Here is a 576,716-nt window from a genome sequence, read left to right as displayed (position 1 = left end):
ACTAATTGCTAATGCAGGGGAACATTTATAAGTAAACAGAATTAGAGTAGAGATATGTGGTATACCGTGAAATCATTTAATTTTGAAACTAATATACATTTTGTTGACTTTTCCTATTAGTTCGTATTTGGGCCTTTTGAGAAAGACTGTGGCCTATATCCCATGTGATCCGTTATACATGCACAGTTTCAGTGAGCCAGAAGCTGCTTTGACATCCTTGAATACCATCCAAGAAAAGCTTCAGCAACTTACCCTGAGAACCATCCTGATGTCCTGTGAAAGGTAGACACTTGCACCAAAATGTATACTTTGTTATGATACAAATGTGAATACTGGTGGGAATAAAGATTTATGAATAAAGATTAAGGGGAGGGCTTCACTAGACAATGAACTAAAGAAAGTTGACTGAAACCTGACACGGTGTGATGATCATCCCTTTCGCTTGGCCAAACAGAATTAGGAATTCTATGAAAATGAAACATAAAGGGGTGGTACATGGTATTAGATTTGTATATTAAAACTAGTTTAGTTAATTAGAATAGCACAGACAGAAAAGAATGCCTCAGAGCTCGAGGTGCTGTCGGAGTAACGAGCGAGTGCTGAAGAAGAATCTTATCGCAGACTTAAAATTTAAGCCAAATAATTAGAAGAAGACATTGGAAGAATCGAGGAGGAAGATAGTGTCAGAGAAGGGTACAACGCAGGCGTCGCATCTAGAAGAGGTCACTGTATTCTGTCCTGAATCCTGTCCTGAAACTGGAAGCCTCTATCTCCTGTCTTTTCCCGGGGGACCTTTCCCAACTCGTTGGCTGAGTGGTCGGTTTTCACACCATTCTAGGTAACTATAATGTTCTGTAGAGTTTTATTTGTACTGCTCTCTCTCGCCTCTCCTTTCTAAGTACCGCCATTGAAAGTCTTCTTTAATCTGTATCATTCTTTCTTCCATGGGTGACGGAGTTCGTTCTGTACTTTGATTTTGGCTCACATGAATTTTATTTAGATAAACATTTTAAAATCTTCCAGAGTCTGTGGTTATTTCCATTATAAAGAAGGTAGATACAATTCATGTCATTTCACCATCAACTAGTTCAACTAATGGTCCATTGACCAGAGGAAAGCACTTTTTGATCTGTTATAGATTTGGTTGGAAATGCTAGAAAAACTAAATCTCAGAAAGACAATTATAAAATTGGCCCCAGTGGAATAAACTGGCCTGTGTGACTGTGTGTTTATGTGCCCAAGGTGAGTATGAGATATTAGAGAATCTGAGGCTGGTTTAACGCTGGATCAGTTTTTCTGATAGCAGAGCTATGGTTATGATTGACTAGTTTGGTAATAAACATTGATTGATTTTATTGATTATTGATTTATGTTTTAACAAACCAGTTAATGTCTTGTTTTATGATTTCTTGAAGAAATGAATAGCGGGTGGTAAATGGAAGCCATACTGCAGTGATGTTACTTGTCTGTTAGAAAGTACTGAGGAGCTATGCAGGGCTACCAGTGCTAAAATAGGAACTATTTTTCTGTGTGAAAGCGTGAGTGATTGATAGCAAAGGGTTCGCTTGTGAAATTTTAGTCTAATATCACCTAGAAAGGGTAAAACTGAAAGAGTAGCAGGTTCTTCTAAGCTTGGATGAAGAGTAAGCGAAAGGTTTTACTCGTAGTGAAAAAAATAATCTATCCTTTTGGTTCTAGTGGAACAGACAGAGTAGCAAATGTTTTTATGTTGGTATTATTGAGAAAATAAATTGTGACTTTAAAAGAAAATACATTTTCGAATTTCCTTGTGAAAGGAGGGCCAATCGGCAGAATTGTACAGACATCATTGGGAGCCGCGCTGGGCTTGGTTAAAGCAGCAAGTGTGTGACGAGAAAGGAAATTGTAAGGGAGGGGTCAGATGTAAGGAGTACTACTGATGCCACAGAGAGCCACGCTGGGATTGGTGGAAAGTGTAGGTGTCAGACAGGAGTATGTTGTAAAGGGGGGGTTGGTTGTGAGAAGTTATACTGATGTCACAAAAGGCTGCACTGATATTGGACAAATTATGAGCGATTCCTGGTTTTGATTGGAAGTTTTAATAAAACGCTGATTTTGGATTGGTTGACGGAAAATTGCATGATTGATTTTTATTGGTCATTTAGTACAAGTCGATCTGACAGAAAACTTGAGTTTGAGGACTATTGTTTATGTATTCACAGTACAGAATGTAAGGAAAAAGAAGAAAAATGTCACTTGTGAAGAGAATTAAGAATTTCTTTAAGAAAGACAAACCAGTTTTGACTAGAGAAGGAACTCCTATTCCTCAGCCAAAAACGCCTGCTTCACTGATGATGAAGGAAAGAGAATATCATACGTGTGTACGAATGGACAATTGGATAGAGTGCACAAAAAGTGATGATGTTTTGACTTTTCCAGAGCATGGTACATTTAATGGAAGAATTTTGCAGAATTTGAGAATGCAGGTGAATGAATTAGATCCAAGACCCAGAATGACACAGTATGAGGCACTAGAAGATGGGGAAATTGAATCATATGAGAGAGGGAAGAAAAGAAGTGCGAGATACCTAGGTCATTTTCCAAGGTATTTGCATGAGTCGCGTGAGGGTCAGATGAAGCAATGGAGAAAAGCAATGGTATCAGAAGGTTTATAACCAGTATTAACAGTTGATGAACAGGCAGGAGAGAAATGTAAGGAAAAAACTAAACACTTGACAATGACAGGTTTTGGAGAACCAGAAGACACATTTATGGAGGACATTTTTAAATTCAAATGCTTTATTGATTTTCCAAAAGCATAAGCAAAGAAATGAACAACATATCAAAGTTAGGATAACATGAAAATAGTTCAGCAATTTTCGTACAGAAAAGAAAACAAAACATGAATATTTAGATCCATACTTACAAAAAAGCTAACCTTCAATAGTCAAATAATACTCAGATGAAGGAAGGAAAGAATAGGAAGAATGAGAGGAAAAAGGAAAGGTGAAGAAGAAAAGGAGAGAAAGAGAGAGAGATAGAAAGAGAGACAATTGAAACTCGTTTTTATATTTGTAAACACCAGAGTAATCTGAAATAGACAAATGCATCATATAAGAAACAACAGTGCATAGGTTGCCAAAAGATGCACAGAACTACAGCGATCTAGAAGATAGAAATATAATTCAACAAATTCAAGCTTGGGACAGATTCACGGAGGAATATGAGAGTCAAAATATTTGTCCAAAGTATTCCACATTGATCTTGAAGAAGGTTTCTAACAAAAAACTCTCCACCATATCAAGAAGAACCGAGTAGGACTACTCCCAGTGCACCAGTTTTTGGAACACCTTTGGTTCCACTAATTTTACATACATGATACCACAGTTGATAGGGTACTTCAGGATAGAGAAATGGATGCTTTAAATAAGAATAGAGAAGAATTAATACAGAAAATAACGCAAATGAATGTACACCAGGATGCATTGACTATACCCGTAACCATAGGTCCCTTTGTTCCATTGTATGGACAGAAAGCAAACTGTCCCAAACCATTAGTTGCAACAACCCCTTTAAATAAACCTCGAAAAGAAATTGTAATAACTGATGACCAAATAAGTGAATGTGATTCAGTAATATCCTTAAAGAATTTGCCAATAAGAGAACAAATCTATGAAATCCCGAGAAAAATTATACCTAGTTGTTCAAAAGAAGGAAGATCAGTGACATCCTCCGGAGCCAGAAGTGCTACAGGAGTGACTCCAGAGGATTTAGACAGATGGGCACAGGGAATAGAAAAACAAAGTTCAACCCCAAAAATGTTGGACATTTTCAAATTGAAAGTGGAATTACAAGACATGATAGCTGGAAATGTGGGCATAAATAGGCTAAACACTTACAGTGAAGAAGAGTTGTTGTTCATATGTAGAAGCATAACTAGAAATTCTAAGATATTTCATGAAAAATTGACAGAGATTGCCTCCGAAATGGGGATTGAAATAGGGAGGTCGAAACTACTGCAGATGCCCTATAGAGCAGAATTTACTGATAAAGATTTGGAAAATATGAATGTGTCTGGAAGGAAATTGCAGATTAAGTAGTTAATGACAATTTTACAGAAATGGGGAGACTTAGACAGGTGGAAGACTAGTTGGACAAAGAAGAAGAATGAAGCACAGGCAAATAGGACGCATCTGAATATTTAGTAAACGAAACAGGGAAAACTGAGAGATTGTGCCAGAGGAAAGAAGTTCCCGGGGGAGGATATGTGCATGTTCCAGGGAGTAGACAGGATATTTTGTCATTCACTAATGATTTTCCCAAGTTAAGAGAAAAACCAGTTGAATGGTACAAGCAGGTTGAAAGGTTTGTGAAGGTTTTCAAGGTTTTGTTGAAGGATTTGGATGGACTGTTTGACATAGCGGTGCCTGCTGATTTATGGACAGAATGGAAAATCACAGTTGATTGGCCCAGTGATGAGTACCCAAGAGACTCAAAAACAGAAGCCCCTTCATGAGGTAATGAAGAAGTATCACCAGTTGATTACTTTTTTGAAAGGGAAAATCCCACCAAAAGAAACAGATTGGGTAAAAATAGATAGAACAACCCAAGAACCAAATGAGTCTGTACATGCTGATTATGAACACTTATTGCAGGTGTTCAAGCAGTATAGTGGATTTGAAAACATTGGAGATAAGGACATGGGTCATTTTGTGAATCATTTTGTGTATGGTTAAAGACCAGATATGTGTCAGATGATTCAGCAGAACATGTTGTGCTGGCAGGGAAAACCCATAAACGAAATACTAAAGTATGCCAAGTAGCTAAGATGATATTGAGAACAGACATAAGAAGTTAGAGGAGAAAGTGATGGGGGCACTAGTGAAATTGTCAGAACATCAAGAGCTTAAATTGAATAGTCAGACTGATGAACAATTGAAAGGACAGATTTTTAATGTGGTGAATGGGGGGAAACCAAAAGGACGAATGAGTAGAGACTAAGCAAAGAAGAAATGTCCTTGACATGGGTGCAGAAAATTGGGACATTGGAAAAACGAGTTTAAAAATATTCTGAATATTAATGGCCCAAATCTAAATTTAAATCCACAGATGCAGAATGAGGTGATACTGAGTCAACCGCAGCAAGTTGTTAATCAGCAGAGTCAGGTTTCTCCTGCCCCTATGCACCATTTTGTGAACACAGCAAAGAACAGTGCGGACGACAGATTTCCAGGAGGAAGTGGTAAGAAAAATTCTGTAACTTCACAATTTCTTTTGCAAAATAGTTTCATCAACGAAGATGAACAATGACGGTGCCTGAGGGGGAAGGAAGAGGAGTGTTTACTTGGTGCATCCTAGCCGGTAGATCAGTCAGGTACATTTATCGATGGGAAAGTAGAAGGAGAAGATATTACTTTTTTGTTGGACACTGGTGCTACCCGTTCTACTGTAAGTAAAGCAGACATCCCAAACCTACCCCTCGCATCCAAGTTGTAGGCATGTCAAATAAGTATATTAGAACCCCGATTCCAGAACCCATAGAGGTGCGCATTGGCAATTTCAGAGTAATGCACAAATTTGTGGTGTGCGACTCTAGACAGTAAACTTGCTAGGAAGACATTTATTGTGTAAGATGAACTTCACAATGTATTACACGCCAGACGGTGTTGCGATTCAGACCCCTAGAATCCAGAAGTGTGGCATTTCACTGGAAAAGAAGAGGGGTTGTTGGTAAATGTAGATCCAGTGAAGGTAACTGTGAAGGAAAGAGCAGTTTACCCAAATACCAGGCAATACAAAATGAGCCCTGAAGTTAAAGCAGGTGTTGCATCAGAAATTAATCGAATGATTAAATAGGGCATTTTGAAAGAAATAATGAGCAGCCCTTGTAATTCACCCATAATTGCTATTAAGAAACCTAGCGGAAAATACCGGATAGTGAAAGATTTCAGACAGGTCAATAAGATTGTGTTACTTGCTGTCCTGTAAGACCCCTGACTCGTTGTCAATGAAATTGCTCTCCCTCCCTCGCTGCTCCACCATTAAGTGAGGCCTCCCCCCGGGCTCCTGCACTCTCGAGTGTTGGTGCTCGAGGCCCTCCTCCATCCACAGGTTTCACCTGAGCCTCATCCCTGGTGGTCCAGTGGACCTCTGTCTCCGTTCTCTTGCTCCGCTTTTTCTCTCCATTTTTTTACTAGTTTTTTCCCTCACTTCTTTTTTCCCCTTCACTCCCCTTCTGGGTCTTAACCTCCATTTTCTGTCGTTTTCACCTCATTTCAAGCTCTCCCTTCACTCTCCTGTGTCTTTCCTCCATTTTTAACTCATTTTTTACCCTTATCTCAATCTCCCCCTTTCACTCTCCTGTGTCTTTCCTCCACTCTTTCTTGCACTTTTTCTGCCTTATTTGTACTTTTCTCTCTATTTTTGCCTTTTTCCTTTTGCCTTTTTTATCCTGTTTTTCTCCACCGCTGCTGCCCCAACAGCCCCTCCCCCCAGCACGACCAGTGCAACCGGCCCAATCCAGTTCTCATCCCTGCTCCCGCCTCTCAGCTGTCCAGCCCTCCCTGACCCCTACTTAAGGGCAGCCACTGAGGCAAGCCCGTCTGCACCCGCATACGCCCGTCCGCGACCTGACTGCGACCAGCACCAGGAACCCTGGATCTCTGCACCGCCAATGCTATGACCCAGCTGCACTCAACGCTCTCAACCCAGGCCGCAACACCAACTGCAAGCTAGCATCACCAGCCGACACCCACGGACCCTTCAGCTGTCACCGCTGCCGGCACACCTGCAGCACCGCCAAGACCACTGACCCAGCGCAATCCGCCCGCAAGAACACAACCGAACCGAAGACCCTGCAATGCATCCTCCTCAACGTCCGATCCCTCCACAAACACACCACTGAAATCTTGGACCTCCTCAACAGCACTACCCCAGACATAGCATTCTTTACTGAAACCTGGACCAACACCACCTCGGGACCGGATATCGCCCTTGTCATTCCCAAGGATACAAGATCTCCAGGAAGGACCGCCCCACCCACCCTGGAGGATGAATCGCCATCATCCACAAATCCACCCGCCGCCTGAGCACACTCCCCAACGAGCCCACAGACCTGATGGAACACCTTCACTTCAAGATACTGGCCAGCCCTAACTCCACCCTCCGTGGAACCCTCATATAGTGACCCCTAGACTCTGTGGACTTTTTGCCAACTCCATCACGGACATCATCTCCCCACATGCCATCGCGTCCACCAACTACACTCTACTGGAAGACCTCAACTTCCACCTCAACAAGCTACTGGACCCCAGCACCACATCCCTCCTGGACAACCTCCACAACATTGGACTCTGCTAGATCGTGACCGAACCCACGCACTCAGCAGGACACACCCTCGACCCCCTCTTCACAACAGGAAACTCCATCACCTTCAGCCACACCACCGAACTTCCATGGACTGACCATCAAAGCGTCCACTTCACCTTCAGAACACCTACCATCGACAGACACCAGCACCTGTTGCCACAAAGAAACTGGACCAGAATCACCGACGACCATCTAACCTCATCACTCAGCAACTCCACCCCAACCATCACGAAAAACGATGACGTCAACACCGCAACTCGAACCCTGCACAGATGGACATTGACAGTGCAACACCATAGCCCCCCTCAAGAAAAACAACAACACCCACGCCAAGAAAGCTGGATGGTTCACCACCGAACTTTGAGAGTCCAATCGGACTTGCTGCTACCTCGAAAAGGCCTGGAGGAACAACAAATCCACAGAAGCCCACAACAACTTCAGAGCCGCCCACAATGCCCACCACCAACTCAGCAGAAAAACAAGGAAAAAAGTAATTGAAGACAGAATCTCCACTCATGCACACAACAGCAAAGAACTCTTCAACATCATCAAGGAGTTCGCCCAACCCACCAGCGAGTCCACCAACATCCCTCCCTCCCAAGACCTCTGCGACAAACTCAGAACCTTTTTCCACCACAAAATTAGGAGCATCTATGACAACTTCGATGAAGACATCCAACACTGAAACCTCACCAACCACCCCGACACCCTGAAGTCAGCGATCGACAACTGGACAGCCTTCACCACCGAAGACACACTGAAGACAATGAAGTCAATCCACTCCGAGGCCCCCACGGACCCCTGCCCCAACCAAATTTTTAACAGAGCCGCCTACACCATCGCACCCATGCTCTGACACACCATCAACCGCTCCCTGGCAACCGCCTTGTTCCCTGACGACTGGAAACACGCTGAGTTCAACCCCCTTCTAAAAAAAACCTCGGCGGACCCCACCAACCTCAAAAACTACAGACCCATCTCCCTGCTCCCGTTCCCAGCGAAAGTCATCGAGTAAGCCATAAACAGCCAAGTTGCCACATTCATCGAAGAGCACAACATCCATGACTCCTCCCAAACCGGCTTCAGAAAAAAAACACAGTACGGAAACCGCCCTCCTTGCCGCAACAGATGACATCCGTACCTTACTCTTACTGAACAAAGGAGAAACAGCAGCCCTCATCTTCCTCGACCTCTCAGCAGCGTTCAACACAGCCTCTCACTGAGACCTGCAGACTCCATGGCGCAGGGATCCAAGACAAGGCCCTCATCTGGATCCGCTTCTTCCTCTCCTGCAGAATGCAGCTGGTCAGACTCCCCCCTTTCCTCTCAGACCCTACACCTACCACATGCGGAGTCCCCCAGGCGTCCTCCCTCAGCCTTACGCTCTTCAAAGTCTACATGGCTCCGCTCGCTCCCATCGTCAGAACCTACGGACTCAATATTGTGTCATACGCAGACGACACCCAATTCATCCTCTCCCTATCCAACAAATCCAACCCCGCCAGACACAACTTTGGAAAAGGCATGGAAGCCATCGCCGAATGGATGAAAAACAGCTGCCAACAACTAAACACAAACAAAACGGAAGTACTCATTATGGGCCCAAACCCAGATGTCTGAAACGACACCTGGTGGCCCACCGCACTCTGAAGCCCGCCCACCCCCATGGACGACGCATGCAACCTGGGAATCATCCTGGACTCAGAGCTCAAAATGGACTACCAGATCAACTCCGTCTCATCCTCCTGCTTCCACACCCTCTGCCTCCTACATAAGACCTTCAAATGGATCTCCTCGGACACAGAAAGACCGTCGCTCACCCCCTGGTCACCAGCAGGCTCGACAACGGCAACCACTCTATGCCAGAATAAACAAAAACCTCACCCGCAAGCTACAGAACATCCAAAACACCACTGTAAGACTGTTCCTCAACCTGCCAAGCCACTGCCACATCTCCCAGCACCTGCGCACACTCCACTGGCTTCCCATCGAAGCTAGAGTCACCTTCAAGATGCTAACCAACGCTCACAAGGCCCTCCACGACACCGGACCAGCATACCTGAACAGCTGACTCAAATTCCACGCACCCCAAAGGACACTACAATCAGCGGAGCTCTCCTACGCCGTGGTCCCCCACACCAGAAAGACCAGATCGGCCGCTCCTTCTCCTCCCGCGTGGCCAGTGCCTTGAAAGACCTTCTGCACCACCTCAGACAGATAACATCACTCCCTATCTTCGCAAGAAACCTCAAAGCCTGGCTCTTCAACATACCCCTTCTTGATGGACTGGAACCTGCGAAACCCCCTCCACACCCCCAGCACCTTGAGATCCTTACGGGTGAGTAGTCACACTCAACAAACACCTGATTTGAGTTGATTTGATTTGTGATCCCAAATCCAGCAGTAATTCTGTATCAGATACCCTGGAATGCATGATGGTTTATAGTGATCGATTTCTGTCAAGCATTTTTCTCCATACCTTTACACCCAGACAGCCGGTATCTTTTCTCTTTTAAATTTGAAGACTGTATTTTAGTATGGAACCATGTTCCTCAGGGGTACACAGAAAGTCCATTAATTTTTAATCAGATTTTGAAAAAGTGTCTGGAAACACTAGTTATGCCTAAAAATTCAGTTCTAGTTCAGTACATAGAATGAAATGAAATGAAATGAAAGAAGGTGCTTATATAGCGCATGACTGTCACCCTACGGGTATCCTGGTGCTTAGATCGAAGAAGCCATTATAGCAGGGGAAGCAGCTGTCAGAGATACGATCTAGTATTTGCTCCTAGGGAACAGCCAAGTTTTCAGATTCTTCCTAAAACAGGTCAGCGAATTGCTCTGTCTGAGGTTCTGGGGCAGCTCATTCCATAGGCACGCAGCCACCACACTAAAGTCTCTGCCCCCCAACCTAGATTTCTTAAATCTAGTAGACGACCTACTTATAACATCAAGGTCGCGAGATGATTGTGTTACTGATTTGATTGCATTGTTAAATCATTTGGCTGATAGTAGACAGAAGGTGTCTCCAGAGAAATTACAATTTTGTTGAACTGGAGTTAAATATTTAAGACACCAAATAGAAACAGCAGTGAGAAAGTAACCCCGGAGAGAATAAAAATAATAAAACAAATGCAGTTGCCACAAACTCAGAGAGAAATCAGGATTTTTCTTGGTGTAGTGGGGTACTGTAGGCAATGGATTATAGGTTTCTCTTCATTAAAGAAGCTATTAATTCAGATGACAAAGAAAAGAGCAAAGGACCCAGTAGTTTGGAATGAGGAAAGTGTGGAGGCCTTTGTAAAATTACGAAATTGTTTATGTGAAGCCCCTGCCTTAAGTATGCCAGACTATACAAAGGACTTTGCATTATTCTGTTGTGAAGGAGAAAACTGTGCACTTTCAGTTTTAACCCAAAGACATGGTTTGAGCCGATGTCCAGTAGCATACTTCACTGCTACCTTGGATCCTGTAGCGTCAGCATTACCTGGTTGCTTAAAAGCAGTTGCTGCTACTTGCGTGAGTCTGGAACAAAGGGAGTCAATTGTGATGGGACATCCCGTGAAAGTGTATGTTCCGCATTCAGTGGAAATTCTTTTGACTAGAACTCAAACACAGTACCTCACGCCTAGACGAATACTAAGGGGCAGATTTATGTTAACTGGCGCATCCCGAGGGATGCGCCAGTTAACATGCGCCACAGTGCGCCACAGCTACGCCACCCATGGTGCGCCGCATTTATGATGCGGGGCACCATGGGGCAAAAACGGCACAGATGCGTCACGCATCTGTGCCGTAAAAGTGACGCATTGCTGGAGTTGCGTCGCAAGCGCGACGCAGCTCCAGCAATGCTCTGGGGGGGGCCTATTCTTTCAATGCTGCCTCAAGCCTTACGCCTGCTTCAAGCAGGCGCAGGGTTTTGACGCAGCATTGCCCTGAAAGTGACTGAGTGAAATCTCATAGATTTCACTCAGCCACTTTCAGGAGGCGTTCCTGCGCAGGAACGCCCCCCCCCCTGCACAGGAACGCCTCCAGATGGCGCAGTGCTGTACAATGTGACGCATCTCCTAGATGCGTCACGTTGTAAATAGGGCGCAGGGATGCGCCACGTTTCCGCGCCGTTGCGTCACGCAACGGCGGCGTAAACGTGGCGCAAGCCCTTCATAAATCTGCCCCTTAGTATGAAAGAATTATGTTGGGAGCCGAAAATGTAACAGTGGTTAGGTGTACCATGTTAAACCCTGCTACTTTATTGTCAGATGTAAATGGAGAACAAGTGAGAGATGAAGTTGAGCATGGTTGTCTGGATGTAACCGAGTTATGCACCAAGCCCCATTCAGACATGCATGTATATGGTTCGTGTATGAGACATGAGGAAGGAGGATTAAGTTCAGCCTATGCTGTATGCACAATATCTGGAGTAGTTGAAGCATCCTATTTACCAGGAGTCAAGTCTGCACAAGTAGCCAAATTGATAGCTTTGATTAAAGCATGCAAAATTGGGAACAATTTGAAAGTAACCATTTTTACTGATAGCCAGTATGGGTACGGGGTTGTGCATGACTTCGGCCAGCTCTGGATGCAGAGGGATTTTATGACTTCTTCAGGATCCCCCATTAAAAATGCAAAATTTTAAAGGAATTATTAGATGCAATATAATTGCAAAAAGGGATAGCAGTGGTCAAATGTGCTACTCATCAGTCAGGAAATGACTATGCAGTGGCAGGTAATAGATGGCAGGTAATAGATAGCTGACCAGGTTGCTCAATACTGTGCCAGAAATAAAATGGCAATAAACAAGAACATTTAAACAAGTGGAATCTGCTGCCAACTTATGCTATTTTAAGCTTTGGAAACATGGGATGAGGTGAGACAATTGCAGGATGAGGTAAAATTGATCAAAAAGGAAGGTTGGATAAAAATAGGGTGTCAAAGGAGCGCAGAAGATGACGTGTGGATTTATCCAGATGGCAGACCAGGCATGCCAGATTGTTTGCTCTCACAAATGGCTAGGATGTATCATGGAGACACACACATAGGCAGGGACACCATGATCAGACTTTTCAGACAGGATTGGTACAACCCAAGATTAAGGGCAGTCACAGAGAGCCTTTGCCAGCGATGTCTAACTTGCCAACAGATAAATCCAGGCAGAAAAACAGTAGTCACCTGGGGAAAAATTGGAAAAGCAGAAGGACCATTTGTAAGGCTGCAGGTAGACTTCATACAATTACCACCTTGTAGGGGACTAAAGTACACCCTGGTTATAATATGTTTGTGTTAATGGTGGGTGAAGGCATACCATACTAGAAGAAATACCAGCATAACAGTTGCCAGATTGCTACTGAGGGAGTTGGAATCAGATAGAGGATGTCACTTTAATAATGAAATAATTTGTTTAATCTGTGAAGCATTTAAAATAGAACAAAAACTGCACTGTGCATACTGCCCTGAGGCTTCTGGAGTGATGGAACAACTTAATGGCACAATCAAGTCAAGACTGGCAAAGGTGTGTGCATCCACATGTAAATGTAAATGCCATTTGTAAAGCGCACAGCTACCTCCAACGGAGGTGTCCCAGCGCTGTCCGTATACCGCTTAGGAACCCTTCCTGGTTTTTTCCCTGTGGAATGTCCACTCCTGGGCACCCCCAAGGTGAAGCCAGGCATCCCAGCGCTGTTGGGGCCGTTGTGGAGATTAAGCATGCTATTGCTGGAGACCCTGAGCAGGACTAGACAGGGAAATAAATCACTACTCAGACAGACAACAATGTATTGAACTCTGCAGAAAAGCAAAGTGCAGTAAGACCTGAACAGGACCAGTTAGGAAAAGAACAAGTTCAGTAAGAAGAAGAACAAATCAAAATAAGACCTGAACAGGACCAGAGAGGAAGAAGAAATCATTCGGACAGATGAAGCCATGATAATACGCCCTGAACAAGAGCAGATAGAGGGGGACTCTGAAGACGAACAGAATCACATTGTGCCAAAACATAACAAAAACAAAAGGGTTCTCGAAAGAGACGAGGAAAGTGAAAGTGCAGTGCAAGAAAAACAGATCAGAAAGGGTGATAACTTGCCAGGTGGTGTCAAAAGGTTAAAATATCTCTTAAAGACAATAAGTGAGAATCCTGAACAAGTGAAGGAAGTCACTAGTCAGTCTGGAGAGTCCATTGAGAATGTCAGACAAAGAAGCCAGAGACTGAGAACCTTGAACAATAAGTTCAAAGGCCCTGAGTGGACTTATGTAATTCTTCAAGAACTTGAAAATCGAGATTTAAATGAAGAGAGTGACGAAGAAATAATTGCAGATCAGATTGATGAAGGAGAAGTGAGATCTCCTTGAAGTAACAGAGAGAAATAATACATTCGTAAAACAAAGTAAAGAAAAGAAGAGAAATCTTCTTATACAAAATGGCTGAAGATAGAGTTACTGGAATACCAAAACGTAATTGTATAAAGAAATTATGTAGAATCTGTATATGTAGCCTATTGTTAGTAATTATAGTTTGGCTATTATTAACAATAGCAGTTCCTTACTTAATGATAACAGAAAAGGAAAATAACACTGACACAAATGGGAAGTTAGCTAACATAAAGGGGGTTAGAGTAGAATTAGAAGCACCAGATGATTTAGATTTACATCACACTGTGACAGGTAATGAAACTGCTTTAAATGTATGTACAAAGTTATTGTTTCAGTATGTAGACACCATGGAAATTAGTGACTGTTATGTATGTACCCTGGTTGCGTCTACCTCTGACCCCCATGGTACTGTTACCCTTCCTTTCTGACTTAATCAGTACTCTCCTTATTTTGAAACAGTCCCTTGCCTTAACAATTGCCTACCGCATAACTGTCGAATCAGTTAACTTTGCTGAATGCTAATATTCTAATATACTAATCACACCCCAACTTACCCACTGATATCTACAACTATCATACCCTTCATCACTGACTAATCTCATTTTGCTATATTTACCCCTGGACTGTGTAGCGCCGAGACGCCTACGGGTATTTGTTCAGGCTTAATAAGTTGCAAAAATAAAATAAATAAATAAAATAAATAATTATGCTGTTTGTAACGTATTGTGAATGGTGTTAATTATTTATTAGTTTTTATATGTGCAATCAAAATGGTTAATTATTTTTTATTGCTAATCAGGGCTACCTCATTATATGCTGAAAATGTAATGTATAACCTTTAATCTTTGATGCTTTACACTGCTAATATGGTTTAAACTATAATGTGTAACCTTTAAATCTGCACTCGTAATATATATCCCTCTTGTTATCCTTTTGTTTATATGGTGATCTCCTATTACCTCTTTGATATGTGTATTATATTACTCACTTTATCCTTTTGGTTATAATGTAAATTTTCGTTTACCCTTATTTGTCTTGGTTTACTCCCGCTTCTACTCCCTCACTGATCTTTCTCTCCATCTGTTCTTTCGCCACTCCTCTCGACTAGTTTCTCTCCTTGTTGTTCTCTTCTCTTCTCCACTCCCACCTCTATCTCCTAATTGCGTCTTTGCCTACCACCTCTTCCCCTGGAATCTCCCCCTTCTCCCACTCCACCACCTCACTGCCCTCCACTCGAATCCTCCATCCTGCGCGATTCTTTTCACGCTTTACTGAAAATTCTACCTCTATCTGACGTCCTCCCTGTTCCATTCCTGTACTCCTACTTCTCCGCCCTACGTCGCATCACCCTAATCTTCCCCACACCTCTCCCTCACCCCTTCTTTTCTAACGCAGCTGTCACATCATGCCTCCCCTCATTCATACTCCCTTGAGGCTAGAATCACCCATCTCTAGACATGGCCCTAATTCGTGGTCTATCATTTACCCTTCCCACCTTTCCAAAAATGGTAAGCACAATTTTAAACACAAACTTCTTATACTCCACCAAGAAACACTATTTGTAGACAACTACAGTAGCCTAACCACCACCACAAAAACCAACCACATCTTCTTCACCAAATGCCCTTCTAAATGGCAAAGCATCTTTCTACGAAACCTCTCAATCACAAATTCCTGCATAATTCCCTATGGTCTGAAACTCTCCACCACTCCTTCCTCTTCCTTTCCTGGTGAATTTGACATATCCATATTCAAATCAGGAAATATACTTATTCAAGCGTCTGAAAAACACCTCAACACTTTTGAACACCACTTCAGATCACTTTCCCAAAACCTTATACCTAAACTGATCTCTAATCCCCCTGCCCCCCAACTGCAAGATACCTTCACATCCCCACAATCTTTGACCCCCCACACCCATTCCCTGACTCATTAACTGATAGTCCTGACTCCCACACCCTCTCTCACCAGACCTCACTTGATCTTAATTCTATAGTCATTAATGAAAGCCTCACACCCCAATTCCACCGCCTGTCTACCTCGCCAACTTCCCCCACCTCTATAGATTCTCCAACAACTCCCTCAACCTCCCAAACCAACCCGCCTCCACCTTCTCCTCCCTTTGATCTGCGATCTACCCTTCTCTTCCCCCCTGTAACCTTACTAAAATGCTCCCATCCACACAAAACCTACACCCTCCTCGTTTAACACCTCCACGGACTCCCCCAATGGCTCCTCCAATCTCTCCCACTCCCTCTCCTACAATCCTCCCAAGTCCAACTCCCAGACCATCCATTCTTCCCCTGACCCACACTTGTACACTGGGAAACCAACCCCCCACCCCTCTACTTTGACTCTACCTCATCACGTTGACTCCCCTCAACTCCCCCCTCCTAGCTTCCCTCCTCACTCACATCCCCCAACCAACATGGACTCTCCACATCTCCCTCCGGATCCCCTAGCACACCTCCCTATCGCACATCTTACCCAAACATTCCTCAATATTGAATTGCACCTCTCGACCCTCATATTGGAACTTTCTTACCTCCGAAATGATGTCTCCTTCATTACTAATAACCCTCCCAATCACACCTACTCCTCAGTCCCCTCACAAAAATACCATGCTCCTTATGTCAAAGCATTCCTTTTCCCCCTCTCCGTCTAGAACAACTGAGTGTCATAGCTCACTCAGCACACCTCTCCGCCCGAGCCATCTTCCCTCATTGACCTCTTTGAACATAATAAAGCTCTCCCCCTCCCCACCTTAACTTCAAAGTCCTCTCCTCCCATACTGACGGACAGTAGTATTAACTCACACAGCCCTACCCTCATCCCCAGCCACCTTCCCACCCACGACCTCAACGACCTTAACCAAATTTACCCTCTCCCCACCCCCACTGTGATCTCCCCATTACCTCACTCACTTATCCCAGTGATCGTGGGAATTAGAAGTAAGCCTTCTTCCCCAGCCTCACCCAGACTCCATCAACAACTCATTTCCAGCCACAACGCCTCCTCCCCAAATTCCAATGACACAAAACCCGTAAAGCACATGCACCCTCTCTGCACCTCCACTGCGATCTCCCCACTTCCTCACTCAGCTATCCCAGTGATTGTGGGACTTAAATGTAAATTGATACTTGTATAGCGCACTACTCACCCGCAAGGGTCTCAAGGCGCTTGTACGAATACCGCTGTGGAACCCATCCTGGCTTTCCCTGTGAGGCATCCACTCCTGGGCACCCCCAAGGTGGAGGCCAGGCATCCTTAGCGTTGTGGGGGCCGTTGTGGAGATTAGGCAAGCTATTGCCCAGAGTTGCAGAGTGGGGCTCCATGATTGAGTTGGCACCGAGGCGAGAATTATCAGGTCCGTGGAATTTTTGAGCCCAAGACCCGCTGAGGCGGGGAATTGAACGCTAGTCCCGGGCTAGACCTCTGCATCAGGGTCTGCCACTCTAACCATTGAGCCACACTTCTTAGTAGGAACCCTTCCTCCCTAGCTTCACCCAGACTCCCTCAACAACTCACTTCTATCCCCACCTGCTCCTCCTCAAAATCCAATGACTCTAAACCCCTCAACTGCATGCTGCTTAACTGCCGGTCAGCCTCTTGTCATGCTACGGAAATAGCTGAAACCATCCTTAGCTAAAGCATTGACATCGCCTTTTTGACTGAAACCTGGCTCAACTCCCACTCCTCATCATTCCTTGACATGCTTTCCCAGCCGGGGTACTCCATCCTTAGAATGGACAGAATTGATAAAATTGGAGGGGGCATCGCTGTCATTTATAAAGATGAACTCAAACTTTCTCCTATCCATCTCCAGGACCCATCCACTTTTGAATACCTTGGTGCTGAACTTACAACTCAGGGTTACCCCCCTATCTGCCTGCATATTATCTACCATCCCCCTGGAAAGCCTCTTTCCTTTGCTGAGGAGTTGTCTGATCTCCTTATTCAATCATCGCTCTCCAAATCCAGAAACCTCTTCCTAGGGGATTTAAATATCCACTGGAACAAGAATGACGAACCCGCAGTTAACCTCATCAATGATTTTCTTGGGATCAGTGACTTGACACAACTCTGCAATTCTCCAACTCACTCCAATGGGGCCACCCTAGATGCTATAATCACAAGTAAGGATCTGACTTCTCTCTCCCACATCATCCCCATTGACTGGTCAGATCACCGCCTCACCCTCTTCACCATTAACAACTCCATTCCACCCCTCCCTCTCGCTCCAACAATCAAAAGAAATTAACCCAAAATTTTCACCAGATTCCCCCAGGCGAGCTGGAATCTACATTAAAAGCTCGACTACAGCTCTCCCCTCTCTCCCAAAGTACCACAGGTCTTACTGAGAATTTTAATAACTCTATCGTTGAAGTCCTTGACCAAATTGCCCCAGCCAAATTAAAACTCAAAAAAACTATTCCATCTAAGACCTTGTTCAGGTCTGACCTAAACAAAGAGAGACGAGTTCTCAGGCAGGCTGACCGCATTTGGAGAAATCAACCTTCCATCTCTAATCTTGTCCTCCTCAGAGCAGCTAGGGCCATCTACAAAAAACACATCTTTAACGAAAATCGTCCTACCTCCACTCCCAACTTGATCAGGCTAGAAACAGTCCTAGAGAACTTTTTAACATTGTCAAACACCAGACTACCACAGCCCCCCCAAAGTTACTAGCTACTGTTGAGAGATGCAACGAAATTGCTAGCTTCTTCTCTGATAAAGTCACTAAGATTGATCAATCCTTCGCACCAACCCCACCACCTCTTAGCGAATACCCCCTCATTAACATTCCCCCTGTGCCTCCCTCTACCTCACTCCCCCCTCAGGATCCCCCTCAACCCCCTGTCCCCACCACCCTCCAAGAATTTTACCCTATCGACCCCCAGCTAAAAAACAATGTATCTTGGAGTGATGTTTGCCCAGTTTCAGAAAAGGATGTTCTCAACATCATCACCAAGCTTTAACCATCTTCGCACCCCAGAGATCCTCTTCCTGCACATTTGGTACAATCACTTAAACACATCATCTCCCTACTATGGACCAATATTATCAACTCTTCCTTTACCACTGGTATTGTTCCAGCTTCCCTCCAACTAGGCCAAATTACCCCATCATCAAAAATACAACGGTCAATCCCAACAACTTAAACAATCTTCGCACTATCTCCAACCTTCCCTTCCTATCCAAATGCGTCCTGTAACAGTTGGACAAACACATTGACACATTCAACCTCTTAGACGTTTTCCAATCTGGTTTTAGAAAGGGATGCAGCACAGAAACAGCTATGCTCAACATTATTGATGACTGCCATCGGTCCCTTGACAAAGGCAAATCCTCCCTCCTCATTCTTCTTGACCCTTTCAGCTGCCTTTGATACTGTTAACCATGCCACCTTACTCAACATTCTCAAACACCGCTTCGGCTTTAGCGGTAATGTTCTCAAGAGGTTCACCTCCTATTTCCAAAACAGAACCCAACAAATTAAAGTTAGTGGCTGCCTTTCCAAACCTCAACCTGTCTCCTTGGGCATTCCACAGGGCTCTATCCTTTCTCCAACTCTTTTCAACCTCTTCATGGAACCCCTCACCCTTATTCTTATACAAGCAAAAATAAGTTATCACCTCTACGCTGATGACACCCAACTATACTACAAGATCAAATCCCACGATGACCTCTTACACCTTAATGATGCCTTGACCAAGATTCAATTATGGTTCCATCAAAACCACCTCAAACTAAACCCCCAAAAAACAGAAATCCTCCTATTCTCTCCCAAGAACAATTCACTCCCTATTCAACACTAGATCACGGACATTAAAGCTTTAAACTGCTCATTCACAATCTCCAACTCGGCCAAATTGCTCGGCATTAGCGTTGATCAGAACCTTAATTTGACTCCCCACATAAAAAACTCGGTAAAAGGTGCTCTCTTCACACTGCTTCACCTTAAAAAAATTAAACCATTCATCCCAGCTGAGGACTTCAAATCAGTTGTACAATCACTGGTCCTATCTCGAATAGACTATGGCAATGCCACGCTCCATGGCACCCCTAAAGTCCACCTAGCCCCTATCAAATTCGTTCTCAACCTTGCTGCCAGGCTCATCTCTGACTGTAAGTGATACAATCCCGTCTCCCCTGTTCTCAAAAACCTCAAATGGCTTCCAATCGAACGCAGATCTAACTACAAGATAGCCTGCATCACTCACAAAGCCCTTCACCAAAATACCCCTTCTTACCTATCAGACAAACTTCAAAAAGCTGGTTGTGCTAGAACTTTGAGGAGCACTAACGCCCTTGTTCTAATCCCGCCTCAGCAAAAAAAGAAAGCAATGCAAACTCGCTCATTCTCCGGTAACGTCCCGTCCATTTGGAATACTCTCCCCAAAGACTTACGCTGTAACCCTTCTTACCCTTGCTTAAAAAAAAACCTCAAGCTGCTCCTTCTCAACAAATACTGAGGTCCTTAAATATACTTACTGTCTCTGGCCTTGAATTCCCACACTATTCATTACTTTTAAAGGCTCCCCCTACAACTCACCTCTTCCCTCCCTTCAACAACTTTATACCATAACCTCTTGCCCTTCTCCAACTATTGACCTACTATAATATTCTTCTCTCTCCTCCTGATCTCACATCCTCAATTGGCTTCTTGATTTTGAACTTCCCATCTGTAAATCACTCCTAATGTTCAACTGCCTCCCCTTATTTTAGCAAATGTACTTCGTTTTGACCTGCCTTTTTTTCAACCTATCCTGTAAAGCGCTCTGATACTCTTGGGTCCAGCCAGCGCTATATATAAAACCTTTAAAATAAATAAATAAATAAATGTATGAAATGGCCAGCTTCAGTAGCAGAGGGCGTTACATATCACCATTTACCATTAACATATGGCATTTCATGTAGTATAATAACCAGCTTATTTTATAGGACTGGAAAGTTACAATATTATTATTCAAATTTAGATGTGATATTTTCAGAGATTCCTATTCGAAAAAGTATGAATCCAGTTCTTAATAATCAAGCTGCACAGTATATGGATGGATTTTTTCTTGACACAGAAGACAATAGATATCGCAGAAGCACACAAATACAATTTAACATGTTTATTACATGAAAAAGAAAAGGTATTTTTGAATTTAGTTGAGGAAAGGAGACAGGACTTCCACAGAAAAGCTTATGAAAAGAAACCTCAGATTCCTTAATGGGCTGTGAAAGAGGGAATTTTTACGGCTGGCAAGACTCAAGCTGTGATGGCCCTAGATTTTGAAAAAAAGGGAAGATCTGCCTCCAAAGATTAAAAAATGACTATAATAATGTATTTATTGGTTCCAGTGAATGTGATCATAATTTCCTAATTCTTGGAAGTTGGAGACTAAAAGGGGGAACAGATCCAGTCTTTCTGGAGTCTATTATGTGTGGGAATAAAGCTTACTTTAAGCTACCTGCACGCTTGTGTGGGAGTTGCTATTTTGGAATAGTATTCCCTAAACTTTATCATGTAAAGAGAATCGCTGGAAGCAATGAATAAACAAAGGAACTAACACAAAGAAAGAGGGCTAGTTTTTCAGAAATAGTGATATATTTAGTGCATTGATAACTTCAATAGGAGTCATCCTGCATTCACGTAAAATTTGTAATTTGACCATAGTAGTTGATTGTCTATCGACTGATACTGGTGGAGGTTTCTTAATGATCAAAACAGAAATAGTTGCAATTAGATCAATGGTTTTACAAAATCGACTTGCGCTTGATATTTTATTAGCAAAAGATGGTGGAGTCTGCAAAATGCTGAAGGCTCAACATTGTTGCAATTATATACCGGACAAAAGTGTAGAAATTGAAAGGTATATCAAAAATATTTCAAAACTGGAAGAAGAATTGAAAACACTGGAAGTTGATAGTGTGTGGAAGAAACTAACAAATAGTATTATCTCAATAGTGACTTGGTTTAATAATATAGGAAATAGTTTTATAGGTCAAATAATACTACCAATAATTGAGATAACAGTATTAGTCTTAGTAATGATGATATGGTGCAAATGTTGTAGAAATAGAACAAGATATGAGATACGTGAAAAGGGAAAGAAAAGAAAGTATGAAGAAAACGGTTAGAAGAAATGAAAGGCAAACTATACCAGAAAATAAAAAACTTTAATAATGAAAATGAAGAAGGAAAGGAATGGGTAATTTTGTGATGGCACAAGATGCCAACAGAGAGGGGATTAATGTAGCAGGGACTCGTAGAAAAGAGACTTGCTCAAAGGCAATCCTCTCATATAACATGTAACGTCATACTAATTGCGTATTGTATAATTAATATGCACTACATTACATTTATAGAGAAGAGAAAAAGCTTGTGTATGTGTTTTATGAACAAGTAACTCGGGTGAAATCTAAAATGGCCACTAACGCCGGAAATTGTGTTGCCCATGCATCAGCTACGTCGACGTAGTGATGAGACGATTTTGCTTGGATGTAATTTTGTGCACTTGTGCAGATACCTCCAAAATGGCCGCTTTGAAATTCACATGCTGAGCATCTGCTTTGCTGAAAGTAAAATACACAATTTTACTAATTGCTAATTGGGGAAGCATTAATAAGTAACAGGGATTAGAGTAGAGATAGGTGGTATACAGTGAAATCATTTTATTTTGAAACTAATGTATATTTTCTTTATTTTTTCTATTAGTTTGCATTCGGGCCTCTTGCGAAAGACTCTAGCCGATATCCCATGTGACCCATTACACATGCACAGTTTAAGTGAGCCTGAAGCCACACTGACATCCTTGAATGCCATCCAAGAAAAGATTCAGCAACATACCCTGGGAACCATCCTGATGTCCTGTGAAATGTAGAAACTTGCACCAAAATATATACTTTGTTATGATACAAATTTGAATACGGGTGGGAATAAAGATTTATGGACAAAGATTAAGGGGAGGGATCACTAGACAATGAACTAAAAAATGTTGACTGAAACCTGACATGGTGTGATGATCATCCCTTTCGCCTGGCCAATCAGAATTAGCAATTCTATTAAAATTAAACATTAAGGGGTGGTACAAGGCATTAGAAGGGTATAATTGAGGTAGTTTAGTTAATTAGAATAGTGCAGAGAGACCGGAATGCTGCAGAGCTTGGGATGCTGTCGGAGTAATGAGCGAGTGCTGAAGAAGAATCTTATCGCAGACTTAAAATTTAAGCCAATTAATTAAAGAAGATCGCGGAAGAATCAAGGAGGAAGATTGTTCCAGAGAGGGGTGTGACGCAGGCGCCGAATCTAGAAGAGGTCACTGAATCCTGTCTTTGATCCTGTCCTGAAACCGGAAGCCTTTTTCTCCTGTCTTTTCCCGGGGGACCTTTCACTACTCCTTGGCTAAGGGGTCAGTTCTCACACCATGCTAGGTAACTATGATGTTCTGTAGAGTTTTATTTGTACTGCTCTCTCTATCATCTCCTTTCTAAGTACCGCCATTGAAAGTCTTATTTAATCTGTATCATTCCTTCTTCTATGGGTGAGGGAGTTCGTTCGATACTTTGATTTTGGCTCACATGAATTTCATTCAGATAAACATTTTAAAATCTTTCCGAATCTGTGGTTATTTCCATTCTAAAGAAGGTAGATAAAATTCATGTCATTTCACCATCAACTAGTTCAACTAATGGTCCATTGACCAGAGGAAGGAACTTTCTGATCTGTGAAAGAATTGGTTGGAAATGCTAGAAAAACTAAATCTCAGAAAGACAATTATAAAATTGACCCCAGTGGATTAAACTGGCCTGTGTGAATGTGTGTGTTTATGGGCCCAAGGTGAGTATGAGCTATTAGAGAATCTGAGACTGGTTTAACACTGGATCAAGGGCAACTCCATCGGTCAAAAAATACCGGCTACTCCGACTTCAGTCCGGAGCGGCGACAGTCAGCCGCCATTTTCATTGGTGCTCAAGCCAAGCCTTCCTTATACCAATAGAATCCTGAATGAGCACAGTTGAACTGACAAAAGTTGAGTCAACGGAAGGGGCATGTCAGACACTGTAGGCGCACTGCTGTTTGGTGCTGCTGGGGAATTGAGTGAAGGACTACAGATCGTCCATCTTTATTTGATGACCACTCCCACCCCTTTGACTGCAGGGCAGGCTGTGGGGCTGTTTTCCCTGTCCTGGAATTTAGGCAGATCTAGGCTGAGTCAGGCTGACACCGACACTAGTCGCTACAGGAAAATAGCAATAGGAGGGGAGAGAGTGGCCAACATGTCAGTGGATAGGTGCAAGAAGTCCACCCATTGAGCAGACGCCACAGAGGTCTACCCCATACTGCTGTACATCTAGCATACTAGCTCCTCTCCCACATATCTACAGTTGCCCCACAGTCCACGACTTCCTCTTCAGACTAATCAAATGATCAAGCAAAGAATCATACAACATAAGAGCAGAATACACTGCAATGTTTTGACAACCCCCTTGGGGGCACACTACCTTGAAAAGACCCACAGTGAACTGGACATTACATGGCAGGTGATTGACCAACCTCTGCTTCCCCTCAGAGGTGGCAATCTCCAGACTTTATTGAACAAGAGTGAATGCAAATGGATCAAATGCTGTAACTCAGTGGACCAGGGCCTGAACACGATTGATGAGTGGAACAGCACCATTCAGGTGTGATCCCTTATCCCACTGTATCTATGATCCTTGACCAATTTTCTCCTGGACACTGTCCGTCCTGCTAAAACCCTAGCTACACTATACTCGGACACATGAGATCTCTTGAACAAGACATGGATTTTAGTGGTAGTGTTTTATTTACGCAATTATATACTGTTGAACTGTTTGCACTGATTGTTGAATCTCACATGTCTGCAAATTTCATGTCACAGCCAGACTGACTCTAAATTCATCAATTTTGCTTTAATGGTATTAATGTTATATTCATGAATTTTTCATCATTTTTTATTCCATTTGTATTTCTAGCCTGCTGATACAATGTGGGTAGAAAATCCTAGGCCATCCGCAAAGTAAGTGACCGGAGAGTCTAGGACCAGTGGAGAAAAGAATTATCGAAAAATGGTGTGTATATTAAAAAATATATATTTAATTTAACATAGATAAAAATCATATAGAGACTCAAACATATAAGTCAAACTATATGATACAGTAAAATATTAACATATAAAAAATCTTTAAAGAAATTCAAAAACAATAAGTAAAAAACGTATACATCATATCAGCATTATAGATCAAAGCAAGTTGCAAGTGATTATACATTCAGAATTCAAAATGACATGAGAAATACTGCAGAACTAATTATAAAGACTCGACGCGCGTTTCGGCAGAGAAAAAAACGCCTTCCTCAGGAGTCATAGATGAAACTCTGAAAGAACATTATTGGAAGAGTATTATAAATCACAATACAAATATTATTTAACATAGTTAATACATATTACTAACTGCATAAACATTTTTTATTTTTTACACAAATCAGAATTCGAAAACACTTATTCTACCTTACAGGTCTAGACATAAAATTTGGTCACTTATTGTCATATGATAGACAGGTATATGTACAATGTCAGTGCAGTACTTAGCTGGACGGAGGACAGATGGTCAACAAGTCATGTAAGGTTCATTACTTATATAGGTCAAGATTAGATTTCTTCATTACATTTAAGGATGTTTCCGAATAGATTCTTCGACAAAGAAATTGATAGAGAATAACGTGTTTAAATCTTACTGTGAAACATCATGATATAAATCAATCAACTTACATTTGCAGCGTTGTCTTTCAATTCACTAGCTTAAAGGAATCGATGATAACTTCTTTAAAAAAATACAGGGCCACTTGATAAAGGCTTTTGGGGGGGCTGGGGGGGTCTCCCCCCCCAAAAAATAACAAAAATTAAGGAGCGAGTTAGATAAATAAAAAAAACGAAGTAAAAGGAATGACCCTCCCCCAAAGACGTGCAGTGTACGTAAAAAAAACAGTCCTTTTTTTTATTTTAGAAGACGTGTTTTGACGCTTGTTTCCATGGTAGATGGAAGTAAGGGGCTGCTGGAGAAAGACGTGCAGGTAAGACGTTTCTACCGTGGTACAATCCTTCGTTGAAAATTCCAGCGTGGTAAAGCCACTTGCGATGTAAAATTCGCGTGGTAATGCCATGCGTGGAACTTGTAATAGTTGAAAAATCATATATTCACTCTACGGATGCCAGTGCACAGATAAGTGATGTGGCGGCCGGGGATATTAGTGCGCATTTAAGCGTTCTTACCTTAAAGTAGGCAAATAGATGCCGACAGCAAGATGATGCTGTTCCAAGTGTTTAAAATAGGCAAATAGTTGCCGAACGCAAGATGGTGCTGTTCCAAGCGTTAAATGGTAGCTAGAAATAACAAGAAGGTAAAGAGAAATTTAGTGGATGCCAGCACATAGCGTATATGTGTGACTGCTAACGATCGAGATGGGTATGCTCTTACCTATGAGTGAGAAACGTCTCGTGGGCTGCAAGATGGTGCAGTTCCAGGAGCTACAAAGTAGCAAATAAGCCTCGCCGGTCAAAGGGGTGGACGTAATAGTGGTGACAGCTATTTAAAGCTGATAAATGGCGCGAAAAAGCTACGTCCGATAGATGAATTAGGGAAAGTGAAAACGGACTATAGTCACAATGATCTTGAGATGGAAAAACCCATTACAAGATGGCGCTCAAAGGATGGATAACAGCGCGCAATGCATGTTATAGTTACAAAACTACACAACCAAAAAAGTTTTTTACATAAAAGGAGGACATTCTAGATAGCGCTCATAGTTCATATATAAATCTATTTAAAAAAACTGAATGCGGAAAGGCGAGTGAAGGATAAAATTGTATTGCTACTGAATTCAAAGAATATTTCTAATTTATATAAATGCTGATGGATTACTATAGTATGGATTCACAATACTTTTGTGAAGAACAGAGTCAAGTACAGTGTCTATTAAGGCGAATCTATTGGTAAATTAATACCGGTTTAGAAAACTAATAAAAAACGTATAGACAAAAACTGTAACTCCAAAACTACTCAAGGTTAAATTATGGCATTTTCCCATGGAATCTCGGCATTTAATCCTTTTTTAAAGGTTCCCAGAGAAAAAATCCAGAAAACTTCCCTCTTCTTTCTAACTTTGTCACCGCCTTTGCTATCTGGGAGTCTGATCTTTTCTAAAATGCACCATTTGAAATCCTCCGGGCATTGTTGGTTCTCCATAAAATGTTTGACTAAAGGTGCCAAGATCTTGTTGGTGCGGATGGCTGAACGGTGTTCCGTAAGTCTAGTCTGTATTGGTCTAGAGGTCTCACCAACATACCCGAGTTGGCAGGGGCAAAGGATCAGATAAACACAATTTGCTGTTTTGCAGTTCCACATATCGGTGGCATTGAAATGACACCCATTGTGTTCAAAGGACTCTCCTGATATGATATTATTACAAGATTTACAGGATGAGCATCAACCAGTTCCTTTAATTGGGAAGTTGTTATTGATTGACCTTTGGACAAATTCTGAACAAACATCTTTTGAAGTAAAACGAGAATGCACAATAAAATCTTTAAGATTTTTGTCCTTTTATGTGCAAACATCGGTTTTTCTAGTTTACAATTAGTTGGATTAGAGTTCAGAATGTGCCAATTGGAGTTCACAATGTGGCGGACTGTATTGTCTAAGGTAGAGTGTTTGGTAATACAGACCAATTTGTTATTCATTGAGGGTGGCTTTGATTTTAGTAATGAATCTCGATCATAATATCTTGCTCGTTTGTATGAGTCCCGATCTTTAATCTGTCCTCAAAAAATATAGACTCCCACACTGAATCCCTTCTATCTAAGGGCCTCTCCTTTGTCCCCCATTCTCAACTTAATATCTTTGAATTTCAGAGAGACATTATTTCTTTTTTTCCGTAAAATCAGGCTCATAAAATTATTCTCTTTACAAACAGATAGCAATGAGTTAACTCAGGAAACCAGACAATTATCTCTGCCATCTACTTTCAACCCTTCATTAGATCAATTAGGCCCTGAGGTCGCCACTTTTGAGCTAGTTGTTCTCCAGCAACTTGAGAGAGCTCTTCGCTATATACCAAAACCTATCTATAATCTCAGTAGAGAGGAATCAGACTCACTTAAAAACTTGAGACAGGACAATACTCTAGTTATTAAGAGCTGTGACAAAGGTGGTGGCATTGTCCTGATAGATACCAACAGCTATGAACTTAAAATGAAGACTATGCTCTCAGATACCACCACTTACTCTCAAATAGGAAGTAACCCACTCATTTCTATCTCCAAAAAAATCCGCAATCTTGCCACCACAGCATTAACCGCGGGTGACATTAGTCAAAAAGAATTTGAACTTTTAAATCATCACCAACATAAAACAGCATGCATCTATGGCATGCCGAAAATTCATAAAAACATCATAGATCCTCCCTATAGACCTATTGTATCCACGATAGGTACGAACACTGAACCTCTCTCCAAATTTTTTGACTCATTTTTACGTCCTCACATACCAAAAATTACTTCATATATCAAGGATACAGGTTCCATGATATCTAAAATAGAAAACGTACCCTTTGATCCATGCACAGACTTTCTAGTCACTATGGATATCGAAGCGCTGTATAGCAACATCCCCCAGCAAGAAGCTTTGTCAGCCACTAGTTGGTTTATTGACAATTTCGACATTCCATGCCCTAAAGAATTTCTTTTGGACCTTCTACATATTGTACTGTCTGAAAATATTGTAGAATTTGGTAATGCGCTCTATCGCCAAATCAAGGGCGTTAGTATGGGGGCTTCAGTTGCCCCATCGATTGCCAACATATACATGGCAGCCTTCGAAACCAAAGCCATCCATAACGAAATAGCCCCTTTCTTCGAGTCCATTTCCCATTGGTCCAGATATATCGATGACATTTTCTTTATCTGGACCAATGGGAAAGACTCTCTCTGTGAATTTCTAGAGTGGATCAATTTAGTAGACGAAAATCTTAAATTCACAGCCCATTTCAATAATAACCAAGTTGAATTTTTGGATATAATCATCAAACATCAGAATAACAAATTGGCTGTCGATCTCTTTGTTAAGCCCACCGCGAGGAATACCCTCTTACATTTCAAAAGCTTTCACCCTCGATGCCAAAGAGAAAGCATTCCTTTCTCCCAGTTCCTTCGAGTCAGAAGGAACTGCTCCAACCTAGCGGACTATGACTTTCAAGCAAACATCATGCGCCAAAAATTTCTTAGTAGAGGCTACCCGCACAGACTAGTCAGAGACTCATACAAACGAGCAAGATATTATGATCGAGATTCATTACTAAAATCAAAGCCACCCTCAATGAATAACAAATTGGTCTGTATTACCAAACACTCTACCTTAGACAATACAGTCCGCCACATTGTGAACTCCGAATGGCACATTCTGAACTCTAATCCAACTAATTGTAAACTAGAAAAACCGATGTTTGCACATAAAAGGAACAAAAATCTTAAAGATCTTATTGTGCATTCTCGTTTTACTTCAAAAGATGTTTGTTCAGAATTTGTCCAAAGGTCAATCGATAACAACTTCCCAGTTAAAGGAACTGTCAGATGCTCATCCTGTAAATCTTGTAATAATATCATATCAGGAGAGTCCTTTGAACACAATGGGTGTCATTTCAATGCCACCGATATGTGGAACTGCAAAACAGCAAATTGTGTTTATCTGATCCTTTGCCCCTGCCAACTCGGGTATGTTGGCGAGACCTCTAGACCAATACAGACTAGACTTACGGAACACCGTTCAGCCATCCGCACCAACAAGATCTTGGCACCTTTAGTCAAACATTTTATGGAGAACCAACATGGCCCGGAGGATTTCAAATGGTGCATTTTAGAAAAGATCAGACTCCCAGATAGCAAAGGCGGCGACAAAGTTAGAAAGAAAAGGGAAGTTTTCTGGATTTTTTCTCTGGGAACCTTTAAAAAATGATTAAATGCCGAGATTCCATGGGAAAATGCCATAATTTAACCTTGAGTAGTTTTGGAGTTACAGTTTTTGTCTATATGTTTTTTATTAGTTTTCTGAACCGGTATTAATTTACCAATAGATTCGCCTTAATAGACATTGTACTTGACTCTGTTCTTCACAAAAGTATTGTGAATCCATACTATAGTAATCCATCAGTATTTATATAAATTAGAAATATTCTTTGAATTCAGTAGCAATACAATTTTATCCTTCACTCGCCTTTCCGCATTCAGTTTTTTTGAAATAGATTTATATATAAACTATGAGCGCTATCTAGAACGTCCTCCTTTTATGTAAAAAACTTTTTTGGTTGTGTAGTTTTGTAACTAAAACATGCATTGCGCGCTGTTATCCATCCTTTGAGCGCCATCTTGTAATGGGTTTTTCCGTCTCAAGATCATTGTGACTATAGTCCGTTTTCACTTTCCCTAATTCATCTATCGGACGTAGCTTTTTTGCGCCATTTATCAGCTTTAAATAGCTGTCACCACTATTACGTCCACCCCTTTGGCCGGCGAGGCTTATTTGCTACTTTGTAGCTCCTGGAGCTGCACCATCTTGCAGCCCACGAGACGTTTCTCACTCATGGGTAAGAGCATACCCATCTCGATCGTTAGCAGTCACACATATACGCTATGTGCTGGCATCCACTAAATTTCTCTTTACCTTCTTGTTATTTCTAGCTACCATTTAACGCTTGGAACAGCACCATCTTGCGTTCGGCAACTATTTGCCTATTTTAAACACTTGGAACAGCATCATCTTGCTGTCGGCAGCTATTTGCCTACTTTAAGGTAAGAACGCTTAAATGCGCACTAATATCCCCGGCGGCCACATCACTTATCTGTGCACTGGCGTCCGTAGAGCTACTCGTGGCTTGTTTCATTACGTGGCATTTCTTGTTTCTAATATCCCCTGCCGCCTTACCTATTTTCTGTGCGCTGGCGTCCATAGAGCTATGTTCGGCCTGTTTTCAATTACGTGGCGATTTTTGATTCTTTCAGCCACTAAATTACTCCCGCCATTCCGACCCGTTTTTGGATCATAGAATTGAAATGAATTGCGATCGAAGAAGCACCAGCTTTATGCTCTAAGGTACATGCCAATCTATATTAGGTACAACAATACCTATATAATTCTTTCATGAGCTCGTCTTTAGTGAGTGTTTTTTGACATAATCTATCGAGCACTGCTTTGACCTTAGACATGTTTATATCCTTTTTATTTATATTTTTTTGCAGTAATGATTATGTGCTAACATCAGGACGCCTATACCAATTGATATATCCCGATATACTGGGCCTCAGAATCCACGTTGTGAAGATATTAGGTAACTTTTTTTCAAACAAAACTATCAGGTCACTCATTATGGGTGTCGACCTATCTATGTTAGATCCTGAACAGTATATGCCGACAGTTTCCCCTTATGAGTTTCTTTCTCCATTTCCTTCTTAGCCACAGTGACATTCAGCTGATATCTGTACAAAAAATACTGAATCTCATTTGAGTAATCTATTTTCTTTATATGGCACAATATGACATGCATGTGAAGAATTAGTTGGAACAGGTAGTTCAGTGACCATGTACCTATATCATCTTCTTCGCCATACTCACTAGTCCCTGAAGTCCTTATATCAATTTCATGAAATACGAACCTGACCGCATGTAGTTAAACATTGAATGGCTTATTGTGTTCAAAGTGTCTTCATACATATACAACCGTGTTGTTGATTGTTATACATTTTGTTTGATCAGGTATTAGCCTTTATCAAGTGGCCCTGTATTTTTTTAAAGAAGTTATCATCGATTTCTTTAAGCTAGTGAATTGAAAGACAACACTGCAAATGTAAGTTGATTGATTTATATCATGATGTTTCACAGTAAGATTTAAACACGTTATTCTCTATCAATTTCTTTTTCGAAGAATCTAATCGGAAACATCCTTAAATGTAATGAAGAAATCTAATCTTGACCTATATAAGTAATGAACCTTACATGACTTGTTGACCATCTGTCCTCCGTCCAGCTAAGTACTGCACTGACATTGTACATATACCTGTCTATCATATGACAATAAGTGACCACATTTTATGTCTAGACCTGTAAGGTAGAATAAGTGTTTTCGAATTCTGATTTGTGTAAAAAATAAAAAATGTTTATGCAGTTAGTAATATGTATTAACTATGTTAAATAATATTTGTATTGTGATTTATAATACTCTTCCAATAATGTTCTTTCAGAGTTTCATCTATGACTCCTGAGGAAGGCGATTTTTTCTCTGCCAAAACGCGCGTCGAGTCTTTATAATTAATTCTGCAGTATTTCTCATGTCATTTTGAATTCTGAATGTATAATCACTTGCAACTTGCTTTGATCTATAATGCTGATATGATGTATATGTTTTTTACTTATTGTTTTTGAATTTCTTTAAAGATTTTTTATATGTTACTATTTTACTGTATCATATAGTTTGACCTTTATGTTTGAGTCTCTATATGATTTTATCTATGTTAAATTAAATATATATTTTTTAATATACACACCATTTTTCGACAATTCTTTTCTCCACTGGTCCTAGACTCTCTGGTCACTTACTTTGCGGATGGCCTAGGATTTTCTACCCACATTGGTTATTACCCTGCCCTAGGAGTCTGTGTATTACTGATACCCAGGGGGTCCTTGTTTTCTCTCAATAGCCTGCTGATACAACCATGTGTACCTAGCAGATGCTAGACTGAAAGTAACTTTCCATTTCACTCGCAATATGGTAGATTGCACCTCGTAAATATTATATTTATGCTGTATATATTATCATAATTTTGACCGATAACTATTTCGCAACACTCACACGTGTTACCTACAGATACCATTACTCAGAGTAGCTCTTCCCTTTCCTCATGACGTCTAACTCATGGTTGACTAGCGTTCTTGGCAACGCCTCACCCACCCCCTTCGCAACCAATCCGGAGGCGGTCATGTGATCGTTTGACGCGCTCCCCGTAAATGTTAGACTCATTTAACTAATCCGTCCACCTTACACTCACGAGACACCGGATGACACCGCACACGATTATGGTGGCCCGGAGAAACTCGTGGACCCATGTCTTAACAGATTTTTTTCTACAGAGCCTCCACATACATCAAGGTAAGCCACAGCAACTCTCAAGCCCCTCAACCTTTTACTTTCCCCCCCTATCTCTCAAACTCACACTCAGACCACTTCTACATTCCCAGGATTCTACGCCTGTTGTCGTTGCAGTGGATCAGGGAGCGAAACCCTGCACCAGGCCTAGGATTCCTTTGTTGAGTTGACAGTGGGTGAGTTAACCGTTTCAGACTCGCTGTCTCACCCCTACCTAGGCGTGCTCATTGCTACAGAAATTAGTTTATGCTGGTTTCTCCCTTCCTTTCTCCCCAGACTGTGCGCTTAGGTCCCATGGCCACACGCAGATGTTCCTCTATGCTGCCTCTTACACAAGGATCTCAATTTATTCTTGATCTACTCTTGAACCCCCAGGCCACCTCTCCTTGTGTGCTACAGGTAGGCCGCCTTGCCCCTACTTCCACATTCCTTTTCTCCCGTTCTCCTCCCCCAGTGTACCCCCTGCCACTAGTCGCCCTGATCCTTTCCTTTCCTTTGCCATACAGCACCTACAAATTTGGCTACCAGGTCCTGAAGATGATCCTGATTTACTAGGATCAAAACGCTGTCGACAATTTTACCAGTGCAATTTATGGTGCACACTCAACTTTGGTTCACAGAATTGCTCTAAACCCTGTGTTGAACCAATTATTTTGTATATATTCTATATCACTTTATCACTTCGCCCCTTTCGCTGTGTTCCTTACTTGTCACTTGCGCCGTCACCTTTTTGTCACTAGCACAACGTGCACCAAGTTCCTTAGGTTCGCCTCTGCTTTTATGCCAACAGTGCTGATATATCTGTCATGTATAATTTGTGTTTCAATATATGATGTCATGAGCACATTCAACAGATTACTTGGAGTCTTCCCTCTTTTGTTTCCTTCCTGTAATGTCTTTTACATACATATATATTAGTTTCTATTAAATGCAGTTGAGACATTGTTGCTAGTTTTCTCGTACTCACCCAGATCTCAGCCTGGTCTATCGGTTATACTCCTGTGGTTTTTTACTATACTGCAAGGAGGTAAAGCATAACCAACCAAGAATTGGGCAATCCTTTAGATTGGTTCCTTCTCTACAGTAGAGACACAAATAGATGAGACACTGGGACAAATTCCATTACTGGTTAGGGGCATTGCAGACAGGGTAAAAGGCCCAATTCAGGGCCCATGGCTTTCGGCCACCAGCCTCCGCTGCCCTCCATTAGCACCTCACAGGACACAATTGAAAGAGCGATGCTTTATCAATCCAGCAAGATGGAAATATATAGACCTGATACAATCACTGGAAATTCACCTGGCTGACCTACGGACCAAACTAAGCACCTTATAGGACAAAATGAGGGCGATGGGGAAGAAAAAACTTTGCCCATGCTCCTGTTATGATAGTCAAATTAAGCATTCTACCTGAGATATTAGGCACCTTAATGGTCCAAGGGCTAAGCCAACAAATCAGGAAGCAATCCTAAATGTGCTCGAGTCACCTACCCCATCTAATAATACATCTGGCCTTGTTGAGATAACAGAATCTACCAAGCACCCTGCAGTGAAAGAGTCCACACAACGCTGGTTGCCTCAGTACCATCAGGAAATACTGAACATCAAGAGCTTTCAAGTAAACTTGGGTTTGCCCGTCCCCCCAAGAATCACTGCCCTATCAAGGAGCGAGAAAAAAACCTGAAGAAGAAGTCAAAGAAACAACGTTTATCAAAATGGAAATCATTGATGCACATGATTACCAATACAACCAATTCACAGTTGAAACTCAGTCCAACAAACCTTTTCTCCATATTTGTTCAACCACCAAAGTCAACCAATCTGACTCCAGCAGGATGGGCCAAAAAAGTAAATGAAAGATCATCCATCCCAATACAGCATAGTTGGATGCATTAAGGGCGCTATTTCCATCCCGACCAACCATGGATCAAGATGGGGATGAAGTTGGTAGGTAGTGTTCTGACCCAGCGATTCCAGGAGTGCCGGTAGTTAGTGTTCTGACCGGGTTTTTGTTCTATTTTTGAGTGAAGGTGACTTTAGCCTACTATCATTCTAATAGAGGGATTAGAGCCTTAGATTTGGCCTATTTACAAGATGTTTGACATAATTCCCTATTCTTTTGTCTATTCTAGGGCCTATAAGCTTATGTTAGGGGATAGATTCCTTAGTATTGGTATTATTTCATCCTTTTGTAAGGTTACTAGTATATTCCTGATAGAGTAATTCATTTTTATGCTTACTTCAGGCCTTGTAGGCCTCGAACGGGAGAGACTCTATCTTTCTTACTGCCTCGGCTGCTTGAGATGCTTTTAGGTCAAATGTGATGTTTTAGTTATAAGGTGGTGTTCGCTTGGAGAGAACCAGCTCGGGCTGGCCCTTATCGAAAGACTGTATTTTTCTTCGTGTCGAAGACGCAACATCAGGCCGGCCGGCCTAGAACGTGTCCTTGGCACGGGGTGGTACAAGAATTTGGTGGGCGGCAGGTTACTGGCTGGAAATTTCCATGCATGAACAAGGTTCTATATTAGCGAAAGTACAGAGAGGAGGAGAGTTCATTCAGTCAGTTAGTAGACGGCAGCTAGTCGTTAGCATTCTTACAGTTAATCAACTTGGAGCAGACAGTCGCCATTTTGAAGTCCAAAAAGACCGAAGGCTGAAATCTCTCAGAAAGATTGAAGTTACTTTAGTTGGAGCAGCTGGTGAGCTTTGATACTGAGATCAGAGCAACCAGAGTGAAGAAGTTAGCGGAGCGAACGAATACTAGAGCGGCAGTAACTGATTTATAAGATCGAAGTCGGAAGGTGAAGATAGTCCGTGATCGAGAGGAGAGAGGAGTAGTGCAGAATGGAGAGAGTGAGACAGACGAAACAGAGAACAAGAGGGAGGTTCCAGTGACTTGGAGGGGAGCAGAGGAGACAGAGCATAGCGGTGCAGACGTGTATCCGTGACTGCAGGGGTGATCCTAAGATGAGCCAAGGCACAGACGAGAAGGGAACCCAGATGACAACTGAGTCCAGACTTCGTACTCATAAGGTGATGTCGACCCTTTCTTATAAGCGTGCACACACACACATATACTAATTATTTTCTTTGCTTTTCAGGCTGTATGTTATATTGCAGTATTATATTGTTGTTATAATTTGCTATTGTGTAATAAAGGGACCCCAGTTCTTAGTGAACCACTGTGCAACTGTTAATATTACGATAACATTAACCTTTCTTCTAGTCAGATGCTGTTATGTGGACGGATGCGTTTCCCGTCCGGGTAAGTGGTAACTGAGCAAGGGAGCAGGGAGCGCCTAAATCAGAGAATAACCTTTGCATACCGTGATTTGGCCATTCTTGCGTGAGAGGATTGAACTGTCTATATATCACATACCCTATAATATTATACACAAGACATTCCCAGCAGATATTAGACATATAGAGAAACTTCCCAACAGAGCGAGAGAGAGTTGAAGGTATCAATAGGACAGTAATCGCCGTTGTGTAGCGGCGTTATTGAGAGCACCGGGGGGATACGGTGTGTATCGTCACCTGATTGTGTCGGAAGCGTGAGCACCGGCAGGATACGGTGTGTATACCTGCAGGATTGTGGCTTAAGAGAGAGAGCACCGGGAGGATACAGTGTGCATACCCACAGGATTGTGGCTTGTGTGAGCACTGATTGTGGTCAGTGTGTAATGGTAAGTGATCAGAACTGCCCCCTTCATTATGAGGAGGAGGGTAGCATAGTCTGGGCCTGAGTTGCCGCGAGACTATAAGGTATGAGTGTGGTGTAGAATATGGAATTCCGTAGCAATTAGTGATTGTTTCTGGTAATCCCTATTGATTTGGTGGTGTTTTTGATGATCTAAGCTTGTATATTGCTAATTCCCCATCCCCAGGTAGGTACCCAGGTACCGAGGTAAGTAGGTCCTGAGGAGGGAGGTGGTTACGTTTCGGCCGGGTTGGTGGTGTCTTGGTGAGCTGATTCTATTTGGTCCGAAAATCCGGTTGTTACAGTTAGCCTAATGCTGCCTCTAGAAGCAGAGAGATGCATTATGGACAGAAATTGTCTAGACATAAGATCTAGGCTTTATCATGGGGGAGAGAACTTGGGACCTTCAGTGAGCTCTAATTCTGTCGCACCTCCATCGAATGACAGAGGGCAAGTACATATCAGACATACAGTGCCTTCTAATGTACCAGAGCAGGAGGGGGAATGCCATGATGGCTCCAAAGTGGTCTTCATAAACCACTACTGTCTTAAAGGCCCTCACCCTACTCAAAACAGAGGAAATCTTTTGCGGTTGTTTGATCACATTTCCTCACTGTCGTAGCTTATCTCAGAAGACCTTGCAAGAGTGAGGTTTGATCCCCCATCCTTAGGTTCAAATGGAGAATTCACCACTACAGTGTGGAAATGAGAAGACAAAAATGCTGTTTAGGTGGAAAATACACATTTGCTGATTGGGGGATTTCACTTCAAAAGCCTTTGCCTTTGAAATACCCATATGTTTTACTTCAGCAGCCTCACAGACAAGCAACTCCGAGTTTACTGAGGTGCACTACAGGGGGAATAAGCGGTATGGGTACTGAAGTAGACAAAGAAGCATCTTCTCTAACAATACTATGTGCACACAACCAGAGGGAGGTCCACTGGAATGAATCAACCGGCATACATTGAGAGTAGGGGTGGCAAGTGAATCCCTCACATGCAACACCATGGTATCATTTCAAGCGCCAAGACAGACTATCAACCCTATCCCCTGAGAACAAATGTCACATCTAGCATGACAATAGCACCATGGAATATGGCAGTCCTTAAAAGCAACAGAGAAATTAAGCAGGCAACAGCCTATCTGGAGATGAATGATATTGTGTGCCTTCAACGGTTTTGGCCAGTTTCTATTAAATCTTTAAGCCGGCACTTCAACTAAGCCTCTCCAGGCATCCTTCAGGAGGCCTATCTATCTTCATCAAACAAATAAGCTGGAGCCAACTACAATAAAATCCGCCCTACAGGTTTACAGGCAGGAAAATTAACCCCCCAAAAATTGTCTTGATACTCATCAATTGCTACCTCTACATTTCCTAAAAAGCCTAGACTACCATGGTAGAGGACCTGCATGACACACCATAGATGCTCTTCTGAGACTACCCACGACAAGAAATCATGCTCATAGGAGACTTTGATATGCGCTTTCTGGGGAATACAACTGAAATGTTCTCTCAGTCTCTAGCGAGGGATATTATGCAAGACTTCCTGGCAACCCACAAAATCAGATTGAGGCACAAGGAATTCAGCAGCCCTTTTGCCCAATTTGCAAAGGAATGTCAACAATTGATGATTTTTTTTAGTAGGGATGGGCGGAGTTCGCAGAGTCCCACTATGCAAAATTCTGGGGAGATGCAAAAAAACTCCCCTACTCCACGCATTGTTCCGCGTCCTGGCGGAGTTTGCCAGTGCACCTGTTCCCGTTGCCTTGGGAATGCAGAGTGTGTCCACGCACTCCAAAATCTTACAGAAACTACTACGCGGACCTGAAGTTTGCTCGCATTCTGAATCACACATGAATAGCACCATGCAGTCGCATGGGCTAAGCTGTCTTGCTTTTATGCTCTCTGTTATGGTGCTGGGCCTAGTTTTTTTATCTCTTGTTCATCTTCGTCATCCTCCTCCTTTATTACTTTTCTACCCTTCATTTTTACTTTTTGCAATAGAATGCGTCTTTGTGTTATTGTATTTTACGTTTTAGTTCAATTTTTTTTGTCTTTTTCTGATTTTTTGACTTAGTTCATCTCCCCTTCTTTCCTTATTTTTTTCTTCTTTACTTTCCCTTCCTTTCACTTCTTTGTTTATTTCCCCACCTAGTGCCATGGAAGAGGGACGTCTTCCATGCGGGCAGTGCTGTCAGCCAGATGTGCCATTCCGGGCGATCTTAAGAGAGGAGGATGTGGAGAAGAGGATGTGGCAGTACTAGTTTTGCTTGTGCAGCATGACCTCTCCTCTTTACTGGCAGCAGGCAGAAGGCCTGGTAGCTGCAATCCCTTGCATGAGCATCAGCATTACTGGGGGCAGGTGCGCTGATGCCCATCAGGTTCGGCGCACTGCCCAGCAGCTAACGCATCGCTTTGTGGACATTCTTGACTGGGAACAGGACTTGCTCTACCTGCTAGGTGTCGAGATTCCGGGGCTCGGTGAGTATTATTTATTTGTTGAGTTTGTGTTCTACAATACTAAAAAGAGAATCCGAATAGCATGCTGCTCACGCTCAGAGGTAAGTTATGTTTATTAAAGTTCACGCTAGTACATTATTGTGTGATTCAGTTTCTGGTTTCTGCTAGGCAGGTGGTGCTACCTAATCGCATTCATCAGGCGCTCGCTTTGCCTGATTAGTTAGGAAGCCATTGCAGACTGTTTCTTCTGTCACTATAGTGAATCACTGAGTAGCACATTCTCTCTGTGACTTTGCTATGTAGCTCATACAGTTCCAGGTTATTTAATTGAATTCACAGTGATGATGTGAAATATGCATCTATGCATTGCAAGAAAGGGACACTGAGTTGGCTCATCAAGGGTGTTGGGAAATGGGAATAGAATAAAGTCAAAGATCTTTAACTTCAAAACAGCAGTTAAAGATCTTTTAACCTGCTGTTGAAGAACAAGTAGAGAATGAAACATAATTGGAGTATTTAGCGTTGGTTTTGTTTGATAACTAAAGTGACTGTGCTGGTGTCTGAAGAACCAGAAAAAAAGAGAACGACCCTGCATTTAATTAAATCTGGCTAAGTGTGAAAGAGCTGATCACCATCTGCAGGGAAAAAAGCACCTATCACAAAATTCCCTAATAATGCAAATCAATAATCATCTTAATACATTTCCCATACACACACTTCAACACACACCATCCCTGAGTGTCTGCCACCACATGAATCACCAATTAACTTATATCATCACTCATGCAATCCATCAGTCACCATTGCAATAGTTCAAGTTACCTCATATAATCCATGGCAAGCACGGGTAGTTCAAGTATTGGGTATTCAATCATCTTTGATGCAGGCATCACATTGGAATTTGGTATTAGCAGGTAGGCCTGTACATAATAAATGATTTTATGGGGCAGGCGTTCTAGTTCTAAGTGATGCAAAAAGGAATAGGCAATAGGCATGTGAGGGGCAGACATTGTCCCCAATGTTATGAAGGAATTGTGGAGGCTTCTTCAATGCACACTGGTCCAACAGCTATCTGGCAATATATATATGTGACTAATAAAAAAATGTGGGGCAGCATAAATCTGACACAAAAATAATATTGATCCTCTAGCTAATAAAAAAGAACTGCAAAGAAATACCTAATTTCAATGAGAAAATTGCAATAGTTCTAAAGGGGCACTGGCATACTTTGTCAGGGAAGTGGAGTTTGTCCTCAAACTCAGGTGGTTAATGCAGATATTGGTCAGCTAACACATTTAATTACATTTTGGACAAATCACCCTCTTATTCCTCCTGTGCTGCTGTTTCAGGAACGGAGTAATTGGGTGGTATAAAATGTTGGTTCATTTTGATCATCGTCAGTCTCTCCACATTTTGATACAAGAGGCTGGTCCTTCTCACTGTGACGACCGCACCAGCTGCACTGAACACATGTTCAGCAGACACATTGGTCAACACCGTTTCATCATCGTGCTTCAACACCCTGCGCATTCTCCGCAAGATTTTCCGATGGATCCCCATCGAAACTAGGAAGATGGTCACCCAGGCACTCATCACCAGCCGACTGGACTACGGGAACACCCTCTACGCGGGAACCACAGCCAAACTACAGAAAAGACTCCAGCGCATACAGAACGCCTCCGCACGACTCATCCTGGACATCCCCCGACACAACCACTTCTCCGTCCACCTGAGAGACCTGCACTGGCTCCCCGTCAGCAAGAGGATCACTTTCAGACTCCTCACCCACGCACCCAAGGCTCTCCATGACCTGGGCCCCAAGTACCTCAACAACCACCTGACTTTCTACATGCCCACCCGCCAGCTACGATCGACCAGCCTGGCCCTCGCCGCTGTACCACGCATCCGCAGAGCCACCGCTGGAGGAAGATCCTTCTCCTTCCTGGTGGCCAAGACATGGAACTCCCTCCCCATCCACCTACGGATGACCCAGGACCATCTCTCCTTCAGGAAGCAACTGAAGACCTGGCTTTTCGAGCAGTGACGGACCCCTCCCCCACCAGCGTCTTGAGACCCCTCCGGGTGAGCAGTGCGCTATACAAATTATGTGATTGATTGATTGATTGACAGGACAAGCAAGATACTTTATTGCCAGCCTGCTGAGCTCTGGCCATTGGTGCATCTTCCCATACCAATACATCATTGGATTTTGATCCACATATCCAGGCAAGATGGCGGCCAGTCACTCGGCTGAGTGACTGGCTGCCATCGCCTCGCCGGTCACGTAATATTATGGCTCTAGGAGTTTGAAATTGGGACTGGTTTTCGAGGTGGATTTGATAAGCTCCGGTGAAATAAACGCTATGCTGTGGGGACCCTCGGTATGACGGAATCGACTCACCAGGTGGATTCTTTCTTTGAGGGCAGGCTCCTCTGTTTGCCACTCTGGCCACGGCTCGGTGTTTTGTTTGTCTGGCTTTCCGTGCTTCATCATGCCTCCCAGAGCAGAGGGGAGGAATCCAGTCACTACAACTGCAGGTCGAGTTTCGGCAGCCCAGGGAGCCGGCTCTTCGATGTTAGCTGGCATGGAGGTGCAGTCACGGGTGGCTCAAACATCAGCAGCACCAAGAGCGGGAGTTGGCAGAGAAGCGGTGAGCGGCCAGACGGTGCGTGCAGAGTCAGCTATACCAGCTACAGCGAACCCAGGCAGATCCTCACCGCTATGTTTAAATCCCAGGCCAGCAAGAGCAAGACGCTGCAGCAATCGCAGCAACTGATCAAGAACAGACGTGGTCAGCCGGCACCCGCATCCCCAAAATCGTTGGGAGCATCTAACACGGGTAAGGCTGATGCCATTTCTCTTTGACTTTTGCTGGGTCGTCAGCATCGAATGTCAGCAAGGTCCCCAAAGATCGAGTGGCCCAGGGGTCTGACTTTATGAGCGAGGCTGGGCTTCATGAGGTAGGGGGTAAGAGTGTTGATAATAAACCCGAAGTTTCCTCCAACATAGTAGATCACTTAACCCTGCCCATTGGAACTCTGGGAGTTGTAGTCTCAACTGTACCTAGTGTTGTTTCTGGAGCTCCCTCTGACCAAAGGATTGTTGAACTGCCGCAGCAAAACAAAATGGTGTCAGGCGCTGTGGGTCAAGCTGCCTCTCAGAATGCTACGTTAAATCTTAATGGAGATATAAGAGATATAGAAGGTGGTGATAAATTCTACTCCCTATCTGAGCACACTGAGTCATCTGAGGAGGATGCTGATTTGGATAAAGATTGGACTGACGACAATAGTGAATTGGGGGATTGGCGAACTAACGAAGTACTAAGCTCAGAAGCCTCACCTCATGGTCCTAGTGCATGCCGGAAGGCAGCTAGAGAGCATGACACTTTCAGTAATTTATCAGACCATTATGGCCACATGCGAAGAGACTCGGCAAGAAAATGTGCGATCCCAGGGCGCGTGTCGAAGGGTGCAAAACTCTATTTGGAGAGTAGCAAAAACATGCTCTGATATTGCATTCAGAATTGTGGAGGCGGAAGAGAGGTTTTCCACTCTGGAAGACAACCTGGCCACTCAGAAGGGCATCACAGACCTCATTAAAACTCAAAGGGAGGACATGCTGTGGAAACTTACAGACCTTGAAAATAGGGCGAGGAGGAACAACCTCAGGGTTTTGGGAGTCCCAGAAGGGATAGAAGGTTCGGACCTTAGGCAGTTCATTGTCGAACTGTTCACAGAGGCATTTCCAGAGGTTAAGCAGTGGGATTAGTTGTTACAATGGTAAGTATGATAGACTCTTGGAGGAGGGATTCATCAAACCGGGGGACATGGCAGTTGCTGAAGACTGCATCTGGCACTGTGGTAGAGATCCCAAGTGGAACTTCCCCTGCATGCAGGATTTCCTGAGAAGATGTGAACGCTACATTGGTGAGAACCCAGCGGAGGTGCTCCAAGCCAACATTTGCCGGTTATTACAGAAAGTCATGTCAGGGACCATGTATGTGCCATGGGCTCAGATGGATTAAGAAGGGTTCCGGACTAAACTGCCTCCATAGATGGATGGGGCAAGAAAATGGATCTTGTGTTTTGAGAAAAACTATGGTGGAATAAACCTAGCAATAAGCGATGCCAAGAGTCCACCCAGCAGCCTCATTGGAGAGCAGACCAACACAGTGTTCACTCGAGCCCGCATGCCAGCAGTCACCTTGACCAACACAGAGCTTGACAGAACCACATTTAGTTCTTTTAGGGACTAAATATTGACAGCCCTGAGGGAAATATTCCATGACTTCCCATATTTTGGAGGATTGAGGGCAAAAAGCATGAAACCAAGTAAGACTGTAACCAACGTTCTACACACAATGAGATAATGATGGGGAAAAGAGACAGGACAGTCATTGCCTAGCACAGGCCCCCAAGTTGCATTCTTTTATAACATCCTCAAAAAGGGGCTGCCCACCAAAATACAAGGTGAACTGGATAGTGTAGTAGGATTAGACACCCATCCCTGCTGAGAAATACAGGCCCACATATTACACTACTACAGAAAGAAACAGAAAAATGACAGGTAAAAACATGAGCAATCCCAACACAAATTGACAAAGAACGCCCTTCAGGGGGCTGCATTGACTGCAAGCATGCAAATGTCACCAGTCTTGAAGGGAGTGCTGCCTCTGAAATCCAGAGGGTTTTCACCCAGTCCCAACAGCAGAGGTCAGGAGGCTGGCAGCATCCAGACGGCGAAGAATGTTTCTATTTCCATAGAATGTGCCACATGGCTGTGCAATGCCAATTAAAGGCATTTAATGAGCAAAGATTGATAAACCTAAGCCAGTTTCTGCAAAATCCCCTCCACAAAATCAAGCTCAGACTAACCCGACTGCACCTCACATTCAGTCGCAGAGAAATCAGTCAGCAATCATACTACCGCAGGATTTATGGTGTTACAACGCAAACTATTACAATGCACACCTTTACTAGATGGTTATCACAACGCACCTACCATTACAACGCATGCCATTACAACACAAACCATTACAATGCATGTTCCATTGCAACGAAAATTACTAATCCAACACTGCTGGGTGCGTACCTCAGGGAAGGTGCTGATCAGTGAGGGGCTTGCATTGTAATGGCATGCATTGTAATGGCATGTGTTGTAATGGAACTTGTGTTGTATCGACTGCATTGTAAAGGCATTCTGTTTTAATATCTGTGTTTTAATGGATGTTTTCCACTACTGCAACAAGGACCAGGTGGTTGGCCAAACACATGACAACAGCAGCAGCAGACAGGGACCCCAGCCCAACAGGGACCGGGACATACAACCAAGGGAAGGAGGGGTGACAATCTGGGGAGGCACTACCTTTACGCCAATGCAAAACCCAAATATGCAGTAAGCCCAAACCACCAACATGAAACATCCATTTCATGCACACTTCAGAACACATCTTTACAATAAAGATTAGTTACACAACAAAAGGAGAAAACTCAAACCTTTTCTTGTGTTCGGGAAACATTCAGGGTTCCTGTACGTTTTATCAGTTGGAAATCCAAACTAGAGTCTGCCATTTGTGTGCCTGGGCCCCACTCTCCTGCTGATCCCCTGGGAAGAGGTTGGTTTGCCACACACTGGGGGAAAGGAAGCCTGACGAGGGGGCAGAGCAGCTCCACCAATCAGTGCATAAAAGCAGATGCCCAGGACCCTTCACCCAAGTCTCCAGCATGGGCCCCTGAGTTGAAAGAATCCAATACTTCAACTGCCTCCAGGCCAATGAAGGTCCCTTTTTGGCTCCAAATCGAGGCGATGCAAGAGTATCAGGAGCCAGATTTCCTGCGCTCTTGGGATAATGGTGTCCCCATAAAACTCCTAGGTCCAGGCACATATTCCAACAGAACACAAGGCATTGCATGGTGGCGAGTCGGTAGGGGGCTCACCACCAGCCCTCTCAGTCCATTACCCACATCCAGGGCCGGACTGGGAACCACAACCGGCCCTGGCAAAGTGCTCGGCCGTTCCCCACACCCCCACTCGGGGGGTTGGAGGTGCCGCCGAGCTCTTTGCCGGGGACGGTGTTCGGCCGATTTTGGTACAGGGCCGATTTTACAGCCATGCTGCAAAAATGGCCCTGTAACAAATACGGTCCCCCGGGGCCCAAAACTGGCCCCCACCCGTGCAGCGCACCGGGGGATTGCCCGGTGCCCGCTATGACCAGTCCGGCCCTGCCCACATCGGGCGACTTTCCGCGAAGCACTGGACCCACAACTAAGCCAAATGTTGTTTCCTCCTCTCCTCAAAACATTCCACGCATTGACAGCCTGGTCGCCGGGTGACGTCCTTTGGAACAACGAGCTTAGCGTATTGCCGGTCAGAAGCCCCTGGCCAGTGCCGGCGGCAGCAGATCCAAATTCTTGGATCCAAGGAAGCTGGGGTGCCCGGAGGGAGGGAGCCCACTAATGTCCCTCACAGCACCATGCAAGAGATCCAGAAATAATGGCCCACCGACCGACCTAGTGATTAGCCATCACACAAAGCCTAAGACACACTATATGTCAGGGAAATGGTGGATGCCGTATTGCTTACTCGCTGCCTTGCACGACTCCGTAAACAAAACAAAATTCCTACCAAAGCTCAGTCAAGACTCTGAACTGCAGTCTGTGGTGAGTGCGACCGATCCTCTGTCCTGGCTTGTGGTGACAGTGAGCAGCCCAAAAGCAGAGCAGCAGAGTCACCCTTCGCTCGTTGGTTATCCCGCTTTACTGCTTTACCGCATTACCTTGTTTTTCATCGCCGATTGTTTTTACCAGAGCAATGCCATGTATGGAGTACGGAGCCTGAAGTCCGGTGCAGTTCCCCGTGTTCCACGTAGCCCGCATAACTGCCGCTACAGTACTGCCTGAACCTGAAAGGCCCCCCCATTCCTGGACAATTCTTCTGGTTTCTCTTCCCCACTGGTGCCAGGAGCGAGTTGAATATCGTGAGTGCGGGAGCTGTACTCGGCAGCCACAGAGAGTGGGTCCCAGGGTGACCGCGGAGGTGGCCAGGTCCAAGCGCAGCTTGCGGTCTGCCTGGTGGGCCCCACTCGTGCTGCACACTGAAGGAGAAGAGTGAGAAGTATTGCTTAGGCCTAAGCCTGATAAAGAAACAGTTTGGACCGTGAATCAGCACAAGAAGTAAATGAAGCAATCAGAGAGGAAAAGGCATAAATGACAGCAATAGTAGGGGTCGCTCTGAAACTGGCAGCTGCTTTGTGAACATAATCACCCCTTGCCTCACCATAACCAACCATTGCCCATGGTAGGACTAGAGCTTTACTCTTCTAGTAATACAAAGTAGCCAATTCAACGGCCAGTTCTAGCTTCATAGTGCTGCCCCCCACCACTCCTTATACACTGAGTCACTGAGTCACGACTGTCCCAAGGTGAGAACCACACACATTCTTGCAACTGATGGATGAAAGAAAGACTGTTGAAAGTAAGCAAAAAATAATACCAGGGGACTTTCCGCTCAGTCCCTCACCACTCGTTCGTCTGCCCTTTTTCTGCACCGCAGCTTGACTGCCGTTTGACTGCACTGGAATCCCAGAGCTGTAGGTCTCTTGTTGATTAGATACTAGGACTTTGAATGTCCACATCATCAGGTCAGGTCGCACAAGGAGGGAAGTGCAACCTTCACTTCAAGTCCAAAAAAGCATTTGCAATGCAATAGGTCTCGCATTAGAAAATTTTGTGCTATTGGTATTGTAAATGACAAATATTTTATTTATGTGTTGGTTTTGAAAATAGCGAAATAATTAGCTTTGTCATTTACAATGCCAATAGTTTTAACTTTCGCAAATGTGACACCTATAGCATTTGTAATGCAATAGGTGTTGTATTTACGTGACTTAGATGTATTGATATTATAAATAATAATGGCTTTCTTTAAAAATAATTAATACTTAAATGTTATGTTATATTATGTTATGTTACTATGTTTTTGAGTAGCGCAAATCACCACTGGTCTCTAAGCGCTTTCACAAAAAAAGTATACAACATCCTGCAACCGGGGAGCCCTCCGCCATCAAAACAAACAATTAGGGTGTTGATGTTATCTTTTTAAACAGGTAGGTCTTTAACTCCTTTCTGAAAGAAAGTAACGCTGAGTCCCCATGCAAGGTTACAGGTAGCTCGATCCAGATTTTCAGGAGGAGTACCGGCAAAGCTCTGCCACCCTTAGATTTAAGATTCAATCGAGGTTGAGTTAGTTTACAAGCTTTGCCAGAGCGCAGATCTCTGCCCTGGGTGTACTTCCTCAGACGATCTTTAATGTAGTTAGGGGCTTTTCCATAGATGGCTTTATGGGCTATACAAAGACATTTAAACTGCACTCTATATTCAATGGGCAGCCAGTGCAGTTGCAAAAGAAGAGGTCTCGCACGGGTTCTCCAGGGGAGAGAAAAGACCAGCCTGACCCCATCATTCTGCACTACCTGCAGTTTCCTCAAAAGTTTCAGCGGGAGACCTAAATAAAGGGCATTGCCATAGTCCAGCCAAGAGATAACTGTGGCGGACACAATAGATTGCAATGTGGGGACAGAAAGGATGGGTACCAATTTGTGGAGTTGCCTGAGCAGGACAGGAGCCTACCACCGCCGAGACTTGAGGGGCCATAGATAGGTCTGCGTCAATTTTTAATCCTAAGCTTTTGACCACTCTTCCTGGAGTTGGCACCTCCCCTAATTCTGGGGGCCAAAAAAGCTCGCACCAGGGACTTTCTTGTTTAGTGATGACCAACACCTCCGTTTTCTCTGCGTTAACTTTCAGAAGATTGTTTGTCATCCAGTTAACCGTGAATCTAAGCAGATTCTTTACAGAGTCTTGTGCCTCACTGGTGTTCTCGAGCTGGACTAACAGTTGAGTGTCGTCCGCATAGTTAAAAACTTGGCAGTTCCTCCACTAAAAGTTGGAGATAGATATAGAATAGCAGATGGGACAATGCAGACCCCTGGGGAACGCCACAGGTCACAGCACTAGCACCAGATAGTTGGCCTCCCAATTGCACTCTCTGAGTGCGGCCAGTAAGGAAGGATTTGAGCCATTTGAGTGCTTGCCCTGTTATTCCTAGTTTTGAGATACGGTTCAGCAGGATGGCATGGCTGATCGTATGGAAAGCTGCTGACAAATCCAAGAGAATCAGGGCACACAGCTGTTTATTATCTGCCCTGATTCTCAGATCGTCAACAACTGTGGCCATCACCAGCTCCATGCTATGCTGTGACCGGAAGCCTGCCTGTCTAGGGTGGAGTAGACCATGTTCCTTCAAATAGCAGGCCAGAGTATTCAAGACCTGCTTTTCCAAGATCTTTCATATGAATGGGAGTTGGGAAATGGGCCTATAGTTTTTTAAAGCCTTAATATCCGCTCCTGCTTTTTTTCAGGAGGGGGATAACCCTGGCTTCCTTCAGATTTGCTGGCAGGTAACCTGAGTCCAGTGACTCATTCAATAGACTTAGCAGCTGCCTTTCCAAACCAGGCAAGGCCATATGGAATATTATCAGAGGGCAGGGGTCCACACTGGATCCTGATTTAATTTGGTGCGCAATTGCTGCCAAACTCCCGTCATCCAAATGTGGAATACTGTTCAGATTCCAAGCCAACTCCTGGGGATTAGGTAGATCTAGGAGCATAAGGTCAATCGGAGTTCTTGTAATATCCATAATGATATCCTGCACTTTCTGAAGAAAGAACTTCTGGAAGGTGTCACAGTCCGGACGATCATTTATAAGGACTTTACCTTCTAGCTGCGTTAGTTCCCTCAGGATAGAAAAAATCTCCCTTTGCTTGTTCCCCGCACGGCCAATTTTGTCCTCATAAAAGGCTGCCTTCCGCAACAGTATATCAGCCTTATATTTTGACAGAAGTTCCTTATAAATTTCAGACGCTGTCCGGCTATAGTTGAGTCTCCACTTTCTCCCTGCGTCACGCAGAGCTTGTTTTTTCTCTCTTAGCGAGACATCAAACCAAGGGGCTCCCTTTCCTTTTACTCTGGTCCTCTCTGTTCGCTCAGGGGCAAGAGTGTCAAGAGCAGCCCGAAGCCAAGACATAAATGCTGTAATTTGAAGGTCCAGGTTTCCCTCACTCCTCTCTGGGGGTGGAATAGAGAGAAGCGTGGAGAGCAAGGATTTAGCTTCCACCTTCTTCCAGGCTCGGACCTTTCTCCAGAGAGGGTCAGATGACACAGGTGAAGAATCACATGGAACCCAGCATTTAATCAGAGAGTGGTCTGACCACACATAAGAGCTGACCTTGATTATCTCTGCCAGAGGCATGGAAGACCAGATCAGGTCCAGAGTGTGGCCCTTGACATGGGTGGGGCCTGTAACCAGTTGTAATAGGTTGAGCGAGGACAGGTTATTGTACTTATAATGGCAATAGCTTTAACTTTTGTAAATAACTTTTGTGAAGATTATGTTCAGTGTATTTTATTGTGACGAAAATCCAAGAACAGAAGTGAAATATTAACATCTTTTTGTGACATTTGTAATAAAGCTTGAAACATTAAGAGAACATATTTGAACCAGTTGTTGTTGAATGGTTGCACAGATTGATGCTGTGGTGGCACTGAGCGACGTGGTGGCGACGAGTGATGCAGTGGCGTTCAGTGATGCTGTGGTAGCGCGTAGTGATGTTGTGGTGCCCCTGAGTGATGTTGTGGTGCCCCTGACTGATGTTGTGGTGCCCTGAGTGATTCTGTGTTGGTGCTGAGTGATGCTGTGAGGATGTGATAGATAGATAGATAGATAGAGTGAGTGCGATAGATAGATAGATAGATAGATAGATAGATAGATAGATAGATAGATAGATAGATAGATAGATAGATAGATAGATAGATAGATAGATAGATAGATAGATAGATAGATAGATAGATAGATAGATAGATAGATAGAGGGAGGGCAATAGATAGATAGAGGGAGGGCGATGGATAGATAGAGGGAGGACGATAGAGTGAGGGCGCTAGAAAGATAGAGTGAGGGCGATAGATAGAGTGAGTGTGATCGATTGATAGATAGAGTGATGTTGATAGATCGAGTGAGTGCGATAGATAGACAGATAGCGAGGGTGACAGATAGATGGACATATAGAGTGAGGGCGATAGATAGATAGAGTGAGGGCGATAGAGCGAGGGCGATAAGATAGATAGAGTGAGGGCGATAGATAGAGCGAGGGTGATAGATAGATAGAGTGAGGGCGACAGATAGATAGAGTGAGGGCAATAGATAGATAGGTAGAGTGACGGGGATAGATAGATAGACTGAGGGAGATAGAGTGAGGGCGATAGATAGAGTGATAGATTGTTGTGTGTGTGGGGGGGTTGTGTGTGTGGAGATAGGGGTGAGGAGGGGTGAACACAAAAGGAAGAGACAGAGGGTGGATGCTGGGCTTTTCTAGTTGAATAATAATTATAGCGCGTGCCACAGAGAGGCTGTAAGTAACGCGAGTGCAGTCAGAGCAGCGCTTGTTTGATGGCATCGAAGTGCTTCAGACGCCCTGGGAGGCATGATGTGGAAGTTTGTAGGCGTGACCTCGTACTGTGGTGTAAAGCAGTGTGTGATTTGGGGGGGATGGTCATTGGGAAAGAGGGGAAAAACACAACTATGGGTTTAGGGGTGGAATGTGTCGTTCCTAGAGCCGGAGGGATGTTTTCAGGGCAGAAAGTCTGCAGTCTGTCAGCGGCTCGGCAATGCTGGCTGTTTGTGCCCGATGCAACATCTGAAGATATGCACTCATCGCGCATACGGACTCAATAGAGCATTAATGTTCTGAACCTTTATGAATGAAACGTCTAACTGGCAAAGAGATATCCAGGCACGCACACATCCCAGCTTCAGGGGTGTTTACCCGCCAATATGTCTTCCCAGCAACAAGTAAACGTTCTGGGCATTTCGAGTGAGCTTGTTGGTTTGCCGCAAGAGGAGCTAGAAAAACAAGCATTGGCCATGAAAGAGACACCGCCTCGCAGCCGTGAAAGTGAAAGCACGGCCGTGAGACACGCTCTGTAGTGGGGGAGGGGGAGGTGCACGGGTAGATGAGGGAGGTGCAGGGGATGTGCAGAGTTCAGAAACTCACAGGTACATAAACCAGCAAAAATACCACCGACCGAGGCCAGAGAGGAGAGACTGTCCATTTGGTACCTTGCTTTCATGTAGCCAGAATCGTTCAAAACACATTGGGGAAGTGGTGGCAGCACCATGATGTGGAGAAAAGGTGAACAAATGCAAGTAGAGAAAGGTCAACAGGCCAAGTGAAAGAAGAAGGGGAGGTAAGAGAAGAGAAGTCGCATGATTGGGATGGGGACACAGAGCGAGAGATCTGAGCACGCGGTGAGCAATACCCAGAAAAGATTGGCAGTTAGTAAAAGGCACCGCATGACTTACAAGTGAGTGGGAGCCAACAAGAAAAGTCAGGGGAACTAGCATAAGGGATAGGCGCAGGCAGAAAGGCAGGTGTGCGGGATATGAGCAAGCTAGAGCAATAGAAAAAGCGCTAGCGGACGCCAATGGTGACCTGCAGAGCGCGTGAAAAACAATCACTTCAGAGCATTCAGCGCATTGCTTTGAAGACTCATGGCGGGGGGCGGGGGAGCAGCTTGGTGGGGGGGCGGGGGAGCGAGCAAGTGGGAGGAAACAAGCATATGGGGATGGGGTGTGAGGCCAAGCGCGCTCCTGGTGAAGCACCATGCTTCAGTACACAACATGCATTGGGAGGAATCCGCTTGTTCAAGAGTGTTGTTTCCCCTGCAATAGTTCTAGGCTATACATAGCTCGACCTAAAAAGGAGAAAAACATCAAGGAATGTGCAAACTTGCTTCCATAAGGATCTTGAGGACTTACAGGTCACAGATGGGCCTTTACACAGTCTGGTGGGAGTACCGAGTGTTGTGGGAGTAGTATGCGATCAATCCCCCGAAGGGGGGGCTGGTGTGGCCCATTCTTCCCAGTCAAGTATAATGGACTTCTTTTTTTAAAGTTTAGAAAGCTTTATAGAATCAATTACACCGTGTAAAACATCATTACTATAAAAGGGGCAATAAGAAAAAAACTGATCAAAACAGAGGTTTACAAAATAATGCTAGAGGCAAAAAGAAATCCCAAAAAGGGATTAATATAAGATTATACATAGGGAAAAAGCTTTTTAAGATTATTTTGGAATGGGGAAAGGAGAAAGAAAGAGAGAAAAAGGGAGAAAGAGAAAGAAAGGAAGGGAGGAGAATGAGGAAAGGCAAACAAGTTAAAAGCTGTGAGAGGGAATTAGGAAACTTGTCTAGAAAGGAAATCAGTTCAAGGTAACCATAACAAATCTTTTTTGATCAATAGGGGAGTTGTGGTGGCAAAAGCACGATCCAGCCTATGATGATGACACAACAAATTCCACCAACCACTGTATGAAATGTTTGAGGTATCCTTCCAATTAGATGTGATTACCTGCAAAGAAATGGCTATGAACAAATCAATAAAATTATGGACATTGTAAGGAATATTCCAAATGGTGGAAGAACCACCTAGAAAAATATGAACAATATCAAAGGGGCGATTTGAACATAGAATATCATTCAGCTTAGACCATATATGATGCCAAATGGATTTAACCAAAGGCGATCAAGGGTAGAACGGGAAAGGATCTTATAAATGGCAGCAGCTTTGAGAGGAACAGTGAAATCTATCAAGGGGAAATCTAATGGGTCAACTCCGGGAAGAGAATTGTATTGAGATATGAAAGAGGTTAGGGCAAGTTTGAATGAAGATATTGAGAGGAGTGTGTAGTAGACAATTTGAAGGATGTACAACTTTCGGGAAAGTCCATCAAAGAATCATCAGTGAGAAGTTGATCGTAAAAGATAATGCCTTTGCCAATCCATTCTTTCCAAAAAAAGCTTTATTATTAATTTTCAAGGAATTATTGTACCATATCGGAGTAAGAGAATGAAGACGAGATTGTGATAAAGAAGAGCGAAATATTGACAGGGCAAGTGCTTTGGAATGCTTAAAAATAGGTGTAAGATATCGCTTGGGAGGTTGAGACAAACGAGTTGCTGTGAGAAAAGAGAAAGGGGAATGTTGAGCCAATTCTAAAGTACTCCAAGCTGTAACAGGGAGAGGAGACGAATCAGCCAAGAAAGGCCATATTTGTTTTAAGGTAAAGACAGAATGAAAACGGACAAGATTAGGAAAATTTACTCCAGCCAGAGTTTTAGGTTGTTGGGGGCGAGAAAGAGAGATCCTAGACTTGCGATTATTCCATAAAAAATTAGTGAGAATATGATTAATAAAGGTGAAAAAGTAAATGGGGAGAGAAATAGGAAGCATTGAGAGGTAAAAGTTTACAATAGGGAGAAGCATCATCTTAATGGTTGCCAATCTACCCCACCAAGATAAAAATAATGGAGACCAACGGTCTATAAGTGAAGAAAGCTTTGTAAGAATATCTTTATGATTAATTTTTATGGTATCTTTAATGGTATTAGTATAAAGGACACCCAAACATTTAATATGCTTGGGGTTCCATTCAAAACCAGAACCGTGGAACATATGAGGGAGACAGAATTTATTAAGGGGTAAAACTTCAGATTTATCTATATTCAACTTATAACCAGAAACTGTGGAATAATCGTTTAATAAGGAAAAAAGAGCAGGTAAAGAAATTTCTGGTTTAGAGATATAAAGAAGTATATCGTTTGCGTACGCAGTGAATTTAATATTATTATTCTTATATACAAAACCAGTATAAGATGCAGAACATCGAATTTGTTCAAGAAAGGGTTCCAATGCGAGAATAAAGAGAAGGGTTGATAGGGGACAACCTTGATAAGTACCTCTATGCAAGGGAAAATAAGAAGATTGAACACCATTAACCCAAATAGAGGTAAAGGGAGATGAGTATAACAAATTAATAAGTTTAATAATGTGGGGACTAAAACCATGCCATCTAGGAGCACAGAACATATAGTCCCATCCAAATCTGTCAAAAGCCTTCTTAGCATTGAGGGTAATGGCAGCCAATGGAGAATTTAATTTGGATGCTAGATGAATAATGTTGAGAAAGGTTCTTGAATCTGTGATGGATCTACCTTTAACAAAACCAGATTGGTAGATATTGACGAGATAAGGAATGACAGTATTTAATCAGAGAGCTAACATTTTTGCATATATTTTGCAATAAGTATTGATTAATTTGATGGGCCGATAATATTTACAAAGAGATGGATCCTTATCTTTCTTAGGGAGTAAACATAACATTCCTTGCGTAAAAGACCCCTTAGATTCCCCTATAGAAAGAAAATTAGTGATCAAAGAAAATAGGTGTGGTATTAAGATACTCTTAAAGTGAAGAGTAAAGCCATCAGGGCCTGGTGATTTATCTTTAGGTAAAAGAGTTACAGCATGGAGAATCTCCTTTTTGGTGATGGGAGCATCAAGGGAAGAGAGATCAACAGGGGCATCCTGAGATTTTGGAATGGTTTGAAAAAATTAATCAATTTGAGCAGAGGAAGGTGAAGATTCAGGGGTATATAAGGAGAAGTAGTATTGAACGAAGCAATCAAGAATTTTATCATCAGTTGAATGACAATTTCCAATATTATCAGTAAAAACAGCTATTTTGGATTTTTGTTTCTTGATCTTGAGATAATTTGCAAGAGAATTACCGGCTTTGTTACGCCCACCATACATTTTTGCATTGAATTTGAGAAGATTATTGCATGCAGCATCCCATGAATGTTTATTAAATTTCATTTTAGCATTAATTAGGGAGGAAAGAGCATTTGATGAGTTGGAGGTAAAAAAAGATGTTCTAACTCTTTTATTTGCTTAAGAATAAGAGATGATTGAGAGAGGGCTTTTTTTCTTTTGCGAGAAACAAAATCAATAATAAAACCCCTAGCATCCCAAATGAAGTGGAAATAGGAAGTAGAGTTGAGGTTGTTTTGAAAAAAATTCCTCCATAAAAAGAGTAAATTGCTCATTAAATTTGGAATCTTGAAGAAGGGAATTATTAAAGCGCCAACATCGAGAAATAGGAGTGGGCATGGGATAATCAATATCAAGGATAATTGGGGCATGGTCTGAGATAAGGATAGAGCCAATTTCGGAGTTAGTCATGAATTGAAAAGTATGTTGGGTAAGAAAAATATAGTCTATACGAGAGTGGGATGCATGTACAGGAGAAAAAAATGAGAATTCTAATGTATCAGGGAGGGAAATCCTCCAGGAATCGATTAGGCCTCTGGAAGATATAGCTTTGTAAAAGGATTTTTGCATCTTATTGGGAATATATCTAGTTTGAGATTTACGATCCAAAAAAGGATCCATGAGTTGGTTACAATCACCACCAACAATAAAATCAGCAGTTGCATGTGCGGAAAGAAGCATAGAAAAATCATTCCAAAAAGTTAAGTCAACTCCAGTGGGACTATAAACATTACAACATGATAAGTTCGTATTGTTAACCATTGCATTCAAAAACAACCATCTACCATTAGTGTCAAACTCATTTTTTAACTGTATAGATAAGGATTTGTGAAACAAAATAATAACCCCATTTTTATTATTCACGGATGAGGAACGAAACATCTCGCCCACCCATTGTTTACGCAGTGAAGGCAAATCCTTAAGCGTAAGGTGAGTTTCTTGCAATAATGCAACTTGACATTTTAATCTTGCTAAGTGAGATAGGACCCGCTGCTTCTTAACAGGCCGCTCATCTCAGAAGATCAAGAAAAATAGGCAAACAGGAAAAGAAGAAAAGGAGTGGAATAGTAGAATTAAACAAGAGTAAAAAGAGAGGAGAGGAAAAAACAGCATATGGAAAGAAAAACTAACTGATGAGGCAATGAAACCCATAACCAAAGTGAGAAAAGGAATGGAAGAGAATTGGAATTAAATGAAATGAGAGGACAAGGTAAAAGACCTGAAGATGAATTGTGAAAGGAAAACAAAACAAAAGGTAAATGGATAGGAGAAGAGTTGCCAAAAATAAAGAGAAGGAAATAATAAAGAGAAAGAGAAAAACATCCAGGGAAAAGAAAGAAGAGGAAAGAGGGAAAATAGAGGAGAAGATAGAAGAAAGGGAGAAAGAAAAAAACAATGGGAGACAAAGACACCCCAGAGGTAAAGTTAAAAAGGAGATGACCAAAAGCCAGGTGGCTTTAGTCATAGAGGACATTTAAAACAGGAGACAATGAAGAGGGAGGGGCAGCAGCAAAGAACCAGACGACCGCACAAGCAGGAGACAAAATAATACATTAGGTCACATAAGCAACAATTGTGGCTAAAAAAAGAGGAACATAGAAAAATCCAAAGACTAAATGTAACCAAGTAGAGCAAGCAAAGGAGACTTACCAAAACATTGGGAGGGAATGGAAGCAGGAAAAAAGGTTGCACAGTACAAATGTCAGGGCAGCACAAAAAAGGGATGCAGAACAACAACTGCAAAGGGGGAACCTGTGAGACAAAAAGAGAAGAACAAGAAGCAACATTACATTACATCTGAAGGCAAATACAGAACATTACAAAATGACGAACATGAGACAGAAATATTTAAGGTTGGCTGAGTTCCATGAGTTCATCCTTGTGGGTATGTATGAACTTTCGAAGGTCCGCAGGATCATCGAAGCTGAAAGTCCTTTCCTTGTAAGTCACTTTGAAAAAGCAGGATGGATAAGACCATAACAGGCATTTATCGATCGAAGAGCAGGTCTCAAGTCCAAAAACTCCTTCCGCCGAGCCGCAGTTGGTTTGGAAACATCTTGGGTGAAGAATACCTTATGACCAGACCAGAGCAACTGCTTATGTTGTTTAGCAGAGTGGAGGATAGTCATAAAGTCTGAATAAAGAAGGAAATAAGCAATGATACCCCTGGGTTTGGAGGTGGAAGAAGAATTCTTTGGTCCAAGGCGATGAGCCCTCTGAATATTGACATCCAAGTGCTTAGGAAGACCAGTAAGAGGAAGGACTTGTCTTCAAAAATTGGATGATATCAGACCCTTCAGAATTCTCCGGAATACCATAAATGCGGAGATTATTGCGCTGGTTGTGATTTTCCAAATCCTCTGTGGTCTTTTTAAGTTGATCAACTTCCTTGGTTAAACTAGCAACCCTTGAGCATCACTGACTTTTTGTTCCACATCCGTCAGCCTCATATGCAAACTAGACCATTTATCGTCAAGCCTCTGAAGGGTTGTAGTAGTGTCAGTCATAAATGGACGAATGAGACATAGTTCCTTATGATGTCCTCCAACGTGACAGGAAGTGGAGATTTGGATGGAGATGAGGATCTTTTTTAAGACGTTTGGCAGTAGCCGCAGGATCCTTATGAGTACAAGGTACAGCACCATGAGCCTTATAAGTATGAGGGGGTTCCATTGTGTCAGAAGATACCAAGGAAGCAAAAGTACAAAAGAAGCACAATAGGAGACAATCAGCAACTGCACCAGGTTATAGTAAAGGAGAGTAAGTCAATACAAAGCCGCAGACAGTCAAACCATATTCTGACTGAAAATGGAGACAGTAAGCATTAGAATGAGGAACCAGAAGGAGCAAATTAATATACCTGCATAGACTTGATGCAAAGAAATGCCCAACTGGAAAAGGTGAAACGCTTTCTCCACATTATCAGAAATGCAAGCAGGAATACCTGAAAAATGGCTTAGACAAAGGTAGAAGCCCTGTCGCAGATGTGCGTGTGAGGTAACTCCATGAGGCAGAGCAAAGGTACACTTGGCAGTACACAAATGCTATACTGAGTCCACAAATGAGGCAGGAAGTCCAGCATAAACAATGGCAAAAAAGAAGGCCAATAGATGTTTTCAGAAACAGCATTAAAAGAAAAAAAATGCTGTATGAGGAAAAAGGCTAAAAAACAAAATGGCGGTAGCTAGTGAAGGAGAGAACATTTTAGAAAAAAAAATGCTCAAACCGCCTTTTTTCGTTGCAGAAGCATGCCCATGAGTGGAGGGGTACTTCTGATCGCGTAATCGTCCGTTTTTGCCGCGACATTCCGCCGAAATGTCCGCCTTTGCATAACGAGCGCAGCTCGTCCTCTGGGAGCTCCTCAGGGTGCAGCCTTCTTTGCTCGCCGTGTCACGCACCTCCCATGATGGACTTCTTTAAACCGAAAGATGTTGCTCTGTTTGAAGGCAAAAATTAAGCCGAACTTCCTCTTTCTATGCCTGAATTGGAAAATATGTGTGTATCTATTGTCCATACACTTAGGGGTCGATTAGGATCGCGGACGGACTTGAGTCCGTCCGCGACCCCAGAGTATGAGGGAACGTCCGCATGGGCTGCGGCGTTCCCTCATGTGCGATTAGGATGTGACCGCCACCCTGGCGGTCACATCCTGGATATTTAACATTGCGGCGGGTGCTGCTTCAAGCAGCACCGGCCGCAATGTTAAAAGTGCATGTGTAACATTTACATGCACAAAGCGGCAGGCACCGCGCAGTGCCTGCCGCATTGTGCATGTAAATGCTGGGGGGTACCATAGGTACCCCCCATGTGCACCCCCCACCCGCCAACACCCTGGGGGCCCGCAACGGGCCCCCAAAATCAAAAGTACACATGCTTTTCCACGGCGGAAAAACCGCCGCGGAAAAGCATGTTTTCAAATGCTTCCTAATTTGGCCGGCGGTGTCTGATAGACACTGCCAGCCAAATGAGAGCTTTTCCACCGCGGTTGTAATCCGACCGCGGCGGAAAAGCAGCGGACAGAAACCAAGACCCACCAGCCATCGTAATGCGGCGGTGGGTCTTTGGTGAGTCCGCAGAGGATTTTCCGCCTCCTCCGGGCCGGAGGTGGCTTCCGCCGGCCCGGAGGAGGCGGAAAATCCTCCATCCTAATCGGCCCCTTTGTGATGATGATGCCATACTCCACTGAGAGGCACACAAAGACTGTCAGCAAGCTGTACGTTGTTAAAATTAAATGCATCCGCTGCTTTAAATTGCGACAAACTGAGAGTCATTGGAGAATAGTCTGCTGGTGGTTTGCCTTTAGTGTTTAATTCATCTGTGGTAACAAATTTACCTGGTGAGCTAGTGATTGTAGCTCAAATTCATAATGACCCCAAAGTTTGGCAGGTAAATGTGTTGGCTTCCCAATCCAATCTGAAACGTAGTCTGAATTGTTTGCAACAGGCGGGAAATATTCCTTCAGATATATCCAAGTGTAACAATCTCTCAAAAGTTAGTAAGGATCCTGTTATTTGCGTGGGTGAATTGTATATAAATTCTTTAAGTCAAAGCCTCTTGAAACCTCATGTACCTAATTTAGCGGTTGTGAGGAAATGTGAGAATCTAGATTTGTGTTTGTTGAGGTTATCTATTAATAAGCAAACATGGAGTCCACTCGGCTCAGGGATCTGTGATGAGGATCAGGTTATAGAGGCCCATTCCCCTTAATGTCATAAATATTCAACCTGGTACACAGACCACGTCGCATATGGATAATTCATTAAACTCTGCAGATCTCTAGTTTCTGGAAAAATATGACAATCTGCCTATAATGTATGAGTGTTCTACTATCCATAAAAATGCAGATATTAACCATGTATGGCAACATTTTCTAAATACAATGAACGATATTACAACTGGGCTTGAGTTCCACTCTAACGAACTGGAAATACAGGTGGAGCTTTAATCCGTATAGCTATCTATGTGGCAGCCATTGATACAAAATTGCTAAATCTGACAAGCTTGGTGGTTAAGACTCAAATGAACTCAATGATCAATTAATAAGGTGTACATGTTCTCATATTTTAGATTAGGTGGCCGGCCATCCGACAATAGTAGGATCCCTTGTCAATGAAGTGAAAAAATGTGTTGGGAATACTTTTTCAGATAACATCTCGGTTTCACACGAAGCCTTGGCAACGAGCGCATTCGGTATAGTTATGAATCAGCAAAAACTCAGGACAGATGTAAATAGTGATAATATTAGCGAACAGGAAGTGTCAGCTGAGGCTCCGGGGATCTGCTTAGGTTTGGACACAAAAAACGATGGTCATGTCTCTCAAAGAAAAAAGGAAATTAAGTCAACTCAGTGTGTTAACTCTCTAAGTTCAAGCTCTGGAGTTACTTTCAGTGATTGTTCTCTATTATCTTAGAGGGCACGTAAAAGGTTACGGAAAACCCGTAATAAGGCTAAGAAGTCAGCTACTATTGCGGTTACAGCAATAAACTTAAAGGACTGTTATCCCATTTTTAATCGTTTCAATAACAAATGCCCAGTTCAGGACCCTGCCCATGATGTCTTGGAACCTCTTATTAGCCAATATGGCCCAGTGAAACACTTGATACACAAGGTACAAACCTCTATAAATGGTAGTAAAGAAGAAGCCACTCCTGCCATGGCGTAACGAATCATGAAACAGGTGGGACCAAGAAGGGAAAGGGGTCTGTATATATTAATATATCTCAGGAAATTCTGCCCACCCCTCAAGATCAGGTAGCCCACCCTCAGAATTGCCTAAGTATGGCTGAAATGATTAAGCCCATTGGCACCAAAAGTCTAACATTGTTAAAAGTATCCTCAAGTATCCACTTAAATAAAGACAGCAAATCAGCCTCATCAAGCATCCAAGGCAGTATACAGGATACTAGTATAAATAATCAGGGAACAAAACTGGTACTACATCCTTCGTATGAATCCCGGGGTATCCATGATAGCCTCAATCAGGGCTTAATAATGAAAATACTATCAACTATCCCGGAATTAGCATATATCAAAACCTCAGATTTCGTGTCGGTCTAGTTAAAACAAATACTACCACTAACGTCCTGTGAGTCTACTATTACAACTTGGACCACAAATGAAATTGTGAATAACATTTTAGATTCAAGTTGCTATTTTCTGGAATGTGGTAATAGGATGGAGAAGTGGATCCCTTTAAATTACACCCCGATGCTAGAGGTATTGGCCCCCCAAGGTAGATTAGGAGAGAATAAAGGTAAAAAACTATAAGCCAAATCCAGTACTTAGAGGAGCATGCAGTTCAGGTTTGCTGATTACCAATTTGCAATCAGGGAGCAGAATATGTGAGTGGTTTCCAAAAAATAATGTTAGAAAAGAAGACAGGTCCTGGTTACCAGCTACCCTTACGAATGTACATAGAGGAGAAATACATTGAAAGTTGTTAGATATTGCTGATAATGTGGTGCTATTACACATATGTTCTTGGAATGTCCATGGATAGAATCATTTATTGCCTGACACTGAAACATTATCAATTCTAAATACCTTTACAATTTTACTATTACAAGAAATGTGGAGTGAGCAAATGACCCCCTTACTTGTCTTTAATGAGTATAACCTCCAGGCAGTAAGAACAAATAAAATGGGCAGTGCAAAGTGTGGGCTCTCATGGTATATAGCGAGTGATTTAAACATAATAGTGGAAGTATCGATCTTGACCTGTACTGGCTACAGTGTCTAGTTTTATACAATACCGAATTTAGTTTAAACATACTCAATGTATATTAAAATGCAAAGAAAAATAAAATCATGCAGCTGTATGTTCTACAAGATATTCTTGGTTCATTAATTATCAAGCACTCGGAAGCGGGCCTTATAGTCTCTGGCGATTTTATTCTACATCTGATTCAGTTTCAGTTAGTAAAAGGTAAGATTAAGGGAATTGCAAAAGAATGCTGCGATATAATGTCCCAGGTGGGGTTTAGTTTGTTAAAGGAAAAATCTAGACTCACCCCGTCATTCAAAAATTCAAATCAAGGACAAAAATTGATTATACATTTATCTCAGACAATTTAAAAACGAAAGTGTCTGAATATGCAGTAATTTCCCGGCTTGAAAGTGATCATGTTCCTCAGATAGTGGCTCTTAATTAATTAGTAAAATGTAACACAAGATATATAGAACTTTTCAATGTGGCAAACTCCTAATATAATCTTAAGAGGCTAGTTTGGCACATAGACAAAGCAGGAGAAATTATAAAGGCCCTTAAAAAATTGATAAAAGAAGTAGATCAGTGTGATCTGGGGGATGTTAATATGATCGACATATTGAACTTCATAGTTACATCTTTGGTGGAGACGTTTGCCATTAAACAACATAGGAAACAAAATAAGCTTAAAAAATCTACAAACCAATAGCTTTTCCCCAAATTTAGGTTAATAGAGCTGTGCGGAATGTGTATGTCCATGTATTTCAACGTTCCTACTCTGTTTATAGCAGTATACTAATGTGAAGTTTGGAAGGCTAAACTTTATTATCAAGATTGAATTTGGAATAGTCTATTATGCACCTCCAAACGGAATGATGCAAAAGGTTCTGGACAAAAATTAATAGGCTTGAAAGGTGGGGGAATAGGGCATTTTGTGTAAATGTCCCCGAGACTGACTGGGTATCTTTCATTGCAAAATTGTATGGTACGGTGAGTAAAGAGGCAAATCAACAAGATATTTGTAGTGGTTACATTGAAACGAGTACATAAACAATCAATATGGAGAGTGACATATGCAAGGGGATGACTACTCCTCTTAAAATGAGTGATTCAAGCATTGAAATGAATAATATCCTAGAAAGTTTAAGTAGTAATCAATTAGTTATTCTGTTACGTGGGCTTCGCACAAATTGAGCAACGGGCCCTAATGGGATTCCTAATGCCTTATTTTGTGCAAATGTTGACATGCGTGCTGACATTATGTCCAATTTATTTAAAGATATATTGACATTTGAAACCGTGTCTGCATCATCGCAGGGCAGTATCTTGCAGCCTATTCATAAAAGTAGTCCGGTTGACAATCCCGCTTATTATTGTTTAATCTCGTTAACGGACGTTGATGCAAAGGTTTTTGCTTCAAGTATAATAATAGAATTGGAAAAATGGGCTGAGCATGAAAACATCATTCCGTTTAACCAAACTGGATTTTGGAAGGGCCAATCTACCACTACAAACCTAATTAACTCTATTTGCCGAGAAAGTGGTCTCAAAAAAGAAAATTTATTTATAGCCTTTATCGATTTAAATGCAAAACAACAGTTGATAGAAAGAATGCAGAACAATGCCATACATTCACCCCAGTACTGAGATCTGGGCCTAAATCCATCGTTTTTTTGCACTCCACACCACTCCAGTTCAGACATGGCAAATCAGCCTTGACCCTGTGCCTCATGGGAACAGTCCAGCCCGAACTGCCAAGCCATGTCTTTCCTGGACCGGAATCAAGCATCCTAGGACCGTTTTCTGGCTATCAGCCATCTTCAGCAAGAATAGCTTGACTCCAGTGGTGTGGAGAGCATGGGACTCACGTCTGAACATACCCATCCCACTCGGGGTGACAAAATGCAAACCAACAGTTTGATGGACAGAATGCAGAACAATGTCGTACATTCACCCCAGTATAGAGATCTGGGCCTAAATCCATCGTTTTTTGCACTCCACACCACCCCAGTTCAGACATGGCCATATGCAAATCAGCCTTGACCCTGTGCCTCATGGGAACAGTCCAGCCCGAACTGCCAAGCCATGTCTTTCCTGGACCGGAATCAAGCATCCTAGGACCGGTTTCTGGCTATCAGTGTCTTCAGCCAGGATAGCTTGACTCCAGTGGTGTGGAGAGCATGGGACTCACGTCTGAGCATACCCATCCCACTCGGAGTGAAAAAATGCAAAACAACAGTTGATGGACAGAATGCAGAACAATGTCATACATTCACCCCAGTACAGAGATCTGGGCCTAAATCCATCGTTTTTTGCACTTCACACCACCCCAGTTCAGACATGGCCATATGCAAATCAGCCTTGACCCTGTGCCTCATCGATTTAAAGGCAGTTTTTGACTCAGTGCCATGAAATCTGTTATGAAAAAAGTTACTAGGCTGGGGAATCCCAGGCAAATTGTTGAGGGCCATTATTCTTTTGTATGTCGATACCTGGGGCCAAGTTAGGTTGGGTGATGGTAGATCATTAACAAAGAACATTAGTACATATAATGGCCTAAAGCAGGGTGTGTCCTTGCGCTTTGTCTTTTTAACTTATTTTTAGCAGACCTTACTCAGCATTTAGACAATGTAAATGCCCATGTACCAAGGTTGGGGGAAGTGCAAATTAGCTACTTTCAATATGCAGATGATACTACTCTTCTGAGCCACACAACTATTGGTCTCCAACGACTTATAAATGCTTTTAATGACTATATAGACTCGAATGGCTTTGAATTGTATGTTAACAAGACTAAAATCATGAAAATTGGACTTACCAAACAAAAGTTTAATACATTGAGACCCAGAGCAGGACCAATTGATGTTGTTCAAACATACAGATATTTAGGGGTGGTATTTGATAACAGAGTTTCTTTTAGATTTCATTTTAAAGATCTAAGAGCAAAAAAGGTGGTTTTAATTCATGCTTTTAAAAGTTTAAAAAAATGTATGAATTGTCAATCTTATGATTATACTCTTAAAGTCATGACAGCTAAGCTAGAACCAACTCTTTTATATGGTTCTCCCATTACCAGGAGGAAAGATGAAAAACTTTTAGATTTATTGCCGGTCAAGGCTATTAAATCAACATTTGGGATCCCGAGATCAGAAGGGCAAGCAGTAATTAGATTAGAGTTCGGTCTCCAAAGGCAGAGTTTGGTGTCAGCAGGAGTATTTTTGAAATGTATGTACTCTATGTTTTCTGCTGCTCCTGCCTCCCTGGAGAATTACTACTGGATTGATATAAATAAGTGTACCCGTACTGTAAAATGGAGAGCCCGTATTTTAACATGCTTAAGGGATATTGATCGGCAAGTAGCCCTTCAGGAATTGACACCATCCAATTATAAGTTACTTATAAAAAAACAAATTAAAATGGAATCTCTTAAGTTGGATACAACCGCATTAGCAGAGAAAAAGCACGTTTGGTATGTGATTAATTCATATCAGTCGTTACGAATTCAGCCCTATTTGATGGCATATTTCTCTGCTAATATAAAAAATAGTTTCTTAAATCTACGAATGGGAATAAATCCGACAAGAGTGTATGCAGCCCTGGATTGAGCAATGGGTGGATACTAACTGCAAATTATGTGGATGGCCACAAGAATCATTAGTCCATATATTATGTGTGTGATCTAAATTGATTACAATTCAGCGTTTTTATTTAAAATATCTATTTTTGAATATTGGGGTTATATCAGCATGTCAGGCACTTGTTAGGTCCTTAGCTGGTGAGTCTATTCCGTTGGTATGTCAGTTAATTACATTTTTTAATGCAGCTGAAAAGTGTTTGGTATTGCCGGTTTGAGATGTACTAAAGGTACACAGACAAAATATCGATTTTTAAATATCGATATACAATAATATCGAAGTTTAAATATCAATGGGACAAAATATCGAAGGTAAGTAATATCGACAGTCTTAATATCGATATTAGTATGATATCAGTAATATCGAAGTTTTAAATATCGATGTCAATAATATCATTATATCAATATATCAATTATGTTACTAATATCAATTTTTTAATAAATTTAGTGTATATTATATTGTACTTATTATGTTTTATTATTTATTTTTAATGTAATTTAATTAAATTTTGTCTTTTACTACTGTAGCGGGTTGTGGGTTTATAGGGGAATAGGGTGGGAAGTAATTTAATTATGTTAAATTAATTATTAATTAGTAGGAATTATTAATTAATTAATTGAGAATTAATTTTTAATTAATTTTAATTCATTGATTAATTGATAAATATGTTCTGTAGCGGGTTATGGGTTTATAGGGGAATAGGGTGGGAAGTAATTTAATAATAATTAATTAATTAATATATGTTTGTACATATTTTAATTAATAATTAATTGGTAATTGATTTATATTAATTAGTTAATTAATTAATATAATTTTGTACATATTTTTAATAATTAATTAGTTGGTAATTAATTAATATTAATTAGTTTCAGTTTCAGTTTCAGTTTCAGTTTCATCAACTTTTATTCGATTATAAAATTACATAATCATAAAAAGTACAGTTTTTATGGAAAACATGAATTAATACAATGGGAGAGAATCATTTGCATTAGGACACACGTAATGTTAAAAAACGATTTTACGACGAGTTGTTATTACAGTTTTTAAAAAGGTCGCTATCGATTTTGCTTCACATGGGGTTTTCGGTGATTGGAGGTAGGCGAGTGCTGGATGTGTGTGTCTGATTTCACTTAGACGGAGGAGGGGCAGAATCCATTTTTTCCTTGCCGGTCTGTAGTATTTACAAAACAAGGTGACATTAGTTAATTACATTAATTATAGTAATTTTTTATATATAATTTTTTGTTATTCTTAATTAATTAATTGGGAAAAATAATATTAATTATTAAATTAAATTAATTACAGCTAATGTGCTAATATATTTACTTTATTGTTATTGTTAATTAATAATTAATTGGTAATTAAATAATATTAATTAATTTTGGGTAAAGGAGTATTTTTAGGGTTCAGGGTCAGTTTTCAGTTTTTGGGTAAAGGGGTATTTTTAGGGTTCAGGGTCAGTTTTCAGTTCTTGGGTAAAGGGGTATTTTTAGGGTTCTGGGTCAGTTTTCAGTTTTTGGGTAAAGGGGTATTTTTAGGGTTCAGGGTCAGTTTTCAGTTCTTGGGAAAAGGGGTATTTTTAGGGTTCTGGGTCAGTTTTCAGTTTTTGGGTAAAGGGGTATTTTTAGGGTTCAGGGTCAGTTGTCAGTTTTTGGGTAAAGGGGTATGTTTAGGGTTCAGGGTCATTTTTCAGTTCTTGGGTAAAGGGGTATTTTTAGGGTTCAGGGTCAGTTTTCAGTTTTTGGGTAAAGGGGTATTTTTAGGGTTCAGGGTCAGTTTTCAGTTTTTGGGTAAAGGGGTATGTTTAGGGTTCAGGGTCAGTTTTCAGTTTTTGGGCAAAGGGGTATTTTTAGGGTTCAGGGTCAGTTTTGGGTTTTTGGGGTACAGGGATATTTTTAGGGTTCAGGGTCAGTTTTGGGTTTTTGGGGTACAGGCGTACAGGGTAAAAACAAAAAAATTACATTAAATCAATTTAATAACATTAAAAAATATTAAATTACATTAAATTATTAAGTGTTTTATTTATTTTAAATGTATATGTATTCGTTTTAATTTTGTTTTAATATTTTTATTTAATATTTGTAAAATTATATGTATTTTAAAATTATATTTACATTATTATTAATACATTTAAAAAAACGATATTTTTAATTCCGATATTTTTGTTCTACGATATTATTTTTTCGATATTTTTGTACTTACCTTTATGAAGATATGATTCCGATATTTTTGATGTCGATATTTTTGTTCCGATATTTTTGTATTTCGATATTCTGTCTGTCGATATTATGTCAGACATTCGTACTAAATTCAGTCAGACACTGACCTACTATACCTATCTTGTTATAGTATTTGTGGAATCTTTCTTTTAAAAATAACCCTGGGTCTGACATAATTGATGCACTTTATCATTGTTATTGAGTAATGGATTAACCATTTATGGATGTTGGCACTTTAATATGTAATATGTGCAATATCTTGCTATATTAATCATTGACATTTAAAAAAAATTATTTGTTTCTCTTTGGAATCAGTTCTTTTTGTATGATCAGGTTTACATTTTCTTTTATGGGATATTTATGAATGCATTGGTCCAATTATTAATAATATTTGATTTATTGCGTTCTGCTGTTTTGATATATTACGTGATTGTGAAGTGTTTTGATTGCAATGGTTTTTATTAATCACGCAGTAGAGAATTCAACTAACTAAAGTCAGGGAACTACCCAATGGCTCGATCTCAGACATTGGCACAAAGAAAACACAGGGGCCACGGAGCAGCTCTCTGGCCCCTGCAAGTACACATCTGTAGCAATAGCAAATCGCATTTAGATCTAGGGAAGCACCCAAAAAACCTGCAAAAATAAGCCCAAAACGAACCCAAAAGAAGTTTCGACAAAACAGGTGTGGCCAGGAGACCTTCAGCCACTAGGGAGAATCACACTGCACACTGCTTGCTGGAGCCAGAGAGGCAAACACATGACCTCAGAGCACAGTACAATTGCTAATAAACACCCAATTATGGAACACCCCCTCTTGTACATCACCTTGCACACACAAAGCTCTAAAGATACTGCCGGCATTGATAAATTACCTCCACACAACACATTAGGGAAGGTTGGAGACTAGAAGGCTAATGACATCCATAAAACAGCAGCTAAGTAGATGAGATCACCCGCATGCTAAAATGCCCTTTTCTGAGGTGTTGAGAGGGGGATACCATGAACTATGAGTAAAGATGTATTAAGATACTAATCACATAAAGTGGAAGCTAGTTGCATTCTGGCTTTTTGCAACCAGCATGTCATTTTGTGAACGGGTTCGCAAAATTCTAATTCAGAATGGTTGTCGCCCACCTACTTAATTAATGCTCATTAGGTAGGTCGCAAATTGCAACTAACTCTAACTTTCCACAACCACAGGTTGGCCTAGAAGAGTCAACGGTATACAACGTTTACAACGGAATTTTTACAACGCACTACCATTAGAACACAGGCATTATCACGCATACCATTACAACGCATTGCGCTGGGGGGCGCTCTAGGATAGGGAATAAGTATAATTTTATATCCAACACCTTCCCTAGTGTCCACGGGGACTGGAGTTGGAATATAAAATTATACTTACCACTATCCAGCACCTCTAAGCGTTATGCGTTGTCACGGTATTCGTTGTAAATACTGCGTTGCAAAGGTATGCGTGGTAACAGTATGCGTTGTCACGTCATACATCCGAGTCAACAGACAAGGCCTTGTGATTGCTTTTTTATCTTTCCAAAGTTTCAGTGAGAGTTGGCTTCGTTCTTTGAAATTTGCACCCCTATTCACATAGAGCAGAGGTCTTCAAACTTTTTTGCTCTGAGCACCCCAAAGCCAAATGTTTTGGTACCGGGGCCCCTCCTCCAAAAATGGATCTCAAGAATACGTAGAGTGGGAGGGGAAGAGATGAGCTCCAGGAGAGTGCTTAGCAGATCATTGCAGGGGTATTTTTCTGGAGTTTTTAATCCACTCTACATATGAGATTTCTAAAAGAACAAATATATCAAACAGAAACTGACCATAATTGGGGTGCTGTGAGCCTGGGTCCCAATGGAACTGCACACACTAATACACTGCAAAAAAGATGGTACAAAAACTCCTCACCTTCCTCAAGGCATCGCTATCATTTGTAATCTAAAAAACATATCCCCAGACCCCCATATAGCAGCACTTCCTCAGTGCTATCTCTTTGAGGCTATCCAAACATCTCACTACTTTCCTCTTTCTCCTGACCGTTTCTCTGAAACCCAAGGGGTCTGGACAGTCAGAGCACTCAGTCTGAACATGACTCTGCTGGCCTCCTCCCTGACATCCACTGGGTTCACCTTGAAGGAGATTTGCATGTAAACAGAGGTTGAAGTGGACGGGATCTATGGGGACCCACATGTTTTATGCTTTTTTCATTTTACAAAAGCAGTTTCCATATTTTTCGTTATAAAAAACAACCATCCCTATGCAGATATTTGGCCCTTGAAATGCCTCTGTGTGAAAGTGAGGTGAGGGCGGGATTTAGATAGGCAGGAGGTTTCTGTGCTATGAAGCTCAGGGAGAGACACAGAGCTAAGGAAGAAACAGGCATTCTCACCAGGGTGTCTGCTACCTGAAAGAATGTAAATGTGTGCAATAGGTTAATCACCCAATGTAAAGATGCTTGGAAGCCAGTTTAGGCTTTAATTAGATACAATCACCTGAGGCCCCATGGAAACAATTAGTTATTCTTTTTAGGTCGAGCCCGGGTAGCGCATGTGCTAGTCTGCTGCATGCTGTATTGGAGTATGGATTAGAAGGCTAGGCCACTCTCCGCCCATATTTGTCATTGGCTTGTGTCATAGTCCTTCGTAAATGCTGGCTTCTGATTTGGTAATAGGTTTGTTAGTCCCTCCTTAGTACCGCTGTTTCTTCATTTGTAACCTCCCATGAGGACTGGCTCTTTTACTTCGGTTGTTACACAGTACATCTTTTTTAGTCTGTAAGCACTAGTTTCTTCAATCAGTTTCTCCTACAGCAGGCACGACATGCTTTCCTGCAACATTCAGCGTGCCATGCAGGCTTTCACTTTCCAAGCAGCGCAGGACAATGGCGGACGCTTCTTTGAATAGGTCTTGCATTTACAAGAGTTTGAGCTATTGGCATTGTAAATGACAATGCCTTTTATTTATCTGTTAATTAGCAAAACAGGTAAATAAAAGGCATTGTCATACAATGCCAATAGCATAAACTCTCGCAAATGTAATGCCAAATGCATTGCAAATGCTAGTTGATACTTTATGTCAGGGTGTTATAAGATGAGTGCTTGAAAGTGTACTTTTAATAGACAAATAGACAAATGTGTGCACTAGATATTATTTACCTATTACAAAAATATATAAGTTCAAAGCACCTACTTTATCTGAAATCCTCAAATAATTTTGCAACAGTCTAACTTATACTACGTACAATACATTTTTAAAATAATGACTTGCATATTCACAATACTTTCTGATCCAGGCTGGGATGTTGTAGCACTATAAACACACAAGTCATTATTATTCACATCTTCAGTGGTCACAATACCCAAATGAAATTTCATAACATAAGCAATGTATTTTTATCTGATTAGCTTAAGCTGCATTTATTTTTCGTTTAAGGTTTCTCCATTACTTTACAAACAATTACTTGAAAGTGAAAAACAAAACACTTGAAGAATGTTTTGTTCTTTTTTGCCACCACCTGACTAAAAGAAACAAAATATTTTGTGAGTGTCTTGTTCTTCCACTTTGTTACCTGGATATAAAATAATACAGAAACCTTAAACGAAAAATAATTGCAAGTTAAGCTAATCGGACAAAAATACATTCTTTAACATCATGAGAATGTATGTTTTTTAACCATTTCTAAGACTGCATTACATTAAGACAGCCTGGAAATGTTCCTAGTTGCGCTTCCAAGTCATCTTCAATTACAAGTACCTGTTGGAAAAGCTGCAGGCCCGACGCTATCCCCCTGGAGTTTTTTAAGCATTTTCGTGGTATCCTAAGATTAGAACTGGAGGATCTATTTTTAAGAGCACAACAAGGTATTGCTCCTCAGTCATGGCACGATTCTATAATAACGGTGTTTCTTAAAAAGGGCAAACCTCCTCTTCTACCGTCATCTTTCCGTCCTATTTCACTCATAAATGCTGATAGTAAAAAAAAATTCAAAATCCTTGCCTCACGATTATCTAATATTATTTCTCTGTTAGTTTCTAAATATCCACATGGTTTTATTCCTTCCCGCGACACTGCGGATCACATTTGACGGGGGATCACGCTTCTTGATTGGTCCCAGGCAACCCAGTCTAATGTTGGACTCGTATTTCTAGATGCTGAAAAAGCCTTTGACCGGGTTGCCTGGGGCTATTTGTGTTGGTCAGTAAGGGATTGGGCCCAGGCTTTATAACGGCACTAAAAACTATGTATATCGCTCCCAAAGCCTGTATTCGAATCAACGGCCAACTTTCCCCTTTTTTTTCAATCACTAGGGGCACCCGTCAAGGATGCCCCTGCTCACCTTTACTTTTTGCACTTTATATTGACCCCCTAATTAACCGTTTTATTTTAGAACAAAAGATTAGTCCTATTTATTTAGCTAACACCAATTATCGAGCATTGGCTTACGCCAATGACATTGTGATAACGACTACCGATGTCAAGACTGCTCTTCCGGCAATTTATGAGCTTGCCAAACAATTTGGGTCATTCTCTGGTTATGAACTTAATTTTGAGAAAACGCAGATCTTATGTTCCGGAGATAATCCACCCTTGAATATCTCTACTACCTCAGAGGTTACATATCTGGGTATTAAAATATCATTGCCCAAGGAGAAAATACCTGAACTTAATATCAACCCCATGATAGCTCAAATCAATACTATGTTACAGCGTCTAGACCACTTACCTCTATCTTTGTATGGTAGACTCAACATTTTAAAAATGTTGATCCTACCAAAAGTGCTGTATATGTATCGCACTATATTGTTGGAATTCCATCCCTCCTGTTTTAAAAATTTAGAGAGGACTACCTCTAGGTTTTTGTGGGGCTATAAACACCATCGGAAAGCTCTTAAAAGAATGATACTGAGTAAGGAATGTGGGGGATGGAATGTTCCTTATTTTTTATTTTATTATTTAGCAGCCACACTCCAATTTATTAGTCCTCTTATAATTGGAAATAGAGTGAATATGCCTGCATGCCAAACTCCAACTATTTTTGAAATGAATATGGGCAAGAAGGTGAAAGGTAGTTTTCTTAAGGTTGTTGAGCCCAGTTACCATAAAAAAACCAAGTATAAGACTCTGAAGGCAGCTTTCTGAGTTTGGCAAAAAGTACGGAAGCAATTGGGCGTACCTGAATTAAATTTCTATACCCCTTTAGTTTCACCCTGTCTTCTGCCAGCTATTTTCTGTGACTTAACGGTTTATAGGTGGGAGCAGAAAGGAATACGATAGCTGGGCGACTTATTTATTAATGGTCAAATTGCCTCATTTCAGGAATTAGAGAATACATTTTCTTTGGTAAGAAATGACTTTTTAAAATTTCTTCTGATCCGTAGTTTTTTACAGAGTTGCCCATTCACTACTTCAGTTAGAATGATAAGAATTCCGTTGCTGGAACTTTTACAGAAAAAAGCCCCCATAGGCTCTCTTTATTTAAGTATGATTCAAGAATGTGGGGACGACATGAAACAGTGTCAGTTGAAATGGGCTAATAAATTAGGTATCCCCGCTATTGATGTTTTGTTTTCTGTTAAGTGTGCTTCAGAATGTTTAATTACAGGGATGATAAAATCTCAGCATTTCATGTGTATACATGACCTCTATTACACCCCAAGTAAGGTTGTTAAGTGGATCACGACTATTGGAATGAATTGCAGTTGCTGTGGGCTTCACGCAGCTAATGATTTGCACGTGTTTTTCCACTGCCCTAAACTTAGGATTTTTTTTCAACAAATTGAAAGTTTTCTTGCTGCTGTCCTCAACTGTGATATTACGGTAACCACCGTGATGGTGTTACTGGGTATGGATTCCTCTATCTCTAGATCAAAGTCAGTAACTTACTTTTTATTTATTTGTATGGCAGTAGCCAGAGCTTGTATTACTAGGGAGTGGATTAACTCAGATCCTCCTTTTTTTACTTGGCGTGAAAAATTATTGTTTATGTATAACATTGAGTCTGCTATTTACAAATGAAAAGAGATTAAAAGTAAAGCTTTGGGGGAGAAAATCTGGGCTCCAATTTCCGACTGGATTTGACCATTTTGTTTGATTTTTCAAGTCTTGCACTTTGTATCTGTTCAAGGTGAATTTTTGATTGTTGTTATGTACTGCTGTATTTCCTTTCAGAAAACAATAAAATAAAAAATAAAAAAGTACTTGTTGAGCCATCTGCGGCAACCTGGGAATGCAGTCATGCCCCCCCTGTGGGGGGGCGCGCCCCACAGTTTGAAAACCTCTAACATAGAGGAATGTGTCTAAAGGGAACCTTTTCCCTTCTTTAATAAGTTATCACTGCAACTTATCAGTCAATAACTTTTCAATGGTTTTCAGGGTCAATGCTGATTGAAAACCATTAGAAACGGGGTTACTGGTTGGCTCAGGTATGCACCCAAGCCAGACAGAACCCACCACTCTAGTGAAGTTGAGCTACAGATACACACTAGATTATAACCTGTTCTCATACTCTGGTAGCTTGGCACAGAGCAGTCAGGCATATCTACAGAGGCAATGTGTAAAGTATTTGTGCAACATACACACACACACATGCACACACACACACCCACACACACAGTAACACAATGAAAGCACCACCAAAACCCTCCACACAGGGTTAGAAAATTAAAGGTTGGTTATCTGTTTAAATTTAGACTAAAATGACATAAAGCCAATAAGTAGAAGTTGAGTTCTGAGCATTTTCAAATTTAATAATAACAGTATTTTACAGTCTTACATGTCAAGGGGATACTCACGTTTAGTAGGCTACTTATGGACATGTTGCATTACTTCAGTCGGGGACAGGTAAAGAGTGATAGTGAGATTTAGCGGCCTGCGAGGAGCACAGTACAGCGTACATGGTCCATCTGAGAGATGCACCACAATTGACGGAACAGGCCATGTGGGGTCCCACAATCAATGAATTGTCTCACCAGCAACTAGATGCTTATCAGTGTCATGGTCACTGCGGTACAAGAACCACACAACTTAGATGCAGGCAAGATTGATTTGCATATGGCTGGGTCCAAACTGGGATGGTGTAGTGGGCAAAAGAACAATGGCTTTGACCCAGATCTTTTGGCTGGGGGAGAATGTTTGCATTTTCAGCATTCCGTCCATCATTTATTTGCTGTAACACTTTTCACCTTAAGTGGGATATGTATGCCCATAAGTGGGTCCCTTGCTCACTGTGCCACTGGATTCAAGCTGGCCTGGCTGCAGAAGGGTGGAATTCCCTGAAACCGGTCCCAAGATATTTCTTTCCAGTCCAGGGAGGACTTGGCCTGGCCGTTCCGTCTGGACTGTTCCCATGGGGGACATGGTCAAGACTGATTTGCATATGACTGGGTCCAAATGGGGTGGTGTAGTGGGCAAAATAACAATGGATTTAACCCAGATCTTTTGACTGGGGAGAATGTTTGCATTGCCAGCATTCTGTCCATCATTGGTTTGCTGTAACCGTATTCAATAAGTCGCATTTCTAAGCGAGTTATGCCAAACCCCCATTTACCACTGGAAAGGGGTTGGCATTCGAATCCATTTATAGGAAATGTCATGAGGCTGCTACACTGCACTCCACTATTGCAGCCTGAAGTAATATCAAACCCGTCCTCCTGTTACCCTATGGGAAGAGAAAGACTCATGGGTAGTGAAAACACACACAGGTATTCCTCACTACCTGGGCACATGTGTGCTAGTACTCACACTGTTCTGCAAATGGCAGGCCAGAAACACTGTCCCCGGCACCAGGGTTGCAAGTGCACCTACCCGAGTATGCAACCGCAGAATGTACACTAGTTTAATTAATACGGGTGTCAGTGTGCAGGCACAGGCTTGAAATGTCCGGCTGCACCAGCAATCACGGGCACCATAGGTGTGGGTGTGCACATACAGTGTCCGGTAATGGCAGGCTTCTCATGAGTTTCCTCATGATAGATGAAGGTGTGCACACACCAGTCTGCAATGACAAGCCAAGAACATGTGCTTACACAGGCCTTATCACCTTAGGTGCGAATGCACACATATCACCTTGCCCAGGACAGCTGGACATGGGTTGATCCCCTTATGGGTGCAACACACCTTCCCTCCTGCAGTACAGTGGGACGGTGCCCAGATTCCTATGGTCGTGCAGAGAGAGTGGGCAAAGACTAGAAGGAGAAAGCAAAAGGTTTTGGGGTAAATTCCCTTAAGAAGGGCCAACAGTAAGGCTTGGCAAATGGATTTAAATGCCAAACCAAAGTGGCAGTAAACTCCACATACAGGCCCTGCAATGGAAGGCCAGAGACAGTTTTGATAGGCTACTGGTGTGTGTGGCATAATCAGTGTTGTAGACCTATAGTGCAAAAAGAACGGATGATGAATAATCAGACATCTCCCTCCCAGTCACAGATATGGGTTACATCTATAGTTTTTTGCTCTCCTTGCCATTCCAGTTTGGACCCAGGGATTTTCAGGCCTGCAGCAGCACCCCTAACCTCCCACCACTACGAAGGAGCCGCCCTGCTCTATTTGATTTCCACCTAGAGGAACTGATAGGAGACATCAGAGATATGTTGGCCGATTTTTTCTTTTTTTTTGTGATGCGCTGCGGTACAGGCATGCATTTGACATGAATGCCATTTGCGCTAATAAACCATGTATCTCAATATTTTTTCTAATCAGAGTGTATATTGAAAAGTCCTAACTGGGCATTTGTAATTCTCATGAAAGTCTATTTCTGTTTAATTTGAGCAATATGGTGTTAAGTTGAACCTGTTGAAAATGGTGTTGCAATATTAATCAAGGTAGGGAGGAGGAATTTTTGTCCATTCAGTTCCCCAGTTCAGCATTCCACATAATCAAAAGAGAATGGACACTTGTAATTACGTTACAGTAGATTGAATGGATCACCCTCATAAACGCTATGTATACTTTGCGGTTTATATCGTTTTTCTGCCCCACATACGCGTTAAGGCATTATCATTGGGTGTCCCAAATTTGTGCTGTATGCCAGCCTCAAGCCTGAGGCGACCTCTGGTGTAGCGTAGTAGTGTCCAGAGATATGTATATACCCCCGAGAGGAGAAGGTTACATTTACATTAAACAAGCTTTCACCTGGTTTGAACTTTAATTGCCAGGGATGAAATTTTGTTATTAAAAACAAAGGGTATAATCACAGATCGTGTTACTGGATCTTTTTATATCACTTTAGACAGGGTCAACATGTTTCTGCCCCATCTTGCCCAGCCGGGTCTAGGGGGCATTCGTCAGGACAAACAAACAGAATTAAAAATGTATCGCACAATTTGTGCGGTATATAGTGTTTTTTTGTTACCACTCTGTTTCTGAGTAGGTCTGATGCACCTTGGGTAGATTATTGACGCGTCTCAACAGGAGCACAGGACTCTCCGGTCCTAAGCCGCACTACGGAATTCTCCGCGTCTGGTGCTAGCTCTGCCCCTGGACCAGGGGATCTTTTGATTATGTGAAAATGGTGTTGCAACAGTTTTATCAGGTAAAGAATATACTTACTGCCACATGCATGAAGATAAGGATTTGTGATTCCTAAATAACGACTGTTAAGGAATCGCTATTTAGGAATCAAAATATCTTATGCATGTAGGAATCGCAAAATAAAATGCGATTCCTAAACATTACCTAACTTGAAGCTGATGGTAATTTGTGTTGCCTAAGTGCACAGTTTGCATTTAGAAAAGGCTTGATGGATCGCAAATTGCAATTCCCTAAATGCATTCCCAATTTAGGTCATCACAAAATATTGTGATTACCTAAATTGCGAATGGAAAGCCTTTGATGCATTTAACTAATACGGGTGTCAGTGTGCAGGCACAGGCTTGAAATGTCAGGCTGCACCAGCAATCACTGGCACCATAGGTGTGGGTGTGCACATACAGTGTTCAGTAATGGCAGGCTTCTCATGAATTTCCTCATGATAGATGAAGGTGTGCACACACCAGCCTGCAATGACAAGCCAAGAACATGCGCTTAACCAGGCCTTATCACCTTCGGTGCGAATGCACACACATCACCCTGCCCAGGACAGCTGGACATGGGTTGATCCCCTTATGGGTGCAACGCACCTTCCCTCCTGCAGTACAGTGGGATGGTGCCCAGATTCCTATGGTCGTGTAGAGAAGGTGGGCAAAGACTAGAAGGAGAAAGCAAAAGGTTTTGGGGTAAATTCCCTTAAGAAGGGCCATGTCCAACAGTAAGGCTTGGCAAATGGATTTAAATGCCAAACCAAAGTGGCAGTAAACTCCACACACAGGCCCTGCAATGGAAGGCCAGAGACAGTTTTGATAGACTACTGGTGTGTGTGGCATAATCAGTGTTGCAGACCCATAGTGCAAAAAGAACAGATGATGAATAATCAGACATCTCCCTCCCAGTCACAGATATGGGTTAAATCTATAGTTTTTTGCTCTCCTTGCCATTCCAGTTTGGACCCAGCGATTTTCAGGCCTGCAGCAGCACCCATAACCTCCCACCACTACGAAGGAGCCGCCCTGCTCTATTTGATTTCCACCTAGAGGAACTGATAGGAGACATCAGAGATATGTTGGCCGTTTTTTTCTTTTTTTTTGTGATGCGCTGCGGTACAGGCATGCATTTGACATGAATGCCATTTGCGCTAATAAACCATGTATCTCAATATTTTTTCTAATCAGAGTGTATATTGAAAAGTCCTAACTGGGCATTTGTAATTCTCATGAAAGTCTATTTCTTTTTAATTTGAGCAATACGGTGTTAAGTTTGACCTGTTGAAAATGGTGTTGCAATATTAATCAAGGTAGGGAGGAGGAATTTTTCTCCATTCAGTTCCCCAGTTCAGCATTCCACATAATCAAAAGAGAATGGACACTTGTAACTACGTTACAGTAGGTTGAATGGATCACCCTCATAAACGCTATGTATACTTAGCGGGTTATATCGTTTTTCCGCCCTACATACGCGTTAAGGCATTATCATTGGGTGTCCCAAATTTGTGCTGTATGCCAGCCTCAAGCCTGAGGCGACCTCTGGTGTAGCGTAGTAGTGTCCAGAGATATGTATATACCCCCGAGAGGAGAAGGTTACATTTACATAAAACAAGCTTTCACCTGGTTTGAACTTTAATTGCCAGGGATGAAATTTTGTTGTTAAAAACAAAGGGGCAGATTTATGTTAACTGGCGCATCCCGAGGGATGCGCCAGTTAACATGCGCCACAGTGCGCCACAGCTACGCCACCCATGGTGCGCCGCATTTATGATGCGGCGCACCATGGGGCAAAAACGGCACAGATGCGTGACGCATCTGTGCCGGAAACGTGGCGCATTGGTAGAGTTGCGTCGCAAGCGCGACGCAGCTCCAGCAATGCTCTTGGGGGGCCTATTCTTTCAATGCTGCCTCAAGCCTTACGCCTGCTTCAAGCAGGCGCAGGGTTTTGACGCAGCATTGCCCTGAAAGTGACTGAGTGAAATCTCATAGATTTCACTCAGCCACTTTCAGGAGGCGTTCCTGCGCAGGAACGCCCCCCCTGCGCAGGAACGCCTCCTCATGGCGCAGTGCTGTACAACGTGACGCATCTCCTAGATGCGTCACGTTGTAAATAGGGCGCAGGGATGCGCCACATTTCCGTGCCGTTGCGTCACGCAACTACGGCGTAAACGTGGCGCAAGCCCTTCATAAATCTGCCCCAAAGGGTATAACCACAGATCGTGTTACTGGATCTTTTTATGTCACTTTAGACACGGTCAACATGTATCTGCCCCATCTCGCCCAGCCGGGTCTAAGGGGCATTCGTCAGGACAAACAAACAGAATTAAAAATGTATCGCACAATTTGTGCGGTATATAGTGTTTTTTCGTTACCACTCTTTTTCTAAGTAGGTCTGATGCACCTTGGGTAGATTATTACCGCATCTCAACAGGAACACAGGACGCACTACGGAACTTCTCCGCGCCGGGTGCTAGCTCTGCCCCTGAGTTATCTAATAATACACTATTTTGGCCTACGGTAAACTCCCCTTTTCTCAAGGAGGAAAACATACCTGAGTTAACTTCTAATGTCCCTAGCGATGGTTGGGTCTCACATTTCTCTAAAATGTTTGGCTCAGATAGTTATGTAGATACCTACCCTAGTAGGTGGGCCGTTTTACCACTGGATATCACTGTCGATGAGGTTGAGCTTGGCATATGTGCAAGTAAGGGGGGGAAAGCCCAGGGACCTGACGGGGTCCCTATTGATGTTTATAAAGCAGCCCCAGAGATGTGGAGCCCTCTTCTGGCTATTGTATTTAATGCAGCAGTATGTACTGAAGCCCCAAAAACCTGGGGAGAATCTATTATAATCCCGATACACAAGAAGGGCAGTAGGTCAGATGTAAAAAGTTATCATCCCATCTCCCTTCTAGACTCCTGAGTCAAGGTCATGAGTGGAGTTATGCTGGTCAGACTAGAACAGTGGGTTGAGCAAGAGGACATTTTGGCCAATAGCCAGTACGGATTCAGGGAGGGCCGGGGTACACTCGACCAGACCAGTGTATTAATCTTGATTTACTGATTGGTAAATACACTGAAGCCAAACACGGCTCATTATATCTCTGCTTCGCAGATTTAAGTAGTGCCTTCGATATGGTTGACCATACTATATTATGGCCAACCCTGTTACAGCTAGGAGCACCGGAGGGTATAATCTTTTTCCTTGCCAGGCTGTACGAAAAGTTACAAATATGTGTGCGCTACGGCACTAAAGGCGAATGTACCCCCACATTTAGTGTCAAACGAGGGATTAGACAGGACTGTGTACTTGCCCCCCTACTTTTTATATTATACATTAATTAAATCGACGTAATTTTAACATTTTTTAAAGCTGATGCCCCCCAGATCAAAGGTGTCTCTTTGCCGGTGTTATATATATGCGGATGACGCCGTACTGCTCTCAAGATCTCCCGTTAGATTACAGCGTCTGATTGACAGATTTTCTATCTTTATTAAGGATAGAAAATTGATCATTAACAAGGGGAAAACGCACACTATGACCTGCGGGGTAAAAAGCAAATCTTCCAATGCCTTTTATATTGATTGTGAAAAGGTGCAACAAGTAGATAAACTCTGCTTTCTTGGTATAACATTCTCAAAGGATAGAAAATGGACCAATTAATTTAATAATATCAGTAATAAAATGGCTAAAAACGCCCATGGTGTTTTTAGATTCGCGGCAAAAGTTGGGGACAGATGTACTAAGGATATGCTTCAAATTTATCAAGCAAGATGTGTTACAATAGCATTGTATGGGGCGGGTGTCTGGGGTCATAGATGTGAACATAACCTGCAGCTGGAGGAAAATTCCTTTTTTAAAAAGCTCTTGTGTTTACCTCCTACCGCTCCCACTGAGCTGATCCACCGGGAATTGGATATTAATTTCTTAATTGATCTATTATCCCTAAGGCAACTTATGATTTGGCGTTCCATTTGGCTTCAGGATGAAAAGTCTTTTAATAGATCTATAATTGAGGATTGTTTATTATTGGATAAATATCGAAAAATTCCCTGGTTAAAATATGTTGCTGATTTCTCTGAAATGTTTAACCTAAACGTTCTGATTGACCCAAGTGCCGCATCTCTGATACCTAAAGCAGAGCTGAAAAATATATTTTTGGCTAGTAGAGCTAGGAAGCGGGCATTAGCAAATGGATCTATGTCCACTGTCATGTTTTAAAGTAGATATACCATTACTGAAGGTTTTCCTTTTTATCTAGTTATGGTGACCAGGCCATCCCATAAGTTTGTGCTAACCAGACTGAGGTTTGGAGTAGCACATCAATTAGTGGCTCTACCGAACCTTAAGAAACATCCGTCAGGGCCGTGTTTGTGTGATGGCGAATCTAAACAGAGCACTTTGCATTTTTTAATATTTTGTAAACTGTATATGAACTTTCGTATTGCCTATTTGAAACCTATGTTAGTTAAATATGGTGTACGAACAGTTAACCAGGTAATGAGTTTAATATTTAATCTGAAATCTGTCGATATCTGCTTTTATACTGCTACGTTTTTAAACCAGTCTATTAATGCACTGAAAGGATGTTATTTTAATAATTATGTCTGCATCTTTTTGGTATCTCTTTTATCCGAAATTTGTAATATTTGTTATTTCATGTGTTCTTTCTTTGTGCTTTTATGGTCATTTTACATGTACCGAATAAAGCTTCATGAATGGAATTGGGTATAACTCTAGACACCAACCTGGATATGATCAAGCACATCAAGAACACCGCAAGATGTGCCGTCTTCAACTTAAAACTACTGAACAAAATCAAGCCCTTCATCCCACCAAATGACCTTAAGCAAGTTACGCAATCCCTCGCACTATCCAGATTAGACTATGGGGTCGCCACCCTCACATGCACGGATAAACTACACCTTGCTCCTCTCAGAACAACCCTAAATGCAGCAGCCAGAATGGTGACGGGAGTAAAGAAATACAAACACATCTCCCCCGCTCTTAAAGAGCTTGAGTGGCTCCCAATAGAAATGCGGGCTAACTTCAGAACTGCTTGTCTCACACACAGAGCTCTGCACACTGATAAACCCACCTATCTAGCCGCCAAACTCAAGAAAGCGGGACAGACAAGAAACCTCAGAAGCACCAACACTCTGCTACTCATCCCCGAGAAAACCTGCAAAAAAAGACCTCATCTAGGTCCTTCTCCGGAAACGCACCCAAAATTTGGAATGCCATCCCTATACATATCAGGACTTGTTAAATAAATTTCTAGTATAACAATTGAAATCAAAGCACCTGATCCAATGTGCTGGTCCATTCTCTCAAAGTGGCTAGTAGAGAAGCATGTATCTGTAAAACAGACGTCCACTATTGGAGTCTGTTCAGGATGACTTTTGCAAAGAGTTTTTAGGCGAAATCAATTAAGCTTATGGGCCTATAATTAGTCTGGAGATCACAAGCTACCTTCTTCAAAATAGGGATGATCTCGGCCCAGCCCGAGTAGGGGTAATAGGGGCACCCCTCATTACGAGACTAAAAATGAGAGAAAAATAAGGACTCCACATCTCAGGCCTATCTAAACAAGCATTTGCAATGCAATAGGTCTCGCATTTGATGAGTTTGAGCTATTGACATTGTAAATGACAATGCATTTTATTTATGTTTTGGTTTTTAAAATATAAATAAAAGGCATTGTCATTTATGATGCCAATAGCTTAAACTCGCTTAAATGCGAGACCTATTGCATTGCATTGCAAATGCTTGTATTATTTTATTCCAGTGCTGCTATCATGCAGCACCACATTCTTCGAAAATTACAGAACAGCGCACAGTCATAGGAGACACAGAAAGATGCATGTCGCACAGAAACATGCCACAGATATCTGTGCCTCTTTGTAATTGTGTTAGCACATTAAGGCCACTCCTATTCGCTGAAAGGTCCCAGTAGCTCCCCAGAGTGCTAGCAGACCCTTAATGCACTGCAAGCATCACCGACTGTTAAATGGGTTTACAACCATTAAAATGTTCATTCCTGCATACGCGCTCATGGGTGGACATCTTGGAATGGTTTGTGTAATACTTTTTTAAAAACCATGCAAAGGAAACATGTTGGCAAAGCCAACAGCTCGGGAGCTAGTCAGCCCACTTGACTTTGCCAGTGCTTTTTTCGGGTAGTGACCCTGCCAAGTTTTAACAGTTGCGCGTGTGTACGTTTTCCATGATGGCATACCTCATGCACTGACAGGGGGCTGCAGGATTGTTGCTTGCTGTGAGTGCTGGAATGCATATGCGTTGGCACGTAGGAGAGAATGTGTAGCGCCTCGTGCGAAGATCACTACATGCTGCCGCGAGACATCGCTGAACCAATGTATGTTTTCCCTCCTTCGGCCTGCGACACCCAGAAGAAAGGTGATGTTTTAATTCCAAATGCACCTTTACTTGCAGACGGAACCCTCCCATTTTACCACGATGAAATCAGGGGTGTGTGTTGTCATCGTACTGCATTTCAGCTCCTAATGTACAAGGGAGTGTTGGAAGCCAGCACTGCCATCGGCACAAAGCTCTTCCCTGCAGCGCCCCTCAACTTCTCTCAGGCCCGATGCAGAGCACACCTCCATGCACCGCTGGCGCACGGGCTCTGCCTGTGGTGGGGTCCAGGCAGGTTTCCAAGCAGCTACTGCGATCCGTGAAGGTGAGCATGCACCCACGCACCCACGCACCCTGAGGGTTTGAATAAAGGGGTGCAAGACTGCTCAGGATCTTGGCCCAATGAGCTAATGCTGAGTGTTTGTCCACTTTGTCACTGTGGCCCAACCATGCGGCCTGGTCCGCAAGACACCATATCCCCTAGACCAGGATACTTCAATGGCGAAGAGGCGGGTCTATCCCACGCCTTGCCGTTGTCACGCATTCAATACCTGGTACCTGGTGTCCCAATGAGTTCCTGCCACTGCAGTCCTGGTGCCTGTGCAGTCCGCACTGGTGGCGCCAATTAGGCCTGAAGCGGGTGCCCACCCCATGTGGAGTTGTCTGCCCGGAGCAGAGCTGGTCTGGGTGGGTGCCGCCTTGGCAGGCAAGCTCCCGCTGCTGCCGTCGTCGCGGAGGAGAATCTACAGCGCAAGGAGTGGCACCTGCGGTGAGGCCTGTCTTGCATGTGTGGGCGTCTGAGTGCCGCCCAGACCCAACGCTGCACCACCTCCGTTCACAGGCTTCCAACACTGCTGCTGCCTGGCCGCGCTCCCACTGTCACGTGGTTGAGCCGGCGGGTGAAGCTCCGCACGTACCACAGCGCGACCCGCTGAGCTACACGCGCTCACACGGAGAAAGGACTCGACTCTCGCGGGCAGTGGGCCCTCAGGCCAACACCCCCTTCTGTCCTCACAGGATACAGGCAGCCAACCCATGTGGGGGCCTGGATGAAAGTGCCACAGTGCCAGAGGCACATATGAGGAGCTACACAAAGAAAAAGAAAGCCAAAGGAGAAGGGAATCCACAAAGGGTCATCTGGGACAACCACACGCAGCCAAGCCACCAAGCCCAGCCTGAAACCGGCCTAGGTTGTCCAGCATCGCGGCACCTACGCCAACGCCACTATCACATTTGATGGACCACTCCCACACATACCCTACATCTCCCAGCACCAACGGCCAACTGTGCTTTGACGCACCAAGCAGCAGATCAGCAGTAGAGAATGAACGGACAGGGGGCCGATGATGGGGTGTCCCCAAGCAGCATCGCCCCGTCAGCAGGCCGCCCAACAAGCTCCCGCTCAGCCAGGTCAAGCCTTGCCTGCCCCGTTGCCACCTTTCATGAGGTCTTGGACCCATTCATGGCCGGGGCGCGATGGAGGTCCTGTATTGGTCGTCTGGACCATTATTTCATTGATGTGCGGGAGACAGACGGGAGAGTGAAGAGATCACTCCTCATGTGCTATGGAGGAGCTGAATTGTACAATCTGTTCGAGACTTTGCCAGATAGAGGAGCAGATGACGACTACCCTGGGGCCGTCGCAGCCCTGAACCGCCACTTCGATCCTCAAATAAACCCAGATTTCAAATGGTTCCAGCTCTGGCAGGCGCGACAGGGAGAGGCCGAGACCATAGATATTTTCTATGCCCGCTTACGGAAGCTCGCAAGCTGCCGGACCAGAAGGCAGAAATTCAAGCACAGCTCATTCAAGGATGTCGGTCAGTAAAGCTGCGATGCCTCATACTACACCAGCCCGGCATCACTCTTGATGAAATTCTGGAGCTGTCCAACACACGTGCGAACGAAATGGAAGCATCCCTCAACTGGCCCTCTGTGTCACACCGGACGCCCACAGTCAAGGAGGAGAGAGTGGATGTGATCCACAAGGCCTCTGCAGAAGAGCACGTGTGGAAACTGCGGCCTGGATCACCCTCCAGGGAGGAAGTGTTTCGTAAGAGGAAAGACGTGCTCGCAATGCGGGAAACTCAACCACTTTGCAAAAGTCCGCAGGAGGGGAAGAGGACGGAACAACGCCCGGGCCCACGTGGGCTCGCAACAACTAACGCTGGGAGATCCAAAAGACCAAGTTGAGAACACCCCAACAGGATTCGACTTTGGGACGGAAGAAGACGAGGTGTTCTTTGTGTTGTTTGTCGTCAGAGAAGGGACAAAGCGCAGACCACCGCCCATGTGCGACGTCACCGTAGCAGGGTCCCCCGTGAGCGCCCTTATAGACACCAGAGCATCAGACAACGTGATGGACTGTGACCAGTATGAAAAACTACTGCTGTGCCCGCCACTTCTACCATCCAAAGCATGGATATACACATACGACAGTGATGAGCAGCTTCCTCTTCGAGGAGTCATGGAGGTTGAGGTCATCAGTGAAGGCCGGAGTCTGAGCACGAAATTCCATGTCAGCGAAGGAAGACTGGGCACCCTACTCAGTTGCCACACGGCGGAAGACCTGGAACTTGTGTTTTTCATGAACCAGGTACACGATATGCATGCTTGAGAGATACTCAAAGACTTCTCCCCATGCTGTTTGAAGGTCTTGGATGTCTGAAAGGGAAGACTTTTAAGTTGCACATAGATCCAACTGTCCGGCCCACGGCGCTGAGGCACCGGAGGGTGCCATTCCACCTGCGACTGCAGGTGGAAGAAGAACTGAGAAAGCTGGATGACATGGTGTTGACAGAGAAGGTGTTGGGCCCTACTGCGTGGATGTCCCCTTTCGTTGTGGCACCAAAACAGCCAGGAGCCATTCGACTAAATGTCGACATGCGCCTACGGAACAAGGCTGTAAAGAGGGAACGTCATCTCACGCCCACGATGGATGACATCGTAGCCAACCGTAACGGCGCCAAATGGTTCAACAAACTTGACCTCAATGCGGGGTATCACCAGCTGGAACTCCACCCCGACAGCCGGAACATCACAATATTCTCCACCCATGTTGGACTACGTCGCTGCAGGAGGCTGAGCTTTGGTGTCTCCTGAGCCGCAGAGATGTTCCAAAACGCCATAAGAGAAACACTCTAAGGACTGCAATGTTTAATAAATCTAAACAATGACATCCTTGTGTTCTCCAAGGCACTGGAAGAGCACCACAAACACCTCAGAGCCACTCTGCAGCGACTTGCAGATAACGGACTCACCCTGCACAGATCCAAATGCTCGTTCTATCAGGAGTCAATGAACTTCTTCGGGTACATCTTCTCCAGAGAAGGGCTGCGTGTAGACCCGACGAAAGAGGAGGCCAAACGATCTGCCCCCAGACCCACGTCAGTCACTGAAGTCCAGAGTTTCCTGGGAATCGACACATACTGTGGCCGAGTCATCACCAACCTCGCATCCCTATCAGAACCGCTGCGTGTCCTCATGAAGACGGGCCAACCATGGGCCTGGTCTGCCAAAGAAGATCTGGCATTTCAGGCAGTCAAGTACGCCCTCATCGATGACCTGATCATGGCCTACTTCCGCCCCCATCGACGCACAGAGGTTGTGGTAGATGCCATCCCCGTAGGGCTAGGGGCAGTCCTGATGCAAGAAACCGAGTCCAGAGAATGGATTCCCACTGCACATGCCAGTCGGCCGTTGACTGCCACCTAGATGTGGTATGCGCAGATAGAGCGTGAGGCTCTGGCCATCAAGTGGGCGTGCCAACACTTCCATCTCAACCTGTATGGGCACGAGTTTCAAGTGGTCACCGACCACAAGCCCCTGGTCCCGCTCTTTGCCAGCACCACTCAGATAGCCCTCCACGGATCGAATGGTGGGCATTACACCTGCAAATGTACAGTTTGGAGGTGATCATCCGACCGGGGTCCAACAACCCGGCTGACTTTCTGTCACGGCACCCTGGCCAACTCCCACCACTCCAAGTACCGGCAGACGAGGATTACACTGAAGAGTTTGTCCGCATAGTCTCCCTGGAAGCGTGTCCGGGTGCACTCATGCTGAAAGACATTGGAAAAGCAACAGATTCCGACGAGTGCCTTGTCAAAGTCAAGAACACGCTGGTCAAACAGAATGGTGCCACTTTCTGGACAGTGTCAGCTCCCTCATGGCAGAGGAGCAGCTCATCCGGCAACAGGTGCGGAGGGTGCAAAGTGAACTCAGCGATTGGCCACATGGGGTGATCCTGAGGGAAGTCTGCCTTGTGATCCCGAAGAGCCTACAGAATGAGGTGTTCCGTCTAGCGCACCAAGGTCATCAAGGTGTCTCCAAAACCAAGGCCAGACTCAGGAGCAAGGTCTGGTTCTCGGAGAGGAATGCCTTGGTGGAGAAAGTCGTACACAACTGTCAATCCTGCAGCATCAAGGGTGGTGATCCCATGCCTCACCCAGTGATCACTGAAGACTCGTGTCTAGAGCCGTGTTCCAAAGTAAGCATCGACTTCGGGTAATTCCTGGATGGGTGAAACACGCTAGTGCCGTTCTACTCCCATTCAAAGTTCCCGGTGGTGGAGGTAGTATCGTCAACAACGTTCTCCCATGTTAAGACGGCCCTGAATCGATTGTTCCCCATGATGGGTCTGCCGGAGAAGATTAAGTCTGACAATGGACCGCCGTTCCATGGCAGAAACTTCCAAGGCTATCTGACCTCCCGAGGAATCCGCCACCGGAAGATCACTCCACAGTGGCTCCAGGTGAATGGCGAGGTGGAGCGGTTCATGCGTACAATGAACTGGGCTCTCAGGATTGGGGTGGATAAACGAAAAGATGCTGAACAGTGCTCTTGCAGTTTCTCAGCGCGTATCGCCAAACCCCACATTGCACCACTCGGTGTGCACCAGCTCATCTACTGTTTCGACGGGCTCCAAGAGACAGCGTGCCTGCCGATTCATCATGGAGACTCCCAGAGCTAGATCAAGGTGCAGCGCAGGGCATAAGGAAAGTGTCCAATAACAAGGCGAGCCAAGCTCGAAGGGCCCAGTCCATGAGTGTCCACGTTGGAGACAGAGTCGTTGTAAAAGACCGCCACCCAAGCTGGAAGTATCGCACCCTGTATGAGCCCGAAGTGTGGGAAGTGATCAATGTACAAGGGACCATGGTATTGGCCATGCGGGGAACCCGTGTGGTCACACGGAACACCTCATGGTTCAAGAAAGTCACAAACGACATGGCAGAGGCTGTCCACGACATGGAAGGTGGAGAGGGAACAGCCCCTGCGAAAGACTCGAGAGGTCAGCTGGAGGATGTGCGACCTCTAACCGGAAAAGAAGCAGGAGCAATGGAAGATGGGAGGAGCCCAGAAGACTCCTCCCCCAAACCAGAGAAGGATTCAGAAGGGTCAGAATCAGGAAAGAACCCACAGAGCCAGAAGTATGGTCTCTGGCCGAATGCGATCCCTAGACAGAGACTAAGATACTTTGCGTGGTGTGCCAAGAAAGACTGAACCCCCCCATGAGTTGTCACATCTAAAAGATTGGAGGGATGTAGTGATGGAGCCACGCGGCCCATTCACACACTCTGAGCATGCACCCACGCACCCCAAGGGCGGGCACGCCAGAGGGATTAAATAAAGGGGCGCAAGACCACTCTGGGTCTTGGCTCAATGAGCTAATGCTGAGTGTGTGTCCACTTTGTCACTGCGGCCCAACCCTGCGGCCTAGTCCCCAAGACACCGTATTCCCTTGACCAGGATACCTCATTGCCAATGCCATCATTCAAGCATGGTTAAAGCCTCTCCGGTCAAAAAAAAGAAGCGCGCTCGCAACATATGGCCCCTGCGTGCCTGTAGACGCTGATGGCGGAGGGGTGGGGGGAGTGCGGCCGGGAGCACACAGAGGGTTTCCCTTGCGGGAGCGAGCATGGGCACCATCCAAAGCTCCAAAAGGAGCATTAATCAACTATTTTTACAGCTGCTAACAACGTTCCCCACTTCTTAATTTCCCAATCTCTCTTAGCCTCTCAAATGCTAAACTAAGTTTCTATGCCTTTAAAACAATCCACATTTGTAAAGCGCGAACAATCACCCTCACCCGTACGGGTCTCCAGGCACTGGGGGCTGTCAGGAAGATTAAGCAAGCTATTGCCCAGAGTCACATGGTGCTGGGCTAATCTGCCACCAGCACCCGTGATCGAACCGTGGTACCCAGATTCCAGCATCACTCGCCCTGGCCGTGGCGCCTTTCTGGCTCCCTGAATCTTAGATCGGCCTTGCTGTTTAATAGCAATCGCCACTCTTGCCGATCCTCAGTGCACATTGTACCAGGAGGGGGATTTCTGCCTCTTTCCCAGTCAGCTTGGAAAAATCTCTTTAATTATGAAAGAACTGCCGGTGTACATTGGTAAAATTAGCCCAAGTACCCAACTCCTGCTGGACCTGCTCTAATAAGGACAAGAGATCCTCTATTCCACCAGCAGCACATCTGTATATTCGGCCAGTTAGCTCTGCTGTGGGTGAAATGACACTCATTTGACTCTACGCCTATTAGACAGGGCCAACCTTCTATCACAGGGTTCATCACGGTTGGATCGTACTATGGGCGTAAGCATCTTCAGCTCTACCCATTAGTGTTGTAATATGTTTATTAGATAAGCTGGCACAGACCTGTGACAAAAGCTGTGCACACGCAGAAAGGCTTGCATTCCACCCTTTGGGCAGTGGGGTGATAATGCTGTCTTTGTACACTTAAAAGTCCAATTCTGCAAGCTTCAACAGCTTCATGGCACTCCCTGCTGATCAAGGAGATGCTTAGAACAAGTAATAACAGCTTGCATACAAGAGATTCTACTATTTATAGTTAACCATTACAAGGTACTCACAGGTACCAAGGGGGAATGCGGGGACAACACAATTAAGTATAGCAATGACAATTGAATGAAAGTGTAGGTATTTAAGAGCAAGGATGACATTTTTGAGGATCACTGTTCAACTTTTGGAATTTCTGTGGGGTTGCTGTAGTGCTGATGTTGAATCCAAAGCCTTTGTGAGCAGGGGGTGAGCTCTGTTAGCTGTCTGGAGGATGGGAGATTGCAGGTGTTCCTGATCTGGTAGGTCAGTGTATTTCAGAGATTGGGGCACCAGAGAAGGAAGGCTGGTCCTGCGGTTCCGCAGCATCAATATTCTGTTGGTCCTTCATGGGGAGGCTCTTACACAGATGGGAATAGGTTGAATGTGCATTGGTGACGATCTGTGATATCTGACATGTGCTTTGCAAGTCATGTGCTGGTTGGGTGAAGATGATGTAATGTGGGTGAGATATGGGTGCTTTATCCGGAGTTAGCGATTAATGTGGGAGTATCTTTCTGATGCAGCTGCAGAAGTGCATGTCTGCATTTCGAAGGACCACAAATTACGAATTGCAGAATTCTAACCAGAGAGTGTGAAGACTTGTGTTCCTCGGCAGTTTGTTCAAAGTAATAGGTAAGAGCTTTAGGGGACTGATGTCAATAGTGCTAAAACCCTACCAACTCCAGCTTGCCGTTCAAGTTGTTGCTATATTACATATTATCTCTGTGCCAAACTAATGATCCATTTAGCCAGCTAGTATATGCTATTGTGTCTTTTTTGACTATTATTTTGTAATTCTCTCTGCTGTGATTGGCATCTACCATGATAGCATTTCAATGTTGACTGTTTAACAAGATATCTTTCTGCGAGCTAATCGATGTGAGGAGGAGGTATAAACCACCGGCCTCCCATGGTGCATCTCTAATTGTCACAGTCTTCTGTGCGCACGATTATATTCCTTTGCCTAGGTTTGCCTTGAACCTTTATTTTTAGTTTTATATAGCGCGAACTTGACCCAAAGGCTTCTGAGCACTTTACATGAGCAGTAGTTGCGTTACATTCATTTTTGTTGGGCACCGGGAGATTACGTGATTGGCTCAGGATCAGAGGATGTTATGCTTTGCTGCCGAGACTCGAACATGGCTCCTCGGCTTTTGGGTCCACCGCTCTAGCAGTTAGGCCTCTACTTCGGCATTTCTAGATGATGGCCCCCTTTAGGAGCTTTCTGCTCCAAATATAGGGCAATAAAGAGTCCCCATAACAAATTAACCCAGCAAATGCAATTACAAAGTATTGAAATACACAATCTTGTCAGCAGAATATATTTTATTATTTTTTATACATTGCATGGTAGAAGCAGAAAATACAGAGAAGGAGAGATTAACATAGCGCTGGTTTGTAGTTATGAAATTGATATTACACTTCAGAAAACATTTCAGGATATTGGAGACTAGAAATGACTTGCATTGTTGCCTCTTTTGCTTGTACGAACCCTCTTTGTTGTCGTTTTTTATGAGCGGTGATGATTAGATGTCGTGCTTGAACTCACACCTGATGGTCTGTAAGTTCACCAAGTACGGATGTGTCACACTGATCGCACTGCTCATGGTGGACATGTTGTCCTTATCTGGAATGCTCCAGCTGTTTTCCACGTCCTCGGTGATGTCCTTGCCATCTGCTTCCCAAGTAACCTCTGCATCATCTGGATGGTAGTTCTTGTACAAGCACAATATGGTAAACGGTGTCTCGTTGGTTTGCCCCTGTGAGGGTGGAAAGATGAACCCTGAAGGCGCAGCATCCTCTCCTGTTAACACAAACAGAGACCTTTGTTTAACTGGTAGACAACTTGATATAAAAGCTTCTGGAAATTCAGAAGTCTTCAAGGTTTGTCATTAACATGATGTTCTGCTTTTACAACTTTCATTTTTGTTATAATTTAGTGTTGAATTTTATGTAGCATACATATGGCCAGCTTTTCCATCCCTTGATAGTTTCGTTGTGCCATCTGTTATCATTGGTCAACACTTTGTACTGTCACAGTGGGCAAGACAGCTCCTAGTGTGACATCACAGTAAAGCGCGCAAAAATCCCTCAGTGCAATATGTGGTGTAAAGCAAGTGGCTTCCCTACAAATAACCATTAATTTGTATTAGAACATTGGAATGTTGGGAGCTCCATTGCAGACAATGGAGTGCTCCCTGCTTCTACGGGCTGGTAAAGGCCCGCAGAGCAACATTCCAATGTTCTACAAAGGCTTCACGAAGCTCGAGGGAATACATATCATCCGAGCTTCGAGAACCCTTTGTTTAATTTGTTAGAACATTCTACCCTCTAGTGGCAGAATGTTCTAATAGCCTTATAGCCCTTCGTAGCAGGACTATACCGGCTATTAAAGTCCCGCTGTCTCGTTAAAGTCCCTCGCCTTCGGCTCAGGCCTTTAACGATTCAGCGGGCCTTTAATAGCTGGTATAGCCCGCTACGGCAGGCAAAAAGGCTATATTAGATGCTAGTAAATTAGATGCTTGATTTGAAGAAGCTTGACTCGCTGACTCCATCCCCCCTCTTTCCCGCTGCCCAGGGCCACTCCCAGCTGAGTATTGACGCTGTGGAGTTGGTCCCGGGCACAGAATTGCGGCGGCCATCTTGGGTGTGGGTGGGTTTTACCGCGCTCTAGTTGAGCATCAAAGGGGTCCCTATCGGTCAGGCGCTTGATTGTGTGTGTCTGAGTCCCTCCTGAGGCGGAAGCCGGGAGGCTGTGTCATTTTGTGCTGCACTAGTCTTTTTTTTTTTTTCCGTCCTCAACTGCCTTCCCCTTTTGGCGGACATTGCCACCCACCGTGCACGACATTGCTGACGTGATGTGTTCTATTGGTGGGAGAGATATACCGACACCAAAAATATGGGGTGCTTTCTTTTGACTCCATCCAGGTATATTTCAACCTGCCGGACCTTACTCGAAACTGTCCTGGGCCCTGGTCTAAAAGAGTATAGATGGCATAATCATCGGACCCGGGGAAAAAAGAAAAAAAAAAAAAAAGGAAAAACCCTGGATCATCTCCAGTTGGTCAGGAGGTCCCAGAACGCCAAGTTTCTCTTACGACAGATCTTTTTAGATCACTTTTGGATGTCTCGTATAGAGATGTTAGCCATGAACAATGTAAAGGAGGTGTCTTCTTTACCCATTGTATGCTGATCTGTCTTCTTGCTAATAGAATTGCGTAAAAAAGGAATGATTTCTCCTTACCAATGATGTTGTCTTCCATCCCAAAGATGACCAGTGGGAGGGTTATTGAAAGGGATGTATTTAGTATGGAGTTTAGAGTGTTTTTCACGTCTACCCAGAATTTTGCTATATTCGGACATTCTAGGAACATGTGTACATAACATGCATCGCTAAATTACATTTGTTACATTTCTTATCCGGTTGGTATTTGGAAAGTTTTCGTGGTGTTAAATATGCCCGATGTGCCGAGAAGATATGATTTCTTACTAACCATGAGGGCTTTACGATTTTACGTAATAATTCAAAGGAGCTTATCCACCTCTCCTCGCATGGAAGCCCTATCTCTGCCCCCCATAACTCATCTGGGAGATGGAACTCCACTTCGCTTTCCTCCAACAAGAGCCAATACCATTTGGCTACTTCTCTTCCCCCAGTTGGTCGTTCCACCATTTGTCGTTCTGTTTCACTTATCTTCCCTGCACTAGTCTTAACTTGCTTTTAATATTGAAAATAACTGCAAAAATCGGCGTTTTTATTACTCACTCGTAACTGTGTCTAAATAGCTTGATTTGAAGAAGCTTGACTCGCTGACTCCATCCCCCCTCTCTCCCGCTGCCCAGGGCCACTCCCAGCTGAGTATTGATGCTGTGGAGTTGGTCCCGGGCACAGAATTGCGGCGGCCATCTTGGGTGTGGGTGGGTTTTACCGCGCTCTAGTTGAGCATAAAAGGGAATGTCTAGTCCTCTGAGCAGCGGACGTGCTTTGCGGGCGCGTCTGACCCGCGCCGGAGTCGTGCCAGAGTCCTGCCCGTCTGCGCCCGTCCGCGGCCGAACGGGCCCAGGGACCAGGGACTCGTCCACCTTTGTTACATACTCTCCCGTTGCCCTGAGAAATCTACAACCCAAGCACTGTAATCTACCCCCTGCCTGCCTGGATCGTATCTCTTCACTGGGCATTGCGCGCACAGTCTCCTCCCCTCACCCTACTGCCCATCCCCTAGTTTGCACGGATAATCAAGACTCACGCATACGTGTCTTATACTTAAACACACGATCCTTCGTAAAACATCATGCTGACCTTTTTATCTTACTCACCAATGAGAGCCCTGATATTCTTTTACTCACCGAAACTTGGTTAACTGATGACTCCCTCCCCGATATCCTGGCAGCCCTACACCCTGACTACTATATGTTCAACATCAATCGTCCCCCCGGCCGTGCCGGTGGTGGGGTGGCAGCTGTCATACGAAAAGAACTTAAATTCATCTCTACATCCTCCCTCACTCTTGTCGATGTAGATAATCTTATCATCAGTCTTGAAACAGGAGAGGGAGCCCTTACTCTTATTGTCCTCTATCGTCCCCCGTCCTCCATGCCTTTGTTCCCTGCCACCTTTAGTGAACAATTAACCAGTCTGATCACCTCATCCGCCTGACTCGCTATCTTTGGCGATTTTAACTATTGGTACGATGACAGCCCTGCTGGCCCCCATGCTGCAGAGCTGTTCGAAGTCCTCTCCAATTTTAACATGCACCAACGTGTCTCCTCCCCCACTCACGTCAGGGGTCATATATTAGACCATATCTGGACCTACAACCTCACTCTCTCTTGTCCCGTGGTCACCCCCTGTATTTGGTCGGACCATCACTTAATCGACACAGTGATCACAGTCAGGGGTCATGTTAAAGCTCCTGCCATAGCAGGCGGGGTCGCTCGCAAATGGGGCACCCTTGACTCGAAAGGTTTTCTTTCCTCCCTGGCTGACACTCAACCTCCATTGCGTCACAATGCGACAGTCCAGGTTTTGGAAGACGATTTTTCCAGCTGGATCACCAAAGCTAGTGATCTCTTTGCCCCTCTTTCCAAATATCCCCGCTCTCGCCACAGCAAGTCACACAGGTGGTTCAATAACTTCCATGAAATCCCAGCAGCTTAAACTGCGTCAGATGGAACGCAGGTGGAGACGTTCTTACTCACCACCCGGCAGAGAGGCTTACGTCGAGGCATGAAAAATATACAAGAGCGCAATTTTAGCTGCAAAATCCTCATACTTCTCCGATAGAATTTCCGTTGCCCCCAACAAGTCCAAGGATATATTCAGAATTATGGGCGAGTTGATGTCTGACGCCAGAACCCTCCCTTCCCAGGTCCCCACCCAACAATCCTGTGATGCTTTAAATAGTTTTTTTACTGAGAAGATCATCAAGATCAAGAACACTATCCCCCCTGCCGCCCCACTTGCCCTTTCCCTTGGAAACTCATGCTCACTATCACACTTTCCCCTCCTCGATTCTCCCTCCCTCGCCAAACTTGCTTCTCAAGTCAAATCTGGCTCCCCCAATGATTGTTGCCCTCCCTCTGTCTTCAGGGACATCTGCTTGGCCCTGCCGAATTGCATCTTGCCTCTACTAAACACCTCTCTTGAGGCCGGCACTGTACCCAACTCCTTTAAGGAGGCTGCCTTGGTACCCTTGCTGAAAAAACCCGGAGCTGATCCAGAGGACCTTGCCAACTATCGGCCTTTTTCTCTCCTGCCTTATCTTTCTAAGATCTTGGAGGCACACGTCACCAGCTGCCTCTCTCAGTTCATCGAGTCCTCCGGCCATCTTGGGCCTAACCAAGCCGGCTTCACACCCGCCCATTCTACTGAGGCTGTGATCCTGGCGGTTATGGACTCTCTCAGGAGCAATGCCGACAAACGGTTTCCTCAGGCTTTGATCCTCCTGGACCTGTCGGCAGCGTTCGACACGGTGGACCATAACATCCTTCTCCACCGTGTCGAGCAAGCCGGCATCCGGGGCTCGGCCCTGGCCTGGATTTAATCTTTCTTGAGAGGCAGAACCCAGGCTGTTCACCTGGGTCCTTTCACAGCTACTAGGGAACCATTCCTCTGTGGAGTGCCTCAGGGTTCCTCTCTGTCTCCCCTGCTTTTTAATCTTTATCTTCGCCCGCTCATCCATTCCTTGAAGAGCTGGGACATTACCGTCTTCAATTACACAGACGACCTGCAAATCATCTTTCCTCTTAATACTTCTAACGCAGCTCTCAATTGTCAGGCCCTAGAGGGAGGACTAGGGCTGCGAGCTACCTCACGAGCAGCATTGAGTTTCTGCTGTACCTGTGCTGTTGAAATGTGTTTTTAGATCGCGATTTTATCATTGATGCATTTTTATTCTGAGGGGGGCTTTTATTCTCAGAGTTAAGTGGGAATTGATCTTAGGCACTCTAACACCCCTACACACGCTATACTGATAGAGCTCTCCCTATAGGGAGGACTAGGGCTGCGAGCTACCTCACGAGCAGAATTGAGTTTCTGCTGTACCTGTGCTGTTGAAATGTGTTTTTAGATCGCGATTTTATCATTGATGCATTTTTATTCTGAGGGGGGCTTTTATTCTCAGAGTTAAGTGGGAATTGATCTTAGGCACTCTAACACCCCTACACACGCTATACTCTTCGGTGACAGCCTCGCCCAGCGGTTTTACTTCCCGGTTGAGGCGGCGGCGGGCGCCATCTTGGGTGTGGGCTGGGGCTGCGCTCTAGTCGCGCCGGCCTCCCGCCCTCCCAGACTACTTAGCAGGGCTTTTCCAGCTGCTCGCTGCCTGATAGAGCTCTCCCTATAGGGAGGACTAGGGCTGCGAGCTACCTCACGAGCAGCATTGAGTTTCTGCTGTACCTGTGCTGTTGAAATGTGTTTTTAGATCGCGATTTTATCATTGATGCATTTTTATTCTGAGGGGGGCTTTTATTCTCAGAGTTAAGTGGGAATTGATCTTAGGCACTCTAACACCCCTACACACGCTATACTCTTCGGTGACAGCCTCGCCCAGCCGTTTTACTTCCCGGTTGAGGCGGCGGCGGGCGCCATCTTGGGTGTGGGCTGGGGCTGCGCTCTAGTCGCGCCGGCCTCACGCCCTCCTCTCCACCTATAACATGTGCGTAGGGACCAGACGGCGCAGCGGGCTGGCGCAGCGGGCGCGCCGGACGCGCGCCGAAGCCGCGCCTAAGCCAAGCCCGTCTGCGCCCGTCCGCAGCCGACCGGGGCCAGGGGCCCAGACCCCTACATCTCGGGCGCGCCACTTGCAGTCCTACACTAGTAAGAGACTGAGAGACCTCTGCCCACCTCCACTCACGGCCTGCCGCCACCTGATGGAGCCACTTAACCTGGGTCCATGTCCTCATTGTACATTCAAAGGGAGGTGTTTATCGCCGGATGTCCCTGACCCTGTAGCGACTATTGTAAACGGGGGGCTCTTAAATTGCAGATCCTTCAGCAAACATTCCCTCCAACTGTGGGATCTCTTACAAGATGAGGCCCTGAATATTCTATTTTTAACTGAAACCTGGTTAGGAGAACATTCTGATCCAGACATAGTGAATACAATTCCGCCAGGTTACACCCTCCATAGACTTGATAGAGAAAAGGGAAGGGGAGGTGGTATTGCCATCGTTGTCAAACACCCTTTTGAATGTGTCCTGAAACCAGTAAAAATAGATAACAGCGAAGCTGGTGAATTCAACATCAAACTGACCCAACACGAGGCAATTTCGGGCATCCTAATATACAGACCTCCAGGTTCTCTGGGTAACTTCCGAAGTAGTTTACTGGAAGGGGTCACTCAGACTGCGATCAAACACAACAAAGTATTGGTGTTGGGGGATCTGAATTTACATCTAGAGGATCCTCTACAGAAGGAGGCAGAGGATGTCCATCTAGTCCTAAAAGAATTACAACTGGACTTGCTAAGTGTTGCTGCTACACATGAGAGGGGTCACTGTTTGGACCCTATCTTCGCCAGTTGGGATATGATAAAGGCACTTACCCCCTGTCAGCTCCCCTGGACCGACCACTTCTTGGTCCCTTTCCAATGTTCTTACCAGCCACACAGGGCCACTGAGAATGGGCTTAAGAATGTTATGAGACGTAAATGGAGACAATATTCTCAAGAGAACTTCATAAGAGCCATTCAGAAAGCGCAACCACCGCTTGCCACGGATAGTGATCAGGCCAACAATGAATTTAATCAGCTTGTGACTGCCAACCTGGATGAGCTAGTTCCCATGAGTAAGGGTAAAGCCAGAGAAGGTAGACAACGCACTGCCCCGTGGTTCACTCCGGAACTCCAGCAAATCAAGTCTAATTGTAAAAAACTTGAAAGGAGCTGGAGAAGGAACCCTAACGAACAGGAAAAAAACAGCTATAGCTTAGCACACAGAAGCTATCAGTACGCGGTACGTAGAGCTAAAGCTAAATATTTCCAGACACGCATTGAGGTAGCCGAGAGCTCCTCACGCGAATTGTTCAAAATATACAAGGAAATATCATTAGTCTCCAGCTCAAACACCCCCCTAAGGGCCACCGTGGAGGGATGCAACAGAGTCGCTAACTTTTTTCCAATAAAGTCAAAGCCATTTATGCCTCCTTCACCCAACAACCAGGAAAGGGCATAGACTTTAGAGCAGGCGGTTCGCCTATGGCTCCTGACTCTTCGTTGCAAACTTTCGAGGTCCCTTCCGCTGATAGGCTAATAAAGATCTGTCGCAGCGTGAAGTCCGGTTCCCCCAACGACCCGGCCCCTGCCTGGGTCATCTCAGAGGGTCTTGTTGCCCTGGAACCATATATAAGACATGTCTTACAGACCTCTTTTTCCACTCAACGAGTTCCGGAGGAGTGGAAGAAGGCCATAGTACTGCCAATAAGGAAAAAACCGAATGTAAGTATCGAGGTGCTGGAAAACCTCAGACCCATTTCCTTACTGCCGTATGTGGCGAAAGTGGCTGAGAAGGTGGTCAATGCTCAGCTCACTGAGCACCTGGAGAGAGGGAACCTACTTCATCCCTCACAATCAGGATTTAGGGCGGGCTACTCGACTGAGACAGCTCTCCTACGTGCCACTGAGACTTTAAGAGCAGGGGCGGATGCAGGACACACAATGGCCCTGATCATGCTCGACCTCAGCGCAGCTTTTGACACTGTAGCGCATTCCATCCTGCTACGGTGTCTTAGTGAAGCTGGGGTCGTTGGTCCCGCGCTGTACTGGCTGCAGTCGTTTCTCACAGGAAGATGCTTCCAGGTACAACAAGGGGCATGTCGTTCGGTAGAGATGCCACTAGACCAGGGAGTGCCCCAGGGCTCAGCTTTGAGCCCTACTCTTTTTAATCTGTACATGGCCTCCCTGGCGAAGGTGGTACAATCATTCGGGGTGGAATTGGTATCATACGCCGACGACACCCAGCTGCTGATCTCTCTATCGCAGAACACCACCAATACCGCCACCAACTTTAGGTCCTGTATGCAGGCGCTAGCTGAGTGGATGGACTCCCACTGCCTAAAGCTCAACGGCTCCAAGACAGAGGTTCTGGTAGTGGGGGGAAAAATCAAAAGCTGGTCAGCCGAGTGGTGGCCTTCGTGCCTTGGCCCTACTCCCATACCTTGTGAGGAGGCTAAGAATCTAGGAGTCTGGATCAACCCCACCCTCTCCTGTGATGGCCATATAAGGCGTCTTGTGGGCAAATGTTTTGGAGTACTGAAGACCCTAAACAAAACTTTAGTCCTACTACCCCTAGCGGCCAGAAGCACACTGACGCAGGCATTGGTGACCTCTCGGTTGGACTATGGAAACATCCTGTTCCTAGGGTCCAACGAGGGCAGCCTTGGCCGCCTGCAAATTATCCAGAATTCCGCCGCTAGACTGGTGCTAAGAAGACCCAGGAGAGCAAATTCTCAGAAGGCTTTGGATGTGCTTCACTGGTTGCCAGTGAAGAAACGCGTGCTGTTCAAATGCCTCCTCTTCTGTCACCGAATCGTTGTGGCAGGTCGCCCGACTACCTTAGGGACTTAGTCAGCCGCTACGAACCAACAAGGACCCTCCGGTCGGAGGGTACTGGGCTGCTGACAGTTCCAAGGATAAGGAAGGCCAGAATGGGTGGACGATCTTTTGCGTTCCAAGCAGCTAAACACTGGAACAAACTTCCTCCTGCCCTGAGACTGGAGAGCAGTGAAGCGTTGTTCAGGGCTAAGCTCAAAACACTACTCTACACTGTGTAGGGACAGAGGCTCTTTATGTTGGTCGTTAGTAGCTCTTAGCGCGGTGACACGCCGAGATGGCGTTACTGGGCGCTCTATAAGCTCTTTATTATTATCAGGCGGTCATGTTACATATCCAGCAATGGATGAACGTCAATCAGCTCAAGCTGAACCCAGGGAAGACAGAGCTTATTCTCCCGGGCAGTAGCTCCACCCATTGGGGCCCACAGTTTTGGCCTGCAGAGTTGGGCCCCCCGCCCATCCCGGCTAAGTCGGCAAAGAGCCTGGGGGTTATCATAGACCCAGAGCTCTCCCTCAAGCCTCAGGTTGGTGCAGTCGTATCCTCCTGTATGTTTCAGCTTCGGAGAATCAGGAAAGTTTCCCACCTCCTATCGCCTGAAGCCCTGATACAAGTTTTGATCGCCCTAGAGCTCTCCCGCCTTGATTTCTCCAACTCTCTGTATCATGGCCTACCGAAATATCTGCTTCATAGGCTGCAAGTTGTGCAGAACCAGGCGGCCCGACTAGCCTATAAGACCCCGAAGTGGCAGTCTGCAAAACCACTGCTTCCCAAACTCCACTGGCTGCCGGTCGAACAGAGAGCCGCATTCAAGATCGGCTGCCTGACCTACAAAGCAGTGACTGGTACGTCTCCCGTCTTTCTAAGATCCCTAGTGACTCCTTACCGTCCAGCACATAACTTACGGTCCTCCCATCATCAACTCCTGACTGCAGTCCCAATTAAACTCAAAAAATATGGTGGCCGTAGATTTGCTCATCTAGCTTCCAAACTTTGGAACCAGTTGCCGTTATTGCTAAAATCTTCCTTGTCTCTGCTCGAATTTAGAAAACTTCTTAAAACCAACCTTTTAACACAGTCTGGCTAGCTCCCCTCCTCTACATCTCTCAGTACCACCCAGCGCCAGGAAACTTATGGTGACAGAGCGCAATACAAGTCTCCCTTAAGATAAGATAAGTAAAGTCATATCAAAAGGAAAAAATAGTAGACTATCAAGAAATGGAAAATACACTAAGTTAGAAAAACGAATTGTAATACAAAATAAAGTAAAACACAAAAAAATTGAAAACCCGCACTTATCGACTTCTTTAAGGTTTATTAGGTTTAGCTCCCATAACCGATCTAATTAAGTGAGACGATTTGGACTGAGGTCATTTAGGTTACCTTAGGAGCATTTGGATGTAATTTCAGCCACCCCTAATTCTGACATCTTCCTTTAAGGCATTCCATGTCTTAGAATGTACATTCCAAGGTCACCTTAATAAAGGTTGATGGTTGTTGAGGGCGGGGCCTGCTAGTGCGTGAGGGACGTGCATCTAAAGACATAGGGGCAGATTTACAATAACTGGCGCTTCCCCAGGGATGTGCCAGTTATTGTGCGCCGCAGCTCCGCCACCCATGGTGTGCCGCATTTACAATGCTGTGCACCATGGGGCAAAAACGGCACACGCATATGTGCCGTAAAGGCGGCGCATTGCTGGAGTTGCATCCAGCAATGCTCTGGGGGGCCCTATCTGTCCAATGATGCGTCAATCCTTACGCCTACTTCAAGCAGGCGCAGGGTTTTGAAGCAGCATTGGCCTAAAAGTGACTGAGTGAAATCTTGTAGATTTCACTCAGCCACTTTTAGGAGGCGTTCCTGCGCAGGAACGCCCCTCCTACGCCGAACGCCTCCTTAAGGCGCAGGACTTTACAACGTGACGCATCTCCCAGATGTGTCAAGTTGTAAATACCCCGTACCATGGCGCATCTTTTGAGCCACCGCTGCATCACAAAGTGACGCAACGGTGGGTAAAAGAGGCACAAGGGGCTAGTAAATCTGCCCCATAGTATGGGGGAACACAGATCATTGAGCATTATTTCTATAACCTTCCATATTGAATGTAACTCACAGATTGTGTCCCAGGCTCAGGCTTGTCATTGCCATTGTATAGTAAGTATTGCACTGCGAGCGCTGAGTTAGAGCGTTTTTAATATTTTAGCGATTGTTCTGCTAATTTTAAAAATCACAGTGTACCTTGTTATGTGCTTTTAAAACTGTGTGCACTTTACTTCTGGGCTGATTTGATAGCTCGGGGGTCACTCACTTACTCTACTCCCGCCCCGGTCCGCCGCGTCCATTCTGGGCATTTGATGCGGAGGGTGAGGAGGAGCCCAGCACTTCCGGGCTCATTACTGCCAGGTCAGCGCTCTAGCTGCCCCTCCCTCCCTATAAATGTGTGTGGGCCTGCGACCACACAGCGGACGCGTGCAGCGGGCGCGACGGTGGCGCGCCGAAGTCGCGCAAAAATTAAGCCCGTCTGCGCCCGTCCGCGGCCGACCGGGGCTCTGGTCCACAACCCCTGTGCAGTCCAGGCCAACCCACATACAGTATGGGAGACAAGATTTGCTAGGTCTATGTCCATCGAACGCGGGACCTTGCTGGCATACAATGGAGGCTCTAACACTCCGAAATTGCTCAATGTGCCCCTTTAAGAACCAAAGAGATTTGGCTAGTGAAACAGACAAGGGAAGGGTACATGGAGGCCTGCTAAATTGTAGATCACTTAGCAAGCACAGCAATCAGATATGGGACCTCCTTTTGGATGAGGAACTGGATGTACTCTTCTTAACGGAGACATGGCTAGGGGAACACTCCGACCCTGATATTATAGAGGCTATTCCGCCAGGATACTCACTCTTCAGACTAGATAGGAATGGGGGGAGGGGCGGAGGGATTGCCATTGCCATTAAGGCTCCGTTCGAATGCACTCTATCGCCCTTGCAAATTGACAACTGTGAGGGTGGCCTTTTTACTCTTAAACTTGGACCTCAACACTCTGTGTCGGGAATCCTCGTCTACAGACCCCCAGGAAGGCTCTACGATTTTAAGTCTAGCCTAATGGAAGCTGTGGCTCATTTAGCCATAAGGAAGAGTAGAATCCTGGTATTAGGAGATCTAAATATCCATCTTGTAGATGACCAAGCTAAAGAGGCAAGTGACATCAGGCAAGAACTACAGGCCTTACAACTAGAATTAAAAAACTGTGCCCCCACCCATAAACATGGCCACTTATTGGATCCCGTTTTTTGTAGCTGGAACGGAGTAAGGGTGAACTTGACCTTACCCATACCGTGTCCAGATCACTTCTTAATTCCTTTCAATATTCATATTCCAGAGTCGGACACATACAGGGAGAATAACAACTGTTACCCTCGTTCCAAATGGAAGAACTTCTCACAAAACACCTTCAACAAACTATTAGAGTTAGGTGGTCAGCCAGGGGGTGCGGACTGCGAAAGCGCAAATAGCAAGCTAGAGAAGCGCATTCTAAATGCCCTAGATGCGACGGCCCCGATGTGCTTATATAAGGGAGGGAACAGAAGGAAGAAATCTGCCCCTTGATTTACATCCGACTTACAGGATGCCAAATCAGAATGCAAAAAACTAGAGCAGAGATGGCGGTTAGACTTCTTTCCTCAAAAATAAGACTAGTAATAAGGAAGCACAAAGAAAATACCAAACTAAACTGCGAGGAACTAAAGCTATGCACTACAAAGATTGTATTGGGGAGGCAGAAAACTCCTCGAGAGAGCTTTTTAAAATTTTCAAGGAGATCTCAGTGGTAGTTAATGCTAATACACCACAAAATGACTCAGTTGAAGAATGTAACAGAGTAGCAAACTACTTTGCAGGAAAGGTTAGAGATATTTATGCGACTTTCCCTGGCAACACGATATGTGGACGCGACTTTGAAGAAATGGCAGGTGCAAGTAAAGTGGAGGAATGTTTAAAGGTTTTCTCGGTACCCCCTCCAGAGACATTGAGCAGTATATGTCAGGGTATTAAATCTGGTTCACCTCGGGATCCAGCACCACCTCGGGTATTGGGAGAGAGCCTCACGGTGCTGGAACCATATATTAGGCATGTGCTTCAGGTCTCATTTGCATCCGCAGTACTCCCGGAAGATTGGAAAAAAGCGATTGTTCTTCCCATTAAAAAGAAACCTAATGTAAGCCATGAAACACTCGAAAACCTAAGACCGATCTCCCTGCTATCATACTTAGCCAAGGTGGCGGAGAAAGTGGCCAATATTCAGCTAATGGCACATTTGGAGAAGAACAACCTCCTGCACTCCTCTCAGTCTGGCTTCAGGCCGGTCTTCTCTACCGAGACGGCCCTTCTGAGAGCGACAGAGACCTTGCGAAAAGGAGCAGATGCTGGACACACCATGGCACTGATTATGCTGGACCTCAGTGCGGCGTTTGACACTGTAGCGCATTCCATCTTGCTGCAGTGTCTAAACAAAGCAGGTGTCACTGAGTCCGCGCTGGGCTGGCTGAAAGCGTTTCTTACAGACCGTAGCTTTCAGGTCCAACGTGGCTCTTTTACATCATCTGCAATAGCCTTAGAACAAGGGGTGCCTCAGGGCTCGGCCCTGAGCCCTACTTTGTTCAACTTATATATGGCCCCCCTAGCAGTTGCAGTGCAAGCGTATGGTGTAGAGTTAGTCTCATACGCCGATGACACCCAGCTGCTGATCTCCTTGTCCCAAGCACGGACAACAGCGGCAGCTAACTTCAAGGCCTGTATGCAGGCCCTAGCAGGATGGATGAACTCTCACTGCTTGAAGCTTAACGGCTCCAAGACGGAGGTAATGGTGATTGGAGGGAACGACTCTAGCTGGACGGCTGACTGGTGGCCGCCTTGTCTGGGCCCAACGCCCATTCCCTGTAAAGAGGCAAAAAATCTGGGAGTGTGGGTTGATCCCAAACTATCTTGTGAGGGCCACATTCATCGACTAGTGGGAAAGTGCTTTGGGGTGCTAAAAACTCTCAACCACTCCCTAGATCTACTCCCGCAGGAGGCCAGACGCACCATGACTCAAGCTTTGGTAACCTCCCGTATGGATTACGGAAATGTTTTACTCCTAGGTACCACAGAAAAAAACATGGGGCGCCTGCAAGTTCTCCAAAATACAGCAGCACGTCTGGTCTTAAAACTCCATAAAAGAGCAGCTTCCAAACCCGCTCTTGTGGCTCTACACTGGCTGCCGGTCAGGAAGAGAGTCATGTATAAAGCGCTCTTAATATGCTACAGGATCATATGGCATAAAGCTCCATCCTATCTCCAGGACCTTGTTCATATTTATGAGCCAAACAGAGACTACGCTCAGTAGGAACAGGCCTACTGAAGATCCCCGCGTAAAAAAAGCTAAACTGGGAGGCCGCTCTTTCAGAGAGTTAGCAGCTAACAACTGGAATCGGCTCCCGGCTGGCCTTAGGCTGGAAGAATCAGGGGCTAATTTCAGAAAACTCCTAAAAACTTACCTGTACAATCTCTAGAACTCTGATGGGTGGAGGAGCCTACCATAACACTGAACTTATCTTATCTCCATAGCGCGGGGACACCCCGAGATGGCGTCACCAGGCGCTTTATACATTTCTTTATTATTATTATTGTTATGTTGTTTCCCTGAGGGTTTTCAATGGACAGCCCAAATCGTACCTCTTATGGAACCTTTCGAAGAACTGACAGGAAATACCAAGAATATGTAGAGAGGGACATGGGAGCGAAAGAAAAATCACAAATGTGGGAAGCCAGGCATGAAGACGAAGGACTCTTCGAGCATCTTGCTATGTTTGTTGTCAGTATAGTGCTTAGGAAAAATGTAGGGCACTTTGAAGCACAGAGTTGAAAGTTAACTTACATCCCATTGTTTACCAATAGAATATCTATATAGATTGCAAAACGTGATTGTCTGCTTTTAAAATAAAACATTCAAAATATATGTACTGCACGTGCCGTTTCTCGGTTGCCTGCATTGCATTCATTGCTACCTAACATAATCATCACCTGAAAATATTTTACATGAAAGTAAATCCATTTTGCATTTATTTTATACGAACAGCTGCACCTGTTTACAATATCGTATGTTGGCCATGTATGTACTAACCTTGTTATTATTTCACCAGTGACTGCAGCACACTAGGTTTTATGCAGTTTTAACACTGATCTGAGCCTAGTTCTGCAAAGATTGGCACCTTACCACAAAACCCCAGCATACAAGAAAAAAACATGGGTGGTATATCTTCCTCTATTCAAGCAGCCAAACCATGGAATTCATTACCCCCAAACATAAGGTCCACCTATAACTATCTTATCTTCAGAAGACTACTCAAAAGTTGGCTCTTTCCTACACGACTTCCGTATTCTCAACACAAATGTACAATATATGCCTCTGTATTGTACAAATGTATAATTTGATTATATGTATGTATTTAAATTGATGTATGTCTTTGTACAGATATATACATATATATACAATTATATATACAATGGTTTAAAAGTATATAGCTATATAGATATTATTTAGATCTGCTCAACAAATGTATATAAGTATATATTACTTATGGTATATATATGTTTTTTATTAGATGCTTAAGAGCCTCTGTTTTATTTATCTATCACAATACGTAAATTTGCTCATAAAATTAAAATAAACACACATGACAAAAATCTTTACAATGGAGCAGTGTAATTTAGGTTTCATCTTTTCACGATTGACTAGGCCACATATATATGCACCTTTGGCCTTATGTACTTGTGTGATACAGTAAAAGAAATAAATATAATGTGGTGCACTGAAAGTATAGCGGGTGCATTTATTGTGTGTTTTAATATATTAATGTGTGCATATTAACTTTTTGTTTCTGCCTGACATTAATCTTCTATAGGCTTATATTGTTGGAATGTGGTAAAATACATTTGATACTGGGTGCATGGGCCAGAGAATAGTGGGCGTCAATTGTATGTATATTCAATGCTTCTTCATAAAAAATGTATTTTGTTGTTGTGTAGTTAAAAGTGCGTGTAATGGTTTAAGTGTGCCACATATGAGAGCACAGGATCATTTATTGACTTGTATTTATACTGAAGAATCAATATGTATTTTAGAACGGTTAAATTAGTATGATTGTGGGCCTTCAGTTCACAGTCAGGACATTTAAGACAAACATGAACATTGTTTTCTGAATATTTCTTTTCTCTGCATGTGCAGATTAAATATTATGTTAGTAAAAGGCCCATTGTATTTCAGAACTAGAGAGATGCAGAAGAGTTGGCAAGGTCCTATAATTTTAATGAAGAACAAAAGAAGTGTACCAGTTGGTGTTTTCGGATAAATGAGGTACACAAGGACTGTAAGGAGTAGGAGTAGAATGTAAGGAGCCAAAATGGGTCTTGAAAAAACATTAATATAATAAAGTGTGAGGTCATATTTCTCAAATGTTCTTTGAACATTTAAATTAGTGAAGCTAGCTTAGGACAATGCAGATTCCCTCGAGACTGGGCAAGGAGCAGACCTCTCCTGGCATTTTCTGATTGTTTGGCTTTAGGCTATACATGACTCTTTACCTATTGAACTTCTCCAGAGGTACTGATGTTGACTTCTTTCTCTTTTGCTTCCCAGGGTTAATCGGGTTATACCCATCCTTAATATAGAGTAGGGTGTAGATTCTGCAGTCTTTTCCATGTATGTGGAGAAGGATCGAAGTAAATCGTCAAGTCACCAGATTTTGTCTTTAATTTGCTGTAATGCAGCAACTGAAACATGAATATGTTTTTTGATGTTGAGAACCAAAATAGTTAGATGGTTTGGTCTTCTTTTGATTATTCTGTATTTTTATGGAACGTTTTCAAGATTTATTGATATCAGTTTGGCTTTTAGTTTATAATAAGTCTTTAAACTTCAAAGATTTAAACTAGTGATTATAATGTGTGAACTTAAGAGTCACACTGTACCTGATTATTTAAAGTGTCTTGAACCTTTTTTCCTCTCAGGCTAGTACAAAGGTTCATTGACCAGGATGAATTGGAAGATTTGATCCACAGTGTTCTCAGATGATCCTCTGACCCTGGATGCAGGCAGGTCGCTCCCCACGCTGCTGCACGGCTCTGCCAGTCTTTGCCTGCCTCGCCAACCCCTGCATCCCTGCGTCCCACGCCCCTGCAATCCCATTTGCCGCCCGCTCCCGCCTCCCAGCTGCTCCTCCCTCCCACATCCCTTCTTATGGAGGACGCGCAACGGTAAAAGGAGGGACTTCTAATCTTCCTCTCAGGCAGGTCGCTCCCCACGCTGCTGCACGGCTCTGCCAGTCTTTGCCTGTCTCGACGCCCGTACCTGCATTGTTGTACTTTTAACTTGTTGTCTCCCTGCCTAACTTGTTTTTCTCTTTGTGCCTAAACTTGTATTTTTCCTTCTGTCCCCAAATTGTTTTCTCTTCGTGCCTAATCTCTGTTCTGTGCCTGTTTCTTCCCGCCGCCCGTTTTCCCGCCGCTGCGTCCCTGTGGCCCCACCCCCCTGCAATTCCATTTGCCGCCCCGCTCCCGCCTCCCAGCTGTTCCTCCCTCCCAAATCCCCTCATATGGCAGCCGCACAGCAGCTGCGCGTAAGCGGGCGTGCCGCCGGCTCTAAGGCAAGCCCGTCTGCACCTGTCCGTGTCTGGACCGCACCAGGACCCCTGGCCCCCACCAGAGCACCAACACCGGCATCTGCTATGACTCCAGCAGCCTCCACGCACTCAACACCAGACGATCACACACCTGCTTCCTGGCTGCCCTGAAGCGCACCCAAGGGCCCGTTTCCTGCCGGAACTTCAGCTTCACCAGCATCCGGCCTGCCAACCCACCTACCAAAGAACCCAACTACCTCAGATGCATCCTCCTCAACACCCGCTCCACACGCAAATGCGCTGTTGAACTCTGGGACCTTCTGGAATCCAACACCCCAGATATCGCCTACCTGAGGGAGACCTGGCTGAACCCCTACTCGGCATCGGACATCGCCATAGTCAATCCATAAGGTTACAAGATCACCCGGAAGGACCGCAGCAACGGAGTAGAAAGAGGAATTGCCATTGTCCACAGGAACGCTCTCAAAGTCTCGACATACACCGACGACACCCTCAGCACCACCGAACACCTACACTTCCAGATCCACACCAACCTCGACACCACCCTCAGAGGAACCCTTATCTACAGACCCCCCGGACCCCAACCACAGTTCAGCGACTCCATTGCCGACTTTGTCAGCACACACGCCCTCGCCTCCACGAACTACACCCAACTCGGAGACCTGAGCTTCTACCTCGAGGACAACAAAAACTCCAACTCTTCCGCCCTGATCAACAACCTCGCCAACATCGGACTCAGACAACTCGTGACAACACCCACCCACTCCACCGGCCACACGCAGGACCCCATCTTCTCAGCAAGGTCCCACCTCAACCACACCACCGAACTCCACTGGACCGACGACCTTTGCATCCACTTCACCTTCCGGAAATCCATCACGCACCACCACCACACCCAGCATATGCCTCGCTGCTGCTGGAGCAAAGTCACCGAAGAACAGCTAACCACCACCCTCACCCAAAGCCCTCCCACAGGCCCAACTGACTCAGACGCCGCAGTCCGCAACCTCAGACAATGGACCAGCAACTGAACCAACACCCTTGCCCCGCTCAAGAAGCCCCACAACAGCAGCACCAGAAAGAAAGCCAGCTGGTTCTCCAAAGACCTCCAGGCCTCCAAGCAAACCTGCCAAAAGCTTGAGAAGAACTGGATCCAGGAACGAACACCAGAAAACTACGCAGCCAACAAGAACGCCACCCGCAGACACCACCACCTTATCAGATCTGCCAAAGGACCTCCTTCAAAGACCGCATAAACAACAACGCACACAGCAGCAAAGAGCCCTTCAACATCATGAAGGAACTCTCCAACCCTCGCTCCAACACCAATGACATCCCATCCTCAAAAGACCTATGCAACTCGCTGGCCACTTTCTTCCACCACAAGATCGCTGAAATCCACGACAGCTTCAACACCTTGACCGCCCTGGCAACCACCAAGACCTCCACCCCCATGACCACCACCCGCACCAACCGCCTGATCTCCTGGACCCACATCAACGACGAGGACACTATCAAGATCATAAACTCCATCCACTCTAGATCCCCGTCAGACTCATGCGCACACCACATCTTCAACAAAGCCAGCACCATCATCGCACCCCATCTCCAGAAGCCATCAACATCTCCTTCGAGACAGCCAATAAGTGTGGGCTGAAAATACGTTCCGCTCGCGGAATTTGCGATTTTTTTGGCAATTTTGCGGTACGCGAATAGCTCGAAAATTGTCAAAGAATTCGTGAGTTGCCGGATTTTTTTTGCTTGGTCGCGCTTCAAAAATACAACCTCGCGCGCGCGGCATTGACTTACCATGATTCTGAGTTTGCGAGTTGTTTTCCTCCCGGTTTGCATGCGCTGCACCATTTTCGATCTTGCTGCGTGATTGCGCAAGACTTTTCGACCGCGAGAACGTCATGGCGTGATCGCTCAAGACTTTTCGACCGCAAGTATGTCATGGCGTGATTACGCAAGACTTTTCGACCACGAGTACATCATAGCGTCCCGCCATCTTGCACTGGGAGACTTTCAGAATGCGAATACGTCATAAGGGCCCACGATCACGCATTGCAAGAGTAAACGATTGCGAACATGTAGATGTGCCGCGCAGCTGACATCCGGCGGGATATTTGAACAGCTCGCTTTCCCGAAATAGCAAAAATTGCAATTCTGCCCAAGAAATCTATCTCTGGCAGCATAAACCTTCTGAAATTGATGCTTTGGATCAGAATAACTCCTCAGATTGACATTTGGCTGCACTTTTTTGTACAAGGAGTGCATTTTTGGGTGGTTGGGAGGAAAGAAGTGCCCCAGAGTCTCCAACTTCCTGTTCCTGTCCAGAAAGCTCCTCCCAGTGCTTTGTCCATGTCCTGGTCACTTTTCATTTGGATCTGGAAGGATTTTTAAAAAAAAAATTTTTGTCCTCATACCACCGTAAGCGTCTGCAATTGTAACATCATAGACCCTATTGTTCCTGCGCACCCTGGGTCCATGTTCCTGCATTCACTTTCGGGCCCACCAGGCCAGCTTCTTTTGTACGAGGCTTGGTGTAATCATCAGACAGTCTTAAACCAGCCGCAATTTCGTGCCCCAACATACCAAAGGTAACCAAATGTTGCCTTCCCTTTGGTCTAATTTCGCCATATTCAGTGCAGCCCGAACCCACTTCTCATAAGAGGGAGGAGCCGGGTCTTTCCAAATTACAAATTTCCCTTCGGGCTAACAAGATCAAACATAGAAATAGGCCCATTTGTAGGCTAGATATATAATTTACGAAATCAGCACTTATACCAAATATGACTAAAGCTGTGTCAAGATTGACCTTAAAATTAAAGATTCCTGTCAGTGCAAGCTCCACGTTCTGCCAATAGCCCTTCAACTGAATGCACTCAAAAAACATGTGGAGGTCATCTGCTTTTATCAGACCACATTTAGGGCATCGGGGGGTAGATCTGAGGCAAACTTTGAGATTTTTTTGGTGTATAATACAGCCTATTGATAGTAAAGAAATGATTCTTCTTAAAGGAGGCGGACTTAACAAACTTATATAAGTTTTGGAGGGAGAACAAATAGACTCTGCAGAGCTATTTTCTAGTATAGATGAATTCCAAGCTAGGTGTGATGAAGGAAGCTCCATATCCTCCCTATCAAGTAGGCTCCTATACCACATCCCAACTTCCTTTTTGATGGGAGCTGGGTTTTGGAGCTTATGTTCCACCTCCCAATTCCTGCCTATGTTTGCCTTCTCTGCCGCATATCATGAGCAAAGTTTTATAAACTTAAATCGGGAGAAAGAATCCCCAATCTTTGCTTTTAGAGCCTCCCAGGGGTGAACTCCGTCTGGAGAAATTAAATCAGACCATACCAGAGTTGTTGCACGTGCCATTGGAACAGCCAAGCGATCTTTCAAACAAGCAGGAAGCCCCGGGGAGTCCCAGATTGGGGCAAAGTCAGAATAATATTTTATCCCCCATCTTGCTTTGAGAGCATGCCAAGTATTAAGTGCCAATCTAATCACTTTTAAGCGGACCTTCTTAAAGAACCTCGGAGCCCCAAACTTATACAAAAATCAAGGGGCCACCCTCTTGATTGACCATGGCATTTAGGGTCTTCCCCCAGTTGTTATCTGTGGGGCTGGCAAGGAGGCAGCGTATATTTTTAAACTGAAAGGCGAGACAGTAACACAATATGTCGGGTAAAGCTAGATCCCCCTTAAGTAACCTTCTCTTTGTTGGGGATCAAGGGGGCCTGGGTCCCTCTGTCTAGTTCCCCGTTAGTGATTTATCCTTAGAAGTGCCAAGTTCATATGTGAATTTATGGATGGTATTGTAAATAAGATAGTCCTTAGAGACCAGATGATGAGTAGATAAATATTGTAGATTTATTGTTAAGATAATCACATCAGTAAATCACAGGAAGATGGTAAGTCCATTTGATGCCCCACCAGGAGCAGCCTCTGCCCTGCTCAGCCTGCACACTCCAACTGCCACTCCACAACTCACAAGCACCCAACATTCCACGACATCATCATACATCCAACATTCCAGACATCCTCAGGCATACCAACACTCAAACTGGCTGAGCAGTAGAGAAGGAAACCATAGGCAAGTGAAATGCAGCAGTAGATTATAATACATACCCCTCCCTAAGGAAACCAAAAACATTAAAGGATAATAAGAGATGCATGAAGATACATTGGGCAAAAGAATCAAGAACATACAACATAAATGAAATTGCATGACAATCCAAAATACCCAAGAAAACACACACCTCGAATCACAATAAAGAGTTCCCGGAAAGCATACAACTGGACAGTATAAAAATGAACAATCCAACATACGTAAGTAGAACCAGAAAACCTCAAAAAGAGTCATCACCAGGTAAAACTCAAAATTGCTACAACTCAAACATTTTATAGGTAAGAAGCAGAGAAAACTCATAAGAATGAGTCATCTGTAAGACAATCCGACTAGAACAACACTTAAAGAAAGTGCAGGAAAAACTATTCACTCACCAACCAAATAGTGAGCAACACTTAAAGAAAGTGCAGGAAAACCCATTCACTCACAAACCAAACAGTGAGCAACACTTAAAGAAAGTGCAGGAAAAACCATTCATTCACCAACCAAACGGTGAGCAACACTTAAAGAAAGTGCAGGAAAAACCATTCACTCACAAACCAAACAGTGAGCAACACTTAAAGGAAGTGCAAGAAAAACCATTCACTCACCAACCAAACAGTGAGCGTACACGTAAAGAAACTCCAAGTGGGAGTGTTATCCCATACGCAGTCCAAATCGCATAAACATACTTTCACCCAAACTAAAAGTGAAGTAGATTAAAAAACCATCCAAGTAACACACAACATGTGAATTAGTAACCACAATAAGTGGTAGATAAACCCAAGGAACACAGAAAATGTGAATCCCAGAAAAACCAGTAAAGAGCACTACACCCCAAACTCAAAGCAACCAAGACCAAGCACACACACATACTCTCCTCCTCTCTTCCTTACAAATTAAAAAAACAGCCGAAAGACCTTGCGACAACTGTAACATCCCCCATTACAATACAGTAAACACCCTGTTGTAAATAGGAACAACAATGAAAACATAACAAATTAAAACAATAAAGGTGGTCACCGTAGTCAATGATTGATGAGCGATTTCTCACCTGAAATCCATTGTAGGCTCTCACACGAAGTCCATGTGGTGCAAGCCAGATCCAGTGTTTGTAAATGATCGCAACTGCCCCACTAGTACCACAGTCCCAGTCATAACGGCAAGGTTCCAAAAGGCATCCATAGTTTGTGATGACATACATCGAGCGAGGGTGTCCTCACCCGAAATCTCCCATCATAAGATATTCAACAAAGGCACCAATCACCCCAAAGACAATGGTCAGCACCAACAAGGACGAAATGACGAGGAGTCGGATTGACATCGTGAGTGAAAACCAAATGTCAAAAGACTCAAAGTTCATAGAACAGTAATCCTGAGAAAACGTCGTGAACCTCAACAAAACTAAAAGATTCTCCCCAAAGTATTAAGATGGCCGCCAGAGCGTCGTTGAACATCGTTTTCTAAAGGAAATAGGTCACAATCCTTCCCAAAGTGGTAAGATGGCCGCCAGTGCGCCGTTTGGCGTCATTTACCAAAGGAAATGGGTCTCGTTTTTACCCATGAATCCCCATCACCAACACGCTGATGAACTCCAAAGACGTCATCACTTGGACTCTAGAAGGTGTGTTTAACCTTGTCCCCTTCTTTCATTTTAGTGGTCTCGTTTGTGTCAAGCTGTCAGCTGCCAAGATGCCAGAAGAGACGAGTTGTGTTCCCCAAGACCTTGGGTTCCCTTGTTTTGTTACCCACCTTCTCCCGGTGTCGTGTTCTCCACCATCCGTTTTGATTGCGGGTGTTGGGGGTCACGGTGAAGGTAGAGGATTGGGACGTTCTTCACTCCTGCGGTGTTGGGCCGGTCGGCATCGGAACAGAAAACCAAGCCCACTAATTAATACACCGCCCGGGTGAAGAATGGATGAGGAGGCAGCAGGGGGGGCCTTCTTCAATGCAGGATATTATGCAGGCTTTAGCGCATATACAGGGTGAGGTCCAATCCCTGTGTCAGGAGAATCAGGAATTACGGGGGACACTGAGTGAAGTTAAGACTAATCCCCCATTGATTCAACCAGCCACATTTAAATATGAGAGGAGTGGGGGGCAGAGCGGTTCTTCTTCTCCTTTGTCCGTTACAGTGAAAACTCCTGTGCCGGTGCCTTTAGCAGCTCCAGAGAGGTTTTCCGGAGATAGTAGCAGATACGCTATATTTATGAACCAGTGCCATTTGCACTTTATGTGTCGACCAACTGCTTTTCCTGACGACACTACTAAAGTTGCATTTGTGATTTAATATCTTTTGGGTACTGCAGCTAGTTGGGCGCTCCCCTTAGTGGAAAACAATGATGCTGTATTGAATAGTTTCCCGGCCTTTAAGAACCAGATGCATAGTCTGTTTGCTAAGCATGCTTTTATGCAGGCAAGTGATGTTGAATTGTTAAAACTACGGCAGGGTAAGCAGGATCTTTTGGGTTATGTGGCTACTTTTAATCGCCTAGTAGCAGAGACACAATGGCCTATGACAAAAAGAACCTCTTTGTTTTATCAGGGCTTGTGCGAGGACTTGAAAGATATAGTCTCTCAGGTTGTAGACCCCCCTGCAGATTGTGTTGAGTTCATCGAGTTGGTTGTCAAACTCAACCATCGAATGAGTGAAATAAAAGGGGACAGGAATAGGTTTCAACCCCCAAGAACAACTGTAACCAAGAGAGAAATATCTGAGAATGGTGGCGTGAAAACAGATCCTGAACCTATGCCTTTGGGTGGGGTGCAGGGTCCCTTATCCAAGGAGGAAAAGGAGTGAAGGTGATTGTTGCAGTTGTGTTTGTATTGTGGGAGGGGTGGACACTTTGCTCGAAAATGTCCAGTGAAACCGTCCCGGACCCCGGAGAATAAAGCTGTGGCTTTTGTGGGAAGGGATTATGAGCGTCCTTTAGTCTATGATAGTGGTTTTTGTCACCCATATGATGTACAAGGAGCGGTTCAAAGAGTCCCGCATCATTTCATGGTATTGGCTTGCTTCACTTATTCATCTTGTGGTAGAGCTTCCTTGTCGGTATTACTGGATTGTGGGGCCACAGGGAACTTTATGGACATTGGGTTGGCTGAGTCGTTGATGGTTTCGTGTGTGATGAAGAAACAACCTGAACCGGTGAGGGCTATTGACGGCACGGAGCTAACTTCTGGGTCGATTGTACGACAAACCGATCCTTTGTTGATGACATTCGATGATGGGCATTCTGAGACGGTCTGTTTCGATCTGATTGCCGCACCGGCCTTTGGGGTGGTACTAGGGATGCCCTGGTTACAGGCCCATAATCCCAGACTCGATTGGGCACGGAGGCTGGTTACGCTTGATTCGGAGTATTGTCTTCTTCACTGTTATTGTGAGGCGAATGATTGGGTGTCTCCGTTGTCGTGTGTAGCGAGTGGTTGCGATCAGAACGGTTTGCCTCCGTCATTGGTAGCATATAAGGAGGGGTTTGATAAGGACCAGGCGTGTGTGTTGCCACCACACAGGGCTTTTGATTGCTGTATTGATTTGGTTCCGGAGGCCATTTTGCCCTGTAGTAGGGTTTGTGCATTGTCGGAGCCAGAGGAGAAACATCCACGGCTGTATTTGGATGAGATGTTAAAAGACCAGCTGCGACATGCCAAGGTGTTCACAAAGCATGATTTAAGAGGTGCTTGCCATCTCGTTCGTGTCCGCGAGCGCGACAAATGGAAAACGGCGTTCCGTATTAAGTTTGGTTTGGTTGAATATTGCGCTATGCCTTTTGGTTTGTGTAACGCTCCTGCCGCTTTTCAGTTTTTTATAAATGAGGTTTTGCATGAGTTTTTGGATGTCAGTGTGATTGTTTACATTGATGATATTTTGTTTTTTTCCCCGCCCTTTGAGGAACATGATGCTCATGTTTTGCAGGTTTTGTCTAAGTTGTTGGAACACCGTCTATTTGTCAAGCTTGATAAATACACTTTCAGTGCGACACATGTTGAGCTTTTGGGATTCCTGATATCTGTGGATGGTATAAAGATGGATCCCCGGAAGATCGAGGCTATTGTTAACTGGCCCATACCCACATGTGCTAAGGATATACAGGTGCTACTTGGTTTCGCCAACTTCTACAGGCGTTTTATCAGTCATTTCTCTGACATTGTTTCGCCTATGACTTCATTGTTGAAGAAGGGAGTGGTGTTTGAGTGGACGCCTGCGGCTCAGTTGGCTTTGGAAAGATTGATTGGGCTTTTTACATCTGCTCCTGGGTTGATGCATCCAATTGCGTATTTTACAAAGAAACTACTAACTGCTGAGCAGAATTGTACTGTAGCCGAAAGGGAACTATTGGCCATAAAGCTGTCTTTTGAGGAATGGCGTCATTATCTTTGGGGGGCTTGTAATCCCATTACCATCTATACGGATCACAAGAACTTGGAGTATGAGGTCAGAACTGTTTTGAATTCCAAGCGGATGAAGGGTTATTCACCTGAGGATTGTTCTTGGGTTCCTGCAAGTAGGGTTCATGCTGCCCGGTTGGTTCGTGTGTTTCATCGCCTGCACCCTGGGAAGCCATGGCCTGTAGGGAGGCTTTCGGGAGGGGTACTGTTGGGGTTCAAGGGGGCCTGGGTCCTTCTGTCTAGTTCCCCGTTAGTGATTTATCCTTAGAAGTGCCAAGTGCATATGTGAATTTATGGACGCTCCCTAGAGCTCGCTTTAAAAGGGGGCTGTCAACAGGAAACAGGTGCTTGGTTTCGTTATTGGTCCCTTGTCCTGCCCCCCCCCCCCCCACTCCCTGTTTTCCTATTCCCTTGGGTATTTCTGAACCCTTTTAATTGGGACCTGTTTTTGATCTTTGGTGACGTTCCAGGATTCGCTGCTGCGTTTCCTTGAGTTGTATCTTCCCATAATTACCCCTTTTTTGTATCCTAACCATTTTGTTATGCGCATTGTTTGGGTGGTTTCACAAAGGAGCTGAATAACGGCCGTTTTTGTGCTACCTTCGTGTTCTTTTTTAGATTGCAGGGGTTTTTTGGGTATCTTTCATATTCCTTGATACCATTTTTCCCCTGTCCTTTTTGGTCCAAAGAATTGTGAATTCCACCCCCTTAGTCATTCTCTGTGTTTCCCGAGGGGGCGTGGTTGGTCTGGAGTTACGCAAAGAAACAACCAATACGATTGCAGTGGATGAATTCCTGTTTCGTATCAAGCTACACCCGTTTGTTATCCGGGGTAAGCAGGGAGGTCAGTGGTTTGCGTGTGTACTTGGCACTGGTCATAGTAATAGGGGTGTGTTTAACCTTGTCCCCTTCTTTCATTGTAGTGGTCTTGTTTGTGTCAAGCTGTCAGCTGCCAAGAAGCCAGAGGAGACGAGTTGTGTTACCCAAGACCTTGGGTTCCCTTGTTTTGTTACCCACCTTCTCCCGGTGTCGTGTTCTCCACCATCCGTTTTGATTGCGGGTGTTGGGGGTCACGGTAAGGGTAGAGGATTGGGACGTTCTTCACTCCTGCGGTGTTGGGCCGGTCGGCATCGGAACACTTTTTAGCTTCTTCCATGAAAGTCTGGAGCTCTTGTTGGCCCAAATAAAGCTCCCGATCTTGCTCTGGATTTTACTGAGGAGTTTACCAGGGAAGTCTAAGGGAATGGCGCTAAACAGGTAGGTCAATTTTGTTAAAATTACCATTTTGACTAAGTTTACTCGGCCATATATTGTAAGTGTTAAATTCCTCCACCTAAGAAAAAGATGGTTGATTTCCTTCGAAACTCTCCTCAGATTGATCAAGGGAATGTTCGCCAGGACTTGCACTATAGTGATCCCCAAGTATTTAAATTCTTTACTGCTGTTCCTCTCCCAGCCTTCAATCCCCCAACACATTATCTCGGTTTTGGAAGGGTTAACTGCATACCCAGAGTACAGGCCAAACTCATTTAAGATATTTTCGACTCTTGGAAATACCTCTGTTGGATTGCTAGTATAAACTAGCAGGTCATCTGCATACAGAGGGAGTTTAGTGTTGAAATCTTGAACTCATAAATGGGGTAATTCGAGTATCGAGTCTAAGAGCTTGAGCCAGGGGTTCAATATATATGTTAAACAACAGGGGTGAAATAGGACACCCCTGTTGTGTACCCCTCTGGATTTTAAACCTCGGTGTTAATATCCCATTGAGAAGAATAGTGGCTGAAGCGCCTTCATAGCATTTAACTAAAGTTCTTATAAATAAAGGGCCTAAGAGTTTCCGAAAGGAAGATACAACTGAGGCAATCAAAGGCCTTGGCCGAGTCATATGCTGCCACAGCCAGGGGCTCCGCCCCTGATACTGCTAGGTCTATACATCCTATTAATTGTAGGGTCTGTTCTTGTATATAACGTCCCGGAGTGAACCCCTTTTTATCCGTAGCTATTACCTGAGGTGTAACCCTGACCAATCTCCCTGCTAAGATGCTGGTGAAGATCTTATAATCCGCATTCAGCAGGGAGATTGGTCTATAGGAATCCACCTTAAGCGGATCCTTTCCAGGTTTCAGTATAAGCACAATTGGTGCTTCCTTCCAGGACGGAGGGATTCTCTCCTCGGCAATATAAATATAAGTGAACAGTTCGTGTAATCTGGGTATGATTATCTCAGCCAGAACGTTATAGACTTCTCCTGGTAAAGCATCTGTCCCTGCGGCCTTATTGTTCTTAATTTTCTTGATATGGAGCCTAATTTCTTCTTCAGTGATCGGCCTTTCTAGCATCTCTTGGTAATCCTTAGTCAGCACTGGTAGAGCTTTGTTTTTTAACCACGCTTGGACAAGGTCAATATCTGGTACCACATCCTCTTTATATAATTGGGAAAATAAAGAAAGAAGGCATTGCTGCATATCTTCATGGTTACTTGAAGTTGCACCAGCCTCATCAATAATTAACTTATTGATAATATTCTTTGCTCTATCAGCTTTTATCCTCCAGGCTAAGGTGGCGCTTGCTCGTTCCCCGTATTCGAAGGTCTCCATTCTATGTACCTTCCATTGGGCCCTGACTTTTTCGTCCAGCTTAGTTCTATACTCAGAACGCACTTGATGTAGGTCCTTAAGAATTAAAGGGACTACCTCGGGTTGACAGTGCATCCTTGCATTTTCCAATCTAGATATCTCAATTTCCCTTTTTTGGAAATTGAACCTATCTTCCTTATTTTTAGACGATCTGAGACTGTGGAACACCCCCCGAATATAAGCCTTATAGGCATCCCATACATAGTCAGGAGATGTTGAACCTACATTATCGAAAAAAAACCTAGCTGTTAATTCTTTAATGTTACTGGTTAGTTCCTGATTAAGCAACATATACCTTTTTAGCGTCCACCTATAAGGGGGGCTAGATTCACTGCTAACATATGAAAAATGTATTGGGGCATGGTTAAAGGATGCATGGAAGAATAGAAATATCTACCGCGTTTTCCAGGCCCGTTCTGTCAGTGAGAATATAATCAAGTCTCAAAGAATGACCGTGTTTTTTACTGTAGTAGGTGAACCCAGATCCCATTCCTTCCTTGGCTCTCCAAACATCGACCAACAGGAGGTCATAAATCATATTATTCATCACTCTACGTGTACGCGGTGCAACCACGTATTTACTATAGTTAGACCTATCCTGAGCGGGATTGAGAAGTACATTAAAATCAACCCAATTATTACTGGGATTTCAACTTCTACTAGTTTGGCCTGTACTCTGAGAAGGCAAGCGGGATCATCTATATTAGGACCATAGTATGATACCAAAACGAGTTTGGTGCCCCCCAAAACTGCCCATACCAGGATCTATCTGCCAGAACAGTCAGTTAAAAAAGACTTAATAATACTATTAACTCCCTTTCTGATCAAAACAGCTACCCCCTTATTATGTGTCGTATGTTGAGAACAAAAAAAGTGTTCTATCCATTTATATTTGCTGAAGACATCCCTGGCCTCTGAATAACTTAAATGCGTTTCTTGTAAAAGAGAGACCTGTGCAGACGACTGTTCAAGATATTTCATAACCAGCCGCTGTCTTCTGCTGCATCGTAACCCATTAACATTCCATGAAATAAATGTTGTCCTAGTTATTTTTTTATTTTTTTTTTACTGCCTACCCTTTTTCCTTCCCAGGTCTAATGGCCAGGGCCAACATTTTTAATTTTACAAAAAAACAAACAGGATATGAGGACATTATTTTTCTATTTTTTCCCACTGCAACCCCACCCGTGCACCCTCCAACCCCCCCCCCCTCTATCCCATCGTGACCCCTTCAACCCTCTGTACCCCTGGGGGACCCTCCCTTTTCTCTCGGGCATACACCCTTAGGGGCAGATTTATGTCGGACTTGCGGCACTTTTGCGCCGCCGTTGCGTCACTTCTGTGATGCAGCGGCGGCGTAAACCCTGCGCCACGTTGCAACATACTTACATCGTGACGCATCTATGGAGATGCGTCATGGTGTAAGGCCCTGCGCAACATGAAACCTGCGTAAGGTTTCATGTGGGCTATTCCACGCAGATGGGGCGTTCCGTCGCAGGAACGCCCCTGAAAAGTGACTTAGTGAAATCTACAAGATTTGACTGAGTCACTTTCCCAACGCTGATGCATCAAAACCCTGCGCCTGCTTGAAGCAGGCGTATGGCTTGATGCACCACGTTACAGATAGGGCAAGTTGGAATAGTGCTGGAGTTGCGTGCCTCATGCAACACAACTTCAGCACTGCGCCGACTTCACGCCCTAGTTGCGACACGCATCTGTTTATTCCTGCGCCATGGTGCACCGCATTGTAAATGCGGCGCACCATGGGTGGCGCAAGGATAAACTTGCATGCCGTATCTTTCCTGGCGCATGTCTGCGGATTTGCAGAGATGCGTCAGGCAACATAAATCAGCCCCTTAGTCGGAGTTCCATCCCTTGTGTGTGCCAGCGAGTAAAAAAAAAAAGAAATGTTATACTGAACCTCGCTGAAAAGTGCCAGCCCCAGCTCTCTGCTCATAAAGGAAAGAAAATATTAAATTAGAGGTCTAAACTCCCCATCGTAGTTATGTTTTACTGACAACCCCATCTCCACCTCTGCCACGATCTGCGTCCTCCCCTCCGCCTCCTCCCTTTGTGATCTTTTCTATTAAAGAATCCACTTCGTCCAGTTGGCGCTTATTATACATATGGTTATCCCACATAATGCGAAGAGATGCGGGAAATCTTAATTGAGTCTTAGCCCCTAGTTGGTTCAATATAGCCATCCTTTTGCCCAATTCCCACTGCCTTGTAGCTGAACTATGGGACACATCAGACCGGATAGAAAAGAAAATGGAGTGGAGATCGAGTTACATTCCAGTTTACCAGCTTTCAGGGCAAGAGATAAAATCCTCTCTTTGACGGAATAAGTTAGGAAATTTACAAGTATTTTCCTAGGGCGGGCTCTTACAGGAGATCTTCTAAATGGGTCTCGATAGACCCTGTGAATATCAACAAACAGATCCAGATCTTCGTCTGAAGATTTTAATACATGTGTCTTCAAAAGGGAGACCACAAAGTTCTTTATATAGCTTCCCTGAAGATCTTCCGGAACATTCAATAATTTCAAGTTATTTTTCCTTGAATGGTTTTCGAGCCGCTCAATGTCGTCTTTTAATTCCTGATTCTGCTGGATCAACTTATTCATTGTGCGGGAGGAAGCACTTATAGATTCCTTAATCTTCGGTACCTCAGCTTCAAGCACATCAGTTCTCTGTGAGACCTCCTTGATCTTTGACGCCAGAAGCTCACACGAGGCTCTAATGGCCTCTTGATTAGCCTCTGAAGTTGTAAATCTTCTGTCTATATCGTCTCTTAAACCCAACAGAATATCAGCCAGCGTCCCAGGGATAGGGGCATGAGATGGCTGAGATATACTAGGAGAGGTTTCAGGATGTATAGTTGCAGGGGTAGCTGAAGGCCCGGCTGATTGTGGTTTAAGTTGGCCCTTTAATGCTTTTGCCTCTGCTCCCCTCTCTGAAGAAATACCGGGCATGTCATCTGGGCATGCATTTTGTATGTCTAGGGATGAGAAACTATTTGAAAGTTCCACCGATGGATGCACTTCTATTAGGCTTTCTTGTGCGAGAGGGTGCCCCGACATATCGGAAAAGTTAATGGAGGGGGGTAGTTTGCTTACCCTAATGTCCAGGCCGATGGAATTTAGAAAAGTAAGATCGAGGGGAGCAAAAGCCAGAGCCAGAGCCCCCTTAGTAGCCATATCTTGTTTAGAAACCAAAACTGAGGTTGAGGTGGAGGTAGTACCACAAATCTTGTAATAAGATTTTAACAATGGAGTGATTTTTAACTTTGAGGAAGGACAGGCTTTCTTTACTTGTTTGCTCTTGCGCCTTCTCTTGCCTGGGGGAGTATCTTGTGAGGCTTCTTTCAGGACACTGGTGCCTCTTGACTGCCTTATACTGGCCCTTACTTCCACTATTGGTGGCAAATCTTCCTTTAATTTAGGCTGGCCTGGGAGGCTCACCAGTGCTCTTTTACGTAGCGTATAGCACCCGACCACGGTTTTAGGGGGAATAGCAGCTTTAGTTTTTAGCTGACTGCACTCCAACACACAATCTTCCCTATTCTCCATACACTGCAGTCTTCGGTTATTGTTGTTGTTGTTGCACTTATTGCTGCTGTCCCTGCTGCTGTCCCTGCTACTGTCACTGCTACTGGCGAGATCATGAAGCTCTGGAATCTCCCTGACAGCCTCCCAGTCCACCGTCCCAGCACCGGACGACCAAGCCCCCCGTCTCTTCCAGGGATATTCACTATTAAAGACGCTGTAAAAATAAAAAGAGGCTCTTACCGCGCTCGTTGCTTCCCCCACGTTCCTCCCCTGCTCTTGTCTTTCTCTTACTCTTACTGCCACAGGAATCGAATGTCTCCAAAGCGTCTCTTCCTCCCCTTACCACGGGGGGCGGTAGTGGGAGCTACAGAGCCAGTAACAGGCAAAGAAAGCCTACCGGGAGCTCCGGAGACTCGCCGCTTCCATTCTTTTGCGGCGTCAAGTATACGGCAACCCGGCAGGATCAGAGACACCACACATCTCGGGAGCTCCGCCTAAGGCCGTTAGCTTCCAGCCGCCATGTCCCCCCCGCTTGGGTAACTCAATGGAGCTGGAAGGATTACTCTTTGGCTGCTACTGGATATTTGTATTTGAGGGCTTTTTGTTTGGATCAATTTTGGAGTTGAGATTTTACAAGTAAGTTGGTGTTGTTTGTTTGGGGCATTGCAGTTGCTGCAACTACAATTTATAAACTTTTTCACAACTTAAAAAAAATATATTGTGGGTAGCCACAGTATCAAGTAGGCCCAGGGTTAGTCATGGGTCCACGATACAACTTGTTTCTGTGAGTTTTGTTGAACTTAAATATCATTTGTGGAATGTTATTATATCTATGTGGATGTTTTCTGTAATGTTAGAGTGAGTGTTAAGCCACACTAGCCAGTTGGCCCACGGGTAGTCAGTGATGCCTGGGCCATGTCTTTCTGTGGGGTCTCTTGAATTTAAACATCATTTAGGGCATGGATGGAATTGGATTGGGGTGACTTTTGTGTGTATTTCGATTTTTTGGATGTTGTTGGGGCCTGGTCCAGGGCCTGGCCATGTGGGTGGGGGTCTAGGGGCCATTTTGAAGCCAGGCAGTGTGCTTTGTGCAATAGGTCTGCACCCAGTCTGCCTTGCCTTCATCCGTTATGCCCAGGGGCAGTCAGTGGTGCATGGGCCAAGTCTTTCAGTGGGGTCTCTTGAATTTAAACATCATTTAGGGCATGGATGGCATTGGATTGGGGTGATTTTTGTGTGTATTTCGATTTTTTGGGTGTTGTTGGGTCCTGGTCCAGGTCCTGGCCATGTGGGTGGGGGCCATTCTGAGGCCTGGTCCACGGCCTGGCTATGTGGGTGGGGTTCTAGGGGCCATTTTGAAGCCAGGCAGTGCTTTGTGCCATAGGCCTGCACCCAGTCTGCCTTGCTTTCATCCATTATGCCCAGGGGCAGTCATTTTGGAGGAGTTTAACAGTAAGGTCTTTGAATGGCTGCATCCAAAAAAGTGCATGATTGGTTATGTTTCCAAGGATAATGGCAGTAATATAGTTAGGGCCATGTCTGACGGTGGCTATTTCAGAGTGCCGTGTTTGGTGCACAGTATTAACATTGTTGTTCAAGATTTCTTGAAAAAAGAAAGAACAGTCAGCAAGTTACTAACCACCTGCCGAAGAATCTGCACATATGTCAGCCATTCTATTAAGGCCAAGAAGCAGCTGAGGATCATTCAACGTGTCCGTAGAGTGCCAGTCAGAGGACTCATCCAGGAGGTGGCAACACGTTGGAACGCAACCTTTTACATGCTTGAGCGTCTGTTTGAGCAGTACTTGGTAATCAATGAGTATGTCTTTAACACATGGGGTGCTTCTATGAAAGACATGAGGCTAGAGGTGGAGGAAAGGGACCTAGTTAAAACCCTGACAGACATGCTTCGTCCTTTTGAGGTCTTCACGCGTGAAGTCAGCAGGGAGGACTGTACTTTGGGCAAAGCTATCCCATTTTTGCGCATGCTAGAGCACCAACTGAAGGCGGTGTCTTCAACGTTCCAAGATGAGGCTGAAAAGCAAGACGCATATCAGTTGGCGGAGAGCTTATTAACCCCCCTCTTGACAATGCAAGGCTTTAAGCAATACATTGTGAACAACATTACATTTGTGCCACTATTCTGGATCCACGGTACAAAAAGGCACTGGCCAGTAATACATTCATTCCTTTTTGTGAAGCAGATGTCTCAAAGTACAAACATTTGCTAGCTCTATCAGCCACTTGGTTCGAAAAAGAGCGGCAGGAAATTGAAGGAACAGCCACAAGTACTACTGAATCGGCAGACCATCCGGCATCAAGGTCCACTTCTGTGGCCAAAGGCAGTCACTTTCCCTCAGAGCCGTTACCGACACCAGCAACCGTATCATCATCCTCACCTGCACCAGGCCCAGCCATAATATTGTCGGAAGTGAATTGGATAACTCATCAAGGGTTTGCTTGTTCCAGTGTTGATGCAAAGGCCACAGATGGTACGCAAAGTGGAGCACCCCTGGATGACCTTGAGTGGATGGTGCAGGCCTATCTGGATGACCCAACAGAGGTCTTCATTGGTCAGAACCCATAGCTGTATTGGTATGGGAAAAGGGGTCAATGACCACTGTCTTTGTTTGTTTTGCAACTTTTACCACAACAAAACTCTAACCACAACAAATCTATCAGCAGCACTGTCTTCGCCTTATTTCCTTATTGAAGGTGCCGCTGTCTGCATTCCTGAAGTTCACAAGTTCATGACTCTGTTAGGCTCCTCTATCCTCCTCCTCCAGACTCCCCCTATCCATTTCCCTCAAGGCGGATGGCTGGATTACTCAGAATCAAGAAACTGTTGCTTCGTAGACGAGTCCCCTCAAAAGAAGTGGGACTGGAATTACTGACTATATGCTGACTGTTACTTCTGAAATTGACATGAGAGGCTGCCCTGTGGGCCTTCACTTTAAGAATAAGATGCGGACAAAAAGTGGAACAGGTAATGAATGATGAGATGGCATGCAGTGGACAACACTGGCTGTCTGGCTCTGATGAAAGCAATTGCTGTTTGTTTGTTGTGCATGAAATGAATCATATGTGTTCCGTTATTATTTATTCTTTTACACACTAAACGTAACTCAAGTCTACTTGTTTAATGCAAATTGTACTTCTACTGCAGGGGCCACTATGTTGCATTTTTTAATATGGAAAATGTCCTTGGACTCACTGTGTGTAGACTGTGACTGCATGAACAACATTGAGTTTGCCAATACCATGATGATGATGAGTCTTGATGATCAAAGTTACATAATATCTTTACAGTCACTCACTGGGATGGATGGATCGTCATCGTCGGTTTATGGAAGAACTATGGCCAATTCGTGAGTGGCAAACAGGTAAACAAATCAACAACAACCACAGCAGAACTACATGTCTGTCTAGTCGTGGTATGGAGTGGTCGAGCCAGTGTAGTGTTGTTATGCCAGAGTCCAAACAGCAGTTCATGTAAAATTGCGGCTATAGAGGTATCCTACATGAAGCTTGGTTCACTCAGTGATGCCTGCCTTGACCGTCTGCATGGCCCTGGACTGCTGTGTGCTAATTACTATCCACGAAAAGGAGACTCAGAGTACGCACATTAGAAACAATGCTTGTATGTAATACTGTCGCCTCTGAAAGTGTTATTTTTCACTACACACCGTACCATATATTTTTTCTCTGTGGTGTTTTAATATCCCTTCCTGTTTTTCCATCGAGAATTACAGGCCAGCTTTTACCCTGTGCGATGGGAAAAACATTAACTCAGGCTTACCATAGCCTTCCGCAATTCCATATCTGCCAGGCAGGCAGTGGACAGTGTGTCTGTTCACCAAGATTGATTGACGGACCGTCAGATGGAATGGAGTAGTATCGCGAATAAGAGAAATGGCTGGATGCATGCAACTTCCCAATTTCAACAGGACAACTACAACATAAAGTTACAGTCTCCTCTTCACTTCTTATCTTTTCAATAATGTTATTGTTGTGAACTTCTGTGAGTGCGCCTCTCTGCGTTTGCTCTCTGCTTCAAATTCATCCCTACAGCTATTTGATAAGTTTCTTTGCTATTTTTAAAATGAATTTAATGTACTAATAAGTGTTTATTCTCTCTGAGAGCAGATAGGCAAGTGAAATTGCGTAATACTGCAGCCCTGTACGGTCAAATTGTTTTTTCATAGTTAGTAAGTTGTACTAAGTACTACTTTTCAGTAACCTAACCATCCATATAGCAAACAACTTCATGCATGCAGTGCACTTCCTTTATGTCCCTTAAAAGATTTATGGATATCTTCGTATCCATAGATTTATTTTTCTCCATTTGTTGTTTGTCCATGCTGTGTTTTTTTTTCCTCTCTCCACAAAACGTTCCCAAAAACCCCCATTCCCATCCAATTTTCAAACCCTAACCCTCTTCCACCGGGTTGTGTGATTTTCATTGAGGTGTGACTAAATGACAACAATAATTTCACACACTTGCTGGGGAGGATAAGGTCAAAACAACAGAAAATCATTTTCAAGGCTGGTGAAGGAATCCGAGGATATATTCTTATTCTTATTCTGCTTTACACACACCCATGAGTATTTGCAGTGGATTCATCATCAACAACATTCTCTTCCTACACATGACGAATGCTTACGCTGCTGTGTCCTTCACCTTCAGTATATTCCTTGTAGTAGCCATACTCCACACAACTAGTAGTTATATTTTGAATACTTTAGCATTGCTTAGGCTAAAATTTATGGCACTGTTCTTGTGTACTGTATTATCTATTGTACTGTTCTAATGCTCCCCTTAGGCCACTCAATGTTTCATTCCCTTTTTTTTCATATGCTGCTTGTTGGACTTGGCCTTGCTCTCCCAAACTCCCAACATTTTTCGCCTTTCGCCCCCCCCTAATTTGAGATGTCTCCCCCATGGTAATGGTTACCGTATTTGCCATGTGTGGTGTGAGACGGCATGTTAATGTGTAATGTCGTGCAATGGTGTGAGCACTTGTCAATTCCCCCCATTGTGTAAATGTACCATGATGGAATGCTGTATTCAAAATGGATGCCATGGCTGTGCGTTGTGCCACCTGACTGCAGTAGGTTAGGGGTCTAGATGTTAGGTACCCAGCCACCCCAGCATTTGGAGGGAAAACCTTGCACCCATGGTGGTCTACTCCACCCCCTGAGCCAGTTTAAACCAGTTCACCAGAGAATTTCAGAAGCTGCTGGCACTGTCTGGGAGGGGGATATACATAAGGGGGATGTGCCACCATGTGGAGAGACAGAGCTCGGACACGAACGTATGGGGACCTGCTGCCAGGGGATACCGCCACTTGGGCCTGTGTGCTGGACCCTGCACCCATCCATCACCCCTCTACTGACCCCCTGGCTAGTGGAAGCCCCACTTCAGGAGTTCAGACTGCTGTTCAGGAGGAGGGCCACGCTGCAGTGGAGAATGGTGTCAGCCTACCGCCCTGTTTTGATGAAGCCCCCACTGACTGTTGACCTGGCCCAGTAGTGCCTACTGCTCTGTCTCCTGGCCCCCTGAAGAAGGAGGGTCCTCCTAGGTCCCTGAAGCTGCCGGGACCTAGCACCACGCAAGCGCTGCGCCCAGAAGCGCCTAGAAGAGAAGGAGCACCTTGGACCCCCCAGGAGGTGAGGAGTGTTACCCTGGGGCCCGCTGCTGGGACTGTCCGCCCCCTTTTGCTGTGAGCCTGGAAGCGCTGGGCCTAGAAGAAGCGCTGTGTGCCAAAGCGCTGTGCTGTTAGGAACTGGGCCACTGGGAACTGCTTCTGGCCCAAGCGCTGTGAGCCCTGCTGTGTGTGTCGAAGCGCTGGTGGCCCCTCCATAGCGCTGTCTCTGTTGAGCGCCTGGATTTCATAGCGCTGTGCTGCAGGCGCGCTGTGTGGCCCACAAAGGAACTGATTGCCTGTAAGCACTGCGGGAGCCTATCCCGCCTGTTGCTGCCTGTCAATATCCCTTTTCGTGGGTGCCTACCTCGCTGAATTGCAGCCTAAAACTCACCGCTTGGCCCAGGAGCCAAGTCACAAGGTTGCCGCTATCACCGCAGCCGCCCGGCCCTGGATCGGGAAGGTCCCCGCTGTGAGGAGCATCGTTGCGGCGGCCCCCGGAGTCAGGAGAGGGCCGCCAAAGCTGCCATCACCCTCACCACATGACGGGGCCGCCGGGCCGTGTCATTGGCGCACCACCGCCCTTGCTGCCCTACTATTGGCCCCCGTGGATGCAGCCCCTAGCCGGCCGCGCTGTGATTGGCAGCCGGCTCCACACCCCCAGGAGACGCACACGGATTGGCTGCGAGTCCTGGAGCCATTGCGGATCTGTGTGGAGGCCCAGGGAAAGGTGCCGGAGCCATGCAGGCCTCCCCTGGGCGTCCCACTCCACGAGGGGGCCGGAATCAAAGAGGGAGTCCCGTGTACACCAAGGGAGGCCGCTTGGAAGTCCAGGGTCCCTCTGAGGTAAAGGGACCCGGGTGAAGGAGGTAGAAGCCGTAAGCCCCGGGCCGACAGTGGAGGAGCCCGGGTGAGAAGCTAGGCTACGGGCGGGGCTCCCACGAGGAAGAGGAGAGCCTCGCAGTGCCCACCGATACTGAGTGAGAGGGAGAAGGAGCCTCGAGGCATGGTGCCGGTGCCTGCCCCTCCCCTGCAGTGTGCGTGAGGAACCTAGACCCCGGGAGAACCCTATTGGGTGTGCAGCCACCCTGAGAGCTGTTGAGTGGGGGCTCAGTTGTAAGGTGGCTGGGGGCTGGAGTCGAGGCACAGGGTGCCCACCCCCCCTGAGACTATATATAGGACTGAGGCATTCACCAGACTGAAGGCCCCGGGAGAGGGGCTTCTACTGTATCAGAATTGACTGACTTGACCCCGCCGCCCAGCTGGAAAGTGGACCTTTGTCCTGTTGAGCCCAGGAGGAGACTCTCGACCTAATGCTAGAGGACATACCTAATGTTGGAGTAGTGATGCAGTAGGCCCCGGCTAGATGTGGTTAGGCTCATGAGGTGATTTTCTCTGATAAGGCTTTACCTGCCCCAGGTTCACAGGTTTAGGTCTGGGGTGAGATATGTGGGTCTAGTGTTTACACCGACAAGGTGACCTTGAGCTCATGGTGAGGCTCCCTGTTATGGGTATACTTCTGGCCGTACCCAGGTGCTCAGGTTGATGCCCCATGTTAAATATGTTTTTGCCTGCCTAGGCCTGATATTAAAATTGTGTGCCTGTTGTTCCCTTTTGCAGGATGTGCTAATGCAAGTGAGGTTGTGTTTATGCCTAATTTTTTATTGTATGCTTACAGCCTACGGCTACGGTCATGCTAAGGATTAAGGCCTGCGTTTTCCCTGCAATACTGACCTTGTGTTACATGCCAATTGATAACGTTCTTTTTATTTCAGCCTGGAAACTAATGGACTCACCTTTTTCTTGCTGTGCCCATTTTCCCGGTAAATAATCGCCCTGGTATCCATTGCCCAGGTGCCCGTTGGCGCCCTATTGTGATGACTGTGCTTTACTGTATCTTACCTTTGCAGGTTGGACCTAATACAAAAGTTATTCTTTTTCCAACCAGAAGCAGTGTCGTGTCTCTATTGTGGTGTGCCTGGTGTGTCGTCTGTGGGTACTGCGTGGATGCTTCACACATGTCCTCAGGAGTTTGGCCTGCCCGCTCTGCTCCATGCTACCACCCATAGAATTGGTCACCCCATTTCTAACACTACCACTGCCAGTGTGTACCACTACTATTACCACCACAACGATGCCATTTCATCCGTCCAGGATTCCATAGCCAACCTTAATCACCATTTGCCATGCAGCCAGCCCTGTGCCTAGCCCTATTCTCAAACACGAATCACAGGTAAGATAAGCATTTTGGGGGAGGAAGAATAATGGAGTAGGAGGAGAGGAGAGACTGATGGTAGTACTAGTAAAGTAATAGGACAATTGAATTCACTAACTCTGTCAGTGGCATTTTTGTACAAATTTGGGCAATTAGACAATTTGAATCAACCAGCCAGTTAAGTTTCAGGAAAACGAACCTACAGTTAATCCCCCCTGCCTCCCCCACAAAACAATAAAAAAACGCGTATGCTTTGTTTAGGTTGAATTAAATAATTATTTGAGCCCTAACAAAAATAAACTATCCCACAAGAAGAATCGACCCACCTACCTCCCTAACCCCAAACAATGTCCATGAAATCAGTCCACAAAAGTCCAAAAACCCCAACGCCCAATACCCCCCCCCCCCAAAGTCTTTAAAAAAGGGGCAAGGGACAGTCTCTCTACTTCCGCCGGCGGTGTCCTTTGGCCAGGTGGTCACGCTGCTCTCTCCGGAGATCCTTGAGCAGGGCTTTCAGTCTTGCCACCTCCTGCTCAAGGTTTAACACTCGCAGGGTCAATCGGTGCACATGAGCCTTGCACTTGCAGGTACTGTCAGGGGCAGCTGTTGTTTTTGCTGCTCGGCGGCGGGTGGCTGCCGGGCCACGGCTCCGTACCGCTGGAGTTTTGCGCTGGCTGTATGACCCAGGGGCAGCGGGGGAGGATGCAGCTGTTGTGGATGTTGTTGACTGCGTGTCATCCTCCTCCTCCTCAGCCACCAGCTGCCGATATTCGGCGACAATTGCCTCCAGCTTCCGTTGCCCGGCCCGGATAGCCAACTCCTTCTTTGTTAGTTTAGAAGGAGTATCTATTTGAAGAAAGAAAACATACTGTAACCAATACTCTTTAAGATTAACACAAATATTCAGCAGAAAATTGTGTCACAGTAGCACTAGCAACTTGCAAGCACAGTACATAACATTTGTGGCATGTATCTATCTAACCTCCCATTTTGTCGGCCTCTGCTCTAACATTAGTGGGAATTTCAGGAATTCTACTAGCACTATATGGACTCACTATATTAGACTCGGACACTACACCAGTCTTCTTCTCTCTTGTTTAGAGAAATTGGTATGTAAACTTGTGGAAGCCGGCATAATGCCAGCGCGTCAACTTGCACCCGAGAAAAACAGACGCAAGCCATGTTGACACAGACTTGCGTTACTGTTACCAGTCCAGTACATGCAGGTGGTGAAGCTCTTACTTTTCTATTACGGGTGGCACTGGCCATACTTTGTTACAAGGGCTACTGCTTAATTAATTTTACTTTCACCCTGCCCTGCCCCTGACAACTACAAAAGGAAAATGAAGAAGATAAATAATATGATCATCTATCCCTTCACAGGATATTTGCTTACATATGGGATGACTTTAGGTGCTTTGTTTTTGATTGAGTGAACACCGATAGGCCACACATGAATGGCAGATTTGTAAAAAAATTATTAACAGAGGTAGTGAGTGGTCCCCGTAATCGCCGGATTCATGCTGTGCTTGCAAACTACTGTTACTAGTCATGGTAGTATTCTGAAAAATTACAACTTCTTTCCTCGGCTTTGCTACTCTGGCACGGACGTGCGGTGTTACGAGCTCTTCAAAGTAACACTCTTCATCCAGTGACCGTCTACTCTGTCTACATACCCCTATGCTATCTATGAAGAAGATACCATCCAAGCATCTATCCATTCAAAGTAAATGTCAATTATTCTTCTTAATGTCTCAACTGGACAAACCTTACTTTTTCTCACCGAAAAACAACCTTTTTATTTTATTTTGTAAACCGCCAGCCAAGCATCCGTCCTTGACTTGCATTTGAATTTGAACCAAAGGATATAGTGCGCACACATACAGTTTCTGTTTCACCCACCCAGGCAGTCCGCTTTTCTTTCTCCTTCCACCCATCCTTGCTTCAGCCTTCAACAGGCCATGCATCAGATTCCCAGCCACCTCGGGCAACATTCAAAAACACGTATCCTTCTTTGCCAGTCATTAATTTCAACTTGCTCGTCCTTCCTTACACCCTTCTTTCCCTTTTCATTCATACTATCCATCAAGTTCATCTCTGATCTGACTTGGCTTCTCGATAAAACTTTCACAGCTGAGTTGAAGTCAAATTTAGAGGAGGCCATTGGCTACTCGTCAACTCCCGCCGTTAATGCTATTGCTATTGCGAATTCAAGGGTGACTGTCTTCTACCTGGTTGACAAAAACTTAGTTCTAAATTTGTAAGTCTTCTTAACAGTAAAGTGTACTTTACAACATATACACGCCTGCAGAGAACCCACTCTGCAATCCCAATAGGTAAGGAATATAATAGCTTACCACTGCCCGCCACTACCGTGGGATCCCCCACAGTAGTTCCTGCTGGCTGTGGCACCGCCTCCGCCCCTGGAGTGACCACCTCCGCGCTGGCTCCAGCACTGGTGGTGGGCTGTGCTGATGGTGTTACGCCTAGAAAAAACATTTCATATGTTTAGATGCCATATACACCACTCCCTATTTTGTCTAGGAATTAAAAAATATGTTACTAGTACTACATAAACAAATGTAATAATTTATGAGACTCTAGTCTAAACTAAAAATGTCCCTTTCTTCAGGGAAGGGTGTTTTTATTTATGCTTAGTCATAACATGTGATGCTACACTTTTTGGCACACAGAGAGTGAGCAACCCACTTTTTGGCACAACTGATGAATGCTTGCTTTTTAACACACACCATTTTTCTCATAACAGACAGAAGCTTCCCTTCTACGAACAAGAGCAAGATCATATGAATGTTAGTCGGAGTCGTCATCATCACCACCAAGACTTTAAGTTCCAACCAGGTGGGGGGTCTCCCACAATTACTATGTAATCAGCTACTGTTCAGTTTTCATGAGTTCATCGTTTATCTTCTATGACGTTAATTGTAATAAATGTTTTTAATGCAGAATTGAAGATTAATATACAGAGTACACACAGAGCTAGTTGTTTTACTTTTAATAAAGCTTTAAAACTTACATAGACTCTGTGGTTTTTGGTCATGAGTGAGTGAGCGAAAGGGTTTGCAATTTGCAAGCATGAGTCCGTGACTCTGAGAGGTCGGGACTCTGACTCCGTAGTCTTATGTTCTGGGTTGTGTAATCATTGGGGATCATCGCTGCATTCGGGAGCTAAATAATGACTCTGACACACCAGCTCGTCAGTAAGGAGATTGGGGGTTCAACATCTGTGATGACTGAGGTATGTGGAAAGTCTAACTGCGCCTATTATCACCAATGCCCTATTTCTTGTCCATAGTTCTGCATATGCAAAATAGTCCCTGCAACAGTAGTAGTATGTCCTCCTATCCAATCAAAAAGTAAGCTAGTATCTTATTCTTGGTGACCATTGACATTTTATTGTTGGGAATTGTCAAAGCATAAACATTTATAAGACTTCAAAAGACATTATGGACAACCCAGAGGACTGCATTCAGTGCCTAGAGCTATTGCTAAATAGGAGTTTTGTTTAACACCTTTTGCCAACTGTGCAAGCTTAGCTAGCTACACAGACAAAATAATAATCTAGTAGTGGCACAGAGAGTCATAGTAGAGGCAGGATAAGAATTTAGAAACAATCTACAAGAAGATCAAAGATGATTTAGGAAAAAATAGAATTATGAGGAATGTTTGGAATAAATAGGTGCTGTAAAAGATAGGGAAGTATAATTAATAATATTAACAGGAAAACTTACTGGGGCCAGCAGAGGAGCCCTCGGCTGACCTATCCTGGCCTTCCCTTTTGTTGTCCGGCGCCGCTACCTCCTCCTCTGTCATCTTGCCCCTGGGGGGAGCTGAAGTACAACATGAAAGAAAGACACAAACATGGATGATTGTTGTCAACCAAATCAAACATTTCAAAAAAATAATAACAAATTATTTCGGGGGAAATGGACAACAATTGCACTAAATTTATTGACGTATCTGATGTGGTCTACTAGGATATTAGTATTTCTGGATTCGCGGACCATCTACTTGGAAAGTTATTTAACTCACTAAACCAACTACAAAAAGGTTCTACTAGGACTGGCAGGCAGCACTCCGCAGCACGCGAAGTGACAGACACAGTCCGTCATGATTGCAGACCACTAAAAATTGTCCTACTAAATAACCAGTCATAATATACTCAAACTATCAATCCACCACCACTATCTCTTCTTAGTGGCAGGAGTACAAAGGAAGTACTGGACTTGAGTCTAGCATTACGCAGTTCTGTAATGTACACTCATACATAATCACTCAGGCCAAATGAGCACAAAATTGAAAACAAGTAAGCATAGTAGCACGCCGCCAGTGAGCAGGCGAGCGCCTGCAATCACAGAAGCTTTTGAAACATAATTTACCTGCAATATAATCGGCAGCATTCTTGCTCTTAGGAAAAAACAAATATTTGCAATATCATAACACAGAGCACGAGAAAACAAAGTAGTGGTTAAATAGCTACTAGTACTCACCAAGCCCAGTGTTACATTCTTGCTTTTCCTATGCTTGTTTTCCTTCTCTGTGCATTACCTCATTGTTGCTGGAGCCTAGAATGTATGATGCATGCCTGCATCTTACATGCTTGGTTCCAGATTCTGCTCCAACTGTTTTATTCCCTGGATCTACTGCCTAACGGATGTGCTGTGCTCCCTTTGTTCAATCTTCAAATAAATCTACTCATTTTTATATAAATGAGCCTCCTACTTTTTTATACTGGCCACGAAGGACTCTCAGCAATTTTCTGCCACATTTCCTGGGAGCACAGGAGCAGAAATTTAAAGAATCCACGTTTTCAACATAGAAAATTATTCTTCTTACTCCAGAAGATAAGCGGATTGTTTCCTGATATTTTCTTACTTGTTCCGGTGATTCTGTGTAAAGTATTCAACTTTTTATCGATTTCTTCGTACTTTACATGTTTTCTTCGTGATCTGACTCTGTCCAGTGACGTCATTGGGTGTCGACGTATGAACCAATCAGCTTCTTTCTCTACATCTCGATCCTGATTCGCCACTGAGTTCCAGCCTGTGTGACTCATCGCGCATCTCTATCAACGTCATTGCGCATCATCGCGCATTACACTCCACGTAGTTGCGCATCACGCTGGGCGGCCATTTTCGTTGCCATAGCAACTGAATTCACCGAGTGGCTTAAACACGAAGCGCTTGCAATACGATTACCGGACAAGTGTATTTCAACCATTTCGTTTTAAATAAGAGGAAAAGAGGTACTGTTTTACACGCTCTTCTATATAATGCGTGTTGTCTATCATTTATTTCTCTTTTGATGACTATGTCCTTAAAAACAGTACTACAAACTTGATATTTTTCTTCAACAATGCCTCAATCTCAATAGACTACCTATTATTGTTTTACTTCATACTACTTCAACAATTCATTTTCGGAAGCTTTAATGTGGAAATTTTGACGGGAAACCGGTGTATTTTTGTTACTAGACTGCCATCTACTGGTTGTCTTAATAATTATTTTTTTTTGTTGGATTTATTAGCTTTGTTTCTTAGTAGTTTATTTGACATTTATTTTACATTCAGAACCTAACATGCAATTTGATCCACCGTCCAAGTTCTTACAGTCTAAGGGTGATCCACCTATTCCATGGACAAGATGGAAGGAGGAATTTTTTACATATCTCAAGGCTATGGATGGAGAACGTATGTCTGCAGAGAGGAAAAAGAACATATTTTTACACTGCCTTGGCTCAGAAGGGCAATTAGTGTTTAGAACCCTACCTCCTGTAAGATCTGGTGGTGATAGCAATGTTTATGATAAAGCTGTTTCCAGAATTGAAGGAAGATTCAAACATGTTACTAGTATTGCACTAAATAGATTTAAGTTCTATACTAGGGTTCAAGATGAAAAAGAGTGTTTTGATGATTTCCTTACAGCTTTACGTGCATTATCTTTACATTGTAATTTCGGTCTTATGACAGATGAAATGATCAGAGATCAAATTATTGTACATGTAAAGAGTAAGAAAGTTCAAGAGCAGTTGTGGATTTTAGGTGACCCTAGTTTAGAAATAGCGATCAGTACTGCTAAAGCCCTGGAGCAGTCTGATAAATGGATAACATCGTTAGATAAAGTGTCTGCTCCCAGTACTTCTACATCTACTAGTGAAGTTAGTGTAGTTAAACCCCAGGAGCAAAGAAATGCCTTGTATTCCAATAGGAATGATGGAAAAGCTAAACAGTTCTTTTGTTTTAGATGCGGTAATCCCGACCATATTGCATCTTTTCCGCAGTGTCCTGCTATTAGTAGACAGTGTAATAAGTGTGGACACTCTGGACATTTTTCTAAAATGTGTAAGACTCCCACAAGACCGTTCCAAGACACTAAAAAATCTTCCTTTTCTACTTCTAAACGTACTGGTAATGTATCATATGTTAATGATGAAGCTTGTAATGATCCTGACTAAGCATGGGCGAATTTTGCGAATCTCGCGTTCGCGAATTTTGCGGATTTGCGAACTCGCAATTCGCAAAATCCGCGAATTCTCGTGAATTTGCGGATTTTTTTTTGTGTGTTCGCGCGGGTTTCTGCCAGTTCACGAGGGTTTTGTACAATTTCGCAAACGCGAACTTACCTGTCGGGTCGCAAGTTTTGCGAACTTGTTGTTTCTACGTGTCCAGCCTGTTTGGGACACTCTTCTTCATCACTGCCACTCTCTGTCACCACTGCCACTCTCTGACTACTCATGCCACCCTCTGGCCCACCCATGCCACCCTCTGTTTCATCACAGCACCCTCTGGTTGTCCAGTCAGTGTACATTATTGTGGCAAAGCAAAGCACACCTTCCCTGCCTCAAGTGACCTGAATTAATTTGGGGCTGATTAATGTGTCACAGAATATTTTTTTAGCTGGCACCTGCTTCCTTAGTGCTTCCTGATTAGTGATCTTTTGCACTTGCTAAGTGCTTTCATTGTTGCAAAATTAGTTACAACACCTGCCCTGCCCCAACTGACAATAATGAATTAGGGGCTGATTAATGGATTTGAACTTCCAGCCTGGCTCCTGCTTGTCTCCCTTAGCTGTAATTCAGGACCTTTGTGGCATATGTGTAACTATTCTGAGGTTCAGAGCAGGGTCACATAATAGTTGCAAGTACGCAACTGAACTCTGGAGGGGCCCCTCAGGAAGCACTACAGGAAATGGCTACTAATGATGAGCCTGAACTTTTGAACCTGGTAAGTAGTTTCAGTTTTGCTAAGATCGTATTTCTGCAATTTAGCGCTTACTCGCGGGGCGCGAAGTTGTACTGGGAAGCCGCGAACTCACGCGAACAGTGCGAGCAAGCCATAAAATCCGCTGCTCGCGGATTTGCGGATTTTGCGGGAGATTCGCGAATCTCGCGGATTGCGAATTTACTGAAAATCCGCAAAATCCGCGAGCGAAACGGATTGTCCGCCCATACTTAATCCTGACATTAAGGAGTTCGGAATTGTTGTTTCTGTGCAGGAGTCAATTGACATGTCACAAGCAGACACACTATCTTCTCCTAAGAGTTGTGTTACCATTTTGGATAAAGTATTAGAACTTATGGTGGACTCTTGTTCCCCTTGGACCATTATCACACATGAGCATTGTGTAAAGTCATTTGGAGACCTAATTGATATAGATGCCTTATCTAAACCTGATATCTGTGCCTACAATTTTGATGGGTCTAAGATCAATTTTATTGGTTTTAAAGAAGTTTTACTTACAATCAAAAATAATTCTGCAAACGTGAAACTATATGTTGCGTGGAAAGGAGTGAATGTTTTGGGGTGGAGGGACCAAGCGAAGCTAGGTGTTACATTGAACCCTAGACTTAAAGATCCTGTGTTAGTACTTGCCATATCCAATGGGAGTCTACTGAGTCACCTGAGTTCACAGAAATCTCTAGTGCTTTTCCTAAGGTGTTTTCTGACAAGTTGGGCAAATTGAATGGATTTAGTCACAAGATCAAAGTCAAGCCCAATTCTATACCTGTTAAACAAAAATTAAGGGGAGTGCCTATTAGCATTAGGGACGAACTTAGAGACATGCTTGACGTCATGGTGAAAGATGGTATAATTGAAGAAGTAGAATCATCTGAGTGGGTTTCGCCTAGTGTTTTGGCCATTAAACCGGACAAAAGTATTAGGCTGTGTGTAGATTTAAGGGCACTCAATAAGAATTTGGTTACAGATTGTCACCCACTTCCTAACATTAATGAAATGTTATGCATGTTAGATGGTGCTAGTGTATTTTCTACATTAGACCTTAGATCTGCATATCACCAGATCGAACTCACTGAAGATTCTAAACAATTTACAGCCTGATTCATCATAGTGCCCTTTTGCGAGTTTGAAATAGCGAATCATAAGGAATCGCTATTCCAGACTCGCAAAACGCCATTCATGTAGGAATCGCAAAAACAAAAGCGATTCCTACATATTCCTTATTTGCGATTAGAAAATTGCTAATCGCAAATAAGGAATAACTCCCCATTCTTTACTATGGGCCAAAAGGCCCATAGGAATGAATGGGGAGTATTTCTTATTTGCGATTAGCAATTTGCTAATCGCAAATAAGATTGCGATTTAAAGGGTGCCAGGGGTGTCCAAAGGACACCCTGTAGCACCCCTTAAAAGTGAATACGAACAGGTGTTGCGCACACACATGTCCAAAGGACATGTGTGTATGCAACATGCAACTTAGAAAAATGCTTTTAAAAGCATTTTTCTAAGTTTTCTCTATTTACCACGAGGTTTGACCTCGCGGTAAATAGCGGCCGAAATTTGCGATTTCGCAATTTTAAAATGTTTCATGAATAGCATTTAAGGAATCTCTAATAGAGATTCCTTAAATGCTATTCCTCGCAAATTTGCGAATTTCTAAATAGCGATTTTTGCATTTGGGATGATGAATCCCAAATGCAAAAATCGCACTCGCAAAGGGCCAGATTCTGAGAATCTGGCCCTTTGCGAGCCGATTTCAGCTTGATGAATCAGGCTGTTACTGCATTCATCACCCCTCATGGATTATTTCAGTTCAAGAGAATGCCATTTGGCCTGGCTTCAGCTGCTTCAGTGTTTCAAAGGGCAATGTACCACATTTTTAAAGACCTAACATTCGTCAAGTGCTTTCAAGACGATATTCTTGTATTCTCTAAAAATAACTGTGAACATCATTCTCATCTTAAGGAAGTCTGTTCTAAGCTAGAACAATTTGGTTTGACTATTAAGGCCAGCAAGTGTAAATTTTTCTGTAAATCTGTTGAATATTTGGGACATACCCTTTCTGGAGAAGGTGTTGTACCAAAGAAAATCATTGTAGATGCCATTACGAAAGCACCAGCTCCAGATAGTAAAGAAAAGTTGCTCTCTTTTGCTGGATTATGCGAATATTACAGTAAGTTCATTCAGAATTTCGCTAACAAGATGGAACCCTTAGGAGAATTGACTAGGAGTTCTGCCAAATTTGTTTGGACGGACAAGCAAGATATCGCTTTCAAGCAAATTAAGAATGAGATTGTTAATGCCCCTACACTCAAATCATTCTGCATAAGTAAGAAATGCATCATCACTGTGGATGCTAGTCTATATGGCATTGGTGCTGTTTTGAGTCAGTGTGCTGGTAAGATTGAGTGGTGTGTAGCTTTTGCTTCTAGAACTTTATCTCCAACCGAAAGAAGATACTCAGTTATCGAAAAGGAGTTACTAGCCTGCATTTGGGCTGTGGAATATTTTAGAAATTATGTGTGGGGAAACCGATTTATCTTGAGAACAGACCACAAACCGTTAGTAGGAATCTTGTCTCCTGGTGGTGGTTGGAACTCGACTGCAAGGATTGCTCGTTTGTCTTCACGTCTTCAGGAATACGATTTTGAGATCATGTATGTTCCTGGAAGAAGCAATGTCACGGCAGATTTTCTTTCCAGGTTACCATGTAGTGTTGATAAGGTTTCTACCATTGACCTGGATGTAGATGTGGTTGCTTCCATTGAAGATTGCATATCTCAGGAGTTCTTATCGTTAACTGAGGAAGAATGGTTTAAGGAAATGGAAAAAGATTCTGTATGTCAACAAATTCTGGACTTTGTAAAAGGTGGATGGCCTAATAGTAAGTCCATTCCTTCTGACTTGGCTTCTTTTTCTCAGGTTGCTTCTGAAATTGAAGAGTTTAGTGGTTTTCTGTTCAAGTCTGGTAAGTTAATTCCTCCTGCCTCCTTACAAGAGAAGATTTTGTTGTTAGCCCACCAAGGTCATATTGGTATGTCATCTATGAAGCGGTTGGTTAGAGAAAACTTCTGGTGGCCTGGCATTGACAAAATGGTTGATAGAATGGTAAGGGAATGTTCTCAGTGTATTAGCAGCGATAAAATGCTTCATTTGTCTTCTGCTCCTCTTAAACCCGTAGCTTGGCCTAAATTTCCGGGCAAAAGGTGGCTTTTGACATCTCTGGCCCTTTTAAACATTTGCCTTTGAATGCCAGTTTTGCCTTAGTTTTGGTAGATTACCATTCGAAATGGCCTGAAGTTAAATTTGTAAGTAATGTTTCTTCTCAGGCTGTTTTGCTTTTCTTGAAAGAGACCTTTGCTAGGGAAGGTTTTCCTGAGACCTTTGTCACTGATAATGGTACACAGCTAATTTCCTCTGAGGTGGAACAGTTTCTTGACAGCTGTGGTATTAAGCATCATACTGTCTCATTATATGAGCCTAGGGAGAATGGTCAGGTGGAACGTTTTAATCGTGTCCTCAAGGATTGCATTACTGGTATTGGTTCTTCTGACGATTCTTGGTTGGATGTGGTCAGGAATAGACTCTGGGTCTATCGCATCACTCCTCACTCTGTCACAGGTGTGAGTCCTTTCAAACTTCTGAAAGGTAGGGAACCCACTTCTGTCATTTGCCCCTGGTGGGTTAAAAAGCTTAACTGGAATGATTCTAAAATTGATATTGAGAGTGTTGCTAAACGTGTTGAAGATAAGCAACAGTGTATGAAAGTTGTGTTTGATTCAAAAATGAATGTCAAACTTCATGATTTTGTTAGAGGTGAGTGCGTGAGAGTGAAAAAACCTGGATTTCTGGTTAAAGGATTTTCTAAATTCTTTCCTCCCATTAAAGTGGTCAAAGTGTTCAAAAACAGTGTTGCCACACAAGATGGTAGAGTTTGGAATGTTTGTAGGGTGGCCAGATGTCCCAATTCCTCTAATTCGTCCAGTTCTCTTGGTTCTCCTGACTCTCTTCCATCACCATCACGAGCGCAGGTTAATGCGTCTCCTCATGTGCAAGTTAATGTGTCTCCCAAAAGTTTTCCTCATAAAGATTTGTCCGTTGCTTCTAGAGTTAAATATGATGTTAGACCCAAAAGAATACCTAGTAGGTACCTGTGTTAATTTTTCTTTTATAGGGATAAGATGTGTTTCTTGCTTTTCCTATGCTTGTTTTCCTTCTCTGTGCATTACCTCATCGTTGCTGGAGCCTAGAATGTATGATGCATGCCTGCATCTTACATGCTTGGTCCCAGATTCTGCTCCAACTGTTTTATTCCCTGGATCTACTGCCTAACGGATGTGCTGTGCTCCCTTTGTTCAATCTTCAAATAAATCTACTAATTTTTATATATATGAGCCTCCTACTTTTTTATACCCAGGGATCTCGACGCCAAGCAGGTCGAGCAGGTCTAGTTCCTGGTCCAGGATGTTGGACCACCGCTGCGTCGCCTAGTTGTAGGTGCGCCGGACCCCAGACTCCTGATACATGGCTCGGCACACCTTACCCCATAGATGCTCCCAGAGCCCGTACCCGGTACCGGGCCTGCCGCCTGCCGCGACGGTCTTTGGGAAGTGGTGCTGGACAAAGAAAACCAGTTCGGCCACCTCCACCGTGCTAAAGATCTCCCTGGGACTAACTGTCTCCGCCCTTAACAGCCCGCAAGGGAGCCGGCTACGGGGTGCGGGACCCTTCCCCTTCAGGTTTTTGCCGGCTCCTTTTGCCATTGTCCTGGATAGTTAAAGGAAAATAAAATAGGAAAGAATGGGGAAAAAGTAAATAAAAGAAAAGAGAGTTAAAAAAAGTAGTTTTAAAGTAACCAAAAGTAGAAAAAAACACAAAATATAGATGTACAAAAATAAAGGATATAGATAATGAGTAAAAAAGATTTTAAAAAAGTTGAAACAAACAAAGGATTGCAAAGATTAAAGGAGGATTGAAAAAACATGCCCAGAACCATAGCAATAAATGAAAAACAAGATTGCTGCGCCCATTGCGATCACGTGGGTAAGTTTGCACGATATTTCCCCTGCGAGCACGCAAAAACAGACGCGCACACGCAATTGCGCCTTGCACGTAGGAAATGCACAACGCGAGCATGCAACTAGTGCCCAGAAACTGAAATACGCAACACGAACACTGAAAACAAGATGGCCCCACCCATTTACGACGGCATGGGTAAAAAACCCTGCGAATACACAAAAATAAAAAAATCCACAAATTCGCACAAATTCACAGATTTTGCACACCGCAAATTCGCTTTTGCAAATATCGCCCATACTTAACAGCTAAGTATGGGCAAAATTTGCGAATTCGCAGTCCGTGAATTCGTGCGAAATGTAAAAAAAAAAATCTGCAAGTTCACGAATTTTCCCACGAACTTGCGGATTTTTGTGCCATTTGCACAAATATGTGACCACGTGTGCCTGTAACTTTGCCAGCGCGCCAAAAGGCGCTGAGGTCCCTTGAATGAGCTGGCCATTATAGTGGTGACGGGCGGAAAGACGTTACATACCACTAGTGTGTGGTGGACGGGGCAAAACGGGCGGGGCTTCTATGCGAGTTCACATGCATCTTGTTTATAAAGGGTCAGAGACCGAGCAGAGCAGCAGATGAGGAGAAAGCAGCCTCCTGGTCACAGGAGCTACACGGGGATGGTGCTCGGGAAACTCATGGATGCAAAAATACGTTTGGCACATGCTCAGAATCCTTCAGATGTCCAAGATAACTCTGCTGCGTGTGTTGGTACAAAGACATTCTGATACTGCTCAGTGGGTTCAGGCGCATGCAGCTGCTGCTGGACAATGTCCCATCTCATACTAAACTGCCCAGTACAGGCATATGCTGGCGCTGGGCAGTAGGTTGCAATGGCATGCAGGTGCTCCACGCCTGGTAAATGCGCATACCGGTGCCAGGGGGGACACGTGTTTATTGGTGCTGTGTAGCAAGCTATGACTTTACATTTTGACTGCACCAGACGGTGGTACCACCTACACAATCAGGAGCATCCAGGCACCAGACTTCATGCAAGAGCATAATGGTGCTGTGCGGTACGGGTATATATGTACTGGGGGTAGGGGGAAACTTAGCACAAGTGTGCTCACAACCTGAGGGCTCCCAGGCAATTGAGCACAAATGAATTTCTCACTGAGAGGGCTCCGGGGCAGTTCAGCAGCACAGGGGCTCACACCCACTGGGCCCCAGGGGAAGTTCAGTAGTGTGTGGGCTCACAACCCCGGGGCAGCTCAGCAGTGCGGGGGCTCACACCCACAGGGCTCCTGGGCAGTTTAGCAGTGCCACCCTCTGGTTCATCACTGCCACCCCCTGCTTCCTCACTGCCACCCCCTGGTTCACCACTGCCACCCTCTGGTTCATCACTGCCACCCTCTAGTTCAACACTGCCACCCTCTGGTTCACCACTGTCACCCTCTGGTTCATCACTGTCACCCTCTGGTTGATCACTGCCACCCTCTGGTTCATCACAGCACCCTCTGGTTCACCACTGCCACCTTCTGGTTCATCACTGCCACCCTCTGGTTCATCACTGCCACCCTCTGGTTGATCACTGCCACCCTCTGGTTTGACACTGCCACCCTCTGGATCATCACTGCCGCCCTCTGGTTCATCACTGCCCCCCTCTGGTCGCCACTGCCACCCTCTAGATCATCACTGCCATCCTCTGGTTCATAACAGCACCCTCTGGTTCACCAGTGCCACCCTCTGGTTCACCACTGCCAACCTCTGGATCATCACTGTCACCCTGTGGTTAGTCACTGCCACCCTCTGGTTTACCACTGCCATCCTCTGGTTCATCACTGCCACCCTCTGGTTCACCACTGCCACCCTCTGGTTCACCACTGCCACCCTCTGATTTATCACAACACCCTCTGGTTCACCACTGCCACCCTCTGGTTCACCACTGCCACCCTCTGGTTCACACCTGCCACCCTCTAGTTCACCACTGCCACCCTCTGGTTCACTACTGCCACCCTCTGGTTCACCCCTGCCACCCTCTGGTTCATCACTGCCACCCTCTGGTTCATCACTGCCACCCTCTGGTTCACCACCGCCACCCTCTGGTTCATCACAGCACCCCCTGGTTTACCACTGCCACCCTCTGGTTCACCCCTGCCACCATCTGGTTCATCACTGCCACACTCTGGTTCATCACCGCCACCCTCTAGTTCACCACTGCCACCCTCTGGTTCACCACTGCCACCCTCTGGTTCATCACTGCCACCCTCTGGTTCACCACTGCCACCCTCTGGTTCATCACAGCACCCTCTGGTTCACCACTGCCACCCTCTGGTTCACCCCTGCCACCATCTGGTTCATCACTGCCACCCTCTGGTTCATCACCGCCACCCTCTAGTTCACCACTGCCACCCTCTGGTTCATCACTGCCACCCTCTGGTTCACAGCTGCCACCCTCTGGTTCATCCCTGTTACCCTTCGGTTCACAACTGCCACCCTCTGGTTCATCACTGTCACCCTCTGGTTCATCACTGCCACCCTCTGGTTCATCACAGCACCCTCTGGTTCACAACTGCACCTTCTGGTTCATCAAGGCACCCTCTGGTTCACCACTGTAGATTATAGGGAGAAAGCACACCTGCCCAGCCTCAACCGGGGGCTGTTTAATGTGTTACTGAATTTGAGCTTCAAGTACGGCACCTGCTTCCTTATCTGTAAGTGCTTCCTGTTGTGGTTTAATTTTTGTGACAGCCTGGAGCACTATGCCATACTTGTAACTATTCTCTGACCCTGCTTCGAAGGTCAGAGCAGGGTCAGAGAATAGTTGCAAGTAGGCAACAACTCTGGAGACGCCGCTCAGGAAACACTTACAGGGTTACAGCAGGTGCCCAAGTTGAAGTTAATTTCTTTGCAACCATTTTGTAAATGGTTACAAAGAAATTAGCTTCAACTTGGGCACCTGCTGTAACCCTGTAAGTGCTTCATGTACTTCAGTTTTTGAAAATCCGTCCCGCATGCGATTTCGCGGATTTTTCCGCAATTCGCGAGATTCGCGGACTGCAATATTGCAGAAAATCCGCAAATTCCGCAAACGGAACGGATTTTATGCCCATGCTTATTAACAGCCACCTTCACGGAGAGCTGGAAGCACGCAGAGATCAACGCCTTACTCAAGAAACCCAAGGCGGACCCCAAGGACCTCAAGCACTTCCGACCCATCTCCCTGCTCCCGTTTCCAGTGAAGGTCATTGAGAAGGCCGTCAACAAACAACTGACCAGATTCCGCGAGGGGAACAGCATCCTGGACCCGTCCCAGTCTGAGTTCCACAGCAACAACAGCACCGAAAATGCCCTCATCGCCACCACGGACGACATCAGGACCCTGCTTGACAATGGACAAACCGCTGCCCTCATCCTCCTGGACCTGTCAGCCGCCTTCGACACGGTCTGCCACCACACACTACGAACACGCCTCCATGACGCTGGGATCTGAGAGAAGGCCCTGGACTGGACCACCTCATTCCTCTCGGGCAGAACACAGAGCGTCCACCTCCCCCTCTTCCACTCCGAGGCCACCAAGATCATCTGCCGCGTAGCCCTGGGCTCATCCCTTAGCCCAACGCTGTTCAGCATCCACATGGCACCGCTCGACCATGTCGCCCGACTGCACGACCTCAACATCATCTCTTACGCTGATGACACCTAGCTGATCCTCTCCCTCACCAAAGACCCCCACACCACCAAAACCAACCTCCATGAGAGAATGAGGGCCGTTGCTGACTGGATGAGAAACAGCCGGCTGACGCTGAACTCGGACAAGACGGATGTCCTCATCCTCGGATCCACCCCCTCGACTCCTGGTGGCCAACCACACTAGGAACAGCTCCAAAACCCACCGACCACACACGCAACCTAGGGGTCATCCTTGGCTCCACCCTCTCCATGACAAAGCAGGTCCACGCCGTCTCTTCCTCCTGCTTTCACACCCTCCGCATGATCCGCTGGATCTACAAGTGGAGAAGTGTGGCTCAATGGTTAGAGGAGGCATACCCGGAAGCTGAGGTCAGACCCGGGACCAGGGTTCAATTCCCGACACGGCAGGGTCTGAGCCCAAGTGTCCACGGACTCGAAAATTTTCACTTCGGTGCCTACTCGAATCACGGGTTCACACTCTGCAACTCTGGGCAATAGCTTGCTTAATCTCCACTACAGCCCCCCGCGGCGGGATGCCTGGCTTTCACCTTGGGGATTCCCAGTACGGGTTATCTCACAGGGAAAAGCCAGGACGGGTTCCTAATGCAAGCGCCGGGACATCCCGTTGGTGTAGCCGTGCGCTATATAAGATACACAAAAAAAAAAAAAGTGCATCCCCACCAGGACAAGGACAGTCACTCAGGCCCTCGTCAGCAGTAGACTGGACTACGGAAATGCCCTCTACGTAGGAGCCTCATCCAAACTCCTGAAACAGTTCCAACGCATCCAGAACGCCTCCGCACTCCTGATTATTGACATCCCTCACCGCATCCACATCACACCCCACCTGAGAGACCTGCACTGGCTCCCCATCAACAAATGGAGACTACTCTCAGAGGTTTAGCACTTCCTCATTTGCGCACATACTACGAGTCTGCCTTTCTTGATTCAGTTGCTTCTCTACTTTCCAATACCGGAAGAATGGACAATTTTTTTATAATAAAGATGATTCAAGAAGCAGGAACCAAGATCCCTACTTTTCTTAAAACTTCCATATTCCCCCCAAAAATTTGGTACAAAACACTTCTGGATTTTTCAAGTAGATTGCAGTTTCTTTTTAAACAGAGTGGGTTTTCCGGTTTCCATACTTTAACATTGAGCGAGTGTAAAGATTAGGGCCTTCATATCCATTCGACTCATTTCAGAACTTGGCACAATTCTGGGCTGGGGTTGGTGAATCATTTTTCTATTCAGGATAGAATGATTAGTTGGTAAGAAGTCCAGGCGAGATGCCCTGAGCGGAACAGGTTATTGTTTTTTGAGTATTTGCAGATAGTTCATTTTTTAACCAAATTTAAGTTAATATTAAAGTGTCCACCTTCTACGCATGCTTCTGCTTTATTTTTAGTAAAAACTCAGGGGATAGGCGATTGGTATTGACTGCTACGATCCCATAACGATTTCTCTCAAATAGATACGTTTTTGGTGAAAGTTGCTCTGGAAACTCAATAATCTTTCTCTAGTCAAGAATTGCAAATCATATCATCTATGGGGAATAGGGCATTGAGAGCGGCTAATTTCAAATGAATGGCCTTCCTTTCACAATGGATGGCGTATTATACCCCTAAGGCTTTAAATAGAATGTACCCTGGTGTGGAAAACAGGTGTTTTCGGTGTCTTTCCCCTTCAGAAGGGGGATGGCGGCAAATATTTTTAACCTGCTCTAAATTAGAGGCGTTCAGGGAAAGTATTTTTGGCTACTTTAGTCGGGCAATTCAGGAACCACTTGCTCCAATAGCGGAAGCTGCTCTTTTTGGCTTCACTAATCAAGGGATTATCTTGTCGAAATGGGAGGGCTATTTTCTAGCTATTACTATGCTAGTGGCCCACTCTTTAATCTTACAAAACTGGATATCGCTGGAGGCCCGCTCTACGTGAAATGGTTACATAAAATGTGTTGTAACAAAAAGTTTTCGGAAACATATGCAAAATGCGTGGGGGCTACTAAAAAAAATTCTGCGATCTGGGGTTTCTTTTGGGAGGACGGGGTGTTAACTTGTTTGATCTTTCTTTTACGTTATAATTTAGTTAAAATGTATCACCTGCGTCATGTATTTAGTAATTGCATTCTTGTCTGTATTTGATTTTTCTTTATTCTTTTGTATATATTTTGTTACTTAATTATGAAGATGAATCTCTTTTGCTCTGCTCAATAAAAAAAAGTTATAAAACAACAAAAAAAACAAAAGGATAACATTCAAGCTCCTCACCCGTGCACACAAGGCACTCCACAACACCGGACCAGCATACCTTAACAGCCGACTCAGCTTCTACACCCCCGCCAGCCAGCTCAGCTCTGCCGACCACCACCTCGCCGCTGTCCCCTGCATCCGAAGAGTGACCGCCGGCGGCAGATCCTTCTCCCACCTCGCCACCAAGACATGGAAAACCCTCCTCATCCGCTTACGGCAGACCCAAGATGTACTTACCTTCATAAGACTCCTTAAGACCTGGCTCTTCGAAAAGTAGTAGCATCTCGCCTTGAGAGTTGTTGAGAGCCCAATTGAGATAGGGACATTTATTTCTTGCGTGAAAGTTAGGTGGGTTATGGTGCGGACCTTATGCACAGAGTAAAGCTACACTGTTCAGGTTGATTCCCCGAAGGTCAAGGTTTCATTAGTATGAGTGTTGGTGTAGACTGAACTGGGTTTTCTCTTGTGTGATTGAGTTTTGTTGATTTCATTAGAGGAGCATACAATTGTTATTTGTTATAATCACATTGTTTTTAGCTGCATGCGTATTTTGGAGTGAGTACATGTGTGTTAATTGTAAAGAAGGGTAAGCAGCTGCTGAGATGAGTGAGATTGATGTCACAGTGTGCCGCACAAGGATAGGAGAGTTGGTGTAAAGCTGTACTATTATTGGGTAATGCTCTGGAAAAGGATTTTAGGCATGATATTTATTTTGTGTTAACAATAGGCCTGGGCGGTGAACTTTGCTCCTTTTGTGAAGTTTTTTGCACTCTGCACTCCGCAGAGCTCGCGGAGTGCAGAAAACTCCGCTTCGCGATGTGCAGCAGAGTTTTTTCCGCGCTCACGATCGCGAACGGTAAGTTCGCAAGCGCAAGCTGCTGCTCGGGGAGAATTTCTACCCGAGCTGTAGAAATACCAGCACAAACTGCAGTTCGCACTGCACTTTGTCACTTTGTAGACTTTGTGACTTCGCGGAGTTCTGCGCAGCAAAACTCTGCAAACTATGCCCATGCCTAGTTAATAACTGAAAAGGAAATGTTTTAAAGTTCTTAGAGATTTGTTCAGAGGAGATGTTCGGATACCTCTGAGGGTGGAGTAGCCCCAGGCAATGATACAGTAGGACAACATATGGAGATACATGAAGGGTTACATTCATTATTTTGCTTGAGCAATGGAACAATATCACTAAGAAATAAGGTGCATTAGCATTTTCACATTACGGTACATTTAATCTGAGAATTGTTGTTATATGAAATGAAACCACAGCCTAGACCTATACAGTGTGGAGCACTTAATGCTTGGGAGCATGCAGGACGTGCCAGAGAAAAGGAGAGATAAAAGGGATGAATGAAGCAGGTAGTACACACTTAATCAGATGCTAGGTGGAATGCTGAGCAGAAAATGTCGATAACAGATATCATAGGAGTGAACACGCAGAGTGGGGAAGTGGAATACAATTCAGAATGATAATTTGCACTGATATTACCATGTCTTTGAAACTTAAAAGTAGTGCATCAAACCAATGCAAAACTGGCTCTCCAGATACCTCATGCACAGGGGATAGTTCAGTGAATTGAAAGTTCAGCCGTGCAACTAATCAGTGATTGTCAGGTCACAAGTGTGAATCCAACCAACCTTCTCAGCGTTTCTTCTTCGAGAAGGTTGGTAAATAGAGTACCATGAATTGGGTAATGGTAACTGCTGGTGGGAAAAAGTTTGAGTAAGTGGGGCTACAGAAAAATACGTTTTTTTATTCATTAAAAGAAAACTATCCTTCAAAGCGCATGACATTGTGGGACTGAAGGAAGGATAAAACAAAAGATTCTGGATAGAAAGATGGGATAAGTGATAGCGACACTAGTGATAGGATTTTAGATGTATTAATGTCTGAGAAACCACTTTCTGTATAACAAGGGGATGCTACAGGTGGACATACTGGTCTGGCAACTGCAGCAGCAAGTATGACCCCTAGTATGATAGGGAATTCTCATGCGAACAAAGAACCCAGTGTGATGAGGAATGTTACTGTGAATTAAAATATGACAGGAATTAGTACTGGGTCTTGTGTTCCTGGAAATTCAACTGGTTGTACAATCCCAGAAGCTGTTAAAGTTCCTGTTATAATTGGATAGTGGTTTCTATATAAAACCCCAATTCTGGGGCAAAGGAGATACAGGGTTCAGCTGTCCCTGCTCAACGACAAATATTAGAAATTACACCCATGAGTTGGTGGGTGGGATCATTTGTTCCTTTAAGTTCAATCAATGCAAGCTCTCCCTGTGGTGCGAGTGCAGATCTATGTGTACATCAGGTTGGATTTGGACCATTAAAGACATTCCAAGGGTTGCCTGATGCGGCTTCGCCTGTCTGGGATAAGCCAGTGAATAGATATAATAATACACCTGAAGTAGAGATGATGTTGAAGGCTCGTATGCCACGTTTTGGTCTTAATGCTTAGGAATTGGAAGGCATTTTGAGAGTTCTTTATGCGACATCGAATGAGAGAGGAAATAAAGAAGTGAGTCAGGGAACTTTCCATTTCACCTTTAAAGTACATTTGGTGGATGTGGGAAAATTTAAATTGGAGTTGAATGAAATAATAAGTGGTTGTCTTAAATTGGATAGAGTAGAAATGCACTAGCAGAGTGAACTCCTGTTCATGAATAAGGATGTTACTGGAGAGCAAGACAAGCCCAAGAGAAATTGTCTGAATTATCTCAGGGGTTTAAAGTAGATTTGGAGCAGGCAATGGTTTTGCAGAAGCGCAAAAACTCGCCTTTGGTGATCAGGACATAGAACATATTAGAATATAAGGGTTAAAGATTCAAATCCAGGAATGAATTCACAGTATTCAGATTTGGACTGAATTAGAGAGAAAGGAAGGTAAACAAGCAAAGAGATTGACTCCCAATAAGGTGATGAGAGAGCCGCCTCCTCTTGGAGTGGGGGAAATGGAACAACAAGGTTTCCTTTACAGGAAGAACTGAGTCGGGGTTACATATATGTACCATGGAGTAAAGGTGGTCTTGCATCATTCACAAATGAATTTTACAAGTTAAGAGAGAAGCCTGTGTAGTGGTATGAAAAAGTTGAGTGTTTTGTGAAAAGTTATAAGTAGGCTTTCTGTTTTCAGTTTCTATTTTTGGTATATTCTGGTGGGGTTTTGTCAGTGTTTTCAAGTGATTTCAATACCTTAAAAAAACAGTGGTTATCAGTGGCTACACATTTACACGCCATCAAAAACAACATAAACAGTGTTTTTCCTGTATTTATGGAACTTTTCGCTTTTATTATTGCTTGCTTTTTGCACTGATAGTACATGGTATATAGACAGTGTACGTACAGTGCATATGAGATCCAAATACATTTTTACAAATCAAACTTATCGTAGTACACCATACCATACTTCTTCAGTGAATATTTGGCCATGCATGCTCGCTATTTCCTTCCCATGTAAACTTTTATCTGTGAAAAGGCCCTCTTGAACATTGGCACTTGAGACAGGCAAAGCCTAAATAGCCAGTACACAACTCTGGCCACTGACATAGCTTTCCATGCCAATACTGGTGCACCTGAAGAATGTGATTCTCTGCGACAGGTTCTGCCACATATGCGTTTAACTGGGCTCGTATGCCCTCAGAGGTATTGATGCGGTCAAGAATGAGGTAGCACTTTTGAAACTCCAGCGAAAATGTACCTTCACTGAAGGGATCTATAACTAGTGCAGAGTACCACAGTGAGGCTTCAATGACTTCAAATGCCACGGTTGATAAAGGGCTATTCCTCATACATTGTAAAATAAAAGTTCCTGAATTTATCCTCAACATTTCTTTGCTTCCCAAGTGGCAAGCACTCCAACATGGAACATGCAGCAGTCACTAAAAGGTCGCCCAGCCTACTCTCAAGGAGATGTTTCACATCTACACCAATTATGCTGAACACTTGGTAAACAAGGGCGTTTTCAGACTCTAGTTTTTTAAATATGTTCACTACAGCAGTCATGCTTTCCTGTAAAAATCTGAAAAGGCAGTAGAGTGTACTTTTTTCAAATTACTATCAATACATGACCAAAGATCCTCACATTTCTTGCCTTTGGCATCATCACTCAGCAAATGTTCATCAAAACGGTTGCCTTATGTTAAATATAGCATTCATAGCCTCTAGGACTGAGAACCACCAGCTAAGTGACACAGTTGGGATGACTCTTTCTTTTATAGCTACACAATTCACAAAATGAGAAATATTCACGTTTTAGTTTCCGGGCATAACAAAACAGTGCACCAGAATGGACTAAAAAGTCAATAGCATTCTTCATTAACTGTGAAGATTGTAAGGATGCTTTCAGCATACCATCTAACAAGTGGCAAGGATCTTTTATAGGGAAGCACTTCCGCCCAGGTATCAATTTTGACAGGTCATCACGCAACTTTTTCATATACGTAGCTGAATCACTGTAAATACAAACAACATAACTCCAATCTTTGTTGAGCTTGGTAAGAACTTTTTTTAGCAGCATTCCAAGTGACACTGCCTTCCATGTTTTCCAAAAGTCTGGTACCATGTTTTCACTAGTAACCCAGATGCTTTGTGACTGCGCTCTTTTCACATATACTTGTCACTATATCTTGCATTGAATGTTTAAAGTCTGGGGCGTTTGGCAATTTACCTACTATCAATACTGACTGACTAGAAAAGGGGGCCGATGTATCCAGGTTTTTTACTCATTCTCTGAGGGTAAATGTGATGGTACATAGTGGGAAAGATTTTTATGAAATCTACATTATTCATATCAGTAAAAGACTGAAACGTAGCCAAAAAATCAAATATAATTTTGATAGTTCCTGATTCTCTACAGTTTATAAAATAAATAAACAACACCTAAAACATGCTTCTAACCCCCGCCTCTTTAGACCAAAGACCACAAAACTGAAAAAAGGAAGAATAAACAATATTTTAGTGAAGATGTGGGGCATTTTGTGAAAGTATTGAGACCTAAGATTAGTTTGATGATTTAGCAGCATTTGATTTGTTGGCAGAACAAGTTGGTGGATGAGATTTTGTGGTATGCTTAATGCTGCAGTGACAAGATTGAAATGAAGCAGAATAGTAAATAGTGGTACTCAGACTCAGAAAGGTGCCTGCTCACAGAGGAATTTAGAATCCATTGTTTGTGGGAATGCCCCTCAAATGCAGGGAGTGCATCAACAGACAGCTCCGGCAGTGCAAGGTGGGGGTGGATTTCAATCATAAGGTATAGGTCGGGGTATCCTTATTGATCTGAGTACTGGAATTGATATGGCTACATTGGAGAAATCTAACCCATGCCATTACTGTATTAGGTTGGAGCACTGGAAGCTGGAATGTTGATTCAATTCTGCAAATCAGGGTCACAACCCCTCAGAGTAGTAATCCCAAGCTGCAGTAGAATGTGCCTATATGCAGATCTCAGAATTTTAATGTGCCACAAGTCCCAGTGATGCAGGTCCTCCAACTTCCGATGCCACAGCAAGTTGCTAATGTTCCCAGATGTTCTTAAGGTAGGTCCCGAATATGAATCAGAATGCTTTCCAAAAGAATAACCCATACCAGAAATTTCCCATGCTTGAGATAAATGAGAGTCTCGGCATCAATCAGTCTTCCTGACGGAGCCTATGGGAGGAAGAAGATTGCCTGCTTGGCACATTATTGGAGGTAGACCAAAGTGGCTCATTTGTAGATGCTGGAGTAAATGGCTACAATGTATCACTTTGGTTGATCCTGGTGCTACCCATTCTACTGCAAGATCAGTGGAAATTCCAAACTGACACCTCTCTGGAAAAACTAGCCAAGTTGTTGGAATTTATAATAAGCAAATTAAAAATCCCATTACGAAGGATGTCCCTTTGAAAATAAGGAGTTTTGAGGATAAACATCAATTTGTGTTGTTATGTACTTCCAGTCCTGTGAGGAGGCGATCTGTTGTGCAAGTTGAATTGCACTATATAATGTACCCCCCAAGGAATAGAACTCCAAGCGAATGATGAGCACATTGCCTTTAAGTTGGCAAATCTGAATTTGACCATCGGAATGTATCCAATGGTGACAACAGAATATTTACTTTCAGATCTCAGCGATTCAGTGAGACCAAAAGTTTAGCATTTTTCAAGAAGGATATAGGACTCATTAAAGGAGTCTAGACTGTCTGTATTCAGATAAAGCCAAATGAGGAATATCCTAGAATGCCACAGTATAATCTGGGTCCAGAAACGATTGCTGGAATAACACCACTGTTCAAGACAATGATCCAAAAAGGTGTACTTAAGGAGATCCTGGGGAGAACATGCAACTCACCCTAGTTGTAAGTCCCGCTTTGTGCAGGATCTTCGCAAGATGAATAATATTGTGCTTCCCTGTTGTCTCATGGTACCAAATCCTGCTATAATACTGTTTCAAATTACTTGTGAGACTGAGTGGTTTACTGAAATTAATTTGTACCAGGCATTTGTCACTATACCCTTGCATGAGAACAATCAGTTCCTTTTTTTGCTTTTAGGCTGGGGAACCATGTTTTGGCATGGTGCGGTGTTCCAAAAGGGTATACGGAAATTCCTTCATTTTTTAACCTGATTCTTAAAAATAAATTGGCATCAATGGTTATGTCCTGTAATTCTGTCCTGGGCCAGTATATTGATGATCTGCTTCTTGAGTCAATTACTTGTGAAGCATGTAAAATGAATACTATTGCATCGCTAAACTACTTGGCTGAGAATGGACATAATGGGTCCCAAGTAAATTGTAGGACTGTTTGAGAGAAGTTTTGTATCTTGGTCATCATATTGAAAAAGGTGCGAGAAAGGTATCACAAGTGAGAATCTTTGCAATCATGAAAATGAATCTGCCAACGACACAAAAGGAAGTCAAAAGGTTTTTGGGAATGGTGGGGTACTGTCACCACTGAATGTCCAATTTTTCCCTAGTGGCCAAGGATGTGTTGGATCGTGTGCCTTGGGACACAGACTTTTTGATTACATTCCTGCAATTGATAGAAAACCTATACCATGCCTTGGCACTAGAATGCCTAATTATAAGAAAAGCTTTTCACTTTGATTCAGTGACAGAGAGTGTGGCGCTCATTCAGTGTTAACACATAATCAAGAAGGCCAGTTGTTTACTTCTCTGCCACACCAAATCCTGTGGCACCGATGCTTAAAAGATGTGGTGACGACAGGTGTCTGCATCGAAAGATGTGAAAGTATAGTGATGGTCATCCCTTAACAGACAACGTTCCTCATTTTGCTAAGATTGGGTTAACGAGGACACAGCACCTCACGAAAAGCCACCTGACCTGGTGTGAATAGATCATACTGGCGGCCAAAAATATATCCCAGAAGAGGTGTTCTGTTCTAAATCCTGCCACTTTGCTACTCCTTCCTGAGAATTATGGTGATGTAGAAGTGGAGCATGACTGTGTTGATGTTACTGAACTATGCACCAAGCCAAAACTAGATATACAGGATGAGCCACTACCTGAATCTAAATATGTATTGTTTGTGGATGGCTCATATGACAGAGATCGTGATGGAAATTTGAGAGCTGCTTACGCAGTCTGCACAGATTCAGGATCAGTGGAAGCTGCTTGGCGACAAGGAGTATTGGGGTGTCTGTGCATTATTTGTCCATGCATTTTTATTATGTACTTCTGTTGGAACCTTAATTTGTGCTGGTGCAAATATTCCATGTATTACTTGTAACAGAATGTTTGGGCAATGGATTGGAATACTCCAGTAGATAGTTGGAGCGACCATGCTGAGCCGTCAACTCATATGTACCTGTTTCTCCTGTTATTACAATAAACCTCCTGAAGAACTGAAGATTGCTTGTTTCCTGTGTTACCTCTCTGCTTCTACAAGTGAGCCTACTACAAATTTGGCGACAAGTTTGGGACTACAATTTCTTTTTACAACGCAAATCCTGTGTTCGTAATTTTCACAAGGTACTGTAATCTTTTTGTACTTATTCATTACTTCTGAGGGATCAAGGACTATTTGCCCTACTCTTCCGATTTCCATAAAAAAAAAATCTATGGCTTAAAGACATTTCGTTTACCTCGTAAGTTCCTCGTACTCTCCGGGAATTATTTTCAGACTTTTAAACATTGGATACATCTTCTGTTCCATAGTCTCACATCTGATAATTGAGTTCAATTTGTTTATCTCCAATATCTGTGGGATTATACCATCAAAATTCACGGTACTTCAATAGCTTGTTAAATGCTTCGTTACCTTGACAACCGATCTTTTAATCAAGTCAGATTCTCTTCAAAGCTTGTGCCGATGCCCTTATTTACTTTGGAAATAACACGCGCTGTTGCTCGCGCTTGAGCTTACTGTCAACTATCTCTGGAGTTCGCGCAGAGGCCCGTGTTTGTTTTCAATATGACACGCGCTGTTGCTTGCGCTTGAGTTATCTGGTGACATCGTCCGGTTGACCTTCAGTGCGTTCTTCAGTCTGTCAAACCACAGATTTTCACCGGCTGTTTCTCCTCCTGACACGCGGTGCGCATTCTGGCACACGTCTTTCTTCAATTCACACAGAAGCATTAATTTCAAGTTTTACGATCAACCTTATGTGACATTCTGTCTTCAATAAAAATTCCTTTCCACCTCGTCTGGATCTGTTTCATGGTACAACCATAGCGTCCCTCCACTCGTTCAATAAAAGAATTGTTCCACAGCAAGAACTTCCATGTTTCATATTCAAGCTTCCTCATTCTGCCACAGCACCACCTGTGTACTTCTATGAATCTACATTCATTTTCACGAATATATTTCACTACATTTTTCTTCAGTGATTAACACGCTGTTTTCATGTGTTGATGTATATCTTGTTCTGCAATACTTTTCACCTATTCATCAACATCGATTAACACGCTCTTGGTGTTCATGTGTTAATGCTTACTTTCAATAATTGTATTCTGTTTCACTTGGGTTTGTAATTAATATTTTTTCCTCTTTTGTTAGAGTTTAAGTGTAGTTTTCACATTACTTTATTGTGCTTTTTTTCACATTATGCAATCTGTGACTCCTCCTGCACTAATATTACAGGATCCTGGAAAACCTCCTTTGAAACGGCGCCTTTGGTAAAGATCTTTCGAGGCACATCTCGGTGCCATTGATGGTTTAAAATTTAAACCAAAAAGAAAATGTAGTATTTTATGTTACTATTTAGGGGTTGAAGGGCAAAATGTTTTTGACCATTTTTGACCATTTACCTGTTTATTGAGGACAAGTTTTGGGTGATCTTGATAAACTTCAGCTTGCTGTAAAAAAAATATCCATCTATTTTGAGGGAAAGGTCAATTTAGTAGTTCACTATCACAAATTTTTCACTCGCATTTAAGGTCCTAATGAATCTATTGACACCTTAATTACCGCATTAAACGGTTTGGCTGGCTATTGTGACTTGATCATTTCACCGCTCAGTTAATTAGGGATCAACTAGTCTCCAGATGTTACTCAAATAAAATTCAACAAAGACTAAAGTCTCGTAGGAATCCCTCATTGGACAAAGCTGTTGATATAGCAAAAAGAATTGAAACTTCTCAGAATGACTCAAAATTTTACAAATTCAACCTTCACCCACAACTACCCTTGGTGGTGTTTCCACAAAGATTCCACATACAATTGATAATTTTGAAAACAAATCCAGAGGTTCTTTTACCAATTTCAGAGGTTTCAGAGGTGCTTCTTAAGGTCGTGTTTTAGATGTGGTTCAAATGCTCATGTATCAAGTTTTAAAAATTGTCCAGCTGCAGCACAAGAGTGCTTGAAACGCAAAAAGATTGGTCGTTTTGGCAGTGTTTGTAGAGGAGGCAGACATCACCCTATTAGATATGTTCAAAACTCTGATGTTGCTATTGAGCAAATATTAGTAGAAAACAAGCTTGAGTAATTAATGTTATCTGTTGATTGTATTGATATTAACAATGTACATTTGAATGAAACAATTTCAGATCCTTTGGTTCAGATTTTTATTTACAATGTTAACATTCCACTTCTTATTGATTCTATTGCAAGAAGCACTATCATTTCTGTTGATAAGTAAGAACAAAAAAGGCACAGGTGTTATTACCTCCTGATGTTGTCACCGCAGGATTTGAAGGCAGCAAAATTGATTTAGCTGGGTATTTTTGTGACAATATCACTTTTGAAACTAAAACCATTCATGGTAAGATTTATGTAGCATACACAGGCATTAATGTACTTGGTTGGTGGCATCAAGCTGAGTTTGGCATGATTATCAAACCTGGTCACAAACATCCTGTTTCTCTCACTAATTCTGACCACACATCCTGGAATGAGAAATTTAGAGATGTATTTTCTGGCAAAATTGGTCTGATTACAAATTGTTCCGATACCATTAAGGTTAAAGAGGGTGTACAACCTGTCAAGCATAGGCTGCACAGCGTACCTCACAGTGTTAGCAATTAATTATCTGCAATGTTAAATAAAATGCAAAACAATGGCATCATAGAGAAAGTAGATGCCATGCTTTGGCTTTCTCCCATTGTTTTAGCCCAAAAAAAGAACGGCAAATTGCGTTCATGCATTGACTTGCGCTCCATTAACAATGTAATTTGGGTGGAAATTTTCCTTTATCCTGTATTGAGGACCTTATCACTGCAGCTGGCCAATCTAAGTAATTTTCTAAATTTGATATACGAGCTGCATACCATCAAGAGGAACTGGACAAATCTTCTAGGTATTTCACAGCTTTTGTTATACTTGATGGTACATTCCAGTTTCGCAGAATGCCATTTGGATTGGCATCAGCTGCATCTGTATTTCAGAAAGTGGTGAGTAATATGTTTTAACAAGTCCTTACTATTCTACAAGATAACCATGTTACAGTTAGGGAGGATAAATGCACATTTACTGTTAATGAGATTGAGTATTTAGAACATTTCTTTCTAAGGATGGTGTCAAACCTAAACCAAGCATTGTTGATGGCATCATTAATGCACCTTATCCCATTGACAAAGATCAACTTAGTTCTTTCATTGGGCTTTGCAAATTTTACTCCAAATTCATTAAGAGTTTTGCAAGCTTCACTGAATGTTTTAGAAGTCTTTTAAAGAAAAACTCAGATTTCATATGGACAGCTACTTGTCAAGATCATTTTCAACGCATAAAAGAGAGTATTCTTTCTGCTCCTGCCCTTCAAGCACATACATGGAGGGTCGGGACACATTCATAACAGTTGACGGTAGTTCATATGGCATGGGTGCTGCATTGTCCCAAATGGCAGATAACAATGAACTTACTCTTGGTTTTGCCTCGAGAGGATGAAAGATGTAGAACTGAAGCACTCAGTTATTGAAAAAGAAATGCTTGCATTTGGGGAATTGAGACATTCAAACCATACTTGTGGGGGAGAAAATGTTGTCTTAGAATGGATCACAAGCCAATAGATGATATTTTATCGGGCAATAAGATTTAAAAAACTACTGCTAGATTACCAGACTAGCAACCAAGCTGTTGGTACACAGACAAAATATCGATTTTTAAATATCGATAAGCAAAAATATCGAAGTTTAAATATCGATATACAAAAATATCGAAGGTAAGTAATATCGACAGTCTAAATATCGATATTGGTATGATATCAGTAATATCGAAGTCGTAAATATCGATGTTAATAATATCGAAATTAATAACTTTGATGTTACTAATATCTATTTTTAAATAAATTTAGTGTATATTATATTGTATTAATTATGTTTTATTATTTGTTTTAATGTAATTTTATTAAATATTGTGTTTTACTACTGTAGCGGGTTGTGGGTTTATAGGGGAATAGGGTGGGAAGTAATTTAATTATGTTAAATTAATTATTAATGATTAGGAATTATTAATTAATTAATTGAGAATTAATTTGAAATTATTTTTAATTAATTTATTAATTGATAAATATGTTCTGTAGCGGGTTATGGGTTTATAGGGGAATAGGGTGGGAAGTAATTTAATAATAATTAATTAATTGATATATGTATGTATATATTTTAATTAATAATTAATTGGTAATTAATTTCTATTAATTACTTAATTAATTATTATAATTTTTTCATATTTATAATGATTCATTAGTTGGTAATTAATTATTATTAATTATGTAATTAAATTAATTATAGTAATTTTTATATATAATTTATTGTTATTCTTAATTAATTAATTGTGCAAAATAATATTAATATTTAAATTAGATTAATTACAGCAAATGTGCTAATATATTTACTTTATTGTTAATGTTAATTAATAATTAATTGGTAATTAAATAATATTAATTAATTTTGGGTACAGGGGTATTTTTAGGGTTCAGGGTCAGTTTTCAGTTCATGGGTACAGGGGTATTTTTAGGGTTCAGGGTCAGTTTTCAGTTCATGGGTACAGGGGTATTTTTAGGGTTCAGGGTCAGTTTTCAGTTCATGGGTACAGGGGTATTTTTAGGGTTCTGGGTCAGTTTTCAGTTCATGGGTAAAGGGGTATTTTTAGGGTTCAGAGTCAGTTTTCAGTTCATGGGTACAGGGGTATTTTTAGGGTTCAGGGTCAGTTTTCAGTTCATGGGTACAGGGGTATTTTTAGGGTTCAGGGTCAGTTTTCAGTTCATGGGTAAAGGGGTATTTTTAGGGTTCAGGGTCAGTTTTCAGTTTTTGGGTAAAGGGGTATTTTTAGGGTTCAGGGTCAGTTTTCAGTTTTTGGGTAAAGGGGTATTTTTAGGGTTCAGGGTCAGTTTTCAGTTTTTGGGTAAAGGGGTATTTTTAGGGTTCAGGGTCAGTTTTCAGTTCATGGGTAAAGGGGTATTTTTAGGGTTCTGGGTCAGTTTTGGGTTTTTGGGGTACAGTCGTACAGGGTAAAAATTAAATAAATTTAAATTAAATTAATTAAATGAAATTACAAAATATAAAATTACATTAAATTACGTTTTTAATTTATTTTAAATGTATATGTATTAGTTTTAATTTTTAAATTATGTTTCAATATTTTTAATTAATATTTGTAACATTATATGTATTTTATAATTATTTTAACATCATTATTAATACATTTTAAAAAACGATATTTTTTATTTCGATATTTTTGTACTACGATATTATTTTTCCGATATTTTTGTACTTACCTTGTTAGGGATAGGATTCCGATATTTTTGACTTCGATATTTTTGTCCCGATATTTTTGTAGGTCGATATTTTTAATTTCGATATTTAGTCAGACATTCCAAGCTGTTAGTATTCAATTTTACTGTACAACATATAGCTGGAGGTAAGAATATTAAGGCTGATTTTTTTTTTGTTCAGACTTCCTGTGCATGAGGACAAGTTTAATGAGAAAGAAGAAAAAGTCATTGAAGAGGGTAGTATTGCGACTATTGAACTGTAATTTGTGCAGACATGGAGAAATAGTGTAAAGCATTAGAAAGTGATTTGCTAATAAAACAGGTTATGGATTTTATGGTAAAAGGTTGGCCTAAGGAAAGATCCATTGATCCTGATTTACAGTCATTTTGTAAAATTGCCAATGAATTATCATTTGAAGAAAACTTTTAGTTAGGGAAGGCAAACTTATTCCTACTTTTTGTTTCTGGAAAAGAATCCTGGAAACTGCACATTCAGGTCATCTAGGTTATGACCGCCACCAAACGCAGAATACGTAATGACTTTTGGTGGTCTTCTGTAGATCGTGATGTGGAAGTGCTTGTTAATAATTGCACACAGTGTTTGTACAGTGACAAAAATGTGGTTATGATTTCTCCTTCCCCAAACCTACAATTTCCCCCAACAAGGTATGGCAAATGATTACAGTGGTTTTTATAGGACCATTTCATGTGCTCCCCAATTGTATGAAATATTTCATAGTTTTAATTGAACATTTATCTAGATGTGTAGAGGTCAGGGGTGTTTCAGAACCCAACACCAAATCTGTCATCTGGTTTCTTCAAGATGTGTTTAGCAGAAAGGGAAATCCTGAAGAATTGCTTACTGCCAATGGGGTTCTATTTACCTCACAACTTATGCAAGATTTATTAACAAAAATTGGTATTAAACACTTGCGCACACCATTATATTTTCCTCAAGCCAATTGCAAAGTTGAAAGATTTAACAGGGTTCTAGTTGAATGTATTCAAAGTGCCATACAAGCGTAAGTAGATTTTGAGTCTGCCATCAGAGAAGTAGTGTGGGCATAGAGGACTATGCCTCATTCAGTGTCAGGTTGTGTTCCTTTTGAATTGATGAGAGGGAGAAAAGTGGTCTCTACTCTTAACCCATTTTGGAAATTGAATTGTTTGAACAATGAATATATTGTGACAAAAGAATATTCTGTTGCTAAAAGGCATAGTGATGAACCCAGTGTTCTCAGGTGTGAACAAATCACAATGCCTGACTCCAAGAAAGAAGTCAATTTTGCCGTTGGAGACTGGGTATGTGTTAAGGATACTTTAATGTTGCAAAAAGGTAAATCAAGATTCAGAGATCCTGCACGTGTTGTCATAATTAAAGGTAATTCTGTCAAATTAGACATTGGTCAATGGGGGAATGTTGGTCGCTTGGCCAAGACCAACACTTCTTGTGATTCTGTTGTTAGTGATTGTCAAAGTTTTCCTGTTATTAGAAGGAGTTCAAGAGTTAATGAAGACTCCCAGTAGATACATTCAATACGTTTTTCTTTTATTTCCATTGTTTTGTTTTCATTCTCTTTTTCACAAAAAGGGGGAGATATATGGTGTCTGTGCTTTATTTATCCATGTACTTTATATTATATACTTCTGTTGGAACTATACTTTGTGCTAGTGCAAATATTCCATGTATTACTTGTAACATAATGTTTGGCCTATGGATTGGAATACTCCAGTACACAGTTGGAGTGACCATCCTGAGCCCTCAACTCATATGTACCTGTTTCTCCTGTTATTACAAAAAACCTTCTGAAGAACTGAAGATTGCTGGTTTCCTGTGTTACCTCTCTACTTCTACAAGTGAGCCCACTATAAGTTTTCTTTTCACAAGTGGCTGAGTTGATTGCTCTTACAGGGTTGTGCCATGTTTTAGATCCATTGCAAGTGACTATATTTACAGACAGTCAGTACTGCTTTGGTGTTGATTGTGATTTCGGACAGCTATAGTCCCAGAGGAGATTTATGATGTCATCAGGATTGCCTGTACTTAATGGTGAGCAAGTTAGAAAATTATTAGAGGCTTTTCAATTGTCCTCAATCGACCATGCAAGGTGAGGTTGTGGAATGCTCAGCACATTGCAAGGGAGATTATTATCTGACGGTTGGCAGCAGATATGCTGGCAAGGTCACAAGATACTGCCCTTACAATGTTTGTACATATAATGGAGAGTAAGTAAATGAAGGAACAGATGAGACCAATTACAACATTTTGCTTACAGCAGCTGATAACTGGGAGGAAGTGAAAACAATACAGGAGGAGGTGACAGAAGCAACACAGCAGATTTGGTTTGAGGTAGGTTGTGTCCAAAGAGATGAGGGTGAAATATGGGTTTCAGGGGATGGCAGATCTGTGTTACAAAATAGTGAGTTGTCACCGAAGCAAGACATTATCATGGTCCGACACATGGAGAGAGACATGTATTGGTCAGATTGTTTTACAAAACTTGGTCTGATCCCAAATTCAGGTTGATGGTGGAAGCACTTTGTCATAGGTGTGTTGTGGGCGAGTAGAATAACGTAGGGAAAAGAACTGCAGTGACATTGAGCCACATAGGGAGAGCAGGTGGTATGTTTAACAGGATGCATCTGAACTTCATTGAGATGCCAATGTGCAATGGGCTTAGGTACATGTTGTATATATCTTTTCACGAGGGGTAGAGGCACATCCCACAAGACAGAACAATAGCCTTCCAACAGCAAAGTTATTGTTGAGGGAGTTGATACCAAGGTTTGGCTTCCTGACTTCTTTGAAATATGACCGAGGCATGCACTTCAATAACAAAGCGCTTAGGATGCTGTGTGTTGCCTTGCAAGTGTAACAGAGGCTGCATTGTAGCTATCAACCTGAGGCTTCAGGTCTGGTGGAGCAATGGGACAATACAACTGAGGGTTGGCAGAGAGTGTACTTGCATCTCTTTGTAGTGGCTGGATGGTTTTCCATTGGTGTCGATGTGTGTGAGCAGCACATCTGATCATAGAACAGGATTTCTTCCCCATGAGATCATCATGGGAAGGGCAATGAGATTGCCAGCTGTGCTTGCAAATGCATTAGAGAATATTACCAATAATTTCAAATTGGACTACTGTAAAGGACTGAGTGATGTACTGCGTTCTGTGTCTCACCAGGTTGAAGCTGCTACAACCCCACCTCATCAGGAGCAGTGCCTAAACCTAAGTTCGGGAGACTGGGTCGTGGTAAAGAAGCAAGTATGGATGTTGTGCTTGGAGCCTCGTTGGCGGGGATCCTATCAGATTTTACTTTGTGACTACAACTGCTGTGAAGTGCGGGGGTCTTCCCAATTGGATCCATGCTGCCTACAATAGCAGAGCTCCAGGTTCCCTTAATAAAATAAGAGTACCTCCCCAGAAGAGCCAGTGGTGGTCAAGAGACCATGGGAGCTTGATGAGGGTTCTGAAGAAGTGAATGATGAGGTTGGTGAAGGAGAGACTAATCCAGTGGTCATAACAAAGTCATATCTGGACCCTGAAGTAGGGCCTAGTTCTAGAGAACTTTGAGGAGCAGTAGAAGAACGCTGGCTGAGAAGGTAGGAGAGAGGGAGACTAGTTCCTCAGGGAGAATGTGCTCTTCCGGATATCCCAGATGATATAAAAGAACCATATCTGAGTGAAGGATGAGAAGAGACAACACTCAGAAGATCCAAATGGGCATGAGTGCCTTGCAAGAGGTACTTGTTCGCTGAGTGGACATACTTTCTTGCAAACAACAGGGAGATCGAGTTCTGGGAATTTTGGGATCATTGTGAGAATTCAGTTGAAGCTTTGGGAACTTGATCTCCAGGTTGATCTTACAGTTGAACTTCCTCTGTTAATAAGACTGAGTGCCTTGAGACAATATATAGTTGATGTGGCTCAATTTCCCTTTTTTATTTTTTTTTATTGAACCACCATCAGTTTTTCAATAATCATTACTAACAACCATAGAATATTATACAAGTTTGCTTGACACCAAAGAGAAAATCATAAAAAAGAAAAAAGAAGAGAGAGACACGGACAAGTATAACAAAATACAATACTGCTAGAAACAAAAATCACAAAAAGGAGATAAAAAATAAAATAAAGGGAATAACCCATCAGTCCAATGGCTATATATTCAGTAAAGCAAACAGTCAGAAAGATTCATTAAATCTATAAGATCAATTGAGAACAGGTTTTTAGAGTGAGGGAAATACTGGGCGCACTGCTCACGGTTGATGCGCAGGAGGTGTAGGGGTTGTTGTATTTGGCAGTAGGTGCATGCAGGTGAGGGAAAAAAAGCCCTATAACCCCTCCAAGAGTGTGTGGCGGAACACACACCGTACAAAGAAAACAAAAACCTGTTGCACACTACATAAAGAAAGTAAAGAAAATAGATGTCTCAATGGACAAAAAGTTCAAGTTTTCACCATTGAAGAAAAGGGGACGACCAGTATTTCGGCTCCTCTTTTATTGCTTATGAATAGCCAGCCGACACGTGTTTCGTCGCAAAGCAAATACAATACTTTCGCGACTCCTCAGGGCTGGGGAGGATACAAAATAAAAGATGGAGTGCATGGTGACATTACAATGAACATTACGGTTTCTTTAGTGACTGCATTTAGTGTAAGTGCAGGGTGACAGTGTATTCTGTGACAATGAACAGCAAAAATGTAGTGGATGCACACAACACCGTCCCCTCATTCCAGTGTAGATGTAAAAAGTGTAGACGCAAGCAGGATGGTGGTTCGGCAGTGGGTACGTTTGTGACATGGAATATTATAATCTCTTCATAATTAAAAACATCCTATGGAAGTGACGCAAAAGGGGGAAAAATAGGTGAAGGTATAGGTGCGGACGTGTAAGGTTGAAAAAGTCCCTGTTCTGATGGAGCTTAAATGTCAAGCTTTCATGACATGTAAAGGGAAGTTTATGCGGTTAAAATGTGTTTGTTCAGAACAGTTCCTTCGGTGTGAAAAAAGGTATGCATCCTACCTGTAGTTAACAGGTGCTGAACCACAGGTCTGTAGCGTTACCAAAAGAAGAAAGCTAAAGGAGGGAAAAAAAGTAAAACTACAGGATCTTGGAGAGAAGAGTCAATATCAGAGACTCGAATAGAGATCATATATGAAAATCGGTGTTTACGGAGTAAGTGTTAAAAAAGGACCTCACCGCTGTGCCGGTGATATTTCTGACCCGACCCCGCTTGAGACCAGGTTGAGTAGTTTCAAATCGTCGTCGTACGTGGTCCAGTACTATTCATGTTCAATGAGAATTGGGAGATGGCAGAGGGGGAAATAGGTGGGTCAAGATCAGGAAACTTTATCCAATTAGAGGATTACACAATGTGGGGAGTGTGGAAACTCCTCCTTTCTGAGGAGTTTCCACACTCCCCAAGATTGACCAAGTGTTCGCCTATACCATTTCAAGCCACTCATTACAGAAGTCAACCCACTGCACTAAATACCTACAGGTAGGATGCATACCTTTTTTCACACCGAAGGAACTGTTCTGAACAAACACATTTTAACCGCATAAACTTCCCTTTACATGTCATGAAAGCTTGACATTTAAGCTCCATCAGAACAGGGACTTTTTCAACCTTACACGTCCGCACCTATACCTTCACCTATTTTTCCCCCTTTTGCGTCACTTCCATAGGATGTTTTTAATCATGAAGAGATTACAATATTCCATGTCACAAACGTACCCACTGCCGAACCACCATCCTGCTTGCGTCTACACTTTTGACATCTACACTGGAATGAGGGGACGGTGTTGTGTGCATCCACTACATTCTTCCTGTTCATTGTCACAGAATCCACTGTCACCCTGCACTTACACTAAATGCAGTCACTAAAGAAACCGTAATGTTCATTGTAATGTCACCATGCACTCCATCTTTTATTTTGTATCCTCCCCAGCCCTGAGGAGTCGCGAAAGTATTGTATTTGCTTTGCGACGAAACACGTGTCGGCTGGCTATTCATAAGCAATAAAAGAGGAGCCGAAATACTGGTCGTCCCCTTTTCTTCAACGGTGGAAACTTGAACTTTTTGTCCATTGAGACATCTATTTTCTGTACTTTCTTTATGTAGTGTGCAACAGGTTTTTGTTTAATTCATTAAATCTATTACATTCTACCTACCCACCCCCTCTATAAGTAAAAGATGGAAAAGCTATCAAAGCCATAACAGATACTATTTTTACAATATTCAAGACCAAGGCTTATGGCTGGGGTTGCTCCAAACTGGACTTCCAATCTTTACTGGGGCCCAGATGAGTTTCCCTAGCTTCCTAGCTTTCCACCCTTTCTTCTCGTACAGGCCCTTTTCCAAACTATATATGGCTAAAAGCTGTGACACCCATTGTTGAAAAGTGGGAGGATTGGGGTCCTTCCATGCGGATTCCACGCAAATCCTAACAATCGCCATGGCAAGGAATATAAATTCACAATGCGCTACTTGAACTCCCTCCCTGCCCACACCTAAAATCACTAACTCATTAGTTAATCTTGTTTGGATCCTCAAAGTTTGTCCCAAGAAGTGCTCTATTGCCCTTTTCAAAGGATCCAGCAAGAGGCGAACATGTGAACTGTATCAGCCTCCTTACTGCAACAGATGCCCATATTCCCACCCCATTGAACTATTGTTGTAGGGGTGTAGTAAAATTCAAAGATAGTTTTGAAAACGTTGAGCTTGTAAGTTAGCAACCTTCAAAATCATACATCCCAACTTATGTGAAGCTATGAACTCACTTCCTTCAATGCCCAACTTTCACGGAATATTTTTCCAGATCGTCGTTTTGATATTGGTTTAGCTCACTATAAATCTGGGAGATGGAACACCCTTCAGGATTTTGCACCCTCTGCATGACTGTGTCTTTACTGAATGCTCTTAGTCCCCCTCTTTTCCTTGTAAGGGCCAACCGGATCTGTAAAAATAAAAAAAATTTAACCGAATTTGGGCTCTTTCAAATGTAATTATACCATTGGAGTCTGTAGTGTCACCAATTGTTTTAACAATCGAGCTGTCGCAGTGCCTCATTGCACCGTCATGAAAGACCTCCGATAAGGTCGGATTCCTAAATAGAGGAGTATAATGTTTCATTCTACCCAATCCCAATTTTTTCCTAACAAAAGACCAAACCGATATTGCCGCTCCCAGAGTCTTAAATTTATATTTTAGTAGTAGCTGGCCTCACTAAACCTCAGAAGCCTGTTACGAACTTCACCATTTAAAAGCAGCTCATATACATCCGGTATAACGTCTTTATCTCTCCACATGTCAGTAATCTTACCACCCAGAAGCCCACACATACACTGCATTACTGCGGCCCAATAGTATGCTCCTAGGTCGGGTACAGCCCAACCCCCTTTCTCCCTGGGCAGGGTCATAAATTTAAGTGCCCTTATCGTCTTTCCTTGTGTACAAATGAACCTATTTATCATTCTTTCCATTTCTTTAAAACAAATATTATCAAACTTCAGGGGTATTACTCTGAACAAATATAAAACTTTTGGGAGGAACATCATATTAATAATATTACATCTTCCCGCAACCGAGAGGTGTAAATTATTCATCCTGTCAAGAACCCTTCTTGATTTCTGGATCACTGGTGCAAGGTTCTTTTCAACCACTTTGGTTAACCACATCGATGCTTGAGATATTCTTCTCCAGTGCTGGGCCATAATAGAACTGGGTGTGGTCATGACGAGCTCAGCTCGTCATGAGCACACGAGCACCGTGCCTCATGACGAGCTCAGCTCCTCATGAGCATCGAAGGGGTTAAGTCTGAGGTTTTAACAACCACTAGATAGATAACAACGATTTGCATCTTTCCACGAATGAGTCTATAACCAGAAACTGCCCCAAAGCATTCTGCCTCAAATTCTATTTCATCTAGAGCAACAGAGGGGTTAGCAGCCATAATTGCCAGGTTGTCAGCATAGCCCAAGATCTTTGTTTCAAATCCATTAAGCCATATTGGGAGAATCCCTCTATTCATCTCTAATCTCCTGATAAAGGGGTCAATATAGAAAGCAAATAGAAGGGGAGATCAAGGACACCCCTTCCTAGTTCCTCGCTTGATATCTATTGGATCGCTCTGTCCTCCCATCACCTGAAGTCGAATCTTCGAATTCCGATACAACGCCTGTATCGCTCTTATGCACCCCTTGTCAATGTTTACATTCTCCAGTACAGACCAGAGGAAGCCCCACGAAACCCTATTTAATGCCTTCTCAGCGTCAAGCAGTATAAGCACCATAGGGTCTCCGGTGGCTGAGGTGCCATCAAACAGGGTGCAGACTCTACTAATAGGTTCCGCAGTACCCCTACCAGGGATGAACCCATGCTGACGGGGCGAAATCACCTTCCCCGTAATAGTGCTAAGGCGGTTAACTAAGATTTTTTACTAAATCTTTGCGTCACTGTTCATTAGGCTGATCGGCCTATATAATCCAGGCTCATTAGGGGGGTTGCCTTTCTTTAAAAAATGATCATAATGGCTTCTCCCCATGACTGTGGAGGTGTTTGTCCATTTTGTACCTGGCGCATTACACGGCATACATCTTCCCCCAAAATTGATAAAAAAACTTTATATAATTCCAAAGGAATAAGATCTGGACCGACCGCCTTGCCTGATGGCAGCTCTTTAATAGCTCCCTGGATTTCTTCATCTGAAAAGCTAAGCTCCAAGGCAGTGGAATCATTTGTAGAAAATGCCTCAAGGGGGCTAGCTCTAAGTAGTCCATTACATCTTTAATAACCCTAACAATGTCCTCGCTATATACATTTTGATAATACCCTTGGAATACGTTACAGATATCTTTAGGGGTGGTAACAACCATCCCATCTGATCTTTTAATCTCCGAAATATCCCACCTGGTAGCTATCAGTCTGTCCTTACTGCTAAAATAGGTCCAATTTGTTCACTAAATTCATGGTGGGATTGTTTCCAAGCCAAGAATGTACTTTAGCAGCCATAGTGTCCCCAGCCGTAGCCTTTGCTAATGCCAGTTTCTGTACCATCTCATCTATTTTAAGGCAGGAGCGAATTGCTCTAGCCAGTTCTTCTAGATACCCAACTAATTTTTGTATGGTCTCCATCTCCGATTTTTCCATCTTATTCCGTTTCAAAGAATAACTCATGATTTCCCCCCTAATGCGAGCCTTAAGAGCATCCCAGACTACCCGAGCTCAGCGCTCACCCTGTTAATCTCAAGAAATTTTAAGCCATTTTTTCATCTGTTCAACGTATTTTGCATCCTGCTCGTAAGGCTAGTTCAAACATCCAGCTCGTTGCCTGAGCCTTCACCCCAGAATTTTGAATCTTTAAGACCAAGAGGTTGTGGTCAGATACCACTCGTGGGCATTTTTTGATTTTGCAAAGGGAGAGGAGAGAAGAGGAGACTAAAAAGTAATCTAACCGGGCAATGGCCCTGTGAGGTGCTGAATAGTACGTGCTGCCCATCCCCAGAGGAGCCGACTGCTCCCATACATCCGTAAGCCCATTATCCTCCATTAGTTGGACTAAGGCTCTATGGCCTTTCTTTTTACGGCCTACAAATTTAGTTGTCTCCCCTTTCCACAGCCCATCCCCAAACACAATAATCGGGAGAGGCCAATTAGCCAATTGCATCTTTACATGATTAAACATTTCAGGATGATCCACAATCGGTCCGTAAAATGAACAGAGCGTGAAAGAGAAACCTTGCACTTGGCACTCTACAATTACCCAACAACAGTAATTATCAGATAGACATTTTTTAACAGTTTTCTTGTCCTTATCCCTTGCTAGGTGCATGCTATTAAGTGAAATCCCAACTGATCTAGGAGGATCTTTTGAGACCACTCAATGTGCGTCTCGTGTAAACAGAAGATATCAACACGCAGGGTCTTAAGATATTCCTTTACCATCCTTCATTTTACAGCATGACTCAACCCACATACATTAATAGTTATTATTCGCATACTATGGTTAGTTTATCATGCTGCTTGTGACGCTTGGTATTTAGTCCCTGCTCCCAATTCCAAAGATTCTTTCCTTACAAGATGGTGACATTTTCCCCCGTTTTCCCCTCCCAGAGCCCCCCTCTTAGCTCCCCCTGCCCTCCCTGCCCTCCCTGCCCCCAGCCCAACCCCCCACCTATAGTATGAAGCAATTAGACCTAAGGTCTCTGTGATGGAGCCTGAGAGTCAACTCCCTCTATTTATTGGATGCCCAACACTTCGTAACTATCATAGTTTTAACTATTCTTATTGAGCTCCACCCGTCTCCTACTCTTCACACCCTCCAGTTTTCCCCTTTTAATATTTTACTGTCATTTTTTTTACCAGTGACTCACCAGTGACTCAATTGACCCAGTTAAAACCCCTCCTTTGTTCCCATCAATGAAAAAACAATTAGACCTCTCTTTGGGAATTTAGAGAATCCATATATGCCTTATCTTCAACCTCAGAGGTAAACACTCTAGAGGTGTTCTTATAAATGATCTTTAACCTTGCAGGGTTCATCAGGTACGCTTGTGCTCCCATATCTTGGCATGGCTGAATCAGCTCTCTTAGTCACCAGCGTCTTTTCACGGTAACATGGCAATAATCCGGCTTCGTGAAGAAGAACTGATACTCGAAAGTAGTCTGGCGTTTGGGCGAGCCTCAGAGTAGATCTCTTCGTGGAGCAAAAAGTTACCAAAATAAATTGAAATTGCTCTTGGCATTTCGGTTCCATCCCTTCTTGGTTGTGGAGACTTCCTAAGCATCATGGAAAGTGGTGAATGCGCTGTATCTCGGTATCCTAATTCCAATGGTGGAGTTCTGGGAAGGCTCCCTTCATCAACCTCAGAATGTAAGTCCTCATGTCCTCTCCTTCAATGCCTTCTTCAATGCCAAGAATGCTGAGGTTATTGCGTCTTCGCCTATTCTGCCTGTCCTCCATTTTCCATTGAAGATCTATAAGCTGCTTATCCTGTGATTCTTCTAGTGCCTGAGTTCTAACCAAATTATCCTCTAGTGTGTTTGTACGTTCTTCTACGTGAGTCAGCCTTGTGTTAGTATCTGTAAAAGCCTTGGCCATTTCTCTTACTGCGCCTTGAAGTTTCTTTGTTGCCAGCCTATTTTTTTTTCTGTCCATTTGGGTCTCCTCCTGGAGTTGCTTGATTGAATCGAAAATATTTTTAAAGAGGGTGCAGTCTCATCATCTTCCTCACCCCCCTGTCCTGTATGATATGGATAGATACTTCTAGTGGCAGAATAATCCCATTTTAAAGTGGGATCTGTACTTCCTCTGCTTCCTCTGTTGCAGCCCTCCTCACTTTTCTCCACAGCTTGGCCGTCTCTTTGTTTCTTCAGGAGTTTTTTTTTCTCACAATTGTGTCTTTCTGTGGCGTGCCAGGGGTAGTTGTGGAGCTGGACAGCTGGATGTTACTGCTCTCCTCTGCCTCAGAAGGGCAGAGTTCGGAGCCATCAGTCACTGAGAAAAACTTGTTCCCTAGATCTAGCGTATTCTCTGGGCCATTGCTTACTGTAATCCCCTCTATCAGCATACTTGTATTCAACTGGTCCTTACTGCCTGCCGGGTCTTCCAGCGCTGGGGAAAGTTCGGAAATAAATCCCTGCTGTACTTTCTCCGTTAACCGTACATGGCCCAGATCGATGTTTTTTAATGGGCTACCGTTTCCGCTAATTTGCCTGTTCTCAATCGCATTATCACCTTGAATCCCATTCGCTGGTGCAATTACAGGTTGTATGTCATGAGTCGTATCTATCAAGCAAGTCTGTATTTGGTCTTGCTTAGCAATGTTCTTCTCAACTGTCTCAGTTTACCCATTTTTCCCATTATGAGATGCCATTTCTAGGAGTTGACAGGGTGGTGGGGAAGAAGTCTATAATACTACTTCGCCTTCCCAAGTCCTTAAGCCCAGTTTTTATTCCTTCAGCCCCTGCCCCACTGCCATTTACTTTCCCTTTTTAGGAACATCACAGTTCTCGTCTTTCTTTAAAAAGTCTTGGGACACAGTTCCTTTTGCCAAGACACTAGTACTCACACTAATCACGCTTGCAGGGCCCATTGTTTTTTGTCCTTCAGTTACCACTGTCCCAATGTTGTTCCTGGCTTCAGCGTTTATCTGCATATCCGGAGCTTTCCCTCGAGCTCCTCGGTTTGCCTTCGGTGGCATTTTTCCACCATCTCCAGTTTGATCTTACATTTGAACTTCCTCTGTTAACAAGACTGAGTGCCTTGAGACATCATATATTTGAGGAGGCCATATTTCCCTTTTTGAATGCACATGAATTTCCTGTTAATGAACTGAAGCATAACTAAGAGGTATGTGTGTGTATGGGAGTAGAGAAGAAGCAGGGAACAGGGTGTTCCCTTGTGAGAACTAGAAGACCTCACACACCCAGAAAACTAGGTGTCATGCTTCATCATTGGTCTCCTGCTCCTCGTCAGACTGGCGCTGCAATGTCTGACGAGCGCCGTAGGCGCTCTTTGTTGGAGTTCTTTTGTTCCAGCCAATGGTTGAGTGCGTGAGAGGGGTCTGGACGAAGGTGTAGTCGTGAGGGAATAGTGAGATTAAAAGAAGGTGGGTCAGTCCACAAGGGTCTTTAGTCACATGGCTGACTCCCTTAGTTAAAAGTTAAAAGTTTCAGCGTTTGCGATCGCATGTTTGGCGTAATACATATGGCTCAATTCCTTTTATGTGTGTTTTAGGTTTTAAAACATAAATAAAAGGCACTGTCATTTACAATAATAATAACTGAAACTTTCGCAAATGCGAGACCTATTGTACTGCAATAAAGGGCCTTCTTGACCGCTTCTTAGATTGTAAATATCAGAGGAAGAGACCATCCTGCGATGTCTTCAAAGTGATGATAAATAGTGCAGTGAAGAAGATGTGTAAGTGTTGTAAATTACACAGATACAAAGTGTGAAATAATAATTACATATGGTCCGAGCTATAAACACTAACAAGCTAACACTTCACAAAATATCACATGCTTTTAAAGACTAGAAATGAATTGCTTTGTTGCCTCTTTTGCTTCTACGAACCCTCTTTGTTGTTGTCGTTTTTTATGAGCGGTGATGACAAGGCTTTGGGCTTGAACCCACAGCTGATGGTCTGTAAGTTCAACAAGTACGCATGTGTCACACTGATCGCACTGCTCATGGTGGACATGTTGTCCTTATCTGGAATGCTCCAGCTGTTTTCCACGTCCTCGGTGATGTCCTTGCCATCTGCTTCCCAAGTAACCTCTGCATCAACTGGATGGTAGTTCTTGTAGTGGCACAATATGGTTAACAGTCTCTTGTTGGTTTGCCCCTGAGAGAGTGGAGAGATGAACCCTGAAGGCGCAGCATCCTCTCCTGTTAACACAAACATAGCCTTTTGTTTACTGGTAGACAACATGATATAAAAGCTTCTGGAAATTCAGAAGTCTTCAAGGTTTGACATTAACATAATGTGCTGCTTTTACAACTTTCATTTTTGTTATAATTTGGTGTTGAATTTTATGTAGCATACATATGGCCAGCCTTTCCATCACTTGATAGTTTCATTGTGCCATCTGTTTTCATTGGTCAACACTTTGTACTGTCACACTGGGCAAGACAGCTCCTAGTGTGACGTCACAGTGAAGCACGCACAAATCCCTCAGTGCAATATGTGGTGTAAAGTAAGTGGCTTCCCTATAAATGACCATTAATTCTTATTAGATTCTAGCTAAATTCATATAAAAGTAAAAAATAGCAAAAAAAAGAGTAGACTATCAAGAAATGAAAAATACACTAAATTACAAAAACTAACTGTAATATAAAAAAAACCCACAAAATAATTTTAAAAAACACACTTGACGACTCCTTTGAGGTTTATAAGTTTTAGTTCCCATAACCGAGCTAATTAAGTGAAACATTTTGGACTAAGGTCATTAAGGTCACCTTAGGAGCATTTGGATGTAAATGTAGCCACCTGCTAATTCTGATCTCTTCCTTTAAGGCATACCATGTCTTACAATATACATTCCAAGGTCACCTTAACAGAGGTTGATGGTTGTGAGGGGCGCATCCTGCTAGTGGGTTGGGGGCCGGTATTTAAAAGACATTGTAGGAGGTAACACAGATTATTGAGCATTATTTCTATTGCCTTCTGCATTGAATGTAACTCACAGATTGTGTCCCAGGCTCATGCTTGTCACTGACACTATGTTATCCCCCTGAGCATTTTCTTTGGAAAGCCCAAATCCTATTGCCCATGGAACCCTTCGAAGAGCAGACAGAAAATAGCAAGAATATGTCGAAAGGGACAAGAACAAACGTGGGAAGCCAGGCATGAAAAAAATGGCCCCCAAGTAGGAGCTCTATGCAAGAGCTCCTGGGTACGGGATAACCAAAAGCGGTTTAAATCCCTGGTAAAGCCCCGACATCCACCCACCGGCCACCCGACTACCATCGGAAAAATAACAGAAAATCAGCTTACCCCAGAAGATCTACACCCGTCAAGCGCGACCTCTCCTCTCCAGAATCGCCGCTGCGGTGATTGCAACGTACACTGGACATACAAAATCACTGAGGGGTCACCAGATCTTCTCGCAGCATCGCCTGCAGGCTGCTTGGTGCCCCCCTGGACTGAGCTGCCCTGGCCCTCCCAGGATCCTCTGGCCGCATTGCTGGATCGCGTCATCGGAAGACACGGCACAGAGGTGCGATCACCGGATCCTCTGCCCGCATCGCCCTCAGGTTGTCGATGCCGCCCTAGACTGCGCTGCCCTGGCCCCAGGAAACTAGCATCAGGTGAGGTATGGAGCTCAGCTGATTGGAGCCTGTGCACCTGAGGTGGAGCAGCGTATCATCAGACTGCTGGGGAGCTCCCTTGGCTCCCGGGGCCGCAATCCACTGCTGCTCTACGGGGATGGCGGCACTGATTCCCCTGGGACACTAATATCCCTATATCCTAATATCGGAGGCCCCGCCGGACATGCAATATCCCTGCGACGGCCGCCTCTGCCCCTGCTGCTGGGAGGGACAACAACACAGCCGCCAGGCTCCTACTTGTATAGCACTATATAAACCAAGGCTCTTCTTGCTGCTAAGTACTAAAGAGCAGGAACTTTACTAATAGGAAATTGGGCTTTGAGTTTGATAAGAGGCACAATCAATGCAATCGATATGGGCACAGCAAGCTGGGAAGTCTGGGCCCGGCCTGCCTGACCTTAAAATGGCTGCTGCCGCTGACTTCCAGATCTGAAATGATGGAAACAATGAAAGGCAGACAGTGATCAGGAATTTCAGTCGCTTTTTCATTTTCACTTTCTAACTGCACACGCTGTCTTTCTAACTGCACACTCGCTGTCTGGTGCTTTACTGCCCTGATGCCCCAGCCATCTTGCATGGAGGATGGCTCACTATTAAGACATCATCTCCAAAATGGAAGTAATAAGGAAAGAGCAAATGAAAGAGGACTATCAATAGAGAAACAGATAACGGCAGCGAGCTCCCAGATGAGCTTGGCAACTAAGACATCTTGAAATGCCTCTTACAACACCAATGAAGGGAAAAAAGGAATAGTATGGGAAAGTACACTGAACATTACGCCCTAACCAAATTCTACAGAATTAAACACATCTATTCTATAAAAGAAGAACTCATAAAGGATCACAACATTAGGTACAAGAAGAAAGCAAGGATAATAGCAGAAACCACAGCACAGAGGAGCAGGAGGACACATCAAACTGGACAATTGGCAACAAAGGAGCGGGGCGACACCACAAGAATAACATTAACCCTGTTAATAGCCGGAGATAGATAGTGACATATAAGAGAGTTCACCAATATAGTACTTTACAATAGCTAGCTAAAATGGCCGATACCAATTTAGAATCAGTAGGCATAAACACACATGTCATAAAATATCCAACATACTTATCCAAGACTGCAACAAAAAAATTCAAGCACAATCTAATGAGGTAAAACCCGGACACGCTGATCTCTGACCCCTGCTTTAAACTAGACAAAGACATTATTGTAAATGACCTGATATTTTTCACCAGAAGAATGGCTAAATGGTACACTGTCATTAAAAGATGCTCAACATAAAAACTGTAAGCTATATGCCATATGGCACAAAACGTATGATCATACCATCACCAAGACTCAGAGCGGACCTATGCATAACTATTTACAAGAATGGAATAGTGCTAATACAAGCAGCCAAAAATGAATTAGAAAAGTTTGACAACATGTTCTTAACCTTAAAAGAATGTGTAGAGAACCCAAGATCTCAACAACACCGGACCCCACAAGTAGACACCCTATACACCGCCAAAGATATCACCGCAGGCATCAACCCAAGATCTCAACAACACCGGACCCACAAGTAGACACCATATACACCGCCAACACTACCACCACAGGCATCATGCTACCTAGAGACCCTCAGGATCCACAGCACTCAACGCTACTAGGATACACAACTGGGACAGGAGGTACACTGGATGGGGAGGATACAGAGAGAACAGAAATATCTATATTATATGCTAATACCGCCCGGCCCAGTTACAGAGGGAAGAATCAACACCTCTCCCCCGTGATGTGACATCTCCTACGAGTAGGCCACACAGTGAGAACCTAGAAATAAATGATATGGAAGATACCACCCCTTCCATACCCCCCCTCTATTACAGCACAAATGACATCATAGACCGTACAAAACGTACATCCCCCAAGCGTGGTATTAAGATCACATGAAACAGATAACGCACCTCACATCGCACATAGAGGAGGCGCAGACAACAGAACTAATGACAAAAAGAAAACGAACTCAGGAAAAATAACAGATCTAAAACACTGGAACGCAAACCTTGAATCCCGAAATGAGCTGATAAGCACTTCTTATACGTCACCCCAGAGTCAGAGAGAAATCAAAGAGCAAAAATCACAAATTGGCAAAATGTCACAGGACATTCTAAGTGCACTGCAAGCAATGGAAAAGATACTGGAAATCACTGCACTCGAAAGTCGAGCACATCCAAAAATGAGTGCATAATTTTCAAGTAAGCGCAGTGACATGGCCATGCCATTATCAAATAGGCATAATCGACCAGACAGGAATCTTAGGGGCAGATGTATCAAGATTCCAATTTGCGAATTCTAAATTGCGATTTTTTGCGAATCGCTGTTTAGAATTAGCAAAATGGAATGTATGTACAAAATCGCTATTTTTTAGCGATTCCCTAATATTCTTTATTTGCGAATTCGCATTTTGCGAATTCGCAAATAAGGAATAATTTTCAATGCATTCCTAAGGGCCAGGAGGCCCAAAGGTATGATTGTGAAGTAATTCTCAAATTGCGAATTCGCATTTTGCGAATTCGCAAATAAGGAATAATTTTCAATGCTTTCCTAAGGGCCAGGAGGCCCAAAGGTATGATTGTGAAGTAATTCTCAAATTGCGAATTCGCAATTTGCTAATCGCAATTTGAGAATTATTGCAAGGGTGCAGGGGTGTCTCAAAGACACCCTGCTGCACCCCTGAAATGTACATGTGTGTGCATATGGCGCACATACATGCCCTATGGGCATGTGTGTGTGTCACATGCCACCTGAACAAATGACAATTTGTGCTTTTTTTTAAAATTCGCAAATTACCATCAACAACAAGTTGGTGGTAATTTGCGATTTCTTTACCAAAATTTGCAAATTGAAATTGCTACATCCTTAGCATTTAAGGAAACGCAAAAATTGTGATTCCTTAAATGCTATGGCAAAATAAGGAATCACAATTTTTTGCGATTCCTTAAATTGAGAATTTTTCATGCATTCCAAAACATGCAAAAAGGCCGTTTGCGATTCGCAAAGGCCGAAATTCTGCGAATTTCGGCCTTTGCGAGTCGCAAAAGGCTTGATACATCAGCCCCTTAATTACTTGTCGGAAGATGAAACCCTATCCTTACTCCGGCCGTATGAGCCTACAGACCACAGTAGAGGGGAGGAAATTAGAACAGTAACGATTGATGCTAATAGAACATCCAGACATAAGGAAAGGAAACCCAACCTTAACAACTTGCAACAAGTCCAGCTAACCACCAACTCGCACAAGCTGAAACCTAGTAGCTCAGGGAAACCTCTGATATGCCTACTGCTCAACTGTTGGTCAGCAGCAAAACATGCATCAGACATCGCTGCCCTTATCGTTAGCCAGGAAATTGGCCTAGCAATCCTAACACAAACATGGCTTTCGGAATCCTCATCTCCATTCATGGATCTTCTAGTGCCCCTCAATATAACATTGTGAGATTAGATGGAACAAAAAAGACACAAGGCAGCATAGCCCGCATCCACTGATTGGATATAGAGATCAGCCAAATACAATCCGACCCACTCGAATTCTGTGAATACCTAGGTCTCAATATACAATAGACAGACAATCAAAGGTGAAACCTGCATGCGCTTTACCACCCTCCAGGAAATAATGCTACTTTCATAGACCAGTTAATGGAGATCATCACGGCTAACTCTAACACTCACTCTAACAACATATTCCTAGACGATTTTAACTGGGACGACAATAAGGACAAACATGTCAATGCTCTTAAAGACTTTTTAACTGAGCTAAACCTTTCCCAAGCCTGCACACAGCCAACACACTCGAAAGGAGCAACGTAAGACTGGATAATATTGAGAAAAAAGAATACTTAAATCCACTCAATTGTTCCGTGCGACTGGTTGGATCACCATGCCATAACCTTCCTGATAACCACCTTGAAAAACAACAAGCCCATGTAGCCTATCAAACTCAAAAAGTGGACTCTTGAATATTGAACTACTAGTAGAAAGTTGTGAGAAGGACCTAAAGCCACCTAACAACTTTCAGATCGTGAATGATCTAACGGATAACTACACTACGTCAGTAACAAATATAGTCAACTCCACCATGCCACCAAAACTGAAAAGAGTCACAGAAAAGGATAAAAATCCATGGTTTAAGGGAACACTGAATGAAGATAGGCAGAAACTAAGACTTGATGAAAGAAAATGGAGACAGCACCCATCATCCCTCGAGCTGAAATGCCTCCGAAAAATCGGAAACGAGTACAACAAAAAGATCCTCAATTCCAAAAAGGAATTTATTAGATCAGAACTGGATAACGCCAAAAACAGACCACGGAAACTATTTGAGATCTTAAAGCAGCAATCCAATTAGTTGACCAAATCTGCCCAAGAAACTACTAAAGCGCAACTGAGATGTGAAGAATTCTTAACATTCTTCACCAACAAGCCCAACACGCTTGACAGAGAGCTCAGGATGGCAGCTGACAACCTTCCCAACCAACCACCCACACTAAACAATACCACCTGGACAATCGACCATGATAAGGCAAAAAACAAAGCACAGTGGGATACCTTCAAGCTATATGACCATAATACCATCGCCAAAATGCTCTCAGATATCAAACCTAATAACCACTATAATGATCCACTCCCCTCTAAATGCCTCCAAAAAATCATCCATATCGTCATCCCAATATGGACAAAAGTAATAAATGCCTCTCTATCTCAAGGGATCCTTCCAGAATGCCTGAAAACAGGGCAAGACGTCCCCATCATCAAAATACCTGCAGCGGACCCGGCAGATCCTAATAATTTTCGCCCAGTAACCAATATTCCATTACTTGCCAAATTAATTGAGAAACGTGTGCAAAATCAACTGAGCCATCACATCGCCAATTTCATGCTGAAGGACGACTGCCAGTTGGGATTCAGAACAGGCCACAGCATGAAAACAGCAATCCGACATATTGTCAATGATGCGTTACAGCCCTAGATCACAATCGAACACGTCTGCTTGTCCTTCTTGTCCTGTCGTCTGCATTTGACACAGTAAATCATGAAAAATTACTAGCCAGGCTTCATGACAGATGGTACTGTTGGGAAATGTGCTGAAATGGTTTGAATCTTTCCTTCAGAATAGAACGTAAAGATTTCTGGTCAACCAGACATTATCCCCATCATGTCCTAATTCAATTGGAGTTCCTCAAGGATCCACACTATCTCCATCACTTTTTAACCTGTATGTCGAACCTCTTACAGAAATTCTCTGAGACGCATACATAACCTATCACATGTACGCGGACGACACACAGATATACATCAAGATCGCGTCTCTGGAAGACATCTAGTTAATGAATGAGGCCTTAAAAGTGTCACTACTCTTGTTAACTAGCAATCATCTGAAGTTAAATGCACAAAAACCGGAATTCCTATTAATTTCACCACCAAAGAACCACACAGAATTTAATAAATGGACCAAACTTATCACAGCACTAAACTGCACCCCTACTCTAGTAGACTCAGCGAAATCACTTGGAATCACCCTGGATAAGAACCTAGAGTTGAAAGCCCACATCAAATCAATGGCAATAAGTGCCAGTTTTCACTTGAACTACATTAGAAAAGTGAAAGCATTCATTTCTATGGCAGATCTCGAATTGGCAGTCCAATCCTTAATTATCTCAAGGATTGAATATGGATGTACAACCTTAGCAGGTCTACCAAACATTTCCACAGCACCACTAAAAGCATGCCTCAATGCAGCTGCAAGACTCATCACCTGATCGAGGAAATTCGACCATATCTCTCCACACCTGAAAGCTTTAAACTTGCTACCATACTAAGCCAGAATCCAACTTAAAATGGCATATATTACCCACAAAGCACTCCACTACAAAACACCAAGACACCTGTCCCAGAAGATTGAGCTATCAGGAGGATGCAGACCAGCCGGGAGTGCCAAGCAGCTGTTGCTGAGACCACCCATCTTCCGGAAGAAGAAAACGTATGATAGAGCTTTCTCCGGAGCAGCCACCAGAAACTGGAACTCCCTCCCTCCAAATATTAGGAAAATTCCAAACACGGCAACATTCAAGAGGGAAGCTAAGATCTTCCTAATGAGTAAGTTCCTTACATAGGCAAGACACTTCATCACTAGCACCGTGACATAGAAGTTTCAGAACAACAAATGTAAGTAAAGAGAAAGTCACCAGTTATACTGGGGATAACCTTTGTCGGTACTATACTAATCCAGACTTATTGATGTAGAATGCACGGAAAAAGACACTTCGGAACTATTTGTACTGGAAATCCCAGTACACCTTGTACAGTGAGCAATTCCAATAGCCTTTATTGTAACCTTGAAGATAGACATATACAGGAATTATATAGATATATGTTATTTCTGATATCAAGTCGTATCCTAAACCTACCACATGTCATTGTATTTATTTATTCGAATACTTTATAGCTGAATCCCTAACCTACCTCATATCATTGGGAAACGTTTACTGTATAGCGATATACCTAACCTACCTCATATCATTGTGAATTGTTCTGCCATACAAGATGTGTCTCTAACCTACCTCATGTAACTGTGACGCGCTCTGATGCCCAAAGGTCATGTTCGCGCAATAGAAGCCTCTATAAATAAAAAAAAATGAAAATGAAGGACTCTACGAGCATCATGCTATGTATGTTGTCAGTATAGTGCTTTGGTAAACCTTAGGGAACTTTGAAACACAGAGTTAAAAGTGAAGATGAATAATACGTGGGATGCAGAGTAGATGGTGGAAAGATGAACAAAAGAAGGAAGTAATGGAACAGGGATGACTCTAGGAAAGTGCAATGGGAAAAAATATGGGAAAATAAGAGGACACAAACAGAAAGTGGGATCCTTGATGGCTGGGGGTGAGGTTCAAAAACAGAGGTAGAGGTGCCAAGAAAAGCAATCGAGAAACAGGTATTCTCTGGTTGAAACCAATTGAAATTGTAACATCTCAGTTAAAGAAGAAGCTTACTCTGTTCATGACAGGGGAGTGGGTTTGCTCTGTTTAGGAAAGTAATTACCACTTTTAGAGTTTTAGCACTAATGATTGCTGGTTTCGGGGGCAAAACACCATGTGTCTCATTTTCGACACTAATATAATTTTACTTTAAAAAGCACATTGAGGTCATGCAGATCTTCTACAATCCATGACACAAAATACTATGCATTGTTAATAGGATATTAAAAACTTGATTTTTCCCCATTTAGCTTCATTGACTAAACAATATTATAAGTAAATATACCCATTGGTAATCTTGTGTTAGACCTAGTTTCATGTGCCAGCCAGATGGTTTAAGGCTTTTGTCATCTATCAGAGGCTGTTTCTAGTAGGGACAATTTCAACAGTAACTGCTGATAGGGCAAAGGGTACAGTGAGCCTTTTTCACAACTTTGGTTAAGGATCCTACCTATGAAAAGTGATATCCGTGGGTAAGGACGTGTCTGCAGTGCTCAAAACTGATTTAATATATGGGTTTCTAAAATATATTACCATGTCTTTGGAAATTTAGAAGCAGTACATAAAACCAGTGCTTTAAATGGAAACAAATAAGTGCAGGTACTCACCAAATTGAGATGTGGACTAGGGAGAGAGGTTTGGGGCGGGGCTATGGGGGCAGGGCTAGTGGCAATGCTAAGGGACCCTGCCAGAGGCACACATTTAATTTGACTGAGATTCAATTGATGCACAGATGTGGAGAAGGATACTGGGATGCAAAACATACATTCACCTGAACCACTCAATGCTAATTTTCTTCTAATCTAGCTTGAGAACAATTTGATTACGCTTGACTAAATAGGCCAACAATCTTCACAGCAGCTAAGTCTACTCACAAAACCCAGCAAAAAGTGAGGAAAGCAGATTAAATCTGAGTAATTGTCCTATTACAGGGTCGCCCCTTAGGATGCAGTGTCCCTGCCTTCTCAGAAGAAAAAGAGTGGATGCCAAAAAATATACTGTTGGACTACAGCACTCTGTTTTCACCATCTCCGAGCAACTCACAGGGGAATTTTGGGGACCAAAGACATGCACCAGCTTGGCCAAAATATCAAGGAAGCTTCTAGTACTGAAAAAGTTCATAAAACTGAGAGAGCACAATTTGGGTAGAATGTAGAAGTGCACCATATTTACAAGCAAGATGCACGAATTTAGTTAAAGAATATAAGAGTGTCGAAAATATATATAGAGTGAATATACTTATGAGTGTTTAATTAATATAGTATGCATATATCAAGTATGAGAAACTAATGTAGTAATGTTAGAAATGTTAGAATGCTATTAGATTCCATGTTATGTGGCTGTTGCAGAAGAAAATGTAATGCTGCCAAACGTAGAAATGTGCAGGCCTCATGGCAATGTATGAAGAACGAAAACGTGCCTTTACACTTTCACATAAGATGGATTATTACTATTCAAATTATTATTGATCAATAGATTGAAATTATGTTTTATAGAAATGTTTCATATAATCAGAGTGTAATAAGTTAGAATACTGTTTTAGGCTGAGAAACAAGGGTTCATAGAATGCACAGGCCCGTTTTCATGTAATTTAGTAGGCCTGGAAAGATAAAGACGTTTCTTTGATCTGCATGTGCTAGTTAAAATCGAGTCTTGTTAAGCATAAATTGCAGACCATGTTCGAAGTTTTACGACTTGAGAGATAAGTTGGAGGCCGGAATTTGGGGCCAACTTCATGGGTGTCTGTTTGCAGGTGTGAGGGGGTTCCAATCAAGAGAGTGATGAATAGAGCTCTGTTCTGGGAGACAGGCACAGGCCTGGAGGAGGCTTCAGGAATTTCCTGGGGGGTACCGGCGTGCCGAGAAGAGCCTGAGAAGCAAGGTCAACGCTAACAAGAGGCCCAGAGGAGTATCAGTATGGAAAAAGCCAGAACCGACACCACGTGAGAGGTGTACCTGAGGGGCGTCTCTGAGGGGCGTTTCAACTGTAATTGTGATTTTGCATTAGGGACAGCACCCTAGGGTGGAGTTAGAGCAGATGGCCTGAGGAACCTTAGAGAGTGGATGGGTAGGCAGAGAGGGTATGACTGCGATGCACAGATTTACAACAGAGACTAAGGGAAAGTGAGTGAACTTCTTTGGAAGTCACCACGGCTGACACCTTTTTAGGTTAAGATTCTGCTAAGTAGGGATGTCACTTAGTCTAGTGTAGGGACAGTCTAATCTGAATTTTTCTCCTTTTTTTTTAAATGACGCTCAAGTTACAACTTGTGTCTATTCTTGCAAACCTGCTGATCTTTGAATTAGTCTTGGTGATATTTTTCTGTCGCCTAAGATCATTTAGAGAATTCATGTTTGTATTGGTGCCAGTATATCTTTTGAACCTTATATTGAGATGTTTGTATCTTCAGTTATCTTTGGCTTTATAATAAAACTTTAAAACTTATTCGTGGTAAGGGGTTCTTCAGAGTTGTGCAAATTATTGGATTGATTAACCTGGTAGTGGATTGCTTTTTACGCTATGACAGGCAACAAAGGTTCAGTCGACCTAAGTGGGGATTTAGATCTATAGTAATCAGATAAGAGATCAAAAATCCCACCGTCCCAGTTGGTAGCAGTGTAGGATGGTTGCCTTCTAGAGGAAGGTGATCTAGACTAGGTTAAGATTACCCCGAGGCCCCTAGAGATCGAGAGATGACCAGCAGAAGAATCACCTGCCGAAGAAGGTGCTGACGGCGCGAGAGAAAGCAGCAGAGTCGGTCGAGAGTGAGTATAATAAGGGTCATGCGTCGTCAGATTGCGGTGTTTTGTGTTGTATTTGTGTTGTGATGTCATGCGGAGTTGAATGCCTGTAGTGTGATTGAGGCAGGGTTGTGAGCGCGCGCAACCTGGTGAAAATCTTAAGTTCAGAGAAGAGCTTAAGTGGTTCGGGTGTATCGGACATCCAGAGTAATTGTCGACCATTGTAAAGGGGGTCATGAGGTACCATTGATCGCCCGCAGGACCGAGATAGGGGGAACGCAAGAGTGAGTGTATGCGTAACGGACGCTGGTCGGAAGTTACCGTGTGTAAGTAACCTATCAGTTAAGACGACTGTCTGGACATTCGGGGAAAGACATTTTGTCAGTTAAGGTGACAATTACAGTTAGACTGTGGACGTACAGTCAAGAAAAGTGATCGCTTGGTCGGAAGTAATCATTTTTCAGGGTATGAATGGGACGCATGCATGACCGGGAGACGAGCTGAGAAAGGAGGGGAACTGCTGCGAGAGGGAGACGAGTGACGTCAGAGAGAACCGCGCTGGGATAGGCCGGTTGACGTGAAGCCGCGCTGTGATAGGCCGGTTGACGCACACCGCGCTGTGATAGGCCGGTTGGTGTGAAACCGCGCTGGGATAGGTCGGTTAGCAAGAACCGCGCTGGGATTGGTGGATTGTCATCAGGAAGTAAACGAACGCAGGGAATTAAGGAAATTTGTAGATTTTGAACATGAAGTGTTTTAAATGCCTGAGAGCGATCTTTAAGAGAGAAAGGAGAGAATCTTTTGACGGGGAAGAGGCCCCGCCAGAGGGTACACCAGCTCATTATATGGCTACGAATGTTGGGTTGCATACCATACTGTGGATTTCTAATTGGAGTAAGATTACAGAAGGGAACGAGGAACTGACTTTTCCGAAATACGGAACGTTTAGACTAGAAGTGTTGCACCAGTTAAAAGCAGTTATGTCCTCAATGAGACCTCTGCCCAGACCAACACAGTTTGAAGCCCTTAATGGTTCCTGTCGGCGCACGACAGGAACCAGAACAGGCGTCAAGAAAGAGTGAGACGATCGGTAAGGGCAGTGCAAGACGCCAAATGGGATGAGGAAGCCAAGAAATGGAGAGTGCAGACTATTGAAGTAGATAAATTGTACCCAGTGATAGAAGTTACAGGAGACAAAAGAACACCAGAGGAGGATGATGAGAGCGAGACAGAGGATAGCCTGATAAATAGGTTGTTGATAGATAGACCGCCTCCGTACAATAGAGAGATGGAAGGTGCCGAGCTCCCAAGGGAAGGTAGGGTTGGCATAGGGGAGTATAGACCACTCCCTATAACGGATTGGGAACCCACCAAAGGTGAAGAAACACCTCAACCTAGTCCAGTACAGAGAGTATTTGGAAGGTTTGTGGTACAAAAGGTGCCAGAAACGGAGCGTGCTAAGTCCTATCAATTGCCAGATGCTCTTCAAGTACCTGTTACCATAGGTCCTATAGTATTGATTTATGACCCAGAGAAAGCACAAGAGGAGGAACAGGTACGACTAGACAGAGAGAGAGCAGAAATGGAAAGAAGGAACAATATGACCAATGCCAGAAGGCAGTTGCCAGGACCAAGAGATCGGAGCACCCCATTAAATTCAGCAGTGGACCCCATAATAGACCAGGGGGGTCAGAGAGGATCGATGGATCTGAGAGGACCACAGCCGAAGTCCTTTAAGGAGTTGAAGGCTGATTTGAGAGAGTGGGATGCCACCACAGGAACACAGAGTAACAGGTCAGGAGCGGAAGCTGAATGGGGAAGTCGAGGCGATGGAACATTGTCTCACTGTGGGGCTAGTGAAAGCGGTCAGGAGTGTGATGGCAAAAGTCAGGAGAGTAGAGGAGCTACGCGTCGTTTTCATAGTGGAAATAGACAGGAGCAAGAAGATAGAAGTACAGAGTGTGGAAGGGCGTCTCGTCTCATTTACAATGAGGGAGACCGAAGGGCGCAAGAGTACAGGGATAGCTTTAAATGCACCCACCATACACCTGGTGATAATGTACAGCATTGGAATCGCCGAAACATGGGAAGCGACGAGGTGCCTCGCCATGTGTTAAGCGATCATAGGCAAGAGCGGGATCGCGGGAACATGGGGAGCTGCGAAGGGTCTTACCATGTGTTGAGTGATACTAGACAGCAAGGGAATTGCGAAAGCATGGGGAATAATGGAGAGTCTTATCATGCATTTGGAGAAACCAAGCAGAATGGGCAGTGTGGGACTGTGGGGAGTAGAGCATTGTTTCACCACACACCAAGAGGGGATGGAACTGCGTGGGACCTGGAGAGATGGGAACATGGGAGGACTCCCCATAACTCGCCTGAGCCCAGGCGTAGGGCTCGGAGCTGGTATGGGAGAGATGTCAATGGGCTCTCTAGAGATAACACACTGAAAGCTGAGAAAAAAACAAAAAGGCTCGATGTAACCAGTTTAAAATCTGATCTGGACGAGATAATAGATGGTACGTTGCCTTTGGAAAGGATTGACATGTACGAGCAAGATGAGGTGCTGTTTATAGCAAAGGATATTACTCGGATGGCGAGAGCAGTACACGAGAAATTATCTGAATTGGCAGACAAGTATATGGTAGACTTGTCGAGAACAAAGGCATTACAGGGTAACCATAGGTTGCATTATTCAGATCAGGACCTTGATGAGAGGAGGACAATTGGATTAAAAACACACATAAGGGGACTGATCACAGGAATAAGGACATGGAGAGATCTGGATAAATGGGAAGAAAGGTGGTCCAAGAAAGGGACTGTCAATGCGGAGCACAATTGTGATGTCCCCGGAGGGAGGGCTACAGAGAATGGAAGCATACCCTTTGCGAGAAATAGCGAATGGGAGCTACGTGCTTGTGCCCTGGAGTAGGGGAGATCTAGCTGCATTTACCAATTCATTTCCTAAGCTGAGAGAAAATCCCGTGGAGTGGTACAAACAGGTAGAGAGGTTTGTGAAAATCTCTAAAGTACTGTGGATTGATCTGAACACCTTATTTGATATTGTGGTCCCAGGAGATTTGTGGACAGCATGCAAGGTTAGTGTCGAATGGCCCACATCAGAACCAGAGAGAGATGCTCATACTAATGGACCGTCAGAAAGAGTAATGGAAAAATATGAAAGGGTAATGACATGGCTGAAAGAGAAGGTGCCACAGCAGGACATAGATTGGGTGAAAATAGACCGAACTAGACAGGAACCCAAGGAGACAGTCCATGAATATTATGAGCGATTGCTGAAAACGTTCAAACAATACAGTGGATTAGACGTAATGGATCCCAAAGACATAGGACAGTTTGTGTCGAAATTCATTTTGGGATTGAGACCTGATATTTGTTTGATGATTCAGCAACATTTAATTTGCTGGCAAAACAAACCATTAGATGAAATTTTGAGATACGCAAGGTATTGCAGTGATGAAATAGATTCAAAAGCAAAAAAACTTAAGGAGAAGCTGATGTTGGTTCAGATGCAGTCGGCTGGAAAGGGTGGACAGCAGCAACAGGGAACAGGGACCATGGGAAGGAGACCAAATAATCAGAATAGGGACAACGAGGAAAATCCGAGACCTAGAGTAGACCTGGCTACCTTGAAAAGGACGACAAAGTGTCACCAGTGTCACCAGGGGGGACATTGGAAACGCGAGTGTCCTTATAATCCTGAGAACGGAGAACTGGAAGTAGAGGAGGAAGAAGTTCAGACCATTCCAGTAAAGGGGGTGACAGTACCCAACGGTAAGGTGGTCAAAGGGGGGACATTGGCTCCTCGAGTCCAGTTCCCTCAACCACCAAAGATTGCGACAGGGGGAAAGACCTATAGACAGATGCCTCTTTTGGTAGGAGGAGAAGAGTGTTACTATGTTGATCCACTAACTGGACAGCGAGTGAGTAGAGAGGAGGACTGTACCCTCGGGGCAGTTCTAGAAGTAGACCAAAGGGGACCGTTTGTTGAGGCCGAAGTGGCAGGGTGTCCTACGACCTTCTTGGTGGATACTGGGGCCACTCGATCAACTTTGAGATCAGCAGTGGTTCCGGACCTGCCAATGTCGGGGGAAACCATTCAAGTGATAGGAGTCGCAAATAGGAGAATGACTAGCCCTTTGACGGAACCAGTGCTAGTGCGAATAGGGAAATACAGTGATGAACATCAGTTTGTAGTATGCGATTCTAGCCCTGTGTGTCTGTTAGGAAGAGATTTATTGTGAAACTAAATTGCACAATATACTGCATGCCTCAGGGAGTAGAGGTACAGACTAATGACGATGATGCCACCTTTAAGGTTGCAAATTCAAAAGTATGCATAGAACTGTATCCTACCTTGACGGTGGAAGAGCTCCCTTGGGACTTAAGGGATACTGTGTCATCTGAAGTGTGGGATTTCACTGGAGAAGAGATAGGACTGATTAAAGGAGTGGAACCAGTGAAAATCATGATAAAACCAAATGTTGAATATCCAAGAACGCCTCAATACAAATTGACTCTGGAGACGATTGCAGCAATAAAGCCCGTGATCGACTCCATGATTAAGCAGGGAATACTGAAGGAAATCGTGGGTAGTCCATGTAACTCCCCGATTATGGGTTTGCAGAAACCTAGTGGGAAATTCAGAATAGTTCAGGACCTCCGAAATATTAATAACATAGTTGTTTCATGTTGTCCAGTGGTACCGAATCCATCAGTGATATTGTTTCAGTTACCATTCCAAGATGAGTGGTTCACAGTGATTGACCTTTGCCAGGCCTTCTTTTCAATCCCATTAGATGAGGAGAGCCAGTTTCTTTTCGCATTTAAGCTGGAAAATCACGTATTAACATGGTGTTGTATCCCACAGGGGTATACAGAAAGCCCATCGATTTTTAACCAGCTGCTGAAGAAAAATCTTGAAAGTCTAGTACTACCACAGAACTCGGTTCTAGTTCAGTACATAGACGACCTACTTGTTGCGTCAGAAACAGAGGAAGCTTGTAAAATAGACACCATCACCCTGTTAAACCATTTAGCTGAAAATGGACACAAGGTGTCTCCGAGTAAATTACAGTACTGCCTGACAGAGGTACAGTATTTGGGTCATAGAATCGAAAAAGGGAAACGGAAGGTGTCACCAGACAGGATAGAGGCGATCATGAAAATGAATTCGCCCACGACACAAAGAGAGGTCAGGATGTTCCTAGGAATGGTTGGTTATTGCCGACAGTGGATAGCTAACTTTTCCCTGAAAGCAAAGCCCTTACAAAAACTGACGCACAAGGAGGTGAGTGATCCGGTACCATGGGACAAGGACTGTTTGATGTCATTCCTACAGCTGAGAGAGGACTTATGTCGTGCTCCTGCTTTGGGGATGCCAGATTACGAAAAACCATTTTTTCTTTACTGTTGCGAAAGAGAAGGTTGTGCTTTGTCAGTTCTAGCCCAAATCCATGGAAATGCCCGTAGACCAGTTGCATACTTCTCGGCTACTTTAGACCCAGTAGCCGCAGCGTTGCCCGGATGTCTCAAATCCGTTGCTGCAACGGGTGTCAGCATTGAGAGGTGTGAGAGTATAGTGATGGGACACCAATTAGTGGTGTATGTACCTCATTCTGTGGAATTGTTAATGACCAGGACCAAGACACAGCACTTGACCAATAATAGGCTCACACGCTACGAGCAAGTTATTCTTGCTGCGTAGAACGTGACCCTTAAGAGGTGCTCTGTTTTGAATCCTGCTACTTTGATGCCACTCCCTAATGATATAGAAGATGAAGAATGTGAAGATCACGATTGCCTTGATGTGACTGAACTATGCACCAAACCGAGACCAGATATTGTGGATGAGCCGTTGACTGACCCTGATGAAATTTTCTTTGTTGATGGCTCATGTGTAAGAGACAATATTGGTCAGTTGAGAGCAGCTTATGCTGTTTGCACCATTAGTGGAGTTGTGGAAGCCGCTTGCCTGGAAGGAGTACACTCCGCTCAGGTAGCTGAAATTATTGCATTGACACGTGCCTGTTTAGCAGGTAGCAAAATTCGAGTTACCATTTACACCGATAGCCAATATGGTTTCGGGGTAGTTCATGACTATGGGCAATTGTGGTCTCAGAGAGGTTACATGACCTCCTCAGGTTCACCTATTCAAAATGGGGAATTTGTACGACTGTTGTTAGAAGCATTACAAGGTCCGGCAGCAATTGCCGTTGTCAAATGTGTAGCCCATACGAAAAATACAGATTTTGTGTCCCAGGGAAACAGATACGCAGATGAGGTCGCACGCTACTGTGCAGAGCAAGGATACTCTTTCACGGAAGTGGAAGTGGGTGGGACACAGGGAAAGACAGAATTGAACATGATGTTGGAAACAGTCGATACTTGGGATGACTTAAAAGGTATGCAAGAGAACGCATCAGATTTTGAGAAAAAGGCATGGGAAACTGCAGGTTGTGTAAAAAGTGAAATGGATTTGTGGATTTCAGCAGATGGAAGGGCAGTGTTACCAAAGGAATTAGTGAGTCCAATGGCACGTCAGATACACGGCCCAGTACATCTAGGAAGAGATGCCATGTTGAGGGTATTTAGGCAGACTTGGTATAATCCCAAGTTTAGAGTAGCCGCAGAAGCAGTGTGTAAGAGGTGTGTAACATGTCAGCAATTGAATGTAGGGAAAAGGACACCAGTTACATTGAGTCACATTGGGAGGTCTGGTGGTCCTTTCAACCGGATGCAACTAGACTTTATTGAGATGCCAAAATGCAACCGCCTCAGGTATGTTCTGGTGGTTGTCTGTATATTTTCCAGATGGGTCGAGGCATACTCTACACGCAGGTGTGACACACTCACAGTAGCAAAGTTGTTGCTTAGAGAGTTAATACCACAGTTCGGGGTGCCGGCCTCTTTGGAATCAGATAGAGGAACACATTTCAACAGTGAAGTTGTGAAGATGCTATGCTCTGCATTAAATATTGATCAGAAGTTGCACTGTAGCTATCGACCAGAGGCTTCGGGAATTGTGGAGCAGATTAATGGGACAATAAAGTCCCGAATTGCCAAAGTGTGTTCATCGACATCTTTAAGCTGGACTGATGCCCTGCCATTGGTACTCATGAGTATACGTAGCACACCAGACAGGAGAACAGGTCTCTCTCCACATGAGGTTCTAATGGGGAGGGCAATGAGACTGCCATCAGTTCCAACTGCAGCTTTGTTGAATATCACAGATGATCTGATCCTGGATTATTGCAAGGGACTTTCTGATGTCATTCATTCTGTGTCTCTTCAGGTGCGGGCTGCTGAAATTCCATCGTCCAAAGACCTGTGCCACGACCTGTGCCCTGGTGACTGGGTCGTGGTGAAGAAGCACGTCCGGAAGAATTGCCTAGACGTGCGCTGGAGAGGACCCTACCAGATAATCTTGACAACGAATACTGCTGTTCAGTGCGGAGGGCTGCCAAACTGGATACACGCCTCCCATACACGAAGAGTTCCAGCACCCCTGGAAGAAACAGCTCCTCTCATGGATGAAAATCCAGCTGTGGACGAAGAATCAATAGAGGGGACCAGCCAAACTGTGAGGGTGTCGGAGGAAGCTGGGAGCGCGTCAGATCAGGTGGAAGAAGGACAGGACGACAGTGAAACTGACGTTGCCACAGAAGGAGAAAGTTGCTGTGAGTACGGATCAGACACTGATCAAGCCGCAAGTGATCAAGAGTCGAGTGTGAGGACAAGAAATAGGAGAACAAGGCGTGGAGAAGCTAGTTGGCCTGAAAGGAAGAAGAGGCCGAGCTTGAAGTCAACTCTAGGAAGAACCCTTGCTCCTATATCCGAAGAGTCAGACCTGGACAAAGGTGCACAGAATCAAGAAGCGGAGAGTCCAAGAAGATCAAGGAGGTTGCGTGTGCCCTGCAGAAGATACGCCACTCCTGAGTGAACCTACCTGGCAGCAGATGTCTTGTGCACGGAGATCCGGGAGGGTGAGGGAAGTGACAGTGACCAGTACTGATCCAATCATAACGTTGAAAGTGGCGTTGTTGGTACCTGGAGTAGAAGCTGAAGGGTTGCTGACACTCACTATTCCCAATCCTCCTTATCTGAGCAGAATACGAGAACTGGTTTTAAGCAGAGTAGAATTTCTGACTTTTGGTACAACGGTATCAGCACTCGAGGAGACCATTCTTCGCTTAGAACTGTTAGAATACGTGATTAGAGCTGCTGGAACACGGGTGATTGTAGACACCTAAAGACTCTTGTAAACAAACAAGATTGAGAAGATAACCTAGCGCCAAGTGGAAGAAGAAGAAATTTAGGGACATTTCCATTTAGTTGACGGAGAAGGGCTAGAGTTGTCTGTTGCTATAGTTCAAAGGACTGATTTTTCAAAAAGGATTGTAACCTTCCAGGTGTAGTTCGAAAAGACTGAATAAGCAAAGAAGACTGTTGAAGGTACAAAGAAAAAATACTTTGTGTTGAAAAAAAAAAAAGAAAACTAAAACTACACTGTCTTGAAACCATGGAGGCCGGCAACCCGAACCGCAAAGCAAAATGCATAATAGGCACACTTTTAGGGGGAGTAATTTTTCTTATAGATTTAGTAGTTACTGTATCATACATAGTGGGACATGAAAATGAAGTGAAAGCAACAGAAGCAAAGGTTGTGGTAACATCGAAACCTACTACTGCTGGTAAAAAGGGGGACAATGCAGTGAAGGATAAGGCTTTACTAGCAGCAGAAGCTCGTGGGTTGCACGTAGATGAGTCACAGGGAAACTTTAAGTCAAATGCCTATGCTAAGTTACTGTACGAGTACATTGATGCCATGGAGGCAAAGGACTGCTACGTCTGCATGCAATTGCCAGCCTCTGTAAACGAAGGTATTAGGTATCATCATCTTCCATTGACTTATGGAATTACATGTAGTTTATTGCTTAGTATATTTTATGGACGTGATAGCTTTGAGTACTATTTTTCAAATTTTGATGCTGTGTTACCAGAAGTCCCGGCTTACAAGCATATGAATAAATGGGACTATTATAAGAGTGAGGATCGATTAAGGAAATTTTTAATTCCTTGGAAAACTTTAGACACTTCATATGCCCGAAGAAATAATCTGACCTGCAAGGTATCAGAAATTGAGAAAAAGTTTATAGGGCAGGTAGATGACCGATACAGGAGGCAGAAATTTCTAAAGGCTTCAGGTCAATGGAAAACAGATTGGACCGAGGAGGAAAAGTCACACAAGAGGAAGGGTAGTAATAGTCCAACAGCTTTAGATCGAGTGCAAAGAGGGAAACTGTGTATATACAGGGGTAAAACCTACTATGAAAATGTGTTCGTGGGAGAAGTAAGTTGAGAACATGCCTTCCAATTAGAATACTACACAAAAGATTTCTTGAAGGGAATGCAGGTGATCCCGAATGTATATTTTGTCTGTGGAAGAAATGCCTACGTGAAACTACCGGATAATTGGTACGGATCATGCTATTTAGCAATTATCTTCCCCAAAATATATCACGCTAAGGATCTAGAAATCATAGAGGGAAAAGCTCAAGCCAGAGGGAGAAGGGATGTAGGCGATGCTGAGGTAGTTGGAGACGTATTTGGTGCTGTGTTCCCTCTTCTAGAGTTAATACTGAATGATGTCAAGATCAGGAGATTGGCAACAGTTGTAGATAGATTATCCGCCAGTACTGCTAGATCATTAATGCTGGTGGAGGGAGAGATGCAATCGATAAGGGCAATGGTTCTTCAGAACCGACTTTGAAGGTCCAGGAATGTTGCACTTATATTCCAGACAATTCAAAACCTCCGAGAAGTATATACAGAACATTACTGAAATACATCAAGAAATTGAGGATCTGATAAAAGTGAATGTGTGTGAGAAAGTGGGTCACGGAATGGGTAAAGTTGGAGGTTGGTTCGCCAACCTAGGGAAAAGCTTCATTTGGTACATTCCTAAACCTATCATCATAATAGTGATTTGTGTAATCACACTGTGGGGATTAGTGACGCTGTACCAATGGTATAGGTCAAATAGGTTGCAAAGATCCATGAGAGAGCAGGAGCAGAGATTAGCTGCGATGCAGGATAACCAATACAGGAGTCTGAGGGCTCTAGAAATGATAAAGCGAGGCAGCATTGCAACGAGTTCTGTTTGATTCAATTCATTCCTTCAGGGATGGTGTTGTGATGGTGATGACCTCTAAAGGTCATCAAAGGGGGGAACTGAGAGAGCGCAATTTGGGTAGAATGTAGAAGTGCACCATATTTACAAGCAAGATGCACGAATTTAGTTAAAGAATATAAGAGTGTTGAAAGTATATATAGAGTGAATATACTTATGAGTGTTTAATTAATATAGCATGCATATATCAAGTGTGAGAAACTAATGTAGTAATGTTAGCAATGTTAGAATGCTATTAGATTCCATATTATGTGGCTGTTGCAGAAGAAAATGTAATGCTGCCAAACGTAGAAATGTGCAGGCCTCATGGCAATGTATAAAGAACGAAAACGTGCCTTTACACTTTCACATAAAATGGATTATTACTATTCAAATTATTATTGATCAATAGATTGAAATTATGTTTTATAGAAGTGTTTCATATAATCAGAGTGTAATAAGTTAGAATACTGTTTTAGGCTGAGAAACAAGGGTTCATAGAATGCACAGGCCCGTTTTCATGTAATTTAGTAGGCCTGGAAAGATAAAGACGTTTCTTTGATCTGCATGTGCTAGTTAAAATCGAGTCTTGTTAAGCATAAATTGCAGACCATGTTCGAAGTTTTTCGACTTGAGAGATAAGTTGGAGGCCGGAATTTGGGGCCCACTTCATGGGTGTCTGTTTGCAGGTGTGAGGGGGTTCCAATCAAGAGAGTGATGAATAGAGCTCTGTTCTGGGAGACAGGCACAGGCCTGGAGGAGGCTTCAGGAACTTCCTGGGTGGTACCGGCGTGCCGAGAAGAGCCTGAGAAGCAAGGTCAACGCTAACAAGAGGCCCAGAGGAGTATCAGTATGGAAAAAGCCAGAACCGACACCACGTGAGAGGTGTACGTGAGGGGCGTCTCTGAGGGGGCGTTTCAACTGTAATTGTGATTTTGTATTAGGGACAGCACCCTGGGGTGGAGTTAGAGCAGATGGCCTGAGGAACCTTAGAGAGCGGATGGGTAGGCAGAGAGGGTATGACTGCGATGCACAGATTTACAACAGAGACTAAGGGAAAGTGAGTGAACTTCTTTGGAAGTCACCACGGCTGACACCTTTTTAGGTTAAGATTCTGCTAAGTAGGGATGTCACTTAGTCTAGTGTAGGGACAGTCTAATCTGAATTTTTCTCCGTTTTTTTAAATGACGCTCAAGTTACAACTTGTGTCTATTCTTGCAAACCTGCTGATCTTTGAATTAGTCCTGGTGATATTTTTCTGTCGCCTAAGATCATTTAGAGAATTCATGTTTGTATTGGTGCCAGTATATCTTTTGAACCTTATATTGAGATGTTTGTATCTTCAGTTATCTTTGGCTTTATAATAAAACTTTAAAACTTATTCGTGGTAAGTGGTTCTTCACAGTTGTGCAAATTATTGGATTGATTAATCTGGTAGTGGATTGCTTTTTACTCTATGACAGGCAACTAAGGTTCAGTCAACCTAAGTGGGGATTTAGATCTATAGTAATCAGATAAGAGATCAAAAACCCCGCCGTCCCAAAACGAAGTACAGAATGTAGGCCAATCAAATACTAGTTTAGAAAATCCAAAGGACTTTGGTTTACAATTCAAGGTTCTTTCCTAGATCAGGTGGCCTTGTGAGTCCAAGAGCTTTAAGGTACAGACTGCCAACTCATGGTCTTAGAGAACGCAGGATATTCTGTGGTCAGAGAAAAACAATTCACAAAGTGTCTGTGGTATGGTTCAATCATTCTTGAGGTATAGTGGTTTATTTCTCTTTAACTAGAGCATGAGACCTTACAATCAATTACCTAACAAATAACAAAACATTTGCTTTAGGCAACACACTTGACACACAAATGAAGCAAACCTATTTGCTGGTTCACTCACTGTACTTCTGAACACAACCTCTTTTCGAACGAACCAAACTTCACTCTCTATGAGAAAGTTTTAATTTAAAATTTTAGCTTGGAGTATTTCTTACTGAAAAAGAACTGTTTTGCTTCTGGTTGTAATTCCCCATGCACACTTCACATACAACGGGCATGACAAAGGACAATGTTTCAAATGTGCCACGACTCTCCGAGGACTTGCATTTTGGGAATTTCTCATCATAAGTTCTTTGTGGTTGATTTGATCTCAACGTGCTGGGTGGGCAGGAAATCCTGTTCAGAGTCACAGTGTAGCTAGCAGAAGTGGTGACAGAAATTTGCATCCTAGGCTGGGGACCACTCGCACATCAGTTCTGTCGATGATGTGTCTCCATCAGAGTTTAAGCACTATTCAATACATATTCAGATCAACTAGCAATTGTGCATGACAAAGGTTTGCTTTTCCAAACTGAGTGAAATTTAGCATATACAAAAAAGAAGCAGGACACAACTGACAAGTTGGTCCATTTTCGTGAAGCACTTTGTTTGAGTGCGAATCTCCCCTCCTGCTGGCGTAGCAGAATATGGCAGCATTTGTTTGGAGTCCAATAAAGGGAGTCCACATCACTAAACCTTGATTCCCACCGGCTACAGCATCACTACAACCACCTTCCTCCTTTATGGGACTCCAAACAAATGCTCCTGTATTCTGCTATGCCAGCAGGAGAGGAGATTAGCACTCAATCAGAGTGCTTCACGAAAATGGACCAATTTGTCAGCTGAGTCACGCCTCTTTTTTGTATATGCTAAATTTAATTGAGCTTGGCTTGATGCCCCATGAGTACCGGTACTCTCTTTGTGCAAGGAAACGCACCGGTGAGTACCGGCCCATTTAAAGCACTGCATAAAACCAATGCAAAACTGGCTCTGCAGATGCCTCATGCACAGGGGATGGCTCAGTTCGCTAGTGCAACTAATTGGTAATCATCAGGTCGCAAGTGTGACTCTAACCAACCTTTTCAGCCTTACTTCTTGGAGAAGGTTGGTAAATTGAGCATCGGGAATTGAGTAATAGTAACTGCTGATACAAAAAGTTGGAGTTTGTAGGGATATATACAAATGAATTGTTAATTCTTTGAAAGAGAACTATCCTTCAAAGAGCATGACACTTTTGATACTTTTCCAGTTGTATGGAACCAAAGCACTTCCTAAACTGCTCAAGATAGCATGATTTATTTTTTTATGTGTTCCTTAAAAATTCAAGGACAGTTAACTAACATCCAATGGTTTACCAATAGAATATCTATAGATTGCAAAACTTGATTGTCTGCCTTTAAAATAGAACATTCTAAATATATGTACTGCACGTGCCGTTACTCGGTTGCCTGCATTGCTCCCTAACATAATCATCATCTGAAAATATTTTCTATGAAAATAAATCCATTTTGCATTAGTGTTATACGAACAACTGCACCTGTTTGCAATATCGTATGTTGGCCATGTATGTACTAACCATGTTATTATTTCACCAGTGACTGCAGCACACTATGGGGCATATTATCAAGAAAGCTCGATACATTATCGCCACTTTTATCGGCAGGAAACTGCTGATAAAGCGGTGATAATGGGCTTGATAATATGCTCTATGGAATTCCAATCGACGCCCATGTTAGATGTCTTCACATCTAACATGGGCTTCGATTGGAATTACATGGAGCATATTATCAAGCCCATTATCGCCGCTTTATCGGCAGTTTCCTGCCGATAAAAGCGGCGATAATGTATCGAGCTCTCTTGATAATATGCCCCTATGTTTTATGCAATTTTAACACTAATCTGAGCCTAGTTCTGCAAACATTGGCACCTTACCTCAAAACCCCATACAAGAAAAAAACATGGGTGGTATATCTTTCTCTGTTAAAGCAGCCAAACTATGGAATTCATTACTTCCAAACATCAGGTCCACGTATAACTATCTTATCTTCAGAAGTCTACTCAAGAGTTGTCTCTTTCCTTCATGACTTCCATATTCAAAACACAAATGTACAATATATGCCTCTGTATTGTAAACATGAATAATTTGATTATATGTATGTATTTAGATTGGTGTATGTCTTTGTGCAAATATATATATATATATATATGACCTACTGGCAGTCACCAGTAGGTAGTTATAGTTATGACAGAGTTTCCATAGGAAGAACATTTTTCATTTTGCTTATAACTTCGGCGTCCTTTGATGAATCTTTGGGGGTGATCGTCAAGGGGGGCCGAGAAAAAATGTTAATTCCCATAGGAAACTTTAGACAAGGCTACAGGTCGAAAGGGTGAACAGAATTACCCCAAATTTGGCAGGGAGAAGGGTCTTGGTCTAGAAAGCACGCTTTTGTTTATTTGGTGTAAATCCGTTCAGTAGTTTTTGAGAAATATCAGAATTTACAGATATCGATATTTGGAAATTCTGCCATCTGATTGGCTGAGGCTTTACGAGCACGAGCTTGCTGATGATTGGCTGCGAGCAGTGCGTGGTTGCAACTAGGAAATCTTGGGCGCTTTTTTGTGATTCCGTTGAAGCGAGTAAGGGGGAAAAAGGGCAAAAGAAGTGGGAAAGAAGAGGGTAGGAACACTGTAACCTCTGTGGGGTGTTTAGGGTGTGCTATAGAAGGGGTGCGAAGTGAAGTATTCACCCCTACCAGTGTGAAAGTTGTGGGCTACGGAAATTAAGTGAGGTATTTCCTAGAGTCTGAGGGTGCTAAGGTGAGCTGGTGCGGGACTTGGGGATTAAAGCATGAGCCCAAATTGTGTGTCTTGTGCTGTGAAGACATGTGCTGTGGCCGCTGTATTACACCTGTGGAAGTAGTGTCAGCATGTGTTTATACCTACTAGGACGAACTACTGACCCGTACTGGTCTGAAAGTCCTGGGGTACGGAAAATTTGTGAGGTATTGTCTAGAGTCTCATGGTGGTAAACTGAGCTGCTGCCAGACTCAGGGATGAAAGCGTGCAATACCTGTCCAAGTAGTGTGAGCATGCAGTTATAGCTACTTGGATGAACTTTTGTTTTGAACATTGTAGCTTGCGTATGGTGCTTAGGTGGTGTTTTAAAGGGAGTGTGAAGGTAAATTTGCACGCGTATCAAATCAATTCAGTATTTGTGAAGTGATAACTACTCATTTCTATGGGTCTGATGGTGCTGGGCCATAAGCTGAGCTGCTGACGGACTCGGGGTAAAGGTGTTGAACTACTGACCCTTACTGGTCTGAAAGTGCGGGGTAAGGAAATTAAGTGAGGTATTGCCTAGAGTGCCATGCTGTTAAATTGAGCTAATGCTGGACTTGGGGATGAAACCGCGAGCCTACACTGTGTGTGCCATGCTGTGAAGTCATGTGCTCTTGGTGCTGTGCCACACCTGTCCAATTTGTGTATGGTGCTTATGTGGTGTTGAATAGGGAGTTTGTAGGTAATCAATACGGTATTTGTAAAGTGCAAACTACTCACCCCGTGAGAAGAGCTGGTGATCAAAGCAAGAGGTCTGTGCTGCAAAGTGAGATGGTCTGGCAGCTGTGTGGAAAATACATTCTGGCAAGGGTCTGGGAGTTGCCGTTATCTAGCCCTAAAAAATTGGGCCTAAGTTGTAAGTTATAAGGGAGCTCTAAAAAGAGACCTTGTGTTTATTGGTTGGAGCTACATATAAGTCCGGATGCACAGCTTCAAGTTATTTAGGAAAACTCGGTTTCCCTGATCTGTGACGTGTACTCCATCACTTCTGTAGATATCTGTCATCAGTGATGTCATCACTGACCATGTCATGAGTGATGCAATATTTCACATCATCAGCAGTGCATTGCGGGCGCGCAAGTTAAAGTTTGCTCAACTAACTATAACAGGCCCATTTCTATGGTTTTATAAGAGTCAAACGTTCAGCTAACTATAACTTCACTGAAACCTATGTTTTTTTTTTAGAGAATTTCTAAGGTTTTCTGAATGCTAATTCTTAACTATAACGTCTGTAAAACCTATGTTTTTTCCAGTGAAAAAAATAAATATATATATATAGATGAACAATGGTTTAAAAGTAACCAGGAGGTTAACACACACTTGCCGCCGGCAGCACCACAACAGCCTGCAGCACATCCGTCCATTTACATGCCAAACGCGTTTCGGGCGTCAAGTGTGTGTTAACCCCCTCGTGAGTGACCTTCCAACTTGGCAACTTTTGGAAAGAATTTAATGCGGCTAGTCCGGTCGCGGAAGGTCCCGCCGCTGCAACTAGTGGATCTACACTGCTCAGCATCTTGTGCAGTGAACAGAACGAGGGGGGCCTGAGCCGTTGGTATATATTGGCAGCATGAGGGCGCTGCATGACATTTCCTTCCACCCACTGGGGTAAGACATTGTGAAACAACGACAAATCAGAGGTGCCCACTGGGGTTTTAGCACGATCAAAGTTTGGGCAATGGACTCCTGAGACCAGAATGCAACTTTGCCACACCCACATGGGTGGAACTTGTGACTCAATAAATCATGTGCATACAATCAGCCTCTGTTTCTCGTTGTTACAGTCAGTGATCAAGGACGGGATGACGCCCGAAACGCGTTTGGCATGTAAATGGACGGATTTTCTGCAGGCTGTTGTGGTGCTGCCGGCGGCAAGTGTGTGTTAACCCCCTCGTGGGTGACCTTCCAACTTGGCAACTTTTGGAAAGAATTTAATGCGGCTAGTCCGGTCGCGGAAGGTCCCGCTGCTGCAACTAGTGGATCTACACTGCTCAGCATCTTGTGCAGTGAACAGAACGAGGGGGGCCTGAGCCGTTGGTATATATTGGCAGCATGAGGGCGCTGCATGACATTTCCTTCCACCCACTGGGGTAAGACATTGTGAAACAACGACAAATCAGAGGTGCCCACTGGGGTTTTAGCACGATCAAAGTTTGGGCAATGGACTGCTGAGACCAGAATACAACTTTGCCACACCCACATGGGTGGAACTTGTGACTCAATAAATCATGTGCATACAATCAGCCTCTGTTTCTCGTTGTTACAGCCAGTGATCAAGGGCGGGATGACGCCCGAAACGTGTTTGGCATGTAAATGGACGGATGTGCTGCAGGCTGTTGTGGTGCTGCCGGCGGCAAGTGTGTGTTAACCCCCTCGTGAGTGACCTTCCAACTTGGCAACTTTTGGAAAGAATTTAATGCGGCTAGTCCGGTCACGGAAGGTCCCGCCGCTGCAACTAGTGGATCTACACTGCTCAGCATCTTGTGCAGTGAACAGAACGAGGGGGGCCTGAGCCGTTGGTATATATTGGCAGCATGAGGGCGCTGCATGACATTTCCTTCCACCCACTGGGGTAAGACATTGTGAAACAACGACAAATCGGAGGTGCCCACTGGGGTTTTAGCAAGATCAAAGTTTGGGCACTGGACTGCTGAGACCAGAATGCAACTTTGCCACACCCCATGGGTGGAACTTGTGACTCAATAAATCATGTGCATGCAATCAGCCTCTGTTTCTCGTTGTTACAGCCAGTGATCAAGGGCGGGATGAGGCCCGAAACGCGTTTGGCCTGTAAATGGACAGATGTGCTGCATGCTGTTGTGGTGCTGCCGGCGGCAAGTGTGTGTTAACCCCCTCGTGAGTGACCTTCCAACTTGGCAACTTTTGGAAAGAATTTAATGCGGCTAGTCTGGTCGCGGAAGGTCCCGCCGCTGCAACTAGTGGATCTACACTGCTCAGCATCTTGTGCAGTGAACAGAACGAGGGGGGCCTGAGCCGTTGGTATATATTGGCAGCATGAGGGCGCTGCATGACATTTCCTTCCACCCACTGGGGTTAGACATTGTGAAACAACGACAAATCAGAGGTGCCCACTGGGGTTTTAGCACGATCAAAGTTTGGGCAATGGACTGCTGAGACCAGAATACTACTTTGCCACACCCACATGGGTGGAACTTGTGACTCAATAAATCATGTGCATACAATCAGCCTCTGTTTCTCGTTGTTACAGCCAGTGATCAAGGGCGGGATGACGCCCGAAACGTGTTTGGCATGTAAATGGACGGATGTGCTGCAGGCTGTTGTGGTGCTGCCGGCGGCAAGTGTGTGTTAACCCCCTCGTGAGTGACTTTCCAACTTGGCAACTTTTGGAAAGAATTTAATGCGGCTAGTCCGGTCACGGAAGGTCCCGCCGCTGGAACTAGTCGATCTACACTGCTCAGCATCTTGTGCAGTGAACAGAACGAGGGGGGCCTGAGCCGTTGGTATATATTGGCAGCATGAGGGCGCTGCATGACATTTCCTTCCACCCACAGGGGTAAGACATTGTGAAACAATGACAAATCAGAGGTGCCCACTGGGGTTTTAGCACGATCAAAGTTTGGGCACTGGACTGCTGAGACCAGAATTCAACTTTGCCACACCCACATGGGTGGAACTTGTGACTCAATAAATCATGTGCATGCAATCAGCCTCTGTTTCTCGTTGTTACAGCCAGTGATCAAGGGCGGGATGACGCCCGAAACGCGTTTGGCATGTAAATGGACAGATGTGCTGCATGCTGTTGTGGTGCTGCCGGCGGCAAGTGTGTGTTAACCCCCTCGTGAGTGACCGTCCAACTTGGCAACTTTTGGAAAGAATTTAATGCGGCAAGTCTGGTCGCGGAAGGTCCCGCCGCTGCAACTAGTGGATCTACACTGCTCAGCATCTTGTGCAGTGAACAGAACGAGGGGGGCCTGAGCCGTTGGTATATATTGGCAGCATGAGGGCGCTGCATGACATTTCCTTCCACCCACTGGGGTAAGACATTGTGAAACAACGACAAATCAGAGGTGCCCACTGGGGTTTTAGCACGATCAAAGTTTGGGCAATGGACTGCTGAGACCAGAATACAACTTTGCCACACCAACATGGGTGGAACTTGTGACTCAATAAATCATGTGCATACGATCAGCCTCTGTTTCTCGTTGTTACAGCCAGTGATCAAGGGCGGGATGACGCCCGAAACGTGTTTGGCATGTAAATGGACAGATGTGCTGCAGGCTGTTGTGGTGCTGCCGGCGGCAAGTGTGTGTTAACCCCCTCGTGAGTGACCTTCCAACTTGGCAACTTTTGGAAAGAATTTAATGCGGCTAGTCCGGTCGCGGAAGGTCCCGCCGCTACAGCTAGTGGATCTACACTGCTCAGCATCTTGTGCAGTGAACAGAACGAGGGGGGCCTGAGCCGTTGGTATATATTGGCAGCATGAGGGAGCTGCATGACATTTCCTTCCACCCACTGGGGTAAGACATTGTGAAACAACGACAAATCAGAGGTGCCCACTGGGGTTTTAGCACGATCAAAGTTTGGGCAATGGACTGCTGAGACCAGAATACAACTTTGCCACACCAACATGGGTGGAACTTGTGACTCAATAAATCATGTGCATACGATCAGCCTCTGTTTCTCGTTGTTACAGCCAGTGATCAAGGGCGGGATGACGCCCGAAACGTGTTTGGCATGTAAATGGACAGATGTGCTGCAGGCTGTTGTGGTGCTGCCGGCGGCAAGTGTGTGTTAACCCCCTCGTGAGTGACCTTCCAACTTGGCAACTTTTGGAAAGAATTTAATGCGGCTAGTCCGGTCGCGGAAGGTCCCGCCGCTACAGCTAGTGGATCTACACTGCTCAGCATCTTGTGCAGTGAACAGAACGAGGGGGGACTGAGCCGTTGGTATATATTGGCAGCATGAGGGCCCTGCGTGACATTTCCTTCCACCCACTGGGGTAAGACATTGTGAAACAACGACAAATCAGAGGTGCCCACTGGGGTTTTAGCATGATCAAAGTTTGGGCAATGGACTGCTGAGACCAGAATGCAACTTTGCCACACCCACATGGGTGGAACTTGTGACTCAATAAATCATGTGCATACAATCAGCCTCTGTTTTTCGTTGTTACAGCCAGAGATCAAGGGCGGGATGAGGCCCGAAACGCGTTTGGCATGTAAATGGACAGATGTGCTGCAGGCTGTTGTGGTGCTGCCGGCGGCAAGTGTGTGTTAACCCCCTCGTGAGTGACCTTCCATCTTGGCAACTTTTGGAAAGAATTTAATGCGGCTAGTCCGGTCGCGGAAGGTCCCGCCGCTGCAACTAGTGGATCTACACTGCTCAGCATTTGGTGCAGTGAACAGAACAAGGGGGGCCTGAGCCGTTGGTATATATTGGCAGCATGAGGGCGCTGCATGACATTTCCTTCCACCCACTGGGGTAAGACATTGTGAAACAACGACAAATCAGAGGTGCCCACTGGGGTTTTAGCACGATCAAAGTTTGGGCAATGGACTGCTGAGACCAGAATGCAACTTTGCCACACCCACATGGGTGGAACTTGTGACTCAATAAATCATGTGCATACAATCAGCCTCTGTTTCTCGTTGTTACAGCCAGTGATCAAGGGCGGGATGACGCCCGAAACGCGTTTGGCATGTAAATGAACGGATGTGCTGCTTGCTGTTGTGGTGCTGCCAGCGGCAAGTGTGTGTTAACCCCCTCGTGAGTGACCTTCCATCTTGGCAACTTTTGGAAAGAATTTAATGCGGCTAGTCCGGTCGCGGAAGGTCCCGCCTCTGCAACTAGTGGATCTACACTGCTCAGCATCTTGTGCAGTGAACAGAACGAGGGGGGCCTGAGCCGTTGTTATATATTGGCAGCATGAGGGCGCTGCATGACATTTCCTTCCACCCACTGGGGTAAGACATTGTGAAACAACGACAAATCAGAGGTGCCCACTGGGGTTTTAGCACGATCAAAGTTTGGGCAATGGACTGCTGAGACCAGAATGCAACTTTGCCACACCCACATGGGTGGAACTTGTGACTCAATAAATCATGTGCATAAAATCAGCCTCTGTTTCTCGTTGTTACAGCCAGTGATCAAGGGCGGGATGACGCCCGAAACGCATTTGGCATGTAAATGGGCGGATGTGCTGCAGGCTGTTGTGGTGCTGCCAGCGGCAAATGTGTGTAAACCCCCTCATGAGTGACCTTCCAACTTGGCAGCTTTTGGAAAGAATTTAATGCGGCTAGTCCGGTTGCGGAAGGTCCCGCCGCTGCAACGAGTGGATCTACACTGCTCAGCATCTTGTGCAGTGAACAGAATGAGGGGGGCCTGAGCCGTTGGTATATATTGGCAGCATGAGGGCGCTGCTTGACATTTCCTTCCACCCACTGGGGTAAGACATTGTGAAACAACGACAAATCAGAGGTGCCTACTGGGGTTTTAGCACGATCAAAGTTTGGGCAATGGACTGCTGAGACCAGAATGCAACTTTGCCACACCCACATGGGTGGAACTTGTGACTCAATTAATCATGTGCATACAATCAGCCTCTGTTTTTCGTTGTTACAGCCAGTGATCAAGGGCGGGATGACGCCCGAAACGCGTTTGGCATGTAAATGGACGGATGTGCTGCAGGCTGTTGTGGTGCTGTCGGCGGCAAGTGTATGTTAACCCCCTCGTGAGTGACCTTCCATCTTGGCAACTTTTGGAAAGAATTTAATGCGGCTAGTCCGGTCGCGGAAGGTCCCGCCGCTGCAACTAGTGGATCTACACTGCTCAGCATCTGGTGCAGTGAACAGAACAAGGGGGGCCTGAGCCGTTGGTATATATTGGCAGCATGAGGGCGCTGCATGACATTTCCTTCCACCCACTGGGGTAAGACATTGTGAAACAACGACAAATCAGAGGTGCCCACTGGGGTTTTAGCACGATCAAAGTTTGGGCAATGGACTGCTGAGACCAGAATGCAACTTTGCCACACCCACATGGGTGGAACTTGTGACTCAATAAATCATGTGCATACAATCAGCCTCTGTTTTTCGTTGTTACAGCCAGTGATCAAGGGCGGGATGACGCCCGAAACGCGTTTGGCATGTAAATGGACGGATGTGCTGCAGGCTGTTGTGGTGCTGCCGGCGGCAAGTGTGTGTTAACCCCCTCGTGAGTGACCTTCCATCTTGGCAACTTTTGGAAAGAATTTAATGCGGCTAGTCCGGTCGCGGAAGGTCCCGCCGCTGCAACTAGTGGATCTACACTGCTCAGCATCTGGTGCAGTGAACAGAACAAGGGGGGCCTGAGCCGTTGGTATATATTGGCAGCATGAGGGCGCTGCATGACATTTCCTTCCACCCACTGGGGTAAGACATTGTGAAACAACGACAAATCAGAGGTGCCCACTGGGGTTTTAGCACGATCAAAGTTTGGGCAATGGACTGCTGAGACCAGAATGCAACTTTGCCACACCCACATGGGTGGAACTTGTGACTCAATAAATCATGTGCATACAATCAGCCTCTGTTTCTCGTTGTTACAGCCAGTGATCAAGGGCGGGATGACGCCCGAAACGCATTTGGCATGTAAATGGACGGATGTGCTGCAGGCTGTTGTGGTGCTGCCAGCGTCAAATGTGTGTTAACCCCCTCATGAGTTACCTTCCAACTTGGCAGCTTTGGAAAGAATTTAATGCGGCTAGTCCGGTCGCGGAAGGTCCCGCCGCTGCAACGAGTGGATCTACACTGCTCAGCATCTTGTGCAGTGAACAGAATGAGGGGGGCCTGAGCCGTTGGTATATATTGGCAGCATGAGGGCGCTGCATGACATTTCCTTCCACCCACTGGGGTAAGACATTGTGAAACAACGACAAATCAGAGGTGCCCACTGGGGTTTTAGCACGATCAAAGTTTGGGCAATGGACTGCAGAGACCAGAATGCAACTTTGCCACACCCACATGGGTGGAACTTGTGACTCAATTAATCATGTGCATACAATCAGCCTCTGTTTTTCGTTGTTACAGCCAGTGATCAAGGGCGGGATGACGCCCGAAACGCGTTTGGCATGTAAATGGACAGATGTGCTGCAGGCTGTTGTGGTGCTGCATATATATATATATATATATATATATATATATATATATATATATATATATATATATATAGGTACACAGACAAAATATCGATTTTTAAATATCGATATACAAAAATATCGAAGTTTAAATATCGATGGGACAAAATATGGAAGGTAAGTAGTATCGACAGTCTTTTTTTATGTTTGAAAGCTTTATTAGAGAAAAATAAGTATTACAATAAGGTGACATCAGCAAATATGAGAAAAAAGTTAGGAGCTGGGACAAGGTAAATATAAGCAGCCAATATCACAATGGAAAAACAAAGCATTTTAAGTTATGGGGAGGGAAGGAGGGGGGGGAAGGGAGGAGAAAAGAAAAGCAAAAACATGGTATTTATCATAGAGGATGGGTAAGCAATAATAAGAAATACAGTAAATGGCAGTCAAAAGTACAGTAAAAAACCATCATATGAGCAATTGTATGAATGAAAAAGAGGTAGGAATGAAGTCAATATAAGCTAAATAACTACAATATTGTGATTGAGAAATATCATGCAAAAAACTACAGGCAAGAGTACATGTGTTCAGGGGGGGTTAAAATTATCCGAAGATAGTGGAGAGTAACTTTTTTTAGCGGATTGATCGAGGTAGAGAGTAAGAGGTAGCCAGTAAAGTTCAACATTTCGGGAGGGTTTACAGGAGGAAGCAAAGGCCTATTTTTCTTTTATCACAGACTATACCTCTCTCCTCTTTCTATCTCTCGCTTTCAACCTGATGCTGTATCTAATTGTTGGACCTGTAATGCCCCTTCTGCAGACCTTTTCCACCTCTTCTTTCTCTGTCCTTCCACTCGTATTTTCTGGTCTCAGCTCTTCTCTCGCCTTTCTCGCATTTTCAACCTCTCTATTCAATTTTCTACATCTTTAGTTTTCCTTGGTAGCCTCTCAGAAGACTTAGACCTCCCCCCACATTCTCGTGGTCTTTTTGACCTTATGTTGGCTCTGGCATTACAGCATATTGTCTCTAATTGGAAATCTCTGAACAAATTGTCTCTCAATTGTTGGTGGAATCTTGTATGTCACTCACACAGACTGGATGTGGCCTTTGCTTCCTCCAGTATCGACAGTCTTAATATCGATATTAGTATGATATCAATAATATCGAAGTTGTAAATATCGATGTCAATAATATCGAAATTAATAACTTCGATGTTACTAATATCAATTTTTAAATAAATTTAGTGTATATTATATTGTATTTATTATGCTTTATTATTTATTTTTTATGTAATTTAATTAAATATTGTCTTTTACTACTGTAGCGGGTTGTGGGTTTATAGGGGAATAGGGTGGGAAGTAATTTAATTATGTTAAATTAATTATTAATTAGTAGGAATTATTAATTAATTAATTGAGAAATAATTTTTAATTATTTTTAATTAATTGATTAATTGATAAATATGTTCTGTAGCGGGTTATGGGTTTATAGGGGAATAGGGTGGGACGTAATTTAATAATAATTAATTAATTGATATATGTTTGTACATATTTTAATTAATAATTAATTGGTAATTAATTTCTAATAATTAGTTAATTAAATAATATAATTTTGTACATATTTATAATTATTAATTAGTTAGTAATTAATTAATATTAATTATTTAATTACATTAAATATAGTAATTTTTTATATATAATTTATTGTTATTCTTAATTAATTAATTGTGAAAAATAATATTAATTATTAAATTAAATTAATTACAGCAAATGTGCTAATATATTTATTTTATTGTTATTGTTAATTAATAATTAATTGGTAATTAAATAATATTAATTAATTTTGGGTAAAGGAGTATTTTTAGAGTTCAGGGTCAGTTTTCAGTTTTTTGGTAAAGGGGTATTTTTAGGGTTCTGGGTCAGTTTTCAGTTTTTGGGTAAAGGGGTATTTTTAGGGTTCAGGGTCAGTTTTCAGTTAATGGGTAAAGGGGTATTTTTAGGGTTCAGGGTCAGTTTTCAGTTTTTGGGTAAAGGTGTATTTTTAGGGTTCAGGGTCAGTTTTCAGTTTTTGGGTAAAGGGGTATTTTTAGGGTTCTGGGTCAGTTTTCAGTTTTTGGGTAAAAGGGTATTTTTAGGGTTCTGGGTCAGTTTTCAGTTCATGGGTAAAGGGGTATTTTTAGGGTTCAGGGTCAGTTTTCAGTTTTTGGGTAAAGGGGTATTTTTAGGGTTTAGGGTCAGTTTTCAGTTTTTGGGTAAAGGGGTATTTTTAGGGTTCAGGGTCAGTTTTCAGTTTTTGGGTAAAGGGGTATTTTTAGGGATAAGGGTCAGTTTTCAGTTTTTGGGTAAAGGGGTATGTTTAGGTTTCAGGGTCAGTTTTGTGTTTTTGGGGAACAGGGATATTTTTAGGGTTCAGGGTCAGTTTTGGGTTTTTGGGGTACAGGCGTACAGGGTAAAAACAAAAAAATATTACATTAAATCAAATAAATTACATGAAAAAAATTAAAATTACATTAAATTATTAAGTGTTTTATTTATTTTAAATGTATATGTATTAGTTTTAATTTTGTTTTAATATTTTTATTTAATATTTGTAAAATTATATGTATTTTAAAATTATTTTTACATTATTATTAATACATTTAAAAAAACGATATTTTTGTTTCCGATATTTTTGTACTACGATATTATTTTTTTCGATATTTTTGTACTTACCTTAATGAAGATAGGATTCCGATATTTTTGCTGTCGATATTTTTGCTACGATATTTTTGCATTTCGATATTTTGTCTGTCGATAATATGTCAGACATTCATATATATATATATATATATAACTATATATATATATATATATATATATATATATATATATATATATATATTCACTGAAAATAACGGGTTTCATGAGTGTTATAGTTAGCTGGACAAATTCCTCAGTTATAGTTAGTTGTGCTAACTATAACTTGCGCACCCACAAAGCACTGCTGATATATCACATATTACATCATTCATGACATGGTCAGTGACATCACTGTTCACATCTCAAATGACATCACTGATGACATCACTGATGACATCATCCAGTGAATGTGGTTTTGTTTGAAATTTAAATATCTATTATATATATATCAATCTGTATTGAAGATTGAGTGGATATATAACTGTCTGGATGGAGAATTTAGTAGCTGTCTGACTGTTTGTTTAAGTGAGTAATTAAATATGTCTCACTAAATATATGGGTTAGTAACCAAACTATGTGAATGTGTGTATCACTGTCTCTGTGGTTGTATAACCTGCTGCATCAATTGGTCACTAACTACATGAGTGTCTATATTAGTTATTGATTAGTTGGCTGAGTGTTTGTAAGGGAGACTGAGTGTATCTGTGGTTGGGTGGGGGAGTTGTAACTCTATGCATAGATGAGTGCGTGGTAGATTGTCTAGGCATATGGGTTTTGGGGTGTTTAAGGAAACAGTTATTTTGGTGTCTGAGTGTGTTTATTTGTGTGTTGGTAAGTGAATATATGTGTCAGTTCTACATCTCCAATAAAGTAGAAAAATAAAAGGCATTGTATGTGAGAGTTGGTGTATATAAATTAGTATATGTAAGAGTCAGTGATTGTGAGAGTAACTGTATGAATGAGTGTGTAATTGTAATAGTGATTTTTTAACATAGTAACTATGATTTACTATGTGTATGTATAAATCAGGTGTTCTGTGTATAACTGGGTGGGTGAGTAAATGTAAGTGTGATTGATTCTTTTCACGAGTGAGTAGCATAACTGCATAACCGACTAGGATGACTGCTGATGTGTCAATGTCTATCTAGGTGTATGAGTACATTTGATAGTGTTACCATTGATCAGTGACTGCATGTATAAGTGATTTTGTGGCTGAATGTACAGCTATGTATGTAGACTTAGGAATCAGTGATTGCGTATGTAGTAACTGGTAGGTGTGTGGCAATGCTTTCAAATATGGTACTCTGTATTTTACAGTGAGTGATCAAAGGTTATACTAGTATGTGATGAGGTGTATCAGATTTTCACGTGGATGATGTCATCAGTGATGTAATTTGAGATGTCATCAGTGATGTCACTGACCATGTCATGAATGATGTAATATGTGACATCATCAGCAGTGCATTGCGGGCCCGTGAGGTATAGTTAGCAAAACTAACTGTAACAGAGGAATTTCTATTGTTTTGTACGAATGAAATGTCCAGCTAACTATAAAACTCATGAAACCTATGTTTTTTTTCAGAGAATTTCAAAGATTTTTTAAATGCTAATTCCTAACTATAACGTCTCTGAAACTTATGTGTTTTTCAGTGAATTTCAAAGGTTTTTTAAATGCTAATTTCCAACTATAACATCTCTGAAACCTATGTTTTTTTCAGTTAATTTCAAAGGTTTTTTAAAAGCTAATTTTTAAGTGCAACAGTTTTTATACCTATTTTTTTGTACTGAATGACTGCAGTTTTTTAACTGTTTATTTATAAATAGTTTATTTATTAAACATTAAATATTTTTCTGAAAATTGCAAAAATATCAAAATAAATGTAGAACTGAAATATTTTTAGCTATTTCGTTTTTTTTGCATTTTAATATATTTATTTAATTTTCTTTTTTCGTTCTTTTTTCAAAATTTTTTGTGGAGTTGTGCACCCAAAGCGTACCTTCTGCAGCGGGTCCGTGTATTCTAGCTGCCATTTTGGAAAAGTTGTGAAGGATCTGCCTATGTTGAGCGACGAGTGTGTGGTTTTTTTCAGTTACGTCATATACATACAATGTTACCGGTAGGCGACTGGTCCGCGACGCCTGCTCCTGCGCATTCGCAACACATGCGTATTATGATACGCAACGCTCATGCGGTGATGGGACCCACGTAACGTCATATACGTGCTGGGGTGCGCTAGGTGCGCGACTCCCGTGAAATTGTTCATGTTCTAAAATCATATGTACGTGTCTTTAATGTACATATTAGGGCAACAGATTATCTAAGGTATTCATAAAAATAATATATTTCTACTTGTAATAAACATATTATTTTTAAATATATTTTCACGAAGTCACAGCGGGTGCATGCTTCATTTCTCACTGTAACTATTGAAGGACACCACCCGTTTTAATTATTCAGTTTGAAGCTGGTTTTGAATTTTTTGGGGTGTTTTTAAAAAATTGCATTAGAAGAAATGGCATCTGGTTCGCAAGCTCCTAATCATTTTTCAGATGAAGACATCTTGGAGGAAGATCCACCCAAGCAGAGGCCTGAATATGTAGTATGGAAGTTTTTCACCTTTCCTGCTGGAGAAAAAAAGGTCAACACAAGAAAAGTCACATGCTTGCTGTGTGACAGGGTCCTGTCGCAAGGCAGTGACAAGAAATACTCCTGTGGAACAGCGAGTACGTATAAACATCTGCGGACCATTTACCCGAAGAATCTGGCATGAGAAGAAATGAGGCGTGCAGCAAAAAAACACCTCCAGGCATTGCTAGCACCTCCGGAGCGTCCACTTCAGCAACACCAGTGGACATTCGCCCAGAATGTGCTTTCCTGCACCAGCACTGCACTAAGTGCAAAACCATCATCTGTTATGGTGAACAGTCAGTGGACGCTAGTTATGCAGCTCAACGGAACCACAAAGGCAATTTTGTTTGTTTTTTTTGTTTTGGGAATGATGTTGAATTCCAAAAGCTAACTGTTTACTTAGTTACTTTTTTGTTCAATTTTCAAAAAACACCCAAAAAGTACAAAATTGTTAAAAAACTACAAAAAAAAGAAAAAGAAAACAGAAGAAAAAAAAAGTTCAGAATTACCTTATCTGGTTTAAAAAAAGAACTATAATGCATGGTAATATCTGAAAGTTTGGTTGAATGTATGTGTAGAGCATGATTGACTGAAAGAATGCATTAGTACTGAATGGTACATTTTTAAGGGCAGATCTATGAGGAAGTGCTGCAGCATGATACTGCACGCCGTTTAGCTGCACCACGCTGCGGCACTTCTGAAGCACAGGGATGTGAAATATTTACATGGATAAGTCGCAATCTGTGCTCCCTCTGCACTAGCACACAAACTGCAGCCATGCAGTGACGCAGGCATCCTTGCACCATGGTGCAAGGATATCTGTTCGTGGGGAGAGTGTTTTTGTGCAGGTAGGTACTACTTCCTGCACAAAAACAATCACTAAAGGCATTTTCCTCCTTCAATGTGTGCTATGGAATGCAGCATGCATTAAAAGAGGAAAAAACGAGGAGAAATGAAAACATTTCTCCTTGTTTAGCCTCGCTACACCACCTCTAGGTTGGAACAGACACAGCTACACCCATGGAACTTCCCTTCAACGAAAAGTGCTGTGTTTGAACGGGTCATATTTTCAAGGAGAGGAAAAGCCACGCAGGGTGGCTTTTTCTCTCCTTGTAAATATGGAGGAGTCCCCAGCGCCATCACTACTTTACAAAAAGTGACATACTGGTGGTGCAGGGGGTTTGTAAATAAGCATAGGCTGAAAATCCGTTCCGCTCATGGAATTTGCACATTTTTGACAATTTCGCATCCGCGAATCGCTCGAAATTGTCAAAGAATTCGCAATTTGCGAGTTGGAGGATTTTGTTTGCTTGGTCGCGTGCCAAAAATACAATATCGCGTGTGCGGCATTGACTTACTGTGATTCTGAGTTTGCCGAGTTGTTTTACTCTCGGTTTGTGCCATTTTCTATCTTGCTGAATGATCGTGCGAGACTTTTTGACCGCGACTACGTCATAGCGTCCCGCCATCTTGCACTGCGATACTTTGAGAAGGCGAATACATCATAAGGGCCCGCAATCACGCATCACGAGAGTAAACAATAGCGAATACGTAGATGTGATGCGCAGCTGACATCCGGGGGGAGATTTGAACAGCTCGCAATTCTGCACAAGAAATCTGTCGCTGGCATAAACCTCCTAAAAATGATGATTTGGATAAGAATAACTCCTCAGATTGACATTTGGCTGCATTGTTTTGAGCAAGGAGTCCATTTTTGGGCGGGGTGGGAGAGAGGAAGTGCCCCACAGTCTCCAACTTCCTGTTCCTGTCCAGCAGGCTGCTCCCAGTGCTTTGTCCATGTCCTGGTCACTTTTCATTTGGATCTGGAGCTGGAAGGATTACTCTTTGTGGCTACTGCTGGATATTTGTATTTGAGGACTTTTTTTGGGATCACTTTTGGATTTGAGATTTTACAAGTAAGTTGGTGTTGTTTGTTGTGGGAATTGCAGTTGCTTCAACTACAATTTATAAACTTTTTCACAACTTTAAAAAATATATATTGTGGGTAGCCACAGTATCCAGTAGGCCCAGGATTAGTCATGGGTGCATGATAAACTGTTTCTGTGAGTTATGTTGAACTTAAATATCATTTATGGCATGCTATTGAGTAGCTCACTGTTATATGTGGAAGTTTTTTAAAAAAATTTGGAGTGCGTGTTAAAGCCACACTAGCCAGTAGGCCCAGGGTTGTCAGTGGTGCATGGACCAAGTCTTTCTGTGGGGTGTCTTGAATTTAAACATCATTTAGGGCATGGATGGCATTATATTGGGGTAATTTTTGTGTGTATTTTGATTTTTTGGGTGTTGTTGGGACCTGGTCCAGTGCCTGGCCATGCGGGTGGGGGCCATTTTGAGGCCTGGGACAGGCAGAGCCTTGCCATGTGGTGGGGGTCAAGGGCCATTTTGAAGCCAGGCAGTGTGCTCCGGCCTGCACCCAGTTTTCCTTGCTTTCAACCATTATGCCCAGGGGTACTCAGTGGTGCATGGGCCTAGTCTTTCTGTGGGGTGTCTTGAATTTAAACATCATTGAGGGCATATAGGGCATTGGATTGTGATCATTTTTGAGTGTTTTACAACTTTTTGGGGCGTTGTTGGGGCCTAGCCATGTGGGTGGGGGCCATTTTGAGGCCTGGGACAGGCAGGGCATGGTCATGTGGTGGGGGTCAAGGGGCCATTTTGAAGCCAGGCAGTGTGCTCAGGCCTGCACCCAGTTTGCTTTGCTTTCAACCATTATGCCCAGGGGTACTCAGTAGTGCATGGCCTAGTCTTTCTGTTGGGTGTCTTGAACTTAACCATCATTGAGGGCATGGATGGCATTGGATTGTGGTGATTCCTGAGTGTTTTGTTACTTTTTGGGGCGTTGTTGAGGCCTGGCCATGTGGGTGGGGGCCATTTTGAGGCCTGGGACAGGCAGGGCCTGGCCATGTGGTGGGGGTCAAGGGGCCATTTTGAAGCCAGGCAGTGTGCTCCGGCCTGCACCCAGTTTGCCTTGCTTTCAACCATTATGCCCAGGGGTACTCAGTGGTGGATGGGCCTAGTCTTTCTGTGGGGTGTCTTGAATTTAAACATCATTGAGGGCATGGATGGCATTGGATTGTGGTGATTTTTGAGTGTTTTACAACTTTTTGGGGCGTTGTTGGGGCCTAGCCATGTGGGTGGGGGCCATTTTGAGGCCTGGGACAGGCAGGGCATGGCCATGTGGTGGGGGTCAAGGGGCCATTTTGAAGCCAGGCAGTGTGCTCAGGCCTGCACCCAGATTGCCTTGCTTTCAACCATAATGCCCAGGGGTACTCAGTAGTGCATGGCCTAGTCTTTCTGTTGGGTGTCTTGAATTTAAACATCATTGAGGGCATGGATGGCATTGGATTGTGGTGATTCTTGAGTGTTTTTTGACTTTTTGGGGCATTGTTGGGGCCTGGCCATGTGGGTGGGGGCCATTTTGAGCCCTGGGACAGGCATGGTCTGGCCATGTGGTGGAGGTCAATGGGCCATTTTGAAACCAGGCAGAGTGCTCAGGCCTGCAGCCAGTTTGCCTTGTTTTCAACCATTATGCCCAAGGGTACTCAGTGGTGCATGGGCCTAGTCTTTCTGTGGGGTGTCTTGAATTTAAACATCATTGAGGGCATGGATGGCATTGGATTGTGGTGATTTTTGAGTGTTTTATTACTTTTTGGGGCATTGTTGGGGCCTGGCCATGTGGGTGGGGGCCATTTTGAGGCCTGGGACAGGCAGGGCATGGCCATGTGGTGGGGGTCAAGGGGCCATTTTGAAGCCAGGCAGTGTGCTCAGGCCTGCACCCAGTTTGCCTTGCTTTCAACCATTATGCCCAGGGGTACTCAGTAGTGCATGACCTAGTCTTTCTGTTGGGTGTCTTGAATTTAAACATCATTGAGGGCATGGATGGCATTGGATTGTGGTGATTTTGAGTGTTTTTCGACTTTTAGGGGCGTTGTTGGGGCCTGGCCATGTGGGTGGGGGCCATTTTGAGGCCTGGGACAGGCAGGGCCTGGCCTTGTGGTGGGGGTCAAGGGGCCATTTTGAAGCCAGGCAGTGTGCTCAGGCATGCACCCAATTTGCCTTGCTTTCAAACATTATGCCCAGAGGTACTCAGTGGTGCATGGACCTAGTCTTTCTGTGGGGTGTCTTGAATTTAAACATCATTGAGGGCATGGATGGCATTGGATTGTGGTGATTTTGTAGTGATTTTCGACTTTTTTGGGCGTTGTAGGGCCCAGGCCATGTGGGTGGGGGCCATTTTGAGGCCTGGGACAGGCAGGGCCTGGCCATGTGGTGGGGGACAAGGGTCCATTTTGAAGCCAGGCAGTGTGCTCAGGCCTGCACCCAGTTTGCCTTGCTTGCAACCATTATTCCCAGGGGTACTCAGTGGTGCATGGGCCTAGTTTTTCTGTGGGGTGTCTTGAATGTAATCATCATTGAGGCCATGGAAGGCATTGGATTGTGGTGATTCTTGAGTGCTTTTTGACTTTTTGGGGCGTTGTTGGGGCCTGGCCATGTGGGTGGGGGCCATTTTGAGGCTTGGGACAGGCAGGGCCTGGCCATGTTGTGGGGGTCAAGGGGCCATTTTGACGCCAGGCAGTGTGCTCAGGCCTGCACCCAGTTTGCCTTGCTTTCCACCATTATGCCCAGGGGTACTCAGTGGTGCATGGGCCTAGTCTTTCTGTGGGGTGTCTTGAATTTAAACATCATTGAGGGCATGGATGGCATTGGATTGTGGTGTTTGTTGAGTGTTTTTCGACTTTTTGGGGTGTATAACTGATGTTCCTCTGGCTGCCATTGCTTTTAGGTGCACAAGAGAACCACTAGTGCCAGGAAGAAGTCCTGCAGCGGTGTGTGCAGCACAACGTCACGTGGCGTCACGTGTGGCCACAGACAAGACAACTCTGCAACTTGTGCAACTGCGGCCTGCTGTTCTAACATCTCAAGAAGATGGCCCCAAAGAAAGTTGGTGGTAGCGCGTCAGCGAAAAAAGTTGCCAGTGCCACTGCCAGTAAGAAGGAGCAGAAGAAGCAAGCGGCACCACCTACCAAGGAGTATGTTGTGCCCACCGGCACCTTTTTTGGGAGAAAAAAAACTAGGCCTGCAGCAGCAGAGGTGTCCGCCGGGGACCAAGCTGGAAGCAGCATCTCCGCTTCATTGGGCTCAGTGCCACCACACCAAGTTAGGTCCAAGAACATGAGTGCTGCTGCGGCAGCCACTTTGGTTGTTCAATCACCATCGACCAGTGATCTTGGCTCATCACAAGAAAGTACCAACCAATCAACGCCAGGTGTAACTCAGCTGACGAGTGTTCAACAATCACAGTCGCAACCACAAACACAGGTGCAACTAGTACAAGCGCAAGTACATGGGCAAGGAGAGGCACTTGGAGAGGTGCATGGAGAGGTGCAACTAGAGGTTCATGGAGCGGCACAACTCCCTACAAAGCTTGTTCCTCCAGAAGTAGAGGCACATCAGGAAATTGATATTCAAGAAGAGGTATCATCTGAGGAAGCCACTTCTCCTGATGATGATCCATTGTCTTCCAGATCCCCAGCAAGAAAAAGGTCAAGGAGGGATATTACTACTACTACAAGTTCTTCTTCAAGCCCCCTTCATTCTGATGACCTTGATCGTGATTGGAACCCAGCAATGCAGTCTGAGAGTGAGTCACGCCATGAGCCGACAAAGGTAGTTAAGCCTGAAAGGAAGGCTCCCACAAAGCTTCGACTTATGGGTGATGACGACGAACAAGAAGTGGTGTCTTCTGCTGCTGATGAACAGTCTGATGAAGACCCAGTCATCACAGTCGTCACTCCAGCCGAGCGGGCATGCAGCAGACAAACATTTTGACCCTTTCCCGAATGGCTGCTGAGCGGGATATGGGCGGCGTGGCACTGGTACCACCACCGTTAGCTACAACACCAACACGACCTACAGCTTCCATCTTTTTTAGTCAGAAGGGCCGGCATGGACCTCCATCCAGATCGACCTCAAGTAGTTGTGCTATAAGTGAACAACAGAAACGAATTCAGCCACGCCCACCCTCCACTTCATCTGGCATTGAAAGTCAAAGTAGCACCTCCACCACCAGCAGACATCACCCGTCCCCAGTTTGGGACTTCTTTACTGTTACCGCAAAGGCGGAAAACATGGTCGTTTGTTCGATTTGTAAAGTATTAGTTAGTTGGGGTAAGCTTAGTACCTACTATGGTACTGGAGGCCAGAGAGGTCATCTCAAACAACACCACCCTATCCAATGGTATACGCACCTAAGTAAGATCGAGGAAGCCCAACAAAGTAGAACTGATCCAAATGTATCCATTCACATTGCATCTGATGCTGATGAAGGGCTGATTGTGCAGGGGGGAAGTCAAGAATCAAGCGACATTTTTTCTGGTACACCCAGTACCCCTGGCAGCGGCACTGCAGTGGTAGCGCCCACACCCTCTACCCCTGCAACATGTATGAGGCACACTAAGAGTCTGGGACAGACACCAATGCAAAAAAGTCTATGAATGAGCCTAACTGGTTTGAAGTCTTCATGGAGCGGCACAACTCCCTACAAAGCTTGTTCCTCCAGAAGTAGAGGCACATCAGGAAATTGATATTCAAGAAGAGGTATCATCTGAGGAAGCCACTTCTCCTGATGATGATCCATTGTCTTCCAGATCCCCGGCAAGAAAAAGGTCAAGGAGGGATACTACTACTACTACAAGTTCTTCTTCAAGCCCCCTTCATTCTGATGACCTTGATCGTGATTGGAACCCAGCAATGCAGTCTGAGAGTGAGTCACGCCATGAGCCGACAAAGGTAGTTAAGCCTGAAAGGAAGGCTCCCACAAAGCTTCGACTTATGGGTGATGACAACGAACAAGAAGTGGTGTCTTCTGCTGCTGATGAACAGTCTGATGACGACCCAGTCATCACAGTCGTCACTCCAGCCCGAGCGGGCATGCAGCAGACAAACATTTTGACCCTTTCCCGAATGGCTGCTGAGCGGGATATGGGCGGCGTGGCACTGGTACCACCACCGTTAGCTACAACACCAACACGACCTACAGCTTCCATCTTTTTTAGTCAGAAGGGCCGGCATGGACCTCCATCCAGATCGACCTCAAGTAGTTGTGCTATAAGTGAACAACAGAAACAAATTCAGCCACACCCACCCTCCACTTCATCTGGCATTGAAAGTCAAAGTAGCACCTCCACCACCAGCAGACATCACCCGTCCCCAGTTTGGGACTTCTTTACTGTTACCGCAAAGGCGGAAAACATGGTCGTTTGTTCGATTTGTAAAGTATTAGTTAGTTGGGGTAAGCTTAGTACCTACTATGGTACCGGAGGCCAGAGAGGTCATCTCAAACAACACCACCCTATCCAATGGAATACGCACCTAAGTAAGATCGAGGAAGCCCAACAAAGTAGAACTGATCCAAATGTATCCATTCACATTGCATCTGATGCTGATGAAGGGCTGATTGTGCAGGGGGGAAGTCAAGAATCGAGCGACATTTTTTCTGGTACACCCAGTACCCCTGGCAGCGGCACTGCAGTGGTAGCGCCCACACCCTCTACCCCTGCAACATGTATGAGGCACACTAAGAGTCTGGGACAGACACCAATGCAAAAAAGTCTATGAATGAGCCTAACTGGTTTGAAGTCTTAGTGGAGTGGTGTGGCTCACTGGTTAGAGGCGGCAGACCCGAGAGCAGAGAACGGCCCGGGACCAGGGTTCGATTCCCGACGCGGCAGGGTCTCGGACCAGGATCAGCGGACTCGATAATTCTCGCATCGGTGCCTACTCCAACCAGAGATCACACTCGGCAACTCTGGGCATTAGCTTGCCTCATCTCCACAACGGCCCCTCACAAACGCTGGGGATGCCTGGTTTCACCTTGGAGACTCCCAGGAGGGACTATCTCACAGGGAAAGCCAGGACGGGTTCCCCAGCGGTCTATAGCGCTACGAGGCCTGCGGTGCGGGTAGAAGTGCGCTTTATAAGACACTTTCAATTTCAACTTTCAATTTCAATTTCAAGTCCGCATCATCATCATCATCGTCATCACGTAAAATGGTCGAGCCCACCATTAGAAGCATGTTTTGGTCAGCGGCGCCATTTGAACGTAACCACCCAACGGTACGTCTGTATAACGCAAAGCTGGCTACAATGCTAGCGCTGGACCTTCTCCCTTTTTCTTTTGTGGAAACGGTGGGGTTTCTACAATTAGTGGCAACAGTCTGCCCGAAATGGAAGGTTCCTAGCTGGTCCTGTTTTGCGCAGAGTTCCGGTTTCAGCACTACATCAAGATGTGCTGGAGGTGATTGGGGCAGCTTTGCAGAAGAGTGCTGTTAACACTATCCACTTGACAACTGACATGTGGACCAGTTGCCTAGCCCTCGATTACATGTGCATCACTGCACACTGGGTCTCTTTTGCAGGAGTTAGAGCCAAGTCAAGTGCAGTTGTTGACCTGGACACACTTTTTCAAGGTACTCAGAAACATGCAACATTAGCCATGTTTGCCATGGAGAAATCTCTTACTGCAAAAAACATTTTGGAGGAGTTTAACAGTAAGGTCTCTGAATTGCTGCAACCAAGAAATCGCATAGTTGGTTATGTTTCCACGGATAATGGCAGTAATATAGTTAAGGCCATGCAGCAAGGTGACTATTTCAGAGTGCCGTGTTTGGCGCACTGTATAAACCTGGTTGTGCAAGATTTCTTGAAAAATGAAAACACAGTCAAGAAGTTACTGACCACCTGCCGAAGAATCTGCACACATTTCAGCCATTCTTTTAAGGCCCAGAAGGAGCTGGGGAGCATTAAACATGAACGTAAAGTGCTAGTCAAAGGACTCATCCAGGAGGTGGCAACACGTTGGAACTCAACCTTTTACATGCTTGAGCGTCTGTCTGAGCAGTGCATGGTAATCAATGACTATGTCTTCCAACTAGGTTCTACTATGAAAGACATGAGGCTAGAGTTGGTGGAATGGAAGCTAGTTAAAAGCCTGACAGACATGCTTCGTCCTTTTGAGGTCTTCACGCGTGAAATCAGCAGGGAGGACTGTTCTTTGGGCAAAGTTATCCTATTGTTGGTCATGCTAGAGCACCAACTGAAGGCGATGTGTTAAACGTTCAGAGATGCTGGTGAAAAAAAGCAAGACGCATATCAATTGGCGGAGAGCTTATTAAGCCGCCTAGTTGCCAATGAAAGGCTTAAAAACATACATACAGAACAACATTACATTTGTGCCACTATTCTGGATCCACTGTACAAAAAGGCAGTGGCCAGCAAAGCATTTAATCCTTTTGTTGAAGCAGATGTTTCAAAGTACAAACATTGGCTAGCTGTGTCAGCCACTCGGTTTGAAAAAGATCGGCAGAAAATTCAAGGAGCCGGCAGAAGTCCAACTGAATCAGCAGGCCATCCGGCGTCAAGTTCCACTTCTTAATCTGTGGGCGAAGGGAGTCACTTTCCCTCACAGACGTTAACGACACCAGCAGCAACCGTATCATCATCCTCACCTGCACCAGGCCCAGCCATAATATTGTCGGAAGCGGATTGGCTAACTCATCTAGGGTTTGCTCGTTCCAGTGCTGCAAAGGCCACAGATGGTACGCAAAGTGGAGCAACCGTGGAGAACCTTGAGTCGATGGTGCAGGCCAATCTGGATGACCCAACAGAGGTCTTTCTTAATAAGAACCCATTGCTGTATTGGTACAGGAAAATGGCTCTATGGCCACTGATCACCAACCTGGCTCTAAATTATTTGTCTTGCCCACTCGCAAGCGTGTCTTCTGAACATGTTTTCAGTTCTGCTAGTGCCATTGTAACTTCAAAAAGGACCCGCCTCTCGGCCAAAAATGTGGAGAGGTTAACACTGATCAAGATGAATCAGCACTTCATACCACCAGATTACAAAGTACGTGAATGCACGCAGGAAGAAGAGGACACCGACTTAGATGACGGAAGTTCTTCTCTGTTTCCTGACCTACTCCTGTCTCAATTCATGGAGTTTGAGGACGAGCTCTACTTTCCTCACACCAAGCCCTGAAAATGACTTCCTTTTTTTCATCCTTATTCACTTTTATTCCTGTGTGTCTTTCTTTGTTTTGCAACTTTTACCACAACAAAACTCTAATCACCTAATCACAACAAGTTCATCAGCAGCACTGTCTTCATCTTATATTCCTAACTGATTTAAAGGTGCCGCAGTCTGCATTCCTGAGGTTCACAAGTTCACAACTCAATCATGCTCCTTTATACTCCTCCTCCAGACTCCCCCTATCTACTTCCCTCAAGGCAGATGGATGGATTACGACGAGTCCCCTCAAGGAGGACTGAAATTACTGACTGACTACATGCTTGCTGATTACTGACAGAGTTACTTCTGATATTGACAGGTGAGGCTGCCCTGTGGGCCCTCACTTTCCGAAGAAGATGCCGACAAAAAGTAGAACAGGTAATGAATAATTGAGAAGATGGCATGCAGTGGACAGCAATGGCTGTCTGGCTCTGATGAAACCAATTGCTGTTTGTTTTTTGTGCATGAAATGATAATTCATATGTCTTGTCTTAGTTATTATTTAATCTTTTACACAGTAATTGTAACTCATGTCAACAAATCTGTTTTATTTACCTTCCTTAATTCAAATTGTACTTCAAATTCAGGGGCCACTATATTGCATTTCACAATTTGCAAAATGTCCTTGGAGCGGACTCACTTGCCAATATACCATGATGATTGATTAAATAATATATCTTTTTTCTTTACAGTCTCTCACTGGGATGGATGGATCATCAGCGTCGGTTTACAGAAGAACTATTGCCAATTCGTGAGTGGCAAACGGGTAAACCAGTCTACAACAACTACTACAGCAGAACTACATGTCTGTCTATTCGTGGTATGTAGTGGTCGAGGGTGAGGCAGTGTACTGTAGGTGTTATGCCAGACAGAGTCCACTCCAGACCAGACAGCAGTTCATGTAAAATTGGGGCTATGTGGCTTGCTGCATACAATTAGATGTGCTTTGTCTGTCAGACCAAGAGCCTAGGTATGCTACATTAGGTTGCTTCACTCAGTGGTGCCTGCCTTGACCCTCTGCATGGCACTGCCTCAAGCTTGGGCCAAACATCCGTTATGTTTGCAAAATGTGCTGTTTTTCGGTATTTCGCAAATCTCGCGAAGTTACTGAAAAATCGCAAAATCTTGAGCAGAACGGATTTTTTGCCCATGCTTGCAGCAGGGCCATGCAGACAGTCAAGGCAGGCACCACTGAGTGAAGCATCCTCCTGATGTAGCATACCTAGGCTCTTTGACACAGACAGACAAAGCATATCTAGAGTTTAGGGTTCAGTGCGATTTACTAGGGTTTTTGGGTGTGTTAAACTTGTTTCCGCCTGGGTAGACGGGTCTGGGGGCATTGCTGTGAAGGTCTAACACCGGATAAAAGTGGTTTGGAGAAAATCCATGGTGAAAAAGCTTTTCCATTTTCAGACATTTCGCTCACTTTAGCGTTTTCGGGGGACTGTTTGGGGGGGTTCCTGGTGTTTGTGGTGGGGTTTTGGGGTCTTGGAGCATATGGATACTTTTGATTGCAAGTGGTTTGGAGAAAATCCATGGTGGCAAAGGGGAGTTAGGGCATAGTTGAAGAAAGCGTTTGACGCTATTTTTAACTTAGGGCTCGTTAGGGTTAGCAGTATTGCATGTGTTTGGGGGTGTTCGAGATTTTGGCAACTGGGTTCCGGGGTCTACTCTAGGAGCACTTGTCGAGAAATGTCTAATTTTCGTTGCAGTTGGTTTGAAGAAAATCCATGGTGGGAAAAGGGGGATGTGGGCCTACTTTACTTTCAACGTACGTTTTGTCACCATTTTCCACTAGGCCTCAGACAGGTAGCAGTATTGCACGTTTTTTGGGGTCTGATTGGGTGTATTCTACATTTTAGCGTCTGGGTTTAACGGTCCGGGAGCACTGCTGGGAAGGTCTAATTTTGTTCTAAAATTGTAGTTTACAGTACACCTAGCTTGAGGGGAAAGATCCGCAAAATTCGCCTATACTTATTTATCCTTCAAAAGGAGACTTAGAGTACGCCCTTTCAAAACTATTGTACTGTCGATTCTGAAACTGAAAGTGTGACTTTTTGCACTACACAGCGTATGTACCTTATATTTTTTTCTCAGAGGTGTTTTAATATCACTTCCTGTTTTTCCATCAACATTTACAGGGCGGCTTTAACCCTGTGCAATGGAAAAAAGGATGAAGTCAGGCTACACATTAGCGAGCCGCAATTCAGCATCCGCCAGGCAGGCAGTGGACAGGGTGTATTCTGGTCACCAACATTGATCGACGGAGCGTCATATGGAACGGAGGAGTACCGCAAATAAGAGGAATGGCTGGATGAATGCAACTTCCCAAATTCAACAGGACAAGTACAACAACATACAGTAACAGTATCCATTCTTTTCTACTTATCTTTTAAGTAATGTTATTGCTGTGAACTTATATGAGTGTGCATTTCTTTGCTCTCTGCTTCTAAATTCATCCCTCCAGCCACTGTATAGTTTTACTTTGCTATTTTTCAAACTAATTCAATGAACAAAGTGTTTCTCTGAGTGCAGAGATAGGCAAGTGAAAACGCATAATTACTGCAGCCCGGTACTGTCGCATTCTTTCATTCATTAGAAAGTACTACTTAGTTTAAGTAACCTAACCATCCATTTAGCAATCAACTTCCTGTCTGCAGTAGTGCATGCACTTCCTTTATGTCCCTTAAAAGATTTATGGATATCTTCGGATCCAAAGATTTGTTTATCTTCATTTGTTGTTTGTCTATGCTGTGTTTTTTTTTCCCCTCTCAACAAAACTTTCCCAAAAAACCCCATTCCCATCCAATTTCCGAAACCTAACCCTCTTCCCCCGGCCTGTGTGGTTTTCATTGATGTGTGAGTAAATGACAGCAATAATTCCACACACTTGCTGGGGAGGATAAGGTAATAGCAACTGAAAATTAATAACATTTCAAGGCTGGTGAAGGAATCTGAGGATATATTCTTACTCAGCTTGACACAGACCCATGACTATTGGCAAATCAAAGCAGATTTTCATTGGCGCCATCAACTGGATTGATCATGAAGAGCATCCTCCTCCCACACATGGCAAATGATTAGGCTGCTGTGTCCTTCACCTTCAGTACTATTTCTTGTAGTAGTAGCCAATGTCTCAACCGCGTAAATACGTGGCTAGAGGAAAACCTGATTTTACCCAAGTATCAGGCAGGGTTTAGGGAAAAGACTGGGACCATCGACCAGGTATTAAGGCTATGCTGCTTGTACTGGAAATATGTTATTATTCGCAGAGGCAACTTATATGTTACCTTTGTAGATTTACGAGCAGCTTTTGACCTCATCCCCCGTGACCTATTGTGGAAATCATTGAAAAAGCAGGGGTTCCCAAAAGATCTTTTGAAACTAGTGATCAGGTTACACCAGAATAACTATGCCAGGGTAAGATGGGGTCCTAATGGCGAATTAACAAGTGAAATCCCTATTAAGAGGGGAGTACGCCAAGGGTGCGTGCTGGCACCTACACTTTTTTCCCTTTATGTTAACGATATTGCAGCCCATATGGAGAATTGTGACAATGATTCACCTCGCCTGGTGGGGGATCGAGTTTCGGCCCTCCTCTTCGCGGATGACACAATTCTCATTTCACAAACTCCCCGAGGCCTGCAGACTTTACTAGACAGGTTCCAGCAGTATTGTATTACAAAAGGGTTAGAAGTTAATGTGAAAAAGACTAAATATATGGCACTTAATCCTCACAAAGGTTTTAGGAAAAACCTAACACTAAATGGAGAAAAACTTGATTATGAATCAAGTTTTACTTATTTGGGGGTACTATTAGATTCAGCCTTAAGTTGGAAACCCCAACTAGAAAAATCTAAAATTGTCTTCAAGCAAAACTGTCTACCAATACTGAAAAGACACAATAACTGTGTTAATAAAGCAGTTACCCCAGCATTAGAATTGTTTAAATGCAAGGTTCAGTCGGCGGTTCTTTATGGGGCAGAACTCTGGGGACCCGTGTGCAGAAAGACTTTTGAAATCATGGAAAATAGGTTTCTAAGGGGACTATTAAAGGTTCCTAGTAGTACTCCATTATTACCCTTACTCCTTGATATGAACATACGACGCACTGACCTACATGCAATATTAAGACCATTATTGTTATGGGTCAGGCTGTGGATTACCCCAGAGCTGTCTGAATATAAAAAAGGGTTGGTTGAAGTTCAGGAACTGGACACGTGTAACAAGATTTTTTGGTTTAAACATGTTAAAAGTTGGTTAACAAAAATGGGTTTATCCCATTTTTGGACTCAACCTGAACTACTGACTGTGTCCTCAAAGAAAATAGTCAAACTCTCTTTTTGGGCTCTAGTGAGCCATGATGCTGTATATGTTGGAGCACATGGCCCCCTAACCGAAAGATTTTTATTGGTGAAAAATGTAGCCAAGTTTGAAATGTTTCTTGATGAGATTCAACCACCTTTAGCGAAAACCTTGTATATAAAGTATAGGTACGGTATACTAAGAACTCGGGAAACCGAGTCTAAATGGGGGAAAACCAGTAATGACAAATACACTTTATGTACAAATAATGCAAGAGAAGACATTTTTCATATCTTGTTTTTCTGTCCAAGCTATGTAGAAACTAGAAAAAAATGGATAGTGCCATTGTGCCGTAATATTGGAACAACTTCATATAAGGAAGCAGGAAGAATATTACTTATGGACACTAGTCAAGTAATAGTGTTTGGTATCAGTAGATTCCTTTTGGCAGTAAAATTCATTAGGCAAAAATCATCACTGGCATTTTAAGTGTCTGGCTGTTATATATCAATTTAATGTTTTTTTAACCTTGTAAATATTTTAACCATCTTTTTAACTATATTTATTGATGATTGTTTTAAAGCTCACTCTCGTGATTTAACTAAGAAGCTTAGGGACAACATTTTGGTCATGCACTAGCACTTTCTGAATTATATATCATGTAAATTTGCTGATGCTATTGTGGCCATGTATAACTATGTGTATTATGTATTTTTTTTATATGCATTATTACATATACTGTGTTTTTGTATATCTTTTATGATGCAATTGCAACGAAATAAAGATTATTGAACTTGAACTAGTAGCCAATGTCAAATTCCACGCAAGTAGTAGTTATACTTTCAATACTTTAGCATTCGTAAGGCTACATTATGGCACTGTTCTAGTGTACTGTCACATGCTATAGTATCTATCATACCGTTCTAATGCTCCGCTCAGGCCAATCAAGGTTTCATTTTCATTTTTTTCATATGCTGCAACTGCCACTGTGTACCATCAATAGTACCACCGCAATGATGCCATTTCATCCACCCAGGATTGCCAACCTTAATCGCCATTTACCATGCAGCCAGCCCTGTGCCGAGCCCTATTTTGACACACGAATTACAGGTAAGATAAGCGTTTGGGGGGAGGAAGAATAATGGAGTAGTAGGAGAGACGAGAGACTGATGGTAGTACTAGTAAAGTCCTAGGACAATTGAATTCACTAACTCTGTGAGAGGCACTTACTTTTGTAAACATTTGGGCAATTACTTACACAATTTGAATCAAGAAGCCACTTAAGTTTCCGGAAAACAAACTTACAGTTAACCCCCCCTCCAGCTTTAACTGCAGTAAAAACACGTATGCTATGTTTAAGTTGAAAGTAATAATTATTTATATCCCTAACAAAAATAAACTATCCCGCAAGACCCGACTTACCCTCCCTACCTAACCCCAAAGAATGTCCGTGAAATAAAAAGTCCCGAAAGTCCAAAAAAACCCAACTCCCAAATCCCAACCCCCCAAAAGTCTTTAAAATAGGGGCAAGGGACAGTCTCTCCTCCTCTAATGCCGCCGGCGGTGTACTTTTTGGGCCAGGTGGTCATGCTCCTTGTGGATGTTCTTGAGCAGCTGATTTTTTCGCTGCTTGGCGGTGGAGGGTGGCTGCGGTACCATGGCTCCATACCGCTGGAGGCCTGCGCTGACTGGCTGACCCAGGGAGCGCGGAGGAGGATGCAGCTGTCGCTGTGGATGTTGTGGAGGTCGACTGCGTGTCCTCCTCCTCCTGGGCCACCAGCCGCCGATATTCGGCGACAGTCGCCTCCAGTTTGCGTTGCCGGGCCCATCTAGCCAGCTCCTTCCATGACAGTTTTGAAGGAGCATCTATATGAAAAAAGAAAAACATAGTCTGTAACCAATGCTCTTTAAGATTAACACAAAATAATTCAGCAGAAAGTTGTGTCACAGTAGAACTAGCAACTTGCAAGCACAGTACATAACATTTGTGGCCTGTATCTATCTAACTCCCACTTCGTCAGCCTTGCTCTAACATTAGTGGGAGTTTCAGGAATCAATTCTACGAGCACTATGGACTCTCTACATTAGAGTCGACTATGACAGTACACCAGTCTTATTCTTCTTCTTCTCTCTTGTTTAGCGAAATTGGTACGTAAACTTCTGGAAGCCTGCATAATGCCCGCGCAGTCAACTTGCACCCCGAGAAAAACAGACACACGCCATGATGACACAGGCTTGCGTTACTGTACCAGTCCAGTACATGCAGGTGGTGAAGCTCTTACTTTTCTATTACGGGTGGCACTGAGAATACTCTGTTACAAGGGCTACTGCTTAATTAATTTAACTTTCACCCTACAGTGCCAATGACTACTAGAAAAGGAAAATGAAGAAGATAAATAATATGATTATCTATCCCTTCACAGGGTATGTATTTGATTACATGTGGGATGACTTTAGGTGCTTTGTTTTTCATTGAGTGAACACTGATAGGCCACACATGAATGACAGAGTTGTAGTAAAATTATTAACAGAGGTAGTGAGTGGCCCCCGTAATCGCCGGATATATGCTGTGCTTGCAATACAAACTACTGCTACTATTGATGGTAGTATTCAGAAAAATTACAACTTCTTTTCCTTGCCTTTCCTACACTGGAACGGACGTGCAGGTGCGGTGTTACATGCTATTCAAAGTAACACTTAGTTCATCCAGTGACCGTCTACTGTCTCTACATACACATATGCTATCTATGAGTCAGATAGTACCATGATCCAGGCATCCATCATTCAAAGTAAATGTCAATCATTCTTCTTAATGTCTCAACTGGACAAACCTTACTTTTTCTCACGGGAAAACAACATTTTCATTTTATTTTGGAATCCGCAAGCCATGCATCCGTGCTTGACTTGCATTTGAATTTCAACCAAAGGATATATTGCGCACACATACAGTTTCTTTTTCACCCACCCAGGCAGTCCTCTTCCCTTTCTCCTTCCACCCACTCTTGCTTCATCCTTCAACCGGCCATGCATCAGATTCCCAGCCACCTCGGGCAGCATTCAAAAACACGTATCATTCTTTGCCAGTCATCATTACTTTTAACTCGCTCGTCCTTCCACACTTACTTACACCCTTCTTTCCCTAATCGTTCATCCCATCCATTAAGTTCATCTCTGATCTGACTTGGATGCTCGAAAAAACTTTCACAGCTGAGTTGAAGTCAATTTAGAGGAGGCTACTACCTGGTTGATAAAAACTTAGTTCTAAATTTGTAAGTCTTCTTAACAGTATAGTATACTTGTACTGTACAACACACCCGTGCAGAGAGCACACTCTGCAGTCTGCAATCTCAATAAGTAAGGAATATAATAGCTTTCCACTGTCCGCCACTACCGTGGCATCCCCCACAGCAGTTTCCGCTGGCTGTTGCACCTCCTCCGCCCCAGGAGTGCCCGCCTCTGCGCTGGCCCCGGCAGCGGTGGATGGTTGTGCTGATGTTCTGCTAGAAAATACATTTCAGATTCTTAGATGCCATATACACCACTCCCTATTATTTTGTCTAGGAATGAAAAAATGTCACTACGACTACACAAACCAATTTAATATTTTGTGACTGTCTAGTCAAAACTAAAAGTTGCACTTTTTTCAGGGAAGGGTGTTTTCTTGCTACACTTTTTGACACAACTGATGAATGCTTGCTTTTTAACACGCACCGTTTTTCTCATAACAGACAGAAGCTTCCCTTCTAAGATCAAGAGCAAGTTCAGATCATCATCACTAGGACGGAGTCAGCAACGATTCAGCACCACAAAGAAGATTTGAAGTTCCAATCTGGTGAGGGCTCACCCACAATTATTGTGTGAAATCAGTAAGCACTTTTCCATTTTCTATCCACCGTTTATGTTGTATGATGAACTTGATTTTAATAAATGTTTTTACTTTTAATAAAGCTTTAAAACTTACATAGACTCTGTGGTTTTTAGTCATGAGTGAGTGAGAGAAAGGGTTTGCAATTTGCAAGCATGAGTCCGTGGCTCTGACAGTTCTGAACTCTGACTCCGTAGTCTTAAGTCCTGGGTTGGATAATCATCATTGGGGATCAATCATCGATAAATTAGGGAGCTAAATGACTTTGTCACACTAGCTAGTCAGTAAGGAGATTAGGGATTCAAATTCTGTTATGACTGAGGTATGTGGAAAGTCTAACTGCGCCTATTATAATTGATAAACAATGCACTATTTAGTGTCCATAGTTTTGTTTGTGCAGAATTGTCCCTGCAACAATAGTAGTATGGATTGTCCTCCTAGCCAATCATAAAGTAAACTAGTATCTTATTCTTTCTTGGTGGTCATTGACAGGGTGAACAACCATTACAATGAAACTTTTACAACGCAGTGCCTTTACAACTCGGTATTTATAACGCAAACCATTACAATGCATTGCACTGGGGGGCGCTCTAGCATAGGGAATACGTTTAATTTACTATCCAACACCTTCCCTAGTGTCCACGGGGACTGGTGTTGGAATAGTAATTTAAACTTTTCACTATCCAGCACCCCAAAGCGCTATGCGTTATAATGGGTTGCGATGTAAAAACCGCGTTGTAAAGGCATGCGTGGTAAAAGCATGCGTTGTAATGTCATACATCCCATTGACACTTTATGGTTGGGAATTGTCAAAGCATAAACATTTAGAAGACTTCAAAAGACATTGTGGACAACCCAGAGGACTGCACTCAGTGCATAGAGCTATTGCTGAATAGAATGGGAGTTTCGTTTAACACCTTTTGCCAACTGTGCAAGCTTAGTTAGCTACACAGACAGACTAATAATAATAATCTAGTAGTACCACAGGGAGTCATAGTAGAGTCAGGATAAGAATTTAGAAACAGTCTACAAGAAGATCAAAGACGATTTAGAAAAAATCGAATGAGGAACGTTAGTAAAAATAGGTACTCTTAAAGATAGGGAAGTATAATTATTATTATTACCATGAAAACTTACTGGGGCCAGCAGAGGAGCCCTCGCCGGACCGATCCTGGCCTTCCTGGTCCTCCTCCGCCGGCGGCGCTACCTCCTCCTCTGTCCTCTTGCCCCTGGGGGAAGCTGATGTACAACATGAAAGAAAGACCCAAACATGGATGATTGTTGCCAACCAAATCAAACATTTGAAAAGAACAATAACAAATTATTTCGGGGAAATAGCAAATAGACAACAATTGCACTACATTTATTGACCTATCTGATGTTGTTTACTAGGATATTAGTATTGCTGGATTCGTGGACCGTCGACTTGGAAAGTTATGTAACTCACTAAACCAACTACAAAAAGGTTTGACTAGGACTGGCAGGCAGCACTCTTCAGCACGCGAAGTGACAGACAAAGTCCATCGTGATTGCAGACCAGTGAGAACACTAAAAAGTAAGTTTCCTACTACATAACCATTCATTAAAATACTCAAACTATCAATCCACCATCACTATCTCTTCTTAGTGACAGGTTTACAAAGGAAGGACTGGACTTGAGTCTTGGGCAGATTTACAAGTCCCTTGCGGCTCTTTTGCTCAGTCGTTGCGTGACTTTAGTGACGCAGCGGCAGCGCAAAAGAGGCGCCATGGTGCGGGGTATATTAACAATGTGACTCATCTGGGAGATGCATCACGTTGTAAAGACCTGCGCCATCAGGGGGCGTTCCGGCACAAGGGAGTGCGTTCCTGCGCAGGAACGCATCCTAAAAGTGGCTGAGTGAAATCTACAAGATTTCACTCAGTCACTTTTAGGCCAATGCTGCATCACTCAAAACCCTGTGCCTGCTTGAAGCAGACGTATGGCTTGACGCAGCATTGGGGAGATGGGGCACCCCAGAGCATTGCTGGAGCTGCGTCATGGTTGTGAAACAACTCCAGCAATGCGCTGCCTTAAGGGCACAGATGCGTGATGCTTCTGTGTCGTTTTAGCCCCATGGTGCGCGGCATTGCAAATGCGACGCACCATGGGTGGTGGAGGCGTGGCGCACAATTACTGGCGCATCCCTGCTAATTTGCTGGGATGTGCCAGTAATTGTAAATCTGCCCCTTGGTGTCTAGCATTACGCAGTTCTGTAAAGTACACTCATATATAATTACTCAGGCCAATTAAATGAGCACAAAAAATCAAAAACAAATAAGCATAGTAGCACCGCCACTGAGCAGGAGAGCAGTACACCTGAAATACAATCACAGAACATTTTGAAACATAATTTACCTACAATCTAATCGGCAGCATTATGGCTCTTCGGAAAAAACAAACATTTGCAATATGATAACATATAGAGCAGGAGAAAACAGATTAGTGAATAAATAGCTACTACTACTCACCAAGCCCGGGGATCTCGCCACCTAGCAGGTCGAGCAGGACGTGTTCACGGTCCAGGAGGTCGGACCACCGGTGCGTGGCCTGGTTGTAGGTGCGCCAGACCCGAGAATGTTTATACATGGCCAGTCACACCTTCTCCCACAACTTCCGACGCTCCCGCAGCCCGTACCCGCTAGCGATCCTGCCGCCTGCAGCGATGGTCTTGGGGAGGAGGCACTGCACATAATAAACCAGTGCGGCCACCTCCTCCGCGCTGAAGATCTCCCGGGCTGTGACTTGCTCCCCCCGCAATTGCCCCCATCGGAGCCGGATACGGCTCCCTTCCTGGCTCCCTTTGCCATGGTCCTGGACAGGAATGGAAATAATAAATAGGAAAGAGAATAGGGAAAAAGTAAATAAAAGAAGAGGCAAAAAAGTAGTTTTAAAGTAACTAAAAGTAGAAGAAAACACAAAATATAGATCTAGAAAAATAGAGGGATAGATAATAGGTAAAAAAGATCAAAAAAAACTTCAAACAAACAAAGGATGGCAAAGATTGAAGCTGGATAGGAAAAGCATGCCCAGAACCATAGCAATGAATGAAAAACAAGATGGCCGCGCCCACTGAGGACTGCGTGGGTAAGTTCACGCGATATTTTCCCCGCAAGTACGCAAAAACATTTGCAATATGATAACACATAGAGCAGGAGAAAACAGATTAGTGAATAAATAGCTACTACTACTCACCAAGCCCGGGGATCTCGCCACCTAGCAGGTCGAGCAGGACGTGTTCACGGTCCAGGAGGTCGGACCACCGGTGCGTGGCCTGGTTGTAGGTGCGCCAGACCCGAGAGTGTTTATACATGGCCAGTCACACCTTCTCCCACAACTTCCGACGCTCCCGCAGCCCGTACCCGCTAGCGATCCTGCCGCCTGCAGCGATGGTCTTGGGGAGGCGGCACTGCACATAATAAACCAGTGCGGCCACCTCCTCCGCGCTGAAGATCTCCCGGGCTGTGACTTGCTCCCCCCGCAATTGCCCCCATCGGAGCCGGATACAGCTCCCTTCCTGGCTCCCTTTGCCATGGTCCTGGACAGGAATGGAAATAATAAATAGGAAAGAGAATAGGGAAAAAGTAAATAAAAGAAGAGGCAAAAAAGTAGTTTTAAAGTAACTAAAAGTAGAAGAAAACACAAAATATAGATCTAGAAAAATAGAGGGATAGATAATAGGTAAAAAAGATTAAAAAAAACTTCAAACAAACAAAGGATGGCAAAGATTGAAGCTGGATAGGAAAAGCATGCCCAGAACCATAGCAATGAATGAAAAACAAGATGGCCGCGCCCACTGAGGACTGCGTGGGTAAGTTCACGCAATATTTTCCCCGCAAGTACGCAAAAACACAGCGAACTCGTAATACTGCGCTGCACACAACGCGAGATTGCCAATAGCGCCCGGAAACGGAAATACGCAACGCGCACAAGATGGCCGTGCCCATGTATGACCGCATGGGTAACTTCACGGTCGGTGCACTGCAAGCGGCCCGAGAATACACAAAAAACCCTGCGAACATGCAAAAAAACCCCGCAAATTTGCACGAATTCGCGAATTTTGCGGATCACAAATTCGCTTTTGCACGAATTTGCGGACCGCGAATTCGCAAATTTCACCCATACTTAATATAAGGCAGGGGTGCCCCCTTTCGCCTATCCATTTTGATTTATATAACAAGCCTTTCACCTAACAGAAACGCCAGGCTCCTTTTTGAAGCTGGTGGATTATCAACCAAGTTAGCAGCATGCGCTGAGGATGTAATTTTATACATGGCTAACTCAGAATACGCAGTTCCGAGATTGGAGGAACTTGATGCGAACTATTGGAAATTATCAAGGTACCTGGACAGAGGTGATGTCATGGGTAGGGGTGTAAGGAAGCTTGCTGGCCCTTAATCAGATGAAAAATCAAATCGGATATTTAGGCATCATGATTATAAACTCTCTTGAGGAACTTCTAGCAGTCAATCTAGCAAGGGGAGGTAGCGAGACAGAGTCACTCTTCAGAAGATGGGTGAACCTTCTGATTGGGAAATATGGGAAGGTTAATGTTGGTAAAATGTTGGTTGTCCCAAGACTAACATTTTTTTAAATACATTAACCCTAGCTTTCCCTCTTAAGAGCTTTTCGAAGCTATAAGGCAAGCTTAGTACTTTTATATGGGCCTCCAGGGGAGTCGGTATAGCTTGGTGGAAAAATCTGAGGAGGGGGTTGAAGAAAGGAGGATTGGCCCTTTAAGATTGGATACTTTACAATCATACCTTTCACTTTATGAACTGTAAATCGTTGGTGGACCAACTGGATTAATCTTACAAGGGCTCCATATTTGGAGGCATGCTGCAGCAGCTAGTTTCAGATCATTTCCTATTTAAATATGGAGACCAAAACTTTTTCAAACAAGTTATATTGAAAGTTCTTTTGGCTGCTTTAAAGGTCTAGGTATACATTAGTAAAACATTGGGCATACACTATTATGTAGACCCATTTCCAATTTGGGGCTCTCCTGGTACGCTTGATTGGCTAAAAGATAAGCTAAATTACCCCCATTAAGGGAGAAATTGTCTCTCTTGCGTAGTCTTCAAAAGAGAAGATGCCCTTTTTTTGATGACAGGAATTTCCTGACAAAATATAGTAGATACAGAAGGTCCAGACCTGAAGCCTTTCTTTACTTTGATGGGCTCCAAGCAGGAACTTAAGAAGAAAGTCTTCAAATGTTACTGGACAATAGTCACTGTACTGGAAGGAAAGTCAGGACCTCCTCACAATACTAGTAAAATGACTTATCATTAGCAGTCAATCAATGGCTAACTATGGCAAGTTTCTTTGAGTTTGCTTTATTCAAAAGTTGCACCTGCATCACTTACAATAACCCATTTGTTTTCCCTCCAAAGGGCCTTTTGATCACTGGTCAAACTCGCCAAATGTACATAAAGACAGCAAGGGTATAAGAAATGTGGGGAGGTGGAAGAAGAGGACACACAGATGTTCGCTGATTGCCCACTATACATGGGCGGAAAATCCGTTCCGCTCACGGATTTTGCGGATTTTCGGTAAATTTGCAATCCGCGAACGCTCGCGAATTTACCAAAAATCCGCAAATTTGCACGCAGCGGATGTTTTTTTTCTTGTTGATACAATTTTGCAGCGTGTGGCGTTCACTTACCGTCATTCAGCGTTTGCCGAGTTGTTTTTCTCGATATTTTGCGAGTGCTGTGCCATTGTGGATCTTGCTGCGGGATCCCGCGGGAGTTTGGCGACGCATCGCGAGAGTTCGCAATTGCGAACATGTAGGTGGGGCGGGCAGCAACAATTTCGCACTCGCCAAATTACAAAATTTGCAATTCTGCACAAGAAATCCACTAGCAAGCAGCATAGACCTTCTGAAAATGATGGTTTTTATCAGAATAACTCCTCAGGTTGACATTTGCCTGCACTTTTTTGGATTTGAGGCCTTTTGACTTTCTTTGGATCACTTTTGGATTAGAAATCAACTTTCACAAGTGGGGCATTACAGTTGCTGTTCTGCAGAAAAACGAGTTTTGCATAACTGAAAGCACTCAGCAGGTGCAAAGGTTCACTCATCATTAGTAACCATTCCCTGTAGTACTTCCTGAGGGGCCCCTCCAGAGTTCAGTAGCCTATGTTTGTTTGGGGCATTACAGTTGCTGTTCTGCAGAAAAACGAGTTTTGTATGACCCTGCTCTGACCCTCACAGAAGGCTCATAGAAAAGCTACAAGTAGGCCACAAAGGTCCTGGAAAAAAAAATTGCACTGCAACAGAAAGCAATTTACAGATAAGGAAGCAGGTGCCAGACTGGAATTTTAAAACAGTGACACATTAATAAATCAACCCCAAATTAATTCATGTCAGTTGAAGCAGGGCAGGTGTGCTTGCTTTTCTCCCCCATAATCTACAGTGATGATGAACCAGAGGGTGGCATTGATGTACAAGAGTGTGGCATGGGTGAAACAGAGGGTGACAGTGGTAAAACAGAGGGTGCTGGGAACCTGTAATGATGAACCAGACGTAGAAACGACATAGTCGCGACCGTTGCAAGCCTACAAGTAAGTTCGCAATTGGGAACTGGTACAAAACCCACGCGAACTTGCAGAAACCCTTGCGAACACAAAAAACATCCTCAAATTCGCGAGAATTTGCAGATTGTGAGTTCGCAAATACGCAAATTCGCAAACGCCAGATTCGCTAAATTCGCCCATGCTTATTGCCCACACAACCACTTATATACCCATTGACACATCCATATAAGCACTCTCACAACTACTCACTCACCCATACAGCCGCTCACTCTTCTATACAGCCTCTCAGTTAATGAAACACCCATACAAACTCAAACAGCCACTCATTCACACATACAGCCACTCACATAGCCATGCAGTCACCCATACAAGCACTAACATACCCATGTCATCGAGGAGGCGAGGTGCATTTTGGACTCAGGAGGAACAGTGGCAGTGATCCTCCTGGATCTGAGTGCAGCCTTTGATACAGTGAATCACCGTATCCTTATCCAGCGCCTGGCCGAGGTGGGAGTAAGGGGGTCCGCCCTGACTTGGCTAACATCATACTTGTCTAACCGCACTTTTCAAGTCTGGGAAGGCAACTCACGATCTGCCTCTATCCCCCTCCAGTGTGGTGTGCCACAGGGCTCATCTTTAAGCCCCACATTGTTTAATGTGTACATGGCCCCCTTGGAGGATGTGGTTGCCCCGTTTGGGATTAAAATTGTAAGTTACGCTGACAACACCCAACTTGTCACGTCACTCTCCCAACTTGATCAATGCCCTGACAAGCTTCGTTTATGTTCGACGAAGATACATGCCTAGATTTGTGACTCCTCTCTTAAATTAAAAGGGTCAAAAACTGAAATCATGTTACTAGGTCACAAGTTGACCTCAATGCCCACTTCCATCTGGCCTGCTTGTTTGGGGGATCCTCCCAGCCCAAAAAAAGAAATTAAAAGTTTAGGGGTCTGGTTGGAGCAGGATCTTTGGCTCAAAATACAGGCAAAAAAAAACAGCAGGAATTTGCTTTGGCCTTCTGCGGTCTGTCCGGAAAGTCCTTCCTCTCCTTCTGCAGCATTCTAGGAAGTTACTAGTACAAGGACTGGTTCTGTCCAGACTCGATTTTAGTAATGCAATCTTTTTGGGAGCCCCTGAAGCCACTATTAATAAGCTTCAACAGACTCAGAATGCCGCAGCTAGGCTTTTAATGGGTACTTCACTTAGGACATCAGCTAAACCTGCCCTTAAATCGCTCCACTGGCTCCCCATACGGGAGAGGGTTACGTTTAAATCTTTATGCATCACCCACAAACTTCTTCAAAGTAAAGGACCCCCTATTATGAAGAGCCTAGTAACTCCCTACAAGGCTAATAGGCCCCTACGGCCGCCGCTTCTCTGTGAATGCGGCCTCGCTATGGAACTCGCTCCCCTTGAAACTGCGCGCGGAACCTTGCCATCTGCGCTTCCGGAAGCTCCTGAAAACTTTCCTTTTCCCTAAATGACCCCCTGATTCCATTTTTCCCTCTCGAGCCTGATTCTACGGCAGGACCCGTGAAGCTCTGGGTAACCATGCGCTACATAAAAACGGGTTACATGACATTACATTACATTACAGCCACTCACTCACCCATAAAGTAACTCGCATACCCATGTGCTTATCCTTACAGCTACTCACATAAGCACTTATTCACCCATACAGTCACAAACATACCCACCCACTCACACACAGATACAGGCTCACACACAACCACTTAAATCATATATACTAGAAAAACATCACTTATTAGTAGCACCAGAAGAATAGTAATTTATAGTATGTAGTAGCTTAGTACCTATCTTTAAGCCTCTGAAACTTATATGAAACTGGATGGTGTCATCAAGGATGTCGCTGACCATGTCATGAGTGTTGTAACATGCGAGGTCATGAGCAGTGCATTGTGGGGACATGGGTTATAGTTACTTTAGATAACTATAACTTCTGAATCTCATTGTTTTTTTTACAAGTGGAATCTGAGCCTAACTATAACGTCCCTGTAACTTTTGGTTTCTTTAGTAAATTTCTAAGGCTTTTTTACTCTACAAATGGCAGGCCTGAAACATGTTTAAAAAGCTATTTATGTGGGTGGCATAATCAGTGCTACAGTCATACTAGCAGCATTTAATTTACAGGACCTGGGCACATGTACTGCCACTTTGCTAACAACTTGTAAGAAAATTAGATATGCCAATTGGTATGAGCCAATGTTACCATGTTTAGAGGAGAGATAACACGTACTTTAGCACTGGTTAATAGTGGTAAAGTGCAGGGTCATAAGGCCAGCAAAAACGAGATCAGAAAATTGGAGGGGGAATAGAAATGTTTGGGGGAAAGACTGCCCTAAGGCTGACATGTCTAGCATGTGCCCCACCCTCCCAGCTGGAAGTGGGGACAAATATTCAATCCCTTGGACTCCTAAAGGAGATTTTTTTTAATGCTTTCTGGCCCAGCGGGGGACCCCCTGCCAGCCCCCAGAGGCCTAAGGGGTCATGCTATTTCTACCCTACCCTTTTTCTTTTTAAAAATGTTTTTTCTGGTACTTGGCTCAAACCGAGTGCTGCCTACACATCCTCGTTTGAAGTGTTGGCAGCCAATCAGATACTCCACATATATGTATATATATATATTGTCCAACAAACAGAATGTAACGCTGCAATCCTTTATTGAGTCATAAAGCAACTCAGCCTTAACACTCTCACCTACGCATTTCGACCACACTGGTCTTAATCATGGTAAACAGTTTAGTCCATCATCACTTTCTGCTTAAATACCTCTCTCCCACATCATCCATTAAAGGGGCATTTTGGAAACGGTAGTTTTCATGACTCCTACTCAAAGCGATTTGCAAGAAATACATTTGAAATTGCTATAAATTCATCAAATTCAAGTGCTGTACTGTGAGTATACTTTTCCTAAATGGCGCAGATTGTTGAATATGTAGAAACAGGATTTCATGCTTGTTTGTATGTATGCACACATCCCATGGTACCAACTTTCGATTTATCATGACTGAGTGTCTATATGATGAACAGTATACTATGGTAGAGTCCATTCTGGTCGCTGTCTCATACATCTCCAAGCATAAGACTTCCCATTGATCTATATAGTGCACATCCTCACAAATCATAAATACCATGGAATTTGCGGGCTCCTGTGATTGCTTTAAATAAACCAGCCGGTGGGCCAGGTCCTGGGGGCATGTAATAAATAGGAGGGGGGCACACCAGGCCCCGCTATTAGGGCTTATCAATGCCCTGAGGAATGTATGGGTCACTGATTAGGTTGTTTGGATGTCTGTATCAATCTGTCATATGATTGCTGAGTGGCTGTATGAGTTGGTGAGTTGGTATATAAGTGGGTGAATTAGTACTTAGCCTTGACATCCAGCTCGTAATAGACTTTTCTCCTTCAAGGCCCTCTCAGCCTCAGGCTTCTTTTCTTCCATCCTAAGCCTGGCCCTTTCCAACTTGAGCACTCTCTCGTCCCTCTTTTTTCCCAGATCCTCTGGGGATAGGCCACAGTACCATCCATTGCTTCCTGCCCTGGTAGGGGGATTCACTTCACGGGCTAAGTCGTCACCCTCAGTTGAAGGCTACATTTAAATGAAGCCCTCTCCTTGTCATTCATCACATAATCCACTTCTGTTGCTTCAACTAGTGATTGATGCACTTCTGCCTAGGCCCTCAGGATATTTTACAATTCCACCTTCCTGTTGGTGCTCTTGGAAGGAAGTACCTGCTCCTTGCAAAACTCATTGAGCTGGGCCACAGTAGACATCCATGCTCGCAGCTTAAATTAAAGCCCTGCAGGTGTGGATTCAGGCACAAAGGCAGGGGAAGAAATTGAAATAATCAAGAGCAAACCAATCAAGGAAAATGTAATCTCAAATTGGTCTTAGATTATGTATGCGTATTGGTAATGTAACAAGTTTATTGTAACGTACTGCACAAACAGAAGTCCAAACCCTCACCAATAAACACCAGCGTAAGATTTCTGGTTGGGGGTGAAATCCGTCTCAAACAGCAACCACAATTCCTTTAGGGGGAAATCACAAGCAAACTGTAAATTAATGTGTGCTCAACCCTCAGGTAGCTTGGCACAGAGGAGTCAGGCTAAACTCAGAGGCAATACGCAAAGTGTTTGTGCAACACATCAAACTGAAACAGAGTGAAAACATCACAAAAAGAGTCCACAGCAGTATTAGAAAATTAGAGTAATTTTTAATAATTAAAGCAAGATCAGAATATCAAAAATCCAATTAGTAGAACCAGAGATATTTTATTTTATTTGGATACCTCGTTTCAGCAGACTTGGATAAATTTACAAGTTCAGGCAGACCACAATGTAGTCTGGGATGAAGGTGTGTCGAACTGTCAAAATTATGCATCGGTTTTCGAGATGTGGCAAGCCTGCAGTGCAGGGTCCTGTTGCATCAGTATCTGTCAATGTGGGATTGTTGAGCGAAATCCTGAGTCAGGGATACGTAGCACAGGTGGGGTGATGCGTCAGGCCTTACGAGCTGCAATGCAGAAGCTGGCGTTGTTGTCATGGCTACTGTCGTTGTGGGATGTAATGGACAGCACTGAGGATGAGTTGCACAGTGGCGGTTCCGAAGGCTATATTGGCTGTGGCAGCAGTATGAGGCTATCCAATGGGTCCAATCCAGGAAGCAGTGGAGGTGTGTTTATTCGGCTTGGAATTGCATCGGCTCACAAAGCTCCTTGAGCCCAATTGCAAGAGTCCAGGACTGTGATGGCATCACTTGTCAGGGTAAACACACAGATAGCAAGGTGGTTGGAAGTCTGTCATGTCCCTGTGGCTTCAGATCAGGTGGCCAGCCAACTATCTCTAGGTGTCACTCTGGGTTCTGGGTTTAAGAGGTGCATACCCAGTCCTTCTCACCTAGACAAAGCAGCAGTCCAGCAGAGTGCAATGCAACAGAGAAGTGGAAGAGTTGTGACTCCATGGCTAGGGCGACTGACTCCGAAATCTGGGGATCACCGTTTGATCCCCGGCACCGGCGGCAGATTCACCCAGCACCATGTGACTCTGGGCAATAGCTTGCTTAATCTTCCCGACTGCTCCCAGCGCCTAGAGACCATTACGGGTAATTGTGTGCTTTACAAATGTGGATATATAGAGGCGGTCCTTCAGCGGCAGAGCAATCATTCTTCCTGGCAGAGTATCCACAGTTTCAGAAATGTAATGAGAAGTTGATGTATGAGGCTTGGTATAAATACTGAGTTGTGCCTCTGATTAGGGGAGAAGCTTCTAGAGCTTTCACTTTGCAGTCCCCATGCATCCTGACTTCCATGGCCTGGTTCCGGACTAACTTCAGGGGCTAGCCTTTGTGTGGAGGAAGCACACAGCTTATTCAGGTATAAGTGGGGCTGTGTCTATATCATTTCTCTCAGCTTGCCAATGATGGCCCACCGATGCACACCTAAGCTCCCTATTCGGTTTGGCTAGCTAGGAAGAATAAACAAAGTTTGGCTATCAGCTAGGGGTGGATGAAATATTTTGCTCCGCCGGTAGAATCGATAGAGCTTCGGACGCTCCATGTTGTACTTGCAAGGTGGAGTTCTGGTGAAATCCCACCAATCTCTGAGTGGTGGAGTTTTGCGTGCTTGGCTTGAAAAAGGTAATTTGGAGAACAATATTTGTATTCCCTAGTGCAATTGTTTGGTTATTAGGAGGGCAATCAGCAAGATTTCTCAAATGCGGGCAGTATTGACCATTCGTGGTCAGAAAGCTGTTGCTTGAGTAGAAAATCTACTTGAGTCACATCAGAATAAGTTTAAGAATCTGCGCTCTTTGGCACTTCTGCACTGATCTTTCAGCGTGAATTGAGCTGCTGGTAACAGTGGGAGCAGCTCCATGTCCGACCTACCCCTCCAGCAACTTCCCTGCCACTTGTTTTACCACTTAGTCCTGATGAGATAACTATACCTCAATTGAAATCGAAACGTCATCGACACATACATCTGCAACTCTATACTATAATTTGTATCTAATTGTGGAGTATGAGATGTAACTCTGATTGTGACTTTTTGTTTACCTACATTTTCACAAATTGAAAAGTCACTTTTTAAGTCACTTTCCTGTGGTAAGGAAATCGGATGATTTCCCTTTACCCTGTCATGTCTTGCTTACTCACTTTTTTTGTATATTATCTCTGCGTTAAACTCAATTGTTAATTAAATTCCTTATTTTTCATCAATACATCTGTGATATTGTAACTATTTAACTTGCATGGGACCAGTGTTTTCTTTAGCTTACTCACAAACATGACAAAACAATATCCTGCCAGGACGTGAGGCTAAGAATTGCTTTCTGAGCACAATGTGCTCATACGCTACTGTGAGCAAGTGCAAAGCGGTCCCTATGGTGCTATAATTTCAATGGGAACACTGTAAAAAAACTGGGGAAAAATCACAGAAGTTTTGGAAGAGTGAAATTGCATGTGAATCCACAGAATGCGGAAACATGAGGAAACTGTAAACCTTGTGGACTTGCGTGGAGTCCTGACCAGATCCAAAATTACATGCAATACTCTGGTGCGTTATATACAACACATGTACCCCGAGCTCTTAGCTGCTGCACTCCCATAAGTGCGGCTCAGATCTAAAACCAAAGAGGAAAATAAACACCAAGCAAATAAGTACCTTATGCCCAGTGATATGCAGGGTGACGGATTGAAGATTTTCCTTGTCAACAAATCAATGTGCTTCCTCAAAGGTGCTACCACGGACGGGCTCCATAAATGGAGCAGTAGTAGTGGGTGCCTTTTGAATAAACTGCATCATTTATGAGTCATGTGGCCCAGATATCAGTGTGATCAAGCAGTGAATATAGATGTCAGCCTACCAAATGTGTGTGTCACATAATGGAATATGTAAAATTAATCAAATAACTAAAAAGAATAACAAAGTTGAAAATATTAAAAACAGGATATATCCATGCCCCTTTAGCCCAATGAATGTGATGCTAACACCACAATGTTAAAATATTCATACAACGAGATGGTTCAGATACATATTTATCATGTAGTGTATCAATATTACAGTGTCGCAATGGCAAATCGCATGAATAACAAATTGTAACTAGTAACGCAAACACATTAACCCAATGTCAGTGTTATTTGTAACATGAAATATAAAGGTCAAAAGAGAATGTTAATGAATGTCACTATAAATTGAGTGGTCCTAGTATATAACCAAGTACACAAATGAAATAACAAGTACTACATTATATAATGGAACAACAGAATGTTGTTGCAACCAACCACAAACAATTTATTACATAGAGCACAAGTGATGAAACAGTGTCACCTAATGACATTATTGAATCTGCAGGCCATAACAGACTACAACATGTGAAATGATAAAACCCTGACAAGTAAAAGAGAAAATAGTGAGTGATATTCGAAGGATTTCTTAAAATACCTATGTTGAAAGGTATAGTGTGAGGTGAAGGATTGATGTTGAAAAGGCTTAGGGCCTGATTCACAAAGCTAAAGTTAGACTTTTGGTTTAAGTTTAGACCAAAAGTCTAACTTTACTACTTTTCAGTATTAACAGAGGTAAGTAAGGGGTAGTATCTTTACAACTGCAGTGTTTTCACACTCAAGGCAGAATCTCCATACTCAGGACAGAATCTCCACCCGAGTGTGGAGATTCCACTCTGCACTCCGAGTGGAATCTCTGCAATCGGGGCAAAATCTCTGCACTCGAGCGGATGTCCACCACAAGTGCGGAGATTCTGACTGAGTGTGGAGATTTCACCCGAGTGCCAAAACTCTGCCTCAAGTGCAGAGGCCCTACAGTCATAAAACCTACTCTAACTTTGTGAGTACCAAAAAGTAGTAAGGTTAGATTTTTGGTCTAAACTTAAACCAAAAGTCTAAGTTTACATTTGAATATCAGGCACTTAGTGTGCCAGAACCTAATTTGACCATGCCGAAATATTAACCAACCCCTATTTCTGAAAATATGTCAAAAATTATGCATGGATGAGATATGCTACCTCATCTACAATCACCTACAACAGGGTATAGGTGATTGAATAGATTCAATATCATCCATGTGTGTAATTGAGATTGTTGCACCAATTATAGAAAGCAAAACATTTCCAATTTGCTATTTAGTCCCTGGGGTGAAAGGGTATGAAATATCTTGATCTAGTAGGTTTCACATTGGGGTAAAATCTTATGTGTATTAATTTAAAAAAACTGGCTTGATCACCTCTGGGATTTTGTTCGAATTTGTGCTATGTTATGTTTATGTTCAAGCTAATGTGTGGCAAAGCTGAAGATTTTTTTTTATTGCGTATCATGCTTTTGTGCTCACTTATATGTATTTTGATCTTTCTTTCAGTGTTGCCAATGTACACCAAACCATAGGGACATTTGATCCCTTAAATGACGTTCTGGATATTACAGTCAGAGGAGTGCCTCTATTTGAATGATTGTCATGTTTTTGGATGAATGACACTCATCCAACTGGTTTTATGAGAGAATTATGAATACCTGAAACACGTGCACCTTAATCACACAAGTGAAACCACGATTTTTGCCTAAACCATGGAAATGTTTAGCTTGCATGTCTGAACAACACGAATAGATGCTAATACATTGACGGTACCTAAACCACACATTCTTTTACCATGTGGTACTTTTACACACAAACCACTACAGCGCATATAGTATAGTATACACAACATGTAATAAATATTCAAAATGAAAATATGTTTTTTTCCTAAGTAAAATTTTAAAAATATATTAAGCTCTATTTTTGGGAATTGCAGTATGTATGCACACATTAGTTTAGCAATGAAGAATCCTATATACGCTTTTTCAACTCTCAAATGGGTTTCTCAATTTTCAGTTTTCATAATAATCTTTAATCTCACACACCATTTTGTGTGCAGCACTGACCTGACAACAGATTAGCAAATACTGACATCTTGCTTTCAATGTAAGTGTTTAAAGACCTGAAACTGCTTTTTATTAAACATAACTATAATTCCATTACACATATTTATTTTCCCTTTTCAAATTATTATTAGCATAAAACATATATAGTCAAATATGCATAATACATCATGTACCTGCTGTACTTAATGCATTGTCCAGTTGTTCGTAGTTCAACGATTTGAATGCTTAAACCATGTGTGGTTAAGACTTGTGCATGGTTCAGACTGTGTGCTTAAGATACTGACGTCAGGCTGTTTTCCTCTCCAACTATGACATTATTTCAGTGTATACAATTTTGACACTTTCTAGTGCCAACGGGTGTTTATGGAATTAAAGATATTTTGTGAAGATAATACTAGGCCTGGGTGGAGCTCGCATAGCTGCGCTACGTGGAATTGTACGCAGATTTCTGCGAGAGAGTGGAGTTGCTTGTTCTGCCTGTTCGTGATGTATTTTTAACGTTCAGGAATGCGTATTACGTGTTTGGTAACATGTATTGTATGCTTGTGGGGAATATCACGCAAACTTCACAACGTAATCGCCGATATGCGCGGCCATCTTGTTTTTCATGATTGCTATGGTTCTGGGACTTTTTTTCTATCCTCCCTATATCTTTTCAATCCTTTTTTTCGAAAAAACTTTTTTCTGATCTTTGTCATTTATTATCTATTCCTCTCTATTCCTGTGTGTATATTTTGCGTTTTTTTTACTTTGTGTGTATTATTTAGTGCGTTTTTGACTGTTTTTCTATTACTTGCTTTTTCTTTTTTTTTCTTCCTTTCTTTACTACCTACATTTTCTTTTCTGCCCCCTGCCCCCAGAACCATGGTGAAGAAGAGTAGTAGGCAGGGGGAGAGGGGGAGCGAGAAGGCGTCGCCCCTAATGGATGCAGGCCCAGGCCTTGTTTTTGGAAGTGGAGGTGACTGCACTGTTTTTTATTGTCAAGCGCTACCTCCCCTTAACCATGGCAGCAGGCGGCAGTACTGGGTCTGGGTAAAGGCTCTGCGAGCGTAACCGGTGGTGGGCGAGGGTGCACCGGGCAGTGTTTTGCTGCTCTGGGGTCCAGCTCACTCATAACCAAGTGACGCACTGGTGGTCCGACATCCTGAACTGGGAGCAGGACCTGATGGACGGCTAGGTGTTGAGCTCTCGGGGATAGGTGAGTAGCTCATTATATTACAAGTGTGTTCTTCTGTTCTGTGTTATTGCGAATATTTTTTTTTTCCCAAATAGCAAGAATGATGTTGCTGCTTAAAGGTAGGTAACTTACGTTTAAATATTTATTATTATGTGATTGTTATTCTTCTGGGCAGGTGCTCGGCACTACTAATCATATTTGTTTACAACTTTGTGCTCGCTTGGGCTGGTTATGTAAGAGAGGTTGGAGAATTTAATTAGGAAATACCGATAGGAAAGACTCCAATCCTTTCCTTTGTTCTGTCAGGCTGCCCTGTCACTAAGATAGTGGTAGTAGTTAGTTAGTTACTATTATTTGGTAAATTAGCAGCTTGTATGATGCGTCCTCTCACGTGACTTCAGTCCTAGTAGAACCTTTTGTAGTTAGTATAGGGAGTGAATAGCAACCAACCAATTTGATGTATACAATACGCATATGTCAATCTATGCATTTAAGAAAAATAAATGGAGACTTAGTGAATTGGCCCGTCAAAGGGGGTTGGAGTTGAGAGTGAGAGATGATTGCGAATGAGATTGAAACTTAGAAGCAAATATAATATTTTGCAATTCATTCCAAAGCCTTTGGAATAGGCAGGCTAGATAGATTCAGGAATCAGAATGGAACTGTGTAATAATAAAGATAGCGATACTAGTTTACTACAAGTTGATCTGATTTAGGATAGGTCAATGTATATATATATATATATATATGTATATAGATATATATCTATATATCTATATCTATATATATATATATATATATATATATATATATATATATATATATATATATATATATATATATATTACCTACTGGCTATCGCCAGTAGGTATATATAGTTAGAATTTTTTCCCTATGGGACTTTTGAAAATTCTATGTCTAATAACTTTGGCGTTTGTGGACGGAATCGGCTGAAATTTTCAGGAAAATGGCACATTTTGTTTCTGAGCAGCCCCTGAAAATTTGGTGGGGTTTCGTCAAGGGGGGGCTGAGAAAAAAGGGGGGTCCCAAAACGCATTTTTTGCATTGAGTTTTCCATAGGGCGGTTGGACTCACTTTTAGCTCGAACGGCTGAATGGATTTGCACGAAACTTGGCAAAATTGTAGGGACTGTTAGCCCGATGTGCCTTTGCTAGGTCTCAATATATGTGCTCCAGTAGTTTTTGAGAAATTAATGTTCAAACCAAGATATATATCTGTAACAGCGCTCTGGGCAGCGATCCGGTCCGCTTACTTTTCGCTTATCGGAACTTTGCGCGCAGAAAGCTGATTGGCTCTCCGGTGTCTGTCAACATTCTAAACAGTCCGGAGCGGACGCCATCTTGTCTCTCGGTAGGATCGAGAGAGAAGAAGAGGTGGAAAACGAAGGGGGAATTTAATGAAAGGGGGCAAGGTATCCCCCTCTTGACCCCCTAGGAATGTTGTTGGGGTTATTAAAGGGTCCCGTGGGGAAAAAAAAAAAAATGATTTTTCACGGTAGAAGCGCGGCCGCGAACTGGTAGCGAAACGGGAATTCGCCATTTTGTGCTTCGTAAATTAAATTACTAGTTATAAGTGGGTGCGGGAGACGTATCCTAATCCCCTATGTTTCCTGAGGGTGGCTGAGGAGGCTGATATATGTTGATACATCTCTTCCAGCGGCTGTGCGTGAGCTTTTTTTTTTTTTTTGCTGCGTGACAGTCCGGAGCGGCCGCCATCTTGTCTCTCGGTAGGATCGAGAGAGAAGAAAAGGTGAAAAACTAAGGGGGAATTTAATGAAAGGGGGCAAGGTATCCCCCTCTTGACCCCCTAGGAATGTTGTTGGGGTTATTAAAGGGTCCCGTGGGGAAAAAAAAAAAAAAATGATTTTTCACGGTAGAAGCGCTTCACGGGCCGCGAACTGGGCCGCAAACTGGTAGCGAAACGGGAATTCGCCATTTTGTGCTTCGTTAATTAAAGTACTAGGTATAAGGGGGTGCGGGAGACATATCCTAATCCCCTATGTTTCCTGAGGGTGGCTGAGGAGGCTGATATATGTTGATACATCTCTTCCAGCGGCTGCGCCATCTTGCCTTTTTTTGAATGCCACAATTTTGTCGTGCACGGCAGCCATTTTAGATGCCAGGCTGGTTCCAGGCTATCACCTAACCCTGCGGATGTAGTTTATGGCCCCAGCTGTAGAGAATTCAGACATGCCAATCCTCCTGATTCAGGCGTGTGAGTACTGATTTCAGTGCTAGTCTCCCGCCTCCCGATTTCTGCAAGCAAAAACCCGGGGGCATATTACGAACAACTAGCGATAATTTTTGTCTCTAACTTGTTTAGAGACAAAAATTATCGCCGCACATCGGCGATTTTTATCGCAGATAAACCTTGCTATTATCGCAGAAAAGTCCGCGATATTCATGTATTATCGACCTAATGCTCTTAGCCATGTTATCCACCTCCCATTGGATAACATGGCTAAGAACTGCTCAGGGCAGGTGTTAGATTTTGGAGATATTCGCGCTTAGCGCGAATATCTCCAAAAGTTGGTAATAGAAGGTAGCGATGTTAGGGACTGTTTCCAGTCGCTAACATCTTGGCACGCCACTTTGCATGTCATTAGTGATAAGTATCACTGACATGCAAAGCGGGGCCCAAGATGGTCGCTATCTCCTTTTAGCTGTCACTAACTGGTGTTAGCGACAGCTTGATAATAGGGAAATAATTTTATCTCCGCTTTCATGGTTTTTAAAGCCAAAAAAGCGGAGATAAACCCCCTTGATAATATTCCCCACGATTCCTTGGGGGTTTCAGCTGACAGGGCTTGGTATTGTGTTACATGGTAATTTTTCCAGGAAACGTCAGAGGGTCGATGCAGGGGTTCTAGAAGAGGTGATAAACCATTTAAGCCTCATGAACAAGCGCATGGTCTTTTAAAGATTTGTGAAGTACTCGGGGCGGCGGTGTGTGTGTGCCCTTTTTCAGGAGCGGGCGGGGGGGCACTGCCAGCAACTTGCCAGGTCAGGTAGTGTTCAACACGTGCATCACCCTTTCTCTGCCTGCTATTGCACTCCATGCTTCGGAAAGGTAAGAAAAAGAACGTGCATTTGAGTTTGAAATGTCCGATCCTGCAGCAGCACACTTCCAAAGCCAACACATGACAATAACCCGATTTAAGGCCCCATTCACCCGTTTTTAAAAAAATAGATAACACTCCAACAAAGTAAGGTTATAAAACTTTATTAACTACTAACTTTAACAAACGGAACAAAAACTAAAAACATTTAAACATTTCTCAACACAAAAAGCAACAATGGTTAGAAGCTGTCTTTTGTGCGAATAGTCCCAAGGCAGCACAACGTGCAGAGTTCTGGACGGCACCCAGGTGATGTCGCCTGGGTGCCGCACTGGTTTAGGGATCCTACAATGCTGCTCCGAAAATTGGTGTGGGGCGTCCCGGGTGGGGCGGGGGGAGGCCTCGTCAGTAGCGGTCTGTTGTGCGAATAGTCCCAAGGCAGCACAACGTGCAGAGTTCTGGACGGCACCCAGGTGATGTCGCCTGGGTGCCGCACTGGTTTAGGGATCCTACAATGCAGCACAGAAAAACAGCGTGGGGCGTCCCGGGTGGTGCGGGGGGAGGCCTCGTCAGTAGCGGTCTGTGTCCAGTGTCACATGGCTGACACAACATGTACGACAGGCACCCAGGTGATGTCCAGTAAACTGCCGCACTGGTTTTGGTATCCTACAATGCTGCTCCGAAAATTGGCGTGCGGCGGCCCGGGGGGGGGGGCGTGGGGGATCCGGCGTGAACGGGCCTCCCCAGGTTGCGGCCATCTAGCTGAGTTGCGCTCGCTCTTGCGGCCACAGCGTCTCGCTCACCATGTTGTTGAGTTGCTCCCACTCTTGCAGTGCAGCGATAGGCGGCTGCCACATGGCTCTTAAAATGGCGGACAGCTCCTCGGTTTTAGGCCTGGTCCACTGAAATGGTCCTGGGACACTTTGGAACTCGGACGCTTGCCTGCTAGGGCTTGGGTTCCATTCTCGAAAAGCGTCCCCTCAGCCGTGAAGATTGTATAAAAGTCTTGGGGGCCCCCGACTCCCGCAGGCTTCCGGTGGGGAGCGGCTGCCATGATTGCTCGCGGAATGACCACGACGGAGCCACGAGATGGTGGTGCTCTCATGCTGACGCCAGCTTCAGTCTGAATGATCCAGAAACAAGGTGGGGCTTTCATCGTTTGGGAAAAAAAAATGTTCTAAACCAATGAAAAGTGTTATTTTTAGGTCATATGACCAAGCCTTCCATCTTTAGGAAACCAAAAGTAAAATGAACCAATGAAAAGTTTTATAAACAAGTCACATGACCTGTTATGCGACATAGGGCTACAAAAAGCGTAGAAAATCCGTTGGCACGTGAGGCGGCGTCAGTAGCGGACCGATGTGCGAATAGGCCGAAGGCAGCACAACGCGCCGAGATCTGGATGGCACCGAGGTGGTGTCCAGCAAATTGCCGCACTGGTGTGGCCATCCTACAATGCTGCGCCGAAAGACGGCGTGTCCAGCTGAGTTGCGGTCACTGTTGCGGTACAGTGACTCGAACGCGCCGAGATCCGGATGGCACCGAGGTGGTGTCCAGCAAATTGCCGCACTGGTGTGGCCATCCTACAATGCTGCGCCGAAAGACGGCGTGTCCAGCTGAGTTGCGGTCACTCTTGCGGTACAGTGACTCGAACGCGCCGAGATCCGGATGGCGCCGAGGTGGTGTCCAGCAAATTGCCGTACTGGTGTGGCCATCCTACAATGCTGCGCCGAAAGACGGCGTGTTCAGCTGAGTTCCGGTCACTCTTCCGGCACAGTGACTCGAACGCGCTGAGATCCGGATGGCACCGAGGTGGTGTCCAGCAAGTGGCTGCACTGGTGTGGCCATCCTACAATGCTGCGCCGAAAGTCGGCGTGGGGTGCCCCGTTGGCTTATGAGGTGATGTCAGTAGTGGACTGATGTGTGAATAGGTCGGAACCAGCACAAGGCGCCAAGATCCGAATGGCAAGTCCTGGATGTTGAGTGCCTCAGTTGAGATTTCTGAGCAGTGCTTGTAGGACTGTCTGAAGCTTATTTGCACCTGTTGCAGCTTCACTAGGTCCGGCGGAACTTTTTGCCTTTTCCTTTCTGCTTCTTTTCCTACAATGCGTTTCATCTGAAGACACGACCAGGTCCCTGAATGTGTGCAGGGGGACGCTATTGATTGAATGAACGCGCCGAGATCTGGATGGCACCGAGGTGGTGTCCAGAAAATTGCCGCACTGGTGTGGCCATCCTACAATGCTGCGCCGAAAGTCGGCGTGGGGTGCCCCGTTGGTTTATGAGGTGATGTCAGTAGTGGACCGATGTGTGAATAGGTCGGAACCAGCACAAGGCGCCCTGCACTGTTGAGCCTTTTTCAATGTCTCTTTTTTGTTGTTTCCCCTCCATCAAAAACAAAACAAAAATACAAGGCGCCAAGATCCGAATGGCAAGTCCTGGATGTTGAGTGCCTCAGTTGAGAGTTCTGAGCAGTGCTTGTAAGACTGTCTGAAGCTTATTTGCACCTGCTGCAGCTTCACTAGGTCCGGCGGAACTTTTTTCCTTTTCCTTTCTGCTTCTTTTCCTACAATGCGTTTCATCTGAAGACACGACCAGGTCCCTGAATGTGTGCAGGGGGACGCTATTGATTGAATGAAAATGGCGGCTTGACACAAAGCTGACTCAAGCGTTACTGTTGGTGCTATACAGACAAAAATTGGTTTTCAGTTTGTACATTCTTCAGGTTTTTTTTTCTCCATCCAAGTCTGATTGAGAGTTTGTAGAAAAATGGCTTCAGATTTTCCACATACTACTCTTCAACATTCTTCCTAAATGTAACAATGTGAAACTCACTAGGAGAACGGCTGTTTCTGTTTCCTTTCAAAATGCTGCCACCAATATTTTCTGAATGGAACACACCATCTTGTAGCATAAAGGGCCGAAAGGGGTTCTGGTCTGGCCCATGGTTGGTGGAGACATTTTGACTACATCTTGGACCTGCCCGGCCTCGCCCAAAATGGCGCCGGTATAAATGGGACTCGTAACTCTTTGCCCGCAAATGTATATCTAGAAAATGTTATTGTAAGTGGCCCTGTCGTATTTTAATTACAAAATGTACGTCCACCGATTCCGCAACTGTTAGACACCTTTGTTCTTGTCACCTAATGGCCCGCTCGTTACGTTCTTCTACAGTGTAAATGTCTCCTCATCATATACGATTTCAGTTTGCTCCGTGGCCGGCCCACGTGGTTATAGGCCCGTATTTGTATACTGACATTTTCACAATAAAGGTTTTTAAAACAAAACACGGTAGTAGTATTTTCATTTGTAAAGTTTTTACTTTTAGTGACTGTTTTCGAATCAGTAAAAGGCAAGTGAAATAAAGCAGTCCAATTACATGACGGATAAAAGGTATAATATGTAGGAACGCAGTAAAGATAAATGGTGAAGGGCAGTTGTGTTTTTCATGTCTGCAACATAAAGTGATCAATAAGAATCTGATAATCAGGCGTATCGGCGACTAAGACAGCAGGCCGAATCTCTTTTACTCAACGGCTCCGTCATGGAAGGAAGAAACGCCCTCTTTCTCGAAAAAGGAATATATTTTACTTGCAAGACAGTTGTAAATTTTCCGGGAAAGTACATTAGCCTGGAATATTATAACATATGTTTGAAAAAAAAATATTGTTCGAAAATAATAAAAAGCGTAATTTTTAGGTCATATGACCAAGCTTTTCATCATTAAATTAACAAAAGTAAAATGAACCAATGAAAAGTTTTATTAACAAGTCACATGACCTGTTATGCTTACGTTACGCGCTGCGCGCCGCGCCTCGGATCACTTCCGGGTGCGCTAACGCGGCGTGTCATAAAACGCATTACGCGACAACGTAGGTCAAGAATATAGTCTAAATGTCTCCACCAACCAGCGTTCAGAACACAACCCCTTTCAGCAGTCCAAAAAGTTCTGTTAAATGACAACAGAGGGGACAGGCAACAAGAACCATCAGTCAAAGAGGGGAGGGCAAGTTCTTCTCTTCCGGGTCATGTTGGGGCGCTACCGGAACTGATCGAATTGGTAGTCTACAGTGTTTCTGGATGTTTCAGACTAAAGCTGGCGTCAGCATGAGACCACTACCATCTCGTAGCTCCGTCGTGGCCATTCCACGAGCAATCATGGCAGCCGCTCCCCACCAGAAGCCTGCGGGAGTCGGAGGCCCCCAAGACTTTTGTAGAATCTTCACGGCTGAGGGGACGCTTTTCGAGAATGGGACCCAAGCCCTAGCAGACAAGCGTCCGAGTTCCAAGGTGTCCCAGGGCCATTTTAGTGGACCAGGCCCAAAACCGAAGAGCCGGCCGCCATTTTGAGAGTCCTGTGGCAGCCGCCTATCGCTGCACCGCAAGAGCGGGCGCATCTCAACTACATGGTGAGCGAGACGCTGTAGTCGCAAGAGCGGGCGGAAAACAGCTGAATGGCGGAAGAGGCACAGTGTAGCAAAAGCGGGCGGAATAGCAACTAAAACGATAAAGGGGCGCACCACTACAGCTTGTCTTCAGGTCAAACGGATTGTGGGACAAGGTCCAGAATTGAAGAGTCATCAAAAGGCAAAAAGTTCCGCCGGACCCCGGGAGCCGGCCGCCTATGTCGGGGGCGATCTCAGGCTACACCAGTGCTATAAGACTTGGGGAGGGTGTCGGAGCCAAGCGTCTTCTCCGAGTCCATGGCCATCACACCGCCCCTCAGGGGCCTCCGTCAAGCTGTTTAGGAAGGTAACATATCACATTGTTTTCTAATGCAGTCAGGTCCACAAACGACACTCACTTACTTTGAGAATAGTGAAGCTGCAGTAGGTGGAAATAAGCTTCAGACAGTGTTACAAGCACTGCTCAGAACTCTTAACTATGGCACCCAACATCCAGAACTTATGCTATTTGAGAATGGTAGTGACATCGAAGCATCTCAGGGACCAAAACCATTAACGTACTTTCACGTATGAAAATCTTACTTGGGGAGGGGGCAGGAGCGAAGCGCCCCCTCCCAGTCAGCGCCACCACACCGTATGTTGAAAATCTGAAGCCATCGTTCTACAAAGTCAACCAAACTTGGATTGAAAAATCTAGAAAAATGTACAAACTGAAAACCAGTTTTGGTCTGCATAGCATCAGTAACAACGTTTGAGTTAGCTTTGTGTCAAGCCGCCATTTTGATTCAACAAAGCACAGGCATTGAAAAAGGCTGAAATTCAGAACTCTAAACTATGGCACCCAACATCCAGGAGCTTGCTATCCGGATCTTGGAGCCTTGTGCTGTTTTCGATCTATTCACACATCGGTCCACTACTGACATCATCTTATAGACCAACGTTATGTAAATAGTTTTTTAATAAAATGTTTTACCCTGTTTCTTTGCTGGTGTGTTGTCTATATTTTTAATATTTGCATAGGGTTTGTCGTTATTTTGTGCGGGATGGGTGATGGAGCCGAGCTGTCTTGCAGCCCTCATGGTGTGGAGCTCAGTTCATCTCACTATTTTCGTATTTCTCAAGAAGGGTTGTTCCTAATATTTCTATTTTAGCGAGGTCAAAAAGAGATCCAATTAGTGGCCTACTGATTTTGTTCGATTACTTTTATTTTTTTACACGATTTTTCACTATCTGCAAAGACTAAACAGAGTATTGCGACTTTGTGCTTGTTTGTAAATAGAGAATGATCCAAAGAGAACCAATTCTAAAACAGTAAATGCTTGGACAACAATCAATCAAATGGAGAGACAAGGAGGCACGACGGATTACAACGGGGGTAAAGGCCTGCGTTAACTACCCTTCAGTATCTGCAAAGAGAGAGTACTACTAAGGCAAAAGAGGGGAGGGGGGGGGGCAGCGTTCAAAGCACATCAGCGTGCATAAATACGAAAATGTTTTTATCTATCACGTACTTTACATTTTAAAGCTTTTCATATTTGCTATTAAAAAACCAATGAAATTCACAGAAAAAACCATAGGTTATAGTGGATATATAGTTAGGAATTTGCATTTACAAAACCTTGAAAATTCAATGAAAAAACCATTGGTTTTAGGCCATATATAGTTAGGAATTAGCATTTACAAAACCTTATTTTACTCGCATAAAACCATTGAAATTCCATATATAGTTAGAAGCGCTAACTATATATCGCGCACCCGCAATCCACTGCTGATGATGTCACATATTACATCATTCATGACATGGTCAGTGACATCACTGATGACATCACTGATGACATCTCAAATGACATCACTGATGACATCACTGATGACAACTCAAATGACATCACTGATGACATCTCAAATGACATCACTGATGACATCACTGATGACAACTCAAATGACATCACTGATGACATCTCATTTGTCATCACTGATCACATCACTCATGTGATAATACAATGAACCTCTTCAGACTCTAATTTAACCTTACATACACTCAGTATAAACAGACACTCACAGACTGTCACTCATCCATGGAGTTACTCACACACCTAGTCAGTCATGCAAAGAATCAATCACACCTCCATTTCCTCAACTATACAGTTATACACATCTTACTTATTCAAACATATAATAACACATATTTACTCTCTTATATAATCCCTGATACAAGCTCACAGTGATTGATACAGCCACTCACACATTCACTGGCTCTTATGTTCAGTTATTTATATATGTCAACTCTCACATGTATTGTGTTTTACATACGTACTTACTTGCGCATGTAGCAATGAGAAATCCATTCACTCACCAACACACCCATGCACAGTCAACCGCCCATATAGCTGTTTCCACATGCACTCTTGAACTCATACTCCTAGTGAATCAACTGCTTACACATCTATGCACAGAGTCACGCACCTCCCAGCCACCCACACACACACTCAGCCTCCCATTCAAATACTTGGGCAACCAATCAATAACCCATATGGCCACTCTTATAGCTACTGATCAACACATGCAGCAGCTTACACAACAACAAACATACTGATGCACAAATTAAGACAGTTTAGTCACTAACCCATGCACTCAGTGAGACACATTTAATCACTCTTTCATACAGTCAGTCATGCACCTACTAAATTCTTCATCCAGACACTTATACATCCACTCATTCTTCAATATGTAAAACATATTTAAACTTTACAGACACATACAATCACTGGATGTTGTGATCAGTGATGTCATCAGTGATGTCATTTGAGATGTCATCAGTGATGTCATCAGTGATGTCACTGACCATGTCATGAATGATGTAATATGTGACATCATCAGCAGTGGATTGCGGGTGCGCGATATATAGTTAGCGCTTCTAACTATATATGGAATTTCAATGGTTTTATGCGAGTAAAATAAGGTTTTGTAAATGCTAATTCCTAACTATATATGGCCTAAAACCAATGGTTTTTTCATTGAATTTTCAAGGTTTTGTAAATGCAAATTCCTAACTATATATCCACTATAACCTATGGTTTTTTCTGTGAATATATATATATATATATATATATATATATATAGAGAGAGATATAGATATATAGATATATATCTATATATATATATATATATATATATATATATATATATATATTACCTACTGGCGTGTCGCCAGTAGGTATATATAGTTAGGATTTTTTGTCTATGGAACTTTTGAAAATTCTATGTCTAATAACTTTAGCGTTTGTGGCCGGAATCGGCTGAAATTTTCAGGAAAATGGCACATTTTGTTTCTGAGCAGCCCTTGAAACTTTGGGGGGGTTTCGGCAAGGGGGGGCCGAGAAAAAAGGGGGGTCCCAAAACGTGTTTTCCCCATGTTAATTTCCATAGGGCGGTTGGCCTCACTTTTAGCTCGAACGGCTAAATGGATTTGCACGAAACTTGGCAAAATTGTAGGGACTGTTAGCCCGATGTGCCTTTGCTAGGTCTCAATATATGTGCTCAAGTGGATTTTGAGAAATTAACGTTCAAAACAAGATATATATCTGTAACAGCGCTCCGGGCTGCGCTCCGGTCCGCTTACTTTTCGCGAAACGGAACTTTGCGATGCGAAGCTGATTGGCTCTCCGGTGTCTGTCAACATTCTAAACAGTCCGGAGCGGCCACCATCTTATCTCTCGGTAGGATCGGGAGAGAAGAAGAGGTGAAAAACGAAGGGGGAATTTAATGAAAGGGGGCAAGGTATACCCCTCTTGACCCCCTAGGAATGTTGTTGGGGTTATTAAAGGGTCCCGTGGGGAAAATAAAAAAAAAATATTTTTCACGGTAGAAGCGCTTCCCGGGTCGCGAACTGGGCCGCAAACTGGTAGCAAAACGGGAATTTGCCATTTTGTGCTTCATTTTAATTAAATTACTAGGTATAAGGGGGTGCGGGAGACGTATCCTAATCCCTTATGTTTTCTGAGGGTGGCTGAGGAGGCTCATATATGTTGATATATGTCTTCCAGCGGCTGTGCGTGCGCCATCTTGTCTCTCGGTAGGATCGAGAGAGAAGAAGAGGTGAAAAACGAAGGGGGAATTTAATGAAAGGGGGCAAGGTAGACCCCTCTTGACCCCCTAGGAATGATGTTGGGGTTATTAAAGGGTCCCGTGGGGAAAAAAAAAATGATTTTTCACGGTAGAAGCGCTTCCCGGGCCGCAAACTGGTAGCGAAACGGGAATTCGCCATTTTGTGTTTCGTTTTAATTAAATTACTAGGTATAAGGGGTGCGGGAGACGTATCCTGTTCCCTTATGTTTTCTGAGGGTGGCTGAGGAGGCTCATATATGTTGATACATGTCTTCCAGCGGCTGTGCGTGAGCTTTTTTTTTTTTTTGCTGCGTGACGTCTGTTAACGTTCGATTCGATGGAAATCAGGAAGTGTTGACCGCCAATTTGTCAGTGCGATAAAATATTTTGTTATAAATGAATCCTTATTGATAAACATTGTCTGCGCCATCTTGCCTTTTTTCCAATGCCACAATTTTGTCATGCACGGCAGCCATTTTAGATGCCAGGCCGGTCCCAGGCTATCACCTAGCCCTGCGGATGTAGTTTATGGCCCCAGCTGTAGAGAATCCAGACATGCCAACCCTCCCGATTCAGGCGTGAGACTACTGATTTCAGTGCTAGTCTCCCGCCTCCCGATTTCTGCAAGCAAAAACCCGGGGGCATATTACCAACAACTAGCGATATTTTTGTCTCTAACTTGTTTAGAGACAAAAATTATCGCCGCACATCGGCGATTTTTATAGCAGATAAACCTTGCTATTAGCAAGGTTTATCGCAAATGCGATAAAAAACGGCTGCAATGCATGAATATCGCTGAAAAGTCAGCGATATTCATGCATTATCGAGCAAATGCTCTTAGCCATGTTATCCACCTCCCATTGGATAACATGGCTAAGAACTGCTCAGGGCAGGTGTTAGCTTTTGGAGATATTCGCGCTTAGCGCAAATATCTCCAAAAGTTGGTAATAGGAGATAGCGATGTTAGGGACTGTTTCCAGTCGCTAACATCTTGGCACGCCCACTTTGCATGTCATTAGTGATAAATATCACTGACATGCAAAGCGGGGCCCAAGATGGTCGCTATCTCCTTTTAGCTTTCTCTAACTGGTGTTAGCGACAGCTTGGTAATAGGGAGATTATTTTATCTCCGCTTTCTTGGCTTTTAAAGCCAAAAAAGCGGAGATAAACCCCCTTGATAATATGCCCCACGATTCCTCGGGGGTTTCAGCTGACAGGGCTTGGTATTGTGTTACGTGGTAATTCTTCCAGGAAACGTCAGAGGGTCGATGCAGGGGTTCTAGAAGGGGTGATAAACCATTTAAGCCTCATGAACAAGCGCATGGTCTTTTAAAGATCTGTGAAGTACTCGGGACGGCGGTGTGTGTGTGCCCTCTTTCAGGAGCGGGCGGGGGGGGGGCACTGCCAGCAACTTGCCAGGCCAGGCAGTGTTCAACACTTGCATCACCCTTTCTCTGCCTGCTCTTGCGGTCCATGCTTCGGAAAGGTAAGAAAAAGAACGTGCATTTGAGTTTGAAATGTCCGATCCTGAAGCACTACACTTGCAAAGCCCACACATGACAATAACCCGATTCAAGGCCCCATTCACCCGATTTTTTAAAAATATATAGCACTCCAACAAAGTAGGATTATAAAACTTTATTAACTTTTAAATATAACGAACGCAACAAAAACTGTAAATACATTTAAACATTTTTTAACAAAAAAAAGCAACAATGGTCAGAAGCTGTCTTTTGTGCGAATAGTCCCAAGGCAGCACAACGTGCTGAGTTCTGGACGGCACCCAGGTGATGTCACCTGGATGCCGCACTGGTTTTTGGTTTCCTACAATGCAGCTCAGAAAAACAGCGTGGGGCGTCCCGGGTGGTGCGGGGGAAGGCCTCGTCAGTAGCGGTCTGTTGTGCGAATAGTCCCAAGGCAGCAGAACGTGCTGAGATGTGGATGGCACCCAGGTGATGTCCAGTAAACTGCCGCACTGGTTTTGGTATCCTACAATGCTGCTCCGAAAATTGGCGTGGGGCGGCCCGGGGGGGGCGTGGGGGAGGCGGCGTGAACAGGCCTCCCCAGGTGGCGGCCATCCAGCTGAGTTGCGCCCGCTCTTGCGGCTACAGCGTCTCGCTCACCATGTAGTTGACTTCCGCCCACTCTTGCAGTGCAGCGATAGGCGGCTGCCACAGGACTCTTAAAATGGCGGACGGCTCTTCGGTTTTGGGCCTGGTCCACAAAAATGGCCCTGGGACACCTTGGAACTCGGACGCTTGCCTGCTAGGGCTTGGGCTCCATTCTCGAAAGCGTCCCCTCAGCCGTGAAGATTCTACAAAAGTCTTGGGGGCCCTCGACTCCTGCAGGCTTCCGGTGGGGAGCGGCTGCCATGATTGCTCGCGGAATTACCACGACGGAGCCACGAGATGGTGGTGCTCTCATGCTGACGCCAGCTTCAGTCTGAATCATCCAGAAACAAGGTGGGGCTTTCATCGTTTGGGAAAAAAAAATTTCTAAACCAATGAAAAGTGTTATTTTTAGGTCATATGACCAAGCCTTCCATCTTTAGGAAACCAAAAGTAAAATGAACCAATGAAAAGTTTTATAAACAAGTCACATGACCTGTTATGCGGCATAGGGCTACAAAAAGCGTAGAAAATCCGTTGGCACGTGAGGCGGCGTCAGTAGCGGACCGATGTGCGAATAGGCCGAAGGCAGCACAACGCGCCGAGATCCGGATGGCACCGAGTTAGTGTCCAGCAAGTTGCTGCACTGGTGTGGCTATCCTACAATGCTGCGCCGAAAGTCGGCGTGGGGCGCCCCATTGGCCTGTGAGGTCGCGTCAGTCAGTGGGGGCTGTGCGTCTCCCCCAAGATGGAGGCTCATCGGCTGCAGTGGAGCGCCCCTTAGCGTTTCACTCGCTGTCCAACTGAGTTGCGTCCGCACTTGCGGCTACAGTAGGCCGAAGGCAGCACAACGCGCCAAGATCCGGATGGCACCGAGGTGGTGTCCAGCAAGTTGCCGCACTGGTGTGGCCATCCTACAATGCTGCGCCGAAAGACGGCGTGTCCAGCTGAGTTGCGGTCACTATTGCGGTACAGTGACTCGAACGCGCCGAGATCCGGATGGCACCGAGGTGGTGTCCAGCAAATTGCCGCACTGGTGTGGCCATCCTACAATGCTGCGCCGAAAGACGGCGTGTCCAGCTGAGTTGCGGTCACTCTTGCGGTACAGTGACTCGAACGCGCCGAGATCCGGATGGCACCGAGGTGGTGTCCAGCAAATTGCCGCACTGGTGTGGCCATCCTACAATGCTGCGCCGAAAGACGGCGTGTCCAGCTGAGTTCCGGTCACTCTTGCGGTACAGTGACTCGAACGAGCCGAGATCCGGATGGCACCGAGGTGGTGTCCAGCAAGTTGCCGCACTGGTGTGGCCATCCTACAATGCTGCGCCGAAAGTCGGCGTGGGGTGCCCCGTTGGTTTATGAGGTGATGTCAGTAGTGGACCGATGTGTGAATAGGTCGGAACCAGCACAAGGCGCCCTGCACTGTTGAGCCTTTTTCAATGCCTGTTTTTTGTTGTTTCCCCTCCATCAAAAACAAAAAAAATATATAAAACTGTGCAAAAATACAAAAAATGTTTAGAAAAGCAGTGCTTGTAAGACTGTCTGAAGCTTATTTGCACCTGCTGCAGCTTCACTATTGCCCTGGTGTGGCCAAAGATCGCCCATGACATAGGCGGCCGGCTCCCGAGGTCCGGCGGAACTTTTTTCCTTTTCCTTTCTGCTTCTTGTCCCACAATCCATTTCACCTGAAGACACGACCAGGTCCCTGAATGTGTGCAGGGGGACGCTATTGATTGAATGAAAATGGCGGCTTGACACAAAGCTGACTCAAGCGTTGCTGTTGATGCTATACAGACAAAAATTGGTTTTCAGTTTGTACATTCTTCAGGATTTTTTTTTCCATCCAAGGCTGATTGAGAGTTTGTAGAAAAATGGCTTCAGATTTTCCACATATTACTCTTCAACATTCTTCCTAAATGTAACAATGTGAGACTCACTAGGAGAACGGCTGTTTATCTTTCCTTTCAAAATGCTGCCAACAATATTTTCTGAATGGAAGACACCATCTTGTAGCATAAAGGGCCGAAAGGGGTTCTGGTCTGGCCGATGGTTGGTGGAGACATTTTGACTATATCTTGGACCTGCCCGGCCTCGCCCAAAATGGCGCCGGTATAAATGGGACTCGTAACTCCTTGTTGTGTACTGGTTGAACAACCTTGATATCACGAGATATGAATGCAGTTTTGATGCTCATGGCGGGCGGGGACGAGAATTGATTGAATATTTCGACATCCCTATTGATATTAAGTTCTGATGTGTTATTGATTACTGTACTATTGAAAGTTCGAATTAACGTCACCCATGGTACTTGCCCGCAAATGTATATCTAGATAACTTTTTTGTAAGTGGCCCTGTCGTATTTTAATTACAAAATGTATGTCCACCGATTCCGCAACTGTTAGACACCTTAGTTCTTGCAACCTAATGGCCCGCTCGTTACGTTCCTCTATAATGTAAATGTCTCCTCATCATATACGATTTCAGTTTGCTCCGTGGCCGGCCCACGTGGTTATAGGCCCGTATTTGTATACTGACATTTTCACAATAAAGGTTTTTAAAACAAAACATGGTAGTAGTATTTACATTGGTAAAGTTTTTACTTTTAGTCACTGTTTTCGAATCAGTAAAAGGCAAGTGAAATAAAGCAGTCCAATTACATGACGGATAAAAGGTATAATACGTAGGAACGCAGTAAAGATAAATGGTCAAGGGCAGTTGTGTTTTCCACTCCTGCAACATAAAGTGATCGATAAGAATCTGATAATCAGACGTATCGGCGACTAAGACAGCAGGCCGAGTCTCTTTTACTCAACGGCTCCGTCATGGAACGAAGAAACGCCCTTTTTCTCGAAAAAGGAATATATTTTACTTGCAGGACAGTTGTAAATTTTCCGGGAAAGTACATTAGCCTGGAATATTATAACATATATGTTTTAAAAAAAAAAGTTCGAAATCAATAAAAAACGTATTTTTTAGGTCATATGACCAAGCTTTTCATTATTAAAATAACAAAAGTAAAATGAACCAATAAAAAGTTTTATTTACAAGTCACATGACTTGTTATGCTTACGTTACGCGCTGCGCGCCGCGCCCCGGATCACTTCCTGGTGCGCTAACGCGGCGTGTCATATAACGCATTACGCAACAACGTAGGTCAAGAATATAGTCAAAATGTCTCCACCAACCAGCGTTCGGAACACAACCCCTTTCAGCAGTCCAAAAAGTTCTGTTAAATGACAACAGAGGGGACAGGCAACAAGAACCATCAGTCAAAGAGGGGAGGGCAAGTTCTTCTCTACCGGGTCATGTTGGGGCGCTACCGGAACTGATCGAATTGGTAGTCTACAGTGTTTCTGGATGTTTCAGATAAAGCTGGCGTCAGCATGAGAGCACTACCATCTCGTAGGTCCGTCGTGGTCATTCCACGAGCAAACATGGCAGCCGCTCCCCACCAGAAGCCTGTGGGAGTCGGGGGCCCCCAAGACTTTTGTAGAATCTTCACGGCTGAGGGGACGCTTTCGAGAATGGGACCCAAGCCCTATCAGGGAAGCGTCCGAGTTCCAAGGTGTCCCAGGGCCATTTTAGTGGACCACGCCCAAATCTGAAGAGCCGGCCACCATTTTGAGAGTCCTGTGGCAGTCGCTTATCGTTGCATCGCAAGAGCGGGAGCAACTCAACTACATGGTGAGCGAGACGCTGTAGTCGCAAGAGCGGGCGGTAAACAGCTGAATGGCGGAAGAGGCACAGTGTAGCAAAAGCGGGCGGAATGGCAACTAAAACGGTAAAGGGGCGCCCCACTACAGCGTGTCTTCAGGTCAAACGGATTGTGGGACAAGGTCCAGAATAGAAGAGTCATCAAAAGGCAAAAAGTTCCGCCGGGAGCCGGCCGCCTATGTCGGGGGCGATCTCAGGCTAAACCGGTGCTATAAGACTTGGGGAGGGGGTCGGAGCCAAGCGTCTTCTCCGGGTCCGTGCCATCACACCGCCCCTCGGGGGCCTCCGTCAAACGGTTTAGGGAGGTACCATATCACATTGTTTTCAAATGCAGTCAGGTCCACAAACGACCCTCCCTTACTTTGAGAATAGTGAAGCTGCAGTAGGTGGAAATAAGCTTCAGACAGTGTTACAAGCGCTGCTCAGAACTCTGAACTATGGCACCCAACATGCAGAACTTATGCCATTTGAGAATGGCAGTGACATCGAAGCAACTCAGGGACCAAAACCATTAACGTACTTTCACGTATGAAAATCTTACTTGGGGAGGGGGCAGGAGCAAAGCGCCCCCTCCCAGTCCGCGCCACCACACCGTATGTTGAAAATCTGAAGCCATCGTTCTACAAACTCAACCAACCTTGGATGGAAAAATCTAGAAAAATGTACAAACTGAAAACCAGTTTTGGTCTGCATTGCATCAGTAGCAACGCTTGCTATCAGAGTGCATGAGTTTCATGCTCGATCGATTGAGCTAGCCGGATCGGGCAATAAAAAGTATAAAATAGTTATGTAAATAGTTATTTAATAAAATGTTTTACCCTGTTTCTTTGCTGGTGTGTTGTATATATTTTTAATATTTGCATAGGGTTTGTCGTTATTTTGGGCGGGGTGGGTGACGGAGCCGAGCTGTCTTGCAGCCCTCATGGTATGGAGCTCAGTTCATCTCACTATTTTCGTATTTCTCATGAAGGGTTGTTCCTAATATTTCGATTTTAGCGAGGTCAAAAAGAGATCCAATTAGTGGCCTACTGATTTTGCTCGATTAATTTTATTTTTTTACACGATTTTTCACGATTTTTCACTATCTGCAAAGACTAAACAGAGTATTGCGACTTTGTGCTTGTTTGTAAATAGAGAATGAACCAAAGAGAATCAATTGTAAAACAGTAAATGCTTGGATAACAATCAATCAAATGGAGAGACAAGCAGGCACGACGGATTACAACGGGGGTAAAGGCCTGCGTTAACTACTCTTCACTATCTGCAAAGAGAGAGTACTACTAAGAGAAAAGAGGGGAGGGGGGGCAGCGTTCAAAGCACATCAGCGTGCATAAACACGAAAAAGTTTTTACCTATCACGTACTTGACATTTGCCAGCTTTTGATATTTGCTATTAAAAAACCAATGAAATTCACTGAAAAAACCAAAGGTTATAGGCCATATATAGTTAGGAATTAGCATTTACAAAACCTTGAAAATTCACTGAAAAAACCATTGGTTATAGACCATATATAGTTAGGGATTAGCCTTTTCAAAACCTTATTTTACTCACACAAAACCATTGAAATTTCATATATAGTTAGTTGCACTAACTATATATCGCGCACCCGCAATCCACTGCTGATGATGTCATGTATTACATCATTCATGACATGGTTAGTGACATCACTGATGACATCACTGATGACATCTCAAATGACATCACTGATGACATCTCAAATGACATCACTGATGACATCTCAAATGACATCACTGATAAAATCACTGACAACATCTCATTTGACATGACTGATCACATCACTGATGATATCATTCATGTGATAATACCATGAACCTCTTCAGACTCTAATATAACCTTAGATACAATCAGTGTAAACAGACAGTCACAGACTGTCACTCATCCATGGAGTTACTCACACACCTAGTCAGTTATGCAAAAAATCAATCACACCTCCATTTTCTCAACTATACAGTTATACACACCTTACTTATTCAAACATATACTAACACATATTTACTCTCTTATACAATCCCTGATACATGTTCACAATGATCCATACAGCCACTCACACATTCACTGGCTCTTATGCACAGTTATTTATATATGTCAACTCTCACATGTACTGTGTTCTACATATGTACTTACTTTGAGATGTAGCACTGAGATATCCATTCACTCACTAATACACTCATGCACAGTCAACCGCCCATACAGCTGTTTCCACATGCACTTTTGAACCCATACATATAGTGAATCAACTACTCACACATCTATGTACAGAGTCACACACCTCCCAGCCACCCATACACACACACTCAGTTTCCCATACAAATACTTGGACAACCAATGAATAACCCATACAGTTACTCATATAGCTACTGATCAACATATGCAGCAGTTTGTAGAACAACAGATATAATGATGCACAAATTTTAACAGTTTAGTCACTAACCCATGCACTCAGTGAGACACATTTAATCACTCACTCATACAGTCAGTCATGCACCTACTAAATCCTTCATCCAGACACTTATACATCCATTCATTCTTCAATATGTAAGACATATTTTAACTTTACAGAAACATACAGTCACTGGATGTTGTCATCAGTGATGTCATCAGTGATGTCATTTAAGATGTCATCAGTGATGTCACTAACCATGTCATGAATTATGTAATATGTGACATCATCAGCAGTGGATTGCGGGTGCGCGATATATAGTTAGTGCAACTAACTATATATGAAATTTCAATGGTTTTGTGTGAGTAAAATAAGGTTTTGAAAAGGCTAATCCCTAACTATATATGGTCTATAACCAATGGTTTTTTCAGTGAATATATATATATATATATATATATATATATATATATATATATATATATATATATATATATATATATATTGTATATGTATATGTATATGTATATATATATATATATATATATATATATATATATATATATATATATATATATATATATATATATATATATATATATAACTCGAACCACTTCCTGATACTCCGCAGCAGCAGACAGGCGAGGAAAGAGACACAAACCTCCGAGGTATTTCAAGTAGGCAGTGATTTTATTGTAAGTTACCCAACACAACGCGTTTCAAGCCCGTAAGCCCTTGATCACGTGTCACAAGTGAAAACACCATCTACTACATTTAAAGTGAATAATGCCCCTCCCACACTTGACATCATAGGTCACATGTGCAAAAACACTGAAAACATCCTAATATGTTTCCTTCTGTTGTTCCAGAATGTTACATGAAGGCATATAAATATAGTTTGACACGCACTAAGTTTATATATATACATGTTCAATAAATAATTTAAAATAACATGTAAAGTGCTAAGTGCCTCAAAAATTGTAAAATAATAAATACAATTCGATTTTTAAAACCATCTTCATAGGATGAATCCATTTTTAGCTGCCAACATGTCAACCATTGTATTTGTTAGTATCTAACCGGTTCAATCCGTATATATGAACAACTAACAGAACTTGTAGTGTGCGAAAAAGTGTAACTTCATATTACCAGTATTTTCACATTATTTCTTATTCAGCGCACATTACAGTCAAAGAGATGGAGAGGCAAAAAGAGTGCAAAAAGTGCATATCATAATGGTTATAGTGCAAGTGTAGATGGTATAAATTTCTCAAATCTTCAAATGTATATTGTTGGTCCAATCATCTGTACACCAGAAAACTAAATAATTCATCAATTTATACAGATAAAATGATCAAATTAGATCCTAAAAACATTTGAATATGTATAAGAAATATAAAAATACCTTTTGAGAAACTGATGTGAGGGAAAGGCAAAAAAATTTGCAAATCTAAACACTCATTGTATTTACAATATCTGTTACAAGGACAGATTTCATGATTTTATTTACAGGTAACTCAACTAGTAAACAGACGGACCATAGATATAGCAGCCATATTTAAATTACAGAAAGCTGCGCATATCTTCTGTATATATATATTTCATCGCAATTCCCTTTGCAGGAAAAAAGTGGGACGCACTCCAGTAGTCAGCATTCAGTTTTTAGTTTTTATTGCAGATTTTCATCTTTATCAGGCAAAAAGCGAGCAGATCTACGCGTTTCGGTATCACTGATACCTTGGTCACAATCCATATATATATATTTTATATATATATATGTCCAGTTACACTTGAGATACTAAGGATTTCCTATGATATGTTGAGGGAAGCCCATGGAAATCTGATTTTCTAATGGTGACTCTGGATATAGCCAATCTATAGACAAGTATTTCTCACGAACAAGGCTTGGACGCTATTACTCAGATTTTGCAGCAAAGACCATCTAAATACAGAGAACATAGTGAGATGCTAATTGACTTTCTTTGCTTCTTCCTGTTTAACAACATTTTTATCTTTCAGCAGCAGATCTATCGACAGAAACGGGGGACGGCCATGGGAGCCTGCTACACCCCCAGCAATGCGAACTTGTTCGTTGGCTGGTGGGAGAAGCAGGCGGCCTGGTCGGACTCCTGCGACCATTGGGTCGACAAGACCATAATTTGGAGGCGCTACATCGATGACCTCTTTTTGGTCTGGAGAGGCGATAGGGAGTCAGTTGAGGAATATATCAAACATCTCAATAGCAATTAACTAAATCTGAAGTTCTCTGGGGAAATTAGCAATACTGAGGTTACTTATCTAGATGTCACAGTTTTTGTCACAGAGGGCAAATCACAAACAGCACTCTTTAGGAAGCCTACTGCGGGAAACTCAGTGCTACATGCACGTAGTAGTCATCCCACAAGTCTTAAGAACAGCATTCCCTATGTGGAACTTTTGCATATTAAACGCAACAGCTCTAGGCCAGAAGACTTCAATGAAGCAGGTGCAGCTGGCTGAATAGATTCAGAGAACGTGGCTATAAAGAAAGAGTACTGAGTAAAGCATGGAAGAAACCCCAGGGCAGAAGTAGAACAGACTTGATCAAGGAATATTCCAAAGAGAAGAATGCAGGTAATAACAACCTTAGGCTCATTACTAATTTTTCTAATGCTGCCAAGAGCCTGAAGAAAATTATATATTGCAATTGGAATGTATTAAAATCCGATCCTATTATTGGTCGTGATATTCCTGCACAACCGTCTGTTACTTTTCGTAAGACCAGATCACTAAAGGATCAACTAGTACAGAGCCACTTAGCACCTGTCAACAGAGGTATACAGGGTCTAGGCGGTTTTTATTCCTGCAATAAGTGCAAGGCATGCGCGGATAGCAAGAAAATCACATGCTATCACTTACCTGGTAAGAGTGATCCAGTGACCATTAAGACATTTATGAACTGTCTGACACCATTTGTAGTCTACTGTCTGATCTGCCCGTGAGGCCTTAGATATATAGGGAGTACAAAACACCCATCCAAGATCTGCATTTTGGAACATCAAAGGCTAATACAAAACAATGACAGTAACTATCCGGTAGCGCGTCATTTTCACATTCATCATAACAGTAACCGCAAACTTCTGAGTTATTTCTGTCTAGACCATGTAGCTAGAGACTCCAGCGGTGGAGATCGAGAGAAACGCCTTTGGAGACTGGAGTCTCTCTATATTATTGATTTGGCGACAAAAACCCCTTTGGGACTTAATATGGAGGAGGAATTGAAAGTACACCTGTAAACACTGTAAATATTGTATATAACATTTGTCATACATTTTTCCACCTCACACTGGGACCTAGGCCACAAGAGATGAATTGAATTTCTAGATTATGGATGTATCTGCAATTATTTGTTTTTGAATTTAGTTATTTTTTATTGGAGATGAATAGTATTATGTTGATAATTTAACCTTTGAATTGTGTACAATAATTTTTGCATTATTTAATTGTGCCCTAGTAGCCCATCAGAGAGCTTTATCAGTTTTTGGTTCAGAAAGGGAGAAACAGGGTTAATATGCAATTGCCAAATGAAATTATTTAAAATGTTAACTAATTAGTTAATTGGTCTCCCAATCTAGAACCAAGTAGATTTGTGCAATCTATACCCTGAATTCACCGATATATTATTTGGACACTTCTATTGCTTATCTCCAATGTTAGCAACATGTTTGTTTTCATTTTGTCGATATCGATGTTGCCTGACCATACAACGGCCTCTCATAGGGACAGATCCTGCGAGATTCTGTGAGGTGGTTTCTTTTATATCTTGCAGCGTCATGGCATCCACCTGATACTGACGAAGGCGTACCGCTGAAACGCGTCTGATCTTTGTAACCTTGTGTGCAAAATAAATCCAACTTGGATTTAAACCCCCCGCGAGTGCAATTATCTTTTTTCTGAACTTAATATATATATATTTATCCAACACTCCAAGAAGCGCAATAAGGAAGGCCACAGGTAGCTTGATAGAGTTCTTTTAATAAACATCAACACTTGCCAGCAGTCATAGCACCAAAGACAGGCTTCTCAGTCTTACTGTTTGCCAGATGCGTTTCAGGATTCCAAAGTCCTTTCTTCAGTGGCAGTAAGCAGGAACGAAAACATCGCGTTGCATCATAGTGATTTAAAACACCTGCTCATGTGGGTGTGGCACTCCCGGTGCCTCTTGGTGTTTGTAGTCTATTAACCGCAAGTGGGTGCGATGCTCCTTCCTTAAATTAGGCAAAAAATTTCCCCCCAGTGGGTCGATGCGCTGTACCTGGTATTTTGACTGCCATGCTTTAGAGTGGTAGATAGCAAACTCTGTGCACGCTGCAGTCCTGAATTGCAGCATGTACTGCTCCCTCTGATATTCCTTGGCTTGAAGTAAAGCCCGAACAGACCCGCAAGGTCGCGGTGAGCCTTCCTTGTAAGGCGTGCAAAGCCCCAAATATCCAGCACTCCAGGAAGCACAATAAGGAAGGCCACAGGTAGCTTGATAGAGTTCTTTTAATAAACTCGAACACTTGCCAGCAGTCATAGTACCAAAGAAAGGCTTCTCAGTCTTACTGTTTGCCAGGCGCGTTTCAGGATTCCAAAGTCCTTTCTTCAGTGGCAGTAAGCAGGAATGAAAACATCGCGTTGCATCATACTGATTTAAAACACCTGCCCGTGTGGGCGTGGTACTCCTGGTGCCTCTTGGTGTTTGTAGTCTATTAACCTCAAGTGGGTGGATGCTCCTTCCTTAAATTAGGCAAAAAATTAGGTACGGGGTGTTGCCACTCTGGTCCTTTACCCACAAATGGAAGGGTGTGCAAACGATGAATTGTCCAGCTTGTGATTGCCCTTTTGAGACAGTTCTTCATGTCTTCTTCAGCTGCCCTGGCCAATATAAAGCTAGAAAACGTTATCTGGTGCAGATTTGTAGGAACCTTGGAACTAGACAATGTTTGGAGGCATTTAGGATCCTTAAGTACGATTCAAGTATTCCCATTGTTTTTTCAGTCGCAAGTTTTTTACTTTCCATGTGGTGCTTCCGAAGGTACTATCTTAAATCCTCACAACGGGCGATAAATGCCCCAAGAATTGATTTGTAACTATTGCACTCTTCAATAAGTTGAGTAGTCCATCCTCCCATGGTTTTTTAATGAAGGTCCTAAATTAATAGCCCTGCCGCTTTGACTGTATAAAACCTATTTACGTAGTGTTTAGGGAAACTTGATCTTCTAAGGTTACCTCCATATTATTGTTAAAATTCCATATGTAGAGGATATTGCTAGTAGGGAGCGACCCCAATCCGAGGATTATGTTAAACTTTTCTATTGAATATTGCAAGATTTGGTCATCTTTTTATCACTTTTTAAACTATGTATTTATTTATTTATTTAGTATCTGCACTATTTTTCTCCAGGTTTTCTCGAGAGTACGACATAATTTCCTGGATTTCTTAAGGTCATCGTTGAACCAGGGGGCTTTTTTGCTACCTTGTTTGATCTGGTGGTTTCTCAAGGGTGCTAATTCGTCAGCGCAGTGGGTGATCCATTGTGTGAGTTTGGTGGCAGCTTGGTTTGGGTCCGCTGATATGGCAGGAGGGTTTTGGTTGAGCGATGTGAAGAGTTGGTCGGTGGTGATTTTGTTACAGTTTCTTCGAGGAATAGGTTGTGGGGGGTTGTGGGTCATGGTCTTTTTGTAGTTGAAGTGAACGCAGTGGTGGTCCGTCCAATGGAGAGATGTGGTGTGATCGAAGGAGATGTGTTTGCTGGAGGTGAAGATAGGGTCGAGCGTGTGTCAGGCAAGGTGGGTGGGGGTGTCAACAAGTTGTTTGAGTCCGAGATTGGCTAGGTTGTCCAGAAGGGTGGTGGTGTTGCTGTTGTTATTCTTTTCCAGGTGGAAGTTGAGGTCTCCCAGTAGAATGTGGTTCTCGGAGGTGAGGGCATGTGGGCTGATGAAGTCTGTGATGTCTTCGTTGAATTGTGTGCGGGTTCCTGGTGGTCAGTAGATGAGGGTGCCTCTGAGTGTGGTCCTGGGGTCGGTGTGGATCTGGAAGTGGAGGTGTTCGGCGGTCATGAGGTTATCGTCGGAGTTGGTCGTGATTTTGATGGTATTCTTATGAACGATTGCGATGCTTCCTCCTGTTTGGTTGATGCGGTCATTTTGATGATCTTGTAAGCGTTCGGGATGGCTATGGCGATGTCGGGTGCTGATGAGGCGTTCATCCAGGTTTCTGTAAGGAAGGCGACGTCCGGCGATGCAGTGTCGAGTAGGTCCCAGAGTTCCGTGGCATGTCTGTGGATCGAGCGGGTGTTCAGAAGGATGCACTTCAGGTGGTTGGAGTTGGAGCTGTGTTTGGAGGTGGAGGATTCGGTGTGGGGCCTTGTGCAGCCGAATTTGCAGGAATGGCAGGCGAATGGTCCAAGGGTGTATCCTGGGGTGGCTGTGCAGCATTGTCGTGTGCGTCCGGGGTTCAGGGCGAGAAGGGAAGCGGCGTTGAACGTTAGGCGGGTTGTGAGGGTATTGCGAGGACAAGGGGGTCTGGCGCTGGGCGCGGGCCAGGCGCGGACGGGTGTAGACGGGCTTACCTTTGGCGCACCTTCGGCGCACATGGGGCGCGACCGCTGCGCGTGAACGCTGCGCGCGTAGGCATCTGTCATATGTAGATAGTGGAGGGGGAGGGGCGAGGGAGGATCAGCTGGGAGGCGGGGGTGGAGATCCGGGCAGGCAGCCACAACAACAACAATAAAAACAAAATGGCAGCAGGCCAAAAGCCAAACAGGATTGGGGCGCAAGCAGGAATAACGCAGTGCAAATGGCAGTGGCACCGGTACAATCAGGTAGCACTCAGTATTACAGTCAGCGCAGCACTGTTTAAGATTTAATTAAAGCGTACTTTCAATCAAAGTGCTACGAGTTAAAATGCTCATCAGATCTAATTAAAGCGTACTTTCAATCAAAGTGTACTTTAAATCAAAGTGCTACGAATTAAAATGCTCATCAGATTAACTAACTATCAGTCAATCTAGCGCTACAGGGTACTTGCGATACTGCGGACAGGCAATGGCAGAGGCGAGGTAGCAGACAGCAGTCTAGGAGTCAGGCAGAGCGTGGAGCAGCATGAAGGAGCGACCGCTTCTGTAAGGTACAGGACGGTCACAGCGCTACAGCGGGGGGAGCGGGGCTTACGCTATCAGTGGGAGGGAGGATCAGCTGGGAGGCTGGAGTGGGGTGGAGATCCGGGCAGGGAGCCACAACAACAACAATAAAAAAAATGGCAGCAGGCCAAAGCCAAACAAGATTGGGGCGCAAGCAGGAATAACGCGGTGCAAATGGCAGTGGCACCGGTACAATCAGGCAGCAATCCGTATTACAGTCAGCACAGCACTGTTTAAGATTTAATTAAAGCGTACTTTCAATCAAAGTGCTACGAGTTAAAATGCTCAGCAGATTAACTTTCAGGCAATCTAGCGCTACAGGGTACTTGCGATACTGCCGACAGGCAATGGCAGAGGCGAGGTAGCAGACACGAGTCTAGGAGACAGGCAGAGCGTGGAGCAGCGTGAATAGAGCGACCGCTTCTGTAAGGTACAGGACGGTCACAAGAGAGCAAGTTTGTGTATGTTTAAGAGAGCAAGTATGTGTATGTTTCTGTGGAAGTAAGTGTAGTGATGTGTGTATAGCTGTATATGCAAGTAAATGGATGTATGATAGTTTATTTGCATGTGTATGTGTGTGAGTAACTCTATTGATGACTATAGGTGTGTAACAGAATGTATAGGTGTATGAGTACATATGATGAGTGAGTACATGTATGAGTGACTATATAGAACTGTTGGTGAATGAGTGGATGTGTATGTAGATGTTGGAATTACTCAATAGGTTGTCGTAATTAGTATTGGTATCTCAATTTTTTTGAAAATGTTAGTTTCTATTTTTGAATGTGTGTAGCAAAGGTTATATTACGCCACTCTTTCACAAGGATGATGTCATTTGAGATGTCATCAGTGATGTCATCAGTGATGTCATGAGTCATGTCACTGACCATGTCATGGGTGATGTGCTATGTGACGTCATCAGCAGTGCATTGCGAGCGCGCGAGTTGTAGTTAGCTGAACTAACTATAACAGGGGAATTTCGATGGTTTTGTATGAGTGAAATGTCCAGCTAACTATAACCTCTGTGAAACCTATGGTTTTTTAAAGTGAATTTCTAAGGTTTTTTAAATGCTAATTCCTAACTATAACTTCGCTGAAATCTATAGTTTTTTCAGTTAATTTCAAAGGTTTTTTGAATGCTAATTCCGAACTATAACGGGTGTGAAACCTATGGTTTTTTCAGTGAATTTCAAAGGTTTTGTAAATGATAATTATTAAATGTATTATTAATTATATTTATTTATTTTTATAACAATTTCCTATATTTTTAACATAAATATTTATATATTTTTCATTTTTTACATTATATTTCATATTCTTAATGTAAAATATTAACAAAACTAAATAGAAAAATATTTTGTAATTATTCTTTTTCTCCAATATATTAAAATTGATTTCTATATAATTCCTTTACCATTGTTTTTTTTTGTTCACCGTACCATACGCATACACTAATGTAATTACACCAAATTTGGCAGAGAGGAAGAGTTCGGTTTGCAGATTGTACTTTTTGTTAAATGGAGTAAATCCGTTCAGTAGTTCATTAGAAAACCTCAATAGACTATGCATGTAGTCTTTTATGCACCTGCAAACTTATCTTTTATACCTTCAATTACCCAATCTGTATCCTTAAACTTCCAGTAAACACTATAGCACTTCTGTTTCAGTATTGTACTGACCATACAGCACTATGTGCTTATCTGTACACTACTCTAAAATAATCCATTCACTACATTAAAACACTAATCAGCAGATGTACAATAAGTGGCACATTCCCAGGGATAGGACAGTTATTGTGTACTGTGATATCACCTCCTTCTGGTGCAGGGCGTTATAATGTGATGCACCTTCCACACACCATGGCACATCTTTTACAATACCATTACATCACAAAAGTGACGTAACAGCTGTGTTAAAAGAAGCACAAGGGGGTTGAATATCTACCCCTAACACATACAAATTTACCCAGGCAGTTTCACTAGCAGTGCAACTTGAAGTATAGACTTGTAACATATTTATATGGATATGTTACATTCAAGTGCTTCAGAGGTACTACAGTTTACTCTAGGTAAACACCTTATAGATGTATGCTGTAGCACTTCCTTATAGTTCTGCACTTTCACATTCACCATTCATTCATTCATTCATTCATTCATTCATTCATTCATTTATGAACTACACATTCATTCTGACAAACTTGTACACACTAAAATAGAAATATAGTTCTTCCTTTGACCAGTGAAGGTAGTTCTAAAAAGAACTGTTTTTTTGTGGTTTTAGGTTTTTTTTTTTTGTCTTTTGTCAACAAGTTTTTTTTTTTAAAACAAAAAAATGGAACTGGAATCCAAAAAGTGTCCAACTGGAACAAAAGAATGAAAAAAAAAAACTAATGTCGAGGACAGCGATGCTCCTGCATCCAAAACAAAAGTTTATCGCAATAAATGCATACAATTTTAACGTCAGCAAAATCAGGATCAATTTGTGGGTGTGGACTGCTTGCTGAAAATTCTGCGGCAGTATTTGATGTACTTGGTCCAGAAGCAGGTGGGTTCTCCTGCAATCTCCGTGTTGCAGCTCGAGCAAAGTTATTGGGGTGCAAGTTCTTCACGTGTCGCACCATATTTGCTGTGCCAAAGGAGTATTTATTAGATGGATCACCCATTGAAAGACTTGTTTGGCAAATTTTACAGGTTACTTTTGGAGCATTAACCTTTCTTTGCCCTTCTGGAAAAGTAAAAAATTTACAATTTAGAGCTTCTTTCCTCTTCTTTGGAGGTTCTTCAGGAATTAAATATTCCTTTGAAGAATGGCTGGAAGATGAGTCCATTGCTGTTATTATGGTAATCTTCCTTCTATTTGACAGGATTCTCAGAACAGATGCTTCTTCTTAGAAAGACAAAGTAGAATGATTAAAATGGGACAGAACTTTCAACAACTGGAAATGAAGCTATTATGAACCAATCAAATCTCATCTTTTAAAGTCACATTGGTTTGCGTATGCTTATGCTGAGCTTATGGTGCTCGTACGATGCGAGTACACATAACGTTCCACCGCGATTTGTGTAATTGCTTTTAAAAGTAATATACGATTGTTTAAGGTTTAAAAAAACAATTTTCATAACTATTCTACATAATGTATTATGTTAGTATGTTCACTAACCCCTTGGGCGCGGCCGCGATTCTGCGCCTGTGAGGCACATTCTGTTTGTGGGTGCGGTCATGACGGCCGGGAGCCGTCATCAGCACACGAGCACTGTGTACTATGACGGCTCCCAGCCGTCATCAGCCAGGAAGGGGTTAAATACATAAATATATGTTTTTAAACAATTAAAAACATTTGCGTCTTTTGCATTTGGGGCGCCGTACATGACGTCACACTGAAGCTTTGATGCGACGCGTAACGTTGAAGCGTATTCGTAGCGCATGCGCGAGTACGCACTGAAAATGATTAGCAATACAAACTATGGTGCAATCACTCTTGCACTGTCAAATCAGAAGACAGGGCGCGCTACGAGAATAGTTACAAGTGCTCACTCATTGGAGATCGGATTCTGGCTCTCCCTTTACGCACATGAAAACCCTGCCCCTATATCTCTCTGTTGTTAATTATTGGTGCACACACTCACACTTGCGCAGTGCACGCCCGCCCACACTTTCCCACATATCACCACATACCTTTCTTGCTATTACTAAGCCTGGAAACCCAATACATTAGCCAATGGGAGGTCCCCCAGGTCCGTCATTCTTCTAGACCGCGAAAACGCTACCAATGACGACCCTAGACTTAGTTTGGTCAGCCCCCGCGGTTCACATATAAAAAGGATAGTGACCTAACCACGCTCTCTTTTGCCTCCGCTGCGGTGACAGACAGACGCTCATCGTCGTTGATTGTACTACGAACTGTTTGCGGGAGCGGAGGAGGACTCGTGACACTCGAGGTGGTGTCACTGCTGCTGGCTTCCAGCCAGGCCATCATAGCCGCAGTGCCGGGGTCGCCCGCGTCCCCCCACCCAGGCCCAGCCAAAGCCCCAGCCTCTAAAGACAAGACAAGAGACGACAAAAGCAAAGTTAGGAGAAGCCGCTATAAATTGTAACTGCATGATTTTATATTATTTTTTTTTGTTTTTTTTTCCTGTCACATGGCCCCCGAAGCTCTGGTTTGCTTTATTTTTGTGCATCACATACTTTGTACTTCATTGTATTTGCTCCCTCCTAATCCTTTTATATTTATTGCTAAATCACATGGCCTTCCCAGGCCTCTATTATTATTTATCATACATAGTTGATCATAATATTTCCTTCTGCGTCAAGGAGCCCTCCTTGGCCTTTTCTGAATAAATTGTACGTGCATGAATTTCTGTGTCGTATTTTTGAAGTGTCACATGCTTTAGCCTGTATTCTTATAAATTGTGCGTTCATAATATTATTATTTCTTGACTGTGTCATGTGGCCCTCCCAGCTCTGTTTTGCTTTATTTTTTTGCTCCATGTTCTTTGTACTTTCTCATTTTTGTTCCCTCCTAATCATCCTGTAACTTTTAATAATTATTGCTACCTCACGTGTCCTTCCTAGGCCTCTATTCATATTGATCGTATATGGTTGATCTTAATATTACCTTCTGCGTCACGGGGCCCTACTAGGTCTTTTCTAAATAAATTGTGGTGCATGAATTTCTGTTTACTATTTTTGAACTGTGCCCCGTGCTTTAGCCTGTATTGGACCAATTTGTACATTCATATTAGTATTATTTTTTTACTGCATCACATGGCCCTCCCAGCTCTGTTTTTCTTTTTTTTGTGCTCCACATGCTTTTTGCTTCATCGTATTTGCTCCCTCCTAATCCTCACGTGACTTTTAATAAATATTTCTACCTCACGTGGCCTTCCCAGGCCTCTATTCTTACTGATCATATATAGTTGATCGTAATATTACCTTCTGCGTCACAGGGCACTACTAGGCCATTTCTAAATAAATTGTGCGTGCATGAATTTCTGTGTCGAATTTTTGAAGTGTCACATGCTTTGGCCTGTATTCTTATAAATTTTGCGTTCATAATAGTATTATTTTTTTTACTGCATCATGTGGCCCTCCCAGCTCTGTTTTGCTTAACTTTTTTGGTCCATGTGCTTTGCACTTCATCATTTTTGTTCCCTCCTAATCGTCCTGTAACTTTTAATAATTATTGCTACCTCAAGTGGCCTTCCCAGGCCTCTATTCTTACGGATCGTATATAGTTGATCGTAATATTAACTTTTGCATCACAGGGCACTACTAGGCCTTTTCTAAATAAATTGTCCGTGCATGAATTTCTGTGTCGTGTTTTTGAACTGTGCCGCGTGCTTTAGCATGTAATGGTCCAATTTGTGCATTCATATTAGTATTATTTTTTTACTGCGTCACGTGTCCCTCCCAGCTCTATTTTCCTTTTTTTCCCCATGAATTTTAATATTTATTACTGCCTCACATGGCCTTCCCAGGCCTGTTTTCTTACATATTGTGCTTTCATATATATATATGTTGCATTTTTGTGCTACGCCACGTGCTTTGTGTTTCAACATACGTACACTCTCGTAATCATCATATTTGCTCCCTTTTAATCCTCCACTGACTTAATATTTCTTGCTTCCTCACGTGACCTATAGTTGTTTATTTTCTGTGCTCTAGTTGGCCTACAAACGTTTTGCCTCCTCCGACTACCATAGATGTAATTTATAATAATTGTTGGATTTATAACTTTGAAACTACAATGTTGTACTGGCCCTTTATTTCGCTTAGGTTACCTAACCATTTTTCCCTCTATCGTACAACTTTTTATAACATGCTTTTACCAAAATACATGTTTTCGACACTTCACCACTTCATGATCAGTCTTTAAGTGCAATTGCTGCCTTTTTTGAAAGTGTAATGGTAATTGTTTGTCCATGATTAAAATGTGACTCTTGATAGTTACATATACCAAGACTGCTCATGTACATGGTACTACTGGGCCTACAACAGTAACTGTGCCACCCACACAAGAAACTCTAAATATAAAAACCAAGCCTATCACTGCAGGGCCTGAGCGCCCTTTGTTAAACAGTCATGTTTTCAAAGTGCATCCATTTGACAGGCCTTACCTCTGTATTTGTATAGACTGTACTCTATATCCCTCGCTTAAACCTTCTGCACACAACAAAATTTTCAAACTACATTAATATAAGAAAGTTATTTTGGATTAACTGTGTTTAAGAAACTTTTCTGTTAGGTTGTTAAACTAATTCTTCTTTAAGAAATGTTACTTTTTCTAAATTAATTTGCAGGAAGCATTACCAGTGATAATTCATCAGCACATTAATTCATCAGCACATGATCAATCTCCACAACGTGATCAATCTTCACAACGTGATCAATCTTCACAACCTGTACCAGGTACACCACGTTCTGCTTCATGTAAATTGTGTATACTATACCTAATAGCGTATGATGTACATATTGGTTCCTCTTTAGAAGCTTGTGTGCTTTCATATATTTTCACAACTAATCGATTCCTTCCTCTCAAACATGTCTTTCAACACCAAATATATGTATATTTTCATTCCTATTACAGTTACTTATCTTTAAGTAATAATTTCCCATCAATGTGTGTACTGAAATTCTCTACTCTGAAACCTATGATTGGTATGACATTCAGGTTCGACTTTTGCTCAACATATACATTTGTTATTATATTTTCAGTTTGCAGAATACTACCCAACTCGGCAGCCAGTGGCCCAGATTTTTACTAATGTAATATTTCTGAAGAATTATGGACTGAAAATTGCAATGAACCTAATGGAGTCATCACGTTTGACTTTAAACAATAATATGACACAAGTTGTGGGTTTACTGTTTGGTCTCCACATCTTGGAACATTCTAAGTCTATATATCCAGTGTATAATCCTATTGGTTGGAGGTGCTCAAAAGATGGTGTTTACGTACCCACCCACCAGGGTAACAATAATATTCAAGACCAAAGAACACCCCGAACAAAAAATCTATGTTTACCATGTAAATACATATAAAGTTTTCATTTAAAAAAACTATTGACCTTTAAACAATGCAATCTTAATAACAAGTTACTTTTCACTATCTTCCCAACAGGACCAATGTTTGGAATGCAGCAGATGACTCCGCCTTGACTTAATAAAACCAAATATATATCTTACTTACCTTTTACTGGTTAGATATGTAAAAAATGTATCTTTTTATGTAACATGATCGCATGCAACATGTCTGAGTAGACATTTGCACACTCCTGCAATCTAATTTTGTGTCTGAATTATGTTAAAAACTATTGTATAGACAAACTTCTTTCAGCTGTCACGATTTGCACAATCCTTTTAGAGTTGGACCAGACTTCCTCTAACATTCCTACTTAAGTTTCTTTTTGAAATTCAACAAATCTTCCGCCTCTTTGAAAGTCAAGAAGCAACACCGCTCCTCTACACATGATTGTTTAATTGTAGTCTAAAAAGTAGTGGTAATTCCACTATCACTATGGTAGATATCTGACAATAGAATCTATGATATAGTTACACCACTATTTCATGGTCCTAATCAAAAAGGTGTGTTTACACTCAACAAAAAGAACAATCGAGCCCTTTTTAAGCTGAACAGTATTGTTTCTAAACACCCTTTCACTGCTTTCTTCCATAACTTCAAAAAAGATGTCATGCATTGACATTCATATTCTTTTGGGTCTGTATAATGTAAAACAAGCGTACTTGTTTTTCTTTTCTTACAGACATATATAAACTCATCAGTCACTCCTATTGCAAGCTTTTACAATCCTGGATACTGAGTACTACGTTTTGTGTGAGAGGGTGCCCATGCATAACCATGCTAAGTTTTCTTTAGCTGCATGGACACATGTAGTGTAACCTGTCAAACACTTTAAGATGCTACCCTCCCACTACTCCTAAAGGCGGATGTAGAATTCAGCCGTTCATCATAAAATAGAATTGGATGTCACTAAGTACAAAGTATTTCCGTATTATGTAAGCCCTAATGTGTCCCTTAAAGATTCCAGCGAAGTCCAGACACATACTAAGTGAAACACACCAACCATTAGTAACATGTAAAATTTGCCAAACAACTCTTTCAAGGTGTGATCAATGCAAAAAATAATCCTTTGGCACAGCAAATATAGTGCAACACGTAAACAATTTGCACCCCAACAACTTTCCTTGAGCTGCAACACATAGATTGCACGACAACCCACTTGGTGCTGCACCAAGCACATCAACTTCTGCAACAGCATTTTAAGCAAACAGTCCATACTCACATATTGATCTTGAATTTGGTAAACTTAAATTTCTATGCATTTATTGCGATCAACTGTTGTGTTACGAGAAACAGTTTATCAACTCTCATCAAAAACAAGAAACGGGGCCATCGCTGTCCTCAAAATTAGTCATTAGACATTGATCAAGCTTTTTTGTTGTAAGAACTACCCCGTCCAAAGGCAGTAAGAAATGTGTACACTTGCTACCTTTCTTGCGTCCTTTCTATCACACAGTGTGTGTACTTTGCCCACTTGCATTGGTTGCTTAGATGTGCTACCCATTTCTCAAGTTCCCACTGCAGAATCTGACGCACAGTCTGTGTAATGGACTGAAAATCCAAACATCCACTTCCCTCACAAGGCAGTGGGTACTGCGCATCTGTAGCCTTTCTTATTTTTCACCTTTTTTATCTTTCACTCAATCAACACATAATCTACACATAAACACACCTACTTGCTACCTTTCTTGGCTGGGGTTATCAATTATTCTTGAATTTCATATTCTAATTCAAAGTCATGGACCTTTATCGAGCCTTTTAGTTGTAACTACTTCCCCGCTAAAGGCAGTGGGTAATTTGCACACTTGCAGCCTTACTTATTTTTTACATTGTTCATCTTCCACTCAATCAACACATCATCTACACATACCTACTTGCTGCCTTTCTTGACTATGGTTATCAACTAATCTTCTATTTCATATTCGTATGCAAAGTGCAGGCCCTTTTTGTTGTAATAACTACCCCGGCTGAAGGCAGTAAGAAATTTGCACACTTGCTGGCTTTCTTGGCTGGGTTATAAATTATTCTTGAATGTCATATTCTGATTAAAAGTCAAGGCCCTTTATCGAGCCTTACTGTTGTAGCTACTACCCCGGCCCAAGGCAGTGGGAAATTTGCACACTTGCTGACTTAATTGGCTGGGGTTATCAATTATTCTTCAAGTAATTGGTAACTACTACCCGTGAATGGCAGTGGTTAATTTGCATATGTGCGTCCTTTCCACCGCACACTGTGTGTACTTTGTGCACTTGCTTAACTCCTTAGATGAGATACCCCTTTCTCAGGCTCCCACTGCGAAATCCGACTCACTGTCTGTAATGCACTGGAAAACCAAACACCCATTTCCTTTACAAGGCAGTGGGTTGTTTTCACATAAGCTACCTTTCTTCTTTTTCACCTTATACTGCATCCACTACCTCAAACACACCTACCTGTTTACTTTCTTGCAGCCTTTGCCAAGCATTATTCGAATTCAAAGTAGAGTTCCTGAAATGGGCCCAGTGTTGTAATTTTTCAGCCCTACAGCCCACAGTGGTAACTTAATGCAATTGCATTGCTTACTTCGATGTGGTAACCATTTCTTAGGATCCCACTGCAAAATTTGTTGCCCTATCCATATAATGAGGTGGAAATCCAAAGATTCACTTCCCTGACAACCAACACATCATCTACACATAAAACACACCAACTTGCTACCGTTTTTAGCTGGGGTTATCAATTATTTTTTAACTTCGAATTCTGATTCAAACTCGTGGCCCTTTATTGAGCCTTTTTGAAGTAGCTACTACCGCGGCCGAAGGCAGTGGTAAATTTGGACACTTACTGCCTTTCTTGGCTGGGGTTATCAATTATCCTTCTTGTAATACAAATTCAAAGTGCAGGCCTTTTATTGAGCCTTCTTGGTAACTATTACTCGTGAATGGCAGTGTATAATTGGTGCACTTCTCGCAGTTCATGTGTAGAAAAAGCTTAACAAAACTCTACCAATGTAAAAAAAGAGCCAGTATACTCTATGATTATCAGATCTTCTGTTTGTTATTTTAATTCAAAGTACAGGCTCTTTATTGAGCCTTCTTGATAACTACTACCCGTGAATGGCAGTGGATAATTTGCACACTTGCAGCCTTTCTTATTTTTTACATTATTCATCTACCACTCAATCAACACATCATCTACATGTACACACACCTACTTACTGCCTTTCTTGGCTATGGTTATCAACTATTCTTCTATTTCATATCTGTATTCAAACTGCAGGCCCTTTATCTAGCCTTTTTGTTGTAGCCACTAACCTGTCCGAAGACAATAGGAAATGTACACACTTGCTGCCTTTCTTCGTAAGGATTATCAACTATTGTTAAATTTCATATTCTGATTCAAAGTCAAGGCTCTTTATCAAGCCTTTTTCATGTACATACTATCCCGGTAGAAGTCAGTGGGAAATTAGCGCACTTGTTGCCTTTCTTTGCAGGAGTTATCAACTATTGTTCAATTTCATATTCCTATTCAAAGTGCAGGCCCTTTATCAAACCTTGTTGTTGTATCAACTAGCCCGACCGAAGGCAGTGGGAAATTTGAGCATTTGCAGCCTTTCTTCGCAGAGGTTATGAACTATTGTTCAATTTCATATTCCTATCAAAGTGCAAGCCCTTTATCGAGCATTTTTGTTGTAGATACTACCCCGGCCGAAGGCAGTGAGAAATTTGCACACTTGCTACCTTTCTTGTCTAGGGTTATCAATTATTGTTAAATTTGATATTCTGATTCAAAGTCATGACCCTTTATTGAGCCTTTTTGTTATACCACTACCCCAGCCGAAGGTTAAAACTGCAAAAGTAATCTTTAAAAGTTGCTAAACAAGTCTTTCAAAGGGTGATCCATCAAAAAATACTTCTTTAGCACAGCAAATATAGTGCGACACATGAAGAACTTGCACCTCAACAACTTTGCTTGAGCTGCAACACAAAGATTGAAGGGCAACCCACTTCCTGCACCACCAAGCACATCAACTGCTGCAACAGCATATTCAGCAAGCAGTTCATACTCACATATAAATCTTAATTTTGTTCAACCTAAATTTTTATGCATTTATTGCGATGAACATTTCTGTTACGTGAAACAGTCTGTCAACCTCATCAAAACCAAACAGGAGCATCGCTGTCCTCAACATTAGTCATTAGACATTTATCAAGCTTTTTTGTTGTAAGAACTACCCCGTCCGAAGGCAATGGGAAAATTGCATACTTACTGCCTTTCTTAGCTAGAGTTGTCAATTATTGTTCAATTTGATATTCTGATTCAAAGTCAAGGCCCTTTATCAAGCCTTTTTCATGTAGATACTACCCCAGTACAAGCAAATGGTAAATTTGCTCACTTGAGGTCTTTCTTGGCTGGATTATCAATTATTCCTGAATTTCATATTCTGATTCAAAGTCATGGCCCTGTATCGAACCTTTTTGTTGTACCTACTAACCCAGCCGAAGGTTAATACTGCAAAAGTAATCTTTAAAAGTTGCCAAACAACTCTTTCAAAGGGTGATCCATCCAAAAAATACTTCTTTAGCACAGCAAATATAGTTCGACACGTGAAGAACTTGCACCTCAACAACGTTGCTTGAGCTGCAACACAAAGATTGAAGGGCAACCCACTTCCTGCATCACCAAGCACATCAACTGCTGCAACAGCATCTTCAGCAAGCAGTTCATACTCACATATAAATCTTGAGTTTGTTCAACCTAAATTTTTATGCATTTATTGCGATGAACATTTCTGTTACGTGAAACAGTCTGTCAACCTCATCAAAAACAAACAGGAGCATCGCTGTTCTCAACATTAGTCTTTACACATTTATCAAGCTTTTTTGTTGTAAGAACTACCCCGTCCGAAGGCAGTGGGAAATTTGCACACTTGCTGCCTTTCTTAGCTGGAGTTGTCAATTATTGTTCAATTTGATATTCTGCTTCAAAGTCAAGGCCCTTTATCAAGCCTTTTTCATGTAGATACTACCCCAGTACAAGCAAATGGTAAATTTGCTCACTTGAGGCCTTTCTTGGCTGGGATTATCAATTGTTCTTGAATTTCATATTCTGATTCAAAGTCATGGCCCTTTATCAAACCTTTTTGTTGCAACAACTACCCCGTCCAAAGGCAGTAACAAATTTACACACTTGCTGCCTTTCTTGCCTGGAGTTATCAATTATTCTTGAACTTCATATTTTGATTAAAAGTCAAGGCCCTTTATCGAGCCCTTTCGTTGTAGCTAATACCGCGGCCGAAGGCAGTAGCACATTTTCACACTTGCTGCTTTTCTTGGCTGGGGTTATCCATTATTCTTCAAGTAATTCCAAGTTCAGACCCTTTAATGAACCTTCTTGGTAACTACTACCCGTGAATGGCAGTGCGTAATTTGCACACTTGCGTCCTTTCCACCACACAGTGTGTGCGCTTTGTGCACTCGCCTAACTCCTTAGATGAGAAACCCGTTTCTCAAGCTCCCAATGCGGAACCCGACTCACAGTCTGTAATGGACTAGAAAACCAAACACCCATTTCCTTTACAAGGCAGTTGGTTCTTTCCGCATCTTCTATCTTTTTTCTTTTCACCTTATTCTGCACCCACTACCTCAAACACACCTACCTGCTAACTATCTTGCAGCCTTTGCCAAGTATTATTCGAATTCAAACTAGAGTCCCTGAAATGGACCCGGTGTTGTAATTTTTCAGCCCTACTGCCAACAGTGGTAACTCAATGCACTTACATTGCTTCCTTTGATATGGTAGCCATTTCTTAGCATCCCACTGCAAAATGTGATGCCCTATAGGTATAATGAGGTGGAAATCCATACATCCACTTCCCTGACAAGTCAGTGGATAGTTTGCACGTCTGCAGCCTTTCAAATTTTTCACCTTTTATATCTTCCACTCAATCAACACATCATCTACACATAACACACACCAACTTGTTACAGTTTTTGGCAGGGGTTATCAATTATTCTTGAATTTCATATTCTGATTCAAAGTCGTGGCCTTTTATTGAACCTTATTGTTGTAGCTACAACCCCGGCCGAAGACAGTGAAAAATTTGCACACTAACTGCCTTTCTTGACTGGGGTTATCAATTATTGTTCAATTTCATTTTCTGATTCAAAGTCAAGGCCCTTTTTCAAGCCTTTTTGTTGTAGCTAATACCCTGGCCGAAGTAGCCATTTCTTAGCATCCCACTGCAAAATGTGATGCCCTATAGGTATAATGAGGTGGAAATCCATACATCCACTTCCCTGACAAGTCAGTGGATAGTTTGCACGTCTGCAGCCTTTCAAATTTTTCACCTTTTATATCTTCCACTCAATCAACACATCATCTACACATAACACACACCAACTTGTTACAGTTTTTGGCAGGGGTTATCAATTATTCTTGAATTTCATATTCTGATTCAAAGTCGTGGCCTTTTATTGAACCTTATTGTTGTAGCTACAACCCCGGCCGAAGACAGTGAAAAATTTGCACACTAACTGCCTTTCTTGACTGGGGTTATCAATTATTGTTCAATTTCATTTTCTGATTCAAAGTCAAGGCCCTTTTTCAAGCCTTTTTGTTGTAGCTAATACCCTGGCCGAAGGCAGTAGGATATTAACACACTTGCTGATTTTCTTCACTGGGGTTGTCAATTATTTTAAAAGTAGCTACCAGCTTAGGAAGAATATTTTCTATTGGAAACAAATTTCAAAGTAATGGTCTATGTAAAACGTCTTTGCCATGTTCAGTCATTTCTCCAATTTTTATTTCTTGTAGAATAGTTCCATATTCAACATCATTTGCTTGTTGCATATTTGTAATAAGTTCCTCATATTCAAAATAAGACAAAATGTTAACATTTTCAATGCTACATTACATCGTTTACTTATACTACCTGTGGAACATGACAACAAATTGGAATACCACAAGCTATCTGGAGAAGCTTGTTGTGAAGACTCTTGAAGAAAATGAAACTTCTCATGATTGATGACCTAATGGTATCCAACTCAATGCTTGCCTTTGTGCATTTAAGAATGCAACAAATTCTTAAAAACAGAGTATGACATATTACTCTCGATTTATTTAAAGCAGAGACAATTGTACTATGTCCTCAGATTCTTTTAATGGTACAAAATAGCATTCATCGATGTTTGTGTCGAGTAGTAACTTCAATCTACATTGCAGACAGCAGGGTTCACAACTTCAAATCAGCTTTGGATGTAAATTTCTCTTCAGTATCTGTGCTGAGAACGGCCTTCAAATATTTAAGTACAGTTGACAATTAGATACCAAGACCGCCAGCACTATAGAAAACATTCATTACAATCTTGATTTATTTCAAACAGAGACAATTGCACAATGTCCTCAGATTTTCTTAAAGTTTGAACAGTAGGAAATTCAGCCTTCATTTAATTCAGAGGGAATTCTACTATATGTATTCATATTTTCTTTAAATAACTGACAAAAAGCATTCGTCTATCTCTGTGTCAACAACTGCCTTCAATCTACATTGCACAAGGAACATACAAGATCAGATTCAAAGATACTACTTACTCACTCCACCATAAATAATCAGAGTGAACACTTTTATGATATAGTGAAACATAATATTCCTTTTAGATGGAATTGATGCAGAATTCAATCGACAAAAGACATTACTTCAATTACTGTTCCTCCCCCCGATCATGTATCATCACAGGGTACGTTCAACCTCAGCGCCAAAGGTATTACTAACTCAGTGCACCAGAAATCATCAACACAGGATCGTATTGAATAACATGACTTATTTACAACAAAAAAATCCTACTTTTTGGAGATATAGTTCAACTTCTGTGAATGAACAACCAATATTGATTAAAAAACTTGATTTTAAAGACTTTGCTACCAATGCGTCTTGCTTGGATACGCATAACCGCAGACTTCACAGAACTTTGTTCCTTCAGGTGACACTAGCTCATTCCACCACTTATCATCGCTGCATTCACACACACTAACTTACCAATATTGTGCAGCTGTAATCAATGACACTTAGTCATGAAGTCTTTGTAACCGCTACCTCCTATCATCACCACATGTCAGTATTCAGACAGAATTTCACTGATTCTTCATTCATTATGTATAAAGTACAGTGCCAAATAAAGTAATCTACCTCAAACCTACACAAAATTGCCAATTGCCTTTACTAAGCCAGAATTCACAAGACCAATAAAAATTACTATTAGTTCATCCTGCCCGGACCACACATTTTCGCAAGCTCCACAAACCTTGTTGTTTCAGAGACCACTAACTCAGTGGAAACTAAACTAAGTATAACACCTATTTCATATTCTGATTTAAACTCAACACTATTTATCAAGCCTTTTTGGTGTAGCTACTACCCCAGCCGAAGGTAACGGCAAATTTGCACACTCCCTGCCTTTCTTGGCTGTGGGTATCAATTACTTCATGCATTTCTTCACAGGGGTTATGAACTCTTGTTCGATTTCATATTCCTATTCAAAGTGCAGGCCCTTTATCAAGCCCTATTTGTTCTATCAACTACCCTGACCGAAGGCAGTTACAAATTTGCATACTAGCTGCCTTTTTAGAGACAATTTCACAATGTCCTCAGATTTTCTTAAACTTTGAACAGTAGGAAATTCAACCTTATTTTTTTTAATTTAGAGATATTTCTACTGTATGTCTTCAGATTTTGTTTAAATAAGTGACAAAAAGCATTCCTCCATGTCTGTGTCAACTATTGCCTTTGATCCACAGTACTACCTTCAAATGTATACTACGAACAACAGAGTTTACCTCTTCATACCACGAGCACATCAGTACTACAGAAGATATTAAATCCAGCCTTCCTTTATTTAAGGTAACGACTAATGGATTCTATATCTTCTGATTTTGTAAAAGAATGTGACAAATAGTATTCATCTGTAACTGTGCTCACTAAACCCTTCAATCTACACTGCGGACAGCAGATTTCACAACTTGAATTCACCTTTCTTTCTACACTAAGGACAACATTGAATCCAGCCTTGCTTTATTTAAGACAGACAATTGTACTGTGTCCTCAGTTTCTCTTAACTGTGACAAAACAGCATTCATCGATCTTTGTGTCAACAACTGCCTTTAATCAACACTGCGGACAGCTGGGTTCACAACTTGAATTCAAGTTTGTAACTAAATTTGTCTTCAATATCTGTGCTGACAACTACCTTCAATATATTCTGCAGCCAGTAAAATTCAAAACTTGATAGCAGGAGCTCCACTACTACAGAAAACATTCAACTCAGCCTTGCTTTATTTAAGGTAGAGACTAATGGATTTTATGTCTTCCGATTTTGTAAAAGAATCTCACTAATACCATTCATCTATAACTGTGCTCACTAGAGCCTTTAATCTACACTGCGGACAGTAGGGTTCACAACTTGAATTCACCTTTCCATCTACACTAAGGACAACATTGAATCTAGCCTTGCTTTATTTAAGACAGACAATTGTACTTTGTCCTCAGATTCTGTTAACTCTGACAAAACAGCATTCATCAATCTTTGTATCAACAACTGCCTTCAATCTACACTGCAGACAGCTCGGTTCACAACTTGAATTCAGCTTTTGAACTACATTTTTCTTCAATAACTGTGCTGACAACTGCCTTCAATATATTCTGGGGCCAGTAAAAATCAAAACTTGATAGCAGGAGCTCCACTACTACAGAAAACATTCAACTCAGCCTTGCTTTATTTAAGGTAGAGACTAATGGATTTTATGTCTTCCGATTTTGTAAAAGAATCTCACTAATACCATTCATCTATAACTGTGCTCACTAGAGCCTTCAATCTACACTGCGGACAGTAGGGTTCACAACTTGAATTCACCTTTCCATCTACACTAAGGACAACATTGAATCTAGCCTTGCTTTATTTAAGACAGACAATTGTACTTTGTCCTCAGATTCTGTTAACTATGACAAAACAGCATTCATCAATCTTTGTATCAACAACTGCCTTCAATCTACACTGCAGACAGCTGGGTTCACAACTTGAATTCAGCTTTTGAACTACATTTTTCTTCAATAATTGTGCTGACAACTGCCTTCAATATATGCTGGGGCCAGTAAAAATCAAAACATGATAGCAGGAGCTCCACTACTACAGAAAACATTAATTTCAGCCTTGCTTTATTTAAGGTAGAGACTAATGGAATGTAAGTCTTCAGATTTTGTAAAAGAATCTCACAAATACCATTCATCTATAACTGTGCTCACTAGAGCCTTCAATCTACATTGCGGACAGTAGGGTTCACAAGTTGAATTCACCTTTCCATCTACACTAAGGACAACATTGAATCTAGCCTTGCTTTATTTAACCACATGGCTGCTGGGCGTTTTCCCCCCCAGTGCTGGAAAATGCCATTTTAGTGGCATTATGACGAGCTCAGCTCGTCATCACCACACGACACCCGTGGGTGATGACGAGCTGTGCTCGTCATCAGCATCGAAAGGGTTAAGACAGACAATTGTACTGTGTCCTCAGATTCTGTTAACTCTGACAAAACAGCATTCATCGATCTTTGTGTCAACAACTGCCTTCAATTTACACTGCGGACAGCTGGGTTCACAACTTGAATTCAAATTTGGAACTAAATTTGTCTTCAATATCTGTGCTGACAACTACCTTCAATATATTCTGCGGCCAGTAAAAATCAAAACTTGATAGCAGGAGCTCTACTACTACAGAAAACATTCAATTAAGCCTTGCTTTATTTAAGGTAAAGACTAATGGATTTTATGTCTTGCGATTTTGTAAAAGAATCTCACTAATACCATTCAGCTATAACTGTGCTCAATAGAGCCTTCAATCTACACTGCGGACAGTAGGATTCACACCTTGAAGTCACCTTTCCATCTACACAAAGTGCAACATTGAATCTAGCAATGCTTTATTTAAGACAGACAAGTTTACTGTGTCCTCAGATTCTGTTAACTGTGAGAAAACAGCATTCATCGATCTTTGTGTCAACAACTGCCTTCAATCTACACTGCGGACAGCTGGGTTAAAAACTTGAATTCAGCTTTGGAACTAAATTTGTCTTCAATAACTGTGCTAACAACTGCCTTCAATGTATTCTGCGGCCAGTAAAAATCAAAACTTGATAGCTGGAGCTCCACTACTACACAAAACATTAAATTCAGCCTTTCTTTATTTAAGGTAGAGGCTGATGGATTGTATGTCTTCCGATTTTGTAAAAGAATCTCACTAATACCATTCATCTATAACTGTGCTCACTAGAGCTTTCAATCTACACTGCGGACAGTAGGGTTCACAACTTGAATTCACCTTTCCATCTACACTAAGGACAACATTGAATCTAGCCTTGCTTTGATTAAGACAGACAATTGTACTGTGTCCTCAGATTCTGTTAACTCTGACAAAACAGCATTCATCAATCTTTGTATCAACACCTGCCTTCAATGTACACTGCAGACAGCTGGGTTCACAACTTGAATTCAGCTTTTGAACTACATTTTTCTTCAATAACTGTGCTGACAACTGCCTTCAATATATTCTGGGGCCAGTAAAAATCAAAACTTGATAGCAGGAGCTCCACTACTACAGAAAACATTCAATTCAGCCTTGCTTTATTTAAGGTAGAGACTACTGGAATGTATGTCTTCAGATTTTGTAAAAGAATCTCACAAATACCATTCATCTATAACTGTGCTCACTAGAGCCTTCAATCTACACTGCTGACAGTAGGGTTCACAACTTGAATTCACCTTTCCATCTACACTAAGGACAACATTGAATCTAGCCTTGCTTTATTTAGGACAGACAATTTTACTGTGTCCTCAGATTCTGTTAACTCTGACAAAACAGCATTCATCAATCTTTGTATCAACAACTGCCTTCAATGTACACTGCAGACAGCTGGGTTCACAACTTGAATTCAGCTTTTGAACTAAATTTGTCGTCAATAACTGTGCTGACAACTGCCTTCAATATATTCTGGGCCCAGTGAAAATCAAAACTTGATAGCAGGAGCTCCACTACTACAGAAAACATTCAATTCAGCCTTGCTTTATTTAATGTAGAGACTAATGGAATTTATGTCTTCAGATTTTGTAAAAGAATCTCACAAATTATATTCAATTATAACTGTGCTCACTAGAGCCTTCAATCTACACTGCAGACAGTAGGGTTCACAACTTGAATTCACCTTTCCATCTACACAAAGGACAACATTGAATCCAGCCTTGCTTTATTTAAGACAGAAAATTGTACTGTTTCCTCAGATTCTGTTAACTGTGGCAAAACAGCATTCATCGATCTTTGTGTCAACAACTGCCTTCAATCTACACTGCGGACAGCTGGGTTCACAACTTGAATTTAACTTTGGAACTAAATTTGTCTTCAATATCTGTGCTGACAACTACCTTCAATATATTCTGCGGCCAGTAACAATTAAAACTTGATAGCAGGAGCTCCAGTACTACAGAAAACATTCAATTAAGCCTTGCTTTATTTAAGGTAGAGACTAATGGATTTTATGTATTGCGATTTTGTAAAAGAATCTCACTAATACCATTCAGCTATAACTGTGCTCACTAGAGCCTTCAATCTACACTGCGGACAGTAGGGTTCACAACTTGAAGTCACCTTTCCATCTACACAAAGTACAACATTGAATCTAGCCGTGCTTTATTTAAGACAGACAAGTGTACTCTGTCCTCAGATTCTGTTAACTGTGAGAAAACAGCATTCATCGATCTTTGTGTCAACAACTGCCTTCAATCTACACTGCGGACAGCTGGGTTAAAAACTTGAATTCAGCTTTGGAACTAAATTTGTCTTCAATAACTGTGCTGACCACTGCCTTCAATGTATTCTGCGGCCAGTAAAAATCAAAACTTGATAGCAGGAGCTCCACTACTACAGAAAACATTAAATTCAGCCTTTCATTATTTAAGGTACAGGCTGATGGATTTTATGTCTTCCGATTTTGTAAAAGAATCTCACAAATAGCATTCATCTATAACTGTGCTCACTAGAGCCTTCAATCTACACTGCGGACAGTAGGGTTCACAACTTGAATTCACCTTTCCATCTACACTAAGGACAACATTGAATCTGGCCTTGCTATATTTAAGACAGACAATTGTACTGTGTCCTCAGATTCTGTTAACTGTGAGAAAACAGCATTCATCGATCTTTGTGTCAACAACTGCCTTCAATCTACACTGCGGACAGCTGGGTTCACAACTTGAATTTAACTTTGGAACTAAATTTGTCTTCAATATCTGTGCTGACATCTACCTTCAATATATTCTGCGGCCAGTAACAATTAAAACTTGATAGCAGGAGCTCCAGTACTACAGAAAACATTCAATTAAGCCTTGCTTTATTTAAGGTAGAGACTAATGGATTTTATGTATTGTGATTTTGTAAAAGAATCTCACTAATACCATTCAGCTATAACTGTGCTCACTAGAGCCTTCAATCTACACTGCGGACAGTAGGGTTCACAACTTGAAGTCACCTTTCCATCTACACAAAGTACAACATTGAATCTAGCCGTGCTTTATTTAAGACAGACAAGTGTACTCTGTCCTCAGATTCTGTTAACTGTGAGAAAACAGCATTCATCGATCTTTGTGTCAACAACTGCCTTCAATCTACACTGCGGACAGCTGGGTTAAAAACTTGAATTCAGCTTTGGAACTAAATTTGTCTTCAATAACTGTGCTGACCACTGCCTTCAATATATTCTGCGGCCAGTAAAAATCAAAACTTGATAGCAGGAGCTCCACTACTACTGAAAACATTCAATTCCGCCTTGCTTTATTTAAGGTAGAGACTGATGGATTTTATGTCTTCCGATTTTGTAAAAGAATCTCACAAATAGCATTCATCTATAACTGTGCTCACTAGAGCCTTCGATATACACTGCGGCCAGTAGGGTTCACAACCTAAATCCACCTTTCCATTTACACTAAGGACAACATTGAATCTAGCCTTGCTTTATTTAAGACAGACAATTGTACTGTGTCCTCAGAGTCTATTAACTGTGACAAAACAGCATTCATCGATCTTTATGTCAACAACTGCCTTCAATCTACACTGCGGACAGCTGGGTTCACAACTTGAATTCAGTTTTGGAACAAAATTTGTCTTCAATACCTGTGCTGACAACTGACTTTAAGATATTCTGCGGCCAGTAAAAATCAAAACTTGATAGCAGGAGCTTCACTACTACAGAAAACATTCAATTCAGCCTTGCTTTATTTAAGGTAGAGACTTATAGAATTCATGTCTTCCGATTTTGTAAAAGAATCTCACAAATAGCATTTATCTATAACTGTGCTCCCTAGAGCCTTCAATCTACACTGCAGACAGAAGGGTTCACAACTTGAATTCACCTTTCCATCTACACAAAGGACAACATGGAATCTAGTATTGCTTTATTTAAGACAGACAATTGTACTGTGTCCTCAGATTCTGTTAACTGTGAGAAAACAGCATTCATCGATCTTTGTGTCAACAACTGCCTTCAATCTACACTGCGGACAGCTGGGTTAAAAACTTGAATTCAGCTTTGGAACTAAATTTGTCTTCAATAACTGTGCGGACAACTGCCTTCAATGTATTCTGCGGCCAGTAAAAATCAAAACTTGATAGCAGGAGCTCCACTACTACAGAAAACATTCAATTCAGCCTTTCTTTAAGTTAGAGGCTGATGGATTTTATGTCTTACGATTTTGTAAAAGAATCTCACAAATAGCATTCATCTATAACTGTGCTCACTAGAGCCTTCAATCTACACTGCGGACAGTAGGGTTCACAACTTGAATTCACCTTTCTATCTACACTAAGGACAACATTGAATCTAGCCTTGCTTTATTTAAGACAGACAATTGTACTGTGTCCTCAGAATCTGTTAACTGTGACAAAACAGCATTCATCGATCTTTGTGTCAACAACTGCCTTCAATCTACACTGCGGACAGCTGGGTTCACAACTTGAATTCAACTTTGGAACTAAATGTGTCTTCAATAACTGTGCTGACAACTGACTTCAATATATTCTGCGGCCAGTAAAAATCAAAACTTGATAGCAGGAGCTCCACTACTACAGAAAACATTCAATTCAGTCTTGCTTTATTTAAGTTAGAGACTGATGGATTTTATGTCTTCCGATGTTGTACAGGAATCTCACAAATAGCATTCATCTATAACTGTGCTCACTTCAATCTACACTGCGGACAGTAGGTTTCACAACTTCAATTCACCTTTCCATCCACACTAAGGGCAACATTGAATCTAGCCTTGTTTTATTTAAGACAGACAATTGTACTGTGTCCTCAGATTCTGTTAACTGTGACAAAACAGCATTCATCGATCTTTGTGTTGTCATATAGATATACTTTGCCTATATGTTGTGTTAAGTTAGCATGAGCTCATTAAGAGTTTAAACGCCATTTTACCTTTCTGCTGCTTCTTCACACGACACATAGCTGTTGTTTTAGCTTTGAGCCTAGTAGAATGTTTTGATTCACGCGAGAATAATATGTTGTCAGCCTTGCTTGGTGAGCTGTGTCTGTTCAGTGAGTGCTGAAACCTTCAAGGATATCTCAACACAGTGGTTGTTGTGAGGTCTGATCTTTGCTCGTTCTTAGACATAACATACACGCAGCTGCGGTCAAATCCTGGCTTTAGTCGAGTTTTATATGGCTTTGCACAGAGCATAGACACACACTTGATGGTGCTTTGCATGCAGAGAGCTGGTGGAAGATGATGTGATCCCTTACCACTAGGATCTTGAGGTATGAGGCCGCCCTGCTAAAAACCCAAAGAGACCTTCTTAGATATAATATAATATAATAGCTAGGGAGGGTGAGAATTAGGTATTACTGAACCCTATTCATTTTAGCATTTTACCATGTTTTCACCTTTTGTGTTCTATGAACTAGTGACTATGCTGATTACTTTGTTTCTTATAATATGTTTGCTTGTATTAGCTAAGATACTGCGATTGAGAACACTGCATTAGTGAATAAACATTCAAATATGCACGCGTCCTCATTTACTCCTTGTTCTGGATTGAAAGGATTGTATAACGAAAGAGTGTTCATGTGTTCCACGTTACCTGAGGTGTACTAAGTTTTGTATGAGAACGGAATCCCTGCGACATGGCGCTCAACGTTGGTGGCCTTATTACATGACAATTGAGTAGTTCACTATTCAGTCGTTAACCCCTACACCATTGTTTCCGGTTAACGGTGGTGTCGGACAAACCTACCTATACTTACATAGGAGTTTTCGAATGTCTGACAAAATATTAAAAAAAAAATATCGATATACAAAAATATCGGAACAAAAATATCGAAGTAAAAAATATAGGAATCCTATCCCTAACAAGGTAAGTACAAAAATATCGAAAATAAAATATAGAATGACAAAAATATAGTTTTTTGTAAAATATCGTTTTTTTTAAAATATAATAAAAATGTAATATTAACAAAATAATACTTATAAATGTAATAAACATATTTAAAAATGTACTATAATATTTAAAATTAATACATAATGTAATACAAATTAATGTTAATAAATATATAATACATAATATATTTTTCATTATAATAACTCTAAATTAATTATTGTCATAACTTAAAAACAAATAAAAATTTAATAAATTACTAATACATTTATTTACATAAAATATTCACATAAATAACAATTATTAACAACATAATACTAATAAAAAGCTAAATACATTTTAGATAGCGTATGGGTAAAAATTACTATTCCCACTCCAGAGAGTGCGACAGTAGGGAAAGTGTTGGATAGCGTAGCAGTAACAATTACTATTCCCACTCCAAGAGTGCAACAGTAGGGAAAGTGTTGGATAGCGTAGGGGTAGTTATTACTATTCCTACTCCAGAGAGTGCAACAGTAGGAAAAGTTTTGGATAGCGTAGGGGTAAAAATTACTATTCCAACTCCAGAGAGTGCAACAGTAGGGAAAGTGTTGGATAGCGTTAGGGTAACAATTACTATTCCAACTCCAGAGAGTGCAACAGTAGGGAAAGTGTTGGATAGCGTAGGATTAAAAATTACTATTCCAACTACAGAGAGTGCAACAGTAGGGAAAGTGTTGGATAGCGTAGGTTTAAAAATTACCTACGCTATCTATTCCAACTCCAGAGAGTGCAACAGTAGGGAAAGTGTTGGATAGCGTCAGGGTAACAATTACTATTCCAACTCCAGAGAGTGCAACAGTAGGGAAAGTGTTGGATAGCGTAGGATTAAAAATTACTATTCCAACTCCAGAGAGTGCAACAGTAGGGAAAGTGTTGGATAGCGTAGGTTTAAAAATTACTATTCCCACTCCAGAGAGTGCGACAGTAGGGAAAGTGTTGGATAGCGTAGCAGTAACAATTACTATTCCCACTCCAGAGAGTGCAACAGTAGGGAAAGTGTTGGATAGCGTCAGGGTAACAATTACTATTCCAACTCCAGAGAGTGCAACAGTAGGGAAAGTGTTGGATAGCGTCAGGGTAACAATTACTATTCCAACTCCAGAGAATGCAACAGTAGGGATAGTGTTGGATCTAGGATTAAAAATTACTATTCCAACTCCAGAGAGTGCAACAGTAGGGAAAGTGTTGGATAGCGTCAGGATAACAATTAATATTCCAACTCCAGAGAGTGAAACAGTAGGGAAAGTGTTGGATAGCGTAGGATTAAAAATTACTATTCCAACTCCAGAGAGTGCAACAGTAGGGAAAGTGTTGGATAGCGTAGGTTTAAAAATTACCTACGCTATCTATTCCAACTCCAGAGAGTGCAACAGTAGGAAAAGTGTTGGATAGCGTCAGGGTAACAATTACTATTCCAACTCCAGAGAGTGCAACAGTAGGGAAAGTGTTGGATAGCGTAGGATTAAAAATTACTATTCCAACTCCAGAGAGTGCAACAGTAGGGAAAGTGTTGGATTGCGTAGGTTTAAAAATTACTATTCCAACTCCAGAGAGTGCAACAGCAGGGACAGTGTTGGATAGCGTAGGGGTAACAATTACTATTCCAACTCCAGAGAGTGCAACAGTAGGGAAAGTGTTGGATAGCGTAGGGGTAAAAATTACTATTTCCACTCCAGAGAATGCAACAGTAGGGAAAGTGTTGGATAGCGTAGGGGTAACAATTACTATTCCAACTCCAAAGAGTGCAACAGTAGGGAAAGTGTTGGATAGCGTAGGATTAAAAATTACTATTCTAACTCCAGAGAGTGCAACAGTAGGGAATGTGTTGGATAGCGTAGGGGTAACAAATACTATTCCCACTCCAGAGAGTGCAACAGTAGGGAAAGTGTTGGATAGCTTAGGGGTAACAATTACTATTCCAACTCCAGAGAGTGCAACAGTAGGGAAAGTGTTGGATAGCATAGGGGTACAAATTACTATTCCCACTCCAGAGAGTGCAACAGTAGGGAAAGTGTTGGATAGCGTAGGGGTATCAATTACTATTCCAACTCCAGAGAGTGCAACAGTAGGGAAAGTGTTGGATAGCGTAGGAGTTTAAATTACATACTTATTAATTACATCTATCAATTAATTAATTATTTAAAATTAATAACCAATTAATTAAATTTATTTACCAATTAATAAAAATAAATGTATGCTTCCTACTAATTAATAATTAATTCTAGATAATGAAATTACTTCCCACCCTATTCCCCTATAAACCCATAACCCGCTACAGAACATATTTATCAATTATTAAAAAATAATTACCAAAATAATTAAATATAATTACCAATTATTTTTAATTAATGTATGATTCCTACTAATTAAGAATTATTTAAACATTATTACATTACTTCCAACCCTGTTCCCCTATAAACCCATAACCCGCTACAGAACATATTTATCAATTAATCAATGAATTAAAATTAATTAAAAATTAATTCTCAATTAATTAATTAATAATTCCTACTAATTAATAATTAATTTAACATAATTAAATTACTTCCCACCCTATTCCCCTATAAACCCATAACCTGCTACAGAACATATTTATCAATTAAACAATTAATTAAAATTAATTAATAATTAATTCTCAATTAATTAATTAATAATTCCTACTAATTAATAATTAATTTAACATAATTAAATTACTTCCCACCCTATTCCCCTATAAACCCACAACCCGCTACAGTACTAAAAGACAATATTTAATTAAATTACATTAAAAATAAATAATAAAACATAATAAATACAATATAATATACACAAAATTTATTTAAAAATCGATATTAGTAACATCGAAATTATTTATTTCGATATTATTGACATCGATATTTAAAACTTCGAAATTACTAATATCATACTAATATCGATATTAAGACTGTCGATATTACTTACCTTCTATATTATGTCCCATCGATATTTAAACTTTGATATAATTGTATATCGAAATTTAAAACTCGATATTTTGTCTGTGTACCGTCTGTTCAAGCTTGAATCTTACAAAAATGGTTTCCTTGAATTACTACCCAGTTGTGCTACAAATTTTCCTTTGTACCTTTTCCTTTTTTTGTCGCTATGGCCGCGGTGGACATTTCGCAGCATAGTCGCATTGCGGTATGCAATCAATTGCAAAATTATAATGTTCCCATGGATGGCAGGGCAGTGATTTTGGTGGTCAGTGCAGAGGTGGCTTACCCGTACGAGATTTTCTACTCGTGGGTGACCTTCCCGGCTATAAACGCAAATACACGTGTGTTCGACACGTACACTCCCATGGCTGTGCCACAGGAATATGCACCATATAGGGCACATGAAATTCCCATAGATTTTGGTTTGATGGCACCCTACCCCATTCTTTGGCAGCTCCGAGGTTAGGTCCTTTGTCCATTCCAGGTGCAAATTGGCCTGTTTTGGCCGGATTTACACCTCATCCTCAACAAGGGGCATTTACCGTGGTTGAGTTAAGACGACTGCATGTAGTCGCAATTAGCGTGATTAGGTCGTTAGTGCAATACATAACCCGTAATCTCCCGGGCGGGACCACGGGTGGTGCGGCGCTTCCTGATGGACAGGGCGGAATGAAACTCAGTCCCGTTATGGTCAATGCTGTGATGGGCAAGCGCCCCCTGGAGAAGGATGATTTTCCTTTCTGGCTTGCCGAGAGGTTTGACCAGCTGGAAGCAGTATTTCCTAACATGACTCCTGGTGAAAAACACAGACTTCTGACAATTAGCTTGCCGAAAGACTTGACCCCTGAAATCGGTGACTGTGAGACCTGGGGTAAAACATTTGCGGCTCCATATACGAGGTGTTACGGCACTCCGTCTATGACTGTCCTGCCGACGATCCTTAAACGTGTTCAGGATGAGCACGGACCTGAGGCTGCTGTTGAATTGGGTATGCGCCTCTGTGGCTCCTTTGATGTGGTTTCCAATCTCATACTTGCTAATGTCAAGGGGCATGCGGTGAACTTTCAGGTTGCCAATGCTTTGCAGGCAATTCCCGATTACGAAAAACCCCGACAGTTGGCGAGGATTATTGTGGTGGCCTATAAAACCGTGGGCCACAATAGTAGGGGTCTCAAGCCTTTTTCTACTAAAGAGAAAAAACAACCCCAAGGGCAGAAGTCAGAAACTGACGACCAGCCCAAGACCAAAAAGCAAAATTGGCCAAAAAAACAAAAACAGGGAAAGCAACAACAACAGAAACAGGAGTCTCGTCCTGCGTCTCCTTTGCCTGCGCCCCCAGAACGTGTTTATGACTTGCGCGATCACGCGATGATAAAATCACCTGATCGTTTTCAGGTTTCTGATCAACGCTCTCCTCGTTCTTTTCAGGAGTCATCAGCCTTTTCGAACGGTGGTGGAGGAGGCGGCCAGCAAGGATGCGACTAGCCCAGCCCAAAAGACGGTAAAGGCAAGAAGGACGATTCTACACCGAAGAGACCCCAGTTTCAGAAAAAGAAAGTCGCCGTTTTAACAGCGAGATATGCCACTGATAGTGAGAACGCAGCTTCGGAATCAGACATGGGCTCTGACCTTGCTGGACAGCGCGGCGGTGATTACCATAGTGCGAGAGGCCCTGCGTCCACTACTGAAGGTGACAGCGACTGACCGTTATGTTGTTGAAGAGACAGCTGACACTAGAGTAGCTCCCCCTGACAGACTTTATGAAATAGTCCTGTTCATTGAAGGTAAATGTAAATGTAAATGTACAGGTATTTATATAGCGCAAATCACCAACCGGTCTCTAAGCGCTTGCTTAGGGAACCCGTCCTGGTATTCCCCTGTGAGATAACCCCGGCAGGGTATCCGCAAGGTGAAAGCCAGGCATCCCACTGCGAGGGGCCGTTGTGGAGATAAAGCAAGCTATTGCCCAGAGTCGCAGAGTGTGAACCTGTGAATCAAGTAGGCACCGGAGCGAGAATTGTCGAGTCCATGGACATTTTAGGACTCAAGACCCCGCCGAGCCGGGAATTGAACCCTGGTCCCGGGCTGACCTCTGCTTCCAGGTCTGCCTCCTCTAACAAGTGAGCCACACTTCTCCACAAGGTGACATTCAACGTACGATAAAAGGGGTATTTTGGGAGAATCTTACGACTACCTATGACATTTTGTTAGCGGAGGCTGACTGGCCCCCACCTTTTCTGCTCACGGCTCCATGAGGGGAGGAGGTAATCCTCCCAAGTTTAGCGCACACTGTCTCGAAGGAGCATGCGCTGAATTTTGCAGAAGAGTGGGCTAAATCCCTCGTGCCGGCTCTGTACCGTACACACTGTGGTTGGGAAAAATTTTCCCCAAACCACGAGATTCCTTTGCAGTTTATGCCACAGCCTCAACCTCAATATCCCATAAGACATGAAGCTAAGGCTTCCGTGGCTGAAATCCTTGAACAATTGGAATATCAGGGAGTGATTGAAACTAGTGTGTCACCAATGAATAACCCTCTTTTTACTGTGACCAAGCCTGATGGTTCATATTGTTTGGTATTGGATTACCAGCATTTAAACTTGCATTGCCGTACCTGTGCAGTACAGAATACTCACGGCTCTGCCTTAGTGGATAGTCTTGTGCGTAAGCGGTTTACAACCACGCTTGACATTTCCAACGGTTTCTATGCCCACCATTTGAATGGTCTGAGTTCCCAATGGACCTCCTCTACTTGCGGCGGTGTCCAAAAAACATTTCAAACGTTTACCGATGGGCTATAAATAGTCCGGGGGTGTTTGCTGCCCGCATAGTCTCTCTCTTGGAGAGAGTTGACCCGGATGCTTGTTCGTATGTGGATGACATTTATCTCACGGATGACGAACTTTGGGCGCATCTCTGTCAAGTTGACCGCTTGATTTGTAGCTTTGCGGACGTCGGTTACAAATTCAACTTTGCAAAATCGCACATTGCGGAGTACACAGTGTTGTTTCTGGGCTATGAGCTCAACAATGAGGGTCGAGGATTAGCTACTCACTTCTTGGAGAAATGGATACAATTGCGCGCTCCAACAACTCTGAAAAAATTACAGTCTTTGCTGGGATTTTTGAATTTCGGGAGGACATACATAACTGAATATGCCCAGCGTATCAAGCCTTTGTATGCTTTGATACAGCCAACTTTTACCAATTCAAACTGGCTGCCGGAGCACTCAGCTATACTGCAATCTTTGCAGGCTGATCTGCTCGCTTCTAAATACTTGTTGACTCTTGACAACCACACCAACCTGGTGATAAGAATCATCCCTGGGACGGTGGGTTTCATATACCTTACTTTTAACGAAGGAGACACAGTGCCCATTGTCTACAAGTCGCACTTGTACACTTCGGCTGAAATGCGATTTTCCACTGTGGAGAAAGTTTTGACGGCTGTACAGATGGCGATTCTGAAGGAACGCGCTCTGTCACAGGGAAAACGCATGTTGGTTGTTACTCCATGTCCTGCATTGGAAGCAGTTATGAAAGCCAGTGTACCTAATTCTAAAGCTTTTCACCCTCGGTGGATACAATGGGCAGCATCATTGACGTCTCCGGATGTCACATTTGTTTTTGATGCCTCCTTACGGTCACAGGAGTTTTTGCAATATGAATTTGTTCATCCTGCACCTTTGGCTATGCGGCCTTTGGAGGATTTCCATTGCATCATATACAATGATGGTTCGGCGCAGGTTGCGCATGGTTCTAAATACGCCTACGTTTCCGCATGCGCCATTGTGGTGGGTGCCATGGTGAACGATGAGTTCAAGTCCAGGGTCGTGCACACGCAGACTCTAGGGGACTGCACCACACAATTAGCAGACCTTCGTGCTCTGATGCTTGCATTGGAGTATGCAGATCCTGCGGTGACGACCCTAATCGTAAGTGATTCTTACTACTGTGTCCAGTCTTACAATGAAAACTTGTTTTTTTTGGATTCAGAATGATTTTTGTGATTCCAAGGGTAGCACAATAAAACATAAAATGATCTGAGTCCGAGTGGCTGAGCTTAAAGAACAGTTACCACTCGTGTTTTTAATTCATACTCTTGGTCATCAGCGCATGGGAGTCCACTCTGTTGGCAACTCGCTTGCTGATGAAGCAGCGAAATCAGCGTTATCAGCATATTTAGTTGCAGCAGTCACACGGTCCAAAGGTAAGATTGATGATGATATCTTGCCGGCTGTTGCTGCCACTGAGAAGGGAGGTAAATATCCGAAGGGGTTCCCTTCGAAGTACACATACCACTTAAGTCCTGATAAGGTTCCTTATGTGAAAATTCCTGATGTTGGTGAAAGATTGATTCCTAACTGGGATCACAGACATACATTGATCAGAGCGGCCCATGAGGGAGTGGCGTCCACGCATGCGGGCGTTTCAGCCACTGTGTCTCAATTACAACAGCGTTTTTGGTGGCGGGTACTGTACAGACAGACGCGTGATTATGTCCTTCAATGTGACATTTGCCAGCAGATTAAGCCTTCAACTGCTACGCGTCCGCCCCAAACACAGTTGTTCATTTCTAATAAACTGTTAGGTTGTGTTTATTTAGATCACTGAGGTCCTTTTTCTTCTGATACTGCCTATATGTATATCTTAGTAGCAGTTGATTCATGCACACGCTTTGTATTGGTATGGCCTCACCGCAGCGCTGATTCACGGACTGTCATAAGGGATTTGCGTGTCTTTGTAGGGATTTTTGACAGTGGTACCTTCCATTCGGATCAGGGTCCTGCTTTCGCCTCTAAGGCGTATAGGGATGCCATGGCTTCAATGGGAGTCCAAGTCAAGTTTTCGTCTCCATACCGACCTGAGGGTAATAGTGTTGTGGTACGAATGAACCGTGACTTAAAGCAATCCTTGACAGCTCGAGTTATAGGCACTGGCAGGAACTGGCTGGCGCATCTCCATGGCGTGCAGCGTGCTCTTAATAATCGCCCTAGAAGGTCTCTGGGTGGGTGGACCCCATACGAAATGCTCTTTGGTATCAAGATGTATGTACCGGACCTTGACGGTCTAGACTCGGTGGCTGTTGCTGCCTCCTTTGACGTAGATGAACATGGCAATGTTTTACAGACTCTACAAAAGACAAGAGACAGTCTTGCAAAGGAACATTTGCCCTCCACTTCGGATGATGCGTTGCAGATCCCGGTAGTTGGATGGCTACCCCAAGTTGGAGAACTGGTTCGGGAGAAGATCGATAACAAGAAGGAGTTTGGTCCCTCATACCGTGCTCCAGTTCCTGTGCTTGGTGTGAAGAACAGTCACTTTACCACCACTTCCAGGTTGTAAAGAAAACAGGTATATCTCCATTGACAATGTCACGATACACAGAGTGGCCGATTCTTCTTAGCATGACACCGGCAGTCTCATGTCCTTCAATGGTGAGAAATTCTGTATTGGCCACAGCTTCGGATCCTGGGTCGGAGGTGGCCCTGGAGATGCCTGCAGTTTCTAGTCCTTTATTGAGTGCATTGCCTGGTACTCAACTTGATGAAACTGACTACACTTACCCAACTGACTTATCGATGCCTGATTTGCAAACTCGTTTGGCCACAGCATCCAGATTTTCATTCGACACTGTTTCACGCACTTTAGGAAAGCCCACAAGGATTAGGGTCTGTGCAACATTGTTTTAAAACATTTTTTGATTCCCCCTTGGACTTACATTTGGTTGCGGCTTTTTTCACTTTACCTTTTTATGTCAATTGGTTTTGTGTTTTATTTTTTTCGATTCACTAATGGACACTATGTCAAGGAGAGGACATGCATTCGACATCTGAATGGAACATTGGCACCCCATTCTTCGTCACATTCTGCCCACAGATTGAAGAGAGACTTGGCTTTTGTTAACATCACCGCTTAGCCTTTCCTGGATGGGATAGTATGGGATGCTGTTAAATTTCAAATCCATGGGCCAAATGAAGTTATAAATGTCCTTAATGGGCTTATAGTTCACATGGGGGATGTGGTTAAACAAAACATACGTTCTGATGATTGGGATGTTCAGGTCGAAGAGGTGTTGTTTGCTGATTTGAAATATTATGCTGCCTTTGATGCTGAAGATTTATATTTAGAATCTGCTAATTATGGTGATTTGTATTGCTTCCAACATTTTGGCAATCACTACCTACATAAAACTAATTCCAGGAGGAGTACTGTAAATTATACACAGTGGGAGCATTGCCCAGCTCCTTTGCGAGGCAGCTCAAGTACATTTTAGAAAAAGTACACTTATTTTACTGATTTCAATCAGTCCAATCCCGCTTCATTTTATTTTAAATTGACAGAAAAATCCACATCCAAAGTTAGACTTACCGATACTAAGTTATTGTACTCGAAGTCATTCCTAGTCCAGCTTGCTGTTGGAGGTTACGAGTTGTGGAAGGAAATCATTGACCTTAAATGTGTTTGGGGTTCTAGAAGTTGGCAGGTACAAGGCACTGAGGCTTTGCACTGTGCATGTCTCATCCCGAATCATAAGTTGTTTTTGAAATCTACCATCTCACAGACAACATGCTTTGGATTGGCTACTTCTAATAAATTAAATACTCCTTCCTTCCCTGATTTGGAAGAATATTCAGGTTGGGAGAATTCAACAAAATTTTCAATTAGAGAGTTGCAAACTCTATTGCAAAATTCATCCTTTAACATACCAAGTTTGGATCCCAAGGGTTGGTTGATGTGGCACAGAAGTGCTGATTCGTGCCAGCATCGTTTTCTGGGTCTGGCTGATGGCTTTACACAGGTCAGGGTAGATCCATGTTTTGAGAGTGACCATTCTGTTACCGCTTATTCAGTAGGCAAGTTGTGTCAGAATTGGCTCAAGCATTCTACATTGGTGTCAAACTGCATTTGTCTAAACTGACTGACGATGTTGATTTGAATGATGTCATAAAAGGCCCGGCGAGAGGTAGATCTAGAAGATGGCTATATGCCATTTTTAATGAACTCTGGAAAACATCACAGATTTAGGCGCCTACCCGCCTTCGAGCTATTGATCAAGCTAATTTAGAAAAAGTGCTTGCAGTAGTGGATAACAGCATTAACCCGCTTTCCTCCCGCATATACACACTGGATAATATTGTGTCATCTGTTGTTGATATTGTACAGGATGATGTGTCTGTATTGTACCATGGTCAAAATCAATTGCGTTCTATTATGCAGTTTGCGTGGACCCTGCAGACGCTGAAGGCCGGGAAGGTGCCTTGGAATTACATGAATGTCGAGTCTCTTTTTGCCCCATTTAATTTCACTGATAAGCAACGTTTGCTTTCAATGAGAGATGCGTCTTTTTCGATGTTACACATTGAACGGTTAGAGTCTTTGCCTTTCTCAGTGGCAGAGGCCACTAATGCTACATGGCTTATCCACGGGTTAATAACTTTACAATTTGCACTTTTCCAGTTTACAAATTGTATGAAATATTTTGACAACAGGATGCTTGAATACTATGGAACGCTGCCGCTCGCCACCTTAAGTGCAGCATTCGTATTATCGTTTCGATTTTCCTATTTCACATGTGTCCAGCCTGTCTTTCATTGCCTGAGCTGCGATTTGGACTGGGCTCTGGATTTGTGTCTCTGCAATATGATGTCTCCTGAAGTGGATTTTAATCATCTCATGAGCCCCTTAGTTGCTAATGAATCGCTTTGTTCTGACGGAGGCATTATGGCCTTTACAGCGATGCATGGAATACTGGGTCGTTGGAATATATTCGCAGCGGCACAAGATTTCTTGGCACACAGCTTCATTGAGAACCCGCCGATTTGTCCTCTAATGGTACTAGAGGCTCCAGTAATTGAAGAGCATGTATGTTCTTTCTCACTATTAAATTGGATGGCTGAGTTATTTTCGGATGATAACAGTGACTTCCTTTTGGAAGCTGTTGCTGCTTATTTTGCATACTCAGTATTAGGTAAGGGTGGGCGAGCAGTTACCCTCCGTGCACGGAGTGTGCGTAGTGCCGGCTTCTACGCATTTTGCGTAGCAGGCGTAGAATTCGGCACTACGCACGCTCCGCAGACGGAGCGTAGCTGGCCGCCACCCGCCTCCCTCCCGCCCTCCCTAAATACTTTAATTTAAACGTTAGTAATAATTAAAAGGCACTTACCTTGCGCGCCGCTGCCCGCCGCGTCTCCGGGTCTCCCTTTCTTCATCTGCCCGTCTTGGGTACTAATGCGCATGCGCGGGCGGCCGCGCATGCGCATTTCTCACGAGAAATGCGCATGCGCGGCCGCCCGCGCATGCGCATTTGTACCCAAGACGGCGCAGATGAAGAGAGGGAGCCCCGGAGACGCGGCGGGCAGCGGTGCGCAAGGTAAGTGCCTTTTAATTATTACTAACGTTTAAATTAAAGGATTTAGGGAGGGCGGGAGGGAGGGAGGCCTGCGGTGCGTAGTGGGGCTACGCGGAGTGCGGAGGTGGGCGTAGTTTCTCGCCCACTTCACGTAGCTCCGCGAAGCCCTACTACGCCCACTACGCCCAGGGCTAGTATTAGGCTGAGTTCTATCGTGGCCTTTGCTATCATGGAACTTTTTCGATCTTTTTTTGAAAATTATGTTGGACATTTTTAGTCTCGGACCTATTGTCTTTAAATACAGTGAACACTAAATTGTCATGCTGGTGAGATTTTGTTTTTTTGGGTGACAAAAATATTTTTCCTCACCTGCTCAAGTTTGAACTGACTACTTCATTAAACTCTGCATTTCAAAATTGAGTCCCTTATCTTATCTTATCTTATCCGTGCTCGGGAAGGCCGGAAAGGTGCCTTGGAATTACATGAATGTCGAGTCTCTTTTTGCCCCATTTAATTTCACTGATAAGCAACGTTTGCTTTCAATGAGAGATGCGTCTTTTTCGATGTTACACATTGAACGGTTAGAGTCTTTGCCTTTCTCAGTGGCAGAGGCTACTAATGCTACTTGGCTTATCCACAGGTTAACAACTTTACAATTTGCACTTTTCCAGTTTACAAATTGTATTAAATATTTTGACATTGGTAGGTACAAGCCTCTTGGTAGCTCCTATTTACATGAAGCCTGGCCGCTCCCTTTCACTTACAGATGCCTTAGGGACGGAAAAAAGGTTTATCTGAAAGGTGAAGAGTGCACAGAAACACCAGATCACTCATTAATGTGTAGAAATATTCAATTGCATGGCTCTTGTAGTCAGGAATGGCCTAATTTAGCATGTGTTCTAAAAGGTACCCCTGTGCCTGCTATCATCCCAACATTCACTTTACTGGCAAACGGTAGTTATTTACTTTTAAATAATGAAGATTGCTGTGGGCTATTAAAATGCATAGCTTATGTAGTTACAGTCAGTGAACGTGTAGTTTGCTGTAAAAACCACCCACGCATGGGAACTTGGATGTTTCCATCTGGCCGAGCATTCCGACCTTGAAAGCAGAGTTCAACAAAATGAGTCGAATAAGAGCCCTATTTTCACAAAAAGAAGTTGCCCTGACATCTGCTCGTGAAACATTTGTCCTTCACGTAGCTAACACCCGCACAGAAGTGCATGCTTTATTAAATACTGACCTACCATTGCATTTCGGTGAGCTGATTCATACTATCTTTAACGCGTCCTCCACATTGGGGCTGACGCACGTTTTTAAAGTAGTAAGCAGTGGTCTTGTGACTTCTTTCCATAGTGACTATGCTGATTACTTTGTTTCTTATAATATGTTTGCTTGTATTAGTTAGGATACTGTGTTTGAGAACACTGCATTAGTGAATTAACACTTCAAATATGCACTCGTCCTCATTTACTCCTTGGTCTGGATTGAAATGATTGTATAACAAAAGAGTGTTCATGTGTTCCACGTTACCTGAGGTGTACTAAGTCCATGTTCTGGTTTGTCAAAGCATTGGGAGTCTGTGATAACCAATGAGACTCTGTAGCTAGTCTGGTAGGGGATTTTGGGTACTAAGGTGAGTTTTGGTTCATCCTAATTCACTGAGGCTCCAAGTCTCTATGCACAGTTCTCTATGAGAACGGAATCCCTGAGGCAGTGTCAATAACTGCCTTCAATCTACACTGCGGACAGCTGGGTTCACACCTTGAATTCAGCTTTGGAACTAAATTTGTCTTCAATAACTGCTGACAACTGACTTCAATATATTTTGTGGCCAGTAAAAATCAAAACTTGATAGCAGGAGCTCCACTAATACAGAAAACATTCAATTCAGCCTTGCTTTATTTAAGGTAGAGACTAATAGATTTTATGTCTTCCAATTTTGTAAAGGAATCTCACAAATAGCATTCATCTATAACTATGCTCACTAGAGCCTTCAATCTACACTGCGGACAGTAGGGTTCACAACTTGAATTCACGTTTCCATCTACACTAAGGTCAACATTGAATCTAGCCTTGCTTTATTTAAGAGAGACAACTGGACTGTGTCCTCAGATTCTGTTAACTGTGACAAAATAGCATTCATCGATCTTTGTGTCAACAACTGCCTTCAAACTGCACTGCGGACAGCTGGGTGCACAACTTGAATTCAGCTTTGGAACTAAATTTGTCTTCAAAATCTGTGCTGACAACTACCTTCAATATATTCTGCGGCCAGTAAAAATCAAAACTTGATAGCAGGTGCTCCACAACTACAGAAAACATTAAATTCAGCCTTGCTTTATTTAAGGAAGAGACTAATGGATCTTATGTCTTCTGATTTTGTAAAAGAATGGCACAAATAGCATTCATCTATAACTGTGCTCACTAGAGCCTTCAATCTACACTACGGACAGCAGGGTTCACAACTTAAATTCACATTTCCATCTACACTAAGGACAACATTGAATCTAGCCTTACTTTATTTATGACAGACAATTATACTGTGTCCTCAGATTCTGTCAACTGTGACAAAACAGCATTCAGCGATCTTTGTGTCAACAACGGCCTTCAATCTACACTGCAGACAGCTGAGTTCACAACTTGAAGTCAACTTTCCTTCTACATTAAGTACAGCATTGTATTCAGCATTGCTCTCCTTAAGGCATAGACAATTATACTGTGTCCTCACATTCTGTTAACTGTACAAAATAGCATTCATCGATGTTTGTGTCAATTAGTACCTTTGATGTACATTACCGACAGCAGGGTTCACAACTTCAATTGAGTTTTGCATGTAAATTTCTCTTCATTATATGTGCTTAGAAGTGCCTTCATTCAATTCTGCACTCAGAAGAGTTCACAACTAGATACCAAGAGCGCCAGCACTACAGAAAACATTCAATACACTCTTGATTTACTTAAAACAGAGACAATTACACAATGTACTTAGATTTTCTTAAAGTTTGAACACTAGGAAATTCAGCCTGCATTTATTTAATGCAGACACAATTCTACCATATGTGTTCATGTTTTGTTTAAATAAATGACAAAAACCATTTGTCTATTTCTGTTAAAAACTGCCTTCAATCTACACTGCACAGGAAACATACAAGCTCAATGCCAAAGATACTACTTAAATCATCACAAAGAAGAGGGAACAGTTTTATGTCACCGTGATACATACTGTCTTTTTAAATGGAATTGATACAGAGTTCAATCAACAAAAGACATTACTTCTATAACTGTACCTCCCCCCAACCACACATCATCACAAGGTACATTCAAGCTCAGCGCCAAAGGTATTACTAACTCAGTGCACCACAACTCATCACCACGTGCCTGTATTGAATGAGAGGACTTATTTAGAAAAAAATATATCATACTTTTTAAAGATGTACTTCAACTTCTGAGAATGGACAACCAATATTTATTAGAAAACTTGATTTGATACCAATGCGTTGTGCTTGGACCAAGCATCAATACACTCCACAGAACTTTGTTGCTTTAGATACACACTTGCTGCCTTTTTTGGCTGGCGGTTATCAATTATTCCTCAATTTCATATTGTAATAAAACATCAAGGCCCTTTATCAAACCTTTTTGTCATAGCTACTACCCCAGCCGAAGGTTAATACTCCAAAAGTAATCTGTAAAATTTACCAAACAACTCTTTCAAAGGGTGATCCAAACAAACAAATACTTCTTTAGCACAGCAAATATAGTGCGACACATGAAGAACTTACACCCCAACAACTTTTCTTGAACTGCAACACAAAGATTGAAGGGCAACCAACCTGCTGCTCCACCAAGCACATCAACTGCTGCAACAGCATCTTCGGCAACCAGTCCATACTCGCATAGTAATCTTGATTGTGGTAAACTTAAATTTCTATGCATTTATTGCGATTAACTTTTGTCTTACATGAAATAGTCTATCATCCTCATCAAAAACAAGAAACAGGAGCATCGCTGTCCTCAACATCAGTCACTACACATTTATCAATCTTTTTTGTTGTAAGAACTACACCGTCTGAAGGCAGTGGGAAATTTACACACTTTCTACCTTTCTTGACTAGAGTTATCAATTATTGTTCAATTTGATATTTTGATTCAAAGTCAAGGCCCTTTATCAAGCCTTTTTCATATACATACTACCCCGGCAGAAGGCAGTGCAAAATTTGCGCATTTACTGCCTTTCTTCGCAGACGTTATGAACTATTATTACATTTTATTTTTTGATTCAAAGTCAAGGCCCTTTATCTAGCCTTTTTGTTCTTGCTACTTACCCAGCTAAAGATGCTGATTAATTTATGCACTTGCAGCCTTTCTCATTTTTGACATAATTTATCTTCCACTCAATCAACACATTATCTACACATACACATACACACACCTACTTGCTACCTTTCTTGGCTACGGTTATCAACTATTCTTCTATTTCATACCTGTATTCAAAGTACACACCCTTTATCAAGCCTTTTTTATTGTAACAACTACCCCAGCCGAACGCAGTAAGAAATTAGTACACTTGCTGCCTCTCTTGGCTAGGGCTATCAATTGTTCTTGTATTTTATAATACAGTTGTGACGAATTTAATTAAGAAAGTGAAGAATTTTTTTTTAAACGCATTTTATAAGAAAAAGAAAACTAGAAAATCTACTTGAAAAGGTTTTCAAATTGAATTTTTTTTCTTATATATCACTAGATAAACCTTCAATGAAGGGCAAAAGTAAGTTTAAAAGAGTGACTAACAGAAGTAATTTTTCAGAGTTTTTTTTAGGTGAATGGAACCATAGTTCAAGTTCTGAGCCTTTTTTTTAATGAAGACAGCTATCTTCAGAGTAATGATTCCTTACATGCAGTTGACACTAGTGGTCGTGCCTGTGTTCTTAGAAATGGTTGTGCTACTCTGAAAGACAACATTGTTCCTAGAAATGCAAAAGAGGTGTTAGCTGAGGACATTTTAAGGAAATGTCCTAAAGCTCCAGTGAACACTTGCAATTGTAGTAGTATTTATACTGTAACTCAAGAATCTATTGATTTTTTTATGCAATTTCCTACATAACTATATTAGGAAAAGTGTTAAACAAAAGATTAGGATGTTGCAAGGACTACAGTCTTGTAGAGTGAGTGAAAATACTGGTTTGCAAGGTCATTCTCTAGCTTGTGTTTCTAAAAAAGTATAGAGAAGTGTTTTTCACCAATTCAGAATGTTACCAGTTCATCAATCTCAAATGAGGAAATTAGTTAGAACATTGTATTACACAAAAATTCCAGCACTAATGTTAAAAAAAGTTGAACAGTACTCTTTTCCGTGCATCTGTATCAGATGTAATGAAGGTCTCTCATTAAATTCAGCTTACTTAGAGGCCCATTAGGATGGCGGACGGAAACGGGTCCCGTCCACCATGGTCGCGGCAAAAATACCCCCCGATCGCACTGCGGATAATTCGCAGTTGCGATTAGGATATTTCTGTCATCACACACCGACCGCGGCGGACGGATCACATCAAAGACTGCCGCAAGCAGATGGTACCACAGAAACACCCTCCGCCGAGAACGCACTGACCGCGGAAACAGGCCCAACCGCCGCCAGACCTGCTGAGGGTCCGGCCACACGATTAGGATAACCCCGCCATCCCAACGGAACTCACCACCTTCCTCGACCGCCGCGGAAAAAAAGCACCAACAAACGGAGCTTGACTGCAGATGGACCAAACGAACATCACCCCTGCTGTCAAACCGATTAATAAATGGCGGACGGAAGTAAATATAAAAGACAAAAACAGGACACACACCCACCTGAAACACCCACCCCCAACAACTACACTCCCCAATGACACCCCCCACCACAAACAAGAGCACCCAAGTCACCACACCCACAGAACACCTGACTGGCAACAACCATTGGGACACAACCACCACACAGACTATAAAATGAATCTCTCCCATTATCACAATCCTTTGCATCACAGCACAGTCACATCACACACCATGGCACCCAAGAAAAACCCCAAGTTCACTGAGAGTGAGTTGAAGGTCATGGTGGATGCAATCATCCGTGTCGAACCACATCTGTTCGGTACCCTAGTCCAGCAGACCACCTTGGCAACTAAAACCACCATGTGGGACAGGATAGTGATCAGAGTCAATGCTTCAGGGACCGTGCCACGCACCAAACACGAGATCCAGAGGCGGTGGCACGACCTCAAGGTAAGGGTGAAAGGCATCAGGGCCAAGAACCACCTGCGGGCACAACACACTGGCGGCGGCACTCCCCCAGAGCCTATACCATTTTCCGAATGAGAGGAGAAGGTGCTGGGCATACTGCACCCTGAGAGCCTGGAATGAATAGAAGAGGGACTAGAGGCTGGTAAGTACAAACCAATGACCACTATCACACTGTCATGGTCGGCCGTGCACAACAGCCAAGACACATCTCCCAGGCTCCAATCCATGCATGTGGACCACATAGTCACCCAACTGTGAAGTCCAGAGCTCAAATGCACCCACCATGATCAACCACAAATGTTTCCACCTACGTTCCGAGGCTTGCATGCTCACAAAGCAGCTAACACCAAAACTCCCAACAGGCCCCCATGTCCACATGGAGGGTGGTGGTGGGGGTGGGGGGGTCCAGCACTACAACTCCCAACAGGCCCCCATGTCCACAGGGAGGGTGGTGGTGGTGGGGTGAGAGTCCAGCACTACAACTCCCAACAGGTACCCATGTCCAAAGGGAGGGTGGTGGTGGGGGGTTCCAGCACTACAACTTCCAACAGGCCCCCATGTCCACAGGGAGGGTGGTGGTGGGGGGGTGAGAGCACAGCACTACAACTCCCAACAGGCCCCCACGTCCACTGGGAGGGTGGTGGTGGTGGGGTGAGAGTCCAGCACTACAACTCCCAACAGGCCCCCATGTCCACAGGGAGGGTGGTGGTGGGGGGGTGGGTGGGGGGAGTCCAGCACCACAACTCCTAACAGGCCCCCATGTCCACAGGGGGGGTTGAGGTGGGGGGGTAAGAGTCCAGCACTTCAATTCGCAACAGGACCCCATGTCCACAGGGAGGGTGGTGGGGGGGTTAGAGTCCAGCACTACAACTCCCAACAGGCCCCCATAGCCACAGGGAGGGTGGTGGGGGGTTAGAGACCAGCTCTACAACTCCCAACAGGCCCCCATGTCCACAGGGAGGGTGGTGGTGGTGGGGTGAGAGTCCAGCACTACAACTCCGAACAGGCCCCCATGTCCACAGGGAGGGTGGTGGTGGGGGGGTGGGAGTCCAGCACTCCAACTCCCAACAGGCCCCCATATCCACAGGGAGGGTGGTGGGGGGGTTACAGTCCAGCACTACAACTCCCAACAGGCCCCCATGTCCACATGGAAGTTGGTGGGGGGTGTGGGGGGTCCAGCACTACAACTCCCAACTAAGTATGAGCGAAATTTGCGAATTTGCAAAAAAGTCTGCGAGTTCGCTAATTTTCCGGCGACCTCGCAAATTTTTGTGCCATTTGCACAAATATGTGACCACGTGTGCCTGTAACTTTGCCAGCGCGCCAAAAGGCGCCGAGGTCCCTTGAGTGAGCTGGCCATTATAGTGGGGACGGGCGGGAAGACGTTTCATACCACTAGTATGTGATGGATGGGGCCAAACGGGCGGGGCATCTATGCAAGTTCACATGCATCTTGTTTATAAAGGGTCAGAGACCGAGTAGAGCAGCAGATGAGGAGAAAGCAGCCTCCTGGTCACAGGAGCTACACGGGGATGGCACTCGGGAAACTCATGGATGCAAAAATACGTTTGGCACTGGACCCCAGAATCCTTTAGATGTCCAAGGTAGCTCTGCTGCGTGTGTTGGTACAAAGCCATTCTGATCCTGCTCAGTGGGTTCAGGCGCATGCAGCTGCTGCTGCTGGACAATGTCCCTTCTCATACTAAACTGCCCCATAGTGGCATGTGGGTGCTCCACGCCTGGTACATGCACATACCGCCCTGTGTATTGATGTCACCCTAGCATGGATGGCCATGGGCGATCGCCCACTGCCGGGTGCGGGTGGTGGGTGACCGTCCGCACCCGGCGACGGGTGACCAGCTATGGCCATCCATGCCAGGGTAACATCAATACACAGGGCGGTCACCCACCGCCCGCACCCAGCGGTGGACGACCACCCGCACCTGGCAGCTGGTGACCGGCCATGGCCATCCATGCCAGGGTAACATCAATACACAGGGCGGTCACCCACCGCCTGCACCCAGCGGTGGACGACCACCTGCACCTGGCAGCTGGTGACCGGCCATGGCCATCCATGCCAGGGTAACGTCAATACACAGGGCGGTCGCCCACCGCCCGCACCTAATGGTGGGAGACCGCCCGCACCCGGCGGTGGGCATTGGGTGCTGCTATGTGACTGAAAGAGGGGATACCAACTGCCATTTCCACTTGCACACTCAAGTGTATGTGTTAGCCTGCCCTGCCCCCGCGGAATTCGTGCTCCACCATTACAATGCCAGTGAGTGATGATTTTCAAAAGATGCACCACCGCGGTAGTGCCCACATGCGGTTGACGGAATGTGACCGTGATGGTCCTTGCACATGTAGCCAATGGAAACAGGTAACGCGGGACACGTAAGTGATTTTGAAAATAGCGGAAGCCGTGCACCGCCACAGCAGGGCCAGTCATTGGCTCATTTTGAATGAGGCATCCCGGGAAAACCAATTGCTGCAGACGTGTGCCACTGATATGAGCTCAGGGCCCTATAAATGTGTCAACTTCTGCAGCACACATCCACTGCTTCCAGCCACTGCTGCCTGCACCCATCACCTCTACGTGCTGCTGCTGAGCAATTCACCAACTGCTGTCTGCGCCCATCACCTCTACCTGCTGCTGCTGAGCAATCCACCAACTGATGCCTACACCCATCACCTCTACCTGCTGCTGCAGAGCAATCCACCAACTGCTGCCTGCACCCATCACCTCTACCTGCTGCTGCTGAGCAATCCACCAACTGCTGCTGTTGTGCCACAGTCCTGGACCTTGCCATGCCGAGAGTTCAAGAGATCCGGTCTCGTCTCTTCACCGCAGCGGAGCTGGATGTCCTTGTGGACGGTGCGCTCCGCCACTAAGAACGGCTCCACGGTGCCCCCGGACTGGTGGTAAGTGCAGTGGGGGACATGTTGGTGTTCATGAGGTGATCACTGACTCCTGGCTTCTGCAATCTTGGTGGTGTGCTGTGTGACCTTCACATGTGTTGTACTGTGCATGGCTGCTGAAAGATACGTGTTGCTCCTATCTGTGTGAATGGCCAACTGTCCACTGACTTGCCCCCTCTTGTCTCCCATCATGGTAGGTCAAGCTGCACCTTTGCAAGGCCGTGTGGAGGACCATAGCACGTGATGTATGGGCAGTGGGGGTGTGCAATAGGCGACACACACACTGCCACAAGCGGTGGGACGACATCTCCAGGCTCAGCAACAATGTGGCAGAGATGACACTAGGGATGATTCCAAGATCAGGCCAGCCTCCACGACGTACCATCACCCCTCTAATGCTACATATCATAGCTGTGACACATCCTGACCTGTCCGCCCGGTTGAGAGGGGAGCGGCAGCAAACTAGCAGTAAGTAGACTGAATGGGTTTGTGACTTGTGAGTGCATGCATGTATTGCTGCTCAGACACAGTAGTGACATCCGTGGTGTGTATGTTGTGCTGCAATTGCATGTTGGTGCCATTAGCGGAGTGAGCGTTAGCATCCATGTCAGCCAGGTGGACATACTAGTTGCATTGTAGTGCAGGGTCCCAGGACATGCCGTTGAGGTTTGTGGTCCCATGGCATCACATGTGTGGTTGTCAGCATGCACTTGCCCTGTTTGTTTGATGTACATGTTTCACATGCACCCCCAGTTCTATGACATGAGGATGTCTGGTAGGGGTGGTTCGTGTGCAGGATGGGTGCTAGTTTTGATTTTGTAATTTGCAGTACGTGAGTGTGGCACTTAGGTATACCTCTTTTCACTCTCTTTCAGGTTTGGCCGAGGGCACTGACCCACGAATGACAGAACTTAGTGGTGGAAATGCATCCGGATCAAACATCACACACACGCAGAATGAGACTGAAGAGAGCAGCCCCGGAGAGAGGGACAGAACTGTCCCTGATGACTCACATGTGGAGACACCATCGTCCTCATCTTCAGACAGTGTTGGTAAGTCAGCACTGTTGGTAGACACAGGGAGTGGGCAATCTTCACCTACAGTCGGTACACAGCACACTGTGCCCACACTGCCACCAACTGCAACAAGTACTGCTCGTGCTCGCCAGAGTAGGGGGATCAGAGTGGCCTTCGGTGGAGGAACCGCTGCCCCTGCCCCTGTGACACAAACTGCCCTTTGTGCTGAGTACTGAGGAAAGGGGTCCCAGCAATCCCAGCAATGAGTAACAAATTTAAACAATGAAATAATAATAAGAAAACTCAATTAACCTGCATTGTTGTTTATTCACAATGTAGGTATATGCTTATTATCATCAGTTTAAATACAAAATCACAAAATATTTAGTGCCCCTGGAAGGAAGGGAAGTGGTAAAGTGCAGGGTGGTGTGGGTAAAGGATGTGACAATATAAAAACGGCCAGACGGCCTCACTGTACTGTGTATCAAAGTCCAAACATAGACACAACAAAAGACCGTAGGTTCAATAAATCATTTCATAGTAATCATGCTCCACATATCACAATAAATGACCAAATCATCGAGTGAAGCTGAAAGAACATATAAGCTGTTGACATTTCGACCCTCTAATAATTGCAGGCATTAGTTATGTCCTTGCATCGGGGTCTTCATCAGGACGGGGGCGGGGCAGGCAACCTATTTAATGAACAATGAGTATGCATTTTACCAGAAAGTTATAATGCATGAGTAAGAATTTTATTCTAATTAATTAAGCACACTAAAATTGTAGACAAGACATACCAAGGGTTGCTTGTCTCCAAGATGGATAAGGTTGAGGACGCTCTCGAGGGAAGAAATTCTTCAGATCCTATAATGGAGGGGATATTGATTACGGCCCTAACAATGAAATTATGTCCAGCAATTGAAAGTAGTGAAAAAATACACTCACATAAAGTGATGATATGAGGCAGCCTTCAGATCTGGGAAGGGAAGGAAAGGTGGCACATCGTGCTGAGGCAGTTGATCTGGTGCGACAGCTGTGCGTAGGGCAGACCAACATGATCAATGCATTCCAATGCCATGGTAGGAAGTTGATGCAGGTGGTAGCATTCATGGAGAGGATGCATGGCGATGTTGCTGGTCTCCACAGAACAGTTCAGTCATTATACAACACAGTGTCTGCAGCCATTCAACAGTCGCATTGACAAGGTTCCACTTCAGTTCCCCAATCCACACCACTTGAGGTCTCAGGGGAGAGTGACATTTTAGACCAGGCCTCATTTTCTGGGTATTGCACTAGAAGCAGGCACAGGCAGAAAGGCAGGGCACGGAGGACACAGACACCATCCCCTAGGACAGGGAAATCTTTCACAGAACACAACATCAGCTACCCTGGAATTGACACACAGGATCCTCAAGGGGTGTTAGGGGACAGGGATTCACATGTAACACAGGCATCCCCCTCAAAAAATACTCCCAAGGCAAGGGCACCTCCCAAGGCCAGGGACACTCCCAAGGAGAAGGACACTACAAAGGACAGGGCACCTCCCAAGATCAGGACACTCCCAAGGACAAGGACACTACAAAGGACAGGGCAACTCCCAAGACCAGGGACACACCCAAGGACAAGGACACTACAAAGGACAGGGCAACTCCCAAGGCCGGGGACACTCCCAAGGACAAGGACACTACAAAGGATAGGGCAACTCCCAAGGCCAGGGACACTCCCATGGACAAGGACACTACAAAGGACAGGGCACTGCCCAAGGCCAGGGACACTCCCAAGGACAAGGACACTACAAAGGACAGGGGACCTCCCAAGGCCAGGGGCACTCCCAAGGACAAGGGCACTACAAAGGACAGGGCACCTCCCAAGGCCAGGGACCCATCCAAGGACAAGGACACTACAAAGGACAGGGAAACTCCCAAGGCCAGGGACACTCCCAAGGACAAGGACACTCAAAGGACAGGGCAACTCCCAGGGCCAGAGCACCGCCCACGGATAAGGCACATTCCAAAGACAGGACACCTCCCAGGGCCAAGGGTTCTCCCATTAACAGGACATCCACCAAGGACAGGCATGCATCACCCCTGCGTCCCCTGAAGCTGGTGTTGTTGAAGGAACGTACACCACATGTGTCAGAGGTGGAGTCCCCCCATACCTCTACTCCCATCCACACCCCGGTGAAGCAAAGGAAGGAGTACACTGTTGTTGCATCCCCCATTACACATGATACAGAGGGCAGAAGGCAGGGCCATCGCAAACGTCAAGCAGGGTCCAGCACGTCCCCAGAGAGCAGACCACCACCAGCACATGAACCACCTTTGATGGGTGATGTTTCAGATGGGCCCGCACCACCTACCAGTCCAGTTATGGCCAAGGTGCCCTTACATATCCCAAAGAAACGGAGACACACACCAGTGACACCTTACCACCCCAATGTCGCTCCAGTACAGCTGTCAACAGCTCCCAGAGCCACCCTGCCTCCTGGCCCATACAGCCTTGTGGCGCATCATTTCAGTGGTCCTAGTGGGTAAGACGCAGTTCACTCTCATATGTCAGATAGTGGCACTGTGTCTGTTGTTGGCTGTCATGCCTCATGTAGTAGCACTGTGTCAGTTGTGCCCTCTCCTGTTTCAGGTACTGCTACTGTGTGTGTCCGCCACTCTCATGTCTCAGATGCTGGCATGGTAATTGTTGGTCACTGTACAGGGACATGTCCTGGCAGTGTGTCTGGGTCTATGGCTCATGTGTCAGTCAGTAGATCTGTAGCTGTGTCTCACACTCCTGTATCTGGTGCTGGCAGTGTGTCTGGGTCTATGGCTCATGTGTCAGTCAGTAGATCTGTGGCTGTGTCTCACACTCCTGTATCTGGTGCTGGCAGTGTGTCTGGGTCTGAGGCGCATGTGTCAGTCAGTAGATCTGTGGCTGTGTCTCACACTCCTGTATCTGATGCTGGCAGTGTTTCAATCAATCAATCACGGCATTTATATAGCGCGCTACTCACCCGGGAGGGTTTCAAGGAGCTGGGGGAGAGGGGTATGTTACTGCTCGAACAGCCAGGTCTTGAGTTGCTTCCTGAAGGGGAGATGGTCTTGGGTTCGCTGAAGATGAATGGGGAGGGAGTTCCAAGTCTTTGCTGCCAGGTAGGAGAAGGATCTTCCTCCCGTGGTGGCTCTGCGGATGGGTGGTATGGTGGCAGGTGCGTGGCTGGTTGATCGTAGCTGGTGCGTGGGCGTGTAGAAGGTCATGCGGTCGTTGAGGTACTTGGGGCCCAGGTTGTGGAGAGCCTTGTATGCGTGGGTGAGGAGTCTGAACGTGATTCTCTTGCTGACGGGGAGCCAGTGCAGTTCTCTCAGGTGTCCGGTGATGGGGCTGTGCCGGGGATGTCCAGGATGAGTCGTGCGGAGGCGTTCTGGATGCGTTGGAGCCTTCTCTGGAGTTTGGCTGTGGTTCCGGCGTAGAGGGCGTTCCCGCAGTCCAGTCAGCTGGTGACGAGTGCCTGGGTGACGGTCTTCCTGGTTTCAGTGGGGATCCATCTGAAGATCTTGCGGAGCATGCGCAGGGTGTTGAAGCACGAGGAAGAAACGGCGTTGACTTGTCTGGTCATTGACAGGGAGGAGTCCAGGATGAAGCCCAGGTTGCGTGCGTTGTCTGTTGGTTTGGGAGCGGTGCTCAGGGCCGGGGGCCACCAGGAGTCATCCCAGGCAGAGGGTGATGATCCCAGGATGAGGACTTCCGTCTTGTCTGAGTTCAGTTTAAGGCGGCTGTTCCTCATCAAGTCAGCGATGTCTTTCATCCCTTTGTGTAGGTTGGCTCTGGCAGTGGTGGGATCGTTGGTGAGGGAGAGGATCAGCTGGGTGTCGTCAGCGTAGGAGATGATGTTGAGGTTGTGTTGGCGAGCGATGGCTGCGAGGGAGCTCATGTAGACGTTGAATAGGGTCGGGCTGAGAGAAGATCCTTGTGGTACGCCGCAGATGACTTCGGTGGCCTCGGATCTGAACGGAGGGAGGCGGACTCTCTGGGTTCTTCCGGTGAGGAACGAGATGATCCATTCCAGCGCTTTCTCTCGGATTCTGATGTTGCTGAGGCGCTTCACTAGGGTTTGGCGGCAGACCGGGTTGAACGCTGCGGAGAGGTCCAGGAGGATGAGGGCCGCTGTTTCCCCATTGTCGATCAGGGTTCTGATGTCGTCGGTGGCTGTGATCAGGGCGGTATCGGTGCTGTGGTTGGCCCGAAATCCGGACTGCGAGTGGACGAGGGATCCGTTAGTCTCGAGGAAGGCGGCAAGCTGTTTGTTGACGGTCTTCTCGATGACTTTGGCCGGAAAAGGAAGGAGCGAGATGGGACTGTAGTTCTTGAGGTCGATGGGGTCCGCCGTTGGTTTCTTCAGGAGTGCGGTCAGCTCGGCATGCTTCCAGCTCTCTGGGAAGGTGGCGGTGTGGAAGGAGAAGTTGATGGTGTCTCGGAGATGGGGTGCGATGGTGGCGACGGCTTTGTTGAAGACGTGGTGTGGGCACGGGTCGGTTGGTAATCCTGAGTGGATGGAGTTCATCGTGTGGGTGGTGTCTTCGGTGCTGATCGGGGTCCAGTTGCAGAGGGTGGTGGTGGCGGGCGTTGGTTCGGTGGTAGGGTGCGTGGTCTGTGAGTCGAAGCGGTTGTGTATATTGGCGATCTTGCGGTGGAAGAACGAGGCGAGTGAGTCACAGAGGTCTTGCGAGGGAGTGATGTCGTTGGTTCCGGCGCTGGGGTTGGAGAACTCTTTGACGATGCTGAAGAGTTCCTTGCTGTCGTGTGCGTTGTTGTCCAGTCATTCTTTGAGTGCCGTCTTCTTGGTGGCACAGATGTTTCTGGGTCTATGGCTCATGTGTCAGTCACTACATCCCTGGCTGTGTCTCACACTCCTGTTTCTGGTGCTGCCAGTGTGTCTGGGTCTCTGGCTCATGTGTCAGTCACTAGAGCTGTGACTGTGTCTCACACTCCTGTTTCTGGCGCTGCCAGTGTGTCTAGGTCTCTGGCTCATGTGTCAGTCACTAGAGCTGTGGCTGTGTCTCACACTGATGTTTCCGTTGCTGACAGTGTGTCTGGGTCTATGGCTCATGTGTCAGTCACTAGAGCTGTGGCTGTGTCTCACACTCCTGTTTCTGGTGCTGGAAGTGTGTCTGGGTCTATGGCTCATGTGTCAGTCACTAGAGCTGTGGCTGTGTCTCACACTCCTGTTTCTGGTGCTGGCAGTGTGTCTGGGTCTATGGCTCATAAGTCAGTAACTAGAGCTGTGGCTGTGTCTCACACTCCTGTTTCTGGTGCTGCCAGTGTGTCTGGGCTAGTGGCTCATGTGTCAGTCACTAGAGCTGTTGGTGTGTCTCACACTCCTGTTTCTGGTGCTGGCAGTGTGTCTGGGTCCATGGCTCATTTGTCAGTCACTGGTACTGTGGCTGTATCTCCCAATCCTGTATCAGATCCTGCCACTGTGTCCGAAGCTACTAAGTCAATCAGTCCACCTGATTCTGTGCTGTGAGGTGCAGTTCACTCACATGTCATTTTACTTGGTGTCTGGATTGTCCATTGTGACCACCTTTGCATTATTAATGTCCGTGGCACGGGGCGCATGACACACGTACTTGTGCTGCCTCAGATGAACCTGCTCTGTTCTGTACCATGGCCTGTTGATGCTCGTTGCCCCTCTCATGTGCTGCCTCAGATGTACCTGCTCTGTTGTGAACACTGCCCTGTTGCTGTTAGGATGCTGCATTGTGCCCTCTCATGTGCTGCCTCAGATGTACCTGCTCTGTTGTAAACACTGCCCTGTTGCTGTTAGATGTACCTGCTCTGTTCTGTGCCATGGACTGTTGATGCATTGTGCCCTCTCATGTGCTGCATCAGATGTACCTGTTCTTTGCCATGGCATGTTGATGCTCTGTGCCTCTCTCATGTGCTGCCTCAGATGTACCTGCTCTGTTGTGAACACTGCTCTGTTGCTGTTAGGATGCTGCATTGTGCCCTCTCATGTGCTGCATCAGATGGACCTGTTCTTTGCCATGGACTGTTGATGCACGTATCCCCTCTCATGTGCTGACTCAGATGTACCTGCTCTGTTCTGTGCCATGGACTGTTGATGCTCTGTGCCCCTCTCATGTGCTGCATCAGATGTATCTGTTCTTTGCCATGGACTGTTGATGCACTTATCCCCTCACATGTGCTGCCTCAGATGGACCTGTTCTTTGCCATGGCCTGTTGATGCTCTGTGCCCCTCTCATGTGCTGCCTCAGATGTACCTGCTCTGTTGTCATCACTGCCCTGTTGCTGTTAGGATGCGGCATTATGCACTCTCATGTGCTGCATCAGATGGACCTGTTCTTCGCCATGGCCTGTTGATGTTCTGTTCCCCTCTCACGTGCTGCCTCAGATGTACCTGCTCTGTTGTGAACACTGCCCTGTTGCTGTTAGGATGCTGCATTGTGCCCTCTCATGTGTTGCATCAGATGAACCTGTTCTTTGCCATGGCCTGTTGATGCTCTGTGCCCCTCTCATGTGCTGCATCAGATGTACCTGTTCTGTGCCATGGACTGTTGATGCACTTATCCCCTCACATGTGCTGTCTCAGATGGACCTGTTCTTTGCCATGGACTGTTGATGCACTTATCCCCTCTCATGTGCTGCCTCAGATGGACCTGTTCTTTGCCATGGACTGTTGATGCACTTATCCCCTCTCATGTGCTGCCTCAGATGTACCTGCTCTGTTTTGTACCATGGCCTGTTGATGCTCGTTGCCCCTCTCATGTGCTGCCTCAGATGGACCTGTTCTTTGCCATGGACTGTTGATGCTCTGTGCCCCTCTCATGTGCTGCCTCAGATGTACCTGTTCTTTGCCATGGACTGTTGATGCACTTATCCCCTCTCATGTGCTACCTCAGATGTACCTGTTCTTTGCCATGGACTGTTAATGCACTTTTCCCCTCTCATGTGCTGCCTCAGATGTACCTGCTCTGCTCTGTACCATGGACTGTTGATGCTCTGTGCCCCTTTCATGTGCTGCATCAGAATTACCTGTTCTTTGCCATGGACTGTTGATGCACTTATCCCCTCACATGCGCTGTCTCAGATGGACCTTTTCTTTGCCATGGACTGTTGATGCACTTATCCCCTCACATGTGCTGCCTCAGATGGACCTGTTCTTTGCCATGGACTGTTTATGCACTTATCCCCTCTCATGTGCTGCCTCAGATGTACCTGTTCTGTTCTGTACCATGGCCTGTTGATGCTCGATGCCCCTCTCATGTGCTGCCTCAAAAGGACCTGTTCTTTGCCATGGACTGTTGATGCTCTGTGCCCCTCTTATGTGCTGCCTCAGATGTACCTGTTCTTTGCCATGGACTGTTGATGCACCTATCCCCTCTCTTGTGCTACCTCAGATGTACCTGTTCTTTGCCATGGACTGTTGATTAACTTATCCCCTCACATGTGCTGCCTCAGATGTACCTGCTCTGCTCTGTACCATGGCCTGTTGATGCTGGTTGCCCCTCTCATGTGCTGCCTCAGATGTACCTGTTCTTTGCCAAGGACTGTTGATGCTCTGTGCCCCTCTCCTGTGCTGCCTCAGATGTATCTGTTCTTTGACATGGACTGTCGATGCACTTATCCCCTCTCATGTGCTACCTCAGATGTACCTGTTCTTTGCCATGGACTGTTGATGCACTTATCCCCTCTCATGTGCTGCCTCAGATGTACCTGCTCTGTTCTGTACCATGGCCTGTTGATGCTCATTGCCCCTCTCGTGTGTTGCTTCAGATGTACCTGTTCTGTTCTATCCTGTGCCCATGCTCCTGGCTACTCTGGGAGTGAACCTCTATTATGTGCAATAAAGCAAGTTATTCCTGTGTAGTGGTTTCGCTGTGTCATTCCTGGTTGTCTCCTTGCATTTTTGATATATTGGTCCTATCATAAATGCTGTGCCCCCAACATGCACCTCCCCCTCCCCACGTCACAGCCCCGGCAGGTACTCCCCTTCATACAGCGATTGGTGTGTTTGCGTACCTGCGTCGTCGTCGGCGACGGTCCATGACTTGCTGGAGGTGGAACACGAAGAGGAGCGGAAATGCGTGAAGAGCTGGGTCCATGACTGCGATCTGCCTGTGGTGGGTATCTCTCTGCAATATTTTGCCTCACCGCTGTGGTGAATCCGCCGTGTTCAGGCTGATGGTTTTTCCGCTGCGATTTGCTGTGTCTTTTATGCCATCGTGAATATGTGGATGGTCGGAGAAGTCATTCGGCACGGCGGTGTCTCTGGATTGGTTACGTCCACCGCGGAGTCGGGTGTATTTACGCAGCGGTGCTTGTTCTTCCACGGCGTATGGAAATTTGACAGTGCTTCCCATCCTAATATGGTGAACGGAGTGGCCGCGGCTGGCGGACAGAAAAAAGGCATTTTCCTCCTACTCCAGGCCGGCGGTCGTCCTTCCGTTCGCCATCCTAATCGACCCCTAACTTTGGTCCTCAGTAAGACAGTGCAGGAACTGAGATATTAATAGAAGAAAATGTGAAAAAGAATGTACAATGTTCAACTGTAGACAATTTTGAGCAAGATATTACAAAGTTTAAGGTGATTTCACTTCAAAAGCCAAATTATTCTTCTATTTGTTTTCAACGAACTCACTATAAAAATTAAACCAGGACTGTTCATCTCTATTTAAAAAGGAAAATAATAATGAATGGAAGCATTTCGCAACTTATTTGTTGGTAGAGAATTCTTTTGATTTGGGTTCTGATCAGCGTATTTGTAAATATTGTTATAACAAATTAGATGAGAACAAAATACCTGCTAGAGCTGTGCATAATAATCTTGAGTTGGTAATTATTCCTTCTGAACTGATGGATTTAAAAACCTATGAGTCTATTCTTATTTAATGTGGGGAACCATTGCAGGCTAGTGTTCGTATGGAGCATAAGACAGGAAAATTGCCTCCTTCAGATTTACAAACAGGATTAAAGGGAAGAGTTGTATATTTGCCTGTAGATTTTTTTTATAAAAAATAGAAACAATTGGTCTAGAAAATGTAGAAGATCAACCTTTAATTATTCTTGTTAATGGCGTTCCTACTAGGAGTATGAAAATCTGGCAAAAATTAGTGAATGTTAGGAAAGTGTAAAAGACAACTTATCTACTATAAAACTAATCAATATTATAAAAAATGTGTATGTGAGCTGTGCTGAGTAGGCTTGGGATGATTTACTTCAATTTCTTCGAGACACAAATACAAAGATACTAAATATTCATACAAGACACCTGGAGAATGTTGCTCTTTGGATCCAGTTAATGTATACAGGTATTTCAATCATAGATTCGAAGCTATAATATCTTTTATCACCAAGAAAAAAAACTCTCCTCTTGGAAAGGTTTTGGATTTCTTATGGAGAAAAGAGTATCAACCAAAAGATGCTCCTCACATACATATGCTAATATGGATCAAAGATGCTCCCAAATTTGCAACTGAGTCAGATGATACTGTGCTGTCTTTTATTGGAAAATATGCCACTTGTAATATACCCAAATGTACACAAGATAAAGACTTAAAACAACAAGTCTTACGATTACAAAGCCATTGTTGTAGGAAATACTGTCATCGAAACTACAAATTTAAGAACAAGTTCTACACCAAATGTCGTTTTTGATTTCCACCTCCTGTAATATTGAAAGGAAGAGTGAACAGTTTTATGTCATCTTTGCTACATACTATCACAAAAAAGTCTCCAAAAAATACATACAACTTAAAAAGAAATGAAAAGTCAAAATATATAAATGACTAAAACCCAGTCATTTTGTCCATGTAGAATGCTAACATAGACATTCAATATAATGCAGACAATGTTGTTGCTGTTGCTCGATATCTAACACCCTACATAACAAAATGAGAAAAGACAGAATTGAAGGAGATGTGAAAAGAGATTTCCTACAAGAAAAGTCTAACTAAAAAATTATATAGTTACAGTTTAAAAATGTTATATCATTGAAAAATTGGAGCTTATGAATGTTCAGATCGCTTATCATCTGCAAGTCTTTACTCCAAATCTAAAAGAATCATTTGGGTGAGTCTAAGTCTTCATGCAACACGAAATTAAGTACTTAAATCTTTACAAGAAATTGAATATTTAGCTGAAAAAAAGCCAGAAAGTATAAGTATTATAGTGTATTAGTTCATAACACTTCCTATTCCAACTGTTCAAAGATTCCACCCTTTTTATTCATTCTACTTTGGGTTCCTAAGAAGGACCAACTCTTCTGAGAATCCTGTCAAATAGAAAGATCACCATAATAACAGCAATGCACTCATCTTCCACCTTTTCTTCAAAAAGAGATTTCATTCCTGAAGACCCTCCAAAGAAGAAGAAAAAAGCCCTAATTTGGAACTTATTTACTATCCCTGAAGAGCAAAAAAAGGGTAATGCTCCGTTAGTAACCTGTAGAATTTTCCAAACAACTTTTAAAAGGAGTGATGCATCCAAAAAATACTCCTTTGGAACACCAAGTATGATACGATATATCAAGAACTTGCACCCCAATAACTTTGCACAAGCTCCAACACGGACGTTACTGGAAAACCCACCTGCTGCTGCACCAAGCACATCAATTGCTGCAGCAGCATATTCAGATGCTCCGACCATCACCACCCCCTTTTGTACCCCTTTTGGCCACCATATGTGTGGCAGGGTATGCTCAGACGTGAGTCCCTTGCTCACTTTGCCACTGGATTCAAGCAAGCCGGGCTGAAGACGGCTGGAATGCCAGAAACCGGTCCTCGGAAGCTTGTTTCTGGTCCAGGGAAGACATGGCTTGGCAGTTCGGGCTGGACTGTTCCCATGAGGCACAGGGTCAGACTGATTTGCATATAACCATGTCTTAACTGGGGTGGCAGAGTGGGCTAAAGAACGGTGATGGATTAAACCCAGATCTTTTGACTGGGTGTGAGTGTTTGATTGATTCAGATGCTCCGTCCATCACCACCCCCTTTTGTTCTGCAGCAGCATATTCAGCAAGCAATCCACACCCACAAATTGATCCTCATCTCAGTGAAATTAACATTCTATGCATTTATTGTGATGAACTTTTGTCTTACGGGGAATAGTCTATCGACCTAATAAAATGCTGGGAGCAGGAGCATCGCTATGCTCAACATTACTTTTTTTGACATCATCTTGTAATTGGTACCAACTACTCCAGCCAAAAGCAGTGAGAAATTTGCACACTTGCTGCCTTTCTTGGCTGGGGTTTTCAATTATTCTTCTTGTAATACAAATTCAAAGTACAGGCCCTTTATTGAGCCTTCTTGGTAACTATTACTCGTGAATGGCAGTGAGTAATTTGCACACTTCCTGCCGTTCATGTATAATAAAAAACAGATCGGCAGAGGGGTTTATTTTCAGGGAGATACTGGCCCTGTCAGAGTTTGAGGTCAAAGACGTTCAAGGTATTGTCTGATGGGCTTCTGACTTAAAGGTCATAAGGGAGTTTTGTATTCCGGCCTGCTCTGCTATAGACCACCTGGCAGTGCCATGACAGTCTCACATGACTTGGTAGATCTCATCTATGACCTTTCAAACACCCATGCCAGGCTCATGGTTTTAGGAGACTTTAACCTCTGGCTGAATGGCCCCTTGGATACAGCCTACAAAGATCTATGTCAGGCCTGCAGCAACATTTACCTTCGGCAGCTGGTGCTTTCCCAAACTCATTTGAGGGGTCATATCCTTGATCTGGTCTTCGCAGAAGATACGTGGGTCAAGATTAGGGATATAACCGTTCAATGCTGGACTGACCATGCCCTTATCCAATTTTCATTACAACTTCCTAATGACTCTCATATGGATAATTGCATTGGTAACACCAAATTCAGCAGGCAGTGGTCTACATTTTTGAAAAGCTCTACACTGCCTGCTTTGCTATCTTGTGGCTTCACCCTGGAGAAAGGAGTGGAGGAGAGCTACAGGAGCCTCTGTCATCAGATCACAGAATCCCTAGATAGAATGACCCCATTAAGGAAAGTAAAGGATAGACCCAAGCATGTTGCCCCCTGGTATTCTAATGAATTCTTTCAGCTGAAACTGCGTTGCAGGCAAGCTGAAAGAAACTGGAGGAAGCACTATCTTGAGTCTGATAAAATCCTTTTAAACAGTTACTCCTGGGCTATAAAGCACAGATAAAATGTGCTAAAGCCACATACCTTGAGGTCACGCTGGCACATGCGACTAACTAATCACAAACCCTTTTTAAAATTGTTAATGATCTCTTCAATCCTGCCTGTGCCACTAATAGCATCCCTGCCTCGCAGGCACTGTGTGATTTTTTGGCCTCCACTGTTGAGGACAAGATTACCGCCATTCTGAGTGGTCTTTCTGTTTCTAGTACTTTTAATACCCAGTCTATCACTGAGCTGGGGTCTATACTGACCCCAGCTGACACTAGGGAAGCTATGGCACACTCAACGCTGTCTAGCTTCTCCCTTCCATCTTATGAGGATTTCTGTATTTTGGCTAACAGTGTCTCATCAGGCTCTCCGTTGGATCCACTACCACATAAGTTTTGGAAGCGGTTCCAAGTGGAGCTTTTTCTTCTCCTACACTCTATCTGTTGCCAGTCTGTCAGTACTGCCACGGTTCCTGATAGTTAGAAATTGGCGGTGGTATCTCCACTATTGAAAAAAGCTACTCTCGATCCCCTCTCTCCTGTGAATTACATGTCTATTTTTTTACGGTCTTTTCCAATTAAAATCTTGGAAAAATATGTCACTAAATCCCTGTCTAGTTTTATAGAGACTAATGCCTGTCTAGATGTAGCCCAGTTCGGCTTCCGGCCAGCTCATGGCACGGAGGCTGCACTAGTGGTTGTCCTGGACGACCTTCGTTCGCCTGTCGACAGTGGTCAAGTGAGATAACTAAGTAGAGAAACCTACTTGTAGTGAGCACTGTTCCTAATGGAAAAGGTACCCTTTTCCGACAATAAAGGTGAAACAGCTAATCAAATAGATCAAACGTTAAACAATATGAGATTTCACGTTCTATTATTTAATACTCATTCATAGAACGGTTATTCAACATATGTACATACAGGCAATATGTTTATAAATCTTATTAAGCACCTGTCCAAACTAAAGAAAAATCGACATGCTGACATGAAGGTATAATTTGTTGCAAATCAAATATTTTAAATTCACATTTCTCGTTAGTTCAAAAACCAGAGTTCATAGTTATTCACAAGTCAATATGAGTCGATTTGCTGAAGACATGATGCCAGATGCATTTCGGGACCCGAAGGTACCCTTCCTCAGGGACGAAATCCTAAAACATACAAACAGCTAATGAGTACAATCTACGAAAATGATAATATACAACATGATGTCATTTATGTACAAATATTTGAGACACTAAAGGGGGAAGCAACGACATAGTAGCATCATGGCTGAGAACAAAGACTCTGTTGTTATGTACTGCTAAACAGTGAGAACGCATATGGAATTGCATTACACAGATACTGGCATGTATTAGCCTCAATAAAGCATTAGAGAAAGCTGACATAGCATGCACCTCTTATAGTTCATGGAAATAATAGGAAAAAATCCACAATATGATTGATATAACTCAGGCTAATTACCCTCCTGGAACAGATACATAAGAAAATACACATCAGTTGATCTATAACCAAAAATAATTTACTCACATCTGAAAACAAGTGATTATTAACATGCTGTTTATAGTACATTTTGAATTTATTGCCTAAAAAGATGAAAGCCTTTAAGCACTAAGCAATATTCCGAAACAGCGAAGAAGGAACATGCTACTCATATATTCTGTTTATGTGTGCACAAAAGTTAATCACGCTGTTAAAGCTGTGTCCGTACTTAATTACTAAAATGCGTTAAGGCTGAAATGGAATCCTATTATAAGATAAGAAAAAAAGAAAGAACTGCACCGGAAATCAGCTGTGTGATGAATGACGGAACAAAGGCCTCTCGGTAAATGAAATAAAAGATGACTGATGTAAACGCAACACTTCTGATACAAAGGACACAGAAATTGCTGAGTGAGTATAACAACATTTACCTAAATAGCTCAAAGCCTCTTCGATGAAAACAACGTTCTGATGCGAAGGTAATGTGTGCGTAGATATGGCGCTGAGAACCATGGAGTTCTGCCGATGGGACAGTGGGTAACTAATGAGAGACATGGAAAATGAAATGATGTACTAGGCTAATGCAAAGAGACACATGCTCACTAGGGGCTATACTAAAAAGCACATACCTTAGACGGTGTCAAATAAAACCCAAGAATGGAGTTTATAGATGTGCCGTGTTGAGAGCGGAAGAGACTCGTGGGTGTCAATACTAGATAATGGATAGCGATAAATCACTAGAGAAACAAAAATAGAACCTGTCATTATAAAGCACACAAGTGACAACATGAAGCTCGTAACCCGGCTGAAAAAGCAGCGAAGTTTACCTCCGTGATTGAATGTGCTTCCGAAGACTTGACCATATATTAGATGAAGATTCCCGTGTTAAATGGAACTTCAGGGGGGATGTACAGAACAGGCCGCTAAAGAAACAACAACAATATTAAAAGTGCTTCCGCGCTGAAAAAATCTGAGTAGACACTAAGATGCAAATAATATACCTCTGTGGCTGGGTAGTGCGCTGCTCCTATGTGTGGTGTTACGGCTACGAGCTCTCAGGTAACCGTGGAAGGATACTACACAACTATTTAAAGAGTACCCATAGATGAACGCAACTACGGGTGCTGCTGGGAATTGTAGTCCCAAATAGAACTGCCTCTCAGAGAATCTAGGTAGGCATAACATGAATGTAAATGGCAGTGACTCTTCTGAAGATATAGATGGGTGGTGGTGCACTAAAATGAGGCCCGCAAAGAAACTAGGTCAAGCAGCATTTTTGGTGCTGCTCGACATGTCGGCCGCGTTCGACACGGTAAACCACTCTACTCTAATCAAGAGATTGGACGAGAATGGGGTGGTCGGTTTGGCCCGGGACTGGCTGGTCTCTTACCTTCATAATAGGGATCAAGTGGTGGCTTTGCCTCTATTTAGGTCTGGCATCAAAATGGTGGGGCAAGGTGTGCCTCAGGGGTCGGCGATCAGCCCCATTTTGTTCAATTTCTATCTCTGCCCCCTGATCAGGCTGATTAAATCCTTTGGCATCACTGTAATAAACTACGCTGACGACATGCAGCTTATCTTCTCATTTGAAGGTAAGGACGCCGTCTCCACGGAGACCTTCCATCGTTGCATGCTAGCCACTGCGGACTGGCTAAGACAAAATTCCCTTCAGTTCAATGGATCAAAGACAGAGGTGCTGCACTGCTCACTGTTATGGACAGAGGGGTCCCAAACTTGAGAGAGCAATTTATATACAATAGAAGTACTCAATATAGATTGAATATAGATTGAAAAAGAAAAGGAAGAACAAATCACAAGTACGATGTATTTATTCACAATGCACTTATATCAACCTTTTTATGGTTAAACGTTATTTATCAAAACAGACTTTTATATTTTATCAAATTATTTTGTGCCCACATAAGAAAAGGGGAGAGGAGTGCTGTGTGGGGATTTGGTGAGACAGTTGAGACTCAGTATTCATTGATATACAACATAACCATCATGAGTCAAAGTTCATGTATATATTCCTGGGATGGTCCCCATAAAGCGGGGCCACACGAAACATGCATATGTCAATACATTATGTACAATCAAACTCCTAAATAGCTGTACAAATCCTGCTGATGATAGGAGTTGATAGGGTAGGCAAGAGTAGTCGGACTACCACCACCTCAGTCACGGTCGAAGCAGCGGATGCTGCACACAACCTGGGTGTCATCTTTGATCCACACCTACAGTTGGATGCCTTTTGTAAACAAGACCATTGGTACCTCTATGATGTTGTTACGAATGTTGCGAAAGATCCTCCCCATGCTACCTGTATCGGCCAGACCTGAAGTACTGCGTAGCATCATACTCAGCAGACTTGATTACTGCAATGCATTGCTCCTAGGTGGCCCTAGTTCCCTGATTAGACAATTGCAGCGGATCCAGAATATGGCAGCCAAGCTGGCCCTTTCACGGGCGCGCTCAGCCTCATCATCTTTGGCACTCAGGGACCTTCATGGCTGCCTGTTCATCAGCGGATCTTCTTTAAGGTTTCTTGCATTGTCTTCAGAGCACTACACGGTCAAGGGCCCATTGCACTTCAGGAACTCTTTTCATGGCATTCGGCAGCCAGACCTCTACGTTCTTCTTCTGCCTATTTGGTGGCACTCCAGAGGATACGGATGGGTGGCCGCTCCTTTGGCTTCACGGCTGCTAAACTCTGGAATTCCCTTTCACTCCTCTTGAGGAGTTTGAATGAACTGTCTTTTTTCAAAAAGGGGCTGAAGTCCCATCTTTTTCCTAGGGATGTATGTCGTTACAATGCATACTTTTACAACACATTTTTTACACCGCAACATCCATTACAACACATTCCATTACAATGCATGCCATTACAACGAATTCTTTGAAACTACCTTTACAACACATTTCACTACAACGCATACTACATTTACAACGCATACCATTACATTGCATACCATTACATAGCATGCATAATAAGTATTGGATAATGTAGGGGTAAAAATTACTATTCTAACTCCAGGGGGTGCAACAGTAGGGTAAGTATTGGATAGTGTAGGGGTAAAAATTACTATTCTAACTCCAGGGGGTGCAACAGTAGGGTAAGTGTTGGATGGTGTAGGTATGCTTTGTAATGGTATGTGTTGTAATGACTGCGTTGTAATGACATGCGTTTTAGTGGTATGCGTTGTAGTGACATGCGTTGTAATGGTTGCGATGTAATGAGATGCTTTGTAATGGATGTTGTGTTGTAAAAGTTTTGTTGTAAAGGTAGTGCGTTGTAAAAGTTGCATTGTAAGTGTTGATTCCCTTTTCCTAGGGCTGTGTGATCTCGTTCTGTTTGTGATGTATCTAGAGTCAAAGCGCTAGGATACCCTCTGGGTGACAGTTCGCGCTATAAAAATATGTCTTACATTACATTACATAAAAAGCTTAATAAAAGAGCCAGTATGGTCTATGGTTATCAAATCTTCTGCTTGTTATTCTAATTCAAAGTACAGGCCTTTTATTGAGCCTTCTTGGTAACTACTACCCGTGAATGGCAGAGGGTAATTTGCACACATGCAGCCTTTCTTATTTTTTACATTATTCATCTTCCACTCAATTAACACACCATCTACACGTACACACACCTACTTGCTGCCTTTCTTGGCTATGGTTATCAACTATTCTATTTCATATTTGTATTCAAAGTGCAGGCCCCTTATCGAACCTTTTTGTTGTAACAACTACCCCAGCCAAAGGCAGTAGGAAATTTGCACACTTGCTGCCTTTCTAGAACTGTATTAGCGTTTCCTGGAAGTGTAAGAAAACAGACTGGGCAATTAAAGGTATAAAAGACAATTTTGCCGGTGCATGGAAGAGTGCATACATAGTCTATAGGGGTTTCAAGCAGCCCATGCCCTAAGGCCCACTTTGCAACATGAGTACTTCAGGACTAGCTGAATTATTACAATTCTGCAAGAAGAATGTCTCAAACCATTTTAATAAATGTATTCTTATAACATCTCATAACTTAATAGAGCTTCTAAAATAATTTCATCATGTATTTCATATTCCTGATAATCAATTTCAAAACTCATATGATCATACTCGATGTCATCTAATGCTTCCAGAAAATAAACATCTAAGGTTTAGTATAGGAAATGACAGCTAATATCTGCAGCATTTATATCTTCCTCTTCATTCTCGCTACTTGTAAAAAGTATGTTCAGCTCTTCTATGACACTGCTACTAATTTCAAAACTGTCTTACAAATTGTTTTGTTGATTTTCCATACTGAATTTCTTATGTTGTAGTCCTTGTACAAAAACATAAACACTTCATTTTATCTTTACTCTAATAACAGCATATGTGGTGATTCGTATGAATTATATTAAATTTTTATCTTACAAGTAAAACAACAATATTTTGCACATGAGTGTAACTGTCTTCCAAATTGTTTTGTTGATTTTCCATACTAAATTTCTCATGTTGTAGGTCCTTGTACAAAAACATAAACACTTCATTTTGTCTTTACTGTTATATCAGCATATGTGGTAATTCATATGAATTATATTAGATATTTATCTTGCAAATAAAGCAATAATATTTTGTACATGAGTGTATTTTATTTTGAAAACCTTTGAAAATTAAATACAATAAAGTGTCACTCTGCATTGTGTCAAGTGCTTTATTTATTTATCCTACCTACTGTGTTGCAAACTAAAAACAGTGACAACACCAGTGCCATGCTTTGACTCACCCTATTACGTTATCAATTAGGGTGGAGGGAAGCAAAGAAAAGGAGCAATGTACAGGTCTACAGATGTACTGTTATATTCAGAACACTGGATGAAGCACTGAATAAAAAAACTCAGATTACAAAAAAACATACACAAAAGAAGGCTGCACAAAAGATACACAAAGGAAAGCTACACAAATAGGACACAGAATCTTGAACACAAACAGGTAAGTAAGCAAAAAAGCTAAAAAAACTGCAACGGACGCTACGCTGTGGAACTCATTCTTAAAAGAGGTAGAAACATACTGTAAATAAAACGGAATTCAAATAAAGAAAAAGTAAAAAACATACATGGATGACAAAGTCACTAGGGGAATACTCTGTTCCCCACATAAAAAAAGGATTTTTACAGAAATTAAATGTACGAATGTTTAAGGAGGTACAAAGGAACCCATTCCCCGGAACTCAAAAAATATCATTAGGGACTGTGTAGGGAACACCAATACCCCACGGTCCCAGCCGGCTCACCGCGTCCTTTGAGAGCCGGCATTGCTTTGTCAGAGAGGGCAGTTTATATGCTGCTCTCTCTAACGAAAAGCAAACTGCTTTCCTACCTGAAAGACAAAGCATCTTAACTTGCTCTCTCTTTCAAATAGGAAACTGGTTTCCTGTGCTAAAGTGGGAGCCGCGACGCTCCTGTCCTACCATACCAAACAGCAGTGTCCCGGGGGTAGACACCCCGGGACACTGCAGGAGTCGGCCCTGAGAGATGGTGGTCCCCAGAGCCATCAAGAGCTCCAGGACAGAGACCAAGCGACCCCCTCCTAACATTAAAAGCCCCAAAAAGTGGTAATCCTCGGGGCTGGGAGGTCCGCGCCATCACAGACCCCCCCTTTTTTAAGTGTTACTGCCCCAGAAAGTTGGCAGTCCCGGGGGCATGTACGAGGACCATGAGCCCCCGCATACTTCATTAAAAGATGGCTGCCAACACTTCCTAGTTTGGAGCGTTGACAGCCAATCAGCATGCAGCTCGTGCTCATAATTGTACGGATTTTTATACGCATACGCTGCGATTCTTCTATTTTAAAAATAAATTAAAATATATAGCCTAAAAATCCATGAACGACCCCCTGAGCAAGCCTAGAGGCTCAGGATGTTTCTACCCTGCCCCTTTCCTTATTTCTCAACTTTGTTTTCATATTTTCTTATGACTCGGTTCTTGCGACCAACAAGATGGCTGCCAACACTTCCATGGGGAAAACACGTTTTAGGACCCCACCTTTTTTCTCATGCCCCGACTTGACGAATCACCCCCAAACTTTCAGGGAAGGAGCGGAACCAAGCAGGCCATTTTCTTGCAGAAATTCACGAAAATTCGTCCACCGTCCCCAAAGTTATTCCAAATAGAATGTTGTGGATTTCCTATGGAAACTAGGTCCTAACTGTCGCCAGTAGGTAATATATATATATATATATACAGACATATATATATATATATATATATCAATTTCTTTATTCAGTAATTCATAATAGAAATCCATAAAATCAATGTTATCCATATTGTTACAAAAGATAAAAAGATCAATAATACAGTAAAACTGGAAAAGAATGGTTAAAAGTGAATCACTTCATATTACATTAAGTTCATTATTCTGTGTTAAGAACTTCTTCCTCACAATTTTTTTCTGTGCTTAAAAATACATTTCAGAAAATTAACAACATGATAACAGGTAGATTCAGAGTCTAAAAGCTGAAGACGCAACATGGCAGGGCGGCACTGTCTAAAACCCCACAGTTTCAGCAGTGGTAGCAGCCAAAATTTGCGATGAGCATAATAATACTTGCAGAACAGTACAGTGTGTAAAGTATTCTGGACTGATGTGTCATTGCAGGGACAAAGACATAAAATTGGCTCCCAAGTGTCTCTCATGGGAAAGGCTACTAACTGGTGGAAAAGGTTTAATCTAAATCTGGTTAGTCAGAATCTGTCAAAAATACCAATTTCAAGCGTTAGGTAAGGCTGGATTGTAACAGTGGTCTGAACAATGATTGCATGGTAGACAGAGGCTTTCCCTATTTCGCTAACGATCCTTAGTCCATCTAAATGGCTCAGAGCCATTGCTTTCAGGTCCTTCTTAGATATCTCACTGATCTTTGCTGGTATGGTTTAACATATCTCTAGACCTAGGTCAGTGAGAAAATTTCTGATGTAGGCAAGCCATCTTATTTTTGCCACGTGATCTAGTGCCATTGAATCTACCACAATCCCTTTGGTTAGCATGTTTTTATCGGAGGTCCAAATATGCCGCCACAGTAGCAATGGTTGGATTTTTGCCAGGTCCTCTATATGTGGTATACCTAGTTCAATGTGGCATGCGTACGTAGAGATTCGTCTTGGTGCTGCAAGGAGGAATCTTATGAATGAATTTTCTGCCACCTGTAGAGCACTGACATCCACGTGCCCCCAGACGCCAGCCCCGTACAGTGCTGTTGTCTGACATTTAGCGTTGTAGATTTCCAGTAGTTCCACGGGCGACCTTTTGCCCAGTTTTTGTGAAAAGGACATCAGGGCAGCTATTGCCCTCTTAAAACAGTGCTTTCTTGCCTTGACTGCTGCTTTCCAGTTCAGTTTTACGTCTATTGTAAAGCCTAAATAGGGATGCTGGGCCGTCACTTCAAGTTTTTGTTTGTTAAGGAATATATTCTTAGGTCGTTTTCTTCCTTTGCCTGCCACCATTACAAAGGTCTTCTTAATGTTAATGTGGAGGTCAAGACTGCCCATGAAATCCGCGTACCTGAGCAGCGCCTTCTGTAGTTCACACGGAGTACGGTCCAGAATGACGGCGTCGTCTGCGTAGAGCAGAGCGGGAATCAGGCGTTGTTTTACTTGCGGAGGTCCCGGGCCCCCCTTAAAAGCTCCGCCTCCAAGCTGTTTGTATACAAGGAGAATAAAAAGGGGGCCAGGATAAACCTTGCCTAACTCCACGCTCTACTCCAAAAGGTGCAGACAACTCGCCCTTCAAACCGAAACGGACTCTCGCGGAAGCCTTGGAATATAATTCCCTCAGAAAGTCTAAAAGTGGGGGATCCACTCCCATTTGTGACAATGCTGACCAGAGCTTTGAACAGGACACGCAGTCGAAAGCTGCGGACAGGTCCACATACACCATGTAGAGCTTGTCCTGTTTTGCATGAATGTATTTTCCCAAGATCATTGATAAATTTAGGGCCTGCTCCACTGTTGCGAAATCTTCCCGGAAGCCGAATTGTAGATCGGACAAAGCACCCTTTTCCTCTACCCACTGCTGGAGTCGCTCAAGGATGACCCTACCGGCTACCTTGCCCAGCGAGTACAACAGTGAGATGGGGCGATAGCAAGTAGGCTCCTGGCGGTCTCCCTTTTTAAAGATTGGGACCATGATGGACTTGGTCCAGGACTCCAACAGCCCCTCTTTTGCAGCTGCCATGCATACCCTGGTAAGTATGGGGGCCCAGAGGTCCACGTTATATTTAAAGATGTCCGCCGGGACTCCATCCAGCCCCGGAGCTTTTCCATTTTTACTTAATTTTAGGGCCAGAAGGACCTCAGAGATATCAAATTCAATTGAAATGGGGTATACGACGGCTGGGTGGGTTACACCTTCGCTTCCTATATATGTTTTTTTCTGGAAGATTTTTGAAAAGTGGGATACCCAGGCTCCTTCTTCTATGGCCACTTTGATTTTAGGAAGATTGTCATCCGCTAAGAATGGGGACTTTATTACTCCCCAAAATGCCTCGCTATTTTTATCTAGGGCACTTTTATGCAATTCGTCCCACAAAGCCTGTTTTAGTTCAGCCTTTCTTTGGTTTCGCGCAGACAGGTATTCTTTTCTGAGTCTGGCAATTTGCTGTGGATCTCTAGCATCCTTGTTCAGGGCCACTTTTAGCTTAGAGTGTGCCAAGGTACAGCTATGGTTAAACCAACCTTTCTTTTTTGATGTTTCTGCTTTTGGCTTTGTTGTCAGGAGGCCCTTAATGATAGTTAGAATTATGGAAAAGTTACTTAGAACTTCCTCCTCTGTCACAGTTAAATCGAGGCATTTTATGATGTAAGGGTAGGCTGATTTAATCAGCTCTTCAGCAATTTGCCCAGGATTTATCTCCCCCCATTTTAAAGAGTACCCATTTAGCTGAGCCAGATGTAGTTTATTCTGGCTCAAAGCTTTTGCTATCGTTAAGGTAAGGGATTGTTGGTGGATTAAGTTAAGTTCTATCCTAAGGACCAAATGATCACTTAATGTATTTGGTAGGACTTCGAAGTGCTTGGTCCTATTTGGCAAGCAATTCGATAGGAGGATGTAGTCGACTGTTGACTGGTATCCCCTCCCTACGTATGTTGGGTCTAGCTGCTTAGTATTAGAGTTCGGGTTGTTGACTATTAGGAGGTCCAAGTCTGATAATAGGTCATTCATAGCTGTGCCCAGTTTGGTATGGCAGAAATGGGTAAGGGGGATATCCTGCTCATTCACCATCCCACCACAATTTTTTCCCGGGTGTGGGCAGCGATGTAAATTAAAGTCCCCCCCATAAGAAGAAAACAGCACCTTTACCTCCCTTCACATGTCTAAGATTGGAAAGTTTTTCATTAAGATTTGATACCACCCTCAAGAATTCTCCTTCCTCCAAATTGTTATAGAAATTAATAAGCAGGACGGTCTCATTTTTGTGTAAGGAAAGGGAGAGAAGCTGGAAATTTACGTCCAGTTCAACAGTAGTTTTTTTTATTTGCTGAATAGTATTTGCTATATAGATGTTTAATTCCCCCTTGGCCCTACCCATGCTCCCTACCGGTGCTGGGGAAAAATACGTCCTAAATACCAGGAGGTGAAGTTCCGTCGGTGACCATGTCTCCTGAAGGCAGATAATTTGTTGTCTACCTAGGAAGGTCATGGCACTCCCATCTTCAATCTTTGGACGAAGGCCGGCAATGTTCCAAGAAACAACGCTTAAGGTTTGGGGGTCCTTGTTAGGAGCTTCAGCTATTTGTGATTTAGGGTTAAGCTCTGGGTCCGTTGACTTGGGCCTAAAAGGGTCTTCAGCCAGTGGTGGTCAATCAACTGACTCTAGACCACTATATCTATTCATCGTTGGGATACCACTCCAGCCCTCCCAGGACGGTGGCTCTCTATAAAGGTTCCTCTGATGTTGTCCTCCCCACTCTTCCCTTTCTCTACCCCGATATCGAGGGCCCACTGTGTGCCAAGGTCCATCGTAATGGTAGCCATTACGGTGTCTCGGGGAATAAAAGAAGGAAAGGCGCTTTGTTCCTATGCCGCCAGTTAGACTCGGGTGTTCCCATGAACAGATGTGGTCGACCACTCTAGCATCTTCAAAAGTAATAAGGACGCAATCTCCCTGTATTGTTTTCCTGCCATGCCCTACCAAGGGGGCTCTTCTTACCATTAGAATCTTAGTTGAGCAATGAGGCGGAACTGACCGATTCATGCTGAGCCAATGTTGGACCTTGTTCTTTAGTGACCAGATTGGCTCAGAGTTTTGATCCGCCAGTTCTGGTACGCCGGTCATTACAACTATGAAGTGACTAGCTTCTGGTGAAAGATTGACAGACAATCTTCCATCAGAAGGTCCTCTGTCCCACCCTCTGTTCAATTGTGTTGCTGGTGTTTTTGGGCATGTGTTGTTATGTTCCACATTAGTAGTTGTGATAGTATTTGGGGTATTACTTAAAGGGTTCTCTATTATCTTGCTTTTGGTCGCTATAGTTTGAGTTGGTTTAGCTACTGCCCCTTGGGGAATAGATTGTTTGTTTTAGGCAGTTGAAGTAGAGGAAGGCTGCTTGCCTCCCCCAAACTTTTGTACCCCCTGATTTGGCTTGACTTTTAAAGAAGTTGTCAGTTCGGCTAATACTTTTTCTATTTGGGACAGTCTAACTTCTAATGGTGTACATAGTTGCTTAAATAAATCTCCAATTTTTATTAGCAGTTGTGTGTTAGAATTATCATCTGGCTCATTTCTTGATGGTGGGTCGGTTAGGGTTTCTGCACTGATAGGAGCCGGGGTATCGAGTGGTGTTTGATGAATGATCACCGTGTGGACATCCTGATCTCCTTTCGAGGGGGTGCGAGGTCGGCTCCCTCCTGCCTTTTTAAAAGCTTTATTAGGTTTTTTAGTTTTTTGGTTGATTGGGTCTTTAGTTTTTTTTTCCTTATTGCTCCCTCTCTCCTCCCCCTTGACTGCCTTATCTCTTCTGGGGTAGTTTGGATCGCTAAATCTGGGGTCTTTTCTAAGTCTAGGGTCAATAGTGATTCGGAGAGCTGTGAAACCGATAGATCAATAGTGTTTAGTAAGCTATGCCTTTGACCACAGCCTTCACTCCCTCCGAGATTCCTTAGCTGATCCGGCGTTCTTGCATTTGCCAGGTGACCCATAGAAGATCTTTTTTTTGCAAGAACTAAATCTTGGGACACTTTACCTTCTATGAGCGAGATGCTCTGATCTATGAACGAATTGGCCCTGGTGATGAAGTTATCTAAAGGACCTATAAGTTGCCCATCCTTAGTGGCAGTTTTGCTTCGGCTTCCTCATGTAGACATAGTAAAAATTTAGGAAATGCCTAAGTTAGGATGAAAACAGTGAATAAATAATTTTAAGTACCCCCAATATTGATTTAGAACAGGTAGAAAGTACATACAGTTTGGGAACTAGTCCTGAAAGATGGAGGTTATTAAAGGGGGGACCCGGCCCGGTCTTTAACGGTCTCTATCGGGCTGCAACGGGCCCACCCTTGTCCCGGGCTTCTCCCGGGACACTCCGGCGCGCTCCCGCACAGCGGTATGCTATGCCTGCTATAAGGGGTGGAAAAGTGGTCGGGCGGGGCAGGCAGGGAGAGCGGACCAGGAGGTGTTGATTGGTCGTGCAGGGGCTCCTGGGAGATGGAGTCCCTGACAACACTCGCAGCCCTGCTGCAGATTACCCCTCACCTCTCCCCGACCGAAGCGCTACAAGCGCTGCACCAAATGCAGAGTCTGTTCCTGACGTGGAACCGCGATGCGGGACCCGCGAAGCGGGTCCGGCGAGCAGTGGGCAAAACCAACAATGGGCAGCAACAGGCGATAGGTCAGGTCGACTGCTCCTCCTCACTAGGCAAAGTCAAAAGAAAGTGTCCCACGATGGTGCCAAACACAGCTGTTCTTGTTCTACGTGGTCGGGGGGGGTGGGGCAGGCAGGGAGAGTGGACCAGGTGGTGTGCATTGGTTGTGCAGGGGCTCCTGGGAGACGGAGTCCCTGACAACGCTCGCAGCCCTGCTGCAGATTACCCCTCACCTCTCCCCGACCGAAGCACTACAAGCGCTGCACCAAAGGCAGAGTCTGTTCCTGACCTGGAACCGCAATGCGTGACCCGCGATGCGGGACCCGCGAAGCGGGTCCGGCAAGCAGTGGGCAAAACCAACAACGGGTAGCAACAGGCGATGGGTCAGGTCGACTGCTCCTCCTCACTAGGCAAAGTCAAAAGAAAGTGTCCCCTTGCTCTCTCTTTCAAATAGGAAACTGGTTTCCTGTGCTAAAGTGGGAGCCGCAACGCTCCCGCCCTACCATACCAAACAGCAGTGTCCCGGGGGTAGACACCCCAGGACACTGCAGGAGTCAGCCCTGAGAGATGGTGGTCCCCAGAGCCATCAAGAGCTCCAGGACGGAGACCAAGCGACCCCCTCCTATCATTAAAAGCCCAAAAAAGTGGTAATCCTCTGGGCTGGGAGGTCCGTGCCGTCACAGACCCCCCCTTTTTTAAGTATTACTGCCCCAGGAAGTTGGCAGTCCCGGGGGCATGTACGAGGACCATGAGCCCCCCCGCATACTTCATTAAAAGATGGCTGCCAACACTTCCTAGTTTGGAGCGTTGACAGCCAATCAGCATGCAGCTCGTGCTCGTAATTGTACAGATTTTTATACGCGTACGCCAAGATTCTTCTATTTTAAAAATAAATTAAAATATATAGCCTAAAAATCCATGAACGACCCCCTGAGCAACCCTAGAGGCTCAGGATGTTTCTGCCCTGCCCCCTTTCCTTATTCTCGAATTTGTTTTCATATTTTCTTATGGCTCGGTTCTTGCGACCAACAAGATGGCTGCCAACACTTCCTGGTTTGCAGTGTTGACAGACAGACAGTTGACAGCCAATCAGCATGCAGCTTGTGCTCGTAATTGAACGGATTTCCGAACGAGTACCCCGTGATTTTTCTATTTAAAAAAAATATATATAGCCTAAAAATTCATGAATAACCCCCTGAGCAAGCCTAGAGGGTCAGGATGTTTCTACCCTGCCCCCTTTCCTTATTTCTCAACTTTGTTTGACTATTTTCTTGTGACTCGGTTCTAGCGACGAAGAAGATGGCTGCCAACACTTCCTGGTTTGGAGTGTTGACAGACAGTTGACAACCAATCAGTATGCAGCTTGTGCTCGCAATTGTCGTACTCCGTCTCTAGATATCGCTATGATTTTACTTGTAATTTTCTCAGAAACTATTGAATGGATGTACACCATTTACCCAAAAGCACAATCTGCGAATTGAACTCTACCTCTCTGCCAAATCTGGTGTAATTCCGTTCAGCCGTTTGGGCTGTAGCCCTGGCTAAATGTCCCTATGGAAAATTGCATGGGGAAAACACGTTTTAGGACCCCCCTTTTTTGTCAGCCCCCACTTGACGAATCACCCCCAAACTTTCAGGGAAGTAGCGGAACCAAGCAGGCCATTTTCTTGGAGAAATTCGCGAAGATTCGTCCACCGTCGCCAAAGTTATTCCAAATAGAATGTTGTGGATTTCCTATGGAAACTAAGTCCTAACTGTCGCAAGTAGGTTATATATATATATATATATATATATATATATATATATATATATATATATATATATATATATATATATATATATATATATATTTATATATATATATATATATATATACATATATATTTATTACCTACTGGCGGTCGCCAGTAGGTAGTTATAGTTAGGATAATTTTCAATGTTAAATCTCAACATTCTATTTTGAATAACTTTGGCGCCGGTTGACGAATCTGCCTGAAATTTTCAGGAAAATGGTCTCATGGCGGTCCGGTCCTTCCCTGAAAGTTTGGGGGGGATTCGTCAAGCGGGGGCCGAGATAAAAGGGGGGTCCCAAAACGCGTTTTCCCCATGTTAATTTCCATAGGGCGGTCGATTTCACTTTTAGCCCGAACGGCTGAATGGATTTCCACCAAACTTGGCAAAATTGTAGGGACTGGTAGCCCGATGTGCCTTTGCTATGTCTCAAGATATGTGCTCCAGTGGATTTTGAGTAATTTAGGTTCAAAAAAATATATATATCTATAGGCGCTCTCCCGTGCGCGCACCGGAGTGCGCTCCAGGCGCGACACGCGACTTGCGCGCAGGAAGCTGATTGGATCTCAGTTGTCTGTAAACATTCTAAACAGTGCGGAGCGGCCGCCATCTTGTGTCTCGGTAAAATCGAGACACAAGGGGTTTGAAAAAAAAAGGGGCAAATGACCATAAGGGGGAAGAGTAGACCCCCTCTGACCCCCTAGGTTTGATGTAGGGACTAAAATAGGGTCCTGCAGGGCATTAAAAAAAATTTTTCGTTTTGCGCGGGGGAAGCGCATGGTACGCGCACCGGCGAAGCACGGGGAAAATCCAGGACCATATTTATGAAGGCCTTGCGCTGTTAGTTTTGCGCTTCCTGTGCGTCAATTTTTGTGACGCACCAGCGGTGTAAAAAAATGCGCATTGTTATGCAATATTTAAAAAGTGACGCATCTATCTAGATGCGTCACTTTTTAAATATAGTGCAACGAGGTACATTTTATTACACTGCTGGTGTTATGCGTCACTTTTCTGTGCGCACTCCTTATGACATTCCAGATGTGTCATATTTAATGTATGACGAATCATGTTGCAGATACAATATGGCGCAGAGTTTTAAAAAGTGACCCATGTACCTAGATGCGTCACTTTTTAAAAATAGCGTCAGGTATAATGCATGCAGAGGGGGTGTTCTCCCGCAAAAAGCTTTGTAATAGCGACGCAGTGAAATCTTTGAGATTTCACTGCGTCAGTTTTAGGATGCTGTTGCGTCAAAATCTTGTGCCTGCTTTACAGCAGGTGTTAGACTGAGGCAAGACCTTTCATATGCTGCTTTCCCCATTTGAAAGGACACATTACTGGAGTTGCGTCACTTTTGTGACGCACTCCAGCAATGCGTTACTTGGAATGTCATAAGGAGTGCGCACAGAAAAGTGACGCATTGCACCAGTAGTGTAAAAAAATGTGTTGCGTTGCGTTATATTTAAAAAGTGAGGTATCTAGGTAGATGGGTCACTTTTTAAAATCAAGCGCCACATTATATCTGTGTGAGGTATAATGCATGCAGAGGGGGTGTTCTCCCACTAAAAGCTTTGTAATAGCGACGCAGTGAAATGTTTGAGATTTCACTGCGTCACTTTTAGGATGCTGTTGCATCCTTTAAATATAGTGCAACGAGGCACATTTTATTACACTGCTGGTGTGATGCGTCACTTTTCTGTCCACAGTCCTTATGACATTCCAGATGTGTCATATTTAATGTATGACGAATCATGTTGCAAGGAGTTACAGATACGTCAGTATTTCTGACATATGTGTAAACATAAAAGTGATGCGAGGCCGGCGCAAAATTTTGACGCAATAGCATCCTAAAAGTGACGCAGGGAAATCTCATAGATTTCAGTACGTTGTTATTACCAAGCTTTTTGCGAGGGATTGCCCCCTCTGCATACATTATACCTGATGCAGATACAATATGGCGCAGAGTTTTAAAAAGTGACCCATGTACCTAGATGCGTCACTTTTTAAAAAATAGTGTCAGGTATAATGCATGCAGAGGGGGTGTTCCTTGCAAAAAGCTTGGTAATAATGACGCAGTGCGTCACTTTTAGGATGCAGTTGCGCCAAAATCTTGCGCCTGCTTCACAGCAAACCTTTCACATGGTGCTTTTTCCATGTGAAAGGACACATTACTGGAGTTGCGTCACTTTTGTGACGCACTCCTGCAATGCGTTACTTTTGTGTTTACAGATATGTCAGAAATACTGACATATCTGTAACTCCTTGCGAATTGATTAGTCATATATTAAATATGACATATCTGGAATGTCATAAGGAGTGCGTCCAGATAAGTGACGCATCGCTATTTTCACGTAGCGATGCGTCACTTTTCAGAAATGAGGCCTCCAGTTTATTCACTGTGTCATAACTTTCTTTTCTAACACTCACCTTCTTTCAGTCCTCCTACTTCACTTCCTTTCACCTCTCATACCTTTCTGTTCTTTCTTACTCATTCTCCTTTCAATTATCAATGCACTATATTTCACTTACTCTTCATTTTTTAAGATTATAGCTCTTTGATGAGAATTGGAGGTAGTTCTGAAAAGAACTTTTGGTTTTCTTCTTTTAACTGAAGAGGAACAAAAACAGGGAATAGAAACTGCTCAACAGGAGCAAAAAGAAAAGAAAAAAATTAGGGGTGGGAAGGGCAGTGATGGTTCTCCAATGCCCGAACCATGAGCAGGACACTTTGCTCCCCATAGGTGAGGAGTTGATTGCAGTATCTGCATCTGACGACCCCATGGTTGAATGCAGGTTGAATGTTTGCTACCTGCCCCTGAGATTGTTCTCTTCCAGAAGAAGTTGCTCCTCCTGTTGATGTAGAGGCCCCATCTCTGGGAACCTCCTGTGCCAGAGCCCTGACACTTTCCCGGGCAAAATTCTGGGGGTGCCTCCTCTCCACATGGCGAATCATGGTGAAGTTGCCAAAAGAGTATTTTTTTGGGGGGTTACCCCGTGACAGGACCTGTTTGCAGATCCTGCACTCTACTTTTGGTGCATTCACCTTCTTCTGGCCTTCTGGAAACTTAAAAAATTTCCAGATGAAATGTTCCTTCACCTTTGGGGTAGGAGGCTCTTCATCAATGAAATCATTGGAGTCATCTTCACTGCTGGATGGTCTGGCAGCCATGATGAATCCAGGAATATGGAGCAGCAAAAAAGGCAGGTCTTTCAGTCACAAAAGTGAAAGAAGAAGTGAAGGAAATGGGTGGGGATTTCATTCATTGTAAAAAAAAACTGTTAGCAACCAATGAAAAGTGTTATTTTAGGGTCACATGACCCGACGCGTTTACGCTGCGCGCTCCGGAGCACTTCCGGGTGCGTTTACGCAGCGCGATCGTAGGCGCTTCCGGGGCGCAAACGTGGCGCGATCGTAGGCGCTTTTCCGTGCGTTTATGCGCCGCGCACGTATGCGCTTCCGAGGGCACTTACGTTGCGCGCCGAAGTGACGTCATCAATCTTTTATAGAAATGCATAATCATTTTCCATATTAAAAAAAACAAATTTTATTTGTATGGTACGAAATGTTTTGCATTATTATTAACTTTTCATTCATATTTTTTTTCACGAACGACAGTTGCGCTCTGGGTGCGCTTTCAGATGAGCTCTCGGAGAAGCTTACAGGAGAGCTTAGCTGAAAGCTTCCCGGAGCGCGCACCCAGAGCGCAAAAGAAAAAAATTATAAAAAAAATGAATACTTAAAAAAAAACAGCAAATTGTAAAAAAAAAAAAGGTTAGAAACTCGATATACAAAGGAATTAGCATTTAAAAAACTATGAAATTCACTGAAAAAACCATAGGTTTCACACCAGTTATAGTTAGGAATTAGCATTTAAAAAACCTATGAAATTCACTGAAAAAACCATAGGTTTCACACCAGTTATAGTTAGGAATTAGCATTTAAAAAACCTATTAAATTCACTGAAAAAACCATAGGTTTCACACCAGTTATAGTTAGCTGGAAATTTTACTGATATAAAACCATTGAAATTCCCATGTTATAGTTAGATGGACTCACTATAACTTGCGCGTGCAATGCACTGCTGATGATGTCTTATTAAGCCAGTTAACCAATCAATTTTTAAAAACCATCCATTTAGACACTTATTTAAACATTTATTCTTCCATCAACTTTTACATATACATATATAAAATATATTTATTTTTCAGAAAGACACACATTCACTGGATGGTGTCATCAGTGATGTCATGAGTGATGTCACTGACCATGTCATGAGTGATGTAATATGTGATGTCATCAGCAGTGCATTGCACGCGCAAGTTATAGTGAGTCCATCTAACTATAACATGGGAATTTCAATGGTTTTATATCAGTAAAATTTCCAGCTAACTATAACTGGTGTGAAACCTATGGTTTTTTCAGTGAATTTAATAGGTTTTTTAAATGCTAATTCCTAACTATAACTGGTGTGAAACCTATGGTTTTTTCAGTGAATATATATATATATATATATATATATATATATATATATATACATACATATGCATAGAGCAGAGAAAGTTCCTCACCCTGCCTGGAGTTAGTGGTGAAAGCAACACTAACTCCAGGCAGGGTGAGGAACTTTCTCTGCTCTATGCATATGTATGTATATATATATATATATATATATATATATATATATATATATATATATATATATATATAAGCAACTTTCTTGGTACTGGACCTGGTATTTTTCTTTGGAGCCATCTTGAAGGTGTCAGCAGCACGCAGTGGCACAAATTGAAGAGATGTTTGTGGTCATACATCACGTGATGGTGTGCGCAGCAGGAATTCTGTCTGGTAGTACAATGGGTGATGACGTTTCCTCTTTTTTGCACCTAAAAGTAAAGAAGCAAGAAGAACATCAGTGAAACGAGGCATTCATTGTTGTGGTTGAATTGTGGCCTAGAAAATAATGAACCCCAGCCGACCTATATGGACACAGACTTTACAAAATGGTCCCTGGCCACACAAGGCCCACTATTACAAACACACTCACACCCTGGCCAGACAAAGTAGGCATGCTACAACACAGCTTTAATACAACAATGCCAAAAACGAAAATCCAGAAGGCTAAAAAAGGTTTGCAAGTTACGCAACAACCACACATAAAAACAAAATACATGCATGGTGATGACTTGATGAGTAGTACAAGACTAGTAGCACAGGGCAGCAGTATAATATTAATTATTATTATTAAGCAATTGCCTTGTCTGTCTGCCCCCAGAGAGTCCCAGGTTACATACATTTCAACCTGGGTCTCTCTCGGGCAGATAGACATGTCCCGCTTTGCAGGAGACTTTCATGAAATTTAATGGGGAAAGGCCCCTCACTCTCCCAAGTGCAGTGATGCACATGTAATCAGCGGCTTGGCAACTGGTCCACATATCTGTTTTCAGGTGAATAGTGTGAACATCACTCTCTTGCACAGCCTGTCCAAGCACTTCCAGCACGTCGTGCTGTAGTGCTGGAACAGCAACTGTGGCGAAATAGGACCGGTTAGGAACCTTCCATTTTGGGCAAATGGCTGTCATAAATTCATTTTAGCCAGCTTTGCGTTGTACAAATGTACTGGTTGGTGGTTGCATTTGTACTGCCCCTCTGACCTAAACATGCTGAGAATGGTAGACTGGACTTTTTTTCCAATGAAGTTTGACTCTTTGCAGGACCTATTTGTACTGATGTGGTTGTGGTGAAAGTAGGGCGCTGTCCGCAAAATATGTAAGCTGGAGTTGTTGTTGGTGGTATCATCTGTGTTGGTAGTATCCCTGCCACATCCGTCATAGCAATTTGGGATAGGGTAATATCGGTCTCCACTGGGGCAGGACAATTGTCCACGATGACTGGCTCATCATCATCATCATCCTCCTCTTCTACATCTACCTCCATAACTCTAAGGCTTTCTGGAACCTTCTTTTTCCCTAGCCTTGCCTCGTGGGTGTGGCGTGTCTCCCGTAAACTGGATCCAATCGGTGTCTAGATCATCAGAAAGGGGACTTGGAGAAGAAGTTGATGGACTAACCCTCCCCTTCATTGCTCGGGATCTGAAAGACAATGGATCTTCTGAAGGAGTGGCTTGCTCTACTTCCTCTTCTGCAGGAAGCTTTATCTCCTGACCTGCCCCTACTTCGGGAGGAGCAACTACTATTGGGGGTAGGTGAGGCTGTTGTTTCCCACTTATCTGAGTTCCCTGCATTGATTGGGTACTACTTTGCAATAACAATAAGTCAATTTCAACATCACTGCTTGTCGGCGTTGGACTCATGATTAGACTGGCTGCCTCTGCAACAGACATGGGCTTGGGCCTAGGTTGGTGGGGTGGGTCCACTGATGCAGGATGCTGCTCCCAGCTTGCTCCTTGGACACCCCTGTTGCAGGTGCAATTTTTGGTTTCCCAAAAAAAGGTCTTTGGCAACATACCAGTCTTGGTAAGTGACAGTGCCTTCTTCCACTGGCAACTTTCTTGGTACTGGACCTGGTATTTTTCTTTGGAGCCATCTTGAAGGTGTCAGCAGCACGCAGTGGCACAAATTGAAGAGATGTTTGTGGTCATACATCACGTGATGGTGTGCGCAGCAGGAATTCTGTCTGGTAGTACAATGGGTGATGACGTTTCCTCTTTTTTGCACCTAAAAGTAAAGAAGCAAGAAGAACATCAGTGAAACGAGGCATTCATTGTTGTGGTTGAATTGTGGCCTAGAAAATAATGAACCCCAGCCGACCTATATGGACACAGACTTTACAAAATGGTCCCTGGCCACACAAGGCCCACTATTACAAACACACTCACACCCTGGCCAGACAAAGTAGGCATGCTACAACACAGCTTTAATACAACAATGCCAAAAACGAAAATCCAGAAGGCTAAAAAAGGTTTGCAAGTTACGCAACAACCACACATATCAAAGGCATTTATTTACCACACATGAAAAAAAGTGAAAGACCCAAAAAAAACATTTTGCATTTCAATCAAATGCCATACATGCCCTAATTGATGTTTAAATCCAACAGACACCACAGAAACAGTTGTTTCATGCACCCATGCTTAGTTCTGGGCCTAGTGGCTGTGAGGTCTATTGGCAGACTACTGGCTGGCTGGTGAATTAAATAAGTATTGCAAATTGATTTTAAAACTTGGAGAAAATGTAGAGAACTGTGCAGCATGTTTCCTTTATAAAAGAAGAGCAATTACTTAAAAAACAAACAACTAGGCCCCTAGTGAAACTACAGGCCACCCACAACAATACATTTTTACAAAATGATGAAAAGTACAAAAAATGAAAGTGCAATGCTCAAATCAAACTAACAACACCAATTTTCAAACTTACTTGTGAAATATCAAATTCAAAAGTCTTCAAATCCAATGATCTATGATGCTGCAGACACAAAGAGGGATCCTTCCAGCTACAAATTTAAATGAAAAGTGAACAGGAGATGGACAAAGCACTGGGAGGAGCTTGCTGGACAGGAACAGGAATTTGGAGAATCTGGGGCACTTCCTTCCTCTTAAAAAAAAAAACTCTGCTCCGGTGTGGAGCGGAGACTTTTTGGCAACTCCCAATCCTATGCAGAACACAGAGTAAGCAAAAATCTGCAAACTCTGCAAGCAGAGCAGAGTTTTACGCCCAGAGTTATATAATACCTTGTTTAAGTTTCTCATACGTTGGTAAGCAAAATGAGTTGATGTAAGAACAACCATAAAATATGGCTCAATTTGCAATAGCTCCTAGCATTGAATATTGATATGTTTAATGACCTGGGACTTTGTGGAGAATTTGGAAATCAATAGTGGCTGTTTTGTTTTATCAATGGTGACTGGGTGGTCATTTACACCTATATACCAGCATCTACTGCATCCTACTTCGCCTGCGCATATTCCAACCAACTGAAGGCAAGTTTCATGGCTCTAAGACTGGGGAATTCTGAAACATCTTTGTAGTTGGCTCCAACCCAAGTAAGGAAGATTCTGCAGAGGCTGCGGGTAGTGCAAGGAATCCCTTGAAAACATTGTGTTCCTTTGTTCCTCACTGTTGGACAAGCAAAAAATCAGACTAAGGCATGAGTGGAATACCTTGGGGGCCTGTTCACGCCAGCAAGCCATCCTCGCTTCTTTTAATCCTTACACACCTGTCTAAACATTCTGTTGATAAAATGTGTTTTCTTAGCACACAATTGACTTCCTCACCCAGGTGCATCACCAGGGTATTCAGCGTATCGAACACATGATCTGAAACTTTTCCTCAAGGCAGGCACAGGACAATGGGCAAGATGAACAGTAGCCATTCCCACTCTATTGGCTCCTGGCACATTCATCTGCACAAGTATACGCTATCTTCCCAGTGAACCTTGAGAGTTCATATCTCTCCTTGTTGTCACCGACCACTGTCCTGTGTCACCCACATGAGGCATTGACTCCCCTTTATCTGTCCTAGTAAAAGAAGAATTGTTGGCATTATCCATATCGTGTGTGTTTCTCAGTCTGTGACAGTGTTCCTGCTGTTACATAATATTGTTGGTCAGTACCTCCAAATGATCATCCTCTGCCATTATCACTTCCACTTCATCTTAATCAGTTGGGGTTCATGCACAAGCACTTTGTTATAACAAAATATCGCCTCAGTATATAGCAATATTTTTACCTGGGAGTGTATTTGTATCCTATTTGGATACATTATGAAACTTTTGAATCTTTGTGTGTCCCTAAATATGTGTCCGTGTCTTAAGTGTTAGGCAGTATGGTTAGACGGTTCTCTCAAATGAACATCTTGTAGCTATTATACATTGTATTAGCACTTTATCACTGTCAGTTTGGACTCTTGCATTGGCACATTGTTACAAAAAAATGCTACTTCAGTTTGTTTTAATGCTCCTACTGGTGAATGTATTTTCATACTGACTGGAGACTTTTCATTGTCAAACTTTTGAATCCGTGTATGCTCCTTAATATAAGCCAGTGACATTAGAGTTAGGCAATACTGACTGCTAATATTCTTCACACTATCACTTTATAACTATGGGGTCAGTTCCGATTTTGGACGGCAGTGCTCTGAACGACGCTCGGAGCCCTTCCGCCCGCATCAGAATGTGCCAGCCGTATTCCTTTCCAACCGAGTCATTCCCATGGGCTCGGTCAGAGAGGAATCCAACTCGGATTTCTGGATGGCTGACGACAGGCTCGGAGAGCTCGTCCACCATCCTGAAATCCTTCAGTACTCCCCCGACCGAGGGAGTATGATGGCAGTTTTTCACTGCCTTTTCGTGTCGTTATTTCTGGCACTAAAAGGCAGTCTGAAACTGTCATTGGGGGCCCCCAGTTGGGCCCTCATGGGTGCAAGGCCACCGAATGGCAGCTTAGTGGCACATATGGTGCCCCACTGTAGATCCCTGCACCCGGTGGCAGGCACTTTGGGGTGCCGCCCACATGGTGCAGGGATGAACTGCGCCCCTCCATTCACAATGCGGGCATGCATTCCACCCGGAATGCATGCTTCCATTGTGTGACATATGGTTGCGATTGCATCATACTTGCAGGGCTGTAACCGACGACAGTAGGTCGGTTGGTCACGGTTCTTGACCAATGTCGGATAGACTCAGGTCCGTCCGACATCAGTAGTGGCCCTCAGGTGTCAGTGTCTTGAGCGTTAGCCAGTATGGTTGGACAGTACTCTCAAATGAACATCTTGTAGGTTTAATCCATTGTACTAGCACTTTATCACTGTTAGTTTGGACTCTTGCATTGGCACTTTGTTACAACAAAATGCTACTTCAGTTTATTTTAATGCTCCTACTGGTGAATGTATTTCAAACTGACTGGAGACTTTTCATTGTCAAACTCTTGAAACAGTGTATGCTCCTTAATATAAGACAGTGACATTAGAGTTAGGCAATAGTGACTGCTATTATTTATTCTTCGCACCATCACTTTACCACTGTCAATTTGGATTATTGCATCTGCACTTTGTTACAACAATTTGTTTTCTTATTGTCACGTTTTTGTTTTTAAATGTGCTGTAATGGTTTTAACTAACTGTATATAAATAATGAATACCTGTAATGGTGACATTTTGAAGCAAAGTCATGGGATCTAAAATGCCACACATTGGACTGCTGAGTTGAGTAGATCAGAAGGATATCCTCTATTGCTGTACTGTGATTTGTATTTGTCCATGATTGTGGCATACTCTTCATTATCCGAAGTAATCCTTTTGATGAGAAGAACTGGGAAAATGGTAGATGTTTTTATAAAGATTGGATCTCCAACACAACATTGACTCCTATATTATCGACCTACAAAATTATCGAGTCACTAATATTGCACACGAATATATCGACACCCAATGCACAAAACTAAAATATGACAAACATCGACTAAAAAAATTGTTAAAAATATGTTGATGTCAAAAATATCGACAGCAAAAAAACAGAACACAAATATATCAATAAATTAAAATAACATATATTACAACAAAAATATCGGTATGCATAATATCAATATCACAAACATCTGTGAAATACATATACACTATATGAAAAATAACATTTAAACATAAAAATAAACTATTTCAATAATACAAAAAAATAACATATCAAACATTGAAAGCAAATAATAAACAAAAATTACAAAATTAATAAAACTAAACAACAAATACACTGAAAAATCAAAAACAAATAAATGAACAAATACTACAACAAAAACACATATCACAACTATCAAAAATAAACACATTTGTATATTACATATATAAAAATATATAACATTTATTAATGCAAACATTTTATTTATAACACCAAAAAAATAAAAACAAACATCAAATAAACATAATTAACATTAAACAAATTAAATTATAACTGACAAAAAATTCAAAAAATGCTTTTTCAACCAATGAATTTAAACTACACCAACACAATCCAATAGAAAACTCTAACCATTTAATTGAACACTATAAAAAAATCAAATATTTAATACAAAGTTTACAATGAAACGGACAAACAACTAACCAGAAAAACTCTCATTAAAGGTAAGAACAAAACTTTTCAAATAAATACATAAAATTAGCTTTACAAAATATATAAACAAATTAACTAAAAATCTAATATGGCTTCCCTTACATTTCAAAGAGTAAACTTAACTGATTAAAACCAAAAATATTATTAAAAAAGTAATACATAACTATCAAATACTTATATTTGTATTGCTTCTACAGACTTCAACAAAACAACACCAACGAAATAAACTACATCAAGAAAAAAGAGTATGTTTTTTTAAAAAACAACTAAAGGCCAGATTACGATCTCGCTAGAGAAGCCCTCCATGTGACTTTACGACTTTGATCTGGAGGGCTTTCCAAGGGAATTGCGCTGTGCGAGTCCAACTGAATGAGTAAGATGCAGCTGTATGCTGACAGACTTGGTTTGCTCAGACTCCTATTGAACTCTATAGGATCCTGTTACAGGTACTGATGGGCACATAGACTGGTCCAGTAAGCAGCTTCTCGTATGCCTGACGCGTTTCTGGGTGATTCCTTCATCAGAGGCAGTTGGAAAAGATTGCGCTGCTGGCGGGCAACAACTCCTTAATTATTGTCGTGGTAATAGATTCACTGTTTCCATATGTGGAGCATCATGCCAGGATTTATGATGGACATGATGACTGGGGCCCAAGTCGGGGCTTATTGACGGCAGAAAATAAGCGCGGCAAATTAAAGGAAGGTATTGCAGGCACTACAACTCCCAGACTTCCATTAACGTGAATTACGTGTGTGACATTAATTAAGGAGTAGCTGCCTACCAGCAGCGCGATCTATTCCAACTGCCTCTGATGAAGGGATCACCCAGAAACGTGTCAGACATACGAGAAGCTGCTTACAGGACCAGTCTATGTGCCCATCAGTACCTGTAATTTAGGCTGGTAACCTACATGCCGTTCGTGTGCAGCTCATCTTGGGACACCACGTGTTATTGATATATATATTACCTACTGGCGATAGCCAGTAGGTATATATAGTTAGGATTTTTTCTCTATGGGACTTTTGAAAATTCTATGCCTAATAACTTTGGCGTTTGTGGACGGAATCGGCTGAAATTTTCAGGAAAATGGCACATTTTGTTTCTGAGCAGCTCCTGGAAATTTGGGGGGGGTTCGTCAAGGGGGGGCTGAGAAAAAAGGGGGGTCCCAAAACGCGATTTTCCCATGTTAATTTCCATAGGGCGGTTGGACTCACTTTTAGCCCGAACGGCTGAATGGATTTACACGAAACTTGGCAAAATTGTAGGGACTGTTAGCCCGATGTGCCTTTGCTAGGTCTCAATATATGTGCTTCAGTGGATTTTGAGAAATTAACGTTTAAATCAAGATATATATCTGTAACAGCGCTCCGGGCAGCGATCCGGTTCGCGAACTTTTCGCGTATCGGAACTTTGCGATGCGAAGCTGATTGGCTCTCCGGTGTCTGTCAACATTCTAAACAGTCCGTAGCGGCCGCCATCTTGTCTCTCGGTAGGATCGAGAGACAAGAGGAGGCCAAAACAAAGGGGGAAATGTAGGAAAGGGGGCAATGTAGACCCCTTCTGACCCCCTAGGATTGATGAGGGGGATATTATAGAGCCACGCGGGGCAAAAAAAAAAAATCCGATTTTTTCGCCGTAAAGACGCGTCTTGGTTCGCGAACCGGGCAGCTAACCGGGCAGCTAACCGGGCAGCTAACCGGCAGCGTAACGTGAGTCGGAGGAGTAGCTGATTGGCTGTCAACATTGTAAACAGTCCGGAGCGGCTGCCATCTTGTCTCTCGAGAGACAAGATGTGGTGAAAAACGAAGGGGGAAATGAAGGAAAGGGGGCAAGGTAGACCCCTCCTGACCCCCTAGGATTGATGAGGGGGATATTATAGAGCCACGCGGGGCAAAAAAAAAAAATCCGATTTTTTCGCCGTAAAGACGCGTCTTGGTTCGCGAACCGGGCAGCTAACCGGGCAGCTAACCAGGCAGCTAACCGGCAGCTAAGCTAAAAAAAAAAAAAAAAAAGATTCGATTTTTTCGCCGTAGAGACGCGTCTTGGTACGCGAACCGGGCAGCTAACCGGGCAGCTAACCAGGCAGCTAACCGGCAGCTAACCGGGCAGCTATATCTGTAACAGCGCTCCGGGTAGCGCTCCGGTTCGCGAACTTTTCGCGTATCGGAACTTTGCGAAGCGGAGCTGATTGGCTCTCCGGTGTCTGTCAACATTCTAAACAGTCCAGAGCGGTAGGGATTGTTTGTTTGATGTGCCTTTGCAAGGCCTCAAGATATGTGCATGTGTGGATTTTGTCTAATTAAGGTTAAAAAAATATATATATCTGTAAGCGTGCTCCGGCGCGCTTACGTTACGGGTTTGGTTTGCGCTGCAGAGGCGACGCGTCATGAGGCGTCTCACGTGGCTACGTGATACGTCACGTAATAAAGAGTATATTTTACAGCTACAGATATTAGCTTTTAAAAAACCAATGAAATTCAATGAAAAAACCACAGGTTATAGACTATATATAGTTAGGAATTAGCATTTACAAAACCTTGAAAATTCACTGAAAAAACCATAGGTTATAGACCATATATAGTTAGGAATTAGCATTTACAAAACCTTATTTTACTCGCACAAAACCATTGAAATTCCATATATAGTTAGTTGCACTAACTATATATCGCGCACCCGCAATCCACTGCTGATGATGTCACATATTACATCATTCATGACATGGTCAGTGACATCACTGATGACATCACTGATGACATCTCAAATGACATCACTGATGACATCACTGATGACAACATCCAGTGACTGTATGTTTCTGTAAAGTTAAAATATGTCTTATATTTTGAAGAATGAGTGGATGTATAAGTGTCTGGATGAAGGATTTAGTAGGTGCATGACTGACTGATTGAGTGAGTGATTAAATGTGTCTCACTGAGTGCATGGGTTAGTGACTAAACTGTTTTAATTTGTGCATCATTATATCTGTTGTTCTACAAACTGCTGCATATGTTGATCAGTAGCTATATGAGTAACTGTATGGGTTGATTGGTTGTCCAAGTATTTGTATGGGAAACTGAGTGTGTGTGTATGGGTGGCTGGAAGGTGTGTGACTCTGTACATAGATGTGTGAGTAGTTGATTCACTATATGTATAGATTCAAAAGTGCATGTGCAAACAGCTGTATGGGCGGTTGACTGTGCATGAGTGTATTAGTGAGTGAATGGATATCTCAGTGCTACATGTCAAAATAAGTACATATGTAAAACACAGTACATGTGAGAGTTGACATCTATAAATAACTGTGCATAAGAGCCAGTGAATGTGTGAGTGGCTGTATGGATCATTGTGAACATGTATCAGAGATTGTATAAGAGAGTAAAGTAAATATGTGTTAGTATATGTTTGAATAAGTAAGGTGTGTATAACTGTATAGTTGAGAAAATGGAGGTGTGATTGATTTTTGGCATAACTGACTAGGTGTGTGAGTAACTCCATGGATGAGTGACAGTCTGTGACTGTCTGTTTACACTGATTGTATCTAAGGTTATATTAGAGTCTGAAGAGGTTCATGGTATTATCACATGAATGATATCATCAGTGATGTTATCAGTCATGTCAAATGAGATGTTTTCAGTGATGTCATCAGTGATGTCATTTGAGATGTCATCAGTGATGTCATCAGTGATGTCACTGACCATGTCATGAATGATGTAATATGTGACATCATCAGCAGTGGATTGCGGGTGCGCGATATATAGTTAGTGCAACTAACTATATATGGAATTTCAATGGTTTTGTGCGAGTAAAATAAGGTTTTGTAAATGCTAATTCCTAACTATATATGGTCTATAACCTATGGTTTTTTCAGTGAATATATATATATTTACATATATATATTCTACTTCTGTTTATTATCAATACAGTCAGTGGGGAGGCTTCTCATGAGAAGCCCACTTGAGCACTGAGAACCAGAAGTTGCACCTATGTGTTGCATGCTATACCATGTCATAGTCACAGCATTTTCCTACTTCCCTACAAACTGTCCTGATCAGACCTTTCTGTCTCCTATATCTACTTTTCAGTTACCCGTGATAAAGGGATTTCCCAAAATGCTTTGGGGTTTGGACATGATTGTTTAAATAAGATTTTCACATTGTCAGATTTTGTTTTTGTAAATGTGGAGCAACATTTTGTCTGAAATTTGAACATCAACATCAATCCCTTCAATAATGTAATTGAAGTCATGAAGAGTATCCAATTTCTCTTAATGAACTGTCTAATCATTTGGCATATATTAGAAGCCTATGGGCAATAAGGGAGGACCAATATTCTCAGAAGCCCAAATCGCCGATCCTGCTACATCAATTCCTATTGACACTACTGTGGTAAGTTCTAACCTTCTACCCTCAAACTATTTAAAGGTGCCTGCTTTGCAATATGTGCAACCATATTCAGAAAGCGGTCTGTGAGTCTGAATCTTTTTCCCCCACTGCATTTGTCATGTTATCGTATTAACTTTTTATGCCTTAACAGGAATCCTACCAGAAACTACTGATCTCATACTAGATTCAGTTGAAACCATGTGTGAAACTAAAACCTATTTGTGTGATGGGCCTTCATAAGATATTGCCATAGCAGTCCAACTTTCTCATAAAATACTTACCTCTACCCCCCACCCCCCAACTTTGATGATGGGATTTAGCAATTGTCTAAAGTGACTTTTATATATAAAGCATACCTTAGTTAACTCCACAATGTTTAATGAAATTCTTCTATTCTGTATTTACCTCTAACCTCCTTGGTCTTAGACATTTAGGGGGGGATTAGGATAGCGGGCGTACTTAAGTCCGCCCACCACCCTAGCGGTAACAGGACCGCCCGCCTGCCATGCAGCAGTCCTGTCACCCTGTAATGAATGTGGCTTCTCACCAATAGGCCACATCCAAAAACCCTGCACTCCCACCTGGGAGACAAATATACCACTACACCTTTAAAAATTGACTTTGAACAGCAATTCCTAAAGACAAGGAAAGGACACAGCACTCCCTTTAGGCAAGGTAACAAAAAACAAATTCTGGTGCATTTAAGATAACACACACAAGTTTAATAATGCAACATTTTAAAAAGACAGGCCGAATATATCAGTCATGGCAGACTCAAAGAAAACTGTAGATTAATGCAATGTTCAAAAAGATAAGCCAAATATATCAGTAAATGCAGATTCCCAAAATGTCAAATGAATGATTAAATGAACAATTGAACTAGAATGCAGTATATACAGATAGCAAAGAATAAAAAATATATGCAAAAGAAAGACTGATTAGGAACACTGATTGAATTTTCATCATCCTTGCCGACTCTTTTGCTGTAGGAAGCCCGCCAAACAGCCCAGGTAGGAGTTTCAATCAGTCCCCAAATTTCGTCATCTCCACAACAATAAGTCTATTCTGTGGTGAACTTCCCATCTGGCCCCCGTCGGCTTCCGGGTTGAATATCATTATTCAACGTGAGGTGAAGCTTCAAGAAAACCATGCCCCTTTCTTATTGGAAAAAACCAAGCAGGCTGTACCAGTCTGCGTCAAGGCCAAGACAGTGGCTGGCCAAGCCTCTGTATTTTGACTCTGAGACAGAGTTGTACATTCCACAGATAATATCCAGTTCACTCTGGTCAGTGAGGTGCGAAAAACAAGTGAGGAGCGGAAAGACCTTGAATATGAATCACAAGCACTGCTGTGTAGGCAGGAGCAAGGCAAAGTCAGACATGAGGCCATGTCAAAGCCAATAGTAAGAACTCATTATTCTGTGCACGCAGAGAAAGACACAGTCAGAAAGCAAGATAACATAAAGCCATGTCAAAGCCAATCGTCAAAGTCAGAAAACAAGATGACATTAAGCCATGTCAAAGCCAATAGTCAGAACTCATCAGCAAGCCAGAAAGCAAGATGACATGAGGCCATCTCAAAGCCAATAGTAAGCACTTATAATATAAATGTACTGTTCTACTCCATGACAGCTCTCACTAAAAGACAGCAAGATTACAAAACAGAAGAGAAGCAGGCATATGCAGGACCGTCTCATATGTCTAGGCTAAGGTAAAATAACACACTAAAGTCAGTTAAAATGGTGGTAGTTGACTGTCATCATAGGGTGCCAATCACAAGAGCGCCACTTTTTTTATCCCCCGAATCATGATGTGACTGCCACCGCAGCGTTCGCATCAGGCATTTTAACATTGCGGCTGATGCTGCTGGCTGCAGCACCTGCAGCAATGGTAAAACGCCATGTTGTGCTTTGCTATGCACAACGTGGCAGGCACCGCGCGGTGCCTTCCACCTTGTGTATGGCCCCAGTGCAGCCCCCAACATCCCGGCCCCCAAAGCCAATCCCGGCCAGCCTTTTGCCACCATGGAAAGGCCTGAAAAGCCACACGTCCTTATAGCAGACACCGCCACCATATTGCGCCCTAAGTCCGCCCAGGCGGCAATCAGAATGAATGCCACCAAAGATCCAGTATGGCGTACATCGGATCAACATAGCGAGGTGCATACGTTAGAAGGAGTGAGAGAAACACAGAATCAGAAGTACTCCCTAGATAAAGTGCCACTTTCTCACCTGTCCCGTGATCTCTACGTGGTATAGAGTGGTTCTCCTACATATGAGAGAGCCGCAGAGTACAGATTTCTAGAGGAACGTTGGTAATTATGAAGGCACTTTGACAACGAGAGCCACAGAGTGATTTAGTTGCCTACAATCAGAATAAGAAGCCACTTTGGAATAACTTGATTGACTAATCAGTTGGAGGTCAAAGACTACGACAGATTTCTATTAGCCCATGTCCTGATGAGGCCCTTATTCAATAGGCTGAAACGCGTCGAAATTTATAAGAAGACACCAGCCAAAAAACTTATGTTGTATAAATAAAATCAATAAGGAGTGTTATATGTAGAGAAGTTGAAATAATATAGACTGTTTTTTCTCCTTTTTCTGTTTGGTAGATCTTGTTTTACAGGAATGCTTGGCCTTATGTTTATAAAGCATCCTTTTTTCAATAATTTGGGCTAGAATATATGAAAAATATAAAAAAATGTCAATGTATTAATGTGTGTATATATATTGTGTGTATATGTGTTTGAAAAGTGATCTATATATACGTGTTCGTTTGTTTTTGTATATAAATAACGGTTTGAGAAACAAAAAAACCCTTTTTCTATTTTTTCTAACCAATGAGAAAATAAAAGAGCAGTTGGAAATTTGTACTATGTCATTTGGTTGGGTTGTGGAGGTTTAAAAATGAGATAGAATTTATTTCTTGGAGGTGATTTACTTCACACAGGAAGGGATTATTAATTTGTCTCGTCATTTGGAAATAGATTTTTGTTAATTATTCCCTAGTCATCATTCTTTTTGTATACTATGACTGGCGGAAAAGCGGCAGATGCACTTTACGTCCGCCGTGATACCCCCCGCCCTTAAAATATTGCGGGGAGTAAATCAGGTTGGGATGGCGGGAGGATCGCCACCACCGGGCCAGCAGTGGTGATTCGCCCGCTATCGTAATCACCCATAAATGTTTTATGAGCTTGATTATATGGACTGATTATGGGTGAAATAAGAAGTGCATACTTTGCCTCATTGAATACTTATATAATATGTCATCAGATCTTTCTTTGAGTTAATACACGTTGTTGTCAAATCAAATAAAACGTTATTTGGTTTAGACTACCATTAAAGCACATAAAACAATACAAAACAACAATGATAAATACACTCAGAATATAGGCATATAAAAAAGGTCACTAACACATCATTTAAAATTAGTTCCAGTGGAATCATAACAATTGGAAATAAATAATACAGGGTGCACAAAATACCAGAGATTGGAACCACAGCTAAGAAGGCAGGTAAATAACTTAGTAAAACAAGACATGCCCACAATTTCCCTGGGATGCCGTGATGTGTGCTTGTTTAAGAAAGAAGATGCTTGAAGATGTCCTGTTTATGCCAGACACTGGATTGAGGCTAGCCCAATGTTTTTGCTCTAATGCTCCAACTCAACTGGAGGCATCCAGATACAGCACAAATGTCTGACTCCTTGGTCTCAGTGTGGAGGAGCCTAAGCCCCTCAAGGTGTCGTCTGCACCCAAGCTGCATGCAGTTCGAAAGACTCCAACTTTTTCTAGGCCAGGCATAGCTGGGGAAAAAAAGATGAAGTGTGGTAAGGATTCCTACCCCGTGGAGCAAACCAGGTACATGACACCTCTACCCACATTACATTTCCCTCTACAGGAAGACGGAAACAAGGGAAGTGTGCCATGCTTGAACTTCAGATACAAGTGCCTGACAGTAGGCATGAGCAGGCAAACAAGAAAAGGCTCAAATTTGTTTAAGGTTTAATGTCAATAAAGTTACTGGAAAGAGAGCCAAGGTTCCCACTCTTCATCTCATGTTCCCACATGCACCCCAAACATGCCTCTTTGAGTGCTTCCCTTGTGAGTTGTGGAAAATGTGTCTCGTAAGACCAGAGGTCCTCAAGACCAAGCTTAGTCACTGTCTTTTAGGTTGCACATCCACTTGATTTTTTGGAATTTGTCCAATGCAACTATTTCTTTAAAGCATGGAAATAAACGCCAAAGTGCACTTTTATCTGTGCCAATAAAGGAGGGGTCTCAACTGAGCTTTATTGACTCTGGGTAGCAGAGGGGTGCCTTTAGGAAGGCCTACCAAGGCTCTAAGAAAATCGTTTTTTGCTACAGTCAATTCAGCCAGACTTGTCTAGCCCCATAGCTCTGCCCTATATAATGTGTTACCCTCTGCCTTGGCCTTGTATATTATGAAGGTGGGTGAAATAGGTCTGGCTTTGAAGGACTTGTATTGCCTTAGAACTATAGCATCTTATGAGGCTAGTGTCAGACAACTGTTTTTCTGGTATGCCCAGAACATATTCTTGGTTAGGGTTTTTCCCAAGATGCTAAACTTCGTGACCCTATGTTAGGGTTTGCCTTCAAGCGAGATAGAATCTCTAAATGTCCCGTTGTGGGTTGATGGTCATGAATTTGGTTTTTGAATGATTGATCACCAGCTCTCAGTAAGTGCTAAAAGCCATGAATTGATCTACAAAGGTTTGCAGTCTAGCCGAGATTTTGGTTATTAATAAAGTGACATCTGTGAATAGGAGGCTCTTATACTGGACACCATAGGGTAGTCACCCTCAATCTCCTCCAGGTAGGTAACCACATCTGTTAAATACAACAACAAAAATGTTGAGGTGAATATGCATCCAGGACGTGAGCCTTTGTGATCTCCTATCCACTCAGTTAATTCCTCCTTGAGTCCCCATCTACTTTGAGCGTAGCTGTCTTGATGTAGATCTATGAGGATGTCTAGGAGATCATGCTGTTCTTCAGGACCTCGCATAACTTGCAGTGGGTACTAGATCGAAGGCAGACTTTAGGTCCACAAATACAAGGTAAAGCTGGGATTTTTGTATAATGACAGTCTTCCAGTAAATACCCATGAACCTAAAAATGTAATCTGTCAATTGTGCTTATCTAGTTTCTAAACCCCACTTGTAAGTATGACAGAGTTCCATGCTACCCTATCCAGTTATCAAGCTGGTACAAGATTTTTCTGAATTACATCAATGAGATGATAAGTCAGAAATTCAGAAGGAATCTCTTGAGCCTCTCTAATATAGAGGCATCATCTCAACTGCTTTCCAGCTGCACGGGATGTCCATCCCTCACAGAATCAAACTGGTTAGCCTCTTTATTTATATGGACTAGTTCCCAAGGTCTAATAGAAATAGAGTGTGGTCGATGTGGAAGGAATCCATGAACGACGCCAAAGACAACAGAACAGGCGGAGCAATGGGAGAGCAGCGCCGACCCAAGGAGGGTACGGAGAAAAGGCGAGATGGTCCAGCATCTCTGAAGTAACGGACGGTGGTACACAGAAGGACCGAGTACTCCTTTCCAATCAAGAACCCCATCGCAGGTCAGCTGTCCCAGCCACGCTCCAGGAGGAGTGTGCTGGAGCGTGGCTAATGCAGGTGAGTGACAGGGTCAATACTTGGGAAAGATGAGGGAGTAGGACAACAAGACTTGAGACCACAGGTCACTCATAAATGTGGTTAATGCCAGGTATTGTTTTGGCCTATTATTGTCTGGTTTGTTTCATGCCATTTTTGCTCCTCCCTAGGGACTGCAACCTACTCTCTAAATGCCTTAAACCCCCTCTCCCCATACCCTAAGGCTAAAAGGGGCTTTCTTTATATCCCTCTTCCGGGAATGAGTTCACAAATCACGCACTTTCACAACACTGCACAGTAGAGCAAAGTTAAGCTGATGGATTTGGCTCATTTAAAATATAAAAAAATGTACCTGCTTTTGCCTCAGTTGTCTCCTGAGGGACTGGCAGGGACATTCCAGAGACTGGACCTACAAAGAAGAGGAAGATGGAATTTTATTTTATGGAATTTATATGTTGCAGACACGTTCTAGTAATAAAGATAAAGAAGAGATGCCACCATAATATTGTGCCCATGGCTTTTTATTTATATTCCATAAAGCATGAGGATCACGGCATCCCAGTCTTGCTGGACTTTTTACTGGGCTGATCTATATACTTTCCTTCTAATTCTAATGTAAATAACATCATCTCTCTCTCTCTCTCTCTCTCTGTCTCTAGAGAGACACCCTGGTGTAAATTCTTTTTTGCGTTTCTGCAATCTTTATTCTACCAAGTGCATCCAGGTATTAGGGCTTTTTGAGTATGTGCATGATATTGACCGAAACATTCACCTAAGGTGTTAATCATTGATCTGAGGGGGTTCTGGATATTTTCCATAAAGCAGGGAGAGGTTTTCTAGTCGGAGACAGCATAAGTCAGTGCCCTATTCATTTTGGCCATACGGTCTGGCTGGACTGCGACCATAGCCAATTTCACCCTGATGCAATTATTAGTTGGAAGTAGGAAATTGGTAACAGAAAGGGGGTGATCATGAACTGCTTCAGTATGTCACTCAAGGACAGTGTAGTGCATTATGATCACTATCTATCCTTGGTAATGACTTCATGTCACATTCCATTCTCTTCCCCATTTATAAAAAAGAGGACTGCATGAAACCAGAAACTTCCACCTTATTGCTTTCTTGGACATAAAGGCAAAAACGCATGCAGGAATACTAATGAAAGAACTAGAAGCCTGGGCAAAAGACAATAACATTCTTCCTCTCTTTCAATCTGGTTTTGGGCCCGAAAGCTCCACCACGGATATTATCTTAGTATTGCGTCACCTGTCACACCGAGCTACACAGCCAGCGTCATCACCTCATTTTTTCTGTTTTGTGGACTACATCGCAGCATTTGACTGGGTGGATCGAGAAAACCTGTGGGAAAAACTAGACTCCTGGGGAATCCCCCAACAGATACTAAAGGCAATTACAGCATTTAATCAGGGGACCTGGGTCCGCATAAAGACCAGCCAATCCACTGTAACAGCCAAGGTGCCAACCAACATCGGCCTGAAACATGGCTGCGTCCTCACCCCCTTCTCTTTAATCTCTACACTGCAGACCTGGGAAAAGCCTTGGAAGGCACATGTTTACTAACACAAAGGCTGAGAAAAGTGCAGCTCCAAATTCTTCATATGCCGACGACATTGTAATGATGGATCACATGCGGACTGGTCTAGAGCAAGCCCTAAATGCTCACTACAGGTATAATCAAAAGAACAGCCTCATGGTGAACCAGGAGAAGACCAAGATAGTCATCTTTGGGAAGTACCAGTGAAAGAAAACAGCTCAATGGCCCCTAGGTGACCTGCAAATCAAAACATGCACGAGCTACAACTACCTTGGCGTCAAGCTATCAGAAGGGGAAAACTCAGTGGCTCACCTAAAACACCTAAGAAGCAAGGGGACCGGCATCGTTTACAGTCTGAAACATCCAAGCCAGCTACTACACAGTCCAACTGCAGAACCCATCCTGAAGGTTCTGAGAGTAAAACGTGTCCCCTCTCTTAATTACGGTCACCTAGTATTTCCAGGCAACAAGTTACTCATGAACCTCCAAATCTCCACTTACAAGAAGGTTTTAACTCTCCCCCGACAGGCCAGGGGAGCCGGAGGGAGACTGGAGCTGGGACTCTCCTGACCTGATATAATTTGCTCAGGAGACATAATAACATACTACATGTCTCAGCACCCTCACTGAAAGCTCAAATGAAAACAATTTTTGAAGAGGCTGTGAGGTACAGTTGGCAGCGGCAACAAGTCTGCTTGAAATAGAAGATCAACATTTGCATAACCAGGATATCCCAGTCACAGCCTGGAAAAAGACAGTGAACACACCGGTTAAGAAAATATCACTTGAAAGGGACGTGGGAGGTTTACGTTGCCAACCTAATGTTTCTACACTGGATGCCTTATATATCCTGGAAAAACCTCAGTCTTACTTTGAGCAAGTTTTGATATTCCAGGCATGGAGAACAATCACTTACATGGGACTTCTTGCACTGCCCACCGCAGACTTCAATCCATCCTGGGCTCAGCAGGACAACTCAACCTCAAGTCGTCTATGTAGCTACCAAAGTGAATCCTAGCTTCACCTGCTGTGCTGCTGCCCAAAGATGGCAAGAGAGTGACATCGCCTGGTATTCCTAATTTGCAGGTCTCACAGCCTTAGACACTGCAGAGAATTCTCAGACCTGTGCTTCTCTGCCAAAATAGCACAGACTGTGGCCTTTTAGGGACATTTAGAAAAGCAGTTCGGGCTGCACTGGCACATACCTTTAAAGTCACAATCGGTAACTAGTTGGCCACCAAGCGTGACAATGACCAAGTAGCTTACAAAGCAAACTAACATTCTGGTGCCCACAATATATTCAGAGTCCTGCCTTAGATTTCTCCCAACACAAATCCCAGGAACACAAGGGAACAAAAATGATCAAGAGGAGAGGATTAAAAAAGCATGTCAGACAAGTCAACCCATGTACCCTGCACTGAAAAGAGAAAAATAATGTTGTTTTAATATTTAGTCATAACTAATACTGGGACAGCTGACATAAAGGTTTTATTTAAGAACTGAAAATGAACATTAATTTATTGGGCAAAGGGCCCACCTAAAGGACATGCAAACTGGGTCCCCAGACGTAGGTAACACCCTAACGCACTAGCACTTTAGTTTTAGCTCGCATTATTGCTTTTAAGATTTTACAGATTTTAGCGAACCAAGTTACCCCAGTTGGAGTATGCAAGGCAGTTATGAATTCAAAACTTGTTTCTTTTTCCTTCCTTCTCCAAACATGGAAAATGAAGTATATTGTAATGTTTTTAATTAATAGAATAATAAAAGGAACTACTGCCTAAATGTCAGCAACCATAGTCCAGAGAGAGAGAGATCAGTATGTAGTCAACCCTGCTGAAGTCACTAGTGTGATTGAAAGGGTGTGCTTCAATTTTGTCACAAGGGGTGCAACCATTGAATACCTTCAACCCCAGTAACAGTGCGAAGGCTAATAGCTCGTAGGCTGCATCAGTCCAATATTTTGCCGGTGTGGCATTTAGGAAAAGGAGGCCGCAGGCGTCATCCTCTGAGTTAGCTAGAGAAGGGTTATTACTATGCAGGGACTCAAATGTGGTGTTGAAATCACCTACAACTATAAGATTTTCTTGTGTATCAAAAAGATTCCTATGTGCAGCAAATTGCTGAATTGTCTGCATACTGAATGCCAAGTATGGACAGTTTCACATTTAAAGAAGCACAGACCCAAACTAGTAAGCACCCAGATGGGCCTCTCCTTTTGCTGTGGCAGGTGGGAACAAATAGATGACTTACCCTGATATAAAGACTCAATCACACTCAAAGGGCTACATGTACAACCATTTCATTTTGCAACTCGCAAATTGTAATTTTTAGTAACTCACAACGTGAGTCACAAAATGAAATGTACTAATATGTCTCAGACACATTAGCGATTTCCAATGAGGTCACAATGGACCTGCCTTATCAATATTCATGAGGCTGGTCGCAATTTGCAAGCCTTTGGGAATTGGCAATAACACAGGAAAGGTGGCCTGCTGGGGACAGCAGACCACCATATCTGTGTTTGATTTTAAATAAAGCAACTTTTTATTTTTATATAAGCCCATTTTCTTTAAAGGAAACAAGGATGTGTTTCAAAAAGAAAAATTAAATGTTTAATGAGGGCCTGTCTGCTCTTACAAAACGTTTTTGCTGCCTGTCAAGAAGGGAAAGGGGTCCCCTGAGGATCCCTTCCCATTGGTGACCGGCTACCCACCTACTTCTAGTAGGTTTTGAGACCGCATTGTGGTTGCAAATCAATCGTATATGCCCTTGCGACTCGCTATTAGGAAGGGACATCCTTGGCACGCTCTTTCCTAATAGTGACTTGCAAACCCTATTTTGTGAGTTGGTAATAGGCTACCGACTCGCAAAACAGGGTTGGTACATTGCACAAGCGGTTGTAGCAGTCGCAAACAACCCAATTCTAAATTTGTGACCGCTAAAAACGGTTGTACTTGTGCCCCTAGGTTTCTTGGAAAAGGCAATAATTAGTAATGGGAGAGGCACTCCTATCGATATAAACAATAGACACTTATTTTGTACAAAATAAGTGTCTATTGTTTATATCGATAGGAGTGCCTCTCCCATTACTAATTATTGTTTTGTTACCCAGTCCACAGGGAGTGAGCACCCATTTCTTACAATGTCCTTTGATGCCATAACCAGTCTCACGGATAATCGTGCTAATATATTGGCTTACACCAATGAACAAGCCACAGAAATATATTCCCTGATACATGATGTCAGGTCCTTCAATGTACAAGGGAGTAGTTTGTCACAACAATTGAAACAACTAGAATTTTTGACGAAAAGACAATTGAACCAACGCCTCCATGCGTCAACACTTGTGCAATATCATCGTGCCAAGAGGATACCTAGGGGTTTAAGAATGCCCATAAAACCCATGCTTTTTCGTTTTCACATGAAGAAAGATTTTATGGACCGCTGGTATGCTGTGCTTAATAAGTGTTCGTTGGATTTAATCTTATTGTTGTTGGAGGAACTAGCAGTAGTCATCAATGAAATCACAGAGGAAATTAATCTTATCGAATCAGATCTAAAGACCAGGATGGATTCACAAGATTGGTCCAAGTTTCTGGAAGAAATGAATGCCAGAATGGATAAACACTCAAAAGAAATTCAGGAGGGAAAACTAAGGAAGTATAAACGTGATACACTGGACTACAAGTTGAATGAAGTGTATACATGGGCGGAGGTGTACGCCCAAAGGAGAACCTTCACAAAGAGAACACCTAATACATCTTCACAAGAAAGTGTGGTCTCAGAGGGAGAAACTCAAGCCACCAGACAACCTCCAACAGTTGCTACACCACCTGATGTAATGGAAACAACAAGCAATGAGGGAGCTGCATCTTCCTCTAAGACGTCTTTTTCCGCCCAGGACGCGGATACCACTCAACCTCCGGGGAAAACAAAAGGAAGACAAGGAGAGGCAAAGGAGGTCACAAAACCCAACCTGAGGAGCACACGACCAACTTAGTATTGAACATCTCAGTGTATGACTTGACACCCCAACAAATCAAAGTTCTCAACAAAGGGTTGAACTTTGTGCCAACTTACCAGACCAATCCCCTTGAGATTGAAATCGACTTCTTCAAATTCATGAGAGTCTTACGTTTAAGATATTTTTTTTCCAACTTTCCTGATCAAACCTCAGAGCAAGATCCACCTGAATACATGGAGTTCAGACCAAAGTCAGTCTTTCAAGCTCCCACTTCTCACAAAATTTTAGACGCCTTTGAAAATCTGGTGCTAAATGATCTTAGAAAGATAAACACTTCCAAAAAAAGTCGATGGAACCTTTCCAAATATGAGAGAGATACATTACAAGAATTAGCAAAAAACCAGAGCATTCAAATCCAGCAAGCTGATAAAGGGGGAGCAATTGTTGTAATGAACAAAACTTTCTATGAGTCAAAAGTGATTGAGCATGTCTCTGACAATAATACATACGTCAAATTGGATCATGATCCAACCAAGGAACTCAAGGAGGTACTAAATAAGATACTAGACACTGCTGAAAACATGAAATGGATCAACAACAAAACAAGACAATTTCTTACAGTTTCAGTTCCCAAGCAGCCAGGACTATATATGCTGCCAAAAGTCCACAAAAATCTTTCTAACCCACCATTTCGTCCCATAGTCACGGGATGTGGCACCATCTTCGAGCCTCTGGGCCAATTTATTGATCAGTTTTTGCAACCTTTCGTACAGTCATGGTATTCTTATACCAAGGACACCACCCATTTTTTACAAAAACTAATGAGAGTAACTGTTAAACCAGGCATGCTGCTATGTACCATGGATGTCAGCGCCCTTTACACCTCTATACCGCATTCTGCTGGCATCGAGGCTGTGGAATGGGCTCTGTTAAAACAAGAAAACCTGCCTGTCAATAAGATTTTTTTACTGGAACTTTTGCATTTTTGTTTACATCACAGTTATTTCAAATGGGACAATGTTTACTATTTGCAAAACAAAGGGACCTCCATGGGTTTTTCTGGGGCCCCAGCCTATGCAAATACTTACATGTCAAGATTCGAAGATCAATATATACTGACAGATAATGAATGGATAAACAACACAGTTCTATATTGTCGGTACATAGACGACATTTTTCTAATTTGGCAGAATTCAAAAAGCCTTCTGGAACAAAAGATATTAGAGCTTAACCACAAGGATGAGAACATTAAATTCACGCACAGCATTGAAGAGGAAGGTATTCCTTTCCTGGATGTAAAAGTAAAAATTGGAGATAACACCATTGACACAGAGGTGTATCACAAGGCAACTGATAGAAACACAGCTCTGTCGTACAACAGTTTTCATTCAAAAAGCTTGATAAACAATCTGCCATACTCCCTAATGCTAAGGGCTAAAAGAATCTGTTCCCAAGAAGAAACCTTACAAACCAATCTTGATACCATACATAAGAGATTCTTATCCAAAAAATATCCCGTTGATGTACTTCAAACAGCAAAAGAGAAAACTGGCAAACTATCCAGAGAAACCTTATTTGAGAAAAAAACAAAGCAGCCTTTACAAAGACAGGTATTTGTTTCAAAATACTCAACCAGCTCGCAAGAGATTAAAAAAAGTATCAATTGCCATTGGGATTTGTTAAGCAAGGAAACTGATTTCAAAGACTTATTTCTCAACAAACCAATTTTTGCCTATAAGAGGTCACGAAACATCAAGGAGTTGTTGAAACCTTATCCAGTGAAAACAACAGAAAGCTATAAGGGCATGAGAAAATGCCAAAACTGTGTACACTGCAATAATGTAATCGTAACCAACACAGTCAAGCACCCACATACGGGGGAAACTATTCCCATCAGAATCAATGCAGACTGCAATACCATGAACGTGGTCTATGCCATCAAATGTCCCTGCGGGCTGTTATATGTGGGGAAAACTGAGAGAAAAACCAAGACTCGCATATCCGAGCATAAAAGTACAATACGAAACAAGAACACAAAGAGCAGTTTGGCAGTTCATTGGGAAAAAAGTAGGCACACCATAGCCCAACTAAAATTCCAGATCCTCGAAGTGGTGGCCCCATCACCCGGAAAAACACTCACGAAAACTCTGCTACAAAGAGAAATTTTCTGGATAAAAAAACTTCAGACACAAGATCCCAAGGGGATCAATGATCGAGTAGATCTAACGTGTTTTCTATGATATATGCGCATCTTAACACGCAGGAGGACTGTTTCCTTGGTCTACTATATTTCACAAGTTTGCATGATTGTTTTTATAATCACACTATGTTCTTTTACTTTATTGAATTTTTACAATTGTTTGTATTTGTATTTGACGCACTTCACTAGTTCATCACCACAAACACCACTACAACATGGCGCCTATCAGTTGCCCTTTCAGATTTTCCCGGTTTCTGAATAGTCCGTCTTCCATGCCTACATTTAGACGCGTCATAAACACGGGCAGTCGCCGTGAGATTCGAACTTGTTTCCGGATTACCATCCGATCCAGTGACCTGTTGCAAAGAGGAGAGACTTGCGCGCTTAGAAGCTTTCTACTATATTATCAGGTACGAGCACAACATGGGGAGTAGCTAGAGGGAGCTTGTATATTAGAACGCTGTGGAACTGATTCCCGCCGTTCTTGTTTTTGTTTCCAGCAGTATGCAGGTTCAGTCGAGAGTTGTGATTAGGTCCGCAGCATGCTAGAGGAGTAAAATACAAGCCGTGTAATTAGAACGTTCTAACGTAAGTGAAACAGTGAGATACAGACGTCGGTTATTTGGCAGTGTTATTGGAGGTAGATACTATTCCTGACGGAGTGTTTATTGTCTCGTTCTTTTCAGGCTTTACACTGTTATTTTCCTGAGACGCGAACAAGTATAGACTGCACGGACTTTGTTGACCTCGCTAGTTTTTAAATCGTACCACGCTGTGTTCTCTCAGCAGTAAGTGTCATCCCAGGCCTTCAGCGAGTTTTGTTATTTCCATTCTGGTTTCCACAACTCTCTAACGAGAGTGTTTGTCTCTTTAGGTACAACGGACCACACTTTCCACTTTTCAGCGCCTTACGAAATTACATCTTTTTTACACACGCCTTATATGAACACAAGTGAGTGTGCAATCTCAAGTTGATGTGTTTACTGTTGTGATTATATTATAAATGCTTAGGACAAAGTGACTTTGAACAAATTCATGCATGATCATCAAAACAGTGACATTCTAAGTACTTTGTATCTGGAGAACCAGATGTCATTTATGTGACCTAGTTTTTTGTATTTCTTTTGATTGCAGGTATCGCCCCTGAAGAAGGGCCTAACAGGCCCGAAATGCATTGGGCAAGGCTATATGTTTGGGCAAGATATTTCTGATTAATCATGATGTATAAGGAAATTGATTTATGTACAAAAATCCTTAGAGATTTATGAATTGTGATATTCACTGACATTTAAGTGAATCTTATGGTCTTATGAATTTGAAATACTAGTAAAATTTAAATGCTCACAAATAAAATGATTTATGATTTTTTCACAAGTAAACTAATGTGTTGAAACATTTCAACCTAGTTAGGTTGCAATCGCAACAGTGCGAAAAGGGCAAGCGGTTTCCGCTTGGTCACTTTCTTGGAAAAGGCATACATCAAATCAATCTGTGAAACAATGTGTTGTATTGCGAGCTTCCCTTCATTTTCATGTGTGAGGTGCCTTTCCACATTGTGGAACCACCCTCCGTGATCCAATGTTTGTCTTACATTTCCTGATACAATTTGCTTCTCTTTGGGTAACAAGCATTTCTGTGTTCGCAAATGGGCCAAGTCTCAGGATTGTGCCATTTGTAAATGCAAAACCGCTTTTCACATGAATCAAACTCAATTTTGTGTTACCAAATCACAAAATGGGTTTGCAATACGGTATTTTGAAGGAGTATGTTTAGGGCGTCCTTTACAAATACTGAATCCTGCTGTATGTATGAATGTTTTGTGACTGTGAATGCAGTTGCGCAACATTTGCATTTACCCCCAATTTCACATAGGTGGTAACCCATTCACAAATTGGATGGGGTCCACCAGGGACCACAGCCTGCTCTTAAAAAATGAAAAGTGAACTATTAATTTTTTTTCTAAACACAACCCATTTTTCCTGAAAGCAATCATGGACATGGTGGTCTGCTGACCCCAGCATGCAACGATCCCCATGATTTTAGCGATTCCTAGGGGGTCATAAATTGCGACCTACCTCATTAATAATAATGAGGTAGGTCGATTTGTGACCCCCTACAAATCGCTATATGAAACTTTTGGAGTTTAATACATTTGTAAAAGCGATTACCTAATTGAGATTCGCTGGAAATCACAATTAGTTAATCGTTATTATGTATATTGATACATGTGGGTGGTCATTGCATAAATCATGGTGGGGATGTCTGGTGCTCCCCTTTTTTCAAAATTTAGAAACCCTTTTTGCAAAACTATTTGGTTCCCTGACAGAATAACATTGGAAATGTATAAGCTGTATAAAATTGTCTTAGCTTACCTTTTTCCAGGCATAGACAATGAGGTTGGCTTCCATCTTTCTAAATATGAATATGTCAAGAAAGCCTCCAGGTTATTTTTGCCTGAAGCCCTCAATAATATCTGTATTGATCCTCTCCAGATGCCTGGTATGGCCTCACTCTGTAAAGTCTTACAGATCTGTGGACTTACTTGGACGAACTCTGATCCATATGGCTAAACATATTTTAGACACTATCCCTACTTTTTCAATTTTATTAAGTTTGGTCATTTCTCAGACCCTCACGTGAAGAGACCAGATTGGGATCCCCTCATTTCAGTGCTAATCTTAAGCCACAGAAATCTAGGCAAACAACGTCCCCCCAAGATGGTCTCTTGAGATCTTGAACTAACATATCCACTAAGGCTTTCACCTCCTCTTTAGCTACTTTCTTCTTTAACCTTGAAACGTCTCTGCATTCTGACTGGACACACTCAGGCCATTAATATTCCACTCTCTTATTATCCCTTCAAAGCCTTTGGCTGGCAAATTCCACAGGAATCTAGATTGACACTAACACTCTGCTATTTGATGTTTAGCCTCTCTGATGATTTACATAGATGACACCTACATCATTAACTGCCTAGTTGACAACTCTTGGTCAAACTTTCATGCGTATCTCTCTGATTTGCATATTCAAGTTCAATTTCAAGAAGACTGAGCTGCTTATCACACAGTGCTCTCCCTCTTTCTGCTCCACATATTGGTGGCTGACTGACCTTTTAAGGTCCTTTACAAGTGTGTCAGCAATACAGGATATTACTCTGTCAAATCTTTTTCCTTTTCCCACAGTTATTTTTCACAATTTGCATACTGGGATGCCTTCTATTTGGTCCTTCTACAGTCCCTAGTCTCCTCACTTCAAGTGATTCAGAATGATGCCTGGACTGCCTCATCAATCATCTAATTTTATAATGTGTCTACTTTTTATTACCTGCCTATTAAAAAGCATATTATTTTCAAAATGTAGGTCTACATTAACTTAGCTTTTTTAACAGTACCCAATCTATTTTCAATGATTTGTCACTTTTTATGATTCTGTCGTACTCTTCATTCTTCTCAGCTTAACCTGAAATGCGCACCCACCACATGTAGGGTGCAAGCGGATGTGTTACTGTAGGAACAAAACATTGCAAGCTTCTGTCCTTACTCTTAGCCTTCAATCTTATCAACTGTTGTTTTGCAAGCAAAGCAGTCCTCCTTCCTGGCAGAGTATCCACAAGTACAGAAATTTACTCAGTTGGTGGTTTCTTGGGTCCAGTACGTATACCCAGTTGTGTCTTTTAAGTGGGAAAGACTTCAAAGAGGTGCCTTTGAAGTGCACAGAGTTCCTGCTCTTCCTGCCCTGGCATTAGACTAACTACAGGGGATGTGTAGCCCTTTGTGTGGGGACAGAACACGGCCAATTCATGTGTGCCAGTTCCTCCTTCCCATTCTGCCCATCATGGACATATCAGGATGTGGATGATCCATCAGTCACACTTAAGATTCCTTTGTGCGTCTGTAGGGAATGCACAACGCTCAGCTTTAAAAGTGACAGTTCCAGTATTACAATTTGAAATCTGACTTCATCATCAGTTGTATTTTAAATTGTGATTCCAGAGACACCAAACCTGGGGGTCCCATCTCTTCTCTATTGGAAATTACACTAATACAATGTAATAAGGTAATACCAATGTGATTCTATGAAAGAGATAGGCCTTGCTGTAGTGAATAATGAATTTAAGAGTTTTTCATTACTATGGCATGTGAAACTTAAAAGTATACCCCTAATTTTCAAATACACTGCACCAGGCAAATACCTGACTTTTATTTATTAAAAAGGAAGGCTTGGGCATGGCAAAAGGATTATTTTAACAGGTCGACATGGCAGTTTAAAACTGCCCACATAGGTTCTGCAGTAGCAAGCCTGAGACATGTTTAAAGGGCTACTTAAGTGAGTGGTGCAATCTGTGCTGAAGACCCACTTGTAGAAGTTAATTTAAAGGCCATGGGTGCTTGTAGTGCACTTCACTACCAGCCTATAAGTAAGTCAAATATGCCGATTTTTGATAAGCCAGTGTTACCACATTTTAAGCAGAGAGCACACACACTTTAGCACTGGTTAGCAGTGGTAAAGTGCCCAGAGTCCTAAAGCCGATAAAACCAAATTCAGCAAAAAGTGGACGGAAAAGCCCAAAAATCTCTGGGGTGATCCTGCAGAAAGGGCCATTTCCAACAGTTATCCTAACGAATCCTGGAAGTTTGCATATGGAAGCACTTGTTTTATAATGTGTCTGTTGGGAAAAATATCTAATAAAGAAATGTTTAAAAGTTGCATGTGGCAATCTGATACAAAAGAACCCATTTTTTCCTGCGCCTGCAGAGGAATTTCAACAGTTCACCTTAATTAGAAATGCCTCTTTTATCTTTCATTTATCTTTCATTTAGTTCATTAGTAGGCATGTTTCTGTAAATTCACATCAACTAGAAATTCATGTAAACATAGGACCACCTTTTCAGTTCACAGAATATAAATGCAATTCGGTTAACCCTTTACACGTTCAACAACAAACACACAGAAAGGAGTAGTAAATTAAATGCACTCAGATTGCATTTGTACATGAGTTCCTGCACTGAAAATCAGAAGTGAGCTTAGAAACACCAGGAAGGAGCAATCTGCTTCATCCTCTGTTTGACCATGACTGATTTCTACATTAAAGTCAGTTCCAGATCTAATGGCAGTGAACAGGTTTGAAGACACAGATGTCCCATTTGCTTTACATGAGATAAAAATTGAAGCTCTACCAAGTTTCTGTTGGAATCACTGTACTCAACAGATAGGGGGGCTGCGCTCCACCAGGTCCAAAATGCAGTGCAGCACCGTATTTAGAAGGATACGATGCAGCCCCATGTTTCCCCCTGAGCTGGCTGTAATTTTAACTGTCTAGCGCCAACGCAGACACCCTTGCACAATAGTGCAAGGGTGCATGCATTGTAGGGGGAGGTTGCTTATGTGCAGGAAGTTGTCCCTTACTACACATAGAAATCTGAAATGGCATTTTGAAACTTCTATGTGTGCTGCTTAATGAAGCAAACATAGAAGTTGCAAAACATAATTTTTTGTATGGATTGTTTATGTGCTTCCTGCACATCAATAATCTATGTCCTACTATGGCCTTTTCACCCTAATCCAGGCAGGTCTCTCCGCACGTCGCGCAGCTCCACCAGCCTGAGCCCGTGTCCGGAGCCCAGCTGCTGCTGAGAGTTTGAAAATACAACAGGTGATGGACCGAATGTGGATCAATGTCACACACTCATCCCAGTCCAAAGATCTGGGCCCAAATCCATCGTTTTTTGCACTCCACACCACCCCGGGTTAGACAATGGCGATATGCAAATCAGCTCTGACCCTGTGCCCCATGGGAACAGTCCAGTCCGAACTCCAAAAGCCATGTCCTTCCCAGAACAGAATCAAGCATCCGAGGACCGGACCGGTTTCGAGGTAACACCTCTCATCAGCCCGGCTAGCTTGACTCCAGTGGTGTGGAGTGCCTGGGACCCACGTCTGGGCATCCCCAGCGCACTTAGGGCGGAATATGCAAATACACCAGGTGATGGACCGAATGTGGATCAATGTCACACACTCATCCCAGTCCAAAGATCTGGGCCCAAGCATGCTGAGAGTTTGAGGCCCGCCTCCAACCGCAGGCTACCGACTGCGCCTCATCCCTGGTGGCCAGTGGTAGGCCCTAGGTCTGCTTACTTGCTTTTACCTGTTTTGCTGCTGTTGCCTGTTTTGTAATTGTTCATTTGCGCTCTTTTTTTCTCCTCCTGTCATTTCCCCCTGCTTTGTTGTGCCTGTTTTTGCCTTCTGTGTCCTTCGCCGGTCCTGCTTTTTGCCTGTTTTTTGCTGCTGTTGCCTGTTTTTGAAATTGTTTATTTCTGCTGATTTTGTTTCTCCTCCTTTCATTCCCCCTCCTCTGTTGTGCCGTTTTTGCCTTGTGTGTCCTTCACCAGTCCCACTTTCCCGCCGCTGCGTCCCCTGCGACCCCGCCGCCCAGCTCCCATTCGTCCGCCCTCCACTCCCAGCTGCCTTCTCCCTCCCACCTCCCCTTCTTATGGACGCCGCTGGCGCACCAAGGCACGCCTAAGGCAAGCCCCTGGGGCCCGTCCATGCCTGGACCGCGTTCAGTGCCAGAACCCCTGGCCCCGCGAACACCACAGCGCCCGTCTCCACTATGATACCAGCACTCTCCACGCACTCAACAGCAGACAAGCATACTCCTGCTTCCAGGCCGCCCTGAAACGCACCCAAGGACCCTTCTCCTGCCGGAACTGCAGCTTCTGACAGAGGTCTGGATGAACGACTCCTCTGTACCCGACATTGCCATAGCCATCCCGGGCGGCTACTAGATCGCCCGCAGAGAACGCACCCAGCGTAGGAGGTGGATTTGCCATCATCCACAAATCCACCGTCAAGGTCTCAACCAGCTCCGACGACACCCTCAACACCGTCAGGCACCTGGACTTCCAGATCCGCACTGATCCCAACACCACCCTCAGAGGAACTCTGATTGATCTACAGGCTCCTCGGACCCAGACCACTGTTCAGGAACTCCATCGCCGACTTCAACAGCATGCACACCCTTGGGTCCATGGACTACATCCTCCTCGGGGACCTGAACTTCCACCTCGAGAACAACAACAACACCAACTCCACCACCCTGCTTGACAACCTCACCAACCTCACACTCAAACAACTCGTCACGACTCCCACCCACTCTGCCAGACACACGCTTGATCCTATCTTCTCCGCAAGCTCCCACGTCTCCTTCAGCCCCACCACTGAACTCCACTGGACCGTCCACTTCACCTTCAAGTAACCTACCACGCACCACTGCAACCAACAGATCCCCCGCCTCTGCTGGAGCAAAATCACCGAAGACCAGCTACACACCACCCTCACCCAAAGCCCACCCACAGACCCCACCGAACCCGACACCGCAGCCAGCAACGCCAGACGCTGGATCAGCGACTGCGCCAACACCCTCGCCCCCATTAAGAATCCCACCAACAGTCGCATCAACAAGACTGTAAGCTGGTTCACCGCGGACCACCAGACCTCCAAGCAAAACTGCCGAAAGCTGGAGAAGAATTAGCGCCACAAACAGACACCAGAGAACCAAGCAGCCCACAAGAATGCAATGCGCCAACATCACCACCTCATCAAATCTGCCAAATAGACCTCCTTCATGGACCACCTCGACAACAACGCACACAACAGCTAAGAGCTCTTCAACATTGTGAAGGAACTCTCCAACCCCAGCTCCAGCACCGACGACATCCCACCTTCGCAAGACCTGTGCAACTCCCTGGCCTCCCTCTTCCACCGCAAGATCACAGACATCCACAAAAGCTTTAAAACCAGTCTACCACGGCAGCCAACGACACCTAAGACCCCACGGCCACCACCCACGGTGACCCCCTACTCACCTGGACCAACATCAACGACTAAACCAAAATTAAAACCATTAGCACTATCCACTCCGGCTCCCCATCTGACCCGTGCCCTCACCATATCTTTAACAAAGCCAGTGCCACCACCGCACCCCACCTCCGCAAAGCCATCCACATCTCCTTCAAGACTGCGACCTTCCCGGAGAGCTGGAAGCATGCCGACATCAACGCCTTGCTCAAGAAAACCAAGCAGACCCCAAGGACCTCAAGAACTTCTGGCCCATTTCCCTGCTCCCATTCCCAGTGAAGGCCATCTAGAAAGCTGTCAACAAACAGCTCACACGCTACCTTGAGGAGAACAATATCCTGGACCCGTCCCGGTCCAGGTTCTGCAGCAACTACAGCACCAAAACTGCCCTCTTCGCCACCACCGATGACATCAGGGCCCTGCTGGACAACGTCAGGACTGCGGGCCTCATCCTCCAAGACCTATCAGCTGCTTTCGACACAGTCTGCCACCACACCCTACGCACTCGCCTCCATGACACAGGGATCCGAGGCAAAGCACTGGACTGGACCACCTCCTTCCTCATCCACCTTCCCCTTCCGATCTGAAGCCAGCAAGATCATCTGCGGCGTACCCCAAGGGTCCTCCCTCAGCCCGACGTTGTTCAACATCTACATGGCCCGCTCACTCACGTCGCCAGACTGCACAACCTAAACATCATCTCCTATGCCGATGACACACAACTGATCCTCTCACTCACCAAGGACCCTCTCACTGCCAAAACCAACCTCTACGAAGGAATTAAAGCCGTCGCCGAATAGATGAAGAACAGCCGCCTAAAGTTGAATTCGGGCAAGACGGAGGTGCTCATCCTCGCTCCACCCCCTCTGCCTGGGACAACTATTGGTGGCCAACCGCCCTGGGAGCAGCACCAACATCCACCAACCAAGCACGCAACTTGGGATTCATCCGGGATTCAACATGACCAAGCAAGTCAACGCCATCTCATCCTCCTGTTTCAACACCCTCCGCATGCTCCGAAAGATCTACAGGTGGATCCCCACTGACACTAAAATAACTGTCACCCAGGCCCTCGTCAGCAGCAGACTGGACTACAGAAACGCCCTCTACGTGGGAGCCCCTGCCAAACTGCTGAAACGACTGCAACACATAAAGAACGCCTCTGCACACCTGATCCTCGACATCCCTCGCCACAGCCACATCCCACACAACCTGAGAGACCTGCACTGGCTTCCCGTCAACAAGAAGATCACCTTCAAGCTCCTCACCTACGCACACAACGCACCCCACAACACCGGACCAGTATACCTCAACAAATGACTCACCTTCTACACCCCAAACCGCCCGCTCCGCTCTGCCGACCTCGCACTCACCACCGTCCCCCGCATCTGGAGAGCGACCACCGGTGGCAAATCATTCTCCCACCTCGCCGCCAAGTCCTGGAACACCCCCTCCCATCCTCCTACGGCAGACCTAATACCTACATACATTCAGGAGGCTACTCAAGACCTGGCTGTTCGAGCAGTAGCAACAGCCCACCACCAAGCGCCTTGAGACCCTCACGGGTGAGTAGCGCACTTTACAAATGTCTTGATTGATTGATTTGCTGTTTCTATGTGTGCTGCACAATGCAGGACACATAGCAACAGCAAAAACAAGGAGAAATTAAAAAATGTTCAACGTTGTGCCTGTTTAAGACCAGGTTTGCCCTGGCCTGGGGCCTGCTCAATGGGTTGCACATAGACTCTGTTAAGTCGGCCCTGGGAAGAAGTAGATGTGATGGGAGGTGGCGGGATGGGCTAGGACAGAAAAATGGGCAGCAGGTGCAAGCGGCAATGAGAGAAAAACAAGGTGAAAGCAGTGAAATTAGGAAAAAAAATAGAAGGCTATCAAAAATTAGGGGAAAAGCAGGAGAAATCAGTGACAAATGAGAGAAAAGCAAGGAGAAGGTCCTCAAAAAATGAGGGAAAAAGTCAAGGGGAAGCAGTGAAGAAGAAGGAAAAGCAAGGAGAAGGCACTCAGAAAATGGGGAAAAGACAAAGATTGGGGAAATGTAAGAAGAAGGCTCTTAAAAACACATAGAATGCACTCAAAAAATTGGGAAGAAAGCAGGGGAAAGCAGTGAAACATGAGGGAAAAGCAAGGAGAAGGCACTCAAAAATCGAGGGTTTAGGCAGTAGAAAGCAGAGAAGAAGGGTGAAAAACAAAGAGTAGGCAATCACAAATTGGGGGTGAAAGCCGTAAGAAATGAGGGAAAAGCAAGGAGAAGGCTTTCAAAAAAATAAGAGTAAAAGCAAGGAGAAAGCATTGCAAACGAGGGAAAAGAAGGAGAAGGCACTAAAGAAATAGGAAAAAAGCAGGAGAAATCAGTGAAAAACAACAGAACAGCAAGGAGAAAACACTAAAACAAATTGAGGGAAAAGCAAGAGCAAGTTCCCGTTCTAAAGAAACCCACTGCCGACCCTACGGTTATGGGCAACTTCCGTCCCATCTCCCTTCTTCCCTACCTAAGCAAAGTACTCGAGACGTATGTAACTAGTATCCTCAGTTCTTTTATTGAGGACTCCAACTTCTTGGACCCCCAGCAGGCCGGGTTCAGACCCGCCCATTCGACAGAGGCGGTCATTCTCTCTGTAATGGAGGAACTCCGTAGAGGCGCCGATTCTAACACCCACCAAGCCTTGATTCTTTTGGATCTGTCGGCGGCCTTTGACACGGTCGACCACACCATCTTGGTCGACCGTGTCAAACAGGCTGGTATCGGAGGGACGGCCCTTGATTGGGTCCGCTCATTCCTGACGAACCGCCACCAATCTGTCCGACTTTCCCATTTTTCGGCTAACAGGATGAAACTCACCTGCGGTGTGCCACAGGGTTCGTCTCTGTCCCCACTTCTTTTTAATTTGTACCTTACCACCCTGATCCGCTCCCTCCGGGGCAGGAATGTCACTGCATTTAACTATGCAGATGACATTCAGCTCATTTTCAATCTTGACTCCTCGCAGGATGCGGCTCAGGATTTCCAGTCTACCCTCTGTCATATCAGCAATTGGATGGGCACTCACCATCTCAAACTCAATCCCGACAAGACGGAGCTTGTTCTTGTCGGAGGCCCATCCAATCCCTGGAACTCCACCTTCTGGCCCCCTGCCCTTGGCCCCTCCCCTTGCCCTGCTGACAAGGTAAAAAGCTTGGGGGTCTATATTTCTCATGATCTTTCCATGCAACATCAGGTCAGTGCTACAGTGTCTTCCTGCTTCCACCAGCTCAGAAAAATTTGTAAAATAGCCCATTTTCTGACCACAGAAGCTCTCACCCTGACGTTGCTAGCATTTGTCATCTCTCGGGTTGACTATGCCAACGCCTTGTACGCAGGTATCCCACAATACCAAATCAAAAGACTACAGCTGATACAGAATCAGGCAGCCCGCCTGATTTACCACCAACCAAAAAATCATCACATCCGTCCTCTACTTAAAGCCCTTCACTGGCTTCCTGTATCAGAGCGTTGTAAATTCAAATGAGGCTGTTTGACTCACAAATCCCTGGCCGGCATCGGCCCCTCCTTCATCTCGTCGCTTCTGCACCCGTACGTCCCTTCTAGACCCCTCCGATCTTCCCACCACGCTCTCCTTCAGACGCCCAGGTTTAGGCGCAAAAAGCACGGAGGCCTCAGATTCTCTTTTCTGGCCCCCTCACTCTGGAACTCTCTCCCACTGGAACTTAGACTCTCCTCCTCTTACCTTCACTTCAGGTCTCTCCTAAAAACTCACCTTTTTCGCTGTGCTTACACATAAGCTCCCTCTCCCTCCCTCCTCTGTCTCCTCTTGATTTAGTGAACAGCGCCAAGAAACCGTCCGGTGTATGTTGCGCTCTATAAATCTTTTTTACATTCCATTACATTACAAGACAGTAGCAAGAGCAATGCAGAAGCAAGGGGAGAGCTGGGCCTGGGGCCTGCTCAATAGAGTTGAGCTGCGCCTCCATTAAGTAGGTACTGGGAGTTGGTAGGAGCACTGGGAGATGGTGGGTGGAGCTAGGCGGGAAAATTATGGCAGGAGGAACAATGAGGCTCTCACAAAATGGGGGAAAAAGCAGGTGCAAGCAGTGAAGACGAGGGAAAAGCAAGGAGAAGAAACTTAAGAAACGTGGGAAAAGCATGGAGCAAGCAGTGAAAATGAGGGAAAAGCAAGGAGAAGGCACTAGAAAAATTGGGAAGAAATGATGCTGACATCACTCCCTCCCAGTGGGCACGCCTTCGGCGTGACATTCTGCAAATTTTCCATAGCATCCCCGAACATGAATCCACCTACAAGGTGATGACTCAGAGGTACTAGGCTCCATCTCCACTTCAAAAGATGTTTCCCAATGCATCTTCCCTGTGTTGGCGCTGTACACAAGCGGTCGGGGATTTTTTTTGCACATTTGGTAGACATGCCCTCTACTTACTATGTACTGGAAAGAAGTCCTTAGCCATATTAAGCAAGTGTTAGGATACCCGTTACTTGAGAGTCCGCTCATTCTTATGAGTGAACCTGCAAGCAGTGGCCCGTCGAGATCGGCACCTCAGTCTCCACATGCTGGGAGCTGCGAAGCAGACTGTCGCATTATATTGGAAGAAACCAGAAACACCTTCTACTAATGTATGGTTCACTCGCTTGTGGCACACGGTGGCAATGGCGCTACTCACGGCTCATCTACAGCTTCGGGAAACCAAATTCACGAAACTGTGGAAGCCTCTGGTGGATTACCTGGGATGCCTCGAAAATTCTAGACTGCAACCACCAAGACTTCGAGCACTACAGCTCTTTAACGATGCAGTACACCCCACTGGTCCAGTTTTTGGAATCGAGCTGAATAGTCACTCACCGCAATGCCTCAAAACCTAGACATCTCCCTTCTTGGCACGCTGGTCAATGCTAACACTCTTGACCCCCCTCCCCGCATGTTCTCAGAGATAATTTTGGCTATTGCTTGAGTAGTGGTCCCCAGCGGTGTGAACAGACTCTGAAGATATATCAAGGCATTCCTCATCCCCCCCTGCCACCCACTGTCCCATCTTTCCTATTTTTCTCATCCCTTTCTCTGTCTATACATCTTGGTTATGTCCTTGTTTTCCTTTTTCTTTTTGTTCTTCTTATATCTTTCATTCATACTTTCCAGCTTATGGATACGTTACTGCATCGTATCTCACTCTAGGCAAGTCTATTAGAAAAAGAATGCTAAACTACTAGATGGTGTTTTTGCCCTGTAGCATCATGCCACCACTGCCCAAAAATTGAGACTCTACGGTGCCAGTCATAGACGCTTGTGCAGCTGTTGTGTTGTATAGTGTTTTTGGACCCTAGTGTAATTTTCCTGATTCATGCCCATATATAGGTATTAATCACCCTATCCTTATATAGGCATAGAAATCATAACCATATTAAGACATAGCTTAAGTAGTCCTAATACGGTTTGGCTACTTCCGCTAGTTCTGAAAATCTACAACGATTTCTTGGAAAAACCCGCCTTCAGCAGTCAGGGACTCCCCCTGCATGAATATTGATTTATCCAAGAACTCATGGTGTTTTCAAATAACTAATTCTTTGATGACGTTATTATGTCCAACCTTACGTCAAACTCGGCACCTTCAATGTATAAATATGCCCACACTTGCCCAAACAGACAAACATTGGTTTGGAGCAGTTCGACTATCTACTTGCCCGACGCCCTGTTACAGCAAGTGCCGAAGGAAGCTGACTCTCCAGCAGACGCACTGAGAGAGACGCTGTCTTTTCTCTTGCCGAGAAATCCAGCTCCAGTGTTTCCAAGCTACCCTTGCTGGTTGTTGGGAAATCGAGTCCTGAGAGAGAGATGCCAGACCTCCTTCATTCTAAACCAAGGTACGGAGCTGATTAGACCCTTAGAGAATTCTTGGAATAGATTCTTGCCAAAAGAATACTGAATACCTCACTTACTTCTTCCCTTGTACTAGACCTAGGTTAGCTACACTGGGGTAGGCATATTTTAGAAGCGCCAGTTGAGTACTTTTAGTCTTTATTTATTGATGTATGTATTCTATATATTTTATGGCTTAGAAACCATATCATGCTTTTACAGTATTATTTTATAATACTCTTCGTACTGTACGCATTGTACTTTGCAACCAGTATTACGATTGTAGCAGTTAATTTCCTCTGCATGAGAAAGAAGACTGTCCAAGAAATCCTTTTATTGAAAACACCAGTTTCTCCATGTCTCTGCACCTCTGTTGAAACGAAGCATGCACGATGGACTGAGTGAAATAACTATCTATTGTTTTCGCGAAAAGCAAAGAGAAGACAGCAGCAGGAGCAATGAAGCAGTATGGGAAGAGCTGGTTTCTGGACCCTGCTCAATAGGGCCGTGCTGCCGCCTCTATTTAGTAGGTCCTGGGAGGAGGGAGTTAGCGGTGTGGAAGTCGATGGGAAGGGCTAGGTAAAATGGTTGGCAGGAGCAGCTATAGGGGAAGTACAAGGAGAAAGCAGTGAAACAAGGGAAAGGCAGGGAGGAGGCACTAAAAATCCACATTCTCTTCAGTAGCTCTTGGGTACAGAATGAGGGTTCAGAACGCTATTGAAATTATATGCCTGACATGAAATGTTTGTAAAAAGAACAATTGATGGACAGAATGCTGCGCAATGTCAAACATTCACCCCAGTGCAGAGATCTGGGCCTAAATCTAATTGTTTATTTGCTCCCTATGCCTTTCCTGTTCAGACCAAGCCATATGTAAATCAGTCTTGACCCTGTCCCTATGGGAACTGTCCATCCCGAACTGCCAGGCCAAGTCCGCCCTGGGCTGGGAAGAAGCATTCTGGGACCGGTTTTGGGGCATCACCCCTCATCAGCCAGGCTAGCTTGACTCCAGTGGCATGGAGAGCATGGGACCCACGTCTGGGCATACCCGTCCCACTAGGCGTGACTAATGAAAAAAGAACAATTGATGAACAGAATACTGCACTGTTGTGTGGCGTTTTAGGCTCCGAGTTAATTTTCCCAATTTATGCCCTTATATAGGTACAATTCACATTGCCCTAATATAGGCATATAAATCATTCCCTTATTTAGACATAGCCCATGCTGACCACATACAGGCATGGCTACTTCCACCCGTACCAAACGTCACAACGATTTCTAGGAAAATCGGCTTAAGCGGTAAGGGACCTTAACCTTGCTTGAATATTGATTTGTCCAAGGAATCATGCACTTTACAACGAACTACTATTCCATAGGGGTTCTTTCCTGACGTTATCATGCCCGACTTTACGTCAAACTAGACCCCTTCAAGGTATAAATATGCCTTCAGTTGCTCTAGCAAGACACAGCGGTTCGGACCAGTTCAACTATCTACTTGCCCGACGCAGCTCCCTACAGCAAGTGCCGAAGGAAGATGACCCTCAAGCTGACGCACTGATCGAGAAGCTGTCCTTTTTCTCGCTGAGAATCCAGGCTCAGTGTTTCCAAGCTCCCTTCGCGGGGTGTTGGGAAATCGAGTCCCGAGACAGAGATACCAGACCTCCTTCATTCTAAACTAAGGTATGGAGCTGATCAGAACCTAAGCGAAATCTTGGATAGATTCTTGGCAAAGAAAACTAAACCTAGGCTACACAATACTTACTTCTTCCCTCGTACTAGAGTTAGGTTAGGTACATTGTGGTAGATGTATTTTAGAAGCACCAGTTGAGTACTTTTAGTCATTGTTATTTATGTAATATATTTTTTTATGGCTTAAAAACCATACAATGCTCTTACAGTATTATTTTATAATATTGTTCTAGCTGTATGCCTTATACTTTGCAGTCTGCATTACGATTTAAGCAGTTCATTTATTTTGCATGAGAAAGAATACTGTTCAATAAATCCTTTATTGAAAACGCCTGTCTCTCTACTTCTCTACACCTCTGTAGAAATGAAGCATGCACGATTGACTGACTGAAATTCTTATCTATTGTTTCCACTACTCTAGAGATACATTTCTTATTGTTGGGAAACACAGTTGTCATGTTTATGCGGTTGTCAGAAACTAATACCTTCTTGTGAATTTGAGAACGTTTCTAGTGACCTCTGAGATAGCTGGCACTCAATATTAAGTTTAATATATTCGATAGAGACCTAGTTGACCTCAGTCCTACGTCTAACTATAGGATATATTATTCCAATGCTCAGAGCCTATTGGGAATATAGGTACTACACTACAGCACATTGTCAAACATTCACCCAAGTACAAATATCTGGGCCTCTGATCCTCTCCCTCACCAGAGACCCCGACACTGCCAGAGCCAGCCTCCACGAAGGGATGAAAGACGTCGCCGAGTGGATGAAGAACAGCCGCCTGAAACTGAACTCAGACAAAACGGAACTCCTCATCCTGGGAACATCACCCTCCGCCTGGGACGACTCCTGGTGGCCTCAGCCCTGGGCACCGCCCCCAAGCCAATAGACCACGCACGCAACCTGGGCTTCATCCTGGACTCCTCCCTCTCGATGACCAGACAAGTCAACGCCGTCTCCTCATCATGCTTTCACACCCTTCGCATGCTTCACAAGATCTTCCGATGGATCCCAACCGAAACCAGGAAGACGGTCACCCAGGCCCTCGTCACCAGCCGACTGGACTACGGAAACACCCTCTGCGCCGGAACCACAACCAAGCTACAGAAAAGACTCCAAAGCATCCAGCATCCAGAACGCCTCCGCCCGACTCATCCTGGACATCCCCCGACGCAGCCACATCTCCGGCCACCTGAGGGACCTGCACTGGCTCCCCGTCAACAAGAGGATCACGTTCAGGCTCCTCACCCACGCACACAAGTCTCTCCACGACCTGGGCCCCAAGTACCTCAACGACCGCCTGACCTTCTACCTGCCCACCCGCCAGCTATGGTCTGCTAGCCTCGCCCTCGCCGCCGTACCACGCATCCGAAGAGCCACCGGCGGAGGCAGATCCATCTCCTACCTGGCGGCCAAGACATGGAACTCCCTCCCCATCCACCTTCGGCTGACCCAGGACCACCTCGCCTTCAGGAGACAACTCAAGACCTGGCTGTTCGAGCAATAGCGGACCCCCTCCCCCAAGCGCCTTGAGACCCTTCCGGGTGAGTAGTGCGCTATACAAGTGTTATGATTGATTGATTGATTGATTGGCCTAAATCCATCGTTTATTTGCTCCCCATGCCTTTCCAGTTCAGACACAGCCATATGCAAGTCTCTTGACACTGGTCCCCATGGGCACAGTTCAGCCTGAACTGCCAGGCCAAGTCCTCCTCCGACTGGAAACAAACATCCTGAGACCAGTTTTGGGGCATCACCCCATATCAGGCAGGCTAGCTGGACTCCAATGGCATGGAAAGCACGGGACCCATGCCTGGGCATACCTGTCCCACTCGGGGTGACTAATGCAAAAAGAACAATTGAAGAACAGAATGCTGCACAATGTCAAACATTCACCCCAGTACAGAGATATGGACCTAAATCCATCATTTATTTCCTCCCTATGCCTTTTCAGTTCAGACCCAGCCATATGCAAGTCAGTCTTGTCCCTGATCCCCATGGGAACAGTCCAGCCCGAACTACCAAGCCAAGTCCTCCATGGCAAGTTAAAGCTCATGCCGGATGCTTAAGAAAAAAAAAACACAGGCGTAGTGGAAATCCTATTTCTCAGCTGCTTACGTTGGAATAAAGTCAGTTCTCACCTTGAATACCAAGTAGAAGGAACCAGAATATTGGTGCTGATTTTATCATCATTGTTGTTGTAGGGGTGAGATTCTGAGCCAGGTGAAGGAACCTTTAAAAAGCATAGGGAAAAACATAATCAGAAGTGTTTTTTATTGTAAAAAAAATACTTTTTAGTAATGTAGGATTTACAAGGGCAGTGGTTTTAGTGTGATAAATTATCATATGTCACTGCAGGAACATAGACTGTAGGAACTGCACCATTTCTGAACAAGAAAGACTCCATTTATTAAAACGTGTATTTTACTTGTTGACATGGTGCTATATGATTTTGATATTAAATGCATATAGCTCATCTAATTTTCTAAAACATTTATTTTGTTGATATGGTGACACTCTTGTAAAACCAGATTATTGCTTGTATGTTTTTGGAAGCAACATCCTTTTTTACAGTCATTAATCCTCAAGTGGCACATACACATTTGTCAAATGAGATGCCTCCAATGGACCTGATGTATAGTTTACCATGTGAGCATATCTATAAAAGTCCTCCCTGGACTAGAAACAAGCATTCTAGGACCGGTTTCAGGCTTTCAGCCCTCATCAGATAGGATAGCTTGATTCCAGTGGCATGGAGAGAACGGGACCCATGTCTGGGCATACCCGCCCCACTCGGGGTGACAAATGCAAAAAGAACAATTGATAGACAGAATGCAGAACAATATCATACATTCACCCCAGTACAGAGATCTGGGCCTAAATCTATCGCTTTTCTGTTCATCATTCCAGTCTGGACCCAGCCATATGCAAATCAGTCTTGACCCTGCACCCAATGGGAACAGTCCAGCCTGAACTGCCAAGCCAGGTCCTCCCTTGACTGGAAACAAGCATCCTAGGATCGGTTACAGGCTTTCAGCCCTCATCAGTCAGGATAGCTTGATTCCAGTGGCATGGAGAGCATGGGACCCACGTCTGGGCATACCCGTCTCACTCGGGGTGACAAATGCAAAAAGGGGGCAAGACTGACTTGCATATGGCTGGGTCTAAACTGGGGTGGCATGGTGAGCAAAAGAACAATGGATTTAACCAAGATCTCTTGACTGGGGGTAAATGAATGATTTACTCAGCATTCTGTCCATCATTTGTTTGTTGAGTACTATCAAATAACATGATAATATAGCATGCACCTCATTTCCATGGTGGAAAGCTATCTTACCTTTACAAGCATAAAAGATAAAGCAGAAATAGAATTAGCAAACATAGCACTGTAAATAAGGATTATCTATTTACAGTCTAGGGAGCATGAATAGCTGAAGCAGTTGATAACACAGGGAACAAGATGTTTCTTAACAATATATATTGTTACCTCATTTCGGAGTTGGTTATGAGGGTCACTGTCACACTTATCTAATAGTAATATTAATTACTGCTACTTTTACTCTTCCACCTCACAATCCTTATAAGATTTTGTCTGAGATTCTTTGACAACACACATCCTGCAAGCATCCAATAAGCAATAGGAATCCCAGGCTCCTCCTGCATTATCCTAGCACCAAGTGGTTTGAAACCTGACAAACCAGGAATAGTGGGGGGATGAAAGGGCTTTTATAAGGAAGATTAGAATTGGGAAGATTGAAGAATACCATTAAATAGGGGCCTTATCTTTGAATCCCCTGTATAAGTGTTCAGCAATGAGTAATATTAACTTTGAACCTACCTTTAGATCAGTAATCCTCGGACCAGTTCTTAGACCCAACCACTGGTACACACACTGGCCATATCATTACTGCCTCCTATTACATCTCTCAATGTTTCCTCTTTATGGGACAAAATGTAAACCACATCCACAAACCAGAGGTGTTGCGTGACATCTCCCTTGCAGTACCATTCCCACAAGAACAACTGCAGGCACCCTAACATGAGATCCACAGATGTCTCTAATTATCATTTTTCACTCCGCCTCCCAAGACACTAGCATCCATTTGACAGATAAGACCTGAATACCAGAGTACAAGGGACATGAATGAGCTAGAAGACTTCCTATCATTTTAGCAGCCTCCATTTCTTAACCAGGGAGACTGCAGTAGATGTGATGAATGAAAGGACTCCACAAAGATCCAACCATCACTATTGTGCTTCTCCAAAGAACAGAACAAGGAAGAGAATCTAAAGAGAGAGCAAGAGATTAAGAAACAATGACCCATAAGGTGTTTCAAGAATAAAGCTTTCAGAGGCAAGTTAGGCTCATATCCCCAAATTGCCAGTCATCCTGTTCCATGAATGAACATGGATGCCTCAGACAGAGTGTTGTGACTGGAAGCATGGTCCCAAGGCCCAAGGAGTCATGCAACTACTATCAGATTCAATCACCTTGTGTGTCAATTGTAAAGAGGTGAGATTGAATGCAGATGGCTTGTCCTGAATGATCAGAATTCTGGCCCATAAGGCAGGTCCACACAAACACATAATGCAATAAACCGCAGTGCAGAAGGAGCTGGGAACAAGTAGCACCACAAGATATATGGTTCCCATAGAAAACACATTCACCAATCAGCTTTTAAGAAAGGGAGAATTGCCAGGCCCAAAGGAGAGCTTCAGACACGTCCATGCAGGTAATAGCAGTCGGGTGCTGGGGCCGAGTTAGAGGGGATTTCGGAGGACGAGGCCGAGGGAAACTTTTTTTTTTTTCCCTTAGCATTGTCCCTCGAAATCCCCCCTAACCCAGCCCCACTGCTTTTACCTGCATGGACGGAGGGCTTAGAAAATTAGAAAAAGCCCTAAGGGATATATCACATCATGAAAGATCAACTGCAGAACATGGAAAGAGCTATCATCTTCTAGTGTTTCAAATGCTAAATAGATGGGAATCAGTAACAAGAAAGCCACAATTGGACTTAAATCCATCTTGTGCCCCTGGAAAGTAGGTAAAGTGTTAATAAAGCATTTGTTTTCCAGCTGAAGGATTTGGTGCAAGGTGTGCGAGTTGCGCTAGGCAGCCGGTTTGTGTGCCTGCATTGTGGAATGGAGCAACAGCACCATATCTTAGTAGCTATGGATCGGTGATACTCTATCTACTTCTTAACTACAAATTACTAACACTGAAAGTACATTGCTCAATTGTGAGATTATCTACAGTCCTCTCCAGTTGGAGGGCCAGGGATCAAACACCAGCCACATATATAGCTTTACTGAGGTAAGGGAAGTATAGGTCAGTCAGCTGTCTGGAAGGCTGTACAACTTTACAACACATGCCTTCACCATGCACATGCCTTTGCCACACACGCCTTACCACCCAAGTAAGTATAAATAAGGTATAAAGTTAAATCTCTCTCTATATATGCATATATAAATATATGTACAATTAAAAAATGAGTTTTTTTTGGGGGGGGTGAGGCCCCTCAACCCCCTTACATTTATTTAAAAATAAAATATGTTATTTTTCTTGGGGGAAACCAACCAAACCCACTTCATTACTTATCATTATCACCATATACCAATACCAAACCATAAATCCTAAAAAATACCCTTATTTCCCTAAGCCCCTGCCTACCCCATAACCTTGGAATTTCCCTTACTACCAATATCCCTACCGAAGCCTAAACCATAAAAGTACCCTTTCTACCCTATATGACAACCTTCCCCATAACCCTAAAATTCCCTTACTACCATATTCTTTTACCAACCCCTAAACCCCCAAAATACCATTCCCACTGTATGCACTTGCCCTCCCCATAAACCTAAACATTCCCTTACTAACCTATGTTGTTATCCCCTTTTAAACCTTGAGAATACCATTATCTCCGTATACCCTTACCCACCCCATAACCCTTTAAACACCTTTACCACCCTATACCCCTGTAACAACCGGGTTCTCGAACCAGATGGGATCTGCTCCTTATAGCACCTCCAACCCAGCCGGAATGTAACCACCTCCCTCCTCAGGACCCATCTATCCAGGCACCTGGGTACCTACCTGAGGATGGGGAACTCGCAATATACAAGCTCATATCATCAGAAACACCACTAAATCTATAGGGATTACTAGGAATACTCACTGATTACTAATGACGTCCATGCCCTACACCACACTCATACCTCATAGTCTCGCGACCACATGGGTCCAGACTAATCTACCCTGGGGCAGTTCTGATTATTTACCATTACACACTGATCACCATCAGTGCTCACTCGACACGCAATCCGGCGTGTCTACACACTAGGCTTCAGCCCTAGTGCTCTCTTCCTTCCAATCCGGTCCACAATCCGGCGGACCTAGACACTGGTGTCCTCCCCAGTGTTCTCTAACTCACAGCCCGGTCCACAATCCGGCGGACCTAGACACTGGTGTCCTCCCCAGTGTTCTCTAACTCACAGCCCGGTCCACAATCCGGTGGACCTACACATCAGGCTTCCACCTGATGCTCTCTTTAACGCCGCTTACCAACAACGATCACTTTCCTATGAATACCTTCAGCTCTCTCTCTCTCTCTATGTTGGGAAGTTTCTCTCACTATTCACTAAAGGTTCCCTACTACAATAATATTATGGGATGGCCGAATCACTTAGTGTATCAATGTTCTTCCAGCCCAAGTGCTCCTCTCTCTCCCTAATTATTCAGTGGCTACTTACCAGATCAGGGGCAGCATCTGTTCTGGCTGTAACACCTGACTAGAAGGAAAGGTTACCTGTGCTTTAAGAACAAGAGACACACACTGTATGCAAGAGTTATTCCCTGATTTAAACGCTCTCTATCATAAGAACAACACATGCACACTGGTTCACTAAGAACTGGGGTATCTTTATTACAATAACAATAAAATGGGACACAGATCTGCGGGGTCTCTGTAACTAACAGGAACTGTAACACACCGCTGAAAGAAAAGGGATTAGACATATAACAGGGACAATGTTATCTGCGGGGTCTCTGTGACTAACAGGAACTGTGACGCACCGCTGAAAGAAAAGGGATTAGACATACAGTATAAGGACAAGGTTAATATTTGAAAAGTAAAGAACCATATCACCTAGGGAGTGTGGGGTCTTGCTCTAGCTGTCATTTGGGATCCTCTCTCGTCTGTGCCTTAGCTCATCTTAGATCCTCTCCTGCACTCTTGGACACACATCTACGCTGATCACTCTGCACTGGATTCCTCTCCCCCACGAACTCTCTCCACCTTCCAACTTCAGTCTAATGGTTTCTGCCGCTCTGATAATCGTTCGCTCCACTAGCTTCTTCACTCTATCGGATTGTCTCCATGCCAATGTCCAATTCACTCCAGCTGCTCCCACAGATTAATCCACGATATGACTTCAGTCTCTTCTAAAAGGCATTACTTCAGACTCCAGCTATTCACAACTCCTCCTGATAAGTAACTGCTTCTGACTGCTTCCTTCAGTTCCAGCTCACTGACTGTCTGTCTGACTTCTCTCTGTTCCAAGCATCTTCTGTCTCTTTTCCTCCTGCAACTCCACTCATCTCCTCTGCTCCAATTCAACATAAACTCTTTCTGATTCTCCACTCCTTCTGCAACTCCACTCCTCTCCTCTGCTTCAATCCAACTCAACTGCTTCCAGCTCAAACTCTTTCCAGCTCGAACTCTTTCTGCAACTCCAGCTCAACTAACTCCAGCTCAACTAACTCACTCTGCACTTCACTAATATAGAATGATCTTCCCTCATGGAAATTTCCAACAGAGGGCTGCCTCCCACCGAATTCCTGTGCCAGCTCCAGGGCCCCTCGCGCAACCGCAGTGACCATCTGCATGTTACATCTGAACCCAAGAGACAAACACATTCCTCAGATAAGAACCAGCCCTGGCTGGTTTTCCCCTAGCAGACAACAGGCTTAACTATAAACATTACCTTTACCCTTCAAGCATCTCAGCTCTGCAGGGATAGAAAGCAAAATGGAGTCTCTCTAGTTCTGGGCCTTGTAGGCCTGAGAAGGATGAAATAACCCTTAGCTCTGTCAGAATACCTACAAAAACCATACCAATATGTAATATAAAGTCAGGACCACAGGATCCACCCTCTACTATAGGCAGCATAATGAAAGGACATATAACTATGTCAAAGCCAATAGGCAATAGATGGATTAGAGTCAAGAATAAGGGACCTATCATCATATAAAGCAGCTATCCTCTTCTAGGTCTGGAAAAAAGGGCTTAAAAGGGCCAACACAAGGTAAGAATACAGATCCAAGATGTGAGCAAGCTTAAAGTCTTCATCACTCCGAAATAGAGCTAAAATCCATGTGAGGACAACCCCCTACCCACCCCTAAACCCTAAATGTGCCCTTTTTACCAGCCTATGCCCCAATCCATCTCTAAACCCTAAAAACCGTCTTACACCCCTAAAACCACAAAACAGAAACATATAGATATACAGACACACACTCATACATGTAAATCTATCTATCTCTCTATCTATATGTGCTCAATTACTCAACCCTTATTCCAGCCAATCCCAATAAAAAGGTAGATGGCACCCTAAGTATTACTGTTACACTTCACAGCAATATCAAGCAATTCTTGAGGCTTCCTCCCTTTGGAGATATCCAACACTATAGAATCCTATTCTGCCAACAACAGTTCACCCTACATGTACTTCCATCTCTGCATCCTCAATCAATGCCGCAGGTTTAGTGTCGTAATTTAGGCCACAGCGTAATCAGTTTGCAGCCATTGATCTATTTGTCAAAATAACTACAGAGGAAATACATAGAATACAAGATCAAAAACCTTTAAAGGACAAATATAACAACAAACAAGTCAATATTACCCCACAAGAAATGAAAGCCCTAAAGCATCTAGGTACAGATCAGTCAATAGTAATAAGAGAGGCCGACAAAGGGGGTAACATTGTTATTATGTGTAGAAGAGACTACAGTAATGAAATAATGAGACAACTAAGTGGCGAAAGATGTTACAAGAAAGTATCAAAGAATCCCATTTGGGAGGTGGGTAGACTCATAGCTTACAAACTATTTTCATGGAAACAGTTTGGGCTTGTGGAAGACAATAAATTTAGATACTTGAGGGTTTCTAATCCCAGATTTCTGTTTATATACACGTCACCTAAAAATCATAAATCAAGGCAAAATCCACTGGGAATACCAATATTTTGAGTATAGTAAGTCTAACGGAACAGCTTACTGAACACCTGGATTTGTTTTTTTTTTACTTTGGTCATGAATTTGCCATCATACATCCGTGATACAATGGATGTTCTCAATAAATTACAAGATGTAGTTTGTGACTAACCCCTTTGCTGCTAACCCTCCCCCTGTTCTAAGCCTTTTTTTGGCTATCTGGGGTAATTTGCACTTAGGCCCCTGTATCTTTTCGACCACATAAGGTATCCATGCCAAATTTGCGTCCTTTTCCTTTCCCGGGGACGGCAGCCATCTAGGGAAACCTACCAAACCTACACATTTCTGAAAACTAGAGACCCGGGGCAGTCCAAGGAGGTATGACTTCCATGGATCCCCCAATGTTTCCCTACCAAGAATCCAATGCAAACCTCAAATTGTGATAAAAAGTCAATTTTTTCCCAAATTTGTGTGTGGGAAAGTTGTAGGATCAACAGGCTGACACAAATTTCCAATCACCCAGCGTTTCCCCAAGTCTCCCGATAACATGGTACCTCGCTCTTGTGAGTGGGTCAGGTACACGCGAGAGGCAAGGGCCCAAAACGTATTGTGGAGAAATCAAAATTACCCATCACAAAACAATCTGCTTTTGCAAGGGGGGTCACATGTGCTTTTAGTCCAGGGCTTGGGGTCCATCTATGGAAACGTAGCAAACCCACACATTTCTGAAAACTAGAGACCCAGGGAAATCCAGGGAGGTATGGTTTGTGTGGATCCCCTAGGTTTCCCTATCCAGAATCCCCTGCAAACTTAAAATTCTGATGAAAAAATAATTTTTTCTCAACTTTGTGTGTGGGAAAGTTGTAGGATCACTGGGCTGGCACAAATTTCCTACCACCCTGCATTCCCCCAGGTCACCCGATAAAATGGTACCTCACTCTTGTGAGTGGGTCAAGTACACGCGACAGGCAAGGGACCAAAACGTATTGTGGAGAAATCAAAATTACCAATCACTTAACGATCTGCTTTGCAAGGGGGGGTCACATGTGCTTTTGGCCTGTGGCTTAGCGTCCATCTATGGAAACCTAGCAAACCCACAAATTTTGGAAAACAAAAGACCCAGGGAAGTCCAGGGAGGTATGGTTTGCATGGATCCCCCAACGTTTCCTTACCCAGAATCCCCTGTGTTAGAAATAGCCCTTTTTGCAGGGTTATCCCCATACTTTTCCTTCTTCCTCCTTTATTTTTCCTGACCTGTGGTTGTTGGCAATAGGACTCTGGGCACTTTACCACTGTCGTTCAGTGCTAAAGTGCATATGCTCTCAGTATAAATTGTTATTGTGATTGGTTATCCATGGTTGGCATATTTGTTTTACCAGGAAGTCCCTAGTAAAGTGCACTGAGTGTGCCAGGGCTGGTGATTCAAATGCTACTAGTGGGCCTGCAGCACTGATTGTGCCACCCACAGGAGTAGCCCTAAAATGGTGTCTCAGGTTTGCCACCGCAGTGCCTGTGTGCAGTTGCTAACTGCCATGCTGACCTGTCCAGTGTCCACATTGGCCAGGTTTAACCCCTACCGTTCTGTACACATTAGATACCCCTATGGAAGGCCCAAGGTACCGGCAGGGTGCAGTGTATATGAAAGGTAGCGAATGTACTAGTGTGGGTGACATGCTCTGGTAGTGAATTACAGCCATTTTTGTTTTTTTCATTATTGAAAGGATATCTTGCCCTTAGGCTATAATGGGGAATGCTGTGCATAATGTTTACCTGAATATCTTCCCATAGGAGCAAGATAGAAAATTGAAGTCTGGAATACCTGAACTCAGAATGTAATAACACATCTTTTAGGAAGGATGGTTTTTAAATCCTGTGTTTGAAAGCAGCACTTTTAGAAAGTGGCTGCTTTGTTGTCTGACCTTTCTGTGTGCCTCTGGCTGTTTGTGAATTGACTGTCTGGTTTGTGAGTGACAGGGCTGGGGGATTCCAGGAGACAGAATGAGTCTGCCCAGTGATGAATAGAGAGATCTGCATCTAGATGAGAGTGAGGAGTTGCACCTGGGACCTGAAAAGGACTGTGCCTGCACCCCACAGTGCTGGCTCCACCCCCAGTGGTGCACTGTGAAAGGAGAGAAGGAATCATGTTAACAAAGTGCTCCAGGGCTGTGCTTTCCCTCCACAATGCTGGCTCCACCTCCTGTGGGGTGTCTGGTGTTTCTGCTCTGCACTGTGAAAGGAAAGAAGGAGTCATTTAAACAGAGTGCTCCAGAACTGGTTTGGACCGGGCTCAGAGCCCTCCTACACAAAGGGAACACATACTTTTTGGGGTGTAAGTACAGGACCCCAAACCACTGAACTTTAGATCATCCTGGAATCAAGAAGGAACCTCTGCCAAGGAGAAAGCTGGAAGACTGAAGAGAAAGGACTGTCCTGAAGTGTGTTTGTGGGCTGACCTACAGTCGCTTTACTGTCAAGGAGAGGGGAAGGACTTTGTTGGTGCTTAGTCCCCTTACTTGAAGAGATCTCCAAAGGCCTGAAGAGAGCTGGCCTCCTGTCAAGAAGTCCCAGGAACAAAAGGACTTCACCCCCAGCCTTCCCCTGAACTCTGCTGAGAGAGTTCTGCCCTTCCTAGAGTGCTGAATCCGATTGAGGGGCCTCTGGAAGTTGTGGCCTGCTGTTTGGGAAGCTGGACAAGGAGACACAAAGACAATCTGCAATTTCTATGCATCCCCGACAGTGCAAGGAAATCCACGCCGCCACTAGGATCGATATCGTCTCAGCGCCTGTCGTCGCTGGGTAAAATCGCTGCACCGCTTGCTTGCGGACCGCATCACGTCGTTGCGAACATTGTCACAAAGCCACCACATCGAGGACCCGCGTGAGGAGAAGATAGAAGCTGCGCATCGCCGCCGCACCTGAGATCGTCGGCGTCCCGGAGATCGGCGCATTGTGCCTGTACGAGACGCTTCCTACTAAGCCTGCGCACCGGAATCCATACAAGGTATCACAACCCTCCCCATACAGACCGGATTTGTCTCAACACGCCCGATGCATCCAGCGGGGCTGTCGCATCGCCTCCCCATGGTCTCGGGAGTGAGGCATCTCTTTTTTTTCAACGCTGCAGCTTTCACTTGGAACTTTAGTCGCACATGCAGGTACTTTGGGCCAAACGTGACGCAACTGTGAATTATTTTAACGCAAACCCTAGAACTCTTTTAAAATCATATTCTTGAATTGTGTATGTTGGATTTTTGTCATTTTGGTCTTGTTTAGTTTAGATTAAGTACGTTTATTTTTCTAAATTGGTGTGGAGTCCATTTGTGGGGTTTTCACTGTGTTACTGTGAGTGTTGGTACAAATACTTTACACATTGCCTTTGATAAACCTGTCTGCTTTCGCCAAGCTACCAAGTGAGCAGGGGTTATCTAAAGAGTGTATCCCCCTTACCCTGACTAGAAGCAAGGGTCCAATTTACGGCATTGGTACCTACATCTGCCAACTAGAGACCCCAGATCTAACACCCTATAAAACCTCAAATTTTAATGAAAAAAACAACTTTTTCTCAACTTTCTGTGTGGAAAAGTTGTAGGATCACAGGGCAAACACAAATGTCCTACCACCGTGTTCCCCCAGGTCTCCTGATGAAAATGGTACCCCACTCTTGTGGGTGGATCAAAATTACCTATCACAAAACAGCCTGGTTTTGCAAGGGGGGTCATCTGGGTTTTTGGCCCCCTGCTAGGTGGCCATAGTGGGAAACCTACCAAACCCACACATTTCTAAAAACTACACACCTGGGGAAGTCCAGAGAAGTATGGCTTGCGTGGATGCCCCAACGTTTTCCAATCCAGAATCCTCTGCAAACCTCAAATGTAGCTGTAAAAAACACATTTTCCACATATTTTTTAAGGGAATTCCCGTGCCGGCATAAATGTCTTGTCCCACAGCATTCCACTCAGTCTCCCGAGTAAAATGAAACCTCACATTTTTTCAAGGGATTCTGGGTAGCAGACCCTGGTAAGAGCCAGACAAGTCACCCATCCTGTATTTTCCTTGGTGTATAGTTTCCAAAAATGTATAGGTTTGCGAGGTTTCCTTAGGTGCAGATACAGATAGGGTTCAAAATCTAGGCCTACACATACAAGTGAGTTACCAATTTTATCGGAAGACTTTAGAGAATGCGGGGTGGGTGGAATTTTGTGGATCCATGCAGATTCCAAAATTTTCCATCACAGAAATGTGAGGAAAATATGTTTTTTGGGCCAAAGTTTGAGGTTTGCAAGGTATTCTGGGTAAGAGAACCTGATGAGAGCCACACAATTCATCCCATCCAAAATTTCCCTGGGTGACTAGTTCTAAAAAATTTATAGGTTTGCTAGGTTTCCATGGTGCCAGCAGAGCTAGGGTGCAAAATCTATAGCTCTGCACTTTGCAAAAAATGGGTCAGTTTGCACTATAAAAATGTGGTGTATGCACGTTGCGTTTTACACTGTTTCCTGTTATGGGCACTAGGTCTACCCACACAAGTGAGGTACTATTTTTATCAGAAGACTTTGGAGAATGTGGGGTGGTTGGAATTTTGTGGATCCATGAACATTCAAGAACTTTCCATCACAGAAATGTGAGGAAAATATGTTTTTGAGACAAAGTTTGAGGTTTGCAAGTGATTCTGGGTAACAGAATTTGGAGGGAGCCAGACAAGTTACAACTCAATGACAAATGTTCCGAAGCACACCCATAATGTTCTCCTTTACAGTTAGTTTTATCATATTTTCTCCTAGTTTGGGTTGCATGCAACCGTATTAGTGCATCATTCCTTTTGCACCATGACAACATTCACTCAAAAGTGTTGGCCTGCTGGTTTAGCAGGTCACAGCGGGTTGCACAGCCGTATGCACATTTGTATCTTAAAATAATACAATTTCACCAAAGTAGTCCGTTTTATTTTCTTCACTTTTCATCATCATTTTCACATCTTTTTTCATCACGTCAAAAGCAGTTAAATTTTTTGCATATTTTTTTGTGTGTAAATATTTCTAAATATTGACCATCCAGGCCTATACATGAACATATTTCGAACAGACAAGTTACCCCATCCAGGGTTCCCCTGGGTGTTTAGTTTAAAAAATGTAAAGGTTGGGTAGGTTTCCTTAGGTGCTGGTGGAGCTAGGGTTCAAAATCTACAGGTAAGCACTTTGCAAAAAAAGGTTCAGTTTTCACTGTAAAAATGTGGTGTGTCCATGCTGCATTTTTGGTCTGTTTCCTGTCACGGGCACTAGGCCTACCCACACAAGTAAGGTACCATTTTTCTCTGAAGACTTTGGGGAATGTGTGGTGGGTAGAGTTCTGTGGATCCACGCAGATCTCAGAACTTTCCAACACAGAAATGTGAGGAAAATGTGTTTATATTAAGTAAGTTTGAGGTTTGTAAGGAATTCTGTGTAACAGAATCTGGTGAGAGGCACACAAGTCACCCCATCCTGGATTCACTTTGGTGTCTAGTTTTAAAACACGTGCAGGTTTGCTAGGTTTTCTATGTATCAGCTGCGCTAGTGCCCACAATCCACAAGTAGGCACATTGACAGCAACAATTTAGAGCCTAATCAGCTTTCTGCTGCCCTGGGGGAGGAATTGGGGGGGTTGCCCCAATATGCCCCCAAAGGGGGCAGAAAGACTGTGGCTATTTTTGGGAGAGTGGCGTCATTGGTATGCCCATTCTGGGCAGCCCCCACCCATACTCATATAGAAAGCCAGCATAAATGCTGGCGCCTAGTCGGCTTTCTGCCCCCGGGGGGAAGATCAGGGGCCTCTGCCCCCATCATGCCTCCTGAGAGGCAGAAAGACTATGGTATTTTTTTGGGGGTGGGATTGGCATGTCCATTTTGTGGTGACTTCACCCCTGAATAAACACAAATCATATCTCCTGATGCCTGGTGGGTTTTATGCCTCCTGGGGTGCATATATGGGTCTATTGCCCCCATATGCCTCCCTTGGGGGCAGAAAGACTGTGGTAATTGTTTTTGGGGTGGGGCATTGGCATGCCCATTCTGAGCAGTCCCCACAGCTACATCATTAAAAAAAGCTGTGGTGCCTAGTGGGCTTTTTTCCACATTCCCAGGGGCAGGTCAGGGGCTACTGCCCCCACCTGCCCCTGGGAGAGCAGAAAGACTGTTGCATCTTTTGGGGGGTGGGGGCATTGGCCTGACCATCTTGGGCCCCCCTACCCGTAAATCAAATGTAAAAGTAATCCTTGACTTCTATTGGGTTTTCTGCTCCCAGGGGGTCAGATTGCTGGCTACTGCCTCCGTATGTCCCCCAGGGGACACAAAAACTGGAATTTCTCAGGGGAGGGGGGTATTGTCATGCCAATTTTTGGCAGCCCGACCTCAAAATTAAAACCAAAAAAACTGGTTTCTTGTGGGTTTTCTTCCCCCCCCCAGGGGTTAGATTGGGAGCTAAAGCCCCTGTATTCCCCCCGGGGGGACAGAAAGACTGGAATTTCCCTTGGGGGGCAATGTCATGCCCATTTTGGGCAGCCCCCACTCCTACGTCAATAAAAAAAATCGCTCCCCTTCCCTGGTGTCTAGTGGGTGGATCCCTGCTTGATACCTCTCCCATATTTCTATGTGCTCAGGGGCTGAGATAGCCCCCTGAGCACATAGAAAGTGAAACTGAAATGAGCCTAAAGGCTCATTTCAGTTTCGGTTTCTATGAAATGACGACAGCGCGATGTGCGTACTGATTGCCATTTCAGGGGAGAGGAGGGGATTGCCTCAGGATCTGGGGAAGGTCTTCCTCAGCTCCTGAGGCCTTTGGGGAGAAAAAGAAATGCCTCTGTGCCATCCTGCACACACGAGCACTAATGCGCACTACGGCTCCCGGCCGTCAGGGGCATGGAATGGGTTAAAAGAAATGCTAGCCTTTTGGAACATTCCAAAATGGTTTTCGTAAATGAGTGAATTATTCCCTAAAAACTATTTTTTCCTCTGTGAAGGGAAATGGTACCACCAGATTTGAGGCACAGCCATGGGGTCCAGGTTTGCTCCCTCTTATGCAAAGCTATTCTTGTGGTGGATTGAGAGGGAGCATGCCGGGTCAACACAGGAAGGAAAGTGGATGGATGATGTGATATTCAGGGGCTGTTTTATTGACAGCATTCTGATTATTTGGTAAGGCACTAACAACAGCTTGCAAGAGTAGGTGGATTATCTCAATAGATGTAATGTACTTTCCACTATGTGCCATGATCGCCATGAGATTGATTTTTTGGATGTACAATTGTACATTTCCAGTGATAGTATTTAAAGTTGGATATTTACAAAAGAACCTGCCACAAACAACATCTTGAGGGCCGATAATGCCCATTCTACATCAGTCAACCCAGGCATTCCAGTTGGTGACATGATAAGTACTAGGAGAAATTGTAGAAATGATGAGGAATTTGATGTTTTCTTACTGACCTCAAGAACATGCTTAGGGTTTGAGGTTATTTTGAGAATACTTTGAATAAAGCAGAAAGGAGAGTTAAAAAAAACTGATACCCTTGTACAAAAACCCAGAAAACAATAATTTGCACATCTCTACCTATAGTTCTGAGCACAATCTAATATACAAGATGTTGTACAAAAATGGGGACCTTTTGATGTGTGTTCCAGGATTAACTAACATAATTACCTACAAACATCTTGTAACATGTAAGGCAGGTGCTATCATTAGGAATAAAGTGATTTGAAATCATTTGGAACCTGTGGTTACATCTGGAGCTAACTGGCTGCCTCCTCAGTCGGGAGGTTTCTATATATGTGGGCCTTGCATCATATGTAGTTATGGTTTCGACAAGTTTACATATAACACAGGAAATTGCACTATGTAAACCAGTTCATTAACTGCAATCGTTGTTTTGTGGAAAATCCAGTTGCTTGTAACTCTATTAAAATTAATATTGCTAGCTATAAGAGGGTTCTGAAGTTAAGATTTCAAGAGCATTGAAGAGCTATATTAAATAAGGATGAAAGATCCCCAGTAGCGGAACACAGGAGGTAATGGCACCCCGGCAATATATATTTTAAGTTTCATGGTATCCAAAGGATAGAGAAAGAAAGTAGTGCAGGGATTTCTAACTGATCGGCAGGACACTTTCACCTCCTCAAATGTTAAGAAAAGTTTGGATTAGCCAGATGTAAATACACTACAACATAACACATGTTAAAAACCTGATGTAAATTCACTGTTTCATAACACTTTAGAAACGGTAAAGAGAATGTAGTGAATTTGAGTGTAGATTACTTGATGCAGATGATTTTATGTGTAAAACATGGGATTGGTTGGTGTTGAAACTCGGTGTGACATACCTAAATATCATTGCGTTTTCCTTTTTTTAAATTAGCTCTCAAATTTGAAAATTAAGGAATCTAAAGGGAGATAACCCGCAGGATTGATGGTGGGAGTTTAAAAGACAATTCGCATGGTTGCCCATAAGTAAATAAGACGTTGGGTGGGTGGCTCATAAAAGAACACAAGAAGATGATGGATGGATTTTCAGACTCTCACCCCAGTCAGAGATCTGGGTTGACTCCATCATCATTCTTTAGCTCACTTTGCTGCCCCAGCTCAGACCCAGCCATATGTAAATCAGTATTGACCCTGTTCCTCATGGGAACAGTTGAGCCCGAACTGCCAACCCAGATCTATGACTGGGGGATAGTGTCTGAAAAGTTCAAGTTAGGTCAGCTGCTTCACGGGAAAAGCATTTTTTGTATTGCTAATAATGTTGACAACATTTGATGAATCTCCACAAAATGTTCTGAAACAGTGCTATCTGACTAGTCTGTGTGTTGAGAGTTTTGGGGTCATCTGTCAAGCAGGGGAGAGAAAAAAGGAAGGCCCTAAAATGCAAAATTCCTTTGCAATTTATAAAGACATCTTTAAGAGAGGCTACCTCAAAAACTGCTGAAAGGAATTATACCAAGGCTTGCAGGAATTTAGATCCTGGTCCACAGATTGTTCTTTTTGTGCTTTTGTGTAAATTTGTTCTGCAGTTTTTGAGAAATTAAGGTTGAAAAAATACAGATATCTGGTGCAAGAGTCCCTTGAGCCCAATTTTTATTAAGATTATTCTGAGACCATAGAGCTTTTTCTCCTTGGGCCAGGTTGCTGCCCCTGGAAGTCAGAGTCCTGCAGGAGCGAGTGCTCTGATTGGATAATGCCAACATGAGAAAAATGCTGCTGGCAGCCATTACAGGACTCGGCGACTTAGATCCGAATCCTGATGTTTAAAAAATATATAAGGGGGAAGGCTATGGATGCCCTGACCCCCTGGGACCTATCAGGGGACCCAGAGGGATCAGGCCCTGCAGGCCAAGGCCCCCCCACAACTGAAAAAAAGGAAAACTTGCAGTGATTTTGCGGGACAAAAACATGGAGGCCAGGAAAGCTTTGTTTTACTAATGGGAATTGGGCATGCTGCCCCCCCCCACCCACCCTAGCCTTTCCAGCTCCTGTGGAGCTTGCATGTGGAGCAGAAATTATTATGTATGGGAATGGGGGATTTGCAGCCACTTTAATCATCAAAAACATCAGGGAGCCTACCCAGGGGCAAAATAACTGTAAATGGGTAGGGGGCTTAGCGGCCCCCCTACCTATGTTATTAATGGCCACAGTGACTACATCCAAAGGTCCTGCTCACATGCTACATCCTGGGGAGACCACCGCCGGGACACATCAGTGTCCCTGCTTGCAGCAACATGGGCAGGGAATTCTCTGTGGGAGCAAACAAAAAGTCTCTCCCAGTCGACAGGAGCCTTACAAATTCTCTTGCTGGCTGAGAGCTGACTTTTGCTTTGTTTCCCTGTACGCACTGATGTGGACAGGAAATATGGCCTGATACGGCCCCCTCCCCTTATTTTAAGTAGTGAATCTTGGGGATGGGGTTTCTAGGACTTAATTTGGCTTGGGGAGGGGGCAATGTGCCCCCCTCCTCTTTCATAAAAACGGCCCTAGCGGATGTGGTCCCCAGGGGCCTAAACAATCTCAGGGAGATGGGTCCCATGGCCCCTCTGCCCTTTAATTTAGGTATTGGCCCTGGGGGATGGGATTTCTAGGCCCTAACGAGGCTTGGAGAGGGAGTCAGACTGGCCCCCTCCCATTTTCTAAGTAGTGGCCCTGGAGGAAATGGCATCCTCAAAGTTGAACAAGGCTCAGGGAGGGGAGGGGCGTGTCCCCCTTCATAAAAAATGCACTTTGGGAGGGGTTCCCCGGGGCCCAGTAAAGCTTGAGGAGGGGGAGCCAAGGCCCCATACCATTTAATTTAAAAATCAACAGACCTGAAGGATGGAGTCCCCAGGGCATAATAAGGCTTGGGGTAAGGGGCCAAATGACCACACCATCTAATTTAAGTAGTGACTTTACGTTGCTTTAGGGTCAATGTTGCACAAAACACAATCTTGCTTTACCCATGGGGGTTGTTTGTATAATTGTATTAACTCTGCTTCATATTATTCTGAGATATTTTGCACTTACTTTCATAGCTCTAATGCTATAACCGTTTATAAAGTAATGTATACTAATAAAGTTTGGATTATGTCATCAATTATGTAATTTCAGATTGTTGGAAAGTGGCTTATTAGTAATGATGAGTAGTGACTTACCACTAGTAATAAGGCTACAAACAAAATAAAAGGTTCAGTTAGGGTCTCAATAAATGATTCCCTTGCTCAACCCTTGTTAGCTGACAACGAACAGGCAGACTTAACTTAGGGACTGTAAAGCATTAAAATACAATACATTAAATAAGTAAGAAACAACAACCAATAAAAATCCACTGCCAATTTATAAAAATAGATTATATTTTTATGAGCAAATTAACACCAAAACGTCAAAAAAACAATATCAGGGAAACTGGAGAGATTAATTTTTAAAAGAATAAATGCTTTCTAGAACTTACAAAACGATAGCGCCAAATTAGGACATCTGTTCGTGCTTGACCGGGACAAGTTAAAGTTTCAGGCTGACCACGAGGGTCGGATATACTAAGCAGGAGGTCTTGATCAAAATTTTACCTACATACTTAAAAACTTTTCTGGAGCGTTTTCCTTCACCGTCGAGTGAGGCTCATCTTCAGGCTGGATCTGTTGCAAGTTCATTGGCTTGACTCTCTCTGCAAGGCCCTGGTCAAACCCTTAAAGTCTGCCGTCTCAGAGCTTTCATCAAGATGAACCTGAAATCCAGGCTGAGTCGAGTTTGAAAGTGCCCGCTTACCAAAAGAAAGGTCTGGCATCTCCTAGATGGTCCTTGGGTTGTCTGGACTATAATTCCCACAATGCACCTGGCCAAATCTTTAAAAGTCCACTGAGCGCACTCCATGCTGGTGACTCTTGGTGGAGATTATGCAAGTAGGCTTTGTTAACCTGTATTTTACATGGAGTCCGCTTCTTAATCCTTCTTAAAGCATGGCAAAGTCCTTAGGGCTGTAGCTCCAGAACATGCAGCAGTTGCTGGACTTCAGAGTGCAGACCTTTGGGGGGCAGATCAGGTTTCCAGCAGGACAGACCTTCTTTACCTATTAGTTTCAGCCAGTAGATCTGAGGAGGTAAGCAGCTCTTTCATATTTAGGCAGTGTTCCTGGACGTTAAGTAGGGACGCACCCCTGGCCACTGGGATGTAGGGTGTCACGCAGGAGGATGACCACTTCCTTCAGAGTGTGGCATATTTCAGTCCCAGAAAGCACTATTCTCTCAGCATCCAAAATGGGGAAAGACTCTTTAAGGTCAGATGAAGCCAAGCCACTGGTGTTGATAAGATTCACTAACACTCCCCTTCAAACCTTCTGCTAATCTAATTTCAGACACCCCACACACTTCTGCTTGTTGTTCTTGCAGCTGCAGTACTCCACCCACAGGAAATCTATTGTACTCTGACAGGACATTTCATACCTCATTCGGAGCAGGTTTGGCTCAGCCTGGGAAGGCTGACCAGTGAGGAGAAGACAGCTGTAAAGCTGGATTTAGGCTCACTGAAAAGAAAAATGAATAACCTATTTTCTCTGATTTTTATGATAAATCTGACAGTGGCAAATTGTTGGATTTATCATAGCTGACAACTAATCTTTCGTGATATTTATCTCGCTCCTGTCAATATTTATCCTTAAATAAAATATCTCAATGTTAGCCTATAGATCCAGTCACTACAATGTGTAAAAACTGAATTGGCAGTTTTCCCTCACCAGGGCAAATAAAACATATTTGGAATGGCCCTGCTTATGGTTAGAATGCACCCTAACCCAGGGGCACCTAGAGGAGACCTTAAGGGTGATGTATCTGTACAAATTAGGTAGAATAACACTTTGTAAGTACTTTTAAATCCAAGGTTGAATTTTTGGATAATTAAGTTTTCAAGACAGTCTGCAAAGCAGAGCTGCCTTTAAAATGTCAGCAGGCAACACAGCAGTGCACACTCCAGTGCAAGAAATCTACTGGGCCTCTAAACTCCCTGCTCTAATATATGCTAGGATTAATAGGTCATGTGAATCCCCCTTGCCTCATTAAATACTAGATCCTACTGTTAAAGCCATGACTGTTGAGATGTGGCAATGGGACCTCATTAAATGCCTAACTGAGATGCTACTTCTTTTTGAGGTCTTCACACGTGCAGTCAGCAGGGAGGACTGTACTATGAGCCAAGCAATCTCATTGTTGTACATGCTTGAGCAAGAGTTGAAGGAGGTGTCTGAAGCATACGAAGGTGTGGAAGGAAAACGTGAAGCATGTAATTTTGCGAAGTCCTTAGCCGGCCGCTTATCTGAGAATACAAGGATTTAAAATAAGATTTTGTCACATCAACATTACATTACTGCCACAATTTTGGATCCACTGTACAAATTATTTGTGAACAGTAATGCAGTAATTCCTTTTTCAGAAGGGGATGTTTCTAAGTACAAAACTGTAATAGCCAAGGAAGCCACTGATTTAGTAAATGAACAGTTCTCAATTAGAGGCCTGCCAGTGCCAGCCCAGGACAGTGCAAGTACTACTGAGCATCCTACAGAGTCAAGTTCTTCTTCACATCATGCGAGCAGTACGTTTGCTTCCCAGCAGTCACCAACACAAACAATAACAACAACCGCACCAACAGGATCTGATTCATCAGACACAAGCAAAAAAATAGCTGCTTGGTTTCTACAGAAAGGGATGGGGAAGTCCGTTGCTGTCGCAAAGCAAAAAGAGGACGAGCAAACCAGAGCACCAATGAACATTGAGCGGATGGTCCAGGCCTATCTGGATGATACAACAGAGGTGTTCATGGAGCAAAGCCCATTGGTGTATTGGTATAGGACAAGAAGCCAATGGCCAGTGCTCAGAAGGCTGGCAATAAAGTATCTAGCTTGCCCTGTTGCAAGTGTCTCTTCTGAGCGTGTGTTCAGTGCTGCTGGTGCCATTATGACTGTGAGAAGGACCAGTCTCTCGCCCAAAAGCGTGGAGAGGTTAACCATGATAGAAATGAATCAGCACTTGATACCACCAGACTACAAAGTCTGTGAATCAGAGCTGGAAGAGGAGAGCGAGTCGGAAGAAATAAGTAGTGGGTTACAGGACCTACTTCTGTCAGAAGAACTACCAGGGTTTGAGGAGGGGCTCCTCTTCCCTGACTACTAGGCTTGGAAATTGTTACATTCTCCCTTCCTTTATTTCTCCCTTCCTTATTTGTGTGTATCTGTCTTTCTGACTCAAACTTGAAAACCAACACCATCTTCCTTTCTCTTTTAATTACCTATTGGAGTTGTACATCTGAGCATTTACTGTGCACTCCACTCATCAGAGTCCTGCTCCATCTTCCTGACTCACCCTAAATACATTTCCATCTTGCCATACTTTGGACGGAGATGGACAATAGTGCAATAATGTAGCCTCTAACAGTCCCTCCATAACAAGTGAAACGTATGTGACTACAGCCATCTTCTGTGTTGTTTCCAATCTGAAATGCATCACTGTCTTAAGGCTACACCTCTGTCTGCAGGCATACACAATTCTTTAATGTCAGAACTTGAGCAGGGCTCCAAAATTAAAGTAAACTCGTCATCACTTTCAGAAGGCTCTGCTGCATCTGTGATCTGACAGCCACAAAGAAGAGAAAGACAGGTATATGAAATAAATGATGCCATACATTGCATTGGCTGCTTGCTGACTCAGAGCAAATGTGCATGAAGTAGAAGTATACTAGTAGTTTCAAAGTGCGTGTGTCTCAAGTGATGGTCAATGTTTCCATGTTGTTTAATAATATGTATCCAATTGTACTCCTACTACTGCAGGTGCAGTCTGGACTTAATCGTAGTCACTCACTACAGACTTAGTTGCTGTTTTTGGTCTGTTGGAGAACACGTACACGTGCCACACCAGATGATGATGATGATGACCACCATACCATCTTTGCACGCTGTCAGTCACTTTGATCAGAGATGATTGATGGAATATGTTCAGGAAGTGGAATACAAGGTAAACACACAACCAATCAACAAGTAGCACAGCATACCTAGGCTACATGTGTGTGCAGTGGTGGAATGGAATAGTGGTATGATTGACTGATATTGGCGCATTGATTTACATTAATCACTTGTTTTGGAAATACTAGGTTGAAGTATATGCCTTTTGCCTGAAACTCTGAAAAATGTAGGTAAATGAAGTCTAGGCCACAGACTCACGTCCCGATGTTGTGGTGTGGCCCTGTAACTGTTCCTTGCTGGCTCCTATCTTGTTGTTCTTTTCGATGACTGCTGTGCAACTAGAAGAGTAGAGTTAATCAATGTATCAAGCAGCGTCATTCTGAAAATCTTCTCGCTCACGAGTCTTGTCTTTTTTGCACTACACCGTAATTGATTTTTATGTTTTCATTCCGTTAACTTGTTTTATAATACCCCATTTCTTCTTTCATCAACACTTATAGGCTGGCCTTTCACCCAGCGCTATTATACGTGGAGCAACAACTCACACTTGCCTTACCAATCCTCCTCATCATCATCCTTCCAGAGGCACCCAAGAATGATATAATCAATCAATCAGTCACAACAGTGTCCATGGAAGGGAGGAAAAAATGAATGATGAGATGCAACTACACATTTGGCCCTGGATAATACATTAACTTTAGTATCATTTTCATATTTTTCTTTGATTCTTTTTTCCTCTTCGTTTATTTTACGCTTGTGTTTGGTAATTGATTGTTCACTTAAAATATCTCAATTTTGTTTGCTAGCTTTCAGCCCGCTACATCAGGTATTACGGTTTCTCACAGGGCATACAGCCTAGGCAAAAGTCATATCATATCATAAGAAATACTTCCTTTGAATTGTGTAGTAGTAGTTAAGTAATTACCACTTATTATTAACCATCAAGTTAATAATAAACCTTCATCGTGCATCCATTTCGTTGTTCTTAATTGACTTTACATTTATTGTAAAGTCAATTAAGGATCAGCAATCATCGTCTTCATTGTTTTGATTTTGTTGTCTCCATGCGTACTGTTTTTCTTTGTCAAACCTTTCCCCAAACCCCCGTTCCCATCCATTCATCACACCCTAACCCTCTTCCCCCGGGCTGTGTGGTTTTATATTGAGGTGTGATGTTACTACATTAAATCTACAGCAACAATTGATCACACGCTTGCTGGGGCAGATGTGGTGAAACTATCAAACCAACACTAATGAAATCAAATGTCAACGAGGCAGGGCAAGGATCTTCTTCTGCTTGCCCATCCAAGCTCACTTTATGTAATAGTGTACAAGGCAATTAATTTCCCAAAGTGACCCAACGAATAAATGTAAATCATTGCTGGCATTGATTGAATTTAATTTTAGAGCATTTACGTTTACGATTTGTATTGTGTTTTAATGACTCCAACGCATCTACAGTTATCTTCTTCTACTTTTTCAGTCCCAACACCATTGATTTCTTTGAGTTCGTTTAGCAGTTGCAATATTGTTTGTATTTTTTGTCCGTATTATGTACTGTAATTTTCTACTTCTCTCACATTCTTTCTCAGGCAAATGACTGTCTCTTTTTTTTTGTTTTTCAATGCTAGTGCCAGTGTCTAGGAGTCTAGTCTACTACAACCACAGCATATTCTCCGTTGTCTTGGGAAACCATGCAGCCCTTGTGGTGCCAAACGTAATCATCATCAATCCCAGGTAAGAAGAGAAGTTTGCTGGGAGGTATAATGGAGGAGAGGCTGGTAGTACTAATAGGACAAATATAACTGAGTGAGGGGCACAGCATCTATCTGTTTGCATGTTACACATGTGGTCAATTAATAAAGTATTTCAATCAAACACTGGCCGCTGCCCAGCATCTAGAGTAAACCTTGTGATGCACAACAGTAACCCCACCACAAAACAACATCATATCATATGTGTAAGTTGAAAATAAATAACATTTATTCATGTATAAAAATATCCTCCTATCCCACCCCTATCCCCACCCTAACCCCAACCAATGTCCAAGTCCAAAGAATGTCCCACAAAAATAACCCCAACACCCAATTCCAACCCACCAACAAAAGTATTAAAAAAGGGGCAAATCAACAGGGTCCGGGTCCATTACAATTGGCGGGCTTTAAGGTGTTTGTCCACAATGATCTTTACGCGCTCCTCTAATTGGTCCTCCAGCTTGGTCACCCGGAGGAGAATTTTTTGCCGAAATGCACGGCACCTACATTTGCATCCATGCTGTGTGGGGGTGGCAGATGTTAAATGCCTGCGGTGAGCGGCTGCCTGGCCGCGGCGCCATACTCCTGCAGGCGGAGCCTTACTGGGGCCAGACGCATTGGAAGAGGTAGCAGCGGCTGCCGCCGCCTCTTCCTCCTCCTCCTCAGCCTCAGCCACCAGCTTGTGGTACTCCTCCACAATGGCCTGCAGTTTCCTTTGCCGGGCCCTGGCTGCCAACTCCTTCTGCGATGGTTTTGAGGAAGGAGTATGAGTATCTATAAAAAAAGAAACAGAATTGTAACTGAAACTCTTCATAATTAATTCAACAGTACATTGTGGCATAGTAGCACTACCAAGCACAGTACATACAATTGGTGTCAACTTTTAGTATCTATCTAATCAGTCCTCCTGCTTCCCCTGCCTGTAGCATTTGTTGAAGTTTTTTCAGCCAATTATACTTGCCCTAGTACTGGGTGGCCTTGAGTACACATAAGAACAAAAGTCTTTTTTGTATCTCCTTTTATTTTTTCAAAGTAAGACTCTGCTTCCAGTGACAGTCTTCACCTATGATGAATACAAATACATTTAGGGGGTATCCACGCATTAAAAGTAAATGTCTATCATTCTTTATTATCCGCTTAGCTGGTTTAACTTTCACCAGCAATCACCCATGCATCCACTCCTTCCTTGCCTTGGGTTTCATTGACACAAACTCCGCTCATGATTCTTGCTATCCACTGTATCCATGCACCCATATTCTTTTGCCCAACCAGGCCTGCATTTTCTTTGACCTTCCAGTTCTACCCATCCTTTAACAACCCATGCATCCGATTTATATCAGCCATGTGAATGAACCTTCCAAAGTATCCTTCTATGGTAGTTAGTCTTATTATTACATCTCTTTAGTCCTTCCTCCTTCCACCCTAGTTCACTTCTTTCCCTTTTTGTTCAACACATCCCTCAAGGTCATCTGATCTGACTTTTAGTCTTCTCCATAAGTTTTACAGCTGAGTTGGAGTCTGATGGAAGAGGCCTTGTTTACTCAACTCAAACTGGTAATGCTACAAAGGGAGTCTTCTTCAACCATTGTATATTGTCCAGTACAACTTCAAAGTCATACTTTCTTAATAGGTCTCATAGCACAGTGATGAAAAAAATGTCCCCCTTCCACCTAGTACTGCAAATAAGTAATGAATATTACTTACCACCGCCCACCGCTGAAGTTTCCTCCCCCACTGATGCTCCTGCAGATGCCGCAGCCTCTGTCCCCTCCTGGATGGCAATCGCATTGCCGCTGGCCTCGTCGGCACTGGTGGTTGGTAGTGATTGTGCACCTATAAAAGCAAGTACACCTCCCCCTATTTTACTAGTTGTACTTTTTTCACCAGGAAGGAAGATTGAAAAAACAGTTACGTACAACATGAATCTTTCTGACAGTGTAACTAGTACAAATTGCGTCCTAATGTGCAGCAGTCACATTAGACAGAGTTTAGTTTTAATTTATTAGATGGTCCCTAGGGTCATCTAATCTACTCCTACTCTAGTCTTTGGAAAGTTAGCCTGAGCCATATAACCATTTTTAGATCCGGGTCTACCGCTTTGCCCATGTTACCTCGCAGCTTGTTGCACAGTAAGAAAGACACCATTGAGGCCACATGAGTGTTGCATACAATTGACAAACCAGTATTGTTAGTCCCTTTTGCTTATCCATAATGTTGCACTTTTTGCCATGACTGCTAAAAACTGGCATAGTTGTATTCACTGTCTAACGTGCAACATTTTTCTCATAGGCAGATGAGAAGAGAAGATTGCCTTCTACAAAACAAGGGATTTGCAGAGCTTTCGAAAGATGCATGTGTAACCACTAACAGTATACGTTCAACGGTAAGAGGTCTCCCACAATTCACACATTTCTCTATCGTGCACTAGATGTACAAAATGTACAGTATTTAATCTTCTTCATTTTGCATGGTGGAGCAGGATGTTTTTCATGGAAATACTTACAAGTTACAACAATACAAAGCTTGTTATTAAAAAAATAAAGTTTTTGAACTTGCACATAGACTCAGTGGTATATTTTCAGTTTCTGGGGTGTTGTGGACTGAAACGAGTGAGTGAGCGAAAGGGTCTTCTTCTGTTCTGGCCTGGGTTGTGTAAAATCATTGGGTATATATATCTAACTATCTTCGTGTGGGGGTCGGGAGTGGGACAAATGACTATGACTGAGACACTTAGGTAAACTAGACGGTCATTGGATTATGGGTTCTTCTGACTGAGTTCTGTGACCAGGGTGTAAGGTCCAACCTCCCTATCGCCAACATCAGCAACATCCTATTTTCTTGTGCATAGTTCTGTATGTGATTGTGTATGTGCAGAGAATAATAACCACAACAGTAGTAGAAGTATACTAACTGAACAAAAATTAGTAGGCAAACATCTGGTTGTGCAATTTTGTTGGTGGGAATTGACAAAGACTGGAGATTACAGAGGACAACGCAAAAGACAGGAGTGGACCCAGTGGCTACAGCTATCCTATCACAGTTTTATTCAAAAGAATACCTAAACTAAAGAGTGGCCAACAGGGCAAGCTTAGCTACACACAGTCTAATAGTAGTAGCACAAAGAGTCTTGGGGCAGAGGCAGTTTGAAGGGACTGAAAGTCAGGGATGGCATTGGATGGTTACCCAAAATTTGGAAAACAAATTTAAGACCAAAGAAGGTTTTGCTAACATTGAATTAGGAAGGAGGGTTAATAGGTTGGAAAAAATAAGGTGCGTTAAAAAGTTAGGGAAATATATTTGTTAATAATATAAACACTGTAGGACTTACTGGGGCCAGCAGCAGGATCCTCGGTAGAGGAGCGCTCCTCTTGTGGTTGTCCCGCCAACTCAGGCCCCGTCTTCTTGCCCTTGGGTCGTGCTGATCATGTAAGAAATAATAAAGAAAGAGAAACATTAAGTGCTGTGAAACAAAGACCTCATTCAAAAATCCTCTCAAACATTTTAGGGAACAACAATTCCAATAAAATTGACTTTGAAGTATAAATGACTACTGGCTTGCAAGATCCACAGACCGTCTACCTATAGAACAGTAATCAAATGTGCCATAAACATTCTGATTACAGAATACTAACAAAGCCAGTACCACCTGACCTACACCACCTATTCAAGAATCCAGACGGGCCAATTGTTCAGTAAGTCAGCATTTCAATTTTATTTTTGCCTGCAAACATGCATAGATGATGAGATGGAGAACACATGCATAAATTTGTACATACATGTAATTGTTGGTTGCTTGCGTCAGAACTGCTACTGACTCACCTGACCATGCTATTGCTGTGCTAAGCCTAACACTCAGTAAACAAACTCAAACCGGTTCTATGGAGGGGTGGGGTAAATAAGAACTAACTAAGCATTCAGTGACAGAGGAGGCGTCATGCAGACCGTAAAAAAATATGAACTAATACTATCCATCCACCACTATTTCACTAAAGGACAATGTAAGGACGAGACTCTAGCAATAGCATCAACTAACTTCAGTTCTCTAAAAACTCTAACATCAATAATCAGCAGCCCAAGCTAGCGCTAAGGTACAAACCAGTAAGAAAAGTGGCGAACAGCACCTGTGTCATACAATAACAGAAGAATTTTAGACGGAATTGATCTGCAATGTAACTAAGCGCACCAGTAACCGTGTTACTTATTCGTCCAAGAATTATACACAATACTTATAGTACTATAATATATATTAAATTATTAATATTACTAGCTACTCACCAAGCCCCACGACTTCAACACCTATCAGGTCCAACAGGTCCTGCTCCCTGTCCAGAATGTCTGCCCACCGGTGGGCCAGCTGCTGGTGGGTGCGCCGGATTTCCGAGCGACGGTAGACTGCCCGGCGCACATTCGCCCACCGGCGGTGACGCTCCTCTCGAAGGTAACCGGACCCAGGCCTGCCGCCTGCTGCCAAGGTCAAGGGGAGGTGGCGCTGGATGAAAAAAACCAGGGCAGCCACCTCCGCCTCCCCGAAAAGATTCCGGGTCTGCACCCCTGCAGGTCGTATTCTGCCGCAAGGCAGCCAGCTCTTGGGCGCAGGCGCCTTGCCCTTCAAGCCGGTTCTGCTGCTCCCCTTTGCCATGGTTCTGGGGTGGAGGTGGAGGTGGAAAATAAAAGTTAGAACAAAAGGAAAAAAAGTTAGGGGGAAAAATAAATAAGTAAAATAAAACAGTAAAAAATCTAAAAAAAAAGGTGGAAAAGTAGAAATAAAATGCAAAATATAAACTTAGGGACAGAGAGAGATAGATGAGAAGTAAAAAAAAGTAAGAAAAACTGTGAAAATAGGTAAAGATTGAACAGATATATAAGGTGGATAGAAAACTAGGCCCAGAACCATAGCATAGAGTATGAAAAACAAGATGGCCGCGCCCATCGCGACCATGTGGGTAAGTTCGCGCGAGATTTCACGCGAACACGCACTTTGTCAGTGTGAACAAGTAGTTGTGTTCCCGAACAAGACGTGCACCGCGCGAACGCGTTATTCGCGACCGGAAGAGGAAGTAGGGGACGCGGGCGGGCGGGACAATTGAAAAACCAAGATGGCCGCGCCCATAGCCCACCACATGGATAAGGTCACACGCTACAATCCCCCGAACACGCAGACAGCACCCCAAACACGCACTACGCGCTCCTGAGCATGAAAAACGGCTGGCGAACTGGACCAGCAAGCTACTACGCAAGCTCCCGAAGCTACGCAAAGCTCGCCTAGTGCGAGAACGGCTTCGCGTAGCTTCGCGTAGCTTCGCGTAGCGCGACTATGCATACTACGCCCACCCTTAGTAACCACACACTCATCACCAGCAGGCTCGACTGTGGCAATCCACTCTACGTCAGCATAACCCAGAAACAGCTCAAGAACCTACAGAATGTCCAAAATACCACGGCCAGACCGGTCCTCTACATCACCCACCTCAGCCACATCCCTAACAACTCCACTGACTCCCAATCAACAAGAGAGCCACTTTCAAGCTCCTCACTCATGCTTACAAAACCCTGCATGACGAAGGACCAGAATACTTGAATCACTGCCTCACATTCCATATACCCACCAAACAACTCCAATCCTCCCAACTCGCCCTCCCTTCCATCCCCAGGATCCATAAGACCAGAACCGGAGGAAGATCTTTCTCCTACCTCACCTCCAAGACATGGAACACCCTTTCCCTGCACCTCAGGCAATCAGCGTCACTGACCTAATTCAGGAAGGACCTCAAGATCTGAAATTTTTTAATGATCCTCCACCATTCCTGCCAGCAGACCCCCTTGCCCAGCGCCTTGAGATCCTTACAGGTGAGTAGCCACGCTTTACAAGCCTCTGATTGATTGATTGTTTTGAAAATGACATAAACTACTGTAGAGTGGCATACAGTATAATTGATTTTTGTAGAGTGGAGTGGTGTGCAGTACAGTACAGTCATGTAGTATGTAAGACAGCGGATTCGCATACAGTGTTATAGTGTAAAATGTCATTGAGTGGCACAGAGTGGAGTGGCATACAGTGGAGTAGTGCAGTAGACAAGAGTACTGCGTCAGAGTAGAGTGGAGTAAAGTGGGGTGCAGTGGCATAAAATGATTTGCGTACAGTGTTGTATAGTGGTCTAGAGTATCGGAGAGTAGAGTGGAGTAGAGGGTTGTATAGTGGCATACAATATAGTACTGTGTTGAACAGTGGAGTGAAGGGGTATAGACAGGAGTAAAGTGTCAGAGAGTGACATACAGCGTAGTAGAGTGGTGCTGCATAGAGTACAATAGTGTGTGAAACAGTAGCGCTGCGTGCAGTAGATTGTTGTATAGTAGCGTAGAGTGAGGTAAAGTCTTCAACAGTACAGTGGAGTCGAGTGTAGTGGTAAATAGTAGTATGGAGTAAATACAGTGTATTTGATTGTCATAGAGAGGCATGGAGTGAAGTAACTGGTGTAGCGTAGATACTAAACTGTTAGCAGTTGTAGTGGTGTCTCATACAATAGAGCTGAGTGCTTTGATGTATAGAAAAGTGTTCTGATAGTGGAATAGATTGTTGTATATTGGAGTGTATGAGCATGGAGTGGAGTAAGAGGTGGACAGTGGATTGTACAGGGATAGAGTGAAGTAGAATGTGCAATGATGTGTGCTAGACTTTTATGGATTGGAGTTATAGAGTGGAGGAGAATGTCATACAATGGAGTAGCATAGAGCAGATTTGGTGTAGAGTGTACTTGTGTAGCATACAGTGGAATGGAATACAGTGGAATACTGCATGGAGTGGTGTACAGTGAGTGGAGTGGGATCCAGTGGATTAGTGTAGAGTGGGGTAGCATACATTGAAGTGGCATAGAATAGAGTTGAGGAAAGTGTTACAAATTGGAATGGTGTGTCATACAGTAGAGCGGAATGTGGTGTCGTCCAGTGTTGGAAACTGTCGTAGAGTGGAGTAGAATGTTGTATAATTGAGTGTATGGGCATAAAGTTGAGTGCAAATTTAGACAGCATAGTGTACAGTGATACAGTAGAATAAAGTCAAGTAAGTGTCATTGAATGAAGTAGAGGTTTGTAGAGTGGAGTTATATAGAGTGAAGGAGAGCAGACAGTAGTGGTGCAGAGTTGTGAAGTGTACAGTGGAGTGGCACAAAGTGGAATAGTGTAGAGAGGAGTGGAGTATAGTTGAGTGGCATAGAATGTAATAGCGTATAGTGTAGTAGAGTACAATGAGTGGATTAAAGTGTATTAGCATACAGTGTAGTCACAACACAGTGCATGTTAGAATGGCAAGTTATAGATAGTGTTGTCTGGTTAGTGAGCTGATAAGAGTGTGCAACAAGGTCCAATGCTCATAATAATTTAAAGGTGGTGCATAAAATGTGCCCTGGTGAAAATGGTCTCTTAGACTGATGTTGAGGTAGTATGATACAGCATTGTCAGGGTTCAATAGGCCTCTCAGGAATCCAAGACTTGAGGCTACTGCACCTGCTGCACCAATGGTAACTTTGCGGCTGATCCCACGCTTGACATTGACACACCAGAAATTTAAAACAGCTGACACGTAGGGCATTCTAGTCTGCTGTAACTAGAGAAGATTTATAAATGCCAATGCAGACCAGTCCCTGTTTATTTAATCGTAGAACTAGGAAAGAATTACTCTAGTTATTGCTTTCCGAATGATCAAGAGAATATTCTTGTAGATTAAAAATGAAACGACAAAAGCAAGAGTTCATCTTCTAGCAAAGAGGTGGGTATGCCCATGTGGGAAGGAGGAGCAGACCACAGCCAGGAAGGAACTACAAGCGAGAGACTAAGGGGAGGGAAATCTTGCCTTGTTATTTTCAGCAATATGGGCCAGATGTAGGAGCCTTAATACCGGTCGGAAACGGCCGATTTCGGCCGTTTCCGACCGGTATTTGGCTTTTGAGATGTAGGGGGCATTTTATTTACAGAATCGGTATATTTACCGATTCGGTAAATATACAGAATCAGTAAAATACCGAATCGGTAAATTTACCGATTCTGTAGATTAAGATGTAGGTGGCACTGTAGTCAGTGCCACAGGCCCTCACCGAATCGTTATTTACCATGGAATACTATTCCATGGTAAATAACGAATTCCAGTGTACATGCACATCTGTGCATGTACACCTGTACACCTGTGCCATGTGGCACACAGACATGCCCTAAGGGCAGAAACAGGGGTGCAACAGGGTGTCAAAGTGACACCCTGTCACCCTTGCAAAATCTGTAATTTTACTGATTCTGTAATTACAGATTCGGTATTTGCCATTGATTCCTATAGGCTTCAAGGCCCATAGGAATCAATGGCAAATACCGATTCTGTAATTACAGAATCGGTAATTACCGAATCTTACAGATTCTGTATTTTTACCGAATATTTTACCTACATAGCAATTACCGAATAGTGAATACCGAATCTGTAAAATTCGGTATTTACCATTCGGTAAATTGCTATTACCTACATCTAGGCCTATAGCCCGTCACAGCACAGAAGATGTTTTCTGCTTAAAGCTTTCTTACTCAGTGATCATAGCTGCCACTATTTCAATTGGTTTTATGTGTGACACATTTTAAAGCCATACGTGTGACACTTTGAGTGGCACTTTATCATGAATGGAATAGAGCAGTTATAACTCTGACATATTATGAACATGGGATAATAGTCACATAGCACAAAAATATGACTTAAACATTGCTTTAAATCTGGACAGAAAGTAAAGCGCTCTTAACACCAAGAAGAGCTAAAGGTGACAATCATCCAAAGGCACAGGGCAAATTGTCAGCTATGTCATGACTTGTCACTTTCCCATCAAGCCCTTTATGCACAAGAACACCAACACACACACACGCACATTTTCAAATATTTCAATTTGTTATGTTTAGTTTACTTTTGACTGATTTGACTGATTGTGCAGTGCTTGTATACACCAATTTGTTATCAGCGAAACCACTATAAAATAGTACTTAAATAGCACAAAAGATGTCAACCAACCCTAGAATTCACAGAATGAATTATGTTGGTAAATCACTGCTCTGGACTGGAATAGGCATTTCACAATAGCATCACATTGAGGCTCAGTATCAAAATTATTCATTCTTTTGAGTTTGGATGGCTGGAGCTTACAATAGTTCCTGCAAGGAACCTTATAATTATGAACAGCTTCTGTCAGTAAGTACTTCACCTACCGAGCTTCCTTACCACAAATGGATATTGGATCCTGCTCCTGCCTCCCAGCTGAACATCCTCCCCCAACCCCTACTTAATGGGGCAGCGCGCAGTGGGCAAGCCACTGGTACACCACAGGCACGTCCATCCGCACCTTCACCAACCTCCAGACCCCGGCAGCAACCCCCAGTCCACCGGGCGCCAGCACACACAAACCACTGAGCTGCATTCTTATCAACGTACACTCCCTGTACAGACACACCCTAGAAATCTGAGACCTCCTCAACACTCACTCGCCTGACGTCGCCTTCCTCACAGATAACTGAGCCAAAGCCATCTCCACACCCAAAATAGCAACTGCCATCTCCGATGGATAGAAGATTCTGAGAAAAGACTGCCCCACCCAACCAGGAGTGGCCTTTCCGTCATCTACAAAAGCTACCTCCGATTGACAACCACCGCCTCACGTGACTCCTTGCCCCCCATGAAACACATCCACTTCCAGATCCAGACAAACCACAGAACAGTGCTATGCAGAACACTTGCCTACAGACCACCTGGCTCCTGCACCTAGTTCACCAACGTAATTGCTGACCTCATCGTAACCCACGCCCTCACAGACAACATACTACTCAGAGACCTGAACTTCCACCTGCACAACCACAGTGATCCCCAACACCACTGCCCTCCAAGAGAACCTCACCAACATAGGGCTGAATCAACTTGTCTCCGCCCCCATGCACACAGGTCGACACACACTCAACCTCATCTTCTCAGGAGGATACAATATCTTCTTCAGCCACAACATGGAATTGCTCTGGACTGACCACAACTGCATCCGTTTTTCCTTTATTAAACCCACCAAACACAAGCATGCGTGTCGCCTCTTAGGCAGAATCTAGAACAAAGTCTCAGAAGAATACCTCACTCCGTCCCCCACCTGCACTCCACCCCAACTATGACAGACAACAACAACGCGGCAAGCAACTTACACCAATAGATCACCAACTGCACCAACACACTCACCCCCTCCAGAATACCACAAGACTGCACATCAAGAAAGCTAACTAGTTCACCACAGCACTCCAAGAACACAAGCGCTCCTGCTGAAGACTGGAAAAGATGCTGAGAAACAGCAAAACTCTGGAAACAAGCTCCGCCTACAAAACAGCTACAACGGCACACCACCAACTCCTCAAATCCACAAAGAAAAACTTCCTCCAAGACAATATCCTCTCCAGTGCCCATAACTCCAAGGAACTATTCACCATCATACAGGAATTTGCCAAACTCAACAGTGAAACTACTGACGTTCTTCTCTCCCAAGACCTTTGCAAAAGACTCAGCTCTTTCTTTCACCTCAAGATCAAGATGATCTACAACAACTTAGACAACCATGACCTCTGCACCGCTTCACCCCGAGCAACGCCACCCAACAGACCCTTCTTACCTGGATCCTACTCACGACAGAAGACCATGAAAAGCAACTACTCCGGAGCACCTTCTAACCCCTGCCCACCACACATCTTCTACAGGGCTACCACTGCCATCACACCCGAGCTATGTCAAACCATCAACTGCTCCATCAAGACCGCCACATTCCCTGACAATTGGAAGCGCACCGAAGTCAACCCCCTCCTAAAGAAGCCCTCTGCAGATCCGTTGGACCTCAAGAACTTCAGGCCCAACCCACTGCTCCCTTTCGCAGCCAACGTCATGGAAAAGGCTGCCAACGCCCAGCTAGCACACTTCATCTAAAACAACAACATCCTAAATGTTGTACTGCAAAAGTACAGTAGCTTATTTATAAATTATAAATGATATGGCAGGGGAGGACCATGTTATGTGAGATAGCTGACTAAATTATACAGCAAAAACAGATAAAAAAATTTGCGAAATAGCGGATCAATATACAATGGTATTTCTTCATTATTGCGTCCTTTTTACACTATCTGGGCAAAGGATGCACCTCATTAGAACCTGTAAAAAAAAAAATGCAGCAATATTTAACGCCTCGTCAGGGCAGAGGTAATCAGCGCTATATATCAATAATCAGCAGAAAGGTGCGAATAAACTTTTACTATAGGGCAATACATTTTGCCCCCTTTTAGTAACTTTTGATGCATTCTAGTTAGAAACGATTTTTTTCAAAATCGGAAGATTACGCAGCCGATGAAGTTTATTTAGCAAATGCAGAAGTATGCTGGAAAAGCCACAGCCACAAGCCTGCCCTGATTACACTCCCCAAAGTCAACTGCCTGCAGCGCCTCGTTGTGCTCCCAGGAGCTAGTTTAATCTGCGTGATTTAGCATCTGTGCGGTGATGCGGACACCAGCAGTAAAATGCATTACTTTAATTGCTGATGTGTGGTACTTGGCAGAACTGAGTAAATGCGGCGGAGGATGAAACGCAGCCACAACTCCATGCCAACAATGAACACTAGTGGAGCTATCTCAAAATACAACAAAACGTGCGTTCAGCTCTGTAAGAAATTGGGCTGTTGGTTGACTGGGTTCTGAACCTTGGTCAAGCAGCAACTGCAATCCTTATTAGGGAGAGGAACCTGTGCTCAACCACCTGCTAGTTTGGTACAGAGCAGTGAGGCTTAACTTAGCGGCTATGTGTAAAGTATTATTATCTACTTAGACAACCATGACCTCTGCACCGCTTCAACCCCGAGCAACGCCACCCAACAGACCCTTCTTACCTGGATCCTACTCATGACAGAAGACCATGAAAAGCAACTACTCCGGAGCACCTTCTGACCCCTGCCCACCACACATCTTTTACAGGGCCACCACTGCCATTACACCCGAGCTATGTTGAACCATCAACTGCTCCCACAAGACCGCCACCCTCCCTGACAATTGGAAGCGCACCGAAGTCGACCCCCTCCTACAGAAGCCCTCTGCAGATCCGTCGGACCTCAAGAACTTTAGGCCTAACCCACTGCTCCCTTTTACAGTCAACGTCATTGAAAAGGCTGCCAACACCCAGCTAGCACACTTCATCTAAAACAACAACATCCTGCACACCTCTCAATCAGGATTCCGCAGCAACTACAGCACCAAGACTGCCCCCTCGCCTCCACAGATGACATCTGCACCCTACTTGACCAAGGCCAAAAGGCAGCCCTCATCCTCCTGGACCTATCAGCAGCCTTCGACACCGTCTCCCACCGCACACTAGCCACCAGACTCCATGATGCCGATGTCCAAGGAAAGGCCCTAGACTGGTTACGATCATTCCTCACAGGCAGAACACAGAGAATAAGTGTCTCGCCCTTCCTCTCAGATCTGATGGGGAGTACCCCAAGTATACTCCCTCGGCTCCACCTTCTTCAATGTCTACATGGCCCCCCTTGCAACCATCATCAGAAACCATGGGCTCAACATTGTCTCTAACACCGATGACATTCAGCTCATCCTCTCCCTCACCAAGGAACCCGACATCACCAAGCACAACTTCCAAGAAGGGATGAACGCTGCTGCAACCTGAATGAGGAACAGCTGCCCGAAACTCAACTTGGAGAAAGCAGAAGTCCTCATCCTCGGCTCCACCCCCTCAGCATGGGACGACACCTGGTGGCCCATCACCCTCGGAAACTCACCCACCCCAAAGGACCATGCACGTAACCTCAACATCATACTAAACTCATCACTCATGATGAATCGCCAGATCAACACTATCCCCTCTGCATGCTTCAACACCATACTCCAGGAAAATGGTCACTCATACACTCATCACCAGCAGGCTGGACTATGGCAACGCTCTCTACACCGCGATCAACAAAAAACTCTTCCACAAACTTCAGACCGTGCAGAACGCCGCAGCCAGACTAATCCTTGATATTCCACAGCACAACCCCAACACCTCAGCAAATTCCACTGGCTCCACGTCAAAGAATAACCTTCAAGCAGCTCACACATGCCTTGAAGGCCCACCACAACATCAGAACCCAATACCTCAATGACTGCATTTCCTTCATGCCCCCAAGAGAAACCACCGCTCAGCCGACCTCACCCTAGCCACCGTCCCATGCTTCTACAGGACCAGAGCAGGTGGAAGGTGCTTCTCTTACCTCGCAGCCAAGACCTGGAACGATCTCCGCCTTCACCTCAGGGGAGGCCCGACACTGCACCAATCCAGGAAGAGCCTCAAGACCTGGCTCTTCAAATGATCCCGACGGAGATGCTCACACCCACCTCTCAGCGATTTGAGACCCTAATGGGTGAGAAGTGTGCTCTACAAAACTCTGATTGATAATTGATTGATTGATTGATTGATTGATTGATTGAATGACTGTAAAACAGGATACAATCCCCAAATATATTTCTCAAGTGACAGGAATTAAAGATAATCTTTCTGAAACAGAGGGATACTGAGATGAAGGAATACAGACAGAGATGTCTATTTTACTCTCCGAGAAATAACATACTTTCGATGAAAACTCTACACATTCAGCATTATAAGTCCAAAAGTAATATGTGTTTTCTTGCATTAGAATTTTTGGGGGCTTTGCATCACACCCCAGTTTAAAAGTACCACCTAATTGCCCTGAATTCCCATACAAGGTGTTTTTTCAACCTGCCTATAAAATGGCCGGGTCATTTAATTATATTTTACCTTTTATGAAGAACGTAGGCTGTGCCGAATGCAGCGTGGCCTCGGGGGCGGAGGTTGCTGAAAAGTACCGACTGCTGCTGCTCGCACACAGGAGCCTCGGGGGTAAGTTTGAGTCCAGCCGCTGCCAGGCAGGGGGTGACACTGCTTGTCCTGCAGGTTAAACTGGGAAACGAGGCTTCTTACGGTTCTTTTTGTTCAGCAAAGCGTCTTTGCCTCCACGTGACTTCCCCTCAGAGGTTCAGAGCCGACAATACTTTGGTGCTGCCAAGCACACGTGTTCCAAAACAGCCCTGCGCAGCCCTCCTTTTAAGTGCGACGCCGACGCCCCAAGCAACAAGCTTGGAACAGGTCTGGCCGAGGGCGCCGGATTCACCCGAGGCTGAGCCCTGTTTGCTCATCTGTTGTTAATCCGTGAATCTGGATTCACTTGGCACCGAGGGCCACCTGAAGGCAGCGGTTTCATACTTTTTTTGCAAAAGTACAGCATCGTATTTATAAATTATAAATTAGATGGCAGGCGAGGACCATGTTATGCAAGATAGCTGACTAAATTATACAGCAAAAACAGGCAATATATGCGCAATAGCGGATCAATATACGATGGTATTACTTCATTATTGCGTCCTTTTTACACTATCTGGGCCAAGGATGCACCTCATTAGAACCTGTAAAAAAAATGTAGCAATATTCGACGCCTCGTCAGGGCAGAGGTAATAAAGCGTTATATATCAATAAGCAGCAGAAAGGTGCGAATAAACCTTCACTATAGGGCAATACATTTTGCCCCCTCTTAGTAACTTTTGATGCATTCTAGTTAGAAACTATTTTTTGTCAAAATCTGAGGATTATGCAGCCGATGAAGTGTATGTAGCAAATGCAGGAGTATGCCGGAAAAGCCACAGCCACAAGCCTGCCCTGAATACACTCCACAAAGTCAACTGCCTGCAGCGCCTCGTTGGGCTCCCAGGAGCTAGTTTAATCTGCGTGATTTAGCATCTTTGTGCGGTGAAACGGACACCAGCAGTAAAATGCATTAGTTCAATCCCTGAGGTGTGTTACTTGGCAGAACTGAGTGAATGCGGCGGAGGATGAAACGCAGCCACAACTCCATGCCAGCAATGAACTCTAGAGGAGCTATCTCAAAATACAACAAAACGTGCGTTCAGCTCTGTAAGGAATTGGGCTGTTGGTTGACTGGGCTGTGAACCCTGGTCAAGCAGCAACTGTAATCCTTATTAGGGAGAGGAACACGCCAACCCTAAAGTTACCTGTGCTCAACCACCTGGAAGTTTGGTACGGAGCAGTGAGGCTTAATTTAGCGGCAATGTGTTAAGTATTTATACAACACTTTAAACTGTAAAACAGTGAAAACAAAACACCAGAAGATACTACACCAAGTTAGAAAAACTGAGTGATTTATAATAAATAAAACAAGACCAAAATGAAAAATAAAATGCAATCAGTAGAGCCTGAGATGTCATTTTAAAGATTTCAGTGAAAATAATGCCAAAAAGCACAACATGTCGACTGAGGATATCTGGTTGCACTGAACTGGGAGAAAGTCACAAATTCAAGCTGACCGTGCTGGAACGTGAGGCAGCTACAGGGTCCCATATAGGCCTGTTGAACAAAGTTCCTTAAATCCCGGTTGTGGAGCGTTCCAAGGGTCTGTCCCGAAGATGCGATAGATAGATAGATAAATAAATAGATAGATAGATAGATAGATCAATAGATAGATAGATAGATAGATAGATAGATAGATAGATAGATAGATAGATAGATAGATAGATAGATAGATAGATAGATAGATAGATAGATAGATAGATAATGTTTATTGTACAGTTAATTAAAATCATTACAAAAAAATGCCGAAGACGCATCGCTCAGCCAAAGCGATACATCAGTTCTGAGATGTGAGGTGTTGAGGCTGTGTTGCAAGGTCCTGCATTGTCGTCGAGGATCCTGTCGACGAGGGCTTGTGATGCGAAGTCTGGCATCAAGGATGCGCAGCACTGGCAGGGCAATGCGTTGGTTCTGAGGAACTCCAAGACTACGATGGGGAGTCCAGCATCATCATCGAGGCTACCATCAAGAAGGGATTAGAAGGCCTGAGTCATAAGCTTTTAAAGGATTTGAGTTTTGACCCTTTGCTCAAACATGGAGCGTGTGGGGCTCTGCTGCAATTTTGAAATCTACCCCTGGAGTGGGTCAGTGCCCAGGGGTTGACTCAAGATTCATCAATAATTAATGAACTTAGGAGGGACTGTACATAGGGCGCCCTTCCCAGAGTTCCATGAAGCTTGGGGATGCCAACCATTGGCTGGCACATGCAGTTACATGGCCCAGGTCCCCATCTCGACAAAGTATCTCAACCGCAACAGTAGAGTCCAGGGCCTCATCTTATGACCCACTGCTAGAGAGCAGGAAGGGGAAGTGCCATTGTACAACCCCCAAAAGATAGCAGGCTCACCCCTGCTCTCCGTATTTGTGGGGGGGCCACTGTAAGAAAAGACTTGCCCGCATGGAGCGGGTAGGAGAAAATCCGTCAGCCAGCTCTCACGTCAGCAGTGAAAGGTGCTGGTCGGGTAAGGAGGCAGCTAGGGCAGTGTGGGCATGAGTTCCCCATTCTCCTCCCAATGAAAACACATGGCCAGGGGCCCAGGTGGGACCAGGCAACCCCATCTCAAGAGGAAAAAAAATGGTCTGGAAAGAGGAAAAAGGACGGACCACTAATCTAATATACATAACTCCTCGAAGGGAGCGACCCATAAAACCATGTGAGGATTAGAAAAGTGGTCATTTTGGATTTTGTGGTTGCCCTGGAATTCCTCACAACAGCAATGATGAGGCAAATAAAGGGGGAGGAGGGGCTAAAACTCCCAGCAATGTTGAGACAAATGGGGGGGCTAACACGACCAGCAATGTTGTGCCATAGAGGGGTGGCCGGCTAATAGTCCCAAGAACGTTGAGCCAAAGGAGGGGTGGGGGGCTAATATTCTCAGCAATGTTGAGCCAAATGGGGGGGTGGGGGGATAATACTCCCAGCAATGTTGAGATAAATGGGGGATAATACGCACAGCAATGTAGACACCAATTAGTGGGTGGGGGGCTAATACTCCCAGCCATGAAGCCCCAAATGAAGGGGTGGGGGTTATTGCTCCCAGCAATGTTAAGCCAAATGGGAGGGGTTAATACTCACAGCAATGTAGACATAAATTGGTGGGTGGGGGGCTAATACTTCCAGCCATGTAGCCCCAAATGTGGGAGTGGGGGGCTAACATTTCCAGCAATGTTGAGCCAAAGGGGGGTAATACTCCCAGCAATGTTGAGCCACATGGAGGGTTAATACTTGCAGCAATGTAGACACAGATTGGGGTGTGGGGGGTAATACTACCAGCCATGTATCCCCAAAGGGAGGGTGGGGGCTAACACTCCTAGCAAGGCTGAGCCAATGGGTAGGGTGGCAAGCTAATACTTCCAGCCATATATCCCTAAATGGGATGGTGGGGGCTAACACTACCAGCAAGGCTGAGCCAAAGATGGGGTTGTAGGCTATTACTCCCAGCAATGTTGCGCCAAAGGTGGGGCCATACTCACAGCAATGTAGACAAAAATTGGTGAGTAGGGGGCTAATACTCCCAGCCATGTAGCCCCAAATGGGAGGAGGGGGACTAACACTCCCAGCAATGTTCAGCCAAATGGAGGGTAATACAACAATGTAGACACAAATTGGTGGGTGGGGGCTAATGCTTCCAGCCATGTAGCCCTGAATTGGTGGGTGGTGGGCTAATACTCCCAGCAAGGTAGCACCAAAGGGGTATGGGGACTAATACTTCCAGCCATGTAGCCCCAAATGGGTGGGGCTAAAACTCCCAGCAATGTGTCCTTGAATATTGTAACTGGTGCTCATGAAAAATGCCTCAGTATCTCTCGGAGTAAACACCAAAAAACAAAAACCCCTAAAGTTATTTAGCAGGAAATGCATTTTCACACCAGGGCAGCAAATGTAATATAATAATAATAGGGAAACTTATAAAGCGCCTGGTTACGCACCCCAGCGTGTCCCCGCGCTATAGTGTCAACTTTAAGGAATGGGTAGAGTGGAGATGCTGCTGCTCAAGGAACTGTTAAAAAACCAATAAAGCCTCATCATCTAGTAAATGTTTCCTTCACAAATATGTGAAATACTTATGTGCTGCTGTGCAAACTGCAAACACGACAGACCAATCACCCACAGCAGCTCAAGAGCTGTATGTGTGTGTGGTGAAGCTGTCTCAGCCTGGGGTGACACACACAATGGGGGTCTGAAGCCCATTGAGCCCTATGGCGGATGAATCCAATCAGAAAGTGTTCTGTATAGGTTTGGATTTGCAATGTGGGCAATTGGGAAGTGCCCTTACAGAAGCAGTGTTATCTCACCCACCCACCCACCCATCACTGTCAGGTATGGCAGGTGCAGGGAGGTTGCGTGGTATGTAGAAGACTCGAAAGGATGCAAGTCTAATTTGGCCAATCTAACCTACCACCCACCCCCTTGAACAGCAGGAGTGTGCTATTTTGGAACGTCCCTTGCAAGGGAAATGCACAAAGGCAACAATGCTAGGGATGATCACGGAATGTGTGCCATTGACTTTTAGAGTGCCTAAGCATCACTGTGAATTCAATCCCACTCTGGTTCAATAGCATGTTGTGTATTTCAAATGAGTGAATGTCATCAACAGATAGGTACGGTCAGACCACTAAATACTGGGAGAAACAGGAATGTCCATAGCCACATTTATGTATGTATCACAAAGTGAATGGATGAGTCCACCACAAAACACAATAAAACATTGCAGAGCAACAGAAATAGCCATGGGTTGTGGGTCTCTCCAATCACTCAAGGTGGCCCAAGAGAGATACATTTACCTTTGTTCAAGTACAAGCTCATAGGCATCATTGAGACTGGGCAGACGGTTGTACAATCCATGAGTAGTCAATGTGGTAGGGTGCAGAATCACTTTGAGTATCTCTGGTACCAGCTAACGGGGTGCTGAACACTCCACATAGTGTCAGATCAAGTTCAGGACATTCAATCCAGTCAGGAATCATTAAACATCTACCATGAGTTCAGAGGGGTGAATGCATAGGCCACAAAACACTCTTAAGGATTCATGGATGGGTGCCTGACTACTGTGCATCTGTGTAAGGTGATCCATAATCAGCAACATCTAGGGGGCAGGACAAGAGTTGCCCAGACTTATCCCACTCTGTGTTCATCATAGCTTGTCATGTCGCAAAGTAAAAGCAACCCAGTTGCCCAATCAAATGGGTGTGGTGTGTTTGAGCATCTGTCTGCAGGGCTAACATCACGGTCTGCAACTAAACCGCAGTTTATTGATGGCGTAGTGATGGCTCAGTCTACAGCAAAGCCCTGAGTATATTGGCCCAGACAACATAGAAGTCCCTACACCCAGACTCTCATTAATGATTTCAGTGGTTCCCACTCCAGCAACACAGAAATTCTTGTGTCCCAGTCATCAGTGAAATAATTGGAGACAAAATCCGTCAGGAATGAGAAAACTGCATGGGCCAACAAGAATGTAGGATACAGTAACGATGTGTGGACTGGATTCGCTACACATGACACACAATCTGTATGTCTAGAGGGTCATCCTCTGAGAATTTCATTCACATCAATTCAGCATTTAGCTCCCCAGGATGTAGTTTGTGCTGCTAACAAATAATGTCATTATGAATGTGCAGATTGTGTTCTGCAGAGTAGTAGGAGTGTAAGAAACTGGCTCTATATATACTGTTTCAAAGTGAGGTACAGTGTGTATAGAGTCCAAGGGTTTTCAGAGGTTTGGCAGAGGTTAAAGTTAGATAGAACCTTACTTTCTAAAGTGGTAGCTTGGTCGAGCATTAAGGCAGTATCAGAGGACAGTGTAAATCATTTGTTGTACACTCTCTGTCAGCAAATGAATCCACACGCTCAAGAACCGAACTCTAGGCCAATTGTTTTGTATATAAAAAAAATATACTGTTGTTTTATTTCTAGAACCAAGCAAGCCTCATACAGGTAAGCATAAAAATACTTTTTGGGGGGTGTGGCTAGCAGCCGAAGAGAATGGTGGCTATTTAGTAAGGCTCCTGCATCCCCGTCATATATCCTGCAACATCCTGTGTCATGAAAAACTGCAAACACACTCTGAAGGTGACCCACCAGCCCTGCGATCCGCCGCTGCCGATGATGGGGTGACTGGACTCCTCTGTGGCGAGTACGAAGCAAAACTCTGGCAGCCAGCGGCGCAGATCCAGCATGGTGGCCCGGTGACTCCCGATCGCAGAAATACGATCAAAATAGGAGTCGTATGGCAGGGACTCTACAGGCGGCATATCTCGGTGCTGGGGGTGAAACGTAATAGCTCCGGTGGAAGAGCCGAGGAAAAATCTTGGAGCTGCAGCGCCTGAACGAAGGTAACAGGGTTGGCGCCGTGGAGCAAAGACCACAAATTTAGGCCCCAGCTTTTTAGGCCTGCTAGGCCCGGGCCAGGCCTGATTTGATGCATGCACCTGGTTGGAGGAGAGACTGAGGCGATACGAGCTGCAGCAACGCCTGGGGCAGAGTAACTGCTGGTGGAGGACGACAGTACCGTACCGTCATGGTGGCACCCCGGCCTCCCCCCTTCTGCTAAATGGGACGAGGATCCGACCCCTGACGCTAGCGCAGCCTGCACTGATGGCCTAGACGGGGCCAGAGTACATACGTAGGTGACCGGTGGTGTGTGCCCCCTTCCCTCTCCCCACATACATCTAATTTCAGTCAACAATTCATTGATTGCGAAGCTGTGGCTTAGGCTTGGTCCTGAAGCAGACGATCGGGAATGATTGCGGCAATACTGCCACCACATAGCTTCTGGGGGTGAGGTCCCTGGGGCAGATAGTGGCCCAAGTGCGGGAAAGAGCGCAGGAGGCGGGTGGTTGGAGTCCTGATAGTTGATGCCGGAGGACGCAACTACCTGAGGGGGTATGTGATAAAGACAGCGCGAGTGGACCTTACCATATACGCAGAGTGCCAACCGATCCGCAAAATAAAGCAACAAACTCCTGGGGACTGCCTTGGTCCTTGTGCAGACTGAGCCGGAATTGTGACAGCAAAGGACGCATCTTGGCCGACTAGAAGTCCTTGGGACGACAAGGCTCGAGTAAGCATGGGTGAATTTTGCGAATTCGCGATCCGCGAATTTGCGGACTTTCGAATTCGCGATCCGGGAATATGCGGACTTGCGAATTCGCGATCCGCAAAATTCGTGAATTTGTGCGAATTTGCGGATTTTTATTTTTTTGCGTGTTCGAGGGGTTTTTTGCGTGTTCACGGGGATTTTAGCGTGTTCGCGGGGATTTTTGCGTCTTCGCGAGCCGCTTGCATAGCGAAGTTACCCATGCAGTCGTTTATGGGAGAGGGAGAGAGAGATAGATAGATAGATAGATAGATAGATAGATAGATAGATAGATAGATAGATAGATAGATAGATAGATAGAGAGAGAAAGAGAGGGAAAGAGAGAGGGAGAGAGAGAACGAGAGAAAGAAAGAGAGGCCGGATCTCTGAAGGGCCAGATTCCTGAGCTGCCCCTACAGAACATACAGCTTTTTATTTTTAGCAAAATGCATATGAAAATTGTGCTGTAAAGGTCTCTTTTAGTTTAACCCCTCCTGACAACTCAAAATGGGTGTATTTGCCATCCTCTCCCTTCTTCCTGTTTTTTATATCTGTAAGTGCTTCCTGATGAGGTTTAATTCCTTGGACAGGTGCCTCGTTGCCTACTTGTAACTATTCTCTGACCCTGCTTCAAGGGTCAGAGCAGGGTCAGAGAATAGTTGCAAGTAGGCAACGAGGCGCCAGGAAGCAATTAGCAGCAGGTGTCCAAGTTGAAGTTAATTTGTTTGTAACCCTTTTGTAAAAGGTTACAAAGAAATTAGGTTCAACTTTTGCACCTGCTGCTGTAACCCTTGCTTGGTTGAAAATTCGTCCCCGCTGATTCGCGGATTTTACTGCGATTTCGCGAGATTCGCGGATCGCGAAATCGCGGAAAATCCGCAAATTCGCCCATGAAACGGATTTTACGCCCACCCTTAGGCTCGAGTGCGCAGTGAGCATAACCCTGAATGACAGGGTGTGCTGAGACATTGTTGGGACGTTTTATCGGAGAGATCAATTGAACACAGTCGGCGACGGTGGAGGAGACCTAGAGAAACCTGACAGGCCAACAGCGAGAGTGCATTGAATGCGGCAGGGATTACCAGGCATGTTCCTGACTAACTACCTGCTCAAAAAACCAAGGCGTAACTATGGCAACAGGCAGAGGCCCAAAGGCTAATGCACAGACCAAACTAGATACATTTTCCTGGGGCAAGTGCGGGAAGGACTGTGAAGGGCAAAACACAGAGGTGCCAGGAGTGCAGGGAGATCCCAAGCAGGTGTCACAGCCCATGCTTCAAGATGTCTTGGAAGCCATAAGTGGAGTACGCACTTCCCTTGATTCGGTCACAGTGGAAGTGTCCCTCATAAGGGAGGATTTTTGCAAAATGGATGAAAGGGTAAAGGAACTCAAAATTGTTACGACATCACTGCAGACTGACACGTCCCAACTTCAAAAGCAGGTGGTGGAGCTGCAGAACATACAGGAGAGGATGGCGCAACAGCTGGACGAGTATGAGGGGCGGGCCAGACAAAATAACATACGTATACTGGGTGTTCCGGAGCGGGCGGAGGGGCCAGCAGCTGATCTCCATGCGGAAGATTTAATAATGACACACCTAAAACCCAAGAGTCTGTCACAGTACTTTTCACTCGAAAGAGCACATCGGGTACCGGGGGTAGGCCGAAACCCGGGACCCCCGAGGCCCATCATAGCCTGTGTCTTCAATTATATAGACAGAGATATCATATTACAGACAGCAAGATACAACCCTCCCCTTAAGATTGAAAACAATAACGTCACGTTCTTCCTAGACTTCGCAGCCAAGGTCCAGGCCCAAAGACGAAGATTTCAGGCGGTGAAAAAAGAGCTTTGGGACCATGAAGTAAAGTATGCCATGCTCTTTCCGGCGAAGCTCACCGTTCAGCATTTTGGGAGGGATAGAGGCACTTTGCCTAGTTGGGGAGTGGGTAGTTTTAAATCCAAGGGCAGGGGGGCAGGGAGGAGGGTTGGGGAGTGCGGGAAGGGAAGGGGGTTTGTCTTTGCAAGGTTTGGTTGATTTACACAGTCACAATAGTATATTGTCATGTACCAATCTCATTGCCAGATTCAGTTATGAGGGAGATGAGAAGAGTCGATTTGCACTAGTTCAGTTTGTAACAGATGCAAATTATTTACTGCTTTTGGCCTTGGATGAATGGACAACTGGTTGGGACAGACAGAAGGTTTCCTAGACTGCTTAGTTACTAACTGAATATTTAAAACAGTGTATCAATTCTATATTGGTGATTAGAAGTTGGCATACATACTGCACGGAATATTGTAGTTGTATTAGTTTTTTTGTTTAGGCCATTCCTTTGATACTTGACTAGTTAAATAAATCATATCATTGTTGTAAAGAGAATACATGCTTCCAGTAAGCACCACTGCGCTGCATTGCACGGAGGTGGTCTAGGCCGTGCCCCTTTTTACATCTCTGTGCAACGCAGTTCTATAGTGCTTACTGGACATTCGTAGTGGGCTAGTTGGACTCTTAGAACCATTAAGATTCAAGGTGACTTAATCTCTCAACATAAAAAGGTTATAGGGCACGTTTACATAGTGGTGAAGGGAGGGGATGGGACCTGATTTGACATGTGCAAACACACCCTGTGGCGTGTTTTAAGTTCAGGAATTAAGTCTCCTTTAATCCTGAAAGTACCTGGATCCTACTAGCCCACAATGTCCCTCTATTAAACATCATAGAGCTGCTTTGCAGGGAGGTGGTCCAAGGCCATGCCCCATTTTACACCTCTCTGCAATGCAACTCTCTGGCCCTTCCTGCACATACCTGGTGGGTTAGTTGGCCCCCAGGGACTCTCAGGATTCAAGGGGACGTTTTCCACTAACTTAAAATGCCCACAGAGCATGTTTGTACACATATCAACTCAGTCCTGCCCCCCTTTCTTCACCAGTGTGCAAACACAGCACATTGTGCGTTTTAATACTCAGGGCCTGATTCTGATGCAGTTAGGAAAGCATTCCCACCTAGGGCCTGATTCTGATGCGGTTAAGAAGGCCTCATAACGGCATTTGCTCCTTCCAAATCGGATCGGGGATATGTCTTACAGACTGAGGTCCCAATTATGATGGGGTTAGGAACATATGCTCCGATTGAAGTCAATGGGAGTCTAACCAAATCGTATCGGGAAGCATCCGGATGCATCGTACTCCGTCGGTCGGACTCTACCGATCCGAGTGGGTCGGAAACCATTTCCATAGCGATTCGATAGGGAAGCTTTCCAACCCGCATCAGAATCAGCCCCTCAGTCAATCTTACTTGGACAGTAGTTGTTATGATAAAATGCTAAACATTTTTTTCAGTTGTTTTTTTACCATTTAAATTTCTGAACATTTCATATTTAAGAATTAGGATCTGTGAAAGAAAAGAAAAAAATCAGTTATAATGAATAATATTATATTTTTTACAACATAACATAATTTGAACATTATATGAAATATTTTGTTTGCCTTTTTTGCTGTTCTCAGAATATATTGAATTTCACTACAAACAGTGATTTCAATGTTACTCATCACATAAAGCGGGCAAAAAAAAACAATCAATAAGAATGTTTAAAAAAAACAAATGTGTGTCAAAAATATTTTCAATATACTCAACTATTTCTCAACATTCCATAAAACAATATCCTTAATAACATACCATATAATACAAATTACATATATATATATGTATTAAATGCTTTCTTCTAAGAAAATGTTCTTACTTCAGTTTCAAGGAACTGAATTAATAATTAAATGAACCATACTTTATCATTTTCATATACTTTAAATGATGTTCTTTAAAAATATATGCTGTGAGAATGTCCAAGGAAAAGTCCTTAATTTAAATGTATACCTTTCCCCTAGGCCACATGGTATTCCTGAAATCCTTTATACTGAAATTGTCCAATAGTAATCGAATTAATACTTTTAAACAAATTCTTAATAGGCTGAATTATGTTCTTAAAACTTTGGCTTTAAAAATATTAGGTAGAAATTTGGTAATTCACTAGGCAAAACGTTGTTTGAAAACCAATTGAGCATCATTCCAATATGTCCATCCTTAATTGCATTTTAAATAGACAGTGTAAAGTCCAGATGTTTTAGAAGGACCATCATGGAAAATAATTGCTACTGCTACAAAAGTTCTTCCTGATATAGATAGTTGACTTGCTATAAAATGTTTAATTAAAGTTTCCAAATTTCTTCTATTATATATTGTCCAAATCTTTCTATAAATATTATTGATAACATTTCAGATTTGCATTGGCTACACTCCATGTTTTGATTTGCTGATTTAACTAATTTGTTGAAAGACATTGTTTTAAAGTCTGGCAATGTCAAATATATAAATCTTTCAGTATCTATGTTAGTACTACATGTAAACATACAATTTTCACATTCATGTTCCCATTTATACCGAAGGCCGAAAAGATTTTCAATATCTATTCCTTCATTTTCCAATACTGCAAGCATATACACTAGAAATTCCTGGGCAACTTGTTGAATATTCTGCGTAAATTATGTAGAACCAGAACATATGTCCAAAAGATTACGAATATCAGAAACACTTTGTATTTTCCTTTAATCAGTTCTAAATTTTTTATAAATACAATGCAACAAGGAGCACAATCTTTTTTCATGATTCTCCATATTTTGCTGTTGCAAACTTTTTAGAAAAAGAACAATATTGACCATTACATTAGCATAGCAGTTGATACCTGAACTTTTTCCTAACTGATACCCAACAATCTCTTCAATAGTGTCCTTTTTCTTATTGCTTCCAATCTCAACATTATCTTGATTTTTTTCCTTCTCTATAACTTCACTACAGATATTCTCATATCTTCTTTTTCGACCTACTACACGCTTTTCAAATACAGGATATTCACCTAAATTGGGAGCATACTCTCTTCTTAATCGATTATTCTGTTTTACATAGTTTGCATCTGCACTAATCTTGTCTCATCAAATCAATCAAATACAATCCAGATAAAGTTCTGACTCGGGACAAAGCAACATATGCCATACCATCTTTAAATACGAATACGGTACTTCCAATGTTCACTAAAGCAGTTTCTACACTTAAACCTTGAGATTTATGAATAGTCACTGCATATGCCAGAGAAAGAGGAAACTGTTTTCGACGAACATATAAATCTTTAACCAGCAAAAAACGAACTGAACAATGGCCAATTTGTTTTACTTCTTCAATTTGATCAAATTTGATTTTTTTAAATCCAATTCCATCTCTATTTTGATAATTAACAAAATCAACAACTTTACCCATTGCTCCATTTACTAACCCTTTTTCCACATCCAAATTATGTCGTAAAATTACCTGACAATTTACACATATAAATAAATTCTTTTCTAAACCAGCAGTTTTAGATGTAGATTTATGAATAGTGACTGCATATGCCAGAGAAAGAGGAAACTGTTTTCGACGAACATATAAATCTTTAACAAGCGAAAAGCGAACTGAACAACGACCAATTTATTTTACTTCTTCAATTTGATCAAATTTGATTTAAAAACATTCAATTCCATTTCTATTTTGATAATTAACAAAACAACTTTACCCATTGCTCCATCTACTAAACCTTTTTCGACATCCAAATAACGTCTTAAAATTACCCGACAATTTACACATACATATAAATTATTTTCTAAGCTAGCAGTTTTAGATATAGATTTTTCTAAAGAATACAATTTTGTTTTCATTTTTTCCATAAAAACAATAGTCATTCCTTCATGCTCTTTTATCAATGGCTTCCATTTTTATTATTTGTTCATTTTCTAGCTTCAAAAGTTGTTCATTGAATATAGAACACTCGCACAGTGTTGGCATTACGCAGATTATAGATTTATTTTCTGCAATTTTCATGTATATTTTTTCAGGAACTATATTTTCATTGGGAAACAATTTTGTAAGTAGTCGACTTTGTAAAGCTTGTTTGCCTTGTTCTGTCGGTACTCCAATTCTTACATGTTGAAGAATAGTTCCATAATCAACATCGTTTGCCTGTTGCATATTTGTAATGAGTTCTTTATATTCAAAATATGACCAAATGTTCACATTTCCAGCACTTCCCAAAGACTTTCTGGTGTCTTCATGCACAAGTGTTTTAAATACTGGTTGTCCTTTTACGGGAGTAAGTTGCAGTAGATCTCCAAAAACTATTACATATTTTCCTCCAAATAAGACATCGTACTCTGTTTTAGGAATGTGCTGCATTCTTAAATGCACAAAGCAAGCATTAACCCCTTCCACGCTCATGACGAGCTGGGCTCGTCATGGTGTAGCCTCCTCGCACGCTGATGACGAGCCCAGCTCGTCATGTAACAGGGTTTTTTTAAATCTCAGCATAGGTGCTGAATTCATATAGCGCGCATGAGGTTAAGTTTGAGACCATGCTTACCTCATCAATAATTAGAACTTTCCTTTTCTTTATCACTCTTGAAACTTCATAACAAGCTTCACCAGATAGCTTGTGATATTCCAATTTGCTTTCATGCTCTACAGGTAGCATAAGTAAACAATGCAATGTAATTCCTTTAATGTTGTGTGCTGCCACCCAGTTTGAGCAGTTACAACACGAGACACATGTGAATCAGTTGTTTTCTGTAGTTAACTGGTCATAACTTTATTTAAGAAATGTTTTTCTGTTCCAGCTTGACCACTAACATTCATTCAGATAGGTTGAAAAGATGTGCATGTGCATTCTTTCTTTTCATTAAGAAATCCACGGTCAATCCATGGTCTCACTTGCTGATAAATTTCTTTCTGTTCAACATTTAGTTGTTCTTCCAAGTTTCCTAAGTCCATAATATCTTCTTGACCTTGATGCATTGCTGTTTCCACTTCATTCATCGCGATTGCCGCTTCATTTTCAAGAATTGGTTGTCCTTGAGGATCTTGACTCAATGGAGCAGAACTTTGACTGTCTTGAGAACAACTATAGACCAATAGCCAGGATCCCTTTTGCCGCTAAAGTTTTAGAGAAACTATTAAATAAACAGCTATCCCGATACTTGTTGGACGGCAATTGGTTGGATCATTCACAGTTTGGTTTCCATGAAGGGCATGGAACAGAGACTGCTCTTATCACAGCAGTGGAGGAACTCAGGCAAGTACTGGACAACGGATCGAAGGCCGCCTTGATACTACTTGACTTATCGGCGGCCTTCCGATACAGTCAGCCATGAGATCCTCATAACACGCCTGAAAACAGCACAATTACATGACTTAGCTTGTTCTCTCATTGCTTCCTATTTAGAGAACAGAACCTTCTCAGTAGAATCGGGAGAGGCAAAATCCAACCAATTCAACTTACCATGTGGAGTCCCGCAGGGCTCCTCGATGAGTCCCACTCTTTTTAATCTGTACGTAACTCTCCTTGCACAAATAATAAGGAACTGTGGCTTCACCCCAATATTCTACGCCGACGATACCCAAATCGTTGTCTCAATAAATAAAGACGTAGAGAACACAGCAGAAAAATTTCAAATCTGCATGGTACAAATCAGCCAATGGATGAGAACAAACTGCCTAAAACTAAACGGGGATAAAAGTGAGGTCATGATACTAGGAAGGGACACAAAAATATGGTCCCATTTATGGTGGCCAAAAGAACTAGGAGGATGTCCCGAACCATCAGAAAAGGTGAAAAACCTGGGAACCACTCTAGATACCAATCTTTCCTTTGATGCCCAAGCCAGTAAGCTGGCATCATCACTTTGGTACATCCTAAAAATGATCAAGAAAATCCTACCTTACCTACCACATGACTCACGCTAGACTGTGGTGACAGCATTAGCCTTGTCCAGACTGGACTACGGGAACGGCCTATACGCCGGAGCCAGAAAGAAAATCCTACTCAAACTCCAACGCCTGCAGAATGCAGCAGCCAGGCTGATACTAGGGATATCAAAATTTGAAACTATCAGCCACAAACTAAAAAATCTGCACTGGCTGCCAATTGTAAAAAGGATACAATTCAAATCACTATGCCTAGCATATAAAGCAATTAATTGAACTGGATCACAATTTCTAAAAACCCATTTAAAACTATATGAGCCAAATAGACTTCTTAGATCCAGCCAAATGAAAATAATCAGGGTCCCAAGATTTAAGAGAGCTAACTGGGGCGGAAGAAGTTTCATGGTGCACACTGCAAGAATCTGGAACCAACTACCGCTAGACATAAAAAACAGCCCATCTTTGAAATCCTTCAGAAGGAAGTTAAAACGTGGCTTTTCTCCGCATAGCCCTAATCATTATCTTCAAGATGCTTGAGACTCCTTAGCACACGTTTAGTACATTATATTTCAATCATATACATGTGTTTCCACCATATAGTACACACACAAAATCAAATTCTCAATCCTTTTGTTCAGGTTTAGTTTGTTGTTTTATTTCAGGAGACGTCACAGCCGACAAGTGTTTCGTCGATTTGGGGAATGTAACCCCCGACTTTTTCAAGGCTATTCTCCACTGTTTCTGTAGTTATATTTTGAGGTGATAATTCCAACCCTCAGAGGGGTTCTTATGGGGATGATGTAAATGTAGCGGAATCTTCTTCCAAGTATTGACCAAGATGTTGGTTCAATATTGATAAGCCCACCGATAAAATGATCCCACCCAACAGATGAAATATATATGGGATACATTATCGAAATCTTGGATCTTCTTAATGCAATCTTGTTGTTCGATATTCAGATGCAGGAATCTGCACTGATCGTTCATCATATTGTCACCTTTTCCAGTTGGAAACAGCTGCAGAAAACAACGAGCTTCCAAACTTTTCTTCTATACACTCATATTTTTGGTAGAGATTTGTTTTGATTTGGGTTCTGATCAGCAAATTTGTAAATATTGTTATAATAAATCAGACGAGAATAAAATGCCCGCTAAAGCTGTTTATAATAATCGAGAGTTGGTACCTATTCCTCAAGAACTTATAGATTTAAATACGTATGAGTCTACTTTGTAAATTTATATTTTCTCACATCTTTCAACAAATTAAAAACAACTCTATTATAAAAAAATATTTTTTATGATATCTTTATACTGACTGTGCCTTCTTTTCTTTTTTTTGTCCTCATACGCCAGTAAAGATATTTTCGGTATTGATTATACAGAGAATCTTTATGGAAGCTCTTTTTGCGATCACCCAGTATAAGTCTCACGGTACCACCATATCAACAGTCAGCTCAGTTTCCCATTTTACCAGACCCTTGGACTGATCTTAGGGTGATTCATTCCGTAAAAAAGGCATAATCATTGGACAAAGTTAATTCATAGTCCATCGAGTCAGTTAATACAAGGAGTCCAAAAATGCTTCCTTCTCTTCCATACCACTTTATCCAAACTAAGAGTATGCCTGATTGCCCTAATCCAATCTAAATATGTTGGTACAGTAGTGCTCACCCACAATTTACATATTTCCCTACGTGCTAGGATAATTAAATAAAGAAATAACTTATTACTGTCTTGAGATACTTCCTCATAGTTGGAGGGAATTCCAAAAAAACTTGTTGTGTACTAACCTGTATTTCATACCCGAAAAGGGCTTTCATACCTTCTTGTACTTCAAACCAAAATTGTATAAGTGCAGGACAGGTCATAAACATATGGAGGTCATCTGCTTTTTCCAAATTGCACTTTGGACAAAAAGGAGTAGGCCCCTTTGAAAATTTGGCAAGCCTAGCCGGGGACCAGTATACCCTTTGAAGAGAAAACAAGTGATTCCGCTTTAAATTGGCAGGTGAGACCGTAAGATGTAGTAAATCAAAGGATACTTGCCATAGATTCTGCAAGTCGACATCCAAAACTTGGTCCCTCCATAGTTGTTCCGGGAGGCTGAACTCTCCATCTTCTCCCTCAAGTATTGTCCAATAAAGCACCAATGTTTTAAGGATTCTTGTTTGCTTCATTAGGAGTTCATCCAAAATAGATTTAAGACCTTTATCCTCTGTAACAGCCTGGTCCCAGCTTTTAATTTGTAAATACTTGAATTTAGATAAGTTTTTATCTGCAAGAACAGAAATGTCTTCCCAACTCAAAAGATTCCCTTCAGGCAACAGCTGGCCCCATAATCTGATGTTTGCGCTCTGCAGAGCTATAGATAGTAGGTCTTTAGTCCACTGGGGAGAGCCAGGGGAGTCACAAATTGGCGCTATAGCAGCATAATATGGAATGTTCAGCATTTTCCTTACTCTGGCCCACACATATGCCATATCTCTAAGAACCTTTAATCGCACTTTTTTGTAAAAGCGCATATCTCCAAACTTAAACATAATTGCATGAGACCCTCCCTGAATCTCAGATAACATATTTTGAAACATAAATTCTGTTTCTGTCCCCCCTAAGGTATCAAACAGGCTTATTCCAGCTTTCAATAATAGGGTCCAGGCAAAAACTCTCAAACCTAGTGCGCACAATCCACCCTTGCCATTTTTTCTACGAAGCTTTCTCCAAGAAATTCTTATGCCTTTTGAGGCCCAGATAAAAGAATTCCATTTGGCTTGGATCTTAGTTAGTCTGGCTTCTTTAAAAGCGAGAGGGATATTTTGAAATATATATATTATTTTGGGTAACAGCATCATTTTCACTATATTAATCCTACCAATTAGAGCCAAAGGCAGAAATGACCAGTTTTTTAGGGATTCCACCATTTCTTTATCGATCTTTACAAGGTTTTTTTCTGGAAGTTGGTTTATGTCCTGTGTGATTTGAATTCCCAGATATCTAATTTGATTTTTCAAGATTGGAGTGTTTTATATTTACTATAACCCATCTCCCCTTTTTATCAGACTTAGACTGTTGCAAATTTATCTCTGAATTAGATTTGATAAATATGGCAACCCCTTTAGTGGAAGTCTGTTGCGAAGAGGTAATCACCAGCTGGATCCATTTTTTTTCTTAAAGATATCTCCTAATTCTTGTTCGGTAGAGTGAGTATCTAGTAAAATAAATATATTTTCAGGTGCATCCTTTAAGTACTGAAGAATTCTCTCTCTTCTATGTTTAACTCTTAACCCGTTCACATTCCACAATAGAATCTTAATATATGATGCAGCAGCTACCCTACCTTGCGCTATTTCTCCTGACAAAGGTATAAACAAATACAATTAGAATATGGTGATTTGGACCTTTTTTTGTGCTTTTTTTCCCAATGCTCCCCCCCTTGCCCTGACTCCCCCCCCCGTGCTCCCCTGGATGACTGTGCCTTCTTTTACCATACATTGTGTCTTTCAAATGAAAATTTCAATTTTTTCCATTGTTTTTATTCATATTCTTTTTTCTGGTCGAAGCATTCTTTCTACTTTCCACAATCTGCACAATGTTTCTAGGCTTTGAAAGTTTTTTTTCCCCACATGATGTTGGTCATCCAATACTTGTTGTTGAATTTTCTTCAAATAATAGTCCTTTTTCTGTCCTTTTCCCTTCGCTGATTTTTTAGGCATGATAAGTTTATTGTAATGATGATAAACAATGTCTATACAAAATAAATATATATACATTTATTTTAATAAATCTATAAATTATACTTTTTATTACTAAAAAAACACATTGTACATAAAAAACATTTAAGCACTTTCTTTTGTAATCACTAATTGAAATTGTAATTGAAGGTGTGAGAGACAAGTGTGTAGATGGTTAAAGGACGGCATGTGTAATGGACAAGGGTGTGTACCAGTGTTAAGGCCTGGGACATTGTATGAGTACTTAGGTACTGACTGAATGATTACAGTACTGCAAGGAGAGTGCCTGGGTGAATGTATAAGTTGTGGGTTTTGGCACAGTGTTTTGATTAGTACATGGTGCTGAATGACTGACTGAAGGAGTGCATGGGGAGTGACAGGGTGTTTGCTGGAATGAATAGGTACTGCCTGGGTAATTGAAGATGTGAAACACAAGTGTGTAGGTGGTTAGAGGACCCGTGTGCGAAGTGGAAAGGAGTTTTTAGCAGTGCATGTGTTAAGGCCTGCCTCACTGTATGAGTACTTGGGTACCGAAAGAATGATTAGAGTACTGCAAGGAGAGTGCCTGGGTGAATATATAAGTGATTGGGTTTTGCCACAGTTAATGGATTAGTACATGGTGCTGAGTGAGTCACTGGAGGAGTGCAACGGGAGTGACAGGATGTTTGCTGGAGTGTATGGATACTGCCTGGTGAATTGAAGGTGTGAAAGACAAGTGTTAAGGTGATTTGAGGACTGCATGCGCAGTGGACAGCAGTTTGTAGCAGTGCATGTGTTAAGGCCTGAGTCACTGCATGAGTACTCGGGTACTGACTGAAGGATTAGAGTACTGCAAAGAGAGTGCCTGGATGAATTTATAAGTCTTTGGGTTTTGACTCAGTGAATGGATTAGTACATGATGCTGAATGGGTGATTGGAGGAGTGCATGGGGAGTGACAGGGTGATTGCTGGAGTGTATAGGTACTACCTGAGTAATTGAAGGTGTGAAAGACAAGTGTGTAGGTGGTTAGAAGACTGCATGCTTATTGGAGAGGAGTTTGTAGTAGTGCATTTGCTAATGCCTGGTTTCCTGCATGAGTACTTGGGTACTGACTGAATGATTAGAGTACTGCAAGATGAGTGCCTGGGTGAATTTATAAGTGGTTGGGTTTTGGTGCAGTGAATGGATTAGTACATATTGCTGAATGGGTTACTAGAGGAGTGCAAGGGGAGTGACGGGGTGTTTCCTGGAGTGTATGGATACTGACTGGGGAATTCAAGGTATGAAAGACAAGTGTGTACATGGTTAGAGGACTGCATGCAGAGTGGATAGGGGTTTGAAGCAGTCTATGTGCTAAGGCCTGGGTCATTGAATGAGTACTTGGATACTGACTGAATGATTAGAGTACTGCAGGGAGAGTGCCTGGATGATTGTATACGTGGTTGGGTTTTGGCACAGTGAATGGATTAGTACATGGTGCTGCATTGTTCACTGGAGGAAAGCATGGGGAGTGACAGGGTGTTTGCTGGAGTATACAGGTACTACCTGAGTAATTGAAGATGTGAAAGACAAGTGTGTAGGTGGTTAGAAGACTGCATACATAGTGGTCAGGGGTTTGTAGCAGTGCATGTGTTAAGGCCTGGGTCACTGGATGACTACTTAGGTACTGACTCAATGATTAGAGTACAGCAAGGAGAGTGCCTGGGTGAATTTACAAGTGTTTGGATTAGTTAATAGTACTGGGTGGCTGACTGGAGGAATACTTGGGGAGTGACAGTGTGTTAGCTAAGCTTGAGGGTATGGGTACTACCTGAGTAATTGAAGGTGTGAAAAACAAGCGTATAGGTAGTTAGAGGGCTACATGCATATTGAAAAGGGGTTTGTAGCAATCCATATGTTAAGGCCTGGGTCACTGCATGAGTACTTGGGTACTGAAAGAATGATTACAGCACTACAAGGACACTGCCTGGGTACATTTATATGTGTTTGGGTTGTGGCACAGTGTTTGGACTACTACATGGTGCTGGATGGCTGACTGGAGGAGTGCATGGGGAGTAACAGGGTGTTTGCCAGAGTGTATGGATACTGCCTGGGGAATCGAAAGAGTGAAAGACAAGTATGTAGATGGTTAGAGGACTGCATATGTAGTAGAAAGGGGTTTGTAGCAGTCTATGTGCTAAGACCTGGGTCATTTTATGAGTACTTGGGTAATGACTCAATGACTACTGCAAGGAGAGTGTCTAGGTGAATTTATAAGTGTTCGGGTTTTGGCACAGTGTTTACATTAATACATTCTGCTGGATGGCTGACTGGAGGAGTGCATGGGAAGTGACAGGATGATTGCTGGAGTGCAGAGGTACTGCCTGGGTAATTGAAGGTATGAAAGACTAGTGTATAGGTGATTAGAGGACTGCATGAATAGTGGACAGGAGTTTGCAGCAGTGCATGTGTTAAGGCCAGGGTCATAGCGTGAGTACTTGGGCAGTGACTCAATGATTAGAGTAGAGTGTGAATATATAAGTGTGTGGGTTTTGACGCAGTGAATAGATTAGTACATGGTGCAGGATGGCTGATTGGAGGAGTACATGGGGAGTGACAGGGTGATTGCTGGAGTGTATAGGTACTACCAGAGTAATTGAAGGTGTGAAAGACAAGTGTTTAGGTGGTTAGAGGATTTCATGCATATTGGAGAGGGGTTTGGAGCAGTCCATTTGTTAAGGCCTGGGACACTGCATGAGTACTTGGGAACTGACTTTATGATTAGAGTCAGGCAGAGACAGTGCCTGGATGAATTTATACATGGTTGGGTTTTGGCGCAGTGAATGGATTAGTACATGGTGCTAGATGGCTGATTGGAGTAGTACATGGGGAGTGACAGGGTGATTGCTGGAGTGTATAGGTACTACCTGAGTAATTGAAGGTGTGAAAGACAAGTGTTTAGGTGGCTAGAGGACTTCATGCGTATTGGAGAGGGGTTTGGAGCAGTCCATGTGTTAAGGCCTGGGTCACTGCATGAGTACTTGGGTACTGACTCAATGATTAGAGTACTGCAAGGAGAGTGTCTGGGTGAATTTGTAAGTGTTTGGGTTTTGACATAGTGAAGGAATTAGTACATGTGGCTGGATGGCTGATTGGAGAAGTGTATAAGCAATGAATGGGTTCTAATACTACTGAAACTTGACAACAGGATAGGATTTTAAGCAGTTATGTGTCAGCAAAGACATGAAGTAACCACATGCTTCTGTCACAATGGTTGCACAAGTGGACACAGACTCACAGTGTGATTCTAGACAAGCAATACTATTCCCTGGAATTTAGCAGGAGAGACTCACTAGTATGGAAGCGTTTAGGTAACTGCATACATTCTATACATTTCACTACAGTACTGCTAGTGTGAATGCCTGACTCATTCTGCGAATGCATAAGCATTGACTGGGTTCTAATACTACTGAAACTTGACAACAGGATAGGTTTTTAAGCAGTAATGTGTCAACAAAGATATGAAGTAACCACATGCTTCTGTCACAATGGTTGCACAAGAGGACACAGACTCACAGTGTGATTCTAAACAAGCAAGACTATTCCCTGGACTTTAGCAGGAGAGACTCACTAGTCTGGAAGGGGTTAGGTGACTGCATAGGTTCTACACATTTCATTACAGCACTTCTATTGTGAATGCCTGACTCATTCTGCAGATGCATAAGCAATGACTGGGTTCTAATACTACTGAAACTTGACAACAGGATAGGTTTTTAAGCAGTTATGTGTTAGCATAGAGATGAAGTAACTCATGTTTCTGTTAGAATTCTTGCACAAGTGGACACAGACTCACAGTGTGAATCTAGACAAGCAAGACTAATCCCTGGACTTTAGCACGAGAGACTCACTAGTCTGGAAGGTGTTAGGTGACTGCATACATTCTATACATTTCACTACAGCACTGCTAGTGTGAATGCCTGTCTCATTCTGCGAATGCATAAGCAGTGACTGGTTTCTAATACTACTGAAACTCGGCAAAGGATAGGTTTTAAAGCAGTGATGTGTCAGCAAAGAGATGAAGTAACCACATGCTTCTGTCACAATGTTGCACAAGTGCACACAGACTCACAGTGTGATTCAAGACAAGCAAGACTATTCCCTGGACTTTAGCAGAAGAGATTCACGCGTCTTGAAGGTGTTAGGTAACTGCATACATTCTATAAATTTCACTACAGCACTGCTAGTGTGAATGCCCGCCTCATTCTGCGAATGCGTAAGCAGTGACTGGTTTCTAATACTACTGAAACTTGGCAACAGGGTCGGTTTTTAAGCAGTTATGTGTCAGCAAAGACATGAAGTAACCACATGCTTCTGTCACAATGGTTAGAAAAGTGCACACAGACTCACAGTGTGATTCTAGACAAGCAAGACTATTCCCTGGACTTTAGCAGGAGAGACTCACTAGTCTGGAAGGGGTTAGGTGACTGAATACATTCTACACATTTCACTACAGCACTGCTAGTCAGAAAGCCTGACTCATTCTGCGAATGCATAAGCAATTACTGGGTTCTAATACTACTGAAACTTGACAACAGGATAGGTTTATAAGCAGTTATGTGTCAGCAAAAACATGAAGTAACCACATGCTTCTGTCACAATGGTTGCACAATTGGACACAGACTCACAGTGTGATTCTAAACAAGCAAAATTATTCCTTGGACTTTAGCAGGAGAAACTCACTAGTCTGGAAGGGGTAAGGTGACTGTATACATTCTACATATTTCACTACAGTACAGCTAGCGGGAATGTGTGACTCAATCTGCGATTGCAGAAGCAATGACTAGGTTCTAATACTACTGAAACTTGACAACAGGATAGGGTTTTAAGCAGTTATGTGTCAGCAAAGACATGAAGTAACCACATGCTTCTGTCACAATGGTTGCACAAGTGAACACAGACTCACAGTGTGATTCAAGACAAGCAAGACTATTCCCTGGACTTTAGCAGAAGAGATTCACGCGTCTTGAAGGTGTTAGGCAAATGCATACATTCTATACATTTCACTACAGTACTGCTAGTGTGAATGCCTGCCTCATTCTGCGAATGCGTAAGCAGTGACTGGTTTCTAATACTACTGAAACTTGGCAACAGGATCGGTTTTTAAGCAGTTATGTGTCAGCAAAGACATGAAGTAACCACATGCTTCTGTCACAATGGTTAGACAAGTGCACACAGACTCACAGTGTGATTCTAGACAAGCAAGACTATTCCCTGAACTTTAACAGAAGAGCCTCAGTAGTCTGGAAGCGGTTAGGTGACTGAATACATTCTACACATTTCACTACAGCACTGCTAGTCAGAAAGCCTGACTCATTCTGTGAATGCATAAGCAATTACTGTGTTCTAATACTACTGAAACTTGACAACAGGATAGGTTTATAAGCAGTTATGTGTCAGCAAAGACATGAAGTAACCACATGCTTCTGTCAAAATCGTTGCACAATTGGACACAGACTCACAGTGTGATTCTAAACAACCAGAATTATTCCTTGGACTTTAGCAGGAGAAACTCACTAGTCTGGAAGGGGTAAGGTGACTGTATACATTCTACATATTTCACTACAGTACAGCTAGCGGGAATGCGTGACTCAATCTGCGATTGCAGAAGCAATGACTAGGCTCTAATACTACTGAAACTTGACAACAGGATAGGGTTTTAAGCAGTTATGTGTCGGCAAAGACATGAAGTAACCACATGGCTGCGCAAAAGCACATAGACTCACCGTGTGATTCTAGACAAGCAAGACTATTACCTGGACTTGAGCAGGAGAAATACAGTAGTCTAATTAAAAACAAAGGCACCACATACAACACCTCACAACTTAATAACTCACCTTTCAAATTGATTTGTAGATTAAGAAGTATCTGAATCACTAAAATATGGCAAACGTTCCCCCTCATTCTGCACACATATACATGTAAATATCAAATCATATTCCTTCCCACATTAATTCAAAAGCTAACACACATTTCTATTGGTTACACATTTCCACCCTTTCCAATTGACATAACTTTCAACCCTACCCCCATTCTGCTTAAAGCCTGTTACCATAGTAACAGATAGTGGAACACTCAACTGAACACACAGGTCACAAGTTCAGCACACAATGTTGCAAATTAAAACAGCAAGTGTGTTTGACTTTTTTCGAAAATGTCAGCTTATCCTACCTAATGTTCCTTTCAAACAGTTTTTACTAACCAATAAGAAACATGCTTTTTAAACACAGTAACATGAACCCTATTTTTCAGTCCATAATGTTCTCAAACAGCCAATCATTTTACTTCCTTTAGTAAAACTGCATCTTATCCACCATTTTAGAAAAATCTTAGTTTTCAAACTGCCCATTTCACCTACAGACATCTTTTGAGTGCATGCAGACCTCCCGTCAAGATGCTTAGAGTGTGGATTGTGGGACACAGCTATATTTTCTGGAGCAAAAGGTATGCTGAAAGCAGAGGTATTGACAAAGATTTAGCTTTGACAAATGTAGACATTAAATGGATTGGACAGAGAGGATTAAAGTGGCACCAATTGATGCCATTGGTTAAATCCTTTTGCATTTCCAACACCCTGACCTCATAATTGTGCACTTTGGTGGCAATGACCTAGGCACTTTGACTGGGGAAGGTCTGGAAATGCTTATAAAGGACACCTTTTCAGAATTGATGTTACTTTTCCCCCAAACTGCCTTTGTCTATTCTAAAAAATGCCAAAGACAGAAATGGAACTGGTCAAATGAATTTTGTCCACAGATTGAGAAAGCTAGGAAACATGTCAATAAAGCGGTTTCTGCTTATCTCCGAGATTATAGGATGGGGTCCATTTACAACAACAATCTGTGTTTTAATGTGGACGGCATCTATAGGAGAGATGGTGTACATTTGACAGATGAGGGTAACAGAATCTTTCTCAACAACTTTAGACTCTGCATAGGTACTTACTTGTAGGTACCAAAATCTCCCAATAAACACAAGGGCTCTTTTTAGAGCCGAAAACAGAAGTTTCAACGAGGGTCTAAGGGCAGGATTAACGACCTACATGTTGACGCGTGCCCCACTAATACGTCATAACAACAAAGGATGTCTGAGGGTCAAATAGAAAAAGAGGGTTCAAATGTGTATACAAGTTTGTGGCACAACTAGAGATGACAAAATTGGTGATAGTGCAAATGTGTGACAAAAAGCACTACATTCCTTAAGTTGGGAAAAAATACCCATCAGGTCCAGCTCGGTACTGCCCTTGTCATCATATGAGCTCTCCGTAACCCAGGAGAGAGTGCTGCCCGTCACCGGATGTTACTGTGACAGACAATTGACTAAGGATGAATATGTATTTACATAGGTGATATCAAAAATTATGTATCAGATATCAGTGAAAGGGGTAACTGATTTGCAGTGCAAAAGTGCAAAGTGAAAAATGTGAAATTTATAAAATTGGATAGAGATGAGTAGAGATTAGCACATTTAATGGTTTCTCTCAATTCTCCCAATATTAAAAACAATAAAACTTGCCAACAGATTTAACAAAATATCTGTTTGCAGGAGGGGTCAACATGTTTCAGCATGTGTGGCAAAAAGATCTGCCACTGCTTTCTTCAGGACCAGTATGTAAATGCTACTGCAATAATAAATTCAAAAAGAGTTATATCACCTGTGTGTTTCAGGTCATACTAAATATCTTCCAGAACACTGAAGAAACGTTGCTCCCAAAAGCAGGAAACACAAAGAACCACAAGGGAAGGGAAAAGAAAGGCGACAAACATTACTATGCTGTCAAAACACATAACAAATTTTGTTTAATGTGCCACTAGAGTATGGTGCAATATCCCATTACCCAAGTCAAAAAATGCGCTCACCTCATAGGTAGGAGAATAATGCATCACCCCACCTGGCTGCAGCTCAGGCGAGTGGAGCACCGCTCTAATTGAAAGACAAAACAAAACAAAACAAACATACATTCACAAACTCGTTGGTATATTAACTACAACCAGTGGTTTTTCTAGGTGATCTCTGGCTCATTAGATCGCGTCAATTCATGAGATATTGTCAAGCGCCTAAAATGCGCACTCTCTCATGTAGGTTGTCACCACTGGCAAGTGGCAACAAGAGTCACTTATTGCCAAGATGTCATTATGCCGGTTGTTAATAATGGTAAGCCATGTGCTAAAAGATAAGGGCATAGTCAAAGAATATTTTATCATCACGCAATCAGAGAGTTATTTGATCGCGTCATGTCTAAAATATATACGTATCCATCTTGTGTGAGCTTTTTTAATTGACGAACGGTTGGTGGTGGTTGGGAGCTTGCAAGAAAAATGGCGCAAAACCCCCATGAGAGGGTAAATGCTTTAAAAGCACCAGTCCTCTACTAATGGTAGATGTTAACTTAAACCAATATCGGCAGTACCAACGTGCAGAAACTATTGTGGCAAATATTAGAGTGCCGCCACCGAAATCAACGCTAACCTAGTTAAGCCACTAACCTGTCTGTAGGTACACCGATGCGTCCCTCTGAGCAAATTGGAGGGGCGCCGGTCTATGCATGGTCGGCATATTTTTTTTGCCAAATCCCGGAGTCACATGACCTTGGACTACAAAAATTCCAAACCTTGATGGGAGTTGTAGTCTTCAGATGAAAACCCATGTTTTTTGGATTAGGTCGGGTTGTCAATAATCACGCTTTATTAAAACGTGCATTGCCAATCGTAGCAACCTTAGTTTCTCCGATGTTGTTGGGTATGAATAGAAACTATATTGCGATCATTAGGTGCAGGATTGAAAGAAATCACAGCGCTTGAGGGAGATTGCAAAACATGCGTACACTTGACAATGACAGGTTATCAGTAATTGCCCATGTTGTAAAGCGTTATTTTGAACGCACATTGTAAATAGTGGCAACTTAAGATTTTCTGGCGAGAATTGGACCATTTGGAACTATGATCACCTCGGACTACAAAAATCACAAACTTGATGGAGTTTTTAGTCCTTAGTTACAAAACTCGCGTTTGAGTAGACCACAGAAAATCAGAACATTGATGGGAATTGTAGTCCTTAGAGCAAAACCTGCGTTAAAGTATTGGTATTTTGGATTTCAATTTTAAAATTTAGCACGTACATATGTTTTTACCAGAATAGTATAGTGGCATCTCTAATCTTTTTATTGATTTTGAATGAAGATGAAGGCATTATATCACTGTGTTTGAACCTCAATCATGTGAGCAGACAAGATAGTTGCATATCAGTATGATGGCAAGTCAAAAATAAGGTATCTCGCAGACTGTCTACTTGTTATGTGTGGATTATGATATTAGTTCATATCAATATCTAAGTGGGAGTTCTGTCTCTTTATCAGTGCCCAATTATTTAACTCTTGCCGTATCGCTCATGCAATGAGGAATGTCTGTCATACTGTATGTGTACCAAGTAATCTCATAATGACATCCACGGTATTTCTTCATTGAGTCCGTCTTTATTACTGTTCAGTTTATAAACCCATTTCTGTTCCTTAGTAAATAGGTACTTTCCAATGTCGGCAACGTGATCAGGTATGTTGGGTTGCTCAAGGACTGTCCACTGGAAATCCGTCGGGCCATGCCCAACCTCCAGAAAATGTGCTGTCAAACACGTGGCTTGCTTCCAGCACTGGATAGTGCTTTTGTGTTCAGATATCCGTCGCATTATTTTTCTCGTCGTCATACTGACGTAGCGCAATAGGCAGGGACATATGATCAAATATATTAGATTTTGGCTATTGCAGTGGGTGAACTTGAGCTGCTGCCAAGATCTGTTGGTACCGATGTCCACACTCAAAGACTTAGATGTCTGGGGACACGCAGCACATGTCCCACACGGGTGGTGACCTTCCACTGCGGGTTGGTCCCAAAGGGTACCCACTGGTCGTGATATCTTGTTCTTAGGTTGCGTGTGAACTAGCGTGTCCCTCAGGTTGGATCCTCTCTTAAAAGCAAAGAGTGGTCGCGGTACTTGATCTCCTCCAGTATTCAAGATAGACCAGTGTTTAAGTATGATCTTCTGGACTTGGTTCGATCTTGTGTTAAACGTGTTTACAAAAGTTAAACTGTTTGATTTCTCTTTTTGTATACACGATTCTAGAAGTGCTTCGCGATTATTGTTGGACGCACGTTTTTTAGATTGACGCACAATCTTCCTTGGATATCCTCTTGCTTGTAGCTGTTTCTCGAGGTTGTGTGCATGTTCTTCGAAGGCCTCTTTACTCGAGCAGTTCCTTTGTAACAGTAGAAATTGGCCATACGGTAAATTATTCCTCAAGGAGCGAGGATGAAAACTTTCATAACTGAGGAGAGAATTCCTGGCCATTGGTTTTTTGTACAGTTCAGACTCTAACCCGTTGGGTGTTGCAATGATAAGTATATCTAAAAAGGGCAATTGGACCTTGCTGTGTTCTACTGTAAATCTCAAGTAGGCGTTCTGTACATTAAGCCATTGGTGAAACATAAGAAGTTCTTCAGTTGTCCCGCACCAAATAACAAGAATATCATGAATGTATCCCTTCCATGTGCAAAGCGATTGATTGAAGGGATTTGTAGATGTTAAAACGATTTCTTGTTCAAAATGGTGTACGTATAAATTCGCTGAACTTGGAGCGAAGACACTGCCCATGCTGGTCCCAGCTGTTTGAAGGTAGAGAGTGTCTTCAAATTTGAAATAGTTTTCTTTCATAGCAATCTCTGCCAAACTCATAATCAAGGGAACAGGAGTAATAGATTCCAACTCACTTTGTTCCAAAAGTCTGCCTACCACTTCCAGTGTTTCGTTCTGCGGCATCGAAGTATATAAAGATTCCACATCGAAAGATGCTAGGATGTCAGTTGATATATTAAATTCTACATCAGGGAGTAGTCTTAAAACATCCTTTGTGTCCTGTAAAAACGTGGGCATCTTTTTGTCCATGGGATTAAGAAAATAGATGACAAAGGTGGACAAAGGTTCTAAAGGAGAACCAATACCCGATATTATTGGGAGTCCAGGCGGAGGTCTTTGTGGTTTATGCACCTTCGGAAGTATGTAAAAGTAAGGTATAGTTGGGTGCGTTTTCTGTAATAACAGAGCTTCATGGGAGGTAATCCAGCCCTCCGAGACTGCCTCTTCGACTAGGTGACCGATGTTGGTTTTTAGTTGCTCAGTCGGGTCTACTGAGAGTGGAGCATAGGATTTAGTATCCTGCAGTTGTCTCAAACATTCACTGCGGTAAGAGGTGGTGTCCAACAGAACAATAGCCCCACATTTATTGGCTGGTTTTATTGTTATATTTTCATTAGATGTTAAAGAGCGTAGGGCTTCCTGTTCTTTCTTTGGTAAATTTACATAAGGTTTTGTTTGTGTTTGAAAAAGTTTTTTCACGTCATTTTCCACAGCTTGTTCAAAAGTTATGACCTTTGCCGGTATGCCAATTGTAGGAGGATTGTAGTTCGAGGGTTTCTTTAAACCAGTGTTTGTGTCAATAGGTTCCGAACTTTCTCAATTTTTGTTGCCAAAGAAGAATTGTAACCTTATTTTCCTAAAAAACGGTGCCATCTCCAATTGTTCAAGAAAAGGATCACCTGTTTGCGTGGTCACAAACCCTAGACCTCTGTTCAATAAAGCCTCCTCGGTATCCGTAAGTGAGTGAGAACTCAAGTTTATTACAAGACTGTCCCGTTGCTCGGTCCCGCTCCTTCCTGCTGGACTTTCTTCCCGCTCCTCAGATCCATTGTGGGTGGCTGTGGTTGTGGTCCCCAGTGGACTTGTGGGGCCGGTCCTTGTCTTCTTCTTCCCCTTGCTCTGCCCCGACCAAACCCTAAAAAACGCTGCATATTTGGGTCATATTGGAATTGGGGTGGGCCAAATTGTCCCATGTAGGGAGGGAAACCAGGGACGCCATACATCCAGGGATTGGGCTGGTACCATTGTGGGACCTGATTTTGGTTCTGGTAATTGTTCCTCCAGCTCCTTCTGTTGCCTCTGCCTCTACTTTTTTTCGGTTGGTTTCCAGTCAGTGAAGTGTCTGAACGACTTGCCAGATCTTCCGAGCTCGAGGTGGCATAGGTGGAGCCTCCTTTCCTTCCATTCCGATAGAATGGAACTGGGACGTAAGCCTCGCTCGTATAGGAGTAGACTTTCTCAGTAGAGAATCTAGCTAGATCTTTCTTGCATTTCTCTAACTTCGTAAATAATAAAGATTCTTTGAAATCTTTATTGTTCTTATTATTTTCATCCTGACTGGCCTTTGATGGCCGCTCTTATTTGGCCTTCTAATATTTGTATCTCAACCAGGATTTTGTCTGCCACTTTTTTAGCGGTTTTAATAATCAAAACTAACCAGTCCCTTGTGCACCTCCATGCTATCATGGACCAATCTTTTAAGAAATCTTTATTGTCCAAAAATAGCCTGGGGGCATTGGTGATGATTAGGCCTGTCGGAGCACAGCTACCACGTAAATATTCAGCCATGGTGATACCATGTACTATGGTTCTTGAATGACTTTCCTTAAGAATTAGTATTTTAGCCCAACCTTCTGCATTGTTACTCACTGCTACTGGAAGATGTTCCAGTAGGCTGGGATTCTCATCAAGGATGTATTGTACTTCTGTTTCTTCAAACGCTAAACCCCAGATAGTAGCCATATTCGAACTTTGAGTAGTGATTATAGCAATATTAGAAGTGAAACAAAAAAAGGAAAATGAAGGAACATCCCTTTCAATAAGTGAAAGCAAGTTTGTGACTATGACTTTTCAATATCTTCAATGAGCACAGCAAAGACACAAGTACTATGGCACCAAATCTGAAGTCATGCTATTTAGGCGAGCAAATGAACACTGGACCCAAGATTGGTGGCCTTCAGAATTAGGGGAGTGTCCCGTTAAAAAGGAATCAGTCCGCAATTTAGGGTTCCGAGAGACCAAGTGCATCATACGGTGGGCACCTGTTTCGGAATTATGCGGAGTCTACGCAAGGTCTTTAAAAGGATACCAACCGAAGCACGCAGAATTCTGGTCCAGGGCCTCATCGTAAACAGGCTTGATTATGGCAATTCACTGCTTCTCGCCATAAACGAGTGCCATACCAGGAAACTGCAGGTCGTACAAAACACGGCCGCACTTCTGATTCTAGGCCTACCCAGACGATCCCCCTCATTGCCATGCCTGAAAACCCTACATTGACTCCCTGTTAACAAAAGTACTATCTTCAAGACCATGTGTTTGGTTCATAAACACATGTACGGTCGAGGACCAAAATACTGGACCCAGAAATTGGCATGGTACTTGCCTGGTCGACAGCTGAGATCAAGCACTAAATCACAGCTCACGCCGCTCAGAGTTCAAATGGCCAGAAATGGTAGTCGTGCCTTTTCTTTCAGGGCACCATCCCTATGGAACAAACTTCCCTTTAGCCTACGTACAACAACTGAACATATGACCTTCCGCAAAAAACTGAAAACCTGGCTCTTCTGCTAGTTCCATCCTCTGGCTCATTCTCCTACCCCAGGATCGTCCGCATGCGCCATGAGACTCCCTTGGGATGTGATATGTTGCGCAATACAAGTATCCAGACTAGACTAGACTAGACTAATCAGATATCTTTCAATTTAGCAAATAGACCCGCAGCCTCAGCTGCAACAGAAAACAGAAGTTTTAACGAGGGTCTAAGGGCAGGATTAACGACCTACATGCAGACATGTGCCCCAATAATACGTCATAACAACAAAGGATGTCTGAGGGTCAAATAGAAAAAGCGGGTTCAAATGTGTATACAAGTTTGTGGCACAACTAGAGATGACAAAAATGGTGATAGTGTAAATGTGTGACAAAAAGCACTACATTCCTTAAGTTGGCAAAAAATACCCATCAGTTCCTGCTCGGTACCGCCCTTGTCATCATATGGGCTCTCCGTAACCCAGGAGAGAGTGCTGCCCGTCACCAGATGTTACTGTGACAGACAATCGACTAAGGATGAATATGTATTTATATAGGTGATATAAAAAATTATGTATCAGATATCAGTGAAAGGGGTAACTGATTTGCAGTGCAAAAGTGTAAAGTAAAAAATGTGAAATTTATAAAATTTGATAGAGATCAGTAGAGATTAGCAATTTTAATGGTTTCTCTCAATTCTCCCAATATTAAAAACAATATATTATGCCAACAGATTTAACATAATATCTGTTTGCAGGAGGGGTCAACATGTTTCAGCATATGTGGTAAAAAGATCCGCCACTGCTTTCTTCAGGACCAGTATGCAAATGCTACTGCAATTATAAATACGAAAAGAATTATATCACCTGTGTGTTTCAGGTCATACTCAATATCCTCCAGAACACTGAAGAAACGTTGTGCCCAAAAGCAGGCAACACAAAGAACCACAAGGGAAGGGAAAAGAAAGACAACAAACATTACTATGCTGTCAAAACACATAATACATTTTGTTCAATGTGCCACTAGAGTATGGTGCAATTTCCCATTACCCAAGTCAAAAATTGTTCTTACCTAATATGTAGGAGAATATTGCATCACCCCACCTGGCTGCAGCTCAGGCGAGTGGAGCACCGCTCTAATTGAAGACAAAACACAACAAAACAAACATACATTCACAAGCTCGTTGGTATATTAATTACAACCAGTGGGTTTTCTAGGCGATCTCTGGCTCATTAGATCGCGTCAATTTATTAGATATTGTCAAGCGTCTTTTTAGAGCAACCCAAAAAAAAAACATATAAGCTTGATGTATATTTAAAAAATATATTTTCTTTTGTTTGGAGTCGCGCACCCAGCGCGTTTTGGAGTCTTGCACCCAACAAATTCACAGTGAGGTTCTTTAAAGTTGACTCCATTTTACATTCAACTCCATTTTGTGTTGCCTTTACACAGGTTGCATGATTCACAAAGTGTCTCTGTCCTTTTGGACTGCAATGTGTTGAAAACCCCCTCCGTCCTTGCCTTAAAACCCATCGCAGACACCAGCCGGCCTAAACTAATCCTTGTCTGGACCACCTAATCCCTGTATCAACTATCTGTTAGCCTTTAGTATTCTTCTTGTGCCATATCTTATCTTTTGGCCTTTGCTATTCTCTCCCTGTGTTTTCCTATTCCACAACCTTTCCTTTGAAGCACACAGGCATGTTCTGTCATTACCGGTTGACCTATATGTGCTGTAATTGATTGACTTATCTGGTTGGGCAAAAGCACGACTCAAGAGGGATGTTCTGGTTGCATGATACCTTGTTTTGAATGTTTTCCTATTGGCTAATATTTGGCAGATCTTGCATGTCCATGTTAGGCATTTAGCATGCTTGCAAAAGCTAGGACTGCCCCTTACTTTTATGCTGAATTTGTAACCCTAAGCATATATAAGGCCTCTGTTTTCTGTACTCCTCAGACTGCCTCATTCAGTTGCTAAGGCTTCTGTGTGACATAGTCTCACTTTTTTAAGTTTAATAAAGATGTCTTTTCATATTTCAGCTTCTGTGCCAAATTCTTTGTTATCAAGTATTAGTGAGACCCCTGAGAATAAAGATTTGAGTTTCTTCAAATGGCGCCCAATGTGGAGCTTCATCAGAGAAGTGACTATCTGTGGGAGTGATCTTGTCAGGAGACTGACATCTACTGAGGAGGACAGGACAGGATTCTACTAAGAAGGTACTCTGTGCAAGGAGATTCTGGGGATTCTTTGTCTCTGCAGCCCAGTATATTTCTGATCTTCCTGATTTTGATCCTCCACATGATGTCACTCCTGACTGAGAACCTTTTTTTGCCGTAAGTATTCTAAAAAGACTGTTAGGTTAATCAGAACTTTGCAGTTAGAAATTGGACAACCTTTTTATTGGTAAGAGTAAGGTAGTTTAGTAACGCTTACAGTAGCTTTGGAATTTTGGAATTTGTGTTGGCCAACTTTGTATTTGTATGGATTTGATATGCAAATAGCAATTTGTGTAGGCAGGTAATGAGGAGATTTTTCTCAACCTGGTTTTGTTGAACGGTGCATGTACGAAAAGTACATTAAGCACTACTTTGATTATAATACTTGCATATTCTGCAGTATTTTTGGCATGCCTGTTTTCAATCTCACATCAAAGAATGTGTTGTTTTTTTGGAGGTACCATAGTGTGATGTTAAGTAAATTAGCCGGCTCCCCTAGAGGGAATAAAAACACATTTCTTCCTTGGTGATTTTGTATCCCCAAGGAATTAAAATATGACAAAAATACAAACAAGGATCCTTTGTTCTGCGCAATTTTATGAATGAAGATATGCAGAACGATTTTTGGTGTTCTGCTAGCCAAAGCTAGTGAATTGAGTGTATTTTCGCTTCTTGGACATACATTAATCCGTTGGGCTGTTTTTGCAGTCTTTTGGAACACTATTGAGAAGCGCTTCTTGTAAATATGACTTACAACTAGTATTTGCAAATGGTTTGGTTCAAGTACAGTCTGTGGACTGTCCTTTGTTTCTGTCCTGAGTATTGATTTGTGGGTTAAATGTGTGTTTAAATGTCTATGTGGTTTTCCCATTAGTGCAAACTTCTGTAAGTTAATAGCGATGGCGCTATTCACGAAATAAATGGCTAAAGCGCGCCGTATTGTGTGTCCTGTGTGTTTGACCCCTTTCTGTTCTTGTCTGAAATGAGCTCAATGTGTGGTTGTGGTTTTTCTTGATGTTTTCAGTCTATTAAGCAAAATGTCTAAATGTTTAAAAACTAAAATTACAAATTCACATTTACTAGGAATAAAAAGGCCTCAAAAAAGAATTATGTGCTTTGTAGAAAAATAAACTTATAGCATTTATTACTTACATGAATGAATGAATAAAATATTTAATAGAGCGCACGATGGCCAAGCGGCTTCCTGGCGCTAGGGACCTGATCAAGAACTCAGAAGGGGGGACCCAGGGGAGTTTAAGAGGGGAATGCCTGAAGAAAGAGGAAGGTTTTAAGGGCTTTGCGGAAGTGAGAGTAGATGGGAATGGAGCGAATAGAAAGAGGAAGGCTATTCCAGAACTGGGGGGCAAGGACTGAGAATCGGGTTCCCCCCGTTCTGGATTTGCGGAAGCGAGGGGTGTGAAGAAGAGAGAGAGAGGAAGAACGAAGGGTGCGAACAGGGGCATGAGAAGAGACAAGAGTGTTGATGAACAAGGGTGCAGATCGAGAGTGAGCCAGGAATGCTAGACAGGCCAGTTTGAAGAAGGATCTGAAACGAACGGGGAGCCAGTGAAGTGATTTAAGAGCCGGGGTGATATGAGAGGATTTAGGGAGGGAGAGGATGAGACGAGCAGCTTGGTTTTGAATGGCCTGTAGGCGGCGACATTCGTAAGCAGGTATGCCCACGTACAGGCCATTCCCATAGTCAAGGCGAGAGATGACGAAGGCCATGACTATGGATTTAAGAGCATCAGTGGAGAAGAAACGGGAGATTTTCCGAATTAAGCGGAGGGAAAGAAAACAGGAGGACACAACAGAGCTGATCTGACTGTGCATGGATAAGTCATGGCTGACTTTGATGCCGAGAGTGCAGACAGAAGAAGAGGGAACAGGGGGGGGACCAAAAGAAAGGGGCCAATGTGCGGGGGTCCAGGGGTTAGAAGGGCCACCGGTGAGAACAAGTTCCGTTTTATCTGGATTGAGCTTCAGTTGGTTAGCACACATCCAGTCAGAAATGAAAACTAAGGTGGAACAGAACTTGGGAAGAGAATCATGGGTGGAAGAAAGATCGAAAACGAGCTGAAGGTCATCTGCGTAATTATACACAGAGACCCCCAGCTCAAGAAGAGAAGTGATGAGGGGGTGAATATAAAGATTAAAAAGGAGAGGGGAAAGAGAAGAGCCTTGGGGAACACCACAAGTGACAGGACGGGGAGGAGCGGAAAAACCGGAGAGATGAACTGCCTGGGACCTATCCTGAAGGAAGGACGCCAGCCAGGAAAAGGCCGCGCCCCGAATGCCCGCTGCGCTGACACGGTCGAGGAGGATGGCATGGTCAACCGTGTCAAACGCAGCGGACAAGTCGAGAAGGACCAGAGCTTGGGGGAGATTGGAGTCGGCCTTCCCCTTAAGCTCGTCCAAGACTGCGAGGACCACCATCTCCGTGGAGTGGCCCGGGCGGAATCCTGCCTGGTGGGATGCAAGGAGGCCGTTCTCCTCAATATAAGAGGAGAGGCAGGAAGTGACATGAGCCTCGAGGATCTTGCCGAGGTAGGGAAGGAGAGAGATGGGATGGAAATTGGAGGGAAGAGAGGGATCTAGACCAGTTTTCTTTAGAATCGGAAGCACTATGGCAGATTTGAAAGAGGAGGGGACGGATCCGAGAGCCAAAGAGGAGTTGAGGAGGGCAAGGGGAGGTCCAGAGCAATTGGTGAAGAGGGTTTTAAGAATGCGTGCTGGCGCGCAATCCATGGGGGAGCCAGACTTGATTTTGATCAGGAGTTTTAGAAATAGTTCAGTGGAAAGAGGAGGGAAGGAGGAAAAAGAGAAGGAAGGACAGATGTGATGACAGGTGGGGCGGGGTTGAGGCAGTGTGGGAATGTTGGCTTTGATCTTTACGATATTGTCGATAAAAAAATCGTTAAGTGAAGAACAGAGGGACTGTGAGGGAACCGGGCTGGGGGTAGAGCGATCAGAGGTGGCAAGATTGTGAACCAGAGAGAAGATTTCACGGGGTTTGTTAGCCGCGAGAGCTACTCTCTCAGAGAAATAGGCGGTTTTAGCCGCCAGGATCGCTTTTTTATATTCAGCAAGGAGTGATTTGTATTTGGCGCGCAACAAGGGGCAATAGTTCCGTCTCCAGTGACGTTCCGACCGCCTTAGGTCGAGTTTGAAAGTTTTGAGTTCTGGAGAGAACCATTTGTGCGCGTCATGTGGACGAATCGCCTTGATCTTTCTGAGCGGAGCGACAAGGTCGCAAGAAGAGGAGAGCCATGTGCCAATGGCGTTGACCTGAGAATCAAGAGAAAGGTTGGTAAGGGTTGGAACAGATGAAGCCAAAGTGAGCGAGAGGGAGTCAAGGTCGGTTCGATTCCAATTACGGGCTAAGATGTTCTTAGGGAGGGGAGGCTTGTCAACCACTCCCAGGTGGATGGCGAAAGAAATGGAAAAATGATCCGACCAGACGCATGGGGAAATAAGAAGGGATGAAACAATGGGGCGGGAGGACCAGATTTGGTCCAAGATGTGACCCTGGACGTGGGTGGGGGCTGAAATATGAGATGTGAAGTTTAGGCATTGAAGAGTGCCTGAAAAATCTTTCGAAGGGAGGTCTTCCCTGGGATCGCCCGGCCAATAATTAAAGTCGCCGAGCAATAGGACGGAGGAATTATTGACCTCGAGGGTGGCCATAAGGTCCTGAATGGAGGCTACAAAGGAGGGCATAGATTGAGGAGGACGGTACACAAGGACAACAGTGAGGGGGGCAGGTAGATTGAGAGAGCGGGCCACTAGATAGTCCACATTTGAAATAGGGAGGTGATTAAGAAGTTGGAATTTAAGGGTTGACCGAATGATCATCGCCACCCCTCCCCCCACCTTGCCGTCCGGACGATCAGCCCGGAGGGCATAATAGGTGTCGGGAAGAATGGCTAAAAGGTCGGGAAGGGAGTCAGCAGTGAACCAGGTTTCGGTCAGAAAGAGGAAATCCGGGGAGTCGGAGGTAAGGAGATTAAAGAGAGCCGTCTGATGTTTGGCCGCTGAGCGGGTGTTGAGCAGTATGGCAGAGGCTGCGGTAGAGGCAGAGAGGGAGGAGGAATAAGAGGCGGAGGGGAGATCAGCAGCTGGGGGGGTAGTGCTAGTGGGGCTAGAAGGAAGCGAGGTCAGGTGAGGGGGAGGAGAGTCAAGAATACCAAGTGTGTCAAGGTGTCGCAAGAGTGGAGATGAAAGTGGGGAAACAGCAGTGAGAGCTAGGAGTTGTGCTGAGGTATAAGTCAGAAAAAGAGCAGGGGGTGTGGCTCCTGGTCCCGGCCCGTCGCGGACGGGCGCAGACGGGCTTAACTTAGGCGCAACTTCGGCGCGCCTTCGTCGCGCCCGCTGCGCGCGTCCGCTGCACGGCCGGGACTGGGTAACCATTAAGTAGAGACACATGGGGGGGAGAGTCCGGGGGTGTGGCAAGGGGGGAGGGGCCAAAGAACTGCAGCGCCGAGCCCAGACCCACCCAAGATGGTGGAGCCGCCCGTCCCACTCCATGAGTCAGGCAAGGAGGGGGCGATCAGCGGTGGCGGTCTGGGTCGCGAGCAGGACAGGGGCAGCCAGGAAGAGCAGAAGCGCTGGCTCCGTAGCGCCAAACAGCAAAGCAGGTAGGCGGGCTAAGAACTTGTAGACAAGTGTCCAAGAGGTTTTAAAAACAGCGTTGCTCCCGGAGTCGCCTCGGGAGTTCTGATGAGATGCATTGTATTATATATTACCAGGCAAACACTTCAGCTGAAGTAAATGTTTGATGAACTCAGACGCATATTATAGTACACGCATTGTGTCTTGGTTTGAAAAAGACTGCCACCGTGCTCATGTTACAATACTGAGAGGAGAGCTTATATTGCCGCTGAGTAAATAGCTGTTGTTTTTTTGGGTCACAGAATAGACAGGAATATTTACTCAAGCCAGGACTTTGCCCTCAGTTAAACACAGATGAATCTTTGCATTTAAGAATGTTGTTTTCAAAAGGTTCCAAAACTAAGGTTCATTATTTTGTATTACAGGAAGACATTTCAATTAAGGGTTTTCCTCTCTTTAAGCATTTTTGTAAGCATATTCTTGGTTCTGTTGCTAAATTAAAATTGTCCATTTCAGAAAGAAAAAATGTGGCGCCAGATTTAGTCATGTTTCAAGTTAGGCTTCTGTGCTTAGGCTTATAAATGAATGCGTCTAAAATGATACGCAAGGGATGCAGCTTGCTTTTATATGTGGAATTATAAAAAATGATTGGGTTTATTAAAAATTATTATTAATTATGAAAAATAATTATTAAAAATAAGTGCTACAAAATTTGTGTTTTACTATTCATGAAGCTTAATGCTCATACTGTGACCTAGCATTATAATTTAATTTAAGTTGTGTTTCAATGCATAATGAGGACATTAGCATATGGAATTTCACTTAGCGCAGACGTACAAAACTCATTTTTCTGAGGATTTACATGGGATATGTCTAATGTCCAATCTCTGCAATTTGTAAAGAACATTCTGAGGATGATTAATATGTAACAAAATTATAGGATATTTATTTTTAAGTGTCCCAAATATCAAAGTCGAATTTGGGAAAAATAGACCATTTAAAACAGCATTCTTGCCATTTATAATAGCTTCAAAGTGCTTTAGCCTTCAGTAAATGCATACCTTTAGGTATAATACAAATTTGCAGGTTGTTCCCATTTGGGGTTTGCTTTTAAATGGCCCCGTGTGCCAATGTGCCCGGTGCAGAGGTTTAAGTTTAATAAGATTGATTAAATGAGTACCATTGCAACAAGAATTTGTTCTAAAAACTGGTTTGTGTGTTATTAGGTTTTGTGAATTATTCACAGTAAATGTTGTTTAATAATCTGAGAATAGAGATAATTTTTTAAGCGCCTAAAAAAAATTATTTTTCAAAATAGAGAGAATTATTGCAGGTTAGGAGGAATTAGGAAGGCCTTTTGTCTTCTCACTGCTCCATCAGGATTCAAGCAAGCCGGGCCGAAGAGGCTGAAATGCCAGAAACCGCTCCCCGGTAGTTTGTCTCCTTTCTGGTAAAGAATTGGCTTTGTAGTTTAGTCTGCCCTGTTCCCATGATGCACTGGGCCAGGGACAGACTGATTTGCATATAGCCAGGTTCTGAGCTGGGATGGGGCAGTGAGATAAATAACGGTGATGGATCAAGCCCTGATCTTTGGACTGGGTAAGAGTGGTCTGCTCAATTCAGACACTCTGTTCATCACCACCCCCTTTTGTAAATCGATTTTGGCCACTATAGGTGTGGCAGGGTATACTCAGACATGAGTCCCTTTCTCACTGCTCCATCAGGATTCAAGCAAGCCGGGCCGAAGAGGCTGAAATGCCAGAAACCGGTCCCCGGTAGCTTGTCTCCTTTCTGGTAAAGAATTGGCTTTGTAGTTTAGTCTGCCCTGTTCCCATGATGCACTGGGCCAGGGACAGACTGATTTGCATATAGCCAGGTTCTGAGCTGGGATGGGGCAGTGAGATAAATAACGGTGATGGATCAAGCCCTGATCTTTGGACTGGGTAAGAGTGGTCTGCTCAATTCAGACACTCTGTTCATCACCACCCCCTTTTGTAAATCGATTTTGGCCACTATAGGTGTGGCAGGGTATACTCAGACATGAGTCCCTTTCTCACTGCTCCATCAGGATTCAAGCAAGCCGGGCCGAAGAGGCTGAAATGCCAGAAACCGGTCCCCGGTAGCTTGTCTCCTTTCTGGTAAAGAATTGGCTTTGTAGTTTAGTCTGCCCTGTTCCCATGATGCACTGGGCCAGGGACAGACTGATTTGCATATAGCCAGGTTCTGAGCTGGGATGGGGCAGTGAGATAAATAACGGTGATGGATCAAGCCCTGATCTTTGGACTGGGTAAGAGTGGTCTGCTCAATTCAGACACTCTGTTCATCACCACCCCCTTTTGTAAATCGCTTTTGTCTTTGGCAGCTTCAGAGTGAGCAGAAGCTGGGGGCTAGGAGAACTGCAGAGGCTGGCTGGCTGAGGTGCTATCTTTAGTTTCCCTGTAAACAATGGAAGGAGGCTGTCTTGTCGACATCTGTGACCTTTTAAATTAAGGCCTTGTCTCTGTGAAGTGCAGAATGACCGTGCTAAACAGGACTCTAAAAGGGGGAGTTTCTGGTTTCTCCATAAGAACATCAATAAAATTAAAGAACTTAATTCCAAAGGGAAAATATGAAAAAAGGGTTTCTTTGAAAGTCCCAACATCATGCTAAATGCTCTGCAGAACTGATACATTTGTATCTCTGCTCTGAAAAAAATAATTTCTGCTAGTTGCTTTTATTTGACAGAAAACAAAGTATTGCATTAAGTCTTAGACAGAAAATAAACGTAGCCCTTTATTAAAATTTTGAAGGCTACATGCCTAAGTGATAACGATTTGCCAATTAAGAATTATTTTTCACGGTGGAAATTGTGGTTCCAAACTAACATTGAGTGTCAGTGAAACAACTTTACTTTTAGAAAGTTAAAATTAAGGTGGCTTAATGTTGCAAGCTGACTGACAAGATGGTAACAGTTAAGTAATGTAAATCTATTTTTGTGTTTGTTAATGTGTATCATGTTTTGTCTTCTAATTAAAAGTTATAATTGATATTTGTTTGTTATGAGGAATGTTTCTCTTTTGTGTTTTGTGTATTTTTTTTGCTTCTGCCCACAGATCATTCATGGATTGTTTTGGGTGATTTTAAGGCTGACAAGACACGTGAGTTTGGTTGGTTGAAACAAGATATGTTTTTGCGTAACTCTTTTGGAAAGAAATGTTCATGTGTTTTTCATGTTTGTGTATTTGGTCCTATCATGAATTGTTCCTGCTGGTCCTGTATGTCAGAAGTGACACAGTAATTTGTATTTGACAACTGATCTCCAATACTCTTGGTGATCTGCTGTCAAAAGGAGGGTAAGGATTTTAAACCTGACAAATTAAGCAGGCCCGAATATTGGGTTTTGGGCTGCAGGTTCACAGTGCATAAAGTATATGACATGGTGTTGTGCGTTACCTCTCATTCACATATGCTATTGTTTTGTCTATCCTTTTTGTGCTTGATATACAGCAAGTATATCTGATGGCCTGACATGTGCGTTTTGTGCGTTTTTTTATTCTATGCATGTTTTTGTTTTATGTTGTTGCTTCTGATACTATTACAAGTTCCCCTGTGTTGTGAAGGGATCTTCATGACGATGCACATCGCTGCACAACAGTTGGGTTGATTTGCCAAATTTCACAGATATGATATTTTCATACTGTGCACAAGACAGACAACACTTCACCAGTGTATGTCAATTTGGCTATAAATAGTATTCAAGAAAAATAAAAGAGATATACAGGATCAAATTGTGTCACCTGCAGTTAGTCATGTTACTGCCCCCTTCCCTTGAGGAACAGGCAGCCCTAGATTAATGTATCGTGATTGGACGTAGGGATAAATTATAGATCAGTGACTCTTGTACATGGTGACCTAATTTCTATATTACATTAGTCAGTTTTGTTCTGCTTCCTAAGTAGTGTATGGCTTTGTACCATAAAGGAAACAAGGTTTCATTTTTCCCTGAAGAAGGAACTGGAACATTAGCTGAGGTTACCGTATATGGTTTAGCGGCCAGCGGTAGAGCTAACCTTTGTGAACTATTTTGATTTTTGTGTATCACCCATACTCTTGGTATTGTGTCACATGCTTGACTATCACCCAAGTAATTTCTTGTTCTTCCTATAGATTTTTCTTTTGTCGCTTCTCCCCTGACCGATGTCGCATCGTGTCTAGTTATTGGGGATTTTAGCTGTGTCCTAGTTCCATTTCCTTTTTCCATATTCCTTTCACCAGTCAGTCCATTTATATTATTGGTGTATTGTTCAGGTTCACACTTCCAGACTGCAGTAATGTACCAGAGACCCCCATATTATGTATAATTCCCATTTATATGACCAGACTGGTTTTTAAGAATTTTCTTTAGGCCTACTTTGATGTTTTCCAGTCTGACTGTCAGGGTAGTGATGGACTGGTTAACTGACTCAATACTATAGTAAGACAAGTTTTCTACCTCAATAGGAAATACCTTACATTTATTTTTTTGAACATGACACATTTTCAATTACTATTTTAATTTGGATCTTTACCCTTTTATTCCTGCTTCTTTACTTTTTTGGTGGATCAGATGTGTTCAAATCATGGAAATACCAGAACTCTTTAGTTCTTGTCTTTTGTTTCCACATTTGATCATTAGCCTGTGTATTGCATAGTGCACCCGATGCACAGTTATTAAAAGGGAGGTATCTATATGTCCCGGATAATCTGTATTATGTGATTTTTCTTTTGAGGTGTTCTAGATAAGGAATTTAGGAACACCTAGACTTAATCATTGAGGAAAAAATGTTTACCCCATTAGACAATGTCACCATGTGCGAGGAAATCCATTCAGATAGAATTCCCATGTTGCTATCTACCCTTAGATGGTAGAGGATATGCTCTCACATGGAAACCCAATTGAAGAGGCTAGAGGCACTGTTTTGCCTCCTGCCTTTGTCTTTGTATTCCCATGGCGTATGGCCACTCCTTTGAAGATTGCAGGCCACCTGCTTGCAGTCCCCTTGTTATTCAATGAACTGTTTAAAGCATCACACCTGCTCCATCAGACAGCATTGGACATCACAGAACCAGAATTTCAGTGCAAAAGAGCGAAAGAGAAGGATTCTTGTTGTTTTGAGGCTTCAGTTTTCCACCTGTCATGTGCTGGTAACCTCTGACAGTGTGCAGTCCCTTGAGCACCTTGACCTGAGTTTTGGCCACACACACACCCTTTTCTTTGCTCCAACGTAAGTTCAGTGCACCGGAGGATCCAAGATTGGCAAATGGCACTACATTATGGTGCCCATCAAAGAGCAGCCTGAGCGTCCTATGACACTGAATAATGAGTGTTGGAGCCTGAGAATGTAGACCCGGGTCTGCACGAGATGATCTGTGCCCATGACCAATGAAGAGCACAATATCTGTAGTATCTGCCGCAGAGGAGAGACACTGGTGCACTGCATTGAGACATTGAGACTTTCAAGTAAGCTGTGAGTGTTTGCCAGGAGGGCACTCCAACGGATACTGAGAAGCACTATTTTCCTGGAAGGCCTGACTCAAGAGGCCCAATGCAAAAGAAAACAATGGGAGCAGATTTGATGGACAATAGAAGCCTGCCAGAGAGGCTTGGAACGGACTCTGGGCATAGTTGTGGTTGCACAAGCGGTTACCGTGCGATTGCATAAAATGGGTGTTAGGAGACTCATTCTAATTGTTTTGCTGGCATTGTTTTAGAGTAGTATTCTGTTTAGTAAAAGCAGAATAAAGTCCATTCTCTATGGAAGAGTACCCCTTTTCACCTCAGAGCATTGATAAGGATCGCCACTGTTTCATCTGAATATATAATAAGTTACTGAAATACATAGGAGCCCTAAAAATGTTACTAGATAATGTTAGGATTTGCTTTTGCTTAGGGGTGAGAAAAATTATAATTTGTTTGTAATAGTGGTGATTACTTTCTCCTGTTGTCTATATGTTAATTATGACACAATGCCCTGTTCTCTTTGTATTCCTGCTCATACCCTTAAGGAAATGTTTAGAATGGAAAATGCTCGTCTAGCAATGAATTAGGATTTGCCTGTGTAATGGCAAAAGAAGAGTCTGAGGTTCTTTAATTTTGACTCCATTTTACATTCAACTCCATTTTGTGTTGCCTTTACACAGGCTGCATGATTCACGAAGTGTCTCTGCCCTTTTGGACTGCAATGTGTTAAAAACCCTCTCCGTCCTTGTCTTGAAGCCCATCTCAGACACCAGCCGGCCTAAACTAATCCTTGTCTGGACCACCTAATCAATGTATCAACTATCTGTTAGCCTTTAGCATTCTTCTCGTGCCGTATCTTATCTTTTGGCCTTCGCTATTCTCTCCCTGTGTCTTCCTATTCCACAACCTTTCCTTTGAAGCACACAGACATGTTCTGTCATTACTGGTTGACCTATATGTGCTGTAATTGATTGACGTATCGGGTTGGGCAAAAGCACGACTCAAGGGGGATGTTCTGGTTACATGATGCCTTGTTTTCAATGTTTTCCTATTGGCTAATATTAGGTAGATCTTGCATGTCCATGTTAGGCATTTTGCATGCTTGCAAAAGCTAGGACTGCCCCTTACTTTTATGCTGAGTTTGTAACCCTAAGCATGTATAAGGCCTCTGTTTTCTGTACTCCTCAGACTGCCTCATTCAGTTGCTAAGGCTTCTGTGTGATGTAGTCTCACTTATTTAAGTTTAATAAAGATATCTTTTCATATTTCAGCTTCTGTGCCAACTTCTTTGTTATCAAGTATTAGTGAGACCCCTGAGAATGTAGATTTGAGTTTCTTCAACACCAGGGGGCCTGGCTGGGAGTCACGCACCCAACGTGTTCACACCAGGGGGCCACACTTGAAGTCGCGCACCCAGTGTATTTTGGAGTCACACACCCAACGCGTTCACAACAGGGGCCGCGCACCCAGCGCGTTCACACCAGCGCCGCGCTGGAGTCACGACTCCAAATTTTTCCATACATTTTTTTTGCTCCTACCACTAATTTATATTCTCCCAGGGGACCCCATCCCCAGGGGCATATACATAATGATGGAGACCATGGGGGGAGCCCCAATGCCCCCACGGTCCTGCAGGCTTCCCTCGTCCTTCGGGAGCTGGCATTGCTTTTCCACATATGGAGCTGCTAACTTGCAGATCCCCGTGTGGGAAAGCAATCGGGTTTGCATTTTGAAAGAGAGAGCAGGTTTCCCTGCTCTCTCCTTCAAAATCCAAACAAGGTTTGCTATGGCAGAGCAGGAGCCACGAGGCTCCCGCCCTGCCATAGCAAACAGCAGTGTCCCAGGGGTGGGCACCCAGGGACACTGCAAGAGCCGGCCCTGGGGGGTGTCGGTCCCCAGGGCCATCATTGGCTCCTGGAGGAGGGCCATGTGGACCCCCTCCCACTTAATAGAAAGCCCCGGGGAGGGTGGTCCCTGGGGCTTTGGGGTCTGTAATTGACCCTCTATTTTGAATATTTAGAGCCCCGGGGAGGTGGCGGTCCACGGGGCCTGTGGGGCGCTCGAGCCCCCCACACAGGTAAAACATTTTTTAAAAAGCCCTGGGGTGGCAGTCTCCGGGGTTGCTGGGGGGCAGTGCACCTCCCTTAAATAATAATTAATTAGAGCCCCGGGGGTGGCGGTCCCCGGGCGTTGGGGGGGCATTAGAGGCCACCCAAATTTAAACTATCAAGCCCCGAGGGTGGCGGTCCACAAAACTTAAAACGTGCCACAGGGCGTGTTTGCAGATATATCACCTCAGGCCCAGCCCCCTTCCTTCACCATTGTGCAAACGCGCCCTGTGGTGCATTTTAAGTTGAGGAATTAATTCCTCTTCAACCTTGAGAGTCCCTGGGGGCTAACTAGCCCACAAGGTACCTCCAGTATGCGCCAGGGAGCTGCGTTGCAGAGAGGTGTTCAGAGGCCATGCCCCTTTTTACACCTCTCTGTAATGCAGCTCTGTGGTGCTTACTGGAGGCACCTAGTGGGCTAGTTTGACCCTAAGGACCCTCAGGATTCCAGGGGACCTAATCTCCCAACTTAAAATGCGCCATGGGGTGCATTTACACAGTGGTGAAGGGAGGGGACAGGGCCTGAGGTGACATGTGCAAACACGCCCTGTGCCGTGTTTTAAGTTGGGGAAACAATTCCTCTTCAATCCTGAAGGACCCTGGGAGCCAAGTATTCCACCAGGTGCTTCAAAGAAGCGCCACTGTGCTGCGTTGCAGAGAGGTGGTGCAGGCCGTGTCCCTTTCTACATCTCTCTGCTACGCAGCTCTGTGGGGCTTACTGGATGTACCTAGTGGACTAGTTGGACTCTAGGGACCCTCAGGATTGAAGGGGAATAATTTTTTCCCCAACTTAAAACGCGCCACAGGGCATGTTTGCACAGTGGTGAAGGGAGGGGATGGTGTAGGAATGTGGCTCTGTTTATACTCTACTGAAGTAAAATCAGCCGAACTACGAATTCCAATTTCCTCACCTGTTATCAGGAGAGACCTCCGTGATGCATCTTTGAGCCCAGTACTGATCCTGAAAAGTAATTTTAACTATACTTACCAGTAACTTGAATTTCCTTCTATAGGCTAACATTGACTGGTTTCACTTGGAAATTCTTTTAAGTGTGGAGTTGTTGAACTTTAAAATATTCACCTAAAATCATCCGAGCATCTCCAAAAAGATTTAGCAAACAATCCCCACATAACATTCAGAAGGAGCAGATCCCTCAGAGATGAGATGAGTCATAACCATGTGACTAAGCTTGACAGAGGGAGATCACTGGCAAAACCTGGTTTCAAATGTTGCAGGAAATGCAAGGCCTGCAAAAGTAGCAAGGACTGTGACACTTTGATTGTACCCAATACAGGCAGAGAATTTCTTATTAAGAAAAGTCTCTCATATAATACCACATACAGTGTGTAAATTTTAATCTGTCCTTGTAACAAATGGTATGTGGGCAGTACTAAACATCAGGCAAAAAAACGGGTGCTTGAACATCTACGGGCAGTGAGAGATAACAACAAGCAATATCCAGTAGCCCGTCATTTCCACTCCAATCATTTTCAGAATGAAAAACTTGTTTGTATGGTTGTCATTGATACTGTTGATCTAGGAGTGAGGGGGCAATAGAGAATTGTCCTTGAGAAAATTAGAATCCAGCTATATTATTGACTTTGAAAGTGTTGTTCCATATGGATTAAACACCAGTGAGGAACTGGCAATTCATTTGCATGAAACATGAATCCACTTGTATTGTTAGATCTGCAATTGCTTGGCCGTAATTTAAAATTTTAAATTTAATATTTTTTAGGATATACCTCTGCTATTAACATGGTATTAAGATAAATACATTTCTGTTGTGGAATACACATCCAAGAGAGATGACAAGAATTTTGTGGAACTGAATCGATATATGCTTGAATATTTGTATCAAATGCACAGTAACAATGCACTCGGTGTGCCCACTTGGGCGATAAGACATAGATAGGAACACATGAGTTACATGTTATTTTGTCTATATTGATTATATTTACTTATTTTGATTTATTTCATATCAATGATTTGTTTTGTCTTATAGCTTTTTATGAGATAGTGCATTATGTAACAACAAAAACACATTGCCCACTTGGGCATAATTGTCATGAAGTATGTGCATAATTTATTGATATGGAGGAATGATATATATATATTTATTTGCCCCTTGAAAGCAGTATTTGGAATATATGTATATATTGATGTGTATACATGTACATTTTGTAAATGTTGTACATTTTGTATAATATATGCAAGATTTATCTGTCTCTCTTGCTGTTACAAAATGACAACAGTGGTCCCTTACAAATAATAATGGGTGGGTACAGGCTTGTGCCCTGTCTTGTATATTGTGTGTTATTCATGTTTTACATTGATTGAAAAGTAAATACCAAGACCTCTGCCCAGGTGAGCATGTCATTTTCAACTATAGCAACAACTTTGTCTATATTCATTGATTAGGCATTATTATTTGTAAGGGACAACTGTTGCCTTAATATTATTGACTCCCAAGGTCCCTTGCCGACTTCTTTGGGTTCCCTTGTTGTTTTCAAAAAGTTACAAAATCGCTGACACAGCGTTCCACATACAGAGCACTTTCAGTATGTTAGTCCTGTTTCTATTACCATGTATACAGAGGCTTAAATAATGTGATGATCAGTTGCTTTCTGAAGTGTGGCAAAGTTTTAATTGCTGAAACGCGTTGCTTTCTTGCTATTAAAAATACCCTTTTTTTCTGCACATGGAGGTGCTTGAGTCGTTTGTTTGTCCGTTCTCGAATGTTGGAAAGGAGATTTGGGACTTCTGGTGACCCGACTCGAACCGCCCAAAGATAGCTCGCAACAAACTACCGGAAATTGTGGAGAGAATATATATATTCTCAGTTTAGTCAGTATACACTATATTTAGTGAGATACTATAAATTGGTCAAGTAAACAGTTAATTACACTGCTACTAAATCCTCCATCCAAATATTTATTTTTATATATCCACTCATTCTTCAATGCAAATTGCTATATATATAATGCATATTTAAATAACGAAGCAAACTACATTCACTGGATGATGTCATCAGTGATGTCATTTGAAATGTCATCAGTGATGTCACTGACCATGTCATGAATGTTGTAATATGTGACATCATCAGCAGTGGATTGCGGGTGCGCGAAATATAGTTAGTACAACTAACTATATAGCAGCAATTTCAATAGTTTTGTATGAGTGAATGTCCAGATAACTATAACAGTGAATTTTAACGGTTTTTTAAATGCTAATTCTTAACTATATAAGGCCTGAAACCTATGGTTTTTTCAGTGAATTTCAAAGGTTTTTTAAATGCTAATTCCTACTTATATAAGGCCTGAAACCTATGGTTTTTTCAGTGAATTTGCAAGGTTTTTTAAATGCTAATTCCTAACTATATAAGGCCTGAAACCTATGTTTTTTTCAGTGAATTTCAAAGTTTTTTTTAATGCGAATTCCTAACTATATAAGACCTGAAAGCCCACCAGGAATCTTCAGTATGCGCCAGGGCACTGCATTGCAGAGAGGTGTAATGAAGCCACGCCCCTTTTTACACCTCTCTGCAACGCAGCCCCCGGGCGTGTTTGCAGAGGGGGAACTCATTCCCCTTGCATACTGGGGGTCCCTGGGGGCCAACTAGCCCACCTTGAACCTGCAGTATGCACCAGGGGGTTGCATTGCAGAGAGGTTTAATGAGGCCACACCCTTTTTTACACCTCTCAGCAACGCAGCCTCCGTGCATGTTTGAAAAGGGGGAACTAATTCCCCTTGCGTACTGGGGGCCCCTGGGGGGCAACTAGCCCACCTGGAACCTCCAGTATGCTCCAGGGGGTGCATTTCACAGAGGTGAAATGAGGCTATGCCCCTTGTTACACCTCTCTGCAACGCAGCCCCCTGGCGTGTTTGCAGAGGGGGAACTAATCCCCTTGCATGCTGGGGTCTCTGGGGTCCAACTAGCCCAACAGAAGCCTCCAGTATGCGCCAGGGTGCTGCATTGCAGAGAGGTGTAATGAGGCCACACCCTTTTTTTACCCCTCTCTGCAACGCAACTCTTCATGTTTGAAGAGGGGGAACTAATTCCCCTTGCATACTGGGGTCCCTGGGGGCCAACTAACCCACCAGGAGCCTCCAGTATGCGCCAGGGGGCTGCGTTGCTTTTCCCCGGAAGGCGGCGGTCCCCCGGGCAGTGGGGGGGGGGAATTGGGCACCCCCACACTTCTTTATCACTATGCCCCAGCGATTTGGTCCCCCTGGAGGGTAATTTTCTAAAAAAACATACCGGGTTTAAAAAAAAAAAGCTAGGGGGTCTTTGTGGGACCACCTTAACAGGCCTAGGGGGTCAGGGTGTTTCTACCCTGCCCGCTTTTTGTGTTCTACACGTTTGTTTTTCTGCTTTCTTGTGCCTCAGTCTAATGAGCACAAGATGGCTGCCAACACTTCCTGGTTTGGAGTGTTGACAGCCAATAAGCATGCAGCTTTCTCCGAAAGGTACGCGCACCGTCCACGTACCGTACGCATACGTCCGCGGACCCGTGCGCACACGGTACGCACACCCCGTGATTTTTCGAACAATTTCTGTTTTGGAGTGTTGACAGACATTGGCAGTCAATCAGCATGCAACTCGTGCATGCGAAGGTCCGCACACGTCCACGCACGTATATATAAATATATATATATTATGGTTAGCTGGACATTTTACTCATACAAAACCATTGAACTTCCCCCGTTATAGTTAGTTGTACTCACTATAACTTGCGCGCCCGCAATCCACTGCTGATGATGTCACATATTACATCATTCATGACATGGTCAGTGACATCACTGAGGACATCACTGATGACATCATCCAGTGAATGTGGTTTGCTTTGATATTTAAATATGTATTATAAATACACTACTTTGCATTGAAGAATGAGTGGATATATAAATATAAATGTGTGGATGGTGGATTTAGTGTCATTGATTGTTTCCTTGACTAATTTGTAGAGTCTTACTATATATAATGTGTAGTTACCAAACTGTGTGAAAGTCTTTATTGCTTTGTCTTAATTGCTATGTTAAAGACTATGGGACATATTACCAAGCAATAGCGATAATGATCGCTATTGCTTAGTTAGCGGAAAAAAAATATCGCCGAGCACCGAGGATTTTTACCGCTGAGATACCTTGATTTTATCAAGGTTTATTTCAAAAGCGTTAAAAATCCTGCGAAACGCATAAATATCGCAGATAAATCAGCGATATTCATGCATTATCGTGACAATGCTCTTAGCCATGTTATCCACCTTCCATTGGATAACATGGCTAAGAACTGCTTTTAGCAGGCATTAGCTTTTGGAGATATTCGCGCTTAGCGAGAATATTTCCAAAAGTTGTTAATAGGAGTTAGAGATGTTTTCAGTCGCTAACATCTTAGCACGCCCACTTTGCATGTCATTAGCGATAATTATCGCTGACATGCAAAGTGGGCCCCTAAATGCCCGCTATCGCCTACAAGCTGTCGCTAACTGGTGTTAGTGACCGCTTGGTAATAGGGCAATAAAATTATCGCCGCATTAGCAGGAAAAAGTCCCGCTATTGCGGCGACAATGCCCTTGGTAATTTGCCCCTATATTTGTTATTGGTTTCCTAACTGAGTATTTATATGGATAAATGAATGTCTATGTGGTTTGGTGGGGGGTGTGTGATTGCCAAAAAATGTGTGAATAGTTCATTCAGTAGGTATATGAGGTTAAGACTACACGTTATAACAGTTGTTTCAGTGAGTGTATATGTTTATGGGTGTGGTGGTGATGAAATATTTCTCTCAATGGTACATCTCCATTAAACTTGAAAAAAAGGCAGTGTATGTGACAATTATATCTAATTAAGTGTGCCTAAGACTTAGTGATTGTATGAGTCACTATCTTGATAACTGTATATTTGTAATAGTGATTTTATAACACACTAAGTGTGAGTTACTATCTTGTGAGAAAGGACCTGAGCCGAGCGAGGTTCCATACCGATCTACAAGACCACAAGATCCAGATTCCTCTCCTCTGTCTTCACGGGGACGCGATCGGAACAACCTGGAAGTCCCGCCTTCGCAACCTGGAAGTGGACACTCTGGACCAATAATTGAGGAGCGGAACAACCGTAACGAGGAGGAAGAAGGCGGAAGAGAGACAACGAGGGAGTACAAAGATGCAGGACCCAGTTGGCGGAAAGAAGACGCAGGACCCGACCTGAGGAAAGGAGAAGACGCGGGACCCGGTTAGCAGAGAGAAGACGCGGGACCCGGTTTACAGAGAGACTACGCGGGCCCCGATACCGAGAAGACCTGGATGTCAGAGAATACTGAGGTTGGAGAGGAAGTCTGGTCCAAAGACTGGTGGTGTCCGGAGGTGGCTGGGGAGTGGCCGTGACTCAGGACAGTTACGGCGGAGCCAGGTTAGTGTTAGGGTCTCGGGAGTAGCTGGGAGAGGGTTGGAAAAGAGTGGGTGGAATCCAGACAAACGCGTATAACAGAGGGGTGAATATAGTGGTATCTCTTTTGTGACTAAATACGCAGAGCACTTACCGTCGGATTGACCGCAATTTTCATGCTGCCCAGCGAGAGGACCCTGTACTTCAAGAGGCATGGAAAAATGCACTCGAAGAAGAGGACCCACAACATGTAGGTCAATATTTTTTTTACTAAGAATGGATTATTGTATCGGAAAGGAGGCCGCGACCAAAAAGCTCAGTTGTTAGTACCAGAACCCTTTCGAGAAAAAGTATTGTATCTTGCACATAATCACCTTTTAGGGGGTCATTTTGGGGCGGATAAAACTGAGAAAACCATTGTAGAAAATTTCTACTGGCCAGGGATATACCAGCAAGTAAAGAAATACTGTAGAGAATGTCCTATTTGTCAGCGACACAGTCGGTATCATCCCCCTCGAGCCCCGTTATTACCTCTTCCCATCATCAACGACCCTTTTAGTCGAGTGGGTATGGATATAATTGGTCCCCTGTTACCTTCTCAAAGTGGTTACAGATGTGTACTGGTTATGGTTGATTACACCACTAGATTCCCTGAGGCTATACCACTCCGTCGTCCTGACACTACTATTATAGCCAAAGCTATGATTGGAGTCTTTTCTAGGGTAGGATTTCCCAAAGAGATCCTAACTGATCAGGGAACTCCTTTTGTCTCCAAACTGATGCAAAATATATGTAAACAATTGGGGATAAAACAAATCAGAACATCTGCATATCATCCACAAACGGATGGATTACTGGAAAGATATAATGCCACTATCAAAGCCACTCTTAAGAAGCTGTTGGACTTAGAAACTAGACGGTGGGAAGATATTCTTCCCTTGGCCCTCTTTGCCATCAGATGTAAAGAACAAAAAAGTACTGGTTATTCTCCCTTTGAGTTGCTCTATGGACATAAACCCCGCACCCTCTTAGATATGGCCCGAGAACAGTGGGAAACTGAACGGGATCATACCAAACCCTTACCGGAGTATGTGTCAAATTTAAAAACACATTTAGGACAAATACGAGAGATAGTCAGAAACAACTTAGAAGATGCACAGAACGCACAAAAGATGCAATATGACAAAGGGGCCAAACTGAGAACCTTCCAGGTGGGGGATCTTGTATTACTTATGATATCATCATCAGACCAGAAACTGTTAGGACAGTGGCAGGGACCTTACACAATACTCCAACAAGTCACCCCTGTAACCTATTGCATAGAAGTAGACAGTAACAAGAGAATTTCGCAGATTAATCATGTGAATCTCCTAAAGAAATGGGAGGGACCGGCTCCAGTAGCTGTTCACAGCATAGACACCCCGGGGCCCCTATTTCAACAGTGCATTGATCCAGAATTGTCTAAACCTTTACACGACAGGTTACTCGAGGTATCACAACCTCTTGATTTTGTCTTCTCCACTACCCCAGGGGTGACCAATCTTATTGAGCACGCCATAAGAACACCACCTGGTAAGCGAGTTAGACTAAGACCCTACCGAATACCTGAAGCAAGGCGACACACAATAAGAGAGGAAGTACAAAAGATGTTACAGATGGGAATTATAGAACCATCTAAGAGCGAATGGAATTCTCCCATTGTACTTGTACCTAAGCCGGATGGGTCAATTAGATTTTGCATTGACTTTAGAGAGGTGAACAAGATCCCAGAGTTCGACACATACCCACTCCCTCGAGTGGATGAAATGGTAGAAAGAATAGGGAAAGCCAAATACATCAGCACCCTAGATCTGTGTAAAGGCTACTGGCAGATTCCTTTAAAAGAAGAGGACAAGGAAAAAACAGCCTTTTCCACACCCGACGGGTTGTACCAATTTAGAATGTTGCCTTTTGGTCTACATGGGGCCCCTGCAACATTCCAGAGAGCCATGAATACAATCCTAAGGCCCTATGATGATTTTGCTGGAGCCTACATAAATGATATTGTAATATACAGCGACACATGGAAACAACACTTAACCCATCTCACCACGATCTTGCAAACCTTAGGTACGCAGGGTTTAAAAATCAACCCAGCCAAAAGTCATTTGGCAGCACAAACAGTCAAGTATCTAGGATACCTATTGGGGGAAGGTGTCATAAGACCACAGCCGTCGAAATTATCGGCCATATCCAACGGTATACAACCGTTACAACGCAACTTTTACAACGACCTACCATTACAACGCAACTTTTACCACGCAAACTATTACAACGCATTGCGCTGGGGGGCGCTCTAGGATAGGGAATAGGTTAATTTACTATCCAATAACCTTCCCTACTATCCACGGGGACTGGAGTTGGAATAGTAAATTAAACTATTCACTATCCAGCGCCTAAAAGCATTATGCGTTGTAATGGTATGCGTGGTAAAAACCGCGTTGTAAAGGTAGGCATTGTAAAAGTATGCGTTGTAACGTCATACATCCTATCCAACATACCATTTTCCAAAACAAAAAAAGATTTGAGAGCATTCCTGGGTTTACTAGGTTACTATAGAAGATTCATTCCTCAGTTTTCCCAGATGGCGGCTCCCCTGACTGATCTTCTACAGAAGAACTGTAAAACAGAACAGATGTTACGATACCCCTCTAGTCAAGTACGACATTCCTTTGATGCCCTAAAAAAATCTCTAACATCGGAAACTGTCCTAATTAGGCCAGATTATTCTCATCCCGTTATCCTACAAACAGACGCCTCTGATCAGGGGTTAGGTGCAGTCCTTTCTCAAGAGACACCTCAGGGAGAGAAACCCATTCTGTACATTAGCAGTAAACTCTTCCTTCGAGAGAAAAATTACGCAACAAACGAGAAAGAAGCCCTCGCCATCAAAAGGGCAATAGAAACCTTGTGGTACTATCTGGAAGGAAGAGAATTCACTCTGTTCACAGATCATGCACCATTAGAATGGCTAGCTAGGAATAAAGGCCACAACGAGAGAGTGTTGAGATGGTTTCTATCCTCACAACCTTATAGATTTCACACTCGACATAGAAAAGGGAGAGAACAAGGGAATGCTGACTATCTGTCGAGATATCCACAAGAAACACAACCCCCTAGAAGAAAGACAGCAAGGGAAAGGGGATGTGAGAAAGTACCTGAGCGGAGCGAGGTTTCATACCAATTTACAAGACCACAAGATCTAGATTCCTCTCCTCTGTCTTCACAGGGACGCGATCGGAACAACCCGGAAGTCCCGCCTTCGCGACCCGGAAGTGGACACTCTGGACCAATAATTGAGGAGCGGAACAACCGTAACGAGGAGGAAGAAGGCGGAAGAGAGACAATGAGGGAGTACTAAGATGCGGGACCCGGTTGGCGGAAAGAAGACGCGGGACCCGACCTGAGGAAAGGAGAAGACGCGGGACCCGGTTGGCAGAGAGAAGACGCGGGACCCGGTTTACAGAGAGACTACGCGGGACCCGATACCGAGAAGACCTGGCCGTCGGAGAATACTGAGGACGGAGAGGAAGCCTTGTCCGAAGACTGGTGGTGTCTGGAGGTGGCTGGGGAGCGGCCATGACTCAGGAGAGTTACGGCGGAGCCAGGTTAGTGTTAGGGTCTCGGGAGTAGCTGGGAGAGGGTTGGAAAAGAGTGGGTGGAATCCAGACAAACGCGTATGACAGAGGGGTGAATATAGTGGTATCTCTTTTGTGACTAAATACGCAGAGCACTTATCGTCGGATTGACTGGGTGTGGGCACCATTTCTTTTTTACAGTTGAACACAGACCTTACCTTTACTAAGGAAGTTATACACAAGGAAGTTATATAAACCGATATTTTTCCGTTCTTCCTCTTCCTTTCTTTATCCTTAGCTTGTGGTATCCTTGGCTGTTGGAACTATTCTTGAGGCACCTTAACAAACCTAGTGCACCAAGGTGAGGTGATGGTAATACACCCTTAAAACAGTGCCAAACCATTCTGACGGCTCCTTTTTCATTTCTTTATCCCCCTATGAGCTTCCGGGTGAACACCACGATCAAGGACAACCAGAAGGAAGGACAACACCTTTATCCTCAGACCATTCCAGTTCAAGGGACACCTCGGATGAAGAGGAAAAATATCCAATAACTATATCACAACAACCTACATCTGCTACTTTTGTTAATAAATCTTCTTTTCAACCTATACTTAAGCCTTTGCGCCTGTTCATCAAGCCTGCCCTCCCACATATCTATATAAATAGATGAAGTGGTGTTTGTATAAGTGTGTAGGTGAGTAAATGTAAGTCTAATCAATTGTTTGCATAAGTCAGAAGGATATCTTTATAAGTGAATACAATGTGTGCTGGTGTGTAATGTTGAAATAGGCGTATAAGTATATTTGATAGTGTTCTGTTGATTATTCACTGCATATAACACTGAATCTATAGGTAAGTGATTAGATGTGTGTATAGTTCTATGAATAACTGAGTGGGTGTTTAGGAATTTCTATTGGTGTGTCAATGGTTTCAAATATGGCACTTTCTATTTTACAGTGAGTGATGAAAGATTATACTAGTGTGTGATGAGGTGTATTTGATTGTCACATGGATGATGTCATCAGTGATGTCATTTGAGATGTCATCAGTGATGCCATCAGTGATGTCACTGACCATGTCATGAATGATGCACTTTTTGTGACGTCTCGGTGGCGCAGAAGACTGAGTGATATTTATCTGGCAGGACTAAGCCACTTTTTGTGGCGTAATCCTGCCTGATAAATATCAGTCCCTTTAACGCAGTGTCCTGCGTTAAAGGGGTGTGCAATGGGTGTTGGTGGGGGCGTTCCCAGCAGCATCCATGGACTTGAGTAATTCATAGCATCCTCAAAGTCAGTCTTTCAAAAATTCCAAAGTATAGGTCATGATAATCCAAATCCAAATGTTTCTCAAGAAAAGTCATAAACCGTGTCCGTGGGTCATATCTGCCCAAACGCCGATATTCTGAACGATTGAAAATGACTTTTCTTGAGAAACATTTGGATTTGGATTATCATGTCCTATACTTTGGAATTTTTGAAAGACTGACTTTGAGGATGCTATAAATTAATCATGTCTGCCCGAATCGTGTGGGTAAAATTGATACCTAGTCACTTTGAATAAGAATGTACTTACGTCTCGTCCAACATTTGGAAGAAATATCTAGTTATATGACAACAGGATACCGACATAACTTGAAGAAAATAAGAACGCCCTGAAGTAGTTCTGTTGTACAGAACGAAACGCGTTGGCTGGTTGTGGTACATAAACTTAAGGAAAATAAAAGCATTTGAATATACACCAAGATTCAGGGCTACATTAAGGACTCTAAGTGATATGATTTGATTGGACTTGTTGTGCTAGTGGAGCTGTGCCAAACTTTGGAGTATTCTCCACTACTCTCTACTACTCACTCTCTACTACTCCACTACTCTCTACTACTCACTCTCTACTTCTCACTATCTACTACTATCTACTACTCACTCTCTACTTCTCTCTACTCTCTACTACTCCCTCTTTACTACTCTCTCTCTACTACTCACTCTTTAGTACTCACTCTCTCCTACTCTCTACTACTCACTCTCTACTTCTCACTCTCTACTACTTACTCTCTACTACTCTCTCTCTACTACTCTCTACTACTCACTCTCTGCTACTCACTCTACTACTCACTCTCTACTACTCTATACTACTCACTCTCTACTACACTCTCTCTACTACTCTCTACTACTCACTCTCTACTACTCACTCTACTACTCACTCTCTACTACTCTCTACTACTCACTCTCTACTACGCTCTCTCTACTACTCTCTACTACTCACTCTCTACTACTCTCAACTATTCTCTCTCTCTGCTACTCACTCTCTACTACTCACTCTCTACTACTCACTCTCTACTACTCACTCTCTGCTACTCTCTACTACTCACTCTTTACTGCTCTCTACTACTCACTCTCTACTGCTCTCTACTACTCACTCTACTACTTACTCTCTACTACTCTCTACTACTCACTCTCTACTCTCTTTACTCACTCTCTACTCTCTACCTCTCTCTACGTCTCTACCTCTCTACCTCTACCTCTCCCTCTCTACCTCTCACTACACGCACACATATACACATATATATATGCATATATATGCATATGCATTTATATATATGTATGTGTGTATATATACATACATACATATATAATCTGCATATCTATATAAATACAAATATAAATGCATGCATACATATACATATATGCATACATATGCATGTTATTTACATGAAAGTTTGAAAAACACTAATAAAAGCGAGTTAAAAGACCACCTCATTACAAACAGAATGGCTTTAACTTAAACGAGGGTGAGATCTATTGCATTTTCAGTGCTTGTTTACTTTGGTTCCATCAAGAAGGCATTCAGATGTGTCACACATTTGCCATAAATTCTGAATGTTAGCACTCTAGTTGCTCATTAGATAACTGTAGTAAAGCTACTGCTCACCAGGGAAGTCTGCTGATGGTATTCAAAGTGCATGTTTCAGTCTGCATGTCAGAATTTTTTTTATGAAATAGAAGAGGATTTGAGAAGTCACTCAAAATGTGCCCTAATTTTTCTTTCTGAAGCACTAATCATACTTTCTATGGCAAAATATACCCCCTCATTTTGTTCCTTTTTAAATTAAATGTTTTAAGAGTTACCACTTTATTCCAATCAAGATGGCTTCAGATGTGCCATACCTTTGTAATAAGTAGGACTGTTAGCGCTCTTGTTGTTCTTTAGAACACTCTAGGAGGCTGCAGTAGAACACAAAGGAATCAACTGACAGTCTCTGTCCTTGTTGGATGTACATGTTTTACTGAGAATGTCAGACTTCATTCTCACATGACTGAGAAAGATAATGTGAATTTACAGAAAATGTGCTTTCAGTTTAGTTTATAGATCCCCTTCCAAACCACTGTGGGAAAAGCATTAGATAATAGTTTTCTTTCAAACATGATTCATGATATCCCAGCAGAAGGCTTTTTCACCTTAGAACACACCACAATTCCTAAAATGAGTATGGTACCATCAACAAATGATTTATAATGTAACTAAAGTCTTAAAACCTTCTATTAACTGCAATGCTTATTAATGAGGTGCTATCATGTACGCGTACCCCGCGATTTAAAAAAATTAAAAAATTGGGGGGGCCTGAGGGGTCCTTGTGGGACCCCCTGAGCAGGTCTAGGTGGTCAGGGTGCTTCTACCCGGCTCCCTTTGCGTGTTTTGCACCTTTGTTTTTCTGCTTTCCTGTGCCTCAGTCTACCGAGGCACAAGATGGCTGCCAACACTTTCTGGTTTGGAGTCTTGGCAGACATTGGCAGCCAATCAGCATGCAGCTCGTACTCAGAATGGTACAGAGTACAGTAAGCTTACAGTAAGCTTACAGTAAGCTGCTATAGATATATAGTCCAAAGAAAAGTATTCCACAGCGGATCAAACAACCAGCACCTCTATTTTCCAACGTCCCTCAAAGTGTTCAGTCTTTGTTGTGCTGACAACCTCCAGGACCTGCTGCGGTTCGGTCCCACTGGAATTCCAGATAGAAACTTTAGAGAAGAATGAAGGTAGCACCAAGCAAGAAGTAAAACAGGACCAAGTTGTATCAAAAAATATATTTTTCTTTTTCTTTTTTTATATTTTCAAAGTGCACAGGACAGCCAAAGCGTTTCGCTCCCCAACCGTGGGAGCTTCGTCAGGGCAAAGATACTGGTAAGTCTTGATGCGACACAATAACGTTGACAAGAAAGCTGGCCAATGAAGTGGAAGAGATGCTAATATCAAGATTCCGATATTGGGAATAAAGATGTAAACAAACGTCACGGGCCGTCAGGTTGATAACATCAGTTGCAAGAAGGGTAGTATCTCAATTGAGTATTAGTATTTAAAGTAGACTGTACGTAGGGTGACGTATGCGCAGTCCTTGGTAAGCTGCTACCACACGTGCTCCAAGCTTCGTCTTATAGCAATGGCCCGTGACGGATTCGATCGATATATATATGTTTTCTCTTTTGATTTTCTCAGGAACTACTGGAGGGATTTACACCATTTAAACAAAAGGCACTTCTGCGTACCAGTCCCTACAATTTTGCAAAGTTTGGTGCAATTCGGTTCAGCGGTTCGGGCTGTAGACGTGTCTAAACGTCCTATGGAAATTAACATGGGGAAAACACGTTTTGGGACCCCCTTTTTTCTCAGCCCCCGCTTGACGAATCCCCCCAAAACTTTCGGAGCAGAACTGAGCTGGCCAAAAGTTTGGAAAATTGCACGCAAATTCCTCAATCGACACCAAAGTTATTCCCAATAGAATGTTGTGGATTTCCTATGGAAACTAGGTGCTAACTATATATACCTATTGGCGACTGCCGGTAGGTAATATATATATATATATATATATATATATATATATATATATATATATATATATATATATATTCAATACCAATTGCCCTTTGCAATGACAAAGCTCTTTTTCTGAACCCTCGTATCCGTACCTCGAAATTTCTTTCTTCCACAGCCCCTTATCACTCGAATAGACTCCCTCTTTGCCTTCGCTGTTTTAGATTTCTCTTCTTGTGCAGCTTAGCTCTGAGATACTCCTCCGGGAGTGAGTCGGGCATTATATCAAATGACTAAAAAATAATAACAATAATGTATTAAGCCTACAAATAAGTATGTTGTTGTATGGAATCTCAGAAACTACTGTAGTAAGCATGGGTTTTGACATTGGCCACCCACTCTGACAAACCCCGGGGGACCCACTGTGATCATTCTTAGACTCTGTTGAGAGGTTTCCCGGTTTGGAAACTATATTTTCTACATATTTATAATTTTATAACCATGGGTGTTGGTTCTCAAAATCCCTGGGGTAGTGGTAGTGACATCACATACATTTTGATTTTAATAACACAACAGGCAGCAACATCAGATGACCTTTGACCATGAGCAACTAGATCGGAACTCTTCTAGGAGGATTCCTACCCGTGAACACTTGAAAACAATGCGGTGAATTAGTGCATTTTAAACCATAATTTTCACATACATTTGCAAAAATGCCATAGGCACTCATTACATTTTCAAATCGTTTTATGGTGTGCCAGATCCAGTAAAACCTGGAGTTTTGCAGGAACTGACCCTGTCTTTTTCAAAATGTGGTCTTTATACCCCTATATGTCACAAAAGTGTCTCCACTGTGCGACGACCCGCATTTTGTCATGTGTGCTCCCTTATATCAGAAATTACATGGAATTTGCTAATGTGTCGCAAAGGCAGTCCCAGAGGTCACAAAGGGGATGCTTGAGTGTAAAGACAGTGACAAGCTGCGTTATTGAGGATTTACTGAGTGTCTAAACCCATCAGTGACAAAAAAAGTCATGTTCACTCCTAAACCAGATCTATTGGCATTGTCAGTGCTTGTTTTGATATTGCTTTCCATTTCCAAAACATGATGTTGCTCATTTTCTCGAAGAGTGTTCTAATACAAATACATTCTGCAGTTTGACACTCCATGATTTGTTGATTGCAAAGTTCAGAACCCGGTTTTAACAACAACCCTTTGACGTGGCTTTCTACGGTCATTTCAGCTTACAGCATCAATTCTTCAAACAGACTTTATCTTGACCTCAATACCAAAGGGTAAACAATGCCAGATTGCATGCAGGGTCTGTTTTCACAGAGAAAGACCCAGGCGGATTCCAGTTGCAACATTTAGTCTTGAGCCGGATACAGTTTCTGGCTCCGGTGAGTCATCCTCTTGGCAGAGTTTCCGCAGTGAGATGTAGTAAGTGAAGCCAATACACCTTAACTCTTTACTTAATTGTGTGAAACAGCTAACTCCATGGCAAGGTCAGGGCCGGAGTGGGAACAGCTGCCTGTCCTGCTGCTTCTCCAACCGGCCCTGAGAACGGGAGGGTGGCGTTAGCTGCTAAGCCCTGCCCCCGCTTTTCTCACAGAGCAGGGCCGGCCTTAGGCATGTGCAAGCTGTGCACCTGCACAGGGCCACCAAACCCCATGGGCCACCACACCAATATATATCCTTAATATATTTATCCTCTGAGGATGGATACATATTTGTGTGGCGGCCCCTGGCAGGGATTTGGCGGCCTCCGCCTCAGTTCCACTTCTAAACACCCTGACCCCCCTCCCCCCTCTTTACTGGCCTCCGCGCTCTGCCCCACCCGGACCCCCTCTTCCAAGGCCCCCTACCTACGCTCCCTGCCAAGGGCCACCATGACCCTAGAGCCGCCCCTGCACAGAGGGCCGATTTTGTATCACTGCTGCAAACCCGACACCCTGTACGAAAAGAGGCCGCCTGCAGCCACAAAAACGGCCCCCCACCCCTCTGGCTCACCGGGGAAATGCCCGGTGCCCGCTACTTCCAGTCCGGCCCTGCGCAAGGTGTGGGCATTAATTTCCCTCTACAAATGCATTTTGCCTAAACTATGGGCCTTATTATGATGTCAGTGGGCCTGCCACCGACTGGCCTTGGTGGCTGGCAAACCAACATCCACACCACTGGAGTCAAGCTATCCAGGCTGATGAAGGCTGATAGCCAGAAACCGGTCCTTGGATGCTTGATTCCGGTCTGGGAAAGACATGGCTTGGTAGTTCGGACTGGACTGTTCCCATGAGGCACAGGGTCAGAGCTGATTTGCATATAGCCAGTGTCTAACCCAGGGTGGTGTGGAGTGCAAAAAACGATGGATTTAGGCCCAGATCCTTGTACTGGGGTGAATGTATGACATTGTTCTACATTCTGTCCATCAACTGTGTTTTTTGCAATTTTCAAACCAACATCCAGCATAGCGGCCCGATCCCTGCATTACAATGCAGTTGTCGGCAGGGTGGGATTGGGATCACAATTTGGCCCGGGCACTGACAAAAAAAGTGGCCTACGTTCAAGGGGCGTGGCATACATTTAAGGGGCGTGGCCTACAGTTAAGGGCGTGGCCCACATTCAAGGGGCGTGCCCTTTCATGAATCACTATTTGTTTACTCTTTGAGGTCTAATTCGTAGAGAAATATTTAGTAAATTAAGCCTTTTAAAGCTTACAGAGCAAGTAACATTGATAAAGACTAGGAGCACTGCAGGTCTGATAACTGAATACTTACTTGCAGTCTTAACGCCCTGCACAATGTCGTTAGATACTATTTCCCAACCAGCTAATCATCACATAAATCAGAAATCTAGTACAAAGTCAAGGAGAAAGGGTAAGACTGGAATCTCTGGGAACAGAACATGTAATAACAAAAGGAAGAATTCACAAATGAGGAAAAGGCAGTCTGGGGTGTACAGAATGCTGAAAAAATTTATCTGTACAATCTAGTCATACATTTATTTCACAGCCAGCAGGTGATGTCTATATACAAAAAACACAGTTTTATTCATATCTGTTGCTGCCTTCAAGTCTGGGCCATGAGGAGACAGGATTGCACAATTAACCTTGAAAATGATAGAAAATCTGCAAAAAGGAATTCTAACCTGAACATGCTAGAAAAGTTAATTCTTCTGCACAGAGAAAGAAGTGCCAAGTTTGCAAATTTTGCTTAGGCCTCGAACAAGGCCTACCTTAGAATGAGGCTAAACCGCTCTCTTTTGAGAAATCACATTACACTAAAATAGAGTGCAGTCAGACCTACACACTACAAACAAAAACTAACCAAAACTTACTAATTAATATTTTTGGCATATAGAGAAATATGCCCCTTGTCTGCATTTTGGATGAGGCCTTTAAAATAAAGTTACATTATTAACTGGCACACAAATGAATCAGTAAAGTGTGCTAAGAAATGGTAAACAAAATGGTTCCTACCTGTTCCTTCTTGCTTCAGAGGAAGGGATCGGCTAGCAACACATTGCATTTCTGGGTGCTGGATGTGGCAAGTCAAGTAAACCTTTGAGGAAGACCTACGGCACTGTGTCTAGTGCAGTATTTTCTGGATTCGGTGGGATGACAATTCAGGCACCCTAGATGCAGCTTTGAGTACTGCTTTACTCAGCCTACTTTGGTCAGCCCTGTGGAGAGTGGGATGCCAAGGGGATTAGATTTGCCCCTCTTGAGTTAGAGCTTGGCAGTGTGGTGCATCTGGTTACAAGAGTAACCAAATAGAAAAGGCAGGGTGAACACTCTGTAGTGTATGGGAGGGTCAGGACTAGGGTGACCAACTGGCATGGGTGCAAATTCAGGATGGGGAGTGTAAAAATTCAGGACAAAGGGTTAAAATTCAGAACAAACCTTCTGGACAAAAGGTACGTTTTACAGACCCGTCAGAGGAGGTTGCGCATTATTATGTAAGTAAGTAAATAGACAACCATTTAAGCACTAGTCAAAATAAGTTTATATCAGGTTGAACCAATCGTGTACTTCACGGTTTTTCAGTATGCACGCAGCTTTGATCAACTGTGCAGGTCTTTTTGTGATATTTCATATGATAATAATCTATATGTATGGTTACAGCACTGGGTTGTCCAGTCTGATATTTTGTTTACAATTCATGGTTCTGAGCAGGCATGTTTGGTGAGAGAAATGGTCGGGAAGATCTGCTTGGATGGTCATTGTGAGATGTAAAGTGGCAAACATAAGATGCCGCTAATCCAGATCCAAACATATTCAACCATTTGCAAACCTATCCATCATGTATTCTTCCATCCATCATTTCACTCATCCATCCCTCCATCCACCCTTTTACTCATCCACCCATTATCCACCCATCCATCCATTCACTCATCCATCCATTTACCCTTTCACCCATCCAGCCACCCTTTCACTTACTCATCCATCCACCCAGTCACTCACCCTTAGACACATTCACCCTTTCAGTCATCCACACATCCATCCTCACTTTTTCTCTCCATCCACACTTTCACCCAATCCATCCATTTACTCATCCATCTAGCCATTTGCCCTCTCACCCATCCAGCCACCCTTTCACTTTCTTATCCATCCACCCAGTCGCTCATCCTTCCACCTATTCACCCTTTCAGCCATCCATTCTCCCTTTCTCTCTCCATCGACCCTTTCACTTAGCCGTCCATCCTTCCTTCCATCCACCCAACTATCCATCTACTCATCCACTCATGCATCCATCCATTGACCCTATCACTCATCCATCCTTTCAATCATCCATCCATCTTTTCTCTCATCCATCCTTTCACTCCTTCACTCATCTATCCAATCTTTTGCCCATGTATCCTCCCTTTCACTCACTCATCCATTTTTACGGCCACCCTTTCTCACATTGGTTCATCCATTCACACTTTCACTTATCAATTAATCAATCCATCCATCATTTCACTCATCCATCCACACCCATTCTCTCTCATCATCCATCCATTCACCCTTTCATTCATCCATTCACTCTTTCACTGATCCATCCAGCCATCCCTTCACTTACTCTCTCACCCACCTTTTCACAATAATTGTGAGCTGAGCCTTTGTACGCAGAGTTGCAGACAGAAGAGACTCATAAGGAACTCACCCCTCGCTGTAGTTCCTAAAGCAAAGGGAGGCGTTCAAGATGCCCCTTCACATAGTCAATCTGAAACCTTGGAAGTCATGAGTCATGCATGATGCATAGTGCCAGCCCCTGAGGTGTCTGTGACATGGTGTTGTTTCCAGGGCTTTAAGTGGGATGACAAAACTGAGGGGTCTCTCCAAAGGGGGTGTTCAATGTAATTATGGGCGTAGCTTAAAACACCTAAGCTACAAATCTGTGCTTAGCATAGTGTGCCGCCCAACTGGTATTTTGCTGCTTCTGTCATTGGGTTCAGATATATAATACAGCAAGTAATGTTGCACCTACAACAAGCCTGAACTATAGGTTTTGTCAATGGTTGTTAGTTGCATAAAATAGAAAAGCTGCAACCATGACTTCCTTGAATTTAATATTGAAAATGCATCAGTTCTAAAATGATGACACCGAGAAAGAACTATAACCCTTTTTTTTAAACTTCTTGCACGGGGGGAGGGGGAGGGGGGGTGCGACGACTGAGGTGAACATTGTGCGCTTTCAAAACATCACCTGGCCCCCACAGCCAGACCCATTCTTCCTCGCCCACTGTGCCCTGAATGTGAGGGGCTGTGGGTGAGGTGTTAAGACTAACACTGTTTCCCGGCTGCGTGGGACCCGGGGGGCCAAGGTGAAAATGGCTCAAAAGGCCTGAGAAACACCTGGCCCCCAGGGAGGCCGATTCTTGTAAACAATCACCCCCTCCCCAGCCACCCTCAGCGTGATTGCTTTGCAGGGCAGGTGGTGCAGTAGAGGCCACAGCTGATAATCACTGTATGGCCTGCACAGTGAAGCTCTTTCATTTCTGTCTCTGTCTCCGTGCTGTGGGCCGTTTTTTTTCTCCCATTTCCCAGTCGGCAGAGAGCAGACAGCAGAGAGCACTCTCTGTGGACTGGGAAAGGGGAGAAAAAAAACGGCCCACAGAGGGCACTGAAACACTGGCCCTTCGGCCGATGCCCGAATGCCCGTAGTGCCAATCCGCCCTGGTTGTCTGACTACAGCGGGTGGAGTGACCCACTGACGTCTCCGGGAGGCTCAAGGAGCCTGCAGGAGCGTTGGCCTGACTGTGCCACTTCAATGAGAACTGTGTTTATGGAGGCACCACTGTAGGGATTTCGATGTCCCTCTTTCTCTGCTTTTACATGGCAGTCCAACCGGCATGTAAAGGCAGACAAAATGGGTCTATGGAAGCCCTGAGCATGACCCCCGTCCCCTTTTGGCCTCTGCTTTGGGCCCAGGGAGGCACACGTTGTGCTCCCCTAAACATCCATGCACTACGTGCCAGACACCACATGCTGCCTGGCACGCTGTGCATGGATGTTTGAAAACGACTCTGTTGTATTGTGGCTTGTGCTGCGTCCCATTTCTAGGGCCACAGCACAAGCCACAATGCAAAAGAGCAGTTTTCCGACTGCCTTCCTGCGGTCGCTTTGTAATTGGGCAGGTGGAACCACCAACATGTAGTCGGTTGAACACAAGCCCGATTCGATGGACCCCCATCGCAATGAGGCCCTATGTTCCTACTTGGAGGATTTGCCGTTCAGTTGTAGATCAGATGGAAGACAGTCCATGAGGTTACTGAGAAAGGACACAGAGCTAAACTCAGCATGTAATCTCACCCATTGCTAACACACAAACTGAAGTTTGAAAGCGTTTTTGATGTCCTCAACTTTGTATCTATGTAATATGAAGATATCTGTGTGCTCCATAGGAATGTGTTGATATTATATTACATTAATAATTTCTATTAATATATCAAATAATACAGATTGATTGTTTGGAAGTTAACAAGTGTTTATTTCCGCCCATCGGAGCCTTTGTTAGCAATCCTAAAATAGTGAATGATTAACGTATTTGCAAAAATGCAAACCTTTGCCTTTCAGGTCATGGTCAGCTTCTTCGAGCATTATCAGAACTTACTGGGTTGTATGTACCCTATGAGGTACAGGTTAGACTCTTCCGGTACAGTTACAGGTCTAGGTTAGCCATCCGGGGCTGTTTGAGAGTCTGATGCACACTCAGGACATGGCGTTTCGTCTCGAGCGGAGGAAACCCCTGTTGCGCGGCAGTACAGCGGAGCCTGGTGCTTTCCTTGGCAGCGGTCGCAGCTGACCACCCTGCAAGCTCCTGAGAGCTGGTGGCATCTGGACGGACCTGGAAGCAACAGCGCGACCATCAGTGTGCACCCATTGCTCTCTTATGAGGAACACACCGACTGCGCTAAAACATGGGCCGACTGCTTGGTCCTAAGATGGCGGTGCCATAAAGACATCGGTAACGCTGACTCTGCCTTTGTGTGCCATCAATGCAGCAGCAGTCCTGGAGAAATCTGTCATGGGAGTGCTTTTGTGTGTGCGTCTGTGCGTGTATAAGGGGGTATGTGCGAATGCACGTATGTGTGTGCGCGCCTGTGCGTGTATTAAAGACAATGTTCACATTTGTGTGTGCTTGTGCATGTCTGTGCGTGTGATTGTGTGGACATGTATTTGGGTGTTTTTGTATTAGAGCATATGATTCTATGTGTTCTTGTGTTTGTGCGTGCAGATGTTTCTGCATGTGTGCTTATGTCTGTGCGTCTGATGGTGTGTGCATGTATTTGAGTGTTTTTGTATTAAAGCATGGGATGTTATGTGTGCGTGTGGATGTTTCTGTATGTATGCCCCCTGTTCGCGTATGATAGTGTGTGCTCACATTTATTGTGAGCTTGTGCATATCTGTGCGTTTGTGCATGTATTTGTGTGTACGTCCTTGTGTATTTTTGTACTGGGGCATGTGATTGTATGTGTGCTTGTGTTTTTGATAGTTTCTCTTTTGTGTGCTTGTGTGTTTGTGCGTGTATGAGAGTGAGCACATTTGTGTGTGCTTGTGCATGTCTGTGCATGTGATGGTGTTTGCGTGTGCATGTATTTGGGTATTTTTGTATTAGTGCTTGGGATTTTATGTGTGCTTGCGATCTTGGATGTTTCTGGCTATGTGCGTGTCTGTGTGTATCAGTGTACATATGAGAGTGTGTACTAACATTGGTGTGTGTTTGTTAAGTATGGGCGAATTTTGCAGATCTGCGGTCTGCGAATTCTCGCAAAATCTAAAAAAAATCCGCGAATTTGCGGGTTTTCCCAGCGAACTCGCGGATTTTTTGGCGATTTGCACTGGAGTACTTTCCACTGGCTAATCCCTCGTTAGGTAAAAGTATAGTGCTTTTCCTACACTGCTGCTGCGTAAAGGGCCAGATGATTTGTCTCCAGTGACCATGTGTGCCACCGCACCAAAACACGCCGAGGTCCCTTGAGTGAGCTGTCCACCATAGTGGGGAAAGGGCGGGAAGACGTTTGATACCGCTAGTGTGTGGTGCAAGGCCAAACGGGCGGGGCTTCTATGCGTGTTCACATGCCTTTTGTGTATAAAGGGTCAGTGAGCGAGCAGGGCAGCAGATGAGGAGAAAGCAACCTCCTGGTCACAGGAACTACACAGGGTTGCACTCGAGAAATTCATGGATGCAGAGAGTGACCTGGGGCTTCTATGCGTGTTCACATGCCTCTTCTGTATAAAGGGTCAGAGAGCGAGCAGGTCAGCAGATGAGGAGAAAGCAGCCTCCTGGTCACTGAAACTACACGGGGGTTGCGCTACAGAAACTCATGGATGCAGAGAGTGACCCGGGGCTTCTATGCGTGTTCACATGCCTCTCATGTATAACGAGTCAGAGAGCGAGCAGGGCAGCAGATGAGGAGAAAGCAGCCTCCTGGTCACAGGAAATACACAGGGGTTGCGCTCGAGAAACTCATGGATGCAGAGAGTGACCCGGGGCTTCTATGCGTGTTCACATGCCTCTCATGTATAGAGGGTCAGAGAGTGAGCAGGGCAACAGATGAGGAGAAAGCAGCCTCCTCTTCACAGGAACTACACGGGATTTGTGCTTGAGAAACTCATGGATGCAGAGAGTGACCCGGGGCTTCTATGCGTGTTTACATGCCTCTTGTGTATAAAGGGTCAAAGAGCGTGCAAGGCAGCAGATGAGGAGAAAGCAACCTCCTGGTCACAGGAACTATACGGGGGTTGCGCTCGAGAAACTCATGGATGCAAAGACCTCCCTCAAGTATTACAGCTAATTTTACATGGCAGATATGGGGTTAAAGCACACTTGCCCAGCCTCGACCGTGCTCACTAATGTGTTGGGCTGATTAAAACGTTACTGAATTTGAGCTTCAACTCGGGCACCTGCTTTATATATATCTGTAAGTGCTTCCTGTTAAAGTTTAATTTTTGTGACAGGAGCCTCGTGCCAGAATGAATCCTGCCCTGCATAGTTATCCACGAAGATATCATCGTTTTGTGCAATACCTCTACTCAACTGGAGTACTTGCTACTGGCTAATCCAGTAAGTGCTACCTCGTTGGGTAAATGTATAGTGCTTTTCCTACACTGCAGCTGCGTAAAGCGGCAGATGATTTGCCTCCAGTGACCGTGTGTGCCTGTAACTTTGGTCCCTTGAATGAGCTGGCCATCAAAAAAAAAATCCACCCGCGAGCGAATTTGCGGCAATTTCTTGAGATTCGCAGATTGCAAAATTGCCGAAAATCCGCAAATTTCGCGAGCGGAATGGATTTTTGGCCCATGCTTAGTGCTTGTGAATGTCTGTGCATGTGATGGTGTGTGCACGCTGGATTTGTTATTTTCTGGCTGCCGCTGTCCTGAATATTGGCTTTAACTGCCTGATGCCTGACCTTAGGATGGCCACCAGTGTACCAGTGTACCGTACAGTCACCTGCCTGACCCCAAGCTGCCTAGCCCCCTGTCCTTTGTGCCCTTTGACTAAGCACTCCTTCTCCCCTTGTTGGGGAAAGATCCAATATTTATATTCTGGAGTCTTGGCGTACCCGCTGAGAGAGTCCACTGCGCCAAGGGAGCCACTCACAGCTGAGGTATGGTATGGCACCCCTTGCCAAGGTACTCCCTCTCCCCTTTTTGGTGAAGGATCCAGTATGTAGGCCTTGGAGTCTCAGAGACCCCTCTGAGAGAGTCCACTACGTAAAGGGAGCCTCCCGCAACAGAGATAGGGAAGTGATACTACTTCCCCTGGGATCACAGCTTACTGGACTTTGGACGTTGCTTTGACTCGTCTACCGGTTTGTGTCCCAGTCACCCTTCCTCTCCTCTTTCCTTGCGGTGTCCTTCATCCTCCCCCTCCTCTTTCCCGCCTTCATTACCTGTCTACTTCCCCAGCTCCTTCCCCCCTCCCCTGAATCTTTCCCCTTGCCTGCTTTTCCGTTACGTATTTGTGCTTATTGTTTATCCTGATCTTACAAGTTGCTCTAATAACTGTGTAACCTTTGTAAAGATGTAACCTGTAACTATGATCTGATGCTCATGTAAAGCTCTCTGATACCTCCGGGTCTAGCCAGCGCTATATAAAACCTTTAAAATAAAAATAAATAAATTCACTAAGCTATCATATAGAGAATATGAACTTATGAAAGTTGCAAACTCTTCCTGACATCAAGAAGAAAAAAAGAGCCTGACAATCTCCAAAGGCATAGTTCATTGGCAGGTTTCAATTGTAAAGAGCCAAGGACAAAAATGAAAGAACGGGGCGAAGATCACAAAAAAGGAACACTTGTTATGGCATACTTCTCATGAAAACGTCTCTTTATATATTGCTCCCAAAGGACATGACATCATAAGAAATTGGTCTTCCGCTTGGATTGGGAACTTCAGGTAATTATTTTTATTTGTCAATGGTTTTAAATTTCATAAGGCAAATAAGTAACAACTATGACTTAATTATATATAATATGAAACATGCTTCTGTTCTTGTGGTGTAAGGCTATAACAGGCGGCATTCGAGCTGAGAAAACAGGTTCGAGCCTGACATCGTCTGATTCAAAACGTGAATATGTCCTTGTGCAATAAAACTGGTGCTCATGAAAAGCGCTCCAAGTTAGTCTTCTATAAAACTGAATAATGAGTTTCTTTGAAGTTACATCAAAAGCAGTGATGGGTTTTACAATTTCAGAGTGAAGCTTATATTTCCTCCACCCTGAAGGTAAAAAACGGAGAGCCCGATAGGGAGCCCGATAGGGACCCCTTTCGGCACCTGAGCACTGGGAGGACCCGGCCCGCTTAAAGCCCTATTTGCCAATCATATTCCACATCTAACATCCTGATATGCCCACAACACTTGTTTCATGTTTAAATGTGCTCTGATACACGTCAAAGGCAAGGAAACCTGCTAGGCCTCCTGCTTGCTCTCTTTGTTTTTTAAAGTCAGCATATTATATTTGGAAAAAGGTATGGGGGAATCAGACACGACTCAGTTCATTAAACGTAGCAGGCGATGAAAAACAAACTCAGGGGCATATTATCAACAACTAGCGATATTTATCGCTAAATGGGCTTAGCAATATTTTTTTTATCGCCCTGAGGCCTGGGCTGGTGACGCAGCGCGCGGAGGTGACCTGAGACCCGGAAACCCTGACGTCCCAGTGCCAGCGGTGATTGCTGCACCGGAGGATCTCTCTCAACCCTGTGAGAAGACACGGGCGACCCTCTCCTCGCTCTAGTGTCGATTTGACGATTGTGCGGGGTACCAGGAAGGATCACCGAGGAGGACCCAAAATGGCGGCGGCTCTGTGAGGTGATTGCCACTTCCCAAGTGTGGACCCCATCACGGACGCTTGTATCCAAGACTCGGACTAACCTTGTGAAAGAGGTCTGGACAGCGTTCACTGCCCTGCGTGTGCTCTGGCTCTCCGACCCCACTACCTAGAGAGCTCTCCAGAAACGAGGTCCTGATCGGCTGACGGACCACGCAGAGATTGGTCAGGGCTCTGGGGGACCAGCGATAGCTGTCGCCGAGATGGGGAAAACGAAAGGAAAGGGGGATGGAGCGGCCGACCCAGAAGCGCTGGACGGAGCGGATCATGATCATCCTGCCCTCCAACGCATGCAGGACCGTATATTGGAGGCCATCGCCACCACAAAAGACGCTCTGCAACAGGACATCGCTCAGGTGGCGACCGGCCTGGGTCTCCTGAAAGCGGAACATGACAAGCTTAAGGACAGGGTCAAAAGCGTAGAGATCTCCCTGCAAGAGTTGGCCCCGGATCACAAATCACTAAAGGGCCAGATGGCGGATGCTCTGGACAGGCTGAAAGTATTGGAGAGGAGGGCCGAGGATGCTGAAAATAGGAGTAGGCGCAACAACGTTCGTTTGGTGGGCCTTCCGGAAAAAACCGAGGGGGACGACATGGTGGGCTACCTCGACAATTGGCTACGCACTGAAGTAGCGCCGGAAGGACTCTCTCCCTTCTTTTCCCTAGAACGGGCCCATAGAGTCCCGGCCCGACCACCGGCTCCAGGCCTGCCCCCTCGCCCGGTGGTGATTAAGTTGCTCCATTACAGAGACCGGGACTGGCTGCTGCAGAGGGCAAGGGAGGCAGGACCCTTCCAGGTGGACAATAGCAGGGTCCCCCTGTTCCCGGACTACATTTTCGAGACCCAGAGGCTCAGGGCCAGTTTCCTATCGCTTAAGCGTGAGCTCCGTGGAGAGGGCCTTCTCTTCCCAGTGAAGCTAAGGGTGGTGGTAGACGACAACTCACTTTTCTTTACCACCTCGGCAGACGCTTGGGCATGGTGGGACACGTACAAGGCCGGAACGGACGGAGCCAAAGCCAGGGCAGAGGAGGCTCAAAAGAAGCAGCCGACCAGGAAATTGCAACGTATCCGCAAGAATCGAAGGAGAACTGGGAAACCATCAGTGTCGCAGACTGAGGAGGAACGGAAGGCTGCCCTGTAGGCGGTGGTGGACTTATCGGGAGCGCCGCGGAGCCAGTCCGGGAAGGGCACGGACTCGGAGGAGCAGGGGACAGGATCGGACAGGGTCGGAAACAGAACTCTCAGAATTCGGAGGTGCCAAGGGCCCCGTTGTAACACCACAAACATCAGGGGAGATCGTCGAGGCCTGAGGCACTTGCTTTATAGAACAACCTGATGGTCTAACACTGGGGCGCTGTGCCCGTGAGTGCAGCTTCACGTGTATGTGGGAATTCGAGAGTTTTCATGGGGGGATTATGGAGCGGGATGTACGGGACTGTTCTTGTTTGATGAACTCCTTCGGTATCGGACCGCACCCTGCTGGCCCTTAAGGTCATCGCAGTGGAGACTGCGAATTGTAGTCTTTCTTTGAGGGGGTTACTTAGTTGCAACAGTTTGGATGGGTTCTCTTCCAATTGAAGGGGGTCCTGTCCTGGGGGGGTGGGAACCGAGAGTAGTTGGGGAAGCTCAGGTTGGGGCAGGAGGGGCGGGTTTTTTTTTTGTCTGGAGACCGTGGGGGTTACAGATTTGGGCTGGCATGAGCGCATGGTCGAAGGTTGCTATTGTTCTATCTGGAAATGCAGGGGAATATGGCTAATACGGGAGCTCTGAAATGTGTAACCTGGAATGTGCGGGGTCTACATACTATGGTGCGCAGGCACAAGGTACATGCTTATTTGAAACGTAGGGGGGTACACATAGCTTTTCTTCAAGAGATGCAACTCACGAAGCAGGAGGGGGTGGCGCTGCAGAGACGGTGGCGGGGGCAGTTATTTCACACGTCTTATTCAGCCTTTGCAAGGGGCGCCTTGATTTGGATACGGGCTGGGGTCCCCTTTCAGATCACCAAGCAAGTGATAGATCCTGAGGGCAGGTTCGTGGCTGTAGAGGGAAGACTTAGGGGCCGCATGGTGTCCTTATGTAGTGTGTATGCTCCGAATGTGGACTTGCCTGCTTTCCTGACAGCGCTCTCGGGCAAACTGGCAAGTTCCTTGGCGGGCCCTGTGGTCATGGGAGGGGATTTTAACTCGGTAGCGGATGTTGCCTTGGACAGATCTCACCCCCCATTACACTCATCACCGGTGCATAGAGTAGCGAAGCGGAGATTAGTCTGGCAGGAGAGTTGGGATTTGGGAGACGCCTGGAGGACACTACACCCCACGACACGAGATTACTCCTTCCACTCTAGCATACACGACCTGCATGTTAGGCTGGATGTGTTTTTGTGCTCTTCACCCGTGCTTGCAGCGGTAGGGGCCGCGGAGTACTTGGCCCGCAGGTTGTCAGATCATAACCCATTGTTATTGTCCCTGAACTGGATGGTAGATATCTCTAGTGTCCCAACTTGGCGACTACAACCTGATGCTTTGGATGATCTGCTGTTTAGGGATGCCTTGGGAGAGCGAGTGGCTCGGTACTTCGATGAGAACAGTGGCTCCACATCCAACAGGGCTGTGGAGTGGGATGCGTTTAAGGTGGTGGTCCGGGGGCACTGTATTGGGTCCGTTGCGGGGGCACGCAAGATATTGTTGGACAACCTTGATCGTGCGGAGCGCAGACTGAGGAAGTTAGAAAGAGAACGCCCAAATCATCCCGAGCTTCAAAATGGGGTTTGTGAAGCCAGAGAAGCAATGGCGATGGAGTTGGAACGATTACGTAGTTTCGATCACAAGGTCTATCTGACTAGGGCGCATGCGGAGGGTGATAAGGCGGGGACAATGTTGGCCTGGCTTGCCAATCCGCTTCGACGAGGTACCCCAATCGTGTTCATTCAGGAGGAGGGAGGCGGGCTTTGCCACACCCAAGCCGGGATCCTAAAGAGGTTCAGGGCATATTATGGAAGCCTGTATGAGAGCGGGCCGACGGGTGGGATAGAGGAACTGGATGCCTTCCTTGGGGGGCTGCAGTTGCCGCAACTAGAACAATCTGAGGCAGAGGAGCTGGGCCGCGCTATAACGATTGGAGAAATAGGGTGCGCGGTGAAGCAGATGGCTAGGAATAAAACCCCGGGACTCGACGGCTTGCCGATCGAGTTTTACAGTAAATATCTGGAATACTTAGCCCCGCAACTACATTCGGTTTATAATGAGGCGCGGTCACGTGGGAGACTGCCGCACTCAATGTGCGAGGCCCTCATGGTCCCCTTGTTGAAACCTGGTAGGGCGAGTGACACCCCCTCCTCTTATCAACCACTATCAATGCTCATGACGGACTACAAAATCCTGAGCAAAATCCTGGCCAATAGATTGCTAATCCACATGACAGGCTTGATCCATCGTGATCAATCCGGCTTCATTCCAACGCGAAACACCACCCATAATATCCGTAGACTAACTGGGTTGCTGGGAGCTCAGCTGCCGGAGGAGGCTACTCCATTAGTGCTCTCCATAGACATCGAGAAGTCCTTTGATAGCCTAGAATGGGAGTATTTGTATGGAGTGATGAGGAGTTTCGGGCTTGGGGAGGCCTATATCGGCTGGACCAAAGTCCTGTATGCTGAAGCCACGGCGAGGGTTCGAGTTTGTTCGCTGATCTCGGGCTCGTACCCGGTGCGCCGCGGCACTAGGCAGGGCTGTTCACTTTCCCCCCTCTTGTTCGCGTTAGCGATGGAACCTTTTGCAGCGGAGGCCAGATCTGGACGATATTATAAGGGTCTGGTTTACAGAGCCAGGCCGCACACCATCTCGCTGTACGCGGACGACCTGTTGATGTTTTTGGCGGATGCGGAGGACGAACTGTTGGGAGCGAGGCGCTTGCTGGAGTTACTTGGGCGGTTGTCGGGCCTGAAGGTCAATTGGACTAAATCTTGCCTGTTCCCGCTGAGACGGGGAGAGCCGTGCCCTCTCACCGCACAGGAACTCAGGTGGGAACCCCGTTGCCTGCACTATTTGGGGGTTTATGTGTATCACACGCCTGCGGATATGCTAGATGGTAATATCACCCGGTGCATTAACGCCTTGAAGGGGTGTATGGATTTCTGGGCCACACTCCCACTCTCGTTGGCGGGCCGTATTTCCCTGCTAAAGATGGTAGCACTCCCTAGGTTGTTGTATTACTTTAGAACCCTGCCGATATGGATACCTGGCTCAATCTTCCGCCGTTTGAGATCACTGATCATAGCATTCCTATGGGGCACGGGTCGGCGGCGAATAGCGCTGGACACCCTCTTGCGACCCAAGGATGAGGGAGGCATGGCAGTGCCTGATTTTGAGTGCTATTATTTAGCGGCTCAACTCCAAACTTTTACACAGGAGGTCGCGCGAGTGTATCGAGGCCGGAACAAAGTAGGGACGTGGTACCCCGCGGCATGTACTCGCGAATATTACGCTTCACCAGAAATTACTGGTCGGAGACCTAACGGTGGAGGAACAGACGTTTCGGCTCTCCTGGAACAGGGCGCGCAAACGAGACGGAGTCCGTAGAATGTATGCTCCGGAGATCCCGTTGGGCATGATTACGGCCCTGCCCCATGGCGGGGACTGGTCAAGATTGCTGGGGTGGGAGGAAGCTGGGGTCCAGATGTTGGGCGACCTCTATGAAGACGGAGCCTTGTTTCCATTCCAAGAGCTGCAGGAGCGTTTTGACCTGCCGAGAGGAGATTACCTTCTACACGCGGCAGTGACTGGTGCCATGCAGGAACACTGGGGCGATGGTCTACAGGAACCCGCTACCTCTATGTGCCAGTACACGATGATGGCGGCGGGAACCTTTAAGGCAGTGACCTGTCTGTATTCCCGAATGTTGAGAGAGGCCTTGCAGCCGCTCACTGCCTTGAAGACTAAATGGGAGCTAGACCTCCAAATGGAGATTCCGGAGGCCACTTGGGGCCAACTGCTGCGGAGGGCGCGGAAGAGCACAAGGAACGCCAGGCTCCAACTCATTCATTTCTATATTATTCATAGGGCGTACCTTACATCGGGGAAACTGAAACAGTATTTTGGAGTGGACCAAGCGGCGTGCCCTAAGTGCAATACATTGGAGGCAGATTTGGGACACATGCTTTGGGATTGCCCTAAACTGGAGGAATATTGGCAGGGGGTTGGAAGGGCACTGAACAACGCCACAGATAGAGAGATTCGATACACCAAGGCAGTGGGAGTACTACACTGGTTTCCACATACGCCTAAGAATAAGACGACCAGCAGGTTCATAGATATGGGATTGATCCTAGCGAAGAGGGAAATAACCAGGAATTGGAAATCCAAAGTGGCGCCCGCGTACAAACGTTGGTTTAGTGAATGTCTGAAGTGGGCGGCGTGTGAAAGTACGCTGCGGTATCAGATGGCTAGGAGGACTGCGGATGAGAAAGCTTTGGAGAGGGCAACGGCGTGGGAGATGATAGTGCAGGCACTTCGGGATGGTGCTGAGGAGGAGGATAGGGATGACACGGACTCTGATACGGCTGACCCCTCTAACACGCCAAGGGCACACCTTTAGCGAAAGTTTAATTCCTTCTTGCACATACCAGACCTTACTTTCTCTAAGATTCTATACTAGCTCTGCCACGGGGGGTGGGGGGTGGGGACTGGGGAGTTGGGGGGGTGGTTATTAGGGGGAGGGGTGAAAAATCAAAAGCAGTCCTTGTCCTTCTTTACTATCCATAAACGGACATCGGGAGGAGAAGCAGAAGACGAACATGTTGTCGACGCGGCTCGGCTTCCTGATTGGGGGCACGGGCAGCATGATGGTGGGAGAGGTCTAAATGGATGCCATCTCTCTGTATTGATTTATTATTCATTGCTGTAATGTCTATGCAACTTTTTGGTGCTGCAATAAAAACAATGTTAAAAAAAAAAGGTTGCTTCCACTCACGATCTCTTCGTCCTAAGCTCTACTCTGAACTTCATTCAAAACTGGATGTCAACACATCAACTGATTCTGAATCCCTCCAAAACTGAATTCCTCCTCCTCTCCTCCTCACTTTTTCCTCCCCCGGTCCAATCATGGATGGGCCAGATGAATCTACTGAACAATAAACCCATCATTGTCGACAGCGCAAAATCCCTTGGTGTCATACTCGACACAAAACTCAATCTACTCTACCACATTAATTCAATTGCAAAGTCTGATCGATGCCAACTGCGCCTTCTTTGGGGGATTTGTCGCTTCTTCCCGGAGCATGACCTTAAAACCCTGGTCCAATCGCTGGTCCTCTCAAGACTGGACTACTGCAATTTTCTTCTTACTGGTCTCCCTAAATCTCACCTGTCCCCCCTTAAGTCTGTTCTCCATTCAGCAGCTCGTTTCATTTATGGGGCCAAAAGAAGCGACCCCATCACACCCATGTTATCCACCCTCCGCTGGCTTCCCATTGAGGCAAGATCTATCTACAAGACTGCCTGCATCACCCACAAAGCCTTGCACTCCTCCTCTCCTAGCTACCTGGCGAATAAACTGAAACTCTCTGGAGGCTCTAGGCCATCACACAATGTGGAAAATCTACTGCTTGAACCTCCCACTTTCAAGAAGGAAAGATGGATGGCCCAATCCTTTTCAGGCAACGCAGTGAGAATCTGGAACCCACTTCTGCCTCAGCCCCGGGCCACCTCCTCCTCCCAGGCCTTCAAAACTGACCTCAAAGTTCTCCTCCTTCAAAGACACTTCCAAATGTAATTAATGCCCTCTCTATTATCTGAAGGAAGACCTTTTATTATAGAAAAATTCTATTCTCCATGACTATGGAAGTGCCTTCCCAGTGTGTTCTTGTGATTTGAGAGTCTGCCATTTATTGCAGTATTACCCTTTTACCTGTGTTTGGAACTCTTTTGTAACATGCACACGTCACTTTTCTCTTGTAACATACTGTTTGCTACCTCTTACATTTTGTTTGCTTTCGATACTTGCACAAGTGCCACCATTGCCTACGTAACGTTTGATCTTGTGTTTGAGTGTCCTCCATTTATTGCAGTATTATACCTCTACTTGTACTTTGTACTCTTTTGTAACCTGCACACATGTCACTTTTTCCTCCAGTAATGCACCCTTTGCTACCTCTTGTATTTTGTTTGCTCACGATTGTCACTTTTGCCTCATGAAATGTAACGTTTGCTTTTGTAATTTGTTCACTTGTAATGTTCTCATGTATCAGTTCTGTTCCTACTGTGAAGCCCTCTGACACCTTCAGGTAAAGTCCGCGCTATATAAAAACGCATATATAAATCAATAAATAAATAATAAAAAAGCCAATGTAGACAACTTTACCGATTTTACTCTTTATTGTGTAAGGCTGCCATTTTACCAACATGAAACCTTTCATCACGTTCTCGTTCTATGCTAAAATATATTCTATGTTTTAAATGTTTTATCATAGGCCAGATAAAACTGATATACAAATTTTGTTTTCAAGTTTTGTTGTTGGTCTTCCAGCTGTTAAAAATGCCATTTGTGTAAGTAACAATTAGTTTTTAATGTCGTAGGCTGACTTCTTAGGTCTTGCATGGCGTTGCAGCGCAACGAGCTGCTCGCTTTGCGATACATGCGGTATACACTATAGTGGGGGAAACTCCAGCCACTTTCTGGCCATATTTTTGATTGGCTTCAATCAGAAATTCTGCATTATGAATGGTTTTTGGCTTGTTAGTCCCGCCTCCTGATGGCCATGACTTCTTCCGAGGCTATCAGCCCCTTTACATATAAAAAACATTTTGTTCCCCTGCCTCTCCCATTCCCTCCCGCAGTCCGTAACTTCTGGGACCACAACTACCCCCGCCCCCTCTCGCTCTTGCCTACGTTGATGCCCTCACTTCAGTTGAAAATGCAATAGGTCTCGCGTAAATTCTAGTCCTATTGCATTTTCAATGCTTGTTTGTCCTGTGATTGGTGGGTGACTTTGCACTATATTTTGCCTGACCTGTCCTCATCACAATCGCAGTATAATCGGCTCTCTTACACATGCGTGGGGTATGTCTTTCTGTGTGCTCATGAAGAGTTAAAGCCCTAAAGCTTCGTGAGCACACAGAAAGACGTCCCACATGCATGCCTAAGATAGCCGTTTGTGTTGCGCATGTGATTAGGTCAGGGTTAGAGACAGTGGTTTTATTTCTTTGTTAGAACAAATGTTGCATCCTTTCTTCCGTTTCCCCTTTGCGAGGCAAATGATGATTTGGAGGGTCGGGACTAAAAGGTTTCATAGTATTAGTGTGCCCGTGAAAGTTGGCATCGCCCCCTCAGTCTGGGTGTCCAATGATGTCATGGTGTCCCACAAGTAGAGGTTCACACATTGTTGTACGCAGCCTGTTGATGATGAAGCCCTCTGACCGATAGGCCGATCCAGGGACACTGTTCTACCCCTTTCTTAATTTCTCTTTCTTGCTTCGGGTGATAGTCAGCTGCTGAAAACTATGCCCATTTCAACACCGCCCATGCCTCCTGCCTGGTGCGTCACAAGCCAACACAAACACTGTAGCGCCAGCTATATTTCCATACAACTAGTGCTTTTTGACAATGGTTGGAGTTAAGCACAGTTTGTCCAGGTTTGTGGAAGCCGAGGGATTTGACTGTTTTTTAAAAACCATGTAGTTGTTTCATGTGAAAAACTCAGATCGCTTAAATCATGATTCGCAAAACAGACTCCAAAATATAGACTGTCAAAATCTCGACCTTGAACGCCTCCATTAAAAAGTGTTCTGTTTTTAATTTCTCAATTCACACTCACTTCCCAGCATGTATGGACTCGGTCCATTTACTATTCTAAAATGATACTTGGTGTAGGAGTTGGCAAGTGCTTAATAGGGGTATTAGATGCAATGTGAAATTTGCATATTTTATATAGCGTTTCTACACCTGACGAGGCGTTGACACAAGATTTAAATTGTCGTAGGCTTCGTTTTGGAGCCTGGCCTTGCACAAGTGGATTTGCTTTCTATTACTGTAAAACTTCTGTAAAATCAAACGAATATCATTATCAGAATTACCAACGTATAACATTCACCTTAATATAACTAAAGCCTAAATTCTTAATAGCAAACTCACTTTTCACACATTTCCAGACTTTTTATAAAACAAATACTGTACTTTTACATCAAAATACAGCAGGTAATTTGTGCAAGTCCTTGATTTACTGTTTGCCTTGCTGTCAATGGTTTCCTCTGTTCGATTCTTAAAAAAGTTCCATGTAAAACAACATTTCACAAAGTTCCACAAAGTATTCTTGTAACAAAGGGTTTGTACCACAAAGTTTGTGGGAGATATCTTGTTCCAAATTGTCTTTACATGAATCCAGAAATCGCTGATAAAGTTCTTTTAGGTAATAAAAGGTTTTGCACTTACTTGTTGCTGAAAAGGGATACTGATCAGTCTAACCTTGACCTCTTTCTCTTTTGCAGGTCGATTGCAGTGGACAGAAGAGGGGCTGAGGCAAGAAGTAGCCGGAAACCAGAAGAAGGAAGAGCCAGAAGCCACGCCCGTTGAAGTCAATGAAGGTCTGGAGAGAGCAGGAGTGCCAGCGCCGAAGGATCTGTTCTCAGGTAAGTGGGAGGTAGACGAGCACAAGCACTGGGTGAGGCTCAGGGGCTGCCTTTTATAGACAGGGCTGGGTGGGGTTCGAAGAGCTGGGTGTGGTTCGAATAACTGGGTGTGGTAATCAAAAGCAGGTGTGCAGAGCTTCAGTTATTATGCTAATGAGTTGAAGTAACACATGGCCTAGGGAGGAGTGTTCTAAATATGCCTTGGTAAAAGCAAGGTCCAATGTTTTCTAAATAAGCCTTGGTAAAGGCAAGGTCCAATGTGCAAACAAGACAGCAATGTCCAAACTTGTGAATACATTGAGCAACATACACAGAAGTCTTAGGGAGGGGCTGAGATAACAAGAAAGGCTTTCAGTAGTATGTTTAAAGAGAGCTATTACATAGACCACTAGTGCAATGAGAGGGGACATGCCCTTTGCTGTACACAAACCCTAACACCCTGCCCTTCGGCCACCTCCCGCAGCAGCGCGCGTTCGCCTCGCTCCCTCCCCCCGCTCCTCTGTGATGCGCGCGCGCCACTACTTTCGATTCCCGGCCCTGCTCCTCTGTGGTGCGCGTGCATCATTGGTTAATATGTTGTATTTGTTCGGTTTGGTTCAGTATAAACGCATCAGCATTAAGCTCAACAGAAGGTAGTGCATCTCTAACTCCTCTAAAAGTTTCAGTTTTTTGTCTACACACACGAGATAGCACCCAACCATGGCATTTGACGCCATAACCAGTGTGACCGACAATAGAGCTAATACGTTAGCGTACACAGTAGAACAAGCTTCAGATATTTATTCACTTATCACTGAAGTCAAAACCTCCAATGTACAAGGCAGCACGGTAATGCAGCAGTTAAAACAACTGGAGTTCCTGGTTAAAAGAGAACTGAGGCAGAAACTACATGCTAGTACTTTGATCCAGTACCACAGAGCAAAGAGAATCCCACGTGGCCTAAGAATGGCGATTAAACCCATGTTATATAGATTTCATCTTAACAAAGACTTTATGGAGAAATGGTATTCCATTCTAAACAAGTGCTCTTTAGACTTGATTCTACTTCTGGTGGAAGAATTGGCAAGAGTAATAGAAGAATTAGCTGTTGAAATCAATGAGATAAAACAAAATCTTTCGGAAAGAATGGAACGTACAGACTTTGATAAGGAACTTGAAGAACTACAAATACGTTTAGAAAAACATGCAAAAGAAGTACAAGAAGGGAAACTCCGGAAATATAAAAGGGACATCTTGGATTATAAATTAAACGAGGTGTACACCTGGGCTGAGGTGTACGCTCAAAGATGGTCTTATCAAAGAAAGAAGCCATCAACTAACACCACCACATCAGAAGACAGCAGTGTTTCTGATTCTGAAGTCACAGAAACCAGACCTGCAGCGAAGACAAAAATGAGTGATAAGATTGGTACAAAAGATTCCTTATCAAAAAGTGGAGAAGGAACATCTAAATCTAAGGATTTTTTACCCCAGGCGACGGATGCAAGCCAAACACCCAGTTCATCAAAAAATCAAGAAAAACCAGAAGAAGTATCCGTAAAAGGTTGGCTGAGAAGCCAAAGACAAACTTAGTGGTCAATATTTCCAAGATACCACTCACGAATCAACAAATCAACATTCTCAATAAAGGCTTAAGTTTTGTACCGACTTATGATACTAACAGTTTGGAGATCGAGGTAGCTTTCTATAAATTCATGAGGATTCTTCGGCTGAAACATTTTTTCAATAATGTTTTTACAGAACGAACACAAAAACCAGAATCTGAATTTTTGTAATTTAAACCCAAATCTAAGTTTCAAGCTCCAGTATCTCACAAAGTACTGGATGCTTTTGAGAAGACTGTTTTACACGACTTGCATCAATTGAACTTGCACAAAACAAAGAAAAAGAACATGTCATTCCATGACAGACGGACTTTACTGAATCTTCAAAAAAATGACCAACTGACAATTCAAAAGGCTGACAAAGGTGGAGCTATTGTTGTTATGGAGACAACCTTTTACATGGCAAAGGTGAATGAACACGTGCAAGACACGTCAACATATTTACGACTTGAGGATGATCCCATCAATGAGCTTAAAGTTACCCTTAACATGATCTTAGAAAAAGCCTTTGATGAAGGAGTTATTACAGCTTCTACACGACAGTTCCTTACAATTGATTTACCAAGACAACCCAAACTGTACATGCTTCCCAAGATCCACAAAGATCTTCAAAATCCTCCAATGAGGCCAATCGTCACTGGATGTGGAACTATTTTTGAGCCGTTAGGCCAATACATAGACACTTTTCTTCAGCCGTTTGTCCAAAAATGGCGTTCATATGTCAAAGATACGACTGATTTTCTGAATAAAATCGAAGAAGTCACGTATACGGAAAACTTGTTGTTCTGCACTGTAGATGTAAAGTCTCTTTATACCTCTATTCCCCATTTAGCAGGAATAGAGGCAGTTGAATGGGCATTACTTCAGCAAACCAACATCAGAGCGGATAACATTTTCATATTGGAAAGTTTGCATTTTTGTCTGTTCCACAGTTATTTTCAGTGGAACAATAAGTTTTTTCTGCAACAGAAAGGCACATCCATGGGCTTTTCCGGGGCACCAGCGTACGCCAATACCTACATGGCTAAATTTGAGTTTGATAACATTTTCAATGACCAAGTATGGCAAATGTCTACGAAATTATTCTGCAGGTTCATAGATGACATTTTCATCATATGGATTGGAGAGAAACAAAATCTTGAGAGAAAACTTCAACAATTAAACACATACGACGACAACATACAATTCACTTATGAAATAAGTGATCGCCAAATATCTTTTTTGGATGTGTTGCATAAAGTAGAAGATAAAAAATTGATTACGACTCTCTACAGAAAAGACACGGATGTTAATAATGCTTTAAAATATCAAAGCTTTCATCCTCCCAGCCTCAAAAAGAATCTCCCTTTCTCACAATTTATGAGATTGAAGCGAATATGTTCCGACAAAAGTGATCTGGAAAGTCAATTGACCATCCAAGCAAAAAAGTATGAACAGAGAGGTTATCCAACCAATGTCATAGAACAAGCAAACAAACGCATTCATGCTATGGAACGGAAAAATCTGTTAATCCAGAAACCTAAGGTCAAAAAAGAAAGGCACGTATTTGTTTCTAAGTTCAATACAAGTACTCAAAAAATCAAGAATATCATCAACCGACATTGGGTTTTGTTAGAAAAGGAAGCTGACTTTCAAGGTTTATTTGATGTTAAACCACTCTTTGCATACACAAGGTCCAAGAACCTGAAAGAGATTCTGAAATTTTCAACTCACAAGAAAGACTCATCAGTGAATAGAGGCATGAAAAAATGCACAAATTGTGTGCATTGCAGCAACGTCATCATTGGCAATACCATACTACATCCCCTATCAGGAAAAGAGATAAAATTACATCACAATTCAGACTGTAATTCTATGAAGCTCATATACTACATTAAAGGTCCTGCGGGAAAGTTTATGTAGGAAAGACAGAAAGAAAACTAAAAGTGCGTATTTCAGAACACAAGAGTACAATAAGAAATAAAAACATGAAAAGTAACCTAGCAGCACATTGGACCAATGAGAGACACAGTATAACTCAACTAAGATTTTCAGTGTTAGAACAAGTAGTTCTCCCTGAAGGAGAGGATCGAACCAGATCCCTCTTGCAGCGAGAAATATTTTGGATAAAAAAGTTGGGTACCCAAGAACTGAAAGGATTAAATGAAAGGATAGATTTATCTTGTTTTTCGTAACTTTGCTCATGTTTGTGGTTAACTGCTGATAAGTACTCATGTATATAATCTGTATATAGGTAGAGCATGATGTTCACATTATTGAGGTCTGTCTTAGCATGCTTACACATTTTTCATTATTTTATTTTTTACATCATTTTATTTTTTGGTATAGTCACAAGGTTTTTCGGATCACTGCTTTGCTTTGTTTTCAGAGCACAGCGTTATATATCATAAGCATCCCTTGGTTTCAGCCTTGTAGCCGAGTTGTTTACTATCCGCAACTATGGCGGCCGATTTTCATTCCAGAAGAGTAGTCCTTTGTCAGTGTTCACCGTTGAACTCGTTGGTCACAGCGTCTTAAGAGTAGTCCTCTGTTAGTGTTTACCGTTGAATTAGTTAGTCACAGCGTCTCGTGGTAGCGGAGTTTTGCGGAGTCGTACCATATTTAAGAAGAGTAGTCCTCTGTTAGTGTTCGCAGCGGAACTTGATGGTAACAGCGTTCGGTGAGAGCGGAGTTGTTGCGGAGTTGGATTCACTTTGAGGATGGTCAAGCGGAGTTTCAGATTTTGAACAGCAAAGGAACCGGTAAGATTTGTGGAACCTTAGCAAAGGGTAAATGTTGGAATGGTCTTGACATTTACGGCTTTCCAAGAGAGGGTCTGACTTAGACATTGTGTTTTTGCATTGTCGTTTTAGGGGTTGTTACGTGGTCGCGTCTAACGAATCATCATACTTGAATAGTGAGATCAGGATTGGATACAATTGAAGCCTTTTGGTAAGTCGAAAAGGCAGAGTTGACATATGTTTATAATAATCAGTGCAACACAGGGTTTCTTTCATTGATGGTTGTTTTAATATTTTAGGTACCACGTGCGTCGTTTTAAAAGTATCAAGTAAGCAGTTCTATTTGTTTTGCGTTTTCATGTAATCACGGTGGTGATGGTTTGGGTCCACATACACTTTTTTGTGGTTAAAGTTACCACATAACAAGGAAGCATGTTTCTCTTTTCTATATGTAATATTGTTTACCCCAGTTGTGATATCAAGCTCATTGCTGTGCATCATTATTTTTGTAGATGGCACTTGCTCCTGATGAAGGGTCCTGTGAGACCCGAAATGCATAGAGCATCTTGAAATGAAAACAGAAGAAGACTGTCAGAATTTTTGTGTTTTGAAAAACTTATAGCATGATATGTACTGCAAGTCAATGAAGTTTTATGATTTAATATTAAGTGCAATAAGTGAATATTTATGGTGTCAAAATAAATGTTAAACTAAGGAGTGAAATTTTTTGTATTATTGTATAAGGAGTATTATTCAAGTTTGGGTAGATCCCACTGGTAAAATGTGCCCAGGGTTCGGGACCTACGGTCTCGAGGTAGGGAGTATTTGTTCGGTGGGCCATTTCTTAAGGGCACCTCTGGAGCGGTTCATGAAAACTCATCGCCCGTTGGTGCAACGCATTTTAATGTCACACTGCCCAGAACTCTGGTATACTGGTGAGATTTTTTCAACGGCTTTTTTGATACATTTGTGCCGCACTAGAGAGTCAAGTGCGCACACGCAGAGGAATCCTTTTAATTTAATTTTTAAAATAGAGCCTGGTTGTAACAAACTATTTGACTATTACTCCTTTTGGTGCAGATATTTTTAATGCTTTAAATTTGTTGATACTAACAGCCTTTATTTACACCGCTAAAAACAACACTGCAGTGGTAAACACTACAAAAAAAATCACATTATTATCAGGGCCAGAACTCTGCTGAGTAACTTGACATTGCATAAGAATACATGTTCAGTACACGCGAAGAGAGGAGTGAGATTTTAGTTTGAGAGGCGGAGGCCATTTCTCTCACGGCCAACACAGGAGTAAGATTCGGAGACCCAGCTGTGCTGAGGAGTTGAAAACAGAGCACATCTTGCTGGGCATTACTACTCCACAACTGAAAGCTGCCCTAGAGCCAGCATAGGGAAGTGTTTGTGCTGTGTTGTGGGATATCCCTAACACAACCACATAAAAACAATCTCATATTATCCTGCGTTAATTCGGCGAGTAGCAGGGTTTCCACCTGGATTCACGCCGCCCTCACTCGCAGAGAGCCACAAGCCCTTCCACCAGAGCCGGTGACACAGTGTGAATGTTTTACCCTTCAACACACACCAAGCGCCATGTGTCTTCTTAATCCTCGCCGAGCCCAGCCTCCCTGCTCGAATCCCACTCCCTGCCCTCTCTGTGAGGAGCCCGTCAACAAAACCTTTCTCCATCCCACCTGTGGAGTTTGATTCTCCCCACCCCATTGTTGTCCCTCACTGCACGCTCAACGAAAAAAATAATTATCTATTTTAAAGGTGACACTTAAGATTGCTGGTGGCTGCTGTGTCGGCATATCGCCCTGCTGCCTGCGGCGTTTGCTAAAGAAATACCCTTTTTTCCTGGTGAATCCAGATTCCTTCTCACCCGTCTCCTGATGGGGTTTATGCACTTCTATCATTTATACAGTTAATCTGCCCACAAGACTTGGCCAGACCTTTGCCTCGAAGGCCAGATAAGAATCAGTCTCTCTGGGGGCTAATGGCCGTCAGGAGCGCAGCTTAACGGCTGACTCTATCCTACCCAAACAAACTTTCTGAGGTTATGGTGACACCCTGGCAGGAGACTTACTCCATTCTAGCCATGCTAGCACTTTTTATTCAGCATCAACTTGTAGTCACAATATTCTCCAACAGCGCAGTCAGTTTTCTGGGGGTAGCTCTGCTGGTACCTAAACACAGCACTATTCAGCATTTGGCGCTAAAGACGTTCCAAATCAATAGGTGCATCCATAAATAGGTAAGCACAATTATCTATGCACATAGCCTTTTACTCGAATGGATAAAATATATAATTAATTAGCACACGAAAGAATGAGTAAATTAAACCTTTATATCGAAGGCAGTGATTTGCCTGTTCCTGCTAAAGAACATAAGCCATGGTGGTAAGAGGTGGTGGGGGCACAGAATGGCTGTTGGAACACGTAGGCAGTGAAGTCGGCAGTTTCAGCAAAGAGGCCAAAGACCGTACTTCTGACTATATGCGCTGCTCCCGATGCTTCCTGGCTTAGTTTGGTGCAGTGAGCTCGCAAAACAGAGGTGACACGTTTAACAACATGACTCAAAAGTGACCAACTTAACACTGCAGCCTAGTGGCGGAAGACTCGACACCTAAACACAGGAGTGAATCGGGTAACACCGGTTCAACCCTGTGACTTAGCAGGATACGTCAGTTTCCACTAGAACTCGGAGTAGTGATTAGAAGTCATTTATTTGGCATTACTTTCCAGAAAAGATGAATTTGACCAAATGCAGCTCCCACTTCTGTATAGAAAGGGGCGTGGGTACCAGTTGCGCTAGTGAGATTCAATAACACGACGGTTTAGCCCTTTTGATCTTTCCATCCACATTTCAACTACAAGGCGAAAATCAATTTGGAAAGAAACGCACATCCCCTTACATGCAGAATACTCTAAAAGGCGGGACTCTGAACTACCAGAAAGACCTGACAGAGTTTGACTGTACAAAAAAAATTTCTCTCAGGTTATTGTCTTCCTCGCCCCTGCGCGCGCTTGAGGCAGATGCATAACAAGAGGTATGCATCATTACTAGTACAAGTTTCTCTCAACTCAGAGCACAACGAGAAAGATTTTCTGTTGGCACTTGAAGAGCCTTTCTATGGTATGTATACCCCCAGAAGTGGAGTGTAGATAAGAATGAATGAGGAACGATTGTGTATGTAATAGGGCGGCTCTACCGATACAGTCTGTAAGACCAAACAGAGGGGGTTCCAAAACAATAGGTGATGCAGTCGCCTTCCATACTTTCACCCCAGACCACGCTTTGGAATGGATACGTTTTCTTTGTTCCAGCCCCGGTGAGAATGCGTTAGAGGTGGGGACATATTTCCCGTAAAGCAGGATTTCCTACAGCCCAAAAAGAGCAATACATTCTTCACACGTTCTCAGACTTTGTTGAAATTGAAAAGGTGCACATTACTTATTTTAGCGGAAAGCTGAGAAAGGAACAGAGCCTTACCTGCTCGTGGGTCGGGATCCCGTGCTCTTCAAACAGCCAGGAACAGCTGCGACGTCACTGCCAACCCCTCTGATGCTGCCCTAGCAGCACCAGGATTGGCTGAGGGCAGGGACCATTAGGAGATCGGGGGCTGCGGCATGAGGCAACCCTCTGTTTTTTAAGGGCAAGGCTAGTGCGCATGTTTGGGCTGATTGTGGAAATTGCAAGCCCAAAAAGGAACATGCACACTTGCTATGACCGTTGTCTAGTGCATGCAGCACTGCTGTCACTCACTTCCTGAGCGCTAGCGCAGCCCCGCCCCGCCCCACCCCCTCCCGCCCCCTTCAGCGTCAGGGAGCGTCCCTCGGCCTCGTTTACTTCTCCGACTCTAATTCCAATCAGGAGTTCTGATTGAAATTAATAGCGTCGGAGAAGTAGAACAATTAAACAAAGAATTGGATTGGGTCCAGCCATGGCATTGGTGGACCAACGCTCAGCGCCCCCAATGGACGCACCGCCACAGAGAACAGGCTTTCAGTGACGCTTATTAACCGGATGTGTGTGCCAGGGAAATGCTGGCCATCAAAACTGAACTTCCGGAAGACAGGATACAGGTGAGCTCAGAGGTTTTTGTTAGACACTCTTCTTACATGCACACAGGTACACAAACGCATCCCCACGCGCGTTGATGCACAAACACACAAACTTTCAGACACGCAGTCTCACACAAACACTTAACGACACATGCTGGCATTCACAACTGAACCCAAAGTCAGAGGATTGGAGATTCGCACAAATATCACACAATGACACAAACAGACGCACAAAAGCACACATTTCACTTGCACATACAAAACATAAATATTTACAAACAAACACACATCATAAGGCACACTCAATTGCATACACACAATCAGACACAAACTCCGATATACAAACACAGGAGCACACACCGACATACACCAGCAGCTGAGATAGCACAGTCAGCCATGTTAGAGAAGGCAGTGATTCAAATTCAGATTCAAAGAACTTTATTCGGTTAAAACAAGTAACCATAAAAGTAACAGACATAAAAACAGATTACATTGATTACAGCTCATAATATAAGTTCACCAAGGGAGATCATTAGAGAATTATTCACTAAAAAGAAATTTTAACCCATTTCAGTTACCATTTGTTTCCGTAATTTAAGAACACTTTTAAAAAAACTTAAAACCACAGTTACAGTAAAAACCATATCCATTCTCTGGACTTCTAAAAAAGCTGGGCGGCATCTGGTTAAATTCATTTCTTTTAAAAAAGGGACGATCATTTTTCTACGAGAGGCACTATAAAGTCTGCAGAAGAAAAGGATATGAATATCCGATTGATGTGACATGCCATCACACGGGCAAGTGGGCAATATACGCATCCATGAGTTCATATTAGGAAAAGACACCATTCTAAAAAATATACAAAATCTAAAACGAGTTAAAAGAAGGCGATCAAAGTTATTCATGGGCAGGGATAGGTATGGCTGTACAGACGTAGACTCACATAGAGTCAGGAGGTGGGAATGTACAGAATGTTTCAGATTTTCTGCTCTCCTCCTCTTATCCTCAAGATGGTCCAGGCAGAGGGTTTTCAATTTACTCCTTGGGATGCTATCCATAGAAGTTGGATCCGAGTAATAAGAATGGCGCCCAATCTCAGTCAGGAAACACTTTACATATCCCAGCCATTCTGATCTATCCACATGATCCAGGCTGAGGGTATCCTGTAATAGAGCTCGATTCATAACACATTCATTTGTGGTCCATACCCTATGCCACAAAAGGATAGGCTGAATTTTAATAATGTCTGTTATGTAGGGTTGAGCAAGTTCAGCGTGACAATTAAAAGTGGCAACACACTGTGGAACTGCAAGGACTTCCTTCATAAATTTGTTTTCCACCACCTGGATTGAATCAACATTTGCGTACCCCCACAAGCCTGAGCCATACATAGCCACGGAAAAGCATGTTGCTTTTTATATGGTTAACATTTCTTTTATCGGTTTCCTGCCCAATTTTCTAACAAAATTCTTTAGAGCCACGATCGTTTTCATAAATAAAAGAGTTCTGGCCTTAATTGCACTTGTCCAAGAACCTGACTCATGGAATAAAATGCCCAAATAGGAAAAAGTTGGGGTGTTGTCTAGTGGAACACTATTTAAAAACATCTGTTTCATCGGTTTACCTGTTTTAGGACCACAGTTCATTGTGAAGGTTTTACTACATTTTACCAGTAGGTCTAGATTCAGCATAAAGTTCTCAAAACTTACTACTAGTTTTTGCAGAGCCTTGGGAGTACGTGCCATAAGCACGGCATCATCCGCATACAAGAGCGCAGGGATTGCCCTCCTCCCCACCCTGGGCATATCTCTGCACTCCCGCAGCAGGTGATGCTCAAGCCCATTAATGTAAAGGAGGAAAAGAAAAGGTGCTAAGACACAACCTTGACGCACTCCACGGCCCACACTAAATTGTCTGGAGCATTCGCCCCCCCTACCGTAACGAACAGAAGCTGTGGCTCCACTATACAGTTCCTTCAAGAAACAGATGATGGTGTTGTCCACTCCCAGACTTTTCATTATTGCCCACAGTTTGGTGTGCGACACGCAATCGAACGCCGATGAAAGGTCCACAAAGGTAAGATACAAGCGTTACGATTTTATCCTTATGTATTTGTGTTGCAGTAACATTAAGTTTAGGCCTTGCTCGATTGTGCCAATCCCTTTTTGGAAACTAAATTGCAAGTCGCTCATGACTTCATTTTCCTCCGCCCAGCTTTGGAGTCTTGCCAGCACTATTCGTCCCAGGATTTTTATTGAAGAATTGAGAAGGGAGATTGGCCTGTAACAGGCACAGCTGTTTCTATCCCCCTTCTTATAAATTGGGACGATGACAGAAGTAAACCAGGAGTCTTTCAAGCCCCTCGATAAAGCCGCATTAAAAAGTTGTACCAACAATGGGCCCCAGATTTCAGTGTTTGCTTTAAATAGGTCCGCGGGGATCCCATCAGGCCCAGCTGCCTTGCCTCCTTTAGTAGCTCTCAGGGCAAGCAATACCTCATCTAGTGTTACAACCAAGTTAGGACCTGGTTGTAAGTCCAAGCTAATATGAGGACCTACGCTGCAAGTGACATCCTGTGCCTTGTAGAGGTTAGAAAAATGATCCACCCAATTATCCTCGCTTATTGCGATCTCAATTCGCGCCGTATGGGTTTCGTATGGGAAAGGGGTGTTAATTGCTTTCCAGAATGCGACGGAATTTTTAGTTTGTGAGGCCTCGCAGAGTGAATCTATTGCCTCCTTATTTAGCACAGTTTTCCTTACTTTGAGGGCCCGGTTATACGCAGACCTACATGCTCTTATTTCACCAGTGTCCCTGGGGCTTCTATGTACTGCTTGTTTTAAATTTTTCAGCGCCCTGGTGCATGCATTATCGAACCAGCTCTTAGACCCCTTCCCTCTACGTTTTGCCTTCACCCTTAAGCTATTTTTTATATTTGTAGCTATTATACCAAAGTGCTCTATTATTTGATCATTACTAGAATTATCTCCCAAACAGGTCATAAAACTAGTGGAGCACGCCTCCCATAGTTCCTTGAAGAATGTTTTGGGGATTACTTTGCTCCAATTAAGTGTGTACCCATTTTGTCTCCCAAGAACCACATCAACCGCTGCCTCAACAAGAGGCGCGGCCGTCGATGGGTCTGGAAACAAATCTGCTACCTTGAGACATTGGGGGAGATGGTCACTTATGGGCAATTGAATGTTTGTAACCCCCACCACTCTATGATTCAGATTACTGGAGGAGATAATAAAGTCAATAGTTGACGCCAGACCTCTACCAACAAAGGTCGGGGCAAAGGGTGTGGGTTTTAGAGCTGTTTCATTTGCAAACCCCAAGTCAAACATGAATAATAATTTGTTCAGCAAGTCCCCCATCAAAGTATGATCAAAGTGGGTCAGGTACATATCTCTCTCTGTCATTAGGCCACACAGGCCCTGGCTCCCTTTAATACAGAGTGAACAGTTAAAATCCCCCCCCCCCATAAAATTACTAGTTCTCTGTCATTTTTATCTACCTCTAATTGAACTACCTCCTTGAGCTGCTTCATCGTAGCCACAATTTCGTCCCTCGGGACATTATTGTAGAAGTTAATAATAATCACCTTCGCTCCTTTAAAATCTCTTAGAATTATGAGCTGAAAGTAATTAGAATGTAAGTGACAATGAACCTGCTTAATTTTGAGTTGATTTGAAACAAACGTAGTCAAACCACCCTTTGCCCTTCCAAAATGGCCTCCAACTGCTGAGGTAAAGAAGGTTCTATATCCATTTACATGAATTGGGTCCTGAGTCCATGTTTCTTGCAGGGCCACTATATCCTGGCCACTTATTACAGACTCCCAGACTGGGTTACTAATTTTTTGCCTCAACCCCGCTACATTCCAGAAAAGCAGTGCACAAAGATCACTCTTCACCTGTATCGGGCCATTTCCCAATATGCCTCACTGCCCTATGGTCCTTAAAATTGATGATTATAACATCGCCATTTCTATTCTTTGGCCTGGCTCCCACCCAGTTGGCACGCCTTACACTGAAAATGTCACCATTTATTGAAGCAGGTAACGGTCTGTTATCACGGAGCCAAAAGGCCACCTTGTTCCGTAGTGCTCCATGATCTTCCCATTTACCTGCGGGCAGTTCTGGGACCCCTGCCATTACAATAACATAAGGAGCAGAATCAGGGGTTAAATCTATGATGCGACTTGGTTTTTCGGGAGCGATGGCCAGAACATTCCCTTTACTTGACTTAGTCGTCAATAGTTCCTTACTACCACCTTGATTTTGAATTCCCCCTGGTTTAGATGTTTGCTCCTTAGTAGCTGGAGCCACGAGTTGGGGTGTGGCCAATTGTGGGGTTGGAGTTAATAACGTAATCACCAGACTACCCGATCTTACCCCTTCTTGCACAGGTTTCTGTTTTTGCACAGGTGCCGGTGTTATAGGTGCTGGTGTTATAGGAGCTCATATTGGAAGGGGAACTATTACTTTGGATTTTACAGGTGGGTTGGCTCTTAATGAAGAATTCGTCTTAGCTTTATCTAGCCCCTTTACCAGGTCAGATAGGAGGAGGGAATTCTGTCCAACCTTCTTCTCTATTTGATCTAGGTGTGTGCATATCATAGTAGTCTTGTCCAGAAGTGGTTGCGTCACACCCCTGATGAGTTCTACAATTTTGGCTATCGTGGCTGCCTCACATACTAGGGTTTGGCCAGTTTGTGACTGGGGAGAGTGAACCACCCCTTTCCTTATTTTATGTGCTTGATTAACCAGTGGCTCGCCCCCCCTTTTTTTGCTGTTTCTCGTAATTAAGGGAGATGTAGGAGGCTTGGGCGACAGCTCAATAGGGAGTTTTGGGGAGCCCGATAGCCTAACACTATCATTCTCAATAGGTAAGTCCAATAGGGATGAACTAGCAGGTGTACTAGACAAGAGATGTTTGCTTATCATGGTGGGGTCAGCAGAAGAGCATTCAATATTATCTGTGACCCCTGAGTGTGATAAATCGATAAGCAGCAAAGAATCTCTAAGACGTTTGGGTAAGATTGCGTCCCCTAATTCTCCTAAATTAGATGATCTTGTTTCTGTGAGTAGTGGTAAAGTTCCAAACTCACCCCCCCCTCCTTGTGTAACAGTATGGCTTGTTTTCCTTTGCTTCCCCCTACGTCTCACTCGAGCTTTCCTGAATCTTCTATGCGATTCTTTTGCTGCAGGCTCACATATTTCAAGAGAACCTGTGCCTGTCCCTATAAGGGCTTGAGCGTGGGGACCCTCGTCATGCTGACCCGCATGGACCATAGCAACAACAGTAGTTAGTTTGCCTGTTGGGGCAGAGGGCACCTCGGACATAGGTGTGTCTGTGACAGTCAGCTGAGGCTCCGGTGTAACTGTAGGAGAATGCTCCAAGCCCAGGGACGCCCTTCTGTTGCTGTTGATTTGCGCAACCTTTTTAATTAGGTAATTGTCCATAGTGACCAGATTGGAGGGCATGATGGAGGATAGTTCCGGTTTCAAATGGGAGATTAAGATAGATTATAAGCAGTAGTTTCTCACTCACGTGTGTTGTTTCCAGGAAACTGTCAAAGAACGATGATGAAAGGGGGATGGCCCCGGCCCGGCTCCTTGGTCCCCGGAGGGCCACAGAGGGCCCGCCCTTTGCCCGGGATTCGCCCCGGGCGTCCCGCGAAGCAGACCTCAGCGCCGATTTCAAGCGCCTCCGGGCGCTGGCGCGAGGTCAGAAGTGCGCGCCGCCGCTGAGGCTTCCGGGAGTTGTGGTCCCGGGGCGGCGGCGCGATGCGAGGCAAGGAATGACTCTCGGGCGGTGGCGGTGTTCGTGGACTCTCTTCAGGTAAGTGCCAGGTCTCCCCAGGCTCCGCTGACCTCAGCGCCGATTTCAAGCACCTCCGGGCGCTGGCGCGAGGTCAGAGGTGCGCGCCGCCGCTGAGGCATCCGGGAGTTGTGGTCCCGGGGCGGCGGCACGATGCGAGGCAAGGAATGACTCTCGGGCGGTGGCGGCGTTCGTGGACCCTCTTCAGGTAAGTGCCAGGTCTCCCCAGGCTCCGCCGACCTCAGCGCCGATTTCAAGCGCCTCCGGGCGCTGGCGCGAGGTCAGAGGTGCGCGCCGCCGCTGAGGCTTCCGGGAGTTGTGGTCCCGGGGCGGCGGCGCGATGCGAGGCAAGGAATGACTCTCGGGTGGTGGCGGCGTTCGTGGACCCTCTTCAGGTAAGTGCCAGGTCTCCCCAGGCTCCGCCGACCTCAGCGCCGATTTCAAGCGCCTCCGGGCGCTGGCGCGAGGTCAGATGTGTGCGCCGCCGCTGAGGCTTCCGGGAGTTGTGGTCCCGGGGCGGCGGCGCGATGCGAGGCAAGGAATGACTCTCGGGCAGTGGCGGCGTTCGTGGACCCTCTTCAGGTAAGTGCCAGGTCTCCCCAGGCTCCGCCGACCTCAGTGCCGATTTCAAGCGCCTCCGGGCACTGGCGCGAGGTCAGAGGTGCGCGCCGCCGCTGAGGCTTCCGGGAGTTGTGGTCCCGGGGCGGCAGCGCGATGCGAGGCAAGGAATGACTCCCGGGCGGTGGCGGCGTTCGTGGACCCTCTTCAGGTAAGTCCCAGGTCTCCCCAGGCTCCGCCGACCTCAGCGCCGATTTCAAGCGCCTCCGGGCGCTGGCGCGAGGTCAGAGGTGCGCGCCGCCGCTGAGGCTTCAGGGAGTTGTGGTCCCGGGGCGGCGGCGCGATGCGAGGCAAGGAATGACTCTCGGGTGGTGGCGGCGTTCGTGGACCCTCTTCAGGTAAGTGCCAGCTCTCTAGTGCGCCGGTAGTGTGCCAGGGGCCAGTGTGTATGAAAAATGGTGTGAATGGACCAAGGATCTGTCCTCTGACTTGCAGGGTGCCAGCCCTCTTAACTCTTTCTTTCTTTCTTTCTTTCTTTCTTTCTTTCTTTCTTTCTTTCTTTCTTTCTTTCTTTCTGTCTTTCTTTCTTTCTTTCTTTCTTTCTTTCTTTCTTTCTTTCCTTCCTTCCTTCCTTCCTTCCTTCCTCTCTCTCTCTTTCTTTTTTCTTTGTGTGTCTCTTTCCTCGTTCTGCCTTCCGGTCCATCCCATACCTACTAAATAATTCATGTTCCCACATCCCACAGTATATAGAGGACTACAAAGGGGGCACACTATGCGTTAAAGAACAGCTGCATCCAATGATCGTACAATGGTTGTAGGATCAATGACTTTGAGCAGGTGCACCTAGCCCAATTAATGTAAAAATGTATTCATTAGGAATCTTTTAGCTTCCAGTTTGAAAGCAATCATTGAGGATATTTAGTGTACTTCCAGAGGAAGAGAGTTCCATATCTTTGGGGCAGCGCCGGAGAAGGCTCGGTGACTAGTTCTCCTTTTGCTAAGGATGAGTGGTTTCAAGAGGAAAGTGTTAGTGCTTCTTGAGGTTCTCCCACAACAGGATAATTCAAGCGTTTGCGCTAGGTACCTGGGAGTTTTGAAATGCAGGGCTTTGTACGTCAGAACGGCAATCTTTAACTGAATTCGAGCTTCGTAGGGCAACCATTTAAGGTATTTTAGGACTGGGTGTATGTGCTCATTTTGTTTGGTACCTCTAACCAGTCTAGCTGCAGCGTTCAGTGATGCCCTTAGTGGAGCCCTTAGGGGTGTATTTGGGAAGGCCACAGAGCGCAGCGCTGCCGTAGTCTAGGCTCGGCAAGACAAACGCTTGGACCACCTGCTTAAAATCAGATTGTGGAAGGAATGGTTTGATATTTCCTCATCACATGATTAGCTCTCTTACACACATTGCTGATGTGATTTTTCATATCCAGGTGCTTGTCCAAGGTGATTCCGAGAGATTTGGCTGAGTCTATGATGAGAGGGGTGCAGTTGACAGCAGTGAGGTGATTCAGCCAAAGGTCGGGCTTGGTGATGTGGTTCAGAGGAGAGATGAGAAGGAATTCAGTTTTGGAGGTGTTCAGCAGGAGATGGTTCTCAGTTAACCAATTTTGAGTAGACGTTAGGGTAGTGTTGAGTGAGATGATGTTATTCGGGGATGAGATTTTAAGATAAAGTTGCGTATCATCTTCATACATATGGAAGAGAATGTTCGTGGAATTTAGTGAATTAGCTAGTGGTTCCAAGAAAAGGTTGAAAAGGATAGGAGAAAGGGCTGACCCTTGGGGGACACCCAAGAGTACTGGAGAAGGCTGGGAGAGGCAGTGGTTTTCCATGGATCTTTGTGATCTCTGGTGGAGGAAGGACGAGAACCATTGTAGCACCCGACCCATGAAAACCATCCTGTTCTTCAGAATGGATAGGATGTTGTCATGATTAACCGTGTCAAATGAGGAGGAAAGGTCAAGAAGTATTAGGAGGCAGGAACAATTTTGGACAGTCGTTTTTAAAATGTCATCCATAACGTGAGTGAGAGCCGAGTCCATACAATGTCCCTTTCGAAAGCAGGATTGAAGCTGGTCTAGGAGTTGGAAGTCCTCTATGGGAGCACAAAGTTGGAATTGTACACATTTTTCTAAGAGTTTGGCTAGGGTGGGGATGTTGGAGATAGGGCGGAAGTTATTGAGGTCAGCTTTATCTGTGTTAGGTTTTCTTAGTATAGGTGACAGCTGAGCTGCTTTTAGGCAGTCTGAGATTGTGCCTTGTGATAGAGAAGCATTTACAATCCTTGTCCAGCTGGGGATGAGTGCATTCTTGAGTTCTTTGAAGATGGCCGGGGTCAACGGGTCACTGAAGTGGTTAGATGGGTTGATATTCTGAAGAATCGTGTTGATGTTTTTTTCACTGAATGAGGAAAAGGTGCCCATGACGCATTGTTCTTAGTGTTAAGTCTGATATGTTTGTACTTTTCTAGGAGGCCAAGGGGTGGTGCAGGCCCAGAAGATGGCAGGAGAGCCTTCTTCGAGGCGAGTTCAATGGTAATGAGTCTTGATTTCTCAGTGAAGAAAGCAGCAAGTTCATCGCATGAGGGTGGACTGCCTCCAGAGTCAGAGTGATTTGGACCTTCCACTGATTGCTGTTTGACCAATTAAAAAAGTTTCTTGGGGCGGTTGGCAGCTTGATCAAGTTGGTGTCTGAAGTAGTCATCTTTAGTGCTCTTAATTTGATTGCTGTAGAAGCTCCTAACATCTCTAAGGAATTTTAGTTGGTATAGGAAGGGTTTGGATTTCCAGGACTGTTCAACAGCCCTGAGGTTGTGGTGTTCTGTGTTTAGATTTTCATTGTACCAATGTTTGGATATTTGTGTTGAGGCGTTTTTTTCAGAGTGGTGCAATGTCATCCATGATGTTGAAGATGGTCGAGTTGTAGGAGACGGTGAGTAACTGAACCTCAAATAAGTCAGCTTGGGAGGAGTGGGCAGCTTTACAGTGGGCTGCTAGTTCATCTGAGTTTATTTATCTGAGGTCCCTTTTCCAGATCTTTGATTTTGTTGGTTGGCCTTTCCTCTTTGACACCTCTCTGTTAATATAAAAGAGGATGTAGTGGTGGTTGGACCAGTCACAAGGGGTAATGGGATCCAAAGTGATGGTCTGTCCTTTCGAGATAATGAGATCTAGATTTTCTCCTTTATTATGAGTGGGTTGGTCACATTGCTGAATCAGTTCTTGATCAGTTAAGAATGATTTAACCCCTTCCATGCTCATGACGAACCCCAGCCGTCATGCACTACGGTGCTCGTGTGCTGATGACGGCTGGGGTTCGTCACGGCCCGCCCCTGTTCGTGCTGTTTACAGCACACCAGGGGAATCGCGGCCGCATCGAAGGGGTTAAGGCACTTTACTGCATGATCATTGAGGTTAGACCAGTGAAGGTTGAAATCAACAAGCAAGATTTGGGACACGGCTGAGTCAATGTCTGTAATATATGCCCACCCGTATGTATTTTATATTATGTTGAACAGACGTTACGGGTTCTCCTATGTTTCATTCATTTCAGGTTCTGAAAAGAAGATGGAATAGATGTGCTTCTGGTTGAAGAAGATGTATAACGTTCTAGTTTGGTTATGGTTCTTCAACGTTGGAGGATGACAGTTTGGACTTGATTTAATGTTATATTGGACTAAAAGTTGAGCAAAGAAAGAGGCTCAGGAAAAAGAAATGTTGGCTATTATAGGGTCAAACAGGATATGATGTAATGAGAAGGATCATAAGAAATTTAGTTTATTTTGTGTAATTAAACATTTTGATTGGCTTCTGTGAGTAGCAATAAATGAAAGAGAAGCATAATCCTTGCCTCTGTGTCCTTCATAGAATTGAACATTTTTTGCACGAATGCTAGTAAATTTTTTCTCTTGATGAACTCATGTCTAATGTGAGCAGGCAAATTCATGCTTTCAAAATGTTTGTAAAGAAATTCAATTGGAAGCAACACTCCTCCAGTATTGCCAATGCACAATTAAAATGAGGGCGCCCCTAAACTACATTATTGGATGTTCCGGCTCATAATTTTCTTGCATGCTTGACCAGAGTGATAACATATCTCAAACATGCCAAACAGAATATGCTTCCTTCTCTTCACATTTTAAACGCTTGTAAATTCTTTCTTTAAACAAACAACCCTTCATGGAAGCAGCCATTTGTCAATTAATTCTTCCTGAATCCCAAACATTGGTGATGGTGGTTATCCTGTTTAAAAGTGGCAGCATCTACAAACCCAGTTTCAACCAAGCATTTCACTCTCAGTTGCACTGCTTACTTTGTTGTGTAGAATTTCTTTGCGCAACTTTCCAGGCTCTGTTAGAAACGAAGTTCAGTTGGTGTCTTAGGGGCTGACTTTCACTTATCTGAAAGTTCACCTTTTTCCTCCCTGTTGTGAAGTGTGGCTAATTTGGTCTGTGGGGCTGTCTAAATCCAGTAGATGTTCCTATTTTCACAACCCAATGGCCTTATGGAACATATAGTGTATAAAATCTGATTAGTGGTGACGAATGCAGAAAACTGCAAATTAAAATGAAATTTCCGCATGACTTATTGGTCATAATGAAGCGGCCCATAAAATGTAATTCTCAATTGAACAATGGACTAATCTGTACTCTCTTAATATAGATGTGAGGACTACAGACCATCAACATTTTGAAACACTGCCCAAAACACAGTACTCAATGATCCTGATATTTAGATCTAACAGGATGTTTTGGAATCCTTGTGAATTTCTCATACATTTTGGAGTTAGTTCATCTCATTCCAACCTTCTATTACTGTGTTAAACTGTAATATAAGGTAAGCTATTTTCTCATAAGTCGCCTCTCCAAGTCTCCTCCGCTTGGGCCTGGTGGTACACATGCCAACACTGTCCATTGGAATTGTTTTTCAGAGTGATGATTCTCCCAACAATGGTTAGCTAGTGGGGCAGTAGTGTTTTTGCGCCTAATTACAGACTTGTGCTGAGTAATTTTCTGTCTCAGTTCTTGGTTGGTTTCACTATATAATGTTTGTTGCATGGGCAGTGGATTCCATATACTGCATTCATAGTTTTGCAATTAGAGAAATCTGTATATCTCAGTTTAATATTTTTATGCGCAAAGTCAGTACCTTCAATGGTTTGGTTATAACATGTGCATGTGCCAAATTGATGATGTTCTTCTACTGGTGTCAAGTTCCACAATTGACTCAGATTACTTTTGAGTGTTGATTGTAAAAAATAATCGGTGGTCGCAGAAATTAATTTGAGCACCCACAGATTAAGTTAATTTATTAAAGGATCATCAGCAATGCCAATTCAATTGTTTTTCTATTGTTAGTGGCCTAGCCTTGCTGTCATGGTATTGGCTAAACCTCTGTTTCACTTTCCAAAAGTGGCATTTTCAAAATAGTACGTTAAAATACAACATGACTGTTAGATTGGATTTTAAATTACTATTAATTTGAGACTTTGAATCATTAGTCTAGCTATTCCCTAACAGGATGTATGCATCATAAAGTGTTCTGATGTAACCCATTAAATAGGCCAGCCAACATGAGCACAGTGAAAAAATTAGGAGTTTTTTTCCCATCAGGAAATTAAAATTTTAAATACATACGTTCTACTTTTTGAGTACCATCCACTCTGCACCATTGGCATTTAGGGTTTAACTTAGTGATGACTTAAAAGTCAGAAAGAACTGTAGAAGACTTGAAAGGAAATGGTGAAAACACTATCTACCTGAAGCTAGAAAAATCTACAAAGACATCTTAAAAGCTCACTCTATACAAGTGAGGGAGGCTAAGAAAACCTTCCTGCGGAATAAAGTCTAATCAGCCCAGAATAAAGGAAAATACATTTTTACTACAGTGAAATCTTTCACTTCCCCTAAAGCTGGTAGGAATGAAGGACCACTTACGGTGCAGTGGACTAAGCAGGTTGCACAATTCTTTCATAACAAGATCACTATAATTCAACAAGCATTTAAAAACATCTCGGAGGAGGAGCAGACCTTCTATCACGGGACAAATGGAAAGTGTGTCTCATCTGAGCTCTTGACATTGCTATCTTTACCTGAGTTACAATTTGAGGAGTCACTTTCTTTTCTCCAAAGCATAAAGTCAGGATCTCTAACTGTCCCCTGCCCAGGGAAAATACAAAATTTATAAGCACCTACCATCAATCATAAAGTTAATTAGATATTTAATCTATCCCTCTCTTCCGACAAAATGCTGCAAAATTGGAAGCAGGCAAAAATATTACCTCTTTTTCAAAATACTAATGCCGATCATAACAATCTGACTAACAACAGGCCAATTTCTCTGTTTCCAGCCTTCTCTAAAGTACCTAGGAGAAACATGTAAACATGGCACGACAAAAGCATATTGAAGACAGGAAGCTTTTACACAACTCGCAATCAGGATTTAGGCCAAATTATAGCACAGAATCTGCTCTGTTGGAGATGACCGAATTTATAAAGGGAAAACTGGACCAGGGTGGAAAAGCAGTTCTTATTCTATACAATCTGTTGGCGGCCTTTGATACGGTCCCACACGAGAGACTTCTCGTTAGACTACTGAACATTGGATTGGGTGGGACCGCTCTGGCCTGGATGATCACCTTCTTGGAAAGTAGGTCTCAGGACATTTGGCTACCCCCTTTTTCATCTCCCATATCCGCTATGAATGTGGGTGTCCCCCAGGGTTCTATCCTTAGTCCCACCCTGCTCAATATATATCTATCACCCGTGCACCACTGGTAGAGTAAGAAGGTGCAATCATTGTTTCATATGCAGATGACACACAACTGATTTTCACTTGTGACAAAGGATCTGACTTTGACAGTGCAAGTATTAGACCCTGCTTCACAAAGGTGTTTAATTGGCTTTAGATAAATCAGTTCAGGTGCAACCCAGATAAAACGGAAGTCACGTTCTTTGGTCAATTTGAAACCTTTAATTGGAGCACATGGTGGCCAAAGGACTTGTCTCCTCCTCCTTCAGCTAAGGAGAAAGTAAAAATATGGGGCATCGTCATCAACAATGCTTTCTCCATTCGCTCTTGTATTAAAACTTTAATAGGTGCCTGTTTTGGTACACTCTGCAAGTTGAAACAATTCCTGACACTACTATCGCTAGACAGTATGAAGATTGTGGGGCAAGCCCTGGTGAAATTAAAACTAGACTATGTCAACAGTTTGTATCTTGGCCTGCCCAACTACCTTATCAAGGGCCTACAAGTGGTGCAAAATGCGGCTGCCAGAGCAATTGTGAGACCTAAACCCAGTTCTAGTATGACCCCCGTTTTAAGATCCGTGCACTGGCTGCGCATGAAGGAAATAATCCATTTCAAAGCTATGGTGATTTTTTTCAAAGCCTTTTATGGCTTAGGTGCCACCTACCTAAACAAGCGTGTAAACCATAATATTCCAACTAGATCCCTAAGATCTTCAATTGCAAATCTTGCCCTCATTCACAAATCACCCCTAGCGCATATGGGGGAAGATTGTTTGGTTTCCTTGGTGCACAGGTGTAGAACAATTTACTGGAACTCCAGAGATCAACCACTGACCTGCTAACCTCTAGGAAGAATCTTAAAACCTGGCCTTTTAAAAATGTGCCCTTCCTCAGCTATCTGCCACCTACCGCCTCTTTGCGCCAGGACACTCTAACGAGTTTGGGCCTGGAAAAGGGTATTTTGCAGGTTGAATTTGCAGTTTTAACACTGCCCAACTAAGCTGCAGTGGCAGGCCTCGAGAAATGTTGCCCCTTTAGTGGTGGCAGAATTTGTCCTGCAACCCACTAGTGACATTTAACTTACAGGTCCTGCATATGCAGAGAACGATAAACTAGGGACTTGTGTGTAAGTTATATATACCAATTTGGGGTTAGCCAATTCTACATGGTTTTAAGGGTAGAGTACATACTCTGGGCACTGGACGTATACCAGCAATAAAATCCAGCAAAAAGTGGGGTGTGGTTATCATGAAAAACAGGCATTTTCTTATGCTTCTCTTCTGGAGTCTCCTCTAAAGTCTCTTCTGGAATTTCATCCAAAATAGCAACTGTTATATATGCAAAATAGAAATTGTTTGCTATTTGTAATATGCTAATTTCCCAAAACTGATCCCAAGGAAACCAAATAAACCGTGCATACTTAGGTTCCTATCTGCTACACATGGTACCCTATGGTAGCTTATAGACATTTCTTACTGTACAGAAAGCCAAAAGGATTGTTTGTGGTATAAAAAAGCTTCTTTTCACTCCAAGAGGGCTGCAAGCTTTGTGTGCACAGGTTGCCATCTTTTAGTGAGTTTTGACAAAAAGAAACGAGTATTGGTAAAGCCAAACCTATAGGTGATTCCTATTGACTTGCTAATTTTGTTAGTCATGCTTCTGTGTTTAAACTATGTTTCCAGGTAATAATAATTTAAAGCCAAAGGGTATTTGCCCCAATAGGAATCATATTTGCCTGTGAGGTGCATTACAAATAAAAAAGAGTTTCTATAACTGTTTTAAGAGTACCTGCCTTCTAGGAGTGTGCAATGCAATGCTTATTTTTTCAATAATATTGCAAGGCTATGGCTGCCTTAAAAATATACGAAAAAATAACAAAACACCAGCTTACAGAGGCCCGACCTATTGTCTTTGCCAATCCTTGTTAAGGTCTGGCTTGACAGCACAGCTGTCGCCAGACAATAATGTTAAAATCACCAGGACAGAGACTTTGGCTTCGCCCATTGTTGGGACCCAGGAGTACATGATTGGACTGTGGTTGTATCCTTCCATAAAAAAGTGCTTGACCTTTTAGGCTAATAAATTGTCTTAGATAACTATGGGCCATATGTATCAAAGAACCAATTTGTGATTCTGTAATAGCGATTTTTAAGAAATCGTTATTTCAGAATCGCAAAATGGTATGTATCAAGAAAAACAGTTTTTTTAGCGATTTCTTGATATTCCTTAATTGTGAATTCACAATTTCCGAATTCGCAATTAAGGAATACTTTCACATTCATTTCTATGTGCCAGGAGGCCCATAGGAAGGAATGGGAATTTTTTCTCAATTTGGAATTCGCAATTTGCTAATCGCAAATTGAGAATAATTTCAAGGGTGCAGGGGTGTCCAAAGGACACCCTGTTGCACCCCTGAAATTAGCATAGGTGCACATGTGGTGCACATACATGCCCTAAGGGCATGTTTGTGCGTCACATGGCACTTTGAAAAATGCAAAAATGTGCATTTTTCAAGGAATTCGCAACTTACCACCAACTAGAAGTTGGTGGTGATTTGCGATTCCGTAAGGCCATTTAGCAACATTTTTTGCCTTCTTACATTGCATTTAGGGAATCGCAAAATTTGCTATTCCTTAAATGCAATTGCAAAATAAGGAATCGCAAATTTTGTGAGTCCTTATTTTGCATTGGATTTTCCTTCATACATATCATTTTGCGAATTCGCATTCGCAAAGGCCAAAATTCGCAGAATTTCAGCCTTTGCGAATGCGAATTTCAATGATACATATGGCCCTATATAATCTATTTAGTTTTTCTCTGGTAGTAGAGCAGATGGGAAGAGGGCAGTTATTACCCTAAATGGAATTTTAAATCTGACTTGACAGTGCAACTCTTATCTGTCCTGATGTGGTCAACAAAAAAGAGCTTTAGAGTCCTACTGAGAGAGGAGCTTAGGCTGCACACACACAATGGTCCCCGTGAGTGCAGCATTTGATTGGGTTGAATTTGTGGGCTTCTACCAATAAGATTGTATTTATTGCACTTTTTGGCTTGTGACAAAGTTTATACTTGATGCAGCAGGACTGGGTTGCTTATTTTGGCAGCCAATGATCATGGCTAGACGATTAATCTCTTTATTATGAAATGTTATAATAAAGACACTAGACCTGCTGTACGCATTGTGAAAAGCATATGTTAAAGTTGATAGGCAATTAAGTGTGGACTGTTATTACTCCATCTTTACCCTACAAATAGGTATTTTGTTGCATGGAATTTCACAGAATACTTTAGTAAGCAAGGGTCCTGCCACCCACTCTTCCAAATCCTGGGGGGCTTATTTTGATGATTCTTGTTAGACACTGTTGAGAGGCATATTGCTTTGCAAGTTGTATTTTTCTACATATTTGTAAATTTATCACAGGCACAGATATGGTGACAATCACATAGAGATGCTGCAACATGCACCACCAGACAACAAATGGCATCAGATTTCACGCAAAACATACAGACCAGGTCAGCCTTGGAGTGGAACTGCCAATTTCTCAAATTGTCAAGGGTAGCAGAAGTGACATCCTATACCGTTTGACCTTAATGACACAGCAGGAAGCAACATCATATGACCTTTGACCCTGAGCGAGTAAAAGAGACCTCTTCTAGGAGGTGTCCTCCTCTGAAAAAAACTTGAAAAGAATGGGGTGAAATAGTACATTTTAAACCAAAACCAACATTTTCACATACATTTGTGAAAATGCCATAGGTATACATTAAATATTTAAATCGATTCATGGTGTGCCAGATCCAGTAAAACTTAAAGTTCTCCAGGAGTTGACCCGTCTTTTTCAAAATGTGGTATTGGTGCTAGGGGCAAGCCAGAGTTCACAGAAGCGACCCTGGTAACTCCTAAATTACTTCATGTTCATAACTGTATACATGATGGTTGCCAGTTTATGTGCACTTGAATAGACTGGTGTTGGTTAAAATGTAAAGCCAATATAAAAGTGTAAAGGCGTTATCAGTTCATTAATAAAAGCACGCTATATTACATAGGTTTTATCTGTTAAGTATGAAATGTTATGACAAAGCAAGTAGGACTGACCAACTTATTTTGGAAAACATTTGTTAAAAACAATTGGCTTTTACTGATTGATTGTTATTCCACTGTGCTAAAGTCTGTAGGCAAGTACTTTAGTTCATGGAATTTCACAGATTTCTGTAGTAGACAAGGGTTTTGGTGTTGGTGATCCACCTGAACAAACTGTGGGGATAGAAGATATGCACTACAGTAATCCTTATTAGGCACTCTTAGGAGGGATAGTATTTTGCTTTGCCAACTGTAACTTTGTAAATATTTGTACTTTTATGACTGTATGCCGAAGCATTGCCTTATGGAAAGCTTATGCTCTGTACAGTGGGCTTAACACCTTAGCTGCTTTGGAACGTCCAGCTCCAGTGCTGAACATTCCATTGCGCTGGTGCAGCTGGAACGTCCAACGGCCGACGGCAGCACTCCCGAGGTAGTGGTCCCGTTGGTCGTATATGTCTCATTGTTTATTACAAAAAGTTACAATAAATGCTGTAGGCCTGACATATTGATTGCGAAAATCATACGTTAATGTCAATAGGCACTCTAAGGTGGGGTAAATGCCTATTGGCAAGAGGGTTTTTTGTTACCTGGAATCCCGTAGATTGCCTGAGCAGGCAAGGCTTTTGGTGTTGGTTACGCCCTCTGACAAACCATGAGTATAGAGGATTTGAGAGAATCCTTGTTAAGCCTTGTTAGGGAAGGCAGTGTTCTGCTTTTCCAACTGTAATTCTGTACACATTTTCAATTTTATAACTTGTATATCATATGGTGCCTTGTGGGAAAGCATATACTCAGTACAGTAGGCTTGGGTTGGTTATGGTGACAAACCATTCTTAAAAGCGACAGGTCTGTTTGGTTCGCTGGGAAACATATTTATGTTGCCATAGGCCTTATCTGAGTATTATGGAAAATTATGATAAACACATTAGGCTGAAACATTGAGTGTGTAAAGGATACGCTAATATTAGCAGGCATTCAAGGATGGATTGTTATTCCTGTGTATTAAAGCCTACAGATAAGTACTTTGTTACCCAAAATGTCATATTATCTTCATAGGAAATGATTTTGGTGTTGGTTGATGCCTCTTTGAACCCCTAGGGGGAGAAGATTTGCACTATAATAATTCTTGCTAGTATTGTTCTGTGTATGTGTCATTTACAATCTTCTTCCATCCATGACAGTGAATTTCATGGGGTAATGGTTTAGTCTGCATCAGTTATAGGCTATTTTGCCCTGTGATTGATGGTATTTTCTAATCACATGTGTAGATCCATCTGAAAATGTGTGTTGTTCAGTTTAGGGGCTGGTTGGATATTCTTTTATTTTTGAATTTCTTCATCTTATAATTCTTCTTTCATTTCTTTGCTGCTCATCTTTGTTTAATGTTTCTTAATAGGATACTACAGCTTTCTAAGCAGGGTTTCCTCGTTGCTTGCTTGTCAGTAACTCATTATATCTGCGGTATGCCTGATTGCCAATGGTCACTTCCTCTAAGCTAGGAGACCATTATGGAATGCTGTAGTCCATACTTTATTATGGTTTTACAATTCCAAAATGACAACAAGCTGGTTCTAAATGTGGCAGCCATGCTCTAACTTTATAACAATGATAGACTATTTACAATACAGTTGCAACACAGACACCCACTGCTTTGTTTAATTTTGTTATTGCAAAGATATGCCTGCCATGTTTAGAAAGCCAAAATATTTATTTTTTCTACTTATATTCTTTTATTGCAGTTGTGTCGGGGTAGGATGAGTCACTGTATTGATAAATGGATGCATGAGTGCAAAGACGAGTGTATGATGATTTATTGAGCGTCTAGACCCAACAGTAATGCAAGAGGAACTTTCATCAGTGTCAATGCTTGTTTTGGTATTGCTTTTTCATTTTCAAAACAAGTTATTGCTCATCTATTGAAAGATTGGGCTTAAATACATTTTGCAGTTTGACATTCTGAAATGTGCTGACTGCAAACTTCTGGACCCTGTCATAACAGCCTCTTAACATGTTTTCTACAGTCCGAGCAGTTCGCAGCATGTATTCTTTAAGCAGCCTTTATTTCGACCCTAATAACAAAGGCGAAAAAGTTCCAGATTGCGTGCAGACATTGTTAGCACTGAGAAAGACACAGATGAATTTCGGTTTTAGCAGTTTAACTTGAGCCGGATACAGTTTCCGGCATAGGAGAGTCATCCCTTGGCAGAGCTCCCACACTGAGATATAGTAAGAGAAGCTAAGAAACCTTAACTTCAACGTGTCAACCAGCTGACTCCATTAAACGGTAAGGGCTCTTCTTTCCCTCTGAAATATGCCCAGGGTCAATAGGATTATGTGGCAAAAGAAGTTCAAATTATGTGGCACAGTTGACTAAATTATAGTCCATGGTTAAACATACCAAGACGAAACACGTGTTGGCCGCGGCTAGTGTATTTGTTGAAGAATAAAGCTTGAAACTAAAGAAGATATATTGTTCATCTGTTTTTGAACCTGTTTGCTCTTACTGATGTACTTGTTTAGTTCAGGATATATCTTTCTGACTGACTAAATTATATGCCAATAAGCGGGAAATTATGCAGCATAAGGTGGCACGGTTTGTGATAAAAGTATATTACTCGTCATTTTTAAACTTGGGAACACTGTATTGGCCTTGATTGCACTCATTCAAATCAAGTGAACACCCAAATATAGCTTTATGCAACAGGAAAGCGACCAGTCCAGCTTTGCATAGATCCTCCCACTGCAACACATGTTGCTGCATTTTTATTAACTTTTGAACCGTTTAAACTAGAAACAATTTATTTTTGTTAGAGTCTGCAGAATATGCAGCAGATGGAGGATTATGTGGCAAATGCGACAAATATATAATAATGTAAAAATCGCCACAGGTCACCGTCAATTAACTTCAGTGGCCCTGAATATGGCCCATCTGCAAATTCATTTTGTCCGAACTATGGGGCATATTACCAACGATTAGCGATATTTATCGTTAACTAGGCTTAGCAACGAATTTTTTAACGCTAAGCATCGCCGGAAATTATCGATGAGATAACGTGCTATTAGCAACGTTTATCTCCAAAGCGATACATTTTCCTGCGATAGCGTGAATATCGCTGAGAATACAGCGATATTCATGCATTAGCGACAAAATGCTCTTAGCCATGTTATCCACCTCCCATTGGATAACATGGCTAAGAACTGGTCTCAGCAGGCGTTAGTTTCTGGAGATATTCGCGCTTAGCGCAAATATTTCCACCGCTACGCCTGCCTTGTTAATAGGCGATAGCGACATTATCAAATGCTTTCAGTCGCTAGCGGGTTGGGTACGCCCACTTTGCATGTCATTAGCGATAAACATCGCTGACATGCAAAGTAGGTTCAAAACCGCTCGCTATCGCCGACAAGCTGTCGCTAACATCAGTTAGCGACAGCTTGCTAATAGGGCGATAGAATTATTGCCGCTTAGCGGCCGAAAACGGCCGCTAAATCGGCGATAATTGTCTATCGCCCCCCTTGGTAATATGCCCCTATGTTTCAAAAGGGGGAGCAGCTGCCGTTCAGTCGTAGAACAGCTGGACGACTGTCCATGAGATTAATCAAAGGGGACGCAAAGCTAAACTCAGTGAGTAATCTCATCCACTGCTGGCACACAAACTGAAGTTTGAAAGAGTTTTTGATGTCCTCGACTTTGTATCTTCGTGAGGTATACAGATCTCTGTGTGCTCCATTGCAATGTGTTGATGTTTCATTACACTAACATTTTCCACTTATAAATCAAATTATACAGATTATTTGTTTGGTATTTAACATGTGTTTATTTCTGCCCATCGAGCCCTTGTTGGCAATCCTGAAATAATGAACGAGTAACCTATCTGCAACAATGCAAATGTTTGCCTTTCAGGACATGGACTGCTTCTTCCCATATTTACTTATCTTACTGTTGTGTAACTTATGACGTGCAGGTTATTCTCGGATCTATGCCACAAATGTATCCTCCCACTAAGCCATCTTATAAAGAATATAAGCCTATGAAATGCAACAGACAGATGGACTCTCTCAGGTGTTTTATGATAATCCATACCTATTTGACAATCTGCACTCGTAGACACTATCAGCATATGCATTATCCGACATGAATGTTCTTACCAGTGCCATAGCCTTACGGGGAAAACCCTCTTTTGCAATATTGTAAATTTTGACTGAAAACGACACTCAATAGTAAAGAGGTTAGCTAGGCACCAAACGTTTCCTGACATCAGGAAGAGTCTGACAAAATGTAGATGCATGGTTCAGTAGCAGGTTTCAGCAACAAAGAGCAAAGGACAAAAATAGAAGCAAGGGGTGAAGATCACAAAAAAATTAAATCTTGTGTTGCATACTTTTCTCAAAAAGGTTTCATTATATAAGGTTCCCAGAAGAGCTGACATCATTGGAAATTGGCTTTGCTTTTTCTTGGATTGGGAACTTCAGGTAACATTCTATAGAATGACCACCATCAAGAAGGGCATATTACAAGGCTTGTTCATTTTCCCCATTCTAGAAATAAAGGCATTTACTGGCAATCAAAGAAGAAGCCCAAGATTGACATCCCTGGGCCAGTGATGTATTCTAAGTTCTCATTATCACCACCCCTTCTCTTTCCTACAAACTGCTTGCAGGACACCCCTGAGGTGACCATGAACAAGGAAACACTGGAAGAGACCAGGGGCTAGATGTAGGTAAATCAGATTTACCGATTCATAAATACCGAATTTTACCGATTCGGTATTCATGAATCGGTAAATCTGATGTAGGCAATTAGGGCCCGATGTAGGTTGGTCGGTAACGGCCGAAAATCGGTATTTTCGGCCGTTGCAGATCGGTAAATAGGCGAATGGTATGTAGGGGGCATTATTTTACTGAATCGGTAAAATTACCGAATTGGTAATTTTACCGATTCGGTAAAATAAGTAATTGGTAAATTTACCGATTCGGAGCCACCCATATGTAGCTGGGACTCTTCAGAGTCCCAGGAGCCTTAACGAATCGGTATTTTACCATCAAATCCAATTTGATGGTAAAATACCGATTCCGGTGTGCATGCACATGTGTGCATGCACACTTATGCCATGTGACAGGCAGACCTGCCCTTAGGGCAGGTCTGCCTGCCACATGGCACCCGTGCCTGTTTTGGGGGTGCCAGAGGGTGTCAAAGTGACACCCCCTGCACCCTTGTGTGAATCGGTATTTACCGATTCGGTAAATACCGAATTGGTAATGCCCATTCATTCCTATGGGCTTCAAAGCCCATAGGAATGAATGGGCATTACTGATTCGGTAATTACCGAATCGGTAAATACCGAATTCATCCGATTCGGTATTCCAGCACATCTGGAATACCTACATGTCGGACCCATAGATTTACCGATTTTAAATTACCGAATCGGTAAAATTCAGTAATTTAAAATCGGTAAATCTTTCCTACCTACATCTAGCCTTTAATCGGTAACAAATACCGAATCGGTAGGATTCGGTATTTACCGATTTGGTAATTACCGAATCGGTATTTGTCATTGATTCCTATGGGCCTTGAAGCCCATAGGAATCAATGGCAAATACCGATTCGGTAATTACCGAATCGGTAAAAATACCGAATTGCCAAGGGGGACAGGGTGTCACTTTGACACCCTGTTGCACCCATGTTTCTGGCTTGTGTGCCATGTGACACACATACATGCCCTTAGGGCATGTCTGTGTGCCACAAGGCACAGGTGTACATGCACAGATGTGCATGTACACAGGAATTCGTTATTTACCATGCAATAGTATTACATGGTAAATAACAAATTCTTAAGGGGCCAGTGGCACTGTTAACTGTGCCACCTACATATTGATTTACAGAATCGGTAAATTTACCGATTCGGTATTTTACCGATCCTGTAAATTTACCGAATCAGTAAATTTACTGATTCTGTAAATCAAAGGCCCCCTACATTACAAAACCCAAATACCGGTCGGTAACGTTACCGACCGGTATTTGGTCTCCTACATCTGGCCCCAGATGATGTAGGCTCTCAGCAATAGTCTCAATGCAAATTGTCAGAACACAGTGTCTGCAAAGATCAGCTGTGTGCCTTCTTCTCCAGCCCATACAGGTCCTCCGTAAGCTTCTGACTTTTCACTCAGCACAGATGTAAGTCACAAGGATCCCGTTGCAGAATATGGAAGTGCATTTTCTCCTTATTAAAGATGATTAAACAGTTGTGTAATAGATTTGTTAATGAGATTAAAAAAAAACTTTACACCACTCTACTGGTTCCCTTAAAATTAAACAGACTTTTTATTACTTGAACAGTTTCTCTCTCATTGAAAGGTTGCACCAATGCTTACCTGCTTTGATTTTCAGGTTTATGAAGCTTAGGAGCTTCTAAAACATTGATTGATAATACAAGGCCTACCTCTGCCTGATAAATGTATTGATATTATGTAAGGAATACCAGTTAGTCATAGCAGGATCACTGGTCACTTGTTTAATATCAGTCTTTCTAATGGATTTTATTGCATTGATATTTTCCTTCTATTTTGTTTAGGAGGCCAGGAAACCCTTACCATGCTCATCTTCTTCATAGACTCGCTTGCCTCTTGTATTAGATTTTAAAATCTCCTATTGTGAATAGAAATATCTTTTGTTTGGTTTCCTACCACAGGAAATGTGCTTATGAATTCCATTTTCTGGTCCTAGCTTGTTTGGTCAAGTTGACCTCAGTTTTTATGCATAGGAGTTGTCATTTTTCTGAGAATTCCGAGAGCTTGTTGCAAAGGTCTTGTGATTGGATGATGTTTCTGGAGGAGGCAGGAAGCACTGCTAAATCTTTAATGATGGCTGAGATTTCCTTCCTTTTGTAAGTGCTGGCATCCATGAGATCTGTCAGAGCTGTGCCCTTGTGTTTTTTTGTATCCGTGGTGGTGGACTGATTTGAAGATGTCTTTATTCTCCATTTGTGCTCCTGTTGCTTACAGTGATGTTTCCTCAGCCTGAATACCTTTGTGTACCAGCTGGCCTGTGGTCAGGCTTTTGCATTGGGTTGTGCTTGAGTGATCCAGCTGTTGAGGTTTTTGATGCCTTTGAGCAAGTTGCTGGTGTGCTCGGGCTATTCCTCGGAGAGGGCGGAATCACACTCCTCTTCTAAGATTCTTTTCCAGCTGCAGTGAGTGGCTCAAGTGGTAAAGGCCTGTGATGATGTGGAATAGGCATACTGAAAATGATGAGGGCGCAGTCTGTCCAGACCATAGTTGCTTACTGGTTTCATAAGATAGTAACATCACTTGGCATCAGAATATTACAATATTACAGCACTCAATTTCAGTACTATTTCTGCATGAAGAACAATTTTTTGACATTCAGACATTGTGACTTGGCCTTCATGGGGTCACGCATATACACACTGCATCACAAGGTCCCCTTTTTTAGGTATAGTCTTTCCTTGATATATACAGAGGGTCAGGCATAAACGGTGAAAGTACCTATTGAAGCCATTTTATCAACTTTAGAGATCTATGATCCTGTTGGATTCTCAATTACACTATGGTCAATATCTACCAAAGTTTCTAGGAAGCAGTGACTGGCATACTGGTAACACTAGAGATCTGGTTATGCCTTTGTATCCGTGACTGGAATGTTAGTTATTGTAGTGCCACCAGCTCTTCTTGATGGGTCATTAGGGGACTTTGACTGATGCTTTGGTAATTGCTTCTGCTTTTGCTTCCACGTCCGTCGAGATTTGTTACTCATGTAGTAAATACTGTATTTTAGATAGGATTTCAGCATTTCATGTTGTTTTCGTGCCCGCTGTATTTTACTTTCTTTTTTACAGAGTTTTAAAAAATAGTACATTTACCCTTATGGATCTACCATGTAGGTCCATGCGTGTTTCCTTCTTTTGCATATTAAACTGTGGCACCTACCCTTCAAGGTATGTACTCTATAAAGTTTTCAAAGAAACACAGTACAATACTGATAACCTCCCTTCTTGTTTTTGTTGTGAGGTACTACCTTGGAGATCATAGAGTGAAATTAAAGTATGATTTCTCTAATGAGACAGTAACATGCTCTTTAAAAAATGTTGAAACATGTTTTTAGTGTCAGCAATGACCACTTTTTACGGATACAAGTGCTGCAGCGAAACCATTTTGAGAAATTATGGCATTACCTTGCGGGCACTTTTATGCACAATTTCTTGTTACAGTAGAGCATCAATCACTTAAAATTGATGGTGATCACATGGGTATATGATATATACCGTATATTACTTTACACTCAGTTATCCTATAACAGTGTTTAATGTTGATGAACAGACACACCAACAATAAAGGTTTTAGGTGGCTTTATTTGACACAAATTTTAAAATGAGAGAATTAGGGGCATATTAGCAACAAATAGCGATAATTATCGCTAAATGCGCCTAGCGGATTTTTTTTAGCGCCGCCTATTGCCGGATATTATCGCAGAGTTAACTTGCTATTAGCAACGTTTATCTCTAAAGCGATAACATATCCGGCGATAGCGGCTCAATGCGTGAATATAGCTGGAAATCTAGCGATATTCAGAGTCAGACATTTTCGCTAATAGGGACTTAACCTGAATATCCACCTCCCATTGGATATACAGGTTAATTCATGGTCTGACCAGGCGTTAGGTTCTGGCGATATTAGCGCTTAGCGCAATTTTTTTCATCGCTTCGCCTGCTTTGCTAATAGGCGATAGCTGTGTTAGCGACTGCTTTCTGTCGCTAACAGGGTGGGTACACCCACTTTGCATGTCATTAGTGATAAATATTGCTGACATGCAAAGTGGGCCCCAAACCTGTAGCTATCGCCTATGAGCTGTCGCTAACTGCTGTGCCTAATAGGGCGATAAAAATATCACAGCTTTAGCAGGAAAAACTCCAGCTAAAACGGCGATATTGCCCTTGCTAATATGCCCCCATGTTCTCAGAATAAGAGAACTTTTAGATTATCTCACCTAGGCAGGGGAGGAGCATGGGTCAATACTTCCACACCGCAGGTTAGATCTTTTAGTTTAAGGTGACAACATCACTTGACACTGGTCAGGCCGGGACAGTCAGTAGACAGTGTGTGGGGCAAAGGCAGCAAGAATATTTATCAGTGAGGACTGTCCAATTGTGTCTTATCTCTGATCCCTTCCTAGTCGAAGGATGCTTATGATGATGAATATGAATTATCAGAATGATCAACTGACTTGTAGACACATGCTGATGCTAAAATGAGGTGTCTATAGTTTTCTCAACTCTCCTCAGTTTCTCAGTATTCAGTAACTTTTATTCCCTCTTTATTCAGTTTTTTTCCCTTTAAAATGTATCTGATGAGCAAGTATATCGGTGACAAAATTCAAAGGTTCTCATTCAGTATGTGTACCTCCTTCATAGCACGTTAGGTATCACTGCTACTTTGAAATGAAATAAAACACAACTTATAACGCGCAAACTTTGCCCAACGGGCGTCAAGGCGCCTAACCAAACATAGTCCAGAGTTAGAGAGCAAGCTACTGATATGCCTCGATGAAGAGCCGCGTTTTTAGTGCATTTTTAAAGTGGGCCATAGAGGGTTGTGTTTTCAACTCGGAAGGGAGGTCATTCCATAGTTTTTGGGCAATAAAAGAGAAAGCCCTTCCACCCCATCTGACTCTGTTTATTCGAGGGACAGATAGAAGATTCTTAGAGGCAGAGCGAAGGCTTCTGCTAGGGGTGTAAGGGACAAGAAGGGAGCCAATGGCCTCCTGAAAACCAGGCATAGAATTTTGAAGGTGATCCTAAGGTGGATCGGGAGCCAGTGCAGTCTCTTCCTGGCGAAGGTGGCAGAGGAGGTGTAGGAAACGCCCAGGACGAACTTAGCAGCCGCATTCTGAACGGACTGAAGGCGTAGGATGAGGCTCTTATTTATTTCCGCATACACTGCGTTACAGTAATTAAGCCGTGGTGTCACCAGGGCAACCGCGGTCTGTTTACGGGCTTGGGGGGAGAGATAGTGGGCTATTTTTCTGAGAATCTTAATGACTCCCCAACAGGTGGACACAGTTCGGTTAACCTGCTGCGTCATGGCCAGTGACGTGTCAATAATCCCTCCCAAATTGCGGGCTGATTTTACAGGCACAGGACATATTCCCAAGGAGGGGGGCCACCAGTCACTGGACCATATGTCTTGATCTTTGCCAAAGATCAAGACCTCGGTTTTCTTTCCGTTCAGCTTCAGTGAGTTTAAAATCATCCATTCGGAGACTGCCTGCATGCAGTTCCTGAAGCTGAGCGCGGGGGTACTCATCGAGTGAGAGAGGGACACCATGATCTGCGTGTCATCGGCGTATGACACTTTATTATTTCTTATGCTAATGCTCTTGATTGGGTAGTGTTTGTTATATTTATGAATCTTCAGGGTATAGCCAATATAGACAGTCATGAATCTTCCCCAGGAGTCCTCACTGTTTTTTGCACTCAGTCACCTAAGATCAGTGAAATATTGATTTCATTTATGACCTTAATCGATTACGAAAAAAAGTGGCAATAGGCTCCAAAAGAAAAATTGCAAATTTGTCTTCCCTGTGTTCGATATTCTGGTTGAAAAATATCTGCAGATGTATGCCCTATGTCAAAAAGACCAGATTGGAGCCATTGTAAGTTACCATGCCCTGTGACGAACATTTATGGGAATAGCTGTACAAATGCAATGGATTCTCTGTTTTGCTGTTCTGGTATGAAGTTCTCTAAAATTATATCAAAAAGGACACTTACAAAACCCTTACATTGGACTGCAGAGGCAAAGAATGCATTTGTGTGAGTGAGGCATTCATTGGCTCTACACCCGCTTTGGGGTTCCCAGACTATAGCAAGCCATTCTATTAGTATTGCTGTGAACAAAATGGTTTCACATTTAGAGTACTGGTGCAGGACCACAGGGATCAAAAGTAATCTTTTACTTCTTGCTTTTCCACCCATCATCCCATAGAGGCAACAGTCATGCCATGCCTGTGCCTGATTAATACTGCAGCCTGGCTTACTGAATTGAGGCTTTGAAAACATTGTGCTAGGCTTCACATTACAGTAGTAGTTCAGTGTGGTTGACCTTAAGAATATCTTCAATCCAGCCTGCAGGCAGATATTGCAGTACCTCACTTCATTGCAGGCCTTCTCTTCATCATGAAAACATATCACCTCTCCACTGCCCAACTGTCCTGATATGAAGGTTTGTTAATGTCAGCCTCTCACATTACACTGGTCCATTTTCCTGCTCTGAATCCTGCTTCAATAATGTCCACCTCCCAAGAAGGTGAAGCACATGTTTGTCTGGTATTTACTGCCCATATGACTAAGGCTCCTATTCGGTCGGGGGAAGCAAGATGGCGGCTACGTAGTCGTGGCCGTTGCAGCAGTGCAGTGAGGTCGTGAGCGAGCCCACAGAGATGTAACTTTTCATGGCAAAGAAACCTTCCCGTTATCGCAACCGAAGGATACACTCCTTTACGAAACAACCGCCATGCTGGCAGCTCTTACCTGTTGGGGTTCTGCCAGGCAATTATTGCGGGCGCTGCTTTCAAAATTGGCGGTCTTCACTCACGGACGTGCTGCAAGAGGCAGTGGGCGGAGTCGCGCTCGGAGCTGGCGGAGTAGAGCGGAGCAGCGGGGAAAGACTGAAGAGGCGGGTGGACGCCGGGGAGCTCCGAACATAGCCCGTAGCAGCAGCAGGGGAATGAAGTCACGGAAAGAGAAAGAGAAAGAGACAATGGCTCCTAAAACAAACGCCACATCAAAGGCAGCACACGCAACAAAAAAAGCAGCCCGGGAGGAGACTGAAGAGAGCGAGGAGACACGGCGAGATCTTTCGCCCCCGGTGGAGCAGGCTAAAAAGAGGCAACAAACTGCAGGGAAGACTCGTCAGGCGGCAAATGCGGACATGTTTGCCAAAGTGGGTAAGGAGAAGGAGGGGAAAGAGGTTCAAGAGGTGAAAGATGCGGGTGAAGCATCTAGGGTAAATCTGTCTCAGACTATTGAGTTTGATGAATTGCCCCTTATTCCTGCCCCACTTCTGTTCGAGGTTACGCCGGGGGTTAGTAAGAAGCAGCAGGCTGTAACAGTCATGATTTCTCAAGGTGAAACAGCCTCAAGTCTGGAAAAAGGAGCTGAGACTTCCTCTCCGTGCTCTGTAACTCAAGTACCGGCTGGTGATGACAAGATTCCCTTGCAGACACTCAGTAGAGGGCATATGGTAGAAGAGTTAAAGCAGGGGGTCACAGAAAATACAGAGTATACAGATATTCAGAGTGATTCCCAGAGAGCAGAAGTGGATCAAGCTACGGATGGAGGTGGTAATGAAAAGGAGAAAGTTCCAAGTGAAGCTTTCTATTCAGCCTCAGATGGCGCCGTTTGGTCGGAGGAGGAGGAGGAAGAGGGGGAGCATAGCTCTTATCCAGATACAGAGAGTGACCCAGAACTGGATCTACCTGCAACTGCGATTAAAACTCAAGCGATTATGAAGCCCCAAGCCCATCCACAACTACAACAAGAGTTGAGCTGGGATCATTCTTCGGTCATGCCTCTGCAGGGAAGCCCCCGTGAGGAACTTAACCATATATCTCTTTTGGAGACAATCCATCAGGAGATTCTGGCCCATAGGGAGGAAACGTTGCAAGACAATCGGAAATCTCAGGCCGCCATAAGAAAAATGCAGGGGGTGGTCAGGAAGCTATCTAAAGCCTGTTCTAACATCAGGTACAGGGTCTCCAACCTGGAAGAGAGAGTGGTGTCAACCGAGGCCGAGGCGGCTGCGGCTACAAGTAAGGTCGATGCCTACTGTGCCCAGGTGATAGACCTTCAATGGAAGCTCGAGGAGATGGAAAACAGGCAACGCCGGAACAACTTAAGGGTCCTGGGAATCCCGGAGGGGATCGAGGGCTCGGACATAAGGGCATATATGATCAAGCTCTTCGAGAAAGCGTTCCCTGAGCTCTCTAGCTGGAACTGGTCCACCGAGCTGCAGAGATTACACCGTACACCCTTCAAAATACGAAGGAATGCCAAGGAAGGGGACAAACCTAGAGCAGTTCTAATATTCCCTGGTAATTTCATTTTAAGGCAGACAATTGCGGAAAAGGCCAGACCCGACGCCAGGAGAAGTAGTAAGGGGGTATCTTTCTTTGTTCATCCGGATTACTGCCACTCAACTGTAGAGCGAAGGTGGCGCCTTAGGGAAATGATAAAGCCTTTTCAGGACAAAAAGATTCAAGCCTATCTGATAAACCCATATTTAACAACAAGGGGTGGTGATGGACAGAGTTTCTGAATTAAGCAGAATACTCTCACCCAGTCAAGAGATCAGGACTAGATCCAACACCGTTTTTTAGCTCACTGCACCATCCCAGCTCAGAACCTGGCTATATGCAAATTAGTCTGTTCCTGTCCCAGTGCATGATGGGAACAGGGCAAACCAAACTACCAAGCCAATTCTTACACTGGGAAGGAAACAAGCTTCCGGGGACCGGTTTCTGGCATTTCAGCCGTCTTCAGCCCGGCTTGCTTGAATCCAGATGGTGCAATGAGCAAGGGACTCACATCTGAGTATGCCCTTCCACGCTTATGGTGGACAAAATATTTAACAACAAGGGATGGTGATGGACAGAGTTTCTGAATTAAGCAGAATACTCTCACCCAGTCAAGAGATCAGGGCTAGATCCAACACCGTTTTTTAGCTCACTGCACCATCCCAGCTCAGAACCTGGCTATATGCAAATTAGTCTGTTCCTGTCCCAGTGCATGATGGGAACAGGGCAAACCAAACTACCAAGCCAATTCTTACACTGGGAAGGAAACAAGCTTCCGGGGACCGGTTTCTGGCATTTCAGCCGTCTTCGGCCCGGCTTGCTTGAATCCTGATGGTGCAATGAGCAAGAGACTCACATCTGAGTATACCCTTCCACGCTTATGGTGGACAAAATATTTAACAACAAGGGGTGGTGATGGACAGAGTTTCTGAATTAAGCAGAATACTCTCACCCAGTCAAGAGATCAGGGCTAGATCCAACACCGTTTTTTAGCTCACTGCACCATCCCAGCTCAGAACCTGGCTATATGCAAATTAGTCTGTTCCTGTCCCAGTGCATGATGGGAACAGGGCAAACCAAACTACCAAGCCAATTCTTACACTGGGAAGGAAACAAGCTTCCGGGGACCGGTTTCTGGCATTTCAGCAGTCTTCGGCCCGGCTTGCTTGAATCCTGATGGTGCAATGAGCAAGGAACTCACATCTGAGTATACCCTTCCACGCTTATGGTGGACAAAATCTGATAAACCCGGCTCAGCTAAAAGTAATCCATGATGGGAGGAATTTATATTTCCCTTCAGAAATAAAAGCTAAGGAGTATTTAGACTCTGTCGGATAAGAGACTCAATGCACAATGAATGCTGGGTTTAATGTCTTTCAAATTGGAAAGCTCGCTGACATAGGCTGAGAACTGGGGGGAGGGTCTATTTGGCTGTGAAAGATTTAATATGATTATTGGTTTATTGGGCCATACAGAAATTCTTAAGTTATGTTTTCAGTTTTAGGCCTCACTGCACACACTGCATGACCATCACGTGCACAGACTAGGTCTGAGCGCTTCACGGAGTGGGTTTCAGGGAGAGTGTTCAGGGGGTCCTTGGGGAATAGGGGGTGGGATGGAGGGGCTGGAGTTCAAGGGAGGTTTGGGTAGGACTGGGGAGAAAATCTGAAAATTAAGAAAAATGGTGCGTTTTGTAAGATTTGTTTTTTTTATACAATTCAGAAAGTTATTGAAGAACAGCATGATCAAGGTTCAGGGTACTGCAGTTGGTCAATCAATGTGTCAGGATGGCGAACATTAGAATATTCTTGCTTAACATTGGGGGGTTGAATGACTGGAGGAAACGTCAAAAATTAGCTCATTTTGTAAAATACAACAATATCGACATTCTTACCCTCCAAGAGACTCACCTCCCATGGGCCAAAAGAAACTTAATGTTCCTCAGTGGTTTTGAGCTACTGGCCTGTTCTACACAATCCTCGACGATCAGGGGGGTCGCAATCCTGGCATGTACATCTTTGGGAGGGATGAAACGGGCGAAGACAGATAGTCTGGGTAGATGGGTAATTGTCGAACTGGAAATGGACCTCACATTATGTGCAGTCTACGGCTCAAACAGTGATGATCCCGAAATCTACGATTTTTTAGAAATTGAATTAGCTGGCTGATCAACCCCCACAATAATCAGTGGTGACTTCAATATCTCAGCAGATTGGGATAATAGTTTGCCATTTTTAGGTCGGAAACCAAGAGTTTTTAGGGCAGTAAAGGCTCTTATTAGTTCTCATGGATTGAGGTATGTCTGGGCTGTTAAAAAACCACATGATCCAGGGGTAACATATTTTTCAAATCCCTATAAAAGGTATACAAAATTGGACTACTTCTTCATCTCTTCCCCCGAAATAAATAAGGTTGGGATAATAAAACTTCCCAGACTAATTTCAGACCACATTCCATTGATTTTAACCTATGAATTGGATAAATCAGTCAGGAAAAGGACCAGCTGGACCTTTGAAAGGAAGCTACTGGAGGATAAGAGATTTGTGGAGCACCTTACCAAATGGGCATATGAATTTTTCACTGCTAACAGATACAGCACCTCACGGAACGGGAAGCATTTAAGGGGGCCTTAAGGGGCGAATCCATAAGCTGTTCGGCTAGATTGAGAAGAGAGGATAGAGAGGAGGTGGAGAGGCTAATGGCAAACTTAACTGAGGCAGAAGAACAGCATATCAAAGATATAGCTCAGGGGGTAGCCGGAAACGAGAGCCAAATGAAGCTGATAAGCGTTAAAGCAGAGCTCCAAAGGGTGGTAACACAGAAGGTTACGGCAGAATACCAAACATCCAGAGCCAGACTTTACAAAACTGGCGAACAGGCAGGTAGAGTCTTAGCGCTAAGGATCAGACAGGAAAAAGCAAAAAATACAATTGTCAGACTAGAAGAAAATGGCAAAGAATTTACCGAGACCAAAGAAATCTTACAGGTATTTAAGTACTATTACCAAAAATTATATCAGGAGGAAGATAGGGATGGAGTACAGGAGGAGGAGGGGTGGGATAATGGCCCTCGATTAGATGACTCAGCTAGAATAGAACTGGATAGAGACATTACCAGTGGTGAGGTTATTGCTGCACTACAGGAGCTGGCCTCGGGTAAAGCTGCGGGCCCCGATGGGATTCCCCTGGAGGTCTAAAAATGTCTTGAAACCGTAATTACCCCATTATTTGTGGATCTATTCAATGGTATAGCCTATTCAGGTGAGATTCCAGATTCTTGGAGAGAGACCAATTTTGTAATCTTTCATAAAAAAGGGAAACCCACGGAGAAGCCGGGATCCTACCACCCTATCTCGTTGATAAATGCGGATACAAAATTGTACACTAAGATCTGGGCTAAGAGGTTGGGCAGGATCATAGGCGGACTCGTTTCCCCGTGGCAGCATGGGTTCGTTCCTGGTCGTGGCACGACGGGGCATATAAGGAGAGCTCATGCTGCTACGGGGAGGGAGATGGCCTTGATCCTGCTCGACGCAGAAAAAGCCTTTGATAGGGTGGTATGGAAGTTTCTTTGGTCCATTTTGGCAGGTATAGGCTTTGGGGATAAAATTATCGGCGCCCTCAAAGCTATGTAAAGAGAACCCGAGGCCAGGGTGGTCGTCATGGGTGAAAGATCAGACAAGATTGCCATCCAGAGAGGTACACATCAGGGGTGTCCCTGCTCCCCGATCCTCTTTTCACTCTATATTGATAAGTTTATACAAAATTTTTTAGGGTGCCCAAGGATTAGCCCGGTAATATTAAATGGTCATGTAAATAAAATGTTGGCATATGCTAATGATCTGGCTGTCATCACTACCGATCCTCAGCAGGCAATGCCAACTCTTGCTGAATTGGCTAAGGCTTTTGGCAGCCGTTCAGGCTATCTATTGAACGAAGCCAAAACTCAGGTAATTTGCACAAAAAATATTGTTAAATCTGACCCCAGATATGTTGATGCTGCAGTATATTTAGGGGTTAGAATAAATGCCTCAATCAAAAAAATATTGGATGAAAACTATCTTCCTCTTATTAAATCAATAGAAATAGAGCTGAAACGGATAGATGTGCTTCATCTTTCATTGATTGGGAGAGTAAATGCGGTGAAGATGACAATGTTTTCTAAAGTATTATACCTGTTCCGGGCCATACCCTTGTACATTGAAGAAGGACTTATGAAGAAATTAGAAACTGTATTCATAAGATTTATTTGGCAGTACGGCAAGATCAGGCGATCCACTAATTATATGTCACTTTCTATGGAAAGGGGGGGGAGTTGGCCTTACCAAACCTAACATTATATCATTGGACATGTCTTCTTACACAAATGGTAATCCTGTTTCAGCCTAAGATGGACTCTCTAGGTACTGAAACTCAGAGCCCTCCATCGATCTTCGAGCTTTTACTGGGGAGGAAGGCATTAGGCCTATTATTATGCGAAGTTGATCGTAGGTACTATAAGAGGGCATGGATAAAGATCCTGGAAGGGGCATGGAGTATATGGAAGACTGTTTTGAAGCTCTTTAATATTCCTAAGGTCAATGTATTTCTACCCTTTTGCAATTCTAGCCTTTTTTCTCATTTGTGCGCAGAAGGTAACCTTCAGGTCTGGAGACGGCTAGGTATCAAGACTATAGGTGATATCATGGAAGGCGAGGAAATTGTGAGATTTGATGCCCTGCAATGTAAGTTTTCTGTTCCATCTTCCCATTGGCTTTTACATGCCCAAATTGAATGCATTTTGAAAGCATTAAGGCCCAAACTGGTGCATCCGGCTAACTTCCCCTTGTTAGACTCATTAGCCAAAGGATGTAATAAAATAAAAGTAGTTTATAATCTTCTCCTGATGAGAATCCAAGATGAACTGGAGAAGACTGAATCTGCTCTGGCAAAAAAATTGTCCAACCCTGATGTAGATTTGGATTTGGCCTTAAATTTGAATAAAAAAATCTTTCGGTCTTCAAATCTGAGAGCCCAGCACTATAAAACATTATTTAATTTATACTATACGCCAGCAAAATTATTTTCTTGGGGGGTTAGGGAGGACGATTGCTGTCCCAGATGTAATGAGGGACAAGCAGACCTATTACATATGTTCTCCCATTGTAGCGCATTAGCCCCAATAAGGGGCGAGATTGAAAAATTTATGGAGGGGCTGCTAGGTCATAAGATGGATCTATCCCCAACTCTGATGTTACTGGGCATAGATGAGAAGCTAAGGCTCGAGAAAGATGAGGAAGCCCTAGTTTTTATATCAGTAGCGGTATTGCGGATCGTAATCTCTTCAGGCTGGAAAGACTCCTCAGCCCCTTCATTCCAAATGTGGCTTAACAGATTACTGGGTATACATAATATGGAGGCATGCCTTTACGAACAGAAGGGCAAAAAAATGCGGGAGCTGGGAAGCCGCATCTGGGCCCAACTTACAGAATGGAGGAAGCAAAGATTGTCATTTTTTATTTTTGATACAGCCTCCCATGGTCAAAATCTTATTACCAGTAGAGCTTCGTCTTTATTATTAACATTGTTTTATGCTGTGATTAATATTCTAATTGTGCTGAACCTGCAACTGTATATCTCTTTTTAAAATATTGGACACAGATTGACATCGAGTGTTATGAATAATGAATTGTATATGTTTCTTTTTTACTCTTTTGTAACGCACCAGAAATTCTTAATAAAAATATCTAAAAACAAAAAAAGACAAAGGCTCCTATTCATCTCACTGATGCAGCAGTTTTTCACTACTGTTAGCCCTGCCTCTCACATTGAATAACATTGGGTTACCTGATTACATGTAATAAGAGATAACTTTTGTATTAGGAGCAAGTAGGAAAGTCAGATTTTTAGTGAAAGTTTTGAAATTCCCACTTTTAGAAAGTTAGCATTTTTCTGTACTAACCATTTGGTGCCTGCAGGCTCTTACTGGGTCACATGACTGGGTGTAGTTGGCAGTTGTCTTTTGTATATTCCTCCCCAAACAGCCACACAATAGACAGACTAGATTTGCCTGGATGGGCCATCTCAGGCAGGGTGGGGGCAGAGCTGTGCACTGCATCGCTTGCACCTCATTAGGCTGTGCCATGCTGTCACACAACAAACTTCACACTAGTCTATTGTGCCTGCAAACATACTGGGTACAGGGCAGGGAGGCAAGAAATTCCAAACACTTCTGGAAGAGAAATCCTCTAGAAATGTCTCCTACTTCAAAGGAAGCACCAGGTTTAAAGATAGAACCCACAGACCCAATATTCAGTTCTCTTTCTGAACTTGCAGAAAGACTTTCAATGAACTGCCTATGGCTACAGCTTGCTGTGTACTTCAGAAGACTGTGTTGCTGCACCAAGAAGGCCTGCTCTGAGCCCCTAAATGCCTTTCATGCTGCTTTTGCCTTTCACTTTTACTTGAACCCAGGTCTTCCAGAGTGACTCCAAAGGCTAGTTGGCCGGCCTCCTGAACAGATCCTCAGGGACAGAAAACACTCTAATCATCCAAAATCCACAACTAGACCCTACCTGAGTAAGTCCAGACCCTTTAAGTGGTACCCCTCCTTGCCTGGACCCTTGGAAGTGGTGCTAAAAGCACCCAGGTAGCTCATATCCCACACTTGGAAGGGGTTTGACCAGAAAATGCTCTGAGAACTGATAGGCGAGGGAGCTTGCAGCTTTCTCCAGTTGGAGATTTTTGACTTCTAAAAAAAGCAAGTATAAACAGAAGAAAATAACTCTGTTGCATCCGGCTTGAAGGAGAACAACTGCTCATTTTTCTGGATGGGGTCAGTATAGGGACATTCCAGAAGAATTCTGACTGTTCACAGAGACTCAAGTAAATGTTGGAGGATCAATACCGTTCTTCAAAGTGCAAACAATAGCCAATGCCCGCTGGTTACCAATAACCAGGTTCGGGTTAATGCGAATGATCAATAATACTGAGCTCGGCCTAAACACTACCAAGGAGGAATCGAGAGCCATCTGCCCTATGGTGATGCAACATTCGTATGTGCTGGACTTGATGACCATGGTGGAAGGTGGGGTATGTGCCAAGATTGGTTCTTCCTGTTGTCCTTTTATCCCCATAAATGACATGGAAAATGGGACATTAGCTCTTGCCAAATGAGAACTGCCTCGTTTGCAAGCCGAAATTAAGGAAGGAGGTGCCCCGGAGCAGGACTGTTTGCATAGTATCTTCTCATGGATCCCCCTATAGGTGTCCAAACTATTAATGTCAATGATGCCAGTTTTCATTATTATACTTCTGTTATGTGGTTTCCAACAAATGGGGGAATCATGTTGTAAAAATGCAGTTCTCAACTTAGGTACTATGCACATGGCTAGGGAAACAGTAACCAATACTACAGACACACAGACACTTTCTAATAACATTACTGTCATGCCATATGAGGAGGATAAAGTAGTTGAAGAATCAACTAGAGGGTGGGAGTGTTGGAATTGGAAAATTTGATGTCAATGAATACCATGATATGTGCAGACCCGACAAAAGCAATGCCAATAAATGTGATGCCAATATATGCCACAACCTGTGCCCACAAGACAATCCCAAAGCTCATAAATACAATGTTAATACATGTCATAATCTATAGCTGCACAACAGCGATTATACCGGCAGTAGAAAATGTCAGTGTATGCCATATCTCATGTACAAATGTTAATGTTAACAGGAATAGCACTGTCAATCTACATCATGATCCAGGACTACATAACTATGTTAATATCATTATAAACAATACCAATGTATGCAAAGGTCTGGGAGGGCTATGCTCCCATTGTACCATACTTTTTTTTAACTTTTTCATTGCAACACGAGTCCTTGCTATCCTATAGCAGTGTACAGACTTCACTTTCCACTGCTGAGAAATATGTATCTGGGACTAGATGTGGGCAGTTCTGGAGAATGTATGAAAAACGCGGGAGAGCCATCATCTTAAATAGGCCAGTGCGGCCCACCAGGGATAGGGGTAGGGACCTCCAGTGTTTCACGTCCCCCGCTGGCCCGGCAAGCAGCCGGGCGAGCGGGTGGCTAAGTTGCGATTATGGAAAAGGGTCAGGTCGGATGTCACAAATATTCCCAGATAGCGGAAGCCCTCCCTGGCCACCTCGATTGTGCAGTTTACAGGGAGACGAGGGACCTGTCCCCAGAGCATGAACAACACCGACTTACTCCAGTTTCCCGCGTAACCAGAGTACTTTCCAAAATTTTTAAAGATGTGTAAAACTCCATGAATGGATCTATGTGGGGAGGCGAGGTATAATAAAATATCATCAGCATACAAGGATATGCAATTCTCCTGACCCTCCACCCATTTCAAGCCCCTTACCATGACATCTCAACGTATCCAGGCGGCAAGCGGTTCTAGCATGAGAGAAAATATCAGTGGAGATAAAGGACAGCCCTGCCGGGTACCTCTCTGCAGTGTGAATGCATGGGATGTATAGTTGTTAACTCTTACTTGACCGTGTATATCTGCATAGAGTAATTTCACCCATTCCAAAAATTTTGGACCAAATCCCAACCTCGCCAGAACTTCAAATAGATATAGCCACTCTATAGAGTCGAACGCTATAGAGGCGTCTAATAACAGAACCACTGCATCTTCTTCCATGAATTCTCTACGTGGGAGCACGTTATGGAGGCAACGTATGTTGAGTGCTGTGTTCCTCCCTGATATAAAGCCAGATTGGTCAAGATGAACTAAGGAGGAGATAATTGTGACCAGTTTAGTAGCAAAAACTTTTGCTAGGATCTTAGCTTCTACGTTGATTAATGAAATCGGTCTGTATGGGCAGCAGCTGTCCACGGGCTTCCCTGGTTTATGGATAACAACTATGGATGCAAGACGTTGGTCATTGGCCAGTTTTCTCATCTCATAGCTTTCGTTATACATAGCCCGCAGGTTTGGGGCTACTTGAGAGATATTTACTTTTAGGAATTCAATGGGAGTCCCGTTAGGCCCCATTGCGTTCCCAGAGTGGATTTGGCTAATGGCCTTCTGAATCTCTTTGTCTGTCAAGTCACCATCGAGGGTGTCTCTATCTGACTCATAGAGAGTCTGTATGTTGCTATCAGAGAGAAGTTGGCATGAATCGTCCACTGTGTATGTAGTGGAGGGGGAATATATTTTCTCTAAATGATCTGGGAATGCCTCCGCTATATCCCTGGGATGTGTAATCGTCTTGCAATCTGGCTTTGTTAGTCTCTGCACCCATCTATCCCCTTGCTCTCTTCTCTCTAACCATGCCAAAGTTTTTCCGGCCCTATCTCCAGTTCATACATTCTGTGTTGGGTATTAGGTGTTTAGCCATCATTTGTTCCCTAGCTTTGATCTTGTATTCTTCTTGTTTAAGGGTGATACAGTGTTGTGTGTCTTCTGATGGCATACTGGTGTTGTCAAGTTCCAGTCATTGGAGCATATCTTCCAATTATAATAATTGGTGACGTTTATTCTGGATGTAACCCATTTTTAGAGACAGGCCCTGTCCCTTCAAGACTACCTTGAAGGCCTCCCATATAAGTAGTGCCGATTTATCAAACCAACATTCTCTTTGAAGTAACTGATGGTTTGCGTTCATAATTCCTCTCTGATGTCCGGAATTCTCAGCAACCACGGGTTGAGAATAATAGTGGTTTGTGGTTGTAGTTCCCAGTGTGTAAGTTTTACCCCAACTGGAAAGTGATCGGAAATACCTCTTGGCATAGCCTGGGGGTTTTGGAAGTTACCTATTGAGGCTGTGTGTGTCAATACAGGATGAGCTTTTGTGTGCATTGGAGAAGTAAGTGTTTTGGGCTCCAGTCGCTGTAGTGTACACCACACATCTGTCAGACCCATAGCTGTGATATATTCTTCCATCAACACATTTGGTCACGCCCATGGCCGTTGTGGGTGTATGTCAATATTGTCATCCATGGTCATATTGTAGTCCCCTCCGAGAATTAGGGTGCCCATTGGAAGGTCATTTAATATTTTGCCTAAGTCTGTCAGCGCTTCATTGCTCAATGCTGGCGGCAGATATAAGGAGATCACGGGGCATATTATCAAGGGGGTTTATCTCCGCTTTTTTGGCTTTAAAAGCCAAGAAAGTGGAGATAAAATTATCTCCCTATTACCTAGCTGTCGCTAACACCAGTTAGCGACAGCTAGTAGGAGATAGCGACCATCTTGGGCCCCACTTTGCATGTCAGTGATATTTATCACTAATGACATGCAAAGTGGGCGTGCCAAGATGTTAGCGACTGAAATCACTATCTCCTATTACCAACTTTTGGAGATATTCGCGCTAAGCGTGAATATCTCCAAAAGCTAACACCTGCCCTGAGCAGTTCTTAGCCATGTTATCCAATGGGAGGTGGATAACATGGCTAAGAGCATTAGCTCGGTAATGCATGAATATCGCTGACTTTTCAGCGATATTCATGCATTGCGGCGATTTTTATCGCATTTGCGATAAACCTTGGTAATACCAAGGTTTATTTGCGGTAAAAATCGCCGCAGCTCAGCGGTAAATATGCCTCCACATTCAGTGGTCTTCCCTCCGACTGGGCCTCCAAAACAGCAAATCCGCCCCCAGGATTGACCAACTACGTTGCACCATAAGAGCCAGGTTCTTTTTGACCTGAATACCTATTCCCCGAGGTCCCGGGGTGTAGTCAGCATGTACTAAGAGTTTGTAACCCCACTTTGTGAGGGCTTTACTTTTATTCTCAACTAGGTGTGTCTCCTGCAGTAATACCAAATCAGGAGCCTGCCTTTTTAAATATTGCTGCACAATTCCACATTTAATTTTGTCCCCATCCCGTTCACATTCCAGGTAAGTACAGAGACTGACAAGTCCATTTTACCCCCTATTGTCTAGTGTGAAAAGAGTATGGTAGTTCAATAGTCGTGTGTATTTAGCGTTTCCAGCTGGCATAACTGGTGAAGCGTGAAGCTTGTCTCCCCTGCGACTGAAATCAGCAAAGAAACTGGTACATGGCAATATGTGATCATTACTTTGTAAATCAAACAATCCTTGAAAATACGAACGAACCCCTACCCCTTCCATCCCCCCTCCCTGCCCCCCTGCCCATGGATTCAAAACTACCCACTCCCCAACTAGGCAGAGTGCTTCTCTCCCTCACAAAAATACTGAAAGGTGCGGGCTGGTTGTTCTCCCATCCTTGCTAATGACACTCTGTGTCATGCCTGTAGTGTTCGACCTTCAGCCCTACAAGGAAAATGTCTAGGTGTCACATCCCATAGCTGGACATGTTCGGGAATGACAGTCTGAAAATCAAGTCCTCTGGTGACCCATACTTCAATTTCGTCTTAAGAACAGTCTCACCACTGCTGCGGAGACTGTGATTGTGTAGAACTGTATACAGTCCCGACCCCAGGTATCAGTGTCATCAGTGCGTCATCTCTTTCCCTTCTATGGTAGAGGAATCGTCTGCAGATTGAGTCCCATTGTTCTCTCTGTGCGACCTGGGTCCTCCAATGCGGTCTCGATGCTGGCCTCCCACTGTGCACCACCCCTCCAACCAGTCCCACGCTTCTTCGGGTGAAGTGAAGAACCACGTCTTGCTGTCTAATTCCACTCTGAGTTTCGCTGGAAAAAGCATGGCGTATTTTACTTCACGGCCACGGAGTTCTTTCTTCATCACTTGGAAGCTTCGCCTTTGGGTCTGGACCTTAGCAGTGAAGTCTGGGAAGAACGTGACTTTGTTATTATCAATCTTAATTGGAGGGCTGGATTGTGCCGTTTGTAGTATGGTGTCTCTGTCCCTATAGTTGAAGACATGGGCAATGAGGGGCCTTGGGGGATCCCAGGCTTCGGCCTGCCCCTGGTACTCTGTGCACTCCTTCAATTGAGAAGTAACTTGACAGTTTCTTGCGCTGTAGGTGTTTCATTATTAAATCCTCCACATAGAGGTCGGCCACTGGCCCCTCAGCTCTCTCTGGAACACCCAATGTACATATGTTATTTCTTCGGGCCGGTCCTTCATATTCATGAAGTTGTTGCACCATCCATTCCTGTCGACTCTGAAGTTCAACAACTTGCGTTTGAAGCTGAGACGTATAATCCTGTAGTGTTGTGGCAACAATTTAGAGGTCTTTCACCCTTTCATCCATTTTGCGAAAGTCCGTCCGTATTAGGGACACTTCTATGTTGATTGAAATGCGCACTCCGCTGATAGCTGCCATGACATCGTGAAGTGTAGGCTCGAACGACAGTTTAGAGTGCTCTGTGACTCTGGTGTCTCTATTTGTTGTGCTTCACTATCTTTCTCCGACTTGTTCCAGGCGAACTTGTAAGAGGCAAATGGTGAGCATTTCACGGCCGGTTTGATGTTCTCAGTGGCCACGCGGCTCACTGAGAACATCAAAGTGGCCCCAAAATTGCTCCCAAAGTTGCAGGCGGACAAATGGTGCACGCCCGGCGCACATGCACTGTGCCTGATCCGCTGATGACTTTGGGAGCATTTTTAAAAGTCCCTTATTAAACTCTCACAGATCAATGCATGCGCATTAGATCAACGAGACCTAAAAATGAAGAAACAGGAAAGAGAAGTGCAGAAAAAAGCAAGAGAAGTGCACAAATTAACAAGAGAAGTGCAGAGCGAAACAAAAGATGTGCAAAAAATGTCAAGACAGGTGTAGAAAGAGGCAAGAGACAAACTACAGAAAGAGGGAACAGGGATAGAGAAAGAGGGAAGAGAGGTGCTATAACAGGGAAGAGGCGTACAGAAACAAGCAAGATAGGTGCAATGGAGACAAGAGGGATACAGAAAAAAGCCAGTGAAGTGCAGAAAGAAGCAAAAGAAATGCAGAAAGAAGCAACAAACATGCACAATGAGACAACAGTAGTGCAGAAAGAGTTAACAGGGGTGCAGAAAGAAGAAAGAGAGGTGCAGAAAGAGGCAAGAGAGTTGCAGAAACAGGCAAAAGAGGTACAGAAAGAGAAAAAAGGGGAGCAGAAAGAAGCAAGAGAGATGCAAAAATAGTGAACAAGGGTACAGAAAACGGCAAGAGAAGTGCACAAAGAAACAATAGAAATGAAAAAAGAGGCACGAGAACTGCACATAGAGGAAAGATGATTGTAGAAACAGGCAACTGAGGTACAGAAAGACAGAGAGGGGAGCAGAAATAGGCAACAGAAGTACAGAAAGAAGGAATAGGGGTGTAGAAAAAGCCAAGAGGAGTGCAAAAAGAAACAAGTGAGGGGCAGAAAGAGCAAAAGAGGTGCACAAAGAGCAAGAGAGGCGAAAAAACTACTAAGAGAACTGCACAGAGACTAGAGAGATGCTGAAAGAGGGAAGAAGAGTAGTATGTGTCTAGGTAGTTTCTCCTTAACTGTAGGAGTGCATGGTAGTACCTAAGTAAAAAGATGAACATAAAAGTAATGGTAGGATCATTGGATGAATTCATATTTAGTGCCTAACAAAATGTATCACTAAATGGCTACTGCCTAAGTCAATACTTCAGTGCTAGAGTAGAGCCTCAATAATAGAATGAGTGCACCAATACTGCCAGGGTGATTGCATCAATGCATACCTGACAAAAACTATGACTACAAGTCTAAAGCATGGTTTATTGCATGACTGTATGGGTAGAGCTTGAGATAATGCATGAATTGCAGTTTTAACCTGCCTGTGATTGCATATTTTATCACCTGTTTTGTGTTTTAAAACTTGTGGTTTTCCTTGTCCTTGATTGCTTCCATTTAGAGTGCTGAATTGTGTGATGTGCAGTCCAAACTCTGTGTTATCCCTCTCATTCCTGGTGACAATTCAGTTTTCCCTTCAAATTTCTCCTTTGCTCTGTGCTAAGAACTATATATTAAAACAGTGCACCCCCAGCCACCATTTTGTGTTCACAACTTCAAGCCAGTGAAACCAACCCCCTGCCTCCGACCCAACAACAGGGGTATTCTACATCAGAGGGTGATTCCGTGAGCTATTTAAACTGTGTTTACTAGGGACTGTGCACTTTGCTTTTTGGCTAGGAGGGGGAGTAAAGTTTTATTCAAACAGTATTGTTAGATTTCAAGTTAGTGAGGCCTTTAACTGCAGAAGTACAAAGTGGGGATTGAGCATATCTGTCTCCTAGGAGATTCTGAACAGGAGAAGCAGCTTCCAACTCCTAAGCCAGCAAACCTTGTCTGAGGTCGCTGGGACCTTATATGGTCTGCTAGTGGTTGGTACATGTGTACACTGATTGGTGGTTGTATCTGGTGTTTCTATTGGATTAGGATTAGTGTCCTCATTGGTTGGGTATTTGAGGATTCTGATTGGGTTCTGGGTCTGTTATTCAATCATTGTAGGGTTGGAACTAGGGCTAGGGTTAGGATTTCTATTGGAAGTTGGGACTAGGGCTTCCTATGTTATTAGTTGTTGGGAGTAAGATGGGACTAGGGCTAGGGTTAGACCTTTATTTGGAAGTAGCGATTAGGGCTTTCTGGTGTGATTGGTTGCTGGACTAAGTGTGGGAGTAAGAGTAGGGTTAGACTTTATATTGGAAGTAGGGACTAGGGCTTCCTGTGCCATTGGTTGCTTGGACTTGGGTTGGGACTACTGGTAGGGGTGGGGTAGAGATCAGGGTTTTTGAACTGATTGGGTGCTTGGACCAGGGCTAAGATTGGCTGTAATGTCCTGGTCCCCTATTGGTTGTAGATTTTAGGGCTAGTGTTGTGATTGGATAGTGTTAGGGCTAGGGCTCCTATTGGCTGAAGGGGTCACCTGATTACTAGGGCTATAAAAGGCCGGGGTAAGGGCGTCTCAGCCCGGGCGCTGAGGCTAAGGGCAAAGAGGACAAGGGCAGCTGCCTGTTTGAGCCTGTTTGAGACGGACCAGGGCCAGGGCCAGAAATGCTACCCATTTTCCCATTTAGCAATACTCGGCCCACACCATTCACATCCACAAACTTATGGTACTTATGGATCTATATATTTATCACCTTCTTCTAATGTAGCATTTCCAATGCACTACCCTATTTCTCAGCCTATACATCTATCACTATATCCTCTACATTCACTCTCATTTATCCCAAACCCCATACCAGTACTATGATCCCCAAAATAACCCTTTCTAGACTCTCTCCTACTCTACCCTCCTTGCATCATCTGACACCTCTTTTTCTATACAGATCCTCTAAACGATACCTTTCTAAACTCTTCCCTCTGACTCCTCCCCTCGGAAACTCCTTTTTACTCATCCAAAAGCCTCCTCCTCCTACTGCTAAAAAAAAAACATGTTTCTCTCTTTTATCCCTCCACTATCCTTTTCAATCAAAATTAACAGACTAACATGTTCACTTCCCAAGTTCCATATTCAACTATACTAATTCACCACTATTCCTTTATGGGTTCCGGAGTGGCGTGGTACTCGCCAGAAAAACGCTTCAACGCCCATCAGGGGTAACAAGTGCTATATGAATGCAAACCTTTCTTCCCCTTTTATCCCTCTGCTATCCTTCTCACTCCAAATAACTGACTAATACCCACCACTGAAATAACTTCATATTTCACCATATTAATTCACCACTAATCCTTTATGGGCTTCCTGAATATCGTGCGTCAACACCCCATCAGGGGTAACAAGTGCTATGTAAATACAAACCTTTTTCCTCCTCTATCCGTTCGCTATCATTCCAAATAAAAATAACTGACTAACCTAGCCATCGCTTAAAATGTACTTGCATGTTTCACTATACTAATTCAACACTAATCCTCTACGAGTCCCGGAATAGCGTGTTAATCGCCGAAAAAGCGCTTCGACACCTCGTCAGGGGTAGTAAGCGCTATATAAATGCAATTACAATACAATACAATACAATGTATGCAAACTGCCTATGTGTTTCTATCACTGCAGAAGTAGTACCTGGATGAATGTATGAATATATGAGAAATATGTGTGAGAAACTAGGAGTATTAAGGTAGTACTTGGACCATTGCATAAGTGGATCAGTATTGTCTCTGTAAATACATGAGTGCATAGGTACAAGCTGAGTAAATATTGGACTGGACTAGTACTGTCTACCTGACTATATGGTTTACGGTTAATGTCTAAGTGATTAAAACTGTGTATAAGTGGTGCCTCCTTGATTGCATAACTGAATAAGAATGCCTAAGTGAATTGATGAGTCAAAGAGTGATATGAGACTGTTTTAATCAGTCTTTATATGTCCATCAGTTGCACTCTTGTTATTCCATTTTTTTTCTTTTTATGTTTGAAAAATCCATTAACGTTGTGCGACTCCCTCTGTGAGTGTTTTGTCTCGGAACACTGTCAAATAATTCAACATAGCAGGAGTACTACTCTCGGTTTAGAGGTGTGCACACTTTTACTTGGACCACAGACGGTCCTTTTCTTCAATTAATCATCACTCCATGAAGAATTCAAAAGAAACTTTTTTCTGAAGTATCTTTCAACGAAATATTTTTCATTTTAATTATCTTTTCGCATTAAAGCTCCTTCTCAAATATTTGCAGATTTCATTATTAAACGCATTTCACATCAACCCAATGCATTTCAGGTACAAATGGACCCTTTGTCGGGGGTCACTATGGAAAGAACAAAAAAACAATTTTGAGCCCAAAGCTATGTTCACAAATGTATAGAAATCAATTGCATTGTCCAAATCACTACATGAAATTATTGCAAAAGATTACATACAACAAACGTGATTACCCGTCATTAATTCAAAAAAACCTTGGTTGTCAATATCTACATATTACATATGTTCAATGCATGATGTAACAATAGCACTCCAAAGTTACTATCCCAGCCTGACTCAAAAAATCTTACTAACAAAAAACTTATCAAAAATCTAAAAAACCTAAAAAACAATCTGTCATACGTTTACAAGTTTATCGAACATTTTTAAGACAGAACGGCTCGCGTTCCGTGTCAGTTACTTACGGAAATGCACACTCGCGTACTGCTTTCTCTTTTCCACCAATGTCTGTCTAGCTACGATAACGTACAACTGTCTAGCTTTTTATTTACGCGCTCATTGGTTGGTTCTGCGGTCACGTGACTGCCGAAGTTTCAAAACATAAGAAACTATTGCGAGCGGATTATTAACATTATTATCTCATGTAAACAAACAACTATTGATCCAATATTAACGATAGCTTAGTTGTCTTTAAAGAAAACTATAGAAAATCAACATGATAAAACAAGTAACTCAAGTCACAGTGATAGTGTGTCAGCCATGTTGGAATAGGAAGTAACCAGGGTACACAGCGCATATTCTTAATGTCTATGACAACGTAATTCAAATGTATCCTCGGGTCAACACTGTTAACCGAGGCTAATACAGCATCAACAAATGACTTTCTGATGGTTTATAAAAAACATGCTAATTCCAGTCTGTCATTGAGCCCATATGGCTGAAGGCTCCCCATCTTTTTTATCCAAAAATATTCTGATCTGAGTCTCATTTTGTGAGTGTCCATTTCTGGGCGTGTTTTCACCACTTCTAATATGGTGAAGCGTAGCTGAGAAATATTATGTCCAGTTTCTGCCCAGTGCACTGCCACTGTGGATTTCAAATTTTTTTGCCGAATATTACTCTTGTGTTCTGTTATTCTTACCTTGATCTTTCGTTCTGTTTGCCCAACGTATAATTTGCCACAAGGGCATTTAATACCATAAATCACACCTTTAGTGTCACAAGTGCTCGAATGTTTTAATGAGATTGTTTGCCCAGTTCTAGGATGTGTGAAGGATGGCCCTGTTATTACATTATTGCAATGCGTACAGTTCTCACATTTACGCATTCCTTTGTGAGTTGTCTTGCTTTGATTCTTTCCTTTTTTCTTTAACAATTCTTTTAGATTCTTAGATCTATTGTAGGCAAATGTTATTCGTTCTGCGAACAAAGGTTGAAGATCAGGTTCTTGAGTAATGATAGGCCAATCTTTTCTCATGATGGTGGTGATTTGAGATGACTGTACTGAATGTTTTAGGACACACACTGTGAGTTTTTGATTTGATTTGTCTTTTTTTGTTAGTAGAGACTCTCTCGTCATGGCCATGACTTTGGTTTTTGACTCTTGTAATAGTTTATTTGGATATCCTCGTTGTTCAAATTTTTTGATCTGTCTGTTGATAATGTCTGAAACATCATTGGAGTCTGATGTGATTCTTTTGTAGCGGATAAATTGGGATATTGGTAGATGTCGCTTCAGAGCATGATGAAAGCTCGAATAGTGTAATCCGCTATTGCGGTCCATTTCTTTTATATGTACATTCGTGCATATTTGACCTGTTTATTGATACTTTTACATCCAAAAAGGATAACTGATGTTGATCAATTTCATGTGTGAACTTAATTTGTTCATGTTTCAAGTTCAATCTCTCAATGTTCAGTTCCAGTTCTTCCTTCTTACCTCTCCACATGATGAAAATATCATCTATGTAGCGCTTATAGACCAACAATCCTGTCTTCCAGTCTGGGTTGTCAAGTATATGGTCGCTCTCAAATTTGGACATAAAAATGTTCGCGTATGATGGTGCTCCAGCAAAGCCCATGCTGGTCCCACTACATTGTGCATAATATTCTTGTTCCCATTCCAGATAGCTGTGAAAAAGCGCAAAATGTAAAATTTCCATCAAAAAAACCTTTTCTGGTCCCTCAATTTCGTTCTGTACTACAGAACGAAATTGAGGAACCAGAAAAGGTTTTTTTGATGGAAATTTCGATGTGTGGCGGATGGTTTACGTCACACCTAATAAAGTGGATTCGGTGGAGTACCCAGTTCTAAAACCTGACTGGGATGGATGTAATAGCCTGTTGGTATCAACAAAATCTGCTAATTGTCTGTTCACATGTTTTCCCATGATTTTAGAGAAGATTGGAAGGAGTGAAACAGGGCGGAAATTTGAAAAGATCTCTGGATCTCCATTGGCTTTTTTGAGCAGTGGAATAACCATGGCATGTTTACATGTCTCTGGAACAACTGCTTTAGCCAGTGACGCATTTAGAAGCATTCTGATTTCATCTAGGATCCTTGGGTCAAGTTGTTTTAATATGTGGGCTGGCATGGGGTCATTCGGTGATCCGGATTTAATGCTGTTTAGGATCTCCGCAAAAGAGTCTAGATCTATTGGGTTCCAATCAGTAAGCAGATTCATAGGTGGATCACCCAGTTCATTGGAATTGCTCGAAGTTGGGGCCATGGTAATGGTTGGGTTTAACACGTTCACCATATTTTCAAGTTCAGCACACAAAGTTACAAGTACAAACAGCAGGTGTGGTTGAGGTTTGCAAAATATGACCTTATCCTATCTACTGTACCTTTCAAGCAATGTTTACGAACCAATAAGAAACATGCTTTTTAAAGAAAGTAACATGCCCCGTATTTTGGAAAGTACAATGTTCTTAAACAGCCAATCAATTCTCTACTTTTTAAAAAACAGCATCTTTCCCACCATTTTAAATAACTCTCATTCTACCAACTGAATACCTCAGCTACAGACATCTTTTCATTACTTCCAGGCATCCCTTCAAGATCCTTACAGTATGAACTGTTGGGCACGGCTATGTTTTATGGTGCAAAAGGTATGCTGAACGCAGAGGTATTGCCAAATACCTAGGTTTAGAAAATGTGGATATTAAATGGATTGCACAGAGAGGGTTAAAGTGGCACCAATTTTTGCCTATGGTTAAAACCTTTTTGCATCTCCAACCCTCTGACATCACGATTGTGCACAGGGGTGGTAATGAACTAGGCACATTGACTGAGGTAGGTCTGGACATGATAATGAAAGACACCTTTGCACAATTGATGTTGCTTTTGCCTCAAATTGCCTTTGTATACTCTAACATATGCGAAAGACAAAAATGGAACTGGTCAACTCAATTCGGTCCATAGTTTGAGGAAAGCTAGGAAGCTAGGAAGAATGTTAACCCATTCGCTGCTAGGCCTTTTCCCCCTGTGCTAAGCCTTTTTTTGGCTATTTGGGGTAGTTTGTGCTTAGGCCCCTGTAACTTTTTGACCACATAAGGTATCCATGCCAAATTTGTGTCCTTTTTTTCCAACATCATGGGGATTCTAAAGGTACCCAGGATTTGTGGATTCCCCTGGAGGGGACTCAGAAATTAGCCAAAATGTTTTGTGATAGGTAATTTTGATGTCTCCTCAATGTGTTTTGGGCCCTTGCCTGTCGCAGGTACTTGACCCACCCACGCTAGTGAGGTACCATTTCACCAGGAGACCTGGTGGAACACTGGGTGATAGGAAATTTGTGGATCCACGTAGATTCCAAAACTTTCCCACACAGAAATTTGAGAAAAAAGTGATTTTTTCAGCTAAATTAGAGGTTTGCAGGGGATTCTGGGTAGGAAATGTTGGGGGACTCACGCAAGCTATACATTTTTATAGGGATTTTGGCCCTGGGCTCGGCGGCCATCTTGGTAAACTTCCAAACCCACATATTTCTAGACACCGGGGGAGTCCAGTGAGGTATGGCTTGCGTGGGTCCCCCAACATTTTCCTATCTAGAATTCCCTGCAAACCTCAAATTTAGCTGAAAAAATTTTTTTTCCTAAATTTCTGTGTGTGAAAGTTCTGGAATCTCTGTGGATCCACAAATTTCCTTCCACCCAGAGTCCTCCCGGTCTCTCGATAAAAATAGTACCTCACGTGTGGGGGTAGGCAAAGTGACTGAAACAGGATATGGCCCAAATCGTATTTTGGAGACTTCAAAATTACCTATAACAAAACTACCTGGTTTGGGGGAGGGCACCTGGTTATTTGGCCCCGGGCTCTCCGCCATCTAGGGAAACCTACAAAATTCACACGTTTCTGAAAACTAGACACCCTGGGAGGTCCAATGAGGTATGGCTTGCATGGATCCCCAAATGTTCTCTTACCTAGAATCCCCTGCAAACCACAAATTTAGCTGAAGAAAACACTTTTTCCACATATTTGTACATGGAATCACCATGCTGACACAAATGTCCTACCACCCAGCGTTCCCCTTGTTCTCCCAAGTTAAAGGATACCTCACTTGTGTGGGTGCCCAAAGCAGGATTAGCTATAAACTCTCAGTGCTATACTCTAAATCCCTATGTTTTGGGCTCTTCCTAACCACAGGCCTTTGGCCCACTCACACAAGTGAGGCTAAATTTAAGGTTTACCGGAGATTCTGGGTAGGACAACGTTGAGGGACCCATTTAAGTCATACCTCGCTGGGCTCCCCCCAGGTGTCTAGTTTTTAGAAATGATTGGAGTTGGTAGTTTTCCAAGATGGCTGCTGGGCCCAGGGATAAAAACCCTGGTGACCCCCTTGCAAAACAAGGTTGTTTTGTGATAGGTCATTTTGATCGCGCCTCAATAGGTTTTGGGCCCTTGCCTGTCAAGGGTACTTGACACATCCACGCGAGTGAGGTATTATTTTTATCTGGAGACCTGGGGGAACGCTGGGTGGGGGGAAATTTGTGGATGCATGTACATTCCAGAACATTCCCACACAGAATTTCTTTTTAAAAGTGATTTTTTTCAGCTAAATTTGAGGTTTGCCGGGGACTCTGGGTAGGAAAACATTAGGGGACCCATGCAAGCTATACCTCGCTGGACTCCCCTGGGTGCCTAGTTTTCAGAAATGTGTGGGTATGGTAGGTTTCCCTAGATGGCCGCCAAGCCCATCTCATGGGATCCCCTTGCAAAACCAGGTTGTTTTGAGAAAGGTAATTTAGATGTTGCCTCAATAGGTTTTGGGCCCTTGCCTGTCACGGGCACTAGGCCTTCCCACGCAAGTGAGGTTCCATTTTTCTCTGAAGACTTTGGGGAACA

The 576,716-nt window shown here is 43.5% G+C and overlaps 1 gene segment (V, D, J or C); it reads right to left on the bottom strand.

Moving 5' to 3' along the window:
- Positions 1-91,422: 91,422 nt before the first annotated feature.
- On the bottom strand, positions 91,423-433,498 carry LOC147659150 (immunoglobulin heavy constant gamma 2-like). The segment is given in 5 exon segments: positions 91,423-91,912; positions 175,831-176,145; positions 371,308-371,364; positions 396,251-396,342; positions 433,340-433,498. Coding segments are annotated over 4 exon segments (702 nt in total).
- Between the last annotated feature and the right edge of the window lie 143,218 nt (positions 433,499-576,716).

Source organism: Lissotriton vulgaris, unplaced genomic scaffold (assembly GCF_964263255.1).
Source record: "Lissotriton vulgaris unplaced genomic scaffold, aLisVul1.2 SCAFFOLD_1373, whole genome shotgun sequence".
In the NCBI taxonomy this organism is placed as follows: Eukaryota; Metazoa; Chordata; class Amphibia; order Caudata; family Salamandridae; genus Lissotriton; species Lissotriton vulgaris.
The sequence above is the reverse complement of the archived record's forward strand: the minus strand, read 5'-3'. Positions and strand labels throughout refer to the sequence as shown.